This window comes from Triturus cristatus, chromosome 7 (assembly GCF_964204655.1).
Source record: "Triturus cristatus chromosome 7, aTriCri1.1, whole genome shotgun sequence".
NCBI classification, from domain to species: Eukaryota; Metazoa; Chordata; class Amphibia; order Caudata; family Salamandridae; genus Triturus; species Triturus cristatus.
Window position 1 is genome coordinate 168,558,619 of NC_140590.1, and position 528,155 is coordinate 169,086,773.

Here is a 528,155-nt window from a genome sequence, read left to right on the forward strand (position 1 = left end):
GAAAAATTGCCTTCAAGGAGGCAATGTAAATGCCCACTTGGCCTGCTTTCCAATCATCAAATCTGGGCAGGGACTGTGTTTAAAGTCAACAGCAGGAAGGTAACATTTCTTGGTATTCAGAACACGTGGAGAACTGTGAGAGTTGAAAAATATGTTTAACTTTCAATTAAATGTTCTTCTCTGTGTCCAAACTGAAGACAAGTTAGTTGGCTAGTGGCACAATTGTGAAAGAGGCCCCATCAGTAGCCAAAGTATGAATCCAGCTCTGCACCTGCAAGGCGCAACTCTGGTGATTCTCCACTGACTCTTTTTGGGACTCTGCCCTATCTGACCTGGAAGTCCACTACTGGCTCTCTGGCTACTGGGACAACATGTTTCAGACCCAACCCTGGGAACTATTGCCATGCATGGCTGTAGTCTCCACGTCTCCATTCTCTACCCACTCTATGTTGTTCTTTTCCTGCCTCTCTTATGGGGTGTCTTACCCTGAAAGCTGACATTTCTTTAAAGAGGTGACCCTTCAACTCTTTACTAAATTGGAGCAGTGTTGAAGCTGTCCCAATGGCTATGAAGAGGTTGGTCCAGATCATGGGTGCATAGATGGGAAAACCTGCTGCCTTGTTTTTTCTATTTTACACATCATAGATTGCAGTCTGATGGAGCCCTAGCTTCAGGTGTGCTGAGGACCACCAGAGATGAATTGTTGTCTGCAAGATTAGTGGGGGTGCTAGTTGTGATGGTTTTATAGATGTAGATTGTAGGAAGCTGGCTCTGTATACGCTATACCACAAAAAGGTATAGTGTGCACAGAGTCCAGCTAGTCTCCAAAGGTATGGCAGAGGTTAAATGAGATAATGCCTTACTCTTAATTTTGTGGTAGCTGGGCTGGGCAATTAGGCCTATCAGAGGGTAGTGTGAATGTATTTGGTGTACATACTCATACAAGGCAGGATTACACACTCAATGGCTCACTCCAGGCCAATGGTTTGTAGAAAAATATTACTTTTGTTACTTTTATTTCTAGGAACCAAGTTGAATTCAGTTACAAGTAAGTACTTCTATGCATACTTTCAAATTACTGGCAATAGGTTTGTATAGCATTAAACAATATTGGACTTGTGCAAGAAATGGTCAATACAGGAAGAGATACTTTGTTTTCAGGATCACACTTAGTACAAGGCAGTGTGAGACCCATACAATCCTTTGGGAAAAATCCAAGTGAGTAACTTACAGGTAAGTAAGCTGTTCTCAAGTTCTGTCTCTGGCGGTTTGGGTCAACACTCTGCCAATGTCTGACCAATGTAGGTACTGCACCACCAGCGGCATTCAGGTGCAGAGGTCACTGGGCCCAATGGAGGCTGGGGCACCTCAAAGGAGCACCGGCTACTGGCTAGTACCTGCAGTTCAGGGACACAGGACCTTGAAGTTAGGATCAGCCCTGGAGGGGCCACCAAAGAGCACTGAGACTGCACCATCAGCGGCACAGGCGCCGCCGGGTGCAGAGTGCAAAGGAGGCTTTGGGGACCCTGTTGAAATCAATAGGGATCCTCGTTTGGGAAAAACTGCAGCAACTCGGTTCTGGAGGTAGGCGTAAAGAATCTCATGACTAGAGAGGTAAGTTGGATAGTGGGGCATGCCGGGACATCATCGGTTGGGCATATTAGTGTCGTGGGGCTGTGGGTGATGGGGTTTTTTTGGCTTCGGGCCTTCTTGCCAGCTATGGTGCGGTCGGGGGATCCTTCAGGTTGAGGCTAAAGGCATTGAGAGGGAGGTCAGCAGAGGTCATCCAATGTTGGATCCCAGGTCAGGACCGCTGGGTACACTTCAGTGGGCCACCTGGACTCGGGCCATGGGCGTTGGGTGCAGAGTGATATAAGTGTAGTGGATTCGCCTCGACAAATCTGGTGTCCATGGTAGACAAGAGTCTTTGTCGAATCCAGCACAGGCCCTATGGGGTTCGTGAAGTTGCTGGCTGCGGGCCACGCCGGTTTCTTGAAGCAGGGTCAATGGAGGGGGAGACAGTCTGATAGGGCTAGGGCCAAGTCAGTCGTTGTCTTCTTCTCCACTGCTGCACGGCCCTTCGGTCTTTCTTCTTCTTAGATCGTTGAATCTTAGGAACAAGAGTCAGGGTAGCCCTTCAGTACTTAATTTAGCGGCATTACTGAGGTCGGGCAGTAGCCAATGGCTCCTGTCCCAAGGGTGACTTCCCCCTTTGCGTGCCCCCTCCGTTTGCGCAGAGGGGCACATCCCTGTTCCTATTGGGCCTAATTCTCCAATTCAAGATGGAAACCTCAGCTCCTGGTGACCCTAAAGGTATGCCAGGTTCAGGTGGACACTCCTACTCTGCTTACTAAATTTCCCACCAGTCCTGAGGCCATAAGTGGGCCCTGGACAGGCGGATAGGCATCTCCACTAGTTGGAGCTACCCAAATCAGCACATCACAAGTTGAGAGCCTTTGAGGCTCACGCCAAGTAATGCTGTTGCTGCCAGGGGGAGCAGAGAAGCACCTCCACATAGAGCAGACTTTGTTTCTGATCCCCAAGAGAACAAAGACTCTCACCCCATGAGGTCAGAAGCCTGTCTGGTCATGGTTGGCTGGCAGGGTCGTTTTTCATGGAGCATTTCTAAGATGCCCTCTGAGTGCATTTTATAATAAATCCAACACTGACATCAGTGTGGGTTTATTATGTTGAGAAGTTTGGTAACAAACGTCCCAGTTTTCAGTAAAGCCATCATGGAGCTGTGGAGTACGTAATGACAAACTCCCAGCCTATGTACTCAAAATGGCTGCACTGCACTTACAATGTCTGTGAATGGCACAGACACGTTAGGGGCATATTGTTTATGCAGCTATGCCCTCACCTGTGGTATGGTGCACCCTGCATTAGGGTTGTAAGGCCTGCTAGAGGGTAACTTACCCATGCCACAGGCAGTGTTCGGGGGCATGGCAAACAGGGATTTGCGCCATGTCGGCTCTTCAGTTTGGTCTGTATCAAGACACGCAGACTGCAGTGGCAGTGTGTGGGTGTTAAGGTAAGGGGTCCCTGTGGGTGGCATAATACATGCTGCAGCCCCCAGAGGTCCTCTCTGGTCACAAGGCCCTTGGTACCAGGGGTACCTTTTACAACATACTTACATGTGGCCCAGAGTTGTGCCAGTTGTGGGAACAAAAGGTACTGTTTTGGGAAAGAACACAGGTGCTGGGGCCTGTTGTAGGATAGTAGATTTGTGTTGCAGTAGCCCTCCCACTTTTTGCCAGATTTCTGATGCATTTTGACTTCATGTGCCCTGGGTCCCTGCCAATCAGGTTTCCAGGGCCTGTGTTCTTTCCCAAAACTGTACATTTGCACACACAATTGGCACCTCTCTGGCCACATGTAAATCCCTTGTAAAAGGGGACTGTGACCAGGGAAGCCCTTTAAGGGCTGCATCACATTGTGCCACCCGCTGAGGTCCTGTACCTTAACACACACACATTCCCATTGCAGGTTGCGTATTTTGGTGCAGAGAAAAGTGAGACTCAACATGGCACCATAGCACACATACCTGTGTGCCATGTCTGCAACCCACTGCCTATAGTATAGGTAAGTCACCCCTCTAGCAGGGTGCACTATACCACTGGTAAGGGTACAGTTGCATGAGCAATGCACCCCTATAGTGTCCAGATCCTTTCTTAGACATTGTAAATATTTTATTTATTTTATTTATTTTTGCAGTTTTGTATAGCGCGAACAAGACCTTTACAGGTATCAGAGCGCTTTACAGTACAGAGATAACGACATAGAAATCCTGAATATCGTGACATAGGTGAGGAAAGTATGGATTAGCATACACTAGTATCACATAGTTACAAGGGAGAATCAAAGAGTCATGTGAATTTGGCTAGAAGAATAGATTTCACTTCTTTTTTGAAAAAGGCTGCCGATGGGTTAAGTATAGTAGAGTATATGGTATGGGAGTTTGTCATTACGAACTCCAGGGCACTATAATGGCTCTACTGAATTCTGGGGAGTTTGGTAGCCAACCTCTCAGCATAATAAACCAACACTGATGTCAGTGTGGGATTTAGTATATTTGTGACCGGTAAACATCAGCCTGCCACCACAAGACAAGTTTCTGGACCCCTGGGGTGGAAGCCTTCGCTCCCAGGGCCCAGAAACAAAGCCTTTATAGGGCAGAGGTGTTCACACCTTCCCCAGGTCAGGAAGAGCCATCTGTGGCAGGGGAGCTTTAAAGGCCTTGCTGCCATTGCAATGTGACCCCCAACCTCTCCTGCTATCAGGAGCAGACCCCATCCTGTCTCACCCCCTTTTCGGTGGAAAGACAGGTGAGAAAAGTTTCAGCAGCCCAGAAGGTGTTCCCACGTCCACCAACCTCACCCCTCAGATGGGAAGGCAAGGTGAAGCTCACTCTTCAGTGCCCATCATCTTGCAGACAGCAGGCACTCTCCAATCAGGATAAGGGATTGTGCCCACTCCCCCATGTGGGGTGAGCACACCAAGGGTGTAGTCACCTTAAGGTCAGTAGCTCATTGGCTACTACCTCGAGACCCCTAAAACGCCCCTAAATACAGTTTTTTGGGGAAAGCCCTGAACCCAGAAGGCAGATTCCTGCATACCACGAAAGAGAAGGACTGAAGAAGTTGCACAGTAGAGAAGACTACAGAGAAGACCTGACTTGGCCCCAGCCCTAGCGGCCCGTCTGCAGTTTCTGGGGAGCCTGCGCCAAAAATTGACCTGTCCTGCAGACAGCGACCTCCAAAACCCCTGGGAGCCTTCAACAAAGTCCAGACCTCCTGCGACCAGCAGCTCTGTTTAAAATAAACTCCAATGACATACTCTGAGCATGTTGAGGAGAAGAAACACGGCACCTGGAACTACCACTGCACCCGTCGCCTACAGCCCGAGTCCAAGGGGCCCACTGGTCCCAAAGTGGTTCCCCAGCTCTCCAGAGTCTGAGTTCATTGTGGGTTAACCCCTCCAGGACTCCCAGACGTGGCCTGCAGCCTCTGCACGGAGACCCCACAACCGCGAGTGACCCAGTAAGGTGAAATCTGACCTCAAAAGGCACCCCTGAAATCCGGCCACCCTGTGCCCTGGAGAAGAGAACCTACGTCCCTGACTCTCTAACTTATCTGCCCTGCTGTTGGTTCCTCCCAGAAGACTTCCTGGACCGAGTCTGCAGCCAAAGTCCAAAACCGGCAACCTCCATAGGATTGTATTGGGCTCCTGACCCCTCCTAAACACCCTGCACCCAGCCGCCCTAGTGCCGCTAGTGGTGTGGACTTGGTGCTGACTGGGGGCCCCCTTTGCTCTGACCTAAACCCTAGGAGCTTGCCCATGAGAGGCCCCAACCCAGGTGATCCCAGGTGATCCCAGCCCCATTGACTAACATTGGTATCCTGCACTCTGCACCCAGCTGCCCTTGTGCCACTGGTGGTGCAATTTTAGTGCCTACCTGGACCTTGGGGAACCTTGGTCATAACCCCAGAAACTCTCACTTGTAAGATGTTTACTTACCTGTGAAACCGATACCCATTTTTCTCCCATAGGAACCCATGTTAAGAGATTTTGGGCCTAAAAATGTGGGCCTAAAATGTGTTGAACTGTTGTTGTATGAGAAAAAGATAATTCAATTGCAAAGTATAACACGTCATACTTACCTTGTATTGAGAAATCCTAAGGTGTGGTATCCAGGCATTTTACCCCAGTACTCCAAGTAATCCAAAATGAAAAGTAATTACTGTGTGATTTAAACTGTTTTCAAAGCATATACAAAACTGTAACAAATGTAATTTGAAGCAAAACTGCATTTCTTTGAACAGTCATGCATTTGAAAGTATATTTTACTTACCTGTGCCAAGTCCTGCTTGGTTATACAATAAAACCTAAGTATACCTTTTTTATACTTACCTAATTGGTCTGGATTCTGTCTCTGACTGTGTGCCATCAGCCTTGATTGAGTGAAAACAATAAAAGCTTAACACACCCTGTGGATAAGCCTAACTGCTCACCCACACTACCACAAAGAGAGCTGTTAGTACTTACCTAATTTAGCCTCTGCTATACCTCTGGAGACTCCCTGGACTCTGTGCACACTATACTTTACTTTACAGAATCTGCTTCCTACACCTGGCTAGCAGGGTCCCAGCACACACTCAGTCAAGTTGGCATCAGGTACCTGGCAAAAAGGTAGGGGTTAACCGTGCAAAAAGGGGCACTTTCCGACAGGGATCATATTTCTTAAGCCCCCGGACTGGACGTGCTGCGGTGGGTACAATGCCCTTAAGATGCCCCTGTGAACAAACTGGTATTGGTTGGAAAGCTAGGATGACAACCACTGAGGGTCATTGCTGGTAAATCCCCTCTGAGAATCCAAAGAATTCTGTAGTATCTAATTTCAAAATAATCATATCAAAGATCTTTCTAATACATTCTACACCTGCCATGTATTTATCATACACCACCTTATAACACTTTCGTTTTTTCAACACTTTTTCACTGATGTTCTCCACTTTTCCCAACATGATCCCAAAGTTCTATAATAAAGTGTAGGCCTGGTAGTCTTCTGCTTATCAACATTTCAAATGGAGCTACTTCCAAAGTGATGTCTGGGGTTCAGTTATGAGACCAAAATTTCAACATCTGTAATAAGTGTTCACCTCCCTTGTTAACCAGCTGACAGCTTTCATCGTTTATTCACTTGGAGAGGATTAATTGAAATCCTTTTTATGTACCAATTAACTATTCAGCAAAAACATGTTTTCTTGGCAAAAGATGCGAACTGCTCATCACTATATTAACTAGTGACGTAGGCAAACCTTTTCGAGACAATTACCTTCAGAAAAGTGCAATCACTAATCACTACTTCGCTGTTAGGCGTGGCTACAAATGCAAACTCTGCCCATTAACAACATCATCTACAAGTAGAAGTAGATATCTCCAGTTGTCAGAAGGCACCTCAAAAAGTTCCACAAACTAATTGGGTGTCGCCTCCAAGTGCCTCGGTGGGTTCAGGTAGACGCAACGGGTACTTTGTCTTTCCAAATGTTAATCAGACCTCCAACAACTCATTAACTCAGTGACAACATCCTCAGCCAGCTTATTTACCTCTGACCACCACAATGTCTCTGGTAATATTTACACACAATAGATCATAAAGCAGACTACAACAGCAGATGCAAGATGGCACTGCACTCCGAGACGTTCCATTACTTTGTTTTAGTTGCATAGCCCTTATCAATCTGTTCATGTTTTAATTTGAGTTAGAAAGGAGGAATGTCACCAGCCCTGGGGTATAGCATCTGCAAGGGACAGAGCATCACCCCAGCAAAGAAAACTTTCTCTATCAGGTTTGTGCGGATTGGGGTGCAGCAGACACACTTCACTCTTATAGGGTTTAGCTGACGTTGAGTGCACTCCATTTTCTGCAAGGCATTAGCTGTTTCATCACCCTCACTCCACATAAGATGATATTTAGCTTTATATTGCCCCATGTTCATTAATAATTTTTCAGGTCTTAGGTACGCGTGGCATGCTAGGTATATTTGGTACCACTTAGACTAGCTTTAAGCCACTTGTTCTCTATATTTCATGTTTTTAGATAAGTTCCCTTATTTAGTTTGTTCTCACAATATGAATGGGGCCATATTATCATTTAAGGTCTCAGATCCAGTGTCCTCCTCCATTTTTCCACCAGTCCCTTCCTGTGCGCGGCTTAGTGTTATAGCATGCTACACTCTGAGCAGTGTACTGATAAGCCACATTGACTTGCCAGACTGTTGGAGCTATACCGGCTAACCATACATTGGGGATAATATGCGCAAAGTCCAGCTTGCACATTGGATGGCCACAAACTTGGTAACATCCATAATCTGTACCTCTCCATATATGTATATGGGGCCACTTATAATAGGATCACAAGTCCCCGACTGCTCGCAGCGAAGGGCCTGATTACACTTTGTTCAACAAAAAGTTATCTCAACCTCACCATAGTGTCAGCCCCAGCCTAACATCTTACTAATGAATATTAGGTTAAAATAAATTACATCAAATGTGGTAGCCCTAATACTAACCCTACCCTATACCTGTATTAATTTTATTTTTATTGAAATAAATACAAAATAACCTTAACCTAACACTACTGTTAACCCTAACCCTTTTTATATTGAAGTATTTAAAATTAAATATGCAACCATAAACTAACCCCAATGCTAACTCTATTTATATTCATACATATTTTTTTATACATTTTTTAATAGGTAAGTTTATCCTATTCCTAAGGTGACAATAACCCTTATACGATCTAAAAAAGATAACATTAAATTAAATGCGGGTTAGGTTATGTCCTAATTTATTTTAATTGTAATGAAATTAAATACAATTCAAATTTACCCTAGCCCCAAAGACACCCTCCGGCCTAACATTTAATTAACTGAAATTAAATAAAATGGAATTACAGTATTAAAGTATTGCTAACCAAACTCTAATACCAGCTCTAACCCTGTCCCTAAATTATTGTTAGCTGATTATATCCTATTTACAAAAAATATGAAGGTGATCATACTCCAACCTTAGTGCCACTCCTAAACCTAATATTTATTTAAATTAATTTGAATTACATCAAATTAAGCAATTTTAGCCTAATCCCAATGCTAATTGTAACCCTTAATTAGTTCAATTTAATTCAATAACATTAAATAACATTCAATAACATTAACCACAACTGCTTACTTAAATGACTTCAAAACTGTATTCAATACTATTGAATTAAACTCCTAAGAAATGGTAATCCTGAAGCAGTTATTCTGCATAAAATAATGCCCCCCTCGGGCTCGCCATGTGCCACATGGGCGGCAGGCCCTAGATTTTAAGTAACAAATATTGCACCATGGCCCGCCATGTGCCCCATGGCACTCATTTTTGGGGACCAGCTCTTATTTTTCATTTTCAAATTTTAATAAAGACAAGGAAAGAGAAAAACAAGCAGAGGGAATAGGGAAGAGGAAGATGGAAAAGCTGTGACAAAGAGAGAGATCAGAATTCTGCAAGAAGAAGAAAAAGGGCCAGAGAGTGTGTGGTGGTGGATTATAGAGGCCAGGCTTGGAAAGCAAGTTAATTGCGACATATTTATCAATTCTGTGGAACACAAAATCCAAATAATTTCTGCAACTATGATGCGTATGTGGGATCCCTGAGCCGGATATTTTTTTTGAAGTTCTTTTGAAGTGTTAAGACTGTGTTGTTGCTACCAGGGGCTATCAAGCTGGCTATCACTGATCAGTCAACTTCCATCAATTGGTAAGTACTGAATTCTGGTCCATTTTAGACGTGCTAATAAGGAAAGCAATGTTTCTTATTTTCTTTTTTTGTTGTTTGTTTATTTAGGAAATTTTCAAAGCACTAAACATGTTTACATACCACCAACATTTAATGTTTTACTGAGACAGGCAATTCATTATTTTTGTAACATGAATATTATCAGGAAAACGAGGTAGTGTAATGCAGATGGTGTTGGGGCTCTCTTGGGTAATAAATATATTAACAAGACATAATGGGTTCATTTAGCTAATATGCCAATATTTTTTTTAATGGGTATAAAGAAGTGATGAAATGTATGCGCCGCTGTTGCTCTGATTTAAAAAACACACAGACCTTCAAAATTGCATGTAATTGAAGTGTTCATCAAAATGTGCAAGAGAGAAGACAGTATAAATAGGAGACCATGGGGCAGATTTACAATAACTGACGCATCCCTGCATATCAGCAGGGATGCGCCAGTTATTGTGCGTCAGGGCTCCGCCACCATGGATGCGCCGCATTTACAATGCGGCGCACCATGGGGCAAAAAACGGACAGATGCGTGACGCATCTGTGCCGTAAAGGCAGCGCATTGCTGGAGTTGCGTCACAAGCGCGACGCAGCTCCAGCAAGGCTCTGGGGTGCCCTATCTTCACAATGCTGCGTCAATCCTTACGCCTGCTTCAAGCAGGCGCAGGGTTTTGACGTAGCATGGGCTCAAAAGTGACTGAGTGAAATCTTGTAGATTTCACTCAGCCACTTTTAAGAGGCGTTCCTGCGCCTGAACGCCTCCCCCCCCCTGCACAGGAACGCCTACTTCTGGCGCAGGGCTTTACAACGTGACGCATCTCCCAGATGCGTCACGTTGTAAATACAATGCAGCATGGCGCTGGATTTGCGCCGCCGCTGCGTCACAAAAGTGACGCAACGGTGGCGTAAAAGAGGTGCAAGGGGCTTGTAAATCTGCCCACATATACTTAGCCCATCAGACACTGCTACCAGATTCATTGTCATGTCTTTGGTGTTGTCCTTTAGCCTGAAAAGCGGCTCAGCAGATCGTTAAAAAGAGAGATGGGTGGTCCTCATAGAAATTACTCAAAATTTGAAATCACTTTCCCACTTTGGCCACAAGATGTCCTCCTTTCCAAAAAGGTGGGAATTGAGAGGCGAACCAACCTGCAAGCTCGATTTCATGACAGCAGTCCGTTCGCTTTCGCACTCCTTCGGGGAGGCAGCGGAGACCCTGTAGCAGCTCATACACTCCCCGAGCCTGCCCTGTGTTGCAATCTGGGAGCTCCTCTAAGTGAACTTACCAACTCTCTGCCTCCCAGCAAGAGGTTTACGTATGATATCCCCTTTGAACTGAAAAACCTTTCTGATCTTATTTTATTTTGTTTATTTTGAAGGTTTTATATAGCGCTGGCTAGACCCAGTGGTATCAGAGCGCTTTACAAGATAAGGATAGTATAAGGCACATAGGGTATAAAAGCATATGAAAGGTAGTGCAACAGAAATTTGAAATATACAAAGTACAAACCACATGAGCATTATACAAAACCAGATAAATAAACAGGGGCAGGAGCTATACATTTAAGTAATAAGGTAAATGGTGAACAGGAGAGCAGGGTAGATAATTACTGAACAAATATAGTATGATAGATAAGAAATCATGGAGTAGGACACAGGTTAGGAACCCCAATAATAATTGAGGAGGTGGGTTTTGAGGTCTTTTTTGAAACTAGAATAGGAGGGATTACAGCATGTTTTTTTTGGGAGGGCATTCCAGATAATAGGGACATTGCCAGAGAAGGAGCGAGACTGTGTAGATTTCTTTTTATGCAGAGGTGGGATTAGGAGTAGGGTGTTGGTGCTTCTCAGAGGTCGAGTGGAGCCCGCAGTGTGGAGTTTCTTTGAGAGATAATGCGGAGTGTTTTGGTGGAGGACTTTCTGAGTAATGCAGGCGGTTTTGTAGGCAGATATTCCTTCGATAGGGAGCCATTTAAGAGATTTGAGAGCCGGGGATATATGATCGAAGCGTTTGCAGTCCGTGATGAGCCTGGCAGCAAGGTTGAGCACAGCTTTGATTGGAACTAGGTGTACCGTGGGGATTCAATTAAGGATGGCATTACCATAATCAATACGTGACAGAACAAGCGACTGAACTACGAGTTTGAAATCATCGGTGGGTATGAATGGTTTGATTTTCTTGAGGTGACGGAGAGTGAAGAGGGCTCCTTTGGCAGAGTTTTTGATGTGAACATTAAGGGTTAGGGTGTTGTCGATAGTGATGCCAAGAGATTTGACGGAGTTGGACAGGGTGAGTGAGCAATTGAGTGCATTGAGGTCAGGGATCCATGATTGAATGGGTAGAGTGTTATTTTGTGGGGGAGAAGAGAATGATTTCGGTTTTGTTAGGGTTGAGTTTGAGATGATTGGAATGGAACCAGGTTTGGATCTTGGTAAGGGTGTTGTTCAGGTGTAAGATGTCAGCATGAGTTTTAATCTTGTAATAGATTTGGGTGTCATCGATGTAGAGGTGGTAATTTATGCCTGCTTGGTTAAGAATGAGGGTGAAGGGTTCCATAAAGAGGTTAACGAGGGAGGGAGAGAGAATAGATCCTTGGGGGACTCCAAGGGAGACAGGAGTGGGGACAGAGAGACAGTTAGAAGCCTGAATTGAGGCCTCCCTTGCGCAATCTCCGGGCTTTAGCTCTCATCACAGCTCTTTCATCTCAGCTGAAGCTGACAGGGCCTCGTCTACACCCCCGGGTCCCAGGAGTCCTCTTTCAATCTCACTGATGTCCTTGCACGTAAAACAAGACTCCATTGCAACTGCCTTATTATGGCACTCTCAGAGAATGGACCTTCAGATCGATTTAATTCAAACCTTGGCCTCAACTTTGACCGATTTGGATTCTAGGAAATATTCTCTTGAAAGGCCAATAGGAGCCTCCGATGGCACCAACCCTTGATCTTGTTCTCCATTAATCAATAAACTCTCATCCCTTCCAGAAATTTTGGGCTCGCTTCTGGGCAGCGTGAAGCTTCACATTAACAGCAGTGGCAAACCTAAACTTTTCCAAAAGGCTCAAAGCGGGTCCCCCTTCAAACAGTCTTCATGCCCTGCAACCAATGACAAATTGCCATCACCCAGAAGAGTAATTTCTTCCTCTTTGGACTCAGTTCCCAAAGAGTCTTCTTCCACCCCTCCTCAGCCAACGGGGACCGCCATAAGTGACCCCAAAGCTGGGCCGGCGCCCATAGCGCCCTTTGTCCAACGGCCACTCCAGCGGTTTCTATGCAGTCCAGACTTGTTGATCTTGCTCCCTTAAATGTCTCCCTCTTGCCATCAACTCTCCCAATAAGACCATCAATTTCTAGAAGGGACAAAAAGAAACTTAAAAAACAACGACTCGCAAAACGGCGATCTGGGCTAGTTGAAGCAGGGGCTACTATTAAACCAGATTCTGAAGATAAGAGTAAGCTTAGCGAATATAACGCAGCTAATGCTCCCAAAATCAATCAGGATAAGACCAATGTCCTGATCTTTGGCTGCTGCAAAAAAGAGAAAACTCTAACATGGAATATTGGGCCCACCAAGATCAAATCAACAGCAAAATCCAACTACCTGGGGGTTTAGTTCAGTGAGTCTTCTGGACCATTAGTCCATCAAGCCGCCCTAAAAAAAGAGAGCTAGAGCAATAACATACAGCCTGACTCAACTCAACCAGTCCCTGAGTAGTCCCTCCGCAGAATCCATATTGAAGGTGATTAAAGCTACTCTTCTTCCCGCCCTAACTTATGGGCACCAGGCCTTCCCTGAGGCATGCTCGGCCAGTGTTGACCATGCCCAGATCACCACTTACAAAAAAATCTTCTGTCTTTCTAACCACATTCACAGGGCAAGACTATGACTGGAGCTGGGCCTTACAAGACAATTCATCTCCTGTGAGGCAGACACCTTGAAGTATATATGGGTACTAAAACCTGCAGAAAACATGCTTAAAGCCCGGTTAAAAGAAACCCTTGCCTGCTCTGGGAACCCATGGAATCGACAAATAGTAAAAGCTTTAAGTGTATTACATATTGATGAAACATCACTCGCAGCAGACTTTATTCCCTACACAGTCTGGAAAAGAGTTATCAATAAGCAGGAAGACAAATATCTTACCAGAAGGATATCCAGGCATTAAAAACGTCTACTATCCTGGGCCCCTTAAATGAATCGTACCTTCCTGGGTTACCGCAACCATATCTCTCAGTTTAAATGCAGTGGCCCGCAAAAATATAATGTTTATGCACCTTCTAGGACTGCGCTCCATTGCTTTTAATCGATGGGCACCATCTGGCACGGAGGGGGCCTGCAGACTGTGCAACTACTGGTCTGAATCATGGCTACATCTTATGTGCTGCTGTCCTGCCCTAGATCTCCCTAGAAGGCTCCTCTTCAAACCACTATATCTTAAAAAGGACATCAGCACCTGTTGGGAGGCATCTGCTCTCTGTTTTATCTGTACAGATATACAGTCGCTCGCAAGGTCCAGGAAAATATGTGAGACTTTTGGATAACCTGCCCTCTACTCCTCCTGCTGCCCAACAACCGGTCCCTCCTCCCCAAAAACTTATTACGGATTATTTTGCAAAAATGTTTTAGCATTTTTTTCATTAGATTGAGCAGTAAGACTCATCTTATCTTTGAACTTGTTGCTTTGAACTACTGCTATGGCCACTGTATAAGATGTTTTGTTTGTAACATTCGCCTTAAACCTGAAGGTTGTTCCGTCTCGTTTTCTTAATGCGGTTAAGATGCCACAGAGACGACTTCATTGCAATGGTTTTAATTCACTTTGCTAATGTAATAAATACAAATACAATACTCTCTACAGCTTACATTCTCAGACTACTTGCTAACTCAGAAAGCCTTCTTCCACTATACTCCTAACACTTCATGAAAAAATGGCATTGATTTACTCTCGCTTGATTCCGCTTCTTTCTTTCTTCAGAGTGACCTTCTTTTTACCTTCCATCCACAGCACAACTTCTATATCAGAGTATAGCCTCCTCTCAGTTTCATGCCTGCCTGCCTCAATCCTCCTTATTGTAATTCTGCAATTGGCTGATACTACATTCCATAGATCACAACCTCTCCTCTTTAAATCCCTATCCCTGCTATCTAACGCATCTAATATCCACCAGCCTATCTATCCCACCAACCGTTCACCTGAAGCCACATAGCCCCCACTAATGATCACACCTACCTAGTATTCATATATAGCAAAGTAACTGGAGTAAATGTATGCAATTTTCTTTCTTCAGAGCACATTACTAATCACAATAACCACTGGACTGACCACTAACCTTGGGTTCCAGAGTAGCGTGCTACTCGCTGTAAAGTGCTTTGACGCCTCATCAGGGGTAGTAAGCGCTATATAAATCCAATTACAATACAATACAATACAAATACATCTTTGAGTTCTCTTATGGGTCTTTCTTAGCAACGTCCCCTACCTTAGGAATTATCTGGATTGAAATCTCTTTTTCCTCTCTACAATTAAAGCTGCATGATTGTTTCCTAAGAAGCATATTGCCCTCTTTGACCAACCACGCAGCAAATCAGTATCCACCTGGACCGACTTTGTTTGGTCCTCTTCAGCCATATCCAAAATTCTGGCCAATGGTCCTGTTACATCCAGGAGTCTATCCTAGCAATGCTTCAGTGCCCTTTCCAGGCCCTTCCTGGAATCACATCCCAATTTAAATATAAAACTTTTAAGGTCTAGGTTCAAATCAGGGGTCATACAAGCCTTTCCTTCCACTACCGGACGAGAGCACTCATTTCTCATCATGGCTCTAAACTACTCTTAATCCACAATTTATTTTAATCAGCCACATGTGGCATTGGCCCCCTATATGCACTTTTTGAGTGCCTAATCATGTCTGGACTGAGCATGTCTGCTCCCTGTGGATCCTTTACAATTTATTCTTCCTTCCTTGCCATCTCAATTTCATCTTGTCCTTGTCCCATCCATGATTGTCATAATCATCTATTATAAATTCATCATGTACATCATTGCTACGAACAGGCATTAAAATCATCAGGTCGTCACCTACTCTCAGTCTCTAACTCACTAGAAACTTTTTATTTTTTTATTTTTTCAAATTCCCTTTTTAAAAATGGCCACAAAATAAAACGTTGTACTGCGCCTGCGACACGCACAAAATGAAGAAACCATTTTTCTTTAAGTTAACTGTGATTGCGCCGATCGCACGCCACAGAACTGCCCCTAAATTGCTATTAAAGCCTTAATATATGCAGAGAAATTGGTTGGAAACCTCATAATGGCCACTCATAACGTGACGCTGTCACGCATACTACGCGTGCAATGTCACGTACTCATACAAACCTCATTTCTTCTATGTAAGCCTCCTGACTGCAACCTGAGCATGAAAGCCCCATGAAGGGCAACCTCCTGGCATGTGCCCTGAGATGACAGGAAGTGGTTTCCCACCTGCACACCTCCTAGTACGTGTGTTTACCAATTTTAGACGTGATTACTATGTTTTTTGCAAACAGTGCGTGCGGCTGAGAGCTTGTGGGCATGCCTAAACGCCCTGTGACCAAATATGTAAAAGGAAAGAAACTGAAACTTAGCTATAGTCCCTAAGGTTTCAACGCCCAAGTAAAATATGTATGATTCATGTGAACTGACTTTTAAACATGTTATCCAAACATTGATGATTTGCAACCAAACAACTTTTTTCAGTACATCACAATGTTTTATAATCACATTGTTGGGAATTTCATGTTAACAATGGTATGTTTTCAAACTCGAAAAATAACTGTGTCCAAAGCGAAATGCAAATCTACTTATTTAACAATTGTTGAGCCAAGTCCCAATGTATTTTGGGTTTCTAAGAACCCTTCGTCAGGGAAAAACAACTTTGAAGATGACATGGTCCAAGTAAAAACACCTGCCAGAACAGTCAAAAGAAAGTGTAAGTCAAAGTACAATGATACTGCAACACCGTTATATATATACACTCTCAAATACAAAGCTATAAAAGTCTGTGCTTGTGCCCCATGTATAACAGAAACGACGTGCACGTGAGATCTGTGTCAACAGTTGAGGTGCGTGAGCGAGTCTGTATTTACCAAAATGGCCATACCTCAGCGCAAGTGCTCAGAGAGACACCTTGCACTGAGTCCGTTACCACCAGGCCCCTGCATTTACTTGAAAATGGTAAGACATGGCCAAAATATTTTGAAATAAACAAAAACATATTATTTGTGAACAGTATCACAAAATATTAACTCAACAGTTCAAAACTTACAAAAATTCAAAGTATAAATTCCATAAATTGGGACAAGATGAAACACAACATACAATAAACTACAACTTACAATCAAAATACCTATCACTAATCAAATATATAAACTCTAACAGATTAAATAACTTTAAAATATTATGGCCTAAACTTAAAGATTCCAACCACACAAGATTCTAAGCTGTGAAGGAGCAGCAAACACAAGGTGGCTGCTGGGTTGTAACCTATATAGACTCTAGTGACATTCTGGTTCTGGAATTTTAAGTGTGGTTGTTGTTTCCTTTGAAGTGCTGCAGTGGAATGGCAATAAAAGACTGACAATAAAAAACCTATGAATAATGTAGCATCAGGTCTTGGCAAGAGATTCTAATACCGGGAGCGTGTTATCTGTCGACCATATACCAATTGAAAATCAAAGTGTCAAAATTTCTCCTAAGAAAAACTTTAAGAAAAAATAAAACACCTTGAGACATATAGTATCCTTGTGAGAGAGTGCCCTGGAAAACACCTTGATATATGATTACTTTGTCTTTAGAGATTTTGTCCCCACTTTCCCCACTGACATTTGTGACACAAAAGACTTCATGAGAAGGGTAGAAGGGATAGAATATGCTAAAGATTTCCTTCTGATGACTCAAAGTTTGTTCACTCTCCACAACAATGTTGAGGGCCAGACTTTTGAACTATATGTCTCAAGCTGATATGATTATAGACATGATGAAGTATTGTTTGGAAAATATGTTTATGTTCAATGGTACCCTGTACTGACAAGTGGTGGGAACTGCAATCGCCACTTGCTTATCCCCCAACATTGCCAACCTTTTCATGGTCTGGTGAGAGGAGCAAGTGTCCACCATAGTAGAGACAGCCACAGATATGAAACAGGTCATAATGTGGCTGCATTACCATGATGACCTTTTCAGTATTTGGAAGGGGATGTAAAAGACAGCTAAAGATCTTGTAGAAAAGCATTGTATCAATTACCCTTAACCTTGATTTATATGTACCATCAGTAAGGACAAAATGTAATTCCTATATGTTTTGGTTGAAAACACAAATCAACAGTTTACTTTGTTTAAGGAAACCCACTGTAGGGAACCCATACCCACAGCAGAATAGGACAGATACCGCATACTTCGGAGGGGTCAACCTAGCACAGTTACTTGGAAAAAAGGAATATCTTGAGACAAAGGGCCCACAAAGGTGGAATACTGAAGACGTATTAGGAGTACCAAGCTTGTTTTTAACCTGTACATATGTTTGTTTTATTGCCGAAGAAAAGGAAGGAATTCTTGTCTGAGTTGTGGTGAAGTCACTACTCTTTTCGTCTCGTGCGCCCTCAGGTGGCCAAAGCACTGTCATTGATAAGATTTTCACATGCTGTCTCTATTTGGGCCTCTGTGGGCTTGCCACTGTGATTTCATATGGTCCTTATACAACTGAATGTTTTGGATAAATCCCAGGTCCAGCCACAACAATGTCCATGTCTTTCCCTAGAGATCACTCGGTCATGACAGTTTTGATGAGCATTGTGGTATTATCCAGTTCAATACCTTCATCCATTATATGAACAGGAGGAAATGGTCACAACAGGAAGCTCTGGCAATGTAGTGTAACCCACTTGGGTTTTACTTTGGAGTGAATATTGTAAAGTTGTTACAATAGAAATTAAGGTCAACATCGGGAATGACAGGAATTGTTAATATTTCACTAGTACCGTTATTTGGAGCTTTAGTTTACCACACCAGACCAAGCCTCATTAATGTTCTTGTCAGGGAATGTTGGTTAACCACTGTGGTATTATCCAGCTTGATACCTTCTTTCATTTTATTAACAAGAGGAACTGGGGGCGACAAAACGTTCGGGCATTGTATTGTAACCCACAAAGGGTTTCGCGGTGTATTAGCATCTGTCACATGTCAAATTTTAAATTAAAGATCAGATTTGGGATTGACAAGATTTTTTAATATTTCATTAGCACATTAATGTTTGTCTTTACCTCTTTTTTTATGTAACTTTTGTTTAGCTACATTGATCTATGTACCACTACAAGATGGCGCCTAGTTTTTGACACCACTTCCAATTATATGTAACATGATTGATAAGAAGAGAGAACAATTTTGTCTGTCATGTAATCAAAGCAGTCCGAGACAAAATAGCATAAGGAGTATGCTGTAAGAATAAACTTGGATTTGTGCACTGCAACGATTCCTGAGTTGGCATTTCAGTTTGAGGTGTTTTGGATAAATATATATAATTTTTAGGTGTTTATTATTGCTTCATGATATAGGATCGTCTTAAGGATTTAGGGGGCCCTGAGCCACATGTATTTTAGGGACCCTGTTTGGAACAACTTTAGATTTATGATCCAGTCCAGCTCTTTTATACCCTCGTAGCCAGATCACTGACAGTGCACTGGCACACTCGTCCAAATTCTAAATATGTTTACATCTAATATATGCAACACAGCAGCAACTCCCTAATATTACTGCAAATAATCTCCGTGACATGAAAATATGTGAGGACCTTTTTTGATCTTAAAGAAACTTTTTTATGGTTGTTGCATGAAAAATAAACGCCACATTTCTCTGCAAAATGTTTGTAATAGACTCTCACAGTTCACCCACATTAAAAATAAATTAAAGGAAAATGGTATTTGAAACAGTCAGTTTAAGAATGATTCAAGGTAATCAGGGCAAGACTCTCTGCAGAACAGATCTAGCTCTATCAGGGCCGCCCCTGAAAGTCTCTGTTGTGATAGTGTTAGGGATGGAAAATAGGGTTATGGCAAGAGGCCATTATTTCATTAAATGAAAAAAGAATTATTTAATATTAAAATAACTGACTATTTTTTGCTGGTATGGTTAAGTGTTGTGTTAGCTTTAGTCATGAAGTAAAAGTCTAAACAAGGACACAGTGTTGTGCTAATAGTAATTTTAAAGGAAAAATAGGGAATGACTGGAGAAGAAATCATATGCATATGCACCGATTAGAGGTAGTATTAACCACTTCACATATAACAATTCTTATATACTATAACCGCACTGGTGGTCCCTATTTATATGTGTCCAGCTTACAAGGAAAGAAAATTCCTCTGTCGCAATGCTTCAGATACATTGAGTCACGTTAGCCCATATCTCTGTTGGTATGAGCCGATTGGTGTCCAGAAATGATATAGTGCTGAGTGGTAATGTTGTCATTGTTTATTTTCTACTGCTTTATTTAATGGCATATACTGCTTATGCCTGGAAGCTTAGCAGCAAGTCTTTGAAAGAAGCAAAGTTTGGGGATTTAGAAGTGTATACACATTTTAAGCGTGGAAGATGTAATGATGTGACAGACAAAATTGTTAACGTTCTCCGGCCCACGTCTCCAATATGATTAGATATTATATTGTATTTTGTGCTTGAGAAGAATCACTCATGACATTATTGTGTTCACTTGAATGTTGTGCCTCTACTCTAATGTAGAACATAAGTGGAAAACCAAAATGTTTTTAAATGATCATCTGAGGTAATAATTCATAAAAATAGAAACTTTAGGCAATAAGTACAGAAGCGTCCTTTCTTTAAAAATATGCAAAACTACATTAAAAAATCTAAAGAAATGTAAAAGATTATAACACCAAAATTTAAATCTAACAATCCCAATACAATTTGGAGAAATACAAGAAATTTCAAGAATTCCCAGCTAAAGTTTTATGACATGAAGACATATCAACATGTGCACCACCATGATCTGAGCTTTATTTTGGCTCTGATGTTGAGGAGTCACTGAGAGTCAAGAGAGAAGTCTGAAGTTGGCTTTCAAACATGCACACAAACCACCTCCGTATTCAACATTCTCGCTCCTGATAAACATTCAAAAATTGATTTCCTCAAATTTCCACTAGCAGGACACAGAAACAATTGAATTGGCCCTTGGAACTAAAGGAAGATCAAAAAATCAAAGATTTTGCTTTTCTAGTTGGTTCAAACCTCTCCATATAAAGCACACAAGTCAATGGTGGAATCAACCAAGAGAAGTCCTCTGTGCCCCAAAAAGACTTGGACCCTACAATATAAACAGATCTCTGAGTCATAATTCAAGCTGTTGCAAACACCATGCTCAGAAGGTAATCCAAACACTCTCATGCATCTCTGAAAGCTTTACTACACTCTGCGACAGCCTTGCTTCTGACTCCAAAAAAGTGCGACCACATACTTCGACTATTACAAGATGTTCATTGATGAACACTGGACTCAGTGGTGTCAGGTAATTTCAGCAGGAGGAAGGGTGAGCGGGCCACACATGCACTCACCCATCTACATGCACATTCACTCACACCTGTGCATTCACAAGCATGCACACATATAACTACCATTCACAAGGACATACACATGCAAACACCTGTTGCTTGGATATGAATTTACCTTAAAAAAATGAAAAGACGAGGCGTTTGGCAATACAGGAAAAAGTTGCTTTAATTAAATGCAGCGGCCAGGAGAGTATTGACAAAGTAGAGTCTGAAAAAAGTCTCTCATTATACAGAAGTTTTGGCAGACCATTTATACTGTTCATGAGGTACAATAAATCGATCCGGCTTTCTTGACCTAGTCATAAACAACAAGAACAACCATCTAATAAGGGGAACAAAGGTGGCTCTCGACCTCGGGGAGAGCTAGTGTGGGCCAGTGTGTAGGGGCCAGATGTCCGGCATGGGGAGCGCATGATCACTACATGTGGTTTGTATGTTGTATCCTGATTGGCTGAGTGTTCCTAACTGCATATGGCATCTATCTTTGCGGTATTTTGGGAACGCACACCTTTGACCAAACGTGCTTTATTGCAGCTATCTATCTGTGGGATCGATCAGGGTTTTTCCTGGGTGCGCGTCTTTCTATGGGCTAAGTGTAACCTCCACATGAGAGCTGTCAATTGGTAGGCATGGGTTTGGGTCGCAGGGCCTGTCTGACCACATAGCTCTGACTCAGGGTTTATGGGGAGGTCACATTGGGTGAATCCAACACAAATTATGAGTTCACTAAATTGTGCACAATTAATTTGGCAGTCATTAATATCATCCTCAGTATTGTGCATTGTCAGGATCGCTAAACTTCCACAGAGGACGAGACTCCCTGGGGGTGTTATTACTCTCAAAACCAGGACAAAAAGAATAACTGGGCAAGAAAGGCTAAGAAGGCGATCGTTAACAATCCCTAAAAATGGCGGCCTACGGGCGACATCTAAGGATGCAGGTTTGCGCACTAGTGTGGGGCAGCAATCTGGAATGTCCAGGTGCTGAGCCCGCGCTGTGGCGCACTTCTCCTGTATCGGGAAGAGAGACGGACGTCGGTTAATCCTTGCTGTGAAGACTTCGAAGAGAATAACCAGACAAGTGCCGTCGGTCTACAGAGCACAGAAGTTTTGAAGAATTATCGGCAGTAAGACCGTTCTGAATATTGGAGTTAGGCATGCGCTGAGTAAATAGAGTTTTAGAAGGGAGCATGCGCAGTAGTATGACTAGGAGTTAGCGAGAGGCATGCACAACCCTTGGTGAATTGTTTCTTAATCGAGAGGAAAGAATAAGAGTCAGCACAAGTTGCGAGTTGGAAAATAGAAGTTACCCTTCAAGCGGAAGAGATTACTCAGTTAACTTGAATGGGTGCGAAGAGACAGACAAGAATATAATTCTAGTGTACATTTTTGAAGAAGAAGAATTAGTTCCACAGAATTAGAATTGTAAATAAGTTAAGATAAATAACAAAAAGAAACAAAAGAAAAAGAAGAATAACAGAGAACACTTACCTGAGAATCCTTAAAATCGACAGCAGTGATACTTGAGGTGAGAAATCTAAAAAGAAAAAAAATAAAGGGAGAAGATTTATTTAGGAGAAAATCAAAATAAGAACTAGAACAAGAGAATAACACGCATTATTATTTAGTTACAGCATTCAACAGTCAAGCATCACTTATAAGAAGAGGAGCCTAGGTCACACAACTTCATGGTAGGTTTAAAATAAGAGGGAGTGGAGTGGGAAGAAGGAAGGTTTGGGAAGCTAAGTGTATATCTTTTCTCCACAGCAAACAAACAATTGCTGAAAGAAGACGAGCGGCAGGAGTCTGAAGCTGAAGGAAGAATCAGACGAGTGTGGCTGTCTCTTCTCTGTCCCATCCCCTTTCCACCCTGAGGTTTCAAAGCACTGTGTATCAAGTATTGCGTATTGCTGGAAATCTTGGAGGGGCGTTGGGAGCTTGCGACATTCTGCTCCCGTGCATCGTGACAGCACAGCATCTGACATGCATACAGTTGTCATAAGCTACATTGACATTGTCTTTACTAATATTGACATTGTTATGCATGCATAGTTTATGGCATATATTGACATTGTTTCTACTGGTATCTACATTGTTATGAGTGCACATATTATGGCATACATTGACATTGATTCTACTGGTATCGACATTTTTATGAGTGCATAGATTATGGCATACATTGACATTGTTTCTACTGGTATCAACATTGTTATGAGTGCATAGATTATGGCATACATTGACATTGTTTCTACTGGTATCGTCATTGTTAAGAGAGCACAGTTTATGGGATACATTGACCTTGTTTCTACTGGTATCGACATTGCTATTCGAGGACATTTCATAACACGTATCGACTTTGCATTTATTGGTATTGCCATGGTCAGGCCTGCATATATCATGGTATGTTATGACATTGTATTCAGGGATATTAAAACACCCATTTACAGTACGCAAAGACACATGCATTCATACATGCAGCAGTGGTTGGTGATTTCGGTGGCGAGAGGGAAGCCTTGTTATGGATCAGCCAATAAGAGGAGGCAGCAGTCCCTTACTCATCACAGAGTTAGCTGGGATCAGTGAAACTGCTGACCCCACCCCGTTCTGTGGAGAGCACCACTGATGGACAGTCAGCTTTGGTCACTTCAGGGCTTAAAACTAAAGCGCCCGGTTCCGAGTCTCATCATAATGGGCAGGACCTTTAAGAGCTTTTCCAGGCTGAGGAGGTCACATCCAGAGGGCTGTAGAATTTTTTAACCCAGCAAAGTTCAGCTTAGATAGCCAATGCGCTTGCACATTTAGCGCATTTGTAGCATCTGGCTGCCTTACTTAAACATAAAGAGTGTCTGTTAGGCTGGCCGTTGCTCAGACTGACGAAAACTCTTCATGTCTCCAAAAAGGTGGGGAGCAGGGCCCCTCTGTCTTTAAGGATGGGCTGCTGCTACCTGGACGTAAGAGTTAAGACCCAGTTTCTTGCCTCAGTTTCAAAGTCTTCAAACATTAACCATCAGCATATCTCTGCGTACTCCACAAAGCTACCAGATTTCTCAGAAGCAAAGAAGTTCTAAACCACAACCAACTTCTTTATGTCGGGGGCTTCTCCATCACTGTGGAGCTCTCTATATGAAGATCAGATGTGCTAGAACGCCATCTGCAGATTCCATGATGTTTCTGGCTAGGGCCAATAGTAGGTCTGCCTTTAGACAACTAGGACCTTTTTATTGGCCAATGTTTTCTTTAATAGTGAAATATTGGTAGCCAGTTTCAGGAGACATTCAACATCAATTTTAAGAAAAGAAGCTTTGATCATGGACCTGGGGGCTTTGACTGAGGGATGAAATTACTTCAAGCATGCAGATGGATTATTTGGGATTGGCATCTGTGTTCCATTAAATCTGTTTTTGTACAATTGCAAGCTGCGCATGTAGTGAGTTCTTTACTTTCGACCAATGGACTGGACTTAGGAAGGTATGCACTAACACAGCAACTGCATAACTCAACAAAAAAAACATAAACAGTAACCATCAGTGAGGCTAGTCACAGAGTGAGATAGGATCAGCAGTCTCACTGACCCATCCCAATTTGTGACAAGTAAGAGACTGCTGTCTCATCTCATTGGCTGACCCATCACATGGTCAGCCACTGAGTGGAGGCAGCAGTCCCAATCCTCAGGAGCTCTCCTGCCCTGTCAATAGATGTAGTGACCCATCCCCTAGTGAAACATGCCTTTAGATACAAAAACTCTCCTGACCCATCTATAGTTGTAGTGACCCGTTCCTTAGTGAAACATGCATTCAGATACTCTACTTCTCCTGACCCTTCTACAGATGTAGTGAGTCATCTCCCTATTGAGACGTATCTGTCAATACACAAACTATCCTGAGCCGTCAAAAGATTTAGTGACCCATCCCTCGTGAGTTGTATCTTCAGTACACCAACTCTCCTGACCCATCTAAAGATTCAGTGAAACATCCCCCATGAAACATGCCTTCAGGTACACCAGCTATCCTGATCTGTCTACAGGTGTAGTGACCCATCCCCTAGTAAAGCGTGTCGTCGGATACACCAACTCTTATATGTAGAGACCCGTACCATAATGCAATGTGCCTTCCGGTACACCAAGTCTTATAACCACATATAGATGTAGTGACTCATCCCCAAGCAAAACGTGCCTGCAGATGAACTACTTCTTCAGTGAGTAAACAGATCTGCTGATGTATTGACCCATGCATGAGCGACCAATCGAAAACCGTGTGAATTCTTCACTTTAATTTCGTGACCCACTTCATGTACATCCCATCACCAGACACGACTCCCTTTACACACAAAGAGTGTTTGGATGATGCCACCTCTCTGTTGTATAGGGGCACTGTTAGGAATGGGGTCTCTAGTTGGCAGTGGTTTGCACCCTGTCACTCTTGTCAGGGTTAGTAAGTTACACCTTCTTAATAACCTGTGCTCAAACCCCTTGGTAGCTTGGCAAGAGCGGTCACGCATGTCTCAGAGGCAATGTGTAAAGTATTTGTACACACACACAGCAACACCACAGAAGGACCCCACACCAGTTTAGAAAAATAGTCATTATTTAGCACAAGACCAAAACAACAAAAATCCAACATACACAAATCAAGATATTATTTTTTAAAGATTAAATCAAGTATAGCTCTTAGAAGTCAAATGGCATCAGCCAGGCCATTTGGTCGCAGTTGACCTCGACGACTCCACAAAGACAGTCCAACCTTGATGGAGTGAGGGCCGGGTACGGTGTTGGGAAGACCTCAGTACAATACCTTGGAGACGTCGCTGAAAACAAAAGATGATGCAAAACACAGGGTAAGTGAGGCGTCGCGGATGCAGGTGCGGCTTTGGTTGCTTGCAGCTATGCAGGTCAGTGGTATGGCGATGCTCAAGGACAATGCGGTTCACAAAGGAGGTGAGGCATTCTCTGAAGCAAGTGAGGCGTCGGTTCCTGGAGGCGGTGCAGAGTCAGGGAGTCATTAATGCCTGGGATGTTGCGAGGTGCAAGGAAGTCGAGCCTGCAGTTGTAGGCGCGGTACCTCGGTTCCTTACTGCAGTGCGGTGTCGAAGGTTAAGCCGCAATGCTTTTGTTCCGCGGTGTCGATGTCAAACTAGGTCACAGCTGTCGGATCGGTGCGTCGAGGGCTTCAGTGGTGCGGTGCTCAGGACTTGTGCAGTGGTGGAGCTTCATAGGTGCTACAGTTTTATCAGAGCCTGCGTTGTAAATCGCAGTCATTGCCTTGAGCGGGACAACAGCTCCACAGCAGCAAAGCAGACAGCAGTCCCTCCTGACAGCTACACAGCTCTTCTTCCTGGCAGAATGGCCTCAATCTAGAAGGTCTTTGATATGCACAGGACTCTTCCGAGGGAGTACAACCTACCCCAAGGGAAGCACATTCTTCATGTGTTATGTCAGAGTCTGCCTAGCAATTGTCTTCTTACCCCTGTCAATCTGACAAAGCAAGAAGTTCTCCCAGGCCAGAAGTGGTGTCACCAGGGCCATTCCGAGGTGCTCTGACCTCAAAGTGGGCCACCCCTGACCCACTGGTCTTCCCATTGGGGACCGTCTCCTCGTCTCACCCCTACATCTGCACTTCTGCACCCTCCTCTACGGAATGGAATGGCCAGATACCAGAACTGATGGGACGCTTGTGACAGATGCTCCCCCTCCCCCAAGTTCTCCTGACACTACGGACTCCCCTCAGTGGATGGCCTCCCGGTACATACTAGGTACCTTTCCTGGTGACCCCTCTGGGTACCATCCAGGCTCTGGAACTGGGTATTGGGCACCTTGGGCCTCTATCCAATCCCATCCCTCCCTCTACTCTAAGAGGGGCTATGAGACCCTGTGCCCATCCCACTACACTGGAACATGTCTGGGTTACTACGACATTCCCCCTGCCCTCGGTTGCGAATAGCCTGAGCCTCTCCCTTTAGAATTACTCCCCAATGCCTATCCAGACACTCTGGCACTCTTTGGGGTCAAAGAACTAACACTCCACCAGGTGTTGGCATAGTTCTGAAAAACCATGACTGAACATATGCTCTCCAGCAATTAAATTGTACAGCCTCTCATGTGTGTTCACCATATCACCCTTCACCCAACCATCCAGTGCCTTGAAACAGTAACTCACATCATCCCCTCAAGACTGTTTAGACAATATCCGACTGTCCCTGTAACTCAACCCACACTCTTCTAGGGTGATTCCATGGGGGTACACCACTCCTTTTCAGAGCCAGTAGAGTGTCCCTCCCACCACTAGGAGTATGTCTCCCCAAGCCAGTTCCCCAATCCTCCTCCAGGACCCTGCGCACCTTTAGGGCTACCTCATGTACCTCAACCCCCTGGTGTATGTCATCCCAATCCTTGAAGTCAGGCACCAAGTCTCTGGGTATGTGGACGTTTTCTGCAGTACTGGACATAGTAGTTTAGCTGCCACCATTTGTGCAGGACTCAGCCCTCCGGGCTTCCAAGTCTAGGTCTCACAACCTCAGCTCATGAGCTAAAATCTTGTCCTTTTCCTTGGCTAAGGATCTCTCCGCCTCAGCCCTCCTCTCCTCCGCTAGTGCTTTGTCAGCCTCAGCTGTTCTTTCCTCCACAGCCAGTTGAGCCAGGTGCAGCTGCAGGTCCCTCGCCACCTGTCTGTCCTTGAACTCCTCAAGCGACAGGATGTGGGAGGCGTCACTGCTCCTAGTAGTAGATCTAGCAGGGGACTCTCTCCTCTGCAGCCTCTGCAAAATTATTTTTCTCCTCCCCTGCTTCCTTTTTAGGGTCACTGCCCTCTAGGGATTCTGGTTTGTGATCCTCCCCAGAGTCATCTGTTTGTGTTGCTAGCCAGCATATCCTCATAAATAAACAGGGATGTCTCAAGATCCCGCCTTGTGGATCTCCTCTTCACAGCCAACTTCCTGTCCTTGCAGAAATCCTTCAGCTCTTTCGTCATCTAGATTGATAGGTGCTAGTGTTTAATCTCCATTCTGTCAAGGCCTCACAAGTGCAACAACCAGACAGAGTTCCAAGTTGATGAAGATGAAGCAGGAGTAAATTTTAAAACATGACCAATTGAGAGAAAATGAGAAAATAGTATACTGGTACGTAGTGGTCTGAGATATGGAAGTAGTGTACACCAATCAACAGCAAGGAGCAGGCCAGCACAGCAAAGCAGACAGCAAAGTTGGAGTCACTTTTGACAGCAACACAGCTCTTCTTCCTGGCAGAATGCCTCAGGCCAGAAGTGTTCTGAGTATATGGTGCCAGAGGTCCAGTACTTATACCCATTTCAGCCTTTGTAATAGGGAGACTTCAAAGAACGGTCTTTGAAGTGCACAGGACCCTGCCCTTACTTGAACTGGCTCCAGACACCCTTAAGAAGGGTGAAGACTGCTTTGTGTGCAGACAGGCACAGCCTTATTCATGTGTCAGTGACAACTCCTCCAACTACTCTAGCGCAAGAAGACCCATCAGCCGGGTGATGGACCATCAGGATATGCAGAGCCCACCTCAGCTCCCTTTGTGTGACTGTCTAGAGTGAATGCAATAACCCCAGCTGTCACTCTGACCCAGGCGTGTATTCAGAGACAAGCAGAGGCACAGAATGGTTGAAGTAAGAACATGCCAACTTTCTAAAAGTGTCATTTTCAGACCTGCAATTTAAAAACCAACTTCAGAGAAGCTTAACTCTAATTTTGTATCTGCTCCCAATGGACTATTGCACTTAGAAGATGTTACAAGGCAAACCCCATGTTAACCTATGAGAGAGATAGGCCTTGCTGTAGTGAAAACAAACTTAGCAGTATTTCACTACCAGGACATGTAAAACACGAAGGTACATGTCCTACCTTTTAATTACACCTCACCCTGCCCTTGGGATTCCCCAGGGACTACCTTAGGAGTGCCTTACATGTAATAAAAGGGTAGGCTTGGGCTGGCAAGTGGGTGCACTGGTGAGGTCGAAATAGCAGTTTAAAACTGCAAACACAGACACTGCAGTGGTCGGCCTGAGACATGTTTGCAGGGCTACTCGTGCAGGTGGCACAATCAGTGCTGCAGGCCCACTAGCAACATTTGAATTACAGGCCCGGGCACACATGGTCCATTGCACTAGAGACTTATTAGTAAATCAAATATGCCAATCATGGAGAAACCAATCATTACCATGTTTTATAGGGGAGAGCATATACACTTTAGCACTGGTTAGCAGTGGCAAAGTGCCCAGAGTCCTAAAGCGGGCATAAGAAGGTCAGAGAAATACACGAGGAAGGCAACATGTTTGGTGAAAAAGGGCCAGGTCCAACAGGAACCAATTGAGAGGGGTGAACCTGAAGCTCTTGGCTCTGTTACTAACATATATCCCTGCCTCTGGCAAACATGCATGAACCATCCTCTCCTGCATGCTGGCTGACTCGATGCACGAGGGGGAAGGAGTCTTCTTGTCCTGCCCATTATTAAGAATCAGGCAATTAGTGGTGTTGTGCAACACACTGGCACCGCTTTGCCTTCCTTCTTCACTTTCAGTTATGCAGATGAGGTCACACGCTCGCGCTCGGGTGTATAAAGCAGGAGGGCCCTTCTGACGGGCTGGGGCCGAGAGCTGCACTCCTGCCGAGGGCTGCTTCAGAAGGTGCAGGTGAGTGTACTCGTGTCACGCATGAACCACAGCGGGGACCAGCCACAGCTCGAGCCTCACTGGCTGTGAAGAATGGGACATACCAATGGGAACCTCCTGCTGAGGGGGGAGGATATGGGGGTCACCAAGTTTCTGGAAAAAACATAATGTGCCTTTCTCTATCTTCTACTCTGTCGTTTTTTGCCTCCAAGTTTTTTTTTTTCCAACCTCCATGTTTATTCTCTGTCTCTTTCTCATCTGTCCAGCCTCAGACTGACTCATTGTAACATTCTCATTCTCTCCTCCATACTCACTTGATCTTCCCTGTCCTATCCGCTGCCCAGACCCGTGCATCACCACCCCTCAAAGTCTCTGTATGCTTGGTCTCTAGGTCTGTCTCTATCTCCATATTTCGGATTCTCTCATTTTCACACCCTTCGTTTTCCAGCTACCTCGCATCTCCTCTTTCCTATTTCTCCTCTCGTCTACTTTCATCTTCGTTTTACCTCTTATCTTCCTCTTTTTCACTGTTATTCGTTCCTTGCCGTCTTTTCTCTATTCTTTCTGTGAAGGCCCTTTATCCTTCTGTTCCTCATGGCTTCTCTTTCTGCCACCCACTCCCTCTATCTACGACCTCCTGCTACATTCTTTATCATCTCGGTCTCTAAACAGTTGTTCCCTCCTCTCCTCCTCTGTATTCCTTACATCTCACATTGTCTCTCCATTTATTTATGTGACTGCCCCTTTCATTTTTTCTCGCTGATGCATCCTTTCTATCTCCTTTCTGCCTCTTGCAGCCCGTCTATAAATGCCTACTTTTCCCTCCCTGCTGCATTCCCACTCTCTATGATGACTCTTTTCCCTACTTTTTCATCTGCAGCCTCCACGCTCACATTTTCTCTGTCTGCCTTTCACCCATTTCTTCATCTCTGACGCTGGATCTTGGTGTTAGCATCGAACTACATTTTTCTTTCTCTGCATTAGTTCTCTCACTCAAGAGCCTCACTTCTGGGTCGAGATCAAAGCTTTTTAAAACCACTCCCCCTTCGTATAATATGTCAGGTCTAAACATGGCAAATATCATTTCTCACAGTTTTTCTATAAAATGTTATTTTCTTCTGGCAAGCTAAGGGATATTAGTGGGACTTGAGGGCAAACACACTAACAAATATACAACGCTGACCTGCAGTTGTGGTTATTAGATTATCAAACTAAATCTACCCAGGACAAAACATCAAGCAAGCCAGAATTCCAAGTGGGAATGTAAGGATTCATTTGTAAAACATATAAGTGCCCGGGCCCTCCTCGCTCGTTGCCCCTGCCAGCGCTGCCAATGACAGGTTTACACAAGTACTCACCATCTCACTCCTACAAGTGTGGTCATTCAGACTACTCCAGGCTCCGAAGCTATTAAAGTGGCTTATGAGGCAGGTATGAGCTGTTCTGCTCTTCTCTCAATTCCTCAAACAGCGCCACCATGTGGCTAACTTTCATACTGCCGGTGCTAAAAATATCGTGCTGGTGCCAGCCCCGGAAACGACCGACACAAATTAAGCAGGCTCAATCTCTGTCTGCCTTACCATGTGTTTTTGCCCTCTCTCTTCTTCCTTCAATGTCTACCAACGTCCTTTCTCACTAGCTTTCCCTTCTCCCTCGTCTATTTCTCCCGATGTGAGTGCTAGCCACAGCATCGCCTCTGTTTCCAGGGCTATATCTCTCTTTTACTGAATTGTGTTCTGTCCACTAGAAATTATTCCCATGGCCTGACCTATAGTTTGGGTTCTCTTTTTCCCCAGGGCTCAGTAAATATCTCTTCACGATCTCACTAAAGACTCTTTATTGTCACCCCAGGTCTCGGTCTTTAGTCCTCTATCTCTCTAATGAGCAGTTTCTGCCTACATGAGGCTCACGCTCTGATTTTTATTCTGTCTCCCTAAGACTCAGTCCGCGGTTCCTGTTCACTGTCTCCGTAAGACTCAATCTGTGGTCCCTGTTCACCGTCTCCCTAAGACTCAGTCTGTGGTTCCTGTTGACCGTCTCCCTAAGACTCAGTCTGTGGTTCCTGTTCACTGTCTCCCTAAGACTCAGTCTGTGGTTCCTGTTGACTGTCTCACTAAGACTCAGTCTGTGGTTCCTGTTGACTGTCTCCCTAAGACTCAGTCTGTGGTTCCTGTTGACTGTCTCCCTAAGACTCTGTCTGTGGTTCCTGTTCACTGTCTCCCTAATACTCAGTCTGTGCCTCCTGTTGACTGACTCCCTAAGACTCAGTCTGTGGCTCCTTTTCACTGACTCCCTAAGACTCAGTCTGTGGTTCCAGTTCACTGTCTCCCTAAGACTCAGTCTGCAGTTCCTGTTGACTGTCTCCCTAAGACTCAGTCCGTGGTTCCTGTTGACTGTCACCCTAAGACTCAGTCTGTGATTCCTGTTCACTGTCTCGCTAAGAATCAGTTTATGGTTCCTGTTCACTGTCTCCCTAAGACTCTATCCCCGGTCCTGTTGACTGTCTATTAAGATTCAGTTTGTGGTTCCTATTCACTGACTCCCTAAGACTCAGTTTGTGGTTCCTGTTCACTGACTCCCTAAGATTCAGTCTGTGGTTCCTGTTTACTGACTCCCTAAGACTCAGTCTATGTTTCCTGTTCACTGACTCCCTAAGACTTAGTCTATGGTTCCTGTTGACTGTCTCACTAAGACTCAGTCTGCGGTTCCTGTTGACTGTCTCCCTAAAACTCAGTCTGTGCCTCCTGTTCACCGACTCCCTAAGACTCAGTCTGTGGTTCCTGTTCACTGTCTCCCTAAGACTCAGTCTGTGGTTCCTGTTCACTATCTCCCTAATACTCAGTCTGTGGCTCCTTTTCAGTGACTCCCTAAGACTCAGTCTGTGGTTCCAGTTCACTGTCTCCCTAAGACTCAGTCTATGGCTCCTGTTGAGTGTCTCCCTAAGACTCAGTCTGCAGTTCCTGTTGACTGTCTCCCTAAGACTCAGTCCGTGGTTCCTGTTGACTGTCACCCTAAGACTCAGTCTGTGATTCCTGTTCACTGTCTCGCTAAGACTCAGTTTATGGTTCCTGTTCACTGTCTCCATAAGACTCTATCCCCGGTCCTGTTGACTGTCTCTTAAGATTCAGTCTGTGGTTCCTATTCACTGACTCCCTAAGACTCAGTCTGTGGTTCCAGTTCACTGCCTCCGTAAGTCTCCCTAAGACTCAGTCTATGGTTCCTGTTGACTGTCTCCCTAAGACTCAGTCTCTGGTTCCTGTTCACTGTCTCGCTAAGACTCAGTTTATGGTTCCGGTTCACTGTCTCTGTAAGACTCTATCCCCGGTCCTGTTGACTGTCTCTTAAGATTCAGTCTGTGGTTCCTATTCACTGACTCCCTAAGACTCAGTCTGTGGTTCCTGTTCACTGACTCCCTAAGACTAAGCCTGTGGTTCCTGTTCACTGACTCCCTAAGACTCAGTCTATGGTTCCTGTTCACTGTCTCCATAAGACTCTATCCCCGGTCCTGTTCACTGTCTCTTAAGACTCAGTCTGTGGTTCCTGTTCACTGACTCCCTAAGACTCAGTCTATGGTTCCTGTTGACTGTCTCCCTGAGACTCATGCTATGGTTCCTGTTGAGTGTCACCCTAAGACTCAGTCTGTGGTTCCTGTTCACTGTCTCCCGACGACTCAGTCTGTGGTTCCTTTTCACTGCCTCTCTAAGACTCAGTCTGTGGTTCCTGTTCACTGTCTTCCTAAGACTCAGTCTGTGGTTCCTGTTCACTGTCTCCTGATGACTCAGTCTGTGGTTCCTGTTCACTGTCTCCCTAAGACTCAGTCTGTGGTTCCTTTTCACTGCCTCTCTAAGACTCAGTCTGTGGTTCCTGTTCACTGTCTCCCTAAGACTCAGTCTGTGGTTCCTGTTCACTGTCTCCTGATGACTCAGTCTGTGGTTCCTGTTCACTGTCTCCCTAAGACTCAGTCTGTGGTTCCTTCTCACTGCCTCTCTAAGACTCATTCTGTGGTTCCTGTTCACTGTCTCCCTAAGACTCAGTCTGTGGTTCCTGTTCACTGTCTCCTGATGACTCAGTCTGTGGTTCCTGTTCACTGTCTCCCTAAGACTCAGTCTGTGGTTCCTGTTCACTGTCTCCTGATGACTCAGTCTGTGGTTCCTGTTCACTGTCTCCCTAAGACTCAGTCTATGGCTCCTGTTGACTGTCTCCCTAAAACTCAGTCTATGGTTACTGTTATTTGTCTTCCTAAGATTCAGTCTGTGCTTCCTGTTCACTGACTCCCTAAGACTCAGTCTGTGCTTCCTGTTCACTGTCTCCCTAATTCTCAATCTGTGGTTCCTGTTCACTGAACAAGGTGTAGTTTGTAAATCCTTAGGTGCTGTCTGTAATTCCTGTTGACTGGGTCACCAGGTCTCAAGTTTTGATTCTTGTTCTATGTCTCCCCAAGGGTTAGTCTCTTTCTCCTGATGCTCATTCTACAATTCTTATTCTATTTCGAACCTAAACTCACACTCTGAATACTGCTGCCATCTTTCCTAGACTCACTTCCTGTTCATTGACTACTGAATGTTCATTCTGTGATTCGCCATCACTGTCACGACAAGGCGCAGTCTATGGTTCCTGCTCTCTGCTTCACCAAGGCTTGTACTCTCCTTTCTATCACTATCTCCCCTAGTCTTAGTTGTACTTTACTGTCTACTTCAGGTTCATTCTCTGATCCTCGATTATGGTTACCCTGATGCTCAGTCTATGGTTCCTGCTCTCTGCTTCACCAAGGCTTGTACTCATTTCTGTCGCTACCTTCCCTAGTCTTAGGGGCTTATTTACAAGCCCCTTGTGCCGCAGGTGTGTCACTTTTAATATGGGAAAAAGTGACAAACCGGCAGCGCAAGGGGCTTGTAAATACCATCACGTTTGCACATATTAAAAGTGACGCACTGGCGGCGCAAGGGGCTTGTAAATACCATCACGTTTGCACATATTAAAAGTGACGCACCAGCAGCGCAAGGGACTTGTAAATACCATCACGTTTGCACATATTAAAAGTGACGCACTGGCGGCGCAAGGGGCTTGTAAATACCATCACGTTTGCACATATTAAAAGTGACGCACTGGCGGCGCAAGGGGCTTGTAAATACCATCACGTTTGCACATATTAAAAGTGACGCACCAGCAGCGCAAGGGACTTGTAAATACCATCACGTTTGCACATATTAAAAGTGACGCACTGGCGGCGTAAGGGGCTTGTAAATAAGCGCTTTAGTTTCTGTTTACTGTCTACTGAAGGTCTAGTCTCTGATTCGCGAACACTCCCACCCCAAGCCAGAGTCACTGGTTCTGTTTTCTGTCTCGCTGAGGCTCAGTCTCTGTCTCCCAATTCCTGATATCTCTCTCACCGAGGAACAGTCTCTGATTTCTGTTCTCTGTCTCTCTAAGCCCCCAGGTGTACATTTTCAGTTTTTTTCATTTACGTTTTGTGAATTGAGCCCTGTGTTTGCAATTAAACTCTGAAGTACCCGCGAACATTTCTAACCTTGCTAACAGACATTACCCCCCTTGCTGGGCACTGGCGCTTGTGCCAGGGGGTGAATCAAAAGCTGATATTTCGACAGCACCCTTGGCTCTGTCTCCCTTACAGTAACATCCTACTGCCAGCAGTTACGATTAATCCAAGTGCTCCCAATCTGTGAGAAGAAATGAGAGTGATGAGAATTTATTTGGCAAAGTGAGTGCCCAGGAGTGTACACTTTAGCTGTATGAGGGGATTAACAATCATGTGCCTTATTCCCGAAAAAGCATCAGATCTGCAATTCACCAATTCCAGTTGGAATCAGCATTCAAGGCTGCATCTGGTTACATCTGGAATGATATGTTTCCTTTTGTTTCCTTTCCCTCTTCAAAGAATTTTCCTTGGTGGAGAACCCCGTACAGGGGGCATTGGAGTCTCTTGTGGAAATTGACTTTTTTTCCTCTGCTGGAAAAATATTTTTTTCCCTTGAAGAAATCCCTGTACCGAATGTAGGGGCGAGCCAGTCTCATTCCCATCCTGGAAGGAAAGTTCCAGTACTGGAGCTAATATATGACCCCTTCCAGGGTGGGAAGATGCCAGTAGCGGGACACGAAGGTTGCCCCTTCTTGTTTGGGAAAAGCTGCCAGAAGTAAGGGCGACCTCTTCCTTTAGCTACGCTTCTGCTTAACACTCAGACTATCACGTAGAAACAACTGGAGACTCCCATAAGGGTCACCGACTAGATAATGAGATTGACTTCTACAGTGGAAAAGGTGATGCTATCTTAGCAATTCTTTGGGTGGGAGAATTTAATATGGTCTTATGGAAATTCTTCAATATGTTCTTCGGTGCTACAGATACAAATGGGGTTGGACAAACACTTTCAATGTGGCCCATAGGGTGAGGCGCTGACCATCACTAAAGCACAATTTGGTTTTGCGTCTGCTGTAAGTCTGCCCCTTTGTCCTTTTGTGCCCATGTTTATGGACAGTGGATCAATAAGCTGGATGGATTTAATTGAGCTGTCTAAAGCTATTGCACTATGGATTTTTAAATATAATATCGAGCTTAATCGCGACAGTGATTACAATCTTTTAACATCAGAAATAGAGTTTAACCCTGGGCCCATATCTCAATTGCAAAATGTTTCGGATATCGATTACTCTAAAAACAAAGAAATAATGATTAAATGGCATAAAATCAATCTGTCACGATTATTGGAAGATCTGTTAGGTGCAAATGCAGAGGCCTGCTGTATTTCTCCAATATCTTTACTAGACTTGAATGTAAAAATCCTAGGCAGCGCCCTATTGGCAAGACTAGAGGCATTGGCCGAACAAAATGCAATTCATTCCAAAATTCAATATGGTTTCCGCCCAGGCCTTGGAACAGTGGAGGAGTGCTTACACATTTATCCACTAATTGGAAAAATTGGCGTGGGGCTACACATATGGCATTTATGGAGTTGACCAGTACCTCCAATACATTTAATCATTTAAAACTCTGGTCAGTTATGGCTACTGTGGGTGTTGAAGAATTTTTTATTTCCAGAGTTTTACATTGCGCGAACTAGACCTCAAGATATCGGGTATCAGAGCGCTTTACATAGCACCAGTTTCGTTACACAAGGACACTTTCATTTTTGTTAGGCACGGGGAGATTAAGTGATTTGCCCAGAATCACAGGATGTTGAGCGTCATTGCCGAGAATCAAACCCAGTTCCCCAGCTTCGACGTCGACCGCTCTAGCCTCATCTTTGGTATACCTGCCAAGGCAGTTGACCTGGGAAACACCGGCAGGTGTTCAATATGGTCAGAATGGTGAATGTATTGAGCAAACTAAATGTTAAAGAGGGGTTCACCTTTTCTTTTAACTTTGTACATAAGTTTAGAGCATTATCCAGTGACCAAGGGAAAGGATACGCCACTCCTGGTTCTGCTATATGCGGATGATGCAGTCTTGTTGGTGAGAAATGCAGATGGGCTCCAAGGCGTACTGGATGACTTCCCTCGCATTATGAAGGGTTTAGAATCAAGTATACATTTCACTATCATATGTGGTCCTAAAAATACAAACATTAGGACCACATTTCATTGGAGATTCAGCTGATGCAGGTGAAGATGCCTGCATTTTTATGGAGCTCCTAACATAATGTACGATTGCACCAGTTCCTGAGATCCATGAATTGCGTATATAGATATGTGACTAACATTGTGCCATAAAGCAATTAAAGGAATGCTACAAATTGATATGAGGAAATCTGTTTATGTGGCTCTCTAATTAAGAGGTATCTGGGGTATTCAGACTCAGGTATATTGCAAAAGACTGTAAATTATTTTTTGTGTATACTTTTAGGGGTCCTCCAGGCATGCCCCAACTGTCTGTGGTCTGATCACTTTAACTGGATGATCTAATACAAATTTGACCTGTATTATTATGGATTTCGATATGGACCAAACCACAGACTAGTGTTTGGGGAGCAGTAATTCAGGATACTGTGGTTTTAATGTGTCCTCATGTAATGATGCAACTCTGTAAAAAAAAGAAGGCCTTTGATACTTTGGGGGTCACTAACGGTGAGTGTAGTGATGCCTCAACAAGAGATAAAGTGAAAGGTCTGTTTTTTGTTCCTCTGTGAATGTTAGCTCCGGAAAACAACCAGGTAAACCTTCTATTTTGAGCCATACTGTCGTATGACATCGCCAGGAGTTGAGCTGAACCTACTTTTTATGAAGAACTCACAGTATACATTTTATCTGACACATCTGAGACTAAACACCTTGCACCTGCCGGTATCGTTTCCTAATTGTGGCACATGGTCTGCAGATTTTCTAACATGCCCATGTGACAAATCACCTTACATTGTATGTTTTTTTGTAAATTATATTCAGGCCCCATTAACCCATATTTAGTCCGATATGTACTTGCAATACATATTAAGCAATGTAGACCTACCATAAGTATTTTACAGCAGTTAGCTAATAAATCGATTTGTCTAGCTGTAATAGTTTTATTAGCAGTGCCCTGAAAATCAGAAAATCGCACTGATGAGACTATTGATTTTCTATCAGTCAAGATTGTTTATTTCGGGATCGAACCCAATAAACATGCAATAGACAATAGACATGTTCTTATAAATACTTGTATAAAAACAGAAAACGTGCAAAGTATAAAGATAAAATACATAGCCGCATTTTACGATGCATATCAGCAAATAAAATCATTACAGTTCATTCAAGACAATATATAATGGAGCATAAAGGCTACCAGGGATATTTACGTGCAATTGTCTTATAAATATTATAAAAATGTGGTACATGTATCCGTTAAAAGACAATATGCATACAGCAGTTAAAATCATTGCATTCCATTCAAGACAATGTGTACTATGGCTTTGTCATGATTATACAGATCAACAGCATATGGGCTCAAGAGACATGTTGAAATACTAGAGCGAAATTCCTATGGATTTTCTTATGCGCCTGACATCTAATGGGTAGTAATCGAGACTTAATGCCGTGGGTGGGGATGCTGCAGTCAGATCTGAATATTCGGTAGGGTTCGCTGTAGTGTCTCCTACCCAGAGTGATGCAAATTGTCCTTATCTAAGACCTCCTGGGTTCAGCATATGCCAGACAAAAAAAGCATACGTTGCCTACATCCCCAATGCAATTATTATTAAATGAACAATTCTGCGATTTCAGACCGACGAGCTCCCATTTATGCATTGTGCCACTGGAATCAAGCAATCCTGGCTAAAGAGGGGTAAAACCCCGAAACCGGTCCTAGGATGCTTGTTTCAGGGCCAGGGAGGACCTGGCTTGGCAGTTCGGGCTGGACTGTTCCAATGAGGCACAGGGTTAAGACTGATTTGCATATGGCCAGGTCTAAACTGGGGTGGCATGGTGAGCAAAAGAATGATGGATTTAACCCGGATCTCTTGACTGGGGGTGAATGTTTTGATTTGTTCTGCATTCCGTCCATCAGGGTACCGGATATAAATTTAATTAACAGTGTGCGGGCAAATGGTGGTACCAAAGCTTCCATAAATGGCTCAACTGCAGGTACGGTTTTAAAGGCCACAAAACCTATTGATTTTAATAATGGAGAGTTAGTTCAAATGTTTGTTTTCTTTATTATTGAAACTGCTAAACATTTGACAGATTTATTTTACTGATTTTATTGTTTGTATTTATTATAATTATTGTGTACTTTTATGGCAATTATTTATTTAACCAAATAAAGGGGTCTATTAGGATGTAGGGCAGATTGCCACTGCCCACATGGCGGTGGCGATCCGCCCTACATCATACCCCGCCCGCCACCCATTACCCCCCGCCCTATTAGTATGGCGGGAGACCCCGGCGGACGGAAAGACTATCCGCCGATTTTCTGCCGGTCGACCGGGTGGAAAAGGGGCTAGATATGCTGGCGGTGTCTGCTAGACACCGCCATCCATATTAGCATGGGCAGCGGTGCAGGGCTTTCCATGGCGGAGACCCTGCCATGGAAAGCCATGCAGTTTTTGCTTTCGGGGGCCGTTGCGGGCCCCCAGGGTATTGGGGGTGTGGGGGGTGCACAAAGAGGGTACCTATGGTACCCCCTACATTGTCATGGACAAGGTGGCAGGCACCGCGCAGTGCCTGTCATCTTGTGCATAACAATGCACAACGTGCATTCCCAGCATTGTGGTGGGCGGTGCTCACAATGCTGGGAATTGAGGATCCCACCGCCACGGTGGCGGTGACATCCTAATTGCCGGTGCGGGACCGCCACACCACTGGCGGTTGGTCCCAGCACCGCTAGGGTGGCCGGCGGATGAAAGTCTGCCCGCCATCCTAATAGGCCCCAAAGTTTGATTGATTGATTAAATAAGAGAAAGAAGTAGGAAGTGATCTACCGGAAGATACGCCACCATGATGTTTGGGGCTAATAGCTGACGTAACACAGATGGTGGAAATCATGTTGGTTTGTGCAGAACAAAATATGTTACTTCCTGTTTTGGAAGTAGAGGAGACAAAAGAGACTAGAAAGGGTACCATTGTTTGCAAGGCCTGGTGCCTGTTAGGCCCACTTTAAGAGTTGGCTGTTAAATTCTGGTAAATGCAGTATTACTATTACTGTTAAATAAAAATTGCATCCCCGGATACATTTCAGCAAATCAAACCAGCTGACATTTATAGAGAGAAAAATGGCTGGTAAATATTGGAATATATAGATTTTAGCAGGGTAAGCATCAAAATCTATGTTATTCCCCATGATGGGGCAAAAACATCTAGTTGATGATATTTAACGCAGTTTCTTATTTCCGACCTGCCAAGCAGATATTAAGAGGTGCAATAAATATCTCATTAGTTACTGGCCCACTCATAATGGAGCCTTAGAATTAACAGGAAATATGAGGTAAATAAACAAACATTCCCACCCTGGCAGGCTCTTAAGAGATTGTGATGAACACGAGGATCTGATATTAAATAAGACTGCATTCACATATTGGGGTCTCGCTCCAGTAAACCATACAAGGAGGACCCCAGATTACCACAGCTGTGGAGGCAATGAACTCTACACCACACAACACGAGGGCAACAGAAGATCCTTAGAAACGCTGTTTCCAGAGATCCGCAGTCCATCCATGGCCCTGACAACAGTGCAGCCGAACAGAAGGGGTTGGATCATAGTTTGCAAACACTAACAAACTTCCATGTTTGTGACATTCCCAAACTTTCAAGACAAGCCACACAGTGAACCATATCTACATATCTACCAAACCCTTTATTAGGATTACAGCTGCGGAGAGATTTGCAATCATGGTGGAGATATAATCACCTGTAAATCTACTTATATGCCTGCCAGGAATCCCTTTGTTAATTTCTAGCAATTGTAGAAAATGTACTTTTGGTTGTGAACTTAGGTTTATAACCAAATGTATCTTTGTGATTGGACGCCATGTCTCCTATTTCCACAAATTCCAGATTTCCCACTCCATCACAACCGGTGAGGGTGTGGTTTTGATGGTGAGGTCTAGTGACTAACATAACCAGGAAATGTCATTGAGTTGGCAGCCCTGCCAAAATTTGTAATTCAGTGTTTATTACCAGCATATGTTGTTAAAGTGATGAAGCTTGATTAGGTGTCGGGTCTCAAGACACCAAAGATCCAATCAGGCTCATCCAGTAGAATGAGCTGTCAGGTCACCTTGTTGGAGGTCTGTCAGTTTATTTTAAAACACTCACTCCCTAATCTAAGATTGATTCCTAAGATTGCAAATAATGGAATAAAGGCAGAAGGACATTGTGAGACTCTTCCTTGGGGTCATAGAGCAGTAAGCGGTTGTAAGGTCTTGATAGGTCTGGTAAGGTCGATATTTATTGGATAGACTACCAGGCTGGTTAAGAGGAGGTTGTAATAGTAAGAAATCTCAAATATGTGCTGAGTCACTCTTAGACATCTTCTGGGGGTAGCACCTGTGAAAAGGTTTTCCACCCTCTTACAGTGTTCTGCAAAGTGGCAATGGAAAGTCTATCACACTCCTTGGTAGCCTGTTTCACTAACGTATTGCCTACCTCCTAAGCCTTGCTCATTTCTACCTATGGATCCCGACAAGTGAAGAAAGTAATCGCTATCAGCCTTCGGAGCTGCTGTGGCCTTTATTGGCAATCTTGTTAGGTGATGCAGAAATGATTAGGAGTCTTTTAACACACCTGCAACCTGTCTAGAAGACATGTTGATAGGCTTTCTTGGCTACAGCGTGTGCTTGCTCACCAGTCTGGATGACATTTTTTAGTAATTACGAAGACAGATTTACTTCCAGGAAGACCTCTTCTCCCATTTGCAGCCACCTGGATCTTGTGAATTCTTGGTGCATCAAACAAGAACTGTCTGGGTGGGGGTGGTTCATCGGGTGCCCTCCTGTGGTTCTTTGGGTGCCCTCCTGTCATAATGTGCTTAATTCTGGCTTTGACTCATCTACATATTGGGCTATACCTTCTCTCTGCCTTTATTTATTTATTTTTAAGGCTTTATATAGCGCGAACATGACCTTTGCGGGTATCAGAGCGCTGAGTAGAGTAGAGAGTAAGAAACAAAAGGAACAAAGGAATGCATAATTAAGATTTGTAGTACATAACCAAAATGCAGAACTGAGCTTCGAGTTTCCATGATGTGGACTTATTCATAGTGGCATACTGGAACCTCTGCTCACATTCATGATGTTTTGGTGGTAGTAGGAGTTATTTTCAAATTTTGAAAAGGGGAGGCTGCTTCTGTGTGTTTAGCAGAAAGTACGAGTTTAGTCGGATTTATTGGTGTGAGGAGCTGTGTCAGAGGGTGTTAATTCTAACTAACTTTGCCCTTCCCTGCCTAAGGTGATTTCTACACTTGCAGTGTCCGGGTCATGATATATTTAGATCATCTGGAGGTCCCTCCTCATTCTAGTGTGTTCTCAGGTTGCGATGAGTCCTCGCTTTGTGGTATTTTATCAAGGCCATATGCTTAGCTCCATTCTGCCTGATAGCTTCTTCTGATGTGCCTTTTTAGGTCTCGCCTGAGCCAGCGCATGCGCTGTCTCAGGCGAGACATTTAGTAAGTGGGTTTTCAAAGTGCTACCCACCGGCTTTTGCTGGCCTAAAGCTTGCGTTCACGCGAGCGTGAACGTGCACAGCTGCCAGCTTTCAGCGCCCGAGGCGCCATCTGGAGCGTGATTACTTTCACTTTTGGTGGTGCTGCGCGCGCACCACTCTCATGTTTGCCAGCGCGCACACGCACGCGCACCCCTGCTTTTACTTTTGCCGTCTTTTTTTTTGATGGATGCTCAATGTGCTGTTAAATTATCTGACGCATAGGAAGGCGTGTTTACAAAACAGTGTTTCTGTCTATACAGCAATAAATGACATCTTGTTGTGCAATAATGCCGAGCCTTCCCATGTCGGATAGGGTCACCTTATGACTCCATGTCACATGCACACCTCCTCTCCTCTCCTAGGCTTTGGTAGGATTGCAGATTGCGTCACTGTGACAAATAAGTCCCTGCCCTAAATGTACTTATTTATTTACAAATCAACCTTTTCAAGAGCAATACTATAATTGTTTCACTTGAAATAAACCAAGACGGCATCAGGAATGCCTTATTGTGGAAAATGTAAGTTTGAACCGTAAACGAGAAGGCCTGATTGCAGTTAGGTATACATAGCCATTGGCTTTCCTTTATCACACAGGGCAGCTGGGACTTTTACATTTCATTAGCTCAGTGTGACAGTGTGTGTTTGAAAAGACCACAAATGCTGCCAGAACAAAAACATTTGAATAACCCTTTTATTGTTCATTCACATTATAAACTATTAGGAGATTAATTAATGGGGCCGCTGCAGCGCTTCCCGCACCCCTTACTTCAGTGCCATGGCTGGGTCTGCGCGTCCTGATGTCTGTGCCTTCCTACCCCTCATCCACATTTCCTATCAGCCTGTGCCCTGATGCCAGAATCTTTGCTCCGCCCACATCTTGCCGTGGCCGTCTTGGTGTGTGTGGGCACTTAAGAGAAGAATAGGTGACGTAGGTCATATCAGAAAAGGGATAGAAGTGAGCTTGAGCTAGGTTACTTAGCACCTGAAGTAGTAGCTTAATGTGCGAAGAGTTACTGCACAGTTACCCGCTGCTCGGCCTAGTGTATCAAGAAACTGAGTTGCCAGAACTTAAAACAAGTATTGTTAAAGCCAGTAGGTCTGGAGTTAAGAGGTCTTACTCAACCTTTCATCCTTCAAAAGTCGATGCTTTGAGTTGGGTAACAATAAAGATCTGTTATTTTAGCTTCAATATGCCCCAAAGTGTGAAAGTGTGCTTTCCAGATACATATGTGAGTTTAAGTAAATCTGAGGTAGATCAAGATGACACTTGTAGGCTTGTAAGAGGCTTCTGACAGGTAGAAGCGCTGACCATTGCGCTGTGCATGCATGATTTTTTAATAGGGTCTTTCAGTTTTACACGCTGCTCTACAAAATAGCTTAAAGACATTGGCAGAGCCAACTGCTGTGGCTAAACACTTATAAGCTCCCAAAGGTGAGACCTATTGGCTATGCCAATGCTTGTTTAGCTTGCGATGGGTTTAAGACCTTGAGCCAACCTTCTTATGTTTTGTGTTTTTACTCGTCTGTTAAATCCTAGCCCGGTGGCCTCCCAGTCAAACTTATCTACCTTCATGCCCCCTATGTTAAAATAGTCAATTTTATCACCTGGAAAGAGAAAATGATGCTGTGGAATTTGAGAAAATGCTTTATCTGTTGGAAGATTTATCTTGGTTACAGTCTACGCACTGAATTTCAATAACCTCTGACACAGTTTCATCTGTCTTTTCTAGGCTGCATGTCTTGAGGGAAGGATTTTTAGTCTAGTAAAGCTTGGTTTGTAAAGATTGTCTAAGTCCTATTCCTCGTACCTCCTCCTTTACTCCTCTGCATTTCATATGCCATGTTTTTCCCATTTCAGATCTGTTCTCCTTTGTCTGTATTCTATTTATATTCTGCTTGTGAAAGGATAACTAGCTGAAAGGGATAAATCGAGATGGAAATTTTCACAGTTGAATCCAGGCATTCTCTTTGACACAACTTAGTCATAACACAAGCCACTCTCGCGGGAAGGCCTTATATCTCAGCGGTGTTCGGTGATGATGATGCCAATGCTTGTTCATGATGATGTTGGTCTCTAAATCGAACTAGGAGATGGGTGTATGCTTTAATGAGGTGATCAATATGATAACTTGGGGCCTGATTCACAGAACTAACTCAAGACAAAATCCTAAACTTACTACCATTTTGGTATTCACAGAAGGCACTTACTCATTTCGGTATTCACAGAAGTTAGGAGTCCTAAGTTTAGGACTCCTAAATGCCTTCTGTGAATACCGAAAGCCTTAAAATTAGGATTTTTATCAGTTTAGTAGTAGTATAGTTAGGACTCCTAACTTTAGGACTCCTAAATGCCTTCTGTGAATACCGAAAGTCTTAAACTTAGGACTCCTAACTTCTGTGAATACCGAAGTGAGTAAGTGTCTTCTGTGAATACCAAAATGACTAAGTGCCTTCTGTGAATACGAAAATTGTAGTAAGTTTAGGATTTTGTCTTAAGTTAGTTCTGTGAATCGGGCCCTTGGTCTTTACATCTTTCATGCATAACAATGAGCAGAAGCATCCTTCAGATCCCCGCGCAGCGCTGCGATGCGCGGCCGGGTCGTATAGCACCAGAATTCTTGTTGGATACCATGTTTTCGGTGACAACCATGAGAAGGTGCCCTGAGATACCCAATGAGTTCGCACACATATCGCCTCTGTCCTTACATCGTCATTCATAGAAGCTTACCTGTTGTGGCATAAAGAAACGTAGAGACATAGGGCCCAGTGTACAGTTTGGCGGACATGTTAGTCTGTCGTCACAAAAGTGGCAGCTATCCCATCTGCTATATTATAACAGCATTATGGTCCATGGCGTTTGTAATAATGCATATGGTATATTATCACATTTGTGACGGAGCACCCGCTCCCCAAACTCTAAATGAGGCTCATAGCATCGCACATTGATGTGGGGTTTAGTATTATGCAAGCTTTTTATTTCACTAGCATTCTCGATTACATTCCATGAAATTGTATATTTTCAGACAAAGTTGCCGGCCTTTACCCAAGGGGACATTTTGCTTCACCACTCGTTATTCCCCTGCAATGGGAAGTCCAGCCCTCAAAAAGTGGGGGTTGGCCCTGCAAATCGACATTCTGTGGGATTTTTCACCAGCTGTTTTTTTTCAAACCACGGATGTTGGTGATGTCTGCACAATTCTACGCATTACCGACATTGTGGGCTTGCTGCTCAAACCTGCCCTTTCCCCCCATATCCAGCACTTAATGGAAAGAACTCAAGAGTCTACAAGAGGGCATTTCATACCGTTTACAATACATTCATGGTTTAAGAGAACAGCATTTAGACACAACAAACCTTTTAAATGTGGGATATTTAGATTAACAGAGCAACGTTTTAAATGTGGGATATTCACATCCAGTGATGCGCCCATGGCATCTGTATCAAACATAACATACACAGAGGCAACAGCAGAGGGGCACTGACCTCTGCTCCAATGGAGGGAGCTCCCAATAGGCTATTGCCTCTGAAAATCAAGTGGGATGCAGTTCCAAAGAAAGAATACACTGCAGCCATGCACCATATCAAAGAAGCCTCTGGTTGAAAAGAGAGTATTACTTTTTATAATATTAATGATAAAACACTGCAAATGGGAGGGTAAAAGTTGGAGAAGGTGTAAGAATTGGTTTAGGAAGAAGAGCAGTGTGATTTGCAGGGGAAGGGATAGCATCAGTGCTTAATGAGTGTGCCAATGGTTGCTGATGATGGTGACCGTCATTCACTTTTAGGAGTCTTGGCTTTATTTGTTATCATCAGACGTTGATGCAGAGCAAGAAAGAAAAGGGCAAACAAAGAAGAAAGGAGGCGGTCGAGGAAGATTGGAACAAAGCGGCATGGGGATAAACCAGGGATGAAATAGAATCTGCAAGAATGAGATAAATAGAGCTGAAGTCTAGAATACTGAAGGAGCGATACATCAGCCTTGGTCTCAATCCTGGCGTTGGGCCCGTTTTGCAAGGGCACATTTTTACTTCTTCTGCTGAAACTGTTTTTGGTGGCATTAGGACTATGTGCAATATTTCCTGTTAGCCACTGGTAAAGTGTTTGTTCTTTCTCCCTAAAGCATGCACCATGGGCTTACACCTAATGGGGATATTTTTATTTACCTTTAAGTCCATAGTAAAGTGGTACTTCATGTACCCAGGGCCTTGAACTTAAATGCTACTAGTGGCCCTGCAGCACTCGTTGTGCCACCCACTAAAGTAGCCCTTTAAACATGTCTCAGGCCTGCCACTGCAGCCTGTAATTCAGTTTTAAACTGCCACGTTGACCTGGCAAAATAAAGCTGTCACCAGGCCTAAACCTTCCTTTTTAACATATGTGACCCCTAAAGTTGGCCCTAAATGATCATTGGGCAGGTTGCATTGCATTTAAAACATGGGACATGTTTACTTAGGTTTTACATGTCCTGGCAGTGATAAACTCTTAAAGTAATTCTTCCCTGTTGTAAGGCCTATCGCTCCTATTGACTAGCATTGGGTTACATTATTACATTTAATAAGTGTTAATGTTTGATTGGAAACTTTAATGGTAAAGTTAGAATTTAAATCACAGTGCTTTTTCATGTCCCATCCATTTGTGCCTTCTGCCAGTGTCCTGTGTTACATGACTGTGAATGGCTCTGCCTTTGGGGTTTGTGTACTGCTCCCAGACAGTGGCACAAAAGGAACCTGACACTAGTCTTTTGTCACCCCAGACTTCTTGGAACCTTGACATGGGAATCAAAGAACTTTCCAAAACCAGATGTGAGGGTAATATAGGGAATCCATCTACTTCAAAAGCTGGCACTCGGTATAAACATTGGACCTCCTGAGCACTCATCAAAATACATCTGAACCTTTAGACAGTACAGAAGGACCCCTGCTCCTCAGAGGACAGCCCTGCTGCTTAGGCCTGCCTTGCTCTGCAGAGGACTGCCCTTCGTGCTGCTACAAGAGAACAACTCCGCTGCTTGAGGACTGTCTTGAGCCCCAGTTGGCTGCCTTGCTGTCTGAGTCGGAAGACTGGGCCTGTTCCTTTTTTCCCAGGCCACCCAGAGTGACTCCAAGTGTCAGATGGCTGACCTCCTGTCTGAGCTACAGGGACAAAGTAAGCTTCAGAGGCCTCCCTGCAACTACCAAGCTGACCCACTGTACTGGGCCTGCCTGGACCTACAAATGGGCCTTTGCTGATCCCCGAGTGGTGCCTTGCCAGGTCCTGGACCCTTGAGTGGCATAATGTGAACTCCTCCTCTGAAAGAAAATTACATTCTGAAGTTTTGGGCACTTCACAACCACAAATGTGTCCATTCGCACCGAGACTCTGGCACCCATGACAACTACCAATGCGAAGCTCCAGTGAACTCCACTCTTCGCACTACAGCGACCGTCAACAAAGACCGGCAATGCAAGATCTGCACTTCCCGCTAAAGAAACAACAGCCTGCGGTGTCCGCCAGTGCGAAGCTCCAACAATGACTATCTGCGGTGCCCGACCGGTTCTTTGCGATACAGCAATGACAACCTGCGGTGACCGCCGATGCGAAGTTCTAGCAACGACTGTTTGTGATGCTTGATTTGCTCTTCGCCCTACATCAAAGTAACCCATGCTCCCCAGCCAGATCTTGACGCTACAGCGATGACCATCCACAACATTATCCCTGCTCCTCACAGCCTCCTCCACTGCAAACAGAACTATTAGCACCACACATCTAGAAAGTAACTTTTTCAGCTAAAACGACCTGGTCTCTGTATCCGACCCACGTTCAGTCAAGATCGACCTCACTTATGACTTTACACCCCATCTAGCATGACCGGCTGACAGTGAATGGTGCTTTATTCTTTTAGGCACTATATTTACATAAATCATACGGATTGGGTTTTGTGTTGTTTTAGTATCATTCTATTTATTAGAATGTACTTTTTGGGACTGAGTCACAAAGGTAAACTTAGACGTTTTATCAAAACTTGCACCAAGCATCTAAGTTTGCGACTTTGGGAATTCACAAAGGGCATTTACGAGATCCAGCCCCAGGGTGGATATAAAGATAGTAATCATAAATGTCCTTTGTGAATTCCCAAAGTCATAAACTTAGGCTTTCGGTCTATGTTTAAATCAAATGTTAAGTTTATCTTTGTGAATTGGGCCCTATGTTTCTAACATGTTTTGGGATTTTGTTGTTGTTTTCACATTGTTACTGATCGTGTGCTGCATAAATATTTTACATATTGTCCCTAAGTTAAGCCTGATTGCTTCGTGCCAAGCTACCAGAGGTTTAATCACAGGTAAATTTAGTGACCTTTTGTGGTTCACCCTGAAAAGGATTGTGGTTGTTGCCGGAGTGGAGCACCCCTCCTCTCGCCCAAAAGAATAATCCAATTTCTTACTCCGGGCATTAGAAAGAGTTAGTGGCGGCTTCTACGCTAAAGTGGAGAAGAGTCGTCCCACTGCCTTGAAGCAGAAAAATATAGGAAAAAATAAAATGATAATAACGTAATGTTATTGTTTGGTCCTCCTTTTCCAGCAGCTTTGTATAAGGGGGCAGGGCAGGGCTGCAGATCAGGATAGGAGTGGTAGAACCCAGTAACCACCTAAGTGTGCAATGACTGTTTGGCCGGCTGCCTAAAACAGTCATGCGCACTTTCCCTGTTCTCCATGCAGGCTGCATTACAGCCTGCGTGGAGAACATGCCCACCCCTCCAGCCCCTGGCCGAGTGCAGTGTCACGGCACTCAGAACAATCACAACGCTGCATTGCAGCGTTGTGATTGTTCAGGGGCACCTGAGTGCTTCCTGTTCCTGGAGTCCAATGCAGGAGAGCAGGAGCAGAGACACAGGACCCGGTGGCAAGGTAAGTGTTTGTTCATTTTTTTTCATTGCGACCCGCATGCATCCCCCCGTGCCACCACTGCCACCTGCAAGCCGTGCCAGCAGCCACTGGAAAGAGCAGATGGTAGTTCCTAAATAAAGTCAGGCTTTTTTATCACTGAGGGCGTTAGGGTTTGGATTCAGGGTTTAGCCTTTGGTTTAGGGTTAGGCTATGCAATAGTGTTAGGTTTAGGTTTATTAGTGTTAGATTTATGCTTAGAGTTAGGTTTGGATTAGATATTGGGTATGGGGTCATATAATTTCTAGTGTTAGAGTTTGGTTTTAGAGTAATAGTTAGGGTAACATAACAGGCATGTGGTTAGGAAGGGTAAGGTAAGGTTAGTTTTAAAGGTTTTTTGTTAGACTTAAAAGAGGTACTGTTATCATTGTTCTTAGCTTGTTCGGTGTAGTGGTATTCTTTGCACCAGAAGTAATACCATTCTACTGGATCCTATGGAATGGCCCCTCCATGCTGACATGCAGCCCACTGGGGGGTGTTGTGTGGCAAACACATGCCATGCATAACTTTAACTTTGAAAGGACGCAATTCTTGTGAAAACTCAAATAATATGGGTCAAATCCCATTGGCTTTCCTTATCCATGAAGGGTAGTGTTTCTGTCCTCTCCTTCTAAGTTATGCTCACAGGACTCACAACGTTAGTGCACACACAAACACTGCTTTTTATTATGATCAGATTTTATTATGTACATTTCTTCTGCAAATCATTCAAGTAAGAATAATCATCATAATCAAATTATCGCAGTCATTAAAAAAAAGATTAGTGAATACAAGACACTTGCCATCATTGTTCATCAAATATCCCTACAGTATTAGTTTGAAAAATCCCTGTTCGTCTTGCAGCATTGCTTGCTGGTGTATATGTTGTTTGTCCTGCCATGAAAACCCTCCACCACACCTCTAGCCTTGAAGGCCTCAAACTGGTGCTCATTTTTGACAGCATCTTCAACCAAAAATGGTCTCTTCATCCCACCTCAGTTGCTAGGTGTTTTTATACCTTTCCCTCTTTCGAAGTCTGTGTTGCAGGTGGAGGCTAAGGGATCCAGGACCTGCCTTGGCAATGCAGTGCTGAAAACAAAACTATCAGTCTTAGGAAGCGCGGAAGCAGCAAACTTTGGGGCATATTATCAAGACAGGCAATAAAATTATCGCCGCTTTAGTGGCAAAAAACTGCCGCGAAAACGGCGATAATGGGCTTGATAATATGCTCTATGGAATTCCAATTGAAGCCCATGTTAGATGTGAAGGACATTATCGCCGTTTTAGCGGACGTTTTTTGCCGCTAAATCGGCGATAATTTTATCGCCTGTCTTGATAATATGCCCCTTTGTTACTTTTGAACGCCACCGGCTCTGAACTGCAGCAGGTCAATATTCAGGAGCCTTGTTTGCAGCGAGCACAAACCCGCAACAAAGGGAACATCCTCTTCAGGCTGAAGCAACATGAGGAAGAATGTCTGACAATTTTGCATATACAAACATTCTGTTAGTTTGCACAAAATGAAGCAGGAAACCTCACGTAAACTGATGCTTTAAAATCTAGGTCACGCACCCTCGCCCTAAGTGAATCTCTCCTTCAGTAAACAAGCATGGACTATGATGGCATGCACCAAGGTGCATAATACATACTTACAATGTTAAGGATGTAGAAAGATGTGATCATAAACAACAGCACTGCTGGAGACTCAGCCACATCTTTCATTTAAATTTTGCAAGCAAGTGGGGCATCCTAGCGCTGACCCTAACTACTGGTAATAGCCGGAGGTTCGAGAGCTGATGTAGAAACAGCCACATTTTAGATGGTTTCCTAAAGATGGATTCTGAGGGGCTAAATTGAATGCTCATGGGCAGGTTCTTTCGTAGACTAGAAGCAAGAGGAGTTTACGCGGGACCACAGGGAATGAGAGGATCAGGAGAGCGCATTGAGTGGGCAGGGGAATAAGAGCAGATTAAATGCTGAAGACAGGGGGGTCCTCTGCTGCAAAAACCTGTAGACAAAGCAGAGGACCTTAAAAGTCACATGTTTGGACACAGGAAACCACTGTAGGTCTTTCAGCTGTGATGAGATGGGTTGATGACTGGGAATCTTTAACAAAAGTCATGCAACTTCATTTTGAATGACCTGCAATTTGAGGCAGAGCGATTGGGACAATCCTAAATAAGGATCATTTCCATCTTCCAGGCAAAAGGTAATAAGTGTCTGGACCTCAAATTTACACATGAATGGGTAGTAATGGGAGGATTTTCCAGAGGGTAGGTAATACCAAAGCAGCGAGCAGCTAGATTCTCAATTTAACAATTCTAGAAAGATTGGAGTCCAGCCAAGTACCAATTACTACAGGTTTGGGAGCAGGTGTGGGACTGAGATCCCAGGGCCACCAGACTGGAACCCATAAAGAAGGCTGGTTACCAACCAATAGCAAGTCAGTTTTGCCTCCATTAGGCTTCAAGTCATTGGAGCCCATCCATTTATCCAGTACTCACATACAGGTTTGGAATTCACCTGGGGTGGAATCAGGACAGTCCAATAATGATACAACAAGCTGGGTTTCATCAGCATAGGTGAATATTGTAAAGTTAGGGAAATCCACGATCACGGCCAAAAGGAGAAAAACAGTAAATAGTGTTGGTCTTAAGGACGATCCTTGCAGTACACCACAAGGTAAGATGTGTTTTCATAATAACTGTGCAAGCTCTATCAGACAAAAAGGAGAGAAGCCGTTTCTGTGCAGATTTGCAAATTCCCAAGTCATAGAGTTGGTTGATTAGAAAAGAATGATGCACCATATCAAATGTTGCTGAGAAGACCAAGAGGGTTGGGGCGGCTGTGCCCCCCCGATCCATAGAGGAATCCAGTTGTTCTGTAACAGCTAAGGGAGCAGTTTTGGTGCTGTCTAAAGGCCAAGAACTGGATTGAGAAGAATCCAGCAAACTGATATACTCGAGATATTGTGAGTAGAGAATTGATATGTTTTGCAATAATCGTGGTTCATGGTGCCAAGGAGAAATAGGTCTATAATTAGCCAATGCAGACAGACCCAGAGAAGGGTTTTTTTTAAAAAGTAAAATGCTTTCTATACAATTGATTGGGTTCACCCACCCTGAAATCTTTCCTCACCATCCTAAATTACTTTCAGCAGTATTAATCTTAGTAGAATTGCCCTCCAAACCCACTTGCTCGCACCTTCAATAGACTCTCAAACTGTTGAGCGATTTGGATACAAGTAAATGTGTAGTGAATATCTGATGCATATAATCATACGGAATGATTGCATGTCTGCTCATCTTTCACAAAAATCCATATGATTATCACGAGCCACTAAAAGTTAATGGTCTTGTGTGGATGACTATTTTGCAAATACTAGCATATGCCATATAAAATCCCTGGATGCTGTTCCGTGATGATTGTGTGAGTGGGCTAAAGAATGGTGATGGATTAAACCCAGATCAGTTGACTGGGGGTGAGTGCTTGCAATGTTCAACACTCCGTCCATCATTTCCTTTGGTTTTGCCGTGATGATTATGTGCCACATAAATCCATGAGCCTTTGAGTTTTGGAATATATTTTGTTAAGACCTTAGAAAAAGGTTTCAATTTAAGTTATACCACTTTGTACAGGCTTAGTGGGGCTTACTTGACTCCCCCAATGTCTATAGCCACAGGATGTGATATCCATGGAGACTGGTGAAGGTCAATGTGGCCTAAATATTATGCAACAACAATATGATGGCAAGAATATGGACAGGATATATAAATGAGTATAGATTTAGTGCACTTCACTCCACGTATGTATACAGTAACCATACATGTATAATGGACATCAACCTTACAATGATTGGCTTGTTGTTCTTCGATGCAACATTATTGCGTCATCTCTGGTCAAATCAGAGAAATCTCTAGCCATGTAGATCAACTACCATGTGCTCACCTTACCGCATTTTGAACTCCTAGTCAAGAAATCCAAGAAAGCCACCGGCAGATTCAGTGTAGTGAAAAGTTAACACCGCAGCTTGAGCCTAATGACATTTGTAAAGTAGCACAATCCCTTGAACTGAAGTCTCTTCACAATGGAAACTCTCTTCTGGGAGGGATCCCCTCAAACCCTATGAAAATAGCCCTCTGTTCAGCAGCAAGGTTGAGCTCTAGTTCTTCAAAAAATGATTTTTTTATGCCAGTTCTTTGAGATCTGCACCGAGACCCTATCTCGCCCAAGATAAAATGTAAATTGTGCCATCTCACTTATAATGTAGTTCACTTACAAGATCCCAAACATCTCAGATCTTTAAGACCTCATGCTCAATTTGAAACTAAGAGACCCTTATAATTCTCAACTTGAGGCTTAAAAAATCAGAACAAGGAAAGTTGTAGCAAAGGCATTCTTGGAAGCATGTCCTGTGCTTTGGAACTCACTTACTGTCCATCTGAAGTGTCTTAAAAATCTGATTAGTTTCTAAAAAAATCTCTAAACCTACTTACTAATCGAAAATCTCAACTACTCTGATCCAATGATCGAAGGCGCTCACCATCCCACTACAACCGAACCTATCGAAGCGATATTCCCTCGCCCAAGGGTTTTTCTAATACCTCAACTGGGATCAGAGGCAGATGCCCTGATGCTGAGTCCATTAGCGATTAGAACACAAACGTAATATAAACCAGACTCTCATCGAAGGACTCTATTGCGTGGTAGACTAAATGTTAGGTTTACTTGATTTAATGTTAGAAATGTACATATTGCATATGTCAGCTATGCATAATCTGTCAAACCACTCTCGTGAGGTGAGGGTTTTGTAAGAACTATCCACATAAATTGATAATCATACTGAACTGATTTGTATTGAATATTTTCAAAACCCAATAAAAAGATTTTTTTTTAAATACTGTCATCCAGTGATAACTGCTATTTTATGTTAGTGCCTTGTCTTAATCCTAGCTACAGTGTCCCCTTTTCCTAGTTGTATTTTTTCTTTGTACTTACGCTCCACTCCTTTCAAACTGTCACATCTGATGTCTCATCTTCTCCTCCGAGAGGCTCACTTCCTTAGCTGTTATACCTATGCCTTTTCCTCCACAGATGCTTGGCTCCTGTACCACATCTTCCACTCTTTTGTGAGTATTCCCCTCCGGGGAACAACCTTTACAACGCAACTTTTACAACGCACTACCTTTACAACGCATTTTTTACAACGCATAATCCATTACAACGCATGACATTACAACGCATGACACTACAACGCATTTTTAAAAACTACCTTTACAACGCATTCCATTACAACGCATACTACCATTACAATGCATACCATTACAACGCATAATATTACACTACACTATCCAACACTTACCCTACTGTTGCACCCCCTGGAGTTAGAATAGTAATTTTTACCCCTATACTATCCAACACTTACCCTACTGTTGCACCCCCTGGAGTTAGAATAGTAATTTTTACCCCTATACTATCCAACACTTACCCCACTGTTGCACCCCCTGGAGTTAGAATAGTAATTTTTACCCATATACTATCCAAAACTTACCCTACTGTTGCACCCCCTGGAGTTAGAATAGTAATTTTTACCCCTATTCTATCCAACACTTACCCTACTGTTGCACCCCCTGGAGTTAGAATAGTAATTTTTACCCCTATACTATCCAACACTTACCCTACTGTTGCACCCCCTGGAGTTAGAATAGTAATTTTTACCCCTATACTATCCAACACTTACCCTACTGTTGCACCCCCTGGAGTTAGAATAGTAATTTTTACCCCTATACTATCCAACACTTACCCTACTGTTGCACCCCCTGGAGTTAGAAAAGTAACTTTTACCCCTATACTATCTAATACTTACCTTAAATGCAATTTAATATTATGCGTTGTAATGGTATGCGTTGTAAAGGTATTATGCGTTGTAATGGAAATGCGTTGTAAAGGTAGTTTTTAAAAATGCGTTGTAGTGTCATGCGTTGTAATGTCATGCGTTGTAATGGATTATGCGTTGTAAAAAATGCGTTGTAAGTGCATGCGTTGTAAAAGTGTGCGTTGTAACGTCATACATCCTTCCCCTCCTGTCCCCCTTATGCTCTTGTTGTTCTGTTTCTTTCATCAACTATGCTATTCTTGTTTGCCATTGTTTATTGTTGTACAATGTTCAGAAGTGTTGTTCTTTGTTTAGTTGCTCTGCACCAATGATGCTGCTTCCTCAGCTTGCTGATACCCACTGGCCTGTGTGCTATATTCAGTGTAACAAATTAATAGATAAAGAGTATATTCAACACCCTTTTATGTACACGCAAGAGCTATGGCAATGTAGCACCAAGGCCTTTAATGCATGCTAACATTATCAAACTCGTAGCAGGCATGTTTGCACATGGCGCTGCCACTTAAATGGCTATTGATTTTATCCTGACTTGTTCCTGCTGACTCTGCCACATTTTTATACCTTCTATAACTTGCACCATGGGATATCCACTCATGACTTTCCCTGTTACTCTACCTCCATGTCACCACCTCACTTGTCTCAAGACTCTGTGACAACACCGCCTCTTGTGGAGGGGAAGCCACTGCACATAAAGATGGAGCGGTCACCAAAAATCAGGGACCTACAGTCCATTTAGCCTTATCTGAAAATTCAGAGCCAACCCATATATGATTCTGGCTCTGAATGTGTTCCCCTTGACTAATAATTGTGTAGACTTTCAAGTTAAAGGGCCTCCAACCTTATCTGTAATAAGGGCTACTTTGTTCAATGAACATCATCCTACTAATGGTATTAGAGTGACCACATGAGATAAGCTTGCATTAGTGGCCGCTATGTGCAATATTACCACCTGTGATCACCTCAGAGCATCAGGCACAGCTGTCAGCAGTAATGTCAGAAGTTATTTGTCAATGTGCACTGCCTCTCTACGTGGCTAACACATAACAGCCATGGAAGTAATGCCGCTGGCACAAACGTAAGAATATTAGTAATATACTCCCCCAAAGCTTTAAGTCTATTTTGAAAATCAAATAATGTTTCCCTAAAGATCAGCTTATGAGTTATGAAAATACGCACATTTTCATCTCAAATACGCGTTTCAATTTTGGACACACATTCAATTCAATTCAATGGAAGCTTAATTCAGTTCTTTGAATTAAAAACTGTAAAAGCAAAATACCAAGATGTAAACATTGCAACCACAAAAGCCAATATTAAAATATGCCAAGCATACACAATAAGAGAAAATACATACAAGATTAAACACATTAAGCATACATTACGTAAAAAGTCTTAAAAAGTGATATAAAGGAGAGACCCTATATAAAACCAGGCCTAGCTTATAAAAGGACAGCCATTACCAGGCCGATTGCATAATTAATCACACGTTTTCCTCAGTCTGATAGCAGCTTTCAGAAAACAAACCACATTATAAACAATTTCTTCAGAAACCATTTGTTTGTACAAAAGAGTCTGTCATACTTGAGAAAAATTCATTATTTTTAACAATGAATAATGTATGTCGCCCTTGGAACCTCATAGAATGGACAGATCATTGTAAAATGCAAAGGGGCAGATTTACAAGCCCCTTGCGTGACTTTTGCACTGCAGTTGCGTCACTTTTTTGACGCAACAGATGCGCAAACAATGAGGCCTATTTACAACGTGATGCATCTAGGGAGATGCGTCAAGTTGTAAAGCCCTGCGTCACATTATACCTGCGTCAGGTATAATGTATGCAGGGGGGGTGTTCCCACGCAGGAAGGCCTCGTAAAAGTGACTCAGTGAAATATACAAGATTTCACTGCGCCACTTTTAGGACGCCACTGCGTCAAAATCTTACGCCTGCTTGAAGCAGGCGTAAGTAGTGAAGCAGTGTAGTGGGAGTAGGCCTCAACACGCATTGCTGGAGTTGCGTCATGCTTGTGACATGACTCCAGCAATGCGTGACTTTTCCGCCAACAGATGCGTCAGAATTTCTGACGCATCTGTCAATCCTTGCGCCATAGTGCTCCGTATTGTAAATACGGCGCATCTATGGTTGCGCAAGGGTTTCTAAGGGTGGCGCAGGGAAAGTGACGCATCTGTACAGATGCGTCACTTTCTTGTAAATATGCCCCATAGTGTCCTGCAGAGACAAATTGTCGCAGCTGCCAGACTCGAGGGGATGACCCCTGTTCCCCCCCTGGGGAGAATGCTAGCAGAAAGTGCAAAAGATCCAGCCTAAATCTGGTTAGTAGTAGATGATTGTACCTGCTTTTCACTATCAAAAGGTGAGGCTCAGTGGATTGGGCAGATTTCAGCATTATGTGGGCAAGTGCACAGGGTTTCAGTAGGGCAGCCTCTCCTCTAGAAATAGATCTAAGCAGAAAGAAATGTTCTTTTACCTATTTATGATCAGTCTCAACAATGCCCTCTAGTGAGCCAAACAGCTCACTCCTACCTAGGCTCTGCAGAGTGTTCTTAATGCACTTGAGCCCGAGAATATGATGTGACCGTTCAAGGGACATCCAGTCTTTTAAAATATCCTTGTTCAGTTTGGCCGCAGGCCTTATCCATATGTCTAACTATAAGGAAAGGGCATGAAATGCTATAACGTCTGTTATGTAGCCGCCGCCCAGTTCCTTGTGCGCAGATAATTTGGGGGCACTGTATGGGACACACAAAAGGGATCTCAAAAAGGAATTTTCTAGTCTTTAGTTCAGCCTGATTGACATACCCCCAGACCTCACTCACATAAACTGCCTTTGAAATGCATTTAGCCTGTAAATCTGTAATAAGGCCTTGACCAGTCTTCTTCCTATTCTTGAAGCAAAGCTAAACTCAGCAGCATTGGCCCCTGTAAGTTCCTCTTTCTTCCTGCTGACAAGAAGGCACCATGACAGCGAGCGGTCAGACAACAAACCCAGGTAAGAAAAAACTCTCGTCTTTAGGAGAACACTGGACCCCAAGGTAAACCAACATGACTCAGTCGTGCGAGGAACAACCATCATCGCAAAGGATTTTTTTATGTTAACCGATAAATTCAGATCCTCCATGAAATTGAGGAAAAAATTCAGTAAGGACTGTAATCCCCTTGCAGTTTTGGCCAAGATGGGAGCATCGTGTGCATATAAAAGCACCGGTAGACACCGGGCCCCCACATGTGGACAATCTGCTTTGGGTTCAATCAAAGCCTGCTCTAATCTATTAATGTACAAGTTACATAAAAATGGAGCCAGGATACAGTCCTGCCGTACACTTATTTTAAAAACTTTTCAAGAATTTAAGGTCTTTTGAGTAATGAACCTGGTATTCATGTGCAGATCTCTTAAAAAGAGGACAATGTCACGGTCCACTCCCAGGGATGACTTAATCCGCCATCATTTTTTTCAGTTTACCTGGTCAAACGCAGAGGTCAGATCCATAAACCCCAAATTACTTGAACCAGGGTAAGCAATGGTATATTTGCCTAAGACCATATAGAGGTTCAAGCACTAGCCCACAGTTGACCTCCTGGAATGAAATTCTTAGCTTACCTCTGAAAGAATTTCGTTTTCCTTGGCCCACATCCCTAATCTATCCAGGAACATTTGCCATTCTACCTTCACAACAGAATCAAGCAGCGAAATGGGCCTGTAACATGAGGGGTTGTCCATGTCCCCCTTCTGAAAGATGGGGACGGTGGCCGATCCGTGCCTTACCAACGCATTTAATAGAGAGGTCAAGACTGGGGTCCATACCTCTACGTCACTGATATATGTCAGGGAGAATTCCGTCAGGTCCAAGGGCCTTGCTCTATGTTAAACCAGGTGTACCCTTCTTACCTTGCTCAAGGGAAAATACCAAATTTGAGGTTCCAGCCACCATCCCCTCCACCCGCTTCAACAGGATATGAAATCACGTAAGCCTCCTCAAAACAGTCCTCTGTGATATGAAACCCAAAAGACGCTGCGGTTTCCAGGGCCAGGAATAGGCTATTAAATAATCCCCAGAATTTGAAGCTGCTTCAAGCAGATCTTCCCACATCCCTTAAATCGTTCTTGCATCTCCCCAGCTCATTTTTATACTGCATACAACCATTCTTCACTAGGACAGGATCACTGGGCTTACTTTTTACTTAATTGTCTATGTGCCAGGGTGCATCCTTTATCAAACCATCTAGGCCTGTCCATAGTATCCCATCATGCTGGGGCCTCCAAGAGGTTAGACACTGTGTTAGAAATCCCTGTGAAGGCTCCCAGGACTTACCTGGATGTGCTACTATCCATTAGGCAGACTCTAAACTTGCTCTCACAGCGAGAGTAAAATGGCACATAAAAGTTGTCTGGCTCTGGCTGTGACTACCTCGGTTTTCTGACTGAGACATAGTTCTGACAGCTCCTCCAGCCCCTACTGGATTCTCTTGACTCAACGGCGCTTAACATAAAGGTACACACTGCAGATTATGATCACTAAAGGTATCTCAACCTTGGGATGCTGAGACAAAAATAAAATCAATAAATGTCTCACAGCCTCTACTAATAAGGTGGGGTTTAAAGCACTCACTGATGGGGAGACCATCTCCAAAGAAAAAACTAGTTTGAACTTACTCAGCATGGCATTTAGGGTGGAGAATTGTTGTGAATGATACATGTGAAGGCTAGGCAAGAGCATACCTCCCACTTCATTGCCCCCACCCACCCAACCAAGGATCCCCACACAAATGGACATTATTATTATTATTCTTTATTATTATTTTTATTTATATGGCGCACAAATCATCCCCAAGGAGATCTCTCGGCGCATGGGAGGCAGACTTCTGGAGGCAGAGCGTATCAGTTGAATAACCCGGTTTTTAGGTGCTTCTTAAAGATAGTCAGCGTGGGGCAGGAACGCAGCTCTAGAGGCAGCGCGTTCCAGTGTTTAGGAACCAGAAGGGAAAAGGCACGACCCCCCATCTTAACTTTCTTAATTCTTGGCACTTGGAGAAGCTTTAAGCTACTAGATCTTAAGAGTCGTGGTGGAGTATACCATTCCAATTTCTTCGAGAGGTATTTAGGTCCCTGTCCAGAAAGTGCTTTCAAAGCTAGGCACAAAAGTTTGAAGAGTGCCCTCTTTCTTATGGGCAACCAGTGTAGCTCTCTTAGTAGTGGTAAAGATAACGAAAGAGGGGGTTTATTTAAGGCTAGGCGGGCAGCCGTGTTTTGAACGACTTGTAACCTAGAAAGCAGGTCTTCCCTCAACCCCACTAGCAGAGCATTCCCATAATCCAGTCTGCTGACTAGCAGTGCCTGGATCAGAGCCCTTCTCGCGGAGAGAGGAATCCACGGGAAGACCTTCTTTAACATGCGTATCAGTCCAAAACATTTATCTGATAGGGTTTTAACATGTTCTTCCATGAATAGTTATTATCCATTGAGGTGCCCAGATTTGTTACCCATTTTTGGGGGGAATGGGGTAATCCTAGTTCCTCAGGCCACCACTCGTCTGTCCACACATCCGCCGCTTTACCAAACAATAAGATCTCCGTTTTGTTGGAATTAAGCTGCAAGTAGTTGTTATTCATCCAATTGGATATTTTCATCATACAGCTCTTAAATCTGTCTCTGGTCACCGTGGGGTCCTTCTCTATGGGGATTATCACCTGAGTGTCATCTGCATAGGAGATGGTTTGGAACACACAAGATTTTATCAAGGTAGCCAGCGACGACACATAGATGTTGAACAGGGTGGGGCTTAAAATAGAGCCCTGAGGAACCCCCTTATCTACCACTGAGGTCTGCGAGACAAATGTGTCCAGTTGAACACATTGCGATCTGTCCGATAGAAAACTCTGCAGCCACTCTAATGCCCTTCCAGTGACACCAATCTCTCACAGTCTATCCAACAGAATTCTGTGAGAGATGGTGTCAAAGGCAGCTGACAGATCAAGGAGGACCAGCACTGCCGGGGTCCCTTCGTCCAGTAGCAGCCTGATATTAAAATCACTTGCAACCATGATGTCAGCCATGGACGAGTTGGTACCATGAAACTTCATAAAAAAGAGCCCATGGCCTGAATGTTACATACATCCTGCAAGTGAGACTTAGCATTATTAAAATTCAACAATATCAACTTGGAAGGTCCAACAGAAGTAAGTAGTAAGCCCTGCATGGTAGAAACTCCTGATGATGGGTGTGTGGCTTGGAGTGTCAAGATGGCGGTCGTACTCTAAGAGTGCACCGGACCCCTCCGTCATCCGCTCCCATCCATCGCCATCGAGACACCTCATCTACTCTCAAGGGTGCCTCTCACTGCCCCTAAACTTGACAGCCATGCTGCCTACCCGCAGATAGACGCATCTAGCCTGGCTGGCTGCCATTCCAAACTAGCCCACAACTCTACCAACATGGAAGCCTGCAGGGGCCCCATGCTGGCCAACCGCTGGACCCTGGGAAGTGGTGTATGCTGAGCTCCTGCTGCCACAGTGGACCAGAGCTGTGGGATCCAGGCTGCTGCCTGCCAGGTAGGATTGCTGTCTGCCTCCTCGCACCCTTCTGTGTCCTGGACAAAGGGCCTGCCCACGCCACGATCGCAGCCTCGCAGCCTGTCCGGCATCTCGTGGGGCTCTGTGGACCTGGGTCTGGAGGCAATTTGGTCTCCTTTTGATCCGGTTGGGCCTGGGCTCCCTCTGCAAATTGCCTGTCCTGCGACTTGACCCCCATCCCGGAAGGGTCTGATCTAATTGGAGCCTCTGTGGGACGTCCCGGCCAGGCCTGCAGCTTCTGTGGGCTCTGATTGGGCCTTTCACCCTGAGAGGGCCTGCATCTATGTTAATTCAGGGGCCTGCACTCGCCGGTGAGGACGACGAGTAGGCTCCCTGCCACTGCAACCCTGAAGGTCTCTGACCAGCCCTCCCTCCCACAATTATGTACCTCTTGGGTCATCTGGACACTGGGCCTGAAATAGCCTCTCCTTTAGGGCTCCGAGCCCGCAACCCCCGCCGGCGGGCCCTAACTCTCCTATCTCCCTCTGCAGAGAGGGTTTGTCCAAATTGATCTATGGCCCTGGGGCCATTAAACTGGCGATCCCTACCCCAAGGTCTGGAATTAAACAAGTGGGGGAGTTGCAGCTCTCACCGAGTAACTATAGTGGGCTTGGGACCTATCCACCCACACCCAGCAACTGCTGCACAACTCCTCACCCTTTGGCTTATACAGTCTAATCTGGTAGCTACGGATTGGCCTAGCCTTCGGCATCCCTCTGATCTCACCTTATCCTCGTGGAGGCCCTGCAGGATTCTCCCACACTGCCTCCCGCAGAACTTGCTGGCCCCCTGGCTCTTTGCAATACTCCCATCCACCTGGCCTGAAGGATGTGTTCTACTCCCTAGGTATCAGCTGTGCGTGCTGCTGTTATCCCAAAGACGCAGCCCCTCAACTGCATACATTGACTACTGTCCAATATCAATCTTCCACAGCGAAGTCAAGATCTTTGCCACACTTTTGGCCACCCGTCTCAAACAGGTTGTGCACACTGTGATACACCTGGACCAATGTGGCTTTATGCCAATGCACAGTACGAGACATTACCTCCGTCACGTTCATGTGGCCCTAGCCCACCATCATCTCCTCCCGCCTAATTTGGCCTTACTTCAAATCAACTTTGAAGAGGCATTCGATACGGTGGACTGAGGATGCCTGAGACAGGTACTGGTGAATGCCGGGAATTGGCTCCGTTATTGTGGCCTCATCTAGGCCCTATACTCTAATCTCACAGTGCAAGTCCAGATTGATGGAGTACTCTCCCCTGCCTTTTCTATTGGAAGAGGGACTAGGCAGGTCTGCCCCCTCTACCCGCCCCTCTTCATGCTGGCGAATGAGCCACTAGCTCTTTCATTTGTAGCTATGCTCAATGGCGTGGATGGAGGTGGAGTGAGGGGCATGCGGGCCACATAGCCCTATATGCTGCGGACGTCCTTCACTAACTCACGGATCCACTGTCAGTGGTCCTCGAAAACTCCACGTCCTCCAATACTTTGAGGCAGTAGCGGATCTCCGGGTTAACCCCTCTAAATCAGTGTTAGTGCCCCTGACCCGGATCTTGACCCGAGACTGCTTTGACTGGCAGGACAATATCCCTATACACCCTCTCAGTTTTAAATAACTGGGTGCCCGGGTGGAACTCCACCCAGAACTTACCTGGTCCCTTAACCTCGAGCCCCTGATGTAGAAGGCCAAAAGTGACCTCGATAAATGGCAGTCCATCCCACTGAATGTAATGAGCCGCATAGACCTATATAAAATGATGATCTTATATACCTTTTAGAATATCCCAATCGCCATCCCACCGACGTGGTTGTGCACCCTGGAAAAGATTGCAACCTCTTTCTTGTGGCACGGATCCAGACCTCACCTCGCCCCTGCTCACTGCCAGTGTGCCCCATAAGACAGAGGTTTAGGTAGCGGGAGCGGAGAACTACACGCCACCAGCGGAGTTCACGGACTTTTGCCAACTCCGCACACCGGTTGGAGTGCGTCGTTGGGCAAAAAAACTCCGCAACCCACTAGCGGAGCAGAGTTTACCGCCACCCGCCACACTAATTTAGTGCACAAATGGGAGCGAGCATAAACCGTTTAATGAGCCCTTCACAGAAGAAAGAGGCCTCGGCACTCCCCTGAAAGACAGTGATTACTGGTCATTAATCCAATTGAAGTAGATTGATGGGCTGGGGTCAAAGTAATATCTCTTAATTTCCCAAGGGCACAAGATGGCTTGTCATGAAGGAGGGCCGGAAATGAATGAGAGTGTAGCATGCTGAGACTAACGTGTACAAATTATATTTCCTTTTTTTTTCCCTGCAAAATGAGTGCATTATATTTTTAAGCTCGGCCCGATGCGGTAAACGTGGTTAAAGGCGTTAAGCTGCCGATGATGTGCGAGATGGTGCCCACCCGCGTGCTCAACCCGACATCACCTTTAAGGCACTGGTCACCACTGCTGGAGGGCACGGAAGGCTGTGGTTGCAAGTGTCCCGAAAAAGTAGCAAGCGCGGCACAGCGGAGGCCGCGGGCAGTGCGGAGTCGAAGCCACAGTGTCTGCGTCTTTGGTCGCTGCAGTAGTCTGGCTGCTCTAACGTCCCCCAATGCTGTTGACTGAGACACAAGACACGGTGCACCAGAACGCCTGTACTTAGGGCCTCATTCATGAAAAGTGACGCATCGCTGCGAGAAAACAGAGATGCGTCACTTTTCAGTGCGCCCTCCTTGCGACACCAATAATGCGTCATATTTACTGTATGACGCATCATGTCGCAAGGAGTTACAAATACGTCAGTATTTCTGACGTATCTGTAGGCGCAAAAATGACGCATTGCTGGAGTGTGTCACAAAAGTGACGCAACTCCGGCAATGGGTCATTATACATGGGCAAGCCCCATGTGAAATTTGCCTGCGTCAGTCTTACACCTGCCATGAGGCAGGCATAAGATATTGACGCATTTGCGTTCTAGGGGACAGATTTACAAGCCCCTTGCACCACTTTTGCGTCACTTTTAACATGGGAAAAGTGACGCAAAAGTGGTGCAAGGGGCTTGTAAATCTGCCCCTAGAAGTGGCGCAGTGAAATCTTATAGATTTCACTGCGTCACTACCACGACCCTTTCTTGAGTCAGAACGCCGCCCCTGCATACATTATACCTGGCGCAGGTATAATGTGACGCAGGGGTTTACAAAGTGACGCATCTATGTAGATGCGTCACTTTGTAAATATGGTGCGACAAGGCTCACTTTTTACGCCGCTGGTGCGTCACAAAAAGCAAACGGCGCAAAAGTGACGCAAGGGATCATAAATAAGCTCCTTGCGCCACTTTTGCGTAACTTTTAACACAGGAAAAATGAGGCAAAAGTGGCGCAAGGGGCTTGTAAATCTGCCCCTTAATGTTTAAATATCCCTCAGGGGCATATTTACAATAACTGTAACATCCCTGCATATCAGCAGGGATGCGTCAGTTATTGTGCGCCACAGATCCGCTACCATGGATGCGCCGCATTTACAATGCGGCGCACCATGGGACAAAAACGGCACAGATGCGTGACGCATCTGTGCCGTAAAAGTGGCGCATTGCTGGAGTTGCGTCGCAAGCGCGACGCAGCTCCAGCAATGGTCCGGGGGGCTCAATCTTGTTAATGCTGCATCAATCCTTACGCCTGTGATTTATTGTGATGGTGAAGGTGATACTTCCCGGTGACACGGTTGGCCGGAGCCTTGGGGGAAGGTCAAGCGGGTTCAGCGGCTCCGTAGTTGGTAAAAGTAAAGAAAAGTTCCTGAAATCGTGCCAGTTGAGCTCATCTCCCTCTCGTTCGTTAGTAATAATACGGCATCTCATGGAAGACGGACATCCTCCCCGTTGCAGCTTTCAAATTCTGTGAGTTGTTAGGTTTATGGTAGGTTTAAGTGCTTAAGTCCAGTGATACTGTCTGCCATATTCCAGCGCTTTGCATTATTTGCGAGCCACAGTTCAGTAGTACAGTACGTACACAACTGCCTGGAGACAACTGGAGGAGTTATTATTTTATTATTAGAACAGCAGAATGCACTTTTGAAGAAGCAGACTTAGCTGCCATGCCACATGCTTGCACTGCCATCTTGTGGTGCAAATTAATAAAAGCATTTTCCACAGTTAACCTCTGTGTCAACAGACAACTGAATAAACTATTATATATCCCTTTTACTTATTGTAATACTGTGCACGCTCTGCGGAATTTTGGCGGAGTTTTACAGTAACTCCACCGAGTTCCGCAGAGTGCCTCTAGGAGCTCCGTCCGGCCCTAGGTTTAGGGATGGCAGATCTATACCTCTATTATTTCGCCTCTCAACTTCTGTTGATACATGACTAGTTTAACAGGGGCTGGTCAGATGTGTGGTCAGGAACACGGATACAACAAACCTTTTAGGATCTCCAAGATACCTATGCCCTTGCCAACACACAATTCTACAAGTACCTTCAGGCCCATGTATCTCAGACCGACCCTCTCCCAAAGTTCAGCCTGCTGGAGGCTAACTCCTCATGGGTGCGCTGGGCAAGGGTGTGGACTCCAAAATTTACCATACTCTGATCATTAATGCCAGGCGCGCAACACCCATTGGACTCACAGGGCTTCAGCCCCCCCCCCCCCCCCCCCGTCGTGTGTGGCAGCCCGGGATGAGACACCTTCCCGGGCAAAAAAGCAGCCGCACCCGAGCACTTCGCAGGTCTTTAAAAGACCATTTGCATGTTAATGAGGCCTTGCTGTTGTTTCACCCCTTCTAAGAGCCCCTGCAGCTCCACTCTGCCTATTGCTTAAAGTTCAGCCCCCCCCCGAAATTTTTGCTCAGCCCCCCCCCCCCCCCCCGAAATTTGGCTCTAGTTGCGCCTCTGATTAATGCCCAGACACCCTGGATTACCTTAGATCCCGATGGGAGGGCTGGCTGGGTCCCCTCGAAGATGACGACTGGCGAGACACATTGTTGACACGTAGACTTATCACCATCTCTTCCAAGTTGCGCCGGATTCGAATTTCAAGAACGGCGTTAAAATTATCGCCGCTTTAGCGGCAGAAAAAGCGGCGATAATGGGCTTGATAATATGCCGCAGAGAATTCCAATAGAAGCCCATGTTGACACCAGAACATGGGCTTCTATGGGAATTCACAAGGGCATATTATCAAGCCCATTATCGCCGCTTTAGTGGCAGTTTCCTGCCGCTAAAGCGGCGATAATTTTAACGCCGTTTCTTGATAATATGCCCCTTACTACCTATATTGTGCTCACTTTACTCCAGCCAGATTGCACCGCGTGGGTCTCTTCTCTGAACCCACTTGCCCCTGTTGTGATGATGTCCCCTCTGATTTCTACCACATGGTGTGGTCATGCCCTAGGATTCAGGAGTTTTGGTCTGCATAGGGGGAGGGGGGAACTAGCAAAGTGCTGGGATGGGAGGTCACTCTTTCCCCCTTGATGCTCTTGTTGGAGGTCCTCAAGGGCCCCGGGGGCACTAGGGCAGATCAGACGTTCTTGGGTACAACCCTTATGGTTGCCAAACGGGACATAGCTACTCGCTGATAAAACCCTGCCCCCCTCCCCCTCCCCCTATTGCAGTGAAGATAGGGAGGTGGACTGGGGCGCACAGCAGGAGAGACCAGTGTATGAGTCTCGGTGCTGCCCCCTGACGCATGGGGGAGTATGTGGAAAGTGCTGGGACAACTATTCTAGGGCTACACCCAATGATAAGTGTGTTGGTGTTGCCCTGCCCTGAGATATCATGCAATTTCATCGTTTGCTCTGTGACTAAACGCAGTATTGCTTTCTTCTGCATGATAAGTGTGTCTTGTTATACTCTACGGGCAAAACTCAATAAAGCTTCTTTATCCAAAAAAGCAACTCTTGAGGACGGCACTTTAAACTTTCCTTTGACTGCCCGTGATGCAAAGATGATCAAACCCCCTTTGATCTTCCAATACGAGATTCCGCCGCTGGCGTGAAGAAAGTCTTATACCCCTCTAGAAGAAACAATGAGAAGTTGCCCGGGTCTCCTGTAAACATATCACCCCAAATCCTCAAATAAAATCCTGCCTCTTGGGATCCTTAAAGTTGCCCGCAAGCCCGGCGATGTTCCAGTTAATAAGTTTAAGCACCTGGGCAGTAAAGTCAGCCAAATTCTCTTTGTGATTGTCCTGTGAGTTTGTCGTTGTCTCGCCACTAAGGGCATTCCCTTCCAGTCAATCGCAGGCATCTAGGCTCTCCAGAGGGGCAAATCTGCTGGTAAAATCCAGCTCACAAGAAGCAGCCTACAGGCCATCCCGGAGTGAAGCTTGGAAGCATGGAATATGCTGCTGGTAAATGCTGGGACGGGGCCAGTGGCACAGGCAGAGGCGCAATAGAGCCACATTTAGGGGGGGGGGCTAAGAAAACATTTGGGGGGGGGGGGCTGAATCTTCAAGCAATAGGCAGAGTGGAGCTGCAGGGGCTCTTAGAAGGGGGTGAAACAACAGCAAGGCCTCATTAACATGCAAATGGTCTTTTAAAGACCTGTGAAGGGCTCGGGTGCGGCTGTGTGTGCGCCCGTGAAGCTGTCTCATCCCGGGCTGCCACACACGACGGGGGGGGCTGAAGCACTTTGGGGCAGATTTACAAGCCCCTTGCATGACTTTTGCGCTGCAGTTGCGTCACTTTTTTGACGCAACAGCTGCGCAAACAATGCGGCCTATTTACAACGTGACGCATCTAGTGAGATGCGTCACGTTTTAAAGCCCTGCGTCACATTATACCTGCGTCAGGTATATTGGGGCAGATTTATGTTTCCTGGCACATCCCTGCAAATCAGCAGGGATGCGCCAGGGAAGATGCGTCACGCAAGTTTACCCTTGCGCCACCACAGATGCGCCGCATTTACAATGCAGCGCATCGTGGCGCAAGGATAAACAGATGCGTGACGTATCTGATGGTGTAAGGGCGGCGCACTGCTGGAGTCGTGTCGCAAGCATGACGCAACTCCAGCAATGTTTAGGGGCTGCCCATACCTAACATGCTGCGTCATGCCTTACGCCTGCTTCAAGCAGGCACAAGGTTTTGACGCAGCAGCGTCGGAAAAGTGACTGAGTGAAATCTTGTAGATTTCACTGCGTCACTTTTCCGAGGCTTTTTCCAATGGAACGCCCACCCTGCATACATTAAACCTGACGCAGGTTTAATGTAGCGCAGGGCTTTACAACGTGACGCATCTCCCTAGATGCGTCACGTTGTAAATAAGGTGCAACATGGCGCATGGTTTACGCCGCCGCTGCGTCACAAAAGTGACGCAACGGCGGCATAAAAGTGGCGCAAGTCTAACATAAATCTGCCCCAATGTATGCAGGGTGGGCGTTCCCACGCAGGAAGGCCTCGTAAAAGCGACTCAGTGAAATCTACAAGATTTCACTGCGTCACTTCTTCGACGCCACTGGGTCAAAACCTTACGCCTGCTTCAAGCAGGTGTAAGTAGTGACGCAGTGTAGTGGGAATAGGCCTCAACACGCATTGCTGGAGTTGCGTCGTGCTTGCGACACGACTCCAGCAAATGTGTGACTTTTCCGCCAACAAATGCGTCAGAATTTCTGACGCATCTGTCAATCCTTGCGCCATAGTGCGCCGTATTGTAAATACGGCGCATCTATGGTGGCGCAAGGGTTCCCAAGGGTGGCACAGGGAAAGTGACGGATCTGTACAGATGCGTCACTTTCTTGTAAATCTGCCCCTTTGAGTCCAATGGGTGTTGTGTGCCTGGGCACAGTCCTATAGAAAAACCCAAAGAGGGCTGGGATAGAGGTAAGGGAAATATTAGCATTGGGTGCCTCATAGAGTCAAGCATTCTTCCTGCAATAAATGGCTTGTTGAAGTTTATAATCACACAACTACCATAAAAGGATTGTTTTAGCTTCACCTGTCCACTTAACCCTTCGCACCATGTTAATCCATCCTCCAAACTGGATCCTCAGGGAAGAGTTTAAGTCCGGCCAATGTGTGGCATTGCTTTTCAGCTGAATAAAACTTACCATGACACCTGGCTTAAGCGAAGGCATGTTACCCAGGACAACACCATGGGGCGTAGCTTCTGGGGCAGGGTAGGATTAGCTGCAGGAGACTGAGAGGGCATCACAACTCATGTGTAGGGGTAATGACTGCTTCTGCTGCACTCAGCCCTAACAGAATGCCATGTGGTCGGGTAGCTCCCCCTGCTGGGCCCAGTGACCCCCTGTGAGACCTCGGAGGCTGTCTTAACCCCTGAAACTCCTCTCTCAGTGCAAGCCTGCGTATTAAAAGACAGGGGGGCATATTAGCAAGTAAGGGCGATAATTATCGCCCGTGCCAAGTATCTGGAGCTTTGTTATCGCCTCCTTTCCCTGATTTGGGGGCATATTATCAAGCCAGGCAATAAAATTATCGCCGCTTTAGTGGCAGAAAACTGCAGCTAAAACGGCGATAATGGGCTTGATAATATGCTCTATGGAATTCCAATTGAAGCCCATGTTAGATGTCCTTCACATCTAACATGGCTAAAGCGGCGATAATGCCCTTGATAATAAGCCCCAGGGTGTGATAATGAAGTACACACGTCGACTCGACTGCCCCTTCTCCCACCGCAGTTTGAGTAGTCCTCGTGGGCCATGCGCGTGAATACGGTCTCCCCTGGATTATGTTTATTAAGCTCTATTTGCAGCCAAGTGCTCACAAATTGGTTCCAACCTATGTCCATGGTGGTGCTCAGGGCATCACAAGAGGAATCCAGCAGCTGGCCGATCTTGCGCCCTGGTGGTTGGCGTTTCGATTTGCTACTGAGCTCCTGTCTTGTTCTTTTCACTGCCACACCCTGGTCTTTGTAAGGGGCCACCAAGACCCCCGGTTCCAGAGGAGTGGTAGGAGTCCAGGGACAAAATGATGAAAAGGCAACAAGGATAGGTGGCCTCTTGTCCTCCATCCAACAAAGCTAGCAGGCAGGCTCCACATGGACCAAGGAGCGGGGGAGTTGGAGAGGAACTCAATCTCCTTATCAATAATATCCACTGCGCGTCCCAGGAATGCGTCCAGGGTTGTATTAGAGTGGAACTTAGAGCCACGTGCGGGTACTTTTCGTTTCCTCAGATGCATATAGACAGCAGCAAGCTTGGTATAATAGAATGATATACCGGGGTCTACTTAGGACCGCTAGTTGTATCCATGTGTCAGTGTGTCCTGGACAGTCGAGCCCATTGGGCGAAGATCCAAAGAGAACAGGTTGGAACCCTTGCAAAGTCAAAGGCACGATGTCTTTTAGAACAGTGTTGATTTGATAGCCTTGCTGCTTTTACCTCCCTCGCCTTTCGCTACCAGAGTACTTCTATGCCACAACAAAACAAGTCATAAAAATCTGTGAAGGTATACCTCTAAGCAGAGACTACGACTTTTGGCTTTTTCCAGGAGAGGATGGGAAGAGCTTCAGCGGGTACCCTGATACCACAGGGGAAGCGATGAAACATCCAGGTATGCAGCAATAGTAGTGAGAGCTAATGAAATTCATGTGATGTGATGCCAGTGCCAAAACACAGAGCCAAGAGGGGGGTCCCAGCCCAGCCTCCTCTGGACTCTGACAGGTGCAGACGGGCCCAGCGTCGGATTGGTAATGCAGGTACTCAGGCAATGCCCAAGGGGCCGGTATACGAATTCCAGCTGAGGGCTGCTTTTTTGAGCAGTCCAGAGGGCCGATTTGTGCGGTTTCTGCGTTGTTTGATGCCGCCAGCGGCCCAGTGGGTGCGTGAGTGGCCTTTCTGGAGGTAGATAGGCGTCCATTACCTCCCTCTCTTCAACGGCAGAGGTGTCACTCCCTTTCTCTCGCTGGGCCGGCCAATTAGGGGAGAGGATGTAGTCCGTCGGCTAGACTGCCGACTTTGGTGCCGGAAACCAGGGTTCGAGCCTCGGGGTCGCGTCCACATCCTGTGATTCTGGGCAAATCACTTAATCTCCCCGTGCCTGAATATGTAATGTATATACGGTGCTCATGTACAGTGCTCTAATACCTTCGGGTCGAGTTTGCGCTATATAAAAGATGCAAAAAAAAATGGTTGTATGCTGAGCGGGGGTAGGGGGCCTGAGCAAAAGTGGCCGCACTTGTTTTCAGGTTTTTTTCAAACCAGTGTAAACTAATCCGAGCATTTTTTTAACCCCCTCCCCCTTTTTTAGGTCTCGCTAGCGTAGGCTGTGCACATGCACAGTCTCGCTGGCAAGATTTAATGATTTAGGCTATTTATGTAAAGGGCATTAAGCCCAGCCCCTCTTTTCCATTGGCTGGTGACACCGTTTATGCTAAACGGTGGCCAGCCATTGAAAAAGAGCTGTTGGTGACATATTTGCTCGACTTTCTGAGCCGGCCCATTTGGACGGGCTCGTCTGCCTTCCGTGCGTCGTGAAAGATTTCTTATCTTTATGGGGCCATGTGTTTCAAACACATGGCCCCATAAAGACAAGAAAGCTTTCACTACGGACGAAAGTGAAAGCGGACCGTGCTTGTTATAACACATCTGACAGAAAACTGTTACCTAAATAGGCTGATGCGAGCAGGTGGGCGTGAGAGTGGCCCCATTCAGATCTATAAAGACAAAAGCAAACATTGCCGCATTGCATATGGAGATTCATGCCATGCATTGCACGCTCTCCCCAGTGCTTCCAGAAGGCCGTCTGCCTGCGAGGGAAGCGTCAAATATTTGAGCTCATTTTCCGGCAAAGTGGCAGGCAGCATGAAATGGAAGATTCAGTATTTATTTCCATTCGATGAAAAGAGATATTGAAACATAAATAATGCATAGAGGGTATCATTAAATCAGGGTTTACTCAAAATCGCGCACTCCAGATTTATCAATGTCACAGCAGCTTCCAGTCCGCAATCAGCGCGCGGCTCCTGACTGCGAGTTAATGAGCGTTTTGTGGGGCCATTGGCGACCCCTGCCTGCGCCGAGGCAGCACGCGCATTGTGCTGATTATCACAGAACTAGAGAACGGAGTTCTGTGGGGACCCTCAATAACAAGACACCGGTCCACCACCAAGAAGCTACTGGGAAGCGATGCTGAACTATCTCCCTAGGAGGCCAAGAGACCGCAAGAGGTGTGCACGCCGCGTCTCCAAAGCTCTGCACCAAAAACGTGAGGTCTCTAATTAAATGAAGATATGTTACAGCAAAGGCCTGGGTCTAGCCAGTCTCCTCTACTTCCAAACAGCTCCTCGGCTCGTGGCAGTGTTCCGCCAGTGCCTCAAAGGGCAGGAGAGAAGGGGGTGGGCGGGAGCCTGTGGAGAAGAAGAAGTTTGTCAGGCCTACCCATAAAATTGACTCGGGGTGGCATGCGCTTGAGTACAGGCATAGCTAGTGATAAATAAATTATGACAGAGGAGGGTACACTCCATACTCTCTCATTAATCTCAGGAGATGCGCTGGTGGCGAGCAGCCGGCTTTAGCGCTGGTGGCGCCCAGTGCGACAATGCTTGTCGGCGCCCCCAATGACTACCTCCACTACGGATTCCTTCATAACCATCATTTCACAGTGCCCCTCAAGCCTCCATAACCCCAACCAGAAGAAGAGAAAGAAAATGCATGAGTTGAGTTGATCTTTCTAGATCTGGAGACGCAGTCAAAGTTACTATAAGCTAATTGGATCTGGGAAGCGACCAGAAAATAAACTTCAAAATTAGGGAAAGCAGCATCTATCTTCGTAGCAAGGAGCTAGGGAACAAGTATGGGGAGTAAAGATGACTTTAGAAGTTGTTTGAAGTGAAACTTGTGCCTGTGGTAGTACCACATTGGGTGGTGCACTGGCCTCTAGCATTGAATTAGCTGGACAGGGGTTCACACTCCAAATATATCACCTTTCATGGGTTATTTGGTTGGTTTGTGTTTCATATTCCTGTTTCTCTCTGAAAGACTAACATCCTCCTTCAGTGATGTTCACATTGGAAGTCTTTTTCCAAGCTGTAAGTAAGTGTTAGGTGCTATCTTATGCTGATATGGAGGGGACGTGTTCACGTACAGTACGTAATGTATTCCTTTTAAACAATCCTGTACATGAAGCAACTGATTTACAAAGTAAAGAAACAAAGTATCAACTAAACATCAACTAATTAGTATATCACATAAATCTCTAATGCCTGTTTACCCATTTGTGTGCATAATTTTTAGCTACGAGCTGTGACCTACAGGGATAAATATTAAATCCGGGCTGTGAACTCCCCTCCTCTCGTGGAGGTTCCGGAGTTTTCTGCACTCCGCGGAGCTCGCGGAGTTCTGAATACCCCACTTCGTGTAGCGTAGCAGAGTTTTTTTCCTCGTTCGCATTCGTCAACGTCAAGTTGGTGAGCGCGAGCGAGGAGAATCCACCTCCTGGTGAGATTTTTCCTCGTTCGCAATCGTCAACATCAAGTTGGCGAGCGCAAGAGTGGAAAATCAACTTCCCGGCGTGATTTTTCAACACGGGCGGTCAGATTTCTAATTGCGTGTCGTCACGTATGCTCGCGTTGAGAAACCGTCTGTTTGCGTTGAGAAAGCTGCCGCTCAAGTACAAATCTACTCGAACGGCAGAAAAGAAGCAGCACGCATTTGCGCTGTGCATGGTGCCGTCGCGATGATTGCGCAGTGCAGACAAGCACCTGGCACTGCAAATCACCGGGAACGGAATTTATCTAACTCACTCTGCTATTCGCGGAGCTCCGCGTTGCGCGGCAGTGTTTGTTTTTGCACTTCTTGGATTTCTGCAAACTCCGCACAGGCTTAGGATTTGCAGTTTAAAGTTTGAAAGATACAAGTGGTCTGTTTAATTAGTAAATATCTGATGGTTCTCTGCACAAGGTGGGATCTGACCATCAAGATCATCGGCAGGCGGTGATTTGGACTTTGATATACATCTAGAGTTCTTTACCAGGCTTGGCTATGAGACCTTTTTAGAACCTCCATAGGTTAGACTATTAGCCAGGGCAAACATCATATTAGAAACCCTCCAAAGGGTACCAAGGAGCTACAGAAAAGGGTGGCTTCTTTTGTAGCATATCGGGATACTACTGCAGACGGAGAGATCTGTCTACTACTTTCCACAGTGGGATGATCAGTTAAGATCCACTGCAAAACCGCCTTTAGGCAGAGTAGGCACATGGTGAGCTCATAGATGATGGATATTGATGGAGAATCTCTTTACTCCAAGACAACCTTGGAATTCCACACCTTGACCTTTGAAATTGCCAGCCGTTGGTTTCTGAACAAAGCTTTGGGCACTGGCACTTTACAAATTACCCACTTAGCCCATCCCTTAAAGAGACAGTTGCCCTTGTGAAGCTGGCTAGTGGGGTTGTGCAGCACACTCCCACAGTGGCTGGCCATGGACCACTTCAATTTTATGAATCATTGCTGTCTGTTCTTGAGGCAAAGTAGCCATTCAGTTCTTTACAACAAGTTTGCAGTCATTGGCAGAAAATCCCACTGTGAATTTGCCCAGTCTGGACTCTGCTTCCACATACTATACACAGAGGTTAAGTGTGAATAGCCTGCAGTGAACCAGAATTGTTGCAAGATCACTGACCCACCTATCCTCGTAGGGGAGTGCAAGAACAAAGCAACTGTGAACATGAACAGCCCATCAGAAAGGTGTAACCAGACACTCCTGTTCGGATCATTTCAGGGCAACCAATCATAACTGAAAGTTCAGGAATTCCATGTGGCTGCCATCAACCAATAAGAAATGTCTCAGTTGTTAGGTCTTTCTGACTTTCTACTGACCGACAATTCAGAATAACAATTCAAAGCCTCTACAACATATTCCCGGCTCCTCTGGTTTCTGAAAATGTTTCTTTGTTTAAGCAAAGAACCAATCCTGCCAGACAAGAAATGAATGTTATATGTTTGTAGCTGTGTGAGCTTCTCTGCAGACAAACTTTAAAAAAGGTGGATTGTGACATTATCCTCTTTGCAAAAATGTTAAAGGCGTGATTTAGAGTTTGGCAGAGAGTTTACTCCGCGAGTAATCCGTCAGTCAAACTCCAAATCAGGCCCCACCCTAGCACTATGTGCCACTGCTTTGGCTGTCAGTAAGCACTGATAGATACCATGAAAGTTACAAGGTAGGAGGCCACCTCCCAACAGATTTGTCTTGGGATTCACAGAGATTCTTAGACCAGATGTTCACTATGTCAACTGTGAACATAACTTGTAGACACAGTGAATATAGTTTTTCTCCTAAACATAGATAGTAAATTGGCCTAATTTGCCAAATTTGTACAGTCCTGACGTGGTGACTGAAGTCCTTTTGTACGTCTGCCCATGTGCGTCAATTGACTGTTTCATATTTGATCTTTATTTAGACCTAGCTTTGAAATCACCACTTTCTTTTGCAGACTGTCTTATTTCCTGTACTAATTGCCAAACGTCATCATAAAGTTGTTGAAATGTCCAGGGACAACTTTCTGATATGTTTCTTAATTTTCAGCCATGGGGACTCGAAGATCCATCAAGGGCTGGCCCTTGGCCTTCTTCCTGATAGGTAAGTGGAGATCTTGCAATAAAAACTTGTTGTTGTTGATTGATGAATGTTAAACTACACATTTTTGATCTAACATAGGGGTAAAGCTTTCAGGTGAACAACATGGCTAAAGGAACAGAAAAAGAGTGGTGTCAACCCTTTAATTTAAAAAGAAATCAGAATGCAGTTTAGTGTAATGTCAACCTTTTTAGGATGAGCCTGATGATGTGAAAGCCATCAGTGAACAAACTCTGGGCCTGATTTTGAATTGGCGGATGGACCATCCTCCATCAGGGCGACTGAGTAAATTACTTTGTCACCCTTACACATTATGAAGTGTCTGCTGGCCAACTACACATTTCAACCTCCATTAGGGTTCCTGCCAATGAATAGTAACTTTGTTGGACAACTCTTTCACACATGATGGAACCGTACGTCAAAAAGAAAATCCAAAAGCAGGATTTTCTTTTTGGAAAAAAAAAACAACGCCCCACCTCGACATGGGAGTTTTTCCTCATGGTGAGAGTGCCATTGAGCACTTTTCAGTATCCCTTAAAACCAGGTTTTTCCTGGTGGTGATGGACATTGAAAAAAGTCTATATGTCCACCTATCTAAATTAGGTTAGGTGGGTGAGCATATAATAAAACCTCCAACAGCCCCATTTCCATCAGAGACGGAGTCGTCTCTGCTGTCGTCAAACTATGATCCACCCGAATTTATATTGGGAGGGCGGATCATATTCTTTTTTGTGTTGAAATTTTTTATTGAATTTTATAAGACAAATACATTAGAGCATATGCAATAATAAATAAAAGAGAATAAATTCATGTTAGAAGGAATCATGGAATAAGATATTAATAAATAAATACGATATAAATATGCGTTTAAATAGATAAATACTAATTAATGCAACGATGAGATCAAAACCCAGAATGACATGTAATAAGAGTGAGCTATAGGAAAAAGAGAGAGGAGAAATACATAGTAAAATAAAGAGTGCTGGAAATATAAAGAAATAAAACAAAGGAAAAATAATTAGATAAAAGCAGAAGAATACCACAACGGAGGAAGCAAAGGATTGGGGGGAACAAAGAGAAGAGAAAAAACAAAGGACAGAAAAGTGAAAGCTGATTAGTGTGTTTGAGTAGAAGTGGAGGCCGGAGAATCAGCAACATTTGATTTGAGAAATGGAGACCATATTCGAAGAAAAGTGTCGTTTTGATCCTGAAGGTTATAGATTGTACGTTCATGGGAGGCAGTTTGCATCATTGCCCCCAACCAGTCCTCCTGTGATGGAGGCAAAGTTGATTTCCAATGACGCAGTATACATATTTTGGCAGTAGCAATTGAAGTATGAAAAAGACGGAGTTGTGGCTTCGTGAGCTTTGGGGAATGACGTAAGTCATGTAGGAGAATGTTAGTAGATGTAAGTGGCAATTTTAGGGGCATAGTGGATTTCAAGGTAACACCGATAAAAGTCCAATAGGGTTGGATACTAGGACATTCACAAATGATATGAGTAATATCACAACCTGAATTGGAGCATCTCCAACAGTTAGAATGAGAGAGAAGACCAGCTTGGTGTAATTTGACAGGAGACCAGTGCCAATCATGCAGGATTTTAAAAAGACAGAATTTGAGCCTTGATTCACGGGCTCCCTTATTTAAATTCTCTAGAATCAAATCCCACTCGGTATCGGAAAAGGAAATTGAGAGACGAGATTGCCATTTACGCTGGAGATCATGTGAAAGAGATTTAGAAAAAAGATGAGATGAAAAAATGTTGTATATACCAGAAGTAACACCCTTAAGTTTCCCCCAAATGTGCAAATAGGATAATATAGGGGAATCCTGCAGGAGCCATGGTGATGTTCCCATATGGGTCTTCAAACATTGTTGGAGTTGAAGATATTTGGAAGAATGATGAAGGGGAAGATCAAATTCTACCCTGAGCTGAGAGAATGATTTAAAATCCCCATCATGCAGAAGTTGATCCGGATAGAGAATACCTGCAGCTCGCCATTCAGGCCAGGATAACATACGACCATTAATACGGATCCCCGAATTATTCCACAGGGGAGCCTTAGCATGGATTCTTGAGTTTGAGCCTAATAATCTATGACTTCTCTGCCAGGATTTATGCATGGCAGATAGTATAGGGTTTTTTGGGTCAAAACGACTAGAGCCAGTACCATACAGAGGAGAAAGGTTTGATTCTGAGGATAGGAGATGTCTTTCTATTTGAACCCATTGTGGTAAATCTTTGATGCCAGGTAAAAAATATGAGATTTGGGAAATATGTAACGCCAAAGAGTAGTGTTCAATAGATGGAAGGCCAATTCCGCCAGATAACTGGTGAGCCTTCAACTTAGTGATAGCAAGGCGAGGCTTCATAGTACCCCAGATGAAAGTTTTAATCTGGGCATCTACTGATCGAAGTAAGGGTAGAGGGATCTGCAAAGGAAGCATAGCTAGAATGTATATAAATCTCGGAAGGGTAACCATTTTAACCGCCTGAGTTCTGCCCCAAAGAGAAAGACCCAAAGCCTTCCATTTGCCAAAATCCCGTTGCATTTGGGATATAAGAGGAGATAAATTATCTGCAACCATGTCTTGCAATCCTTTATTAACGAGGACACCCAAGTATTTAAGGCGTGAAGGCTGCCAAGACGAGTAAGAGTGAGTAGGATATCATCAGCATATAAGTATATTTTAGAATGTCCAATTGGAAGGGGGACACCAGAGACCTCATCAGATTGACGAATGGTGGCGGCCAAAGGCTGCATAGCCAGAAGAAACAAAAGAGGGGATAATGGACATCCTTGGCGTGTCCCTCGCTTAATCGTAAAGGTGTCTGATAGAAACCCACCACAGTTTACCTGAGCAGAAGGGTGATCGTATAATAGGCGTACCTTATCAATAAATTTCGTGCCTAAACCAAATCTATCCATGACCTTGAAGAGATAGTTCCATTCGATGCGGTCGAACGCCTTTTATGCGTCCAGTGAAAGGGCTGACGCATCGTCCTTAAGATGTTGAGCCGACCATAGTGCATGGGCCAGAGAACGCAGATGATTCCGAGAGGAACGACCCGGTACAAAGCCTACTTGAGAATGGTGTATCAAGGAAGGCAAAACTTTACGCAAACGCGAAGCAAGAATGCTGGCCAAGATTTTAATATCAGAGTTCAATAGCGAGATGGGGCGATAGCTACTGCAGAGCTGGGGGTCTTTACCTGGCTTTGGAAGCACAACAATAATAGCCTTGTTAGAAAGAGGTCCTAGTGAAGATGAACTATCCGCCTCCTGGAATGCTGCATGCAGGGTATCAATAATATTGTGACCTGCCCAGCGATAGAATTCAGGGGGAAATCCATCCTCACCAGGAGCCTTGTGGTAAGGCAGGGCAGTAATCGCACTAGAAACCTCATCTCTAGTTATTTCACCCTCTAGGATGGCTCTGCCCTCCGCCGAAAGAGAAGGAAGATGCACTTTTGCAAGAAATGCTGTCATTTTATCCGAGTCCATTCTATTATCGGAGGTGTAAAGAGATTCGTAAAAGGAGGCGAAATCATTAACAATGTCTTGAGGTTTCGTGCACAGGTGACCTTGCGCAGATCTAATGGCCGGAATGGCCATGGACGCCTCCCTCTGACGCAGCTGCGCGGCTAATAACCTTCCCGCCTTTTCCCCTTGCTCGTAATGCCGGCCTTTCATTTTCTGTAAAGCGTATTCTGCTTTAGATGTAAAAAGGCTATTTAAGGCCATTCGAGCTTGCTCAAGTAACTTACGGTTTTGTAGAGACGGAGATATGGTGTATAAACGAGAATAAGTTTGTATGTCAGATTCGAGCTCACTTTGTCTCCTTGCATTTTGCTTATTAGCAATTGCTGCATCGCGCATTAATTGCCCCCTCAAAGTAGCCTTCGCCGCAGCCCAGAGAGTCCTGCTGGAGGTGACAGACCCCTGATTAGTAGAAAGATAATTTTGAAGGTGAGATTGCAATTGGGACTTACCAGTAGGAGTCCTGTGGCGTTGGATGTTCATTCGCCATGGTTTACGTCCAGGCCGAGAAAGACCCAGATCAAGGGAGAGGAGAACCGGAGAGTGATCAGACAAGGCCGCTTCCAGGATACAAGAGTCTGTAACGAATTGAACTGTGCTATGAGAAATAAGGAAGTAATCAAGACGAGAAAATGTACCATGGGCCGATGAAAAGAAAGTATATTCCTTATCCATTGGATGGCTGAAACGCCAATGGTCAACCAGTCCAATATCTGATATGATGTCCCCCAACAAGGCTCTGTCTGACGCATTGCCCCTATCTAATGGGCCAGTTTTGTCTAGAATGGAATCTTGTGTTACATTCCAGTCTCCGCCAATCAGATATTGTGATGCATTAATTTCAAGCAGCAAACGGGATAATTGAAGAAAGAACGTTTTTTTGGTACCCATAGGGGCATAAACAGACCCTACACAGATGTGAGACTCTCCAATTTTAAGTTTGGCAAATACATAACGGCCATTTACATCTGACCATGTTTTAGAGACAGTGACCGGGAGGGATTTGCGAAGGAGGATTGCTACTCCACATTTGCGGAGGGGGCCTGTATCTGAGGAATCGTCTTGCTGAACGCTACTATGGATAACCTTGCCCACCCAGTCTCTGCAAAGTTTATCTGATTCTAGAGCATCCAAATGGGTCTCTTGAAGCAAGGCCACATCTACATGTTTGGTCTGGAGATAGGAGAGTACTTTCTTCCGCTTTATGTAATGGGTGAGGCCATGTACATTCCAAGTGATCGCATTAAGAGAATGTGCTTGTGCCATAGTAGAATAGAGCAAAAAATCAGAAGGAAGAAAATAAAGCACAAAACAACGTGTTGAACCAGACAAAGAAAAAAGGGAAAGAAATGACAAAAGGAAGGGGAAACAGAAAGAAAATAAGTGGAAGCAGTACTTCTAATCTAGATGAAATACATAAAGAGAACAATAAAAAGATAAAGACGAAAGGAGGTAAAATTTAGAAAATAGTACAGTAATAAAGAAACTATAGAATAGTAGCGAATAAAGAACAAGAAACCGTAAAACTGTTACCCGCGGGTCTGGGCGCACTAGAGCGCCGCCGCGGGAAAAGACCCCACAGAAAGAAAGAAACAATTAAGAAAGCATTAATAATATAGAAGGGAAACCCGAAAGAGCAGTATAAAAGAGAACAGAAGAAGGTAGAGAAAGCCAAATAAAGGTTGAGAAGCGACACTACATAAGAGGAGAAATCTTACAGTAATTAAATGTGAGGTAACCTTAAGTGCATAAAACATATCATACACATATCAAAAAGCCTATACCAATATGCATACGAGCAAATAAAATAATACAACTCTAATCAAACAATTAGGCGCCAATGCACCCGAGTAACTGCAAAACCAGTTAAGAATATGCAAGAAAATTGTAATATGAAAAGTAAGAAATACAGGGAGAAAGAAGAATAGCATTAGAAGGCAGAGATATAGCAGAAGGCAAAGTGAAAAGGAAAAGAGATAAGATAAGAAGCTAGTGAGAAAGAGGTGAAAAAAAAAAGGGCAATCAGATATTATAAGAACAGCGAAAAATGCCAAAAATATAATAATGGTTTAACAATAGAAACAAGGCTTGCAAGGACCAGAAGTCCACCATAAGCTGCCAATAGGTCAGGAAGTAACTTTTTCCACAGGAGGAAGTATTATTCAGTCCGCATCCGCAAGGGTTTTAAGAGGAGAGCGGGACTTGTCTCTTTGTAAGTCTTGTGGGAATGTGGCTGCCGAAACCGATTGTATTGCAGACTTCCTATCTTCTTGTGAGCGATGAAGTCGTTCGAGGTCCCTGCCCCGAGGTCTAGGGCTATTAGGAGGACGCCTGTTACGTTCTGACATTGAAGTAGAAGATTTAAGGAGTGATTGGGACGGAATTGTCTGTGAGGATGCAGCGAGAACCTCCATATCTTGAGGTTGAAGGCAGTCCAAGAATTGCTGAAGGTGCTCTGGATCAAAAAAGTCCTTAGAGACTCCATCTTTGGTAACACGAAAACGTGCAGGTTCAAATAGGCCATATTTGATATCTAATTGACGTAATTGAGGTCGCATGGAGAGAAAGGCCTTCCGCCGTTCATTGGTTTCCTTGGAGAAATCAGCTGCCATATGAATGCGATGGCCTTCAAAAGAGAAGGAACCTTGAAGTCGAGCAGCAGACAGTAGTTGTCTAGTTTGGTCATGTCGGAGAAAACAAGCAATGATCGGCCGTGGGCGCGCGGCAGGATCACCACGAGGAGGACCAATTCTATGAGCCCTCTGTATCTCCAGAGGTGGGGTAAAAGAAATACCAGTCATCTGAGGAAGTATACGACACAGAAATGCACTGGAACTCTGCCCTTCAATACGCTCTGGAAAACCAAAGAAACGAACATTATCCCTCCTGCTTCTGTCTTCCAAATCAATAGTTTGCTACGGAAGAATAGGAGGTCTCGGTCTTGGTTGGGAAGGGAGTCCAAGCGGTTCTCCACCGTCTGAACTCTGGAGTCAAGAGATTCAATCGTCGCACGAAAGCTGGTGAATTCTGCTTTAATTGATTTAGTCTCCTCAGCTAATGATGTAATTGTGAGTTTCATGTCATCTAATCGGCGAGTAACCTCAGATATTTCGTGTAAAATACGTTGCAGAGTTGCCGCCGATGTCTGCCCCCCATTAGAGGTCGAGGCCGAGGGTAAAGCGGGAGGAGAGGAGGCAGTACCTTTCGTTGGCATATTAATGGTCTGCTTAAGAGCTTCGGCAAAGAGAAGTGGCTTAGAAGACTTATTTCCTTGCCTAGGGGCAGGCATTTGAGGAAAATATTTGACAGAAACTTTGAAAATGCGTGAAGGCGTCTTGCTGGTAGACAGTTCTTGTATATAAACACGAAAATACAACAATTCCAGACACTAAAATGTAAAAGTACATCACATGAAGGGGAAAACCCTGCTTAGTTATCTCCAAAACCACAAGCAAAGGGTTAAAGCATTGATGAAGATAGTGTAACTGTCGCCATGCTCAAAGGCGCATAAATAGAGTGAAACAGCATATGAACCACAGTTGTATTTGCAGAATGAACAGGGAAATCATGAGCCACATCAAAGCAAAGAGTACACAACCTGACTGAAAAAGTTGACTAAAGCACTATAGTGACATTAAATTAAGACATGCTATTATATGCGTCACCCAAGTTGCATTAAAAGAGTCATTTCCAGGCAGCACCAGTCGAAGGGGTGAAACTACGAGGCCACTCATAAGAGGATGAAATTTTTTTTTTAAAATTGAAAAGTTCAGTTTTGAATGACATTCGTGACTTGTTCTTGCAGGAAAAACATTAACTTTGCAGAGAGTGTGGCGCAAAATGACTGGCTGAGGTAAATGACAAAAAGCGCCACAGTAAAGTTATAAAAGGAGTTAATCCTACCAGCAGCAGACCAGCAGCACAACAAGAACCATGACTCCTGTGAGGCAATATTGCTGAGAAAAATAAAGCAGGCAAAATTGAAGGAGGCGCGGCTACATGAGGAGGCAGGTATTCAGCAGTAACAGCAAGGGCGGGACTTCATGAGGAAGGTGCCTGACAGCAGCAGCGAAGGCGCGGCCTCATGAGGAGGCGGGCGCTCGACATCCACAGGAGCCCGACCACATAAGGAAGCGGGTGCTCCTCACCAGCAACAAAGGCGCGGCCTCGTGAGGGGGCAGGCGCACTCCATGAGTAGCAGAGGCGCGGCTTCAGGGGGAGGATGAGGCAGCCGAAGGAAGCACGTCAGGCGGGCTGCGTCAGGTAAGCAGCGCCACACAGTCTCGTCAAGACGAGTAACACCAGGAAGGCTGCGCTGTCACATCCCTGGAACACGCTCAAATCGTGCCCCCCACCTTCCGGCAAGCACAGGGCACGTGAAGAGGACTCCAAAGCCGGTAAGGAGTAAAATATTTCTGTTAAGAGCCCATCCTGCGGCGGAGCTCACTCGTCAGGCGGCCATCTTCCTGCGTGGCCAGACCACGCCCCCGGATCATATTCTTGATGGGGAGGGAACTACACCATCGCTGCAACAGAGTTTTCTCTGCCAAGATATCAATCAGGCCCTCTGTTCTTTGTTTTCAGCACTATAAACCTCCTCAGAAGAGAAAGGTGGCGGGAAACTCCAGGTAAATAAAATATCCACCAGAAAACGCCTTATTCTAGGTAAGTAACTATGTCTTCAGATGAATAGTTCAACAGGCAAATTCCTCACCTCGTGCATCAAATATCAAACCTGTATCTTAAGGAGAAGGGTTGGATGATATAACAGGTCAAAAGCACCATCATCGGAGCAATTAAGCGAAATCATACGGACTTAGTCAGCGGTGGACATGGTGAACAACCTGAAGAGTACAAAAGATGCCTGGAAACTGGCAGCAATCTACCAGCAACAGATGGCTGCACCCCATTATTCCCCAAACACTAGCTGACAACTGTAACAGAGAAGTTATAGTTGATGATAGAATCATGCTCAGTTGGAAGAGCCCAATACTGTAAACTGATTGAACGGACAGACTCTAAGGAAGCAACTCACACAAAATAGCAACAAAAACAAAAGCCAGAGGAAATAGAATCACTAATCCAGGAAAAGGCAAAGTTAATTCAGGCCATAAAAGCAGGAAACCCGCACAGCTGCCAAGGAAGTATAAGGAATCAGAAACTGAACCACACAGTGGAGACAGGTGGAACAAGATGCTTCACTACATTTAGGCAGAGTCTATAACAAACTCACTACTGGACTAACTATTAGGAGCAGTAACAAGATAACCCCCTGCCAAGCACCACCCCAAGATGACGTTCCACACAACTGTAGAAATTTTGAACTAGAGCACACCAATCATCTTCAACAAACTTACATGAGTTTCTAACAAGAATACTATGTCAGCTATAAGTTTGGATAAATGGGTTAGCCCTCTTTGCCATATAATAGGTGAACCCAAAACTTTAACGTACCAAGAGATAACACGCAAAGTTGTTTAACAAAGATTAATAGCTATTAAATACAAATAACATTTATGATAATAAATTGAAAGTACAATATAACATGAAAAACACTATCAGAAAAAGATGAATGATGGTAAGTAAATAGTAGGTCAGTAGAAATATTCAAAAGGACATGACAGAGGAAAGGGAGTGAAAAAAGAAGGAAAAGAAGAGAGAGAAAGTGATAGAATCTATATAGAACATAAACAAAATGACATTCCAAGACCACAAACATAACTCGTGGGTGGTTAAGCCACAATGGGAATATGACACTACTAACTCGAACTCCAGGACAGGTCAGGAAGGAGGGCAGACCCTCCAAATGGACTAGTGAAATGATTATCAGATATGAAAACAATACCTAACAAATAAAAAGAAAAGGAAAACAGTTTTTATTCAGAACGTGCTATGAATACATAAATCATTTGTTAGGTGTAATAACAGATCTTTGCTTAATATTTATAAAGGATGATCAAGTAGTAGATAGTCTTGCAACTTACATTTCCTCTTCTCTGAAGTTACCCAAAAATCACGGTAGAAGAAAAGGATCCACATAGGTCATTTTAAAAGACAAGGATGGAAGATTCTGAATATGGCATTGAGGTTCTGAAGCGCTGGTCGCATATTTAAAAAAGTTTATTTTTATTTTGTATCCTTTTTATCTGCTGTAGTTTTGGCATAGTCTTGAGAAAAGAATAGTGCATACCCTTTGCCATGATATTTCACCTTGTAGTATAAATGCTTGTAAGACTTTCAATAAATCAGTATTTTCCCAAAAATAGAGGATGATACCTTTTATTTTTTGAGAGGAAGATGCAGTATGTGGACTATGACCTAGTCTATGTGCTTGTTGAATATTCAATACTGGCATTTCAGGAAGACCAAGAGCTTTCTGGAGAAATGACTATAAAAAGCAGATAGGGTTGGATCATTCTGAACCCCCTGCTAGGCCATAAATACGAAGATTATTATGCATATTACGGTTTTCAAGATCTTCAACTTTTTTTTCAGGTCAATCAATCAGGGATTTATAAAGCGCGCTACTCACCCATGAGGGTCTCAAGGCGCTGGGATGGGGGGGGGAGGGCAGCTCCGGTTCAATCGAAGAGCCAGGTCTTGAGGTTCTTCCTGAAGGTGTGGAGGGTGAGAGATTTGCAGTTGTAAAGGGGAAGTTGTTGTTTAATAAACTGAATTGACTCCACTTTTGTTCCGTTAGTGCAACTTTGTCATCAATATTGGAGCATTTTTTCTTCAAGATTTTTAATTCGCCTGTTCGCTTCTTCCACATATGGTTTGAGGGCTCGTATTTCCTCTAGCAGTAGTTCCATAGATATAGTTGGAGGAGATTCAGCAGGTTAAGCAGGGTCTTTTTTTAACCTTTTTTTTGATGATAGTGCCGAAGAACCAATCAATTTAGCTATATGTTTGGTAGCTGGAAGTGGAATATTTAACACTGTTGCTCCTGAGAAAATAGATAGGCTGCCATGTTCGGAGTCTCCCATATCTTCCTGTACTTTAGAAAATGGGCTAGAGTCCAACAAAATGGAGGTCTTAGTTTGTGGTATTGAGGAAGTAGAATTGTACCTGAGAGACCTTGACTCTCCATGAACTCCAATGGCAGGTAGCAATAACTCCTTATTTGATATGGGAATATTTGTACAAGAAAATGATTGCATTTAGCAAGTTATTATGAGTTAGGTATTGCATTCAAAGAGAAACTGTGGTATGTAAGGCAGCGTAAAAAGGTAGTTATAGTACCAAATTTCAAATTCCCCTAACAAAACTTGTAAGTGCCAGATATCTCATTGCGCAGTGAAGAGATGAATTAGGTATGTAAACACAAGAGGTTACAAATGATCATCAATGGTGCATATTATAGAAAATGAATGCCTTTATTGGTGAATTCAGTTTTGTGGTATGAAAGCCAACTAAGTAGCGTCACAAAAATCGCAAGATGAAAGGGCAATGCTCCCCGCAATGTATAACTTTTCATAGTTGAATGAGTAACCAATGTAACGCCTTAGCAGTATTAGGCATCTCCTCATAAAACACAAACTTCTCCTTTTATCTTAAGCAGATTAAAAATATAAACTAAAAATATTGCAGCATAAAAGCTTGTTATTCATCCTATATTGTGAGACAATACAGAAAAAACTGTTGTGTTTCTTACCTCAATCAAGTGCATTTTGTTAGGCTTTGTTTCCAGCTTTGAGGAGGTACTTTTCTAGTGCTGGCACCCATTTTAGGCAATGGAATAGTACACAAATAAAGAGTGCCACCAAAATAATCCCATTTATGATAATTGCAGGTGTCAGCTTTCTGTAGTATTTCCAGTAGTACTGCAAACTGAAGAATCCAAATATTGGTGCAAACAAAGTGGGGGGAACGATTCCTGTCAGGAAAACATGCTAGCCAAAATGTTCAAAAAATGCGATATTCACTGCTTACCATGAAACTTTGAGGCCATTCCCAAGGTCAGGGGACATTCATGTATCATCTCCAGTTTTGGAGCGTGCAGGACATTGTTATCCAAAAGGTGGTATTTGGCCTCCCAAACCACCTCAGAGCTGTGTTAGCAGGCAGGCATTCTCGTTGGTATCAAACCACGCTTCCAGGTATTTGTGATGTTAATGTATATTTAATTTTTAAACAACTATTCTAGTGCTGCTCACAAAATTAAACAAACAGCACCACCATGTGGTAGGCTGTCATACGAGCCAGTGTTGACCATAAAGTGCTGGTACGGCGCGCCAGAAACCACCTGCTCAAATTAAGCAGACTCTCCAGGTACCTCTTTTCTTGTGCAATCTGCGAACACATGCCTGCAAAAAATACGTTTTCACATTTCAATGTAATCAATTCGTTTTAGCCTGGCTACTGAACTTTCTACTACATTTAGCATCAGGAGATCAGAACATTTATTGATTCCTTACCAGTGAACTAGTAGTACAGGCTGTATTTAATTTTTTTGCGTATGTTCTGATTGCACAAGCGCTTTAATTTGTCTTGTCACTGCGCACAGATCACCTTGCATTAAGGTATGTTGTTTACGAAGAAATGTTATAACAATGGTATAAACACTTTTCAAAGCGTCCCTTTTGGATCTTATTTATGTGTGTATGAAAACTTTGAGGTATGTAACTTTGTAATGTTTGAAGATATTGATAACAATGGCTGAAGTTAATTAAATATTTCTGTGATGTGTTCTTTCTCTTTCAGCTCAGTTTGCATCTGCTACAGCCAATTCCAAAGGGCAGCTCTTTGTAAGTGCTTTGATGCAGAATTACCAGCCATCCCTGCCACTAATGCACAATCAACTACGCATCACCTCCTCCGAGCCTAACACAGCTGTGTCCATCTCAGTTGGTAGACAGCTCACCAGACGTTTAAACCTTCAGAAAGACATGACTGTGGCTGTAGAACTTCCAAGAAATCTTGAGATCATTGGTACTAAAAGGTCCAACATGGTGGTGAAGATTGAGAGTAGCAAAGATGTTAATGTTGTCGCCTTCAGCCAGAAGCTGAGAACTTCTGACACCTCCATTGTTCATCCATACACAAGCCTAGGCAAAGACTACATCATAGTCACCCCTGAGCTAGGACCCTCGGATTCTGTCAAGGAATTTATGATTTTATCAATGAATCCAACCTCGGTGAACATCCATCTTGAAGGCGCGGTTATGTTTGAAGGCAGGACCTACAAACCTGGCACAACACTTACAACCAAGCTTAAAAAATTGGAAGCTGTCCAGTTGCAAAGCAAAGATGATTTATCGGGCACCCGGATCATCTCCACGGAACCTGTGGCGGTAATCACAGGGCACAGCTGTTCCTGGAAGTACACCAAGTGTGACCATGTCAATGAGCAACTCCTACCCGTGGACAGCTGGGGCACCAATTTCATGGTTCAACCACTGTCACTCCAGTCAAAAGGCGACCTAATCTACATTGTGGCTCACACAGCAACTCAAGTAGACTATCAGCAGGGCTTGGCCAAGAACACAGCAAACTTACAAGCTGGACAGGTACTAAAAATTGACAACAAAAACAGCCCATTGAAAATAAAATCCAACAAAGGCATAGAAGTAATGTTCTTTAGCACTGGGAGCATGACCAGCAGGAGGCTGACCTACGACACCTTTCTAATGAATATCCCAAGCGTGACCAACTACTGCAAATCGTATCGAATCTATGGGCAGAGAGGATTCATTAACTATGCCATGATAATCATCAAGACGTCGAGCACTGCTGCCCTCACTTTTGACAAAATCCCAATCCGTAATTTGAAATGGGTGCCTTTCGCAGACACGGGATACTCCTATGCAGAATATGAGTTTGGCGACACTCTAACATCACATCTGGTGGAGCACCCTTCGGAACCTTTTGGACTGATGAGTGTTGGAGTTGCTACACTTGAGGCATACGGCAGTCAAGCATCCTGCATTGAAGGTAAGTCTGTGTCTCTTCTTCCTGACTATATACTAACAAATGAAGGGAGTAAGTCCAAAATGTGGAGAATGCACTTTCTGTTGTCTTATTCCCCATGACTGCTCTTCATCAGGTGATTTCACTCCTTCATTTTCCTTGTCACCAGTCAATAATAATGAGGATCTGCCTCGCCACAGACTCATATTGCTCGCCTTTAATAATTTTGTATAAAGTAATGCAACAATAACTGAATCCAGATCCCTTCAGGGAATTCATCCTTCGACCCTTCAAAAATCAGTATCATAATATGTGTCCTCCAGTAATTCCCAATCTTATTAAATATATATATATACATGTATGTATGTATGTCACAATTAAGAAAGGGTTCCTTCTGAGATCGAGCCCATCGTCAGGTGATGCTTAGTGCCGGTGGAACCACAACCGGACCTTGTATTCTGAAAATTGTTGAGAATAAAGCGCACACTCGAAAGTCTTTTGCTTGTGCAAATTTTCACCTTTATTCCTCAGTCGCTACACGTTTCGGCAAATTAATGCCTGATCACACGCTGAGCCGATGAAACAAACGTGCACATATCAACAAAGAACATGGATGACGGACTGCATGTCACACTGCTAACAGTTAGCAGCGGACATTTTGTGATGGTTTGATTGTAATATAGTGCTTTAGCAAGTGCAGTTAAATTAATAACATTGGTTTTGGCGCTAGTGAGTTTTGGACATCAAAACATTTTTCAGCAGAAATGATAATACACATGAATAATCTGCATTGCATGAACATCGCATGACACCTGATTAACAGTGCAAACCGGATATTGTTGGCCATCTTTAAATGTATACTGTCGTCCATTGGCCGAAGGGCATGCTTAAAAGGCATTGAAAGATTGAAATAAACCTTAGCATAACGAAATTCTATGTCAGGACAGGAGGATCCGATTATGCTTTCTCATTTCTTTATTAGAAATGCTCAGCAGCCAATAAAACACAGTAGATAACGAGAAAACTACAGTACCCATAAACACCAGGGTATCACATGACCAACCATAGAGACCATAGTATAAACGGTCATGTAGAAAGTATCACATCCTCTTTCTTTGCTGCTCCGCAGCCAGTTAAGTGAATCTTTCTTTATTTGTTCAGTTGATATGTTGCATTTGTTTGATATTGCAGTTTATGCCTGTTGAATGCCCTGCGGCGCTTCATATACGCGAGTTGACGCACGGTTGTTGTCTTCGGTTTCCATGGTTCCCATTAACATATTGCTCGGCTCTTCCGCTCGCCGCTTTCTTTGTTTGTGGGAAGCGTGAGGTTTTTCCACCTCCCTGAGCCTGGCGCTTCGCGCCCGCGTCTGTCTTTATTCTTGTGGAGAGGGAGACAGGGGCTTGGAGGCTCGCCCTTTGCCTGCGACCACTCCGTGTTTATTTAATACCAGGCGGCCGTTACCGTGCATGCACGGCAGCCATATTGACTCAAAAACGGACAAATTTTCGTCACAGGAAGGTCGCTTTTAGCGATCATTGCCCACAGCCTGAGTATTTTTGCCCCAAATACGCCCATTTGCTGCATAAATTCTTTTGAGCTGTATAATTCATCATAGGCTTTGCCTAGAGTGCCAGTTTTTTCAGTGACAGCAAGCCCTCCCTCCACGTTTTATTTTTAGCACTGTGTTCAGGTTTCTACCTGCACTTTTGGCTTGCTGTGGGGTTTTTCACTCCCCCTGCATTGTGCCTTTGGCCATTATTGATATTTGTCATCTCTGTGGGCATTACTCCTTGCTACACTCTGTGTCATTATGGAGGATTATTGTTATGAGGATAACTATTACTATGACGATGATGCCTCTGGCTCTCTGGAGCACGATTTGGTTGAGGCTTTGGATCAGGGAGTACAACAGTCGGTTAATAAGGCGCGTGTGCGGGCCATTAACCCCTTAAAACGTCATTTGTCTCTCTATGCTCAACAACAGGGCTGGTTGCCGGCTGTTCGTGCATCCTCTAAATCTCCTGTAAATCCACACAAATATGATTTTCAAAAGTTGGCTAAGAGTCTGTCAGACAAGTCCACTCCTAAGGCGACGGCTGGGGCTTCGTTTTCCGCCTTCCCTGATACGGATGCAGATGACACTCATTCTTCCACTTCCTCTGAACTTGACCCTCCTCCACGAAAAAAGGCTTGTGAGGACCACTTCGTGGACGCTCCCTCACATCCCCCTATACTTACTTTTGAACCCTCGGATATTGTTCATCCAAACTCTTCTTCTTGATTACCATCTCCTGCAGTGGCAGAATATGTACAAGCTCATATTCGCCAACCTTTTGACAAGGATGTCAGGGCCCGCCTGAGATCCGAGTGTCCAAGCCCTGATTTGGCTGATCATTTGGCCGACACCCCAGAAGTGGATCCTACCATGGTCACTGATCTCAAAAAATACGCCAAAGACCCCAAGAAAGGTCTTGACAGTTCCTGGCGTTCCTGCCAAGACAAAGTGTTGAACTTATTGGGCCCGCTTACTAAAATCCTGGATCTTGGTGTTCTCGCTAAGGAGTCTTCAGCCCTTGTTGATCCTGATGAGCTCATTGAATGGTCCCAGAGGGCTATTTGCCAGTTGGGCAATGCCAACTGCGCAACTTCTTGTGAACGACGCCATTCCATTCTTCTTAAACTCGATCCGAAGCTGGCGAAGCTCTCATCTTCCGAGTCAGGCCCCTTGGCTCAAGGACAGTTATTTGGTCAGCCGTTCCTGAAGGAGCTTACGCACTTTGTGGCCACTTTCAGTGGTCTTGATAAGGCTCAAGCCTCACTGCGGCGAGCATTTCGGCCGGTTTTTGCAAAGGCCGGACGACATAGGAGGCGCTCGTTCGGCCGTGGCTCTCATCAGAATTCCCAGAGAGGATTCCATTCCCACAGAGGGGGTGGTCAGGACTCCGGATTCACCACCCGTTCCAACTTCTATCCCTCTTGCAAAGGGAGAGGACAGTTTAGGAGAGGTCGATTCGGAGGTGGTGGTTTTGGGGGGCAGGATCCAATTTTTTCTCCACAATTGGCATCTAATCTCCAACGATGCTTGGGTGCTGGAAACGGTTCAGGGTTACAAGATAGAGTTTTACCAGCCCCAGCCTCAAATCCTTCCCCCAACCCCGTTGTTTTTCTCCCTTCAGGATCAGGAGTTCATTTCAGCAGAAATAGATTCTCTTCTCGCAAAAGGGGCAATCCTTCAGACTTTGGTTCTCAATCTAAAGGAGTTCAACGGAGGGGTAGTTTTCCGCCATTTCAAAATGGAAGGGATCCATCTGTTGCGAGATCTTCTCCGGGAAGGGGATTGGATGGTTCGCCTAGATCTCAAAGATGCTTATTTGTCGATTCCAATCTTCAGCCCCCATCATCGGTTTCTTCAGTTCCAGTGGCAGGGGAACTGGTTCGAATACAAGGTTCTCCCGTTCGGCCTCGAATCAGCTCCGTGGTGCTTCACGAAGCTTCTGAAGCCCGTCGTGGAATGCTTGCGTGCTCGGGGTGTCCGCATGATGGTATACTTAGACGACATTCTGATCATGGCAGATTGTCCACGCAAATTGATTTCACATCTGGAATGGTCGATCGACCTGTTACAATCTCTGGGATTTCTGGTGAATCCTCAGAAATCTGTTTTCATCCCATCTCAAGTGATAGACTTTCTAGGTTTCCAGATCAATTCACGGACCTGTCAGCTTCTCTTACCCAATCAAAAGATTCGTTACATCAAGAGGGAGTTGGCTTCGATTATCTCCAAACAGATTGTATCGTTGAGATCTATAGCACGTGTCGTCGGTCTTTTGGCGTCTTCGATTCAGGCGATTTTCCCGGGCCCTCTGCATTATAGGGCGCTTCAGCGGTTGAAGATCCGTCATCTCCAGAACGGCCTTCGCTATTCCGATCAAATTCCTCTCTCAGAGGAAGCGAGGTGGGAGATGCAATGGTGGTTAGACCACATGGAAGCCTGGAATGGGCGAGTCCTATTCGGCTCTTCTCCGGAGATGGTGATAGAGTCCGACGCCAGCCTGTGGGGCTGGGGAGCCCAGTGCAGTCCAATTTCGACGGGAGGTCGGTGGTCTCCTCACGAGTTGACTCTCCACATAAATTGCCTGGAACTCCTGGCGGGGTCCTTTGCGATCCGTTGTTTCACTCCCCTTCGATCCATCTGTTGCATTCTTTTCCGCATGGACAATGTGTCCGCAGTTCGTTATGTCAACAAGTTGGGCGGCACGAAATCCAAGATATTAGCGGAGATCGCCAAAGACTTTTGGCATTTTTGTCTACAAAAGAAAATCACTGTTATTGCCGAATACCTTCCCGGTCGCAACAATCAGATTGCGGACTGGAATTCGCGTCACCTTCGGGACTTCAGCGACTGGAGGCTTCACCCTCGCATATTCCGTTCTCTTTGTCGGATTTGGGGCCAGTGTCACATCGACCTGTTTGCTTCTCGCCTCAACACTCAGCTTCCCCGGTTCTTCAGCTGGAGGCCGGATCCGGAAGCCCTGGCCACGGACGCATTTCTACAGATCTGGCCTCCCCTTCTGTGCTACGCCTTTCCCCGTTCATGATGATTCCCAGAGTCCTGGCTTGCCCAAAGCGTTATCAGTCGGAACTGATTCTGATTGCTCCTCTGTGGAGGGCTCAAGCTTAGATCCCAGTTCTCCTGGAAATGTGTTGTGCAGTGCCGCTCTTTCTTCCCCAGAAGTGGAATCTCTTGCTGGACCCTCTCGGCAATCCGCATCCCCTGATCCAGTCAGGCTCTCTCCGTCTTCTGGCATGGCGACTTTCGGGGACCGTTGGACGGTCCCAGGCCTTTCACGAGATGCTTTCAAGTTTATCAGTAGATCTTGGGCACCCAACACTCATAAACGCTACTCAGGCTCCTGGAAACGATGGTGTGCTTGGTGTGTTCAACGGGAAACTGATCCCGCTTCCTCCGGTTTGGCTTATTGGACTGTTAATAATTTCCGTTCCGCCATTTCGGCAGGCCACGTTCCTATTGATGGTAAACCCGCGGGTGAACATCCTTTGATTACTAAATTGCTTAAGGGTATCCGTCTGGCGACACCCCCATGTCCTAAGTACGTGTCTTTATGGGATGTATCCATTGTTTTGAGGTTCTTGGAAGCCTGGCCTTCTAATTCTTTGCTTTCCCGTAAACAACTATCAGCCAAACTGACCATGTTGTAATGCCTGGTTTCTTGCAAACGGGTGTCTGATGTTCGTGCTTTGGACTTGGCAGATCGCAGTTTTACACCTGAGGGTGTCACTTTTTGTCTTGCCAAACGTACCAAAACAAATACTTCTTCGATTACCTATCCGTCTTTTCCTAATCATCCCAATCTTTGCCTTGTCCAATGCGTCAAGGATTATGAGGTATGTACTGCTCCTTTACGTTCAGATATGCAGGGTCAACTGTTGATTGCTTTGCAGAAGCTCTTCGCCCTGTTACTCCAGCTACATTGGCTCGCTGGGTTAGATGGCTCATGTCTGAAGCCGGCATTGATGTTTCCATCTTTGGTGCTCATTCGGCATTCGGGGCTATGGCTTCTAAGGCATTCTCGATGGGTGTTACTTTGCTTGACATCATGAAGGCCGCAGATTGGTCTTCTGATTCTGTGTTTAAAACCTTTTATTACAAGCCAATTGATCATATTGCTTCAGTGGTGGTGGATAAGCTTTGAACAAGCATAATCGGAGCCTCCTGTCCTGACATAGAATTCAAAATTTGCAAACATACGTGACAAGAATTTTCAATTCTTTTAAGGACAAGGAGGCGAGGATTATCCCACCTGTTATTATTCTTTTCTGCACATATTATGCATTTCTACTGTTGCCTTTTGCATATGCATTATGTTTTGTATAATTCATTATTTCTCTAATCCCCCCTATTGTGATTTTATATTATATATATTGGATGTGTATTACGGCAGTCTGTTTCTTTTTAGGTTCTGACCCGAAGTAACGGTGTTGCTGTTCCATCTGGTTTATCCTGCTTTCGATGCTCTTCTGTTTCCAAGGTCCAACTGCCGTCGAGTCCTGCGTTCTTCAAAGTGGACTTCTGTTGCTGCTGATGGTCTTTTCTATTCCTGATGTTCCACGTTGTTCTTGGACTTCCTGTTTTAATTGAACTGTTTTCCTCAACAAAAAAAGAGGATGTGATACTTTCTACATGACCTTTTATACTATGGTCTCTATGGTTGGTCACGTGATACCCTGGTGTTTATGGGTACTGTAGTTTTCTCGTTATCTACTGTGTTTTTATTGGCGGCTGAGCATTTCTAATAAAGAAATGAGAAAGCATAATCCTCGCCTCCTTGTCCTTAATAGAATTGAAAATTCTTGTAACGTATGTTTGCAAATTTTGAATTCTATACATTCGTCCAGTGACTGGATCGTCATACCAGTGCAGACCATGATTTTATGCAGACCATGATTTTTGAAACACCAAATTCAGTTATGTAAATACATTTGCCAAGTGGCTGAATCGTTATGGCAGTGTCAAGCAATTATTTTTTATCATAGCTGCAATTGGGCCACAATGACCTAGCATAAGAAACCAAACACAAACATTGGCCATCTGCAATTTCTTTCGCCAAGTGGCTGTTATTGCTCCAGTCTAGATAATCCATTCCGAACATTACATTTAAATAAACAACTTAAATGTCTAAATCGTAATTGATAAATTCAAAGTGAGTAAAACAAGTAAAATGTCTCTTATCTTGATCTCAGTGCAAACCCGAGCCCAGGGAAGAAAAGGGTAGGGAACCCGTGAAGTGTCCATCCTGTGTGGTGGGTCCTTTCCTTTCCTCCTGTGAAATGGACAAGACAAGAGAACTATGAACCATTTGTTCGTGACTACACCTCTTATTTAAGAAGAAAATATCTAGTGATTAATACATACAGTTAAAATCACTGTTCTATTGAGGAGTAGAAAACAAAAAACAGTAACATGGAGAATCATGATTTCTTACTATGGACATTGATAAATCCTCATGTAAGTGTGTTGATAGCTCTTCATCTAAATTATGGCCTCCAGGGAACTTAGTTTCTAACTCAAGTATCCATTTGGATTCCTTTTTCCGTAATGCCAATTCCCTGTTGCCTCCTCTATGCCCCATATTGATCTGCTCAATGGCATAGAAGCAAAGAAGAGAGCTGTTGGATTGATGGTAGTCCTGGAAATGTCTAGCAATGTCTTTCTTAGGGCCATTACTAACAACAACATACACCATAATTTAGATGAAGAGCTAGCAACACACTTACATGAGGATTGATCAATGTCCGTAGTAAGAAATCATGATTCTCCATGTCCTTCATTCTCTCACACCAAGTAATGGGGTTGGCTTCTCCCTCGGGGGATTCTTAGCTCTACATCTACATACATGCTAGGTACACTTAGGTACATCTAGTTAGGGTTGCATCATAGGAGTATGCATTATTATTTTCATGTATTTATATGACCTGCCGCAATGTCTACTGGGAATGTACTGGCTGAACCCGCAAGCCTACCGCAGCGTGGCTGAACCTACGAGCCGCGATCCTTCCGCAGCGTGGCTGGTGCCGCAGCCTTCTCAGCCCTTCTCAGCGCGGCTGGAGTCGCGAGCTGGGTGCCATGAGTCAGGAGCCTTCCTTAGCATGGCTGGAGCCGCAAGCCTTCCTCAGCGCGGCTGGAGCCGCGAGCCAGGAGCCTTCCTCAGCGCGAGCATTTCCCTGCGCAGCAGGCGTTAAGAGTATTCTCTCCGGAGCGGCAAGCGTTGCTTCAAAAACAAGGCCAGACCCAGAGCCACCATTATTATTTTCCTGAACGCGGTAGAAGCAACAATTCAATAACGATTGCATCAGGAGCCGCCGCAACATTTCCGTAAACAGCCAGAGTCGTGTGAGAGGATTGGTTTTTTTTTCTTCTTGTTTCGGCCAAAGAATAGGGAAACGTAAGGCAGGGGACATTGTTAACCACGATCATAACATTAAGAAATCAAAGAAATCAGGTGCAATCAAGCATGGGGTCAGACTAGGGGCCACAGCTCATGATCGAACCACTCTGGCGGACATTGACACATTAATTGGCGAAGTTGAGCAGCTGCTCACATCAGGTAATACTAAAGGTAATACTAAAGGTAAAATCAAAACGGCGAAAGTTCTGGCTATGTTTTAACCACCAAGTGTCCCCAGGGCTAATAACTCAGCCTCAACCTTGTCTGAGAGTTCTTGTTTGCTACGAGCCTCACAATCTGGAAGCCAAATTATTGAGCCTGCCCTTGTTTTAGATCAGGCTCTTGCACCGTCCAAATCTGCTGATACAATCTCTGCTGATTACTTGACTAAGACCCCATGCCCTTTATATCCAACTATCACAGTAATCCAGAATGTCCACTGCTTCAACGGTTTGGTCCTATTGAACCTATGGATGTACCTGTAGGAGTTGAACCTTCGGAAGCTATAACACAGGTTACATCCTTCACTACTTCTCTGCCAGGACCTCAAGGGGCAAACGCAGTTATGAAGAGCTCCCTGGTGGATAATGAACTGCTGTATAGTCAAATGAACGAGCTTTGTACTTAACTTGGGCTACTATCAGTAAATGTATTGACTCTCAAATCTAAGCTTATGTGTAGTTGCTGCTGCAGTTGTATGAATTCTGGGAAACCATTTAGCAGGGTGATTTCTTCTTCTTCTGGGGTAGACAGGGATGCAGGGTTGGTTACTGACCCCGTTCTTGGAAGAGACAAGGAGGAACGTTGCATAGAGGTTCCTACTGGTCCAAGTCCTTTTAATAATACCACTTACTTGACGTCTGTAAAACAGATTCAGCAAAAGGAATTATTCCCTCCGGCCATGAGCCCCAAATTTGTATTTACGAATCCCCCTGCATTATTACCCAAGTGGGTTACCAACCAGTTTTTAGTGCGTGAATCTTCTATCAGAAAACAACCGCTTCATTCTGCTTCTTCTGTGGTCCCCTCCACTCATACTATGTCAACCGGCTCTGCTTTTTGTCCTCCTATGAGGAGTTTTCTCACTGAAGTCTGATCACCAAATACCTAGGGACAAGGGTAAATCTAATAGGTCCATTTACATGGTACGGGTTCCAAAATTGAATGCAGGTGACAGGGAGGATACGAAGGCATTGATCAATAAGGTGATCTATTGGTTAAGACACACGCGGAATTGTCTATCTATGATAAGATCTGACATTGTATTTGCAAAAAGACGCCCAACTCCATTCTTGCAGCATGATCATATCCACATTGTCCTATGTACTAATCATTTAGTTGAAAATTTAATCAATTTTGAACTACGTACTTGTGACTATGTTGGGAAAAAACAAACTGGAATACAATTAAAAGCAAACTCCCCACTGCAGAGGGCTGAGATGGGTCAACAGAATGAGGGCTATGTTAATGCAGCTGCTGTTCCTAATACTGGCACTTCTTCCCTACTGTCTCCCATGAACGCACTGGACTGACTGTATAATAGACCTGTGTGCTTAAACAACAGTTTGGGCAGTAAGAGCCCTGGGGTAACGGGGGTTATAAAGACTGACTATGGCTTAACCCATGCTGTTGATCAAACGTCCTCTTTGGGGGCTTTCAATATTAAGGTTGCTTTGCAAGACAAGGCCCATAGTACTCTTGGGATGCATGAGAATGATGATTGTAATATATTACGGCCCTTTGATGAGTATATTAGACCACAAGGTATGACAGATCCTAGTATTATTACTAACATAGTCGATGGCTCTAATAATTTTCTGAGCCTAAATTTGTTGTCCTGGAATGTTGCAGGTATTAGCCTGAAATTATGTGACCAGGATTGGCTGAGTTATATTGCGAGTTATGATGTGTATCTACTACAGGAGACATGGGCTATAGAGAGAGTTTATATAGCTGGATACACATCCCTAAATGTAGATGCTAAACCAGCACTTCACTTTGGTAGAGTTAGTGGAGGGCTCTTAACTTTGATTAAGAATGGTTGATTCAGCACCTCTACCGCTATAGAAATAGACTGCTTAGATTTAATGGGAACTTTAGTTACCCTACCCTCTGGTCTTTCTTTGGCAATATTTAATATTTATGTCAGGTCAACTCGGTCTAATGATTCGTCTACGACTCTAGCACTATTAGACACTATACTGGATAACTTATCCCCGGATACAAGAATTATAGTGGCGGGAGATTTTAACACCCCCTTTGAACCCTGCTCTCTTTTAACTGAGATCACTGTGGAGGAAGAGGAGCAGTGGGGAATTCCTAAATTGTTCGCGCCCCCAAGGGAAAACCTTACAACATGTGCATTCAAAATAGTCTCACTGGTTATTGGCAGAGGTCTTAGAGCCCTCAATGGTCGTACTATCTCTGACCCTCTGTGTGCACCAACATTTAAGAGAGGTATGTGTGCCAGTATAATTGATTATGTATTAATTGATGTGAGAATGTGGCACCTATTAGCCGATATGAAAATTAATGTTAAGTCTGATAGTGATCATAACTCTCTCGAGGTAACACTTGCTGGAGAGCCTCTGGTACATGGGTGTGCTGTCATGAACACAAATGTCCCTGTAGCACTAGTAACCAATAATCGTCGAGCCGTTAGATGTCCTAAAGTTATGGCACATTCAGAGGTCTACTCAAAACTTTACAAACAGTTTGTTACCTCTTTTGACCAATATGAGGGACTAGAGCCAGCAAGAATACCTATCTTATCAGTCCACACTCAGCTGTTTGATGGTCTCCAAAAGATTTTATGAGGTGACTATTACAAATACGGTACATTCTAGGTATCATGTCTGGTTTGACTCCGCTTGTAAAGTAGCTAAGAGTTCACTAAAGTCTGCTATTGCTGAGGGTGATAGAGGTGAAATTCGCATCGCCAGAGGAATCTACAAATCCCAACTTAGACAGGCTAGAAGAGATTGGGAAGACAAGTTCTGGCAGGACCTACTCATAGCTAGTAAAATCAAGGACAGTAGATCATTCTGGAAATGAGTAGCACAAAATCACCTTGAAAGAGCTAAGTACCCGAATTTTAATGTATCTCCCGAAAATTGGGTGGCCCATTTTTCATCACTTTACTCGCTAAGTCAGCCCGATGACATTGATAGTGTGACTAATATAGTAGAGGGTGCTACTTTATCTCCCATAGTGCAAGAGCTGTATAGCTGCCCTGTCAAGTTCAGTCTTGAAGAGACAAATAGTGCAATACAGTCTCTTAAACTAGCTAAAGCACCGGGGCCTGATAAAATTCCAGGTGACCTTTTTAAGTCAGAGCCACTTATCTGGTCAACTTATTTTAACCTTTTATCGAATGCCATCTCGGCCGGGGGAGCGATCCCTGATTCATGGAGGGGGACAGAGATTATAACTATTGTTAAAAAGGGTGATGCTAACAACCCAGCTAATTACAGGCCAATTAGCCTGTTAGACAATGCTCAAAAAGTTTTTAGTCGCCAAATGCTGAACAAATTAACAGAATGGATGGAAGAAAACCAAATACTTTCGCCCTTTCGCCCTTTCGCCCTTTCGCCCTTTCAAGCAGGCTTCAGAACTAAAATTAGCACCATAGATCAGATTGTTAGATTCATACTATTGTATTGTATGTATTCCAACATGAAAATTTACAGTGTTAAGATGGCCACCCTTTTTACATATTATTTTGTTCACATTTGGTGTCACTATTAGTTCCTTTTCTATGTTGTATAGCACTGGTTAAATGCAGATGCGATACTGATTAGCTTCGAGCAAGATCAAGGCGAAAGCTGAAACGCGTTGCGTGTGCAGTCATTAATAGATATCTTCTGCAACTTTCCAAGGTGTCCGTGCCTTTCTCTGTGACTACTGGAGTTCGTTGTGGTATTTTCGTGGCTTCCGGTAACCCGTGCCCTGATTGACAGCCTCTATCCCTATATATATATATATATATATATTATATATATATATTACCTACTGTCGGTCGCCAGCAAGTTGTTATAGTTAGGACCTTGTTTCTATTCAAAAAGCATTTTTTCTTTTCCCAATAACCTTGGCGCCGGTTGACGAATCTTCACGAAATTTTCAAAACGTTGGTCCTCCGGTCAGCTCCTATCCTGAAAGTTTTGGGGTGATTCGCCAAGCGGGGGCCGAGAAAAAAGGGGGGTCCCAAAACTCGTTTTCTCCATGTTATTTCCCATAGGCAACTTTAGACACGACTACAGGCCGAACTGCACAACGGAATTACACCAAATTTGGCAAAAGGGTAGCCCTTGGTTTAGAAAGAGACCTTTTTTTAAATGGTTGAAATCCGTTCAGTAGTTCCTGAGAAATTAAAAAAATAGAGGTCAAAAACTCAATTTCCCATAGGAAACTTTAGACACGGTTACAGCTGAAACTGCTGAACGGCATTACACCAAATTTGGCAAAAAGGTAGTGCTTGGTTCATAAAGCGCCGTTTTTTTTAAATGGTGTTAATCCGTTCAGTAATTTTTGAGATATTAAAGGAAAAAAATCTTTACATATCTGGGCAGGACCTAACTACACAAGCAGGAGCTTGGCTCTAATTGTCTGCCAACACTTCAATCCAGGAAGTGTTGGCAGCCATCTTGGTGCAATGCTTTTTAGGTCTCACCTAGCGATGCAGCGCATGCGCTGCCCACTACACAAACACAACTGCACTGCCCTAAACACTAAAACACTACCCCAGCACGAGCCCCTACACTGCACGAACACCACTGCACTGCCTTAAACCCTGAAACACTACCCCAGCACGACTCCCTACACTGCCCGAACACCACTGCTCTGCCCTAAACCCTGAAACACTACCCCCAGCACGACCCCCTACACTGCCTGAACACCACTGCACTTCCCAAAACCCTGAAACACCACCCCAGCACGACCCCCTACACTGCCGAACACCACTGCACTGCCCTAAACCCTGAAACACCACCCCCAGCATGACCCCCTACACTGCCTGAACACCACTGCACTGCCCTAAACCCTGAAACACTACCCCAGCAATTCCCCCTACACTGCCCAAACACTACTGCACTGCCCTAACCCCTGAAACATCACATCCAGCAAGACCCCTTACACTGCCCGAACACCACTGCCCTAAACCCTGAAACACCACCCCCAGCAAGACCCCCTACACTACTCAAACACCACTGCACTGCCCTAAACCCTGAAACACCACCCCCAGCACGACCCCCTACACTGCCTGAACATCACTGCGCTGTCCAAAACCCTGCAACAACAGCCCCAGCACGACCCCCTACACTGCCCGAACACCACTGTACTGCCCTAAACCCTGAAACACCAGCCCCAGCACGACCCCCTACACTGCCCAAACACCACTGCACTGCCCTAAACCCTGAAACACCAGCCCCAGCACGACCCCTACACTGCCCGAACATCACTGCACTGCCCTAAACCCTGAAACACCAGCCCCAGCACGACGGCCTACACTTCCCGAACACCACTGCACTGTCCTAAACCCTGAAACACTAGCACCAACATGACCCCCTACAATGCCCGAACACACCTGCACTGCCCTAAACCCTGAAACACCAGCCCCAGCAAAACCCCCTACACTGCCCGAACACCACTGCCCTAAACCCTGAAACACCACCCCCAGCAAGACCCCCTACACTGCTCGAACACCACTGCCCTAAACCCTGGAACACCACTCCCAGCACGACCCCTTAATCTGCCCGAACACCACTGCACTGCCCTAAACCCTGAAACACCACCTCCTGCATGACCCCCTAAATTGCCCGAACACCACTGCACTGCCCTAAACCCTGAAACACCACCCCCAGCACGACCCCGTACACTGCCCGAACCCCACTGCTCTGCCCTAAACCCTGAAACACCATCCCCAGCACGTCCCCCTATACTGCCCGAAAACCACTGCACTGCCCTAAACCCTGAAACACTAGCCCCAGCAAGATCCCCTACACTGCCCGAAACCATTGCACTGCCCTAAACCCTGAAACACCACCCCCAGCACATCCCCCTACACTGCCAGAACACCACTGCTCTGCCCTAAATCCTAAAACACTAGCCCCATCATGACCCCCTACACTACTCGAACACCACTGCACTGCCCTAAACCCTGAAACACCACCCCAGCATGACCCCCTACACTGCCTGAACATCACTGCTCTGCCCAAAACCCTGCAACAACAGCCCCAGCACGCCCCCTACACTGCCCGAACACCACTGCACTGCCCTAAACCCTGATACACCAGTCCCAGCATGACCCCCCACACTGCCCGAACACCATTGCACTGCCCTAAACCCTGAAAACCCAGCCCCAGCACGACCGCCTACACTGCCCGAACACCACTGCTCTGCCCTAAACCCTGAAACACCACTCCCAGCACGACCCCCTACTCTGCCCGAACACCACTGCTCTGCCCTAAAACCTGAAACACCATCCCCAGCACATTCCCCTATACTGCCCGAACACCACTGCACTGCCCTAAACCCTGAAACACTAGCCCCAGCAAGATCCCCTACACTGCCCGAAACCACTGCAGTGCCCTAAACCCTGAAACACCACCCCAGCACGTCCCCCTACACTGCTCGAACACCACTGCTCTGCCCTAAACCCTCAAACACTACCCCCAGCACGACCCCCTACACTACCAGAACACCACTGCCCTGCCCTAAATCCTAAAACACCAGCCCCAGCATGACCCCCTACACTGCCCGAACACAACTGCACTGCTCTAAGCCCTAAAACACCAGCCCCAGCACGACCCCCTACACTGCCTGAACACCACTGCACTGCCCTAAACCCTGAAACTCGACCCCCAACACGACCCCCCACACTACCCGAACACCACTGCTCTGCCATAAATCCTGAAACACCAGCCCCAGCACGACCCCCTACACTGCCCGAACACCACTGCTCTGCCCTAAACTCTGAAACACCACCCCTAGCACCACCCCCTACACTGCCCGAACACCACTGCGCTGCCACCCTGAAACACCACCCCAGCACGACCCCCTACACTGCCCGAACACCAATGCTCTGCCCTAAACCCTGAAACACCACCCCCAGCATGACCCCCTACACTGCCCGAACACCACTGTGCTGCCCTAAACTCTGAAACACCACCCCCTGCACGACCCCCTACACTGCCCGAACACCACTGCGCTGCCCTAAACCCTGAAACACCACCCCCTGCACGCCCCCTACACTGCCCGAACACCACTGCACTACCATAAACCCTGAAACACCACCCCTTGCAGGACCCCCTACACTGCCCGAACACCACTGCACTGCCCTAAACTCTGAAACACCACCCCCTGCACGCCCCCTACACTGCCCGAACACCACTGCACTACCCTAAACCCTGAAACACCACCCTCCGCACGACCCCCTACACTGCCCGCACACCACTGCACTGCACTGCCCTAAACCCTGAAACACCACCCCCCTGCACGACCCCCTATACTGCCCAGACACCACTGCACTGCCCTAAGCTCTGAACCACGAGCCCCAGCACAACCCCCTACACTGCCTGAACACCACTGCACTGCCCTAAACCCTGAAACTTTCCCCCAACACGACCCCCCACACTACCCTAACAGCACTGCTCTGCCCTAAATCCTGAAACACCAGCCCCAGCATGACCCCTACACCCGAACACCACTGCTCTGCCCTAAACCCTGAAACACCACCCCCAGCACGACCACCTACACTGCCCGAACACCACTGCGCTGCCCTAAACCCTGAAACACCAGCCCCAGCATGACCCCCTACACTGCCCAAACACACCTGCACTGCCCTAAACCCTGAAACACCAGCCCCGGCAAAACCCCCTACACTGCCCGAACACCACTGCCCTAAACCCTGAAACACCACCCCCAGCAAGACCCCCTACACTGCTCGAACACCACTGCCCTAAACCCTGAAACACCACCCCCAGCAAGACCCCCTACACTACTCAAACACCACTGCACTGCCCTAAACCCTGAAACATGACCCCCAGCACGACCCCCTACACTGCCTGAACATCACTGCTCTGTCCAAACCCCTGCAACAACAGCCCCAGCACGACCCCCTACACTGCCTGACCACTGCACTGCCCTAAACCCTGAAACACCAGCCCCAGCACGACCCTCTACACTGCCCGAACACCACTGCACTGCCCTAAACCCTGAAACACCAGCCCCAGCACGACCCCTACACTGCCCGAACACCACTGCACTGCCCTAAACCTTGAAAAACCAGCCCCAGCACGACGGCCTACACTTCCCGAACACCACTGCACTGTCCTAAACCCTGAAACACCAGCCCCAACATGACCCCCTACAATGCCCGAACACACCTGCACTGCCCTAAACCCTGAAACACCAGCCCCAGTAAAACCCCCTACACTGCCCGAACACCACTGCCCTAAACCCTGAAACACCACCCCCAGCAAGACCCCCTACACTGCTCGAACACCACTGCCCTAAACCCTGGAACACCACTCCCAGCACGACCCCCTAATCTGCCCGAACACCACTGCACTGCCCTAAACCCTGAAACACCACCTCCTGCATGACCCCCTAAATTGCCCGAACACCACTGCACTGCCCTAAACTCTGAAACACCACCCCCTGCACGCCCCCTACTCTGCCCGAACACCACTGCACTACCCTAAACCCTGAAACACCATCCCCAGCACGTCCCCCTATACTGCCCGAACACCACTGCACTGCCCTAAACCCTGAAACACTAGCCCCAGCAAGATCCCCTACACTGCCCGAAACCACTGCACTGCCCTAAACCCTGAAACACCACCCCCAGCACATCCCCCTACACTGCCAGAACACCACTGCTCTGCCCTAAATCCTAAAACACTAGCCCCAGCATGACCCCCTACACTACTCGAACACCACTGCACTGCCCTAAACCCTGATACACCAGCCCCAGCATGACCCCCCACACTGCCCAAACACCATTGCACTGCCCTAAACCCTGAAAAACCAGCCCCAGCACGACCGCCTACACTGCCCGAACACCACTGCTCTGCCTTAAACCCTGAAACACCACTCCCAGCACGACCCCCTACTCTGCCCGAACACCACTGCTCTGCCCTAAAACCTGAAACACCATCCCCAGCACATTCCCCTATACTGCCCGAACACCACTGCACTGCCCTAAACCCTGAAACACTAGCCCCAGCAAGATCCCCTACACTGCCCGAAACCACTGCACTGCCCTAAACCCTGAAACACCACCCCCAGCACGTCCCCCTACACTGCTCGAACACCACTGCTCTGCCCTAAACCCTCAAACACTACCCCCAGCACGACCCCCTACACTGCCAGAACACCACTGCTCTGCCCTAAGTCCTAAAACACCAGCCCCAGCATGACCCCCTACACTGCCCGAACACCACTGCACTGCTCTAAGCCCTAAAACACCAGCCCCAGCACGACCCCTACACTGCCTGAACACCACTGCACTGCCCTAAACCCTGAAACTCGACCCCCAACACGACCCCCCACACTACCCGAACACCACTGCTCTGCCATAAATCCTGAAACACCAGCCCCAGCACGACCCCCTACACTGCCCGAACACCACTGCTCTGCCCTAAACTCTGAAACACCACCCCCTACACTGCCCGAACACCACTGCGCTGCCACCCTGAAACACCACCCCCAGCACGACCACCTACACTGCCCGAACACCAATGCTCTGCCCTAAACCCTGAAACACCACCCCCAGCATGACCCCCTACACTGCCCGAACACCACTGTGCTGCCCTAAACCCTGAAACACCACCCCCTGCACGACCCCCTACACTGCCCGAACACCACTGCGCTGCCCTAAACCCTTAAACACCACCCTCTGCAAGCCCCCTACACTGCCCGAACACCACTGCACTACCATAAACCCTGAAACACCACCCCTTGCAGGACCCCCTACACTGCCCGAACACCACTGCACTGCCCTAAACTCTGAAACATCACCCCCTGCACGCCCCCTACACTGCCCGAACACCACTGCACTACCCTAAACCCTGAAACACCACCCTCTGCACGACCCCCTACACTGCCCGCACACCACTGCACTGCCCTAAACCCTGAAACACCACCCCCCTGCACGACCCCCTATACTGCCCGGACACCACTGCACTGCCCTAAACCCTGAAACACCACCCCCGCACAACCCCCTACACTGCCCGAACACCACTGCACTACCCTAAACCCTGAAACACCACCCCTGCACAACCCCCTACACTGCCCGAATACCACTGCACTACCCTAAGCCCTGAAACACCACCCCCGAACGTCATCCTACACTGCCCGAACACCACTGCTCTGCCCTAAACCCTAAAACACCAGCCCCAGCACGACCCCCTACACTGCCCGAAAACCACTGCTCTGTCCTAAACCCTAAAACACCAGCCCCAGCACGACCCCCTACACTGCCCGAACACCACTGCACTGCCCTAAGCCCAGAAACACCAGCCCCAGCACGACCCCCTACACTCCCCAAACACCACTGCACTGCCCTAAGCTCTGAAACACGAGCCCCAGCACGACCCCCTACACTGCCTGAACACCACTGCACTGCCCTAAACCCTGAAACTCCACCCCAACACGACCCCCCACACTACCCTAACAGCACTGCTCTGCCCTAAATCCTGAAACACCAGCCCCAGCATGACCCCTACACCCGAACACCACTGCTCTGCCCTAAACCCTGAAACACCACCCCCAGCACGACCCCATACACTGCCCGAACACCACTGCGCTGCCCTAAACCCTGAAACACCACCCCAGCACAACCCCCTACACTGCCCAAACACCACTGCACTGCCCTAAGCCCAGAAACACCAGCCCCAGCACGACCCCCTACACTGCCCGAACACCACTGCACTGCCCTAAGCTCTGAAACACCAGCCCCAGCATGACCCCCTACACTGCCCAAACACCACTGCACTGCCCTAAACCCTGAAACTCCACCCCCAACACGACCCCCACACTACCCTAACAGCACTGCTCTGCCCTAAATCCTGAAACACCAGCCCCAGCATGACCTCTACACCCGAACACCACTGCTCTGCCCTAAACCCTGAAACACCACCCCCAGCACGACCCCCTACACTGCCTGAACACCACTACTCTGCCCTAAACCCTAAAACACCAGCCCCAGCATGACCCCCTACACTGCCCGAACACCAATGCACTGCCCTAAGCCCTGAAACACCAGCCCCAGCACGACCCCCTACACTGCCTGATAACCACTGCACTGCCCTAAACCCTGACACTCCACCCACAACACGTCCCCCCACACTACCCCAACACCACATCTCTGCCCTAAAGCCTGAAACATCAGCCCCAGCACGATCCCTACACTGCCCGAACACCACTGCCCTGCCCTAAACTCTGAAACACCTCCCCCAGCACGACCCCCTACACTGCCCGAACACCACTGCGCTGCCCTAAGCACTGAAACACCAGCCCCATCACGACCCCCTACACTACCCGAACACCCCTGCTCTGCCCTAAATCCTGAAACACCAGCCCCAGCATGACCCCCTACACTGCCCGAACACCACTGCTCTGCCCTAAACCCTGAAACACCACCCCCAGCATGACCCCCTACACTGCCCGAACACCACTGCTCTACCCTAAACCCTGAAACACCACCCCCACCATGACCCCCTACACTGTCCGAACACCACTGCGCTGCCCTAAACCCTGAAACACCACCCCAGCAAGACCCCCTACGCTGCCCAAACACCACTGCACTGCCCTAAGCCCAGAAACACCAGCCCCAGCACGACCCCCTACACTGCCCGAACACCACTGTACTGCTCTAAGCCCTGAAACACCAGCCCCAGCACGACCCCCTACACTGCCCGAACACCACTGCACCGCCCTAAACCCTGAAACTCTACCCCAACACGACCCCCCACACTACCCTAACAGCACTGCCTGCCCTAAATCCTGAAACACCAGCCCCAGCATGACCCCTACACCCGAACACCACTGCTCTGCCCTAAACCCTGAAACACCACCCCCAGCACGACCCCCTACACTGCCCGAACACCACTGTGCTGCCCTAAACCCTGAAACACCACCCCTGGCACGACCCCCTACACTGCCCGAACACCACTGCACTGCCCTAAACCCTAAAACACCCCCCTGAACAACCGCCCTACACTGCCTGAACACCACTGCACTGCCCTAAACCCTGAAACACCACCCCCTGCACGACCTCCTACAGTGCCCGAACACCACTGCACTGCCTTAAATCCTGAAACACCACCCCTGCATGACCCCCTACACTGCCTGAGCAACACTGCACTGCCCTAAACCCTGAAACACCAACCCCTGCACGACACCCTACACTGCCCGAACACCACTGCACTGCCATAAACCCTGAAACAGCACCCCCCGCACAACCCCCTACATTGCCCGAGCACCACTGCACTGCCCTAAGCCCTGAAACACCACCGTGAGGCCACAACACCGAGGATTGTTACTCTCCTTGCCTTGGAGTCCATTGGAGGACAAGTAAAGTTTTAGACTTCGCTGCACAAAGGAAAATACATTTCCCAGCAGGCAATATGCCCATGACTCTTTTGAAAATGCCTATCAGGAGGCAAGAGACAGATCACGACAGCTTATCAGAAGGCTTGATCTAACTAAACACGACATCAATGCCATTTCAGAAAAGAAATGGCATTGATTATAAAATGCAAGCAGTGCAGTAAATTGCATGAGAACCATGCATCATGGCTGTGTACACATGTGGTGCTGCGCCCTTGGGTGGGCAGGTGCTTTTCATAGCACAAAAGAAAATTAAAGCCAACCGTTCTGTAGCTGATTACCTCCATATTTGTAGCTCCTAGAATCACTGCCCTGTCTCTGACAGCACATCAGGGTCCCCCTCCCAAAACCTGCCCATCAACCTACTTTCTTTTATGTACCGCAGCACCAGTGCAGCAGCAGGCCATCAGCAGCACAGCATCAGTGCAGCACTACCTCAGTATCAGGGCAAAACCACCTCAGCATCAGAGCAGCACCACCTCAGTATCTGAACAGCTCCACCTGAGCACCACTACAGCACCACCTCAGCATCAGCACAGCACCATCTCAGCATCAGCACAGCATCACCTCCTCATCAGTGCACTACCACCAGCACACCCCAACCTCAGAATAAGTGCAGCCCCACTTCAGCAGCAACTCCAATGGTGCACCACTGCAGTGCAGAACCACCTCAGAAGCAGCACAGTACCACCTCAGCACCAGCATAGCACCACCTCAGCACCAGTGCAGCACCGCCTCAACATCAGCACTGCATCATCTCAGCATCAGCACAGCACAACCTCGGCATCTTGCACCACCACCAAGGCAGCCCCACCTCACCACCAACGCAGCCCCACCTAGGCACAAGCTCAGCAGCAACTCAGCACCACCGTAGCACCACTTCAGCATCAGTGCAGCATCACCTAAGCATCAGCGCTGCATCACCTCAGCACAGAGCCAACTCAGTAACACCTGAGCACCAGCACAGCACTGCCACCTCAGCATCAATCAGCACCTCCATAGCATCACACAGTACCACCTCAGCATCACACCGTACCACCTCATTATCCCTCAGCACCACCTTAGCCCCAGTACAGCACCACCTGAGCACCAACACAGCATCAATGCAGCAACACCACCTCAGCATCAGCACAGCACCACCACAGCATCACTCAGTGCCACCTCAGCATCACTCAACACCATCTCAGCATCACTCAGCACCATCTCAGTATCACTCAGTACCACCTGAGTACCACCCCTTCACAAGCACAGCGCCACCTTAGTGTCACTCAGCACCACTGCAGCACCAACTCAGCACCACCTCAGCTTCAGCACAGCACCACTTCAACATCAGCGCAACACCACCTTTGCATCAGCACAGTACCATCTCAGCATCAGCATAGCACCACCTCCTCATCTGTACACCACCACCAGTGCAGCCCCAACTCAGCATCAGTTCAGCAACCTTGCATCAGCACAGCAGTACCTCTGCATCAATACACCATCACCAGCACTGCCCCACCTCAATACCAGTGCAGCCCCACCTCAGCACCAGCACAGACCCACCTCAGCAGCAACTCAGCACTACCTCAGCATTAGCACAGCACCACCTGAGAACCAGTGCAGCACGACCACCTCAGCATGACTCAGCACCACCTCATCATCACTTAGCATCAGCTCAGCAGCACTCAGCACCAGCACAGCACCACCTGAGTGCCACCTCTCGGTGCTCGAGGTCTCATGGGTCCAGGAAAGAGGCGGCCACAGAATCAGCGCACTAATCACATCCTCACTGGAGTGGGAGAGGTGCAGGTAAGACCCCCATACATCCCCAAGAACACTTTCAACCCCTGTCTACCTGATGAGCCTCCTGTTGTCCAAGCACCCCCTAGCACAGCACCCAGGAGAATGTGCTGCATGAATAAACACTTACAAGGTCCAAAATGCAAAGCACAGTTGGGTAGATCATCAGAACTTACTGAAGGTGTCAAACAAATCTATGCTGCATTCATTCATTTTAACATCTCATAATATGCCACACAATTAAACTACACACACTTCCGCTCCACATCATTCCACTCTATAATTAAAAAAACAATAAAATAAACACCACAAAATTCAACTCCGCAATATGCCACAAAGTTCCACTTCACATAATACCACTATGCTGCATAATTACTCTCTAATCCAAACAATATAATTACACTCCACACAACACAATTCAAAACTTCAGATAATTCCACTACACTTAAATTCCAAACTACATTTCATGCCCCATATTTACACTCCACATATTTCCACTAAATTCAAAAACACATAATTACACTCCACAAAATAAATGCAACTTTGCAACATGCCACAGAATTCCCCATTTATAATACTACTCCCCGCCATGCCACATAATACCCCTCCAAACCATCCCAAATAATTCCAAACACCATCACACAATTCAATGCCACACAATTATGCACCACAGAACATAATTACACACTACATAATACCACTCAGCACCACATAATTACACTCCACATATTTACACTCTACTCAATACACCATAAAAATTCCCCACATAAATGCACTCTATGCCACATATCAGCAAACCACATAAATGCACTACACACTATGAGACATAATTCTGCTAAACATAATTTCACTCAACACCAGTTTCATGCCACACAATGTAACCCCACACATTTCCAATGCACACCACATAATTCCACACAAAGCTACATATTTCATCTTCACACCACAATACCACAGCGCACCACATACCTCCAATACACACCAGCATGCCACAAACTTTAACAGCACACCACACAATTCAACTCCACAACATGCCTCGACACAACACCGATACCATGCCACATAATGAACTCCATAACACACAATATCACTCTACATAATTCTACTTTAGTTAATTCCATTTAATTACTGTCCACATAATTCCACAGCACACCATGCCACATATTTCCACTATACAACTACGCATCACACCACACTATCCCACAGGAAAAAATTCCAGTACAACTCATCTCTACATTGCAGTTCAACCAACCCTGTCATCTCTCCCCCACACACCCACTGCCCCTCTCATCTCTCCATCACACTCACACTACCCCCTCTCATCTTCACTACCCCTCTAATCCCTCGCCCCACCTCCCGGTCTCTTATCTATAGTGCCTTCTCACACATGCTACATTCCTGTACCTCCTTGCGCTGTGCACTGGTCCACCTCTCAGCTCCTCCAGGTGCCACTCCCACTCCTCCGTCTCACTCTCTCTCATACTTTCTCTCACGCCTCTATTATATTTGTTCACTTTAGGTCTTCAAGCACAGTTTTTTTCCTTTTTTTAAAAAAACAATTCTTTATTGATTTTGATATCCGAAAGTATACAGCATTTAACGACATATCAGTATATCCAATATATTCCCACCCACCCCCCACCCAAAGACCATCCCACTCACCCCACCCTGGGTGGTCCTTATGAAAAAAAACAAAAAACAGAGATAAACAAAAAAATAACAAGAAAAGTCGAAACAGAAAAAGAGAAGTAATGTTGCAGTGAAGTCTTCCACCTCTGACATGGGTAAAGGACAAGCTGTTCTTAAAGGCCCCAGCAGCCAAACATATAGGCTTAATTTCTCCGACCCGCTGCTTAGTTATTTTCCAGCCATCTTTTCAAAGGAGCCCACGTGCCCATCCCCTTGACTCTTGATCCATGCCCCTTTCTAGCATATACTGCAGTTTCTAGCCTATAAACGGCTAAGAGTCTCCCCAACCATTGTTGGCACATAGGGGGTATAGGATCCAGCCAATGAGTGGCCAAACAAAGTGGAAACACTATCATAGCGACATATAAAAAAGTTTGAATCCGGACAGGTAAGTGAGACCTGCTCACCCCCAATACTATCAATTGGGGGGTCATCTCTACTTGCTGTCCCAAGTAGGATTCAAGAATAGCACCAACTTCCCTTTTAATCAGGAACAGCTCAGGACAGGAAGCAAACGTGCACAATGTCAGCCGCAGGATAGCGGCAGTGTGAGCATGACGCTCTCGCACCTCCTCCCCATTTAGCAATCTTCTCGGGAATTATATAGAGATTAAACCACGTCTTGAAACATTGAAGTCGAAGATTTGTAGCAATTTGGGATAGATTTAGAGAATCTTCTACTTCCCCCGCTTCAAACAGAAGCCGCTCCTGCCACCGTCGCACATGTTTGGGTAAGTCGTCCGCCATGGACTCTATTCGTTTTTTGTAAATCCCGCCTAGCGTGCCTGGCTCCTTAAGTAATCCCTCAACCAGCAACACTCGATCGAATCCCCTCCTACCTCCGGCTTTCTTCCCTAGGAAATCTCTGATCTGAAAGTACTTAAAGAAATGCCTATTATCAGCCCCAAAAGTTTCTTTGATTGTATCAAATGACCTTACCCCGGTTCCATCAATGATGTCCCCCACCTTTCTCACCTCTTTATCATTCCAAATCTTCATAAACCCATCATCAAAAAAGCTGGGGAATGCTTTATTACCAATCAAAGGGGTATATGCATGTATTATGCCCATGCCGAACCTTTTGCGAACAGCAACCCAGGTTTTGAAGGCACACATTAATGTCTTATATTTCACCCTTTAATAGTACTTAAAATCGGTATAGCATAAGAGACAGCCCCTGGCCTCCGATCCCAACAATAACTCATAAATTGAAACGGGACCCGCCCCTTGCATCTGATCTGGTTCAGCCCCGATCAAACTACCTATTTTGGATAATATGGCCGCCCAATGATATAGCTGAAAGTTCGGATCCGCCCATCCACCTCTCTACCTGGGTAGCATCAAAAATTTGAGTGCTCTCCTAGGGCGGCAATTAGCACAGAGAAATTTGGAGACCAACTGGTTTATCAATTTAAACCATTTAGCATTAATAGCCAGCGGAATTGCCCTAAAGAAGTATCATATTTTTGGTAAAAAACGCATTTTAATAACATTGCACCTCCCCACAAGGCTTAATTTGAGAATATCTAAACGCTGGAAATCTGTTTTGAATTTTGGCATCAATGGGTCCAGGTTGGTTTCCGCGATCTTAGGTACTTCCGCCATTATCTCGCCCCCCAGATAAGTTGCCTTCTGAACAACCCGAGGGTCGCTAGCATGGCATCCTTTACCAAGTAAAACAAGAGTTTTATTAGAGTTAAGACGATACCCTGAGATTTGCCCAAAGATCTCTGCTTCTCTTTCGATTTCGGCTAGTGCTCCCAGTGGGTTTGGTGACATAAAGGCTAAATCGTCGGCATACGCCAAGATCTTAGTGCTCCCCCCACCACTATGTACTGCTAGAATCTGATTGTTATCCATAATCGTCCTGACCAGGGTGTCGATGTATAAAGCAAATAGTAGGGGGGAGCATGGGCACGCCTGGCGCGTCCCTCTGCTTATTGACACTGGGCCTGACAATTCCCCCATGATGGCAATTCTGGCCACCGGATTGTTGTACATTACCGAAATGGCCCTAATAAAGCCCACGCCCAACCCTCTTCTCTCAAGTGTCGCCCATAAAAACGGCCAGGAGTCCCTATCAAAGGCTTTCTCTGCATCTAGCAGGATCAGCCCTATAGGGTTCCCCGTAATCTCGGCCGCATCGAAGAGAGCAATCACCCTCTGGATGTGGTCAATTGTACTCCTCCCCGGAACAAACCCATGTTGGACCGGGCTGACTAACTTTTTAACCACTCCTGCTAGCCGGTTTGCCAAGATCTTGGAGTAGATCTTGCTGTCGCTGTTAATTAGCGTTATGGTTCTATAAGAGCCCAGTTCCTTGACTGGTTTCCCTTTCTCGGGGAAAACCACCATATTAGCCGACCCCCAAGAAGCGGGCTCCCTCTGGCCTGACTGGGCTTGAAGAAAAACTTCGACCAGTAATCCCAATAGACAAGGAGCCAGTTTTTTATAAAACTCCCCAAGAATTAGATCAGAGCCCGCCGCTTTCCCGTTAGCCAAAAGACTAATAACCCCTGTCACCTCGATCGCTGTAATGGTGGTTTCTAATACTTCTCTCTCCTCGCCAGTTAACCCGTGCTCAGGCATCTCTGCAAGATAATCCCATATCTCTTCTTCGCTTCCCACTGTATCATCGGAATATAACAGTTGGTAAAAACGTTGGAAGGCAGCTCGTATGTCTGGGACCTCCATAACTTCCCCCCTTTGAGGATCATTAATTGCTAAAATAGCTCCCTGAGTCACCCTCTGTCTAGTACGTACTGCAAGTAAATGTCCCACTCTCTCACTACATTCGTACATTTTGGACCTCCACGCTGTATATTTCCCTGCTGCTTAAAAATCTGGCAGCTAATCGAGAAACTCTGGGAGACAAAAATATAATCTAACCTGGCATGTGATTGATGTGGGGCTGAAAAAAAGTAAAGCCATCATCTTGATATCCCTGCGAGGTCCAAGCATCTATAAGCCCATGCGTCTGACAGAGTTCCAACAATGATTTAAAAACCTTAGGTTTACGTCCTCTGTATAAGCCTGACCCCAGCTTCATTGTATTGGCTCCCAAATTTATATTAAAATCCCCACAAACAATCATTGGCAATGGCCACCCCACCAATTCCATATTTAACCAATTCCACAAAGCCGGATCATCAAGAACAGAACCATAGACCGAGCAGAGCGTAAAAGAAAAGGAACCCATAAAAAGGACCATAAAGTGATGGCCCATCTACCCATATGATCCGCCTTAGACCGTGAGAAGCTGATGCTTTTCCCATGAGCCATAATAGCCACCCCCCTAGTCTGTGTACCTTGGGATGTGGAAGAGATTAGCTGGTAGCCCTCTAATTCTGACACCTTCTGCCTCCCCGCTTCGATGTGCGTCTCCTGTAAGCATATTATATCTGTATTCAAATACTGTATATCCTCACTAATCCTGCACTTTTTATAAGGACAATTCAAGCCACATATGTTTACTGACGCTATTCTAATTTTGCCCCGTGCCATTCAAGTATTGTCAGTTACCTTCCAGGAAGTTCACCAACCAAACATATAATCTCCATACCACTGCATATATTTTACCCTATTGAACCAGCCAGAACCCTTGAACAGAGTCCTCATTAAGGGAGTAAAATGTATCACCGCCATCGGGGGTTCCTGCTGGTACCTGCAGTGACACAGCCGATTTAAAATTGGCAGCTATTCCATCCATAGACAGCTCCTGTCCCCCTTGTCCACTCACTGAGCCATTTGCCTCCGTGTCTTTACCTTCCCCCTGTGTAGTTGCCTGGCTGCTAACCCCACAGTCTACATTTATAGGCAAAGAGGATACCAATCCTGTACTTGCAGCCTCCAAAGTGTTGATGACACCGTCGGTGAAATTATCCACAGCGCCTCCCCCAGCTCCCGCGCCAACGCGCTGTTCACCTCTCTCCTGGGTCTTTCCGCATCCTGAGAACATTCCCGGAATTACCCGAGGTTTGGTTGTACCAGCGTCCTCCTCCAGACTCGGATGCTGATCCCCTGCTTTCGGTTTCGAGGACGCCGCTTCCACGCTCCCTGCCGCTGCGAGAGTAGCGTCTCCCATCTTCCATCCTCTGGGAGACCCTCGCGTCACTGGCTTGTGGCCGCCCCCGCTCCATCACCAGTCGCTCCGATGTCGCCCCAACCCCGTTGGGGCTTGGAAACTCTTGGCGGCATTATGCCTGGTCGCAAGTGACAGCCTTTGACGCCCGCCTCCGTGAGTGCTCTTGAAGCCGTCCGGATTAACAGGTACACCACAATGCTCGTTTTGACATAAGGGCTCCCCAGTACTCGCTTCAGCCCATATGCCAAGCCTTTTCAAACTGTCTATACATCAAGCCCATGCTCTTCTCCTACAGGTATCTTCTGCATACACAGGTGCACCCTCTTTTGTCTGTCATACGCTCTCCCCTTCTTTCTCACTTTCTCACACACTCTTTCTGTTCCTCTGTCTGGAGTTTATAAACCACTTTGTGCACAAACTACCTATCTCTCTCTATCTTCCGTTCTATCTATTCTGTGCAGCACTCACCCCTGTCTATTCATCATGCCACAAAATTCCACTACACAAATACACTTCACACCACACAATTCCACCGAACACAAATCCACAACTAACAATTCCAATTAAACCCCCAAAATTCCACTCCAAACCATATACATCCACTCCACTCTAAACCAAAACACATGGAGGAGAGTGTCTATCCCAGGTATGGAACCGGATTTGGTTTTGCCTGGAGAAATGAAGGGGTCTACGAGTGGAACCATAAATCCGTGGGTGGGATGGGTTGGGGGCTGCACTAACAGCTGGAGCACCATCAGTCACCAGTTTACCGGCTTGTTTAGCAGGCTGAGAGAACGGAACTCCAAGACTAAGGAGTATTCTCCCGGGCACAATGTATTGCCCTAATAGCCCAGTTTATATTAAAACCCTTGTTGTTTAGATGTAGGTTTTTATCACTTTTGGGAAAAATCCAGCAAGCTACTGGTCAATTTAAGGGTGCTGAGAGAGTAGTGCACGGCTAATCAACCACACACTGGAAGAATCCAGAAGCTGGGTCTGGGATAGGACCACAATTCACTAACCCTAAAACGTGAGGTTAAAGAAACCAATGAACGGGAGTAGAACTTACCTGTGTTTTATCCTTCTATCGATGGCCAAACATTCAGCAGAGGATGAAGAAGAGAAGGAGGAGAGAAGAGTGAAACATCTCAATCCAGCGAATCCCTATATAATTCATTAACAGAAATAAATCTACTGATATCAAACAACGCACTATAGTGTCATATCTTGCTTGCCAAGTGACAGGGCTACAATGTGTTAAAGAAGAGGGAGAGTAGAAAAGTAGGGTTATTTTCAATAGATGTGCAGTATGTAGGTGTCCACAAAAGTAGCTGTATTTTTCAACAATTACAAAAATTCTATGTCTTGTCTACAAATGTCATGCCAACTCTTTTGCTTCTACATCTTAAGCTCTCAAACTAAGCACTGCGTCATTCAAAAACATTGTAAACACCATAAGGCAAAATCCATCTCCTACACAGAAGAATCACCCCAACCATCATCAGCCTTTGTGTTGCATGTTAGATAAACTTACATGGGAAGAAGGCACTTACCAGACAGACCCCAGTCACAGGTTTACCTGTACCAACCAGTTGCAGCTGCCACCTAGAGGAAGTGATGGGTGGGCAAAAAAGGAGGTGGGTGTCAATGCATGTGACGCAACATTACATCAACAAAATTGCAGACATGCATTACATTATTGTAACTTTAAAACAGTAATGTAATGCATGTTGGCGATTTGGTACACATTCATTAAATACATTTAACCCTTTCGCTGCGGCGGGAATTCCGCCGCAGCGCTGGGGGGTGCGGGGGGCAGCGCGGTGGCGCTGTGCTCATGACGGAGCCACTCCGTCATGAGCCACGGTTGAGCTGTGCTCATGATGGAGCGGTTCTGTCATGACTCCGCCCAGTTGCGTTGTCCCCCCGCACAGGCGGGGAAACAGCGCCGCGTGGGCGGAGCGGCCGCCAACGGTCGTGGCATGACGGAACCGCTCCGTCATGAGCACACGGCAACCGTGGCTCATGACGGAGCGGTTCCGTCATGAGCGGGGAAGGGGTTAAAATAAGTCTGCGCTCCAGACCGGTGTGCTTCACCTCTCCAGCACGGGCCCTGGCAAATCCTCTAACCAATCCTGGTGCTGCTCTCATGCTGTTAATCAGTATGATATCGGTGCCAGTATTGAATGGAGCAGCAGCGCCAGATTAAACACTCTGGAGGCCCCTAGGCAGTCGAAATTTCAGGGGCCCCCTCGCTAATTATCTCCTAATATCCAATGCACCAGATATTTTTTACCAAACTGACAGCTGCCAGAAGATGAGCTTTTAAGAGACAAACTGTCATGTGAATCTGATGTCTCTATTTTACATACTTCAAGTTGCTACATTAATTCAGTATTTTCTCTATAGTCTTTAATGTAAAGTTTTCGTTTCTTTGAGTTGATTCATTTTTTTCTATCTTGGAAACAATGCTATGGGGCTCCAAAAAGGAGTGGAACTAATAGGTAGGTGTCTACTTTGCCTATTTGGTAATCCAAAACTGTCGAGCAAGCTCTCTCAGAGCTCCAAAGAGCACTGGAGGTCTTTGCACTGTCGCAAGAGAGGTTTAAAGTGCCCTGCCCATAACTTTTTAGGTCTTTCTTGACCTAGCGCATGCGCTGGTCTGGCGAGACTTATTGAGAGGGCTCCAAAAAGTGCTACCAGTCCAGCCTAGAGCAACAGTGCATGTGCGCGGGTACGCGCGCCGCTTTTACCGCAATTACTTTCACTTTCGCTGCCGCTTTGATGTTTGATCGCGATCACTTTCATGGCCGCTTGGCATAGCCAATAGGTCTCGCTTTTGGGACCTTATAAGTATTTAGTTATGCAACTGTTGCATAGCTAAACACTTATAAGGTCACAAAGGTGAGACCTATTGGCTATGCCAATGCTTGTTTATGCTGCTGCCAGTCAGCAGCTGCCCCGTCTCCATCCTGATGCTCCGCTCGAGACAGGGTCATTGAAAAATAAAAATGTATTACATTAACTTTATTACCATTTCATTTTTCCTCTCTGGGGCAAGGGGGTCATCGGGGAGAGGAGTTGGCCTACCGGCTAGGGCGGTCGCCCTCGAATCAGGGGAACAGGGTACCAGTCTCGGCAATGACGCTGAAGATCCTGTGATTGTTTCTCCCCGTGCCTAACACAAATAAACGTGTCCTCATGTAACACAACTGGTGCTACGTAAAGCGCTCTGATACCTTCGGGTCAAGTTCGCGCGCTATATAAAACTCCATAAAAAAAATTACAAATGTTTTTTCAATCAGTTGAGCAACGCTCATCCGCCTTAATGGAGGACCCGTAGATTAAAAAAAGAACATAACTATAGGTAGAATTCAGCTTCTCTCAATGTTTGTACTGTGAGCAGATGGCTGCATGTCAGATTTTCAAAAAACCCACTGTAAGGAAATAGGTTCCTTTAAAATCTGTGAATAGCCTAAAAATGCTTCACAGATCAGTTCCACCTGAACCTATGTTAGACATCCCTGTGTTGGCACTTACCTCAAGTACTCTTTGGTTTAATGGGCCGCAGCATTCTTTGTTTTATGTTCATGCACTTCTTTTAGCATAGTCTGGTCACTTTTTTGCACATCTTTTTTTTTATTTTATGCGACCCTTTTCAATTAAAGAACAGCACCTATGGTTTTAAGACAAAATATAATGCTGTTTTGTTAAATATATTCGTTGACTTCAGACTTGTGTTGGTTAATTTGTACCAGAACTTTGGGAGACGTGTACATATTTTATGTTTATGAGAAGATGATCAGGTTTTATCATATTTGTCATCTACGAACATGCGCATGTTAAGAGGCATAACCATTCCAAAATGTGGTTATGTTCGTGAGGGATGAAAGGTGGTTCTAAATCAGAACTGTCAATGACTATTATGTCTGGTAAACGTTAATTTTTTATATCAAAAGTCGGTTAAGGGGTATGTGAGCTCACTAGATATGGGCATGCCTACTACAGCCCTTAAGTCTGTGATTTTTGAAATGCATGATGGGCTCTTAATTTTATATCCAGTAATATCAAATTGTATTGAGTCTGGAGGTTACAATGATGGAATTATTCCATAATGAACTATACATTTCAACTGTAATATCACGCAATATTTCTTCATAGCTGTTATTTATAATGCATCCATTTGTTATTCTGTCTAAAAAAATGTATGTGCTGGATTTAGAGTTTATTCGGCCTAAAGTAGTAACAATTCTCAAATATAAAAAATTTGACCTCCCCTGCCAACATCCCAGTTAGATACCCAAGTCTGAACAAATTCCAGCCTTTCGCTGCAATATGTGAAAAGCATACTACACTATTTCGTCTGGTGATCCTGCTAAGACATAGTCACACAGCAGTGACAGCTCCAATCCTGCCGCCATGGTGATTATGTCATAAACAGATTGAGATGCCTTCAAATGTATCAGTTAGTGGAATGAATTAAACCAGGTCACTCACTTTGAGGAAAAGATGCTTTGGAGGTTAGGTCATGTGGACTTTCACTTCTTACTTCTGGATAGAATGTAGAAGTTTATAACACAGAAATGTTGATAAGCACTCTTAAGTAAAGGTCTTGTTTAGAGTTTTTTGGCGGAAATTGGCTTCTTGCTGCTTTCGCAACAAAACCAGATATTACGTGTCAAAGTCTGAGATGGACTGTCGGGACGGTGAGACCTCCAGCAGATGACTGCCGACAGGGCAAAACTGCTTCTGAAATTGCATCCTGAATTTTGGTCTGTTACGTTCTCTAATGTTTGTCATTTTCATAAATTTTCCTAGAAGCCACATGCAAGAACATTCGTTGCGAGAAGGACCACGTCTGCAAAATGGTGGATGGGACGCCTCGCTGCATCGACGACTCTGTCTCGACTTGCCTGGCCACCGGTGATCCACACTACACTACCCTTGACGGACGCAGGTTTGACATGCAGGGCACCTGCACATACACAATTCTGAAATCATGTGAGATCAGTGGCCAGCTTCCTTCCTTCAATGTGGAGGCCAAGAATCAGAACAGAGGCAACACAAAGGTCGCATATGTCACCTTTGTAAAAGTCCAGGCCTATGGTCAAAACATCTCCATCAATGCAATGGAACGTGGCCGAGTATGGGTGAGTATTGGAGCAAACACTATCCTCTGCTTCTCTATGGGACTATTCTTACTAACCACCGCTGCTTCAAAGCCTGGTTGCATGCTGGACTCTGGACCATAACCACAAACCACACACTGCTGGAGGGAGAAGCGCACTGTGTGTGTGTCTTCGATTCAAGCCCCCATGCAAATCCCTGCAGCACACCAGGCAAACTAGAACTAACCTTGAGCACAACAGAACAATACCAACCCACATCTACAGTTCTTTAGGTATGGCGCTGACCAATGCGAGCTACGTCAAATTACCAGACCCTGCTGCATTCTTTACTATGACCACATCATGCAGCTTACAGAAAATGTTAAAATGCACCCAGCTTACTATAGCGCATTATCAATCTATGTAAACATGTAAAAGTATGTAAATTTATAAATATGACCAGTATGCATTGCACTACAGGCTGTATCACGGAAACCTTGCCCTGGAACACAAAAACGGGTGAATCCATAAACACCACCTTAGCTGCTAGTGTGATTAAAAAATGAGGCAAGCAGGATTGTGCTCCAGTCACTATGACATATTGGAACATTAAAATGGTGAGAGCTCTTCTGAGGACAATATAGTTGCAAAGGTGAATACTGAGTGATATAGACCTTGTTGCCTAATGTTCCAATGTTTGTCTTTTTGTTTCTCCCTTTCTGTTTAATTTAGATCATTCTTCCCCTAGTGGTTGGACTGCTCTAATAGCATTTAGAAACAATGCTCCCACCGGCTGACCACAGGTTCAGCACCTCAATTCCTGTTTGTTCAAATTATTGTCCTGTGCACCCACTTCCGGCACTTGCAGAAGTTTAGTGCCACTGGAATCCAGAAAGAGCAAAATACTTTTGAGTGGAAGGTGCACCAGAAATGAAGTCGGAATAGCAAATTTAGTCCCTCATCCTTCTTTATTTACAATTGAATTAAAATCAGCAATCAGCAAAAGCGTTTCGTTCCATTTGCATAAGGAACTTCATCAGGGCGTTGTCTGTCAAGTAGAGTTTTCACAAAATCCTTAGTAGTCGTAGTAATGTTGCCCGGTTATTCACCCCACTATAAGGGTAAGTCCCCCAGGTTCCCCGGCTGTGGTAAAGTCGCCAGCATACAAGTCCGGGCACCATTAATACTACCTGTTCTGTGGTCCTGATTTCTCATATATACAAATAATACATACTTACATGTGCTCATGAATCCTTAGAAATAATTGCTAACAGAAAGCACCTCTCAGAATGACAGGTAGTTAAGAGGGAAATGGGTTACATGTTTTTCTTTCACCTCTTGATTTCAAACCTTGCAATGGCATTGCTCCTTGAGTTACTTCTGGGTCACCATTTCCTGGTGCTTTATGGGTGATGATGGAGGTTTTTAAAGATCTTGTGGGCCTGTAGGAGTGAATATCAAAGGTGTGCAATGGGTTGGTGTGAAACAGTTGTATTTTTTCAATCTGTTGACGAGAAGTGCTGCAGTGTGAAGGAAACCCTAGATGTAATAATTCTGATTGGCTGTTGGGCTGCCCTTCAGAATGACATGGCACCTACACATTCATACAACTATGCACTCTCTGTAAAGGGAATTCATCATCATCAATCTCGCAGCGGTTCATCGCAGGTGCAGAGTAAAATCCCAGAAATTGCATATTTTCTCAGTAATTTGCTTATCCTTCCTGCAACCAATAAAAACGGGCCCAGTTCTACCACCTAGCACCAAGGAACATTACAGAGGAGGGGCAGTGGCAGTGATCTACACAGGAATCCCACCATGTATAAGGATAATCGCATCAGTGTTTAGGTATGTGACTTTGCTATACCTAGAGAACTATAAAATGTTCTTCACTGTATCTGTGATTTATTGTGCCCAAGCAAGCAGCTCCTCCTTGGAAAGGATTCTTGACATACCATTATAGCTGTGATCATTAACTCTGTTACTTGGAGAATTTACCATGCTGGTGGATCTTCAACATAATAATCTTTATCAAAGCATGGACACCCAAGGTATTGACCAGTTGGTGAAGGATCTCACAAGCCTTGCAGGGCATACATTAGGCCTAGGTTTTACACACTACATTGATGCAGCAACCCCAGTTTTGATCATAATGCTCACTAGTCGCAATCTGCCTAAGTAATATGTCACAGAACATCCACCCTTATAACACACCTGACCATGTCTCTCTCTCACAGATGCAACACTGCCCTCTTCTTTAAATTACTTTAATTACCTGTGCAGTTTAACAGTTTACCTTTACGTATAGGAGCAGTTCAGATTGAGCTCTGTTCTCTTATTGACATAGGTTAAATGACTCATATTTAATGACACTGTTTATTATTGGGATAATTTACAGTCACTGCTTTTGGGATGCTTCACTAAGCTGTGATTTCAGCTTTCTTCTGCTTTTGCTCCCTCAGGTGAATGGTGTCAAATCAGGCCTCCCTGTTACCCTGGCTGGCGGAAATGTGTATGTCTACCAGTGTGGGCAGAAGGCAGTGGTGAAACTGGAGCTTGGTTTGATGGTCAGCTTCGATTGGATCAGTCACCTGCAAGTGTCCATCAAGGACAGCTACACTGAGAGCGTCTGCGGCTTGTGCGGGAACAAAAACAAATACCCAAAAGATGACTTTGTGACCCCAGCAGGGAAGCAGGCTGCTAACCTTGAGGAGTTTGCAGAAAGTTGGAAGGTAGAAGACGGTGACCCTCACTGCTGGCACGACTGCAATGGAAAATGCAATGACTGCCCACCTGGCCACGCTAAAAGAAAAGAGGCGGAGGGCTTCTGTGGCTTGATAGCCAAGGCGACAGCCGGGCCCTTCAGCGAGTGCCACGCTAAGATCAACCCACAAACCTACCTGGACAACTGCATATATGATGTTTGCCTGAATAAAGGTGACAAGCAAGCATCCTGCCAGAGCCTGAAGGTATATGCTGACATGTGTCAGAGTGCTGGAGTGAAGATTGCCGATTGGAGGAGAGCAGCTGGATGTGGTAAGCGTTACTGTGGTCTATGGTGGCAGGAATCGCTAGTACTCTTCCATTTGCCCATCACGGGGGGCATACAACCTAGCTACGCTACTTTTATATCATTGATAATATGTAGTGTTTAGAGAACTGTGTGAGCCTCAAAAGCTAGGATTCAACGTACCAACGATGGTCACCAACGGACTACAGTGTGCCTTACACAGCAATTTTAGAACACTGCTGAAAACACTAGAGCAAAGTAAAATACAAATCAAAGGGACTGATAGACGATAGATTAGTGTCACCGTATTGTAAACAAAGGAGGGTCAGATAGGATTCAGAAAGGATCTTTATGAGGAGCAATAGGGTACATGACTTTAAATGGCGGCTCACATACAGTGAAAATAAGGAGAAAAAATAGCCTATGCAAATATCCAAAAATAACATGTCTTGCCTATCATTTGATATTTATGCTTCTCATGGGTGGCTCCTATTTTAATTCACTGTTCACAAGTATGGCTCTCAGCAATCTATCAATCAATCAGGACTTGTAGAGCACAGCTAATCACCCTTAAGGGTATCCAGGCGCTGAGTACCCTAGTGTTGGGGGGTGGGTTCCCTTAAAAAGCCAAGTCTTTAGACCCATTCTGAATTCCAGTAGGGAGGATGAGGTCCAGAGGTGAAAGGGAGGTCATTCCAGGACTTCACAACAAGCTAGGAGAAGGAGCGTCCTCCACTGTTGCTATAGTGGATGAGGGGTTTGTGGGCTAGGGAGGCAGACAGCAGTTATATCGAGGGCTGGTGGAAGTTCAGGCGGTGGTTGATGTATGCCCGTCACCGGTTGTGTAGGGCTTTGTAGGTGTGGATCAGTATCTTGAATTGGCTCTCTTCTGGTCTGGATGGGGAGCCAGTGGTGCTCCTTGAGGTGATGGGTGATGCTGGTCCATTTGGGGAGGTCGAGGATGAGTCTGGCTGCTGAGTTCTGTATGATCTGCAGTCTCTTCAGGGGGAGCAAGGTGCTTCCTGCGTAAAGACGATTGCCATAGTCCAGTCCACTCCGCTGGTGACTAGGGCTTGAGTCATGGTTCTTCTGGTGTTGACGGGGAGCCAGAGGACCACATTCAACAATTAAAAGAGCTCATGACTGCTATGCTGAAGATTTGGTCCCAAATCAGTAAATAGGCATTCATCCAGAAGATTAGCCCAACATCCTAGGAATGTTGTGCCTGGAACAGCCCGTGGGAAATACTAACCCTTAACTTCTTATTCTCTTACGTGAGGCCCATTAACTTTGACAATGGACACGGAGCAGTAGAAAACTAAAGAGAAAGGACTTTCGACAAAGTTATTTGTCGATTTGATGGGATACTAGGACCCTGCCCAAGCTGTAACTAAGATTATACATTAGTGTTAAGACAACACTAGATACAGAATCTAGTTATCGAAGCAGAACACAACTCTGTAGCTCTTCATCTGAAAATATTGATGTATTGTCGCCTTGGCCCTTTCAGAATTAGTCTTGATGGTTGAATACCTCGGTTCAATTGTAGCACAAATTGATTCTGGTAATGCACCAAGATGTGAAAGCAATGTCCTCCTGAAGCTAGTGAACTCCACAACATGAAATGGCTAGACCTGCTACACCTCAAGGAGAAAAGCACATACAATTCACAAACAAAATAAATGTTTGGAACACTGAAAACCCACCACTCAAATGTAAACTACTTTCCTGTGCAGAGACAAAGAATAACTTTGGTTTTCAAAGCTCTAGTTCAAAGCCAATGTTCCAGTGTCAGGATAACCAGGCTCCCAGAATTCTGCTGATCTGTGAACAGACTTCAAAGAGAGTGCAATCCAGAATCCATCTGACTCCCTTTTGTGAACTTGGTTTTAGGGTTAGAGTCCAGTTTAGATAGCTCCAGTGCAGACATAGCTCTGATGCTGACATAGCTCCTGTACAGTCCTGGCTCACAGTCAGTGGGAGTTGCAGTGTTGACCAAACCTTGTTGTAGATATAGCCCCAGTTTATATATATCCTCGATATAGACTTAGCCCAATTGTAGGTATAGGCCTAGTGTAGGCATAGGCCCACTGTAGACATGACCCTGGTGTAGACTGACTTACATTATAGGCATAGCCCTAGTATTGTCATAGGTGTAGGTTACTCATATCAACAGTGTACCTATGACTCCTGAGCAGACATACCTCTAGTGTAGCGGTAGCCCTAGGATAAGCAAACATTTTGTGTGGACGTGTATATTTGTGTCTGTTGCACCATGCTTTAAGATATTGAAATGTCGACTCAATATATTCTCAAGTCCATGATCTTCATTTTTCCTAGCACTGGATTGTGGCCCTAACAGTCAATATAAGCTTTGTGGAACAGCATGCCCAAATACGTGTGAGGATGACACCGCTTCTACCAAATGCAGCGACCATTGTGTGGAAAGTTGTGAATGCAACGAGGGCTTCGTGCTGACCCTGGGCAAGTGTGTCCCAAAGAGCACCTGTGGGTGCACATACAAAGGACTCCCCTATGTCCAGAACCAGGTCTTCTGGGAAGATGACAAGTGCGAGAGACACTGCACCTGTAACCCCACCACTAAGCAAGTAGAGTGTAGAGCCACTCAATGCAAGGCTTCAGAGACGTGTGGAACAGTAAATGGTGTGCGGGGCTGCTATCCAGTCGGCTATGGAACATGTTTGGCTTCCGGACACCCACATTATATTACCTTAGATGGACAAAGGTTTGACTACCAGGGTGACTGTATTTACCAGTTTTCCGCACTGCGTAACAAGACTGTGGATCTGGTCGACTTCCAAGTGAATGTACAGCATGAGCACCGGGGCAACAAGTATGTGACATTCACCAGGACTGTTGAACTTACCCTTCATGGACTGGTCATCGTAATCAGCAAACAGTTCCCTGGGACAGTGATGGTAAGTCCTGCCTTCTGTCTTTTGGTTACTTTTCAGTTTCTCCCGCAACCAGTTATTGAATATATTGTGAACTACGGCCCTATCCTGTAAGCTAATGTGCAGCGGACATTCAACTTGCAATGTTCATCCAAATTAGAACAGATGATTGTAAATAATTATATTAGTAATATTACTACTAATCCTACTATTAATACTAATAATAAAAATAATACTATTTGCAAAATTTACTACTAGTAATAATAATAATAATAATAAAAATATATTTTATAATAATAATAATAATTGCAATAATGAATTCTGGCCATTAAAACAAATGTTGCCCGCGTATATGGGATTCCCCCGTGCCGAAAAATATGGGTTGTTTCTCTTCTGGTCACAGAGAGGACGTTGTATAGAGAGGCATCAAAAGTGACTCAAGTGCTGCACACATCTGTGAGGGGAACGTGCACATCTGGGAGGGGATCAAGGGTGAGAGTCAAGTGATATGGAGGTTTGGTTGTCCAGACTCAGTAGCACCACCAATGTCTACTCTGCTTTGAGCATTTTAATGTTTATTGCTTAGACAGTCCTCAGTTACAGTGTGTGATCCTGGCTTTCTGCATATTCTGAGATGTATCCTTGTATCCTATGCATGTATGCATGTATGCAGTAACCCAAGAGAAAGCTATTAAAAAATTTGACCTGCAAATTCAATGAGATGTTTAAAAGAATCAGTAAGGTGACATGCCTAGGTCACATTACAGGTGATGAAGGTGAGGCATAGACATAGGCTTCTAGTTTTACGTGCCATGTGTAGTTGGCCAGGAAAGATAAGAACAGAACATTATTCAGCCCATCCTAGGCATTGCATAGAGGTGCCAAAGATGTGTCATTAAGAAGTTATCATCCAAATCATACTCTACAAACATCAACATATACTTACCTTTGAGGAGAACCTTTACCCAAAAGTCCACCCTCGTGCTTTCCCCAATGATTACATCTTCCTGGGCTCCATGTCGCCTGTTCAGTGCTCCATTTCCATGTTCGTGCTTTACAGATCCCATAACATACATGTATGCATGCACACATTCATGGAGCCAGCCATTCCAAGAGGTCCTTACCACTATGCATGTCTCCTTGCTCTTCAAGTGTGGAAAGTAATAACTTAGAATTTAAAAACACGAGTGAAATATTGACTATAAGCTCCAAAAATACAATATTTCTCGCTTTGTAGAAGCATGTGGATCCAGAGGCGAGGGTAGCTATGAACATGGAGGCTAGGGGGAAGACAAGAGTGGCAATGGAGAGAGTAGTAGGGTGGTGCCATGGAGCAGGGAGGCAGGCAGGGAAGATAGGGGACATGTGCTAAGGAGCATGAGGGTTGAGGGTGAAGAGTTATACTCCTTAGACCTAGATCTAACTTGATCTGTCCTCTTGGGCACATATCTTAAGTGATGACCTGGATAAGTGATTACAAATTCCTGATCATCTGTCACATCGTGTGCCCATATGGCTTCTTCCAAGCAGGCTGCACATCCCCTTTGTTACTAGGTCTTTTCGTCTCAAATGTATTCTGGACTTGGAAGGAAGAGTTCATTGTCAGGTTGCAGACCCTGGCTTTGCACTCCCCTATGACTCAGTAGGGTTCACAGTCAAGTCCCGATACCAACTTCTCCCGAAGTCAGATTTTCTATCTAGAAGAGACTCAGTTATCAGGACATTCCCTCTATTCTTCCTCTCCAGGCATAAGACTCCCTTTCTTTTCTGTTCTCAATGTCTCTGGGGCTTAGTGTGAATGAATGATACTGGTAAAGTGCAACAAATCCCCATGCATTATATTTGAAAGAAGATGGAGGCATTAATGTTGCGTGAGCCTATTACATGTTGGACATATCATTAAAAGGGAGGACAGATGTTCACATGCCATTTTGTAATACAGGGCCTGATGTACAAAAAAGCAGGTGTCAACTAGTGGGTGCAAATTGTGCACTGACTTTTTGTGATCATTTCTTTCATTATGCAATGTGACCTACTGTCATGTGGCAAAATGGCTAATCATAGCCTCCCACAGAGCAATATACCTAATAAATATTATTCTGGCAACCCTCTCTGATTAGCTGCGAATAAATTGATGCTGCCCTGCAGGATCCAGAAGATCTCCATCTCTGCATGGAGATGGAGATCTCCAAGAAGGATCTTTCTGACTTAAAGCAGACCATGTTTCTTAAAGGAAAAAAGGCTGCTTTAAAAATAACAAAACAATCTAAATGGAGAAGACATGCCAGGAGCATTCAGTGGTCACCTGGATCACAGCCTAAGCCCCAGGAAGCTGCTCAACAATTCCCAAAGTGAAGTTGTCCGATAGATGCCAATATCTCCCTCTCTTGTAGCCATAGATGTGAGATAACTTCTGATTATGCATATTTATTTGTCATTCACAGCTGAATTCACAGCGAATTAACTTACCTTACCACACCGACGATGACAAAGTGAGCATGTATAAGGCGGGCTCCAAGGTGGTTGTGAGAACCGACATTGAAATAACAGTGACTGTCGACTATGAGAGCGGAATCGCCCTGAAGCTTCCAAGCGCATACGCAGGGTTTGTCACTGGCCTCTGTGGAGACTTCGATGGGGACAAGACCAATGACCTGACCCTCAAAAATGGAGCAAAAGCCCCAAACCCTACTGCCTTTGGAGACAGCTGGAAAACTAGAGACATACCAGGTTGCAAAGGGGGTGCTACACCACCAACCTGTCCAAACCTGCAAGACATGAAGGACAGCCAAAGGTCAAGTGGGACCGACTGTGGAGTTCTTCTTAAGAAAGATGGCCCATTCCGGAACTGCCACAGTAAAGTGGACCCTGAGGGTTACTTTGAAGACTGTGTCTACGACTCTTGTTTTTTTACAGGGCGGCAAGCAACCTTCTGCCAGACCTTGACAAGTTATGTCACCGCCTGCCAAGCAGCAGGTGGCCAGGTGGAGTCCTGGAGAACTGAAACATTCTGTCGTAAGTATCTTTCCCACCTCCCAAATGTGTATCTGTGGTGTTTAGAAATGTATATGCAACGGAAATGTATTGATACTGCTGATTTAATAACTTAAGTCAACAGGGCCCTTTGACTTTTGATACTGAGATATGGGATGCAACTAAGAAACTCATTATGCAATGGTAAGTCTTGACTTATTGAAAAAAATACAGGAGAGTTTTCGGAATCTTTACGTGACAGACAGGACTAGTAGACAACACTAGACCACGCTATGGCCTACTGCTGCTCACAACACTATTATGGCATAATAATAATTTAATCTGACCTAGAGGTGATATATAGGTCTGGCGTCAGCCATGACCTTTTGATTTTACTAAACTTATATGAATATAAGGGATAAAAGTTTTCCCTGCTGTACATTGTAAGGATTTTGCAATCACCAAGGAGTTTCATAACCAAGGAAGGGAAATACACACTTTGAATACCTTTCGAAAACCCCTGCTCACCCCCTGGGTAGCTTGGCACGAGCAGACAGATTTATCCCAAAGTCAATGTGTAAAGTATTTGCACTCAACACACACAGTAATACAGTGATAACACCACAAAGTATCTTTATCTAAACACAACAAGACAAAAACGACAAAAATCTAACATACATGTAATAAGAATATGACTTTAGAAAAGTTTCAAACAACGTGGTCCATAGAAAACTATGGATGCGATATTTCTCACAAAGTGGCTGTAGATGCAGCAAAATTCACAAGGCCACAATAGCCGCTGGGATGGGAAGCGTCGAAAGATGAGAGAGATGTGTCAGTTCCTGAGACCATGGGGAGGCGGTGGGACAGTTCTGCTGCACGCAGGAGAAGTGATGTGTCAAATTCGGTCTGTGGGGGAAGTGATGCGTAGATTCCGAGACAGTTCTGGTCCGCTGGTGATGCGTTGGGAAAACTTGCCGCACAGGTGCGATGCATGGAAATGCAGTTGCGTCGGCAATTGATGTGGCGGCCTGGAGCGGCGCTGCATCTGTTTTTTCAGCCGCGAGCCCCCGATGCGTCGGTTCTTGCAGTGGCCACAGGTGCTGCATCTGATTGGGCAGCGGTGCTATGATGCGTGGAGATTCTTTTCGCACAGCGGTTCTGCATCGGAAAAACAGCCGCAAGAAGAGCGATGCATCAATTTTTTCAGTTCTTTATGTTTCTTCCAACTCCCACCAAGCACAACCTCCAGAGGCCCAGAACTGGAACAGGCACCTCCTGGCAGGTCAGAACTCTCAGCTGCGGATTTCAGGGGAGCTGTGGGTGAAGTCTTTGTGTCCCTGAGACTTCAGAACAGGTGGCCAGCACACATAGGTCCTTGGAGATCCTCTTCAATCAGGTTCAAAGCAAAGTTCCAGTCTTAGTCCTTTTCTAGGTAGAAACATCAACTGCAAGCCAATCCCACACAGCACACAGCAATGGGGCAGTGCTCCTCCTCACAGCTCTTCAGCTCCTTAGCAAAGGTTCCTCTTCAGTCTAGAAGTGATCTAGCTTTGGGGTTTTAGGTCCAATACTTAAACTCCAAAATGTCTTTGTTCACTTTGTGCAAGGGTCTCCGAGGCCAGTCCAAACCAGTTTTGTCCTCACTGGTGCAGTATGTCCACAGGGGGTGTAGACAGCATTGTGCGTGGGACACAGGCCCTATTCAGGTGCAAGAAATCTCCGCCCACTACTAAATGCTGCAGAACCCTATTCAGCTCAGCTCTGAGTCATCCAGGAAGGGCCAGGCACACTTCAACCGCCCCCTCCCCCCTTCCCTGTGGCTGTCTACAGTGAATGCACATCCCCGGCCCCTGTCACTCCAAACCCAGACAGTCAATACACAAAGAAGCAGAGGCACACAGAATGGTTAAACAAGAAAATGCCTACTTTGTAAAAGTGGCATTTTCAACCATATAATTTAAAAACCCTCTTTACTAAAATATGTGTTATTACATTCTGAGTTCAGAGAGCCTAAACTTTTTTTCTTTATCATGTCCCAATGGGAAGTTATACTTGTAAGATGTTACAAAGCATTTTCTATTCTATCCTATGGGGCAAGATAGCCTTTCAATAGTGAAAAACAAAATTGGCAATATTTCACCGTCAGGACATATCACACACACCAGTGAATGTTCTACCTTTAACATACACTGGACCCTGCCCAGGGGGGTACCTTGGGCCTACCATAGGGGTGCCTTATATGTAAGAGAAGGGAAGGTTAGTGCCTGGCTAGTGGGTGCACTTGCCAAGTCGACATGGCAGTTAACAACTGTGCCCAGACACTTCAGTGGCAGGTCTGAGATACCTTTTCAGATCTACTCATGTGGGTGGCACATTCAGTGCTGCATGCCCACTAGTAGCATTTGATTTACTCGCCCTGGCACACTTCAGTGCACTTTACTAGGGACTTACCAGCAAATCAAATATGCCAATCATGGCGAACCAATTGTAACAAAAATGTACAAAGGGAGCACATGCACTTTGACACTGATCTGCAGTGGCAAGGTGCCCATAGCATCTAAGCCAGCAAAAACAAAATCCAGCACAGCATCAAAAATACAGGAGGTAGAGGCAAAGGCTAAGGGGAAACCACGCCAAAGATGCCAAGTCTAACAAGCATTTATACAGGGATTGTAAAATCCCATGTATTATAACACCTATCAGTATTGGAAGAGGTGTGGCGCCGCGGCCAGGGCGTCTGCCTCCGGAATCTGGGGATCACGGTTCGATCCCTGGTGCCGGCGGCAGATTATCCCAGCACAATGTGACTCTGGGCAATAGCTTGCTTAATCTTCCCGACGGCCCCCAGTGCCTGGAGACCCTTACGGGTGATTGTTCACGCTTTACAAAATGTGGATTATTTCTTGCGGAAGACTGACAAAAAACCAGAAGAATTTGCATGAATGAGTTCCCTGAATATGTGGACGAGCTTATCTGGGCTAATCCCAGGTATTCGTAAATGATAACTCCTGCCAGACATGGCTGTGCCTATTGTAAAAATACAGCTCTCATGAAGAATGACACAGTATTAGGTGAAGTATTTATTGTACCTGATATATAACAATACCATGGGATATCACACCCAAAACATGGAGCGATCTCCCACAACACATCAGAGCCTTCTCCTTATGTCTGCAGTTCCCCAAGATGCTGAAGACCTGGTTCTTCGAATAGTGCTAAAGGGACTATATGCCTACACACCTGATCAAGCACCTGGATATTCTCACAGGTCTTTAATTTGCTCCACAAATCAACATAACATAAAACATTTGGAGCACCTATTACAAGATTTTCCCCTAAATTGGGTAATACATTTTCTCTTCGGGCTCTATATATGGTTGTGGGATGTGACACCCATCCCACTAGGGAAAACGGCTGATTTCCAATGATGGAGCTTTATCTGGCAGTGCATGTTGATAGTCACTGTGACTTATCTACCTAAGTGCCGCCATCAATTTATGATTTTCATTCTATGACCTGCTATTACCAGACCAGCTGAACGAAAGTAGGTACTTTCTTTTTGGAGTACAGTCCAGATTTCATTGAATAACTGTGAAGTAAATATAGTGTCAAAACATAGAACAGAGGAAAAGTGCAGGAGAAAGGACATAGTTCAAAATCTGTTTTTGCAGCCCCTCTTTTTCATCATTCTGCCTTCCTGTCTTAAAAATGCCGATCTCTCCTTTCGACCCTATGCACTGACTGTAACAGGCACCTGCTTCAGCCTCATCAAGTCATTGAGAAAATTCTTTGTCTTCATCCCCCTAATGGCCAGGAAAACTGTAGCTGTGGCTCTGATTCTATCGCGCCTGGATTACTGCAATAGCCTCCTAGCAGGAGCCAACAAACAAACGCTGAAAAGACTACAGCTGGTACAGCATGAGGCAGCACGTTTAGTCCTTAAACTACCATGAAGGTCTTCAGCATCTTCAATACTTAAAACCCTCCATTGGCTCCCACTGCACAAGAAAATCCTGTTTAAGATCCTCTTAACCACTTTCAGAGCCACGCAAAACCTAGGCCCAACGTATCTCTCAGACAGATTCACGCCTTACACCACATCCAGACATTGAGATCATCATCAGCAAACCTCCTCAAACCTCCCAACTTCAAGTACAAAACAAAGGGTGGCAAAACAGTAACCGCATTAGGAACAAAAGCCTGGAACCTTTTGCGAACACACCTAAGGACGTTAAAAACCGAGACACATTTCAGGAAAGCGCTGAAAACCTGGATCTTTGTAGCTACAGACGAACTCTGCCTATCCCTGATATAGAGTCCCCACGGCTTCTACCTCATCCACGCCTCCGCATAGCGCCAGGATGCTCCTTATGGAGTGACAGTCTGCGCTCTACAAATGCAATAATCAAATCAAATCAAACAAGTTGTTATGTGATTGTGAGCTTAACTGCAATGCTGTATTTATCTTTCTTTCATAAACATCGCTTTTTCTCTGCTTTGTTGTGTAAAGAAGGAGGAGTGGGGCGAGCCTTTCCCAACCTCCTGTTTTTCATTTGGACATTTGCATTTCCGTTTCATCAGTTTGTGGCACTGCGAATTGTGCCATAATTTTAGGATTACTTTTTGCATTTCCTTTTGAATTGTGTTATTAGTGTTAAATGTATACACATATCTGCCATGTGGCTCACTGTCATGTCAGACAGCCATTGCCTTTTAGGCAATCAAATATTACATTTTGGGGCTTGTATATTCACTTTAAGTGCATCAGTACAGGCCATGGCATGTCTGCTGACTCAGTGCTCCAGGTCAAGCAGCCAAGAGTGGTTGAACGCTGCACCAATGACACGGGGAGCTCCAGCAGTTCCTGTTGTTTCTTCTCTTGAGAGCATTTCCGCTACAGCAATTCTATCGCTGCTACCATGAATATCTCTCTGCTGCACATGATTGGCTGTATGTATTGTTCTTCCTACTATGTTTTGGTTTGTTTTTTAGACTTATATCTGTGCTGTCTTTTATTGTGTATCTTTTGGAAGGAAAATCAGCTCCGCTTGAAAAGATTCCTGTGCCGCACATGAGCACTGTGGGCATGGAAGAGAGGAATTTGTTGCAACCCTGAGGCTCATTCAATTGCCATCTGCGAGCCTACCTGATTGGCAAACTCGCCCTTGACGGGATTCTCCGTCACGGTCCACACAGTAGCAATTACATCCGTATGCCCTGCACCACCTCTGGTTCAACGACCGCTTTATCCCGCTGGCAACCCACTTCAGTTGCCTGGCAATTTTTGTCTCTCCTTAATCAATGTTTTCGCATGCAACTCCTTGCCGTTGACACTTTCCTGCCGGACCGCCGCGCGGGCCAGCCCATCCGTATCCCCCACATCCCCTGCTTATTTCTTTAATTGCCCTTGGCATTCACTCAGGCATGGAATTCAATGTCCTGATGATGGATGATCCCAAAATTTCTCTCATGGGATCAAAACATCGTCGCCTCTTTTGACACCTTAATTGTACTTATCATTGCTCATGTGTAATGGTGTCTCTTTACATTTATGCTTGCTTAATTAGTGTATTATGCCCAAGCATTAAGCTTTGCCTGAGCCTTTGTTTTGTTTAGTTATATGTATACCTTGCTGGATGCAGGATTGTGGCCCCGCTTTATGGTTGCTAAGTATTTGGAATATTAAAATTGATTCTGTCCAGCTGGACAGCAAAATATAGAACTGATTCTAAGTCTATATTTATTCTTCTAACTTGTAATGTCTGCATTCTGAGTGGGCATAAGCTGGGAAGGCTCTTTGTGTGCCAGACTCAGTACTTAGGGGCATATCAACAAGGCAGTGATAAAAAATTATCGCCGCTTTTGCGGCCGTTTTTGGCCGAAAACGGCGATAATTTTATCGCCTTATCAGCAAAGACACGCTATTGCGTGTTTTGCTGACTTAGCACCCGTTTCCAGCACACCTAACTTTGCATCGCTAATGAGATGCAAAGTAGGCGTGGCTGTGAAACCAACCAGGGAAAATATTGCGAAGGCAGGAATTTAACGTCTGTTAAATTTCTGACTGGCATACTGGCATTTCTGACGAGGCATACTTAACATGGGTGGTGGATTCTGTGGCTAAGACCACAGGCCCAATCATCTGGGATATCGCCGTTTTCCACCAAGAAAATGGCGATATCACCTCTATCGCTGGAATTTTTATCACCTCAGCGATGCGCATTGTTGATAACGCGCTAACCGGGCGATAAATTCCAAAGATAGCCGGTGATAAATATGCAAGCGCTAAGCCCGCTTTGTGATATTTATCGCCGGCCCTTGTTAATATGCCCCTTAATTTTTAAAAAGAGTGCTGGTGCCCGAAGCTCTACTCAGAAGCCAGCGGCAGGTGCTAATAAATGTCAGCGTGCCGATTACCAATCCACCTCTCTCCTTTTTAATCCACTACCTGCCCATTTATCTCACTCTCGCAGGTTCCTGTATTCTCCCTTTATGAAGTTTTTTCAGTTTTTTTCTTCCTCTGTATTTTCTCTTTGTGTGCTTTTCCCTGTCTTACTCTCCATAAATGTTTGATGAGGACAAATAATTGCAGGTCCCCAAAAATAAGTGCTAGTGGCAACCACTCGCTTAAATTAATCACTGGTCAGACTGCAGTGATTATTATGTTTATGCAGGATACATTTAAACAAAATGGAAAATGTACAGCAGAGCCAGCAAGTTTGTCAGACATTTTTTACTCAGAACAGGCAAAACTACCAAGGGGCAGATCTACAGGGAAGAGCCGCATCGTGGCACCGCAAGCCCTTTGGCTGCGCCACACTGCGGCACTTCCGAAGCACAGGGATTCAACATATTTACAAGAATATGTCGCATCTCTGTGCTTCCCACTGCGCTGGCGCACAAACTGCAGCCATGCGCTGGTGCAGGCACCCTTGCACCATGGTGCAAGGATGCCTGCGTCGTGGGGCGATTGTTTTTGTGCAGGAAGGGGCAATTTCTTCCACAAAAACAATCACTACAGGCATTTTCCTCTTTCAATGCGTGCTTTAGAATGCAGCACGCATTGAAAGATGAAAAAACGAGGAGAAATGAAAACATTTCTCCTCGTTGCGCCTCGCTACGCCACCTCTAGGGCGTAGCATTCAGACGCATCTCCAGATTTACGATTTCTCGTGGAGATGTGTCTTGTTCCATGGGTGTTACGTGGGAACACCCACAGCAACACCCATGGAACGCCCCTTCAATGCAAAGTGCTGCGTGTGAAGGGGCTGTATTTACAAGGACAGGAAAAGTCACGCAGGGTGGTTTTTCCTGTCCCTGTAAATATGGAGGAGCCCCATGCGCCGCCCAGTACGTCACGAAAAGTGACGTACTGGTGGCGCAAGGGGCTTGAAAATCTGCCCCCCGTGTCTACTTTACACAAATTACACTTTCAACCAGGACAGGCCCTTCAGCCACCAATACTTTGTATTCCAGGAGATGAAGTTTTGGTTTTAACATCATTCAGAAGATGTGGGCTGGTGGCTAGAGACGCTGATTTTGGAACATAAGGAAGCAGGTTTGAATCCTGGCCTTGTCCTACTACTTTACAATGTACCATTTTCTGTATTTTCTTTAAAAGCTTTTTTGGGTGAGGATTCCAGAACTTCTCCTTGTGGTCGGAAGGCTTTCCAACCGACATCTTCAGTTTCAATTCTAACCGCCTTATTATGAATTCGGCAGTCAGAATGGGCTCAAGTAGCCCGTTGGACAGTCGGAACAGGCACGATAGGGCTTTCTGACATGAAAAGCCTGTCAGAAAGCAATTTGGGGGGCTCCTAGCAGGGCCCCCTTGCAACAGCGGCCTCGGTTGGTGGTCTGGGGCACATATGGTGCCCCTGTCAATCCCTGCACCCCATTGCTGGGACCGTGTGGTGCCTGCCACACCGTGCAGGGTTTAACGAACACTCCCATTTCTCCATGGGAGCGTGTGCTCACTAGTAGTGATGACATTTAATTAAATTATTTAATTTAAAAAAATCTTGTTTAGTTTCATAGCGAGTTGTGGGTTTTATAGGGGTATTGGGTGGAAACTAATTTGATTAGAACAACTTTATGATTATTTTTTCTTAAAACATATTTATTTTATCGATATTTAATTATGTTAATTGTGTTATTATATTATTTTAGGAAACTTTTATTTGGAGGCTGTGGGGTTAATAGGTGTGAAGGATAATAAGTAATTTATTATTAATTAATTATTAATTAATTGTTAATTAATATTAATTAAGTAATTGAAAATTAAATATGGTAATTGTGTGATTTGTTTTGGTGCGGGTTGTGGGATTATAGGGGGTAAAGGGTAGGAAGTACTTTATTTTGTATTGATTATTTGTTTTAAATAAATTATGAATGAATTAATTAATTAATAATTCATGATGTTAATTGTTTAATTATTTGTTTTGGTTGTGGGATTATAGGGGTTAAGGGTAGGGAGTACATTTATTTTAATTAATTAATAATTATTACATTCTCTAAGTTATTAAATTGTCAATTATTTGTTTTAATTATGTAATTATTTTTTTTGTTTGATTTTTGGGGTGGGTTATGGGGTTTATAGGGAAAAAAGGTGGCAAGTTTTTCATTTTAATGAATTTAGATTCAGTTTTTAATAAATATTATTTGTTTATTTGATAATTTATTTTGTTAATTGTTCCATTAAACTATTTCTTTTAGATTGTATATGTGGGTTGAGGGATTTGTAGGGCTCTGGGGTGGGAAGTGAATTGATTAATATATTTTTAAATTATTATTAATTAATAATTTGCTAATTGTGTAAATTATTTTTGATACATTTTATGAGTGAGTTTTGTGGGCTATAGTGTGGGAAGTGCATTAATTATAATTAATTCATAATTAATATTTAATTAATGATAATAGGTTTGCTGGTAAATATTTGTATTAATAGTGTAAGTATACTTTTTTTAATTACATTTTTTGGTGCAGGTTGAGAGTTTTGTGAGGTTAAATTGGTGGTGAGTTAGTAAATTAAATCTATATAATAATTATTTATTTATTAAAAAAATGTAAATAGAAAATATTTGTATGAAAATGATTTTAGAATTTTTATTTATAATAATATTTGAAGGCATTTGTGTTATGTATTTAACACTGTAATATGTTTTTATTTTGTATATGTTTGTACATTAAATAGATTTGTGCATTTTTTAATTATATATATATATACATATATATATTTTTTTAAAGAAATTTTGTTTAAGGTATTTTGTTGCTTTTTGTTGTTGTACTAATTGGAGTGGGAATAGTAAATTTTACCTCTCCGCAATCCAACACTTTCCCTACTGAAGTACGGATCGGAGTGTGAATAGTACATTTTACCCCTCCGCTATCCAACACTTTTCCTACTTGCCCTTATTGGAGCGGGAATGGTACATTTTACTTCTCCACTATCCAACAGTTTCCCTACTGTTGCATTTATTGGAGGGGGAATAGTACATTTTACTCCTCTGCAATCCAACACTTTCTCTACTGTTGTGCTGAGTGAAGTTGGAATAGTAAATTTTACTCCTCCGCTATCCAACACTCTCCCTACTATTGCACTTATTGGAGTGTGAATAGTACATTTTACCCCTTTGCTATCCACCACTTCCCCTAGAGTTGCACCTACTGGAGAGGGAATAGTAAATTTTACCCCTCCGCAATCCAACACTTTTCCTAGCGTTGACTTGCTTGAGTGAGAGTAGTACTTTTTACACCCCCGCTATCCATCAGTTTCCCTACTACAACTAAGTATATATATACCGGCTGGAATGTGAATAATAAATGTAACCCCTCCGTAATCCAACACTTGCACTACTGTTGTAGTGGCTGGAGTGTGAATTCTAAATGTTACCCCTCAGTAATCCAACACTTTTCCTACTGTTGTAGTGGCTGGAGTGGGAATAGTAAATGTTACCCTTCCGCTATCCAACACTTTCTCTACTGTTGTACTTAGTAGAGTGGGAATAGTAAATTTTACAATTTCGCAATGCAACACTTTCCCCACTGTTGTTTTGAATGGAGTGGAAGTATTACATTTTACCCCTCTGTACTGCAGCAGTTTCCCTTCTGTTGTAGTGCTCAAATGGTTATATTGAATAAACCTATCTGTTATTAAATATTTGACTACTATTGTATTTATTGGATGGAGCTCTGTAAACATTACCAAATTTTATTATTTTTGCATTGTGTGAAGTGGGAAATGTATGTTTTATAATATATTTATCAAAATACTTTAAGTAGGTTTAAACAAATTGTAGGGGGAATAGTATATGTTTTGAATTTTATCTTCTATTTTTTATTTGATATTATCAGTTATTTATTGTCTTTTTGTTATTTAAAATTATAATATTTAAATGATTACTGTTTTTATAAGTGAAAATGTTTTTACTACATTTAAGAGTAATGGTTTGTTTTTAAATTGTTTTATTCAATTAGTAATATATATATATATATATATATATATTCACTTAAAAAACCATAGGTTTCACACATGTTATAGTTAGCTGGACATTTCACTTGTGAAAAACCATTGAAATTCCCCCGTTATAGTTAGTGCTGGCAACTATAACTCACGCGACCGCAGTCCTCTGCTGATGACGTCAGATATTACATCACTGTATTTAGACACTTATTTACCCATGTCTTCTTCCATTAATCTTTAGCTATACATATATTACAAATATTTATTTTTCAGAAAGACACATATGTCATCAGTGATGTAATATCTGACGTCATCAGCAGAGGATTGCGGTCACGTGAGTTATAGTTGCCAGCACTAACTATAACGGGGGAATTTCAATGGTTTTTCACGAGTGAAATGTCCAGCTAACTATAACATGTGTGAAACCTATGGTTTTTTAAGTGAATTTGCAAGGTTTTTTAAATGCTAATTCCTAACTATAACGTGTGTGAAACCTATGGTTTTTTCAGTGAATTTCAAAGGTTTTTTAAATGCAAATTTATGTATGTATTTTTTTTTTATTGAATTTTCAGCATGCGCTCACCGTGCGCGCACGGTGCGCGAACTTCGCGGAATTTTTTCTGTTTCTACCGTGCGCGCACTCCGCGATTTTTCAGAAAAAAAACAAAAAAAATGTTGGCCCTTGGGGGTCCTTCTGGGACCCCCTGACAAAGGCTAGGGGGTCAGGAACTGTCCACCCTGCCCCTTTTTCACGTTCTCCACCTTTGTTTTTCACCCCCTCAGACTGCGAGAGACAAAATGGCGGCAGACACTTCCTGGTTTTGACCGATTCGAATGTTTACTAAGATCTAACAACCAATCAGAAGTGCGCTTGCGCACGGCAGGGTGCGCGCACCGTGCACGCACGGTGCGCGCCTATATGCTTTTAAATGCTATTTTCTCAGGAAATACTGAACAGATTTACACCAGACCTGCAAAAGGCACATCCCTGACCTGAGGACTACCTCTTTGCCAAATTTCAAGTAATTCTGTTCAGCCGTTTGGGCTGTAGCTTGGACTAAAGGTCCCTATGGAAAATTGCATGGGAATAACGGGTTTTGGGACCCCCCCTTTTCCTCAGCCCCCGCTTGACGAATCCCCCCAAGACTCTCAGGGTACGAGTGGAGCGCCCCACCTATTTTGAAAATTTCGCGAGGATTCGTCAATCGGCGCCAAAGTTATTCCAAATAGAATGTTGCGGATTTCCTATGGAAACACGGTCCTAACTATAACTAACTACTGGCGACCGCCAGTAGATAATATATATATATATATATATATATATATCAGTTCAGTTGCATCCCTGGCAGGGCAGCCTCCTCGTAGCCCCCGCGCAACAACACAAACACGGACCACCTTCTTTAGTGCAAGGAATTTATTCGCTCAACTGCTTGATGTCGCCATAACGTTTCGGCTCCCCTTGAGCCTTGATCACATGACAACAAATGAAAATACATCACTTCCTTAAATAGGAGGAACCTTGAAAAGCACGTGATATCATTAGGGTATAGGAATGGAAGACAGACTTGAGTTTGGTATGTTGCTATGAACCAAACGATATTTACATTTTGATTTTTGTAATAAACACCCAAAGTTGTTTACTAATTGGATTAATATTCACGAAAAATATCAGATTTTTGTATATATTATTATAAAGTCAGCTATCGGGATAAATCCCACATCATCCTCCAAATATAATTCCTAATGCCTTCATTTAATATTCATTTAACTGCAGCTCCCTGCGGTCGTGCTTAAGGTTTGAGGTAGTTAGCTGAGTGCAAAATTTATGCTAATAAATTAACACAGAATTCAATAATTTAACACTCAAATACAATGCATTAAAAAACAGTTATACATGAAAAAAACCTTAAAACCAATTAAGATACGTTAATAAACATTGGCAATTTCATAAACAACAACTCTGTGCAATGTAAGTGCTAATGGGGAAAAGATGGCCTTAGCTGATCCCAGCTGCCAAATTGTTGTTGATTGACCTCGGACCTGCCTTCCCGGTCTGTGATACTGGATACAATGCTTATGAGTAGTCCAGATTATTAATTTAGAGTGATGGAAATAATCAACATCATGGGTTTGCAGTATTTAAAGATATCAAAGAGAATAGACTGAGATATACTTAATGAGAAAAAGATGGGCGAGTGCATTCCATATATTAGTACATATAATTCAACATACCATCAACCCTAGGGAACCTAATTGGTGATGTGGTATGTATTGCTGCGCAATCTTATTGATATGATTCTGGCATAATTCATCCCAAGGAATGGTGACTTTATTTGTTCTTTTAAAACAATAAATAAATTACAAAAAGGTAAAAATATTTTCCCCCTTTAAAATAACCTCTTAATAAAAACCCTCAATGGTTTATTATAGTCCCAAACCTTGGGCCAGACTTCATTCATATTGCTACTAACGATTACACTCTATTAGTTCCAATAAATATTTGAATACATAAATAAATAAATATGTGTCCTGAGAAGGGTTTAATGTAAGATAGTATGCAAATCTTCAGTGACGTTAAGTCCAATGGGGGATTTCGAGTTCAGCTGGAGTATATAACTAGTTTCCATCTGTCTCAACCTCGCTTCACGATTTCCCCCACGTCTACTCGGTGGCACTGAGTCAATGACAAAAAAAGATAGGTCCTTGTTGTTACTACGGTGTACCTCCTTAAAATGTCGTGCCACCGGGTAGGTGTTGTCCTGATTCGTGATCGCCCTCAAGTGCTGGAGGATACGTTTGTGTACCTCCAGTTTCGTACTCCCTACATACTTAAGTGCACATGTGCATTGAAGCACATATATCGCGTATTCAGTTTTGCAAGTTAAAACCTTCTCTATATTATATTTTTTGTCACTAAAACCATCTTTAAAATACTTGGTGTTGACCCCATGTGTGCAAGCTTTGCACGTTTTGCATCTAAAAAATCCTCCATTTGATTGGAGCCAACCAGTTTTTTCCATCACCTCCGGATTGGTATCTACAATAAGATCTTTTAGGGAGGATGCCCGACTGAAAGTTATAGTAGCTCTGCGAGGTAAAGTTGGACCTATAATAGGGTCACTTAGCAAAATGGGCCAATTGCGATTGAATATGCGATAAAGATCAGCATGTTGTTTGCTATATCCTGTTATTATCCTGAAAACATTTTGAGGTTCAGATTGAGATGGGTTAAAGGGCTGAGTGACCTTAGTTGTGTCATAATTATTGAGTAGATCTTGTCTAGATTTCATTAGAGATCTGCCAATGGCCCCCTCAATAGTTTTAACAGAATACCCCCTTTGCAAGAATCTCGATTTACTGGATTCTTGGGCCGCTTTTAATTCAGTTTCGTCACTGCAGACCCTTCGAATTCGAAGCATCTCACCATAAGGTATGCTCATGATGAGATGTTGGGGGTGTGCGCTAGTCGCGTGCAGGATAGTTTTGCCAGCTGTTTTTTTTCTAAACAGTTTAGTTTCAATGGTCCCATTCTGGATATACACTACAGTATCCAAAAATGTAACCTCGGTCTGACTGAGATTCACCGTGAAATTGAGATTGTAATCATTGGTATTAATTAGATCCACAAAATTGACAGCTGCTTCTCTAGTGCCGTCCCATACCACAAATAAATCATCGATGTACCGATACCATGCTATAACATTTGTGTCCATTATGGCCTTATATTCCCTTCTGAGGACCAGCTCCTCCCAAGCCCCCATGTGTAAACATGCGTAGCTTGGAGAGAAGCTGGCCCCCATGGCTACTCCTTGGAGCTATCGGTACATCAAATTATTAAACATAAAGATGTTGTTATGTAGACAGATTTTCACCATTTCTAAAAGCATTTTGGTATGGTCAGAAAAGTCATTGTCCCTTTTAGATAAATAAAAATTAATCGCTGCCAAGCCATCCTTGTGTATTATGCTGGTATAAAGGGACGATACATCCAATGCTAACATCCAATACCCTGTTTTCCATTCAATTTTTTGGAGTTTCAATAAAAAATCACCCGTGTCCTGAATGTAAGAATCGAGCGACTTGACATAACCTTGTAAAAAATAGTCAATATATACAGAGGTTTTTTCCAAAAGGCCTCCCCTGGCTGATATGATAGGCCTGCCAGGGGGATTAATCATATCCTTATGTACCTTTGGAATGAAATAAATGAATGGAACTCTAGGAAAGTCAGTTTTCAAGTATGCATATTCATCATTGGATAGGAGAGATTTATTTTTCCATTTCAGAAGATTCTTGTGATATTCCAATTGTAAGGTCTTCAAATCGGATATGTTGCATCGTTCATAGTGTTGTCGATTGTTCAACTGAGAATATGCTTCTTTATCATACAGTGCTCTGGGCATCAGCACGATATTTCCTCCTTTATCACTGCCCCTTATAACCATTTTTTTATCCTTTTTTAATTTTTCGATAAGTGCAAAGTATCTTGCTTGCTTGGCATTAAAGGGGTTTTTCTTATTACTTGTACGTTTGTGCAGCTCTTTGATCTGGGTTGTGACAATCTCATTATATATATCAATAGAATCACGTAGAAGTATTGGGACAAAAGTAGAGATTGGTTTGAATGGCGTTAAGGGAGAGATCTGTTGCTCGGTCACCCGTTGTCCAATTGCATTACTTCCTTGGGTCTGTAAGGCAACCTGTGTGCTCGTTTCCTCATTTTGCCATAATTCCACGATTTCATTGGGTATTTGTGATGTCAAAATACGTCCTGTATCAGGTGTAACACCAGTATCCGATGTCAACGTATTTGTTTTTCTCAAAGCATGAAATTTGCGAAGTTTTAGTTTGCGTATGGCTTTGTAGGTATCAAATCTTGTATTGATATAATTGAACCTGGAATGAGCCGCATAGGAAAGGCCAAGTTTCAAGATCTGCTCTTCCTCCTGGGTGAGGTCAGTATTTGTTAAATTTACGATGGTTGTATCGTCTACTGAGGCTGATTTTTCGCTTTCCACTGGCCTCTGCCTCTCCTTCTGTAATAGGTGCCTCTTCCGCGCCCTGTACCTCTGCCTGCGTTTGTAATTGGCGAGTTTCCTTCTTGCTGCTTTGGAATGCGGGGGCGTAGGGACTGCATCCTCTCCTGGCATAAAAAATGCATCTCTTCCCCTGGATGTGGTTTGGTTAAAGTGCCCACAGTTTCAGATCGTTGTTCCGTTTCCGATTCGTTACCACTAGTGTAAGCACTGATGTCGGATCCCGTTGACTCATTTTGTTCTCTGTTGCTGGCCATACTTTTTGCAGTATTGGGGCCTCTAGTTTTCGGACCTCTAAATGCATCGTACTTCCTTGAGAAGGTAAAGATTTGGCCTAGCTCGTAGTCATTACGGTCTCTCTGAAATTTGTACGCCTTCCTGTCCATTATTTTAGTTTGTTCTTTTTTCAATCTCTCCTTCATCTCATCCATTAACTTTCTTTTCTCCTCATTGTCCTCCATAGATTGCAATTCATCCTGGATTACAGAAATATCTTTTAGTAATTTAGCCCTGTCAATGTCTGCGTATTTGACAAGGATTTGGACTAGACGTCTGGAAGCCTCCAAATTGCTGTCTGCCCATTCCTTCATCATTTCCGGGTTGGGGCTCTCGTAGTTCGGCGCCATTAAGATACGTAATCCCCTCGGTATCCGGTTGACGTCCAGGTAACTTTGTAACGATTTGGCTTCCCACCACTTACTTTGTTCATTGCGTAGCTTCTTTTCAAGTATTTTTATTTTCTCTTTTACTGTATTGTTCAGAGTTGTTGGTTCGCTGCTTGTCTTGTCCCGTGTACTTGTTGTTGCTTGGGGACCGTCCGCGAACATTTTCAATGCTGCTTCCTCCCGTTCCATCATGTTGTCGGCCGACATCATGTTGCTATGCAAAAGCGTGTTGTAGCTTTAAATGTCTTTTACCAGGGGACACGTGGTTGGTTTATCTATTTTTCCAATTGTTGTTCCCCTACTGCACTTATACTCTCCACCCCCGTGATTCGGAAAGCTGCGGGAAGAAAGCGCGGTTACTGTGAGTAATTACCTCCGGTTTTGCCTGTCCTCCGACTCAGCTCCGCCCAAGGGTTGCTCCTTCGTAACCGCCGCTCGCCGCCAGCTACTCCGTTAACGTTGAGGGGACAAACGCCTTTCCTCTTCCGAGGTATCCAAATGTATTTCCCAGACAAACCGGGAAAACGGCTCCGTAAGTGGCGTTGTCCAAAATGGGGAGGGTCCCGTGTGCTGGTCGTACGTTGCCACTCGACCACAATATATCAGTTCAGTTGCATCCCTGGCAGGGCAGCCTCCTCGTAGCCCCCGCGCAACAACACAAACACGGACCACCTTCTTTAGTGCAAGGAATTTATTCGCTCAACTGCTTGATGTCGCCATAACGTTTCGGCTCCCCTTGAGCCTTGATCACATGACAACAAATGAAAATACATCACTTCCTTAAATAGGAGGAACCTTGAAAAGCACGTGATATCATTAGGGTATAGGAATGGAAGACAGACTTGAGTTTGGTATGTTGCTATGAACCAAACGATATTTACATTTTGATTTTTGTAATAAACACCCAAAGTTGTTTACTAATTGGATTAATATTCACGAAAAATATCAGATTTTTGTATATATTATTATAAAGTCAGCTATCGGGATAAATCCCACATCATCCTCCAAATATAATTCCTAATGCCTTCATTTAATATTCATTTAACTGCAGCTCCCTGCGGTCGTGCTTAAGGTTTGAGGTAGTTAGCTGAGTGCAAAATTTATGCTAATAAATTAACACAGAATTCAATAATTTAACACTCAAATACAATGCATTAAAAAACAGTTATACATGAAAAAAACCTTAAAACCAATTAAGATACGTTAATAAACATTGGCAATTTCATAAACAACAACTCTGTGCAATGTAAGTGCTAATGGGGAAAAGATGGCCTTAGCTGATCCCAGCTGCCAAATTGTTGTTGATTGACCTCGGACCTGCCTTCCCGGTCTGTGATACTGGATACAATGCTTATGAGTAGTCCAGATTATTAATTTAGAGTGATGGAAATAATCAACATCATGGGTTTGCAGTATTTAAAGATATCAAAGAGAATAGACTGAGATATACTTAATGAGAAAAAGAAGGGCGAGTGCATTCCATATATTAGTACATATAATTCAACATACCATCAACCCTAGGGAACCTAATTGGTGATGTGGTATGTATTGCTGCGCAATCTTATTGATATGATTCTGGCATAATTCATCCCAAGGAATGGTGACTTTATTTGTTCTTTTAAAACAATAAATAAATTACAAAAAGGTAAAAATATTTTCCCCCTTTAAAATAACCTCTTAATAAAAACCCTCAATGGTTTATTATAGTCCCAAACCTTGGGCCAGACTTCATTCATATTGCTACTAACGATTACACTCTATTAGTTCCAATAAATATTTGAATACATAAATAAATAAATATGTGTCCTGAGAAGGGTTTAATGTAAGGTAGTATGCAAATCTTCAGTGACGTTAAGTCCAATGGGGGATTTCGAGTTCAGCTGGAGTATATAACTAGTTTCCATCTGTCTCAACCTCGCTTCACGATTTCCCCCACGTCTACTCGGTGGCACTGAGTCAATGACAAAAAAAGATAGGTCCTTGTTGTTACTACGGTGTACCTCCTTAAAATGTCGTGCCACCGGGTAGGTGTTGTCCTGATTCGTGATATATATATATATATATATAAAACCTCCTTCGTTGTCCTAACGTGTGAGCAGCACTCCACAGAAGCATGCTGCAACGAGCCTTGATAGGTATGGAAGGTGCCTTGCCTGCCGATTCCAATAAGCAGCTAGTCCATCTTTAAAAGCCTGAAGCATTTCAAAGTTAATATACGTCTTCCTCAGAGGCTGATGAACATAGTTCTGTGCATGCCAGTCTCAGTTCCTTTTTAAGTAATGCAAAATGGCACGCCCCTTGATGGGCTGCTCCTATGAGTCTGTGCAGCATTATGGGAATTGTAGTCCCGGCAATAATCTTTTCCACAAATTGAAGCCTGTAAATTCTCTGTTGGTGACATTTCAAGCCCTTAGATGAGCCTCGGCAACCGCGCCCTTCCTAAATCCTCTGCCGCTGTTCCCCTCGTAAGACTCAGCAGATGCCAAGCCTCGGGGCCCCCAATCACAAATGGTTGGTGCACGCTCAGCGGCAGGACAGCCGCCTATAGATTAAAGCTCCTTCATTGTCCCAACGTCCCATAATGCTGCACAGGCTCATAGGAGCAGCCCATCGAGGGTATATTAAATATTATATATTTTAAAAACTATATTTAGTACAACTATATTAATTACATCCATATTTTTGTTTCGATAATTTGGTACTTACCATTATAAAAATATGATGCCGATATTTTTGGCATCGATATTTTGATTGCGATAATCACGATATTTAGGGGGGTCTTTAATCTGTCAGTGAACCCCCCATAGGGAATGCTGTAAACCAGGCTAAATGGATGGGCACTGTTGGCACTAAGAAGACAGTTACCTGCTGTGGGTTTGCGATATAACTTAGGGGATCATTACGATAGTGGACTGACTTATGTCCGTCCGCCATTGATGGGGGAACTGGAACTGCCTGCTTGTAAGGCGGCAGTCCCTCACATCCGGTCACAATGCGACCGCCACCGTGGTTTAACATTGTGGCGGGTGCTGCTGGCTGTAGAACCCGCCGCAATGCTAAAAATGCATGTCGTGCATTTCCCTGCACTATGTTGCAGGCACCACGCAGTGCCTGCACCTGGTGCAGGAAAATGTAGGCATAGGTACCCTCCCTGTGCACACTCACCTCCCCAACACAAGGGGGGCCTGCTACGGGCTGCCAAATGCAATACCCATGAGCTTTTCCATGGTGGTTTCGCCGCCATGGAAAGGCTGGCGTAGATACAACATTGTAATTTGGTGGACGGTGCCTGCTAGACACCGCCACCATTTTAGTGATGCTTGGTGGGTCCATCAGGAAGTCATAACGATTGCCTGTAGTGGACCTGTGGCGAACAGACTTTGCGTCTGCCAGCACACTGCCTCCATTGAAATATTGCAGGCGGAGAAGTGCTTCAAGATGGGGGTGAAACAGCCAACGGCAGCCTGCTGGTGGCGGTTTTACCGCCATCATAATGAGCACCTTAGTCTGTAGTCTTGCATTGCTGATTTCCACCTTGATATCGAAGAATACAATGTTGGTCTTGCTCATTTGTACATTAAGCTGAGTGTGTTAGTGTTAAAAGTAGGGACAAAGTCAGATGCATACTTCTCATCTCCTTTCCAGATGACAAAAATATCATCAATGAACCAGATCCATATGGCCACCTGTTCCTCAAACTCTTTTAGTTACATTCATACCTATTCCGTCCTCCAGCCCAGGAAGATATTGGCATATCTGGGGGTGAAACAGGTGCCCATTGCATTTGCTTGCAGTTGTTTGTAAATTTGGGTATCAACGATAAAACTAAATGTGTGACAATACAAAAGCATTTCTACCCACATCTCAGTATGGAGTAATAGTGAGATGGATCGTGCCCTTAGAAAAGTGTCTGCCAGCTTGACTGCCCAAGTTGTGCCTAATTCTTGTATAAGCAAAAGACACACAGACGATGGACGGAATGCAGAGCAAATCAAACATTCACCCCAGTCAATTGATCTGTGTTAAATCCATCCTTCTTTTGCTCACCATGACACTCCAGTTCAGACCCAGCCATATAAGCCAGGCTAGCTTGAATCCAGTGGCACAGTGAGCCCGGGACAAACGTCTGGGCATACCCGGCGCACTTAGGGCGAGAAAGCAAAAGAAACACAGATGATGGATGGAATGTAGAGTAAATCAAACATTGAACCCCAGTCAACAGATATGGGTTAAATCCATCGTTCTTTTGCTCACCATGCCACCCCAGTTCAGACCCAGCCATATGCAAATCGTTCTTGAACCTAGTCATTCCAAACAGGCATTGTTCCTTCTTTTCTTGAATTTTGTTTTTGCCAGTCTGTTCCTTTTGGTTTTACATCGAACTCCACAGCCTTTCCCCCTGCATCTCTGAGAATTTTGTTTGAGATATTGTTCTGTCCTTTCCTGATTTAGCATTTGGAACTGCTTTAAAGCATTCATCCTGTTTAGATTGGTGTTTGTTTGTGTTTGTTTGTGGTCCCTGATTCACCTCTGTTATCGAAACATCAGATACGTTACTGATGCGTGTTAATAAGTGTTGCATCACTTTCACTGAAATTGTTTATCATCTTGATACTCGTGCTCTGTTTGGTGGTTAGGAGGACTATCTATAAATAGATGGTCATATTTCCTATGGAAGGTTAAGGTTTTTCCTGTTTGGTAGTCCTTAAAGTCCTGTATAAATTTCAGCTGTTTCTTAGTTGTTATTTCTTCTTCAGATTGGAATTGTTTTGTTTATAATTTAGAGGAACATTCTTCATATGCCCCCCTAGATATTAACCCCTTTAGCTCCTCATTAAGGGGCCATTAGGATGGCGGGCGGACTCCTGTACACCTGCCACCCTAGCGGTGCCGGAACCAGCTGCCAGTGGTGCGGCGGTCCCGCATCGTCAATTAGGATGTCACTGCCACCATGGCTGTGGCATCCCGCTTCAGAGCATTGTGGCGGGCAGTGCTCACAGCACCGCCCACCACAATGTTGTGAAGGTACGAGGTGTATTGGCATGTACAACATGACAGGAACCGCACGGTGCCTGCCACCTTGTCCATGCCAATGCTGGGGGTACCAGAGGTACCCCCCAAGTGCAGCCATCCACCCCTCCAACCCCCGGGGGGCCTCCAATGGTCCCCCGTAGCATTTACTGCATGCCTTTCTATGGTGAGTCTCCACCTTGGAAAGGCATGAGATATATATATATCCATAATAATATGGATGGCGGTGTCTTGCAGACACCGCCACCATATTGAGTCCCTTTTCCGCCTGGTCGATATTTCGACCGGCGGAAAAGCGGCATACAGTCTTCCTGTCCGCCACGCTGCCCCCGCCATACTAATATGGCGGGGGTGAACCAGGGACATATGGTGGGTGGACCTCCACCGCCGGACTGGCGGTGAGCACCGCCAGGCCGGCGGTGGAGATCTGCCCGCCATCTTAATGGACCCCTAAGTCTGGCAAATTCCTCAAGGAGTTTTCCAATCTTTCAAGGCATATTTAATTAGGATCACCATCATTGTTAGTGAGCATGCTTTGGAGTTATTTGCCCACTCATTCATCATGTCCGTGCATGAGTCTTTATCGGAGGTTGGTACTGTGAACATCCTTAAACCTCTAGGGACGCGTTCTATCTCAATATATTTCTCTAGAGACTCTTCCTCCCACTACTTAGCTATTGCCTTTTTGTGTAGTTTCTCCAGTTGTTCCTGTAGTGCTTGAATTCTTATGACTTCACCTGCAAGGCCTGTAGTGTCTGACATGTTATTAGTGGTAATGGACTGTGCAAAGAAAAGTCTGATTGACATATCCTTACTCCTTGCATCCAAAGTTGAAGCCGTACTCGCAAAACAGTAATTGGCAGCTGTCCACTGGGTTGTCTCGACAGGTACCGCACCACGCGTTTGTGGCACCTCCTCGCTCTGACTGCTCATCAGCTGCGATTACTGTCTGCTCCACCTGCCCTGGGTTGTGCAGAATGTTGTGGCAATACGTTATTCTATTCCTCTTCACTTCAATCACCCAGATTAGTGTGTGGCAGTGTGTATATATATATATATATAGATAGAGAGAGAGAGAGAGAGAGAGAGAGATAGATATAGATATAGAAATATAGATATATAGACATGCAAATAGGCACACAAAGAAACAAGTAAAGGTGACATTATATATATATATAAAAACAAAGGTTATATTTAGGTGAAAATGTAACATAGAATACAATTGAACACAAAAAAACCCACTGTGATTAGCCAGTTATAGTTTACTGAGCTAACCATAGAGTGCACCCCTGCCATGCACTTCGTATGACTTCACATATGATCCAGAGCTGTGTCAACCTCTTATCATTGACTTTCCGATGGGCCTTTTCTTTGTTCTTTTTCTTTGAGAGGTGTAAGGTAGTTACCATTAGTCAAACAAATCTCATTAGCAGAGTAACCCAATTGGCTACACAATAAGGACTAGGAATCAGGGAATTAAGTTAAGAAGCTTTACTACAAGTTAACAGTCAGGTTTATGTAAATGAATCTCAATAATCCTGGCCCCCTGATTTTTTCATTTTTTTAAAATAGATTTTATTGCATTTTCGTACGTTACTTCATCAATCTGCCATCTTTACAGGGATACAATTGTGATCTCATTCTGTCTCATTATGCATTCCTTGCCTGCGTTGAGTACCTCTGCATAGCTGTTGTTCCTTACTATATCCAGTTAACTAATCATTACATTTGAGTGCAGTTCTATTAATTATTCTAGGCCCCCCTCCCCAAACATTTCCATCTAAACTTGAACCCAGCTAAACCCCCCCCCCCTCCCTCTGCTGTCTCCTGGGTTCACAGGTTGAGCATTTTCAGACGCTTCCGCTGTCCCTTAGTGTGTGGTTCTGCTGTACTCTATCACTTCCTGCCTTTTCTATCCCCTTCGAGGCATAGGCTTCTAAAGATTCTCATCTCCCGATACCTGCTCTGTTGCCCCCTCCTGATTCTGCCTCTGTGGACTCCCCTATCATGATGGTCCCTCAGGGGTGGTGGCTTCAGACCCAGGGTCATCGTTCCTCATTTCTTCCATCAGCACCTCCCATGCCTGAGCCCTCTCCACCTTGCCCAGGCCCCTTCTCGTGTTCTTGAGCAATATTCTGCCTTTGCACCCCGCCCATTTCACTAACTCTCATTTCCACCTATGGATGCTGGGGCCGTTTGGTGATTTCCATTTGCTAGCAATTTCCCGCTTTGCTAGGATGAAGGTGAGGTCCTGGAACTTATCAGTGACCTTAGTCTTGGCTGTGTGTGGGAACAGGTTAAGCAGAACGTGTGCTTGTGTACAAGGGACTACCCTTTCTGTTATCCTAGCCGTCTCCCTTGATACCTCCTGCCAGTATTGTGTCAGGGACTGGCAGTTCCACATCATATGGATAAAATCTGCCCCTCGTTCTTTCCACCTGGGGCATTCGGCATACTCTCTGTGGAAGAACCTGTTAATGCGTTCTGGTGTTCTGTAAGCTCGATGCAAAATATAGAAGCTGATTAGGCTGAAACGTGCGTTCCTAGACACCTCAGTCGTCCGCAATAATATGTTCTCCCAGTTTTTGTCTTCCTATGTCTTCTACCCACTGGCTCCTCAACCGGTCTAGCGGTTGAGCAGAGTCCCACCCTTTGGTCCTCTACAAACATGTGAAGGCTTGCATAGTCACCCCAGCTAGGCCTATATATTCGCAGGTAGCATGTTGTGGTGGCTCAGTTGTGCCTGTGCCCCAGTGCCGCCGCATTTCCCCCTTGACTGCTCCACATAGGAGGAAGTGTCTGGGTTGGATGCCCCAATCAATCAATCAATCAATCAATCAATCAACCATTTGTATAGTGCACTTCTCACCCATGAGGGTCTCAAGGTGCTGGGGGGGGGTGGCAGCTACTGCTCGAACAGCCAGGTCTTGAGGTGTTTCTTAAAGGTCAGCAGGTTCTGGGTCTGACGTAGGTGGGTGGGGAGGGTGTTCCACGTCTTGGCGGTGAGGTAGGAGAAGGATCTGCTGCCTGTGGTGGTTGTGTGTATGCGTGGGACGGTGGCGAGGGCGAGGTGGGTCGAGCAAAGCTGGCAGTTTGGGGTGTAGAAGGTGAGACGATTGTTGAGGTATGCTGGTCCAGCGTTGTGGAGTGCTTTGTGAGCGTGGGTGAGGAACTTGAAGGTGATTCTCTTGTTGACGGTGAGCCAGTGCAGTTCCTTCAGGCGGGCAGTGATGTGGGAGCGGCGGGGGATGCAGAGGACGAGGCGTGCGGAGGCGTTCTGTATACGTTGCAGTCTTTTCTGGAGTTTGGCCGTGGTTCCAGCATAGAGGGCGTTGCCGTAGTCCAGTCTGCTGCTGACAAGGGCATGGGTGACCATCCTTCTCGTATCAGTGGGATCCATCTGTAGCTCTTGGGAAGCATGCCGAGGGTATTGAAACAGGAGGAGGAGACGGTGTTGACTTGTCATTGAGAGTGAAGAGTCCAGGATGAATCTCACGTTGCGTGTGTAGTCGGTGGGCGTTGGTGCGATTCCCAGCACGGCTGGCAACCAGGAGTCGTCCCAGGTGGAGGGGGAGGAGCCGAGGATGAGGACCTCCATCTTGCCTGAGTTCAGTTTCAGGCGACTGTTCTCCATCCAGTCGGCGACGGCCTTCAGTCCTTCATGGAGCTTCGTTTTGGCAGTGGCGGGGTCCTTGGTGAGTGAGAGGATCAGTTGGGTGTCGTCGGCATAGGAGACGATGTTGAGGTTGTGCGAGCGGACGATGTTGGCGAGTGGAGCCATGTACATGTTGAACAGGGTGGGGCTGAGGCATGATCCTTGGGGCACGCTGCAGATGATCTTGGTGGCTCCCGAGTGGCATGGGGGGAAGTGAACCCTCTGGGTTCTGTCGGTAAGGAAGGAGGTGGTCCAGTCCAGGACTTTGTCGCGTATACCTGCGTCGTGAAGGAGTGTGCGTAGGGTGTGGTGGCCAACGGTGTCGATTGCGGCTGAGAGGTCCAGGAGGATGAGGGCCTCAGTTTCGCCGTTGTCCAGCATGGTCCTGATGTCATCTGTACTGAACTCTTCAATGGGAGTAGTTCCCCATCTCGGTACAGGTCTCCCACGTTCGTGGCTCCGGCTTGTTTCCAGTCCTCTATACATCTCCATTGTACCCCATTTGGGAGTATCTCCAGAAGCATCAGTCGCAGTTCCAGTGAGTATGGGTGTCATGTCTTAGTTTTCTGCAGACACCTGTCCCAGCATCGGCGTATCATTTTGTGCTTGTTGCTTTGGACCTGCTGTGGTTTCACAGTTCCCATCAGGGTGCGGAACACGTTGAGCCCATCCGGGGTGAAGGGAGGCGTTCCCCTGTCCTGTGTCAAGCTCCCTGCCACCCACTACGTGAACCTCTGCAGTTGTCCTGCCAAGTGATAGGCTTCCATGTCCGGCACAGCGAGGCTCCCATCCGCCTGCGTCTTTTTCAGCGTGGTTAGGGCTAACCTCCTTCTGCCTGTCCCCCATATAAATGCGGAGCTAGATAAGTCCAATTCTCGGAACCATGCCACTGGTATCCACACCGGCAGCATGGTGAAAAAGTACAATAGCCTGGGAAGTGCCACCATTTCTAGCAGGGAGATGCGTCCCGCCACTGATAGGGGGAGTTTTCCCCAGAATGTCATGTTGTCCATGAGCGATCGTAGGGCGCCCCCTATATTCCCTTCTTGCGCATCCACCACAGAGTGAAACACATTCACTCCCAGGTACCGAAAGCATCAGGGTTCCTAGCGCAGTTCAGCCAGGCCCCCCGGTGGTGGCGCGTCCACCTCCAGTGGGAATAGCTGGGCCTTCTGTCAGTTAACCCGCAGCCCCGATAGTGCACCAAACATTTCCATTATATTCTTTGCCCCTCGCAGCTCCCCCTCTGCATGTTTTAGGAAGAGCTGAAGATCATAAAGCGCATAAAGCTATGTGGTGCGCCTGTCCTCCCAGCTGAAGTCCTCTGTAGATTCCCCCGGACCGTGCCCTACACGCTGAAGGCTCTACGGCCAGTGCAAACAGTAATGGGGAGAGAGGACACCCCTGATGTGTGCCTCTCTCCACCCGTTACTGCCCTGATATCGTGCAACTCGTACGAACCCTCGCCATGGGTCGGCATATAACTGTCGCACCCATTGTATAAATCCCTGCCCTATTCCCATTTTAGACAGGACGGCATAGAGAAACTTCCATTCAAGGCTGTCAAAGGCCTTCTCTATATCTATTGCAAATATCGCACCCTCCCGTTCTGCTGTGGCGTCTAGCTCCATCATGGAAAATAGACGTCGTATATTCAGGGTCGAGTTTCTGCTTGGGATGAATCCCGCCTGGTCCCGGTGCACTAGGGATGTTATATGTGGGAGTTACCTCGTTGCCAGTAGCTTACTTAGGATTTTGAAGTCGAGCTTCAACATCGACAGGGGCCTATACACCCCACATTAATGGGGGGCTTATCGGGCTTAAGCAGCGGGATAATCACTGCTTCTCTGGAGTTGTTTGGTAGTTGACCTTTCTCCTTGGTCATTGCATACATCTCTTTCAACCTCGGGGCCAACTCCTTCACGTACGCTGCATAGAACTCCTTAGGGAGTCCATCTGTGCCTGGGGTTTTCACTCTCGCCAGTTCCTTAATAGCCACTCTAACTTCCCGTTTCGATATGTCTGTCCCTAGCTGGTCTGCATCCTCCTCTGAGAGAGTGTGGAGAGGCAGCTCAGAAAAGTATTCCTCAATTTCCTCAGCCCTGCAGGCCCAGAGCTCTAGTAAAGCTGGGCATAGTAGCTATGAAATCTGTTGTTTATGGCATCTTGCCTGTATAGTGGCGTCCTGCCAGGTCCACTATTTCAATTATAGTGTGCCCTCTGTGTGAGGGGTTGGCAAGCCACGCCAATAGTCAGCCCGTCTTGTCCCTCTCCGCATGGGTCCTGTCTAGGTATGCTTTAAAGTCAAAACACCTCAGCCATTTTTCTTGCACGGCTACCTCTTCCTTCGCCTCTAGTAACTCCTGACGGAGTTCAGGGTGATTCGAGTGTCTAGTTCAATCTCCCTCAATGCTCGATCTGCCCGTTCAACATCTGTAATTAACCTGCGTCTCACCCTAATGGTTGCTGCCATTCACCATCCTCTGATTACTGCCTTGAAAGTCTCCTATCTGTTATCCTGAACTCAGTGGAGTAAGCATTATCCTCAAAGTATGTGACAACATGACCCCTGATCTCGTGCAAGAATACTTGGTCCTCCAGGGCCTCAGGCTTAAGACGCCATGTGGGTATAGGTTGCTGTTGTGTCCCTAGTGCAGTCTAGTCAATATCAAGTTGTGGTCATACACAGTACGTGTAAAGTATTCCGTGCCCTGAAGCAGTGCATGCATGTCTGGTGAGCAGAGAAAAGTGTCTAGCCGCACATGTAGGTCGTGAAAATGTGAAAGGTGTGAGTATTCCTGCACTAGTGGGTGAGTGCATCTCCACGTGTCTACCAGCCCCCATCGGGTCTGCCAGTCCCTAAAGGCCCTGGCTGTTCTATGGACTGGGAAATCGCGGAGAGGTGGGTGGGACCGATTGAGTTTCCTCGTACAATAATGGAACCAGTCATGTAGGGTGGCAGAATATCGAACATTTGTTCTAAAAAGACCCCCTGATCGGCATTCAGGCCCATACAAGTTTATTAGTGTGATATCCTGCCCATCCAGCCTCTCCGTGACTATAAAATAGCAGCCCTCTGGATCCATCTTGTGTCCCGTGTGCTGGAATGGGAACCCCGCCCATACCCAGATCAATACCCCACTTGCGAACACCCAGAATGAGGTATAGTATGCCTGTCCCCTCCACCCCCAATGTAATGCCGCCCCTTCGGAGGCCAGGTGATGTGTGTTTCCTGCTACATTGCTATGTGGATCCCTCATCTGTTCAAATGGGAGAAAATCTTGTAGCATTTGTGCATGGAATGCATACCCCAGACATTCCAGGATAGGAGGTTATATGTCGTCTGTTTTGGCATAACAATTTATCCTTCTCCCCTCCTTCCGGCCTATAACTGCGTGCCCAGCTTCCAGCGACCTGCTCTGAGTGTCATGATCCCTCCCAATATAGCTCACGTCGGTAGACAGTAGTGTCCCCAACTTATAACTATGCAAACACCCCAACACCCCCTCACCAGGACAAGTGAGGTTCTCTCCCCCATTTAAACTGAGCACTGGCGTGCAACCAGACCAAGTGTCCAAAGTTCGGATGTTCGGGTAGTGATGAGGCAAGTGCTCACCTAGAGGAAAACCGTTCCACCTGCCCTCAACCAGATGCCCCCCATCCAGCATGCACTGCATGTAAATACCATAGTCCCCATCTTGGGCCCCACCGCTTTTCATGCAAGCCCATGATCAGGTGATCTCAACCCCCCCCCGCTCAGGAGTCCTGCTTGTACTTGCGTGTAGCATGTCCTTCAGATGGTGTCATCCCCCGATCTGGGAGTCACCTCAGGAAGGATCTGACTGGTCTCCCCCATCGTGCTCGTGCCAGTGTCGGAGTCTGATTCTCTTGGGTCCTCCCCTGACAATGAGGAGGTGCCTCGTGCTCCATGAGGGCTCAGGGATGCTGCTGCCGCTACTCCACTTTACTGCACTTTCCCTGGCTCGTCGAGATTCTGCCTCTGTTGGGAGGCACTTGGGTTTCCCCCCGTTTCCTGGGAGTCTCGAGGATTCTCTTTTTGGCTTTTCCTGTTCTTGTGGGCCCTGCTTTTCAATCCAGTCCCAGACTTCCTGTGGTGTATTAAAGAACTTCGTTCCCTCTGATGACATCAACCAAAGCTTGTCCGTTTGGCAGAGACGAAGGACGCCCTCTGCCGCTGCACCTCCCAAGAGAAGTCCAGGAAAATCCTGACAGTGCTGTTGTCTTTTTTGAGGTGGCCTTTAATACATGCTTGGCTCAACACATGGTCCCTGTCCTTGTAGAATAGTAGCCGCGCTACTACTGGCCGCAGGGGCCTCCCAGTTGGGGGCAGTTTGGCAGGGACCCTGTGGGCCCGCTCCAAGGCAAAGTTCGGGGACAAGCCCTCCTCCGCCACCTCAGTGCGGATCCAATTTTCGAGGTAAGCAACCAGGTTGTTCCCGTCAACTTTTTCTGGCAGGCCTAAAACTCGTATGTTGTTGCGCCTCGCTCTGTTTCCCGTGTTCTCCGCTCTCAGCTCCAATATGTGCACCCTTTTTTCAATGTCCGTAAGTCTGTGAGTGCTAGTGGTCGCCTGTGGCTGCAGATCTCTAATTTCCCCATCGGTTGCCGTGACTCGGTCTGCTGATTTCCGATGACCTGCCCTCAACAATCATAGATCCTCATGGAGCGTATCGATTTTGGATTTAACAGCCGTTCCGGATGTTTCTATGGCCTGCAATATGTCGGCGAGAGATGGATCATTGTAGGAATCTCCCCTTTCACTGCTGGCTTCCGTTCGCAGTCGCGACTCACCAGGATGGTCCCCTGTCAGCTCCTGCTGCTCTGTATCCTGACTTTTGGAAACTTTCCCCATGCACAAGAGGCCCGCCACCACAACCTGGAAATCGTCTCCTACGCCGACGACACCCAGCTCATCCTCTCCCTCACCAAGGACCTGCACACCGCCAAAACCAACATCCATGAGGGAATGAAGGCCATCGCCGACTGGATGAGGAGCAGCCGTCTGAAACTGAATTCGGACAAGACAGAGGTCCTCATCCTCGGACCCACCCCCTCAGCCTGGGACTACTCCTGGAGGCCGACCTCACTGGGGACTGCACCGACACCCACCGACCACGCACGCAACCTAGGATTCATCCTCAACTCCTCCCTCTCCATGTCCAAACAGGTCAACGCCGTCTCCTCCTCCTGCTACAACACCCTACGCACGCTCCGCCGGATCTACAAGTGGACCCTGACCGAAACAAGAAGAACAGTGACACAGGCCCTCGTCAGCAGTAAACTGGACTACCGCAACGCACTCTACGCAGGAATCCCAGCCAAACACCTACGACGTCTACAACGCATCCAAAATGCCTCCGCCCGACTGATCGTCAACGCCCCCTGCCGCAGCCACATCACCCCCCTCTTGAGAGACCTGCACTGGCTCCCCATCAACAAGAGGATCACCTTCAAGCTCCTCACCCACGCGCACAAAGCACTCCACAACGCCGGACCAGCCTACCTGAACAGCAGACTCAGCTTCTACACCCCCACCCTCCAGCTCCGCTCCGCCAGCCTCGCCCTCGTAGCTGTCCCCCGCATCCAACGAACGACCTCCGGCGGCAGATCCTTCTCCTACCTCGCCGCCAAGACCTGGAACACCCTCCCTACCCACCTACGGCAGACCCAAGACCTACTCACCTTCAGAGGACTCCTCAAGACCTGGCTCTTCGAGCAGTAGCGGCACTCCCCCCCCCCTCAGCGCCTTGAGACCCTCACGGGTAAGTAGCGCGCTTTACAAGTACCTGATTGATTGATTGATGATGAAGGCTGGTCACCGGGAGGGGCGTTTTGTCCCCCGATGCCTCCATTATGGCCTCGTCCAGGGGTTCACGCCCCTTTGGAGTCTTCAATCCGGCCACTGCAGGCGGCGTCCAGTGCAGTCGCCCTTGGGCATTGGCTCTGAGGCTCTCTCCGCCCCCGTCTTCACTAGGCTCTACGTATTCTCAGGCAGGGTCTCCCCTGGTGACCTCCGTGCCCTGCTATTCTGGCTCACGGTCACTCGTTCTTCAGTAGCAGGTACCCTGGATCTCCTTCTGCCGCTTCCTCCGCTGCCTATGATTTGCTGAAGCACCATCCGATCCCGCGGTACCCAACTTGTCTCATCGGGGCCTGCCTTGGTGCAGTGTCTACCGTGGTTCCACAGGTGTTCCCCATTCAATCAGAGCCTGTGGACTGCTGCGCCCGTCGCCCCTCTCTCCTCTCTGCTGGTTCACCGCCCCTCCATCAGGGCAGGCTCCCTATGCTCTGGTGCTCTGTGTGGGGCATCCTGTCACCAGCTGTTTTCTGCCCCCAGCATCCAGGCCGTCCCCAGTGCTCTTCCTCCTCACTGCATATGGGAAGATGCCAGCTCTAGCCTCCCCATCCCCCAACGCGTTATGTGAGAGTGGATCTCTGTAGATATCGGCGTGACTGTCAGCCCTCCTACTCCACACGCAGCAGTTCAGGCTCCCCGCAATGCCTCTAGGTGCTTTAGAGGACTCTCGTGCTGCTTTCTCCTGGGCCCTCTTTTTCTGTGCCTCCTACTAGGATTCTGGGGCCTCATAGACTCCGAGCCCTCGTTCTTCCAGTCTGGCAATCCGAACAAGCCAGCCGCTACAGGGGACTCCTGGTGGCCGCGAACCGCCACCAATCAGGCCGCGACCGCCATCTTGCCTGGCCTCGTGGATGCTTCATAGGGCCTGCAGTCTCATCCCGGGTTGTCTCCTATGCTCTGAGCCCCTGCTCCCCTCCAGGTGTGGCAGGTCTCAGACCTTCCATTTGCCCGTGTACTTATTCTGCTAGAAGGGGCCTTCCAGTTGCCCCCCTCCGCCACCATGTGCCGGAGCAGTTCCCACGTCGCTGTAACCCCCGGGCCCTTCGCTCAGTGCCTCCTTACTATTCACGGGCAGCGGGGGAGGGGGGGTCGGTTATTTGCCTTCCTGTGTCCACACCTCGCCACACCCGATGTTCTCAGGGCCTCTCGGACCTCACCTGGCACGGCCTCTCAACCCGTGGTCGCGGGTGCCATCTTGACTGGCCTTGCGGTCCTTCTTCCAAGCCAGCGTTTTCAGGGATGTTTCGCCTGGCTGCCTGTTTTCCAGCCACCTCCCCCATCCCGCCCCTCTGATATATATCCATAAACAAAATTGTTGTTTAGAGATTTTTATTTTTGATTTGTGTGTTTGTATCATTAGAGAAGTAATTTAGCTTGGGCAGACATTGTTGAGCTGGGCCGAATTGTTCTGAACAACATTTTTAAAAAATGGCAGATATGTTGCAGTGATGATGTAATATTTTAGGAACCATGAGGCCTATATTCTTAATTTTGGTGTCAAAACATAGATTTTTGGGGTCAAGAAGCCTTATGGAGACAGATAATAAATCCTCAGAGCAACCCTTCTGCCATTTTCCAAAATGTCGGCTATAATAAGAAGAGAGATATCTAGAAATTAAACAAATAATAATGGTTTTTAATCCTTTTCTGTATACAGCTACCAATATTTATGATCTGAATGTGAAAAAAAAAAAAATTATAACCTGTTTAAGACACATTTTCATAGTTCACTTTATTTATTTGCTTCGCGAAGTGCTCCTGATACATTTGCATAATGTTGAACATTTGAAAAGAGCATATCGACAGGGATATCTTTTTGTAGCACAGGTTTTGCAAGCACATATATGTGTACATTCTGTGGGTAGAAATGTTGATTTTAGCACCCCATCAATATTTTCCCAACAAAATTCACACCGATTTTTGCATAATCCAAAACATTTACACATCTTCTGATCAAGTAGTACGCTCTTTTCATGTATCCAGGCACACATTATGATGTCGGTGGAAGTTTACTTAGCAGTACCAATCTCTTGAACTCATTGTACATCGGAACTTGTTTTCCACACATGCACAAGATATTTTTCAACATTTTTAAAGTCACATTCTTCTTCTGTCTCAACAAATCCTTTTAGAAACTTCACAAGTTCAGCAGTTAAACATCAAAGCTTTGTTCAAATTTTATTCATAGTGGCATCACCTGTAAGAATATGTGCCTGGTTTAAACTTTTTATACAGAATATGAAGTGGGATTAAGTGTCTTTTTTCGCCTGTTCCATAATGTATCCATAACTCTGACAATCAGCCTTTGATAAATTCACGGCTTTCTTTTACTACATCCATCTCTCTGTGCTTGTGAAAGTTGCTTTTTTGTAACCTGTTGTGTAGTTACTGGTTAGACGAAACTCTGACTATGGCAATTAAAGTGTCGAAGTTTAGCTTTAGTGAGTATGTCAAACAGCTTTTTCTCTTTCAATACAAATCTCTCCTGCTTCAGTTATGTGAATAGTTTCGATCCATGTTCCAGGACATATAGCAGATGTGTCTTCATATCCTTATCCACATATTGTTTAGTCACAAAGTTGCGTTGTCGCAATAAGTGCTGCAGGCCCACAAGTAGTATTTCATTTAAAGGCCATGGGCACATGTAGTACTGCTTTTCTAGGAAGCTACAGGTAAATTAAATATGCCAATTGGGGATAACCCAATGTTACCATGTTTTAAGGAGTGAGCACATGCACTTTAGCACTGGTCAGCAGTGATAACGTGTGCAGATTCCTTAGACCAGCAAAAATGAGGAGAGAGACAAAACGTTTGGGGGGAGAAGACCACCCAAGACTTGCAGGTCTAACAGAGTAATATGCATGATGGTGGCACAGGGCGATGTGCAGTAAAGACACATGGTTATGCCCAATTGGGACATATGGTTATAAACTTTAGGTTATGTACATTTGATGTGTCCTCATGCCCCCGTCCTAGTCTTGGGATTTTGTACTGCAGCATTTTGCATGCTTGGTTTATTAAACTATTGTTATGGCAAACGCAACAGAAAATGTGCATACGTATGAAGCAGAAAAGAGACCACATGCCTTTCCACAATATGGTGTTGCCAATTCTTGTTTTGCTACTTGACTGTGTTCTCTGATTCCTCACTGTGAACAATCTAATTGAGAAAGTTTGCAAACGTTTCATAGTCAGTGATTGAATGTTCCTCGCTGCAGACACATAATATATGGGATGTGTGGAATATTAGAGACTTGGTGAAACTTGTTACTGTCAGTCAATTCACAAGCTAACTTGAATCATGTGGTAAGTGTATAACAAAAACAGCAGATGCAATATGAGCATAGTGAAGAGCTAAAAGACATTTCTGAAGCATTTCTATCTCACTAAGTTTTATAGAGTGCACCAGGCTCTTTTAGTCATATATTTCCAAAATACTTAGCATAATACTGTTTTGAGACTTTAAGCCAAACCTACAAATGAACACGGTATTCAGATACAAGTGGACTGTCCCATAATTCCTTGCATATTTATGTAGCTGTAATGTGACACGGTGCACAGATTCCTATGCCTTCCTGTGCAGATCAACACAGCAGAGAAATTAACATGGTAAAATGCTCCTCTTGTGCATTTCCAGCAAATATTGGGCTAATCCGTTCCCACTCGCATCCTAAAAACTGAGCTACTTCATCCCTTACCTAGAGTAAATCTCCGAACATTTCCAAAGTGGTAAGCAGTTGGATCAAAGTTTTGGAATTTCCACAAAGGTATATGCAGTGGCGGTGCATCCATTGGGGGCGTTGGGGCGTCGCACCCCCCGCCCGTAGCTCCCGCCCGTAGCTCCCTCGGCATTTCTAAACTTAAGTAAACACTTAAGTTCAAAGACGCCGAGGGAGAACCAACTGACAATCATGTCAGTCAGCATGACGTCGGATCGCCCACCCCCTTCAGAGTCTGAAGGGGGTGGGCGGTCCGGCGTCATGTTGACGTATATGTTTGTGGGAGTTCACATAATTCTCGGGCAAAACTTCCAGGGCAAACACCTTTGAATGCCCACTTTTCATCTACTTGAGTGGGCTTTCTCACTGCAAGTTTCTATGCACTCATGGTAGTGAGATCCACAGTTGTAATTCTATTTACACCCGCTAGGAGTACTTTTGAAGTTTCCTGGCAGGGTTTAATGGGGGTATTATTGGCCATAAATGCCCATTTGCATTTACAGGCAACTGCAGCTTTGTGACGAGCTGCACTTCATATATAAGAGATTGGAAAATATTGCCCCTGCAGTTGATCCTAACACTATAAAAAAACTTTTCTATTTTGCTGAAAAACTAGGATTTCTATGGCATACAACATATGCAAGCCTTACTGCAAATAGTATATTACTTCTTGGTCCACTTATATGAATAACAATATTTCTAACGAATTAAGCAAAGAAACCCAGCATTCTGTGTTTTTTTATTTGTGTGCTGAATTCAACAACATCCCTTACTATTTGTTCATTTTTAGCCAAGTCTTGCCCTGGAAACAGCCACTATGAATTATGTTCCACTGGATGCCCCATCACCTGTTGCGGGCTCACCACCTCCACAGGATGTGACTCGACTTGCACAGAAGGCTGTTCCTGCAATGACGGCTTTGTCCTCAGTGGAGATCAGTGTGTTGATATAAGTCAGTGTGGATGTCTCTACAGGGAGAAATACTACAAGAAAGGAGAAGTGTTTTACCCCAATGGAAAGTGTGACGCGCAGTGTACGTGTCAAGAAGGTGGATCTGTTGACTGCATACCGTTCACCTGTGGACCCAATGAAGAGTGCGCTCTGGCAGACGGTCTCCAGAGGTGCATCCCTGTAGGTTTTGGAACATGTGCTGCTCTCGGCGACTCCCACTATGCCACACTCGATGGACATCGCTATGACTACCAAGGAAGATGTGTGTACACTCTGGCCAAATACTACGGTGGGGACAAGAATCTCACACCATTTGCAGTCAATGTACAACATAAAGAAAATGGAAACGGACAAGTGACGGTCACATCAGTGGTAACTCTAGTAGTATATAACCACACATTCACCATGACTCGGAGCAAAAAAGGGATAATCCTGGTAAGATAACATAAATATATAACCTATACATATATTCAAATGAAAGCACAAGTAACACAAATTCTAGATAAATTGTTATCAATATCATTAGTACATCATAAATTATGTCTCTCTCTGCCGCTCTTACTTTCTCCACAACTTCATTTTCTATCTGTATTTAAAACATTTTATGGCTCCCTTGGTCCCTATCGCCTTTACATCATCTCTCTTGGTCTTGCTCTCTCTCACCCCTTATTAAAATAAATAATAGTGGGTCAGCCAAACTTTCCACACACAAGCATTTTTTAACGCTATTAACGTTGATGCCATTTGGCATATCTGCTTAAAATTCTACACCCCATTAGCAAACGTGTCGTAGGTTCATCATGCCACTTTTTGTGTAAATCTGTGACAGATAAAAAGTTAAAAAGTTAAGGGGGATTCAAAAACATTCTCTTAAACAAATGTACACTAAATTTGTCATAAAAGTTATAACTTCAGTCTGAAACAGGCTTTTTGATTTGATGGAAATCTGTTTAGTAGTTATTTGAGAAAGTAGCTTTTTAAAACTGTGTCTAGTGGAAATTTGGAGACAACTATGCTGTTTTAAACTTGTGAGCTAGAAACTCGCAGGTTCTGTTAATCACAGTGGAATTTTAAGAAATGTAACAGGCTGGTAAAGGGCTTCAATTAATTGTTTTTTTACGGTCTTCAAACTTGTAAACATGTGATTACGCTAAATTGAACCCCTGTCTTCTTCCTAACATTGAGCGTCAATGATCTTTTATTTGCCTACTAAACGTGGTGAAGAGGAAGAAACACGTCATAACAAAATGTCAATGTCATACCTGAAAGTACCACAAACTCCGACTTTGGGTTTGTCAATTTATTATAAAGCCAAGAATAACAAGATGTATACACATCATAAAAGTAGCATTTACAGATATAGAAAAATCAATACAGAGCCGATTCTACGAATATAAGCAATTCGGCATAACAAGAATACAATGGTAAATTCCAGGATCAGGATACAACTCAGGATGGAAGCAGAGTCTAATCTCCTTTCATTAGAAATAAAACCAATCTGTCCCTACACTATACTAAAAGGAAACGCTACCTAACTATCCTTCTATCTATTCCCAATGGTGTCAGCACGTGTTGACTTCCTGAGAAGCACTCACGTCAAATGGGTTAAAGTGCTTAAGGCTAGGAGCTAGTTCTAAGATGCTCCTTTCTCTCCGAAAGCTATCAGAAGTCTGGGGTCTCTGTACCTGCGCATCATACAATATAGAATTTGATTTTCTGCTTCATCCTGGTAAAATTCCATTGCAACTTTTTCTATGTGGGGAGGTTCAAACTCTGTTAATTAAGTCCTTTGTTCCTCAAGTCGACCTTGGTTCCCAGACCAGCCAGACACGAGAGATATCCTCCCTTCTCACTGTCTTCAAAGCATTCCTTGTATCTTCTCCAATCTGAAAATACCGAGTTGACATTCCGATGCCTGCAGTAGGATGAGAACATTGCTATTTCTTGAAAACAATATGCATTTAATTATTTATTTCTCGAGAAGCCAAGAAGGTGCAAAAACAATTACAGTCTTAGGCCTAGAAACTCGGGCAACATAAACTAAACACCGTTACTTTGTGTGGGTACAAGACTGTCCTGCTCTCGGTATATGCAGGCTAAACGATACATATATAATCCTAGTACAAAATTTCACTACAATGAATGTTTTATGGGTCTACTGAATACATTAATGATCTTAAACACTACAAACAATAGGAATATATGGAGGTGCGTATCAACCATGAGTATAGGGCACCCATACAATATAGAGTGCTAAAAGCGCTGTATCACTCGTAAGTTCTAATACTCTTGTAAAAGGGCAGACACAGTGACCATGTCTGGGCCCCAACAAGGGGTAGACAAGTGCTGAAGGCTTGGAAAAAATAAGCAAAAAGGTAGACGAGTGTAATTGGTAAACAGTAAACATGATCATTTGCAAGAATTCACAAACACTTAGCCACTATTTTGTCATCAGAAATGAGGGCATATTCATGGACTTGTGCATATCTGTAAATTTTGTAGTTACGCTTACACCAATAGAAGAGGATTCATATAAGTCAGTGAACGCAGAATTGAAGCACAGAGAGAGGCCAAAGGCCTGTGCTGTCGGGTGAGTTGGCTGCTTTCAGGGAAAGGCCAATCTCTGCTATGCACGGCCTTTGGCAGATTTGGTGAGGGCATGCAATTAAAAGATTGGGTACAGTACATTTTACAAACTTCAGAAATTCACTGCGGAGCAGCAGCGGTTGACCACTGAGCCAACCATCCAAAGAATGTGTACCTCCAATGAGCACGTCCTTTGGCTGTACATAGCAGGGTTCGACGCCTTGATTTTTTATTTAATTCCTAAATGATGATTTTCCCCTTATGTTAAAATGTGCATGGAAATCGTGATTTTCTACACAAAATGGTGCTTATCGCTAGTGACATAAAATTATATCCATGACATCCTGATTCCTAAACATATTGCAATTTTACTATGCCAAATTTTTTATTTTGAAGGTTTTCCATCATTTACACAACTATGAGTGCCCCCACCACTCCCCTGGGATCAGGCACCTTTCGTGTTGACACTGCATTGTTTTAGAATTCTACAGCATGAACATTAGGATCTTTTTTCATTATATCCGATTTTCAAGAAGGCGTGAAAAAAATAAATCCCCTTGATTAGCCAATCACATTTGAGTAGGAGCGAGCAACATTTCGTTATGCAGTTAACGTGAAGAAACTCTTATTTTTTCACTCCACCTTAACTTTTATTCTCCTGTAAGGAACAGCAGATAAATGATCAAGCTGGCCTTTTAGCTATGTTTTCTGTTTGCCAAATTTGGTGCATATCCGTCTACGGGAGCGAAAGTTCAAGTAAAATCAAAAAAAGAATTTTCAATGAAAAGTGTGGGTGAACCATAACAAGCAGCGGCAACTATAATAATGGAACCATGGAGCCACAGCTTTAGTTGATTCTTTGATCTCCCTCAATCCTGTGCAGATCTACAGTGCTCATGTGTACAAAATGCTGCTCTGGTTATTTGAAGTTACACACTGGACCCCTCCTCCCCTGCACTTTCAAAGGATCCCTCACAACATACAAAGGAGGGCTTAACAAAAATATGAATATTCAGTATGCTAATGAGATTGTGATAACCGGCAAATCACATTCTGGCACTGGACCAAGGACTATTGGGTTAATTCCCTTTTCAAATCTGATAGACAGATTTCCCAAATCCAAAACGGTGACTCCAGCTGTCAAGGGACCTATCTTTATTTTGTACTTCTATTGACCTCCTATTATTTATGCTTTATTTTACAAAAAATGTTGAACAGTTTTTCATGAGATCAAAAAGAATTATAAGTTCGAAGTAGCCACTTCATATGCTTCCAACCGACACCATTTCTGTGTGAGAAACAACTGACTATAGGTCAACGGCTCTGCAAAGTCTATTACGATGCAACCAATCTCCCATTTTTCAATAGAAACTGCCCACAGCACAAGCTCTAATTGAGAAATGGGAATTTGTAGAAATCCCTGCAACGTGTGACAGGCACCTCAAGGTGCCTGCTACAAGGTACAGGGATTTTCAGGGGGGCACCATTGGTGCACCCCCAGCTCATAACCACAGGCTGCGTATGGATGGGAGCCCTGCATGGGGACCCCAAAATCGCTTTCCGACAGCCTTTCCATGTCGGAAAGGCTGAGATGGAAACGCTGTCGGAAAACTACATCATAATTCCGATGGCAGAAACGCTGTCTTTAAGGGATTATGATAGGTTTACGACTGGCCGATGGGTTCCTTGAGCCCATTGGAACACAGTTCGATTGACCGTCTGGTTTACACTCTGACCTCCAACATTGAAATTCTGCCGTCGGACTGTAAACCTACGATGTCGGTCAGTAAGCCTCTGACTACCACCGACATCTTAACGGGGCCCTCAGTGTTTTTTTATATATTTGTATAGCGGATTTGTGCATATGAAAGTAATATAGGTAGTCTTTCTCCTCTGAGTAGTTTGCCCTCCCTCCATCTATCAACACCCCCACATTCGAATTTTTCTCTAACCTTTTTTCAGCATTATCCTGTGGACATTTCCATTTTAATAGATATATATAGGTACATTATAATACAAAGGTTGATACATCATTGTAAATATCACAGGAGCATTCTTGAATGGTTCCTATCACTATGATGTTGCACTATTTCTTATAACAGTATCTTATCTCATCTTTAGAGATTAAAGGGAAAATTCTTTCTACTTCAGCCTCGCTTTTCCACTCCTTCAGATACCTACTACTGTCCGTTCCAACTCTCTTGCTAGTCTGTTTAAACTCATCTTGCCTCCTGCCTTTTCTCCTGTTCCTAACTGTTCCTAGATATTTATTGAATTCTTTTCTTTAACGTTTTTGTTTTCTCTAAAGTTGAAGATTCTGACTTCTTCTGCCTGTATGTAAAGCATGTTGATCCCCTTGGCCATCTTGTAGGTATGCAAAATACCATTTCAAAATGGAACACTGCTAGTGTGTCTGCTAGTGGGTGGAAAGATAAAGTGAACCAAACAAAAAGCAAGGTGAAACTTAAATGCTTCTAGGATGGGACAAGCACATAATTAGGGCAATTGACTCAGGAGCAGGGATTTGAACTAGTAAGAAAGCCATCCCATAAAGAGCAAGAGGCTGACCTAAAACTCTACTCCAGACTACACTTTGTAGTACCTTTAGTAGTACTAAAGAAGTACCACTCACATACTATAAGATGACATACCCAAACCTATGTTTACAGACCTCTGCTCCACCGCTTCAACTTTTTTTATACATACTTTTCTGCCACGAATGTGGAGGTCTTCGCATATGAAGGTATACTTTTTAGTCGTGTATGGTGGAGGAATCTTGGGGAGTGGCTGGAAAATGTATTCCCGCTCAGTCTTGAAGAATGTCCAGCATCACACATTGGAACTTATAGGTACTGCAACATACTCCCGTAAAAAAAGCAATGGAGACATGAACTTAGGTAACAGTGTCAAATAATATTTTTTTATTTTGAATAAGGATTGTGTGTTTATATGTGTGAGTGTGTGTATGTATATGTACATATATATATATATATATATTATCTACTGGCGGTCGCCAGTAGATAGTTATAGTTAGGACCCTGTTTCCATAGGAAATCCGCAACATTCTATTTGGAATAACTTTGGCGCCGGTCGACGAATCCTCGCTAAATTTTCAAAATAGGTGGGGCACTACGGTCCACTCCTACCCTGAAAGTCTCGGGGGGATTCGTCAAGCGGGGGCTGAGAAAAAAGGGGGGTCCCAAAACACGTTTTTCCCATGCATTTTTCCATAGGACCTTTAGACACAGCTACAGCCCGAACGGCCGAACAGAGTTACTTGAAATTTGGCAGAGAGGTAGTCCTCAGGTCAAGGAAGTGCCTTTTGTAGGTCTGGTGTAAATCTGTTCAGCAGATCCTGAGAAAATAGCATTTAAATCAATATATATATCTGAGCCAGCTTACGGTGCGCTTACCGTGCGCTTACGGTAAGCTTACCGTACGCGTACGGTGACGTGCGCGAGCGCGATTCTGATTGGCTGTTAGATCTTAGTAAACATTCGAATCGGTCGAAACCAGGAAGCGGCGGCCGCCATTTTCTCTCTCGCACTGGGAGGGGGGGACGAAAAACAAAGGTGGAAAATATGTAAAGGAGCATGTTAGACAGCTCCTAATCACCTAGCATTGATTAAGGGGCCCCACAAGACCCCCCAAGGCAAAAAAATCAATTTTATTTTTTTTCGAAAAAACGCCGATTACGCTTACCGTACGCGTACGGTAAAAATTAAGTATAAAAAAATCAATATCCACACTAACCCCCCCCCCCGTGTGCAAAAGGTGCCCGTAGGTCACCTTTTGTACATGGCCCATACCTAAATAGAACAATGAATAGATTAATTTTCTCAACGAAGCGCATAATATGTCCTCCGTGTGCGGACGATGCGCGAAGCGCATCGTGCGTACATGGCCCATCCAGCGTAACGTGGGCACGTGGTGCGCGTAGCGCACCGCGTGCCCACTGTGCGCACGGTGCGCGAAGCGCACCGTGCGCGCACGGAACGAACTGCGTTAAGTGGGCGCGCACGCCACGAACGGCGTAAAGTAACTTAGCATTTAAAAAACCGTACAAATTCACTGAAAAAACCATAGGTTTCACACACGTTATAGTTAGGAATTAGCATTTAAAAAACCTTGCAAATTCACTGAAAAAACCATAGGTTTCACACAAGTTATAGTTAGCGGACATTTTACTGATAAAAAACCATTGAAATTCCCCTGTTATAGTTAGTGCAGGCAACTATAACTCACGCGACCGCAATCCTCTGCTGATGACATATGTGTCTTTATGAAAAAAAAATATTTGTAATATATGTATAGCTAAAAATTTATGGAAGAAGACATGGGTAAATAAGTGTCTAAATACAGTATTAGCATCAGCAGAGGATTGTGGTCGCGTGAGTTATAGTTGCCTGCACTAACTATAACGGGGGAATTTCTTTCTTTTTTTTTTTTTTTAATTTTTATTTTTATTGAAGTACTTTAGTGACAATAAAGACTACTGGTCAAACATATACAGTATCAAACACCATAAAAGACAGCTTCAGCATAAAGGATTCTCAAATAATAAAGTTAAGCATCATCCACTAAATAACCATCAGTCCGAATCAAAAAAAGAACCCCAAATTTTATCAAATTTTCTCCCGCCTCCCACCCGCAGAGCATAAATTTGTTCACTCTTTCTTACTCTCCTCATTTTCTGTATCCACTCTAATTTACTTGGAATCTGTTTTGACCGCCAGTTTTGCAGTAGTAAAGATCTTGCAACTGCCGTTGCTATATACAATAGTTTAGTCAATTGGGCGGATATTTTAAGATCTGAATCAAAACCATATAGTATCAGTTTTTCATTAAAAGGGAGCGTAATTTTGAAATAAATCTGGCAGAACACAAAAATATCGTCCCAAAATTCCCTTATATTGGTACAATGAGCCATTACATGAGACCAGTTGGCGGATATGTGTTGTGTACATCTGAAACAGTTTGAAGGATAGTTTGAATACATTTTGGAAATAGCAACAGGAGTACGATATAATAACCATTTCCCCAAAAATAACATTCTTCGCCAATTAGCTCCCCCGAAGTATATTAAAATTAAAATGGTTAATAGTCTTCCAAGTATTCATAGATAGTACATGGTTTTCTTGTTCCTTCCATTTTTTAATTACTTTTTGACTTAAATCCGTTTCCCTACTATATGCTAAGCAACGTTTCCATTCCCCTGGTCTCTTTATACACTCATTTATAAGGAGATCTTTAACCAATTGCGTTGGTTGATTAAGCTGTTCAATATCAAGTTGGCCCAAAAATTTAAAAATAGTATTATATGACAAAACCAACAAAAAATTTGTCTGAACAAGACTTGCCATCTCTCTAGGAGTTATCCAGCCTCCATTTTTTAAAAAATCAGTTACTTTACTAAATCCTACTCTGGCCCAATTGTCCGCTATATCAGATCCACCTTTAATACCCATCAGTGGAAAAATACTGGACAGTGGAGTTGTTGCATTAAATAGTGGGAGTGAATATCTATTAAACATAACAGTACGTTTTTTAAGAAACCATAAGAGAATCTTATAGCGAACTAATTTGGGAGATTTAAAAATCTGCGGGGGAGGGGGTAGCTCATTTTCAAAACAAATTAAGTCGAAGAAACAATTAATAAACAAGTTTTGACCTTGAGTTTGATTCCTAAATCTCGACAGATACTGTATAAAATAAGCATTATAATAATCTCTAATATTTGGCAGAGAAAGTCCTCCTTGATCTAAATCCGCATAGAGAGTATTAATTGCTATACGAGGAGGCTTCTTTGCCCATACGAATGCAGAGAACATAGATTCAATCTTGGAAAAATACGTTCCTGATAAAAAACAAGGAATAGTAGAAAACAAAAAATTAAATAATGGAAGAATAGACATTTTTATCAGGGCAACCCGACCCAGGATTGATAGTGGCAAGGAATTCCAACGTGTAAACATTAAGCGGATCTTTGAAAGAAGGGGATCAAAGTTAAGCATATATAAATCCTTAACTGACTGTGAGAAATAGACCCCGAGATATCTTTTGGGTTTAGTATTAATGCAACACTTTAGATCGGGATGTATTTCTGGATCTCTATTCCCACAGATCAAAATCTCTGTTTTCTTTTTGTTGATCCGGTAACCCCCTAAGGCTTCGAACTCTTCGAAGATCTGAAGCATCTTAACTTGCGAATGAAGCTCAGGTTTAATTAATAACATAATATCATCCGCATAAAGTTTGATCTTACTTATTGAAGGAATTGGGGGAGAGATATTAACACAGTTCCTTATTGCAGCCGCAAGGGGCTCAATAAAGAACGCAAACAAGACTGGGGATAAGGGACATCCCTGTCTCGTACCTCTCTTAACGAAAACAGTGCCGACCATTACCATATTTATAATAATATTTGCTTTGGCCATAGTATACGGGGGAATTTCAATGGTTTTTTATCAGTAAAATGTCCACTAACTATAACTTGTGTGAAACCTATGGTTTTTTCAGTGAATTTGCAAGGTTTTTTAAATGCTAATTCCTAACTATAACGTGTGTGAAACCTATGGTTTTTTCAGTGAATATATATATATATATAATGTTAAAAGATATATTAAATTAGAAATTATTCATTTAAAATTAAATAAATTAATATTATTTTTTAAAACAATATATAAATAGTAAACTATATGAAGAGTGCTAGTGGCATAACATTTTTAAAATAATGGTAATTATAAATTAAATATTATATTGTATGTTGATTTACATTTTCATTTTACATTAACATGTTTTTTATTATTTTCTAACAACTATCAGCTTTGTTTCCCTGTAGTTTACCATAGAGAGATCAGTGCCCAGTGACGGAGACCTCTGCCTATGTATGAAAAGTTGCTAGTGGTAGTTTTTCAGTCATAAATCCTCTACTAGCAAGTTCCACCTCCTGTTTTGAGGGGATGTAGACATGTAAGTCTGCAGTAAATTTACACTTGGAAATTGTGAGTCGAAAAAAGTGTAAACACAAGTAAATGTACACATGTACATTTACCTTTGTGAATAGGGCTGACAATGCAAAAAGATTAGTTTATGTATTCGAATTGCGAATCTCACATTTCTAGTTTAGATTAAATTATCGGTCTGCTGCTTTGTTTTCCTAGATTTTTATGTTTCTTGGGCAAGAAACAGATTATAGACGTTGATCGCAGCACACTGAAACATCAAACAAATACCACAACAAGTCTAACACATAATACTGTAGCATTTAAACTGTCAACTGTATGACAACAGAGCTACCAAATGAAAACACTACATTAAAACCCCTACACATTCAACAGAACAAAAGCTAAACACTAGCAACAATACAAGTGGAATATGAAACCACCTCAATTAGAACAAAATACTACAATTTCATGGGCAGCACTACTATTACAACAGCTGCATCACTACCACTAAAAATGCACAGCACAACAACTGCTTGTGCATGCTGATTCATGACATGGTTTTCATTGATCTCCCGACACAGATACAGGTGTACCGCATTCATGAATTCAATGACTCCGCTGTAGGCCTTGTCCTGCTGATATAAATTCTGGATTCTTTTCACTAACTGTTATGGCCTCTGATTTTTCTCGATCCACTAGCACCAGGATGCTCCACTGGGATTGACAGTTGCACTGTATAAATGCTGGACTCATTCCCCAGTCTGTAATCATTTAAAAACAAACCTATTGCATATACCTTTAAGGCTTGAGTGTTTCATAAAAGTCAAAGTAAATTTGAAAATTCTCATTTGTAATGTGCTCCATTCTAGGTGGACGGAGTGATATCCAGGCTCCCCGTCAGCCTGATGGATGGAAAGGTCAGAGCCTTTCAGCATGGTGTTACTGTCAGGATACAGACAGACTTTCTCATAACTGTGCAGTATGACTTGCAACACTATGTCAAAGTCACCGTCCCGGGGAGCTACAAGGGCAAGATGTACGGTCTGTGCGGGAGCTACAATGGGGACAACACAGATGATTTCACCCTTCCTGATGGCCAGCTGACCACGGATGTCAATGCTTTTGGGGCAGCCTGGGCAGTGCAGACAGATGAGACTTGTAACCCAGTCACCTGTGGAGCTCCTGGCAACCCCTGCTTCACCTGCAGTGAAGACAAGAAGGAGGTCTGTAGAAACAAGGAGTACTGTGGTTTCCTCACAGATGTGAGTGGGCCTCTGAGTGACTGCCACAGCACCATAAAACCAGATGCCTACTTTGAAAACTGTGTGTATGACCTGTGTGCTGGCAATGGAGACAGGATGATGCTGTGTCGCAACATTCAGACCTACGCGGCAGACTGCCAGGCTGCTGGGGTGACGGTCAGGCCCTGGAGGAGTGACTCCTTCTGTCGTGAGTATAGAACTACAACACAATACGCATCGTGCTCCACAGCCTTGCACTATTAAGCTCTTTGACTCCTTTCGTTATCCTTCTCCTCTCCTCCTCCCTGTGACATTCCTCATTAATACTCTATGGTTCAGGACTCAACTGGGCATATTTATGAACCAATTTGAGTGGCTCCTGCACCACGCAACTTGGTGCAAGAGTGACACATAGGTAAAACATCTTTTATGAAGCCATGCTAGGCCACCATGTGTGGGCCTGCATGGCTTCATAAACCTCTAGTAAAGTGACGCAGCGCAAATCCCTGCATTGCATTACTCTGTGCCAAGGATGCATTTCCATGGGTGTTGCGTGGGTGTTCCCACACAACATCCATAGATTTTGACACATTCCCAGATTTACAAGAACAGGTAAACCAGGGAATGATCTAGGAGAGGCGTAATGAGGAGAAATATCTTTATTTCTCCTTGTTTTTTCCTCTTTTTATGTATGCCTCAGTACACATAAAAAGAGGAAAAAGCCTCTCAGAATTGTCTTTATGCATGAAGGTGTCCCTTCCTGCACAAAAACAACCCTGCCTACAACACAGGCACCCATGCACCATGGTGCACCCTTCTGACTAGATTATTGGTATGTGAAATGTGGGTACCAGAAGTAACATTGACTAAATATTGTTTGAAAGATATATTTATCAGACATTACTTTTGATAACAATATTCTGATATGCTACCTCTGTAAGAACTTGACCTCTGCCTGTTGAGTGATGTCTCTTCTAATCATTCATGTAATGTGATACCTTGCTCATCATCGTAGTACCTCAGAATCAGCTCTACCAATTGGTTTACATACATTTATAGAAAAATAATTCTTCACTTTGTTTCCAGCAATGGACTGTCCTGCAAACAGCAGCTTCAGCATCTGCTCCAACATCTGTGCTTCCAGCTGCTTTGGACTAGTTGATCCGTGGGACTGTCCAGAGGACTGTTCGGAAGGCTTTGAATGTGATGGGAACCTGCTCTTTGATGGACAGCAGTGTGTGCCAATAGACATGTGTGGATGCTATGTACACGGAAGATACTACCCGGTAGGGAACTATGTTTTTGGTTTGTAGATTTGTATAGTGCACTATTACTTAGAAGGGTATCCTGGCACTGAACAGGTGTGAATCTAGCAAAACCTAGGGCCGAGTGGGACTACTTCAAAAGACAGGACTTCAGCTTCTTGTGGAGTTCAAGAAGGGAGGAGAAAGCTCAGATGTTGCAGGAGGTCATTCCATGCTTTAGGAGAAATGCAGCAGAAGGCTGCAATGCCTGATCTGGCTTTCTGTATGCGTGAGGTGTGTGCAAGTAGGAGTCCAGACAAGTGGAGGTGTCTGTAAGGTTTGTGAGAGCAAATTTGATTATTGTCGTATGCTGGACCAGTTTATATAGTGCCATGAAAGTTGTGAGGAGTTTAAATTGGGCTTGCATTGGGAGCCTCTGTGTTCTGAATGGTCAATAAATAGACAAAACAGTTATGAATGTAATGCTTGAATTAATCTTAGTCACTGGTAATCACTCAGGTCGCAGCCCAATCCATCGTTATTTTGCATTCCATGCCGCCTCAGTTTGGACCCTGTTATATGCAAATGAGTCTTGACCCAGCTCCAATAGGAACAGTCCAGCCCGAACTGCCAAACCAGGTCATCTTTGAACTGGAACACAAGCAACCAAGGACCGGTTTCACTCTAGTTATGGGTTCATCAGCCAGGTACAGCTTGGTTCCAGTGGCCTCGCCTGGGCATAGCTGTCGCACTTAGGGTGACACAATAAATATACAAAACAGTGATGGGTGAAATGCTTAAATAATCTCATCCACTGGTAATCATCTGGGGCTGCAACCAAATTCATCATTATTTTGCACACCATGTCACCTTAATTTGAACCCAGCTATATGCAAATCTGTCTTGACCCTGCTCCAATAGGATTAGTCCAGCCTGCAGTCTGCAAATGATCCCAGCTCTTTTGTTTGCATCCTGGTAATTTTAATGTTTGTCCATCCCCCAATTTTCCATTGCCCATGGACCTCTTGGTCCAGATGAATGCTGAGATCTGGCTAGACCTCTTCTCGGTGTATGTGGCATATTAACCCTAGGGATAGGAATTGTAAAACAGGCTCTTCCAGTTGGGAAAGATAACTGAAAGTTTCATTTTGAACATCTATACTATGTATGCAATAAAAGCCCATAAGGAAATTAGTCAAACTATTATGGAAAATGGCTTGCTACTAAGGCCATCATCATGAGTAGCCCGGTAACTAGGTCAGATTATCTCTCCATTTGGAGATTTCTGTAGCAAGGGTACAGGTAGCTCTGGTGATATGGAAAATGTGGCACAATACTAGTTTGACCCTGAGTGCCCAATAAAAAATGAGGAATTACCAGGGCTGGAGTGGGAACCCAAAGCAACCCTGACAATTCTTCCGCTGCAAAATCAGCCCCCAGTGCCAAAGCAGCCCCCACCACTGCAAAATCGACCCCCACCCTTCCAGCCTCCCAAGAAAACGCCCCAAGCCTGCTACAACCAGTCATGCCCTGGGAATTACCACAGAGGAGGTGATTATGATGTCGGGCACCTGACACCGATGAGGAAACGGGACCGACCAACCTCAGGTCGACGGTCCCAACTACCTAATCATGATGCAACCAAACACTGTTTGGTCGCATACTCCCATTCCTCTATGGGAGCTCATGTTATGGCTGTAAACCGGCTGTAACACAAGCTCCGATAGAGGAATGGGAGTCAGTAATCATCCCTGCACCATGTGGTAGGCACGGTGCAGGGATGAACAGGGGGGCACCTATTGTCCCCCCTCGGACTCCAACCGGAGGCCGCAGAGGCAAGGGGGCCATGCTAGGGTCCCCCATACTCGCTCTCCAACAGGCTTTCCATGTCAGAAAGCCCGACATGGAAAGCCTGCCGGAGACTGAGTATCGTAATCCCAAGGGCAGAAAGACTGCCCTTTGGGATTACGGGCTGGCTTCCAACTGGCCGAAGGGCTCCTTGAGCCCATCGGAGGACAGCTGTAATGACCGGCCAGTTTAATTTCAGACCGCCAGCATTGTAATGCGGTACAAAAGGGGGTGGTGATGGACGGAGCATCAGAACCAATCAAACACTCACACCCAGTCAACAGATCTGGGTTTGATCCATCACCGTTCTTTAGCCCACTCTGCCACCCCACTTCAGACATGGCCATATGCAAATCAGTCTGACCCTGTGCCTCATGGGAACAGTCCAGCCCGAACTGCCAAGCCATGCCTTCCCTGGACCGGAAACAAGCTTCCTAGGACCGGTTTCTGGCATTTCAGCCGTCTTCAGCCAGGCTTGCTTGAATCCAGTGGCAAAGTGAGCAAGGGACTCACGTCTGAGCATACCCTGCCAACTTATGGCGAACAAAGCGGTACAAAAGGGGGTGGTGATGGACGGAGCATCAGAACCAATCAAACACTGGGTTGGTGCAGTGAGCTAAAAAACGGTGATGGATTAAAACCATGATCTCTTGACTTGGTAAGAGTATTCTGCATCATTCAGAAACTCTGTCCATCACCACCCCCTTTTTCCCAAATCGTTTTTAACCACACTCAGTGTGGGAGGGTATGCTCAGACGTGAGTCCCTTGCTCATTGCACCATCAGGATTCAGGCAAGCCGGGCCGACGAAGGCTGTGATGCCAGAAACCGGTCCCCGGAAGCTTGTTTCCTTCCCAGTATAAGAATTTGCTTGGTAGTTTGGTTTGCCCTGTTCCCATCATGCACTGGGACAGGTACAGACTAATTTGCATGTAGCCAGGTTCTGAGCTGGGATGGTGCAGTGAGCTAAAAAACGGTGATGGATTAAAACCATGATCTCTTGACTTGGTAAGAGTATTCTGCATCATTCAGAAACTCTGTCCATCACCACCCCCTTTTTCCCAAATCGTTTTTAACCACACTCAGTGTGGGAGGGTATGCTCAGACGTGAGTCCCTTGCTCATTGCACCATCAGGATTCAGGCAAGCCGGGCCGACGAAGGCTGTGATGCCAGAAATCGGTCCCCGGAAGCTTGTTTCCTTCCCAGTATAAGAATTGGCTTGGTAGTTTGGTTTGCCCTGTTCCCATCATGCACTGGGACAGGTACAGACTAATTTGCATGTAGCCAGGTTCTGAGCTGGGATGGTGCAGTGAGCTAAAAAACGGTGATGGATTAAAACCATGATCTCTTGACTTGGTAAGAGTATTCTGCATCATTCAGAAACTCTGTCCATCACCACCCCCTTTTTCCCAAATCGTTTTTAACCACACTCAGTGTGGGAGGGTATGCTCAGACGTGAGTCCCTTGCTCATTGCACCATCAGGATTCAGGCAAGCCGGGCCGACGAAGGCTGTGATGCCAGAAACCGGTCCCCGGAAGCTTATTTCCTTCCCAGTATAAGAATTGGCTTGGTAGTTTGGTTTGCCCTGTTCCCATCATGCACTGGGACAGGTACAGACTAATTTGCATGTAGCCAGGTTCTGAGCTGGGATGGTGCAGTGAGCTAAAAAACGGTGATGGATTAAAACCATGATCTCTTGACTTGGTAAGAGTATTCTGCATCATTCAGAAACTCTGTCCATCACCACCCCCCTTTTTCCCAAATCGTTTTTAACCACACTCAGTGTGGGAGGGTATGCTCAGACGTGAGTCCCTTGCTCATTGAACCATCAGGATTCAGGCAAGCCGGGCCGACGAAGGCTGTGATGCCAGAAACCGGTCCCCGGAAGCTTGTTTCCTTCCCAGTATAAGAATTGGCTTGGTAGTTTGGTTTGCCCTGTTCCCATCATGCACTGGGACAGGTACAGACTAATTTGCATGTAGCCAGGTTCTGAGCTGGGATGGTGCAGTGAGCTAAAAAACGGTGATGGATTAAAACCATGATCTCTTGACTTGGTAAGAGTATTCTGCATCATTCAGAAACTCTTTCCATCACCACCCCCTTTTTCCCAAATCGTTTTTAACCACACTCAGTGTGGGAGGGTATGCTCAGACATGAGTCCCTTGCTCATTGCACCATCAGGATTCAGGCAAGCCGGGCCGACGAAGGCTGTGATGCCAGAAACCGGTCCCCGGAAGCTTGTTTCCTTCCCAGTATAAGAATTGGCTTGGTAGTTTGGTTTGCCCTGTTCCCATCATGCACTGGGACAGGTACAAACTAATTTGCATGTAGCCAGGTTCTGAGCTGGGATGGTGCAGTGAGCTAAAAAACGGTGATGGATTAAAACCATGATCTCTTGACTTGGTAAGAGTATTCTGCATCATTCAGAAACTCTGTCCATCACCACCCCCTTTTTCCCAAAGCATTGTAATGCAGCAGTCGTAATTTAAACTGAGATGCGGCCTGGAACAGACCCTTTTCGGGCCGCATTGTGATCGGCCCCAGAATCTGTTATTCCTGATCCAATTCCAGTTAAATCCAAATTTTCCCTGTACTTTCACGTGGATCTTTCGGTTGTTGTCAGTATCTGAAAACTCCAGGCAAAAGTAAAGATATCTGCGGTGTTGCCAGGCATCACATAATTCCTAATAGCTCTTTTGGATGCTTCAGAAAAGATTTTTTTAAACATCTCCTGCATTATTTATCCATATAGTCAGAAGAGATTACTTTTGTCCCCTTACAGCAAGATGACTTCCGTCCCTGCTGTAGCATGATCGACTGCATCATGGTATTGTAAACATTCTTAGAAAAGTATACTGCCAAAAATAATACAGAACGTCTATGTAGCATTTATTGACTTGTCAATTGCTTTGGACACTTTTGACAGAGCTACTTAAATGATTAAACTAGTACACTGGGGAATTCTGAATGGGTTACCTAATATTCCCATTGTTTTACTTACTACTAACTGGATGGAAGCAGTAGAGTCCTAAACATGAGCTCTCAAAAACCATATCTGTGTGTAATAGCCCTCTTGTTGTTTTCATTATGCGCTTGTCCAGTGAATCTAAAGTAAAGATATTGCTATACCAATCTTTTTTGTGTGGTATAGTATTACTTGACTTAACCCCAATTAGCTTACAAAGCCAATTGACGGCATTGGAAGGCACCAACGCCACCGTTCTGAGCCTCCTACAGTTTTTAAAACTTGTAGGAAAGTCTGATATTATAGCCCTTCTTATGGGGCCTGATTCACAAGGTAAACTTAAACTTTTGAGTACGTTTTCAATTGTTTGCTATTCAGAAAGGGATTTACAAAGGGATTTACAAGCAGTATCTAATGCGAGTGTGGGATACTACTCCTAAATCCCTTTGTGAATAGCAAACAGTCGTAAACTGACACAAAAGTGTAAGTGAATCAGTACCATTGTATTTATAGCCCAAATTCATTCCCGCTCTTATACATATATATTTAAATTTAAACTCTCATGATCTTCACAATGCAGCAGCTGGGTTCCTGCTTAAAATCCCAAAATATCAATCCTGTCTAATTCCATCAGATGATTGCATTGGCTTCCCATTAGACAAAGAATTGCTTTCAAATCATTTTGCATCATCTATAAAGCTCTTCAGGGCTCTGGCCCAGAATTCCTACAAAATAGATTCAGATGGTACTCTCCAGGAAGGACGTTACGCTCAGCCAATGCCAAATTTACAGTGGTCCCTGGGTTTAAACCAATAGTCTGTGGAGGGAGGTGGAAAGTTTCAGCCTTCCCCCGCAGTGATAAGCATCAGCCAATACAGGATTCAACCTTTTTTTATTATATTTATACTTCCTACACCCAAGAGCGCCGGCAGCCGCCTCCGAACGCTTCGTTTGTTTCTTGCGCGTCTCGCGCTCCTTCACGCATGCGCAGACGTGCCCAATATGGCCGCCACGCTAATGCGCGTGATGACGTAGTGCCCGGTCAGCTAGACCGCGACACTACATATCTCCCCTTTTTACACCACACACAAAACTTTATACATAACTGAGAAGGGGTTACCGTTCATAGTCTGTTACTCCAGTTCATAGTCCTTAAACTTGGCCGGTCTAACCACCGCTCTCCCTGCTCGGGTGTATCTTACCGGGGTAGCGTGTCCTTCTCGACCCTCTGCTGCGACAGGGCTTCTCCTTCTTCCTTCTAGGCTACCTTTCCCTTCTCTTCCTCCTTTCTCGCCCTCTTCCCGGGTCCTTTCTTCCCTATGTGGTCCTTCTCGTTCATCCTCTTCGTTGATCTGATCTTCCTGCATACTCTCTCCCTTTCCTCCGTTCGGTGTTCCTTCTTCGTCTCTCATGTCCTCTGGGGCTGTCGCTCCTTCATTGTCCTCTCGGGCCACTGTAGGATTTTGTTGCACTTGGCCATGCGGTCTTGGGACCATACGTTCCCATCACTGAGTAGTGCCGCTCTGTCATACACCTCTTCCACTCTCAGGGGTGGGGAGTATTTGCTGTCTCCCTTCCTTTTGAGAACTGCCAGCTTTACTCTGACCCACTCCCCTTTTTCCAAACCTGTCTCTTTCAATTTCTTTCTGTTGTTGTAATGGTCAGTATATATCTTCCGCGCTTTCTCCAGGTTATGTTGCACTACTGCAGGTGACCACTTGCTTGTGATTGTCTTCTCCTGCCACGCGACATTGTGTTTCGTGAAGGGTTGCCTTCCACGCAAAAATTTGAAACGGGCTGTATCCCGTGCTAGTGGGGGTGATGCGGTATGCCCATAGTGTGCTTAGTACTTCCTTTTCCCAGTCCTTGCCCCCGGAGATGGCTGCCTGTATAGAGCCCATTATCACCCTATTGAACCTTTCTACTTGGCCGTTGCTGGCAGGGTGATATACCGCCGTGTGTTTAAGTCGTATGCCATTTCTTTCTGCAAATCGGTTCCATTTGTCCGAAGTGAATTGGGGTCCGTTGTCGCTTATAATGGCTCTGGGGATGCCTTCCCTGAGGAATACCATAGTCAGGAATCGAATGATTGTCTCTGTGTCCATTTTTTCTTGGATGTGTACCTCTGGCCACTTTGAGTATTTATCCACTATCACACACATGTACTTCGGAATACCTATGTTGTCAAGTACCGGCCCCAAGATGTCTACCGCCACTTCTTCCCAGGGATTGCATGGGTTTGTGAACCTCCCTAGAGCTGGTCTCATGGGTTTCAGAATTTTGTCGGCTCCTTGGCACTGCACACCGTCTCTGACATGCCTCTCCACCTGTGGGTCCATGCCTGGCCACCAATATGTCTGTTTTGTTAGTGCTTTCGTTTTCACGATTCCCAGGTGCCCCTCATGTATTATCTTCAGAAGATGTGGTATTATCTCTACTGGTGGTACTACGCGGTTTCCTCGGAATACAAACACCCCATCATTACCCACCGACAACTCGTCCCTGACTTCATAAAATTGCCGAATTTGGGGCTTCTGGTGTCTCCTATCGGGACACCCTCGCACTATGCATTTCTTGACTTCTTCCAGATCTCCATCTGCTCCATAGGCTTCCTTCCATTCTCTCCTGCTTATTGCCCTTTCCGGATCTTCCATCAAGGCTACCATCTCTTCATCTTCTTCCGCACTCTCCTTTGCCGCCGCCCTGCTGAGATAATCCGCTATCTTGTTCCTCGATCCTGGTATGTATTCCACGTCATAGCGATATTCCAATAGTTTCAGCGTCATCTTCGCTATTCGGGGAGTCGCGCCGGCATTACCGCTGGACGTTAATACCTTCACCAGGGGTTTGTGGTCTGTCTTCAGCAGGAATCGCGTGCCCCACAAGAACTGGTGATACTTGCCCATGGCCCATACTGCGGCCAGCATCTCTTCCTCAATCACGCTGAACTTCTGTTTTGAATTCGTCAGGGATCTAGATGCAAAGCTGATCGTCTCCTTCTTGCCATCTTGTCTCTCTTGCATGAGCACTGCTCCCAACCCCTTTTCACTGGCATCGGTCATCAGTATCGATTTCCCCATGGGATCGTACCCTTGTAGCGGGATAGCCTGGCTAATTTCTCTTTTGACTGTGTCAAACTCTTCTTGCACTTCTTCCGTCCATGCGAACGCTGTTTTCTCCCTCGTGAGCTGCCTCATGTGGTGCATTTTCGTGGCAAAGTGTTGGACAAACTTACTATAGTATTCCGCCATCCCTAGGAAGGATCGTACTTCCTCCTTGGTGGCGGGTGGAGGAGCATCGCATATGGCTGTCACGTTCCCCTTCTTTGGTGTTATCCCACTCTCTCCAATTTCGTGTCCTAGGTAGGTGACCGACGACATGCCGAAATGGCACTTCTCCCATTCTGCTGTTAGTCCGTTATCCTCCAGGATCCTAAGCACCACCTCCAGCTTCTCGTCGTGGTCTTCTTGTTCCTTCCCCATCACTAGGATATCGTCTTGGAAGTATTGTACTCCCTCTATGTCCTTGAACAGTCGGGCCATTAGCTTTTGGAAGACTGCCACTGCCGATGCCAACCCAAAGGGCATGCGGCAGAACTGATAACACCCGAAGGGAGTTATAAAGGACGTCAGCTTCTTACTCGTGTGGTGGTACGCTGACTTTAGGTCGATGGTGGAGAACCATTTCACTTCTCTTGTTCGTGCCAGCATCTCCTCTATGCGTGGGAGCGGGAACTTCTCCACCACTATACTCTTGTTGAGTTCTCTGAGGTCCGCGCATAAGTGCACCTTGCCTGATGGTTTCATGGCCACCACTAACGGTGCCAACCATTCCGCGCTATCAATGGGTTCAATGATCCCTTCTTTTTCCAGTCGGTGTAGCTCCTGTTGCACTGCCTCTCTCACAGCAATCGGTATGTTCCTCACTTTGTGTGTGACCGGTTGGACGTTCTCCTTAAGCACGATTTTGTGAGTAAACTTTCCCAATTTTCCTATTTTGTCCCCAAATATCTTTGGGTGCGCGCTTCGTAGTCCCGCTTCCTTTGACCATTTTCCTTCCAAGGCTACTAACACTTGTGTGTCTCCTCCCGGATGCAATTGTATGCCCAATTCCCCCTGGTCCATCCACCCCAGGACCGAGGGTCCCTTCTCTGCAACGTACAATTTGCACCGGGCGCTGCGTTCTTTGAACTGGAAGAGCAGTCTTCTAAATCCCACCATTGGGATAGGTTCCCCCGTGTAGGTGACAGGCCATATGTCGGGTGGTTCCAGCTGTGGGCCTACTGTCGGTTCAAATTTCGCTTCCCACACCGACCTTTGAACGATCGTGTAGGGGGACCCTGAATCCGCTACTATGGTGATTTCCACTCCTCCGATGTGGATGTCGCACTGGGGTTTTCGAGCTCTTCTGCCGTCGATGCCTAGTACTTGGTGTTCCACGCACAGGACTTCATCGTCTTCTTCCTGGCCCTCTTCTTCCTCTCCTGGGTCTTGTGCCACATATTTCACCGCGCGCTGTTTCCACTTCCTGCGACACACCTTCTCGTAGTGGCCGACCAGGCCGCAAAACACGCACTTAGCTCTGTAGGCGGGACATTTTTTTCATGCGCCGCATGGCTCAGGCTCCCGCACCTGTAGCACTTTGACGTTCCTTCCTTGTCCTGTTTCCACATTTTCCCCGGCTTTCCTTTCCCTTTGCACGTTCCCTTATTTTCTCCTGGCGCTGGTTTTCCTCTACCATATTGGTCGGCGTCTTCCACCTTGTTTATCGTTGGTCTCGGGGTCTGGTCTCTCTTCGCTGCGTCTGCGCAGCGCTTGGTCAGTTCTGCTCTTTTCACGATGGCTATCACGTCTTTTAACGTCGCGTCTCCGCTTGCCCACAATTTGTCCTGCACCGTTTTGCTTGTTGTGTGCATGACAATTTGGTCCTTTATAAAGTCGTCGTGTAGAGCTCCGAACTTACACGTTATCGCCAGCTTCCTTAACGCCGCTACGTAGTTGTCTATCGTTTCTCCCGCTTCTTGCTTCCTCTGCTGGAAATTGTAGCGGTCGATAGATGTGTAGACTGCAGGGTGATAGTGGTTGTCCACGTCCTCAATGGCGTGTTTGAACACATCATCGTCCGCTGGTGGACGGGTGACCGGTGTTAAGTTTTGGAATACTCGTATGCCTTCTGGTCCCAGATTATGCAAGAGTATCCTTTTCCTCCGGCTGCTGGAGAATGCTTCTTCATTCTCGTCTTCCAGTGCTTCGAGGTAATTTTTGAAATATTCTCTCCAGTCCTCCCATTTCATTTGAGGCTCCCCTGGTCTTGGTAGGAACGGGACCGGCGTTGTTAGCGCTGATGCCTGTGCACACATCTTGGTTTCCGCCTGTTTCCTGGGACTATCTGGTGCTTCCGTCCCTTTTCCCTTTCTTTGGGTCGTCTGGGCCTCTTCGGTCCCTTCTGCGCCGCCCCTCCCCGATTCCGCCAGGGCCTCTTCTATCTCTCGTCCATGGGTCGCTTACCGCACTTCTTTGCACGTGGTTGGCACTCCTGCTTGCTCTCGTGCCTTCCTCTGGCTCGCGTCTGCCACTGCCGCGCTCTTTCGGTGTCCTGGAGTCTGTCCTGTGACCCCCTGGTGTTCCTGCCCCTGTAGGGCATCGTCTCCTCTGGCTCTCCGGCTGTTGGGGGGCTTCCACTCTCCTGGGTGTCCTTCAGGGTCCTCTGCGTCCCAGCCTCGTCGCCACTGTAAAGTTTCAGCCTTCCCCCGCAGTGATAAGCATCAGCCAATACAGGATTCAACCTTTCTTTATTATATTTATGCTTCCTACACCTAAGAGCGCCGGGCAGCCGCCTCCGAACGCTTCGTTTGTTTCTTGCGCGTCTCGCGCTCCTTCGCGCATGCGCAGACGTGCCCTATATGGCCGCCACGCTAATGCGCGTGATGACGTAGTGCCCGGTCAGCTAGACCGCGACACTACAGGAGGAGCTCCCTGTGGGGCACCTCCAAAGTCTGTAATACACTTCTGCTGCATATCAAGAATGTGCCCAACTATTCGGCCTTCTGGAAAGTTTTGAAAACTTGGCTTTTCGACACTATAATTTCCATTTCTCTTTCACTTTTGTACTTTATGGCCTTATTATCCTGCGCCAAGAAGCCTCAAGGTATTAGTTCCATTTTAGACATTGTAATAACATATCAAGAGACGATTAAGGTGGGCTTATCTATCCATGCGACAAAGTTATGATATGGAATGTATAAAATCTTAGGTTCGGGAAAGACTGACTGAAATATAGCGCACAAGCACAAATCTTACTCTATTGGTACGCACTCCATAATAAACCAGTATGCACATTATTAAAGATAATCTGGCTGATGCGTCCCACTAAAGACATGGTGAAATCTGATTATATCCACGATGAGGTGTGACAATATCGATATATGACCCCAGTCTGTCCTTATGCTCTACCAGGAAGAACGCATTTATTTTTTAGGGCAGTAGATTACACTAACCGTACAACGTGCATCCTGAGGGTGATTCCAGTAAGAGTGCAGCTTATGTCCTGGTCTTTTACAGGATATGATTCATGTTATATTTATTTGACCTGCACTAGGAAATTATTGTTCAGCTGCATGTTCCTCATACTAAAAATCATTACCATTTAAGAAGCCAGTAAACTTATATGTATTCCTTGCTCTGTGAATATCTTTATAGATCATATCATTTTTTAAAGTATTTTCTAGATTTTTAATGTGCTGTATGCTCGTGCTTTTATAAATGTGGAACCCTACTAAATAAATTGAATATAGTTTGTGCATTCATAAAGGAGAGCTCCCTTTCACAGATAGCACTGCTTTGATGATCGTTATTGTGACACTGAATACGTTTCATTGGAGAGCAGGTTTCATATGAGAACACACAGGGTCCGATTCACGCAGGTAAACTTAGACCTGAAGTCTAGGTTTAGACATAAAGTCTAAGTTTAGACCTTAAGTCAAACTTTTGTTCTGCAGTCTAACTTTAGACCTAGTGCCTGATTTAGATCTGGGTGGACGGGTTACTCTGTCACAATGATGACGGATATCCTGTCTGCCAAAATATAAGTCAGATAGGATATTATGGGATTTACATTTCGGAGGATGGGATATCAGCCACATTGTGACGGAAAACCCCATACGCCAAGATCTAAATCAGGTCCCTAAAGTTTAAGTTTAGACCTGAAGTCTAAGTTTAGGCTTCAGGTCTAAAGTTAGACTTCAGGTCTAAGCTTAGACATTAGGTCTAAACTTAGACTTTAGGTCTAAGTTTACTTTTGTGAATCTGGCCCACATTAATCTAAAAGTAATCAATTTTTCCAGTGTAGTGTCTAGCTCACTTATTCATACTCCTCTCAATACACTTTTACATGTCAAACTGACACTACCTACCCATGTTTCCTTTACAGATAGACTTGGTGATCCTGGCAGATGACTGCTCCAAATCCTGTACCTGCAGTCCGCTTGGTGGCCTAGTCTGTGAGGACCATGGCTGTGCTGATGATGAGAAATGCACCAATGAAGAAGGAATCATGAAATGTATCAACAAAGGTAAAAGGTTACAATTTCTGTCCTGTCCGCATTGAGCTGAAGGCACATGGATCTAATCCAGGTGGCTACCTTGGTCATGCAAGTGGGAAAATGAGCTTATGTCCATGGGATCTTGTCTGACAGAGAGAGTATCAGTTGGGTGTCATCTACATAGGAAAGTATGTTGATGTTTTGTGATCTTGATGAAGTCTGCCAGTAGCGGTCATATAGATGTTGAATAAGGTCGGACTGAGAGATGATCTTTGGGGGACTCCGCAGAGGAGGTTTTGGCTTCTGACGCGTAGTCTGGCATGCTGACTTGTTGTGTTCTCTCTGTGAGGAAGGAGCGGAACCAGTTGAGGATGGGTCCTTGGATGCCTATTTTGTGTAGTTTTCTGATCAAGGTGGAGTGAGAAATTGGGTCAAAGGCCTCTTGGAGGTTGAGCAATATGAAGGTGATTCGAGGATCAACCTGATGTCATCTGTTGCTGCGATGAGGGCTGTCTCGTTGATGTGACTGGGCCAATAGACCTGCTTGTGTGTGTCGAGGTAGTGGGCAAGTTGCTTGTTGATGGCTTTCTCTATGACCTTGGCTAGGTCAGTAAGAAGGAAGATCGGGCGGTAGTTTGATAGCTGGATGGGATCTGCTGAAGGCTTCTTCAGTAATGCATTGACCATCGCATGTATCCGGTCATCTGGGAACATACTGGTGGTGATGGACATGTTGAGGATTTGGGTGAGTACTTCGGAAGCGCCCATGTTGTAGATGTGATGGGCAATTTTCCGTCGGTGCCCAAGAGTGGATGGTCCTCATGATGTTAGCTGTTTCTTCCATGGTAATTGATTCCCAGGTACTCAGGATGTTTCCATGGAAAGGCTGGAGGCAAAGTTGCTTAGGTTCGGTTAAGAATCAAAATTGTTGTAGATTATGTTGGTTCAAAATTTCAAAAGCTTATCACATAGTTCTTGCAAGGGAGTGATGCTGTTTGTAGTGGAAGCTGGTGAGGTTAAATCTTTGACAATCGTGGTGATTTCTTTACAAGTATTGGAGCTGTTGTCTATGCACTCTGCTTGGGCCTTCTTGGTTTCTCTGATCTGCTGATGGTAGCGTATTAGTGCTGCTTTATAAGTGTCCTTGTCATTTTTATTGTTTATCATTTTCCATCTTCTTTCCAGTTGTTTGCAATGTTGTTTAGTTGAGCAGAGATCCTCAGTGTACCATATGGCTTGTTTCTGGGTTCTCCTTTAAGTGTTGTGTGTGTGGGGTGCCAGGGAGTCGGTGCATTCTGTGATCCACTCTTTGAGCTGTTTGATGTCACTGTTCATGTTGCCAGTGGGGTTGGGCTGGTTCAAGCGCAAGGTGTGGGGTAAGTTGGCTTCTGAGATGCTTCTCCAGCTGCGTCTGGCCTGCGATGTGATGACAGATTTTGTTTTGTGAGGGATGTTGATTTAGAAGTGGATGATGGCATGATCAGTCCAGGCTAGAGGCATAGTTGCGGTGACTTAAATGTTGTTTAAGATGGCTGTAAGAAACTGGGTTGTGGGTTGACTGGGGTGTGAGCCCTGGACAAGCAGCAACCACAAACTTCGTCAGGGTAAGGCACAAGCCAAGCCTAAATCAACCTGTGCTCAACCCTATAGTAGCCTGGAACAGAGCAGTCAGACTTAACTTAGAGGCAATGTGTAATGTATTTGTGCAACAATTCAAACAGTAACACAGTGAAAACACACCACAAAAGTATCTTACAACATGTTAGAACAATAGAGTTATTTTTAATAAATAAAAGAAGACCAAAACAACACAAATGCAATCTATAGAACCGAAGATATGCAATTTAAAAATGTTTTGTGAAAATAGGGACAAAAAACACAAAGTGCCAACTGTAGATATCTGGTCGCACCGGACAGGGTCAAAGGCACAAGTTCAGGTCAACTGCAATGGAGCATGGGTCGGCTACAGGGACCCAGTTAGGCCTGCTGGACAAAGTAACTTGCATCCTGGTTTGTGGGGCTTTGCGAGGGTCCACGTTGAAGATGCATTGCACAGCTGAACATATATGTTGGTTCCGAGACTCGCTGAGGCTACAGTGTGAGGTCCTGTTGTCGAGGGCTTGCAATGTGAAGTCCGGTGTCGAGTATGTACCACATAGTCAGAGCGATTTCTTCGCTTCTGGTGACCTGCGAGACTGCGATATGGAGCCTGTCATCATTGGCGAGGCTGTCATAAAATGAAGGCTGCATGGGCCTGCACCAAGGATGTGTCACGCAGTAGTAGTTCCGAAGAGGCAGCGGTCTGTGATGCGATGCCAGTCTTTGCAACAGGGAAGCCCCACGCAACCGTAACAATGCATTGGTTCTGCTAGGGTTTGTGCTGTACAGCCAAAAAGCTGAATCGGTTCTGCAGGATTCACAGAGGCTGGTAGAACACCTTAGGCCCACTTCCAAGGGTCCAGGACTGGGTTGGCACCATTTGGCAGGGTAGACTTACAGAGTCCAGGTGCTGACTTCAAGGTTGTTGGAGCCTTGTGTCGCTGAGGCTCTAGTCTGGAGGCCAGCCAACAAGCCCTTGGAGTCACTTTGGGGGTCAAGGGTTCAACAGATGCAGCTCCAGTCCTTCTTACCCAGGCAGGAGGTCAGCACAGCAGGGCAGCATTCCTTCAGAGCAGGAGTCCAGCAGAGTGGCAGTCCTTTCAGCAGCACAGCAGCTCTTATTCCTGGCAGAGTATCCAGAGGTCCAGAAGTGTACTGAAGAGTTGGTGTCAGAGGTCCCATATTTATACACAATTCTGTCTTTGAAGTGGGAGAAGCTTCTAAAGGCACACCTTTAAAGTGCACAGGTACCCTGCATTCCTTGCCCTGGCTCCAGAGTAACTGTAGGGGCTATATAGCCCTTGATGTAGAGGCATGACACAGCCTATTCAAAAATACATGGAGCTTTGCCAAGCTCCTCCCTCTCATCCTGCCAGTGATTGCCAATTCAGGCACACTGAAGTTCCCTACTGTGTGTGGTTGTCTAGGAGGAATAAAAAAAGCGCAACTATCCACTATAACCAGTCATGTGACCCAGAGACAGGCTAAAGGAACCAAATGACTAAGGCAGAAAAATGGCAACTTTCTAAAAGTGGCAATTTCAAAATTGTATTTTAAAATCTAACTTCATAAATAAATAAATCTGTATTTGTAAAGTGCGAACTACTCACCCTTATGGGACTCAAGGCGCTGGGGGCCGTCATGGAAATGAAGTGAGCTATTGCCCAGAGTCACATGGTGCTGAGCTGACCTGCCGCCAGAGCCGGGGATCGAACCATGAACCCTGTGCTCCAAAGTCAGCTGCCCTGGACGCTGCACCATACCTCTCCACCAACTTCATCATAAGTTAGGATTTTTCATTACAATTCCAAAGACACCAAACGTGAACTGGTTACCTGTTCCCATTTGGAAGTTACAGCTTAACCCAGGTGTTAGCCTATGGAAGAGTGGTAGTGAAAAATACATTTAAGAGTTTTATACTATCAGGACATGCAAAACTTAAAAGTACCTGCCGAACTTTCTAAATGAAATGCACCCTTCCGTCTGGGCTGTCCAGGGCCACCGGTAGGGGTGACTAATATGTATTAAATTATGAAGGCTTGGGCCTGGCAAAAGGTGTCTTTTGCCTGGTCGAAATGGCACTTTAAAACAGCACACACAGGATACAATGGCAGGCATGAGACATGTTTAAAAGGGCTACTTAAATCGGGGAAACTATCAGTGCTGCAGGCTCACTAGTAGCATTTAATATACAAGACCTTGGTACATGTAGTGCCACCTTTCTAGGGACTTACAAGTAAATTTAATATGCCCGTTGGATATAAGCCAATCGTACCATGTTTTATAAGCCAACTTTACCATGTTTTATGGAGAGAGCACAAGCACTTTAGCAGTGGTTAAAAGTGGTAAAGTGTGCAGAGTCATAAGGCCAGCAAAAATAAAGTCAACAAAATAGGAGGTCCGAAGGCAAAAAGTTAGGGGGAACCACACCAAGGATGTCAGATCTAAAAGTGGCGAATACTGGGTCAAGGGTATATCCAGCGGAGTGTGAGTCCCCATCGACACACTGTGTTAGTCTGAAGTTGCTGAGGCTTGTGAGGATTGGGAAAGAGCTGGGGCTGTTCTGGTCTTCCAGGTGAAAGTTGAGGCCTCCTAGTAGGATTGAATCGTTTGTGTCAATAGTGAGGACGGTGACTAAATCTGCACTGTTGTCGATGAAAGTTATTATTGGTTGGTAGATGAGGGATCTGTTCAGGGTATATGTTGCTGAGACTCGCAGCTCAAAATGTAGGTGTCAATGAAGGGAGTCATGTTCTCTGTGGTTGTAACATAGTTGAGGGTTTCTTTGAAGATTATCACGATTCCTCCCCCTGGAATGTGTTGGCGGTCCTGGTGTGTGATCTTGAATCTTGTCGGCAGGGCCGGGATGATCTTGGGTGCCGACTCAGGGGTCATCCATGTTTCTGTAAGGAAGAGGTGGTGCAGTGCATTGTTGTCCAGATGTCCCAGGTTGCCATGGTGTGCTTGCTGAGCGAGCAGCTGTTGAAGAGCATGCATGATAGTTTTTCTTGGGCACATTTTTGTTACTGGGAGCGGGAGGTGTGTGGTGTGCAGGTTGTAAGAGTGTGGGTGTGTAAGCATATTGTGTATGGTGTTGTAAACAAAGTGGCAGTGGGTGCAGGAGACAGCTCCTACTGTGTTGTGTGGTAGGGTGCAGAAGCCTGCATGGGGTGGGCATCTTGGACTAAGTGACCAGAGGAATGCTGCAGAGTACCGTAGGGGAGAGAAGAACCAGGGTTCATGGCGTTGGGCACGGTCCATGTGCAGACAGGCTTGTAGATCCTGGGAGAGGGAAGAGCACATGTGGCTGTGGGCAGGGCTTGTTGGGAGCATGGGAAGATGAAGCAGGGCTGGAAGGAACTGGTAAGTAGTGGAGGAGTGAGAGGGTGCTGGAGGTGATAATAGAGCACTGGAAGGAAGCATAGATGGTACCAATAGACAAAAAAAGAGGGAAAAGGTAAAAAGAGCTCAAAGTGAAAAAGAGCAAAAAGGCACAAAGGAAAAACATCAATAAGAGAAAAAGTCACAAAGCAAAAGAGCAAAGAGTAAATGACAAGAAATGATGAGAGGGAGAAGAGGCGGGAGACTGAAGTCGCAGGAGCCAGGTCCGTGAGCTACTAGACCGGCCAGAGCGCTGGCCTCCAGCTAAGTCCAAGGAGAGCTGGGCCTGGGGACCAACTGAAAAATGGAAACATGACTTTGTGGGATGTATGCATGCTCAGTTTTTCACCTCAGAGTGACAGGAGAAATGACTTATGAGCCACCACCCGCATGCTCTCTTGGACAGGATGCCGCAGGATAATATACACATGTCCCTGATTACTGATTACCCAATATGCCAAATAATTTTGAATTGCAAGCCAAAATTACTTTGAAAATTTATTGTATTCTGGAATGATAAAGAGTAGGATGATTGAATGACAGTGCTCAGAAATCATTTTTTCAATAAACAAATGTATTTCTTTCACCGCAAGATCGCCGACATACACAACAGCTCGGCACACAGACCACACACCCAACCACCGGACCGACGCCCCCCACCACCACCCTCCGCGCCTGGACCCCGATCAGCACCGAAGACACCATCCGCATGATGAACACCATCCACTCCGGATCACCAACCGACCCATGCCCCCACTACTTCTTCAACAAGGCCGACTCCGTCATCGCACCCCAACTCCGGGACATCATCAACTGCTCCTTCAACACCGCCACCTTCCCGGAGAGCTGGAAGCATGCCGAACTTAGCGCCCTCCTGAAAAAACCATCAGCAGACCCCACCGACCTCAAGAACTACCGCCCCATCTCGCTACTCCCGTTTCCTGCCAAAGTCATCGAGAAGACCGTCAACAGACAGCTCGCCGCCTTCCTCGAGACGAACGGATCCCTCGACCACTCACAGTCCGGCTTCAGAGCCAACCACAGCACCGAGTCCGCCCTCATCGCAGCCACTGATGACATCCGAACCTTGCTCGACAACGGGGAAACTGCGGCCCTCATCCTCCTAGACCTCTCCGCAGCGTTCGATACTGTCTGCCACCGCACCCTAGTGCAGCGCCTCCGCTACATCGGAATCCAAGAGAAGGCCCTGGAGTGGATCATCTCATTCCTCGCCGGAAGAACCCAAAGAGTCCACCTCCCCCCGTTCAGATCCGAGGCTACCGAAGTCATCTGCGGCGTACCACAAGGATCATCACTCAGCCTCACCCTCTTCAACGTCTACATGAGCCCCCTCGCAGCCATCGCACGCCAACACAACCTCAAAATCATCTCCTACGCTGACGACACCCAGCTGATCCTCTCCCTCACCAATGACCCAGCCACCGCCAGAACCAACCTACACGAAGGGATGAAAAACGTAGCCGAGTGGATGATGAACAGTCGCCTGAAACTGAACTCAGACAAAACGGAAGTCCTCATCCTCGGACCATCACCCTCGGCCTGGGACGATTCCTGGTGACCCCCCGCCCTGGGCAGCGCACCCAAACCAACGGACCACGCACGCAACCTGGGCTTCATCCTGGACTCCTCCCTCTCAATGACCAGACAAGTCAACGCCGTCTCATCATCATGCTTCAACATCCTACGCATGCTCCGAAAGATCTTCCGATGGATCCCCACCGAAACCCGGAAGACGGTCACCCAAGCACTCGTCACCAGCCGTTTGGACTACGGTAACACCCTCTACACCGGAAATACAGCCAAACTACAGAAAAGACTCCAACGCATCCAGAACGCCTCCGCACGACTCATCCTGGACATCCCCCGACACGGCCACATCTCCGGACACCTGAAAGACCTTCACTGGCTTCCCGTCAGCAAGAGAATCACGTTCCGACTCCTCACCCACGCACACAAAGCCCTCCACGACCTGGGCCCCAGGTACCTCAACAACCGCCTGACCTTCTACACTCCTGCCCGCCAGCTACGATCGTCCAGCCACGCCCTCGCCGCCGTCCCACGCATTCGAAGAGCCACCATGGGAGGAAGATCCTTCTCCTACCTGGCAGCCAAGACGTGGAACTCCCTCCCCATCCACCTCCGTCTTACCCAAGACCACCTCTCCTTCAGGAAGCATCTCAAGACCTGGCTGTTCGAGCAGTAGCGGACCCCCCTTCCCCTAGCGCCTTGAGACCCTCCGGGTGAGTAGCGCGCTTTACAAATATACTGATTGATTGATTGATTGATTGGTTGAATTCGGACACAAAGTCATTTTATGAACAAATGTTTGAGGTCGCAGTGATTGAAGTTGTATATTGAAAAGTACTATATTCATGTGTATAATGTATTTGATTAATCTGGAAGCATTTTGGGCTTCATGGGTGACTGCAGGCTGTCCACTTACAAGTTTCACGCAATCAAGGTTGGTAAAAAAGTAGGCAGATCACTCATTCAGGACAGAGACCTTACAGTATTTACTCAGTCTAAGACTAATCTTGCTAAAACTTTGCTTTTTTTATTGCAGATCCATGTAAATCTAAGAAGTGCCGAGTAAAGGAGGACTGCAACGTGGTTGACGGGAAGGCCCAGTGTTTGCCGCAGTACACTGGCACCTGTTATGGATGGGGTGATCCACACATGGGCACCTATGACGGCAAAATGTATGACTTCCAGGGTACTTGTTCCTACATCCTCTCTGAATACTATGGAAATGACACCACCTTAGTCCCATTCAGAGTTGTGGCAAAGAATGAACTCCGGGGCGGAGTCCAATCCGTATCATATGTGGCTGAAATACATACCACTATATATGGAATAGACATAACCATGAAAAAAGCGGACTACCCTAAAATAAGAGTGAGTTATTCTTCATATTTATTACGTTATTGGGTGAAAATGTGGTTGCCTATATATTTTTGTTTTGTCTCTCTGATTTTTGCTTTCAGATATGTGTGTGTGTGCGTGCGTGCGTGTGTGCGTGCGTGCGTGTGTGTGTGTGTGTGTGCCAACTGCATGAGAGTTACTATTCAGGGTGTGGTGTTCTGCTATGGAAAATGCACATAGCTCTTACCAACACACTCAGAGCTGCCAAATATGCAGCATAATGTTGCATAATGTTTTCACAGATGCAAAATAACAGAGTTATTGTTCTGAAAGTATGGTTTTAAATGTATTTAGTTATGCACAAACGTACTCACGGTTTCATGGAGCTGTTGTTAGCTAGGACACTGGGATGCCAAACAAATTAGACTGATAAAAGCCTTTGTCTTTGATATTTTCCTGAAGGCTGGGGTTATCCTAACTCCTAAAAAACACAGGAGGCAGAATTCCCACACATTAGCATCTTTGATTTCAAAGAGGAAACCTCTGGCATGAATGTTATTGGTACCATGAAGCTGAAGTCAGCCATTCCTTGCAGAACCGAGATTTTGTAAGGCCCCGAATGAAGCGCATTCGCCAGCAAAGCTGGTTAGCCCAAAACGGTATTTTTCCAAAGCATACTCAGGCCTTCTCCCTGCTTTGATCAAGCACTCTCAGTAGTCAAAACATTGGAGGGAGTCTGTGAAACAGCCCTCCTGTCAGGGTGCATTCACAGCTGGTGTCTCTACCTCTGTGGAAGTATTACCCACTTCACACCAATGACATCCACCCATTACCTTCCTGGCCTTGACTACAATAATGGCTAAAAACTCTTTTTTTTCAATCTTTGCACCTTGCTGGTGTACTTGACGATAAAAGAACACAACTTGTTTATTGCTGTCAGACTTTTGCACTATAATATTAGTAGCTGGAGTGTAAAAATATGATATGATTATATAGTAGTTTTGATTGATTAATCTGAATCAATGATCAAGCAGACGTCCCCTTGCTTCTCTCACAGCTCTGAAGCATAAAACAACTCTTTAATCTCTTTAATCCCTGCTTTTCCTAGCAGCAACAACCTGCAGCTTCAGATATAACTTAAAACTCTCATCTCTCAAAGTGCATTTACCAGTACAGTGGATTTGCTGCAAACCAGAGCAACAGCACAACATGCATTTAATCCCAGAGAAGAGTGTAAACCATTGATATGTGACTTGGGTGAGACGGGCGGTATTTCTTCTCTCTCACATGTCAAAGAGCATGTAATAGCGTGATACAAGTCCATTTTTTAAGCATAAAATGATCCTATAAAGACAAATTATATTGTGCTGCAACATTTTCAATATTGAAGCCTCATTTGCAATTATGGTTCTTTTTGCAAAACATTTTTGATTTCCATTATGTAACCTTTAAACATTATACAAGAAAACAATACGAATTTTGAATCGTGATCTCAAGGGACCACAGGTTAATTTACTGAATTTTCAGTATTGACAAAGGGTACACAATGCTGATATCATCTAATAAATATTATCAGACAGAAATAGCATAAAACAATGGTGGTGACTAGAATATTGTGGTGTAGAATATTGTAGGTAAGAATATCATTGTTCTGTCTTTAATATCTTTTTAAAAAATATATAGTTGTCATTTGTGTAATAATTTTTGAATGTTTTCAGTTATTAATTTACGTTTTTACAAGAAGTATTATTGTTTTGGTGATATATTTGAACTGATGTTTTGGCGTTTATTTACAATTTATAAATTGTACTTGCCTAATTTGGTTACTTGATTAATTATATTACTAAATGAAATTTTGAATTAATTAATTATATAATGTTCACATTGTTAATACATGATTTAATTTTAATTGCCTATTCATGGTAATTATGTTCATTATATAATTGATCAAAATAATTATTTTTATATTTTTATGCGTTATTCCTTTAAAAAAATTACTATATTTTAGGGAATTCATTTGTTGTGTTGTATTTAATTTCTTTAGGATAATTTCACATTTGTTAGAATGGATTGGAAGATAGAATGGTCTGAACTGTTTGTATTGTAATTTGTTTCAGTGTTTGTTATTGGTAAATAATGTGTAAATTGTTATGTTTTCATAGGTAACTTTTTCAAGTTGTTGGTTGTTTATAGGATTTTTTTTTATTTGTAAATACAAATGTATTTTTATGATAATGTTTGATTTTTATATTATTTATAATGTTGTGATTTAAAAAAAATATATTTTATAATGATTGCAACACTTTACCTACTATTGCTTAGGTTGGAGTGAGAATCATAAATCTCACTCCTCTAAGATCCAATGCTTCCCCTACTTGGGTTGGAGTGTAAAAAGTAAATTTCAACTCTTCAAATTCGATCACTACCCCTTCTGCAGCTTAGTTTGAAGTGGGAATAGTAAATGTTAGCCTTCTAAAGCGCAACATTCTCCCTGCTGTTTTTAAAGTAAGATGGGGAGAGGTCAATTTGATTATTAAAAATTAACATTTTTTAAAGCGAATTTAAAATGTTAATTTTGATTTATTTATGTTTTTGATTTAACTTTTTGTTGTATGTTTGCTTGATATTTATTTTTAATGTTTTTGGTTTACTACTTTGGTTGTAGCATTTAAAATATGTTTCACTTTTTGCTGGTTATATATCCATGTTATTTAATGTTTATTATGTGTTTTAGTTGGTTTAATATTATTTTTTGGGAATTGGATTATGTTAGTTGTTTTTGTTTTTATTTGTTCTGATGATATATTTTTGTGATTTTATTTGACAGTATATTGTTAATAGAATGTTATTTTTAATGACTTCTTTATTAATATTAATTGTCATAATGTGGTGTGAAAATGTACTTTTAATTATCTATCAAATATATCATGTTTTCTTCATTTTTTATGATATATATATATATATATTACATATACCTTTTGTTTTTTATTTTTCAGTTATTATTAGTTTATACTTATATTTTTGCAAAAAATAAGTTTATATACTATTTACTATATATGTATTTCTTTATTCATAATTTATTTTTAAACCTTTATTTTCTGTACCACACACACACATATACATACAAAAATATGGCCATTTGTTAATTTTTTTTATACTTTTGAATCCTTTAAATATATATAGTTAATAATGTTTATAGTATCACAATATTTTGCAGCCACTATCTGTATAGTTTACATTGCAAAGTATGTAAAGACAATATTTAGCACTACAATATGCACAGTGCTGCACCATTTCATTCTACTAGCATTTATGAGGCATTGAGGACCAGCTAGGGTATCTGAGTGTTGAACAAGATATAGCAGAACAGTGTAGCTATAAGACAATGTGGAGCTTAGGATAGTAAATCTATAACTACCCTTATTAACTTACATTGAGAAAACAGTAGTAGACGACATACGTTGACAACATATATATGGCACTAGATGGAAAGTTAAGAAGAGTAAACCCATACTTACTCATAAATGCTTACCTTGATGATGAAAATCCCAAATATGAATTGTGTAGAATAGAATTCTCCTGTGGATTTCAACTCATCACAATTGTAAATGGACCAGGGTTCCCATACCTGTATTTCCTAGCAGCAGGAAAACTGATCCTGATTTTTCGGACCAGAAGATCTGGCTTGAAAAATTGCATTGGGAAAGAGGTACATAGCAGCCCGAACCCGTTTCCTCCCCCTTTGATTTTCCGCCCCAACCCTGGTGCCATTAACCTTCAGACTAGGCATGGGTGGAACATGTAACAGCCCCTTTCCTCCCCCGCTAGCCTACATTTCCCCCCACTCCCTGTTATGTACAGAGGTCCTTGCAGCTATTTACCACCTACTCAGAGCTAGTGGTAAATGGCTGGAGTAAACCCTTTTGGAATCAAGAATACCATACTGTATTCAGCCAAGTAACTCTGGATCCACACAGTTATTCCCCATTCTTAGGGGTTTCACTCTTAATTACTGAATTTTATGCACAGATTCCAGTCGGTATCTGTAATTCTGATCCCCGAGATCTCATAAAGAATTCTTTGCAAATCATAACCAGGGCCAAAGGCCATGGAAGTAGTTGATATTTTAGATTCAAAAGTTTTGTAGATCAATGTGAAAAACTTGATCGTACTATTTAAGGGTATTGATAATCATTACATTTTTCTACTATCATAACTGCTAATACTACTGCATTTGTTATTTGGGTTCTCTCCTGTTCCTAGAACATTCCGTCCCCAATAAGTAGGGGCCTGTTCTCGAAACCGCAAACACGAATGCCTCTGATTCCCTGGAAGTTTTCTCTCGGCTTCGAGAGGAAATATTTTGCAATGTTCTTGGTAGAAACCAGTCAGTCACACATGGCTTTTGAAGGCCTGCCATAAATAAGGTGGGCCTCCTGTTCTCTGTTTGCCAGCAGTCATCGTGTTATATTGGTTTTCCTGAAAGCAGAACCAGCAGTGTCTCAGCTGGTGAGAAAAACACAATTCGGCTATCTTTAAATTAGGTGGAGATTTGTGAGGTGATGTGATGGGATGGAAGGGTCAGTCACCAAATGTTGGCAGCTGTCCAGTTTCTACTTCTAGATGATAGTACGTAAAGGCAAGCGCATTCCATAGAAGTAGAAGATGTTGATAATCATTAATTAACAGGAGACAAGCTAACTCCTGCTCTAGTATTACTTTGTTACATTGTTTTCTTATGTTTATACCTCAATTGTGACTTTGATACTTTGGGGCTATGTTTTCTTTCTTCCAGACACAGCCTGAAGCCATACACACTGTTTCTGCCAACATTTGAGCACTTGTTGTCTCTGTTGATTAGCAGTTGTGCACTACTTTCATTTCCTCCATTTCATGGAGTTTGCCCAGTTTGGTCCCGGGTACAGTACCATTCAGTTAATGCTTACTCTGAAACCGGACCACTTCAGAATCGTCAATATTGTTTTATTCCACACTGTACACCTCTAAAGATTAATAATTGAACATTCCCTTCCACTACAATCAATGAAATTAAAAATTAAATTCATTGAAGCTGCTCTTTAAATTGCCCCAAGGTCCACATAGACATTGTAACACTATATAAATGTAATATAGCATAACAGCACGGCTCAGCACGATGCAACACAGCACAACATAAAATAGTCTTTAACCAATGAAACTCTTACATTGATAGTGAACGGAATCTACTGGGGACCATACTACGGGCATGTTGGGAGAAAACTAAAATAATGGAAATTTCTTTATATGAATGATGTCAGCAATATTTTGACATTCAATGTCTTTAATTTCTTTCTCTGTTTACAACATTAAACATTATACATAGGGGCTGATTATGATGTCGTGGCGGGTGCAGTTTCTGTCTGGAACCGCCCGACAATAGGTCGGCAGTTCTAACCTCGCAATTTGGACACGACCACCCATAGAGCAGTCGTAAACCTCCATTGAATTATGGCAGCATGTGTGGCGTGCGGAAAAGGCCCACAGCACATGCTGCCATAGTGAAATGGATGTTTGCAAAAATCCCTGCACTGTGTGGCAGGCATCTCATGGTGCCTGCCACTCAGTGCAGGGATGTTTAGAAGAGCACCATAGGTGCCCTCCAGGCCACACAGCGGAGGGCCAGGGGAAGAGGGCCCTGCTAGGGACCCCCAAAGTCATTTCCTCATAGCCTTTCCATGTCCACGCCGTCATTAGGGGATTATGGTGTCTTTCGATGCACCACCTTGCAGAGCCTGTCAGAAGCTCCGCGGATGGTCCTTACGCCCTTCTGCCCGCTGCAGCGTAATGCCCCATAGTATAACGGTCTTGGTATGCTCTGAGTGAGGAGTGTGTGTGTGTATAGATCTGAGATCTGGTTGGAAACATAACATGTATTTTTTTTATCATTTCAATTAGGTCAATGGCGTTTTATACAACTTGCCCTACGAGGAAGCAGGATTACTTAAAGTGTACCTGAGCGGCCTTGAAGTGTTACTAAAAGCAGAGAATGGCCTCCAGGTGAGCTACGACTGGATCTGGCAATGTGTGCTGACCCTTCCCAGCAGCTACTATGGCACCACTGGTGGCCTCTGTGGGGATTTCAATCAGAACGCAGCGGATGACATGTTTGATCCCAGTCGCAACCAGGTCACTGACATCGTAGCTTGGGCTCGTAGCTGGAAGGTATACGACCGAGACCCATTCTGTTGGGACTATTGCTCTGGGAACTGCCCTACCTGCAAGGAGAGCATGAAAAGCCTGTACAGCGGCAACCAGTTCTGCGGGCTGATCAGCAACAGCACAGATGGACCATTCCGCGAATGTCACTCCAAAGTGAACCCGGATAAATTCTTCGACAACTGTCTCTACGATGTCTGTATGAACGGGGGAGCTAAGCAAATTCTCTGCCAGGCACTGAGCGCCTATGCCAGCACCTGCTTGAAAAATAGCGTCATGCTATACGACTGGAGGATGCCGTCTGGATGCCGTAAGTAAGACAATGTGGTCTTAGTTGTGTTATCTCTATAGAGTCCCAAAGGGAGTTTGAATGTGCTCAAAGCAGGGTGAACCACATTCAAAAATCCATAGTTCACCTTGTAAATGCTACACACTCTATTCACTAAATGTAGGAAGTGTCAAACTTGTGGAGGCTATTTATGGTGGTGCTGTCTCCTTACCAAGTGATATTTGATCCTGACATATTTATCCCCTTCTCTCTTCTTTCTCATTATGGGTACATGCCTTTGTCTCTGGTTAGGGAGTCAGATGAGGCTGCACTTTGGTGAGACTACACATTTCCTCTTGTGTTAAGAAGTCAGGTGTTATGGAAAAATGTGCCAGCTCTTCATCTTCCCAGCAAGCAAGGACACTTTTTGGGTACAAATCTGAGGTGCACGTGCAGCTGTAGCCCATGTGAAAAATAGTTCAATTACTATCATTATTCTTGGATGTACTTTTAGGGTATAGCAATGGGTCTCCAATAGGGGTAGTAATAGCCTTTTATGGTCCAGTGAGTTGTAAATTTAAATGATATCAATTTAAATACATTAATTAATATTACAAAAAAGTAAAATTACATTTACTTAAATATATTTAATAAGAATGCAATTCATATTGAAATTAATTTATAAAGAGCGTCATTAGGTTAATCAACTTTAATATATGTGTGTGTGAATTGATTAAAATAATATTTTTAACAATAAAGATTTTTGTGTTGAAAGTACCTCTCTCGCCTCAATACTTACCAACTTATTTACAAATTGAAATACTTTTGAAGTGAAATACTGTGATGTAATGGTACTCCTGGTGCAGTGCTTTAAATAGACAGGTAATGTCCGGTACTGTACTATGTACCTGTACTTCTTTATATTAAAAGGCAGAGTACCTGCACTTCTCTGCACTGCTGCAATGTATTTAATAGGAGAGTACCTGCACTTCTCAGCACTGTTGCAATGTATTTAATAGGAGAGTACCTGCACTTCTCAGCACTGCTGCAATATATTTAATAGGAGAGTACAGGCACTTCTCAGCACTGCTTCAATATATTTAATAGGAGAGTACCTGCACTTCTCAGCACTGCTTCAATATATTTAATAGGAGAGTACCTGCACTTCTCAGCACTGCTGCAATGTATTTAATAGGAGAGACCCGGCACTTCTCAGCACTGCTGCAATATATTTAATAGGAGAGTACAGGCACTTCTCAGGAGCAAACAGGTTATTTAAATAGTGAGTACCTGCACTTTTATCTGTCCGTTTAAAACGCTGTCCTGACGTAATGGCTGCGATGTAATGACTCCTGATGTATTCACCTGCAAAGTAACAACTGATGTTCAGCAGTAACATGTCTGGGCTACTTGCTGGATGTCTCAAAGAGAATGTTGCAAAACAAAATTGATTTCAGGCCTATTTGCCCATAAAACGATATCACAAATTATTTCCAAATATAACAAATGTTACTTTTCACCTACTGGAGTAAATGATAGCTTTGAGTGTAGGTGCAGCATGGGCGTGGTTTTATGTATACCTCTCTTCTAGGCAGCCATCTCTATGCCATACGCTTGCAGCATTCTCATATAGAAACCAGCTGCATGCACCATAATATGCCATTATTTCATTGCAGGCTCGCGCCCCATGTGGAATCTTACTACAGCAATGTTTATACGCGTTACCACTTAAATATGAACCTGCGTATTTGGGTATTGTTTACTTTTAGTGGAATATTGTTGGAATATTTCAGCAGCTCGGGTAACACTGCAGTTTCCAAGGAAGGCATGCACTGTAAGAGTTCCCAACTACGTCTGAAAACCAGAATATTTCACCCTTAGAACATCTGGATTTAATCCCCTTTCAGAGTCTGAGGCATGCTCAACACGTGGGAGGCTACATATGCACGTTTACAAATGGCTGACTACTCCCTCAAGTGTAATTCCCATTGTGATGAGCTGCACCACTAACCACAAGGCGGTGCTACGCTTGGCATTGGTAGACGTATTGTAGATGTTTTTGTCTTTATCATCTTCCTACTTATTCTTAGTTCCCCAATTTCCTCCTGGGCCAGACTTCTCAGACTTTATCTGACCCGCTGCCATGGCCGTCCACTAGTCCTTTGCAGACCATCCCAAGGGTGTCTTTCTCTAGAACGGGAATTACACTTCTGTTGGGAATACCGCCACTGCACTCAGATGCACTGTGTACGAACACACACACCCATTGGTCACGGCTACAGGATATACATCGATGCAAAGTATTTCTCAAAGGTGTGGCTGCTCACATCGGCAGGACTGCTCACTGCAGAAATCTGCTTTGTGACTAGTTGTATGGGCTGATAAATCGAAGCCAGACCCAAAATCTGCAAAAAGGACCTTTTTATGTCAGGTCCAGGCTTGCATTGTACATGCATAGATTATTCTGTTCTGTACAACATTCGGACATCCTGTGGGCCTGTATTTTGACTACAAGCTCGATGTAGTAATGTCTGTTCGGGAACCTGTACGTACAAATGTGCAGGACATTAACTGGATGGAGAACACCTATGCACCTTGTAATGCAACCTAAATGCAAAGAGTTGGCATCACAAATTGCCCCTTTGCAGTGGGTTGCAGAACAACCTGCCCAATATTTGCAACCCCGCGTGAATGGCTTCAGCAGACCTCCATCGCTGGGCCAGCATTTAAAGCAGATCACGTCTGTGGAGACAGCGAGTACTGATTTGGGTATGTGAATGCAGGGATTAAAGTCGCAGGATCACTTCCTGCTCCCGAGCCTGCCCAACATGATTAACAAAGGGAGTCAGACACCTTCCACAGCTCGGGTGTCAAGAATGTGATGTCTTTGTGACTTGCCTTTGCAACAGCACGCGCCTTCCATGCGCCCTCCTGATTCAATTCACTTCAGGGGCGGTCCCTCGCTTGTAATGCAAACGGCTTTTACAACTCACAAAAGGGGAGTAGTACACCGCAAAATAATCTTTTGGGGTTGAAAACCTCATGATTTTACAAATAGCAGTGCCTGAGACTGCAAACGTATTATGTACACCAGGCCCTAGGTTTCATATCCTTCATGCACTTTACTCATATCTGGATAGCGCACAGAAGACCTAGATGCCTGGTTCACGCTTTCGAAAACTGTGCAAATAAATAAGTGAAAGAAAACACAGATAAACCCAAGGGTTTATCAAACTTCCTTGATTATTCTGCATTATTAAACATGATGACTTAGGGAAATGAAACACCTCTGCATGTGCTTCATGTTACTAAAATACATAGAGGTTCATTATAAGCAATGCCGTCTTTGGAGGGATAATCCCGCCGGGCTCTCCATTTTATGACGATGACCCTGGTTTAGAACTCGCCACAGTGACGGATATCCCGTCCGCCGAAATTGAAATCCCATTGCATCCCATTTATATTTTGGCAGACGGGATATGAGTCATCCTTGGTGACGGAGTAACCCATCTGCCGAGATCTAAATCAGTCCCTATTCTATTCCTTCTCATTCCTAATTTCCCTATTTGGAATGAGGCATAACACACACAGTTAAACTTTTATGGGCAAATCACTACAGATGTTCCCTTCTTTCAAGCAGTGTTCCCCATTCACCAGAGTTGTCCTGGCAAAATGTGAAAAAATGACCTCTTATGGGTTGTCCCCCACAAAACTTATAGTTCTAATTTTGATGTTAACTCCTAAAACAGCCAAAACAAGATAGCAACTGGACCATTCCACTCATGGCATCCACCGATATCTCATGTGAAATTCATTTCACCAGCTTTATTGTAGGCTGCCTTCTGCACTTGTGCTTGTGTTACTCACTGATTTATTCTGCTATTCCAGCCTTACCCTGCCCACCAAACAGCCACTATGAGGCTCGTGGAAACGCCTGCCCTGCTACATGCCTGGACAGAACTGCTCCAGACAGATGCACTGACCCACCGGTAGAGACCTGTCAGTGTGACCAAGGTTTCATTCTCAGCTCTGGCGACTGTGTTGCTGTCGACAACTGCGGCTGCGCTGACAACGGTGTGTACTACAAGCCCAATGAGGAGTTCTGGGGGGACAAGAACTGTGAAAGGCGCTGCAGGTGTGACCCTGCCCTGGGCATGGTGGTGTGCCAGGCTGTGAAATGCAAAGACAGTGAAAGATGTATGGTGGCTAATGGTGTCCTTGGCTGCTTCCCAGTCAGCTATGCCCAATGTACAGCATGGGGAGATCATCACTACGACACCTACGATGCGAGACATATCAATTTCATGGGCACCTGTGCCTATCTGCTGGTTGGAACAACATCCATAGATCCCACATTGACTCCGTTCAGAGTCATAGTCAAGAATGACCACCGTGGCCTCAAGACTGTATCATTCACCAAGGAGGTGACACTGGAGCTGGATGGGTCAGAGATTACCCTAAGCAAGGACTACCCTGGGAAGATCCTGGTACGGTATGACCTCCTCCTGTTACAGCAGTGATCTGAGAGTAGATTAAAAGACAGTATTATATATCACATGTATTTTGCAAATTTACTTACGTAGTCTTGCATTATCAAATAATATTTTATTTTGCACTCAAATTCTTACTGCAACATACTAAAACATGTTGACATACAGTAGGTGAGCGCATGCTAGTGATGAGTGGCACATGCATGTGAAGGGATATATATGCATATCCCTCCAATGTTTTCATGTAAGTGGTATTTAGATAGCACAAACCTAGCCAAAAGGCAGTGGAGCACTCTATGGAGGCAAAGGTAAGCATTATCGCAACAAGTGATATAAGAGTAGAACATTATTGGATTGCTACCGCACCGTGAGCAGTGTTCTTTAAAAAGGACCATCTTTAAATCTGTCCTGAATTGCAGCAGCATTGGGTAGTCCTTATGGATATAGAGATGTTGTTTTAGATCCTGGGTACTTAATGGAAAAGGCCTGCTATCTTGTCATTTATTTTTACACGTCCTAGCCTGCACTCTGACATTGTCCTTGCAGCAGGTGTGCCGAGAACTAGAGATGGTAAGTTTGTCTGCAAGAGAAGCGGGACTGCTAGTTGTGATGGCCTCGTAAATGATGCAGCTGCTTTTGAAGATGGTACAGGCCATCAAGGGGAGCCAATGGAGTTCAAATTATGATGTGGGTGATATGAACATACATGTTTAGGCTCTGCTTAAGAGGTGCTGCTGCATATAGGACACCCATAAAGGGTGTCAGGAGGGAGTCTGGAAGGCCTTGGAGCAGGGTCTTATCATCATCCAGAAGAGACAGTACCAGGGCATGAGCAGCAGTTCTGATGTTGGGATCAGGTGGATGCTGGTTATTCTGCCAGCTTTCTGTAGAGTGATATACTTGTGGTACCTAGGCTGTGCATGTGTAGTGTGTGGGGGAGGCTATGTTGTGTGTGTGAGTGTTGTACAGGGAACATGACCATGTTTATGTCTGAATGTGTATGGATGTGCACGAGTGTTAGATGATGGGCAGATTAACTTGCTTATGATCAAACGTGTGTTTGTGTTTGAGTGCATGTGAAGTAGGGCCTAATAATATGTATATGGCAGTGTGCGTCGGTGTCTTTCTATGTACCGAAGGAAGGGTATGTATACAGTGTTAAAGTGTGGTTTCTTAAATCTCATTCTCTTGGTGAAATGATCACATAAGTTCCCACAGTGGTCGTATGGACTTTTGATTGTCAAACCTGAAGTGTAATAAAGGAGCTAACATCAAAACGTCATTGCAAAAACATTGAAACCAATATGGACCCAGAGGAATGACAGAGAGGGTGGTGTCCAAACCGTAAGGGTTTTATTATCTTTTCAATTCAGATTACAGGTCAAATCAATCAGCAGCAATTGTAGAAGGCATATCGCAAGAGAGTACATATTTAAATGATCATGCAGTCGGAATGTATATATTATTAGAAAGAAAATGCAAACTAGTATCACATACAGAAGACAAAATATTACCCATGGAGTTTCCATCAAGAAGCCTCCTTATTCTACTCAAAGTATCGAAAGTGGTATGGGGGAATTCTATGAGGAAAGTATCAACATCAGATGAAGGACATTTAAGGTTCAATGGTTAGAGTCTGACTATGAAGGCATGAAGCTTAAGACTCTGGGCAGGGGAAATCAGTAGTGAAAAAAAAAGTCTTCTCAGGACATGGTCTGGTCTACTGTTCCAGAGAGCACACAACTAAAGCATGAAAGAAGACTCTAGAAAGCTTCTTCTTATCATCTTCCACCAAGCAAACCAACCCAAAGAAAGAGTTGTCAGGGAGCAGATAGGCTTACTTGTTTCATAGCTCCCAGAAAAGGAGCAATCATCAGGACAACCATGGATGTAAAATCGGTCCGGTCTGCGTAGTACGGGATGATATCTCCCACTGTCTCAGTCCCCATATCCAGGGCCTACCTTCAATTAATAGGATCCGTCCTTCCCTAGTCTAACAAGTGGAACAATTAATTTTTCTAAATTAACAAGCACATTCATAGGGCTCCTGCAGAGGAGAGAAAGCAAGACACTTGCAAAAGAATTTATAAAACCAAAACCTAAGGCCTAGTTACAGATTAGGCCAACACCAGATTAAAAACAGGCAGCATGAATAATTATATCAAATGCAAATTGAGAAAAGTATACATTTTCTTTCATGGTGAATGCATTTTTTTATAATTCAGCTACATATACTGGTGTGCGTCATTAAAAATATATATAGACACTCCCTACAACTGTGCATGTTAATAAAATGCACACAGAGAAATGCAATTAAACAGATATTAGGTATATGAATTGCAGGTAAAGGGGTGGGCACTAAATTGTACTGCTCTATTAGGAGCAAAAGATGCAGGAGATATGCAATTGATACTGATGCAGGACATTTGCTAATTTCTGCTTGTAATATGAACATGCATCCTTTTTTGGGGCGTATGCCTATACTTGTCATACAATGCGTATTTACATGAAGTATGATGAGTTATTTATGCATGTCTATGACGCTAAGAATATGTCATTGGTTGTTATGGGGCCATGTTCACTTGATTTCTCTACAGTGTTGAGGGGAATCCTTGCACTCTATGGGGTTTATGCATGTTTTTGATTCCAGACTGCTGCATATACTTGTCATGCTGTATTCACACATACAGTGCAGTACCAACTATTGATAAATGGGTGTTGAAAAGAAGGTTATTAGGCAAAGGTGGTATATTAGAAGTTATTGTGAGAAATCAAATAATATTGGACACAAAAATAATTCAGATGAATTTTCATTTCATGCCTTTTTTAGGCCAGTGCACCCTGAAAGTTAATTTACCTAGAACTTCACACAGTCTAACTGCTAACTTTAAACATCTCTTAATTTTAGGGAAATGTAACCTTTGGGTTGATTAGTTCAGCATTTGGATCTAGCTAGCAGGTTTAATAATGAAGCAGGCCTCAATTAGACTTGTTCATGTAAAGGTGGATGGAAACCAGTCATTCACCATATATTGTTGGCTGTTGCAACAACCTACCTCTTGTACTCCCTGTCTGATTTTGATGTCATTGGATGTCAGTTTTGCAGGAAGCAGACCCTTCAAGAAGTATGCTATTGGGAAAATCCCTTGGTAGGGTACACAGCCGGGTTAGTCAGTTGGAGCGGCTTTTTCTAACTGTGCAGCTGTTTTGATGGTGTGACTTATTTCCTGTCAAAGACTACCATGGAAGCTTTAGGGCCCGATTCACAGAATTAACTTAAGACAAAATCCTAAACTTACTACTTTTGGTATTCACAGAATGCACTTACTACTTTTGGTATTCACAGAATGCACTTACTACTTTTGGTATTCACAGAATGGATTTACGACTACTAACTTTACGTCCGCATTCGGGCCGGAAATTCTGGCCCAGAGGCGGAGCTTCTGGCCCAGAGGCGGAGCTTCCGGCCCGGAGGTGGCGATTTCGGCCATGGCTAAATCTCTGCCACCGGACGGAATCCCAACCTCCGGTCCGGAAGCTCCGCCTCTGGGCCGGAAGCTCCGCCTCCGGGCCGTTAGCCCCGCCTCCAGGCCGGAAGCTCCGCCTCCGGGCCAGAATTTCCGGCCCGAGTGCGGACGTAAAGTTAGTAGTCATAAATCCATTCTGTGAATACCAAAAGTAGTAAGTGCATTCTGTGAATACCAAAAGTAGTAAGTGTATTCTGTGAATACCAAAAGTAGTAAGTTTAGGATTTTGTCTTAAGTTAATTCTGTGAATCGGGCCCTTAGAGAGGATATATATTCAAATGTTCCCAACATGACTGAAGAAAACGCAACAAGGCTACTGTTGAAGCCAGATCAGGCTAACACAAAAGGAAATTGAAAACCAACTTTTTGGGACTGTTAAAAAGTTTATCATTTGTCCTCCAGAGCAGCCAGATAAGCAGACCTTGCTTTTGCACGGCTCCAATCTCAGCTGCAATGGAGTTCACAAAACAAACTCTTCTCTGCAATTGTAACATGGGGGCACATTATCAAGAAACGGCGTTAAAATTATTGCCGCTTTAGCGGCAGAAAACTGCCGCTAAAGCGGCGATAATGGGCTTGATAATATGCCCTTGAGAATTCCCATAGAAGCCCATGTTCTGGCGTCAACATGGGCTTCTGTTGGAATTCTCTGCGGCATATTATCAAGCCCATTATCGCCGCTTTAGCGGCAATGTTCTGCCGCTAAAGCGGCGATAATTTTAACGCCGTGCTTGATAATATGCCCCTGAGTCTTTATACATTTTTTAGAATGTTTAGTAAGTCAATTTAAATTTACATAATCGGTAATTATCGGTGCAATCAGTCACACTGTATGTGTTAGTTTCCTAAATAGGCCTGATACTGACCGTTGATGAGTCATGAAAGCCAAGTGTCTTTTTTCCTCAAGAATTGATCAAAGTGAGAAAACTAAATTCAACTCCTGATAATCTTAATTCTCATTATCATGATTATCTGCGTTCCGGGACAGCTCCTCAAGCTTTTTATTGGTCCTGGAGTCCAGATTTTAACCACAAATGCACTAAGAAGAAAAGGAGTGCCGTTGTTTAGTTCGGGTTAGCTGCTTCGGATTAGTTGCTTCATGGTGTTTTCGCCACAAAACAACTAACCCGATGAAGGGTACTTTACCCGAAATGCATTGGAACGCCAATGGAATAGCCGTATAAAAATATCTATATCAAGATCATGTATGAATTGAATAATACATGTGCATCGGATTAAAAAATCAGAATGATCATAAACAACTTGGAATAATACTGGTTCTTATCATGGTGGATATCAAAGAATTTATATTAATGGAATAACCCACCATCGGGTTCTTTTAGTGTCCAATGGGGACACATCCCATCACAGGATACGCAGTTTAACAATATTTGATAACGTAGAAGACCAGAGTACGCTACCCCAGGAGCACAATACAACATTTTGAACTTTGTTTAAATCATTAGATTAGATTTGGTTGTGCGCGTACAACAGCTCATTAGGGCATCCAGGGAAGGCTCACCAGTAGGCCTTACTCAAGGGTCTTAAAAAGTAGTCAAAAGTGTATTTGTTGCGTCAGCACCTATAGCAGCGAGTTCCCCTGGGCCCTGTAGGCCAATATTAGGTTTTTTACATCTCCAGCAGCGAGAAAGTGTTCAACTCCTCAGCCGTTGCCCCTACCGTGAGCACTCCCAATGCTCCAGTCTTGCTTGGTTGAATCAGTATTGACGCCAGAGACGCAGTAGCACCCAGCAGGAGTTGGCTCTCCATGAGCTTGCACGACCAGCTCCAGCAGCTCCGGCGCTCGGTGCTTCCTCCTCCAAGCTAAGTTGAGTGCTCCCCATCAGGGGAGAGGGTTTTTTCCTGGCACTCCCACTCTGGTTAGTGAGGTCGATGTACACACTGTGCCCTCCACCATCCACAGGGCAGGTCAGATTCTACACCCATTCGGTGCAGCAGCTGTCTCCTTACACCTCGCAGCAGAAGTCCTTTTGACAGGGCTCCCCACTGGATCTCGCTCCCTCCAAAGCAGGTGGTCTTGGTTTCCATTGGTGATATCCCTTCACCCTTCAGGGATACTAGCATGCCTTGGCACCCAGTCCTGGTCGCAGTTAGAAGTCTTGTGGAGCTTCACCTCCTAATGCAGCCTGTGTGATTTGTTGTCAGATGACAAATATTGGGGGACTCAACGTCCCCTACTTATTAGGGTCTGGGGTTTGAAATGTTATGTTGTGGTTCTGCTTCTTTCGAAGTGCACACTTTTCTTCTCTCTTCTTCCTCTTGAAAGGCTGCCTGTCACAGCAGGAGAGACCCCGTAGCTGATACTCCCACAACACAGGCCATGGGAGTGACTAGAGTTCACACCTGGAGGTAACCACACTGATATGTGCATCAAAAGGTTAACCTCTGGATCCCAGCCTCATTCTTTATAATTTCCTTATCAGCCACATCTCCTTCCTGGGCAGAAAAGGGCAAAAACGAGGGCAGAAAAATTAGCAGTAAAAGCAAAACAGAGCAGCAGAGGGAAAACCAGAGGGCAGAGAAATGAGCAGAAAGCAAAACAGAGCAGAAGAGGTAAAAACATGGGCGGAAAAACAGAAAAGTCAAACTGGAGGGTAGAAAAATGAGCAAAAAAGAGGGCAAATGGCAAAACAGAGGGCACAAAAAGGAGCAGAAAAGGCAAAACAGAAAAGAAGAGGGCAACACAGAGAGCAGACATGGGAGAAGAAAAGGCTAAACAGAGAGCAGAAAACGAGCAGAAAGGCAAAACAGAGGGCAGAAAAGCTAGCAGAAAAGGCAAACCTGAAGGCAAACTGTAGGGCAGAAACATGAGCAGACAAATGCAAAACAGAGGTCAGAAAAACGAGCATAAAAGGCAAAACAGAGCTGGAGAAGGCAAATCAGAGGGCAAAAAAAACTAGCAGAAAAGGCATAAAAGAGAGCAGACAAATGAGTAGAAAATTCAAAACAGAGGGAAGAAAAACAAGCAAAAAAGGAAAGATAGAGTACAGCAACATAAGAGGAAATGGCAAAACAGAGCAGGAGAGGGCAAAACAGAGGAAAGAAGAATGAGCAGTAAAGGCAACGCAGAGGGCAGGAAAACGAGCAGAAAAGGCAAAACAGAGGGCAGAAAAACAAGCAGAATGGGCAAAACAGAGGGCAGAAAAATGAGCAGAAAATGCAAAACAGGAGGGGCAAGTCATGATGGCGGACTTGTGTTAGGCGAGCTCTGTCCAGCCTAGGCAATTATACTTTACTTATCCTGCTTCTCCGATCTGTTTCGCCTTCCTCAATTGTGTCCCAGGTGGGGCACGTGTGGGGGCTCTGCTTTTTGCCCTGTTTTGGCTGTGGATTACTGCCCAAAGAGACAAGGTAGCGCTGGCCCGGGGCGCGGCCTGCAGGCGACTGTGCTGTGCCATAACCTGCCGGTCTGGAGTGCAGGCTGGTGACCGGAGCTCACCGTGCCTGGGGACCTCGGCGGAGAGCAGTGACGGTGCTGGTGAGCCTGCAGTGACCGACTGTGCGGAGAGGGTCTCGGGAGGCAGTGCCTGGCAGGTCAAAGCCGTGGATGCCCGGCGTGTGGTCGTCTCCCTCCTCGCTCCCCCTCCTGGGCAGCTGCCGGCTTATCGGCAGCCACATCGGGCCACAGGTGGAGTGGGGGAGGCGAAGTTGTGTACCGGGGCCGGCGGCTGCCTCATTGCTGCTTGGCCGATGTTGGGTCTGGGCCTCTTTGGCTCTCCGATGTCTGGTGAGCCGCCCTCTGCCCCTACCTTCATTGGCTGCGCTGCACACTCGCTTTGGTGGCCATTTCGGGTCGCGTGAGTCTGCTGTGGTGCACACAGACTGCGGGATGCTGGGGGCCCCGGCGGTCTTTGGCCATTGCTGTGCACCCTGGAGGCGGACCCTTGAAGGGACAACGAAGAGAGGAGGGGATCCCCCTGATTTCCTACCAGAGAGCCCTTTCAGCCGTAGATGTCCGTGTGAATGCGACCACCCTAGGAATCAGCACAGGGGCCTAGGCGGAGCACAGTGGCATTGCGGCAGTGGGCGGCTGCCCGTGGACACCCTCTGACCGGCTCTGGCACCCCCGGGGCCCCCCCCTCTTTTTTCTCCACCCTCTTGCTGGTGGTCATGCAGTCGGCGGCCGGACCAGGTAATGCGGGCTGCGTGTTTACACCTCTGCGCCCCCCCCCCTCAACTCGCACGGGGGAGTGTGTTTTCCCTCTCCCTGGCTCAAACAGGCCTGCAGTCCTCTGACAAAGCTGCTTGGTGAGTCGGTTCGAAGATATCCTGAGTGTTGGAGGGTTCGGTTGCCGCCATGACGAGAGACAAGGCAGGCGGGGGCTCGGCCAAGCAGAGCACACTCGACAAATTTACAGACCCTGGGGCCCCCTTGGCGGTGCCCGGGGAAGCACAAGGCGTCTTGCCGGATATGCCGGACAACACCGCACTTATGGCTGCTATTACGCAGTCCAGGGATGTTCTGGACGCTAAAATCGGGGCGGTCTGCTCCGATGTCATGCTCCTACGGCAAGATTTGCAGAATACGTTGGTTCGCATTTGGGGGCCGAGTCCTGGATTTCTGGCATGGATGACAAGGTCGCCACCCTACAGAAGCGGGTGGCCACACTGGAGAAAACTCAGCATGGCCTTGTGGCATGAGTGGAGGATGCCAAGGGAAGGGCCAGGCGCAACAACCTCTGCTTTGTCGGCTTCCCGGAGGTCTGTGGAGGTGAGATATGGAACAGTTTCTTACTCAGTGGCTGGAGAGTTGCCTCCCCCGGAGTCCTCGGCTCTCTGCTTTGTGGTGGAGTGCGCCCATAGAGCTCTTATGCAGAAGCCTCTGCCTGCGGTCCGCCAAAGGCCGGTCATCGCAAAGTTGCTGAATTATCATGACAGCGATGTTATTCTCAAACAGGCCAGGGCAAAGGGACCTCTGCTTTTTGATAATGCTCATACACTGATCTTTCCCGACTACACAAAACTGGTTCAACAACAGAGGCAATCGTTTCTGGCGGCCAAGGCCCGTCTTCGAGAACTGAGACTTCCCTACGCACTGTTATATCCAGCCCGGTTGTGGGTGGTGATCGGTCCCACACCCACTTTTCGATTCTCCAGAAGGAGTTATTCTGTGGACGGATGAGATGGTGCGGCTGCATCCTCACGGTTTCTCTGTTGGACCTTCCCCAACGGAGAGAGTGCCTGTTGACAATGGGCTGTTGGAGATCCCTTGGACAGGGTGTACCAGGACCCCCTGTTGGGGTCTGTAGGCCTCACCTGCCGCGACAGGTATAGGGTGAGGTATAGGGTGGGGGGGGTTGTTGGGTTGTTATTGTTATTGTTTTTGTCGCACTTCTCTACACTAACATTAGGCCTCCTTGCACACAGCAAACACCTTTCTCTGCACCAGCACACGCTACCACGGTCTTTCATAGCAGTCACGCTCGATAGTTCCCCGGAGCCCTCTGGTACCCTTCAAATAGTGATTTGGAATTTCAGGGGGGCTCTAGACAAAATTAAACATGGGGCCATACAACAGGCTAAGAGGGCCCACGCTGACATACTCATGATACAAGAAAAACACCTTATGGGATCGAAGGCACTTTGCTTTCAGTGATATGGTTACGTTCAGGTGTTTCACGTGGGCTTTGTGAGGGGGTCATGTGGGTGGCAATCATGATTCATCGCCGGGTTCCATATACACATGTTAAGACGTGGGCGGACACTCAGGGGCGGTATTTGTTCCTGCAGGGCATGGTCTGGGAGGAACCTGTTGTGTTGGGCTGTGTCTACGCCCCCCCTCCACTCTCGTGGGATCTAGTAGAACGACTGATGACGTTATGGACAGATATACCAGTGGGCCTATCTGTGGTTGGTGGGGACTAGAATGACGTGATGGATGTGACCAGGGATTGATGGAGGCTCGGGGGAGACATAGCTGTTTGCCGGCCCACAAATCTATACTCTATGGCATTGGGGCTTGGTTGGGAGGACCTGTGACGCTGGTTACATGGTAATGCCCAGGGAAACATATATCTCTCGGCGGTTCACGATTCCTACTCCCGTCTCGATTACCTGTTTGTTCCCCGGTTGGCGGCATTTAGGCTTGGAACCTCCAAAAGGAAGACTATAGGGAACGTATGGAAAGTGCTATTGACCAATACTTGACACTCAATGTGGGATCGGTTTCGGGGGCTGAACCCCTGTAGGAGGCCTTGAAGCCCACTATACAGGGAATTGACATCTCCTTCTGTGCGGCAGCTCGCAGAGCGTGTAGGGAAGCTATGCTACAAGCGGAGGCTAATATTACAGATCTGGATAATGGTAGCAGGGGCGACAGGGGTAATCAGGTCCGTCAACAATTGCTGCTGGCACAACAGAATTACGCCACCCTCCTATTGGAAGAGGCCCGCCTTGCTTGGCTGGTAACACGCAGTAGGGTTTACCAGTGGGGAGATAAGTCTAGTAAGATACTCCATCGGTTGTGTCAAGGGGTGTTTCATTCCCAGGCCCTCCCCGGTATAGCAAGTCCAGATGGGGAGTCCATTACAGACCCCACTGCGATTGCCGAAGGTTTTACTACATATTACGCAGAGTTGTACGCCCCCAGAGAGTGTCTCCACGAAGATGTGATAGGCCGTTTTCTCGACGACATCCCGCCTAGGGCTTTGTGCGATGAGGTGAGTAAGGAATTAGATCTCCCCCTTATAGAAGAGGAATTGGGTGCCGCCTTAGGGGACCTTAATTCTGGGAAGGCACCGAGGCCAAACGGGTTTCCCTGTGAAATTTTTAAGAAGAACTTCTTGCAGCTGGGGCCCCAGTACCTCAGGGTGGTAGAGGAGGCCTGCGAGCGGGTATGCCTCCCTCGTGACTGGAGACATGCGGAGGTAGTGGTGTTTCATAAAGCTGGCCGACCCCCTGATCAACACGCTTCAAACCGTCCTATTTCACTTCTGAACATCGAAGCCAAAATTCTGGCCAAGGCGCTCGCCAATCGCCTGCGGTCCCATATCACTACCTTAGTGCACCCAGATCAAGCAGGGTTTATGCCCCAGAGGGCGACGCAACACAATATTCGACGAGCAAATATTGCTGTTGCGACTATTCAGGGGCTCGGTGAACGGGCGGCACTATTACTGGCATATATGGACAGGGCATTTGATTTCCTTAGTTGGGTGTACCTATTTGCGTTGTTACACAGGCTAAATTTTGGACGGCGCTTCTTGTCCTACCTGACTTTGCTCTACGCTGACCTTACTGCATCAGTGCATGTTGCCGGCTCTACCTCCTCTACCTTTTCCATTAGACCGGGTTCCAGGTCGGGCTGCCCTCTGTCTCCATACCTGTTTGCACTGGCTATGGAACCCCTGGCCACTTTGGTGCGTGTGGATGCTCAAGTGTCTGGCTTTGAATGGGCGATCGGATTGTATCGCATTATATGCTGACGGCGTTTTATTGTTTCTTACCGATGTGGATAGGACGGGGCCGAGATTGCTCCGCATCATGCAGATCTTCGGGGAATCGTCGTGTCTCTACCTGAACCCCCGCAAGTCCACCTTGTGGGTTCTTGGGGAAACATCAGGTCTTGGCTCCTGGGCTTCATCGGTTCGAGTGGTTACAGGGGGGATGAAATACTTGGGAGTATTCCAATCGGACTCGCCTACCATGTCTTGGGAAAGGAACCTGGTTCCCGTTTGGGAACGTGTGCGGAAGGATCTTAAGACTTGGTCCCATATGCCACTGTCAATCTATGGTAGAACGGCCATATTCAAGATGGTCTCGCTCCCCCGTTTATTATACCAATTGCAGTATCACCCCTACCCAATCTCCCCCAGATGGTTCCGACAGGTTAATGCTGCCCTAGGTCAGTTTCTATGGGCCGGAGGAGCGGTGCAAGTTGATCTACGGACATGCTTCCTCTCTACGTACTGTGGGAGGCTGGCGACTTCCGACATTCTTTCATACTATATGGCCTCACACCTTCTCATCCTGAACGAGTGGTGGTATGGGGATAGGGTCGACCCTGCCTATGCTGTTGAGCAGCGCCATATGGGGATTTCTCCCTGCACACAATACTGTACTCTGCACTGTTACGCAATTCATTGCCGTCGACGACTAAGGTAATTTTCCAAATTTGGCGGCAGGCCCTACAGAGGATGGGGTGGTGGAATAAACTAACACGGGAGGACCCCTCTCTGGAACAACGGGCGTCTGCCACAATTAGCCACTCTGTCAGGGTTTCGTGGATGGGATAGCATAGGTATCTTTACCCTGGGGGATGTAATGCGGGGGCCGGTCCTGAAGTCCTTTCAGGACCTACAAAAGGATTTTCACATGCCGAAAACCCAATTCTATAAATATCTCCAGTTTCGACACGCCCTTTCCCCTAGCCTGGAGGGTTTGGATTCACTGGCGGAGTTTAGCCTGATAGAAGCAAAGGTATTTATGGGAAATCTTCAGAATCACAAGATCTCTAAGATTTACCAATCCCTGGTTACCCACACTGCAGAAGCTTAGAGGGGCCTGGGGTGGAGACGTTGGCCCACTTGATGAGGAAGACTGGACGAAGGCCTTAGCTTCCCCGCGGGGTGCGGTAAAAGCGGTATGTCTGTGCCTGGTTCAGTTTAAGTATCTTCATCGGGTCTATTTCACATGGGCTCGATTGTGGAGGGCGGGACTGGTAGCCGCCCCGGTGTGTCTCAGGTGCGAACGGGAGGAGGGTACCCTGATGCATACAGTTTGGTACTGTTCCTCCTAGTCACGATTTTGGAGGGGAGTGATGTCCTGCCTCTCGGAGGTGTTGGGTTGGGACCTTCCCCACTCGCCGAAGCTGGTGCTCCTACATGTTATGGATGGGATTGGGGGGCAACATATATAAACGCCATCTCATGTTGCTGGGGTTCGTTCTGGCAAAGAGAGACATTGCTAGGGCGTGGAAGGCACCGGTGGCACCCCCAGTGTCCGCATGGAAGAATGGTCTAGACTTTTCATGGGCTTGGAGCTTCACATTTTTACTGCAAGTGGATGCCTGCATAAGCATTTTGAAATTTGGAAGCGATGGGCAGACTATCGAGGCTTGCAGCTGGAGCCGGTTTCTACAACAGGGCCCTTCAATCCGGCTTAGGTTTTACTCTGTTGGTGCAAACTGTGGATTACTGTGTATTAGTATGCTGCAATCGCTTATTGTGGTGCATGTTCTATTGCTGAGCTGCTCTTGTGAGGTTGTTAGTGTGACCGGGGGTGTTGGGATGGGGTTTTCATATTGTTTCTTTCATCTGCATGGCCCTCTATTTTTCCTTGATCTTATTATGAAAATGTCAAAGTCATAATGCACTACGTTTATTATGCAGAAGTCTCTGGGTTACAGAGCTCTGCCACATATGTGCTATTTGATGATTAAAATATGTTTTCTAAAAGAGAAAATGCAAAACAGAGGACAGTAGAATGAGCAGAAAAGGTCAAACAGAGCAAGAAACAAGCAGAGGAGGCACAAGTAGAGGGCAGCGGGTAGATTGCCAGCAGAGGGTAGCAGACTACAGGCAAGCTGGACAGGAGACAGGAGGGGGCGCTGGTATGAGGACCTGCTGCAAAGTCTAAACCTTGCAAAAAAATTAGAATCTCTCAATAACTTGGGATTCTCTACCTTCATAGCCAGCAAGCCTTTCAGTGGCTTATGAACTGTTTGGACCACAGACTTAGTGCATAACAAATATAGGCTGAACTTATGCAAGGCCACACTATGGCGAAGCACTCCTTCTCAAAAGCCGCCTAGTTTCAGTTTTGCTTTCTCGGTGGTAATGTCTTACTAATAAAGGCTACCGGATGCTCTCTACCTTCGCGTTGAGCAAACACAGCTTCAACTCCCTTGTTAGAGGCCTCGGTCTGTACATTGAATGGCTGTCTGTAGTCAGGTGCTTTCAGTAATGGTGCAATGCACAGTGCCTTCAACTCCTCAAGTGCTATTTGACACACTGTGCAGTCCATATTACTTTCCTGGGTTGCTACTTAGAGGTTGAAGCAGTCAATGGGGAAACTATACTTCCATAGTTTAGCACCAAATTCCTTGAATACTCTGTGAGTCCTAAAAAGACCCACACCTTTGGGTGGTAGACACTTCCCACTCCGGCACAGACTGTAAGTAGGCATCCAACGGGCAAATCTTTCCAGTCCCCAACCTCATACCTAAAGTAGACTACGAAATACTGTCCCTTCTGACACCTAGATGACTTGATGGTCAGTTTCACCTCCTTCATCCTGGCCAACACCTTTCCTAGGGGCTTCAGGTTATCTTTCCATGAATTGCTGAACACCGCAGTATCATCCAGGTATGCCACACAGAACTCTTCCAAACCTGCAAAAACTTAGTGCACCAGGGGTTGAAAAGTAGCAGGAGCATTCTTCAACACAAAGGGTATCACCTTAAACTGATGCAGCTGGTCTGGTACACATATTGCCATCTTCTCCTTAGCATTTGATGTCAAATTGATCTGCCAATATCCACTGGTCAGATTCAAGGTTCTAAACTACTTTGCAGCACCTATTGATTCAGAAGCTAATCCGCTCTGGGGATTGGAATCAGATTTGGTTATCTGACTGTGGGCCCTGTTGTACACAGAGAACCAAAAGTCAATAGCCACTTTCTTTGGTACTAGAACCACAACACTATACCAAAGACTAAAACATCTGTCAATTACCCTCTGGTCCAACATTTTGGCATCTTCTACCTAAATGCATTATTGAACCTAGACAGACAATCTGTACATTCTTTCCTTCTCTGGTAGACTGCCATCCGTGCCTATTAACGTACACAGGTGTCAACCTTGGCCACGACGTTCAAACTTACGATTAGTAGGGGTTCCCGAGGGGAGTGAGGGATCTCAAACATTACAATGGTTCAAATCATTTATTAAGCAGAAGGTTTTGCTCAAACTCACTGGAGATCTTACAATAACAAGGGCACATAGAGTTCCCTCTCACCCCCTTCCAAACTCAAAGATTCCATGTACCATCTTGGTCAACTTTGCCGACTACTGTATTAAAGAAAGGATCCTGGCTAAGGCAATACAACAGAGAACAATTCCTATTAACGAAGTCTCAAAATGTCGTATATTTTCGGACATGTCAGCTGTAGCTGGATGCAGGTGCAAAGAGTTTGTTAAACTTCTTTACCTCTTTAAAGCACAAGGCGCACAATTGCCCAACAGTCCAAGTTGCATGTCCTTGTGAGGGGGAAATTTCATATGTTTTCAAATCTAGAAGACTCGCAGGGACTTCTGAAGGAGATCTCCACTTCAAAATGAAATGACATATAAGTATATCGTTGAAGTTCTTATTGCCGGGGGGGAGGTCACCAAGGGTGTAGTTCCATGAAACTCAACAGAGAAGTAGGGAGGGTGAGATGTGGCTAGTGTGGTTGTCCACATTTCCGAAGGGGGGTTTGTTGGGGGGGGGGTTGGTTTTGGGAAAGGTATAGCAGTAAAAAGAGCAGTAGCAAATGGAGTAAGGAAAGCAGGATTTTGAGATTTTTTTTGTAGCATTAAATATTTTAGAAATGACTAGTAAGTGCTGTATCATCTCGGTTAATGTGAATGGAATGCTAAACAAACAAAAGTATGGAGGGCTTATAAGGTGGTTGGCTTCTTTTGTGCCGCAAGTGTTATTTCTTCAAGAAACCCATTTAAAAACCAATTCCCCAAAGCTTTTTCTTACTAGAGTATTTTCCCATGCTTTTTATGCATCTGCTGGGTTGGCCAAAATAGGTATAGCTATTTACTTTTGTAGAGGTTTGCCTTCGGAATTTGGTCAAGTCCGGAGGGATCCCCTTGGAAGATGGATATGGGTCGAGGTAAAATCAAATGGGACGATAATACATTTTTTAAACTGTTACCGCCCAGTAATAGATGATCCCTCAGCACTAGTGAAAGTCAGTGGGCTACTCAGGGGGACACCTGGGCAGATCATTTTAGGAGGGGATTTTAATTTTATTCAAGATTTGAGGAAAGACACTTCTAATAAAAACAAGAAGCAATTGAAACCAAAAACTAAAAAAGTTCTAGAAGCCGTAAAACAGGAGTATCACCTGTTAGACCCCTGGCATCAAATTAACCAGACAAAGAGTAAATATACATGCTATTCCCGCCAATTTCAAATGGTTCTCGTATTGATTTCTTTCTTTTATCTCAATCGTTGAACCATATAGATACTGAGATCGGGACTAATGCATTCTCTGATTTCTCCTTTGTAAAATTAGAGCTGGAAATTGAGGAGGGAAGGAGGAAAAGATCTAGGTGGCAGATCGATCGTCTCCTCCTTCAGGATCCTCAATGGGTAGCTGATGCAAGAGAATGGATTTTGGAGTATTTTAGGATTAATGAAGGCACAGCAGAGTTATTTGCAGTTTGAGGGGGGTTCAAGGCAGCTTTGCATGGGCAAATGATTGCTTTCTTTGCCGCCCAGTCATGTAAACGACTTGCCAAAATTGCCAAACTTCAGCAGGCTTTGGATAGTGCCTTGAGTCAGAGAAATACCCTGGCACACGGGAGGGGAAAGTAGGGGGTCAGCTCAAAAAGGCGAAACAGGCACTCAGGGATTTTTTTTAATTGAAGAGAAAAATAGCTCTAGGTCTTATCAACAACGTGTATACAAGTACAGTCAAATGGTCGGGAAATTGCTAGCCGGGTTAACTAGCACCAAACAGGAAGCAGCTGTAAATTCCGAGATCATACTTTAGGGGGGACTGATATGTATTAAAAGGGGTGTTTTAGACTTGGAAGGTGGTTAGTTGAATTGGCAGTTTGAAACTGCACACACTGGCTGCAATGGTACATTATGAAGTGTAGTACCATTAGTAGCATTTAATTTACCAGCCCTGATTATATGGTATGCCAATTTACTAGGGGTTGGCAGAATTTGCGTAGTCACGCTCCGCAAAGCTCCGCGAAACAGTAAAAAATCTCTGCAAGCACGCAGAGTTCCGCGAACACGTGGAGTTGCTTGTTCCGCCCATTCGCAATGCTTTTTTCCTGTTCGCGAACGCTGTTTGCGTGCTCGGGGGGAAATATCTTGCGAACATACATTTTGATAGCGGAAACAAGCAAAAAACTTGAGCTTAGCCACGGATCACGGAATTTTTGGCAATTCTGCGTTCTCTGCGGAACGTGAAATTACCCAAATTCCACGAGCGGAACGGAAATTACCGCCCGGGGCTACAATTTACTAGAGACTTATAAGTAAATTAAATATGCTAATCAAGCATAAGCTAATTTTGTCATGCTTAAAGGCGAAAGCATAAGTACTTTAGCACAGTTTAGCAGGGGTAAAATGCACAAAGTCCTAAAAACGCAATTAAAAAACAGGAGGGGTGAAGGCAAAAGGCTTGGGGGTGACTCTGCAGAGATTAAAGCCCAACAAACACCATCAAATTTCCCCTTGAAAAGTCAAAGCCTTCCGTTTCAGATGGCTCAAAAACCAATCACAAGACCTGAATTTGGGAAGCAACTACATACAACTAATGTTGTCTCTTGATTCTTCTAGGTGAATGGGACTGTGACGTGTTTGCCTTTCTACTTTGAGGACCTTCAAGCATTCCGTTGTGGCGACAGAGTGGTCATCAAGGCTGCTTTCGGCATGACATTGAAGTTTGATTGGAGCTCAGAGGTCAGTGTTAGCATACCCAACACCTACGCCAATGGGGTGTCTGGACTTTGCGGAAACAACAATGGAAATGGTGATGATGACTTGACAATGAAAAATGGCAACCCAGCATCCACGGAAAAGGAGTTTGGAGACAGTTGGAAAGTCGCTGATGTCCCAGGATGTGGCGCAGAGTGCAAAGAAGAGTGTCCAAGTTGCAGCGAAGAACAAAAGCAAGCGTACACGACCGAGGAGTCCTGTGGGATCCTCACCAGGCCTGATGGCCCATTCAGTCAGTGCTATGAAACCATTAACCCAACAAACTACTTCCAAGATTGTGTCTTTGACTCTTGCCAGACCCAAGGTCAACAATCAGCAACATGTAGTGCCATCAAGGCCTACGTCACTGCATGCCAAGCAAAGGGTGTTGTGCTCAAGGAATGGAGAACAGACAATTTCTGCTGTAAGCTGAGAATTTATTTTATGTTACTCTATATATCATTGCTTGCTTAAATGACCCAGACGCAGCATACACACATGACCTCCCTTTTGTAAAAAAGTCAAGCATTTGATATACTAATGAGGTCACAACAGTAACCCAGTCTTTGTTTAATGGTCTGGCTTTAGATCTTTAGGTCTGGATAGATAAGAAAACTAGACTACACACACCCCTGGGCAGTGTGGCTTAAATATACAGCTGCAGTGTAATATGCCCCGTTCATACGTAGAACATACATTTGCAATGCAATAGGTCGCGCATTTACAAGACTTTGAGCTATTGACACTGGAAATGTCAATAGCTTAAATTCTCGCAAATGCGAGACCTTTTGAATTGCAAATATTGTTTGTTTCCAAGCGCCCCATGCCATGCTTACACTGAATAGAGGCCATGTCACTTTCTTTAGACGAGCCGCATCTAAAGAAAGGGGCATGGCCTCTATTAAGTGCAAGCGAGGCATGGGGCAATGAAAATAACCAACACATTTTTTTTTGTAAAGCAATAGGTGTTGCATGTGCAAGAGTTTAAGCTATTGTCATTTACAATGCCTCAAACTCTCATAAATGAGAGACTATGGCATTCCAAAGAAGGGGTCGCCATTGTCCCGGCTGCTTGGAAAGTGAAAGAGTGCATGGCGCTGAATGTTGCTACAAAGCACATCGTGCCTGCGGTTAGACAAAACTCACTAAAGAAATAGTGCTTACAGACTAAATAACACAGACGGTGTAGCAGAAGTAAAAGGGCCAGTCCTCATGGGAGATTACAAATGAAGACAAGGAGGGACTAACAAGCCGATTACCGAATCATAACCCAGCATTTACAAAGGACAAAGACACAGGCCAATGAAAATTATGGGCGGAGAGTGCGCGGAGCTTCAAGTGCATACTCTAATACAGCATGTCTCGCAGAGCAGAGTATGTGTTACCCAGGCTCGACCTAAAAGGAGAAGCCAAATTCATCAGGTGTGGCTCATGAAAGAACCTTCTTTCGGAACACTAAAGATCCCTTAAAACTATCCTTGTCTCCTCCTATAGGGTACTATAGCAAGAAACCCAGAATTCTATGTGCAGCTTCCCGGTGCCAGAATTTCCATTACTGGCTGGAATCTACATATATATATATATCTATATAGAATTATATAGAAATATATATATCTATATAATTCCTCTAATTGTAAGGTAAGCCCATGGGATAGGGAAAATAGTATGGCCCCCATGTACCAGATGAAATTATGCATAGAATTCCTGATTATGTGGTTTAACACACACATTTACAACCACCCACAACGAGAAGGTGGTAATGTGGGCCAGATTCCTGTCCAGTGGGGTAAGAGGGTGGCGGAGAGAAGGAGAGCGCGTTGCCTGGTGGGGGAGGGTGGCGAGTTTGACATGCTTCCTCGTACACTGTGGGAGCCACAAGAGGAGTCTGGGAACAGATCTCGGGTGCTCTGACACATTTTCACAGAGCAGTTTAACTGTCTGTGTTTTTGTGTTGAATTTTTCTGTCGGTAAAATCGTGTCTGGGGGTCTCGAAAATGGATATGCATGAACACCGAGTTAGTGTTAAATCATTGTGCAGAGTGGCAAAGCTTTACTTTAAAGAAGTGTTGGCGGGTATAGAGTCCAGCCTGTCAAACAGCAGTACTGTAAAAAAGTATTGTATGCGATGTCCAAATTAAGTTCATAAGATCGAATTATATTAGCTATGAAGCAAAAACATTTTTTTTTTTGCGAAAATGGACATAAACAATTTGGAGAAAAAGGTGCAAGTCTATGTGGGAAAAGATAGGAAGAAAGAGAGAAAGAAGGAGAAAGATAGACATACGGAATTCAAGAAAGAAGTGAAAAGAGAAATCGTGGAAGGAGATAAAGACAATAATAAGGAAGCTAGTGAAGGATAATAAGGAAGATAAGGATGGAGAGGGAAGAAAAGAAGTGAGGATAGGCATTCTCAGTAGTGGGCAAGCCAGCACAGGAGTCCTCACAGAAACGTGCACATTGTTTTCCATGGCTGCCTTGTCCGGTGTGCAGCGTTATATCTCTCAAGCCTGCCGACCGGCCATTGTCACGTGCGAGCTACTCAGTGGCAGCCCGCGAGCTACTGTCAGCTTGCGGTCTACTCGCGGCAGCCCCCTGATCTCAACTGTGGGGTCTGGAACGTGCAAGGGGCATGTAGGGGGAATATAGATTCATCCTTCCCAGAACAGTATCAAGAGAGGCAGAACACATAGCAGTGCCCAATAGGAAACTACCCGTGTGACCATAACGTCAATTCTCCATCAGAGAAACATGCTTCACCGCATTGGACACAAATCTTTTCCCATATTAGGCAGGGAGGACATTTTCTCAAACCATCTGCTTGTAATTAAACAGTCATGTGTGCCAGCTGAATAATCATCTGTAATGTGTGATATACCTCCTCGAAACCCAAGACTTCTGTCGCAGATTTGCATATGAAATAATAACAAGTTCCTTCTTATGTCTTCTGCAGATCCCAAATGCCCCGATAAGAGTCACTATGAGTTGTGTGGCAGAGGCTGCCCGGCTACCTGCTATGGCCTTGCCCCGCCGACCGGCTGTGAGGAGCCTTGCACCGAAGGATGCTTCTGCGACAGTGGATATATACTGAGCGGAGATAAGTGTGTCCCCGTTCCAGACTGTGGCTGCACGTACAAGGGCAGGTACTACCAGAAAGGAGAGGACTTCTACCCAGACACCACCTGTGAGGAGAGGTGCAGGTGCACGGACAGTGGGAACGCAGAATGTGTGAAGATCTCCTGTGGTGCCAATGAGGAGTGCAAAGTTGTGGACGGGGTTCAGGGATGCCACCCTTCTGGATTTGGTGTATGTGTGGCAGCGGGTCACGGTCACTACATCTCATTTGATTACCTTGACTTTGACTTCCAAGGGACATGCACTTACACACTGGCTACCATCAGCAGTGACTATCCAGGGCACCGGTTCTCAGTTGTGGTTGATAATGTAGCGGATGCCAAGAAGTTGATGGTGTCGGTGAACCACAACAATATCACCTTAAAACTAGGTAGCAAATGGACTGTGACGGTAAGATATTTAATCAGTTTTTCTTTAGCGACTATAAGACCATTTTTTGTGACTTCTAAAAAAAACATTTAATTGAAACAAATGATTTAAGATGGCAAGCGGGGGCAGGGCGTGGTAGGGGGCATTGTGATAATGTTAGTCTGAGCATGTGGAAAGGATTGCGATGTATTGGAAATCCTGATGACTTGATACATACAAACCTTTAGAGATGATAATTATCCACCAATTTCTTAAACTAGTTCCCATTAATATTAGTAATATTAATAATGCTCAACACGACAGTGTGTTGCTGTAAATATTTGCAATCAGTTATTTATTTAGCTTGATTGAAATTATTATTAGTAGTCGGTAATCAATTAAACATTCCTAATGGCCTGCAAAATCAGGACATGTAAGTATATTTGTGACGGGAGAATCTGTGCATGGCAGAGGGATCAGTTTTGCCGGCTCCGGCACTCGATCCCAGAAATGGAGAGAATGAAAATGGTTATGGTTTTGCATACAAGACGTTCCCCAACATCCTGAACGCTCTTTTTCACTGATGTGCTTCATTCAGAAGAGTTTGTGTATTTTATGGTGTAGTTATACATAACACCTTTCTTGAGGTCCATTGAGTACAAGACCCTTCTGATGATGGCTCTTCTTTTAGCTGGGTAATCGAGAACACTCATGCATTACAGCCTATTTCAAGTGGCAATACTTAGAGGAGGATCTTTTCTGGCCTTTTTGAACTTTGGGGCTTTGGAACGTCTGATTCAGCTCAAGAAAATGTTTGGTGTGTGTTATGTGTTGCCATTGTTCTTTTGGTGGCGGGAGGGGAGAGAGCAAATCCACTGTAATGGGCAAGCCAGCCGCAGTATCGACTCCGGACCTAGACAGTGACAGGAGTTGAACCTTTGACCATTTCGCAATGACTGCTCTGTTTCTTTGAGTTCCAGTGTCTGTCTCCAAAATAGACTCTTGTTGACTTGTCCATAGAACATGGTTGCAAATGTGATTCTTATCCATTGGATGGATTTAACATTTTCAGCCCAATAATCATTAGATGTTATTGGCTATTGCCCCTGACTCCTGTCATTGTCTTGCAAACAGATTAATGAAGAAGTATACAATCTCCCCGTGACCTTGGATGGTGGACATGTCACAATAAATCAAGAGGGAAACAATATGGTGGTCCGCACAGGTGCCGGAGAGGAGGTCCTCTATGATGGAGCACATTACGTGCAGGTGAAGGTTCCAACCACTTACAAGGAGAAGATGTGTGGCCTCTGTGGCAATTTTAATGACGATCCGAGTGATGATTTCCTGCTGCCAAGTGGCAAAACTAGCCCAAATGTGGATGAATTCTGTGCAGCCTGGAAGCTGCCAGTGCAAGATTCTGAATGCACCGACGGCTGTGGTAGCAAATGCCCGGTCTGCAGCGAGGAAAGAACCGCTCCATATGCAGCAGATACCAAGTGTGGCATGATCACAGCAACAGATGGACCTTTCCAAAACTGCCACACACACGTTGACCCCACCAACTATTTCAAGTATTGCGTCTACGACATGTGTGTGCTGAACAACGACCAAGAAGCGCTTTGTAGCAGCCTGCAGGCATACACGGCTGCTTGCCAAGATGCCGGAGCAGAGGTCAAATCATGGAGAGAGACTGCTTCCTGCCGTAAGTCAGAGATTTGGTCATTTGATTTATATTTCTGGTACAAAGCCAATTTACTGCTGCTTTTCTATAATTGTACCCAAGAAACTTCATTGCATGAATTCCCAACTCCCTGATTTCCGATAAACTTGAAGTCTCAACCAAATTTCTTAAGCAATGGAATGGTATTAATGTTTATACAGATTTCACCATTTCTACCATTAAAGTGTTACAGATAGGCAATTAATTCATAGTTTTTTAATCTTGAGTTCAGAAATATTACTAAACAGCAGTAATAAAGATTTTTACACAGGACGTACACACTCATTTTAATATGTCTTGTTACATTGTACTTATTGTTATTACTAGATCTTGATTTGAATGCGTGAGGTTAATATGTTTTCACTGTGACACTGATACACCATTTAGTTTTATATAGGATGTCTACATTGTGACCTTTCATTAGTTATCTGTTGATATTTCCACTCTGTGCTAACACTGGTTTCAAGTGTTTTCCCAATAATAATCCCGGGCCACTGATTTACCCCCATAAAAAAATTGTTGTCCAGAGATTTTCATTTTTGATTTGTGTTTTTGGATCATTAGTGAAGTAAGTTAGCTTGGGTAGACATTTCTGATCCGGGTCTAATTTTTCTGTGTGACAGTTTTGAAAATGATGGATGTGTCGCAGCGATGTTGTAATATTTCAGGAACCATGAGACCTACATACTTCATTTTGGTGTCAAAACATAGGTTCCGGGAGTCAGGTAGTCTTATAGAGACACAAAATAACTCCTCAGAGAAACCCTTCCCCCATTTTCCACAATGGGCTACAATAGAGAAAGAAGAGACATATATGGAAATGAAACAAATAATGTTTTTTAATCATTTTATGTATACACCAAACAATGTTTATGATCTCAATATGAAGAAAAAATATATGTTGATCACTCCTCTTTTAGACACATTTTCATATTTCACTTTATTTATTTGTTTTGGCAATCGCTTGTGGTACATTTGCAGAATGCTGAATATTTGAAAAGAGCATATCGACAGGGACATCTTTTTGATGCACAGGTTTTGCAAGTACATGTACCTGTAAGTTCTGTAAGTAGAGGCTTTAGATCTTTCGTAGGTTTTAGCACCCCATCAATATCTTCCCAACCAAATTCACATGGATCTTTCTCTTACATATGCATGATTCTAAAACATTTACAAATCTTCTGATCAAGTAGGACGCTCTTTCAATGTGTCCACACACAGAATATGACATTGACGTATGGTCACTTAGTGGGACTGATCTCTTGAACTCACTGTACCAAAGATCATCAAATGTGTGACAGTGAGAACTCGTTTTCCACATATTCACAAACTATTTTTCTACGTCTTTAGAGTCACATTCTACTTCTGTCTCAGCAGATCCTTTTAGAAACTTCACAGGTTCAGCAGTTAAAGCTCTAAGCTTTATTCCAATTTTGCTCATAATGTCATCACCCCTAAGAATAGGTGACTTGATAAGAACAGTGGGCAGCTATGTGTTAAGTTTCTTGTACAGAATATGAAGCAGGATTAAGTGTCTTTTTTTGCGTGTTCCATAACGTATCTATAACTCTGACAATCCTTGATTTATGAGCATTGCAACAAATCTAAGTAGAACAATAATCACATCTGCGTCATTTGACAGTACAACAATTCGAATGTAACCATTGCGAACAGCCCCTTAACAGGAGGCACAACACGAAGGTCAGCTTCCTCCAATTTGCTGTCAAGTTCTTGAACAATATGTCCCATGCCTTTTGAATCTAACTCTGCAGGAACCAACTCCTCATTGACAATCATTCTACTTGCAATACTTGGAAATTCGTTGTTCACTAAAGCATCAGCAATGTTTTGGTGAGTCAACATCTCCAAGTTCATCTTGTTCGATGTTGATGACCAAAATGTATCAAGTTGCACGGGGATAGGTGTCGAATTGTGATGCAGGCAAGGTCAACTGTTCCACTTATAAACTTTCATCTGATTCGCTCACATTCTTTGACAGATTGTTCAAGATAACTATCAAAGACAATGTGCAGTTCTTGCAAAGTGCACACTGACTTTGATATCTGTAGAACAGTCTGAATGACCTCCCCAAAGGTTTGTATGGACAAAATCTTGACCATTCGCAATTGTGCAATATAGTCCACAACTGTAATGCAGCAACAAATGATGGATGGAATGCTGAATTGATCAAACATTCACCCCCAGTTAAAAGATCTGAGTTAAATTCATTGTTCTTTTGCTGGCTACACCACCCCAGTTTGGACCCAGCCATATGCAAATCAGTCCAGCCTGAACTGCCAAGCTGGGTCCTCCCTGGACCGGAAACAAGCATCCTGGGATCGGTTTTGGGGTAACACCCATCATCATTCAGGCTAGCATGAATCCAGTGCACCTTGAGCAAGGGACCCACATCTGCGCATACCCATCCCATTGAGTGTGAAAAGTGATGCAGCAACAAGTGATGGACGGAATGCTTAATGAATCAAACATTCATCCCCAGTCAAGAGATCTCAGTTAAATCCATCGTTCTTTTGCTCACTACGCCACTCCAGTTTGGACCCAGTCATGTGCAAATCAGTCTTGACCCTGTTCCTCATGGGAACAGTCACAGTCCAGCCTAAACTACCAAGCCAGGTCCTCCATGGATCGATAACGCAACATTCCTATAGTCTCAGATATGATTGGCATACCTTGTAACTAATTAACATAATGAGTTCAGCTCAATACTGACTGGTTAGTTTTTCTTCCAAAGATTTTAGCCTCAATAATTGCATTGTATATGCCTCATCAACTGAGATAACTTCTTGCACACCGCAACACATCTTTTGTCATGTGAAACACCCATCATTGGATAAAGATCATCAAATTCTACTGGATTGCTCATATAAATGTCAGCTACTGTACGGAAAACACCTTGATCAGAGAAAATTGGCAGGATAGGCTGGTCTTCAAGCTGAGCACGCACATTTCGGAAATTTCTTAGAGCTTCAGTGGAATCAGAGCATGAATTCCAACCCACACAGGGACTGGCTTTTCTTCATCCTTCAAGTCTGCACCGAATAAGCAATATAATAAATTCAGTTAAATCAGCTTTGAAGACCATAACATCAGGTAGAAAAGATCCATGTCCTCGACCACTTTGAAACTTTCTAGTAGACTGGGACATGTTTATGGCTTGTAGTGATTTTGCACACATTGGCAAGGAAGTTGGGTTATAAGATTGCAGCTCCGTTTGTTTATGCCTACAGCCGTTGTTTTCTAGCAGCGACCTCATTGTTACAGTCTTGAAAAAGTACCATGGCAGTATCATAGGTGCTGGTTGTTCCAGACAAATAAGAGCTTTCTTCAAAATCAAATCAAGATCAGCAATTGAAAATCGTTTCCTGGTAAAGTGACATGGAAGTGGTGTGCTATCTGGTTCGCAAGATATTACAGCATGAGCTGCTAAGAAGTTCCTGCTCCGCACTATATCAATATAAATTGTTGATAGACCAATCCTATTCACTGAAGTGATTAGTGCTATACTTTTGCACTTGTCATAGTTTATGTGGGCAGTCATCATGTGTAGCAGAGTTTTCTTTCTGTTATGATGTAATTCATAAAACATGACTTGGAAAAGACAATACCTTTGCACAGCTTAATCCTGTCGGTTTATGGGATGTCTTCCACTTCTTTGCTTAGATCTTCAAAGTCATCATCAATATTGTAGGCTTCTGCTCTGAACTCAAGAACTTCAGTTTGAACTGCTTTGCTTTGCTGATATTAAGCAATGATGTAAAAAATGTTAAGACAACATCAGGCATTCTTGTTGACTCCAATGATTTGCGGAGCTCTGGGGCATCACAAAATTTTCATTAAGTACAAAATCGTAATCTTTCGGAGCGTTTGTTAAAATGGTTCCGGCTGACTTTACTGCATCCTGTGATCGTATTTTGACAGCAAGAACCTCAAGAGCCAAGAACACTATAAGTGGCTTGTTCTTTTTGTTTGACTGACAAAAAACTAATTCTGTCATTGTACATTCTTAGCAGAAAATTCTTAATTTCATTATTATGGATCAATACAGTTGCATCAATGTTGATTATTATTTCACTGATCTCACTGAGTGTGAACCCGTAGCCAACACCTAAAAGTGTCTTTGAAACTTAATTCGCTTTGTCAAAGAGTGTAAACTTCACTGAAGGCTGATGGTTACGTTGCTGCTGGGAGCTCATTGTACATTCATATTTTCGAATGTATGCATGCATGCAGTGCGGGTGCGCATACAAATTTGCTGCAAATACATTCACCTCAATGTTTAGATCAGCTACTCGGCTGAAAACTTCATCCTGGAAGAAACTAGCTGCAGATAAAAACATGTTTGCTCTTTGAGACCCACATACTCTATACTTTGTTCTTTCGTCAATCCCTTTGGCCCTTGTTCTGGCTAATCCTCACATAACACATTGAAGACCCTCTGCTTTCTGATCAGTTGTTGGAGGTGGATGAGGGGTAGCCATCAATCTTCTAAGTGGATGGGCAATGGGTTTGCCATTGCTTTCTCAGAAATCTCGGATTCCTATTGTGATTCACTGGTTTTTGCTATTTTCTACACTTCTTTCCAGGCTTTTTTCAATTGTATACAACTTGTAATCCTTGTTGTTACAATGATAAAAGATTTGATCCTCTTCATTTATCATCTTCAATCTTTTGTGAACTTCGTCTTGCCTTATTTCTGCATCATCTCGAACTCTCTTCTGTCCAGCCACAGTTAATGTTGGCTTTTCTTTCAAATTACTTTGGCATATGATTCATTTTTCTTAGTTGAAGGAGTCCTCAGCTTTTGTAGTTAGCCACACTCTTTTCTGGAAGTAAAGATCCTCTGCAACCAGCTCCTTTGCATATGTTTACGGATTTGAATACGAAAAACCTGAAACAAATACAATATTAAAATAAATTACAAATATGATTGCTAAAACACATTATTATAGAGCTGCCATTTTGAAAAATGGCAGAAGGGTGGCTCTGAGGAGTTTTTTTCTGTCTCTATAAGACTATGTGACCCCCAAAACCTATGTTTTGACACCAAAATGAAGCACCTAGGTCTCAGGGTTACTGAAATATTCCATCATCATGTAAAATTCGGCCTACATTTCTACCCAAGCTAAATTAGTTCTCTAATGATACAAAACATAAATCAAAAATCGAAATCTATGGACAACAATTTATTTACGGAGGTATGTAAAGGAGCAAGGACTATAAAGGCATATTACTGAAGAATACAAGAACCTTTGAACAGGGAATCAGGAAGTCAGGAGTGGAATGGATCTCAGGAAGCCTTTGGTTCCAGGGAAGCCTGATATCTATGACAATGTAAAACCTCACCCAGTCTAAGAGCAGGTGTGAAAGTAACTAATTATGGTTGGGCAGCATTGAGCTCAGGTCCATGGTACTTACAACAACAGAAGCAGAACGTTTTTCAAGAATATCAGGCACAGCATCAACAGGCCTAACCTCCTATCCCACACTCCACAGACAGGAGCACTACCATCAACCTTTTTTTCAGTGAAAATGTACAGAATGTCTAACAATACATTAACAACACCAAGCATGATTCTCCTGTGTTAGCCCTTCTCATGGAATCCCACTATTATCATCCTTCAAATCCTTACCTCTCGCTAACATACCCCAGTCCTTCATATCCACTTCTTAGATAGATAATGTCTTACCCTAATCCTTTAACAAAACATAGGCTATCACACTTAAGTAAATAATAGCCTTTCTTTTTAATAGCTAGAATACCATAACAGGAGGTATATCTGCTGTGGCATCATATGTAGATGTAAAACACTCAAGAATAGTTTTGCATGCTCCAACCATTCATACAACCCAGTAGAGCAGTTTTTGTATTATGCCATTGTGAGAAGTTGGCCTGGTATATGCTGTCCACTAATTAAAGTGGGCACCTTGCACCAGTCCAAACAACCCTTATGGTGATTTAGGAGGTCAAAGATAACCTTAGAAATCTATCCAAGTGGTAGCTGTGGAGAGCAGCCTGCAGGCTTAGTCTTGAAGGAATGTTAAGCAGCTTGTTTTACCAGAATGCAACCTTATAGTATTGGTTAAATGAAAGGAGAACCACACAGTTATTACAAAAATATGCATTTATCATTATAACACACACAAGTACGATAAAGTAACTGCTACACGCAAATAATCACAAAGCACACAATACTGTAGCACAGAAACAATAGTAAATAGTAAATAGCACTAAAACACAGTGGGCTCCAGGGGGAGACCAAACCATATACTAAAATAGTGGTATAAGAACCACGACTCGAGTCAAGACAGTGTCTAGAGGATGTAGAATAGCTGGGGCCCCAAGGAAGCACCCAAGGTGAGTATTTAGGGACCCCATGGAGGACAGGTGCAGTGTGGATACACAACCGCATGTGCCATACAATTCTACGGGAGAGTCGCGGGCGCAGTTTTAAAGTTTAAGGACCCTTCCCAGTGGACTTTGAAGAAGCTCCATTCCACTCCCCCCCACCCTTGAACACCATAGTACCACAGTTACCTATCCCAGGGTGCATAGGTCTGAAGTGGCATTGGAAATCACAGTCGAACCCAATGGAGGACTTTGAAGAACAGCCGCTGCTAGAAGGAAGAAAAGTGTCTGTTGTAATCCAAAGGTGGATTCATGATTAAGAGTACCTGAAAGCAGAGGGGACAGAGTCTGGTTCACTCAGCAGTGACCAGGGGCTTGGTAGACAAATGTCGGGTGCTTCAGATGCGTTCAGGAGGTTCTTGACTCTGCAGCCACAGGGACCAGAAGATGTCGAGGACAACCAGGAACCGGATGTGAGCTGTCACATGAAGGATGTTGAGTGTTGAGGGGTCGGTGTCCGGGGGGAACACCAACAGGCCTTGGTGACGGCAACCCACACAGAAGGTCAAGGAAGGTTACAGTTCGGACCAGCAAGGTCCAGAAAACTCACCAAACACAGGGGAGTCAGGGCAGGCCTGGAGCAACCAGGGAAGCCCAAGAAAAGCAGTTTTGACCCTCAAGGGGACCCACAGGCCGGAGGCACAGGAGTCACAAGGGGACCGTGAGTAGTTTCACAAAGCAACAGCCCACGGAGCACTCGGTGTGAGGAGGCGGGAGTTTTTTCTTTTTTGCAGAGTTTTATATAGAGCGAACTTGACCCGAATCGGTTATCAGAGCGATTTACATAGCACCAGTTACGTTACTTGAGGACACACATTCGTTTTTGTTAGGCATGGGGAGATTAAGTGATTTGCCCAGAATCACAGGATGTTCAGCGTTATTGCCAAAACTCGAACCCAGTTCCCCAGATTCGAGGTCAACCGCCCTAGCCATTAAGCCAACTCCTCTCCCCGAGTTCTTTGTAGGAAATGGTGCCAGAGGTTGGGGCTACTTGGCGCCCAGTGCATTTGTTCTGGAAAGCGCCAACAAGCATATGCACCTGCAAATGAATTCTGTGCACAGGGGTACGGGTAGTGCAGCCCCCACAAGGGATTCTGACCTGAAACTTGGTGAGAGGGCAGCTTGGACCTTGAGAAATGTAAAAACCAACTCCTGTGTTGCTGAAGCCTTTGGAGTCTGAAGGAGCTCAGGAGCAGCAGACTGGTCAGTCGTGATGTGGTGCCTGCGGTTGCAGGGGAGTGACTCCTTCACTCCAAGGGAGATATCTTCAGTTGTCCTTGATGCTCCACAGGTCCTGCATGGAGCCTGTATGGTGCATGGGCATAGACGATACTTCAGACAGAGAGAGAGCCCAAACGAAGTCCAGCAAAGTTCAGAGTGTCCAGACGGTTGCAGTTCAGTGGTTTCTGGATCAGAATCTTGTCTGCGTCGAAATTGGGGTCCTACAGCCAGGTAAGCCCTTTTGTACCCACGGGAGAGGGTTGGACAGATTCAGGAGACCCTCCTAGGGGAGAGTCTGGACAGTGAGGAGTTTACTCCCATGTCCTTTGTCCAGTTTCATGTCAGAGCACGAGCCAACAGCTCCCAACACTGGTTTGAACTGGACTATGCACAGGGACACCAAATGTGCCCCTCATGCAGACTTTTGGTCACTGGCAAGCGCACCCACCCAGGCCTAATACACTAAATTTTGTCTGGGAGGTGGTCACACCTCTCTGTGAAAGGATACCTATTGTTCTGCCTTCCCCTGCTCGAGCTTGGCTCAGCAGCAGGAGGGCAGAAATGTGTCTCTGGTCGGCAGCAATCATTTTGGGCTGCCCGGGACTAGAAGCCTGGTACCGGGAACACCAGGGACCTCACAAAGCTTGGGGGTATGATTCCACAATGTTTGACACCAAACACGTTAGAGTTGGTCATCATGCGGTCGCATAATGCCACTCTCTATGTCGTAAATAGCTGCAGCACTAACAACCTGGGAGAATGGACTCCGTGGGCTGCAGGGGTGTCCTGCTCATGCAGTGGCACCCTCTCACTTAGAACCAAGCACCCTGCCTTCAGGATTGTTAAGGCCTGCTATAGGGATGACCTAAAGGTTTTAAGTGACCCTTAGATATAGTAAACCTATATCTTAAGTAAGTTGTGCATTCACCAACTTACACAGGCTGCAATGGCAGGCCTGTAGTTCCATTAGCCATGGCATCTCATGGGTGGCATAATACATACCCATGGGAGGCCTCTGGGGTACCTATGCCCTGGGTATATGGGTACCATATACTAGGTACTGACAGTAGTACCCCAGTATGCAATCTGGAGTGTACCTAAGTACCTGACATAACAGTTTAGGGAGAAAGCAGATAGACTGGGGTCCTGATTAGCAGGATCCCAGTCAGACTAGTCAAAAACAGTATCACATGCATCAAAAAGTAGGGGTAACCATAAGAAGCAGATCCTACTTTCCTACAGCCACTCACAATTTTATTTAGCCCCAGTACAAGAACTTTAACAAAGATTTTATCTAAGTTAAGTTTGTTAACTACTCGAATTGGTGGGAAGATCAAGTCTCTGGCTGAGGGTTGACATCTGTGAGAGTATCCTCTATCCTTTTTTCACTTACTTGTGGTTGAGTGGTTTTCTGCAGCCAGTGGGTGTGATTGTTGATCCTGAAAACTGGTGTAAATTCTGATGGAATGTTGACTGTTTAAAGGTCCATCCGGTCCTAAAAGGTTTTCTGGTCCATAATTTGTAATCCAGACAAGCTTCCAAGCCAGTTTCGTGTAACATTTTGTTAGGGTTTCTCCCATTCAGGGCTTGCCCGGGTTTCTTTAGATATCGCTGCTCTTCTGCATGTATGATACCGTATAAAATCTTGTCACTTATATATAGAGTTCAATGTCCATGTTCCAATCTCCTGCCAGCAGAGGCTATAGTGGTTCCTACCGGTATTCTGATTATTGTAGATATCTGAATTTCCATATCTCCAATAAGTAGCTATATCTCAGCACTTCCACTATGGAAGAGAATAGGATAGGAAACATGCTCAAATATGTGTGGACAGTATAAATTGCTATTCAAAGTCCATTGTTCATGTATTCGGGGACAGTGTATTTTGTGGTGGCCATGACATAGTCTCTGCAAGCAATTGGACTAACAATTAGGGCATGTCTGTGTTGGTGTGCTGCATCTTTGCATGCACACTGGAGTAGGGATGGTATTGAAAGATAAGAAGCTATAGCATAGGTAAGCATAAGGGGGCATAGCATAGGGAAAACGTACCTTCTCTCTCCAACACACCCTTAAAGCTACAGTTTCTTCAGTAAGTAAAGCTCAAGTGTGTGAGCATCGATAGATCATAACAATGAACAGTAGAATACTTATCGTGTTCCCAGTGTAGATACGAGACAAGTCCACAAACACTGACATCTGGCTTCTGCTTTTTCTTAATGGCTGGCAATTAAGCAAACAGAGCTAGGGATGCTGCAAATACCAATTTCAACCATTTCCTGTATCTATCATTCCTATTGACTTTTCTTTTCTTCATAATTAAATATGGTGGCATGAGTTAGCAGGCAGCAGACTCCATCAGCCTACAGTGCCCATTCCCTTGATTTCGACTCCGACGGTACACTTGTTATTCCTTTTCCAAAGATATTAATCAATTATATTTTTCGTGAAATGATGCCCGACAAATGGATTTGTATACTTAAGACACCAGTAGCTAAAGAGTACAATGTTGATACAGTGATAGATAATGAACCTGAACTTGTCCAACACTGATTGGTGTACATCACAGACATTTTCCACTGCTCATTTGAGATCTCTATTGACCAGAATAGAGTTGCTCAGGGCCAATAATGTCTAGTAATGGCCTTCTTCTCCAACATTCCAGTGCCCGTCCTTCTATCTCTCCCTTTAAAATTTAGACTATTCTACACTCAGTGGGTGGAATGTTCTTCTAATAGCCTTTTGTCTTGGGGTTATCGAGGTGTTAAAGGCTCTCTCCCTCCCTAAAAGCCCTCGCTCTAGCTTGGGTCTATGATTCAGCTTATGGACCTTTAAACATTGGTAAATCCCTTATTTCAGCAGGCTAAGATTCTACAATCCATTGTATATTATAATAGCCTTACTTAAAGAAAAAACCTTCCTCAGTTAAATATGGAAATGCCCATGATTTTCCAAAATGTGCTAATAATCTTGTGCTACCAGTTTGTTTTCCCCTACTTTTCTCAAATAGAATGAATGAGCAAGACTGTAAATATACCTCCAGAGTAAAGTGTGATGTCACTGCGCGCTCAACAAAGGGACCGTGGGAGGCTAGACTTTAAATATTGTGTACCATTCGGATGCTGCAGCAGGGTACTTAGACTTGCTTTCTACTATTAAAGGTAGGAACAGTGAGGTAAATAAATAAGGAGAGAAGAGGCACTGGTGCTCTTTGATTCCCTCTACTATTAAAGGAGGGAGCCAGCACACCGTGGGAGTGGAGGAGCAGGCACCAATACAGTCACCCTTTGAGGGTAGTAGGAGCAGAGTGGGAGGAGCAGTAATCTGGATGAACTAGTGGAGTGTGGAAGCAGATACAGGGACGTATTAACAAGCCCATTGCACCGCCGGTGCGTCATTTGTATTGACGCACCGGCAGCGCCATGGGCTTCCCCATATTTACACGGTCATGTAAAGTCACCCTGCTTGACTTTTCTTGGCCTTGTAAATATGTTTCCCTTTCACGCACAACTGGGTGAAAGGGACGTTCCATGGGTCTTCCCACGCAACATCCATGGAACTTGACGCATTCCAAGATTTACAACATTTTGTAAACCTGGGAATGCGTCAGAACCTACGCCTCCACAGGGGAGGCGTAAGGAGGCGCAAAGAAGAGAAATACTTTAATTTCACCTCGTTTTTTCTACTTTCTATGCACAGGGAAAAATGCCATTAATGATTGTTTATGTTCAGGAAGGTGTTTCTTCCTGCACAAAAACAATCATCCCTTCAGCGCATGCACCCTTGTTAAATGATGCAAGGGTGTCTGCGCTGGTGCACGGCTGCTGTTTGTGCACCAGCGCAGAGGAGAAGGACAGGAATGCGCCATAGATACGGCGCATTCTTTCCCTTTTCTTTTGATGCACAACAGCACAGCACGACGGCTTGCTGCGCTGCTGTGCATCAAAAGTTTGTAAAGAAGGCCCATAGTGTTTAGGCTCTCTGTGAACAGGAAAACAACAGAGGTCTGGATGTCCTAGGGCAGCGGAGAAAGAGATACAGGGTTTTATATACAAGCCCCTCTCGCTGCCGGTGCGTCACTTTTCCCCATGTTAAAAGGGAGCGGAGAAGCAGATGCAGTGCTTCGATTCTCTGAAGAGGGAATGGGAGGAGCAGAAATCTGGATGGACTAGGGGAGCGGAGAAGCAGATACAGTGTTTAGGCCCTCTGAAGATGAAGATGGAGGAGCAAAAATCTAGATGGACTAGGGGAGCAGAGATGGACATACATACAGTGTTTAGGCTCCATAAAAAGGGAGCGGGGAGCAGAAATCTGTATGGGCTGGGGGAGCGGAGAAGCGGATACTGTGTTTCGGGTCCTTAGAACAGGGAGATGGAGGAGCAGAAATCTGGATGGACTTAGGGTGTTGAGAAGCAGATACAGTGTTTAGGCCCTCTGAAGAGGGAGAGGGAGGAGCAGAAATATGGATGGAATAGTGGAGCGGAGAAGCAGATACAGTGTTTAGGCCCTCTGAAGAGGGAGAGGGAGGAGCAGAAATATGGATGGAATAGAGGAGCGGAGAAGCAGATACAGTGTTTAGGCCCTCTGAAGAGGGAGAGGGAGGAGCAGAAATATGGATGGAATAGAGGAGCGGAGAAGCAGATACAGTGTTTAGGATCTCTGGAGAGGAAGATGGAGGAGCAGAAATCTGGATGAACTAGGGGAGCGGAGAGGGACATACATACAGTGTTTAAGCTCCATAAAAAGGGAGCGGGGAGCAGAAATCTGTATGGGCTGGGGGAGCGGAGAAGCGCTACAGTGTTTCGGGTCCTTAGAACAGGGAGATGGAGGAGCAGAAATCTGGATGGACTTAGGGTGTTGAGAAGCAGATACAGTGTTTAGGCCCTCTGAAGAGGGAGAGGGAGGAGCAGAAATATGGATGGAATAGAGGAGCGGAGAAGCAGATACAGTGTTTAGGATCTCTGAAGAGGAAGATGGAGGAGCAGAAATCTGGATGGACTAGGGGAGCGGAGAGGGACATACATACAGTGTTTAGGCTCCATAAAAAGGGAGCGGGGAGCAGAAATCTGTATGGGCTGGGGGAGCGGAGAAGCGGATACAGTGTTTCGGGTCCTTAGAACAGGGAGATGGAGGAGCAGAAATCTGGATGGACTTAGGGTGTTGAGAAGCAGATACAGTGTTTAGGCTCTCTGAAGAGGGAGAGGGAGGAGCAGAAATATAGATGGAATAGAGGAGCGGAGAAGCAGATACAGTGTTTACGATCTCTGAAGAGGAAGATGGAGGAGCAGAAATCTGGATGGACTTAGGGAGTGGAGAAGCAGATACAGTGTTTAGGCTCTCTGAAGAGATAGAGGGAGGAGTAGAAATATGGATGGAATAGAGGAGCGGAGAAGCAGATACAGTGTTTACGATCTCTGAAGAGGAAGAGGGAAGAGCAGAAATCTGGATGGACTTAGGGAGTGGAGAAGCAGATACAGTGTTTAGGCTCTCTGAAGAGGGAGAGGGAGGAGCAGAAATATGGATGGAATAGAGGAGCGGAGAGGCAGATACAGTGTTTAGGGTCTCTGAACAGGGAGAGAGAGGATCTGGATGGACTTAGGGTGTTGAGAAGCAGATACAGTGTTTGGGCTCTCGGAAGAGGGAGAGGGAGGAGCAGAAATATGGATGGAATAGAGGAGCGGAGAAGCGTAGAAGCAGATACAGTGTTTAGGGACTCTGAACAGGGAGAGAGAGGATCTGTATGGACTTAGGGTGTTGAGAAGCAGATACAGTGTTTAGGCTCTCGGAAGAGGGAGAGGGAGGAGCAGAATTATGGATGGAATAGAGGAGCGGAGAAGCAGATACAGTGTTTAGGGTCTCTGAACAGGGAGAGGAGGAGCAGAAATCTGGATGGACTTAGGGAGTGGAGAAGCAGATACAGTGTTTAGGCTCTCTGAAGAGGGAGAGAGAGTAGCAGAAATATGGATGGAATAGAGGAGCGGAGAAGCAGATACATTGTTTAGGGTCTCTGAACAGGGAGAGGGAGGAGCAGAAATCTGGATGGACTTAGGGAGTGGAGTAGCAGATACAGGGGCAGATTTATGACGGACTTGCCCCACTTTTACGCCACCGTTGTGTCACTTTTGTGACGCAGCGGCGGCGTAAACCCTGCGCCATGTTGCGCCCCATTTACAACGTGACGCATCTAGGGAGATGCGTCACGTTGTAAAGCTTGCGCCACATGTGGGCGTACCTGCACAGGGGGGGGTGTTCCGGCGCAGGAACGCCCATGAAAAGTGGCTGAGTGAAATCTACAAGATTTCACTCAGTCACTTTTCCGGCCATGCTGTGTCAAAACCCTGCGCCTGCTTGAAGCAGGCGTAAGGATTGACGCTGCATTGTAACGATAGGGCACCCCCGAGCCTTGCTGGAGCTGCGTCGTGCTTGCGACGCAACTCCAGCAATGCGCCAACCTTCCGCCATCAGATGCGTCACGCATCTGTTTATCCTTGCGTCACGATGCGCTAATGCGGCGCATCTATTGTGGCTCAAGGGTAAACTTACGTGACGCATCTTCCCTGGCGCATCCATGCTGATTTGCAGGGATGCGCCAGGGAACATAAATCTGCCCCACAGTGTTTAGGCTCTCTGAAGAGGGAGAGAGAGTAGCAGAAATATGGATGGAATAGAGGGGCGGAGAAGCAGATACAGTGTTTAGGCTCTCTGAAGAGGGAGAGAGAGTAGCAGAAATATGGATGGAATAGAGGAGCGGAGAAGTGGAGAAGCAGATACAGTGTTTAGGGTCTCTGAACATGGAGAGTGAGGATCTGGATGGACTTAGGGAGTGGAGAAGTAGATACAGTGTTTAGGATCTCTGAAGAGGAAGATGGAGGAGCAGAAATCTGGATGGACTTAGGGAGTGGAGAAGCAGATACAGTGTTTAGGATCTCTGAAGAGGGAGAGGGAGGAGCTGGATGGACTTCGGGAGTGGAGAAGCAGATACAGTGTTTAGGGTCTCTGAAGAGGGAGAGGGAGGAGCTGGATGGACTTCGGGAGTGGAGAAGCAGATACAGTGTTTAGGGTCTCTGAAGAGGGAGAGGGAGGAGCTGGATGGACTTAGGGTGTGGAGAAGCAGATACAGTGTTTAGGCCCTCTGAAGAGGGAGAGGGAGGAGCAGAAATATGCATGGAATAGAGGAGCGGAGAAGCAGATACAGTGTTTAGGGTCTCTGAACAGGGAGAGGGAGGATCTGGATGGACTTAGGGAGTAGAGAAGCAGATACAGTGTTTAGGATCTCTGAAGAGGAAGATGGAGGAGCAGAAATCTGGATGGGCTAGTGGAGCACAGAAGCTATCTCACACATATTAGAATCTGGATGTACCAGGAGTGTAGAGGAGAACAGGCAATGTCACATACTTGGTATCATAAGGGAACCTGCAATCTGAATTTACCATGGAAATGGAGGGGATGAGACATTTCACACACTACACACAGGGAAAGAAAGGGGAAGGAATCTGGACTCCAGTGCAGTGAAGAAGCAGGGGACGTTGTGCACATTTTGTACAGAGAGTGGCAGGGGATGGAATCCAGATATGCTTCAAAGGTAGGGCTCATCTCATATTTTGGTTTAAATCTACATTTTCACACAATTGTTTCTGTCCAAGATGCCACTGTTCTGCAACTTGGTCTCCAAATTTTGCAATGATGTTGGAGCTGAGTGGATGAATTAAGTGTACAATTTCTACATTCCAGAGCTGAAGCAACATGTTATTTATTTCCCTAGCGATCACTTGTCCAGCTAACAGCCACTATGAACTCTGCACATACACCTGTGATTACACCTGTGCTGCCCTCCTGGAGCAAACTCATTGCAGAGGCCGATGCTATGAGGGCTGTGAGAGTGATGGAGGGCACGTCTTCGATGGCAGCCTCTGTGTGTCCAGGAATGCCTGTGGATGCATGTACAACGGGAGGTATCTACAGGTAAAAAAAAATATGTTATTCTGATAAAAGCAAAAGAACCTGTAATCTGCTGTCTTAATACTTTATTTAGCAAAGTGCCATGACCAGTGAAGGAACAAATGGTGTTAAAATTGAGAAGAATATTTATGGTGAAAAAAAGAAGGGACATAAGGAAAAACTATAGAGACCCTTCCTTGCTGCAAAGTTTACTCTCTCTCACTACAATTGGGTAATATGTATAGGAGAAAAGAATAACCAATAGTCCTCAAGTGGCTGCATTGCATTGCAAATGCCCTGCATGGAAACAGCTAACAATTCAGCTCAAGAGGTAGCCATTTCCCTTGTGAAATGGCTCTAAATCTATTTTGGCACTAGAAGTACTGCATGTAGGGTAAGGCAACAGCTAGGGGAGACCAAAGGCTACAAGGAGCCTCTGAATGCTCTTAACATTTGCTGCTGGAATAAAACTGTCATAACGCAATTTTCTTTTCAAATGATAGATCAATTAAAAGAGTGCACATTAAGTGTGGCACAATCTCTTTTAGAATAAACAAATTGGCCAAGAATGACAGAGAGGCTATACCCTGGTGCATGTGAAACTAAGATGAGATCTTAGGCAAAAACCTGGGCCTTGAGATTGTACATGTTGTCTGGAAAGAATTTTGGGTAAGGATCCTGACATAACAGAGACCTATGACCCCTTGTTTTTAGTAGGGGTGGGTGGAATTTGCGTAATCTCGTTACGCAAAGCTCCGCAAAAGGGTAAAAAAGTCTCCGCGAGCACGCAAAAGTTCAGCGAACACACGGAATTGCTTGTTCTGCCCATTCGCTATGCTTTTTTATTGTTCGTGAACTCTGTTTGCATGCTCGGGGATAAATATCTTGCGAACACGCATTTTGAAAGCACAAACAAGCAAAAAATTCTGCGAAGCTGCGGATCGCGGAATTTTTGGCAATTCTACTTTCTCAGCGGAACGCAAAATTACCCAAATTCTGCAAGCGGAACGGAATTTACCGCCCAGGCCTAGTTTTTAGACAACTGAGGCAAAGCAAGTGATGGAACTGGTGAATGGATTACTAGTTAGTCATGTTTGAGACTGGCAAAGGGAATGCTGAATGTTAACAGGGGATCCATCCACACAGGGCTTCTCCCTATTACATTTTCCCAGCCCACTGCCCTGAAAAAGAGATGTTGAAAGCATTGAAGGGTGACTAGAACCAGAAAATGGTCACAAGACCTAGGGTGGAGCCCTGTCAAGGGACACCTGATGGGAAAGGAAGAACACACCTCAAAAATAACCTCTAGAATAGCAGGTCAATGGGACGGCTGTGTATTAACCTCAGGAACGACGCAACCACTTGAGTCCCACCTTCAGAATGTCCTCACCTCTAGGTGAAAAAAAAGAAGGACTGCCAGGACTTGTGAATTGTGAATGGCAGCCCTGGGATTTGGCAAGGCTCTCCTTAGATTGGATTGAAAAGATTGCAAAGAAAGATCTTCAGTGTTTATGCCTTATCCTCAACCCTTTGCTAAATGGGTTGAAAAGAGTAAGCAATCCTGTGGAAGCAGGTGTTTGTTTCTGTTTCAAATGGATTCAGACAGGGGAACCTGCACTTCAAGCAATTGGTATGGAAAATCCAGGGATGGAAGCGGGGAGAAAAAGAGAAGTGGAAAGCCCTGCACAAATTATCGACTAGCCCATTCCTGCTTCTGAAAACTATGCTCTGCCCAAAGAATGGTAATATTTTCCAGTTCTGCTTAGCTGGAAGATCTGATATACCCCTGATGATAGGATTTTTAAATCTGGTTGTCCATTTCAGTCAGGAATGCCCTCCTTGTCAGGGCCAGGAAAAACCCACATGAGCCCAGTGTATGGCTACCTGTACCCTCCATTTGGTGGAATGGTTGAAGGCATTCAGTTCCACAAACCTCGAATGGCCGATGAGTACAGAGTTGCCCCATTAGACATGGCTGCCACCCAACAACTAAAGGAGCTGGAAGGGAGAGAGCAATTTCTCCAAAAGATAGATAGACCAAAGTTCCTGGTTCGGGTCATTGTGGATCTTCAAAGGGGCTGTAATGAGCACCTCAGCGGTATCTAAGATTAGAGACCAATAATAAAGCACATGATGATCCAGGGGCCTGAGTTTCTTATGGCTTCCATAGAACACTTCAATGGAAGCCACCAACTCTTTTCAGGCCTTCAGTCATTACCTGGCCGTGGCATATAACTTGACCAGATCTGCTTGCTGCCTTTGTGAGGGAAAACATGCTTCTGTGTGTGGCTTGAAAGAGGCATCTGTGAAATTCATGTTCTTGATGAGACTTTACCTTGTTGATAGAAAATGACAGACCTGTTACTCTTGGCAATGTCGTCCTTTGCCTTTGGGAGAGAAGGGGCAGAAATAAGCCTGTTGAAATAGAAAAACAGAGCAGTTCCTTGCTTATGACAAAAACAAAAAAGGGCAACCACTATGGAGAATCAAAATAGAAAGATCAAGAACTATAAATGCTGTGTGCCAAGGAAAAATCAGACAGACTTGTATGCAATGTTTAAGGCTACAGCATTGGTGGAGATCTGTGGAAGTTTCAATACAGTGACGGTGAGAAGAGATTGTATCTTGAATGGATAATGAGCTGAAGTATTCCCTGCAGACAGCTGCCCTTCTTAAGGCATTTCATCTATTTAACAGCTCCATGATACCCTGCTGGAGAGCTACTTGCCTCACTAGATACCACAGTCATGACATCACCATCACAGATGGATAAGGAGGATTGGGAAGCACTAAATCTGATATCTGCTTCATACAATTTCTAGGATCAGATATAGATCCCCCTCATCATGGTGACTACTCACAGGATGATCCACTGTTCTGGTATATCTATTTCTTTGTGGCTACTGGAGCAGAGTACAATAGAGATTTTGGCAGGACTCATGGGAAATACGGGCTTCAAACCAGAAACTAGCCAGGAAAGCTGATGATGACTAACAAACCTTTCAAGAGGACAAAATCATCTTTTGAGTTGATGTTTGGACTTGCTGTCCTTTGGGGTCTATTTGGTTAATTCCTCCGGCAATAAACCACACATCATAGAGCCTGAAAATGGGAGCTTTATCAGCACAGTCTTCTTACTCTGGACAGCCTTTTAAGACAAGTCTATGACATTCTACCACAGAACCTGAAGCAACTGGCTAGGTGAATAAGCTCAGCTATGTTGAACCAGCATACCTAAGAACAGTGTATGAAGTATAGATGCTTGGCGTGTATGCAAAATGAGACAAAGCAAAGAACACTTGAGAGCTACCTCCACCTGTTCCATTGGAAAAATGGCTTTGAGACAACTGACTACTATGATGCCAGGCCTGCCACAAAAAATCTACTTTTATGTTCAAAGGTTACTCCCCATGAAACTTCTCTTATGGATATCTGTGTAACAGCAAATATGGATGTCTTTGCCTAAATACCTCTTTCCACTGCTTAACCCCTTCCATGCTGCGCAGATTCCGCCGCTGTGCTGACGGAATCTTGCGCGGGCGTGGTCATGACGGAACGGTTCCGTCATGAGCACAGCTCAACCGTGGCTCATGACGGAACCGTTCCGTCATGAGCACCGAAGGGGTTAAAGGGGACATTTCTAACTGTCTTACACAAAAGAATTCTGCTTGGTGTACTTATCTGGTAATGAGGCTGTAAGGATTCTCATCTGACAGTATGGCTTGTTGGTGAGTCATATGTTGCTATGTAAAGGTTGGTGGGCAAGGCCCATCTTAGTAGAAATCGGGAGTGCAGTGGTCATTAGCATCTCCGAATACAAATTCCGCTGGGAACACCTTTCTATGTTATTGGGCAATTCGGGATGCCCCTAAATCTTGTAATGCAAGTTTAGGGTTCTCAGATGCTCAATAAGATGTCAACAAACCTGCTAGTAGGCGATTTTCAGAAGATAATGCTTAAAGGATTCAAATAATGTGAAAATACTGATGCAAGACTACACTGCCCCCTATGATTAATTTGAACAGAAAGTCAAAATTAGAAGACACTTTTATACACACCATATGGAAGCACGCAGGAATGGTAAGCAGCGTTATGGACAAAGAGTTTCAATCATCGCATTTTTTCTAGTAAATAATGTCTATCTTCTGCTTGAGTGATGCCATCAGCTATATAAGAGGGATGCAGGGATATTAAATGTATGTCACGCTATACACCATTTGATTCTACATCACATGACACATCACAAGCATACAGAAATACCATATCCATACATACATACAATAGACACCTATGGTTTGTGGATTAAGTGCTTAATCCAGTGGAATCCACTGGAAAAATTACATCTGCCAAAGGGATCTCACACCGCGGTTGATTTCTGTTGGTCGTCTCTCCATTAGTGTCAGGTCATCCAACAGAGGTCTTCCATCTCCTAGAGAATACTAAATCAGGTCCCAATAGATGTGCCCACTAACTTGAATGTAAGGCAATAAATTAATGATCAAACTAAAGTCACAGATGTTGTTTCTAGAAATTCTGTGGGTTTTCGGTGAATTCCCTGACACTGAGTATAGGGAAAATTGACTCAGCGCTCAGATACCCTCACGAGCGATCGGCCGTGCTATACAAATCCAGATTGACTGATAGTTGGTCGGAGCCATATTAGCATTATTCCCATCTCAACATTTCCCTTCTTGACAATTTCTGTAATTAAATGTTTGGTGATGTGGGCAGGAGATGGGTGAGCTGGCCGGGGAAGCATAGAGAGCTGGTGCCACCTAAACTGGGACCAGAGTTAACCTTTTTTCCTGATGCATTGACTTAACATAGAATATAAATCCAGTGACTCTCTGAATAAAACAGAAGAGTAAGACTGAGGAATCACCTTCAAACACACACTCAGTCAAGGAAGCTGAGGCATGTCCAATCTGGAGACAAATTGAAAGTAACTTTAATTCCAAAGTATCAAAAAATGAATTTGAAAATTTTTCAGGACAAGATATTTGTTATGATTATGGGATATTTATTAATACATTTCAGAGCGAACATTGCATTGCAGTATTACATTTCAAAAGCATTTTTGCAAGAGTTAAAGAACGGTGGTATACGAATAGAAATTATCACCAAGAACCCCTCTATTAAGAGATCCTTCATGTTACCCTGTGTAGGACCTTCTTCGTATCCCTCATGGCCTTCTTTCTTCTCTTGTGGCTTTGGTTCTCATGAGTTTTGCATGGATACGCTTCGCAGGTGAGGCTCCAATTCCTTCAGAACACACGCCCTAAATTACCCAGTCCTAGGGCTAGGGTCAGATTTGCCTTTAGGGCATCCCAGCAGTGCCGGATGGACTGCTCTGACAGGTTAGTGTGTGGGCCGGTAAATTTCACGTGTGGGCTGTTTTAGGGTCTGGTGAGGAGGTTATAAAAGCAAACATTGCCTGTAGCAAGCTCCAATCCATGCAGTCTTCTATACATTGAATAATACTTACACAGCATGGGTTTACAAGTTCAAAACCGCCTAAGTTTGCAAACAGTGCCAGTTTTTTTAGCTATCTTATCAACTGGTGGGGCCACTTTTACTTGTATTTGAATGCACACCCTCTCACAGCATTGTAGGTGACCCTTACTACTTGGAGTCCAAAGGGCTGTATATCACAATATCGAAGTGAATAGTATCCACCTGCACATATATACATGTAAACATGTATACATAGATATATATTTCGCTTCCCAGTTTTCACCATAAAACCGCCGCTCTCAGATGGGGTGGGTGCCGCAGCTCACAAGGGCGGTCTCACGTACGACTCATTTCTCTCCCCAAAGGAACTTTGCTCACTCCAGAGCAAATAACTCCTATTTTATTAGGAACATGACAGTCAAGCTGACAGAAGCATTTCGGGCCCCTGGCCTTTGCCAATGTCTATATATATCTATGATTTATATATATCACACTATTGACTACCAAGACATCATTAAGGTAGTCATAGCTCATAGATAGGGAAGCGTAGGCTTACCAATCATAATATCCTCTACATCCACTCTCTCATTTATCCCAAACCCCATACCACTACTATGATCCCCAAAATAACCCTTTCTAGACTCTCTCTTACTCTACCCCTCCTTGCATCATCTGACACCTCTTTTACTATACCGATCCTCTAAAACAAACCTTTCTAAACTCTTCCCTCTGACTCCTCCCATCCAAAACTCCTTTTTACTCATCCAAAAGCCTCCTCCTACTGCTAAGACCTAAAAAATCCTTCACTCTTTTATCCCTCCACTATCCTTTTCAATCAAAATTAATAGACGAACATGTTCACTTCTCAAATTCCATATTCAACTATACTAATGCACCACTAATCCTTTATGGGTTCCAGAGTAGCGTGCTACTCGCCAATAAAGCATCTCAACACCCCATCAGGGTTACAAGCGCTATATAAATGCAAACCCTTTCCCTTTTCTACCCCTCCCCAACCCTTCTCAATCCAAATAACTGACTAACATATCACCACTAAAATTACTTTCATGTTTCACCATACTAATTCAACTCTAATCCTTATGGGTTCCCGAGTAGCGTGCTACTTGCGCTTCAAAACCCCATCAGGGGTAGCAAGCGCTATATAAATACAAACCTCTTTCCCTCTTCTATCCCGCCACCTACCCTTCTCTACCCAAATAACTGAATAACATATCCACCACTCAAATTACTTCATATTTTACTATACTCATTTTCAACCCTAATCCTTTATGGGTTCTGGAGTGGCGTGCTACTTGCCAGAAAAGCGTTTCAACACCCATCAGGGGTAACAAGTGCTACATGAATGCAAACCCTTCTCCCTTTTATTCCTCTGCTATCCTTCTCACTCCAAATAACCGACTAATATCCACCTCTCAAATTACTTTCATATTCACCATACTAATTCACTACTAATCCTCTATGAGCTTCCTGAATAGCGTGCTTCAACACCCCATCAGGGGTAACAAGGGCTATTTAAATACAAACCTTTTTTCCTCCTCTATCCCTCCGCTATCATTCCAAATCCAAATAACTGACTAACCTATCCACCACTTAAAATGTACTTACATGTTTCACTATACTAATTCAACACTAATCCTCTATGGGTCCCGGAGTAGCGTGCTACTCACCGAAAAAGCGCTTTGACGTCTTGTCAGGGGTAGTAAGCGCTATATAAATGCAATTACAATACAATACAATACCTTCACAATTCCTTACCTCGACGATATATTAGTGATCGAAATTCTGGAATCAATCTAAGTGCATGTTGCATTTGAAGTACGATATTGTGTCAGAGCACTCAGTCATTTCAATTCTTGCTGTAGAATCAGGAACAATACCCACACACTGAAATACTGCTAGCACACGGAAGCGAGCAAATCTTTGCACCAGACTCCAAGTTTTGTACCATGCAATAGAGAGTAATGCGAAAGATGGACATTTCAAATGTTTCTTTCAGGAAATTCTCCTTATCATGCTGCTTTGCTTGTGCAGTTTCCTCCAGGTGGAACTTGGAGTTACAAGGTTGAGCACAATTTGTACAAAACTCATCCAGTGCTCAAAGTGTAAAAATAGATGTAAGACTATTCTGCACTATATGTGCACTTAGTATAGCACTCGGAATGTGGCTGTAAATCGCTGTTTTCCTGGGTAGCTGTAAGATGGATGACACACTAACACTTTGTACCTATTTCCTCTTCCATAGCTGGGCGTGACCATCTTGGTGAATGGCTGTACTAAATCTTGCACTTGCGGTCCAGGCGGTAGAGTGCTATGTGAAGACCACAGCTGTGCCAATAATGAAAAATGCCTCAATGAAGATGGAGTTGTTAAATGTACCAATATAGGTAAGGAGGTTACTCCACTGGCTAATGTTTAACATCACAGTACTGATCTTGTTGCTTCATGGTACACTTGTCTTGAAGACCTTCAGGCATCGGATGTCACACAAAAAAAGATTCCAAGAAACTTTAGAAAAGTTAATTGGTGATTGGGCTGTTGGGAGGATAATGTCTGTAAGAAATTGAGCTGTTGCTTGATTGTCTTGCGAGTCCTGGTCAAGCAGCAACCACAATCCTTGTCAGGGTAAGGCACAAGCCAACCCCACATTAACCTGTGCTCACCCCCTGGTAGCTTGGCACAGAACAGTCAGGTTTAACGTAAAAGCAATGTGTGAAGTATTTGTGCAAAACTTCAAACTGTAATAAAGTGAAATAAACAAAAAGCATCTCATACCAGTTAGAAAAATAAAGCTTTCTTTAATAAATAAATAAAAAATGACCAAGCCAACAAAATTCCAATTAGTAGAACCAGCGACATTCTACTTTAAAGATATGGGTCATAATAGTGCCAAAAAGCACAAAGCACCAACTGTGGATTTCTGATCGCCCCGGGCTAGGAAAAAGTCACAAGTTCAAGCCGACCACGATGGAGCGCAGGTCGGCTACAGGCAGGGCCACTAGAATTATGCGATTGTGCGGCTGCTGAGGTTTTCTCATAATCATAGCTTCACCACATTTGACACATAATCCATCATCTGATGCAGAATCTGCAGAATGTAACAAAAAATGTTTGTTTCTAACTCATATGGTTCGGATGTTACTAAAAATGCAATGACACATATTACTGCTTAGTGGAAGGGCCTTTGTAAGGGAGGACTGATCATTTTTCTGTTCCACTATTGCTATATTTGGATGTTAAGCAGGTTACAAATGAGGTGCAACCAATGCCTACAGAGTGTTACTAAGTTTAAAAATGATAAGAAAAAATAAGTATTTCTATTACAAAATTTGCTGCATTATGCCGCATAATTTGCCTTTCCTTGCTGCATAATTTACTCAACCCTGTCATATAATTTGGCCCTCTCCTGCCACATAATTTCAGTGGCCCTGGCCACAGGGAAATATGAAAAGGGTGGTACAAGCATTTCAAGAAATGATTAGAAAAAATAAAGAAAATTCATTGGAGAGGTAAATCAACTGTTTGTGTGCAAACAGGGTATTGCTTACTGATCCAAAAGCGTAACTGAAAAAAGAAAAAAGAGTCACCCCAGGGGTAACATCCCCTGAATGCACGGGCAGACGTCCGAAAGTGGAGTAATCCAACGTTAATCTTCCACGATCGTCGACTAAGATTCCGGAACTTCATTTGTTTGCCTAGATGCAATCTCCCCTGATGAAGGGCTTTGCTAGCCTGAAATGTATTGGGTCTGCTCAAGCATGAATTACCCAATTGTTTGTGTTATTATGTTGTAGAACAAGATGAATTCTAGAATTTGATAAATTATCAATTATGATGATTGAAGAAAAATTGGGAATCGACCAGAGTTTCAACTTTTGATTAACATTGGATTACTCCACTTTTGGACACCCTCCTCCAGCCACCCACTTAGGCCTGCTGAACAAAGTATGTTAAACCCCAATTTAACGGAGCATTGGGAGGATCTGCATCAAAGATGCGTTGCGCAGCTGAACCGTTGCATCAGTTCCAAGATGTGGCAAGGCTGCGATGTGAGGCCTGCGTTGTCGTCAAGGAGCTCATTGACGGGACTTGTGATCCGAAGTCTGGCATCAAGGATGCGGCGCATAGTTGGGGTGATGTGTCAGTTCTAAAGAGCTGCGAGGCTGCGATGTGGAGTCCAGGGTCATCATTGAGACTGCAGCTGATGATGGATGCCAGGGCCTGCGCATGGATGCATCATGCAGTTGAGGTGATGTTTCGGTTCCAAAGAGCTGTAATGCGGGTCTTTGCAGCAGCGGCAATGCGTCAGTTTTGCGCCACGCAACAGAGGAAATGCATATGTTCCACTAGGTCCAGATGGAGGCCGGCAGAGCACCTTAAGCCCACTTCCAAGGGTCCAGGACTGGTGTAGCACCACTCGGCAGGGTAGACTCACAGATGGCAGAGTCCAGGTGCAGATGCAAGGTTGTTGGAAGCCTGTTTTATCCCTGAGGCTTTAGATCAGGAGGCCAGCTATTCCTTGGAGCCCCTCTGGGTTCTGGGCTCCAAATTTGCAGTTCCATTTCTTCTTACCCAGGCAAGAGGGCAGCAGACAGCAAGCTTGCACTGCAGGGCAGCAGTTCCTTCAGAGCAGCAATCCAGCTGACTGGCAGTCCTTTATCCTGGCAGAGAATGCACAAGTACAGAAGTGTACTGATGTGGTGGTGTCTGGGGTCCAGTGGGGGAGATGCCTTTAGAGGTTTCCTTTTAAGTCCCCGTGCATCTTGCCTCCCCTGCCCTGGCTCCAGATTAACTACAGGGGTATGCAGCCCTTCGTGTGGAGTCAGGACACAGCCTATTCAAGTGTAAGTGGGGTTGTGCCCAGCTCCTCCCTCCCATTCTGCCAGTAATGGCCCATCCAGGCACAACAAAGATCCTTACTGTATGAGGCTGTTTAGGAGGTATACACAGTGCTCAATTATCAGCTGCCCCAAGTCCTGTGAACAGAGCCAGGCTTTACGTTTTAAATGGATAAGACAGGAAAATGCCAACTGTCTAAAAGTGGCATTTTCAGAATTGTAATTTAAAATCTGAATTCACTAAAAGTTAGATTTTAGATTACGATTCCAGAGACCCCTAACAAGAACTGGTCATCTCTTACCATTTGGAAATTACACTTATACAATGTATTAAGGCAACTCCAATGTTATCCCATGGGAGAGATAGGTCTTGCAATAGTGAAAAACAAATGCAAGAGTTTTCACTACTAGGACATGTAAAACCTAAAAGTAAGTGCCCTGATTTTTAAATATATTGCACCTTGCCCTCCAGGCTGTCCAGGGCCTACTGAATGGGTGACCTTATGTATTAAAATTGAAAGTCTTGTCCTGGCAAAAGGTTTATTTTACCAGGTTGAAAAGGGCAGTTTAAACTGCACACACACAGGCTGCAATAACAGGCCTGAGACTTGTTTAAAGGGTTGCTTATGTGGGTGGCACAATCAGTGCGTCAGTATTGCAGTATTAGCATTGAATTTACAGGCCCGATGCACATGAGGTGCCACTTTACTAGGGATTTACAAGAAAATTAAATAGGGCAATTGGGGATAAGTCAATATTACCATGTCTTAAGGAGTGAGCACGTGCATTTTATCACTGGTTAACAGTGTTAAAGTGTGCTGAGTCAAAAGGCCAGCAAAAAACTAGATCAGAAACGTTGGAGGAGGAAGGCAAAAGGATGGAGGGAAGACCACCCCATGGCTGACAAGTCTATAAGAGGCAGGCCCAGGTCGAAAGAACAGATGGATACTTTTTACTTTCTGAATCCATTTAATAATAACGATCTCCAATTTGTATTAACGCCGTAGAGATATTCTTTATACACTTCACATTCCTAGATGATACACAACTCTCCTCTCAAGTTTCCCTGGTTTGTGTATCTTCAGACACATCCCCTGCGTGCTCCAGTGTGGACTGTGTTCAATCTAGGGTTATTGTACTGTCAATGAAGACAGCTTCACAGACAGAATTGTACACAGTACTGCAAAGAGTGGTTGTTTGAGGAGGTAAGAAATAAAATTCCTCAGATATATGAAATGTTTATATTGCAAGTTGCCTCTGTGCTTCGTGTTGACATGTTCTTTTGAAACTACTCAGTGACTTTTGAATCCTGATTTTGTATAGGTAGGGTTACTTTAACCAAATCTGTTTAAAGACCATGGCTGCATAGACTGTGTCTTGAGGGATTACATTCATGCCTTCCAGTCCTGCGTCCATGGACGTCAATTCACCAAAATGCCAGGGGTAGCGGAAGGGACCTCACATGCCCTTTGACCTTCGCTTACATACACATATTCACACATACACACACATTCACTAATACGTAACTAGGAATTTGTTCAAAAATATAACACTTTCTCAAGGGAGGCATAAAGTTTGGGAAAAGTTTTCTGTTTGCCAAATTTCAAACTTTGTGTATGTGCTGCATTGTACAGCACATATAAAAAGCGGGGTAAGTTTAACTATGCACATGCATAGTGTTTTGTCCTAGAATGAAAGCGTACCCTTGCACTACCAAACATATGCTGTAACATCACTATGATGCAAGGGTGTGTGCACTTGTTCAATGCAGCCAAAAGTGTTCCTGCACCAGAGTAGAGAACCAGAACCACATATTAGTTGATATGGTGCTTTTCTGCTGTGCCTTTCACAAAACACCCCAGAGAACAGCAACACGTGTTGCTGTGTTGCATGAAAACCTAGTAGTCCATCCCGTAGTGTAGTTTGCAGGGTGCTGATCTTGATGGCTTTGTATATGAAGCTGCTGGGTTTGAAGTTGGTGTGAGCTGGCAAAAGGAGCTAATTAAGTTCCACCAGAATGGGGTTGATGTGATCATATTTCTTGAGGTTATGGATGAGATGCGTTACAGCATGTAGGATGGGCTTCAGGATGCTAGTGCGTAGACCGAAGCTATATGGTTTGATATCGACATCATCGAGTTACAAGAATAGGGGGGTCTTAACAGCAGCTCTGAAGTCGCTTTCTGCTGGAAACAATTTCACTTCCTTTGGAAGAGAGAGATGCAACTAGGTTGTCTCTGTTTTCATAGCAATATGTTTCTTGAGGGCGAGATTGATGTCCAGGGTGAATCCAAGTGACTTAGCATTGGGTGAAAGCGCAACTTTGAGCGCATGTAGGGCCATTTCGTTCTCTTAGGTTTGCAATAGTTGTTGCTTCTTGTTCTTGACAAATAAAAGGAACTCTGGCTTAGTTGGGCTGAACTTCAGGCAAGTGCTGGATATTCAGATCTGGCTGAGGAGAAGACAGGTTTGAGGCACTAGATGTCTGAAGAAGAGGTGTTAGAAATGGGGGTCTCTAGTTGGCACGTTGTTACCCTGTGCAAGTTTAGACCCTACTTCCTTGTCAGGATAAAGGGGATACACTTCTAAAATAACCCCTGCTCACACCCTTGGTAGCTTGGCACGATCAATCAGGCTTATCTCACAGGCTGTGTGTAAAGCATTTGCACATAACCACCAGCAATACAGTGAAAACACTACAAAAGGACACCACACCAGTTTTAGAAAAAATATCCAATATTGTATCTGTGCAAAAAAGACAAAAAACGATTAAAAAGCAACCTTAAAGTTCTTAGAAATGTCAATAAGCAAAAATAGACTCAAAATACAGTTCCTTGAAGTCAATAGCTCTTTCCGGGGTTATCACGGCATTGTGAACAACAAATCCAAACAGTTCTGGCTGATCGCGGTGTCGACGGCCAGCTACGGTGTCGGAAGACCCGCAAAACAGTACCCTTAGAAATGTAAGGTGTCCGGGACCTCATGGTAAGCCCGAAGAGCCTGCAGGCATGGGTTCCAGAAGTCAGTGCAGGAGTCGTTGGGCCCGTGAAGTCACACATGCTGCAAATCGAACTCCGTGCAGTTGTAGTTGGGTGCGCCGGCGGGGGACACGGCTGCAGTGCAAAGTGCAGCGGTGCGGTCCTCAGTTTGCAGTGCAGGCAGCGGCTTGGAGACGGCATCCTGCAGTATCGGTGAGACCAGGGCTGCGGTGCGAAGCACAGTGCTACAATGCACAGTGGTGCGGTGCTTGTTGCAGTGCTAGCAGGTCGCGGTCCAACAGCGGCGTCGTTGCTGAAGCGCTGTCATTGCCTGATGAACCAGAGTCGATGTCGCTGGCATTGGTAGGCAAAGGCTGTGGTGTGGGATGAGGGCAGTGCATTGTGCAACTTATGAGCAGTGCCCTTGAACCACAGTACAGGCAGTAGCATAGAGGTCAGTGTGGAGCATCATTGTCTGGGATACCAGGATGGCGGTGTGAAGTGAGGCGGTGCAAAGTGCAGTGCCCACAGATCACAGTGCAAGCAGCAGCTCAGTGACGGTGTTGAATGTTGTCGTCGGTGAGACCAGGGCTGCAGTTCAAAGTGCGGCGGTGCTCTCTGCGGCACCTTCATGACACAGAGCCAGCAGTGGCATCGATTACTCCGTTGGGTAGCTTTTTCTTCTGTTGCAGAACTAAACATACAGCTGCCAGTGCTGGTAGCAGATCAACTTAGAGTCTTTGCTGTTCCTTCTTGAACAGGGAGCAAGCGCTACCTCAAGCACTTGGAGAAACAAACAAAGACATTGCAGAAAGTTCAATACAGTCTTTTCTCTGCCCAAGACAAATGCAGCCACTGCAGGCCAACACAGCAAAGCACATAGAAAAGTGGTAGTTCCTCCTCACAGCTTCTCCAGCTCTTCTTCTTGTCAGGTTTCTTGATCCAAACAAATTCTAAAGGTCTGGGGCTTGGGCCCCAATATTTATACCACATTTCCCTTTGTTCTCCTGTGGCAGAGAGTCTCTGTGCTTAGTTCAAACCAGTTCTGCCCTCTCTGGCTGAGCTTCCTAGCAGGAGGAGGTGACAACATTGTGAAGGGTAGACAGAGCCTATTCAGGTGCAAAGACATCTCCTCCCACTACTCTAAATGCGGCACAAGTCTATTAAGACCAGCCCTGACTCATCTAGGAAAGGCAGGACACACACTAAACTGCTCCAGTGGCTGTTTACAGTGAAAGCACATCCCGTGCTCCTGTCATTTTAAACCCAGACAGGGAATGCACAAAAGGCAGAGGCACGCAGGATGGTTAAGCAAGAAAATGTCCACTTTCTAAAAGTGGCATTTTCAAACACACAATTTAAAAAATATCTTTTATAAAAGTGTATGTTTTTAAATTTTGAGTCCAGGCATACTAAACTCAATTCTCCTATCTTGTCCCAATGGAAACTTATGCTTGTAAAATGTTATACAAAGCAAGTCCCATTCATTCCTATCGGACAAATAGCCTTTCACTAGTGAAAAACTAAATACACTGTATTTCACTATCAGGACATGTCACGGACACCAGTACATGTCCTACCTTTCACATAAACTGCACCCTGCCTGTCGGGGTACCATGGGGCCTACCTGAGTGGTACCTTACATGTAAGTAAAGCGAAGGGTCTGGCAAGTGGGTGCACTTGCCAGGTCAACATGGCAGTCACAAACGGTGCGCAGACACTGCAGTTGCAGGTCTCGGATACATGTACAAGGCTACATCTGTGGGTGGCACAGCCAGTGGTGCAGGTCAACTAGTAGCATTTGATTTTTCAGGCCCTGGGCACACCTAGTGCACTGTACTAGGGACGTAGCAGTAAATCAAATATCCAATCATGGAAAGACCAATCCATAAAACCATTTACCTTAGTATCACTTGTATTTTAACACTGATCAGCAGTAAGAAAGTGTGCAGAGACACTAAACTAGCATAAACAGAGACAAAACCAGGAGATCAGAAAGCAAAAAGACAGGGTAAACATGCCAAAAGATACCAGGTCTAACAAGAGGGGGCTTTCAATTAGAGTTGTGCATTGCTGCCTTATTGGTGAACTGTGATAGGGTTGCTTGTGAGTAGAGAAGGGGATTGATGTAGAATTGAAAATGAATATATTACTGAGTTGTACATATCTATATTGATTGTTGTTTACATGAAATGTATCTTATTCATTGCCACTTTTTCAATTTGCTCAATGTATATTTTTGCACTCTTTTTTACCTACACCCACACATTTCTGTAGAGATGTGAGGCATTGTGGCTGTGGGCTGTGCTGTATGATACTGAATAGAATAAATAAACAATAGTCAGTAGTAGGTTTACCGTTTGTAGCTCTATCAATGTTGGGGGTAGTCTCCTTCCATGTTCACTACTGAAACACATTAATATATCTTTGGAGTAGGTGACTGTTTCCACAGTGACACTAGCCATATCAAACATTTATAAATGCCCAATAAATTCAATGTATTGTGAAAAGCCATCCCACACTTCACCTACCTCCCAGTCACAAACCTCTGACCACACTGGAGGGTTTTTCCCAGGTGAAAGTTCCATGTGTATGAATAAATCCCTACACATGTGAATGAGGATCTTAGAGGGCACTGTAAGTTGTTTTTTGTTCACTTATGTTTAATTTAAGTACGCTAATAGATTTTATGAATCAGCTCCATGGTGTCTGTGTTGCATGTCTATGGTATTGCAAAGCTAATAACTGCATTTTACACTGTTCACTGGTGGAGGGATAAGCAGTACAAAGGGAGTTGTAGGAGTCAGAGGACAAATAACTCCTTTACAAATGTTTACCGTTTCCATCACTTTTTTAACAGCCACTTGCAAGTATACGCAGTGTGAGAAAAATTATATCTGCACAATGGCTGATGGGAAACCGAAATGCGTTCCTGACACAATTGTCATCTGCCAAGTCTACGGTGATTCCCACTTCAAAACCTATGATGGACACAAGTATGAGTTGCAGGGCACCTGCACCTACACCGTGGTCAAGTCATGTGAGACAAGTGGCCAACTCCCTTCTTTCAACGTGGAGGCCAAGAATCAGAACAGAGGCAACAGTCGAGTCTCATATGTTGATATGGTCAACGTACAGGCATATGGGCACAACATCACCATTTATGCAATGGAGCACGGCCACGTGAGGGTGAGTCCTATAGATCGTTCCCTTAAGCTTTAAGGCCAGATGCATGTAAAAGGTGGATGCAAGCAGCACAGGTGCTGCCTTAAGGCGAATGAAGGCAGCAGCTATAGTGTGACACCTACAGCCACATTATTAGTGCCTGCCCTGGTATGGGTGTTTATTCAACTCCACCCCCAAACCTCCAACCCTGTAGTGGACTGACAGCCGTCACTCAATCCAAATATTCGAATATAAGTCAATAAGGACACTCAATGAGGAGCAATAGACCAATAGTGTGTGTACAAATCAGCTTTAATGAAATGGTAAAGTAAATATATGGATTAGAATCAAAGCAATGTAACTTGATATGTTTTCATAATCATGATTAAATGGTCAGATTCACTAGAAGAAACTATGATCATATACGCAAGTATAATGTTCACTGGATCAGCATTCAGGAAGCCTAGCTGCTTAGCATCAAATATCTAATTAAAAGCCATGTAGCGGTTGAAATACCATTCCCTTGCTCTTGACTTGTAAAACAGTATTAATCAACTGACTATGAAATGCACAGTGGATATTACATCATATTGGAATATTCATAACAGTCTTATAGGCACAAGAATCTAAATGAACATAATACATTTGCATGCAAATATAACTCTAATGTCTCAATCAATAGTATAACGCAGTGAAATAAAGGTCCATCATCCCTAGGTGGAACTTAACTCATCCACAGTGCTGGGAAGCCCTTTTCCTTCCTCTCGAGTCCCTCTCACTCTCGAGCACCACGGCCAAGGAACAGCACAGCCAGGGAGGCAGCAATGGGCGATGGCAGCTTGCACAACCCCATCAGCGAGCTTCAGTTCCTTCGCACGCGTCTCCGTCTTTAAATATCCTGAAGCTTGGCTTATGTCATATTCTGTTCCTTTCTCGCAATTTCTAGCTTTGTTATCAGAATGTATCCTTTGGCTGCCCTAACGCTCCTGGCTTTTTCTTGAACTCTTTCTCAGGGTCAACATAATCTTTGGCTGCCTCTCTCCCACACTACCCGCTTCCCGTGCCTTCTTATCACACCAGCTGCAGACAGTCACGTCTGCGGGATGTTGAAAAAAACAAGCTTAGATGCAACAGTGTGAGCCTTCTGTACTGCTCACGTTTTTTTTCTGCATGTATTATCGCCCATCCAACCTGTTCAGCCGAATTAACCCTTCGCGTCACAATGTCTTCCGCAACTATCCCTATACTACACAAAACCCTTCCCCTCAAGAACTTAATGATACTGGGGGTTCTTGTATTTCCCAGGATGCTGAATTATTGGGATTCAGGCTTGAATCCTGAGAATCCCCAGATTAATTAGCAATTAATGGCAATTTCAAGTTTGACTCTGCCAGTAACTCCACCTCCTCCTATGCGGTTTTCCCCAAGAGATTTCTTCTGAATTCAAGTCGCGGAAATCTCTGGTAGGAGCATGAAAAGTCGGTGGTGTTTCAGTGTTCCTCTAATTCCCAACTGGGTTGGATACAAGTTTCATCTTGAATTTCAAGGCACACTTGATGAAGCCTACAGGCAAATCACTACTTCTAGGGCACTATGTAAAAAGCCCTTTAGTTATCGCCAACCCTACAATTCACAAAATCACAGGGTTTTCCCCAGCATAAGGGCTTTATGCACTAAACCTACTCTGCAAGGCAGAAAAGTATATCTAACTCACAACATGAATGACAATTAAGAGGGGCCATAAAAGGAGCATCCCCTTCGAGCTGTGAGTCGCAATGATATGTATCAGTTGTTTGTGACCACAACACTTCAAAGGAGGGGACACCACTCCCTTTGTGAATTTGAGAGCTTAATTACAAGCCCTCTGCCTCACTGGAACATCAATTTTGTGACATTCATTGGCGCACAAGACTTATCCATATCTACAAGGCCACATAAAGCCACCCTGCATGGCTTTTAATGGCCTTGTCGATATGGAGTAAAGCAGTGCTAGTCACTGCCTTGCCTTACCCTGCATGAAAGATGCGCTCTATGGATGTTGCTGTGGGTGCTCCCACTTAACACCCATGGAATTTAACACCGCCCCATATTACAACATCAGGTAAACCTGGGGAAGCACCAAAACCGTGCACCTCCCTAGACCAGGCATAAAGAGGAGAAATGTTATATTTCTCCTAATTTTTTCCTCCTTCCAGGTGTACTGCAGAATGCATCACACGTAGAAAGAGGAAAACACCTCTAGTGGTTGTTTTTAGGCAGGAAGGTACTCCTTCCTGCACATTACAATCTTGCCAACAACACAGGCACTCTTGCACCATGCAGATAGAGGAGCCTGCGTTGGCGCACAGCTCCTAATTGTGCACCTGCCCTGGCTGAAAGGACAGGAATGTATCTTGTACATACGGTGCATTCCTGCCCTCTCAAATTGCTGTAGGGCAGTGCAGAAAAATGACTTGCGGCGCTGCCCTACGCCAATTCTTTTTAAATATGCCCCTTGGTGTGCAGCTGTGGCTGGAGCAGAGAGAGAGATCCCTTAGGACCACTGCCTTCTCCTCCTGATGTTTTCCTTTCCTCATGTTTTTTCCTTTAAGGAAGACAGGCTCTTCCAAACAAAAGTTTCCCATTTGAGGATACAAACACAAGAATGGTGGTCTGCTGTTCCTTTCAGACCACCTTCTATCTAATCGCAAAGGCTCGCAAATATTGAACTGCCTAATTAATGTTCACTGTGCAGCTCATTCTACAACCCCTTGTGACTAGACATTTTGTAACATGACCTATCGCCTCTCAAAATCAGGGCGAGTTCGCAAAGAGTCGGTGCATATTTTGTTATCACTATTTGTGACTTCTCTCTTTGTACATCAGGTCCCAGATACAAATAAAGATAGGGGCATATTTACAAGCTCTCAGTGTCACTGGAGAGTCACTTCTTTTGACACATCCATGGAGCAGTGCTATTTTCCATACTTACATGGTGGTGCTAAGCCACTTAGTGTGACTTAACACCACCTTGTAAATATACCCCTTTCCTGCGCAGTCCTCTGTGGCAAAGGGGTGTGCAATGGGTCTTGCTGTGGGCGTTCCACCGCATTCTACAGCAAATATAGAAGGGGCAAATCGCCTATCATTGATTGTTTATTGTTTATTAGATGTCCCTTCCTGCACATAAACAATTGTCCCTGCAGCGCAGGCATCCTTGCAACATGTCTTCACAGTGCCTGTGCTGGCGCTAGGCAGCATTTTTTTGCACCAGCGCTAGGGGAAACACAGGGGTGTGCCTTATTCTGTGAATTCGGTGCATCCCTGCATTTTCAAAATGGCGCCCGGTGCTGGCAAATTTGGCGCAGCTCAGCGCTACAACATTTTCTTGTGGATATGCCCCAGACTATTTTGCCTTTATTGCTGAAAATCCATGCACCCTTTCGGGACATAGATGGACAGCATTGCCCATCAATTTCTAGAGCGGTGTCAGTCACGGCTCCCATTAGACCATGTCCAAGATTTGGTCAGAGATGTTAACGGAGTGTCCCCTGTTGCACAGGGGATGAGGGGCCCAGTCAGCCTAAGGCCTATGAACATCTACAAGAAAAAGGAATGCCAGGGACCCCGCCAGAAATATCCCATCATTTTGCATCAGGCCACTGGTTATGGTGTTATTTTGTGTACCTGGTACATCACTTACTGTGATGTCACTTCATGTGTCGTCAATGCACATTGTTTATGCTAATTAGCCACCAACCTATTTTATTGTAGGAACTGTGACCTGCGTTTGACAAAAAGAACCACTCTGAAATCTTTAATATTATAAATTCTCTCCAACCACTGAAGGAAAAAGAACAAGTGAATCACAGCTCTTTTTGACTATAGCATCATTCCTATCCCGTCCGCTTTACAGGAGCATCCACACAAAGCCCCCCATTCTTTACTACATTCCTAATAATAACCCCTGTAATTTGGATTCTAAACTAAATGGGCCTTATTTAGAGAGAGCACAGCGGAATGGGATACTCTGCCCCAAACTTGATGTATGTATCGTCCACCATAATATAAGTTCACTATAGGCTACTGCACTTATAATTCAGTGGATGGGATGCCCCTTGTGTTTTGACTCAGTATGCCACCTGCCACCCTCTAAGGAACGCCCTATGCCGCTTTTTCTAAATGCGCTGTACATGATGCCAAAGTACATACCAGCCACTCACTACCCATGTACGAAATCTAACTCCCAGCTTTTATATTATTGAACAACACTGCCACCATATTTAGCTCCATTACCAACCATACATTTCAAAAGCATAAGCAGTCACTGCTAATTTATTTACCATAACCACCCGGCCTGCACCTGGCACCTGCAATACAAACCAGGCACAAGTACTTCTTTAATAAATCTCTGCAATGAATAACTATGACAGCCCGTTTGTAATAGACTGACATTACCAACCCCTGCACCAACCTAACTTAGCCCTTGTCAACTCCATTGTTTTTAGTATTGCTTTTTTCATTGATGTTTACTATTTTGCTATTTTTAATTCTCGCCTCTTTTTGTGTTTGCGTGCCTTGTTTACTGTATTCCGATTTTGTAAAGCGATCTGATACCTTCGGGTCTAGCTAGTGCTATATAAAACGTATAAATAAATAATAAATAATTAGAATAAATGCAAATACCACAAACCTTAACAACTCCATAATCTAACTGGTAACTAGTTATGTTAAAAACTCACAACACAGAGAGACTTTATCAACTTTGTGATCCAATTACTAACTCCTGCAACACAATGTTCACAATGCGCACATTCTTTATGAACTTTAAACCCTGACTGCTAAATCATGCGGCCCAAAGCACTCACACACAGTGCCTTTCTTAACTGTAATCCATTTACTAACCCCTGCAACAAAAAGTATACATCACACACAGCCTTTATGAGTTACCGAAGGTAACTGCTATCTCACCCAGCCCAAAGCACACAACACACACAACATTTATCCACTGTAGTCTAATTACTAACTCCTGCAACAAAAAACACACAGCACACACAGACTTTATCAACTCTATTACTAACTACCAGCTCATGCAGACCAGAGGACACAACACAAACTGTTTTTATCAACTCTATAATCTAATTGCTAACTCCTGCAATCCAAAGTATACATCATACACAGCCTTTATGAGTTACTGAAGTTAACTGCTATCTCATGCCGCCTAAAGCTCAAAACACACACAGCCGTTATCAACTCTAGAGTCTAATTACTAACTTCTGCAACAAAAAGAACACAGCACAGGCAAACGTTATCAACTCTATAACTAGCTGCCAACTCATGCAGACCAAAGCACACAACGCACACTGCCTTTCTTAACTCTGTAATCCAGTTACAAACTCCTACAACAAAAGGAAAATGGCACACACACACTTTATCAACTCTATTAACTAGCTGCCAACTCATGCAGACCAAAGCACACAACGCACACTGCCTTTCTTAACTCTGTAATCCAGTTACAAACTCCTACAACAAAAGGAAAATGGCACACACACACTTTATCAACTCTATTAACTAGCTGCCAACTCATGCAGACCAAAGCACACAACGCACACTGCCTTTCTTAACTCTGTAATCCAGTTACAAACTCCTACAACAAAAGGAACATGGCACACACACACTTTATCAACTCTATAACTAGCTGCCAACTCATGCAGACCAGAGGACACAACACAAAACTGTTTTTATCAACTCTATAATCTAATTGCTAACTCCTGCAATCCAAAGTATACATCATACACAGCCTTTATGAGTTACTGAAGTTAACTGCTATCTCATGCCGCCTAAAGCTCAAAACACACACAGCCGTTATCAACTCTAGAGTCTAATTACTAACTTCTGCAACAAAAAGAACACAGCACAGGCAAACGTTATCAACTCTATAACTAGCTGCCAACTCATGCAGACCAAAGCACACAACACACACTGCCTTTCTTAACTCGGTAATCCAGTTTCTAACACCTACAACAAAAAGTACATGGCATACACACACTTTATCAACTCTATTAACTAACTGCCAACTCATGCAGACCAAAGCACACAACGCACACTGCCTTTCTTAACTCTGTAATCCAGTTACAAACTCCTACAACAAAAGGAACATGGCACACACACACTTTATCAACTCTATTAACTAACTGCCAACTCATAACGACCGGAGCATACACCACAAACTGCTTTTATCCACTCTTTAATACAATCATTGACTACTGCAATCCACAGTGTACAGCACACACAGTCTTTATGAGTTCCTGAGAGAAATGGCCTTTACAAAGCAGGCTGAGCCACATTTGCAGTTTCCCTGAAAAAAGTAACAATGCTTGGCGAACCATACAGTGGTTAAGGCCGATGGCGGTCTACTGTCCGGTTGGGCGGGGAGAGGAAGAGGAAGCGTCGGAACAGGAAGGTCCGGATGCGGACAGGTAAGAGGGGCTGGGGATGGGTTTGGGCATGATAGTTTTTAAGGGTGGAAATGTTAATGCTCTGGGCGGGGGGATGGGATTGGGGTAGTTTTTGGAAGGGAGGAAGTGTTTTAGGGCTTGGCGGGGGGCGTTTGGGTAGTTTTAAGGGATGGGCTCGGGTTTGGGGGGTAGATTTTAAGGGTGGAGATCGATATTAGGGTTCAGGGCGGGAGGGGCAGGGCAGTCTTTCTAAAAAGGGGCAGGGTTTTGGGGCTCAGGGCGGGGGGGAGTGGATAGTTTTAAGGGCTGGGGTCGGATTTGGGGGCTAGATTTTAAGGGTGGAGATCGATATTAGGGTTCCGGGCGGGAGGGTCAGGGCAGTCTTTTTAAAAGGGGGCAGGGTTTTAGGGTTTAGGGCGGGGGGAAAGTGGGGTAGTTGTGAGGGCTGGGGCCTGGTTGGGGGAGATTTTGGAAGTGAGGTCGGATTTAGAGCTCAGGATGGGGGGTTGGGGTCGTTTTTTTAAAGGGGTCAGGGTTTTCGGCCTCAGGGCAGGGAAAAGGGGTAGGGGTAGTTTTAAGGGCAGGGAGGCCAGGGTCAGGGAAGTTTTGCATACCGTGCAGGGTTTTAGGCCTCAGGAAGGGCAATTGGTAGTTTTAAGGGCAGGTTGGGTCGGTTTCAGGGCTCAGGACAAAGGTGCGAGGTAGTGGGATAGGATTTTAGGGCTTAGAGCAGGGAGGGGCTGGTCAGGATAGTAGTAATTTACCAGGCATATCCCTTTAGCAAACATAGCTTTACAATGAAATTCATTGTAAAGGCATGCGTGGTAAAGGAATGCGTGGTTAAGACGCATTCGTTGTTGGGACCGCAATGTAGCAGCACACGTGGTTCAGCCATTCGTGCTTTTGTCATACAATCATTCCTGAAGTTAACTGCTATCTCATGCCGCCCAAAGCACACAACACATACAGCCTTTATCCACTCACTAGTCTAATTACTAGCTCCTACAACAAAAAGTACACAGGCAGACTGTATCAACTCTGCCATCTCATACAGATCAAACCACAACACACACTGCTTTTTATTAACTCTGTAATCTAATCACTAACTCCTGCAATTGAAAGTACACAGCACACATAGCCTTTATGAACTCCATAATGTCACTGCCAACTCCTGTTGCAAATATCACAAACAAGCCATGTCCTCTTTAATATCCTAAACCCCTTCCAACTCTTGCTGCCCATATCACAGGGAGAACAAAACACTTACCAGAACCATACTCCTATTGGTAACTTCAGCAACCAATGACACCAATGTAATTCCACCGTTACCAATAACATAGTCTCATTAGTAACCTCAGCAGTGTACTGTAGAAAGCCTGTCCTGCCATTATCTTAAATACCATCTTTCCATTAGTAAACCCAGCAGACCAATACTATAAACTAAACAGCAATATAATCAATACCACCATTCCATTAATATCCCCAGTAGCTTCTAATATAAACTAAATATCACCACAGTCAATACCATAATTCCATGAGTAACTCCAGCTGCCTATAATATAAACTAAATATCATCTTTTGTCAATACCATAATTTAATTAGTAACTCCGGTAGTCTATCATGTAAACTAAATATCACCATTGTTGTCAATACCATAATTCCATTAGTAACTCCAGCTGGCAACAATGCAAAGAAAACACATAAGACTTATCTATACAATAATCCCATTTCTAATTTATGTAGTTTACAGGATAAACCTTCTTCCAATGACTACTGATTACTGAAGTAAGCATGGATGGCCTCTTACTTGCTATAATCCCCATTTAAACAAAAACTGCATTCTGCAGAGCAAACTAAGGTTTGTCAATATCCATAAGTACTTTTAGCAGTCCATAGTACAAAACAAACACAGCCTTTTCCTTTGCAAGTCATGCATCAAGCTCTGTCCTTATCTGTAAGATAAGCCCATGATTAGCCAGCGCAATGTACATTAGGGAACAAACACTGAATTAAACTCCACTATACCTGCATTACCAAAAGAATACCATCTTCATTACTACAACCACATTAATAACTATTACAGTCTGTAGAACTCGCCAAACTCTACCTTCTGCTTTACCAAAACCCTACTAATGTGAGTATACACTTCCTGATTGGAAGGTATTAGCTCATCCACAAAAAATTCAACATTTAATATCATATCAGTGGTTGATATCCACATGTAGAGCACACACATTGCACCAGTTCAAATAGTGGAATAATGTGAAGTCTCTATCAAAGACTGAAAGATATATCAACTTTGAGTTTTTTTAGGCAGTTAACAAGGACACTTTGTTTAAATGCAACTAAAAACTCTCATTTCTTTCCTCGTAAAGGTGAATGGCATCAAATCGGGACTGCCAATAAACCTAGCTGGAGGACAGATGTTCATCTACAATGGAGGGGGTTATGCAGTAGTGGAGATAAACTCTGGCCCAAAGGTCTACTTTGATTGGAAAGACTACTTGCGGGTGGATTTAAAAAGCAGCCACACTGGGAGAGTTTGCGGCATGTGTGGGAACAACAACAACGATCCCAACGATGACTTTGTCACTCCAGAGGGGACACAGGCCACGAGTATTGAAGAGTTTGCGAAAAGCTGGAAGGTGGAGGATGGTGATCTAACCTGCTGGCATAACTGCAGTGGCCAATGCAAGGTCTGCCCACCAAATCTCTCGGAGACATACAAGACAGAATCCTTCTGCGGATTGATTGCCAAAGCAACCGATGGGCCCTTCAGCCAGTGCCATGCTAAGATTGACCCACAGGGCTATTTGGACAACTGCATATATGACGTTTGCCTGAATAATGGGGCCAAACAAGCAGCCTTTCAGAGCTTGAAGGTGTATGCAGACACATGTCAGAAAGCTGGAGTCACAATTGCTGATTGGAGAAAAGAAGCCCGCTGCCGTAAGTGTGCCACCATCTTTATAACAAATGATTCAATCATAGTGTTTTCTTAATAGATCACAGACCGGGCAAAGAGATGTGGCTTCTCTGAATCCAACTAACGATTGCTTGGCAGTGCTTGGGGTTAAGCACTGTCATTTGGAATCCAGCTAGAACACCAAGTGACTCCTTTTGTCCAATTGACTCCCATGATGTGGCACTGGGGGACAACAGGCAAGTCGTACTCTAAGAGTGGAGAGTAGGTTTGGAGCTCTTGCTCTGAGAGGGGGAGTAGGTTTGGAACTCTTGCTCTAAGAGGGGGGTGTAGGTTTGGAACTCATGCTCTAAGAAGGGGGAGTAGGTTTGGAACTCTTTCTCTAAGAGGGGGTAGTAGGTTTGGAACTCTTACTCTAAGAGGGATGAGTAGGTTTGGAACTCTTGCTCTAAGAAGAGGGAGTAGGTTTGGAACTCTTACTCTGAGAAGGGGGGTAGGTTTGGAACTCTTACTCTAAGAGGGGGAAGTAGATTTTGTACCCTTACTCTAAGAGGGGCAAGTAGGTTTGGAATTCTTACTCTAAAGGGTGGGGGGGAAACATTACTCTAAGAGGGGCAAGTAGTTTTGGAACTCTTACTCTAAGAGGGGGAGTAGATTTGGAACTCAGATGACACAGGACAATAAATATCTAAAACTGTAGGTGCTAGACAGAATGTTATATGTGCATCAAGTATACTATGAACTGTCCGACCTTTATCCTAGTTTCTTAGTGGTTCCCACTAGCTCTGGCCACAGGTTAGTATTTTAAACTCAAAGAGACTCCAACATTAAAAGATGAATTGGGACTCCCAACTCAGAGTAGCATGGAGGGTCTGATCATCAAATAGGGATACGTTCCAGAGTTAAAGTTCCAGCGTCCACTTAATGGGGATCAGATGACTGAGGGCATTGAACGTTGTTCCCAGTGGAACCAGTTACAGCTCCTACTGCTCTACAATGTCACAGCTCAAGCATGGAGCTGTGGGTGCTGGACATGGGCTTAGCACACATAAGTTGGTCTACTTTGGGATGAAATATGAGGTGCTCATATCCCATAAAGTCTAGCCTGGTGAAGCATTTTGGGTGGTGGTGTACCTGAAGCATTAGTCGACATACGTAGCTGGGAAGTGAGATTTAGCATCTTCGGTTCTGGCCAGCAGGGCTGCAATCTCCTCACAGCTCCTGGGCATCTCATTTCTCTGAGACAACGTGTTTTCCCTCTGCTGACACCAGCACTTTTTAAGAAAACTAACATTTATTTGATTTTTCCAACTCTAATTCATAATTTCACATCAGTCTACCTCAATTAAACAGGAAGAGGTATTGTATTTACAAAACCCATGAATACTAGAATAACCACCTACAGAGAGTTTTGCTTCCAGGTCATTTGGCAACTGCTATCTACGCCGGTCAGTAAAGTTTCCCCTCTTGGCAAGGCAAAATCGCATCATTTATCTTGTTGACAGATTTGGAGGGAAACAGGAACTCCAAAGCCTGGTTCCTGACCAGATACACTTCTCTGCTCACTTTGTAGAGTTTCTCCAACAATCTCAGCGATAATAAGAAGCTAGTCCTAGGAGCTGTTTAATTCAGATCAGAAGTCCTTGACTATAAGCCAAAGCCAATCAGAGGGTGATGCAGACGTAATGTCACAGGAGATCATGCTCAATGCTAGAGGAAATATGGACTAAAAAGCTTATTACCCAACTGGATAGTTTAACAATAAGATTGATTTGTGCTAAGTTGCTTCACTAAAGCGTGCCAACAATAGACTTTTAAACACACCTTTTTGAACCAAAGGATATAAAAATCTGATGATGGGTTGTGAACTTGTTCTGGTGATATGGCACCTTCAGTGCCAAATTTGACTTCCACATTGAGTCAAAGGTTGACTAGAATTGATGCCCAATAATAGCTTTTAAAACGGAAGAGAACCAATCAAGCCATCAGTTTCTGACAGCTTCTTAAACCACAATCCAAAAGTATTGGATTTCCAAATAACTACATTGACCCTTATTTTAATTGTATATATTCTAGCATATGGTAGTGCTAGTGGAATAGCCTTAGGCACGACAATGGAAATGCCATGATTTTGAAAGTATTAATTATACGTCACATGATCTAAATTTGCCTCTGGCCCACCATTGAAATCAGCTTACCACGGCAGGTAGAAGTACCAAAAACACATGTTCCAAATGTCAGGCAAGTTACCCATAATGTGAAAACCCAAATATTGAAATTGTGTTTTTGTATTTGTCAGCCATGTTTGCAGCCAATATAATGCAAATTATGATTGAAGACTAATTTTCTACCTATCTATCTCTTCATATGACTGCACAAGGGCTCAGAAAGTTAGTTTGGAGGATGCAATACTGCATCAAAACATGGAGGATATCCCATCTGCTGTATTACAAGTGCCATGGGCTATAATGTGATTGTAAGATGGCGGGACGTCCGCTACTATTGTGGTGGAATATCCCATCCGCCCTATGTAAATAAGGCCCTAGGTTTTCATGTTGTCGGCCCACAATAATCAACGTTAAGCACCCTGCCTAAAAGTAAACTTTCCTAAAGCTGTGTACTCCCTGATCCAGATAAACAACAGTTCTAGAAACAGTGAAACAGGAAAGGTCCAAGTAAGTGCTCCATTTCACGCCAGGATCAAGGATTATTTGTGCACTGGGATGTTAGTTAATTACATTGTTTCAGATGAACTTATATAAATCTATGACCTAAAAATATCCGATATTGATGCCAAACTCTGCTATGTTCCTAAAAAGAGGCCACGCCATTACTATTTAGCTTACCTGCAAGAATGCGGCCTCCTCATAGATTGTGATGGCCAGAAGATACATTATGGTATATGTTGATAAAAAATAAGATCCCAAACCAACACAGTGTTGGCAATGAATTATTATGGTTTTAGTACCCTTAGCTAGTCAATGAGCTGATACATTGGAATGAGACTTTAAACTGAAATCCGTGAGCTATATTAAATAATATGTTTCTATTTAATGCTAGTCCTTACCAACATCAGAGCCATCTACCATAAGGCCCCCTGCTGGCTATCAGGGGATGCGGTATGTTGAAATAGAAACATGCTAACATGGATGAGAATTCTAGCCTGTAGACTTTTAAAAATACTCAAGTTGAAGGCCACTGGCTAGCCACGAGCTATTAAAACAAAATTGGAATTCAAAATGTAGGCATATTTCTTAGCTCTTTGCCACCCATTGACATTTTTCAGCTGATAGCCCCAAGTAGTTTGAACAACTGATCATAGATGCATGGTTTTGCAGATTGTGATTACTTCAAATAAGAAAGGGCTGCTCACGTAAAAGCCTCTCATTCCTTTGGTATACATCTAGACATCAAGAGTGAGGTCAAAAAGGTTCCAAAACTCCATGGGTGGCTTTTGGATTCTCCTGCTCCTATGTTCCTTCAACTTTCACAGATCCCAGAACACTTGGGCTGGTAGGCACATGTGGATTCCATCATAGGGTAGGCAAGCAACACATCCATCCCACAGGAGGAGTTGGGCTCTCCAACCCTACCAAGTCAACAAATCAAGGATACTGACCCAAGAGGTTAGGACCCTCCTCTTCATCTTGATTGAAAAATAAAAGGAACGTTTACAAGTTTCAGAAGTACCAAAAAGTCAGGTAGTCCCAGTTTGGCACTATTTCTGATCTATGGAGAACTCCATTCAACTGGAATAATAGCCCTCATAGAAAGCCACAGGCCTGTCGAAGAGCAGGGACCTCTTCAGGCGCACTCCTGGAAAGTTCTGCGGATACAAAATAGTCAGTAAAATGTGTTCTGTGTGAGGGGGAGATCTTTGCCCTTATTTTTTCTGTTTTGGCTGCAACTCACCTTTTTTAGATACGTTTGACCCAATGTTTTTAATCCAAACCGATTATTGTTTGTAATGTCTACTAACACTTAGCTATCCCACAGTATATGAGGCTTTCAAAATTCATACGACCACAAAGAACACCTTTAAGAAATCCCCTATACACACTTAAAAATGATTTATCTCTCTACCAAACTTTGAAATATATCTTCTTGATATTTCTGCAAATAACTCTCACTCCTAAATTCTTAATTCTTCTTTCCAAATTCCTAGCACTGGATTGTGGCCCCAACAGTCAATATAAACTCTGTGGAACTGCATGTCCAAATACGTGTGAGGATGACACCGCTTCTACCAAATGCAGCGACCATTGTGTGGAAAGCTGTGAATGCAACGAGGGCTTCGTGCTGACCCTGGGCAAGTGTGTCCCGAAGAGCACCTGTGGGTGCACATACAAAGGACTCCCCTATGTCCAGAACCAGGTCTTCTGGGAAGATGACAAGTGTGAAAGGCGCTGCACCTGTAACCCGACCACAAAGCAAGTAGAATGTAAAGCCGCTCAATGTAAGGCTTCGGAGAAGTGTGGAATAGTAAATGGTGTGAGAGGCTGTTATCCAGTCGGCTATGGCACATGTTCAACATTTGGAGCCCCACATCATAACACTTTCGATGGGGAAAGGTTTGCGTACCAAGGTGACTGTGTTTATCAGTTTTCTGCACTGCGTAACAAGACTGTGGATCTGGTCGACTTCCAAGTGAATGTACAGAACGAACAACGGGGCAGCAAGCAAATGAAATTCACCAGGACTGTTGAATTTACCATTCATGGACTGGTCATCATGATAAGCAAGCAGTTCCCTGGAACAGTGATGGTAAGTTATTTCTTCTGTCTATTTGTCAACTGTGAAATTCTCCTTCAAGATACTGACATCCCGGGTGTAGGCTATGGCCCTTTTGGGGGGAGTAAGAATCTCTGATGGTCAGGTGGACTACTGGTAGTAATATTAATTATAGTGATATCAGTAATAAAATGAGGAAAAAGAACAACAATATTAATTGATAGTAATGTGTTACCATGTAATTTTCACCAGATGTGTGCTGTTCTATGCAATGTATCTCTACCTCAAATGTATGCCATCATATAGACATATCTACCGCACTCGCAGCAATAAGAAGGGGTTTAGCAATGGATCAGCTAGGAACCCTTGGTGTTGTGCAAAGGAAATGCCAGATGATTTAAAGAGGTAGATAGCTAGCAAAGGATGCAAGTGGTGGGAAATTATTGTCTAGAGTCAAAAAAAGACGTGAAGACTGGGCATGGTAAGTCTTTTAGGGTTGAATTACACTTGTGCTGAAACCATGTGTAAAACTAACAAAGGCCCTTACTTTAGATTAAGGATAAAGTTTAGTGGAACCAGGCAGCCCCCATCAACTCTCTGTATAGGCTTTGAAATAATGAGCGAAAGGGTTGAACCCTTGGGTAGGTTCAAGTCACTAACTGGAGGAGGGTGGGGGGGCTTGGAGAACCCTATCATCTGTACTATAAGCCTATTGGCCGAATGGATAAATATGCCACAATCCTGACCAGATACTGAGATTTTCATTAGAATGAGCGTGCGTGAAGGCACCCCCATAATCCACAAAATCCAGAGTGCGAACCATTGCCTGCCCCGAGGGCCATCTCCTGAATGGCAAGAGTCATGAGCTCTAATGCAGTTGCGCCCTTGCCACACTGCTTGAATCAGTATTAACGTGGGCGTAATAGGCTGTTCACACCCTCGGTCCTAGTATAACTGCAGCAGAGTACTATTGATAATTTACCCCAATTCTACTCTCTTCAGTATTCCCATCCCTCTCTCCTCTCATTCCATCCTCCTTTCACTTTTCCCTTCGTATCTACTTCAACTTTCCATTTTCCCTCACTAACTCATCCTTATCTACTTTCTTCCATTTTATCATTTTCACCTCTACTCCATCCCCTTCAACTTGGTTTTCATTTAGTTTCTACTTGCTTTAGCTGCAGCTTCTCCTTTATCTGTTGCATCTTCAATTCACTCTTCCCATACTACTTTAATGTTCCATGTAATGCATTCTCTTTCCTTCCTTTCTAATTGAAAGCTAAATCTTGTCTTCCATTCTCTTTCTCACCCTATCTTCGTCTCCCTTTTTTGTCCTAGTCTTTCTGACATCCTTATTCCTTCGATGTCTTTTTCTCTTTCCTGTCTCCTATTGTTCATTATCGCCTTTCTCCTTTATCTTCTTCTCATTTTTTACTTTTTCTCTCTTTGTTACCATTCACATCCTCCTTTTATTGCCTCCCTTTACTCTCTTCTTTCTCCTTTATTCTCATCTCACTTTCTCCTTCATCTTTCTATCTCTTATCCATAGGCATGGACGTAATGGAGGCCCCCGCAGCCCCTGTGGAACGGGGGGCCCCCGCCAGGGTTTTTTTGTCTTTGGATGAGCCTCCTCACCCTGTAAGCTATGACATTGCATGCCTTGCAGAATGCGTGCACTGGCATGGAATAAGAAATAGTTAAACTCTCAGGAAAGTCCCTTTCAGGAGCAAGACTCTGCAGCGTGGGTGGGGGCCCAACCATTCAGGAGCCCAAGACCAATGGATATACGTGCGATCTGGGAGATGCCAGGGCCCCTCTTCACATTCTGCAGGGGGTCCCATCATTTTGGATTACGCCATTGTTCATAGGTTGTCTTATTTCTTTCTCCACACTAAAATCTCTTCTTTCTCACATTGTCGATAACAGTCGCTCGTCCACAACTCCTACCCTAGGAGAAATAGAATACACGGGCAAGGTTCGATCAATCAATCAGCCAACTAATTTATAGAGCACAAACTATTCAAAAAGTGTGCCAAAACTACTAGCCACACTGCCTACCTGTACTAAAACAAATTACTTTCAAACAGCTAGGTCTTAAGAAGGCGTCTGAAGGTGCATTCGTCCTACATTGCCAGAAACTGAAAAGGAAGTGTGTTCCAGGCGGTGGCAGAAAGGAAAGAAAAGGAGGAACCACCCCATTGCTTCCTCTTAGTTCTCGGGACCAGCGTCAGCAGAGCATCAGAGGAGCTCAGATATCAAGCTGTATGATGCAACATAATCCTATTCATCAAGTACTGTGTCCCTATTTGGTGAAAGGCTCTGTAAGTCAGCATGAGCCCTTTAAACCAAACTCTCTCCTTGATAGGAAGCCAGTGCCGCTCTTTAACTCCTTCCTTGCGGGGGTCATTCCCTTCGGCGCGGGGGGGGGGCGGCGGCGCTGTGCTCGTGGCAAGCTCAGCTAGTCATGACTCACAGTGGAGCTGTGCTCATGACGAGCTGAGCTCGTCGCCACCCCGCCCTCTAATTAATTCTCCTGCACATGCGGGGAATTAATTGCACGTGGGCGGGCCCGCGGCTGTTATGACGAGCTCAGCTCGTCATGAGCACAGCTCCACTGTGAAGCACAGCTCCACTGTGACTCATGACGAGCTCAGCTCGTCATGAGCATGCAACGGGTTAAGATGATGCTGAATTTGACTTCTTTTAGGCATTTTGTATAGATAAGTGCTGCGACAACCTGCACTAGCTGCAGCCTTCTTAGTTATTTCTGTCGGCAAGCCCCAGTAAAGGGAATTTACATAATCTAGTCGAGCAATGACAACTGCAAGGGTACTAGATACAAGAATTTCTTCAGTGATTTTAAGATACATAACACATGCCCATAACACTATTGACCTGTGCGCACAAAGAAGTCCTATTATTAAATTGTACCCTAATTTTCCGAAGTAAAGAAGTAGAGGCTGCCAGAGGTGACTGAGCAAACAGTGGCCATCCTACGAAGGGGTAGGTGAGCCAAATATCGTGATCTTCGTTTTGCAAGGGTTGCACTACAGATTCCTTGGACGCATCCACTGAAATACTGCTGAGAGGCATGCCTTGACGTTATTGAAAGGAGTTGGGAACATTTCTCTCTATCGTGAGGACAATCTGTGTATCATAAGCATATGACACCACCTGCCCAATCAGGCTTCGATCAGTGCAGCAAACGGTATCATATAGACATTAAACAGTGTTGGGCTCAATGCAGAGCCCTGTGGAATGCCGAACTCAAGAGGTTTGGGTTCAGAGGAGTAGATCACCATTCAGACCGCGTGGCTACGGTAAGATAGAAACCAGGCCAATGCAGGACCTCTAATGCTAGTGTTTCCCAATCGTTGTAGCTGAGTGGAATGGGACTCCATGATGAAAGCTGCCGATAGATCCAGAAGCAGCCATGCAACCTGTTTCCCCTGGTCTACCGCCAGCTTAATGGTATCCGAGACCCAAAAAGAGTGGATTCCATACTGAAACCTGGTCTAAAACCATATTGGCAAGGGTGTAGTAGATGGTGATGTTCTAGATACTCAGATAATTGCCAATTGTCCCACTTCTGCAAAATCTTACAGTACTGACAGTAACGAAATAGGTCTGAAATTAGCCAACACAGACCTGTCGACTGATGACTTCTTTATCAATTGGATTCGTTTGGCTTGTTATCAACAGCTAGGCACAATGACTGAGGTTAAAGATCTATTTAGGAGAAGATTGAGGGTGGCGTTAGTAGTAGTGCAGTTAGCCACAAGAATATGAGGTGGGCACGGGCCTTCGGGCACCCTGGATTTACAAGCTCTTAAAGCTTGTTTTGATTCCTGCGGCGTAATAGGTCTGAACTCATGGAAGGAGTAGACCAAAGACTGTGCTGCTGTGCTGAGGTCAAAGGATGCTCTTCTGGCTCACCCGTCTCCGGGGGGGGGCAGCGGTTTCAGTAAGTGCATCCACAATACCCCTGATTCTGTTATCAAAGACTGAGAACTGTGCACATTTTTTGGGGAAGCCTCTATTGGTAGTTGCAGTACATACGAATGAGTGAACTTTTTCAGAATTATAAAAACGCCTCTGGATCTGCATCCAGAAACCACCAACCCCTGGCAAAGAATTCAGTTTGAGCCCTTTTGATTGCCTGTTGATAATCCTTCAGTGCTCTTTTATAGTGTTCCTTGTCCGACAGCAGGTAGTTCTTTATCCAGCTTCTTTCCAGTTTATTACACTGCTTTCGCTGTTTACTAGGTTCATCATTGAACCAGGGAGAAGATGCATGTCTGCTCTTAGCTGTACCAGAATCTCCATCGGATCCATAGTATTTGCCCTCTGCAAAAGCCAATCATTAACCACCCGAGAATCAGCCTCAATATTACCGGTCATCCTCAGGATACCTGTCTCCAAGAGTGGCCATTATTGTGTCATTCAGTATTTGAGACCAATTTCTATAAAAAAGAGAGGGACTAATTATTTTGCCTATCGGATCCTGTTCTACCTTCCATGCAAGATAAATGGCGGCATGGCCACCAGTCGTTCATTAGAATGTCTGAAATCTTGGCTTGACAGTTAGAGAAAATAAGGTCAAGGGTATGACCTGCAGAGTGGGTGGGTTAATTTACTAATTGTTTAATACTCCAGGTGGACTTATTTTCAAGGAGTAATCGGCTGTGTGGATCTGAGATTTTCTCCAGATCAAGGTTCAAATCTCCAATCTCCATTGAGTTCCACTAGCAAAATAAAATGGGAGAATGAGCAGACGGCCTGTTAAATAAATTGCAGCTGGTGTAGGGCAGACTGGCCCAGACGTCTTTCTAAGACTTTTTAGGGCTTAGTTGTGGCTAGGTTAAAGAGACATACAGAAGAGAACGGAGAAGCAAATCAGAATGCTTGGTATAGCCTGTGCAAATAGAATCCCATGAGTCGCAATGATGAAATATAAATTAGAACGTTAGAATGTGGAGCACTCCATTGAGTACAATGGAGTGCTCCGGGCTTCTACGGGCCGGTAGAAGCCCGCAGAGCAACATTCCAATGTTGTTTGTGTTCACAGCTGCTGCTATGAACAAAGGCCTGTCAGAGCACCAGGGGATTTAAAACCCCTCGGTCTCCGAGAGGCCTTTGTTTCCAGAAATTAGAACATTCTGACCTCTAGTGGCACAATGTCCTAATTGCTTTAGAGCCCTCATAGCGGGCCGTCCCAGCCATTAAAGGCCCGCTCCCTTGTTAAAGGCTCTCGCCTTCTGCTTGGGCCTTTAACGCTGGAGCGGGCCATTAATGGCTGGTAGAGCCAGCTAGATCGGGCTCTAAGGCTATAATATCACTTTCAGGATTAGTCAGGAAAGTATGTTGGAAAGGTCTTTAATTCACCCTTTAGATTTTCAGTCCCCCCCTCAGTCGCCCCTCCCCCTCCTTCAATTAGATTTTGTTGGGGATGTTGAAATTGAAGTTAACATTAGATTAGGGCGTCCACCCTTTGGTCCAGCAGGGTTTTACCCAGGCAAATGTTTTCATGATATCCATATAAAGTACATTTTAATAAACGTTTTCTAAATGAACCTAACTTATATAGTCATTCCCATGTCGGGCTGGTTGTTATTTGATGTAGTCGAGTAACTGCAGTGAAATTAGAAAAGTAATCAATGAAGGTACTTTGATATCCAAGGGGATATGACAAATATGGAATATATGTATATCTGAGTAGGAGAGTGTGACAACGAAATTGATATATTGTCAAAAGCTCGAAGGCAGGTTGGGGCCTCAAGTAATTTGCCTTTTTAGATTACATATTAAAATTAGACCCACATTCCAATACAAAGAGAATGTTCGGTCAGCATGAAGCATTTAATAAAAATATGTGTTTTACAGAATAAATTCAATATTATTATACTGCAAACCACTCCCATATGAGAAGAAAACGAGCAGTGAGGTGAGAAACACAATTTCATTATTTCATACGTCCGATGAGATCTTTTCTGCTGACACAAGAATACGTATATTGAAAAAAAATATATGCCATTTTCATAGTCCGCTTTATTTGATTATCTTTTAAAGAAACCATAAAAGCAAGCATACCAATAAAATATGTATTACATTATCTCAGCATAATTGACGTGAAATAACTGGATAACATGATAAACATCATTACAGTGCACTCCTAGTTTTTCTTAGCATATCACAGATCACTAAAACTTAGAAATTGTTCAGCAGATCGCTAAAGAGTTCAATTGTATAAACAACAAAGCAGGGCGACATTGATTAAAATTACGATCACGCAAAATATGTAAGATATAGGGGCATATTATCAAGGACGGCGTTAAACTTTTTGCCGGTTTAGCGGCAAAAAACTGCTGCTAAAGCGGCGATAATGGGCTTGATAATTTGCCCTGGAGAATTCCAATAGAAGCCCAGGTTCACACCAGTTTTCTGCCGCTAAACCGGCGATAATTTTTAACGCCGTCCTTGATAATATGCCCCATAGTGTTTGCATGGTACAGCATAAAAAGGGCAGAAGAAAAGAAAGTGCATTAGGTCGAAAGGGCGTCAGAAGAGCAGTTTGAGAAGACATCGCTGACCAGTCATTGACAACTGAGAAAGTAAATAATCGGGGGGGGAAATATCTCATTTAAACCGAGTTAAGACAAACCTATGCCGACGGCTGTGAATGGCAGTGAGATATGGTTGAACCCTATCTGTACCCAGGGTCACTCAGTTTGTAATAACACTGGCTTTGGCCATTTTCCTTGAAAATCTTGAATCACTGAGGAAGGGCAAAAAAAGATTTTTAGTTCTCCCTACTCACATTAAGTAAAACATCTGAATCAAAATATTCGAGGTGACCCAAGTTCGCACAAAAAAGGTTTATAAACTTAAACCAAGAGAATGTGCCAAAATGAATTAGCTTTAAACAGTTCTCCAAACTCATGCGGTTTAAAATAGTAAAACCGCTAATCCAAACCTAATGCCACAATCAAATAAGGTGTATGTTAATAAAATCAGCTAAAAATGAAGCCCCTAATTCTGTATGGTAAATGAAGGCAGAGCAACTGCTAGGGACGGGCAACAGTTTCCTAAAAAATTTATTCTCCTCTAGTATCCGGAGCTGGATGACATATTTAAAGCACCAGATGCCCACCCCATGAAGGGCTACGGATAAGCATTTGCAATTATAGTTGGTTGATATTTCTCTAGCTGGCTTATCACCTAGTTTACTAGAAAATGTAAGAAATGCAGAAATAGATTCTTTAAAATACCGCAGTCTGTTTCCTATGGCTGGAGTCCACGCGCCATGGTCATCGAATAAAAAACCAAGAGGCATATTATCAAGCACTCTGTTAAAATTATCGCCGCTTTAGCGGCAGAAAACTGCAGCTAAAGTGGCGATAATGGGCTTGATAATATGTCGCAGAGAAATCCCATAGAAGCCCATGTTGACACCGGAACATGGGCTTCTATGGGAATTCTCCAGGGCTAAAGCGGCGATAATTTTAATGCCGTTTGTTGATAATATGCCCCCAAGATAGCAGAAGGTCGGGGTGGAACTTAACTTGGCCTTAATTATCCTAAAAACACGACACTTCTGTTTATAACCCCCGCACTTCATAACAAAAGTTTGCCCTATATTAACAGATAAACCAAGATCAGACATAAAATCTGCAAAGCCTTAAGTAACTGCTGCAGACCCCGTGAAGTGCGGGACATGACCAAGGATCTGTCAGCGTAAAGCAGACAAGGTATTGCTCTGTTGCCGATCTGGGGTGGTGTCATTACAAGAGCTGCATGAGGCAGTCTCTAAGCTGATAATGTACAGGGTAAAAATAAAAGGTGCAAGCACACAGCCTTGTCGGACCCCCCTCCCAAGATCAAAAGTGCTGGTGCATTCACCCTTGAGACCCTGGCGTACTCTGGCCTTACCTTCAGGGTAAAGATCTCTAAGAAAGGCTATAATCGATAGGGTCACCCCCATCTCTAATAGGATAACCCATAGTTTATTGTGCGGGACGCTATTGAAGGCACTCGATAAATCTACAAAAGCTCAAAACAATCGCCCCTTCTTCATAAAATTATACTTGCAAATAAATAGATTAAGATTTAAATCTTGTTCTTCTGTCCCTAGGCCTGTTCGAAACCCGTACTAGAGGATGGAAAATATATTGTTACACTTAGCCCATTTTTCCATATGATTCAGGGATTCTCCTGGTCACTTTTACCATTGAATCAAGGAGTGAGATGGAGCGATAACAGGCAGGGTCAGCGCAGTCATCTTTCTTAAAAATTGGTACGATTATGACCTCCAACCAGGTTTTAAGAAAACCAATATGGCATCAGGCCCATAATACCCTGTCTATAATGGTGCCCTTAGTACCTGTAATGGCTCTTTTGACCTCGTCCAAGGAAAAACACAAACTACTGGGATCAGAGGTCATAATTTCTAAAGGGGCATTATCAAGCCCAGAGGATGGCTAGGCTGAATTAGAATATGATTTAACCCCTTGAGTGCCCCGCCCTTTCCCCGCCCTGTGCCGGCCCTTTCATTAGCGGGCGGGGTTCATGACGAGATAGTCTCGTCATGGGCACAGCGCAACCGCGGCCCATGACGAGACCATCTCGTCATGGGCACTCAAGAGGTTAAAGAAGTGGGCAACCCACTTTGATTCGTTAATTGCACCCTCTATACTAGACGCAAGTTCATCCTTTAGTAGAGGGCCATTAATTAGCTGCCAAAAAGCATAGATGTCTTTGGATGGACCAGTTTCCATCAAAGAACCCCAAGCCAGGGTTTTTAGTTCCTTCTTCCTGTTTTTCAGTTCTAACTTATAGGCTGACCGACACATTCTCACATCCCATGGATGGTGGGGCGATTTATGGAGGGCTAGCAAAAGCTGTTTATAGGCTTTAGAACATTTACTGTCAAACCACCCGGGCCTAAGCCAATTAATCTTGGGCAATGATCTAGTTAGAGCTGCATTAATATCACCTGCAATTAAAAGAAATGTGGTTCCAATGTCAGTGACGCTGGAGGAAATATCTAGACTAGTATCGAAAGCATGCTTTTGGACAGTAACCAAGTTTTCAAGGAACTTATCCAAGTTCACTCAAGACCAATTTAGCGAGGTGCCGTTACAGACTGTTAGAGCTGAATTATCGATTATGTGTTCAACATGAATATCTCTGTGGCTATAGTCTAGACTTCTGTTTGGGGTAAAAACACAAATGATAATCAAATGTTATAATGAATTTGAGTCAACTCTAATCGTACAATAAGGCAGCTGGTTGGAAACAACAATAGTAAATCCCCCTTCGGTCTGCCGGCAAGAACTGGTGCAGCAGCTTGATGAAATGTCTTGTAACCATTGATATGAATGGGCGCCCATGTCTCCAGAAAGCAAAGGAACGTGATTCTTGACACAAAGGTGGGAGATTCAGACTTTTCGGAGGATCTCAAATTACTGAATCATGCACAGTAGCCTTAGTTTTGACAGGTAGAGTGTTAAAACACAAACTCGGCCGAGCATGATTATTAGAGATTTGCGGATTAATATTCATTACTGAGGTTTCCTGACTTGAAGGGGGTGGAACAATAAATTAAACAAGGGGGCAGAGTGGCAGGGGGTTCGCACTAAGTTGCAGGAATTGACCTTAGTGGAGGATAATGCTATGCAGTATTGTACAGATGAACAGGGCAACTAGCTGTAGATTTCTCAATCAAGGCAAGTCTGAGGACAATGAATCCAAGGCAAGTTTAATAGAAGCTTCTAATGTCTCTACAATGGTAATTAGTTGATTAAAATCTTCTAGGGTGGGCACTGGAGATTTCATTCACTTACCTTTGTTAGCTTTGTTCCCCAGGAGCTACCTACTTGAGTGCAGGGGCCGACCAGTTCTGAGTCTAGGTGGGTCTGTTTAGCCAAAGGAGAATCAGGAATTTTCATGCACCCAAGTGGGGGAACAATGAATGATGCTTAGGGGGAGAAGGAGGTAACTATAGGCCAGATGTAGGTGGCCAAATAGTGATTGGTGATGCTGAAATTAGCAGAATTCCAGTGTTTGCGATCGCTATTTGGCTGCGAGCAATGTAGGTGAGTTTAAACCTACTAGCAAAATAAGGAATCGCAAAATTGCGATTACTTATTTTGCTCTTGCACTTAAGGAATCGGAAATTGCGATACCTTAAATGCAATGTAAGTAACATAAAAGTAAGTGCACTTTAGCCTTCAGGAATTACTAATTACCACCAACTTCAAGTTGGTGGTAATTAGCGATTTCCTTCAAAAAAGCACTTTTTTGCTTTTTTTTAAGTGTCATGTGGCACACATTCATGCCCTTAGGGCATGTATGTGCCCCACATGTGCACACATGCACATTTCAGGGGTGCAACTGGGTGTCCTTTTGACACCCTGGCACCCTTGAAATGGCGCTCGCTATTTGCCATTCTTTCATAGCGAATCGCTAATAGTGAATATCTTCCCATTCATTCCTATGGGCCTCCTAGCCCATAGGAAAGGATGGGTAGGTATTCCTTATTAGCTAATCTCAATTTGCGATTCGTTATTAAGGAAGGTTAAGGAATCACTAATATTTTAGCGATTCCTACCTACATTCAATTTTGCGAGTCCTTAATAGCGAATCGGTAAAATTCGCTATTAAGGATTCGCAAATTTGATTTTACCTACATCTGGCCCCATATTGCTAGTAAATTGAACACATCCATTAAGGTCGCGCATATCTCTAAAGCCTGGAGGAGCTGGAATAGAGGTAGAAGAGGATGTATTAGGGCCGGAGGAGCCATCCATATCTCTCACGGAGCAGCCACATTACTCTACACTTTGTTCAACTGTAGTTATCTCTATTTAAAGGGTGCCTATTAAATTGGTCAAAAATTTGCAATTGAGGAATAGTAGCAGCTTACATTTCCCCATTATGAATGCAGGTGAAGGAGCGTGGAGCTAGGAGGTAGGGCCCAGCCTCCTTCTGACGTCTTCACCCTGGCAGTGCTCAGGCATGATGAAAGGCGCTCCCCGGGCTTTGGAACTCAGTTGGCCTTCTGGGGTAGCAGCGCCTAATGCTACCCCAAGGGATCAAGAAGCGCGACAAATGCAAACAAAAATGGAGCGTCCCCAAAATAGATTGAACCTATTGTTTTGGATTTACTCAAGAAAAGAGAAAATTGCCTAGGCTTGAAGTTAATATAAAGCTATGTATGCTTGAGTTACACTTCATAAGGGTCATTTATGTCAGTATAACTTACAAAATGTAAGACCTCTTTACTCATGAGTAGACTATACACTTGTATCATTTTACGTTTAATTTGCACCAGTGACATTTCCATGTATTTTTAAAGGAGAGGTCATAAAAACCTCAAGTATGTTATAATCTGTAATAAATATTCACTTACACAGAATTTGACTGGCCATAGTAATAGAAAGACAGTTGTACATAACAACAACGCAAAGACACAGCGCAAATGGAATACACTAATAATGTTCTCATAAATTGTGCCTGTTAGAAATTTGATGGGTGGTTGGCATAGGAATGGATCCTGTCAAAGCAGGAATCACAATCCTTGTCAGGTTAAGTCACAACACAACCTAAATTATCCTGTGCTCACCCTCTGGTAGCTTGGCACAGAGTAGTCAGGCTTAACTTAAGCGGCAAAGTGTAAAGTATTTGTGCAACACTTCAAACAGTAACACAGTGAAAACACCACAGAATAACTCCACACCAGTTTAAAAAAAATGATAATAATATTATTAATAAAACAAGATGAGAAAGCCAAAAATACAATAAGCAGAATCCAATATATTAATTTTTAAAATGAAAGATGAAATGTACAAATAATGCTTAGAAGCAATAGGTGCATATTAGGATATCTGGTTGTGCCAGACCAGGACAAAATCAAAAGTTCAGGCAGCCCTGAAAATTGGGCCAATCATCGGGACCCAGATAAGGCTGCTGAACAAAAGTACTTCAATCCTTGGTTTGCGTCGACATCGAAGAAGATGCTAGGTGCAGCTGAAGTAATGCGTCGGTATGGAGTTATGCAGTGGGCGAGAATCATTGAGATGCAATGTTTGCGATGCAGCGGTTCCAAGTGCAGTGCTCTGGTTACGAATGCGATACATGGCTACTATTTCTGCAGCAGAGGAAGCGTCAATTTCGAAGGCGATGCACCGGCTCTGTTACACACTTCAACGAGGATCTGCCAATTCTGAGCCACGCAGAGGCCAAAATGCACAGGCTCCGATGAGGAGCCATGTGTTCTGGTTGAAGCAGCACTTTATGCCCACTTCCAAGGGCCCAAGCCTGGGTTGGTACTACTTTGCAGGGCAAGACTTGCAGCAAGTCCAGGTGCTGGATGACTTGAAGTTTTTGATGTCCCTGAAACTTCAAGAACAGGAGGCAAGCCGGCTAGCCCTTGTTGTCACTAAGGTTTCAAGAGATGAAGGTCCTGTCCTTCTCATCCAGGCACGATGACAAAAGGCAGCAGGGCAGCTAAGGAGTGCAAGAGTCCAGCAGAGTAGCAGTCCTTTTAGCAGCACTGCAGTTATTCTTCCTGGCAGTCTTTCCATGTCCAGAAGTGTACTAAAGTTATGGTATCAGGGGTCCGTACTTATACCCAGTTGTACATTTGAATCTGGGAAGAATTCAAGGAATGCTGTGAAGTGCACAGAGAAATTCCCTTCCTGCCCTAACTCCAGACTCACTGCAGGGGGTATGCAGCCATTTGTGTGTGGGCAGGACACTGCCTATTCAGGCGTAAGTGTGAGGCCATGCCCAGCTCCTCCCTTCCATCTCCCAGGAAGGCCCATAAAGACACACCTAAGCTCCTGTTGTGTGTATCTGTCTAGAGGTAATACACAAAGCCTAGTGGTCACCTAACCCACACTGAACAAAAACAATCAGCAGGCACCACGTGGCTATTATAAGTAAATGCCAACTTTCTAAAAGTGTCATTTGCCAAACTGTAATTTAAAATCCAACTTCACCATAAGTTGTGATTTTAAAATGTGAGTCCAGTGACACCAAACTTGGAAAGTCTACCTCTTCATGATTGAAAATTACATTTCAAAGATGTAATATGGTCATCCCAATGTGATCCTGTGGGGGGAAGATAGGCCTTGCAGTAGTGACGTATATGAATTAAAAAGAAAGATTTAGTCTTGGCAAGAGGTTTAACACGGTAGTCGACATGGTAGTTTAAAACTGCACACAAAAGCTCTGCAATGGCAGGCCTGAGACATGGTTAGAGTGCTATGTGGGGGACACAAGCAGTGCTGAAGGCCCACTAGTAGCATTCAAATTACAGGCCTTGGGCACATGTAGTGCACTTTACTAGAGCCTTATAAGTAAATTAAATTTGCTGTTTGGCTATGACCGAAGGTTACCATGTTTAGAGGAGAGAGCACATGCATTTTAGCACTGGTAGGCAGTTGTAAAGTGTGCAAAGTCCTAAAGCAAAAACAACATGCATTTGCAATGCAATCGGTCTTGCCTTTGGCACCTTATAAATATTTAGCCATGCAGCACATTATGCTGGGAGTTGTAATGTCTACTGTTGTTTAACATGGAGGCTTCGACACTAATAGGGACATTATCGTATTATACAATGTTTATATTTAATATTTACAAAACAGTTGCAGCGGCTCTGTTAGAGTGGAAGAGACCTAGTTAAACATATCATCACTTAAGTCCCTTATTTTCAAGTATGTGCCAGAAGATGACATTTGTATCAAGTTAGTGTCCAATACTAGTGCTTTAGTGCTTTTTCTATGCACACAATAGTAAAACAGTTAAACCAAATATTGGGGCCTTTGTTTTTGGTTTATAACCAACAAACAGGCTTCCCGCCAAGTCCAACATAACACGATGGCACAGACTTTATTTTGAACATGACTTTTCTGGGTTGTGTCCAAAATGTTTATGAAAATGTTGCTGCACATGATTTGTTTCACATATTTTGATATGTAACAAATCTGAGCGTACATTACAAGTTTAAACAAACACAGTACAATATAAGCCTGCTCGAAACTATCCATTTAGCAGAGTACTGCAAATGTACCAATAATAGATCGAATTGTGTGTCCTTTGACTTTTAGAAATAACTAAGAATTATAATTCTACAAATAACAACTTTGACAACATTGCACTTGTATACACAGTAATCTTATGCTCAAAACTGGATTACAGGAAGTGTATTGTTTTAGTACTGCATGACGAAAATTAAAAAAAGCTGCATTCTTTACGCCGGCTCCTGTGAAACTAAATTCACTCTTTTAATGTATATTATCCGTAACAAATCCGGTTATATTGCTTAACAATCGAAAACGTGGAAAATAAGGGTAACATGAACTTCCTTCATAACACACCTTTCTGTTGTGTGTTGTGTTCACCGTAAATCGCACTGAAACCCCAGCGCTAGGAAGCTGTGTCTCGGGTGCAAAGAAGCAGCGGGGGTTTCTCGGGTGAATCCAGGTGGCTGCAGCGGTTAGACAAAAACCTTCTGCTGGGGGTGCTTCGCCTGTCTTTCCGTGCAGGGCATTTGTTCCGTCTACTGTTCAAAGAAGGCAGAGTGCAGCGCACATAGCAACAGCCCGGACAGCGGATTGGGTGGTATTATGTGTGGCTCAACCCTTCTCTGCCGGCTAGATCTACTACAATTTCGTGTCTGTTTGGCAGTAGTGTGAGGGTTTTCTGCTTACAGGGATAATCAGCCTGGAAGAAGAGGCTCACAACACTTAGAACAGGAGGAGCCTGGCCCCGGACCCATTCGAACAAATAACGCGCCACTTTAACCCAGGACTCAAAATACAGATAAGAGGAGAGACTGCAGGTCGACACTTTTGTATACAAAGAGAGGCTGGAGAAGAGACACACAAGGGGAAAGCATCACTTCAAAAAGAGACTTTTAGAGGCATCCTAAGGAGCAATGACTCCAAGGCACCAAGTGACCCATTCGGAAAGGCTGAATCCGAGTGTTATGGATACTGGAACTGGTGCTACAAATAACAGAGGTGCCACATAACAAGGGTACAAAGCATTGATTCCACTGGATACCTCTTTAATCCACCAGCTAACACTCCCTGCCTCTCAATCTCCTTCAGGTTTCTTGTCATCCCTGCTTTCCTCCGTTATCATTCTTTCCTCTTCCTCATTCTTTCCTTTTGTGTGTTTTTAGGCCTGGGCGTAGTTCGCGAAGTAGCACTTCGCGAAGCTACGCAAAGTGAAGTTCGCACTACGCGAGGTACGCGTAGCACTTCGCGAACTGCGTAGTACCTTGTTCGCACTGTGCCAGATGTCGTTTTCAATGATTGCACAGAGCGGACAAGCAACCGGCACTGTGCAATCATTGAAAATGGCATCTTGCACAGTGCGAGCTGTAGTTTTCTGCTGCTCGAGTAGATTTTTACTCGAGCTTCAGCTTTCTCAACGCGAACTGGTAGTTTCTCATCGCGAGCGGTCGCGAGCATACGCGACCACTCGCAATGAGAAACCTGACCTCCTCGCGTTGGGAATCTAGCCGGGAGGTTTATTTTCCATGCTCGCGATCGCCAACTTGCAGTTGCTGATCGCGAACAAGGAAAAAGTCTCGCCGGGATGTCATTTTGCTTGCTCGCGGTCGCCAACTTGTCGTTGAGGACCGCGAGCAAGCAAAAAATGACCGCAGCACTACGCAAAACTACGCTACGCGTGTTCGCACTGTGCTACGTGCAGTTCGCGTAGTGCGAAGTAGCGCGAACTTCACAAACTACGCGAGCGTAGCGTAGTGCTTTGCCCAGGCTTAGTGTTTATCTCTCTCTTGCATTGGGTGAAAGCTTCATGAGGAAAAATAAGTGCTGGTCCCCAAAGATAAGTGTCGGTGGCCCCCCAGAGACAACCACCAGCTCAAGTTAAACACTGAAGGGAGGACTCACACGCTTATCTCTACACGTGAAGAAGATCAGCCTCAAGCAGTCCTCAATGATTGAGGAGCAACAGTCCCAACAAATGTCTTTATGTCTGAGGTAGACCGCAAACCTCGAAAGCAAGATCAGCCCAGATAGCAGCCGCCGACTTTTCTCTTGCCCACTCAGTAACCAGCAGATTTTTCAACTCCAAATGCTTCTCTGAGTCAAGAGAAAGAATTAAAGTCTACAGAGATTGGATAGTTGCAAGATTCAAGGCAAGGGAATGTATTTATTGATCCTGATACAAGACTCTCTACAGCTATGACTCCAGTCAGACATCCACGTTTTAAGGCATGGGCACAGAGGGCCCCTAATAGAGCCAGCTCTGTTCTGGAGAGAGTCTTGCCCAGATGACCTTGAATAATTCTTAATCAGACAGTTTCCCTTTAATTTATTTTAATGTGGGCGATATGTGACAATCTTTGACAGACACATTAGGAATTTGGAAAAGCGTGCCTGTGCCCTGCCAGTGACCTGGCCAAAGAGGGCATGAAAGAGCTGAAACTGGATCATAAATTTAGAGCTGTTCCGAACAGGGGCCCCTAAAATATGTTTGGCCCAGGGCCCCAGAATCCTTAAGATATCCCTGAGAGCAGCAAGAGTCGGGGAGGTGAGACATCAGCACCTGGACAGCACACACAGCCGGACAAGCCAAGCGAAAGGTAAATTACCTTCCGGAGCCAAGTGCACTTGGGTGGAGATCTTAGAAAATATCCAAACTGTGTAAGCCAAAATCAAAGGAAAAACCCATTCCTGAGGGTGCTATGCCCTATTTGGAACTCTGCATCAGAAGAGCACGCGTATGAAGATGAGTGCACACAAAACTGGACGATGAAGGCACCACACACATGATGGAGTCCTATAGCGAAGAGCACTATCCTGACAAGACATCTTATACTGACACAATCTCTGCATACCACTCTGCCATTCAAAGGGCGGGATCTAATAAGAAGTACCAATGGCTATAGAAGGGGAAGATGTCTCCATAGTGACTTTGTCAAGTACACCCCTTACCCAGGCTAAAAATGGGGCTTAAAGGTACAGCTGAAAAGGAAAAAAAGAACAGCGGAGACTCACTCGATAACAGCAAGAGTTGAGAGAAAACGCAAACCACAAGAACTCCACCTACATCAAGGACCCTTGCTGCCAGAATACAGGCAAGGGCACACAGCCTGCAAATGAAGGGCCACTCAGTGGGCCCCCATATGATAAAGTAAAGGAGTGATGCAGGAGGAAAGTCAGTCGTTATGGGCACAGATTTTACTAGGAGGATTTCTTATTCCAACACACCTCAGTAGATATGACAGGCACCAATGTGACAAAAAGAGGCTCCGTTACAACCTTAATCATGCACTAATAGAAGAGAGATGGTGGTGGAAGGGAAGACCATCTGGAAGCCAGATATTCTCTGAGTCTTGGATGGTGGGGATACTGCTTCCAGGCAGGTTAGTGCCAGCATGATGCCACAGAGGCATGCTTGGCTCAGAGTGTCCGGTTTCAGACATGCTTGTAACACCATGTGAAATCCGCCATATGATGAGCAGCATTTAGTTGGTCAATAACAAGATTGCCTGCAGGAAAAGAGTACGAGAAAGACGTACAAAGGGGTAATAGTGTGGAGAAGTGTAGCTCACTGGTTAGAGGAGGCATACCCTGAAGCAGAGGTCAGACCCGGGACCAGGGTTCAATTCCCGACGTGGCAGGGTCCAGAGCCCAATTGTCCACGGACTCGATAATTCTCGCTTCGGTGCCCACTCTAAGCACGAGTTCACACTATGCAGCTCTGGGCAACAAGCTTACTTAATCTCCACAACGGCCCCCCTGCGGCGGGATGCCTGGCTTTCACCTTGGGGATGCCCAGTACGGGTTATCTCACAGGGAAAAACCAGGACGGGTTCCCAATGCAAGCACCAAGATGCCCAAGGGTAAATTGAGTGCTATATAAGAACACATAATAATAATAATAGTGAAACAATATTTTCAGTGACTCGGTAACAGCACGATAGGCCTGACACAGTGCATGTGAGGAGTGCATTTTTCTGTGGCACTGTAATTCCGACGACAGCAGCATCAAAGGTAAGTGCACCCAGTTTCTGTGTATGCCCCGTTCCCCCCCGTGTGTCTCATGAAAAAAATATAGCGCCCAAAACTGCAGAAATGAAATCTACATAGACACCAAGAGGAAAAAACGCATGTAAAACAGAACTTTCACCTCACATGATCGCTACTTTATTTTTCTGTCTGTAACTCAAAATATTCGGTCCAAAATAGAACGCTAGTTTGTTTCCTTAAAACAAAAACAAACAATTCAGTTAGAGAACAGAGAGAACCTGTTTTCCTGACCTTCACCCCCTTCTGTTCCTCTGGGAGAGGGTTTGGTCGATGTGGGTGGCCTCCCTACTAGCGTTAGCGTGCAGCAGGATGGGAGGTTATTTGCCTGCTGCCTATGTGTCGATGTTTATTTACAGTGAATGAAATTCACACCTGCGGCAGGTGAGTGTGTGTGTCTGTTAAACACTGTCACAGGCCCAGGGATCCCGGTGTTTTTGTGAGTGCGGTGGGACCCATACATGCCAACATTTGCAGCGACCCAAGAAGTAGATTTTAAAACCGAAAGCGTGAGCGCGGCAATCCCCCTCGGCACGGGTCCTGCTGGCTGCCCGGGAGCCGGCTGGCCTCAGAGTCCTGCCGGTAGCTGCAATTGACGGTCAGTCACTTCACTGACGACCGTTGCTGCACGCACTCTCTCCCTTGGGCCGACTTTCTAACCAGCAGGCCCCAGGAATTAATAAATATTCGCCGGCAGGCGGCGTCCAACACTCACATCACTATCCCCTGCAACTCTTGGGCCGATGATAGGACGTTCGGTGAGTAGAAAGCTACCACAGAAGCAGGTAAACAAACAAACAATAGATGAGAGGAAGATGCAAAGAACAAAGGTCTGATTCAACTACAGTTTCTCCTAGGCTTTAGATCTGGTGGTAGCCAAGAACCTTTGTTTAAAAAAACTGCATAGACAGCTTTGGGTCAGCCCCTTTCAGTTATTGAACTCGTTGGGTCAAGCCTCTTCGCCCATTGCTTTGAGACAGTGTCCGACACATTTTGGATCAGCCCAGATGAGTGTTTCTCTCTGATTATCATGCTGCTGCTGTCTAATTGCAAAGCTAAGTGTGAAATTCCATAGTCAGTGACACTTCCAATGCAAAGCCCAATCTCTGCTGAGAACACACCAGAGATTGCAAGCATTCAGAGAAGACATGCATGCCTCATGCAGTCAGGCAGCAGACTGCTGGACGAGCACTCGGAGCATCTTTAAGTGTCCCTACCATGTAGGCCAGAGTGGCATTTCTGCACTCACGATCACCTGAAGGGGAGTCCTACAAACCTGATGAAGGGTGGCAGCCGGGACTCTGCCAAAACGGTACCATGATTTTTAGAAAAAGGACATAGATAAACCTTATAATCCGCCTTTTTCAGGGTGGTAGTCCTGACATCCCAATTAAAGATGGCATTTCCATGGAAAGGATACATCGAAAACACTTTTATTTTCTTATATTTCATGTTATTATCCAACTCCTTAGTACTATTTTGTCCCTGATTTTTCATCTCGAAGTTGGATCTTCTACTGGATCTTCTTCTGGGTATTCTTTTTTTTTATTTTTCTATTTTTCTTTTTTTTCTTCTGGGTATTCTTGCCTGAACTCTTCCTCTTGCCTGATGTCAGGGGGGGTTTTGTGCTTTGCTGCATTCATCTATATCGTCAGGCAAGAGCTATAAGATTGCAAATAGGTTTTTCACCCTTTGTGCTTTTTACTTCTCTCTTAACAAGGCACTGATAGGTGCAGAGTGGTGCTGTGGCTGCTGGTAGGAGTCACTCTTTCCTTGGATAATCAAACTGGAAGTTTGAAACGCGTTGTGGTAACATTAGGAAGCTGCTGTTGCAATAAAGAACTGATCAATCACAGTTCTGGGAGTGCGGCGTAATCTTCATTGTGCAACTACATGTCTACGGGTGTGTGGTCTTTACCCCTAACGCCGCACCAGCAGCTGAGCACGCTGCTTATGGACTACAATTTGCTGTATAACATTTTTGATGAAAAGTGGCAGCAATAATCCTCTCCTCCGGGCCACTATGTAAACAGTTGACCACAGCGATACGGACCTCCCCTTCAGGCATACTGGGTTACCGCATTGCTCACTATCAGTTGCAGACTTTTGGGGCCAATTGCCCTAAACATGGCAGACAAAAGTCTCATGCTTTGGCCCAATTAAGTTTAGCAGTGGCCCCTTCTGGCATGTCGGGTCACTGGGGCGCAGCGGTGCGGGCCTGGTGCGTCCCGATGTCCTACTTTACACGGCTGAGATCACAGTTGCCCTCTTCTGGCATACAGGAGCAGTTGAACTGTTCCTGCAGATGGGCAAAGACCTGATCGGTGCACAACTGCTCTTCTCACACCTCGCTCAGGGGCTCCACAGAGCTCCCCTCTGGACCTCACTCCCTCCAACACTCGCCTCCTCCTCACAAGGCACACGGGTCTTGGCAAACAGGCAGGCGATGGTGCTCCAGGCTCCAAGGCAGGCGATCTTGGTTTCCCTGGGTAATGTCTCTTCAGCCAGCAGGAAGTCTAGCAGGCCTTGGCCCTCAATCGTGGTCACAGGCAGAAGTCTTGCACAGCCTCAACCTCTCCTTCTAATACTCCTTTTCCAGACACTAAATGTAATTAAAGGTCTGAATCCTTGAGGTTTTATGTTGGGGTTCTGCTTCTGTTGAAGTGGGCACTTCTCCTTTCCATCTTCCTTCATGAAAGGTGTCTACAACTGCAGGCACGACTCCAAAGCTGATCGTCCACAACACAATTAGTGGAAGTGACTAGAGTTCCCACCTGGATGTGTGAGTTACAATGATATGTGCATCAAAAGGTTAATTTCAGGGCCCCAGCCCCACTCTTTATGATTCCCTTATCAGCCCCATCTCCTTCCTGAGATATGTCCAGGACCCTTTATCATTATTTCTCCCTGAATCAAAGAGCACGCTTTGAAGTGTGCATGGAGAGTCTCTCTCTCTCTCTTCTCCATGTACTGCCCAGAACTACATCTCTCACCAGTAGGTTCCCAAAATGATATAACAAATGCAGTAGGACCTGCCATTTTGTAGCAGCCTATGTGCCCCATTATTGTGAGTGGAAGCGTGTTCTAAAAGGCTACTTGGGCCCGAAGGATGCATATCATAGCACCAAGGTTGCCTTCCATCTGGTCCTCTGGAGTACGACATTTTTTTATCTCAAGATATTCAAAGGAGTGTGGGGTCCACTGGAGGTGGTCATGGTCAAAAGGGAATTCACGGGAAGGAACGCCCTTGCACAGTGGGAAAAATAATGTTTTGTCTGGTTGACCCTGAGAATAGAGCGGGTGTGGAAGGCATTTAGTATAGCCACAAGGTGCTCGAGGTCTGTCTTGAAGGAACACAGAAACAAAAACATATCATCAGCGTATAGGGGGGGGTGGTGTGTATGCTATCCCCCAGTAGCATTACCCCGTCTTCCCCAGTCATTCGTAGTTTGATCACTGAGGGTTTTACTGCTGGAACAAACAAAAGGAGATAGAGTTGGCCCCCTTTTCTGGTGATGCTATGTGATTCGGAAAAGCGTTAGTCTGTCTTGACCCTGGCAGAGAGGGAGGAGTATAATAATTGGGTCCACTGCAGTATTTGTGGGCCAATTCTGTATCATTTCAATTAATCAATCAATCAATCAATCAATCAATCAATCAGTTATTTTTAGAGTGCTGCAAATCACCAGTGATGTTCTCAAGGCACTGGAGTTGCTAGCTGCTGCTTGGTTATTGGCTCATTCGAATAGCCAGTTCTTGAGTCCTTTCCTGAATTGCTGGAGTGATGAGGTGATTTTGATGTGTGGGGAAGGTTGTTCCGTACTTTGACCGCTAGGTGCGAGAAGGAGCATCTTTCGCTGTTGGTTTGGCGGATCCGAGGGGTGTCTGCAAGGAAGAGAGAGGCAGATCGTAGGTGAATGGTCAGTCGGTGGAAGGTTAAGCATTTGTTGATGTATGCTGGTACTTCATTGTGCAGGGCTCTGTATGCGTGGATCAGCGCCTTGAACTGGCATCTCTTCTGGATCAGGAGCCAGTGTAGCTTCTTGATGTTTGTTGTGATGTGGGTACTTCTGAGCAGGTCGAGGATGTCTCTTGACACTTTGTATTGTTCGGAGTCTCTTCAGGAGGCATGCAGTGATTCCTATGTAGAGTATGTTCTTGTAGTCCAGCCGGCTGTTGATGAAGGCCTCCATCACAGTCCTTCTGGTATTGACTGGGAGCCACCTGAAGATCTTGCAGCGCATGTGTAGGGTGTGGAAGCAGGTTGATGGGACTGTGTTTACCTGTTTTTGCACAGACAGCTTGCTGTCCAAAATGATGCTGAGGTTGCCGGCATAGTCTGTCTGTCGGGCGGGTAGTTGGCCAAGTTCCACGGGCCACCATTCATCTTTCCATGGCGAGATGTTGTTCCCAAAGATGAGATCTTCTGTCTTGTCTGTGTTGAGCTTGAGACAGCTGTCCTTCATCAAGTTAGTGACGTTCATCCTACATCTGTGGATGTTGGCTCTGGTGGTGGAGGGGTCTTCTGACAGTGAGAGGATGAGCTGGTTGGCATAGGTGATGATGTTGAGTCCATGCGATCTGACAATATTGTTCAGGGTGGTTAGGAAGGTGTTGAAAAGGGTAGGGCTGAGGGACAATCTCTGGTGGACAATATAGATGATTTTCTTAGATTCTGAAGTGAACAATGGGAGACAGATTCTCTGGGTTCTTCCTGTAAGGTTTGAGACAATCCATCTGAGGGCATCTCCTTGGATTCTGATGTGGTGAAGTCTGTTGATCAAGATGTGATGGGAGATAGTGTCAAAGGCAGCTGAGAGGTCCAGGAGGATGAGGGCTGCCATTTTGCTGGGGTTCAGGAGGGCCCAGCTGCTGTTTGTGTCTGCGATCAGGGCTGTCTCGGTTGTGTGGTTGGCTCAAAATCAGGAATGAGAGGGGTCCAGGAAGTTGTTGTGTTCCAGTTGTTTGGTGAGTTACTGGTTGAGTGCCTTCTTGAGAACCTCAGCTGAAAAGACGAGCAGCGAGATGGTCCAACAGATCTTCAGTTCTGCTGGGTCGGTGGATGGTATCTTCAGGAGGGGCCTCACTTCATCTTGTTTCCAGTCCTCAAGGAAGGAGGCCGAGGTGATGGAGGTGTTCAGAATCTCTAGTGCTCGTTACCAGCTGCCAACCTCCAGAGGTTGAATATGTGGTGGGGATAGGGATTGCTTTGATACTGCCAACAAATAATCCTAACTAAGCCAATGCTAATGGCAGAATAATAGAGATACAGGTCAACACCGGCCATGTTTGAGAAGCCCCGTACATGATGTAATATAAGCTCCGTGCATTATATTGTTCTACAATGGAGGACAAAACCATTTTTGTCAGGATGAATACGTCACATAAGGTGTGGGAGTAGAACGTCTGCCAGTATTTTATTGAGGATTTCACAATCCGTATTAAGGATCGACGGTGGATGATAGGAGGCAAAGTTTGTGGGGTCGTGGTTGGGTTTAGGTATGGAGGTAATGACCAATTCAAACGGGTGGGAGGGAGGCAACCCAATTGTTGTGTCTCAGCAAGCAGAGTTCTCGGCGTGATGCAAAAGGGACTCATAAGTGGCATGCAACTATTGGAGGGCTTCTAGGCCATGGGACTTATCGCGTGCCAATAAGCGACTCACCAAACCTATTTCTTGTACAGTGATTGGGGATTTGACAGATAAGATGGCATTTGAGGATTTGTGGAATTGTTAACCCATCTAGGAGCTGATGTAAAGTTGGTGGGCTCAGCAAATGGCCCGCCATGTAAAAGTCATTGTAGTGTCAGACAAGTGTCATGTTTATGTTGTGTTGTGTGAATACTTTTGAACTGACAGAGTGTATAGAGGATGTTAGGTCATGGGAAAGGATAAGGTGAGTTAACCATCAGACTTGTCTGTCAGACTCTACATGGGTTCTTTCTGCAAAGGTAGCTGCGTCCAGAAATCACAGCTATTCCAAAAGTTTTGCATACTCACCTCTTTTGCGTTCAAGCTATTTATAGAGGTCAGGGACAGTGGCCATTATATTTTCAAGATCTCACATCAACGCGTCAGTCTGTTTCAAGTGTAACTCCATCGATGTGCATGCGCCTATCGTGGTGTGCAGTGTAACACCACATACAACCACCTTGTTAGCTTCCAATTGGATTGCTCTGGTCGAGGCTGAGCCACTATTTGCTTCAAAGTGCTGCACTGTGTCCTTGCCACATTAGTTGTATCTGCTAGGTGGGTACCAGGATAGGCACCCTTTCCCAGGCAAGGTGAGTCATTAAAAGGTTGTGATCTAAGAGTACTGAGGTAACCCGCAGTAAGGTACTTTGTTTCGAAAGATGCTAGGCAAACAAGGCAATCAAGTCGAACATGGAGGACTTGGGCAGGGATAAACAAGGAGTGCTCTTTCACCCCAGGGTGTTGCGTCCACCAGACCTAAACGAGGTCCCAAGGATAAAGCCAATTGGCAAGTGTCGCTGAGTTGTGGACTGCAGGGGTTCCCTGAAAGGGAAGATATTATAAGTCTAAAGTGACATGCAGGACAGCATTGAAGTCACCACCCAGGACCCAGGGGGGATCCAAGCATGGAGTGAGGATGGTGGTGAGTGAGGCCTAATGTCATGCTTGGTCTGTCCTAGGAGAGTAAATCAATCCCAGTACTATGGGCAGATTGTCCAGGCTCCTTTAGGCCAGCACATGTCTACCTTCTGGATACATTTTGGTGTTCTCTAATCAGAAAGCGGTTCCTACGTTGACACAGGCAATGGCTCCCAGCACATAGGAGGAGTATTTTGTGCTATGGATTTACACTCACTATTTGTAACGAAGTGTCAGAAAGTCCATATTATTTAAGTGGGTGTATTGGATAAACGTCATATTTGCCCCCAAATGTACACAGATCTATACATATGAAAAGATATATTAGTAAGGCTGTGCAAATTTCTGAAACAGTAAGTCTTGCGTGAGTTGAGCAGGAGGGGTGGGCCAGGGTATCCGGGATGATGAATGAGTTTGTTGAGTTAGGATGTATGGTGTGTTTAAGTGAGCACACGGGGATGGGGTAGAAATCAAGCAGAGTAAGGAGTGGGGGCCTCTCCCTCGAACCAGGTTATATACAGTCTGTGGAGTGAACCTGGGGGCATTTTTTGAGCTCAGAGTGGATAATGTGTCTCAAGAGTCGTCCTCCAAATGATGTATCCAGATTATGTTTCTGCAAGCTGGTCTGCCTACATTTGGGCCTGCCCACATGGCGGCTTGGTCAGGGTTGGGATCTTCGACACAGGCCTTCTCATCTCCACCTTTTGGATCAGGTATTTTGACTAGAGGAGGGGCCATCTATGCTGTAAGTTTCACCTATCCAGGCCGTGGTGTCTTTTGCGTCAGCGAAGAAATGTGTCTGGCCATCGATGAAGATTTTCAGGTGGGAGTGGAAAAAGAGCACGTATTTCAAGGATAAGCACTGCATTCTTTTCTTGACTCACAGGAAGGATACCCAATGCTGCACCATGAGGGTGAAAGCTAGAAAGACTGAGACATTGGATGTCCCCACCACTAAGGGGTGTTGATCAATAGCTTGTAGCAGGAAATGATCCTGACGCAGTAATTCAGGAGTTTAACCTCAATCGACTCCAGGGGTTGGTGCTCACTGTACCACAAACAAGGGGGATAGGCCCTCACAGGCAACACCAGTTCGAGGCCAGAGTTCAATATAAACTGTGGGATTAGACCCATCACAATCTCTGGCATGATGATGATCTGAAGGTTACTGTGGAGCAATCGGCCTTCGGCATCCTCGGCGCGGTCTTTCAGAATCCAGACTTGATCCGTGAGCTCCAGGAAGTGAGCATTCATGTTGGTAAATGTCCTGCAGGACCTGCTCTATAATGACCACTCTGTCAATTAGTTTTTGGGTGGTCTTCTCAGAGTAGGATTATGTCAATGGATAGCACATCGATTTTAGCTTCCATTGCTGTTCATGTCTCTTGAACCACCACGAGGTCCTGATCCAGTTTGTCAGGGAGTGAGTAGCAGGGGATGACTGGAGTGGATCCATGTTGGCCACATGGGGTAGGGTGCAGCTCACCGAGGTAGTAGGGTCCTGGGTGATGCGAGTAATAGTCAGCATCTTCTTTGGAGATCAAAAGCACTCCATTGATGCAGTGCTGGAGTGTAGTTGGCACTGTAGCGCAATGGAGGTGTCAGAGTCTGATGTGGACAATGATGATGTTGGTGGAGGTTCACCGCAGCACAGGGAGGGGTCTCCAGCTGCTCGTCTGGCAGACACCCCCTGCAAGAAGGACTGGCACGTACAGCTGGTGTCAAGAGTTAGCTGTGGATGGCTTGGCACGTAGTAAAGACATGGTGACAGTGAGTTCAGGCATCAAATACAGTTGCAGTGCCTGGGACATGGTAGGCCCGAGCAGGTCAACATACCAGGAACTTATGGGATGTTCAAACACATGCGTTCCATGCCCCCAAGGGCAGCCTCTCACACCTAGGCTGCAGTGGTAACAACACTAATTCATGTCCACCATTTTAGCCGCCTGGCCACGCCCCAGGTCTAAGAAATAAATGTAATATTTTATTATAATATATCATTCAATGCTAAATTAGCCTATAACGTTGAGGGGGAATATGGCTATCCTCAGTATATACAGAGTACCAAAGTCATTATATTAATCTTTAGTTTGCTAGTCATGAAGAAGATGAATAGCCAAAGTAATTTTGTCCTAAACCTGAGTGACATCAACTGTAACTAAGTAATTCTGGAAATGGTATTTTTTTTCCCTCTGAGTTGATATTTAAATCGCAATCACTAGAATACATGAAATAATTAGATTTCTTATATCAATATCAACGAAGACTGCAACAACAATTGAATAAATTGTTGCTTCCCCTTTCTGGTATCTTATATATGTAACATGGTGTGAACAAATGCCAGTGCAAGTGGGTTGAATGTTATAATATGTGTCTCATTTGATTATGAATACATTTATTTTATCGTGATTTTATGCTGATACTCCACTATCAGCTTTTTGAAACCCACGGGCATTTGAATGCATAGTAAGATGTGTTAAACAAATTTGAATTTCAATCTATTTATTTTAGAAAATCAGTTTCCTTAAACTACCCAGAGCCTGTGTTTTTAGCTCTGATAATTCTGTGGTGGAGGGCAGGGACTGTGTTTGGAGGGTTCTGATAAATTATTATATTCTCTATTATTTGTCATTCACAGCTGAATTCACAGCGAATTAACTTACCTTACCACACCGACGATGACAAAGTGAGCATGTTTAAGGCGGGCTCCAAGGTGGTTGTGAGAACCGACTTTGAAATAACATTGACTTTCGACGATGAGAGCCGAATCGCCCTGAAGCTTCCAAGAACATACGCAGGGTTTGTCGCTGGCCTCTGTGGAGACTTCGATGGGGACAAGACCAATGACCTGGCCCTCAAAAATGGAGCACAAGCACCAAACCCTACTGCCTTTGGAGACAGCTGGAAAACTAGAGACATGCCTGGTTGCAAAGTGGGTGCTCCACCACCAACCTGTCCAAACCTGCAAGACATGAAGGACAGCCAAAGGTCAAGCGGGACCGCCTGTGGAGTCCTTCTTAAGAAAGATGGCCCATTCCGGAACTGCCACAGTAAAGTGGACCCTGAGGGTTACTTTGAAGACTGTGTCTACGACTCTTGTGTTTTTACAGGGCGGCAAGCAACCTTCTGCCAGACCTTGACAAGTTATGTCGCCGCCTGTCAAGCAGCAGGTGGCCAGGTGGAGTCCTGGAGAACGGGAACATTCTGTCGTAAGTATATTTGTCTGTTTCCCATGTCTGCAGCGTAAAGACATGTATAGGGAAATCCAGTACATATTACAGTATTTTTGCAATAATCTTAAAAAATATGACATTAAAAAGTGTTACACAGTGAAACACAGCTTAGCAATAATAATGTCCCTATGGACTATTGTCCAATACATTAGGGGCCAGATGTGCGACTATTCTGTTTTGCGGGTTGCAAATTGCGATTTTATGCGGCTCTCAAAACTGAATGTACTAATGTGTCTCAAACACATTTAGCGATTCCCAATGGGGTCGCAAATTGCCTGCCTCATCGATATTCATGAGGCAGGTCACAATTTGTGACCCATTGGGAATGGTTAGCACTCACAGGGATGGTGACCTGCTGGGGGCAGCAGACTACCATGTAGGAGACTGCTTTTTAAATAAAGCAGTTTGTTTTTAAATGAAGCCCATCTTCCTTAAAAGAAAACAGGATGCATTTAAGAGTAGGCAGTGTTATGTGGGACCACTGCCTGGTCTAAAAAAATATTTTCGCAGCCCAACACAAAAGTGAAGGGGTTCCCTGGGAACCCCTTTCCATCTGCAAGTGGCTTACCACTTACTTGAAGTAGGTGGTAACTGTGATTGTTTCGTGGCCACATTTACGGTCACAAAACAGTTGTACATACCGGTGCGACTTGCTATCAGGAAGGGACGCCCCTGGCAAGCCCCTTCCTAATAGCGACTCGCAAACCCATTTTGCAAGTCTATAATAGGTTACCGACACACAAAACAGGTTTTGTACACACAACAACCTTTTTTAGCAGTAGCAAACGCCCCGATTTTCTCTTCGGGACTGCACGAAGGGTCGTACATCTGGCCCTAGGTTCTAACTCAGCCCCAACCTATTAGCAGTGTGTGTCTCTAAAGCATTTATTTTTGCTTTTCAGTCTAATAATTTATTAAGACATATAAATTATAACCATGCTCTAACATTTAATCATCATGGGTTTATATTTACTAAACTTGAAGGTAGAAATTGGTGCTTAATTTCGTTGTATATCAATACTGTCCAAAGATTACAATTTCTAAACTTTTGAATCAAACATTTCAAGATGCATTGCATTTGCCATTTGGTAGAAACCAAATCATACTGTGTATTTTATCCAGAGTGACTTTTGCAGGCTTCTGGTAACGTATAACGGCATTGATCTTCAAAACGGCGTTTATCTGTTGTTTTTTCTGCGAGATTTTCATGTATAGCACCGCAAACGTCCGTTACACTTTTCCACAGTTTATTTCCACATTACTTGTCACTCGCTCTATCTCCCATTATATTGTTTTTGGAAGAACACAATCCTCCCTCCATCCTTCATCAACTTTTGAAATTAGTTTGCTTCCCCCATTCCTCTAACGCCACTTTTTTCTCCAGTTTTTGTGATTTCCACCTTCTAAACCCTCTTTCTCTTTATATCTTTTTTTCTGCCCTGTCTTCCTCCAGCATTCACCCCTAGTTTTTTTTCTCCTTTTAAAAAAATCTATGGGCCTTATTTATCAGGGCCTTATGCCATTTTTTGTGATGCTGCAGCGGCGAAAGAATGTGCCACACTGTGCCATATTTACAAATTGACGCATCTAGGTATATGCGTCACTTTGTAAACCCCTGCACTACATTATACCTGTGTCAGTTATAATATATGCAGGGTGGCCGTCGCAGCAAAGCCCCGTAGAAGTGATGCAGCAAAATCTATCAGATTTCACTGCGCCACTTCTAGGGCGTCACTATGTCAAATCCTTCCGCCTGCCTGAAGTAGGCATAAGGAGTGACGCAGGGCTTTTCCGATGGGCTTGGCCCATGTGAAAAGATGCATTGCTGGAGTTGCATCTGTTTTCAGACACACTCCAGCAGTGCGGCAATTTTGCGCCTACAGATACGTCAGGCATACTGATGTACCTGTAAATCCTCGTGACACGGAGCACTGTACAGTAAATAGGGCCAATCCATTGTGTCACAAGGATAGCGCTAAGAAAAGTTTCGCATCGCTGTTTTCCCACAGCGATGCAACACTTTTCATAAATGATGCCCTATATTTTTTATCTCAATTTGCTGTGGGAGCCATTTTTTTTTCTTGTAACTATTTTTAGCCAATTGATATAATTTTTTAACTTATTGTAGTTTTCCACTATTTTCTCCTAAATTGTATTTGTATTAAAACATTTTTTTTAATAGAAAACAGGTTTCCATTATTTGGGTTTGCACGAATGGGGATCTCTTATTTTGGTTTTCCATAAATTTCCGTATGACACCTTATTTACAGAACCACAGGACCACATATATTCATTAATACATGTGAGGCATGCCTAATGATTTACTACAATATGATCTAAACCAATTTGGTCCATGATGCCCAAGAAATGTGAAGAAATTTGCAGACTTTACCTGCATAAAATAATATCACGTATTATGCAGAGGATCTGACTCAGTTGACATGATCTGGCAACCCAACAAAATACCCCACAAAATTAAATTGATATGTAAGTAGATAACAGAGTACGTTTCAGAGAATGGCACAGGGATAGCAACAGAATACATTGTGTTGCACTCCCTCAAATTTTAAAGCACATCACTGCCTTATCCCAGCACAGCTTCTAGTACGTGGAGCAGGTGTAAGTTTCAGCTTTAGTTATTGCTGTGCAGAATCCTTATTGTTCATCCTAACACTGGGATAGGTGGGGGGGGGGGGGTGTCCAAGGAACTAATTCTTATCACTTCTCCTGGTCAGATAAAGTCTGTTTGTAGCTAGCAAGACAGGAAGAATCCTTGGTGGTCATAGTCCCAGGGATGCAATTATTGAAATGTCTTTGGTACTTGTGCAGGATCTAAGTCCCTCTTGTCAGCTGGCTCAAGACTGGAGCCATCAGCTGATCCCTGGCATGAGTGTAGATGCTGTGGCGACCAAGAGGTGTCCATGTGTGTGGTGCAACCCAATGTTCACCAGCTTTCACTCGCCAGCATGACAAATACTGTTGCCATAGCTGGATTACCTCTTCAGCCAGAGTTATGGTAGCAGTTTTACTGCCTACGGCATATTCTGAACACCATACTTCCACCTCCAATGGTTACCTTAGGAGCTATACAAATTCTGCGAAGGATTTTGGCTAGGCAGGATAGTGGCACTCAGGCTGGTTAGCGGTAGAGTGTAAAAGAAAAAGAACAAGTACTTTACGGTGCAACCAGGTCAGGGAAAGACCCGAAAAACCCCTGCATATTATGTGAGTGGAGGACCCACATATCTAATTAGAAACAAGTCCAGGGCACACGTACAAGTATAACGTTATTCATGAAGTCAAGTGCACTAAATAGTGCTTGATTAACGAGAAATTACAGACGTCGACACCGGTAGTTTCGTGTGGTAGATGATGTTTATGCAAACTTAGAGTTTGTCAAAAGAATGCACCAGCCGACACGTGTTTCATCACCTGGGTAGTAACCCGTGACTCTTCAGGGCTGACTATCGCGCTAAAATGCGTGATCGATGGACCGGTGATAATTCCAACCCGGTCGGGGCGGGTATTCATATAACAAAGGTTCTGTAGTACACGATACTGTAATATCAAATCAATCGAGACAAACAGGCGGGTGTGTCCGTGTTTGTGGTAGCCTGAAAGAAGCAGAATCCAGCGGGAGTCCGTCTCGTTTCCGAAACACATTTTAGCGCGATAGTCAGCCCTGAAGAGTTCTATTTGGAATACCTTTGGCGCCGGTTGACGAATCCTTGCGAAATTTTCGAAATAGGTGGGGCGCTCCGCTCCGCTCCTACCCTGAAAGTCTCGGGGGGATTCGTCAAGCGGGGGCTGAGAAAAAAGGGGGGTCCCAAAACGCATTTTTCCCATGCAATTTTCCATATGGACCTTTAGTCCAAGGTACAGCCCGAATGGCTGAACAGAATTACTTGAAATTTGGCAGAGAGGTAGTCCTCAGCTCAGGGATGTGCCTTTTGCATATATGGTGTCAATCTGTTCAGTAGTTCCTGAGAAAATCAAAAGTAAAATCACATATATATCTGGGCGTAGCCTAACGACACATCTCATCGTGAGATCTGATTGGCTGTCAGTACTTCATCCAAGAAGTGCTGGCAGCCATCTTGGTACCAATATACATGATAGCACCTCATTAAAAAGCATTGCAGTTAATAGAAGGTTTTAAGACTTTAGTTACATTATAAATCATTTGTTGGTGGTACCATACTCATTTTAGGAATTGTGGTGTGTTCTAAGGTGATTTTAACATGTGCAAAAGCCTTCTGCTGTGATATCATGAACCATGTTTGAGAGAAAACTATTTTCTCATGCTTTCCCCATAGAGATTTGAAAGGTGATCTATAAGCGGTGATCTATAAACTGAGAGCATATTTTCTGTAAATTCACATTATCTTTCTCAGTCATGTAAGAATGAAGTCTGACATTCTCAGTAAAACATGTACATCCAACAAGGGCAGAGACTGTCAGTTGATTCCTTTGTGTTCTACTGCAGCTTCCCTGAGTGCTCTAAAGAACAACTAGAGCGCTAACAGTCTTACTTATGACAAAAGTATGGCACACCTGAAGCCATCTTGATTGGAATAAAGTGGTAACACTTAAAACATTTAATTTACAAATGAACAAAATGAGGGGGTTCATTTTGCCTTATAAATTGTGATTAGTGCTGCAGAAAGAAAAACTAGGGCACATTTTGACTTCTGAAATCCTCTTTTATTTCATAAAAAAATTCTGACATGCAGACTGAAACATGCACTTTGAATACCAGCAGCAGACTTGCCTGGTGAGCAGTAGCTTTACTACAGTGATCTAATGAGCAACTAGAGTGCTAACATTCAGAATTTATGGAAAATGTGTGACACATCAGAATGTCTTCTTGATGGAATCAAAGTAAAAAACTGAAAGTATTTCCTACTGAGGAGACTGTAGTAAATGAGGAAATTAGGAAACTTCATAACAAATAAATCTCCCAAGATGGCCACCAGAGACAAAAGAGCCCAAATGTAGCCCAAATATCACCCAGATGTAGCCCAAGTATAGCCCAATGACAGAATGTCCCAGAGTGTTCTTAAGAACAACTAGAGCTCTTGCTGTCTTACTTATGACAAAAGTATGGCACACCTGAAGCCATCTTGATTGGAATAAACTGGTAACACTTAAAACATTTAATTTAAAAAGGAACACATGAGGGGGTTAATTTTGCCATAGAAATTATGATTAGTGCTGAAGAAAGAAAAATTAGGGCACATTTTGAGTGACTTCTCAAATCCTCTTCTATTTCATTAAAAAATTCTGATATGCAGACTGAAACATGCACTTCTAATACTAGCAGCAGACTTCCGTGGTGAGCAGTAGCTTTACCACAGTGATCTAATGAGCAACTAGAGTGCTAACATTCAGAATTTATGTCAAATGTGTGACATATCTGAATACCTTCTTGATGGAATCAAAGTAAAAAACTGAAAGCATTTCCTACTGAGGAGACTGCAGTAAATGAGGAAATTAGGAAACTTCATAACAAATAAATCTCCTAAAATGGCCACCAGAGACAAAAGAGACCAAATGTAGCCCAAATGTAGCCCAAATATCACCCAGATGTAGCCCAAATGTAGCCCAATGACAGAAGTGTGCAAAGCACTTATTTGTTGTGTATTTGCAGTTTTATATAGTGCAGACTTGTCAGGTATTGGAGTGCTTTACATGAGCATCGGTTACATCACACAAGATCAAATTCATTTTGGTTGTAGACATGGGGAGATTAAGTGATTTGACCAGAATCACAGAATGTTGAGCTGAAGCAGAAACTCCAACCTGGTTCCCCAGTTGCAAAGTCTGCAGCTCTGGAAGTAACACCACACCCTCTTTCCTTGGATGCAACATTTAATCAAGTGGTCAACTGAATAAAAAAACTAAGATTACAAATAATTTAAACGTTCTTTGTCGCTATTTGAAAACTCAGAAAATATGTCCTCATTTTAGTTTTTTAGAGCACTAACCATAATTTTGATGCAAATAAGACCCTCTCATATATGTAATTTCTAAAGGAAATGCTCTAGGCATTACAGTTTTGATTACATCAAGATGACGTCAGGCGTTCCACACTTTTGTAATAAATATAGAATGTTAGCAATCTAGTTTTTCATTGGGATACTGTTGAGAGGCAGAGGCCAGGGGCACGGACTCTGAAAATTGAAGGCAGGTAGGAGAGTGCAGAGGCAACAATTTGACCACACTAGGCAGGCAGGAAGGGTAGTGGCAGCACAACAGACTATGGAGGGCAGTGGAAAGGGGGGCAGGGGCAACAAACCAACAATACAGGACTGGCAAGAGAGGCTGTGGCAATATAATAGACCATTGTGGGCAGAAGGAAGAGGCAGCGGTCATACAACCATACATGCCAACAGACCCATTTCAGCCAGGAACCGCCCAATGTTTTTAAGCTCAAATGGGATTTACTTGATCTGTTTCCTGTCTACAATCTTCTCTTTTTCAATGTAACTCAAAGGGGAAAATCAATACCCCAGTTTTATTTCAAAATCTCCCTCTTACCAAGTTCAAAATGTTCGCAAGTATGGTACATTGGATCATGGTAGGCAGGAGGAATTGGGGTAGGGACATGGACTCGGATAACAGAGGACAGGAGGGACATTGAGAGGTGCACCAAACTGACCCTACAGGGCAGGCATCAGGGTTTGCAGCAGCACAATACACCACACAGGGCATGCGGGACGGGAGTGCAGCACAATAATCCATAGAAAGCAATAAGGAGGGGACAGGACCATGCACATGGACAACAGACAACAGAGGGGAAAGAGGCAACGGTAGCTAGCTGACCATAATGGACAGACAGGAGAGAAAGCTGCAGCATAACAGACCATAAAGGGCAGGAGGGACGGATCAGGGGCATTACAATGGAACCGACAAGCCAGGAGGGAGGGAATAGGGGTCTGCACATGGAAACAGAGGGCTGGGGGCAAGGGGGCAGGAGCAGCAAGATGACCATGGAGGTCAGGCAGGATGGGCACTAGAAACAAGACACACCATGGAGAGCAACAGTGAGACTATGATGGCATACACACAGACCATGGAGGGAAGGTGGGAGGGGGTCAGGAGCAGCTAGCTGACCACACAGGGAAGGTGGGAGGGGCCATGGCAGCACAGAAAACCATGCATGGCAAGCGGGAGGGTAAGTGGCAGCACAATTGTTATGATGGGCAAGAAGGAGGGTGCAGGGGCATGCACAAAGGACCATGGAGGATAGAAAGGAGGGTCAGGACCTGGGCACAGACAAGAGAGTTCAGGGGAAGGGGCCTCACAACAGACCGCGCGGGGCAGGCAGGAGGAGCAGCTGCAGCACAACAGACCAGGGAGGGCAGAAGGGTGTGGCAGTAAAATGGACAATGGAGGACAGGAGGAAGGGGATAGGGGCATGGCATGTGGACAGACAGGGTGGAGGTGGCAGGGACAGGTTACAGTCATCTGACAATGCTAGGCAGGTGGGAGGGGAGCTCAACAGAACACTCAGAGTAGATAGGAGTGGCAGGTCCATGGAACATGGTGGTCAAAAAGGATGGAGCAGGGGCATGCACAAAGACATCGGTGGGCAGGGGGAAGGAGAATAGGGGCAGCAAGCTAAGCACAGAGGCTAAGCAGGAGGTTAATGATGGGCCATAGAATTGGGCAATGGAGGGCAGGAGGAGTGGACTGGTACATCATGCTAAATGGAGGGCAGTAGCAGCACATCAGACCATGCATGGCAGGAGGGAGGAGGCTAGTCCATGGATTCAGACAACAGAGGATACGGAGGAGGTGGATGGGGCAGCAAGCTAACTGTTCATAGAAGGTGGCTATTAGTAACTTTATTGTTTTTAAAATGTGTGTCTGTGCGAACTACTTAAAATATGAACAAGTATGCAGCATAATCTCACTTTTATTCAGGAAGAAGAGGACGTTTGGGACTGTGACTCCGGGCTCACTTGGAAGAAACATCCACCCCCCATCGCAAAATGTAATGCCCGTGAAAAGGGAAGGTGGACGCAGTGTTATATAGAACATAGTCCTGAGAGCACAATTGAAAATGAAAACTAGATATAGTATATGGTATAAACTATGCACCAAAAAGTGTGATATAAGATGAACCGGGCCTTGAAATATAATATGCAATACATTGTGCGCAATGACAGATTCATTGGAGAGCGCGAGATAGCACAGGCACTAGCGCTTGCTATGTGATATGCGCCTTGGAGTGTAATATGCACAGGGCAGTGTTGTGTAACCTAAGTAGTCTCTAAAGTTGTAATATAAAATATGTGCTGGGTAGTGTAACATTGCATATGCACTGTGACAAAGATATGGATCCCAGATTATAATATGTATGGCATAGCGCTGTGCTTTTAACATAGGCATCGAGGAAGGCACGTTAGATGGGGCAATATAACCCGTGCAAAGGCAAGTGTGGCATGACATATTCACGGGGTGGTGTTACAGTGCACATGGGCTAGAGAGTGTCATAGCATACGCACTAGCTGGTGGAATACAACACAGAGGTGTGTGGCACTCGGCGGGCACTGGTGGGTGTAACACAGCATTGGGCTCAGCCAGGAGCACGCTGTGACTCTCAAGTGAGGTTTGTCTCCTTTCCAGAGAGTAAAATAAAAAGCATTACACATCCGGCGGTGGATGTGTGTTTTATTAACCGTGAGGGGGTTTCTTGCATAGTTTGGTCGAATTTTTGTCGAATCCCCTTTGAATGGCTTGGTGTGCATGTGTATTAAATGTGCCCGTCAATAGCTATCCATGTTTGTATAAATAAACGACAAGAGTGTCTACTTGGAGAGTACCCACCAGCGGGGGCGCCGGGATTAGGCATGGTAGGGTGTCAGACATGTCAGAGCTTCACTAGCGGTGTGAATACATTCTACGTGGATTCATTGTATGCATAGTCGCCTTTTAATGAATATCACACAAATCGTCATGATGATAGGTACATACGGTTTGTCCAGCATGTCCTAGGTGTTTCTATAAATATATATTTTTTTTAAATAATAAAAATCAAAGGCCGGCCCCGGGGGATGGGGTCCCCGGGTCCATAAGTGGCCTGAGGAGGGGGGCAACACAGCCCCCCTCCTAAAGAATAAAAAAAAAAAATAGGCCATGACCCGGGGGTTGGGGTCCCCGGGGCCGATTAAGGCCTTGGGAGGGCCAAATTAATTTTTTTCAACACAAAAAATTAGGGTGCAGGCCCTGGGGGATGGGGTCCCCACGGCTAATAAATTAGAAAAAGAAAGGGGGCCACACAGCCCTCCTTCTAAAAAAAAAAAAAAAAAAGACCGGCATCGCGCCGGAGGCCACGCCCCCTCCTTGCAGCACTCTGAAAACGCGCCCCCTGGCCAGTTGTAAGTTGAGGAATTAATTCCCCTTCAATACTGAGGGTCCCTGAGGGCCAACTAGCCCAACAGGTATCTCCAGTGTGCGCCAGGGAGCTGCGTTGCAGACAGGTGTTGTGAGGCCACGCCCCTTTTTACACCTCCATGCAACGCAGCTCTGTGGCGCTTACTGGAGGTACCTAGTGGGCTAGTTTGACCCTAGGGACCCTTAGGATTCAAGGGGACTTAATCTCTCAACTCAGAACGGCCACAGGGCACGTTTACACAGTGGTGAAGGGAGGGGACGGGGCCTGAGGTGACGTGTGCAAACATGCCCTGTGGTGCATTTTTAAGTTGGGGAAATAATTCCCTTTCAATCCTGAGGGACCCTGGGGTCCAACTAGCCCACCAGGTGCTTCCAGTAAGCACCACTGCTCTGCGTTGCAGAGAGGTGGTGCAGGCCGTGCCACTTTTTACACCTCTCTGCAACGCAGCTCTGTGGCGCTTACTGGAGGTACCTAGTGGTCTAGTTGAACCCTAGGGACCCTCAGGATTCAAGGGGACTTAATCTCCCAACTTAAAACGGCTACAGGGCGTGTTTACACAGTGGGGTAGGGAGGGGACGGGGCATGAGGTGACGTGTTCAAACACGCCCTGTGGTGCGTTTTAAGAGGTAGTTTTAAGCCCCTGCCCTATTATATACTAGGGGCTTACAGAGGAGGTCATGTTAATCACAGGGGGACCCCAACGCATAGTGTGCCCTAGTGTATGTAGGTGTTTTCACTGTATTCTGAGTGTCTTTTAACATAGCACTGGCTCTAGGACTGGTTAGTCAGACTCAGTTACCACCAGTATCCGTCTGAAAAAGTTGAGGGTACAGGATGATTTTGCAACAAGGCTTGTTTCTGCTCTTCTGTTTGTTCTTTCTGCTCGTTATACTTCTTCCTGCACTTTTCTTCGTCTTTGAGGACTTCTGTTGCTTCTTTCTGCATTTCTTTTTTTTCTTTCTGTGCGTTTTCTTCTTTCTTCACATGTCCTATCTCTGTAGGCATAGCTAGAAATTAGCATTTAAAAAACCTTTGAAATTCACTGAAAAAACCATAGGTTTCAGGCACGTTATAGCTAGGAATTAGCATTTAAAAAACCTTAGAAATTCACTGAAAAAACCATAGAATTCAGGGGCGTTATAGTTAGCTGGACTTTTCACTCGTACAAAACCATAGAAATTCCCCCGTTATAGTTAGTTCAGCTAACTATAGCTCGCGCGCCCGCAATGCACTGCTGATGACGTCACATATTACATCACTCATGACATGGTCACTGACATCACTCATGACATCACTCATGACATCACTGATGACATCATCCTTGTGATAGAGTGGCAGACCTCCTCTCCCCCTAATATAACCTTTGATACACACATTCAAAAATAGAAATTAAAATTTTCAAAACAATGGACATACCAATACCAGTTACAACAACCTACTCAGTAATTGTAAGATCCACATCCACATCCACTCATTCACCAACAGTCCTATACAGTCACTCATACATGTACTCACTCATCATATGTACTCATACACCTATACATCCTGTTACACAACGCCACTCATCCATAAAGTTACTCACACACATAGTCACTCATGCTAATAAAGAATCAAACATCCGTTTACCTGCATATACAGTTATAAACACACCACCACACTTACTTCTACTGAAACTTACACATACTTAGTCTTTTAAACAATCACTTATAGAAACACATAATTATTCATACAGGAACTCTTTCAATCTCTCACTCTCACATATACTCACTTATATACACCAATAGTCACATATACTAGTTTAAAACATATGTAGTTACTCATAGAGACACTATTGAGACAGTCATTCACTCACTAACACACCCATGCACACACTCATCCACCCATACAGTCCTGCACACATGCTGTCTTCAACACATACAAACAGTGAGTCACTCATTCATGCACCTATGAACTACATAATACCCCCCACCGAACCATACAGACATCAGACACTTATACTGATACTCAAAAACCAACTAATAACCTATATAGACACTCATGTAGCTACTCACCAACCCATGCAGCCACTTATACACAAAGTGAGAGACTGATACAGATATGTACATATTTAAACATTACTCACTAAGCCATGTATTCACTAAGATACACTTAATCAGTCAGTTATACAATCAATTTTTCAAAAACAAATCATCCATTTAGACACTTATATACCCATTTATTCTTCCATCGACCTTGAGATATACATATATAAAACATATGTAATTTTCAGAAAAACACACATTCACTGGATGATGACATCAGTGATGTCATCAGTGATGTCATTTGAGATGTCATCAGTGATGTCATGAGTGATGTCACTGACCATGTCATGAGTGATGTAATATGTGACGTCATCAGCAGTGCACCCTCAGGATTCAAGGGGACTTAATCTCCCAACTTAAAACGGCTACAGGGCGTGTTTACACAGTGGGGTAGGGAGGGGACGGGGCATGAGGTGACGTGTTCAAACACGCCCTGTGGTGCGTTTTAAGAGGTAGTTTTAAGCCCCTGCCCTATTATATACTAGGGGCTTACAGAGGAGGTCATGTTAATCACAGGGGGACCCCAACGCATAGTGTGCCCTAGTGTATGTAGGTGTTTTCACTGTATTCTGAGTGTCTTTTAACATAGCACTGGCTCTAGGACTGGTTAGTCAGACTCAGTTACCACCAGTATCCGTCTGAAAAAGTTGAGGGTACAGGATGATTTTGCAACAAGGCTTGTTTCTGCTCTTCTGTTTGTTCTTTCTGCTCGTTATACTTCTTCCTGCACTTTTCTTCGTCTTTGAGGACTTCTGTTGCTTCTTTCTGCATTTCTTTTTTTTTCTTTCTGTGCGTTTTCTTCTTTCTTCACATGTCCTATCTCTGTAGGCATAGCTAGAAATTAGCATTTAAAAAACCTTTGAAATTCACTGAAAAAACCATAGGTTTCAGGCACGTTATAGCTAGGAATTAGCATTTAAAGTGAGTGATGTCACTGACCATGTCATGAGTGATGTAATATGTGACGTCATCAGCAGTGCATTGCGGGCGCGCGAGTTATAGTTAGCTGAACTAACTATACCGGGGAAATTTCTATGGTTTTGTACGAGTGAAAAGTCCAGCTAACTATAACGCCCCTGAAACCTATGGTTTTTCAGTGAATATATATATATACATATGTGTGTGTGTGTATATATATATACATATATATGTTTTCAGAAAGGCTCCATTTACCGGGGGCCCCCGACCCTGCAGGGCGGGCTCTTTGCACAGGAATGGAGAAGCCTGTATTCGGAGTTATCCAAGGAAAATAAGAGCCCAACTCCGACTTATTTCCAAGTTCAGACATTTATTTCGTCAGTGCTGCAGCATTTTAACCACTCTCGCTCCTTACGCGTTTCAGCATTTTACCGCCTTGGTCACAGGTGAGCAGTTATGTATCCTCCCAGTGGTCATGTGGCCTGCAAAGTGAACTACAGGCCCCAGGGTGCAACTCGTACATATTCCTCATATCGTGATTTACTGCATGATTCCATTTTGCTTAATAGCGTTTTTTCACTTGCCATAGTCACGAAAGTAATGTCATTCATATTTGTGCACACTGTTAAAAATTGTTATTTACAATGCAAAGTGCCTTTGTGATGCTGCAGCGCTATATTATTTTCTTGAAATGCGGTGTTGTGCGAGAAAGAAGTTATCTTCCTCACCTCCCTTTCTCGTTACTGCTCACCAAATACCCGTGGAAATCCATTTGGCTGGTGCAGTCCAAGCAGGTCATGCCCCCTCCATTAAATGTATATATATATATATATTTGTTCACAATAAGTCCCTGAAACTCTAAACCTTACTCAATTCCAAATTTCTCTGTTGATTTTTTTTAATTGATATCTCACAGATAGTACATTTCTCTTATGATTTTCTATATTGCTTTCATGGCCCTTTTTTTGCAGCGCTGATGAGACACTGACCTCAAATTTGTGTAGACATAACTCACTCATTTCTCCTCACAACTTTCTCACCAATAAAAGCTAAGGTTCCTTCCTTGAACTCCAATTCTATGAGGAATTACCCACAGTGTGCACACAAAAAACGGCAATATATCTAGGCGAGAACAATTCACAAGGCAAAAAATTCCTTTTTAACAGGAGCGAAGAGAAGAAACTACTCGTTCCCTCAGGGTGGCAATTGAACTGTGCTGCACATACTTCACATGTGTGTTATAGTCTTTGACAGTGCGCACTCTGAAGGAAAAAACTAGAAGGATGGTTTACTGGTTTCTAAGAATGGCAGCTGCCATGTTGGATTCCTCAACAACAGATTTTCTGAGAGTTTTCAATAGACTACCTAAAAGAGTCTTCAGACTTGAGTGGCGATGCTTCAATTGTGTATACCTTTATATTTAGACACTCTCGCTTTCTGCAAACAGTTTAACTCCTTAACTCTGATCATGGCAATTTCATTCCTGACAGTACGTCTCTTCAAAACAACTCCCTCCAGCCTTTGTTTGTTAGGAAACATTTTATGAAATTCTCTCACTAGTCTCAGGGTGTGAACATTTAAAAAGGGTTCCCACGATCTTTCTTCAGGCCCAAAATCTTTGCAATCAATTCAATAAAACAATTTCCCTTTCGCAATTTTTTAATCCAATATCCAACTTTTTTCAAACTCATCTTCAGAATTCACTCATACTGGGACAGCTGAAGGATTTAATCTCAGACCGGGGGAACTCTGTTTTAATAGTGAGACATGAAAAATGTGGTGTATTTTTAGTTGGGAGGGCAATTTCAACCTGACTGCTACAGGATTCACCATCTTGTCTACAGTAAATGGGCCAAAACTCTTGGTTGGAACTTTCTGTTTCTCTTTAAACGCAAGTGTAGTGTAGACAGCCAAACCTTTTCTCCTTTAGAGTAACTTGGGTTTTGTTTTCTCTTTTAGTCAGCTTGTTTCTTATATGAGGCCTTAGCTTTTAATAAGTTTTTACCATCTAATTTGTAAGCGTTCCTTACTCCTGTTAATTACCAGCTGGGACAGAGTTATCTTCCTTCCCTAACAAAACATGGCATTGTCTGCCGTTCTCCAAGTTAAATGAGCAATAAGCCATTGATGCATGCGTAGCGTAATTATAAGCTAATTATGCAGTCCAGATGAGACCTTGCAACTCTCCCTCTTGATCTAACAGAAAAAGAAATGAATATTGCTCCAACTCATGATTAACTCTTTCTGATTGTCAGTCAGTTTGTTTGGTGTAGTATCAGGAGTCAGTTTCTTATTTTTTTTCATGAATGCCTTTAAAAATTAGACACAAATTGAGGTTGTTGATCAGAAACTAGCACTACTGGAATACCCTGTTCTCTCACAACATGTTGGGTAAATAACTGAACTAGCTGCTGAGCTCGAGGAACTACCTTTAAAGGAATAACGTGACACATTTTTGAGAAAGTGCCCACAAAAAACGAATAATGTGTTTTACCCCTGACCGGAATGAAGAGCCACAATTAGATCAATGGTAACTTTGTGCCAGGGGTATGGTGCAGTTGGAAGTGGTTGGAAAAGTCCTTATGGTGCTTGTGTGCTCACCTTCGCTTTGATGCACTTTTCACAAGTGAAAATGTATTGTCCTATTTGAGCATCCATGGCAAACCACCAAAAATGGCTCTTTATAAGCTCAGAAGTCTCTTTAACTCCTTTTTGTCCTGCTAGAGTATCATCATGACAAACTTGTAAGGCAAATTTCTGAGTTGGTAAACAAGTTAGATGGGAAAGCTTTCTTTAATTTCTCTTCCTATTTTTATTTTTGTCCATTCTAGCATCTCTTTCATGGTTAAGGACTATTGTACTCCCTTAATGAAATCTGAATACTAGGTTATAATAACCATTAGATCACACTTTTTGAATCCTGGTAGTTTAGCCACCTCTCTCAGTTTTGTTCCCACTCACAGAGGTGTTTTGGGGGTCAATCTGTTATCAAATCCCATCTCTCTGGTCAATCTATGCCATATCCAAGCACAATATATCTAGTGCAGGTATCCCTTTTTCCCCAAAGTGAGTCAGTCTAATTGAATGCAGGTTTCTCCACCAGGGAAAAAGCCCATCCGTTTACTGTGCATACTTGCGCTGCTTTATGGTTTTTGCGGACGTTCGGCAGAGTGACTTCTCTTTCGTATGTAGGGCTTTGGAGGGTGCACAAGGCTCTCTGGCATATGCCACCCTTCCAAAGCAGAGTCTGCAGCAGATGATCTATTGTTTTTAAAGCGGTCTGGTATCCCATAGGGACTATTTTGTAGTATGTAGGTTAACCTAGGTAGCACTATCACTTTAAAGATTGTCTCCCCTCCCATTTGTTAGAGCAGAATATTTCATCAGTGCATTATGTGCTTTTCCAGAGTAGTCAGGAAGGGACGTGAATTGTAGTCTTAATGCGCGCGGTCATTCTTAGTGATCCACAATGCTAGGTATTTGGAATGGTGAGTTTCGGCCCTTAGTGGTAGAGGCAGTGTTGGCCAAGGCCACTATCCTCTCATTGGAAACAACAATCATTTTCCCCAGTTTATGCCGAGTCCAGTGAATGTCTGATACGTGTTGAATATTTGTTGTAGCCCTGTCAAAGATTCATCAGGGTTAGCTTAGCAGAGGAGTATGTCAGCGGTATATAGAGAAATGCATTACTCCCAACCCCTCTCCCATGTCTATCCCCAAATTTGTGCATCAACCCGTACCATCCTACCAGTGGTTTGATGTCTTCTGTGAACAGCATGAGTGACAGAGGGCATCCTTGGTGTATACCTCTCCTAACTGGGAATGCTCATGATCGAATGCCATTGACCATCACAGCCGCCAGGGGTGCTGTATTCAGGAGTCGTACCCATGGAATGTATCTCAGCACCAGTCCCATTTTTGTCAGGATGACAAAGAGGAATGGTCACTCTGTTGGGTTGAATGCCTTCTTTGGGTCTAGAGAAGCCACTGCGATCGTATGTGTAATCCTGCAGCCAAAGCCACATTGCTATACAGGCACCTTAGATTCACCTTGGTGGATCTTAGCAAGCTCAATCCAGACTGATCTGGATGGATCAAGTCAGTGATCACCATCTGTTGCCTGTTGATCAGTATCCTTGCGAGGAATTTAACTTCTGCATTAAGCAGGGATATTAGTCATTTGGAATCACAGGCATTCCGTGGCTTCCCCATTTTGTGAATCAGCAATATTGTTGCTGTCCGTAACTCTGTTGATAATGTCGCGGACTGAAATGCTTGTCTATACATGGCATGCAGCAGTTTAACAACTTGGGGGCATATTATCAAGGACGGCGTTAAAAATTATCACCGGTTTAGCGGCAAAAAACTGCCGCTAATGCGGCAATAATGGGCTTGATAATATGCCGCAGAGAATTCCAATAGAAGCCCATGTTCTGGTGTCAACATGGGCTTCTATTGGAATTCTCCAGGGCATATTATTAAGCCCATTATTGCCGCTTTAGCAGCAGTTTTCTGCCGCTAAACCGGCGATAATTTTAACGTCGTCCTTGATAATATGCCCGCTCATTTGCTAGTTTTTCTATATAATTCTATGGGTAAACATTGGGTCTGGGAGTTTTCCCAGTCTCCAATTGTGTAATTGCCATTTCTATCTCCTGCTCAGTAATTTCCACTTCTAGCAGGTCCTGTTGCTTCCCTGTTATGCACTTTGTGGGGCAGTCTTTAACAAAGTTGTTGTGGTTCGACGGTTGCAATGTGGATCATGGGTGGCAAAAGGCTTGGAAGTAATCAGCGAATGCTTCTGCTATTTCCGGTACCCCTGTCACCTCTGCCAACTCAGGTATATAAATATGTCTGACATGTCTGTGTTGCCCTTCCCAGCTAATCAACCACACCAGAAGTTTACCAGCCTTGTTCCCTGCTTCATACAGCTTTGCTTGTTTAAGGAGATAGTTCATTTTTACGTCACTAATTAAGGTGGTTCTGTACTTGTCTCTTATGGCAGTTAGGGTGTGAGTGACCCCCATTGTAGACCGCTGTGCATGTTCCGCTTCTAACTCCTTAAGGAGTACCACTCTAGCACCTTCCGTTTCTCCCTCTCTCGCATCTTTTCTAATTCTCCTGAGATGATTACTTCTCTGATAGTGGTCTTGTAGGCCTCCCAGTGCATGTCTTCTCCTGCCACTGACCCAGAGTTTTATTTAAAGTAGCACTCTGTGGCCGTGGCCAGTGTGTCAACCACCTCAAGTTTCCCTAGCACCATGTTGCTATCCTCCAGTCCCCCGTCGTGTGCCTGTTGTACGTGCCCAGTGTAACCCTTAGGGGTGAGTGGATTGACACTGACAGGTAATCTGCCTTTGTAAAGTGATGCAGGGACACGCTGGAAGTAAATAGATGATCGATTCTCGAGTGGGAGTTATGTGCAGCAATATGTGTATCGCAGATCCTGCTGGTGTAGTGTTCTTCAAACGTCGCCCATGTCCATTGCCTGTAAGAAGCCTTCTGGCTTCCCTGGTGTGGTTCTGGAAAACTGTCTGAGGTCACATCTGGCTAATTGTGGGTGGACTACCATGTGGAAGTCCCCTCCCAAAACTGTTAAGGCATTTGGTAAGGTGACTAACAATCACATCAGAGTCTGTAAAGTGTCTGTTTGCAGGCCTGGTGGAACATAGATGCTCATCAGCAATAGACGAGTCGCCTCCGAGTCCCCCAACACTGCAATGTTCTGCCACTGTTGGCTGTCCTAACTTTTGCAGGATGGATATTAATGGACTTCCTGATTGGTATCTGCCTGATATGAAACCGGAATAGCATAACATCTTATAATCCCCCTCTCCCAATGAATTGATAGTGTGCTCCACTGAAATGTGTTTCCTACAGGAGAGCTACATCCGTTTTAGATTGTGTCAGTACCGTAGAAACCAGCACGCTTGTTTTTGTTCCCCAGCCCATTGAAATTCCACACCATGAGAGTAAGCACTTGAGTCATTCTAACTTAAACTTGGTGTTTCATCTGTTGCTGCCTTGTGGTCTCATACACTGATCAGATATATTTCACTGTAGTGCAATGGGTGACAGTCAAACAATAACAGAACTCACAACCCCCTCCCGCCCTACCTTACAATTCGGCAGCTTCTGAACTTACCACCACAGCAATGAATGGCACATCTGTCGCTTCAGCATAATGGACATCTCTAACTTAGAACATGTTGCACAGGGTGTGATGGGATGGCCGTAAGTGAGCTACCCGTGTAGGATCTGGTGTTGCTATGGACAGTTTGGTTTGGCAGTGTGACAACCTTAGTCGTTCCTTTTTTGTCATGTCCCGCATGATGATGAGTTATATTACTTTGATGTTCTCGGCGATAACCTGTTTGGGGGAGGGGATTCTCTGTCACTCTTTGCCAGGGGATTTATTTCCCATGGCTCTACTTCTGTGGATCACCTTCTGCTATGAGGGGGTTCTAACCTCGTCCCTTGGGATCTATGTCCACACCTGCTTTTCCATTGCTGATTTGTTAGTTGTTGCCAAAAGCCTACTCCACACATGTTTTCTGAGGACCCAGGAGAGTCAGACCGGGTTGATCCACAAAGCAGTTTTCCTCCAGCCAGTACCATGCTTCTTCGGGGTATCGTAGAATAAGGATTTGTCATTGTAAATAATTTGCAGCCGTGACGGGAAAAGTAACATGCATTTAAGGTTCATATCACGCATTTTTGTTTGATCTTCTGAAATAATTTCCTCTATTGTTGTGCTTTCAGGGTATAGTCGGGGAATGTCATCACTTCTGAGGATTCACATGTAACTTTGCTGATCTTACAAGCTGCTTGCAAGGTTACGCCTCTATCAGTGAAATTAAGGATTCTGGTAACCATTGGTTGGGGTGGCGCACCATGTGGTGGGTGAGGTGTCAGTGAGAAGTGTGCTCTTTCCACCAAGAAGCAACAAGAGACATCTCCCCCATAGGCCCCAAGACTTCATCCGTGTTTAGATGTATTTTGTATGTAATGGGCCCCCCTTGCCCTCAGTGATGCCTATGATCCTGATGTTATTTCACCTTGGGCGTCCTTCGGTGTCTTCCGCTCACACATCAAGTGCCTTTACTGTACGTTGGAGGTCAGTGATCTTGGCGTGTGCCATCAGGGAGAGGGAACCCAGGGACAGATACTGCCTAACCAAGCCCCAGGTCCTCAGCTGCTGCCTAAGGTTCATTTTGGGCAGTTCAGCCAGTGTCCACTTTATACAGTGGGTGCCCAGCCTCCTGATACACATTCACGCCATGCCAGAGGGGGTGGGGAGGAGCCAAGGCAGGAGGCTTGGCACCCACGTGGGAGCCGTACTGCTGTCAGATCACACACCTCCTCAGGTGTTCACTGCCACAAGCCGCCTATGTGTCAGGCCAGCGCGGTCGTCTTCCCCTCATCAGCACTCTCCTGCTGCATGGTGCACCACGTGGCTTATTCACTGAGACTTGCTGTGCTGCGGCCCACGCATTCAGGCCACTCCTGCGTGCCCCTACCAGGCACCGCTGCTCTCCTATGTCATAGAGGGCGGGGCACCCTCCACAACCACACTACGCCCTTCACCAGACAACCAGTCCCTATCATGCCATTGAAGCCTGGCACAGGCGACAAGCCTGAGGCTCCGGCCACGATCACCACCACTCTCGCCACTTGGGTCCTCCAAGTACGATTATTAATGACCTGGACACCAGGTGGCAGCATTGGCAGAGCCCCTGATTTCATGCTCTGTTTCGCATTGCTGAATAGCCACCAGAGTATAGGACAATGTCGGTTATTGCAGGCCTTCGATCACTGAACTTAGCAAGGCACGTCCACTATCTTGGCCTGCCTGGCTTCTCCCCCCAGCTTCACCGGTTTAAATATTAGCTTCTCTGAAACCCTTGTATCTTTAACTGACCACACAAAAGTTCAATATCAGGATGTCGAAAGGTTCCTCCATATCTATGGAGGCTGCCACTGCCCTGACAGAGTTCTCTGTGATGCTGCTGAGGAAATTTAACAGTCGCCTATTATTGTGCTGTTCCCAGGCACACATCCACTCTGATCACAGCGCACTAGAGACTGCAGTACTCAGAGCATTCCCAAAAATCTTGTAGTCAAGATCGAGTAGCGCTGGGGAGAGACAGGAGCGCAACTTCAGCCGATCACGACTTGTCTTTGGCTGCACTATTATGACCTCCTCCCTGGAGATTGGAGGTAACTTACCTCTTCTAAAGGCCTCTTGGTAAAGGCTTAGAAGATGGGGGATCAAATCCTCTTTAAATGTTTTGCAAATGTCTAGGGGTCCTGCCCATATGTTATTGTGTCAGGGCTGCTTTAATCTCATCCAACGCTATAGGTAGGTCCAATTCATCACACTGTTCCGAAGACAGCCATACCAAGGCTGCATCATGCATGTACTGAGCAATTTCCGCATTGCTCTGAAATGAGTGCATTGCAAATATATCACAATAGTATGTCATGAGCCTGTAATTAACACCAACTATGGAATTCACTATCTGGCCATGTTGACAGCACACTGCGGTAATATTCGAGTTTGGTGATGCGTCTTGAACTAGTTTGGCAAGTAGATGCCCCATTTTGTCACACTTGGAGTGACTCTTAGCCAGGTTTTCACATTAGACATAGGGGTCTAGCCTGTCTTGTAGCTATCTGTAGGAATTCAGTTGTCGCATTAGTTTGGGGAGCGAGTCAGGATTAGTAATGTTTTTGTGTTCAGTTATTGAGGTCTACAATTTAGGCATATAGTGTCCTTCGCTAATCTATGTTCGATTTCAGGCACATCCCCCTTTTGTATACCTAAAAGATGACCAATATTAATTTTTGTATATATTAACATTGTGCATTGATGTGTATAATCTCAATCTTTGCAACAGAGTTTGTCTATTGGACAGATTGTGGTCAAAGGATAATCTTGCCAAGCATTCAGTCCCAAGGATGCATTTGATCAAATCTGTAGTAGTGAGGAACATGTCTATGCATGTTTGGCGGGTATGTAACGGTAAGTTTTGAGAGTGTTCCCACTTCAGTGGTTTGAGGGCTCTCCAGGAGTCCTTTAAAGTCCCATCCTTTACCCTAGGTTGTAAGAACTTCACTTAACTTCCTGATCGGTGCATCATGGACCGGTAAATGTGATCTATCTGCTTCAATGCACAGGATGGAGTTGAAGTCCGATGATGATGAATGGGTTGTGTGGGTTTCTATCCAGCAGAACACCCACCCATTGCAGGTGAGTTGTCTTGCCATTGTTGGAAGAGTACAAGCTTATCATGTTCAACACTGCTGAGGGGCGATCACATTTGCCCCATGTGATGGTCGGGCTACGACTGTAGACAAGTATACTTCTAACTCTAAGCAGGTTCAGGCAATGTTGCATGTGTCGAGGACAGGCTTGTGCACTCATGTTTTTGTTCTGTTGTAATTTTTAGGCTGTATTATTGACAGGGGCAAATGTACTCTGTACAGTTAATGATCCACCATCTCATGTATGATCTTACTGCCTGTGCACTGTTGGCTACTAGCAAATCTGTCAAAACATAATAAAAATATATATTTTTTAAAAATGTTCAATGCTTCGTCGTCCAGTCTAAGATTGGCAGACAAATCATCCTTCCCTGTCTGTTGTGTGTTCTTTGACGTTGCAATGAACCCCTGGGCACAGCCTTATCAGGAGTTCTTAGGCATATGCAAAAAGGCAGTTCCATATACCTGCTTTTTGGATCTTAATGGAACCCTAGTCACCTGAGCGATGTGTGATGTGTCTCCTGTATCAGGACCATGTGGCCCCTCCTGTGTTTTAAGTAGATGTGGATTGTGTCTTTTGGATGAGCTGGCCAGCCCCCACATTTGTCAGGTCAGGAAAGCCTATTTGCTGACCCATTACTTCTCTGGACTCTGATCACCTGATTATCTTTGCTCCTTCCTTAGTTGGTCCATCATTTTCTGTGTGCATGGGGTGTTCCCAGCATGTCAGCCATATATTTTGTTGGGTGTAAATACAAAAAATTAAAGTGTAGTATATCCACAGAGTGACTCCAAGGGCTAGTTGGCTAGCCTCAGGGACAGAAAATGCTTCAACCACCTTGAACCCAGAACCTAGACTCTGGCTACTGTGAGTCGTGCCCCCCCCCCCTCCCAGGTGGTGCCACCCCAGTCCTTGTATGTGGGCCTGATGGTGCTCTGCCAGCCCAGCTGTGGTCCTGTGAACAAAAAAGATGCTCAAACGATGTCTGAAGTGCTTCATAGATACTTTAAACATTACCTCTAAGTCAAGCCTGAATGCATGGTACCAAATTACCGGAGGGTTGTTTCCAGGCTACTTTAGGGTTTGCTTGTGTCTCGCCCTGAAAATAATGGTTGTTGCTGATAGGGAAGGGCTTCTTTCTCCTCAACTAGCAACCCAATTTCCTGCAACATGTTTTGGGACGTGTGAGCCCACTCAGCCCAAAGCAGTGTGATAATCCTTCTTACTGTGAGTGCTTTAATCATTATATTTCTAGGCTAGTAAAAGGCCAGATTTTATCATAATGGATACCTGACTGTCTGTATCCCCCTCAGCAGGTGGCCTTGGATCTGTCACCAGCTGCTCTCAACACCTGGGGTTTAGGGCGCCCAATGATATACGCCAGGGTGCCTCCATTGTTTCTTCGTGTCGATTTCTTAAAATTCGCTCCCTCTACTTCTTGTTGTATGGTTCGTTCTCCTGCAGAGCTTGATACCACTTTGCTGGTACGCACAGGCAGGGTGTTGCACTCTGCAGGAGTGATGTTCTGGGCTTGGTCCTCTGGCAAGCCAACTCCAGGCCCACAGGTGTGGCGCAGTTGGGGTAGACTGTGCCCCACACAGTTGCTGATCTTGCACCAAGGCTTCCCTCACACTCTGCATCCATTTATTGGCAGTTTTGTTGCAGTTCTCTCCTGTGCCTCACTTTGCAGTGCATGTTAGTACTGGCAGGATAGTGCATGGTTCCTTGGCTGGGAAACAGATGCTGATGGGATCGATACACCAAGATACAACAACAAGATCAGTCCGCACCCAAATTTGGTCGATCAGCCTCCGGGCATTACCAGCCTGTTTTTGGGGGGGAGTTTTTGGCTGATTTGTAGGCTGGTTTTCCTGGTATTCTGTGTACTGGGAACACATTGGTGTTCAGACAGCTGAACAAATTATGATTAAATTAAGCAGTTGCTAATTACATTGTCTTTATGCATTAAACTAGCAACTGGTTTTAATTGCGTTGCACATACTATTTTTTTCCAATAACCATTACTATGTGTTAATTTTTAGCCAAGTCTTGCCCTGGAAATAGCCACTATGAACTATGTTCCAATGGATGCCCCATCACCTGTTGCGGGCTCACCACCTCCACAAGATGTGACTCGACTTGCACAGAAGGCTGCTCCTGCAATGACGGCTTTGTCCTCAGTGGAGATCAGTGTGTTGATATAAGTCAGTGTGGATGCCACTACAGGGAGAAATACTACAAGAAAGATGAAGTGTTTTACCCCAGTGGAAAGTGTGACACGCAGTGTACGTGTCAAGAAGGTGGATCTGTTGACTGCATACCGTTCACCTGTGGACCCAATGAAGAGTGCGCTCTGGCAGACGGTCTCCAGAGGTGCATCCCTGTAGATTTTGGAACATGTGCTGCTCTCGGAGACTCCCACTATGCCACACTCAATGGTCACCGCTATGACTACCAAGGAAGATGCCTGTACACTCTGGCCAAATACAGCGGTGGGAACAAGAATCTCACACCATTTGCCATCAATGTAAAACATACAGAATATGGAAACAGACAAGTGTCAGTCACATCAATGGCTACTCTTCACATATATAACCACACATTAGCCATGGTCCAGAACAAAAAAGGCATCGTCCTGGTGAGTTATGAAAAAGCTATATACAAATCATTGAGCAAATAATACAAAGATTGCTAGTGCCTTATAAGGTCTCATTGACATCATTATGACATTTTATGTTCTCTATCTCTCTCTTTTTGTCCTTTGCTCACATTTTTACTCTCAATATATGTTTTTCCCTATGAACATGTTCCTTCCATTCATATCACTTATGTAATATGGTTCTATACTGTAATTTAGGGATCTGTAACGTAAGTAAAACAGTACTTTAAATACCAGACTGGAATGATTGATTGACTGCAAAAAAATAAAAGTAGTTCCACCAAATAACTCAAAATACAGGTTGTTAAGAGAAAAGAAGTTTTTTTGGGATAGAAATCATAATTTGTCTGTACAAGCGAAAGACTTTTGAACTTCTGCAAGCAAGGCAGTACTAATCCTGATTACAAAAGGCATTTCAGCTTTCATGATCAGACTACTATAGATTAAAGAGTAGGCAGTGGTTAAACTCAGATATCTTTCAAGAATCTCCAGTAATGATCACCTAGCATTGTGCTATGAATGGTATGTTATATTATATTGATTTTTAAAGAGCAGTTGCCCTCATGAAGAGTTCTGACAATAGAGACAGAAAACTACTCTAAAGACTGACGGTGATTAAGCAGTTCTGTTAAATACCTCAGTTTTCAGTTGTTTCTTAAAGATTTGAAGGATAAGAGTTAAAGCAATGAGAGGTGAAGATTATTCCAATATTTAGATGCCTGATATGAAAACAACTAGTCACCCATTTTAATGCGGGGTGATGCGAGGAATAGTAGCAAAATTGAGATTTCTTGAACTCATGGGATGATATAAGGAAAGTTCATTGTTTGGATATAAGGGGCAAGTGTTCTGCAATGCTTTGTGAGAAAAGCAAAAAATCTTAAGCATAAGGACAACATGTATGAGAAAGTGCCTCTTTTTGCGTGGCCACCCCATTGTTTGTGGACTGATTCTTCTAGCTTTTTAAATCTGTGCACTGGGACAATGTCAACCAGGCTGCATTGCATGTGCTCTGACCTCTAAAACATATTGAAATCGGCCAAAATTTAATTGCCATATTTTGCATTCCTATAGGGCCATTTTATATGTTACCCATAAAGCATCCACGCCATGGACAGTTAAATTTCACCTACACCTGTAGAGTACATCACTACTGTGCCATCCACTCATGTGACCAGGCAAACACAACCTCAGGCCTACCACTGCTTCAGGAAAAAAATGCAGCTAGACTTGTCAAAATAACCCTTTTCGACAGAATAAAACCTTCTTTTTAAATAATATGTTACCCTTATGTAGGCACTACAATCCACAAGGCAGGGTGCAAGGTATTTAAAAGTAGGACACATAGAAACCTAAAGAAAACATGTCCTTACAGTGACTAGAACTCAAAAGCTATTTTTAGTGTGGGAAGGCTAGCTGGCCGATACAGAACATCTGGGAAGACATATTAAATATCATATTTCTTGTTAGAGATTGGCTAAAAAAATGATTAAACAGCTATTTTTAATATTTATTTTTTAAAGTAGAACTCAATGCTGAAGTTGGAGTTTTAATACTTAATAAGAAAACATAACTGAAGCATCTGGAGGCTATTTTGAATTGGGTCTGGAGCTGTGGCATAGTGAGTGATTAGCCCCGGTGAGGCTTGAAAACTGCTCCCAGAGCAAAGAAAATGGCCTGACTGTGGGAAGGTGTTTTTGCTCTTCTAGCAGGAATGCCAGCTGGGCTAAACCCTGTGACTTAATTTAATTCAAACAGGCCTCCCTTTCAGAAACTGTTAGCTAGCACCTAACCAGGCCCATTCTTTTGTCCTCCCAGTCAGGCAAGTACTAAACTTAATGGGGGAAAGCTGGAGCCAGAACAAGTTTGGAGTGACCACAGAGGAGGGCTGTTCGTTACTCTGGCCAACCCGCAGTGAGTGATGGGCACTGTGGGATTGTTTGTATAAGGGCAAACAGGTACTGCTGCAAATGTGGGTTGGGTTACCCCAGGATCTCTTACCTTGTTGTTTCACAGGGGCCAGGAGTCCCCCCACCCGCTATCTAGTGCCCGGAATACATGTGCCACCTAAAGACATCTCCTTCGGAACTCTCCAGACCTGTGGAGGAACAGAGGGACGGTACCTGCTGCTTTGAAACCTGTGAGGAGAAGTGAAGTGCTGTATTTTGAGAATTGAGAACACCTTTTTTGATGAAATATGGTCTTTATTTAAGTATATTCATAGGGACCCCCAGAGTCACCCTCTCAGCTCCTCAACTAAGCTTCCCCTGTGGATTCTACAATCCAGATTCCACAGAAGAACCTTGTTGCTAGGTGCTGATAGATCACCATGTATGGATAAGAATGCAACACATCTTGCCTTCTATAAATACAATAGAATCATAACTAAAATTAACTTAAGAACATACGTAATCATTCAACTTCTTAGGTTTCATTTTCAAATGTTCACTTGAAACTCTTTTACCAACTTCGTTGGAATTGTCTAAACTAGAATTGTCAATTGTTCTTGTATTATTTTCCAACCAGTATTTCGTTTCAGCATTATTACACTTGAAACCCTAGAAATGTTCCAGCATTTCCCATCTAAAGTTTTAATTAAATTCCCATTGACTTCTAAAATTTCCTTAGGCTCAGATAACTTCGATTGTCCTTTCCTTACAATGTTGTTAGGACAAACTCTCACATAGTCACCTTTTAAGAAAATTCTCTTGCAATTTGTGATCTTATTATGTCTTGACTGGTAATCTTCTTGATATTTGAATACTTTTTTCCTTATTTCATCTTCCTTTACCATTTTCCTACCACTCCTACCCATCCAAGCAGATACAGCAGCCGACCAAGGAGTCCTACCTTTCAACAAACAAAAAGGAGTTTCCCCAGTCACCGAATTTAGAGTTGTTCTGTAATTCCATAGCATTTCCTTTACTTGTGTTTTCCAGCACCTGTTCATAGATACTGCCAATTGAATGCTTTCTCCTAAAACACGGTTGAAGCGTTCAACCAAACCATTTCCCCAAGGATGGTACACTGGTGTTCTTAAATGTTTGACACCCCATTTATTAAGAAATTCATCAAATTCATGTGAAATAAACTGTGGACCATTGTCTGATAATAGTTCTGCTGGACAACTTTCCCTCCTGAAAACTTCTTCACAAAAGGAAATGACATTATTAGTCTTAACTTCAGTCATAAAAGCTACCTCAGGCCATTTCGAATAATAATCCATCATGATTATGCCATATTTCTCCAGTGAACCTAAACCTTCAAACGGTCTACAAATGTCAATTGCAAGCCTTTCCCATGCCCTTTCAGGAAAACTCATAGGTGTTATTGGTGAATCTCTCATTACGTGAGATTTATCGCTGCACATACAAGATATACACTCCCTCACAAATCTTTCTATATCTCTATCCATGTTAGGCCACCAAAAATCCATTCTTGCTTTTCTTTTAACCGCAGACATACCGCCATGCCCTTCATGTAATAAATGCATTAACTTGGATCTTAACGTTAAAGGCACCACTAATTTGTCACCTCATCTTACTATTCCATTAACTACAGACAGTTCTTCCCAAACATCTTTATACATGGCAATGTCCACATCTAGTTTGCCATTGATCAGAGATGGCAAACTTTTGATTACCTTAACTAAAGAGTCATCAGAAGTTATAGCGTCCTTCCATTCTTGTTCATTAATAGAATGATGAAGATCATCAATACTAGCAATTAGGAGATCTTCATCATCATTTTTCCCATCCAACTTATTATTCACTGGTAACCTTGATAAACAGTCCGCATTAATGTTTCGCACACCTGGTACATATTTCAAATCAAACAGATAGTCTTGTAATCTATAAATCCATTTGGCTATGCGTGGAGTCGCTCTACTTGCACCCGTGGTTGTGAATATGTCTAACAATGGTCTATGGTCGGTGCGAAGTTCAAATTTTGTACCCCAAATATATACAGGGAAATGTTGCACACCCCACCAACACGCTAATGCTTCCTTCTCAATTGTGGAATATGACAACTCTGCACCTTTAAGCGTGCGTGAAGCAAATACAATCACATTTTCCTTACCATCACATTCCTGAATTAATACAGCTCCTAAGCCATATCCACTAGCATCCATTACAATAATTGACTTATTTTGAGGATTAAACGATTTTAAAGTAGTGGCATTGGCCACTGCTTTTTTAACAGTTTCAAAAGCAAGTTGACATTCCCTTGACCATTGGAAACTGACTCCCTTCTTCATTATATCACGCAAAGGTTGTATAATATCCGAAAAATGATGCACAAATTTTGTATAATACTCGGCTAGACCAAGAAATGATCTTAACTGATCTTTGTCTAAAGGTGAAGGAGCTTTTTCTAGATCCTCAACCAAATTCAAGTTAGGTTTTATACCTTTGTGAGACAACGTATGTCCTAAATATTCAACTTCAGGTTGACAAAAGTTACATTTTTGCAAACTAATGGTAAGACCAGCAGCTTAAAGTTTAGACAATACTTCCTTCAAAACATTGTTGTGATGCTCTTCACTCTTACCCCAAAATAGTACATCATCTTGGAACACCATAGCATTTTTAACATCGCTCAATATCTTTTGCATTATCCTCTGGAACACCGCAGATGCCGAGGCTAACCCAAACGGTATTCTGATAAATTGGAATGCACCTTCAGGAGTGATAAAAGATGTTAGATGTTTGGATTCTGATTGTAAACATACTTGGTGATAAGCACTTGACAACTCCAATGTTGTGAAATACTCCCCACCGTCAATACAAGATAGCATTTCATTTATGCGTGGCAGAGGATACCTGTCCACCCAAATACACTCATTCAAATCTCTTAAGTCCACACACATGCGGATTTTGCCGTTGGGTTTGTGCGCGATCACAACTGGATTTAACCTTTTTTTGCTTCTATGGGTTCAATAATCTTTTTCTTACACAATCTTTATAATTCTTCTTTCAATTTCTCTCTCAAGACTAAAGGTACATTACGTGCTTTGTGCACTTTTGGAATTACGTCTTATTTTACTATAATTCGATGCTCGAATCCTTTAAGACATCCTAAATTTTCACTAAATAGTTTGGGAAAATCCTTAACCCATTTGTTTATCTTGTCAACGCCAGTTAAAAGTACTTGAGAGGGATGATTTGGATTAAGGATTATGCCCAAACCTTTTTGCTCCATCCACCCCAAAAGGCACCTGCCGGATTCTACAACATAAATCTTTGCCAAAGTCTCTCGATCCTTAAAATGAATTTTAGCATTAAAATATCCTATAACTGGTAATTTTTTTCCACAATAACCTAAAGGTTCAACATCAGTAGGAATTAATTTGGTAGATCCCAAACGTTCCCATTTAATCTTATCTATCAGAGTAAAAGGGGAACATGAATCGGCCCACATTTGTATCTCTGAATTATTGATAGATACTGTACATTTGGGAGAAGAATAAGATGTTGATTGACTGTTCTGCACTGAACTAACTTGTTCAATTACCATGACTTCAATATCACTTTCATCTTCAACATTCTCACTATCTTTTACATTTATCGTATATGCATTGTCTATTTCTTAATCTTTTTTATAAAATTCTCGATGTCATTAGCTTTACAAGCTCGTGAAAAATGACCTATTCTTTTACATTTATAACAACGACTTTTGACAGCAGGACAATGTGCAGCATCGGCATTGTGTCTATAGCTCCCGCACCTGTAACAACATTTCCTGCTATTTACCCCTTGTTTCCTTCCAAAATTTGTCTTGTCCTCACTATTACTTTTGACTATTTTTTTAGAATTATAATTCACTGCACATATCTTGTTAGAGTCGGTTTCACTCTTTGAATTACTTTCAGCCAACTCTTTCACATATAGTGAAGTGTTTTCTATGCGTTTGGCAATTTCAATAGATTTGTCTAAGGATGGGTCTTTTAAATCTAGTAATTTCTCTTGTATCCTTTTGTTGTTGGTTCTGTTTATGAGTTGGTCTCTAATGATTTCATCCCTTAAATCCTTAAATTTGCACGTAATTGATAATTTTCTTAAAGCAGCTACGTATTGCTCTACTTTCTCTCCCTGCTTTTGAGAACGGAAAAAAAACTTGTGTCTTTCAACCACTAAACTCAATTTTTTCCCAAAATTATTTGCTAACGCTGTTAAAGCCATTTCATATACATCTGATTCTTCCTCGTCTGAAGAATTATCAACATCCCTAATATTGGGTTGAAAATCAGGTAGTGTATTCAGAACATTTCTCCCTTCTACCCCTAAACAAACTTTCAAAATAGCTAACTTTCTTTTTGGAATAAACACATTCCCCCCAATTGCTTCTAGATATGTGGTGAAAGCCTCCTTCCAATCATCCCATTCCATACATGGAGGACCAGGTTCTTGTAAAAAAGTAGGTGGAATAGGAATAGACGATTGTGTAGCCATGTTTCTGGTGATGTCTTTTATCCACTGCAAACATTTTTATTACTGTTCGTTGCAAAACTTAAATGTTGTAAGAAGATTTGTAATGATCCAAAGCTTCCCTTTACTGTTGAGATAAAATATAGTTACTGCTGAACGTTGGATAAAAATGGCAATGTCACTGGCACTTCCTTAAAATGTACATGTACATGCAATCAATTGTTGATGACTTCAGTTTAACGTTGAGGCTAATTCACTGTTGATAGATGTGGTACTAGGGTGTTGATGGTTTAATTTCACTTTATTCTTGACTAAATCACCCAAGATACTTGATGATTTCTTCCTTCAAATGCGTATATTTATTTTTTTCCACTCTTGCAAAAATAAAGTATTTTTTTCTTTTTGAATGTGATAAGAGGGTCCCAGCACTCGTTAGCTGCGAGCGTGTGAAAGTCGTTTATATTCTCAGTCAGCCGTATATGCTCAGCGAGCCTCAATCCCCTTTAATTGCGAACGCACTCTCGTAGCGTGTAAACAACACGTTGCTAAGCGAAGACTCCTTTTCGGCGAGACGTCTTTTATGTGCGCGTCATACTCTTGTTGCTCATGCGCCTTCTGCCATCGCTGCTCCCTTCCCCAGAAACAGACACCGGACCTCAGGAATGATCTGCGCGCAAATGTGGGAACGTCCGACTATCCCGACCCTCACAATCTCCGAAGCAAGAATGATGGACACTTCACGTTCTTTACCGGCACAAAGTTGGATCACACAGTTGTTTTATCTTCCTCGAGTACACTTCGGTAAGACGCGCGGCTCACTTCGAACACTGCCACGGTTGCTTAGCAGGCATTCACGCTCTGTAGATTATTTTTATTTGAATGCTAACAACTATATGTTGGAAATACGAGCAAATCCAATTAAATTTACTTGATAAGTAACTCTCTCTTCAGTCAACTTATTCAAATAAAATGACTAACCTTCCGACACGATGTACATTTAGCTGGGGGTCCACGATTTCACCATAATTAAGGTTTTCAGGCGTTTTTCTGTCTTTTTCGAATTAAATGGTGCAGCCAATTCAATTATTCTTCTGAAGGTTGTTCTTAGACAGAGTATCCCATCCTCGTCACCATTTTTGAGAATTGAGAATTTTTTGATGAAATATGGTCTTTATTTAAGTATATTCATAGGGACCCCCAGAGTCATCCTCTCAGCTCCTCAGCTAAGCTTCCCCTGTGGATTCTACAATCCAGATTCCACAGAAGAACCTTGTTGCTAGTTGCTGATAGATCACCATGTATGAATAAGAATACAAAACTGTACCTGCTCCAACTTGTATCCAGGACAACGAAGTGGACTCCAAGGGTTAGTTGACAGACCTCATGTGTAAGCCTCTGGGGCACAACATGCTTTAGGAAGTATTTCACCGAAACAGCCCAATTGGACCTGACTTGGACTTTGCTGGTGCCTCTTCCCAGTGAGTCTTGACCCCCCAAATGCTGTTCCTGAGATCCTGGGACCCATGGCTGTGTCTAACTTGATTTACTTCTCCTATCACCTCTGAATAGCTGGGACCTTTTCAGCTCTATGACCTCTGGAAGACTGAGACAAACCATCCCAGTCTATCTGCCCAAGGCGTGACCTTACTGGGATAAGAAAACAGGTTTCTCACATCCGAGCTTCTCAGCAGCAGCAAATATGGTTCAGCTGGACCTTGACGAGTAGGAATCAGGCCTTGTAGAACTCATCACCGGATAAAGACATCAGGCTTGCCCCAGTGAAGAAATCTGGGCTCCAAAAAAGAGACTAAAGGCCTTATTTATAATGAATTGGATTAGGGCAGTGCCTCAAGTCTTTTGCTGTGCTGTCCTATGCCAAATCAAAAGGGCAGGAATGCACCCTTTTTATGAGATATGGTGCATTCCTGTCTTTCAGCTAGCTCAGTACACAATTTGGTATCTCGCACCAACACAGGCACCCTTGCACCATGGTGCAATGTTGTCTGCATTTGTGGCAGATTTGTTTTCGTGCAGGAAGGGATACCTTCCTGTATAAAAGCAATCCATAGAGGCATTTACTCTTTCTAGGTGGGCTGCAGAATATTTTTCCTAGTTACGCTTGCCCTAGGGAGGCATACAGTTTTGACGCATTCCCAGGTTTACAGATTTTATAAATCTAGGAACGAGTAAAAATGCATGTGTGTTGCATGGGAACACCCACCGCAATGCCCATGCAATGCCTTCCTGATGAAGTCTTAGTCAATGCAGAATCTTGGGCTGCGTTGCCTTACACCATACGTACAAGACCATGAAAAGCCATGCAAAGTGGCTTTGCATGGCCTCGTATATATGGGTCTGAAATCTGTGCCACCGGAGCATCATAAAACATGATGCATCTGCAGTGCTAAGGGCTTGTAAATAAGCCCCTAAGTTCAAACTTAAAAATCTTGATCAGTAAGACGACTTCCCTAGGCTCCCGCCAAAACCAATGGCTCAAGTGTTTTTTTAATTATATATTCTTTTTTTTAATTAGAGTGGGATTTTTATTGTGTTGTGTTTTCGACTGTTTAACTGTTCTGGTATTTCTAAATGCTTTCTCAAAGTTACACTTGTCTGCTGTGTGCTCTAGCTGTCAGGGGTTGAGCTCAGGTTTGAATGACTGAATCTTGTGCTTGGCCTAACAAAATAGGAACTTGTTACTTGTGGTGAGCCACTACAAACCCCAATTATGAATCACATTCACATATTATTGCATAAGGAGCCAATAATGATACCTGACATGATGTGAACGAGTAGGAGCCTCCTCACACGCTGGTTGGTGGTGTTGTGCAGCTCCATGTTGGCTTCTTCCTGCCCCAGAAGTGACATCGGGCCACAGTATAACCACCTCGCCTGAGTGTCGACATCAGTTTTTGTCTTTCTGTGCCTTCCGATGGAGGTGCGAAGCTCATTCCCTCTCTTTCACAAAACATTTTCCTCAAAATCTTACTAGTGCGCTAGGGCCATGTCTACCACTATAATAACAGGTATCAAACTATGTCAAGATTGAAAATTATGTCAGTTACAGACCTGCACATGGTTTGTCTCTGGTGTCTCAGCTCCTTGCACAAATCGAAGTAGTGCAACAAATGCTCTCAGATAAAGCCGTAGGCCATTTGGAACATGAGGAAAACTGTATGCCACTAAGCACCATAGGAAACTCAGAAGGCCTGATCTGAATTATGCCTTACTAACTCTACCTCTCCTGCCCAAGGTTTTGAAGAAGATCAGGAACAACTGGGCCAAAGTAATCTGGCTTGGGCAGGAGAGTGTGGCACTCAGAACTTCTGGCTATGAGCATCTGTTCTCCAATCTGCCTTTTCAGGAGAATCTCTTGTCGCAACAGCAAGGCAGGGTACTGCACCTGGCCCTGTACAACTTGCAACTCCATGCTTGAAGAGAGAGATGCAATAGTTGACTTCTTTTGACCTTCCTCTGAGGTGGTATATTTTATTCTGACAGCCAGGTGCCCCTCCACCAACACCATGTTCAAGAGATGCTAAGAGAAGTTTGTTATTTAGTGTTCTTCTCACCAACCCTTACAAGCCCAGTTTCTGAAGTTTATCTGTCTTCCTTATCTCTAGACCAGCAAGGCTAAATCAAGCTTAATGGGTATGTATCAGATATATCAGCTGTTCTACAGTTAGCTGATCAGCCACCTTTGTTTAAGTTACCTTTTTATTAATTAAAATCTATATTTAGACATCAAACAGAGGAGACAAACACAAAGCATACATTACACAATATAGATACGCAAAATGCCATATTTTATATTTTATCCTACCCTGTTCCCTAAAGATTCCACACACACCCTACTCCACCCTCCCCCTCCCTCAGGTCCAAAGGAAGTGAAACTATACATTACTTTGGCACACACTTAACCTTATATTACATATGTGACACACACAAAAAACAAGAAAAAACAAATAAAGAATAAAAAACAATAATCTTTCTCCAACCTGTTAAAGGTTAAAGGATTTTTTTAAAGCTGCTCAGCTAGTCCTATGCCAATAATTCCAAATCCTTGTTAATCCATCCAGTTATTGGCGCCCAAATTTCAAACCCTTTCTTTTTGGTTCTATATCCCTTTCCTTCATACACCGCAATCTCCCACCAGTATTTTGTTAACAATTTCCCCTACCAACCATGTATTGAGGGAGGATATTGATCAAGCCAGGCAACGGCCAAACATAACCTGAACACCGCCATAGCTGTGAATAACATGATCCGGTTTGTTTTGGCCATTCCCCGATCCCTGCTTGTAACAGCTCCTTCCAGCCGTTTGTGAGTTTATTTAGATCGTCTCCCACTTCTGTATTAAGTAATTTACATATTGTAGATAAAGTTGGGGAAGCCACCACCAGCATGTTCAGTAAAGGGATTTTACTACAGCTAGCTACCTCTTAATCAGGAAATCCCCTAATTGTAAGTATTTAAAAAAATTATTGTTCCTTATCCCGAATTTTTTTCTTAATTGTATCAAACAAAAATATATCCTTGCCTTCCATTAAATCTCTAATATGCCTCGCACCTTTATCAATCCACATTTTCATATATCCATCATGGAATATAGCTGAAAGGGAATCATTATTATCTAACGGGAAATAACTATGGATTCTTCCAATGTTCAACTTGTTTCGGACTGCAGTCCAGACCTTAAATGCACCCAATAATATCTTGAATGTAACTCTCTTAAAGTAGGCAAAATCAATATGTCGCATGAGACAGCCTTGAGCCTCTGTCCCAAATATTAGTTCATATATGGAAACATTAGCTACTTCTCCTGTTATCCCACTATCTCTACCCAATAAATCAGCCATCTGCGGTAATGCTGCAGCCCAATAGTATATTTGGAGATTCGGAAATGACCAGCCACCACGCTCTCTAGGCAAAGTCATATATTTTAAGGCTCATCGAGGGCGTTGCCAAGCCCACAGAAATCTAGTGATCAATTGGTTCATCGCTAAAAACCATGATTTATTTATTTCCACTGGAAGAGCTGTAAAAAAATTGAAACTTTTGGTAGAAATAGCATTTTAATTGCATTGCACCTGCCTCACAATGTGTGATGTAGATTGTTCATCCTATTAAAATCTACCTTAGATTTCTGTATCAAAGGTTCCAGATTAATATTGACAATTTCATCTATATTAGAGCTAATATTGACCCCTAAATATCTGCCATTCTTCACAACTCTAGCATCATCCAGGTCTGTTTTCCCATTCTTAATTATTAACTTTTTGCTTTCATTAAGATGGTACCCCGCAATCTTACCAAATTGACTTGGTTCCCTTTCTATCTCTATAAGGGCCACTCGCAGGTTAGGTGTGGCTATTGCCAAGTCATCCGCATAGGCTAAAATCTTGGTGTCCCCTCCAATAGTATGTATATCCTGAATCTTTTGGTTCTCCTCTATTTTCCTTATTAAGGGATCGATGTAAACTGCAGACAATAGGGGAGAACAGGGGCACCCCTGTTGCTTACCTCGGCTAATTTTGATTACATCGGATATAGACCCCATCATGGCTATTCTGGCAAAAGGTTCCCGATACATACAGCTGACGGCCCCCATAAATCCTTTCCCCAGGCCCTTTCTCTCCATAATTGCACCCAAGAATGGCCAGGACACCCTATCAAAGGCTTTTTCTGCATCTAACAGTATTAAAGCCATAGGGTCTCCTGTAACCTTAGTAGAATCAAAAGGGGCAATTGTTCGCCGAACATGTTCTATCATTCCCCTGCCTGGGACAAAACCGTGTTGACTGGGAGAGACACATTTTTGTATGACTGAAGCTAGTCTGTTGGCCAGAATTTTAGCATAAGTCTTTGTATTGCTGTTTACCAGGGTAATTGATCGGTATGACCCCAATTCATCTAGAGGTTTGCCTTTCTTTGGAAATACGACAATATTCGCTGATTTCCATGATTCAGGGGCCAATTTCGCCTGATTGTACACTGCCGAATATCTCAAACATAATATCTATGACCTGTGTCTTAAACTTTTTATAGAATTCCCCTGGTATCAAATCCGTTCCGACTGCTTTGCCAAGCGGCATAGAATCAATCGCCTTTATTATCTCATCAATTTTAATTGGTGCTTCTAAACTTTCTTTCTCCTCAGGGGAAATCTCATCAAGAATGTGCCCACTCTCTCGCTCCCCTGTCTGGGTATCCTCTGTATATAAACTCTGATAGAATTTTTGGAATGCAGAGAGAATATCTTCTGGCTCAGTAACCATGCCAACACTAGGATCTCTGATTTTGCTGATCCGGGTTTGCACCAGTTTTTCTTGAGTACGGACTGCAAGCATATGTCCAACCTTTTCATTACTCTCATACAACCTGCTTCGCCAGGCCATATACCTGCCGGCCGCTTTCTTGATCGATATCTCTGTGATTGCTGATCTGGTGAGTATAATCTGTGATTGGGATATCTCCGGATCCCCCCGTCAGAAAGAACATCAATCAAGCCAGCTTCAGCCCTTCCCAAGTCATCATACAATGTTTGTAACAAATTCTTCTCTTTCCTTTGCGACTCCCACCCAAACTTGGAGGTTTCTCCTCTGACAGCAGCCTCTAGATTATCCCAGACTAAACGTATGTTGGTACTTCCTACATTTTCTTTAATAAACCTGGGGATCCACCTCTCCATATGCTGTACATAGCCTTCCTCGCTAAGTAAAGACCTATTAAATGTCCATCGTGACAGTGGGGGTTTCATCTGAATATTTATTTCGAACACCAAAGGATTATGGCCAGACATGACTCTGGGATATTTACTTATTTTACTTCCTTGTAACACCTCCTGTGACACGAAAAAATTGTCCAGCCTAGCGTGGATTTGATGTGGTGCAGAGAAATACGTAAAGCCTGGATCATTAACTTCTTGTTTTGCCCAGACATCCGATAGCCCATGCAAGAGTCTTAGTTGTGACAAAGCTTTATAAACTTTAGGTTTACGACCTTGATACACTGCCCCTGGTTAGTAGTGGCAAAGAAAGGCTTAGCCAGATTTCCACAATCGTATGCTGATAAAATGGGAAGGTGGGTAATTGCACAGTGGTGTCTAGATAACAGTGTGTTCACACTATGTTCGGTCTTTGGATCGGTGTTTGATGATCCAGCATTGTATGAGTGGATGAATGTAGAATTAGTTGGCTGGCCCCTCCCACTTATAGTTTGTGGGGATTTTAATATCAATATGAATTGTCAGATTTCCAATCAACCAGGGGCAGTGTATCAAGGTCGTAAACCTAAAGTTTATAAAGCTTTGTCACAACTAAGACTCTTGCATGGGCTATCGGATGTCTGGGCAAAACAAGAAGCTAATGATCCAGGCTTTACGTATTTCTCTGCACCACATCAAATCCACGCTAGGCTGGACAATTTTTTCGTGTCACAGGAGCTGTTACAAGGAAGTAAAATAAGTAAATATCCCAGAGTCATGTCTGGCCATAATCCTTTGGTGTTCGAAATAAATATTCAGATGAAACCCCCACTGTCACGATGGACATTGAATAGGTCTTTACTTAGCGAGGAAGGCTATGTACAGCATATGGAGAGGTGGATCCCCAGGTTTATTAAAGAAAATGTAGGAAGTACTAACATACGTTTAGTCTGGGATAATCTAGAGGCTGCTGTCAGAGGAGAAACCTCCAAGTTTGGGTGGGAGTCGCAAAGGAAAGAGAAGAATTTGTTACAAACATTGTATTATGACTTGGGAAGGGCTGAAGCTGGCTTGATTGATGTTCTTTCTGACGGGGGGATCCGGAGATATCCCAATCACAGATTATACTCACCAGATCAGCAATCACAGAGATATCGATCAAGAAAGCGGCCGGCAGGTATAAGGCCTGGCGAAGCAGGGTGTATGAGAGTAATGAAAGGGTTGGACTCCAGCCCCTTGTTCCTGCCTCATCCGACAAAATATCCTGTCTTCAGGAGGTTTCCGACGGTATGTTCTGTACTTCTTGCACGTGTCCCAGGGATTATTTCATATCAGTGTCCCAGTGGCAGGAAGAGCGTACCCGCAGTGTTCACACAGCCGCCATCTTCCCCCAACAGTGTTTAAGTTACCTTTTGTGATGCTGTTTTTGAAAGGGCTAGTCAATATGTTCCCTCCAAACCCCTTTGTGAGTCTGGTTCTTATATTCTTAATGTGCACTCAACTTGAGCATGTGAACAGTTGTTCCCTGAGGTTGCTCACACTGAAGACAGTGATCCTCATTCCGATCATGTTAGCTCATCACATGAGTGTGTTGCATGCCCTGTTTATGCAATAACTGTACACCACCTACTTCCTGGACAAATTGGTGCCAAGTACCAAGGCAGCATTCCTCACAATTGTTGCAAAATATTTCCATGTCAGGCATCCACTATCCTGCTGATGTTCTTTGCTCCTCTTCATCCATCCAAGGAGAAAGAGAATCTCCAAGAAAAGCTTCGAACTTCTACATAGATTGCAAAAATGACCACCAGGTGAACAGCCAGCTCTAAGTGAGTTTCTCTGGGGCAAAGAGGCAGAAGAGGAGTGCAGAAACAGACCACTTTCATGTGAATTGTTCTTTGCAAAACATCGACTACAGTCTGGCAAAGAAACAGCCTCTGGAAGAGCTGTGGGTTCATACCACCAAAACCAAAACTGCTACCACCATGCTGGTGTACAGCGTGTCTGTTTTGAACATCTGCCAGGCTGCGACATGGGCGTCAGTTCATAGGCTCATGAAGCACTACTGTCTGGGAAGCTAGGTCCAGTGGAAGGGGCATATTGCAGGTTCAGTCTGGCAGGATTTTCTGCTTTGAGACATTCCACAGTCACATCACCTGGAAAGGTACTGCTATGGTATCTATTCACAAGGTGAGGAATCTGTGATTCGAAGTCTCCATCGGAAGAAAAAGTTATTTACCTTTGCTCTTTCTGATGGATACTGTGTCTAAATGCAGATTCCTCACCAACCCCACCTCCTGGCCTTTCCTGACGGCATGGACCGATAGAAAGAAACTGATGTTAAATGATAAAGTGGTGGTTATTTTGTGGTCCCAATGTCTCTTCCTGGGTGGGATGGAGTCGATACAGAGCATTATGCCACTTACCAACATGCAAGGGAATTACTGAGAACACTCTCCAAAGCAGACACCTTCCATGGCAAATTAGTCTATTTTTCACCACTCTCAGATATAGGTTATTTTCCTGCTGTTTGCAGTATTAAATCGTTACAGATTTATGCAAGGCCAGTGGAAATAAGTGACTCCATTACACACATCATTTGAAACAAGTGCAGCAATAAACACATTGGTAAATTTGGTACTACAGTATGTGAGTCACATGTGATATTTTCACAATGGCCTGAAGTACATTACCCTGGAGCGGGTTAAGGACCTGGCCTTTATCGAGGACGTGGGCCTTTCCCCATGTTCTCAGGTTGGGTAAAGGCCTTGCGCAAAGCTCTTATGTGAAATGGGATGCACGAAGTGGGGAAATGTAGCAGAATTTGGCTCTCGAACACAACATGTGCTCTGTGGTGTCATTGATGGTGCTATGTCATCAGTGATGTGTTGTCTGACGTATAAGGTGCACATGGAAGGATCAGGTTTGCACTGTTTTTCATTATTGAGGAATTTCAGTGCTTTTTGAATAATATTCTGCTTTTATGGGAATTAGTGAGGTGTTAATCACGAATGGTTCATTTTCTATGATCAGGGGTATTTATGACTCATATTTACTTTTATTTTTTCAAGTGATTATGTCATGATATAATTCACCCTCCCCATTTGTGTGGACCTAAGTGACTCTATAAGTTCTTTTACCATGCCCAGTAGGCTTTTAATGCAAGATGTAATCGTTGGCCATGCACTGCCCTAAATCCCATGTCTTCAGATTTGGAGTAGAGGCTGGTGATGATATGACCTACTCTGCAAGGCCGTCAGCCTTGGCCAGCTGTAGCTGAGGATAGACTATGGTACTTGGCTCTGTCCTGAAGCCAGCACCCACATATGGACTAAATGTACTGTTCATGGTCTTTTGACATGTACAGGAGGAGCTGGTGAAGTATGGCCCTTCTTTGTGCCCACCTAAGGACAGAACTCACTGTCTATGGCTACAGACATTCAAAAGAGGGGCTGGGCACAGGCCCTCTTAACCAGGATCTGTGCACCATTTCTGTAAGCCCATAACACACAGTGGAAACCCCTCAGCCACCCTGCAGCAGCAGTTCAGCACAGAACCTGGCCGAAGTCAGGCTCTGCACTCAGGCCTGAATGGACATAACCCACTGTGCTGTGCATGCCAGGATGAGAACAGCAGGGATTTGGTGGGAGGACTAGAGTCACCTGTGTTCAGTGGGTTATGGAAAACAGAAGGTTGAAGCAAGGGCTTGTCCTTTGGTTGTTAAGTTGGTTTGATCAGACCCTTTGCCCAGCCCATCTGCCTACAGATTTCTCTTCACAACTAGAGGCACAAAGTCCCTCTATGTTTGTGGTTGACGCCCTTAAGGTCTGATTTAGATTTCGGCAGCCAGGTTACTCCTTCAGAACAGCGACGGATATCCCACCCACCGAAATATAAATCCCATAATATCCTATGTTATTAATATTTTAGTGGACGGGATATCAGTCAATGTTGTGACGGAGTACCCCATCCTCCGCAATCTAAATCAGTTCCTTAGTTCCTTAGGAATGATATTTATGCTTTCTCTTCTAACTTCTGACTCAAACATGAATATGTACCAAAATTAGCACACCCCTGGCTGAACCACATCTAGAACTTTGTATACATCTATCTCTCAGTCACTACAAATGTTTCTCTGGCCATGTTACTGTCAGCCTTTCTGCTCCTATTGTCTTATTCCTTGTGTCTCAGGCTTACAGTTCAGCGCATGTTTACGTTTAATTACATTCATGAGCAATATAAATCCTATGATGTTCAGTGCTTATCTCTTGCTAAATATGCTTTTGCTGATGCTTCAATTTTAGGTGGACGGAGTGATAAACAGGCTCCCCGTCAGCCTGATGGATGGAAAGGTCAGAGCCTTTCAGCATGGTGTTACTGTCAGGATAGAGACAGACTTTCTCATAACTGTGCAGTATGACTGGGAAAACTATGTCAAAGTCACCGTCCCGGCGAGCTACAAGGGCAAGATGTATGGTCTGTGCGGGAACTACAATGGGGACAACACAGATAATTTCACCCTTCCTGATGGCCAGCTGACCACGGATGTCAATGCTTTTGCAACAGCCTGGGCGGTGGAGACAGACGAGACTTGTAACCCAGTCACCTGTGGAGCCCCTGACAACCCCTGCTTCACCTGCAGTGAAGACAAAAAGGAGGTCTGTAGAAACAAGGAGTACTGTGGCTTCCTCACAGATGTGAGTGGGCCTCTGAGTGACTGCCACAGCACCATAAAACCAGATGCCTACTTTGAAAACTGCGTGTATGACCTGTGTGCTGGCAATGGAGACAGGATGATGCTGTGTCGCAACATTCAGACCTACGTGGCAGACTGCCAGGCTGCTGGGGTGACCCTCAGGTCCTGGAGGAGTGACTCCTTCTGTCGTGAGTATAGAACTGCTAAAGCTGCACCTAAAGCAACATATTATTTATCCTTTGAGCACTGAGACTCATCCCCTGTTTTCAGCTTCTCCACCCCAGTTGTATGTCAGAATAGTGATGAAGCCGGATTCTTGCCTACCTGGTTATCTCCAAGAATCCTCTCAGGTCGCCAGGATATTTTTATCTGCTAAATAGTGTAGAGGGGAGGGAATACAATTATCAGAACATAATCACCAAAATTAGATTTCATTTGGAAAGGACCACTGACCCCGAATCTAAAATGTATAAGAATTTATTACAACCAAAAATAGCTGAACATACAGACACCTCAATTCAAGGTGTAGAAGGTAAATGGGCACTAATACAAATCCAAGTCTACGGAGGATTCTCATCCGGCTCAAGACAAAAAGAATCACTGACTCCAAAATCATCAAGAAAGCAATGGTTAGGCCAATATCCAAATAAGGAATCATTAGTCTAAAAAGGAAAAGCGTTAGTCTATCCCTACACTAACTCTAAGGTGATATCCCTACTTAGCCTTTCCCATCAAAAAGGTGTCAGAAGTGAAGACTTCCTAATATTTACATTCACTTAGTCAGAGCTCGATCTAAGATGCTCTTTCTAGCTTCCCGTCTAAGCCTCAAATGCTCCACCCACGGGGCACTGTCCCTAATAAACAACCCCAAAATCATAGAACACGCCCTTCGGCACACCTCTTCGGCCAGGTCTTCTCCCAGTAGTTTTCCTACAAGCTTGTCTGGCATCCAAAGACAGTTAGCTTGACCTTGGGTCCCAGGCCCCTTCTCCGCTGAGAGTATCATCTCCACATTCCAATGCACTCCCCTGTTGGCTTCTCGCAGCATCCTAACTCCTAAAACAAAGACCTAGTCTCACTAACGAGCTAAATGTCCTTGCACCTGCAACAGAAACATGGGAACGAAAACATTTCACGTCTCTAAGATTTTACATCTCCCTGCAACCCAAAGCCTTTACCCAGGGAAATCATTTTCGGCCTACAACGTTAGCTAACATAACAAAATGAACAGGCCTTTCTGTTTAAACGTATATGCGATTAGGCCTTTACAATTTAAACACACTATTAAATCACACCCTAAGCATTAGTTCTTTATCCTCATATACGTGGATAAGCACCTACACATGTAATTTCAACATAACACACGTTTAACCTAAATACATTGCATTGCACTAAACTAACCATTATGCATTTACTAAATATATTCACGATGACTTGCAACATTACTCTTCACGAAAAGCATTATTAAATTTCTAATCACCTCTATGTTAAACCATTTCAGCAATACATTTCTATGACACTACTTAGCACACATTGATTAATATGCGGGTGCTGACTAACAGTGAATATGATGCACCCCTAAAAATTTCAGAACCGCATGAAGCTCTATCAACATAATACACAGAAATATATCGCCTGACATTAATACTGGGTCCTAAATATTGGTTAGGAAAATATTGTGCTGTAGGGTGCAGATTTTCTAATAATATTTCTATTGAGACTGTATTTTGATTGATAATCTTCAGGACTCGTTATTGTTTGACAGTCAATTTTCTGGCAAAGCTATTCTACTGCCAGACTCTCCTCCGCTGTCATTTATTTTCTCATTCCTTTTCAGTGTTTATCTATAGCAACACTTTACCATTTGCTATTACAGTGCTTTACATGTAGCGGTAACTGCTTATGCATAAGCTTACAGCAACTACATAAGAAAGTCTACCAAACAATCAGGGAGTTAGTTTCCCCCTCTCTACTAGACATTGCACCTAGTAGTCCTGCAAACCCTATAGCCTACTGTTGGAAACTGGTTTACTGGTTAAGGGGGCAAAACCCTACTCAAGCAGCAACCACAATCTCGTTCAGGGTGAAGCACAAGCAAACACCAAATTAACCTGTGCTAAACCCTCTGGTAGCTTGGCACAGAGCAGTCAGGCTTAACTTATTTTAAACAAAGTTTTGTTGCTGTTTATAAACAGAGAACAATACCTGTTATGACATAGTACATCAGAATCAAACAGTGGTCTATGCATTGTGATAACATGCCGTTTGACCTCTTTAGGTAGCAGCTAACAAACATCAACACCCCCATTTTCACCTTGCCCTTACTAAGCTGACGTATATAGAGTTCTGTAATGGCCAGGCAATCCCACCCAAGGCGTCCCATGCAAGGCCACTTTCCTGAACTCCCTGAATTCTCCAAAAAGGCCCGTACAATTGTGAGTTCTGTAACTCCAAATCCCACTCAATGCGTCCACTGCAAAGTCAGTTGCCTTTATCGCCTGAATCCTCCCGTGAAAGAAGGGAGCTATTAGGTGCATCTGTGTAGATGTCCGTGGCTAACAGGCTATCTACTAGATGTTCCAATGCTCTAGCACACCTGCTCTTCAATTCCTGAAACAACACAGCACCCTCAAGTCCTGCCTATTTAACCAGTTCATCTCGCCATTTAGTCAGTCGTGGTTCCCTAGCAACTTTCCAATGCATTGTCAATTCTCGTTTTGCCAATATCAATGACAGATCATTAAATCTAGTGGTAGTTTTTCACTTTATTGGGTAGGTATAACTCCCCATAGAGTGATATCATCGACACAGTCCACTACAGCTTCCAAGAACCCCGCTAAGCATGGGCAGGACCATACCATATGGAACATTTCTACCCCAAGCTCCCCACATTTCGGACAAAACTGCATCAGCTATTGTGTAGAACATATTGATCTTACCAGGTGTAAGGTAAGCTCTGTGCAGAAAATAAAAATTAATGAATTTGAACCAGGCATTATGAGATGCAATGGGTATGTGTGCGAGGATCTTCTCCTAGTTTGTATCAGTGAACTGAATCTCTAAGTCTGTCTTAAATTTCACTTTCAAGTCTATGAGTGTACTTAGGATGCTAGCAAGTATGGCTTGATATAGGCACATGACCACTTTTAACCGGCCAGTCGTTGTACAGAGCAACTGACAGACTTGGTGAGTTGCAGGTTCAGAGTCTCCATTCCCCCAGTGATTCCTAATGGTGGCAACCACTGTCCAGTGCAACAAAATTGGCCACCAGGAATACCAAATTCTTGCACCAAGTCTTCAAATATGTGCATTTCACCATCCCAATACAGATCAACTATACAATTTATCCCATAGGCAGTCCACCACGATATGCCCCCGTGCTCTCTCACGAGTCACTATCTTCAACCATCTCAGTGTCAGATCTGGCGAGTAGGGCACAGGGACGTGGGTCTGCGGTGGACAATGTCACCAGCAATGGAACCATTGCAGCAGTGCTGCCAAGTAATAGGACTCTAAGTCTGGAACAGCAAACCTGACTATCACTACAGGGCGCTGCAATTTACTTAACGCCACCCTACGTTTACCTGTACCCCAGATCAGTTCCAATAGTAGGGATTTCAGGTCCCTGAACAGCTGGTGAGGCACCAACAATGACAGCTTAGAGAAAAAAATAAAGCAGTCTCTGGAGTACCACCATCTTAGCCAACGCTATTCTACCAGCAAAAGATAATGGCAAAGTAGTCCAAAAGTTTATAATAGTTCGAAGTGCTCCAGCAGTTGCCCAACATTACCTTCCAATAGGTCTTGGGGATTAGGGTATATTTTAACTCCTAAATATTTCAAACATGTAGGGTTCCAAGCAAGTCTACGCAGATTCTGAGGAGGGGCGGTATCCCCACAGAGAGGAAACTGGTGGGATGTCAGCCAAATAATGTGCAGGACTGAGACTGAACCTTAGCGCTCCAATAAGTCTACTGTGCCAGGTAAATCCAGTCTGCCATCTCTGAGAAACAAAAGCATATAATGCAGCATAATGAGATTGCACGTGAGCCTACAACCCACGGTGAAATCCCCCAGCGTGAGTGATGCCCGCCAGCGTCTCCAGTAAAATGGCAACAAATAAGGGGGAGAGTGGACACCCCTGCCTAGTCCTACGCCCACCATCATATGGATCAGATACAGTTCTGCCAGTACGCACTCATGCCGAGGGACCTGTGTGGAGAAGTTTGACCCAGTGGATAAACCCGGGACCCAGCCGCATTCGAGCCATTACTCGATATAGGAAGTCCCAACTCAGGCTGGCGAAGGCCTTCTCTATATCTAGCACCATAACAGCTACTGTTCATTTATCTAAGAAATCATCATTCATGAGTGAAAAGGAGTCTACAGATATAGAATGCGGTGTTGCGCCCAGGAATAAATCCTACTTGGTCTATGTGAATCAAAGTGGGCATATGGGGCCAGAATCCGGTCACTAGGATTCTACCAAGAATTTGACAGTCAGCATTAAGCATGGACAAAGGCAGGTAAGTTCTGACATCCATGGGTGGGCGAATTGGTTTCAGAAGTGAGATGACCAGGGCTTGACATGTAGATACAGGAAGATGACCAGATTCGAGCTACACAGTAATATTCTACTAGTTTTGGATGTCTCTATATGTGGCAAAGAGCTCCACGGGTAGGCCATCAGTTCCTGGATGTTTACTGTGCACCATATTTTTGATGGCAGCTCTAGCCTCTTCTGTAGTAATATCTCCCCCTAATTCAGCTGCATCTTCTTGGGGAAGTAACCGTAGGCCAGAAAGTCCTCAAGGGCTACATTCATGTTTTGTAGCCCCCACCTACAATATTGGTATGCTTTAATATCAGGTAGCAACACACTATTTGCAACGGGAAGCTGCTCACAAGCAAAATACTTCCAGTTACTCACAAGGCTTCACTCCAGCAGCTCACAAGGCCTCCAGGACCATTTGGTTTCTCCATTCATTCAACAGCTGTCCTCCCAAGAACCCTGGCAATCACTCTGGGGGACTGCAACAGAGCTGTTCAATTTCCGATTGCACTACTTTAGCAATCTCATCACAGTCCGTATCAACGGATCCTCGCAACAGCGCAGCAGGCATTCAGGAGTTGCCTCTCAAAAATGCTTGATCTCAAGGCTGCCCTGCAATGCACCACGCAACCGCATGAGGGCAGGGTTGGCAGGCTGCACAGATCTGGATAACACATTCCCGAGGCTGTCCACAGGAGAACACAGTCAGCAGCTGGTCCCAAAGACTGCCAACTGGCAGACTGCAGTCAACAGCCTGTGCAGCAGCAGGTACAGCAGGTGATCACGGGTGACCCATACCCTGTCCACAGCAAAACCAGTCTGCCATCCTGCGTCGCACTATGAGGCCCAAATCTGGTGGGGCGCAATAGGAACCAATTACGAACAGGCAGATCAAGGCGCCAGACCCCTAACTCTTCTGTCGCTTTCACCAGGCCTTTAGTTGCACAACAGTTGCCCTCCTGATAAGCTCTCCTGATGCGCTGGTCTAGCGGCGGTAAAGGCAGTCGCAGTCCACCATGTTACGACAAGGCCCAACAGTCAGTAGAAAGCCTTCAAGGCAGTGGGCATAAAAGAAGATATTTTCACTACATCTGCAAGTCCCCAGATATGCAGGGACCTGTAAATTTGTCTTGGAGGGTCAGATAAGGTTAATGGAAGCCAGGATTCTTTCCGATGGTGGCGTTCAGCGGGGGCACCTCAGTCCATGCCTTCTTCCATTGGTGCCTAGCCATGCCCCAGCAGTCAGCTTAACTGAAAGGCAATGTGTTAAGTATTTGTGCAACACACAACACAAGAAAACTCCCACACCAAATTGGAACAAGCATTTGCAATGCAATAGGTCTCGCATTTCCGCGAGTTTAAGCTATGGCCATTGTAAATGGCAATGCCTTTTATTTATGTTTTAAAAACCAAAACATAAAAAAAGGCAACATTATTTACAATGCCGATAGCTCAAACTTGCGCAAATGCGAGACCTATTGCATTGCAAGTGCTTGTTACTGCTACTCAGTTTGTAATTCATGCTCAGTGTGACCAGAGAGGAAGAAACCAGGCAGCTGAGGCATGTTACGACTCAAGCGACCAGCTTTCAGTATAGTTAGTAGATATGTTTACAGTTCACCCAAGTGAATTGGAGAGGTCAAATAATTATGCTTGGTCACAAAACATACGAATGGCGAAATCTGGACTTTGGCCTCAGACTTCTTAGTGACTACCACAAGGACACAATGCTCCAGGCCTGGCTTTTCCTGCTTCAAACGTATGCAATCCGGCAGTTGAGTCTATTGGGCTCCTTGATGAAATCAAAGCTACAAGTACCAGAATGCATTGCCGTTTTTAACAACAGCCATGTTCAGGGTCATTGTGACATGGGGTCAGCTGGTGCTCAACCCACGGTACCGCCATACAAATATAACGATGATAGGATAGTAATCTCTTCCAGAATGATTTTAACGAGGAGTTTATTTTTGTGAACATGGGTTATTATTCACGCAAATTCCAATTTTTAAAAGTCGTCAATGTTCCTTTTGATCAATTACGTGTCTTTTGCATATCGGGTGTATATAACCTTTTGTTTATTTAAACCGTCTAACCCCCGCTTGCTCGGAAATTCGTAATGACCGTCACACGGACAAGTTGTATATTTACATTCAAGTGACGAGCTGCGTTCTAATCTCGGCGCTACTTAACCCAAACAAACCGTGTGATTCCAGGCTAAGTAAAATCCCATTGCACTACGTTTCAAAAAGCCCGCCCCCCAATCCCATCCTAATTTATATACTCTATCTGAACCTGACCACAAGCCATACTGTTCTATGTAGGTACCTCGCTTCCTGTTCTTTACACCGATCTGGGTTATTTTTTGGAGCTACGCGCCGCCCCACAGGAAAAACCGGCAACTGCACCCAGGCACCAGTCACTGAGCCGTCTTGTCTCCAGACACCAGAGGGAAACGGGAGCTGTATGACAATGGGCGCACAGCCAACCACGTAGGAATACCTTTCAAACATGCGCTGGCAAAGCCAATAGGACGTGCTTGCATTTTGAGCAAATCATTAGGAAAAAAACTACAACAGTTAAAAGAAAACAAACAAGCCCCAGGGGAGTCCTGTATCGCCTGGTGCGCGCTGCGGCGTGGGCTTGTCTTTCTGAAATAAACTCTTTATTGTGTTCCTTCTGGGCGTGGTGCTTGGCACACATTCATCCTGTTAAAGATGCCCCATACCCAGCAGGGGACTTTGTAATGCAAGGGACGAGTCCAAAACTCCTGTCCTGGATGTTTGGTTATATACTTTAAATTTATTTTAAATTAGCTGTCGGTATAAACCGTGCACATATTGAACAATTGCCTCTAGTTCATGGATTACTCAAACTTGTTAGTACAGGGGCAACAATGGAGCACACAGATTACTGAACGATTACAAAAATACATGATAGAGATTTTTCTCGCAAACTGTTTAACGTAGGCAAGAACGTTTTTATAACAAAATAAGATCTTTTCTTATAAAATGCAAACCAATAAAATGCTTTTGCACCTTTAATGCTGCATTCGTAACTTCACACTTCCCAAACTTTTTCAGCCTTCATATTCAACAAAGAAACACACTGTGCAAGATCTATTCTTTTACCAAACACAACATTTAGCATTTTCTCCATGGTAAACTCTGGTACACAAATATATATGTGATACGAGCTTCCATTTTTGCTACTTTTCTAAAGTGATTGCTATTGTAAAAAAATACACACGCCCGTGAGTGGTGCGCGCGCGCCACAGGGAACATCTGTTTTCAATTATCACGCCCGTGTCTGGGCACGATAATTGAAACTACATGGCCTTTGGTGCGCGTAATAGACACCAATAGGCCATGGGCGGAGCAATGCGTCTGCCTTTGGCCTATTGTGTGCCGTCTTTGAGAAATACATGCACTCAAAGGCCAATCGCGGATGCCAAAACGAAAAGCACACGCACGAGCGTGTGCGATTCCAGGCTCCGTTTATATATATATATATATATATATATATATATATAAAACATACTATACCTATTTTGGAGAATACATGGAGCAAATTGCTTCTTTGTATCAAGAGAGAGAATTATCTTGACTGAATAACAAAAGAGTCCCACGCAACCATTCTGTCTGTACTCACTTTTTACCCTGGGTCCATAATTGGGCATAAGTAGCAGTTCCTGTATATTGTTATTTAACTTTCTAAAAGTGGCACTTTAAGAATTGTGATTTAGCATCCGACTTTACTAATAAAGAGGGCTTTTAATTACCGTTCCTTCAACACCAAACCTGACCTGCTTACCTGCTCCAAATGAAAGTTATCATTTATTACTGGAAATAAGGCAACCCAATTGCTATCCTATGGGAGAGGTAGGCCTCACAGTAGTGCAAAACGAATTAAAGAGATTTCACTACCAGGACATGTAAAACATAAAAGTACATGTTCAACTTTTTAAATACACTGCATCCTGCCCTATGGGTGACATGTATGTATTAAAAAGGATGGTTTGGGCCTGGCAAAAAGTAAATGTTGCCAGGTCAAAATGACAGTCTAAAACTGTAAACAAAGGCTGCAATGGAAGGCCTGAGACATGAATAAAGGGCTACTTAAGTGGGTGGAACAATCAGTACTGCAAGCCCACTAGCAGCACTTGATTTACAGGCTCTGAGCCCATTTAGTACCACTTTACTAGGGATGCACCCTTTTAATTAAATAGGTCAATTGGGTGCAGGCCAATTCTACCATGGTTTAAGGAGTGAGCAAAAGCACCTTAGCACTGGTTAGCAGTGATAAAGTGCACCGAGTCCTAGAAGCCAACAAAAATGGGTTCAGAAAACAGGAAGGTGAAGGCCAAAGGTCTGAGGGTGACCCTGCACACAGGGCAAAGTCCAACACATACATATAAATATGTAATACGATTGTAATGTTTCTATTTTTGAGTCTCACTAGAAAAAAACTGAAGCTTTCTGGCAGAGTTTATTTGAGCAAGAAAAAAATCTAAGCATGCACATAGAAGGGATTGTGTTAACCATGTCGTGCGATCAGAGGCTAGCAATTGATTGGTCAATAGTTGTGTAACTGACACTGAGTGAAGGATTTACTCTTTTTTTTGTCTGCCATTGTTTTGAGAGCTTTTGTTTCATCCCACTTCAGCCATTGCTTTGTCGGCATAGTGCTCGAACATTTTTGATCAGCCCCCAGTATGACTTATGGCTGTTGGGTGGAGGCAGGACGGGGTTAGTAGCATCCACAAAGCTTAAGCTAAAAATGATGGATAAACTATAGCACTGCTGATTAAGCTGCTGGAGTTGGCAAACTCCATTTGATTGTGAAATGAATCCTGTCATGTAAGATGGCGGCTGCGTCAATGTGATGACTAGCAGTGCCCAGCTTTGGTGAAGAAATTCCTTTAACAATCCATTGAGAATCATCATCCGGCATGTTTCACAGTACTGCTTGCGTTCTCTGTACTGTCCACTGACAGTTTCACTCACCGCTTCAGGGCCCACAGTAGGTCATCTTCAGCCATCAAGTCCCTGATCTTCCTCCACAGCTTGGTGCACCACAAAGGCAGGTGCTGTAGCCTCTCCAGATTCCAAAGATTTGGAGTCTGTGAAAACTGTCCACCGTTATCACCAACACCACCGGGGGCACACTACTTTGACTACCACAATAAAGACCACCTTTACCAACATCACAACACCATATTCACCTTTAGACAACCACAAGTTTCCAGCACCACCATTACCATCAATATCACAACCATCAACAACACCAATATTATTAACTTCACAGTTACCATCACCGCTATTATTATGACCCCAAAGCAACCAACAATACCACCATTACATGACTTTACCACCACTGTTACTACTACCATTACAGTTACTACTACCAACACCATTATCACCATAACTACCACCACTACTACTAACACCATGATTACTATCACCTCTACTACCGCCACTACTATTACCATCATTACAACCACCACTATTATAACCAAGGCTGCTACCAACACCACAACCACTACTGTTATCTCAAACACTACAATCACCATTGCACCATCTGTGCCATCAACAACAACATTGTCATTGCCATTACCACCTCACCATTTCCAGTCCAACTACCATTACCATCATTATTACCACCCTTACAATTACATCACCACAATTACTACAAGCACCCTCACCACCACCACCATTACATCCATCTCGGCATTAGCACCACCATTGTCACTACCAACACTGTCATTCTTGCCACTAGCACCACCACTGTTATGAACAGCATTACCATTACCACATCCGTCATTACCTCTACTATGACCATCACATTTACTAACTTTACCATCAGTATTGCCAACACCACTGACATTATGATGAAATTTACCGCGATCAACCCACTATCACCACCAAAATCACCACTGTCATCACCACAACTACCATCTCCACTAACACTACCAGTTGCCCCACCATCTACACCACTATGGCTACTGTTACCCCTACTACCACTACTACATCACCACCATTACTACACCATTGGCCTTACTATAATCACTGTCACCTCTACCACCTCGATCATAGTGTGCAAGATAGTTGTGTGTTTGATTTGAGCATGAGTGTGAGAGAGAGAAGTTGTATTTTTTTATTAGTAATAAAAAAGGGTTTGTTATTTATTTTTTAAACTTCTGCAACATACTCTGCCAAATTCATCCATCGTTACTAACCTTTAGCCCTGATTCTCTGTAAGATATTTCTCCTTTCTGCTTATCTCTGTGCTAACCTTATACCATGTCCATCAAAGAAAGTCCCCATCCTAGCACCACCAATGGGACTGTATGAATTTATAGTAAATAATTCTGCTCTTTGTTTCCAGCAATGGACTGTCCTGCAAACAGCAGCTTCAGCATCTGCTCCAACATCTGTGCTTCCAGCTGCTTCGGACTCGTTGACCCATGGGACTGTCCAGAGGACTGCGCGGAAGGCTGCGATTGTGATGGGGACCTGCTCTTTGATGGACAGCAGTGCGTGCCAATGGACATGTGTGGATGCTATGCACATGGAAGATACTACCCGGTACGAAACAACTACAGTGATCATTTAACATACATGACATACAAACACACAAAGGGGATCTCCTGGCCCCTGGCAAGTGAGAGCACTGGAATATTCACTGTTTACTTCCAAAACTCGAGTAAATGCGGTTTGCCACGGTACATAAAATCGTGATGTTGCCGCGTACAAGTTTTCAAATAATCACAGTTAAAATGTGTAATTACAAGCGTACGTAAAAGCAACGACATAGAAGAACCACCCTTCTCACCTGCCTGTGCAATCAAGCACCAGACTCCCCTGCTTGCTGGCAGGAAATGCTACATGTCTAGCTGCAGTAAAGCACCAGAGGCAGCGGCTAATTTGTAGAAAAATAAGTCTCTCGTCGGGAGGCTGCTTACACCAACACAAAGTGCCAATATCGGCAACAGTTGTCACAAAACACATAAGTACATAAATAAACCACACAACACTATTGTAAGTGGAGAAATATTGCTGCAGGTTTATTAGCATAAACAATATGCAAACATGGTGGCCTAGAGTCACCATGGCAACGCCAGATGGTGTATACCTACTAATGGGAGGGGCCACCCCTCCCATCCGTGGACCCCCAGTCCACTTGCTTCACACGCCCCCTGCCCCGTGAGGGGTGGGCGGAGCATACATGGCAGCCCCCGGTTGCTCAGACCCACAACCGCCTGTCGGCTAACGGGGCGCCGTCGTTCTTCCAGGGGACAACGCTAAAACATCCCTGGGTATCCTGGCTTAGCAGCCCGCGGTACTGCTGCATGATGTACCCCTTGGTATGTGCAGACCCTGGATCGCCCTGTAACTCCTCCACAGCCTTGGGAGTGGCCACCTTCACAACCAGGGCCCCCCACCAAGGTAGACCTATTAACTTACAACCTGCTGCAGCCAAAGCTTCCCCTAGGTCCAGTAGGAGAAAGTCCATGCCTAAACTAGAGAGGTGCACCCCATCTCCCTCCAGGCACCCTGTGGACTTGACGTGTAAAAGACCATGCATGATGAAGCCAAGACCCTTTGCTCTGCGCAACTGCGCATGGCTCCCGGTAGGCCTTTTTACTTACAGCATGCTGATACCGGGCTTCTCCCAGGTCCAGCCAAAACAAGTCTACGCCCAACCGGACCGGCGGCCAGCATGCACCATCAGGACAGGTGCCCCCATCCTTTCTAAACTCCCCCGTGGATTTTTGACTGAAAGGACCGTAAACCCAAAACTAGGCGTTGGTCCAAAGTTGCCTTTGCATGACTAAATAACAATCCCTTTGACAAGACACTCCTGCTTGGCAGTGCCAATGCGGGAGGAGGTAAGCGTTGCAAGCCCGCCTTACTTCCTCTTTCACTCAGATAGAGTATGTCCATCGCATTCCATCAGTCACCACCAAATGTGAAGCCTTGCCCTCCCAAAATTCTGCTAGTATACCAGGGAGAGACAGGAAAGAGTGACCACAGAGGGGAACCAACATGTAAAATTCTTCTCTATTTTGAATACTGGGAAAGCCAATTATTCTCCTGCTAATTTGTAGCTATAAAAGTGTTACCCCGGGGTTTCCCTTAATCATATGGACCATATCGCCCCCGTTGGAAGGCCACTTCCACAACCTGCATAGCTGCCAGCCACTGCTGGAGGGCGGGAGAAGTTACCCGGTATCGATACTCGCATCAATGGTACCGGTTTCGTCGAACTCAAGGACGGGCTACTAAGTGAGCAACCAGGCTCTGCCCTTGTATCCAGACGTCAAACTCAAGCTCCTCTAAGTTCTGCTGCTTTACCTGCCTGTTAACATGAATCCCAGGGCAGACCACCGGCCTCTACCCATGCATGGCCCTGCCTGAGCTAAAACACCTCTGAAAAGCATGACAACAGGCTAACCACCAGCATTGCATTCTGAATGTTCCTGACACTGCCAAGAAACATGCGCATAACTAAAGCAACTGTCCCCATGCCATAAAAGTATCAATTTAGCCTTCTATGCATGCAAGATGTGCTCTTGTGGCGATCTGCATTAGTGCTCCCTCCAAACCAGCAGCCCTAACCAGGCAACCCGCACCCTCTTGGCACTGGCACACTCCCGCCCCAGCTGCCCTAGAGTGCCTGGTCGTGTGTAGCCACAACCTCACGTTTTGTCACTGACGTTATATCGGGGTATGATGACACTCATCTAACTCTACTGCTGAGTGCCCGTTGCACCATCGCAAGTATGTCTTTGCCTACTCAGTGTCTGGCTGCAAAGTTAGATGACATAGGCAGCCCAGTCCCGGGCGAAAAAGCAGCTTTACAGTTTCTGGTGCTATAGACGGTACCCGTAGCCTGATGGAACAGAATGCAATTCCCTTGCTCCTGTTGAGCACGAACCCACAACCAAATGCTCACCATGGTTCAATACCTTGCTGCTACTAATCATTCCCTAGCAGAATGTTGACAAATCTATGTTCAGCAATGGCACTACTTAGCATTCTGCACCCTTCTGCCAGTGCCGAAAAAGACCTTTGTCATGCTGCCTGGCCTAATCAATCTTGCCCTGCTCTAGAAGTGCCCGCTTCAGCCCTAGAGCAAACAATTCGCCAGTAACCCCAAACTGGCCCTGATGCGAGACAAACCATGCCAAGGCACACAGGTGAGTGTAATAGCTAATCGCAGGTCTAACAGCGTCAACAGGCATCCCCAGCTTACAATAGGAGTGATGGAGTAAGGGAATCCAGTGAGATAAAGATGACAGCCTCCCATCTGACCAACCGTGGTGGGAACCACTCCTGTATATTCTAGTACAAATGGTCCCAGTTCACCTGTCACTGCCTGATGTACGTGACCTAGGTACATGGTCCCTCTGCATGGCGGATGCCATTGAAACCAACATCCAATCCCCGATAAGTACCACTATCTGCCTACGCTACAATCTTGCCTGGCGTTCCTTCATGCCCAGATATACCATGCGATGATTGCTCTCCTCCATCATTTGACATGACCACACCAAAAAGAACAAACACAGCGAGAGGAAGCGGCCAGTGACCTGCCCCGAGACTCTATGAAATCCTCCTACCGAGTGATGTGAAAGCTCGCCACCAACCTCTGTCCAAGCCTGCCAACCCCACAGGTAGTTGGACCCGTATTGCTCCAAGAATTGGAGGGGGGGGGGGAGGAGGGGCAGTCCTCTCTGGAGATGTGTGTAATGGAGGACATGTGTCCTAGAGTACCTATTGTTTGGGTGCAAATATCAGTACCACGAGTACCTGATGTGTTTAATACTAATAACAGTACTAACAACTCAATCAGCACAGGGCTAGTTGCCCCCCGTCTTACAACCGTGTGTGACAAACAGGGAGATTAAAGGAAGGCTGACCCCAGTCAGACACAGAAAGACCCACCACGTGGCTGTGCCCAAAAACCACCATCCCGCATCAAACAGACCCGATGGAAAGACAACAAGAGCCTAACGCTCTACACCCGCGTATACCCAGGAAATAACCAATCGTTCAACAATCGAGTAAATAACAATGGACCTCCTTTCAGCATCTGAAAAGCCTAGCCATTTCAGAAGTAATCTGGGACCCCAATGCCAGGCATCAGTGCAGGCCTCGGCACCTGTGGTGTGTGTGATCTTTGCTCACTTCCGTGTGAGCCAGGGCCCGCGATGCATACTTTCTTCATGATCGCTAAAGCACACGTAAACCACCCTAGCTGTTCCTTGCCGCTAGGTCATCCTACCCTAAGGAGCCCCAATGAACGACCCGGTAACATTAACACTCACTCAACACTAAGCGTAACTCTTTGCTTGGCCTAGGTGCTGAATGCAAAGTGACACCTCCCCTGCTCCCGACCACAGTGGTGAAGCGTCCCAGGAGTGCCCGGCTAATATAAAAGACCCAGAAAGAACCGAGGGAGCCCTGCACAGCTACAAGTGTTTTCCAGAGTAAAAACTGGTCCGCAGGGCTACCCAGCATGCTCAGGCACTGGACATGGCATACAGACCGGCCACCGACACACCGCGCATTTACTAGGTGTTCCAGGTCCACTCGGTCTCATTTTCAAATGTCTGTGCAAGTGAGCGCAAGGTGTTAAAACGATAAACATGAGCTCCAGTTACCTGACATACTGAGCACATAACAGCGCATCCCTAAATTTACTACGCGAGGAGTACTACCTACACCAGCCCATCTATTGGCTGATCAGTGCCTATAATTGCATATAGTGAACTAATTCCCCATCCTAGCACAGATTGCAGGGCCCACTGAGAGCTATTCTACCTTATGTCAGCCTGCCTGCGGCAAAGAAAGCTGGGCTTTCCCCTACACCAGTAAGCAGCCAATTCTACACGAAAGACACCAACAGATCCGCGTGCGCCCTGCGCAAGCTTCAAGAGCGATTAAAAGATAAAACTGGTCTGCAGGGCTCCCCAACTAGCTCAGGCAAAGACTATGGCATGCAGCCCGGCCACCAACACACCGTCTTCTGCTAGGTGTCCCACTCGCTGAAAGGCCTGAATGATCGTCATTCATAACATTACTCTAACGCGCCTTGAGAGTTCATCTCAGTTACAAGTAAAAGTGAGTGCACACGAAGGTGTAGAAGCGTACATGAGCTCCAGTTGCAAGCCATACTGAGCACATGTCGCTGCATCCCTATATTTACTACAAATAGCACCACCTACCACAAGGCCAACTATTGACTGACCAGCAGAAGCAAATGAAGAACAGGGTCACAGTGCGCGTGCCCGGACTGGAAAGCAGAAGCCAGCTGGCGATGTGCACCTAGTGCTGGTGATGAAGCCGACCACCTTTTACCCAGCTCCCGCAAAGAGCCCCTTCCAAGCCAGGGGGACCCTGCAGTACCGCCTTCCTTGCACCACAAAGATCCAGGCGGGCCGTACTGCACACCATATATATATCGCGCGAACTCCACCCGAAGGTATAGGAGCGCTATACATAGCACCGTATTTAACTTACACACTCAGGCACGGGGAGGTAAGTGATTTGCCCAGACTCGCGGGAAGTGGACGCGAGCTCGAGGCTCGAACCTTGGTTTCCTGCACCAGAGGCGGCAGCGCAGCCGACAGACCACCTCCTCTCCCAAATCCCTTTGCATGATATTAGTAAAAACAGAGGAGCAGGCGAAGGCCTAAATGATGTTCCCAGAGCTCCACCCTGCCGTTATAATAACAGTCAAACAGAGCAGCGCTACCTCCCAGTGACCTATATATAGCCAATGGCACGAGTACTATGCTCGACCCGCAGGAGAGGAGACCGAACAGTGTTGATCTTGTGCTGAAAGACGAACATGGTGAAAGAGGACAGCTCTGCGAGCTTGCCCTCGCACGGCATTTAAATAAACCATGGTAGCTCACCGGCACTTACCACCTGCGAGCGGCGCGCTTATATAGGCTAGCTGCCTCAGGCCGCCAGAAGGCCCCACACCCCTGCTGCGCGCCTGTGTTTCCCCACTATGTCCATTCTGTGGGAGGGGGAAGCCGGGCGGGTGTTATAAGCCCTGTCCCGCCGCACACCAGCGTTAGCCCCCTTCCCTAAATGCCTTTGACCATACACAAGAAAATGCGTCCCTATAATACATATAAAATATGTTTCCAAACTAGCAAAATTGCAAGAGTCGCAATTTTAGGATTTTAGGGGTGACCCCCCCAGTAACATAGCGCTGCCTGCCTTAAGAAACTATTTCGCCCGCAAAATAGGCCCTACACTCGTTGCCAAGGCTGCAGCATCATGGTGTTCCCCTTTGGGCCTCCCATCCAAGTACTAACCATGCCTGACCCTGCTTAACTTTCAAGATGAACCATGAACGTGCAAATTCCAGAGGAGCCGGCTGCGTGTGCGAGGTTGCCTGACTAGCGCTAATCACGATCCTCAGCAAGCCCAAAGGGCCTAAAGAGCAACACTAACAAGCCTTGCAGATTCCCCCGAGCCGATAGCGTAACATCGTGCCCCTCCAATGATCGATAATGAGCGGTAGACAGTCGTGGCACAATGCAAATCTTCCTTTATTACATAATTTGGCAAGCCTCGCCGCTTCCTTGATCGATAGTGCGTTGCACGAGATGAACAATCGTGCGCCCAACACAAAATAAAGTTACTACCAACAACAGCAAACACGCTCAGCTGCGCATCATGCCTGCTGTGCGTGGAATGACTCAAGTGCTGTAGAACTCACACACTCTCACGGTAAAACGGCAATGCTGTGGCAAAGGGGCAGAGCTTCACGCGGTACATACAAAACGCCAACAGATCAGAATGGTCACCCTATAGATCCTTGAAGACTACACCTTCTGCTCTAGGCCCGCTATGACATACCCGCCGAGACACAAAACAGGCCTCCCATCCAAGTACTAACCGGGCCCAACCCTGCTTAACTTACACACAGTGCCCTGGAATCACCTCAAGACTAGTAAACTGCATATGAGAGCGATGCCAAGGGAAAAACAATCGTGCGCCCAGCGCTAAAGATATCCGTCCACTAAATACCCCAGCCCCAGGTGTCGGTGCCCCCCCCCACCCTGACAGGACCTGCAGGGAGCCTCTTGAGTAGCGAGTCAGTGATACGCTTGAGCAAAGCGCCGTCACCGCGTATGCAACGCCAAGATCCGTGCATCATCACACCGAAGGCAGCCCAACCCCCAGTGAGCACGCGGGCGAGCTCCCCGAACAGGCCCCCAAAATCTGCGGCCATCGCGAACGGCCCACAGGAATATCAGTGCGCCATGGGCCCGAAGGAATAGGAGCGCTTTACATATTGCCGCATTTACACTTACACTCATAGGCGGGGAGAATAATATAATTGCCCCCAACAATCGTGCGCCCAACCCAACATAAGTTACAACATAACAGCAGCAAACACGCTCCGCTGCGCATTGTGCCTGCTGTGTGTGGAATGGCTCAAGTGTTGTAGAACTCACACACTCGCGGTAAACGGCAATGCTGTGGCAAGGGGGCGGAGCTGCCGCTGTACATACAAAACGCCCTTGAAGACTACCCCTTCTGCTCTAGGCCCGCTATGACATACCCGCCGAGACACCGTGGGCGGGGAAGGGGGCAAATGTGCGCACCAAAGACCGGGCTGCAGGTAGGGCCTAGTCCCGGGTAGCACTCATGAACATAGCCCCACAATTCAAGTTGTCTAATATATGTATAGATTGCATGTTATATAGCGTAAAATATACACCCAACTGCCGTGACATTGCCACCCGCAATGCCGTGACTCGGATCCGAAACCGAGGTTGCTGCGGCCACAAACTTGACCCGAGGTAAAGGTGCGCTTACATGAGCCCCCCCGGGGCAAGGGCCACATGCAGGCACGGGGAGATAAGTGATTTGCCCAGCAGACGGGATGTTAACACGGCTTCGAGGCTCGAACTCAGGTTGCCAGCACCAAGTCGGCTATCACCACAACCAAACACACCCCCGGTGCCAGCACAACGAAAAAATTTGGTTGCCGACCAAGAGAAAATTGCACCGATGCAACGCCCGATCCGGGACGGAGGGAGGGAACCCAATAGTGCCCCCCCCCATAGCCCCGCCACCCCGGATGCGGACACAAAACACAGGACCAGTGGGCCCGCCAAATCGAGGCACAGAAAGCGGCGAAGGCAAGACAGGATCCGGGACGGGGGTAGGAAGAGAAAATTAATTCAGCGATTATGATGCTAACAACAAAACAAACTGGCATTCAAGATCCGGTGGTGGGACCCGAAACCTTGCAGCAACCAGATAACCCCCGTGACCCAAGACGTGGACGCGACCACGAGGCCCGAACCCCCGGAGCTGCGGAGCACACCGCGCACCCCCACGACCCCCACTCAGCACGCACAGCGCTGGCCCAGGACGGAGGGGCACCACTGCCACGGCTCCCCAGAAAACTCGATCACCCACCGCAATTAGAGCAGCTCCGAGGTCACGACCGAGTCGGCGCCAAGGTGAACGAGAGGACAAGAGGGCGAGGAGGGGGCGGAGACAGTATAAATAGTCCTGTTTCCTCCCCGCCCCCGCCAGAAGCAGCCATCTGCTGGGGTCTCCCCTGGTGCAACCCAGGGACTAGACCTCCCACCCCTGTGCCTTCCTGTGGCACTAAGGAGGCCGCCCTCTTGGGGGGGGGGCGCTGCGCAACCTCCCCCCCCCCCCCCGGGCAGCCTTACATTTCTGCTGTTAGCGCCGCCTGAAAAAGAACCACCCACTAATACCCATAAACGTGGGGGCGAGAATGCGACGTAACGGTCAAAGCTGTCGACTTAGACCTGGAAAACAGGTTCGAATCTCGGCGTCGCTTAACATCCTGTGAATCTGGGCAAATCACTCAATCTCCACATAAATGAATGTGCCCTTAACTAGTGCTAAAAAAAACACGCGGGTGTTGTTGATTAAGTGTCGGTGGTGAGCACGGAAACCTCTGGCCAAAATTAGGCCCTGGCCAGAAGTATGGCAGATGGGAGCCTCGAACGCAGTATCCCAGATTTTGTTGCGTTTTCAATCGGGTCTTAACACACTCTTACAGACAATTAAAAACAGGCCAAAGAATGGCCCATTAACCGCCCTGCCCTCCATGAATTACCAATACTGCAGTCAGCATTAATTTGGCAGTCAACTTTAATTTTGGTGGGGCGGCGGGATGCCTGCAAGTTTTACCCTATTTTTAGCGGTTCATCTCACGAAGACGAGCCTAAGGGTGAGAAACTGTCACGTGCAGTCAGGGCCGTTTCTAGGTGTTTTGCCGCCCTAGGCGAGAAATGAAAAATACCGCCCCCTCCGTTTTACTACCATCACTCTCTCCCCCTGTCATCAAGGCTAGAAGGATTAATGCATTAGAGATTCCCAAACTCATGTTTTTTGCCCCCCTCCCCCTTTTGCCGCCCTAGGCGGCCGCCTAGTCTTGCCCAATGGTAGAAACGGCCCTGCGTGCAGTGTTACTGGCCCCATCATCATTCATGGAGCACTCGTAAGAGACCCCGAGCCTGCTCCCTTCATTCAATACCTCTGCTCTCTCTGTATGCTACAGTGTAACAAGCAGGCCATTTTCCAGCGGTGCAGTGTAAAAGGGTAGGATGAAGGGATGAATCACCAGTGTATTTTGAACGCCTTTGGAAATTCTTTCTACACATTGACAGCCGTATGACCTTTGAGCTATAGAGGGGATCCCAGCCCCAGCCTGTTATAGCAGCATGCAGATCACAGTATAAAGCGAAGGAGAACTGGAGTCATGCAACAGGCTCTGTGTTCACCAAGATTTTAAAACATAGCCTGGAAACATGAGTTCCCTTGTTGCGGTCAGCTCCTCTCTGTGGCTATGGAAGTCCATTCGTTTGAACGATGGATGTGACATCTGCCATGTTTGACATGGAGTATCCCATTTGCAAAACTCCAAGGCTCAGGGGTCTGTTTGCTGTTAAGTGCAGTGCTTTGACTGTAATGTACTTGTAATATGGCGGACAGAATATCTGCCATGTGGGTGAGGGAATATCCCGCCTGTAAACTCAAACGAGGCCATAAATAGACCTATATAAAACAGGTGCAGCACCCTGTGTGTATGTAACATTTGTGTTGGGTTTTTCTGAAGTGTTATGCACAAATGCTGACATTTGGGTTATTAACACATTTTCATGGGGTTTTGTCCTCAGCGTCATCACACCCAATGGCTGGTATTAGAAAGAAGAGCAACGCGTGAACCAGTAGTCCAAATTGTGCTCTGCTCCCATTTGGCAGGCACACACAAAACCTTTGTAACAGCTTTAAGCTCGTTTCTTACCACCAAAAGAGAGCATTATGGTTGAAGCGGGCTGTGAGAGTCCTCGGCTCTAACGCAGTAAAAACGAGGAGCACCGATAGCCACACTGGTATACTCATTACTTTATCAAGATGTTGTGGAAGCCATAGCCTGAGGGCTGTATAATTGCAGGTGCGATGCTAGATCAGTTACTGCCACATCTGATGTTTAGAATGATGGCTGCATCACTCATGTCATGTGGTTCATGTTAATGCTTATTAATAGCTGCTGAAGACACACAATTGATGGACGGAATGCAGAACAAATCAAAACATTCACCCCCAGTCAAGAGATCTGGGTTAAATCCATCATTCTTTTGCTCACCATGCCACCCCAGTTTAGACCTGGCCATATGCAAATCAGTCTTGATCCTGTGCCTCATGGGAACAGTCCAGCCCGAACTGCCAAGCCAGGTCCTTCCTGGACCAGAAACAAGCATCCTAGGACCGGTTTCGGGGTTTCACCCCTCTTCGGCCAGGATAGCTTGATTCCAGTGGCACAGTGAGCCCGGGACCCACGTCTGGGCATACCTTGCGCACTTAGGGCGAGAAAGCAAAAGACACACAATTGATAGACGGAATGCAGAACAAATCAAAACATTCACCCCCAGTCAAGAGATCTGGGTTAAATCCATCATTCTTTTGCTCACCATGCCACCCCAGTTTAGACCTGGCCATGTGCAAATCAGTCTTGACTGTAATGTACTTGTAATATGTCGGACAGAATATCTGCCATGTGGGTGATGGAATATCCCGCCCGTAAACTCAAACGAGGCCATAAATAGACCTATATAAAACAGGTGCAGCACCCTGTGCGTATGTAACATTTGTGTTGGGTTTTTCTGAAGTGTTATGCACAAATGCTGATATTTGGGTTATTAACACAATTTCATGGGGTTTTGTCCTCAGCGTCATCACACCCAATGACTGGTAGTAGGAACAAGAGCAACGCGTGAACCAGTAGTCCAAATTGTGCTCTGCTCCCATTTGACAGGCACACAAAACCTTTGTAACAGCTTTAAGCTCGTTTCTTACCACCAAAAGAGAGCATTATGGTTGAAGCGGGCTGTGAGAGTCCTCGGCTCTAACGCAGTAAAAAGGAGGAGCACCGATGGCCACACTGGTATACTCATTACTTTATCAAGATGCTGCGGAAGCCACAGCCTGAGGGCTGTATAATTGCAGGTGCGATGCTAGATCAGTTACTGCCACATCTGATGTTTAGAATGAAGGCTGCATCACTCATGTCATGGGGTTCATGTTAATGCTTATTAATAGCTGCTGGTCATCCCTTCTTTGATTATTGCGTCTTAAGTAGACCCATAAGAATAGATCATACCCACCAAAGTGATGCCTTTGAAGAGCACAGAAGATGAAATATTTTACTCCATTTTCATATAATTTATTTGAAAATAAGATAATTTTGACGTAGTTGGGATAGACTTGAATTACAGTACCTAACGCGTTTTATCACAGCTTATTAATGCAGCCTTCTCTCTCATTTGCCCCATTGTTATTTTTTTTTGTTTGCTAAATGGGCAAACTAATCGAATCTAGTATGCTCTGGAAATGCCAAGATCATTCGGTGAGTCAGAGTTCTCTCCATCATTCAAGCATTTGTATCCTGTTTTCGTGTGAGGACCGGTGGTGTACAAACACGTTCAGTTTCCTAGGACAATGTAATGTTCCTGATGTCCCAGTGTTGCTAGCTACTGGTACATAATCGCTCCAGGCAAGGTGCAACCTATCTTAACAAAGACCTTTAACATACTGCGTGAGGCTGGTCCGATTCTACTCCTCGAAACTCGAAAGCATATACAGTAAAACACACAAAGGTGGACCGCGCGTGGCCGTGGCACAGGTTATCCGTGCAGAGGCCCATGCAATGCGTCACAGCCACTAACGCTTCCTAACGTTCAACGCACATTCCTAGCTCTATACCCCAAAGGCTTTCACTCTAAAACGCGCAACAAATATAATCTTATCACATCAATAGCACTCACCCCTATGCCAAGTCAGTCGCGGACGGCATTAGGGGGGGGGGGAATGGTGGGGTTGGAGAATGGGGTCGTCGCGGGAGGGATGGGGAGGCGGGAGGGGTTTAATTAAAATATATATATAAAATTAAAACGTACTCAGCTTGCCTTCTGGATGGTTCTGACTCCCGGTTCCCGCCGTCCTGCGCCAATTCCTGTGCTATGTTCCACAATATTAATAATAATGTGTGTGCTCACCTGTTACACTACAGTGAAATAAGGGTCCCATTTGCATTTTTGTGGATGGCCCGTCATTCGGCCATGGGAATGGAGAAAATTGTTCCATCTCCATGATGAAGGAACCACCCACCACATTGATAAATGCTAACCAAGCAGGCAGTCATTTGTAAAGCACTGGAAAGAACCACTGTCACACCAGTTCCTGTCAATGCAACCTGCTCTTTGGTGCACGCATGCCTGCAAAAAAGCAGTGCTCTTTTTTTGAATTTTCAAAAAGAAAATCCCAAAACTGGATTTTCTTTTTGAAAAAAAAAGCAATGACCCCCCTCGCAATGGGAGTCACCTCCCAATTCTCATAAACCAGGAGGGCAGATCTTCATGTTGGCAATATGTATACTTAGCTGTGACTGAGTTTACGTACCGCCAACATATATATTGGGCCCTAAGTTTGTTCTATTAATGTTCACACCGCCTCCTCATCAACCCACACCCAGTTCCATTGCAATGGGTATAATGTAAATGTATGGTGCACACCTCACGCTAATTGACATTGCTGTTGGCTATGTTTTCTATGCTGTTTGCTTGAATAAAATCTATATTAAATGTTTTCAATGCTGCCTCCTCGTATCCCCCCTCGCTTCTGTCTTGTGCCAGTCTCCTGCTCTTCAATACATCAACCTGACCCTAGCTGCCCATGTTTCCTCCACAGCAGGGTGAGGTGACCCTGGCAGATGACTGCTCCAGATCCTGCACCTGCAGTCCGCTTGGTGACCTGGTCTGTGAGGACCACAACTGTGCAGATGAAGAGATGTGCACCAACGAAGATGGAGTCATAAAGTGCATCAACAAAGGTAAGGGGGCCTGGTTATTAGACCGCCTCCCCCCACAGCACCCACCCTCCTTCCAACAACCTTAACTTCCCCTGAAATAGCAGAACTGAGTGATCCCTGAATTAGTTGATTGTTTTTAGTTCCCTTAGCATTCCGCGTATATCGGATGCTGCGATTATTTGTGTTTTGTTTTCTGTGGCTTTGAACCGTTGTTTAAATGACGGCTTAACCTGAGCAGTAGCCGTAGTTGAGACACTGTGGACCCTGTGCGACCATCACTTTGTTGTTATTGTTATTGTTAAATTAGATTTATATCGCGCCCAATCACCTACAGGTCTCTAGGCGCACGGAAATCGATGGTCAAAAAAACAATAAACTAGGCAGACACAGAATGAAGGCACTTCCTGGTTTAAGTTCCGCACAGGGTTCTTTTAAACAACAATGTTTTTAGCATCCTTCTAAACCGCAGGAGGTTCCCCTCCCTGCGCAGCACCTCAGGCAGCGTGTTCCATAGCTGAGGAGCTAATACAGAGAAGGCTCTCCCTCCCTTCGTTACTAATTTGTAACGGGGGCAGACCAATAGCTGAGAATCTGAAGATCTAAGTGTTCTCACTGGGCTGTACAACTCCAAACGATCTCTGATGTAAGCTGGTGCCTGACCGTAAACTGCCTTGTGAGCCGTGCATAAATTCTTAAATTCCACTCGCTCTTTAATAGGGAGCCAGTGCAGGCTGTGTAGCAGGGGGGAGGCCTTAGTTCTCCTTGGGAGTCTAAAAATAAGCCGTGCAGCGTCATTCATCACGACCTGCAATCTGTTGGTCAAAGTTTTAGGTAGGCCGAGATAGAGAGCGTTTCCGTAGTCTATCCTTGAGATGACAGTCGCTGCTACGATTGAACGCATCATTGATTGAGAAAGGACAGGGGTTAACTTCCGCAACTGTCGAATAATATTTGTACAGCTTCCCACCACGGAGGAAATTTGACTGGACATTGAAAGGTCACAATCCAGCTTGATCCCCAGACTCTTTACATTCATACTTGGTTTTGGAGCAGGGCCTAGCTCCGCTGGCCAATAGAGGTCACTCCAAGGTGAGGCGGTAGATGGAATCACCAATACCTCGGTCTTATCTGGATTGATCTTCAATAGATTTTCAGTCATCCATTGTACAGTGTACCTCAAGATGTTCTGAGCATTGAGTTGTGCGGTCCTTGAATTGTCGACACTCAGCAACAGCTGTGTGTCGTCCGCATAGTTAAAAACTCTACAGCCCCTGCTGGCCAGTGATGCAATCAGAGGTTGTAGGTAGAGATTAAATAGGAGTGGGGACAGGGCTGAGCCCTGTGGCACCCCACATTCCAAGGTCCCTACCTCAGATGTTTCATCCCCCAGTTGTATCCTTTGTGTTCTTCCCAAAAGGAAGGATTGCAACCACTTAAAGGCCAGGCCTTTGATCCCAAAATCTCTCAATCTCTCCAAGAGTAAGGCATAACTGACCGTATCGAACGCCGCTGATAGATCTAACAGAATCAGGGCGCTCGGTTTCTTACAGTCCGCCATGCCTCTTAATTCATCCAGCACCGAGAGCATCACCAACTCGGTGCTGTGATGAGCTCGGAACCCTGCCTGACGCTCATGGAGTAGATGGTGAGACTCCAGATACAGGGACAGGGACTTTAATACATGTTGTTTCAGTACTTTTGAGAGAAAAGGCAGCTGGGAAATAGACCTGTAGTTTTTTAGCACCGCAAGGTCCGCGCCAGGTTTCTTCAGTAGAGGCCTTACACGTGCCTCCTTGAATTCCACTGGTAGATAGCCTGTTTCCAGAGATCTATTAAGGAGGGAAATAATACATTCCTCCAATAAAGGACGAGCTACACGAAAAACACTGGGTGGGCACGGATCTGCTGGAGAGCCAGATTTAATTTTTCCCATCAGTTTTTCCAGACTCAACACATCCAGCTCTGGAAATGCTGTAATAGTGCAGTCAACTGAGTTATGTGGGGTCGAAGTTATGGCAATCCCATTTACCATCCCACTTTTTATTTCCATAATAATGGTCTTCACTTTTTATAAAAAATACACTTGGAAAGAGTTACAATTTATAGGGGACTTGGAATTTTCAGGTTTTTTACTTAATTCTAACAGAATTTTAAACGTCTCTTTCTGGACATTGGCTGCCTTACTTAGTCGGGACTCATAATATTCTGCTTTCGCTAGGACAATAAGCTTTTTATATAAGTTAAGGGAGGCTTTATAGAGATTCCTAGCTGTATCTTGCTTAGTTTTCCTCCAACCTCTTTCCAGGATTCTGAGCTTTCTTTTATGCTCCCTTAATGATGGTGTAAACCAGGGGGGCCCCCTTACCAAGTCCCCTTTTCGACTGTGATCTTACTGGCGCTATCTGGTCAATAGCCTGAGCCAAGCTCCGTGTTAGATCCGTGTATTCTCGGTCCAGACTACATTCCAGATCCGAGGACTGGTTTATTGACGGTAGCACCTTGGTCAAAGCTGTTAAATCAACCTCTGCCCATTTACGGGTTCTCCTGGTTTCCGACGATGTGTTGTGTATATGGCCATCTATACGTATCTCACAAGACACTAAGTAGTGATCTGACCATATGCATGGTGCAACGTCTTTAAGAGTAGCATTTGTGTCTGTCGTCCACACAAGGTCAAGAACATGACCTTTAATATGTGTTGGAACATCCACAAGTTGTGTAAAGCTCAGGGTGGCCATTATGGTGTCCAATTGACGGGTAGCCAAGTCCCGGTGGGGGTTATCCCAGTGCAGATTAAAATCTCCTGTGACCAGAATTTTTGTATATCGGGTACATAGGTCCGACATAATAGGCCCAAAGAGGTCATGAAAGAGTGGAGAAGAGTTTGGTGGACGGTAGACTGACAGAACCACCCAACAGAAATTATTCGTGGCTATCTTTACCCCAAGCAGGTCAGCTAGGTCCACTGACTCAGATAACAGTCTTTCAACTGACAAACTCTTTTTAAAAAGGATTGCTACCCCTCCCCCCGAGAACCTCCCGGGCGGTTATGCCATATGGCATCATAGCCCCCTGGGAGAGCGGCAATGATGTCAGGCATCGAGTTATCATGCAGCCAGGTCTCCGAGAGGGTCAGGACATCGATGTCATTGTCCTGAAGCAAGCTATAAACTTCCACATGATGACAGTGGAGTGATCTAGTATTTAAGCTGGCAATCCTCAATGTAGAGCGCCGGCCTAAGGTGGTAGTCTTATGAGGGCGAGTTATAGCGTAGTTTTTAATAGTCATCAGGGTTTCGCAGTCCGGACCCTCTCACCTTTATCCAGACTGCGCAGCTCTTCTGAGGAGTAGGTAAGCCTATAGCCAGATGTCCGAGCCACCGGGCCCGTCCGTGCGCGGATGGGCGCAGACGGGCTGGACTCTGGCGTGACTCCGGCGATGCTCTGGCGAACCCGCCGCGCGTACCCGCTGCGCGTCCGCTTGACCGGCTTAAATACCGGTCTAGCGTCCTTGTGACGACTAGACCGCTCCGCTCCTCAGCCCTCACCCAAGATGTCCGCCGTTCTGGCAGTGCAGTGCAACGTGGATGGGGGAAGGGGCCCGCTCCAAACGCGGTGCTCTCAAGTTTTTAAAGTGCAAGTATGTGGCGGTGAATAACAGGTAAAATCAGGGTACAATGATGAAAAACAATTTCAACTTAAAAGAACAAAACGGGAACTTTAAAACATGCTGTAGTGCTCCTGGTGAGCGCGCTACGCTCTCCAACTTGCTAGAGCTTCTCTGTATTGCCGGAATAATGATCTCCAAAGTAACCGGCCGCCTAGTTTACCCGGCTTAAGTACCGGTCTAGCGTCCTTGTGACGACTAGACCGCTCCGCTCCTCAGCCCTCACCCAAGATGTCCGCCGTTCTGGCAGTGCAGTGCAACGTGGATGGGGGAAGGGGCCCGCTCCAAACGCGGTGCTCTCAAGTTTTTAAAGTGCAAGTATGTGGCGGTGAATAACAGGTAAAATCAGGGTACAATGATGAAAAACAATTTCAACTTAAAAGAACAAAACGGGAACTTTAAAACATGCCGTAGTGCTCCTGGTGAGCGCGCTACGCTCTCCAACTTGCTAGAGCTTCTCTGTATTGCCGGAATAATGATCTCCAAAGTAACCGGCCGCCTAGTTTACCCGGCTTAAGTACCGGTCTAGCGTCCTTGTGACGACTAGACCGCTCCGCTCCTCAGCCCTCACCCAAGATGTCCGCCGTTCTGGCAGTGCAGTGCAACGTGGATGGGGGAAGGGGCCCGCTCCAAACGCGGTGCTCTCAAGTTTTTAAAGTGCAAGTATGTGGCGGTGAATAACAGGTAAAATCAGGGTACAATGATGAAAAACAATTTCAACTTAAAAGAACAAAACAGGAACTTTAAAACATGCCGTAGTGCTCCTGGTGAGCGCGCTACGCTCTCCAACTTGCTAGAGCTTCTCTGTATTGCCGGAATAATGATCTCCAAAGTAACCGGCCGCCTAGTTTACCCGGCTTAGGTACCGGTCTAGCGTCCTTGTGACGACTAGACCGCTCCGCTCCTCAGCCCTCACCCAAGATGTCCGCCGTTCTGGCAGTGCAGTGCAACGTGGATGGGGGAAGGGGCCCGCTCCAAACGCGGTGCTCTCAAGTTTTTAAAGTGCAAGTATGTGGCGGTGAATAACAGGTAAAATCAGGGTACAATGATGAAAAACAATTTCAACTTAAAAGAACAAAACGGGAACTTTAAAACATGCCGTAGTGCTCCTGGTGAGCGCGCTACGCTCTCCAACTTTGATTGGTAGATCATCACTTGGACACCAAGAACTTACTGCTGAACTGGATTGTTCTGATCACCGTTGCCATCCCTTAACACTGTTTTCACCTCCGGTAATGTTTATTATCAATGCAAATAAACATATGTTTGGAAAAAAAAAAGTAAGGGAGCTGTATTTCTGTCAAAGTCCAAAAAAGCAGGACCTTCATCCAATCAGGCATGTCAGAAGCTTTGGTGGGACCATGGGCCAAAACATTTGTGGGGCCTCTCTTAGATTTGTGAACCAAGAAGCGGCTCGTAATTAAAATAGACATGTTCTGTAGGGAAAGTGTTTACCGCCACATATGCATGATGTCATGTCATCTGCATTAAGAGGGGACAAATAAGGCTTTTGCCCTACTTTAAGCCTATTGTACTAAGAGAGTGGTGCCCCAGAATGTGCGGGGGCTTGTAGTAAAGAGCCTCGGCCGCCCTAGACTTGTGACATCCCACCATACAGTACATGAAGACAAACCAGCTGGCCGTGTCACTACATGAGCCGCTCTGTCTAAGGCACCCAGATGTGGAGCGGGCATGCGGTGGACCAGATCCATCGCATTAAATGAGTGAGACAGTCAAATCCGACCATAGGAGCCATGCGAGTAACTTCTTGATGGAGCAGTTACCTCTACATCTACATGCATGCCGGAAACCCTCATGGCAGCTTTGGGACGGGTAGAAATGTAATATCTATTGAAGATCATGCCATATACTTCTAGAAGAGCAGGAGTATGTGATCAATTCTGTAGATGGAGAATTTGGTTTGTGAAATAAAGAGTGGTGATTTTTATACTTTCTAAAGGAAGATCCTCACAGCTCTTCACAGCCATTTCCAAATATGTCTGTGCAAGGCTAAGTTATTTGGGCACTCTCTGCTGAGCTTTAATCTCCAATCTAAATTAGGTTTTGCCTTTACATTGCATGTCTCTGTGCTCCTTCTGAGTCACATCAGCCACTAATTGTCTGCCTCAAACTGGGCTCCTTTACTTTCTACCTATTAGGAATGGGTCCAGTGTGTAAAATGACCTGTACTTCATCTTCTCATCACTCCATAGATGTAAAGTGCCTGGCTTTATAATGGCAGTTGGCTAGTTCTTTGATACCCATTGCCTGATGGTTGAATTTCAGTCAATTTGTCAAGGGTTATTCCTGATTCTGTTTATTACCAAATGGCGAAGGAACATCTCTCTCCAGCACCACCCCCTTTTGTTTGGACCGTGAACCTTTCCATAGCAGTTCCCCCATACTGGCGCAGTTTCTCTTGATTTGGGATTGGGCTAGGATCTAAGTCTGACGGATCATGGAATAAGGACTGTGCTGCAGGCTGGTACATTGGGGTTAACACACCATAAAGGCTGGTCCATTCCTTATATGGAGGCAGCCCCAATCAAAGACTTGACGTCCACCTGCCTTCCCATTTTATGATGAGTGCCTGTTTTCTCCACATTTTGCAACATAGGATTTTTAGGACTGCATGTTTTATTCCCATCATTGCAATATGGAAATAAAGTGCCTACTCTCACTTCTGCCCAAGAAAGAGGTCATTCTTTCCCGTCTGTTTGCTCCTTTGTCAGTCACACTGGATCTTCTTTGCTGTCCAAAGACAACAAATATTCTGTCACCCTCTAGAGGTGAGGTGAGCTGGCTGAATTGCAGTGTTGCTTCAGGACACAAGCTTGCAACAACTGTCAGGCATTTGGCACTTTCCAGTGTCTAAGGTAACCTGGGTCTTCATTGGTTCTTCCATTCCTGATGCTACATGATTTATTTCAGGTTAAAGCTTTTCTGATGCTCTGCTCAGCCAGATGGTCTCACATTCTAAAAATTCCCTCTTGGACTTGCATTGGGGGCCTACATTCCACATGGTTTTAGGTTTGCTAGAAGACATGCAGCAATGTATTGGGGAATATTTCCAAGTATTACCAGTATTGATAGAATCAACAATAGATGTTTATTCACAGATATTTATACCCTAGTCTTTTATGTTCTACCTGGGGTCGGACACAAATAATGCTGAGTACCACAAACTAGTTTGCATTCAAAACAACCAGAATTGAGGCTGGTCCGCCAGAGTACACTAGCATATATATTCTATAAATTATTCTAATCCAAAGTGTTTAGTCACAATGAAGTCAAAACCACATTTGCTTTCAAGGCATAATGAAGTACTGAGTTGCAAAGAAGTGTAACCAAGAGCAATGTGCAGTCCAAATGAGAAACACCTTTAGTAAACCCTATCTAACTTAATCTTCCCAGCCCTTTGGGTCAGTGGGGCACACACTCAATGCCTTGAGAAAATGAGATAAGACAACAAAATAGTTTGGCTACGTGAGTTCGAAAAACTTTAAAAGGGATGAGGGATCACAACCAATCACCCTGGTATTAACCCTGATCAACAAGCGATAGGAAGCCGCCCAAGTTGTTTTCTAGTAATGTCCATTTGTTATTGTTTTAATGTGTTATCAAGAGCTCTTGCACTTACTTTACAATCAGTTAATGAAATGCTGCAGAAAATGCGTGAAAATGTGACACAAAATTGAAAAACTGAAAGACAGAAACTATATACCTAAAAGAGTATAACTAGAATCATGCTGTATTGATAGGAAATTTATCAAATGAAGTCGACAGTCTCAATTACTACAGTCCTCCTGAAAGTGAGGGCAGCAAACAAACAGCAACATCCTGAGTTTCATTGTACCTCCTTCTCAGTGTTGAGGAGTCTCCAATGAAGTGAAGCCAACAAACAGCAAAAATGTTGAAGCCAAATTCGAGCAAACGGCCCAAGTGACATTGGGCGATCGGTCAGAGCACCTCAGATTGGCCACCTGTTTAGGACGGATATTCCAAAGCAGTGAAAGCCTAGCAATTCTGGAAAGGAAAACAAATTAAATTAAATGAAATTTGGATTTATAAAGCGCGCTTATACCCTCAGGTGTCTAGGATAGGCGGCTCATCCTGATATGTGTGGGGGGTTCGAGGAGACGTGACAGCTAGTTGTTAAAAAGCAGAGTTTTTAAAGCTTTACGGTAAGCCAGGAGGTTGTTGTCTGTCTTCAGTCCTAGTGTGAGTGAATTTCACAATCTAGCTGTGCCTGCAACAAAGCTTCTCTCCCCCCAGGAGGCCGTTTTAGCCCTGGGGACTACAAGATTTGTGGATGTTGCTGAGCGGAGCTGCCTCTCTGGAAGATACCACTTGAACTTGTTTGCCAAGAAGTCATGGCCGAGTCCATGAAGTGCCTTAATGGCAATGCAGAGGGCCTTAAATTCTATCCTTCTTTTATCAGGTAGCCAATACAAAGTTGGTAGGGCATGTGCCACCGATTGATGTTGTGGGATATCAAGCAGAATACGAGCTGCTGCCCTTTGCAGAACCAGCATTTTATTGAGAAAGCGTGCACATGTGTTAAGGAACAGCCCACTACAATAATCCAATCTGGACAATATAAGCGCTGTTACCACCGCTTCCTGGAGTTCAAATGGGATGAAAGGAAGGATCTTTCTGATGGTTTTCATCATGAAAAAACACAAGGAGGTGATTGCATTGATTTGCCCCCGAGCGATAGCTTGGAATCAAAGTAAACTCCAAGGTTTTTGAAATTAGAGACAGGAGTAGGGATTTCGCCCATTTCCCGTGGCCACCAGCTTAGTTGCTAGAAAGAGGTGTCATGTCCAAATAGAAACACCTCGGTTTTACCTGCGTTTAGTTTGAAGCAGTTTTGGGACATCCAATTTCCAACTGTGCACAAGCAATCTTGGAATCTTAGTGCAGTGTCCCTGGGATCTCCAAAAAATGATACCACGATTTGTGTGTCGTCTGCATACGACACTGTTTTGAAGCCAAAGGATTTTATGAGCGAGCAAAGAGGGGTAACATTCAGGTTGAAAAGTGTTGGACTCACTGAAGAGCCCTGTGGCACGCTGCAGGGTAGGGTGAACTCGGATGAACTGTGCCCATCCAGCTCTACCCGTTGTTCTCTGTCAGAGAGAAAGGACTTCAGAAGAGCCAGAGCCTTGCCCCTGATCCCAGCAGAAGAGAGGTGGCGAACGAGCCGATTGTGGTCAACCGTATCGAAAGCCAGAAGGATCAGAGCTGACTTCCCACCTTTATCCAGAACCTCTCTGATTTCTTCCGACACATTGATCAGGGCCAGATCGGTGCCATGTTGACTTCTGAAACCATATTGAGCACGGTCTAATAGCTTGTTATTCTCCATGAACTTGGTAATGAGTGATCTCTATACACTGAAAGAAAACCTCCAGGAAGTCAGGGACATTCAGCAGTGGCTGCTGCCAAAATAAAATGGTGGGGTAGTGTGGTGGCAAATAATTAAAAAAAAAAAACACTCTTATCTGCTTCTCCCACTGCAGCTCCGTCTGCCGGATCCCTCGTTGCTCCTTTCTTCTGTAAGTCTCTGGGCCAGCACAGGCTTCCAGACTCTCCACCCAATCCAGATGCTGCTCTCATGCTGTGAGAGCAGTGCCTAGATTGGTATGAGCGGCCTGGTAAGGCACTCACGTAGGGACTGGGAGCCTGTGCCATTTCTTCACCCAGCTGTGTAATACAGGTGGGTGGAGAAATTCTAAGAGCGCATGTCAGTTTGGCTGGCCTAAGACAGCAGGCCAAGCTGACATGCGCACTTATAAGTGCCCTCCACTCCTCCTCCCTGTCCCAGCGCTGCGGAGAGAGGATTGCCGGGCCCCGTCCAAGATACTGCACCAGCATAAGGTGCAAGTGAAAAATAAAACGATGATAGAATTGTTTTATTACTGTTTTATTTTTCACTCTAAGTGGGGCAACGCTCTTCCACCACTATGGAGGAGCCGCCTCTGTGTTTTTTTTTTAAATATAAACATCCACTTTGGGATTTTGTATTTGAAAAACGAAAATTAAAAAAGGATGCTGTGCCGGAACATTGCCTCCAGCGGAGCTGTGTTTCTGGCTACAGTGGGTGTATTTACATGTGGGTATTGTTTGGCTGTACCTGGATTGGAAACAGATTTCTGATGGAAATTAGAACAAAGGTGTGATTGATGGGAAAATGTGCCTTACTGTGAGTCTTTATAATGTATTCCCAGAACTGTGTGGCCAGTTGTGTCTTTGAGGTATGCACATCTGGCTGTGGGCTTTAGCAGAGTGTGTCTCTGTCAGGGATGTGTGTGTCGTTGTGTGTCAAGAATAGGTGACCATGTTAGAAACATGTGTCTGGATACATGTGTGTGGAGTTGTGAGAGTTGGCAGAATTCGCTCTTTGAGAAGGTGCAAACATGCAAACATGTAAGGTGGTTGGGCATATAAGTGCAGGAGCAACAGGTACATACAGGCAAGAGAGGAATCGGTGCATGTAAGTTAGAGGAAATCTCGTGCTCATATTTGAAAGGACACTTGGTGCATTCACGTAAATGGGTACTAGAGCACACAGGTGAAATGGTGAAATGCAAACGATTCAGGAGTACATACATAATGGAAGGTATGTGCGAATGGGTCACAGAGGGATAGTTGCTTACAGGATCGCAGGGGCTATATGCACAGGTTAAGTCAACACAGGTCAGCCGAACCTATGTTCACTCAGATGAGACTTGGGTTAGATGCACACAGGGTAGAGGGAGCTACGTGAAAGGGGCGAGGTGAACCCAAAAGACTCGAGGTGGCTCTGTGCAAACAGATGAGAGGGGATAAGTGCACACCGGTGAGTAGGTAAAATACACCGATGAGGTCTAGATGCGTATAGGTGAGGGGATTCCATGTGCACACAGGTGAGTACTGTTAGGTGGATGCAGCTGATACAAGCAGGGTACACCGTTAAAATTGACACAGTGCAGACTAGTGGAGGGGAGCTAGGCTCACTTATGAGATCATGCTATGGCCACACAGGTGAGTTGAGTGGCACTTATTAATGAAGTACAAAGTCCCAATGGCATGTGTGTGGCAGGTACTACATAAATAAAGTAACCACAAGTAGAGTATATCAGGGGTGTCCAAAACATCTTCAGGCAGGCTGAGTCTATGTCAGATTGTTTTGATAGCCACATAAAATAAATATACATTACGTAACCGAATCTAAATGCAACATATTTACAAAATCAGTGCTAATTCTGAAATCTGGTAAGATCAAGCCACCCTGAACCTATGTTGGATACCCCTGGAATAATTATACATTTTAGCATTCATTCAAATCAGTTAATAAAGTAAACACGTTGTTTACAAACCATGCAACCACTTATCATATGTATACAGGCAGTATTGACAGCAGAAGGACAGAGGATTGCAAATGGTAAGTGAGGTAAGTATCTGCATTTTCTGGCGGGACATTTGTGCCCAGAATTGTTTCTGTGTAGTCTGAGTACAGACTAGCTCTGACAAGGAGAGCCTGCATACATGTACCACCCAAGCTCAGGCCCTGTTTAATGTTCTTGCTGCATGAACAGCATTGATCATATAACATTATGCCTTCACATATGTGCTGGCTTTGTTTTTGCATGTAGAGACTCTGTCTGGACTTGTACAAGTGATGCTATGTCTATGGATAGCTTTTGTGGTTGTGCTTTGAAAATGATGGTTATGGTCAGCAAATGATGGCTGTGCCACAGTATTTCAGGCTGTGACTGGGCATTTGAAGCTATGTGTAGGAATAGGATGACTATCTAGCCAATGAAAATGTTTCTGCTGGTCTATGATAGCTGTGCTCCTGGCTTTTTATGATTGCACCGCAGGATGCCATCAAAGCAACCTGCTCAGTTAAGGCCTATAACTAAAATGCACCTTTGTTTACTTTAGTATCCATTATCACTTATTGCAGGATTTTACCTGCAGTCATGTCATTTCCAACAGTACCATCTTGGCCAAAGATCTGGTGAGATCACCTCGTGTAATGTCACCACTGTCACATAACATGTGCTGTCCCTTCCTGTGACATCATCTACGGGTCAAAGTATGTAACCTCAGTTTTGAACCTCCTAGGATTTCGGTAAATGAGCGTCCATGTCTAAATCGGGGTTCACAGGACCTATTTTCTTGCTACTGATTACTTAACGTTAAGATATGTAAATGGAAGAGATTACCTTAAATTACTTTGAAAATTCCAACACAAAATGCACGAACACAGGGTGATTAACAATGAAGCTTAAAACATAGTATATTCATGTGTAAAATGTCTTAGGTTATTCTGGCAGCATGTTGACTTTCATGCATAATCTCAGGATGTCCATTTGCAAAGACAGTCCCACCAGGCACATGAAGGGGACTGTCAACACAAGCAAGGTTTTTTAAATGAAGTCGATCACTCATTCAGGACTGAGGTCTCACAGTATGTATTTGCTATAAGACTGATCTCGCTAGGACTTTGCTTTCTGTTGCAGATCCATGTAAATCCAAGAAGTGTCGAGCAAAGGAGGACTGCACGGTGGTTGACGGGAAGGCCCAGTGTTTGCCGCAGTACACTGGCACCTGTTATGGATGGGGTGAGCCACACATGGGCACCTATGACGGCAAAACGTATGACTTCCAGGGTACTTGTTCTTACATCCTCTCTGAATACTATGGAAATGACACCACCTTAGTCCCATTCAGAGTTGTGGCAAAGAATGACCTCCGGGGCGGAGTCCAATCCGTATCATATGTGGCTGAAATACATACCACTATATATGGAATAGACATAACCATGAAAAAAGCGGACTACCCTAAAATAAGAGTGAGTAATGAATCATTAAATATATCTTTGCCCATTATTATTAATTATTATATGTCATATGGTTATGTAAAACGTGTGATTAGATTGTGTAAGTAACTATTGTCTTTTTGCGATCTCCGTGTACATACTTCTGGGATACATTATCCTTTGGCTATTGGGAACAAGTACCTCTAGGTGAGAAGAGCAATGTTAATGCCCCCGACTTGTTTGGCTCTAGCCAGCATCAAAAGGTCATATTACATAAATGGCAGTATGTCGCCGACACGTGTGAGCTGGGCGTGAACTACCAACCAATTCACTTCAGTTCCTGCATCTAACTGGATTAGGTGGCCCTCCATTAAATTTGTGAGGCCTGAGGTAAAAACATACTGGTGGGCTCTTTGAAAGCTACTCTCAGTTTTTTAAAGGTCCAAAAACTGAGTCCAGCAGAACACAAAGCACTGTGGTCAGTCATTCAGAATTCTGGCACTCTCTCCCCTGAGAACTAGCCACTAGTTTATGTATTAGCTGTTTTCATGTGGCACAGTAGCACTTTAAGGCATTCAGGTACTTCAGATCAAAATATGGAACCCATACAATGAACATTTTAAGACCATGAATCAGAAGAGGACAGGAAACACAGTAATTAAGGGGTGAGGAATAAGGTGAGGAATGGACGGAGGACCAGATTAAAAGGAAGGTTTGCGGGGGAGCAGAGTTTTCCCAACAAAGTACAGAACAGGAACATATCCTGAAGAAAAAAGAGAAAGTTGAGGTCTGACATCACAAGTAAGAGACTACCAAACTGAGACTGCGGCCCCCAAAAAAAGTACCCATTTGAGTGAAGGATTTTAATTTGGCTCAGTAAAGCTGAGAGACTTTGCGGATGGCGCCATTGAAACAGAGACATCTTCGAATTCAATTCAATATTTATTAAAGATTTGGAACTCAAATGATGTCCACAAAAAATACACCTTCAGCTTATTACATAAAAAATTGTAAAACATCATGGGGCACATTAATGGCAACAACTACATGTACAAATTTTACGACATATAGTAGCTTCGACAAATAAAGATTGGGATTAGCAGCAATAGGAATGAAGTAACAAAGCATATCCCTAATTGTGCAAAGAGCATTTAAGTAGCAGTCAGTTCATGTGCAAAATATGATTAAAAGCCCAACTTCAGCAAAAAGTTGAGTTTAAAATTAGTGGTCAGTTCATGTGTAAAATACAATTAGAAGTTTAATTTCAACAGAAAGTTGAGTTTGAGATTAGTAGCAATAGAATAGGAGTACCAAAACACATCCTAACATATATAACAGAGGCAGTTGAGTTACAGCGGATTTGAATGCATAATATAATCCGAAATCCAGCATCAATAGAGAATTAGGTTTTTAAATTGGCAACAAGAAAGTGGACAAAAAGCAAAACTAACCAGTTATACAAAGAGCAATTAAGTAGTAGCCAAATCATGTGCAAAATACAGACATAAGAGGGAGAGAATATTAATACTCCATAATAGGGCGATAAGCACAGGAGTAACAGCCCATTTAGAGGAATGTATAAAAGGTTTAAATATATACACAAACTCCGTAAAAAAGTTGAATAATTTTGCACAGACAGCTTCGTTTTTCGGACTAAAGAGAAAATCGCAGGCTGAAGCTACATCTTTAAAAACACTTTGTAAAACAATTGGCCGAAGCCAGCGGCGACGACTCGAAACCAATGCTGGACAGACAAACAAGATATGATCCAGGTTCTGAATGCTTAACTCACAAAAATTACATATTTTTACATTTTTCATATTCTGAGACTAGCTTACTGTTAAATCGTTTAAAGGTAAAAGATTCATGCGACATAGGGTGAGCCAACATCGCTCACCCCATCTTCTACTTTCAAGTGATCAAGTAAATTGGATCCAATCTTACATTTAAATAAGGGACAAAAGAGCCGAAATTCAGTCTTGTTTGTTTTGAGAAGAAACACGTTTTCTGGCATTCATTTGGGGTGTTCAAGCAAGATCAGAGGGCTCAGATCTCCACAATGGTGCAGAATATAAGGTAGAGTTACCCGACATCCATAAATTGATGGAAAGACACTTCTTATTGTCTGGTAACCATTTGCAGTGTCTTGATGTATGGGTTGTATAGAGTGGGCACGTGGTTGATCTCAGGTTCTTCAGAGATGGAGTTCCTACTCTTACCAATTGACGACCAATGGAGAAAAAGGATGTAAACTATTTGAGGAGACATTCTTTGGAGCTCTGTAATGTTCAAAGGTTCTGAGTAAGCTTTTCTGATCCGATGTCTGGAAAACTGCTGATAAGTCTAAAACAGTGACGAGAATAAATTAGTGTAACTTATACGCTGCTATGCTCAGGTTGGATGCTGGAGTGGAGAGGTGGGAGTTGTTGTTCTCTCTCAATGTAATCATTCAGCTGGTTGGCAACACAACATTCAGCTGCAACCTTATTCTTATTTTAATTTGAAAATTATGTTTTATCTTTTTAACTTGGGGAACAACATTTTAAAAATTAACCCTATTCATTTCAAAATTGCCAAAAACATATCCACAACCACTGGCAAAGATGAACATCTACTTAATCTGTTTGGATGCACCCTTTTCTCAGCGCCTTGAGACCCTCACAAGTAAGTAGTCGCGCTTTACAAACCCCTGATTGATTGATTGATTCTCAAGTGTCATTGCAATACAGAACCCCTCAGGACATTTAATAAAAATAGCCTCACAGTTATCATCCATAGTCAGTCTGAGCACCTAATCTAACTCTTTCTCCGAGATTGTATGTCTGCCTACCCCTGATTCATTCTGGGTACTCGTTGGTATCCCAGCATTCAGGAGCTCATTGCATAACTCCCTTTATTGTCTTAAATTCTCATCTAGCTTGTCATCTTTACGACTGGCTTTCATATGTACCTCTTCCGCTAACGTCCATTCACTCGCATCTTTCATCCATGCTTCAACCTTGGGGCACGCATCCCCATCCATACTATCACTACCCTGCGCCGTGCTAGCACTTTGAGCAACTGCAATAGTTTGTGGGCTATATTACTTTGGAAGAAGGAGTAAATTGTTACTTCCCAGTAAAAAAATTAAATGTAAAAATCTATATATATTGTGCCACAAATATCCATTACAGAGTTTTGCATGTATGGGAGATGGACACAAACAAGCGTGCAGCATTCAAGGCATGCTCCATTCCTTGAGCATCTCAGCACACTCACCAGTGCCCTTCTTGGAACATAAAGGGCTTGGTAAGTGGATGACTATAACACTAGGAAAGAGTCTGTGGAATAAGAGTAATAGAGTTACTGTAAAGGTAACTTTGTCCTGCTCCCACTTCCTGCCTCTTGTTCCATTCAAAGTCAGATGGGTAGACCCCACTGCAATTAACAATGAGAAATAGAGAAAGCGAAGCAAGCAAGGTTCAGTTTAGGCCATGAACAACAGGTTGTCCTACTTAAAATCAGTATTTTTTCAGAAGAAAGACAAGAGGGAAGAGTTTTAGAAGAACATTTGCGAGGTAGCTCATTTAGCAGACTCTCATATGCCTCTCACAGGTATTTACCTGGAGAATGTCACTTACGCCGCACTACAGAGAAGTGTCGGACAGTGTTTATTCTGCATGGTGTCATTCAGCTGGCAATGATGGCCCCAGCCGCTGCTTGGCTGGTAATATTGCCATCGAACATCACAAACAGTTGGCTGGGAAAATGCAGATCTATGATTATTTCAAGGAAAAATTACAAAGCAGATCTTGCATCCATATTGTGGAGTAGCACACAAGCAGGAGTAAAAGTGTGTATGTGGAAAGACGGGAGGAGAATTATTTCTTAGACAGATAATTCCTGCAGAACCTTTAACCCATTGAAGGTGGTCTTTAGAACCACTCTGTCCCTGTGGACAACAGTGAATAGCTCTGAGTCATAAAGGGCTTGTCACCCACTTATGTATCAGCCATGTGGTATAGCCACCAACAAAGAGGTTGTCATAGATATACATTTTTTTTCTTCATATGTGGCCCTTAGCTCAAACAGGTTTGTGAACTAGTCTGGGTAGGAAAAGACTGAGATCACAAGATACTACAGGGTGTCTGGTTGAGGTGCCTTTTTGGTTGTGGCAAATGGCTGATTGGCCACTGTGAGTGCTAGGTAGGATTTGTAGGTGTCCACCAACACTCATGTTAGTCGTGAAGATGGGACAAGGTCAATATATCAGCAATGAAGCTAATGAGCTGGTTGAATTATTTTGACTGTGACTATCTTTTGAATTCTGTGGAGATGAAAGGGTGTACAAAGGCTAGCTTTCAGTGACCATGTCTTCAAGCTTTGTTAGTGAAGTGGGGTTGCAGCACTCTCCCTGTCCTTGTCGGGAGAGGTCAGTGTGTAGCCCCTGCATATGAAGCGGATCTGAGAATCAAACTTGACACGGTCAGGCTGAAGCCACTATGATTGCACACCCAGGATGGTCTGTGTTCTTCTCTGAGACTCTTGGAATAGGAGGTCTTAGAGAAAAGAGAGAGAAGGGCCTCAATCCAATCTAACATCAACTTCTGATAAACATGATTTGTAATTTGTTGCAGAAAATACAGAAAATCGTCAGGCCCCTGCACCTTAGATGGGTATTGATTAACTGGGGCCATGAATAGCAATTGTTTGACGTAGCATTCACTGTAGGCACTCTAAACATTAAAACTTTCCACATCCTTCTCCTTTTATTCTTTGTCTATATTATTCCTTACATTGTAATCATCACAGTCATCAATGTGCCATCAGGTGTAAAATGAGTATCCTCACCATACTGCACATATAAGGGACTAGCGGTCTCCTCAATGAGGCATTCATTACCGTCATCTTTGACCAGAATCAGGATGCAGAGCTCTGAATGCACTTTAATGGGTAGGGCGAGACAATAAACCAAAATCAGCCCTGGCATGTATGTTTACAGCAGCCCCACGCTGCAGTAAGCCACAAGTGTCTGGCCAGTTTGGCCCTGTGTTCGAGATGTTAGGAAGCTGGCTATCAGATATTAGATGTTGTAGGTAGGTAGCAGAGAATGTCATTGGGGTCAAGAATTCGTCAAAGTACTGTTCTTGCAGTCTTAGGCAAGACTGGCATTAATGGAGGAGGCTTTTTGGAGGTTGTGGACAATTTCATGATGAGGCTTGTGCAAATGGGCATTTTATTTTTGAGGTTACGCTATAGGTGACATTGAGGTTTTAGGTTTGAATCTGTTTTATTGAAACCAAAGATCCGACATTTCAATAACAAAATACTAATCCACATGCTATTTATCAGAACCAGGGCTCACATTTTAACACCCCCCCCCCCTCCAACTCAACACCCTCTCCCTGTTCCGGGTACATATACAACAAATCAACAACCACCACAATAGGAGCAGCAGACACAAAGAAAAAAATGAAAGGAGGGAGGAGGACCTGGACTATATGATATTTCTATTACTGTCTAAGGACTCCCTGTCAGGGGCGCTAAGTTTGGGTTGTGAGTCACAGAAGACGCAAATACTTTGGAAAGATGAGTTCAGTAAATTCTTGAGATAATATACAAAGGAAGGGATTCGACATATCCTGATATGCCTCGTCTTGCTGTGCCAGTGAGAGGGAAAGTCTCTCCATCCCCAGGATATGCCAGAGCCTGTGTATCCAATTTATTCTAGTTGGTATCCTCCCCATCCCCCAAAGTGCTAGTATAGATTGATGTGCTGAGTTCAAGGCTAAAGCTATATGTCTCCCTCTTTTAGAGCGTAATGGGTATGTAAGTGGATTAGGGAGACCCAGTAGTATGAGGATAGGTAATCTTGGCAATTGGGTGTCAAAGTGCTTATCGACATCATTTGATACATCATTCCAGATTTGCGAAGCTTAGGACACTTCCACAATATATGCAACAATGTTCCCAGTGATCCACATCCCCTCCAGCATCTGTCACTCCGTTATGGTTGTATCCGATGTAGTCTCTCAGGTGTAAAGTACCAATATGAGGCTATTTTTGTAGCCATCTCGATGCTAGCCATATTTGTTGACACATGTCGGGTCCTATAAAAAACATCTAGCCATTCCTTTGATGAAAGCTGGCTACCCACTTCTTTACCCGACCTAAGCTGTGAAGGTGTCTTCGAGTTCTCCCCCTCTCCTCTAAAAAGCCCATATAATTCTGTAATCAGGCCCCGGTCAGTAGCTTTGCGAATCAGCCATTTCTCGAATGGTGTTAAGGGGCGTTGCGCTGCCTCCCCTATCGTGGGCTCTGAAAGCCAGTGCCTAATATGTGTGTATCTATATCTATCTGTCTCCCATGTGATCCTGTCTCTCTGTAGATCATCTAGGGGTTTTAGGCCTTCTGAATAAAAAAAATGGCCAATAGAACGACACTCTGGCCCCTGCCAAGCTCCAAATCCCTAGGCATCTAATCCTGGAGGAAACTCTCCATTCCCCACCATAGGGTGAATGGGGCAGGGATGGAAGTCAGCTCCATAGATGTTGCTACTGCATCTCAGGCCTGTAATGCAGTGGATGTAATCATAGACAAGTAATGATTTGCTGGCCGATGTGGATGGGGTAGAAATGGAATCTTCCAAAGATCCATGCCTGTCAGGGCCTTGTCCATAAAATGCCACCTCTTTTCAGACTCTGGTCTCGACCACTCCACCAGGAACCTAATCTGGGCCACTCTATATTATTGAAGCAAGCACAAAACACCCAACCCCTGCGATGTATGCTCCCATCTACGCTGACACTGAGGTTTTGATTTTTCTTATTGAGAAGAATTTTGGCCTCAACAGGGTTTTTATGGACCACAATAGTCCAGTGATGATGCTATTATCAATGGTTTATCCGCAGGCCCACTACGGCTGGGGACAAGTGGAGAACATGAGATGAGGTCTTGGATACCTCTAAAAGCAGGCATCCATAATGGAGGCATTCCTAATTCGGGTGGTCATCGAAAATTGGATAAGGGCCACTTACCAGTATATATATGAGTCTTAGGCCTTCATTACAAATTCAGGGCTAAATTCTGATCCCTGTTCAATTAATGTTTGCACAGGTGCACAGGGATTGGGAATTATCTTGCCCTCAAATGTTTTGCCTGATCAATTACAGCAGATCAGACCTGCCAAAATGTATTGGGCGAAAAGGCCCAGAGATAAAGGCAAAATACACCGAATTTGGCCTGTTAAAATCGATCCTCCATTTTATGCTCCATTTTCCTTTTTAAAACTCAGACTAGGAGGTATTCCCACGTGGTACACAGTGTGGTAATGGCGTTTACCACATGTGGTATATACCCCATCCTATTCCAAGAAGCTTGTAATGAGGGCTTTAGTGGGAAGTAACTGTCAAACTGTGCAGCCTTGAAGACCAATATCTGGGAGTCAATAAATGCATGCTGTATAGAGATAATCTGTGGAAAAGAACAGCAGTATTTGTGTAGTTTGCTTTAAATCACAACTGTTTTCTATGTAACCATGTTGTATAATTCAACAAAGATTTTCACTGAAAAAAACTGTATCTGAAGACATTTTCCCCTTGATTGGGGTGAAAGCAATCAATTATAAATGACACACTTGAGTTTAAGCCCCAAATTTGGTGCCCAGGTACAGTCATTAAAGATAGCCTTTGACCTGCAGATTGGTGTTTCGAATTAAAATTTGCAGCTCATAGGGTGGACACTTTCACAAGAATCTATTAACCTCACTGTCTGATGCCTTGCCATTTACATTGAAGTGAATTGGCTACTTAAGAAACATTGCTGGATTAAATTTATGTTGTTACTGAGGTTTTCAAATGTAACTATGGAGCTCCATCCCAACAATAAGGAATGATTTAAGCATGTGAATCTATGAAAGATTCGATTCTGTAGAAAATGTGGTACTTTATGGGGTATATTCACAAGGGCTTATGTCCGATTTATCTCCACATTAACGCATCAAAAGTGGAGATAGATTTAACACCCCCTTCACAAGCCAGGGCAAACTGCAGACATCGTAAGTATTCCCGTGATAACTTCCCCAAAATGTATCCCCACGTGGACACCACCAACTAACCCTAATGAGATGCAGAGTAGGCGTTCCCGTGCAAAAACACACGAAAAAACAACACGACATTCACAACAAACTGCCAGATCCCCGATGCAAACCGAAAACAGGAGATAAGCCGCGGTAGCAGCAGGGATTTTACACCTGCCTTCTGCTAGTGCTAAGCAGGATGACTAACTGCAGCATGAAAGGGAGCCCAGGCAAGAGCCAGACCGGAAGACCCACAGTCATGCAACTCACGACACTGCCAATGGGCCCGCAGCACAACTGCATCCAAAATTACACACAACATGCCAACCGACCAGACATGACAACACGACCCCATTGGGAATCCGGCCTTGCCACGCCCACAACCCAGCCACGACATGGCACCACAGACACACAGTGGCAGGATGTGAGGAGAGTCATGGAGCAGGCATGTGCGAGAGCGGAAAGTGACTAAGGAACGTGAACCCACCCAATGCCAGGTGTGGCGTGGTGGTGCCGGACAGACCACAGAGTGCAAACCACGGAAATGGCCATTTGGAGGACATCTGCTGGTGCATGGAGTGTAGTGGCCAGTGGACGCCACCATGTCCCCACAAGTTGTGTCACAGAACATGGAAATGTTGCACGTTACGTCCCCCCCTGCATGCGCGTGCATAGTGAGTCGGACCTGGGTACGCCAGGCCTGTGTAGGGGTGTAAACAAAAAGCCAGTCGCAACGGTTGTGGTCCTCATTCGGAATGGACAATGCGTCTTCCAGGGCGGCGCCCCGCAGCCCACCATGAGTCCTGCGCCAAGTGCGGCGGGGCCTGCGTCCCTGTGCTCCTGCTGCACCCCGGGCCGCTGGACCACAGACCCGTCATGCCTGCCCCAGCGCACCTACGAGGCTCTGCTCACCTGCCTTCACCGGCGTGTGGCAAAGAGGGCCCACCACGTGCCGGTGCAAGCTGCAAGCACCAGTGCCGCGACCTCTGCAGCCTCAGCAGACCATCGATGGCCACCGACGCTGGCCCACATTACTCCTTTCTCGTTTACATACTCTGCCGGCGTCCTCTTCAGCCCAGAAGGTCCCACATGTGGATCTGTGTCCTGAGTCCTGAATGGCAGTGACCCCAATGGCGTGGCAGCAGCCACAGCACCTGACCCCCTTCGATCAGTGTGGTATAGTACCATAAGGCAGGCCGGTGACATGTGGTGCCACTAACACTGTTTAACGCCAGCTGGCGACACGTGGTGCCACTAACCCTGTTCAACGCAAGCCGGCGACATGTGGATGAGGGCTCAGGCCTATCTTGCGGACCAGTAGGTTCCACATCCAGCACCTGGTCACGAATCATGAATGGCAGAGTTCACACCAGTGAACCCACGGAGAGGAGTAAGAGGAAGATGCGGCTCAGTCCAGATGAAAGCCGGATCCGAGTCACGGAGGTGATCGAACACTATCAACAACTTACCTGGTGCCATCAACCCTGTTCACCGCAAGTCCGCGAGCCGTGGTGCCACCGAACCTGAACTATGCAGGCCGGTGGGGCCATCCAACCTAAGCCAGCGACACTCGGTGAATGGCCCGTGCTGACCGCTGCCTCAGGCCTACACTGCGGTCCAGTATGTCACACATGTGGAATTGTGTCCTGGGCAAGATGTGGAGAAGCCAACACCATTGGACACGCCTCATCGCAGGCGGCATCCCCTAACGGCAATGGTGCCACTAGCTCTGTGCGCAATGAGTCATGGGCACTATCTGGTTGGACCTTGGTGGCGACTGAGTCCAGAGGCTGGTGGTTTCCTGCATCTCCAACTGGCTGGACTTGACTTGGTGTCTGACATGAGTCTGTTCCATTCTTCTCTGCCATAGTGACTGTTTCAGCTCGGTCTTGCCTTCTGCATCATGCGCTGGGGGCACACCTTCCACTGTCCACCAAGACAATCCGCGACAAGCCCCTTGTCATCTATGAGAACCTGCTCCGCACTTGTGACCCTGCCCCAGTGCATCACAAGTCAGCGTCCCGTGGCGGTAGGCTCATACGGGACGCTGGACATCCGGGGCCATTGACTCTGTGCAGCACAAGTCATGGGGCCCTTATGGTTGAAAGGTTGTGTTCTTTACGCTGTACACTGTTGCCTATGTCTGACTGCACCAGGCAGCCCTTGCCGGCTGGTGTGCACACACACCACACACATCCAACACAGGTGGCCATGCGCACATTCACGTAGCCATTCACACCATCTGAGCAAGTGTGTCTTTGTGGTCATTGTGTGAGCATGATGGGCACACGCCCTACAACATCAGAGTGTGCTGTCTTTGGCGGACGTCACCATGTCACCTCAGCATTGGAAGTGACCCTGGACATGTAGCCCTGCATGCATCCTCCTGCATACACAAGCGGCGTGTGCTGGTCCTGCGTACGTCTGGTCAGTGCAGGGGTGTGCTGATTCGACAGGGGGAGCAGGGTTTGGCTCGGACCTGGCCTTGGGCAGGAAGTGCGGTAAGTGTGTCTCTGTGTTGGGTTGTTGTCGCCACCAGGGCCGCAGTAGCCGATGTTGAAATGTGGCATGCACCACGAGTGTGGGGCTGCACGTACGGAGACAAGTAGGAGCGCAAGACCGGACGGGGTCTTTGCACATGCATGCCAAGTGTTATGTGTATCAGTCCTGTGGATGCATGAGTCAGTTGCCTAGCCTCATTCGCTGCGCGATCACAGCCCGCCATGAGCTGGACACCTGTGTCTGCCCTGTCCGGACCATTGGCCTGCACTCACGTGTCCGCCCACCCTCAGAGGCCAGTGTCATGGTGTTGTTGGCATGCCTCTGGACATGCGGGGACAGGCATTACCATGGTGTGCCGTAGGAGTGCATGTGATGCAACCGCACAGCGCACACATGTGTGGGGGCTCATGGGAGGGAGGGGCAGCTGTGTGGCAGCGTAAGACAGAGGGAGGTCGCTCATGTGCAATGTCTGGGGCATAGCGTCCATGAGTCCCAGGGTCGCAGACATCCCACCTTACCCACGACAGGCCTCTGTACCTCTCCTGTATGCATGCAGATGGTGAAGTGACTGTAGAGATGAATGGTCCTTTGTCTGAAGTATCAGGCGATAGCACATCTGCAGCTCCGAGCATGGACTTGCTTTTGGCCAGCACCCCCTGACAGATACATTAGCATTTGCTTGTGACTCCCACACTACGCAATGCCCACCGTGAGACCAACGTGTACACATCCCACACGCAGGAGTCCTTGGTAGTAGTTAGCACGTGTGAAACGACCTTCACACGTACTCCCACCCCACCCCAGGCCTGCACCCGTTGCACACAGGCACTGCTCATTGCACCGAGCTGTGCCATTTCATCCACAGGTCTGGCTTCAAGCAGTGCCACTGATGCAATGGAAGACCATCCCGGACACATGCTCGACTCCAGTCACGTGGACCTGTACCGTGCACGTCGGCTGCATGTACTGGGGGCACTGCCATTGCAGTGTAGCGGATCAGTTACCGGCTGGGCTTCCGCCTTGCGGACGTCACCTGCGTTCAGCCTGTGTTGCATTGTCGCTCATGCATATTCGAGTGGTCCATGGATATCTGCCTCTCCAACGTGACAGTAGCTGACCTGGATTACGATGTGTTTGTGCGCCCACTGTTGGACCACAACCAGGAGTGTCACCGTGAAGCCCTTCTATGGCATGCATGGATGTTTGGCATGCAGGCTGGAAACTAGACCTGGGAGATTGCACGAGACCTCGTGTGCAGTGAGCACATTGAGCCACTACCCGATTGGGTTTTGGTGTACATTGGGTCCAATGGTTGGAGTCAGCACATCTGTCTGGGTCAGCTGATGGATTACGTTGATGACATGTCAGATGTGGTGGACGACCATCGCTCACTGGAGATGTTGGCCTATGCAGCTGCACTCGCGTTCATGGACGAGTGACAAGGTACCTGCAGCCACAACTGGATGTAACCATTGCACGTGTCCGGACACATGGTTGCATGTTGTGAATCTGGTCACATGTCCCAAGACGACAGTGGACATGGCTGCATTAACCTGGACTCATGATCCCTGGGCGGACAACCAACGCGGGTCGGCACTGACTTGTGTTGGTGATGGACTCCCCTGAGGTGGACATGGGCGCTTTCCTACGTTCCTCATTCAGACATGCTGCTGCATTGGTTTGCATCTCGTGGCACTTCTCTTGGCCGTACTGACTTGTTGATAAAGTTCCCGCACTTTCACTTGCCTCCAACTGTGTTGTGTCTTGATTTGTATGCCAATGTGTGTGTCAAGGACTCTCTGGCTGCCTGTGATACGTGCATTGCTACCCCATCAGGGCAGTGGGTTTGTACTTGTGCATTATCAGGTCCCTGTTTTGTGCTTAGCCAAATGCATATGGTCATTAATCGGCCACAGGCGGGTGCACTTGTGTCTTGGTAGGGCAGATGTTGGTGTTTGTACAACATTGTGTTCGAGGTTGGGGTGCTCTGCTTCCTATGTATGTGTGCTGCATTGTGTGTGGGATGTCCCTTCTGCTCTGATTTGACTCACCCTTCTCCCTTTCAGGCAGTGTGGTTTTCACTTCTGTGCTTGTTCAGTGGTGTTGTGTTGCCGGGGTGTGTGACTTGTACTCCTGGTTGGTAGTGTTACTCTTGGGCATGGTTTGTCTGCAGTTGTGCTGTGCTTGATTGTGCATGTGTGCCATTGTGCCCATCTCCCCCCGGCCCCTTAGTCCCTGCTGGTTCCTCTCCCTGTTGCAGTTTATGGGCCCTTAGTCCTGCCCCCATCTACAGACTGATGTGGTAGACACCATTTCCTCCATGTCATCCAGCTCCTGGTGTGGCGGTGGACTCCCACCTCCGGTGTGCATTGCTGCCTTCTTGGTGTTGGCGTGTTTCTGATTGTTTGTGCCTTTCGCATCATTCTGGATGTTCTGGGTTTCTGCCATTATCCTCCTCAGCTCTCAGGCTGCATTCATCTTGTCCACGATGGCCTACCATGTACGATGTTTTATTTCCAATGTGTCTCGTGGGGTTGTCTGCTGTCTCGGGTTGCATCCACTGTGCTTGGCTGTTGTTTTCTGTTTGGTTTGTCTTTCTTTTTTAGGCTTTGGTTATGCTTATTCCCGCCTGCCATGTGTGTCGCGGGCCTGGCGGTGCTTATCTCTGCTTTCCTCATCACAAATGGGCTCATCGCCCGTTTTTGGGTGTTGTGGTTTGTGTTTTTATCTCGATCGGGGTGGCTGTATCGCGGACATTGGCCGCAGTATCGGCAGACTATCGCATGCTACCACCTTGTTGTGAATACCACGTTGACACAGGGTTATTTTCCCGCAATATGTTGCGATGTGTAAAGCTGCGTTAGCATTTTTTGATGATGTTTATCACACGTTCTTGTGAATATACCCATATATATATTTTGATGTATTGATGTGCATCTCACCACTCAGAAATCATAGGGCATCAACTCAATTTACAGCCACGAAAATTGAAGCGCATTGGCTGAAAATGGAACCCCCCCAATACCGTTTCAATCATCTTTTGGAGGATTACCAGCAGCACACCTTGATGATGACGCCAATATTTGGAATAAGACAGCATGTCCGTAACACATTAAGATCAAGTTTATTTGGCTTCACAGTAAGGAATCATTAAGCCAAGAAACATTCTTTGTCTGTTTTTAAGAGTACGGTTGTGTAGTAGCTTTCAATGGGACAAGCGACCCTAGGATATGCTCTATCAAGGATATCCTTAATATGCATGCTTGCCTCATATCTATTTAGGCATTGATGGCGGATAACTTAACACCAATCAGCAGATTTGCTTCAGCTCTCTTGAATGAGCTAGAACTCAGTCACCAAAAGTGGTTTTTGATGTTATCACTCTGGACTTTACCCTTAATAATATCTTTTCTTTATGCACCACATGATCAAGCTAGAATAGTAGGCTAATTGTTACCTGCACTCCTTGAAAACATTTGAAAGCATTCTTTTTGGGCCACCTAAGACTGCAGAATACCCTTTAGTTATGTAAAGAGTGGACTCTGGAAATGTAGTTCTAGCCAAAATAGCACTCCCTTCTTTGCCTCCACTGAAAACTGGATTCAATGCAGCAGCTAGAGTTGTGGCAGATGGTGAGAAATGTCATCTGATCCTGTATCCCATTCTCAATTACCTACACTGCTGTCTCTTGAAGTCAGGATCGATTAAAGAAAATTGCTGTCTAACTTGCAATCGCAAAAACTCCGCACGTGGCTCATCTCTTGAATTATATGCATTGGCAAAAGGGACTTGAAAAGCAGCAACTGCTTCGTGCTGGAAACCCCAAACTTCAGAGCTTCTCAAGCTATTGAACAGTCCTTTTCAGTAGTTGCCACAAATCCTTTGGAACTCCCTCCCCTTTCTCTTGAGAGCTCAAACCTCCATCTGGCTTTCAGGAAACATCTGAAGATGCATTTGTTTTGGTAATATCTGTCTTAATCTCTTGTCCATCAAATTGACTTCAATCTTCTTGGAATATTCTCCATTTTAAATCACTGTTAGACCCGGGATCACTGGTTGGCTAAGGTAGGTACCTTAGGCCAAATAGGGACCCGCGGTTCCACGTCAGGAGAAGGAAAGTCACCTTCTGAAATAGCCCCGCTCCACCCCCTCGGTAGCTTGGCACGTACGAGTAGCCAGGCTTATCTTCAAGGCAAATGTGTAAAGTATTTGCAACCACGTTCACAACAACCCAATGATGACACCACAAATAGACTCCACACGAGTTTTATAAAAACGAGTATAAACTTTATATGAAAAGATATACGATAAGACCACACGATATAAATCCAACATATGAGTTTCTGTACTATTTCTCCTGACCAATCGTTAGGCCAGCCAGCCCTTGTAAGTTCTGGCGTTATTAATGAGCACTTCTAAACATTCTCCTGTAATCGTAATATCATGTTATACAGTTCTGAATGCTAGAATCAGGCACTTTTGCAATGTAAGAATTCTGTAAGGCGTAACGCAGCAATCAGACACTCTACAATGTAAAAAGAATGCAATGCGTAACGCAACGATCAGGCACTTTGCGAGGTAAAAATAATGCAATGCGTAATACAACCACCAGGTACGTCGTTATGCAGAAATAAGTCAATGCGCAATACACTGATCAGGTAATTCGTTATGCAGGAATAAAGGAATGCGTGATACGCTAATCAGGTAGTTTGTTATGCAGAAACAATGCAATGCGTCATACAACAATCAGGTAGTTTGTTATGCAGAAATAATGCCATGCGTCATACACTAATCAGATAGTTAGTTATGCAGAAATAATGCAATGTGTAACACTCTAATCAGGTACTCTGTTATGCAGAAATAATGCAATGTGTGATACGACAGTCAGGTACTTCGTTATGCAGAAATGGAATTATGCGTAATACACTCAGGCACCGATCACTGTGCCTTAGGCGGTCTCTCCGCCTCTCCTTCTGACTTGCAGTCAGCCTCTCAACAGTTGCCCCCAACACGGGTACGGTGTAATCAAAAAGTGCAGCTCCACACTCCGGCCCCTGTACTGCCACTCCCTTGGCAATACGGGTCGCGATAGGAGCCAAAGCAGATGCTCGCACTGCCGGAACGAGAGAGAGACCGAGAGCATCTCCCTCCGAGCCCGCACCCTGCTCCCTGGGGGGCGCAAATTCACTCTCCTCTCCTCGTCCAGTGGCTGGGCCTCCCATTTGTGAAATGGCAACGGCAGGCTCGGCCAGCGGCTCAGCTCCTCCGTGGCTGCCGGTCCGGACCGCTACATTTATGAAGATCTCAGGCTGCCACAGGGCACACGCACACGGCGTCGCTGAGACTTCCTTGAGCTTTGGGTGCACGATCACTGGGCACTCCACTTGCAGGTCTCAGGCTGCATGAAGAGCATGCGCACAGCATCGCTGAGACTCACTCTAACTCCAGTGCACACGATAACAAGGCAAATCCTCACGAAGGTCTAGGTGCACAACACACATACACACAGCGTAGATTAGACTCACTTGGATTCCGGTGCACACGATAACTGGACAATCCTTACAAAGGGGTTCAGGTTGCAAAAGCACACGCACACCGCATCTCTGATCCTTGCTTGGACTCCAGGTGCCCACGATCACAGGGCACACCTTACGAGGGTCTCAGGCTTCAACAAGCACAGACACACAGCGCCGCTGAGACTCTCCAGGAAACTTTTGTGTTCCGGTGTTTACGCAACAGGGAGCCAGCTCACCTCTGGCCCTTGGGGATAAGTTACTTCAGGACACAGCACAGCAAAGTCCTTTCAAGCAGTTAGACACAGCACACAGCAAAGTCCCTTTAGCCTGTCCTTGGTTAAAACAGCAAACTGCAGGCCAGCCCCAGAACACAAAGCAAGGGTTAGTCCTTTCCTTCAGTCTCTTCAGTTGTTTCTTCCTTGGCAAAGGTTCCTCTTGACCACGAAGTAGCTCCAGTCTTGTTCAGTCTTGATCAAGCCATTCTCCAAAGTTCAGGCGCTTCAGCTCTCATAGTTGTACCCCTCAAGGGCTTTGAAGTCTTTGTGTTCAGGGGGCACTGATCCCTGTTCAAACCAGTTCTGGGTGCCTCCCTGCCAGTGACACCGTCTTCCTTTGTTTAGTGGGGGTCTGGATTCTCAATCACTCAGCAGGAGATGGGACAATTGTTTTATAACAGCAACCCAGGCCTCTTCACCTCTAGTGGCTACTCCTCCCCCTACACTCCAGATGCAGGTCAGCCTGTTGCTGTCTCACCTCCTCCCCTGAGTCAAGACATTCCCCAGATCCTATCGCTTTCAAATCCAGACAGTCAATCCACAACCAGGCAGAGACACACAGAAATGTTAGAGCACAAAAACCCAGCCACTTAAAAGAGTGGCTTATAAACACACAATACAAAAACCGCCTTCATGAAAAGATGCGTCAGTACATTGTGAGTTCAGGCATACTAAACTTCACTTTTCCATCTTAAGCCTTTGGGAAGGTAGGCTGGAAAATATATTACACAACCTTCCCATTCTATCCTATTGGCAAGATGGCCTTTCAACAGTGAAAAACGAAATGGGGATTATTTCACAGTCAGGACATGGTACACACCTTAGTACATGTCCTACCTATCACATGCACTGCACCATGCCCAGGGGGTACCCTGGCCCTACCATAGGGATGTCTGATGTGCATAGAAAGGGAAGGGTAAGGCCTGGCAAGTGGGTGCACTTGTCAGGACAACAGGGCAGTTAACAAACTGTGCGCAGACACTGCAGTGGCAGGCCTGAGTTCTCTTTTTAAGGCTACTTGTGTGGGTGGTATAAATAGTGCTGCAGGCCCACTAGTAGCATTTGCATTACCAGCCCTGGCACACATAGTGCACTTTAGTAGGGACTTTACTAGTAAGGCAAACATACCAATCATGGACAACAAATTTATCATTACACTTTATACAGGGAACACTTGCACTTTGTCAATGTTTAGCAGTGGCAAAGTGTCCAAATCATCTAAGTTGGCAAAAAAAAATCTATCACAGCACCAAAAATAGAGGAGGTAGAGGCAAAAAGTCAAGGGTAATCACGCCAAGAAATGACATGTCTAACAATCGCCATATGGAATCTACTCTCCCATCTACCTACTATGACATTTATGTATTATTGCACACTTAATATCCTCAGTCTCTTTTGGTTATCATTGTTAATTGATAGATAGATCTTGTAATCTTTCAGTGCATTGTGAAGCACTCCAATGGCCCTGTGTGCAGACCAGCTATAGGAAAAGGTTATCTAACTAAAAAGATCAATGAAGCCATGTGCAGGAGAAACAAACCTTGGTCCTAAAGCAAGTTATATGGGGTGCACAGGGCACGAACATCAACCACTCAATACCGGCTGTAAGCTCTAGATCAGTGACACTGCATCCAATGCATCACCAAAAGGAAGATAAAGAGATACAGAGAAAGGGTCAAGGCAGGAGTGCCACAGAGGAGCACCAAGAGGGCACTTGCTCCCCAGGTAGCTCCTGGTTCAACTGTACTTTTAGATGGATCTTGGGCAATTACCCTGGGCACTCTGGTTCAGTACCTCTGGACTCCTTGGACTGAATGAGGACTCAAATGATGGCATGACCATGTTCCTCAGAGAAGTAATACTTTTTACCTCATGCTATTGGCAGTATGGCAGTATCCTTCCGCCTTCTGATGCAATACATGGGGGATTATTTGACTTCTAAAGAGAACACTCAGTCATCACACATTCATTTAGTTGTCATATATACACTGTACGCATACAACAATTCTTTTTTTTGTTATCTGTTTTCACTACATTAGCTTTTTTTTATTATTGTCACTGTAATGTCTACATCAGGGCTGGTGTTCAAGCCTGGCCCTAACATTAAAACCGACTGCTGTGTTTTATACTTCAGGCTGCCGCTGTGGGCTAGGCGAGAGAACAACAACATTGTGGCAGTGTATATATGTTTTCAGCTCCTGTTGATTTCTTCTAATTTCTGACAAAACTGAGTATTTTTTTTTTTTTCAGTGCCGCCAACCCAGAAATGTTTTAATTAATTTAGGCTCCTTGACCCTTCTCATTACTAATACTAAAGTAGATTGATTTCCTTTTTGAGATCATGGCAAGAAGCCTTTAGTATGTCTTCTGCCTTTGCTTCTATGCTATAGGAACAAGGGTAAGATTATAACGAAGGCTACCTTTCCATCTAATCTTCTTTTCACTTAAAAACAAAAAAGACTATAATGAAGGTAGGTGAGACTTCAACATAGTCTTGTTTTCACTTCTATATAGGTCTAGTTTTAATATACTAATACATACAAGCATACACAAATGTGCACATGTGCTTGTCTGTGTTGATGTGTGTTTCAAAATTAAAGCCAAACCCATTTTCTTTGCTAAATGTGGTTTGCAATGGTAACTACTGAGGGAGAAGCAAGTACATGTATAGGTTTTAGCAGTATAGACCTTTGCTTTTGACCTCATAGGCTTTTGATAGTTTTGACTTGGCAATTTCAATCGAGTTGAGTTTAGGAGTTAGTTTAGGGGGGCTTAGTTTGAACAGTTAATCATGTTTTTTCTGTATTATGAATTATTTAATGCCTCTCTTGAAAGAAGAGTATGAGGAAACTTTTCTGAGTTCAGGATGGAAATTGTCCCATATTAAATGTTGTCTTTATTTAATTCCACAAAATGTTTCTTCTGTTTAAACAGATGGGACCACTCACAGATTTGTGATTCAATGACCAAGTATACTTCAGAAAGCTAAGTCTGGAAACCAGGCTACTTAGTCTCTGCTCATGCAATGACAAACAAGACGTTTGGGATGGGTTGGCAGCATCCTTTTCAGAACCTATGACATTGTACACTAAAAATCATTCATACATTTATAAATTGTTCTCTTGTTCAGTTCACACATTGTAAGACATGATCAATGATCCAATTTATGTGAAATAAAAAAAAACATAACAGACTGTAATCACACAATTAATTAAACATTTACTCTGACTTGGCTTCATGGGAGCATTTTACAACTGGCTGGAATACACAATAGAGCTATTTCCTTCCAGCCTCATGGCAGCAGGCATCTTAAGTCATCAGTTTCTTTAATACATTGCAGGAAATGAAATGGAAGGGCCTGTCATAAGTGGGCTTAAAGAATGCAGAAATAATACAATGGAGGAATTATAGGAGCCGATTTTTCAAGTGTGTTGAAGATAATAAACTTACTGTGATACTGTTGCTAAACTGGAGTTTCAGAAAGCTCATTTGGAAACAAAAATTGTTCGAAATAAGCACTTTTTACTAATGCTGATATTCAAAATAGAAATATATACAGGTATTCTCTTAAGCATTTAATGTGTATAGAATTGATATTATGTAAGATCCCACCATAACTAGTTATTTTTGATTCATTTCAATTAGGTCAATGGCGTTTTATACAACTTGCCCTACGAGGAAGCAGGATTACTTAAAGTGTACCAGAGCGGCCTTGACGTGTTACTGAAAGCAGAGAATGGCCTTCAGGTGAGCTACGACTGGATCTGGCACTGTGTGCTGACCCTTCCTAGCAGCTACTATGGCACCACCGGTGGCCTCTGTGGGGATTTCAATCAAAATGCAGCGGATGACATGTTTGATCCCAGTCGCAACCAGGTCACTGACATCGTAGCTTGGGCTCGTAGCTGGAAGGTATACGACCGAGACCCATTCTGTTGGGACTATTGCTCTGGGAACTGCCCTACCTGCGAGGAGAGCATGAAAAGCCTGTACAGTGGCAACCAGTTCTGTGGGCTGATCATCAACAGCACTGATGGACCGTTCCGCGAATGTCACTCCAAAGTGAACCCGGATAAATTCTTCGACAACTGTCTCTACGATGTCTGTATGAACGGGGGAGCTAAGCAAATTCTCTGCCAGGCCCTAAGCACCTATGCCAGCACCTGCTTGAAAAATAGCGTCATGCTATACGACTGGAGGATGCCTTCTGGATGCCGTAAGTAACAACTGTCTGACTCCATTCTTTAGAAGCTCTTAGTTGGGTCATCTCTATAAAGTCATAAACCGAGCCTTAATGTATACCAAGGTAGCTGATGGGAAGCTGCATGTTATGTGGGTGATAAATATTTGAACCCTTTTCTCTCTTTGTGACGTGTTGATTAACCTTGGATCTATATGGGTGACAAGTATTTTTACTCTGTTCTCTCTGTTCGAAGAACTGAATGGTCTTGGTTGATTCATGAAGGTGTTGATTAACAAGGTATGCTACACATATTTCTATCACATGACGTCTCCTCAGAAATGAGAAATATCTTCATTATGATGTTGGTTACAGCCATAAGTGCACAACAGGAAGGAGATGAGTTGCAGTGCAAGGCCTGCCTCTGACCTGAGTCTGAGCATTAACGATAACATAGCTGAAAACCAATCAGGCCCCTTTGTGTGAGGAAATCTAGTATGTTATCTAAAACTGACACCTCTTCGCTGTACTGGACCAATGAGTAAGAAGTTAATTTATAGCTATTTTATTTAAAAGCCTTCACTTACAGTTGTATGTCAAAATTAGAAAAATAACATCTGGAAGAAGTATCGTGTCTGATTACGCCAAACTATCTTCCCTGTTTACACTACTAAAGTTACGACTGATGGTCTTTATTTGCTTGCTTAAAGTGGTAGAGGAGAGTAAATCAATTCAAGGTTGTACTTTCAAATTAGTCATGCTCTAAAGGACCACAGACTCCGAATTTCAATTTTGTGAATTTATTATAAGGCCAAAAATAATTGAATATAAACACACCTCAGTATCAGAGTATATAGATATATGAAAACCAATACAGAGCCGAGTCTACGAATATAATTCATATGGCACAAAATACATAATATGATGAACTCCAAAATCAGAACACAGCAGAGAATAGAGGCTGAATCCAGTTCTCTTTTCATCTGTGAGGGAAACAAAACAAAGAATAATATCTTCCCCTACACTTTTCTAAATGAGGGTCCTACTCATCTCTCTTATAGCACTTTCCAAAGGTGTCAGCATGTGTTGACTTCCTAAGAAGTACTCACGTCAAATGGGCTTAATAGCTTAAGGCTATGGATCTCGCTTTAATATGCTCCTTCTCCTCCGAGAATCAGCAGAAGTGTCTAGACTCTATCCCTGCGCATCATACCACAAAAAAGTGTTCAGCCCACAATACGTCATATAGTAAAACTTTTCCATTACAACATTTTCTTCCATAGTAACTTTAATTAATTTTTCTTCGTCTTCCAGTGGCCTTGGTTCCCAGGCAGGCCAGACATAAAAGGCGTCCTCCCTTCTCACCTTCAAGTCTTCTTCAAAGACATTCCGGGTATCTCCTTAAATCTAAGAATAACGAGACTGAATTCCTGCACCTGCAGTAGGATGAGAACACACTATCTTCGAGTACAAAAATGATTCATTTAATTATCTCTTGAGCAATCAAGGAGAAATGAAACCCAAAAGAACCCACAATTGGGCCTACAATTTAAACAACTTAAAGTAAACATGATTACCGTTGCACGAGCATAATTTCATCCTACACATTACACATACAAAAATATTGAATGTCTCTAATACATATAAAATCCTACTTGAATGTGCACAATATATTTCAATGTTAATATAACGTGGATAAATGCATCTTAATAATTGTAAAACACTGCAAACGATAAAAATACATGTGAGTGCATTTAAACCATGAGTATAGTGCACCCATACAATTTAGAGTGCTGTAAGTGATCTATCATGGTCTAAACACTGTTTAAAAAAATTAGCCCCAGTGTATCTCCAAGGGGCGATATTTTTAAACAATGTTAAGGACACAATGTTTCAGGCAGACTGCATGTTGGTTATGATGTTATGGTATCACCCCTCATGTATTTCCAAGCCAGTATTCTTTCACTAACCAAAAACATTGGTACACAAAAATGAGGCAATACTTGAAACACTTGGTCCAGCCTAAGCTGTTGACATGGCCTGGTCATGGCCTCTGGTGTTGTTTGGTGGTGGCCACTATAATAACTGCACCACAATAACACAGCACAGCGTCTGTGGTAGGTGCGGGGATACATTTATTAATGTGTTTCCCATATCGTTAGTTTTTTGCTTTGAAGCAACTAGTCTCCCTTCTGCTTTCTACCATACAAACGATAGAGGAGTATAGATAAAAATGAAAAACATTCACAAATCCTCTAAGATGTGGAGTTGAAGATGAAAAGGGAGCATCTACAGTGAGAGCAACATGTGCCTTTAGAAGTATAGTAGTAAGTGCAGGAAAATATATAATTCATGTTGATAAGGGACCTATTGATCCTTCGTTTACTTGAAATAAGTGTAGATATTTTCACAGAATCTGGCTCTATCCCTTCCTTCCTATCAGTAATCTCCTCATTTTATCTGTTGTTCATTTAGTTAAATCAGTAATGGTACTAACCGTAAAGCCCACATTTAGATTATCTCATAGAGGTCTCACAAACACCGCATATGTTACATAGCATTACCAAATACCTCAATGATCATTGCCAGAACTCCATAAAGAGGGCCACAGGGCTATCAGGAGCTACTGGACCCAAACGTGGGGAATGAGGTCTTTTACTCCCGGTGTCCTGGGGCCCAACCCACTATAGGTCCTGAGCAACTGTATCAAGTGCCCCTTCATCACTTGACTCTCAGCTGTACCACGGGTCAAGCAGTGCAAGTCTTTGAGGGAGGATTGTGGGGGAGGTAGACACTGTGGGGTGAACACAGGCTCACAACTGAAAATACATTCAGCAGCAACAAATGAGTGTCCAATCAAATACATGCTTTTATGGAAAAATCTGTATTTATATGCAAACGCAAAGTAAAATACGGCATTCACAAACAATACACACAGTCCCCTGAGGTCAGGGCTCTAGCGTATTAACAGACAGGTTCCCGAGTCCCACTCCCCTCTTTTTAGCGGTAGTGGTTACTCCTCACTCACTACAGGCAACATTCAGGTTAAGCCCCACAAAAATTTGAGTCTCAGGAGTCCTACTCCAAGTCTCTATTAAACTCAAAAGTGCTTTGGCACCGATATGTGGCAGGCACGTTCCCCTAGGGCCGTCTGGCCAGTATGTAAGTCCTACCTGCACCAGCAGGACCAGCACAACCGGAATCTTGGAGCACATCCCCTTCATGAGAGCTGGAAGACTTACGAATTTCATATATTGACGACAGTGCTAAATAGGGTCCATAGGTTTTAGACTTGTGATTTCCACATTCTTACATCACCGAATCCCACGGTGATTAAAAGGGGTTTTCAATACTAACTTCCTTTCTTGGAGTAAGGCTGGGCATAAATATGTCATATGTATGATCAGTGATGGCTGGTGCAGGTTAGAGCGGTGAGCCAGGGAGGTAGTCCATAGAAGATGATGAGGGAAAATAAAATAAAAAAAAACAAAAAAACACTTACCTTGCGCTTGCCACTTCCCCACTGCTTCACCGCTCTTAGCGGCACTGGCCATCACTCTGTATGAGTTGCAACAGTCCTTTGTAGCAATCCTTTTCCACAACTTTCCATTGATTTTCTCTGGGAAAAAGGCCAAAATGGTAGCGCATAAAGAACATTTTTAAATGTCTTCACCACATGGCTTCTAAGTAAGGTTGAGGCTTAAGTGTCTTGTACTTATTTAGGATAGTACAGCCATGCAATCTGGAGGATAAAATCTCTTTGTCTGTTAGCGCAGAAGCATTTTTCATTATCTTGTTCAGCAGCTTTTTAAAGGTGATTGGAGATGGGGAGTTTTCCCATATTGCACGAATGCCTAGATCTTTAATGGCCAAATCGAGGTAAGGGCGAGTAGGTGCAGTTTCATTTGTTTGAATTTCCTGCCAGCGTGCCTGGCACAGTGAACTTCCTGTGGTGGACCTGATTCTTTTTCATATTTTTACGTAGTTGCCTTTCCTTGCTATTGACTGATTTAGTAGACTGAACTCTAGCCATGTCTGGGCAGGCAAAGCGTTTGGGGAGAGTTGAAACAGTGATCTGTGGGCCATATTCTCAAGGAGCTATCGCCGAGTTATCGGCACCTTAACGCAGCCAAGTTTGCGATAAACTTACCACCCCTTTCACAAGCAGGTGCAAACAGCCCATATCAGCAGTTTTCTGGTGATAGCAGCTGCAAAAAACATCGCCAAGGATAACCCCAGCCACTGTCGCTAATGAGATGCAGAGTAGGCGTTCCCGAGCAAAAATCCGCCACAACACCACTCCACAACATTCACAACGACCAGCCACATCGGTGATAAGAACACAAAACATGCGATAAGGCGCATTAGCACCAGGAAACTAACACCTGCTCTGACCTGGTGCAAAGTCGGACCACTGCCTGCACCACAAAAGCGAGCCCCGCCCAGAGCCACACCTGAAGAACAATAGATGCCATGGAGCCACTGAACATGCGTGCCGGACACCCAAGAGGGCCACAAAATCCACCGCCACCACCCCCAGGAGCCCAACCCACAAAAGCCCCGCCCCCAGACCACCACAGAGGCAGCGCAGACAAAGACAGTGGACTCCCAGGAAACGCACCAGCCTCACAGACCCAACACCTGACAATGTCATTGCCCACTACAGGCCGAAAAGGACAACCATCCTACGCATCCTGACCATCATCGACCAACAGGCTAATGGCACCAACACAGCCGACAACCAACATCCCTCCGCAGACAAAACTGTTGGCTGTGCTGCACCTGTTGGCCCCTGGCACACCCCAACCAACACCCGCCAGAGCCGGAGGAGTCTTACAGCCAGCCACATCCAAGTCCCTCACACCTGTCCTGGAAATCACCATCAGCTTGGTACCCCAGTCCCCATACGTCCAACACAATGCGCAGGATCTGCTGGAGACCAAGCAAGTACCATATGCCTTAGCTGGATGCACGCACGCGTAGGGGGTAATCCACAGCACACATGTCCTACCTTTGCCCCCTGGTGACACAGCACACAATCACACCAACAGAAAGCACACATCTCACATCAATGTGCAGGCAACATCCGAACACCGTGGAATCCCCACCAACGTCATCGCCAAATACCCAGCCAGTGTGCATGATTCAATGAATCAATCAATCAACAGACACTTGTAAAGCGCGCTACTCACCCGTGAGGGTCTCAAGGTGCTGAGGATGGGGGGGAGCAGCTACTGATCAAACAGCCAGGTTTTGAGGAGTCTCTTGAAGGTCAGCAGGTCCTGGGTCTGTTGTAGGTGGATGGGAAGGGTGTTCCATGTCTTTTTCCTTCATCCTCCGACAGTCCATCATCAACCAGCGCTACCAGGATGGCACCAAGGGAAATGCACAGCCCCTTGGCAAGTTCCAAATGAATACCCCACACACCTCAACTCCACCACCATGCAACTCACAACTCTGGCAATACACACGTCACAAGATCACATACAACATGCAAAACAACATGCCCACCCACCAGACACGACAACAACTTACAATGTGAACCAGGGCAAGCCGTGAACATGACCCATCAACGGCATGGTACCCCAATCACACAATAGCGGAATGTGGGGAGAGGTGGGAACCAGGCATGTGCGAAGGAGGCAGGAGAACCATGATTGGGAAAGTACACAATGCCAAGAGTGGCGGCGATGTGCTGGACAGACCGCAGTAAGCAGAACACACCCATATCCATGGCAACATACACCGCTGGTGTATGGAGTGTAGTGGACAGTGGACGCAACCATGTCACCCCAACCAGTGGGGGAGTCTGCGGAAATGTTGCCTGTTACTTCCTCCCGTAAGCGTGAGCGGAGTGGGATGGCCCGGCGTACGCCAGACCAGCGTAGGGGTGTGAATAAAAAGCACATAGCCCTGGGCATGGTCCACTTCCGGAATGCCCAACGTCCATGCCAGGGCAGCGCCTCTCACCCCGCCACGAGGCCGACGCCGTACTCCTGAGCGGAGTTGCCTGTGATCATGTGCGCCGGCCGTACCCCGGTCCGCTGGACCCCGAACCCGCCAGGCCCGCCCCTGCGCAGCCAGGCCACACTGATTACCTGCCGACACAGGCGTGTTGCAAGGAGTGCCCACTTCGTGCCTGCGCAAGCTCCAAACCCGAGGCCCGCGACCCTGGCAGCCTCTCAGACCATCACGGCCTCCATGACACAAGCCCGCTTTACTCCGTTCTCGTTGACGTACTCTACTGATGCCTCCGGCCTTCACTACGGTCAATTAGGTCACACATTTGGAACTGAGTCTTGATTACACGATGGCAGAGTTTATATCAGTGTACTCCCTTCGATGTGGTGTCACCAACTCTGTGCATGGCAGTCCTACGCCACATGTCTTTTGTCCCCGGCTGAATACTGCCTTCGTCCTACACTATGGACAAGTAGGCCACACATTTGGAAGTGAGTCTTGATTACACCATGGAAGTGAACACTATTTAAGGCAGAGGTTATGTCACTATACTCCCTTCGATGTGGTGCCACCAATCGGCTCTCCTTTTTGATTGGCTCCTCGTCCCCGTGTATCCATCCCGCCATATCCAGGTAGTGACGTGGGACGCTCTCTGACATAGTTGATTCCAGAGTTCGCGCAACCGGAAGGTTACTCCGCGCACCACTCCTCATTTTTCGATGAGCTAATTGGTTCTCACATCTGATTGGCTCCTTGCCCCTCTTTGACGTTCATTCTTGTGCATTCCACGGGATGCATACCTTGTCCATTTAGTCTTTGGTAACCGTTTTTTTCACATGAGACCCTTGCGATTGCAATGTTCCCTCTTCCCAGTTTTTTTACTTACAGGACACTGTACCAGTCAGTGTCGGTATCCAGCGCCATCTCGTTGGAACCCGTAGCCTTGCGCCTCAGGGTGAGTTGAATATTCTAAACAGCTTTTTCTTTCACAGTTCTGTTGTCATTGTGTGTCTCTAATACTAAGACACTTGTGGATACTGCAATAACGCCCGTCACACCAGGGGTATTATCCCCTTGAGCCACCAATAAGGGTGTTTTGACATACCTTCATCACGAAAATGAACACCACATTGTTATTAATACTGCATGACACTAGTTGGTTGCAGTTTATAAGGCGATTTTACCAGGATTGTGTTAATGAGATGTTTTTTTGACATGTATGTTTGTCCCCCTGTATTTCTTTTTCAGGCGTTTTACCTCACCTCCATAAGTAACCACTTATTAGGGTGCTGTATTAGTGGTAAGTGCCTTATTAGTTGCTACCACTACCAATAAGTGTGTGAATTCTTTGGTCCTGAAGAATTGCGGTTATACTAAACCCATGCAAGAAACATGTTGACCATTCATCACTATAGCGTAAAACAGACATCTTAACTGTAGTATTACGCATGTTATTGTTTTTAATTAAGAGTGGGACCTCTTTCATTAAATAAACCTTGTTACTTAGGATCCCCACTACTTACTTTTAACACACTATTTCCACCACACACTTTCACTTTAGGGCCCTCACCTGCACTCACCTACCGGCAGTTAAAGGAATAAAGCTCTCCACTAAAAGGCGCCACTGAGGTCGCCGATCGGGGATTGCAGCGCCGCACCGATTCGGAGCAGACCTAATGATGAAACCTGACATCTGGGCCACATGCTGACAATATATGACAGCTAGTCTGCCGGATGTGTGAGGGTCTTTTTCCTTAAGGAGGAATTTCCTCCTGATCTTGTGGACTCATACATTTCTTAAATCATTAAAAGCCCGCTTGAGGAACAGCATACTTCTGTATTTAGACTTCTGCCCGGGCTATGTATGCTGGACCTATTCTAAACAGCCCTTGTTCCTTCCTTCTTTGGATTATATTCAGCATGGGGTTGCCTCGTAGGAACTAGATAGGATACCAAGGACACTCACAATTGTGATGCCTTTGCCCATGTATATCACATAAGGCTCGAGACCTTGCTTACCTTATTTTTCTTTGGTGTAGATTTTTCTTTGGTGTATCTTTTTGTTCCCGTCCTCACACTGACCCAAGACTCGACCATGGATGACTGCCAAGGTTTGAGTTTTGGTGATGATATCGCTGCAGAAATTTTACGAACACCGTCCCTTTTGGGGCCAGATAACAGCTCCACTTCTGGAGCCCAATCAGACGACCTGATGACCCTCACTGCCCTGAAGCGGGAATGGCTTAAGATCACATTACACGGGGCCATGATGACTGAGTATCTTAGGGCTAACATCGCCCCTAACGGGCTAATTGTCAAAAAATGTCTCCGCCTTTTTCTTGAAGACATGATCTTCAAGAAGGAATGGTCCCTGGTGTCTTGGAAATGCACCAGGGACTGGTTGATACTTATCATTAATACAGCCAAGAGATTAGCGGATGCACTCTTGATTAGAATTCAGAGTGCTGAGGGTGCTATTAAAGTCTCCCTCACTACCGCAATATTTAAAACCAAATTGGCTGAAATTAACAATGAAATAGCGGAGAATAAAGAATTCTTAATGAAACAAAAAATAACTAAATTGCAAAAAGACATAAAGAAATTTGATAAGGAGAAGGTCTACCCATACCTTAAGGCAGATTATACATCAGCGCTTAACAGCTATTCCTCAGATGAGGAGTCTAATAGCTCCAGACGCAACTCTAATACGAGTAGCGATTCTAGCGGGGGTGGCTTCTCTAATAACCGGAATAGACAATGACAACAGAACTATCCCACCTATCCAATGGGTCCCTTTCAGGGACAATATCAACCGACCCCGCCTTTTTGGCATTTTCCAAATTTCCAACCTGGTCCCCCTCCACCCCCTTTCTTTCAACAAGGCCCCCCTTTTTTAGGCAGAGGCTGGGGCAGAGGAAGAGGGCGGAGAGGAGGAGACGACAAGAGAGTACACTGGCAGGACCAACCCTCAACATCAATGGAGACCAGGAGCCAAACCAAGAACAAGAGACGTTAATTGTTAACCTCTCCCCTCGCACCCTGGATGAGACAGAGAGACGAGTACTCCAGAAAGGCTTAGGCTTTGTACCTACACCCAAGATCGATTCTTTCAAAGAAATGTGTGAAATCCAGGCCTTTTTCCGTAAAGTACGTCTTAAGGCATATTTTCATGACGAACCAGGGGTTCCTTGCGAAGACTCTGGCCTTCACAAACCATCCACGTTCACACCACACAGCGGGATGGTCCCTAATGAGGTGTTAACCTTTGAACAGGCAGTTCTTAAGGATTGGAAACAGATCAGACCTGCTACTGTCTTCCACAATATCACCAATGAGGAAGAAGCAGCATTACGGTCACTTAACAATGACCCCCTCATCACCATTAAACGAGCAGACAAGGGGGGGCGCAACGGTAATCATGTCAACCACTGATTACCGCACTGAATGTGAGCGCCAACTCAGTGACAGGAAATACTATACTCCTATCAGAGAGGACCCTACCAATCGGCTGAGTACATTGATTACGACTATGGCTTTCCATGCAGAGACCCAGGGCTGGATCACGAATAAAGAGGCGACCTTTTTAGTCACTAGTGAACCAAGAATCCCGTACTTCTACTGCCTTCCTAAAATACATAATGGAACCAATCCGGTTCCTGGGAGACCGATTGTCTCCGGAATTGGATCCCTGCTTGAACCCCTCTCCCAGTTTGTTGATTACTTCCTCAAACCGTTGGTCCAAGGAAATCCCTCATTTCTGAGAGACACCACTGATGTCCTCAGGCTTCTAGAGGGTACTCAACACCAGGGAGAAGTGGACTTTCTCATCACCCTGGATGTTGAGGCCCTCTATACAAATATTCCACAGAGGGCAACCCTTGATGTTATAGAGGATGTGTTGAGTGGGTTAGATTGGGTATCGTCCACCCCCCACCCTTTTATCCTTGAGTGTGCAGCTCTAGCTTTAACAGAGAATTTTTTCGAGTTCGAGGGCCAACTCTTCCACCAGATACAGGGCACCTCGATGGGGAGCACCTTCGCCCCGAGTGTGGCCTGTCTCTATATGGCAGCCTTTGATGAACGAGCCATTTACAATGAATCGAATCCCTACAGAGCTAATATCCTACTGTGGAAGAGATTCATTGATGACATTCTGATCCTCTGGAAGGGTGACCAGGCCCACTGTGATGAGTTTTGTGAATGGATCAACACCTTAAATCCGTACTTAAGATTTACCAGCACGATTTCAGACCAACAACTTCCCTTTTTGGACCTCTTGATCCTATTAAACGATCATAAAATGAGTACTACACTCCACCGGAAGTCCACTGATAGGAATAGTCTATTACATTTCAATAGCTACCACCCCGTGGCCCTCAAACAAAATCTACCCTTTGGCCAATTCCTCCGAATCAGGAGGAACTGTAGCTCTGTAACTGATTTTATAAAGGAATCCAGGGTCCTTACCAATAATCTCCTCCAGAGGGGTTACCAGAGTTAGGATGTCAAGAGGTCATACAAGCGTGCCCGCAATAATAACAGGGAAGGGTTACTTGAACCAAGGGAGAAGAAAACTGATGACTGCCTCACATGTGTGACCACTTACACCCCTAACTCATCCCAACTAAAGAAAATCATCAAAAAACACTGGGGCATCCTACACACCGGGGAACTTTCAATGATGAAACCCCGGTTTGCTTTCAAACGCACCACCAATCTGAAGGAGAGACTTATACACACGAGACCCAAACAATCCAAGAGCACCACACAGTCCACTTTATGGAACCTTCCTCCTATAATGGGTCATTACCCCTGTGGTTCCTGTGTGGTCTGCCCATTAACTAAAGTAACAAAGAGCATCGAATTCTCCAACGGGCTCACGTGGGAGTGCAGAACACACACCAACTGCAACACCCCTCATTGCATTTATTTAATATCTTGCCCATGTAATCTCCCCTATATAGGGATGACGACGAGACCAGTGAAAACCAGAATCATTGAACATCGGAGTAATTTCCGGTGAAAGAAAGTGAATACGAAGATGTCAAAACATTTCTTTGAGAAAAAACATTCCCCTGATTCTTTACAGTGGACAGTTCTCCAATCCTTTAAAAACATCAGTAAAGCCAAATTATTCACATTAGAACAAAGGTGGGTAATGAGATTGTCCTCCCACCTTGAAGGGCTGAACGAAGATATCCCCTGGGGTAGCCTTGTTAATATCTGAAATAGTGGACTGGATAATCACGCCTTGATACATCCCAATAGTCCACTCATAGTGAATGTTCTGGGCTAGATATCTGCCTACCACCACTGGGGATTACACAGTAGGTTATCAGCCGTCTCACACCTGGAACTTTTCTGTCGGAACAAACTTTGCATTTAATTTTTGTTCTATCACATTACAGCTTTATCTCTGAGTAATTACACTACTTGTCACACTATGTGGTTAATATACGGCTGTTACGAGATCAGTGCATACACTTCTCCGTGACTTTTTAAATCAGTTTTTATACCAGCTTCGCACCGTTTCTTTAGTCGTCAAGAAGGAGTGACGTGGGACGCTCTCTGACATAGTAGCGTTGCTACGACCACACCAGAGCTTGCACAACCGGAAGGTAACTACGCGCACCACTCCTTCGTTTTGATGAGCTAATCGGCTCTCCTTTTTGATTGGCTCCTCGTCCCAGTGTATCCATCCCGCCATATCCAGGTAGTGACGTGGGACGCTCTCTGACATAGTAGCGTTGCTACGCTGATTCCAGAGTTCGCGCGACCGGAAGTTTACTCCGCGTACCACTCCTCATTTTTCGATGAGCTAATTGGCTCTCACATCTGATTGGCTCCTTGCCCCTATGTATTCCACCCGCCATATCCTGGAAGTGTCCCCCGAGTCGGCGTGGACACAGGGTAGGATTGAAGGCATCCCGCACTGCGCACCAGTGTAAGTTACCCCTTGATCTTTGACGTTCATTGTTGTGCATTCCACGGGATGCATACCTTGTCCATTTAGTCTTTGGTAACCGTTTTTTTCACATGAGACCCTTGCGATTGCAATGTTCCCTCTTCCCCGTTTTTTTACTTACAGGACACTGTACTAGTCAGTGTCGGTATCCAGCGCCATCTCGTTGGAACCCGTAGCCTTGCGCCTCAGGGTGAGTTGAATATTCTAAACAGCTTTTTCTTTCATAGTTCTGTTGTCATTGTGTGTCTCTAATACTAAGACACTTGTGGATACTGCAATAACGCCCATCACACCAGGGGTACTATCCCCTTGAGCCACCAATAAGGGTGTTTTGACATACCTTCATCACGAAAATGAACACCACATTGTTATTAATACTGCATGACACTAGTTGGTTGCAGTTTATAAGGCGATTTTACCAAGATTGTGTTAATAAGATGTTTTTTTGACATGTATGTTTGTCCCCCTGTATTTCTTTTTCAGGCGTTTTACCTCACCTCCATAAGTAACCACTTATTAGGGTGCTGTATTAGTGGTAAGTGCCTTATTAGTTGCTACCACTACCAATAAGTGTGTGAATTCTTTGGTCCTGAAGAATTGCGGTTATACTAAACCCATGCAAGAAACATGTTGACCATTCATCACTATAGCGTAAAACAGACATCTTAACTGTAGTATTACGCATGTTATTGTTTTTAATTAAGAGTGGGACCTCTTTCATTAAATAAACCTTGTTACTTAGGATCCCCACTACTTACTTTTAACACACTATTTCCACCACACACTTTCACTTTAGGGCCCTCACCTGCACTCACCTACCGGCAGTTAAAGGAATAAAGATCTCCACTAAAAGGCGCCACTGAGGTCGCCGATCGGGGATTGCAGCGCCGCCCCGATTCGGAGCAGACCTAATGATGAAACCTGACATCTGGGCCACATGCTGACGATATATGACAGCTAGTCTGCCGGATGTGTGAGGGTCTTTTTCCTTAAGGAGGAATCTCCTCCTGATCTTGTGGACTCATACATTTCTTAAATCATTAAAAGCCCTCTTGAGGAACAGCATACTTCTGTATTTAGACATAGCATTACAACCACATATGTCTGTGGGCCTACGTGGACTACTGCCCTCGGCCTACGCTGCGCATGAGTAGGGCACATAATTTGAACTGAACATCGATTATTCAAAGGCAGAATACATAACATTGCATGCAAGGAGAGGCGTAAGAGGATGACGCGTTGCAGTCCGAAGGGAATAGGATCATGGTTACGGAGGTGATCGAACACTACCGACAACTGCCCTGGTGTCACTAACTCTGTGCATCGCAAGCCTACGACATGTGGCTGTGGATCACTGCTGACCACTGCCTCCGGCCTACACTGCAGTCCAGTAGGTCACAGAGTCTTGATTTAGCAATGGAGGAGTTCATATCAGTGTACTGGCATCATCGCAGACTGCATCCCCTCCCAGCACCGGTGCCACTAAGTCTGGTCCCCGACATTCATGGACACTCTCTGGTTGAACTTTGGTGGTGTCTGAGTCCATGGACTAGGGGTTACTTTTCATACTCATGTGGCTGATGCCTAATTGGTGTTGGCAATGAGGCTGTCGCTTTCCACTTCCCCATTTGCTGCTTCCGGATAACATCAAACCTCTGCATCATGCCCTGTAGGACACCTTACACTGTCCCCTGCAACCCTCTGCCACATAAACCTCGGACATTGATGAGGACCCGCTCAGCTCCCGTGGCCCTTCTGACTGCACCGCAAGTCACCGTCCCGTGGCGGGGTGTCTGTGCCAGCCGCTGTGCATCCGGGGCCACTAACTCTGTGCTGGTCAGGTCCAAGACGCCTTCTTCTGAGATATTGGATGGCCTCCGAGGCAATGTCCTTGGGGTCATCAACGCCATGTGTCTGTGGCCCTGCACTGTCTGCTGCCTCTAGCCTCAACTGTGGCACACCAAGGCCCACACACCAAATCGAGTCCTGACCGGCCCGGACATTGCATCACCGCAGGAGGCACACGCCACCACCGCCAGGACCAACTCCAAACGCCAACTGCCAGTGCCGAAACGGTCATACTGGCAGACTGACGGAGTTGCTCGCACATGTTGTGGGTGCCATCTCCTGCCTGTTACCCTGCTCAGCACTCCAGGTGCCACTAACTCAGTGCACCATGAATCATCTTCCATTACTGTTTTGGTTATGAGCTCACGCAGCAATGTCACCTCAGGCAGTGTGAGAGACCAGGGAAGACGATGAGGAAGATGATGCAGGCGTGACACCCCCCCCCCTGCAGCTGTAACAGGAACAACCCGAAGGGACACAATTCTGGCTATTTCTTCACATGAGCGCGCTCATCTCTAGTGCCCCAACCTCAGTGCACTGCAAATCACGGACACTTCTGTTTGCCCATTGTGTAACCTCTGGACTTGCTCCGGCTACCTCCATGATGCTCTGCAGTTGTCTCTGTAATGCTGGTGTTGTCTCTTTCTGTATTCACAGTGTTCACTGTTGTATTTGTTGCCAGCACCAACAACTCCCTGAGGGCTGGTTTACACTCACCCCACACACGTCCAGCACAGGCATCACTGTGCATGTGGCCCTGCCAATAAAGGGGTCGGGCGCACATGCCCGTAGCCAGTTCTACATGATATATGCGTGTGTCCCTGTGGTCTTGTTGTATGCATGAGAGCCCTACGACATTGCTTTGTGCTGTGCACAGCAGACGCAGACATGCGGGTCGGAGAATGGACATGCCGCTTTGTCGTCAGCCACTTGATACAATAAGAGAGGTGTACTGGGCCATCGTACGCAGAGCCAACTTGGGTGTGTGACTGATATATGCGTGCCCCTGGGCGTGGTTCTGTGCTGGGAATGTGCATGTACATGTGTCTCTGTCGCAGTGTGGGTCTCCTTTGTGGGGTGTAGGTGGTCCCTGATGGGACTTGAACACCCACGTATGTGATGTAGTTCGGCTTCCATGAGCTCTGAGCCCACCCGCACCTGTTCGGCCACCTCCTTTTGGCATTCTGACACCTGGCATTGGAATGCGATGTGTGCCTAGGTGGAGTGTTGGGAGCCAGTCGTGGTAGCGGGTGCTTCCTGCTGTGTGGTCTGTGCAGGGGCTGGGGTCTTCTCGATGTCGCTTGGCTACTCTGCTCCTAGGGGTGATTTGCCTGTGATGTCCATGAACTGTTGTAGGGCGTCTGTGTCAATGGTGTGGTGGTCGTATTGGACATCACTGCTGGGTTGTCTGGTCTGACCTGTTGGAGGTATTTTTTGTCCCTCTACAATTTGAAGGGGAGATCCATGTTGACATGTATGTTGGCGCATTGTTCTTGTTGACATGCAGACTGTGTGACAATGTACATTGTGACTGTTTGGGCGTGGATGGCAATTTGTGGGGGGAGAGTGGACATTTGGACTACGTGACGGATGTGAGGTTGTACCCGTACATATGTGTCTCACAGTTTCCTGCTCTGTTCAATGTGAGTGGACTGTTTCTGTGCATGTGCGGACCCAGTTGTGTCCCCCTGTTTTGCAGTGTTGGTGTTGCACTTGGTGCCACATTGTCATGGGATGTGCTGTGATTGCTATGTGTGTGTGTTGTGGTGTGCCATGGGGTTCAGGGACATGATCCAGGGTCATTGTGGTTGTGCAGTGTGCTACACATCGTCGTGCATGTGTGCCATTGTGCCCATCTCCCCTGTCCCCCCAGTCCCTGGTTGTTACTCACCTTGTTGTTGTCAGGTCCTCTCGGCTGTGTCCGTACTCCCACCTCCTGGCACCATCTCCACACTTATGACTGGCCTCCATTTCCTCCTGCACCTCCTGAGGCGCAGGACTCCCACCTCCTGTTGCCGTTGCTGCCTTCATGTTGGCAGCGTCTTGGTGCCTGGTTTGGGTTTTCAGGTCATGCCAGCGCCTCTTGGCCTCCTCCATTTACATCCTCGACACTCCGGCTGAATTAGAGGTAGTCTGATTGTGGGTCAGTTGATGTTAGTGTTCTGTCACCTCAGTGACGCTGGTCTTGTTTCCCTGTGGCCTGCACCCCATCTTCCTCTCCCTCTTCTCCCTGGCCTTCCCCGAACCCGTTGTACCTTGCTGGTGGTCTGTGGGGCTTGTGGGGTTCGCGTTGGCCTCGGCGCTTGGTCAGGGTGCATTCATGTTGCTACGCATTGTTTCTGGTGTGGTTTTCTTGTTCTGCTTTTTTAGTGCATTTCCCCGCTAGACGCGTGGGATTTGCAGGCCTGTGGCTGGTTTTCGCAGCTTTTTGTATCGCGCTTAGCCTCATTGCAGCTTTTTTTGCGTTCATGTTTCACATTTTTGCGGTATGGCGTTGGTTTTAATGCAGCCATTTGACGCGTTATCTGGCGGCTATCGCATGGTACCGCCGTGTTGTGAATACTTGGTTAACAAGGCTTAAGTTTGCCGCGATAGACTGAGATGTTGGAGGTTGCGTTAAGTAACTTTTGTGATGGTTATCACGCGTTCTTGAGAATATGCCCCACTGTGATCAAGGTAAAAATAAGTTTAAGACTACTCCATCTCTGCTGCTAAGGGCTTCACTTCTGAAGAAATGTACGGGATGAGTTTGGCTCTATTACTTTCCAATGTGTTCCCTTTCCCGTCAGGTCTTTTCGAATGCTGTTGAATTGAGCCTCTTTCGTCAAAGAGTACCTCTAAGTATCTATAGGTTCTTGCCAACTCCAGTTGCTCAATTTGTAGGGACCATTTATGGCTTTTCTTGATCCTGCTGCTGACTTCCATGATCTTGGTTTTCATCAGGTTCATTGTCATACCATTGGTTGCAGAACATAGGAATAGCTCATCAATAAGTTGTTGTAGCCCAGTTTTTGTTTGACTAAGCAGGATCACATCATCCACATATAGAAAGTTTGAAATGTAAATAGAACCAAACTTGGGGGCATGCGAGTTTACTGTAACCAGGGTGGGAAATAAGTCAGCTAAAAAAAAGATTCAACATATGTGGTACCAAAACACAGCCTTGCTTTCAGCCCTTGGAAGTTTGTATTTTGCTGGACAACATGGTAACGTCTCTGATTCTCACCCTTATCTAGGTGTCCGTATACAGGAGCTGTATATGTGTTAGGAGGTGAGCCGAGATACTCCTAGGTGATAGCTTTGGCAGGGAAGGTTGCGGTTCAGGAAATCAAGTGCAGCCTTATAATCTACGTAACATTGGTTAGAGTGGTTGCTTTTTGTGCTTGAGCTTGACCATTAATCGAGATAGTGTCAGAATATTAGTTGATGTGCCAGTCCCGTGAGTGAACGTAGTTGGATTCAGAGAGACAATGTGATTGTTGTCGACCCACCACATCAAATCTATAAGTAGCAGACTAGCAAAGTGTTTTTGCTCCATGTCTAGAAGGGTGGTCAAATGATAATTCACTTGTTGGTGACAGGGCCCATTCTTGAACACGGGATTAATGATAGAATCCTTCCAAAAGTCAGGAACAATTTGTTGTTGCGGGGCATAGTTAAATATCGTTCTTAAAATAGCCCTCAGTAATTTGATTTAAGCAGAGCTTGTGGCAGACATTTAGGTCCCGGGGCCCGGAAGTGCTGCAGCTGTCTCTGGTGAATTCTTCACATTGGGCTCCAGTGGGGTGATGCTCCTCCAGTGCAGGCAAGTTTCCTAGGATCCTCCCCACAGATGGGGATGGTGGAATGCAACGCTACTGGTGCTTGTCCTCAGTTGCGGCTTGGGCCTTCGCGAGTCACCACTTCGGCCTCCTCCTTACAATAACAGTCGCAAACAGACCTTGCCATGTTCCGGTGGCCCCCCTGACATACAGGATCACTGTCCTCACTCTGTACATGGGTTACAGTCCAACTGATACAGCAGCAGTCTACATAGTGACCCCACCTGGCATACGGGGGTCACCGACTCCACTTCATACTCAGACTACTGCCTGATCAGCACAACAGCAATGTTTAAGGTGACCCCACCTGGCCTAATGGGTCACCCACTTTACTCCACACATGGGTTACAGCCTGATAGGCACAGCAATAATCTTCACAGTGGCCTCACCTGGCATACAAGATTGCCAACTTCAAACCTATACACGGACAATGACCGGATCAGTGAAGTAGCCGTCTTTGCTACAGGGATCCAATTGCCAGGATCCCCACTGGACCTAGCTCCCTCCATCACTCACCTTATCCTCAGGGGGCACACTGGTCCTGCAAGCAGGCAAGCACTGGTGCTCTATCTAGGTTGTAGTGGCAGGTGGTCTTGGATTCCCTGGGCAATGTTCCCTCACTGAACTGGGAGACTGGCAGGCCTTGATCCCCAGTCCTGGTCATAGGCAGAAGTCTCCTCGATCTCTCCTTTTTATAGTACATTTCATGACACCAAATGTGAGTTAGAGTCTGAGTCAATGAAGTTTACGTTGGGGGTCTGATTGCTTTGGAAGTGCCTCTCTACCCTTCCCTTTCTTCAGAAAGCAGTCTATATGAGCTGACTCTAAATCTGGTAGCTCCACAACACAGGCCATGGGAGTGAGTAGTCGTTGACACCTGGATACCAGCCACAGTTATATGAATATAAAAAGGTTACCACAGGTCCTAAACCCTACTCTTTATGATTGTCTTATCAGCCCCATCTCCTTCCAGAGGTGTCCCCAGGCCTCTTCCCAGTGAACTCTCTCTGTATCAAGGATCACTCTTTGAAGTGTACTGAGGAGCTTGACTCTCCCTCCACCAATGTGCGTCGCATCCAGCTCACAGGAATGAAGCAATCCACAAATCTGCCTGGGGGGATTCCTCTACCTCCTCATGTTCCTCGTGTTACCTCTGGGTCTTCCAAAATGGAACCTAGACTCTTCCATGTTTTGTACCTTTCACAGTCACACATACACCCAGTACATGTATAACACACACACACACTGCACAGCGTTACACACCAAACCAATGTAGGCCAAGGTTGAGTTATGACAACAGCAGTGGAACTTTAAATGAGAGACCCTGTAGGCCTCACTCAAGTGGCGCAGGTAAAGTGACCTATTTACTCCTACTGATCACTACGCTGAATGCTGCCACCACCACGCTCATGCTGATTAAATGTAATCATAGAGACAGGCCTATGTCATCAAGCACATGCATGATCCGTGTTTGCCGAGGACAACACAAATCAGCATAAGGGATCCAGACATCATTACAGTTTGGGCAATCAGTGCAGATCCATCACCATAAGAGGAACCTTTTCGTTCCAAAAATCATATTACCATGAATTAAGCTTTTATTTAGGAATAACATCCAAAAATTGTGAATTTCATATTTTTCTGTATTTAAAGGTAAAGGTTATCACTAATGGTTTTCTGGTGGTAAAAGCACAGATGTGTGCACAAGAAGTGTAAATACCGCCTTTCTTGGTGCACCAATACCGCAATAGAAATACTGTGCTAAATGTGCATAAACCCTCTTCCCAAACAGTTATCACAATTGTTCAGAACTCCTCCAGTATCTATTTGGGGGCCTTAGTATTGTTGTTGTATAAGGGGCGTTTTTGTTACAAAACACAATAGAAATCTGAATATTGTTGTTGAATCACTCAAGGTTAAGGATGGACTGTCAGCATTTAAACTTGTGCCTTGCTGTAAACAGATCTCAGTTACTGTGCTTATTTGATGAGCTATCTAAAATATCATGCATCTCTTTCTGCTCATGAAGGGGCATGCCTACTATTAGTGCAGTAGGTCCTGGATAGTGACAGGTATATGCACCCCAAATTAAATTTTCATTTACAACCCAATAAGGGTTCGAGGCAGCATTTCTGTTGCATACATTATGGCCCAAACCACTCCTGGTCTACCATTGCGCTCAAAGCATCCTGTAATATCACTTTTAAAATTAATTTAGTGGGGTTCTTTTGTGGTCTTCTCATGTTTTTGTGACTGTTACTCACTGTTTTATTTTGCTATTCCAGCCTTACCCTGCCCACCAAACAGCCACTATGAGGCTCGTGGAAACGCCTGCCCTGCTACATGCCTGGATAGAACTGCTCCAGACAGATGCACTGACCCACCGGTAGAGACCTGTCAGTGTGACCAAGGTTTTATTCTCAGCTCTGGCGACTGTGTTGCTGTCGACAACTGCGGCTGCGCTGACAACGGTGTGTACTACATGCCCAATGAGGAGTTCTGGGAAGACAAGAACTGTGAAAGGCGCTGCAGGTGTGACCCAGCCCTGGGCATGGTGGTGTGCCAGGCTGTGAAATGCAAAGACAGTGAAAGATGTATGGTGGCTAATGGTGTCCTTGGCTGCTTCCCAGTCAGCTATGCCCAATGTACAGCACGGGGAGATCATCACTACGACACCTACGATGCGAGACATATCAATTTCATGGGCACCTGTGCCTATCTACTGGTTGGAACAACATCCATAGATCCTACATTGACTCCGTTCAGAGTCATAGTCAAGAATGACCACCGTGGCCTCAAGACTGTATCATTCACCAAGGAGGTGACACTGGAGCTGTATGGGTCAGAGATTACCCTAAGCAAGGACTACCCTGGAAAGATCCTGGTACAGTATGATCTCTTTCTGTAGCAAGAGTGATCTGAGTAGAATGTAAGACAGTGTTATGTGAGAAGTAGGGTCAGCTATGTCATATGCAGAGAGAGACAGCAAATCTACCCCATGCGAAGAGTATATTTTCTTGAGCTCCTAAAAGACACCTAGGAAAATATTTGTTTGCTGCCCCTAGGCTTCTACCCTTAAGTGCTTCACCTCAAGCCCTGACATGACATGCCCCTAGTCTTGCTTAACCCACCACTTTTACCAGCAGGATTCATGTAAAGATTGCACAGTTAGGTATTTTGATTGTGAAATCATTTACAACTACCCCCGGATACGGCAATCCCCTCATCTAGTGTTAGAAACTGAGAACATGGTCAACCACTAGGCTTCATGCACCTTAAAATTCGGGGGCCCACATTAACAATGAGGAACCAATTTAAAAAGCACCAAAAAGGGCAAATGAACTATTTGAAAGCAAACAAGTTAACTTTAACCACATAACTTAGATACATTGGGCCCGATTCAAAAAGGTATACTTACACTTTCAGAGCTTATTTACAAGCCCCTCGCGCCACACTTACGTCACTTTTCCCATGTTAAAAATGACGCAAAAGTGGCGCAAGGGGCTTGTAAATCTGCCCCTCAGTATTTTGCATGTGGAGTATTTCGACTCCTCACTCCCTATACTTATGTGTGTGCAGTTCTCTGCCCTGATTGCGGAGTCTCCGGTGTGGAGAACTCTGTACAAATAAGTATAGGGAATGCAAAGTTGTAAAACTTCACGCTTAGTTTTCAAATACCAAAAAGTAGTAAACATACACAAAATTCTAACTTTACCTTTGTGAATCAGGCCCCCAGTCGTTTCCATGAGAACATGCTCTACAGTCTAAATTGCCACAATATCAAATTTAACATTACAAGCATTGGCAAAACTAATAGGTCAGTCTCTGGCCAGCAGGTGTGATGGTAACTTGTTTTTATATTTTATATTTTTGCAAGCATATGCCAAATATATTTTTTAAAGAAAGCATGCCACTGCTTAAATGCTGAGGCCATATGGTTGTAATAAACATTTTAATATAAGAAACATTTACAATTTCATGTAATTTGGAAAGAAGAGTACAGGCACTTTCTCTCAGGTATGTGTTCGTAGAAAAGGCATTGAACCCCTTTTTAGATTGAAGCCCACCAAAAAGTGGAGCTGACTGGTTGGCTAAAGGCATCTTTGGGACATTAAGGGGCATATTATCAAGGACCGCGTTAAAATTATCGCCGCTTTAGTGGCAGAAAACTGCCGCTAAAGCGGCGATAATGGCTTGATAATATGCCCTTGAGAATTCCAATAGAAGCCCATGTTCACACCAGAACATGGGCTTTTATGGAAATTCTGAAGGGCATATTATCAAGCCCGTTATCGCCGCTTTAGCGGCAGTTTTCTGCCGCTAAAGCGGCGATAACTTTAATGCCGTTTCTTGATAATATGCCCCTTAGAAAGCCTACCTGAGAATGCATTCCGTCCATTACTGACCATTGCCTTTGTGGTTTGTAAGACACATTTTCTGGCTTTCTATTTGCTGGCTTTATTTGTTTTAGGCTGTCCAGCTTGAGTTCGTCCCCTTCCGTTGCCCAAACCTTGTTTACGTATTCTTCCTCAAATTCGCTTTCTGTAAAAAGGCCTTTAAAACTTTTCCTTATCTTGTCACATTTGCTATGCATTCAAAGACAGAGGGCAAATGGCAAGCTCTTGGTGTTTAATTTTATTTCTCTGACTTCAAAGTTGGAGAATTTATTTAACAATCATGTTGAGCGCCCATGAAGAGAAGAGGGTGTAGGATGTTTTTTTCTCTAGAACACAACAACAAAAAAATGAACTGTGCTGATGTTTTAGAGTACATCAGAATAAGTACAAATGAAGCACTTTTGTGTGTAATTTTGAAGTGTGGTGGAAACAAACATCACACCACTACACAGGGTGATGGCATTTGGACACATTATCGTTTGGGTGCAGTAAACTCATAATTTAGTGCAAATGTAATGGTCATTTCAATTGAAAATTTGTTGTCTGTAATGGCAGTGCGCTACCACACCATGAATACCATGAATACTCGACACCACCCCACTTCTTTCTAAGACACTCCACTCTACGACATGCCACTCCAAAAAATGCCATTCCATTCTAAGGCACTCTATGGCACGCCACGCCACTCCACTCTACCCACTCCAATCTACCCCACTTCACCCAATGTACTCCACTCCACCTTACTCCATTCTATCCCACTCCACTTCAATATACCCCACCCTACTCTAATGTGCCCCATTTCAATTTACCACAGTCTAACCCACTCTACCCAAATCCACTCCAATCCATCCCAATCTACTCCACTCCAGTCCAATCTACCCTCCTCAACTCCAGCCTACTCCATTACACTCCAATCTACCCCACTAAATGTAATCTAACCCAATCAACCCCACCTCACTCCAGTCTCCCCCACATCACCACCATCTACAGCATTCCACTCACATCTACTCCACTCTGCTTCAATCTACCCAGTCTACCCCACTCCACTCTACCCCATTCCAATACACTCCACTCCAATCTACCCAACTCCACTCCAATCTGCTCCCTCCACTCTACACCACTCGAATCCATCCCATTCCAATTTACCCCACTCCATTCTAATTTATGCCACTCCACTCCAAACTCTACTACAATCTTTCCAACTACTCTCCACTCTAATCTACCTCACTCTACCCCACACCACCATAGTCTACCCACTCCACCACAATCTACCCCAATCCACCCCACCACAATCTACCCCACTCCAATCTACCACAAACCACTCTACCACAGTCCACTACAATCTACCACACTCCTCAAATTTCTCCCACTCCACTCCAATCCTCCAATCTAACCCACTACACCCCAATCCACTGCACTACAATCTTTCCCACCCTACCCCACTACACCATAATCTATACTACTACAATCTACCCCACCCCATCTACTCCCATAGCTACTCCAAACCAAACTACCCCACTCCACCACACCCCAATGCAATCTACCCCACTCCAATCATCCCTCCTCAACTACTTCACTTCAATCTACCCTACTCCATTCCAATGTACCTTACTCTAATTCATCCAATCTACCCCACTCCACTCCAGCCTTGTCAACCCCAATACACTCCACTCCAATCTACCTCACTCCACTCTTCCCCAATCTATCTCACTCCACTTCAATCTCAAATTGACTCGACCCTGTCCTACTCCACTCCACCGCACTCCACTGCATTGTAGCCTGCTCCACTTTTCCCCAATATACCCCACTCCAATGGATTCACTCTAATCCACCTAATCTACCATCCATCCACTCTACCCAATCTACTCCACTCCACTCCACTTCACTCTAATCTACCACACAGCACTCAAATCAATGCCACTCTAGTCCAATCTAACCCACTCCACCCCAATCCAATCTACCCCACCCCAAACTACCCTACTCAATACTACCCCACTCCAAACTACCCCCATCTACCCCACTCCATTCAATTCTACCCTACTGTAATCCACCCAATCTACCCCACTCCAATCCACCTCACTTCATTCCACTCCACTCTAATTTAACCCAATATGTTCCACTCCACTTGATCCCAACTATCCCAGTCCACTCTACTTAAATCAACTCCAATCTACTCTACCCCTACCTACCACACTATAATCTTCCTCAGGCTACTTCACTCCAGTCTAGCCCACTCCACCATAGTCTACTCCACTCCACCCTAATCTACCACACTCCACTCTAATCTACCCCAATTCGGTCTACCCCACTCCAATCTATCATCCTCATATATCCAACTCCCCTACTCGAATATACCCCACTCTAATCTACTTCCCTCTAATCTACCCCACTCCGATCTACCTCACTTCAATATACCTCACTCCAATCTACCCCACTCTACTCTGAAACCCGCTGTGCAGATGCGTGGTTAGCATCGCACAAAATCATTTTTGCGGCTAATCGGGGGCAAATTGGGAATTGTGACTTCAAAGTGTTCTAACACTGAATTGTATCTAGTTGCTGTTTTAATATGGAATTTACACTAAGCTTATTGTTTGGAAATTAAAGTGTTTTAATTGAAGCCATTTTTAATTGAACTCAGCTTTTTTGCACATCGAGATGCTGGGAGACACCATTTTGGTTAACGCTCCAGTGTGTCTAGGTTCTTGTTATAAAATTAGAACAACTGTGCGGATGCACAGCGGCTGCGTGCAGTGGGCGTGCCGCTGGCATGCCCAAGGCCAACCTAAGGAAGCCCAAATGCACCCATCCGCGTCCGACCAGGTTCAGGGGCCAGGAACCCTGCCTTTCTTCAAGTAAGTAGACCTTCATATTTTCCCCTCAACTTTTTGCATTCCAGGTTCTCCCAATGAAAGATGTTTTCACTCCCTGTGTTTATCTAACGGAAAACTATATGTCAACTAGGCCTGGGCAAAATTTCCGTTCCGCTCTAGGAAATTGCGATAATTTGACATTTTCGCGTTCCGCGGAGAGCGCGAAAATGTCAAAATTTCCGCATTCCGCAGCTTAGCGATAATTTGTTTCTTGCTCGCGCTGTAAAATAATACATTCTCGCGCGCTCGCGATCGCCTTACCTGAATCCCCGCGTTTGCCGACAAGTTTTCCCGATCCGGTCGCGTTCTCCCCGAGATGTTGGATTGTTGGTAGCCATTTGCGCTGTCTCGTGACAGTTCGCGCCCGCAGTAATGTCATTGGTCGCGCGTTCACGTCTTTCTTCTCGCGATCATGCACCGCGAGAAGAGTGAAAACAAGATGGCCGCGCCCGTGAGCAACCGCATGAGTAAGTTGGCGAGCCGCGACCACGCAGAAAATACCACGAACGGGCGGGAAAAAAACTTCTGCATCTTCGCGATATTTCTGCATGTTTGCGGAGATTTTTAAAATTTTCACGATAATTTGCGAAAGTCACTTTCGCAAATGCCGCCCAACCCTAATGTCAACGCTGCTCGCTTTCCCTTCCTCAGACAATTGCTTTCAAGCCTTCCTCTAAAATGCAAACTATTTGTAGAATGTTTTTAATTGACTGTCGGCCAATTCCAAAACATAAATTAGAGCTTTTCACTCTTCTAGGAGAGGAATACCCAGATGTATTTTTGACAGAAACATGGCTACATGCAGAGTCTGATCCAGATTGTGCTCAAACCCTCCCCCCAGGATATTATAGCCAACACAGAGACCATGAAACCAAGCGGGGTAGCGGTATCGCAATCATCCTGAACGGTATTTTTAGCTGTCTCATCGAATCTACTCAGATATTAGACTGTGAACGTAGGACTTTTGTCATCTTGTTTTCCCCACTAGCACTTTTGCGGGTGTTTTAGTATTTAGACCATCAGGAACCGGTGGTAAATTTCTCCAATCCCTTCCCGAAGTTGTTGCCAGTTTTTCCACTACAACAGCAAATTTTTCTCTATTAGGAGATTTTAACCACCATCTGGATGAGCCTATGAACACCCAGGCTTTTGCTCTTCTTCAAGACCTTTTGGCCATTCAGCTCCCACAAAGAGTGATAGGAGCTACTCTAAATAAAGGACATCTACTTGATCCTGTCTTCTCCAATGATTATAGGTTAAAGGTTTTGGACCCAGTTCCTGTAATCTGGTCAGATCTTTTTCTGATACCAGTTATTCTGGAAACTGTGTGGCTGTCCCATGAATGTAATTCTACTAGACCTTGGTCTAAATTGTCAGTGGAGCAATGGACACAAGCTCCCTTTAGATTCTAGACCTATATTAGATTCTAACCCTACCATAGCCAATGGAAAGAATTCTGAATGGATTGAATCGCCATTATACTACTTGACTTAAGCTCAGCATTTGAAATGGTAAACCATAGCATCATTATAAAGAGACTTATGAAGGTTGGCATTATTGAAAGAGCTCTTTCCTGGCTTCAGTCTTTTCTTGAGGATAGGATCTTTCAGGTTTATGAAGAAGGTTGCATGTCCGACATCTCACCTTTAAAATGTTGAGTACTTCAGGGCTCATCCTTGAGCCCGACTTAGTTTACTATCCACATTAGGCCACTTGCAGACATCGTCTCATCTATTGGGATCTCAAAAATTACTTATGTTGACGATCCACAACTAGTTTTCTCCTTGACTCAAAATCAATACTCACCTTCTATTTCTTTAGGCCTATGTCTTGAAAAGGTAGCTAAGTGGGTAGTACACTCCTGTCTCAAGCATACCGGGGACAAAACCAAGCTTATATTCCTCTGGAACAATTCAATTCCGGATCGTCGACTGGACTGGCCAAGTTGCTTGGGTGCTCCTCCTTCCTCTAAAAAGATAATCAAAAGCCTTGGTAGGTGGCTGGATAATCCTCTTAAATTTGATCATCAGTCAATGGCGACTAGACTGGCCAAGTTGCTTGGGTGCTCCTCCTCCCTCTAAAACCATCATCACAAGCCTTGGTATGTAGCTGGATAATTGCCTTAAATTTGACCATCGGTCAGTGAAGCTTGCAGCCATTTGCTATGGCTTGCTTAGAATGCTTTAGAAGATTCTTCCCCTTCATCCTTTTTCCGCAAAAAGGCTGATAGTCCAGGCTCTCATTCTCTCTCGCCTGGATTATTGTAATTCTCTTTACCTAGGAGCTCCAAAGACCACAACAAGGAAACTTCAGGTAGTATAGAACTGTGCTGCGCGATTGCTTTTCAATATTCCTGGGAACCAATCTGCCTGACAATCGCTGATCTCTCTCCACTGGGTCCCTGTAGCTCAGAGGATCAAGTTCAAATCCCTGTGTATTGCCCACAAAGCATTGAGGGGCAAAGGACCCCAGATTTCCTGTTCTTTTCTCTCATTCTATCTCCCAGGAAGAACCCTGCGCTCCTCCAATGCGTACCTAGCCGTAGTACCCTCAGTTAGAAGAGAAGGATCTGGCGGCCACTCTTTCTCATAATGTGGCCAGGTTATGGAACACCCTTTCCGTACCTCTGGCTCTGCAAACCAGGAACTTCCTTTTCGGGAAATGCCTAAAACCGGGCTTTTCCATAATATTTTCCATTAATAGAGGCTATAAATAATCTTCTTGATGTTTCTGTGCAGCACTATCAGCGCTGGGATGCCTACGGGTAGCTAAGCCCTCTATAGGTGTTTCATAATAATAACGATCTACTCCACCCCACCCACACTCCACGTCATGCCACTAACATTTAGCTATGGCGAACAACAACGAACATGGTGTACAACATGGCTTAAACACCTTGCCAAAGCCAATAACTCTCACATAGCCGAGAGCTATTGGCTTTCCCAATGCTTGTTAGTTTTAGTGCATAGGATTCTTATTGGCACAAGGAATATTTGCATTACACTTTGAATTCAAGTCACCCAAAGACATAGTTTAACCACATGGATAACTTAAAACAAGCATTGACATAGCCAATAGGTCTCACCGTTGGGACCTTATACGTTTTTGGCCAGAGCTATTAGCTTTGCTGATGTCTTCAAGCTACAGTGTAGAGCAGTGTGGCTGCTGAGCAGCATGTTGAAAGGTTATAATAAAAAAGCGTTGTAAGCATTTTTGGTATTTTATATATAACCAAGAAGATGTTATGTAGAACTGAACAGCCCTATTAAACAAGTACCACAGTGCATCTAAATTTTTTCAGAAAGGTATTTGTTTATGTGGTTTCCTTCGTTAGAATAAATGGTGATAAACATGGAAGTACCCAAATACTTCCAGCTTTTAATCTCTATTTTTATCTATTTCTTTGTCAGTAGACAAGATCCACGTGACCATTTAATAGTAACTTTACACAATTGATACATAGTAATGTTAAAAGCAGATTAGAATCGTACTCATGAAACAGAAGTAAAATTAAAAACAAATTTCTTACCAGCTCAGGAACTAGTCAAACTCAATCTTAAAATGTAAAAAAAAGATTTCTGCACAAGATTATCCCCCACGGTAGCAGAGAATCAACAAAGATCCAGTGTGTAGAGCAGACACAGAGGTTGTGGTGGTAGCACAGTGCTGAGATGTCAGGCAGAGTGCGGCTGAAGATGCAAACACAGATGAGGCCTGTGAATATACTGGGATGCAGCGACTTGAGATCTCTAAAGCGCCTCACAACAAGAGAGGCTGAGCTCACTTGAGAGGAGGAAACAAAGTGTGTGTGGTGGGTAAGACGGGATGTGCATCTTACCCGGAGATGTCGATATCTTGCAAGGGAAAAGGGCGTCTATTCTGTGGTGTGTGGTGGTAGAGGATTTTGCGGCACCGGTGCTTTACTCATGTTTAAAGGTAAAGCGCCAGTGCCGCGATTGCTGCAAAAGTAAACAAATAGAAAAAAACATCTATTTCTTTACTTTTGCTATAATCGCGGCACCGGCGATTTACTTTTAAATTAAAAGTAAAGCGCGGGTGCCGCAATTATAGCAAAAGTAAAGAAATAGATGTTTTTTTCTATTTGTTTACTTTTGCAGCAATCGCGGCTCCGGCACTTTACTCATGGTTAAAGGTAAAGCGCCGGTGCCGCGATTGCTGCAAAAGCGTGGCACCGACGCTTTAGAGCCAGATGGCAGCTGTACACGTCGCAAGCGCTTGTGCTCGTAACAGCAAGCTGGTGGCCGGCTGCCTCTGGGTAGTACTTCTAAAACCCGCTTCCTAAATGTCTCGCTTGAGACAACGCATGCACTGGCTCAGGCGAGACCTAAAAAGGGAAAATGAATAAAGAATGGAAAGAAAAAGAAATTGGAAAATAAAGTATTGGCCAACCAGCCCTGTCTCTGACATGCACTTCCTTTAGACAGATGTGCACATATGATCAATGGAACTGCTGTCACCTTCTGCTGGCTCTGTTGTAAATAGTCTTCTAATAGCCTAAAACATGTGCCATTGTCGGCCCTGCAAACAGGTGTCCGATAAAGACAGACACAATGACCAGAATTATTTCTTGGAGGGGATCCCCTTGTTACACCCAAAAATTCTGCTGAATTTCACCAGTTTCACCAGTTTTTGTGCACAGGTTTCACCTCCTTCATTATTACGCGGTTTTCTTTGCAAAATAAATTATGATAGTTTTTTTAGATATAAAACCTCTCTACTTTCCATGGTCTGTAAATAATATATGTTACCATCATACAATCTAATGCCACCCAACTTACCGACATCGCAAGGAGGAAAGTCTGTTTTTCTTGCTAGGACATTGTAATATATACAGGTGTCAGAGACTAGCATTAATTCACCTACATTCACCTACATCGGAAAGAAAAGAAAATGGGTTTATCCAGCTCCACACCATTATTCATCCCAAGGTTCTAGCAACAACCTTGTGCTTAAGCAGACATTGTCATATGCACTGTTTGTGGATAAGCCCCATTCCATTCACAAAGAACTAAGAACAACATAGCTATTATAGCGGGTTATACTGGCTATTAGAACATTGGAATGTGGAGCACTCCATTGAATGCAATGGAGTGCTCTGTGCTTCTAAGAAGCCCGCAGAGCAACATTCCACTTTGTTTTTGTTCACCGCTGTTGTTGTGAACAAAGGTCTCTTGTGCCTGAAGGGATTTAAATCCCCTTGGGCTCCGAGAGGCCTTTGTTTTATTTGTTAGAACATACTGCCCTCTAGTGGCAGAATGTTCTAATAGCCTTATAGCCCTTCGTAGCTGGACTAAACCTGCCATTAAAGTCCCTCTCAGCTGTTGCTGTGAAAAAAGATTGAAATGCTGATTCTCTGGCCTTCTACCGGGCATTTGAAGCCCGGAGCACTCAATTGTTTTCAGTGGAGGTCTCAACATTCCAGTGTTCCAATAAGCAATGGTTCCTCCTGCTCGATTGATAGACTTATGAGCCCTATAAAAAGGTGTACTCAAATAGATAATGCGTTATGAAGCCGTAGTTTGATCATCACCACGTGGTGGACTGTCGCTGTACTTCTGCCACAGGTCATGGAGGCTTGGAACAAGTTTGCAAAGAGTAATTACTGGTGCCAACATCTACAACAATTGTTTTAAAATAAAAATTACAAAATTTACTTTTTTTAAGATGTTTGGCTTTTGTGGTGCTGATTACTGTTTTCTGCACTGAGTGTAATTGATACAGATGCAGATTGCTTAATTTTAATATGTGTTTTTTTGTATTATTACAAATAGTTTTTGCATTTGTGAGTTTTACTTTTTTAATTTTAAATTCAAATGCCACCGTAGGCCTTCAAGTAACTGTGTGCGTCTTTTGAAATGCACCTGCATAGCCGTTCCTTTCTGCACTCTGTGCAGTGACAGTTCTGTTTGTATCAATTACGTTTCATTCACTCGGCATATGAGAAGGAAAACAATGACCCCAGATTAACGACACCCTTGCGTTGCCATTGTGTCATGCAAGGTGGCGCAAGGCAACGCAAGGGCTTCAGTGCGATTTACTAAGTCACACAAAGCCACCTTGCATTGCTTAGTAAATCTGGAGTAATGCATGGCAGCTCAAATCACATCATTGCGTTACTCTGCCCTAGAAAGGTGTTCCTTGGGTGGAAGATGGATTTTCCTATGCATCCATCCATTGATTTACTAGTACTATTAAACCTGGGAATGTGCCAAGATGCTAAACCTTCCCAGGTGAGGCATAACGAGGAGAAATATGTCCTTCCCTGTTTTTGCATTCTGCAGCACATTCAGAAAGAGGAAAAAGCCTCAGAGGATTGTTTTTGTGCAGAAAAGTGTACCTTCCTGCACTAAAACAATCCTGGCTGTAACACATTCACCGGTGCCCCATGGTGCAAGAGTCCCTGTGTTGGGGCTTAACTGCACTCAGTATGCCAGCACAGGGAGAGGGCAGAGATGCACTATATCATAGTAGGCATGGCACATTGGGCAGGAATGCGCCATATCTTATTAGATATAGCGCATTTCTGCACTCTCTCTGTCGCGCAACACAGCACAGAAAGTTGTCTTGCTGTCTTGCATTACGTGGCTTGTTAGTAAATCAGCCCCTGAATTCCATGTGTTACCCACAATCCAGACATCCCAAAACACTCTGCTAGCCCATCAGTAGGAGCATGTTTCTATTGATCAGTATAGACATATATAGTCACTTCCATTGTGTGCTGTTAGATACTATATGGGTGCCCTTCTCCCTCTGGAAGCCCATGGGATTTTGTCTTGCAGATTATCCTGGAGAACTGCAGTGTATAGTAATTTAAGAAGCAATGTTCTCACTGCTGTCTCCTAAACAGATATGTGGCAAGCTCTCTGCTATGGGTGAGCAGTTTACAAAATGAGCAGCTGGGCGATTGCAACTGGGAAGCTGTCTGGTGCTCTGCCACACCAAGCATTGACAAACCCAATATGGCACCCCTATGGAAGCTCCTGGATTTGGTGCTGTTTTGTAGCCATGCTGTTGAGTAGCGAGCATGTTTTGCAGTGTGGCTAAATCTAATTTTAAAAAGCACTATGATGCAGGCAGGGCTAATGCCCTTTAAAAAATAAAAAAAAATAAAGTGCATTTGCACTGGATGTATCCTAGTCCTTTTGAGGTCGAGCATCAGCACGCTGTCCACAAGACCTGTTGTTTTCACTATATGCATGTAAATTCCGCCTGCTGCTTACAATAGGTTCACACGTGTGTCAGTGTTCTTTACTGACTGCTTTTTAGATCTCGCTGAGTCAGCGCGCATGCGCTGCTCGGATAGACTTTAGTAGGTGAGTTTTCAAAGTGCTGCTGGCTGGCGACAAGCTTGTGTTCATGCGAGCGTGCACGTGCGAACCGCCAGCCTCCAGCAGCACTTGAAAACTCACCTACTAAAGTCTCTCCGAGCAGCGCATGAGCGCTAACTCAGCGAGACCTAATAATGAGCATTACGCCGGCGATGCTTCCGTAAAGCAGCTCGCCTCCGCCGGGTCTTCGTGGACGCAGCTTCCCAGCAAGTAATAAAAGCGCCTTGTTTAAATTTACTTTGTGTTGCAGCCTGCTGCGCCAGTAATTGATAACGTTCTCCTAGTATAGTGTCATCTGTATTAAAACAGGGCCAGAATCGGCCGAGAAATATTTGTTGTAGCCATCCGCTCTTGACCATGCAGTCACGACAGAGTTATTACTATCAAGCGTGGTGCATTAGAACAAAATGCTTTGGTATTCATTGGGTTGGCAGCTGCCCTCTACTTCGCCGATGTTAATGCCTTCACTGTTATTAATGCCTCCAGTGATGCCTTATGCATCCTGAGAGACTTAATAATGCATAGTGTTGTGAGAGTGGGTGCAGTTGTGTGCAGACGGGGGCACAGTCAAGCCATCCACAAAAAAGCATGAAACATTCAGGATGAGACAAAAGCTGGGCCTTGCAGGGCCTGAGGCGGGACTGATGCCTAATCTTTGTGTTCTTGGCTTTCTTCTTTGTTGGCGTCTTCCTCCGTGAACAGGAACTTGCAATAACATAATGACCTCGTACTTCGTCTCCATTTATGATTTCGCACCTCGGTCTGTCTGCATGAAACTTATTTCGCTTACGCGGCAATCTGAGGTTATTAGTGGTGCCAACTTAAAGGATTTGCGGTTGTTAGAGTTTGCCCTGTACACAGTAACACTTTTGTTAGTTTTGCAAAAAAATCTGTCTTCATAATGGTAAATGTGTTTTTGTGGAGTGTGCTGCTTAGGCCCATGCTTCATATATATCACGGCACTATACCCATATATTTAGCTTTAATGCTACATATGTGAGAATGTTTATCAAACTCCCTTCCAACCAATATCCCTTCTGGGCACTGTGCTCTTATGATTTATAGCTGGGTATCTGCTTATTTTCTGATTTGATGGGCTCCCTCACAGGAGTTTCATATTTGGTAATAAATAAAGCTGATGTGTTTCTATTTTTTTTAGGCAGTTTTGTTCATTCCTACTTTTTTTGTAGTTTTATATAGCGCAAACTCGACCCGAAGGTATCAGAGCGCTTTATATGAACACCGGCTGCCTTTCAGAGGGACACATCAATTTTTGTTAGGCATGGGGAGATTAAGTGATTTGCCCAGAATCACAGGATGTTGACTGTCCTTGCCAAGACTCTAACCTGGTTCCCCAGCTTCGAGGTCGACCGCTCTAGCCATTAGGCCACATCCTCTTTGTTGTTAAATACCCTGAGTCCGAAACATAAGTTGTAGTTAAGGCCAGCAAACGTGTTTAGTATTAATTCCAGTGGTTGCTGTTGTGTCTTGATGTCACACTATTTATGCTCATCAAGGTCATTTTTATTGAGGTTTGTGTAGATAATGTTGTTTGTGCTTAACATATCCCCAAAAATGCCCATGCCTAACCCAATAAGAAATGAAAACAAGAGAATAGGGGATAATCTGCTGCATGGCTAAACTTATAAAGTCCCAAAGGCGAGACCTATTTGCAATGCCAATGCTTGCTGGTTGGTGCTCCCGATACATTACTACCGTTTATCACTCGGGAGCACCGGCCAACTACAGTTTCCGTACACTATAGGGGCTTGTATGCTCATATGGGGACTACTTCTTTTAATTCATGGTCAGCGGGGGAGTAGGAAATATGTAGTTTCCTTACACTCTATGGGCTTGTGTGCTCGTGTGGGGATTACTTGTTTAAATTGCAGCACTCTTCATGTTTAATGCGGAGACAGCCATGGTGATGAACGGGAGACTCCTGTCAGCCCTCCCATACCGCAGCACCCCTTCCCATGCTGCCTCTGCAGAGCGCGTCAGTCCGGGCTCCACGCACAAGTGTCCTCTGTGCTTTAGACCTGCAAGCTCTCGCTGCACCGTCAGACAGCTCCACTCAATGCATATCCTGCCCGACCCCTCCCTTGTGATTACTGCCCTGGTTCCCTAAAAGACTCCCACAAGCAACAAGAACCAGCATCTGGCTGAATCATAAGGGTATCCACTAGAGGGCAGGTACCTAAGACCCCCGGCAGACACAGGTCATCGCTATGTGGCCAACATGTAAAATCAGAAACAGAACATGATGCATTGCGAACATTGAGAACGGGTGACAAATCTACCGGACACTGCAATGGACTTTACTTTGAAGCTCAGAAATGGCCGTCGTATTTGCTTTCTGACGATAGTGGTGAAGGCAGGATCTGTTTCCCTAGTCCTTGGTTTATGCCTATGTTTCGGCCGGTGGCCACGCACTTCCAATATATTTTTTTCTCAAAGCGTGCGCGCCTAACTCAACTTTTTAAAACCTTTTATTCCAACAGCAGCAAAATGCTGCGCACCCACTTTAAGAAGGGTGCCAGTGCACCTATTGTCAGCAATTCGGTGGCTTGTAACATATCAATATAAACATTTAAATGTAGTGGTGCAAAACATCTCATAAATGGTATCTCTTGCTGGAGAGAATATGTCAGGAAAGATATGTACATTCATTGACTTGAAATACCAAACAGAATACTGTACAAATGTATTCTCGTGCTATCATGTACATCAGTTTTACTTAAAACCCATAATGTGTGTGATCCAGCGCGAGACCGAGGGGGAAAGAAAAAAAGAGAAAGTAAGAAGGCAAATTTTACAACTATCCCTTCTTGCGTCGCAGACCCGACGTCACACTAGCTCATTCACACACGCATTCATTGGTGGGGCCCATAACACCAACACTCATACGTCTCCACTCACAAGTCTGCACACAGGAGGGATGATGATTTCGTGCTGGACATGTGGGGGGGTACCTTATTAGCTATAGGGAAGAAAAGTTATTTTACAGAATATACATTAGCATTCACCACCTATAGATTCCTAATCCTAAACATCAAGGCACTCCAACACTTGGTCGACGGACCAATTAGTTGGATTGGTTGATGGTGATTTAGAACCAGCTAAAACACATTTAAGACTCAGAATCCTTTACTCTTTTCATTGAAAAACCAGAAACTCGTAATTTCTGTTAATCATATTTGTTTATCTAATTTTTATTTGCAATTAATTTCAACCTTTATGATCAATCAAAGTTTAGAATTTTAGTCAAGTAATCCAAATCGCAGGACATTTATATTTACCTATTCTTGCTATCTGGATTTTTCTCTAACTCCTTTGGCTCTGCATAACCGAATTTAGCCGTTAAATTGTCCAAATAAAGCAGGCCAAAGCTCAAAGTCCAAAAGTTCTTTGTTCAGCACGTTACAGTCCCAAAGATCTCAAAAGGACCAGAAATCGTGCAAGCATGTATCATCGCCTGTGGGGTCAATAGAGATTTGCGGTCATCGAGTAAGAAGGCAGCAACTGCATCAATCGATCTTCATTCCAAACTCCACCCTATTCTACTGCTCTTTTATAATAAATTTCGGGATAACATGAAACATTTTTAGGCTAAGAAAGACGGTGATTGGCTGGTTGGGGAACGTCCGATTTGTATTCTATGAGGTTCTCGTGGATTTTGCTGGTTCATTTCCTCTGTCAGTGTTACCTTCATGCAACAATGTTGAAGGTTTGCTTGCATGTCCCAATTGTTCATTTAGACCAGATTTTACTGACTGAAGTTTGGCAGTCCTCCATGTTCCTATCCTTGAACAGGAACACGGTGAATCGGGGTGTCAGGAAGTTCACGGAGCCATCCGAGTCTGCGCAGTAGGCATCGCGCTCACGAGACGGTGGCCACTTCTGAACTCCATTACGGATGCCATTTTTAGGTAGGCCCAAATGCCAACTTAAGCGAAACAAACACAAAAGAATAATTAATACAAAGAAATGAAGATTCTAATGTTAAACCCTCACTAATCCCTTTATGTGTTAGTATTTTCCTAGCCTTTAGCGACATTTAAAGCGGTAATACTCACCATTAGGATCCAAACAGGAACGCAAACGTCACATAAGCAACATAAATCATGCGATATCCTATTACCACATGTACTACTATTAATATGCGTACATATTTTAGTTATTAGAATTAATTTTGCCAAGCAAATAGCAATAAGTCCAACGTGTAATAGGTTTTGCGTAAGTGATTAATAATAAGCTGGTTTTTGTTCTAAGTTGTAGCATGCTGATTAGTTGCACAATATAGTTAAAGCAAGTCTATAAAAGTGTTTTTGACATGTTTATCTACAATAAGTACTGATGGTATAGTGCGTGTATGTAATAGCAAGATTTTGAAAAATGAACTGAAAGAGGAAAATAATAGAATTAATTGATGTTATAGCAATATTATGTGTTTAGGGGAGTTCTGACAACTTTTGGGCCCGGTGCCAGTGCACCTGCCGCACCATTCAAATCATGGCCCTGTTGCCTGTAAGGTAATTGTCCTTGTGACTGCCTGCCTAGTAGTAAAATATTGCAATATTTGGTATTTCGAGGGGTTCCTCGAGCTTTGGGCCCCGGTGTCACTGCACCTGCTGCACCACTGAAATCATTAACCTAGTTCCTGCAAGGCAACTACACATGTGACTGCTTGTTTAGTAGTTAAATATAGCAATATTTGGGGTTTAGAGGAGTTCAAACAACTTTTGGCTCTGGTGCCACTGCACCTGCAGCACCATTGAAATAATGGCTCTAGTGCCTGCTAGATAATTGCACTTGTGACTGCCTGTTTATTAGTAAAGTTTTGCAATATTCTGCTTTTAGTTGGGTCCCTTGAGCTTTTGGCTCTGGCGCCACTGCACCTGCTGTACCATTCAAAACAGTAATTCGGTGATGGAAAAGAGCCCCCTTTTAAGTTATATTAAATACATGAGATTTCACAAGCTTAGCGCAAGAGCTGTGCAGGCGAAACCTTAGAATCAGGAAGTTTGACTTTGGGAATTGGCTCAGCACAACTAATGTGTGATGTCTTTTGTCCTTCCTAGGTGAATGGGACTGTGACGTGTTTGCCTTTCTACTTTGAGGACCTTCAAGCATTCCGTTGTGGCGACAGAGTGGTCATCAAGACTGCTTTCGGCATGACATTGAAGTTTGATTGGAGCTCAGAGGTCGGTGTCAGCATACCCAACACCTACGCCAATGCGGTGTCTGGGCTTTGTGGAAACAACAATGGAAACGCGGACGATGACTTGACCACGAAAGATGGAAACATAACATCCAATGAAAAGGAGTTTGGAGACAGTTGGAAAGTCGCTGATGTCCCGGGATGTGACGCAGAGTGCAAAGAAGAGTGTCCAAGTTGCAGCGAAGAACAAAAGCAAGCGTACACGACCGAGGAGTCCTGCGGGATCCTCACCAGGCCTGATGGCCCATTCAGCCAGTGCTATGAAACCATTAACCCAACCAACTACTTCCAAGATTGTGTCTTTGACTCTTGCCAGACGCAAGGCCAACTATCAGCAACGTGCAATGCCATCAAGGCCTACGTCACTGCGTGCCAAGCCAAGGGTGCGGTGCTCGAGGAATGGAGATCAGACCATTTCTGCTGTAAGTTGAACAGTGGATTTTATGTTTCTATTGACACTTGTTTATATTAAAATAACCAAAGCCTTACACGCATACCCACACGCGCACACACACACCCTCCCACACTCTTTAATCAAGCATATTTTAAGCAGTCCATAAGAGTATGTGTTCTGTTTGTGTATATGCCTCGCTTTCAACCTTGAGACAAAGTTAGAGAAGGCAACCCAAGTCTACTCTCTGACATGCGCAGTGTGGCTTCCATACATACATAGCAGCAGTGTCATTCATATTCTTGGCACACTAAAGGGATGGTGATTTTGAAAGACGGGTGTGCACTAGGGTCACACTCATAAAGCAGACTGTTTGGTGGCACCCCAAGAGTCAAATCGAAGATTCCCTAAAATGATGCTTGCCTCATCCTTTACTATCATGGGGAGAGTTTAAAACTTAACCTAAGAAAGTGTTGTGGGGTACAAGGAAGGACACGAAAATGGAAACAGTGAAATAGTTAAACGATAACAAGTTTGATATCCAAATCAAGTATATAACAATAAACAGAAATAGATTACTGCAAAGGGACAGGAGGGAAATGAGGACAGGAAAGTGGAGAAAAAATAGGTGTAACTGCCCCATTGAACGTCAGTGCGTTCCTACAGGACTCAATTCATTACAACTTTGGGGGCCTGATTACTTAAAGACCTGTGCCTGCACGGAATAGGATCGCACCCTCTGTTGAATTTAGTCAGCTGAAACCTGCCAGAATTCCACAAGGAGAAAAAGCCCAGTATTTACTGGGACATGCGGAATTTGGAATGCTAAGCAGCAAAATCCGCCTGTTATTCCCCAAAATGTCGGAATAGCTAATAATTAGTGCATTCCATAAATTCTGAACACCTCACTGTCAGATCTGATTGGATGCGACCTGGTCACTTGCAACCAGACCACAGTGATGCCCCCCCCACCCTCCCCGCAGAACGTGAGCAAACATTTTCTTGCTCAGTTCATTTAATCATTTAGTGTTTATTGTGCATTGAGAAATTGGGACTTTTGCGGTTCAAAACAGTGAATAAAATGAAAAGCAGCGCAAGGTGAGTGTGACAGCCCTCAAGAGATATGAGCTGTCTAAAGAAACCCTCTGCCTAGACTGTCGGCGTAGCAGTTAGGCCTGGGCGAAGCACTACGCTACGCTCGCGTAGTTTGCGAAGTTCGCGCTACTTCGCGCTACGCGAACTGCACGTAGCACAGTGCGAACACGCGTAGCGTAGTGTTGCGTAGTGCTGCGGTAATTTTTTGCTTGCTCGCGGTCCTCAACGTCAAGTTGGCGACCGCGAGCAAGCAAAATGACATCCTGGCGAGACTTTTTCCTTGTTCGCGATCGCGAGCATGGAAAATAAACCTCCCGGCGAGATTCCCAACGCGAGAAGGTCAGGTTTCTCATTGCGAGGGGTCACGTATGCTCGCGACCGCTCGCGATGATAAACTACCAGTTCGCGTTGAGAAAGCTGCAGCTCGAGTAAAAATCTACTCGAGCAGCAGAAAGCTACAGCTCGCACTGTGCAAGATGCCATTTTCAATGATTGCACAGTGCCGGTTGCTTGTCCGCACTGTGCAATCATTGAAAACAACATCTTGCACAGTGCGAACATGTTACTTCGCAGTTCGCGAAGTGCTACGCGTAGCTCGCGTAGTGCGAACTTCACTTTGCGTAGCTTCGCGAAGTGCTACTTCGCGAACTACGCCCACCCTTAGTAGCAGTGTGAGTGCGGGCGACTGGACCCACATGTGCATAACTTGATGTCGTTAGTTTTCTGATCCAAAGCATGCATTATCTATGGATTGTCTGAGGAATGTCTTTAGACTTCTTACTGGGAAAACCCATTTAACTTCCATACACACAATAAAGTAAACTATTTTAGAACACCTAATGGAGGAAACAAGTTATTTGCTGTGTTTGATGAATTATTTGTTGCTGCTAATTGGCGTTACCACCTGCGATGCATGATAGTTTTCTAAAAACACAATAACCCCTGCTTCAGATTTACCATTAATATGTTCTTATTTCTAAAACAGATCCCAAATGCCCCGATAAGAGTCACTATGAGTTGTGTGGCAGAGGCTGTCCGGCTACCTGCTATGGCCTCGCCCCGCCGACTGGCTGTGAGGAGCCTTGCACCGAAGGATGCTTCTGCGACAGTGGATATTTACTGAGCGGAGATAAGTGTGTCCCCATTGCAGACTGCGGGTGCACGTACAAGGGCAGGTACTACCAGAAAGGAGAGGACTTCTACCCAGACACCACCTGTGAGGAGAGGTGCAGGTGCACAGACAGTGGGAACACAGAATGTGTGAAGATCTCCTGTGGTGCCAATGAGGAGTGCAAAGTTGTGGATGGGATCCAGGGCTGCCATCCCACAGGATTCGGCATATGTGTGGCAGCGGGTCACCGACATTACTTATCCTTTGATAACCGTGCCATTGACTACCAAGGAACATGCACGTACACACTGGCGGCCATCTGCAGTGGCCAGCAGGGACACAGGTTTTCAGTGGTCGTTGGCAATGAACGTCATGAAAAGAACAATGTGGCGCTCGCCAAGATGGTGATGGTGTCATTGGACTTCCACAATATCACCATGGAAAGGGGAGTGAGCTGGATGGTCAAGGTAAGATTGTGTGCCCTCATTTATTTACAATCATAAGCATTCCAACTAAGACAATGGCTTTGAGTTAGATTTTTTTTTTAAACAGCTGAGTGGCAGGTGTACAGATGAGAAATATTATTACTGTTTGTTAAATGCAAGGTTAAATATTTAGCTGCATGAGAAAATCCTGATAAAATTCATCTGCTCATTTCACATTCAGCAGAGAAAACCCACATTTCTCAAGATCAAGATGATTCATATTGGATGGAGGGACATAAATTAGCAAATTCCAGTGGCCAGATGTTTCTTCATTGGAACGGTTCATTGGCTCAGATGATATGCCCAGGCGAAGGAGACATGGGGGAATAGTAAGGAGAGCTATCCACCCGGTGTGATGAATTGTTAACTAGACAAAACAAATGGAGAAGATTGAGACCTTGATGACTAGATAGGTGGTTTATATTAGCACGTGGCAAACCTGAGGAACAGCATTTTTGTTGCATTTTTAAAGCAAATACCCTAGGAAGCTTGTCGTCATATGCTGTTATACTCAAAGAGCACTCATTTTGCCAATACTGAAGAGAGGCTGGGTTGTTGCCCCAAGGACTGAAACCTGAGAGCCTTAAGGTTAATCTAATATCTGTAGAAAATGTATATCCCGTTGACTCTCTTGATTGCGCTCTCTACTAAAATCCCTAAACAAAATCCTTGTCCAGTAAATTGGCTGCACTGCATCAACTCCACCACTACAATGACATTTTTAAATGAAAGTAAACTTCACACAATCCATTGTATTATATCATTGTACATCTCTCCTCAATGTATTTTGCATGAAGTTAAATTAAATGTAATTATTAACCTTAATATAAATATTATGACGACCCTAAACATTACCGTTAACTACTGTGAATTAAGTTAAATTATTATCCCTAAATTAACATGTATATTAAAACTTCCATATTTCATTTTACTTTTAGATTCTTTTAAATAGAAAGTAATCTTAACACAAACAAAACAGCAATCCTAACCCTTACCCTTAATGATTTGAAATGTGAACCAAATATATGAATACCTTTAGCCTAACTAACATCAATTGATTTAATTCAAATAAAAGAACGAAGTTACCTTTTTCCATAATTATTATCAATTATATTGAACAAAAATAATTTTAATGAGTCACTTAACCTGATCCTAATGACAAACCAGTAACGAGCTACTAACTGCACTCAGCAAGGTTGATTGCTTGAGTTGGATGTATGACGTTACAACGCATGCTGTTACAACGCATGCTGTTACAATGAAAGTTTTACAACGCGAGTGCATTGACAACGCAGGACATTACAACGCAAGTCTTTACATCAACTTGCACTAGATGGCGTGCTAACATTAAAAAAGTGTAATTTACTATTCCAACTCCAGTCCACGTAACAGTAGGGAAGGTGTTGGGATAGTAAACTACACTATTTTTAATGTTAGCACGCCATCTAGTGCAAGTCGATGTAAAGACTTGCGTTGTAATGTCCTGCATTGTCAATGCACTCGCGTTGTAACAGTTTCGTTGTAATGGTAGTGCGTTGTAAAAGTTGCGTTGTAAAGGTTGTTCCCCGCTTGGGTTCCCACTTTCAGAGTTTATATTTTGATAACCCCACCACTATCCGTCCCTCCCAACCGACTACTGTTAATTTACTGCCTGCGTTATTAGATGGTGCACTTGACATTTTTTGGAATGTTTTATTCACTCCAGTTTCCCGTTTCTGATTGCCGGCTTCAATGCTGTTTTAATGTTCACTGTCCTGAGGAGGACCACTTCATCACGCCACTGGGGTTGAAACAACATTGAGGTTTCAGTGGCCCTCTGTTTAAGAAACAATTGTATTACATTTACTTCTTTGTAATTTTAATTTCCTTGCAAATAATTAGATTTATTATGACATTTTTTTCACATTTTACCTCCAGTTTCGAACTTGCGCAAAACACTGCATTGTTTTCATAATTACTTTTTGATCGATCCTTTTTGTTGTATATCATGGATGAGAAAGCAAAAGACACACAGATGTTTGACTTTTGTATATCATGGTCTGGATTGATAAATTGAGAGTTATTAGATTTGTGTCCAGAACCCTTTTCCAATTTTTTGTACTTTTGTTGATTCCTGTCTATCAATTGATATTGGATATGATGCTGTGCACATATCCTGAAAATGTCTAAGACAATCAATTTTATAATCAACCTTTTTTCATTTAATATATGTAACTCCATAGAGGTTGTGAAGGCACAGCTATATGCAGGAAATTGCACTTGTCAGGCATGTAGACTAGATGACAAACAACAGTACAACTAGACAATAATTCTCTGGAGTTTTGCTAGGCTTTTGGTTGTGTTGCATACAATGAACTACATATATGTATTGATTCACATGGATTGTTTGAGAACAACTTTAGATTTTTCTGAGTTTACCTGATTTACTGATTAATTCACCAGTTGTTTTCTTGACTCTTCTCTTGTCTTGCCAAAGATTGACCAAGAACGATACAATCTCCCCGTGACCTTGGATGGTGGACATGTCATGATAAATCAAGAAGGAAACAATATGGTGGTCCGCACAAGTGCCGGCGAGGAAGTCCTCTATGACGGAGCACATTACGTGCAGGTGAAGGTTCCAACTACTTACAAGGACAAGATGTGTGGCCTCTGTGGAAATTTTAATGATGATCCCAGTGATGACTTCCTGCTGCCTAGTGGCAAAACTAGCCCAAATGTGGATGAGTTCTGTGGAGCCTGGAAGCTGCCAGTGAAAGATTCTCTATGCACCGACGGCTGCGGTAGCAAATGCCCGGTCTGCAGCGAGGAAAGAACCGCTCCATACGCAGCAAATACCAAGTGTGGCATGATCACAGCAACAGACGGACCCTTCCACAACTGCCACACGCTTGTCGACCCCAACAACTATTTCAACTATTGCCTCTATGATATGTGTGTGCTGAGCAACGACCAAGAAGCGCTCTGTAGCAGCCTGCAGGCATACACGGCTGCTTGCCAAGATGCCGGAGCAGAAATCCAAGCTTGGAGAGAGACTACATCCTGCCGTAAGTCAATGTAATGATGACATGACTCACAGTGCTGTTACACCAACTGACTGCTCACTTTCTGATGTTTTCACCCACTGTCGTTTACAAAACTGTACAACATGGCCGGTCTCACTTTTTATTCCATCGGGTCATTGCCCCGTTCGGCTGGAGCCCTTGGAGGATGGTTTTGAAACCTCAGGCGCTGCAGGTGCCTCTGTTATTTTTGCTTGCCCCTCGAGATAATGATTTGTAGCAGGCACAGGGAGCATGACCAAAGAGAAGGAAAGAGGTAGAGAGAGGGATGGATAGAGAGTGATCAGAGAGGGAGAAGAGAAAGAGGAGGGATGGAAGGATGGGCGGATGGATAGATGGATGGATGGAAAGAGACATACAGCAAGGAGAGGAATGGGCGAGCTGGTCTAAAAGGTTTTGCCAGGGATGCCTTAGATTTCCCAGTCCGGCCCTCCTGCACATTAGACAGTGAGGTATAGATTGTATACGCTTCCTTTAGCCCTGGGTCACGAAGCCATAGTTTCGTCTGATCTTTGGGGCACGGTCTGTGGTGCTGCTTTACCACAGTCGCTCAGGATGAGAGGACCTCTTGACCTGGAATTTATACAGATAAGTCTGTGGTTAAGTTCTCTAGAAGGCCTGTGACTTTGTTGCTTATTAAACATGCGTACCCATGACAGCCCTGGGCTCCAGGTGCTCTGCTTGTAACCTGCACTCTAAATGCTCCTATGTCCTTCTTTTCAGCATTAGAGACCCATACATACACATATAGCTCATACATCCGTTTCCGCATTGGTGATCAAATAGTTTTTCGAAGACTTAACTATTTCTTCTTCAGTAAAAGTATAATTTTCTTATCTTTATCAGTCCATATTTAGGTTCCAACTCAGACTGTATGTGCTCTGTTCAAATAATATATAAAAGTATAAATACACTGTTTATCAACAGCTTCATGAATGGGCCCAATGTGCTAACAATATGCAACGCCTCATTTAAGAAATGTCATTAAACTGTCAGATAATCGGATTACAGGCCGTCTTTATTGTTTTGCTCTTGTTGAGCAGCGAAAACTCACAAAAACTACTAGTTCCCAAGTCCACAACTAAAGGCTCGTGCAGAAGTACACAGGGCGGTGCAAAATATAATTTAAGTACCTTTGTTTTTGTAATATTTTTCCGACTTTTCCAGTAAACTATGAGGTACAGTGTAAATGCCTCATGGTAACAGGGTTACCACTACTGACCCCTATCACCGCGTTGTCCTATATGATGGATTGTTTTAGTCTCCCCATTCCAACTTGGGACACTTCCTGCCTACCAGGCCCCTCCCTTCTGCCTTCTCCTGATTGGACAGAGGACAGGAAATTGAGGTGGGAAGTGTGGGAGGAGGATACGAGAGAGTGAGGACCAGCTGGTGTGAACATGCGGCGTAAACTATAATATTCCACTCTTGGTCAGTGCCGTGGTCTCATGCGTGGTTGCGTGCATTGTTTTTCCTCATGTGCCTCGACCTTACATTAGTAATGAAAGTTGGGTAGAAAAATGCCCCAGGTAAAATGTTCTCAGGAACTACCGTCACCTAACCAGTCATAGCATATGGTGCCTTCCTGCTTGGGGTCACAGCAGGAGGGAACACTCAGGGCCTAACACTAATGATCTGGTTAGAGGGGCCATATTCACAAGGCCATAATTGTAAGACTTCAACAAACTCTAGTTCCCGAGTCACAAAGGAGCATTGTGGGACGGCCTGTGCTGCACACACTCTCAAGCAATCTTCGATAAGTGCCTCTGTGCATCACCTCCGTGAATCATTTAAGTGAGTGGAGGGAGAGGTGCCCTCTGACGTCAGAAAGAAATGCACCCGTCCAGCCAAGTGGGTGATGGGAGCACTGGCAATGGGATAGCCACTAAAAGGCCATCATTAGCAAAGCATCTTTTACAATTCAATCCCTACCAAAGGTGAGGGAATAAGAAATGCATAGGCCTGCAAATTAACAATTGCTCGTGGCGTGTGCTCGGGCAATCTGGGCATATACACACCAGCAAATGCACGCACAGAACGGGGGCATGGAGTAGGATTACACAATTTTAATTTGCATGTGCACTGAATGTTCATGATGAATATATGTTCTGATAATCTGACCCTATATCTATCTATCAATCTATATATATATATATCTATATCTCTCTCTATATATATATCACGTGACAGTCACATAAAGAATACAATTCCCAAAATGCATTGCACTGGTTATTATACTCTGTTGCATGAAATACAGTTCTTTGTCGGTACAAGCAATGATGTCGTGGGTTTTTTCACTCACGCAGTCCAGTGCTCGTATTTCATGTTGGCCTTTCGACAATCCTTTCCTCCGGCATGCTCAGAATGAGGAGTTCCCCCTTCTGAATTCCTTCCTCAGCCGTTGTAATTCGCTATTGTAATCATTCCCTCCATTAGGTTTGTAGCAGTGAGTGGGTCATGTTCCAGATTTAAATCACAAACACCACTCTCCGAGCACAGGAGCCGCCGACCCTACAGGGCGGCCTCAGGAACAATGGGCAATGTATATATAAATATATGTGATGTGCCTGGTGCTGCCCCAACCCAGTCATTTCCTATGCCACTTACCCTGTGATTTGTTCCTGTTAGGCTGATTTGAACATAATTTTCGACCTAGCAACACCTTAATGCCGAAAAGAGCACAGGAAGTAATTTCCAGGCTGACCTGTAGACAGGTAGACATGATCTGTACCATGGATGTGAGCTCAGCTTCAGTCGCGGCTGCTCTCCGGGCAAGATGGCGGGGCAGGGAAAGAGGATGGACTAAACAAAGAACAAAAATTAAAAACATAAAATCTTACCTGAACTCCCCTGCACCGCTGCTCTTCTGGCTCCACTGCAGGCACGGGCTATCACACTGCCCTGCGATCAATCCTGACGCTGCTCTCACAACATGAGAGCAGCCTCAGGATTGGCGTAAGCTCCCTTGATTTGCTCTCCCAGGGATACTGGGAGCCTGTGAGTGCTGTTTCCAATCTAGCAGTACAGCTCGGGTTGGGGACAGCTTCAATGAGCATGACGGTATGGCTGTCCTGAGACGGCTGGCCAAATTGTCATGCGCACTGATAACAGTGCCCACCATTTCCCCTAAGTGCCTGTCATCCCCTGGCCCCACCTCCAAGACACCACGATAGGAGACAAATAGAACGCTATTAAACATGGTTTATTATCATTTTATTGTTCTTGTTTTGCAGCTGCTGCTGCTGGTAGGGGGGTCGACGCTCCTCCACCATAGTGGAGGAGGCGCACTGCTCAGCTCAGGGTCTCCGTTCTACCAGCCCAGCTTTGGAGTCTCTAACGAAATCCAGACCTCTCCTAGGACTGGCTACAGCCTATTAGTTATTGTGCTGCTAAATTCCAAGCTTGATTTACCCTGTATTTCCTTCTGCAGCCCTCACCTGTCCAGCCAGCAGCCACTACGAGCTCTACACGCACACCTGCGAACACACCTGTGCTGCCCCCTTGGTGTCACCCTCTTGTTCTCGCCGAGGCTATGAGGGCTGTGAGTGTGACACTTGGCACGCATTTGATGGGAGTCGCTGTGTGCCCAGGAAGGCCTGTGGATGTGTATACAACGGCAGGTACATTAAGGTAAGCACTCACCTTTCTGTAACTCTTCCGCAGTGGCTAGGAGTGAAAGGAATCATTCGCTTGACATGGATGAATGTCACTGTCCAATGCTGCGTTTGACAAGCTGTCAGAAATCTGTATGTCACATTTATTTTATGTAGCTGCCACCTGCTGTTTCTTCTTTAGCTCTCTGTCTCTAGCATGTCTTCAAAGTACAGAAGAACCCCCATGCCCACTCTTCTTTCGGCCAGATTTTTAGAATATAGCGGTGTTAGCATTTTCCTATAGTCTTATACCCCACCGTAGTGGGCTATATCAGCCATCCAAGGCCCGCTCTAGTGCTATCTGCTCTAGCTCAAGGCGAGGGAATTTAACAAGGGAGCTGGCCTTTAATGGCTAAGGCAAGCAACAAGGCTATTAGAACATTCCACCTCACCAGGGCAGAATCCACCCATTTGTAAAACAAAGGCCTTCAGGGCATCTAATGGCTGGTAACAGCCTAGAGCACTAACATTCCAATGTTTTCTTTCACAGCAACAGGTGTGAACAAAGGCCATGGTTGGAATTCCCTTGGGCCCCTTGAGGCCTTTGTTCACACCGGTTGCTGTGAAAGAAAAAAATGGAATGTTGGAACTCCGGGCTTTTACCACCCATTAGAAACCCGGTGCTACTCCATTGTCTTCAATGCTAATTTTGGGGACTATAACGCAATGGATCAAGTTTCACAACTGAGTTTGTTGAACATATCAGAGGACTCACCAGTATAAGGTTGCCACGAAAGGAATGCCAGTTCTCTCATTCATAAAGCACTCTAAATTTCCTGCTCTGCTCTAATCTACTTCCAATTCTCAATCTCAGTCCACTCAGTTCAGCTCTGCACCTACATTAAAAGCACCATTCCAACATTTTACACTCCTACACACAGTTGTCAGCAAAGTTATCCAATCAGGTTGAAACAAAGTAAACATGATACAGTTACATACTCGGCTGGTTTCTCAAGATTTTCTCCCAAACTAGCTTCACTTTGCATCCTTCAAACGTACACTATCTGCAGCTAGATAAAGTAGGTACATTTGTTACAAGCTGCAGGTGTCTTCTTGACTACACTATTCATTAACGCATTCTACAATGATTCCAAAGAAAAGAATACATTTCTTCACATGGGAAAGAAAGAAATTAGCATCACGTTCAACAATTAGAACTCCAACTCTCCTAGAAATAAACTGTTCATGTGTCACAGGGCAAGATGGCAGACATCAGGCATTTTGAAATACAGACCTCTATTGGCTACGGTCAATAGAAACATGCATAAACTTCATTTCTTTCTGCAATCATAATTAGATCGCCAAAAACAAAGGCTATAGGCCTGATTCATTACCGTGCAAAGCTACGATAAAGGCAGGAGGCCTGGCATATTGATTGTGAAAAGCATATGTTAAAGTCAAAATGCATTTATGGGTGGATTTTTACAGACAGTTTGTTTTAATACATGGAATCTCAAAAGATACTTTAGTGGGCAATGGTTTGGGTGTTGGTTACTCACTCTGACAAACCATGGCTATAGAAGACTTGCACTATGAGAAACTTGTGTGGCCCTGTTAGAAGAGATGGCATTTTGTGCGATCAACTGTAATTTTGTATGCATTGGCAATTTTATGATTCAATTCCTGGTGGGTACCTTGTGGTAAAGCTTACACTCTGTGCAACAGGACTGAGTTGGTTATGGTGACAAGCCAAAGCTATAGACTTGATTAGTGTGCAAAAATGGTATGCCAGATGTCATAGGTCTGGCCTGTTTATCATGAAAAGTTATTATGAAAGTAGTAGATTGACCTATTTATTGAGAAAAATGTATGGCAAATCCAGTAGGCCTCTTACAGTGGATTGCTGTCGCATTCTGACACTTGCGGTAGAAGGCTTTTTGGACACATGTAATCTCACAGATCACTATAGTACGCAAGGGTTTTGAAAAAATAATTTGTTAGGCCTGTTGAGATGGGTTGTACATTGCATTGTCAAATGTAATTTTGTGCATATTTGTAATTTTACAGCTTCATGCACAATGGGTTGCATGCACGGTTGTATGCAATGCAAAGTGACTGGTAAAGCCTAGAGGCCTTATCAGTACACTGAAAATATTTTAGGCCAGGTTCCTTAGGTGTGATCTCTTTATAAGGGGGAGTTATGATAAACCAAATAGGCCTTTCTCACTTATTGTGATAGCATGTGCAAAAGGCAATAGGCTATTAATGGTGAATTGTTATGACACTGTGCTAAAGCCTGTAGGAAGGTATTCTGTTACATGGAATAATGGAATAATTACCTTAGTAGGCAAGGGATTTGGATTTGATGTTGCTGACCCACCCAAGCAAACCATGGGAATAGACAGTAATTCTTTGTGTCTTTATATTGTTTTGAACAACTGCATTGTGCACATATTTGTAATTTTATTATGGTATACCTGGTGGTTGCCTTGTGGGAAGACTTGCAACGAACGTATTAGGTCTAAGTCAGTTATGGTGACAAGCCAATGATAACAGCTAGAAGCCTGATTAGTTTACTACGAAAAACAATTTCCACTGCCATAGGTCAGACCTGTTTATAATGAAAGGTTATGATAAACTCAGTAGGCCTGACATATTGACTAAAAAAAATCAATTACCCTGAACCCGATCACCGGATGCTTGTTTCCGGTTCAGGGAAGACCTGGCTTGGCAGTTTGGGCAGGACTGTTCCCATGAGGCACATGGTCAAGAATGATTTGCATACAGTTGGGTCTGAGCTGAGGAGGCAAAGTGAGCTAAAGAACGATGATAGATTCAACCCAGATCTGTGACTGGGGGTGAATGTTTGAAATGTTTCAGCACTCCGTCCTTCATCTCCTTGTGTTTGCTTTGTAAATCTATATCCATACTGTTAGACCTGTCAGCCCTTTGGGTGGTCCCTCCTCATCATTATTTATTTTGTCCCACTTTTGCCTCAAACCCTGTTTGAATTTTTCCTTTTTGGGAACCACCAGACTTTTTCGTGTTGCTGCAGATTCAGGGAGCCATTTTAGCTACCCCTGAAACTTCTGTCTGAGGGCCTGAAGCACAAAATGGTGGCCACCTGTGACATCACCAGCATCCACTGGAACCTACCAGCACCTTCCAGAACATTCCAGGAGATTCCAGAACTTTGTGACAGTTGGAGACCGTTTAGAATGTTGGGAGGATAAGAGAGGCAGTTGGCAGTTGGAGCTGGCAGTTGGCACCTGACTGGTGAAGAGAGAGGAGCACAACAGTGAAGGAGGAAGGAGTGAAGCAGCAGGGGTGGAAACTTGTGCCTGGAGTGGGGTCCATAAACCCACCCTTGACACTTGTCCCTACTGATGGATCCCAGCCTATAGCCCTGTGTGGGAAGAAGACAAAGGAAACTTATCCTAAGGACCTGGACAGCAGGAACAGGCCTTAGAACCAAGAAAACAGCAAGATTCTGACCTGAGAACTGGTTTCCCTGGAGTCCGGCGTCGAGTAGCCTGAAGACCTGGAGCCCGAGGTGGAGAAGCGGCGCTGACTGAAGTAGCAGACGTCGTACCCGGAGCCGCCTGAGGTCGTGAGAGGGCGCCGACGGAGGTCGTGAGGAATACCAGAGGTCGAGGAGGAAGTGAACCGAGGTCGAGCGAGCGGCGTCATCGGAGGAGTGAAGTCCGCCCTCCGGAGTCGTCGGAGACCGAGGTAGAGGAGCACCGGAGGTCGGGAGTGAGGATCGCACTCCGGAGTCGCCCGGAGCCTGTGAGGAGGAGCACCGGAGGTCGGGGGTGAGGATCGCACCCCGGAGTCGCCGGAAGTCGACATCGAGGCCAGGCCGGCCGACGTCATCGGAGCCGAGGGCGCCATCGGACCGGAGCCGCCCGAAGTCGACATCGTGAAGAGACTGCCCGACGCCGTCGAATCGGAGGTCGAGATCGAACCGAGGCCACCGACATCGGACCGGAACCGCCTGCCGGCGTCGTCAAAGAACAGACATTGTGCCGAGGCCGCCGAGACCGAACCGGAACCGCCTCACGGCGTCGACACGACTCCAGCGGCGTCGGAACATCAGAAAAAGGGCAGTAAGTGGAGTAGAGGGCGCCTAAGGCCCTGTGGAGACCTGAGAGACTGCTCTAAGGGGCTAGGGAGGTGCTGAAACCCACCTGACTGTGCCTGGGGTGAACTGGGACTAACCTAGAGAGGTTGTGTGGAGAGAGAAAGCCAGGGCACTGGTATACCCCCCTTTGATCTACCTCAGTTTAGGCCTCAGCCTTGTCCCAGCCAGGGAGTAGCCCCCCTCAAGCCTTCCACAACCCTACAAGCTGTGCCTGGGCCAAATCAGCCCTTAAGAATTGAAGTGTCATCTGATTACATGAGTGTTGCTGTATACTTTTAATTATTTATTGGGGGTACTGTATTTATTGAGTTTTTACCTATTTATTGCTTCACTATATTTATAGGTCCACAGGACTTGTTGGTGTACAATATTTATTGGTACAGTATTTATTGCCTCAAAGTATTTAATTGTCTGTATATATTGCACTTGTATTTATGCCCTGTTATTTATGATCACCCCTATTTATTTCATCAAAACAGCCAATATTTATTTGACCTGCACTAATTGTAACTTGTATATTGTGATTGACCTATTCATTTTTCCAATCAGCAACTAAGAGAAAAAGATAAAGAAAGAATATTTTCATAATTTTTACGGTGTAGAGTCGTTTTTGGAACGGATGCACGCATGGTTATTGTATGGGTATATTGTATGCTTAGCACTGCGCCTGTTTCCTGACCACTCGAGCCAAGCTACCACAGTGTGTCCGGAAGACCACCACCACCCTTTCTAGTGTGGGAGTGGTTTTCCAACATAAATTGGTGTTCAGTGGTGGGATAGAGCTGTGCCTACATATACTCAACAATAACTGTGGGTAGTCCATAGGCCTACACCGGGAGTTTTCTCACAGCGGCCTTCCTAATTGTGGGTTTTTGTTTTTTCCAAATTTACTCTGGTGGTGGGAGGAGGTATTACTAAAGGTACCCCCCTACATTGCTACTGCACAAAACCTGTCCTCTAACCTGAGTGGGCAAGATGGAGTTTGTACTAGAGAATCTAGAAACGTACACTGTGGCCCAACTCAGGGAGTTTTGCCAGCGGGAGGGGGTGTACTGTCCCCCAGGAGCAAAGAAGGGTGCACTCCAAACCAGCTTAAGGGCTTGGGGGGAGGCACGCCGAGAAAGCAAGGCTGAGGAGGAAGACAGGGATGGAGAGCCTGACCCCGAGGGGGCTGAGATGTACCAACCTGAGGTGGGGAACCTGTCAGCAGGGCCCAGGACACTTTCTAGGAAGGGCAGCACTGTCTCTAGCGGGGGCTTATCCAGCGTGGAGTTAGCAGATCGGAGAGAGAAAAGACAGCTCACATGGGATTTAGCAAAGCTGGAGAAGGAGAAGGAGGAACAGAGGTTGGCTCATGAGACGGAGAAAGAGAGGATGGCTCATGAGATAAGACTGAAAGAGATAGAGCTTCAGATCTTAAGAATTGGGGCACCAACTGTTCCTAATGGTGGCAGCAAAGACCAAGAAATCACCAGGGAATCCAAACCTTACCTGCCAAAGGACATAGTAGCTAGCTATGGGGCGGGTGACGACATCGCCAAGTGGCTAGCAGCCTATGAGGTCTCGTTGAGGGCCCATGGGGTTCCAGTGAAGTATTGGGGAGGAGGATTGTATAGGTACATGCCTCCAGCTGGTAGGGATGCTTTATTGGCCCTCGAAGAGGATGAGCAGACCCACTACCCCACCATGAAACTGGCGCTCATCAGAAAGTTTGGACTAACACCTGAAAAGTACAGACAGAAGTTCAGGGGTAGTCACAAACTGGGCACACAGAATTGGGTGGACTTCCTGGACTATGCAAAGAAGGCACTGGAAGGTTGGATTCAGGGCAGTGAAGTAAGGAACTACGAGGAGCTGTTTGACCTAGTACTGAAGGAACACCTACTCGAGAAATGTTTCCCTGAACTGCGGCAACACCTGGTGGATAGCAAGCTGACCAGCCCCCGGAAGCTTGCTGAGGAGGCGGACATTTGGGCTAGTACCCGGGTGTCCACAAGGGGGACTGGAGGGGATACTCAAAAGGCCGGACAGGGCGCCCCCCAGAAGAAAGAGGGGGGGGAAAAGAAAAAGGAGTTCTCCAAAGGCCCCCAAAATAACTTCCAAGGGAAGGGAACAGGATTCACCTCTAAGGCTAACCCACCCAGAAACCCTAATCCTGGCCAGAGTCAGCAGCCAAGGGTTGTCCATTGCTACGAGTGCGGTGGCGTTGGACACTATAAAGGAGATCCGAAGTGTCAGAAACGATCACCCCCTCCCACTGGAGGAAAGCCCCCCGGAGTAGCTAGTGTAGTGCTCGGGGAGGAGATGCCCTTAACTAAGGGAAGGGAGTGGGCGGGTGTCACTTTAGTGTCCCTGGGAGAACGGGAGATGGTTCCTAAGATCCAGGTGCCCGCAAATACCGCAAAGTATGGGCAGTGGATCACCATCAACGGCCAAAGAGGGGAGGCTCTGAGAGACACAGGAGCCAGTATGACTATGGTGCGTAGCCAGCTGGTGTCTCCAGAGCAGGTAATTCCCGATGTACTCCACCCAGCCGCGATGGCTGACGGCAGAACAGGCCACTATCCCGTGGCCGAGGTTCCCTTTGAATGGGGGGGGGTTGCAGGTTCACTTCGAGTTGCCGTAAGCCCTGCCGTGCCAGTCGATTGTCTGCTGGGCAATGACATGGAGCACAACGCTTGGAAGGAGGTGGAATACCGGACTCACACCGAGATGCTGGGTACACCTGACTGGGCCTGTGTTAGCACAAGGTCCGAGACTACCCGAAGAGGGAGTTCATTCCGGCTGGAGCCTGGAACAAAGGCCCAGCCAGCTGCCAGTCAAGGGAAGAACCGAGGACAGGAGGAGCCTGCCTCGGCGTCTCCACCCCGTAGGACGGATAGGCCACCGGAGGTGGTGGACCAGGAGTCTGCGGAGGGGGACGTTACCAACCTGGAGGACCTACCCATCCCGGCCGAGTGGCACGTGGAGGGAGGCCCGTCCAGGGAGGAATTCTGCCAGGGCCAGAGGGAGTGCCCTACCCTTGAGGGGCTGAGGCGTCAGGCCGAAGCCCAGGCAGCAGGGAACGTTGAAGGGAACTACAGTGTTTACTGGGAGGATGGCCTCCTCTACAGTGAACCCAAGGCACCCCTACATGGATCGTCACGAGCCTTGGTAGTTCCTCAACGTTATCGAGCCTTCCTTTTAGAGTTGGCTCACGAGATCCCCTTGGCAGGACACCTGGGGCAAGACAAGACCTTCGCCCGTCTTGTCCCACACTTTTATTGGCCTCAGATGAAAGTGTCGTCCGATACCTACTGCCGGACATGTGTGTCTTGCCAAGCCAGTGGGAAAACAGGGGTGAAGCTGAAAGCTCCCCTGGAACCACTTCCTGTCGTTAGCACCCCCTTTGAAAGGGTGGGCATCGACATTGTGGGTCCATTAGATCCGCCAACTACAGCTGGTCACAGGTTTATCCTGGTTCTGGTGGATCATGCCACACGGTACCCAGAGGCAATACCTCTGAGGACCATAACGGCACCTGTTGTGGCAAGGGCCCTGATGGGAATCTTTACCCGAGTGGGTTTTCCCAAGGAAGTTGTGTCCGACAGGGGGACCAACTTCATGTCAGCGTATATGCGGGCAATGTGGAAGGAGTGTGGAGTGACATACCGGTTCACCACTCCTTACCACCCCCAGACCAATGGTCTGGTGGAGAGGTTTAACAAAACCTTGAAGGGCATGATCAGAAGTCTGCCTGAAAGCCTGCGGAGGAAATGGGACGTCCTCCTACCCTGTTTACTTTTTTCTTACAGGGAAGTGCCACAGAAGGGAGTGGGCTTCAGCCCCTTCGAGCTTCTGTATGGGCACCCTGTACGTGGACCTCTTAACCTGGTGAGAGACGGCTGGGAAAGAACTCCCAGAAAGCTCCCCCAGGATGTGGTGAGCTACATGCTGGCCTTCCGGAGCCAAATGGCTAAGTTGTGGAAGCAAGCTTCTGACAACTTGGAAGCCAGCCAAGCAGTGATGAAGGCGTGGTATGACCACAACGCTCACCCGGTGGAGTTGGAGCCTGGCCAGAAGGTGTGGGTGATCGAACCAGGAGAGCTTAGTGCCCTCCAGGATCGCTGGTCAGGACCCTTTGAGGTGTTGGAGAAGAAGGGTAAGGCTACCTACTTGGTGGACCTGAAGACCCCTCGTCAGCCCCTGCGGGTGCTGCATGCCAACCGCCTCAAACCCCACCACGAGAGGCCCGAAGTCATCTTGATGATGGTGACTGACGGAGGAGAGGACGTGGAAAGCGAGCCTCTCCCTGATCTGTTTGCGTCTCAAGAAAAGGATGGGTCGGTGGAGGGAGTGATTCTCTCCCCATCTCTAACTCCTGAACAGCAGGAGGACTGTCGCCAGGTCCTGGGGCAGTACTCTTCGTTGTTCTCCCTTGTCCCGGGTAGGACTCACCTGTGCGTCCATGACGTGGACACAGGAGACAGCCCACCTGTGAAGTCCAAGATCTACCGGATGTCAGACAAGGTGAAGGCCAGCATTCATAGTGAAGTCACTAAGATGCTGGAGCTAGGAGTGATTGAACCTTCTAGCAGCCCCTGGTCCAGTCCGGTGGTGTTAGTACCAAAAGCTGCACCACCGGGTGCCCAACCAGAACTGAGGTTCTGTGTGGACTACCGGGGACTGAATTCAGTGACAAAGACTGATGCACATCCGATCCCTAGGGCGGATGAATTAATTGACCGGCTGGGAGCTGCCCAATATCTAAGTACCTTTGACCTTACTTCGGGGTACTGGCAGATCTCTTTGACTGATGGAGCAAGGGAAAGGTCAGCCTTCTCCACGCCCAATGGCCACTACCAGTTCTGTGTGATGCCCTTTGGGCTCAAGAACGCACCTGCCACGTTTCAGCGCCTGGTAAACCAGATCCTCACCGGAATGGAGAGTTTCTCTGCTGCTTATCTGGATGACATAGCCGTCTTCAGTAACAGCTGGGAGGATCACTTGCGTCACCTGCAAGCTGTTCTCCAGGCCCTGAGACAAGCTGGATTGACGATCAAGGCCAGCAAGTGCCAGATCGGGCAGGGGTCGGTAGTGTACCTTGGACACTTGGTGGGTAGGGGAGCGGTGCAACCCCTCCAGGCGAAGATCGAGGCCATCATGGCCTGGGAACCCCCCAAGACACAGACTGAGGTCCGAGCATTTTTGGGCCTCACGGGATATTACCGCCGCTTCGTGAAGGGGTACGGTACCATCGTAGCCCCTCTCACGGAGCTCACGTCCAAGAAACAACCTCGACGGGTAGTCTGGACGGAGGCTTGTCAGCAAGCCTTTGAGAAATTGAAGAAAGCCATGTGCGAGGCCCCGGTCTTAAGGGCCCCAGACTTTTCCAAGAAGTTCATTGTCCAGACAGATGCATCAGAACATGGCATTGGGGCAGTGTTATCGCAACTCAACGAAGAGGGTCTGGATCAACCCGTGGTCTTCCTATCCAGGAGACTACTTCCCAGGGAACAGAAGTGGAGTGCAATAGAGCGTGAAGCCTTTGCAGTGGTATGGGCTCTGAAGAAGTTGCGGCCATACCTGTTTGGCTCGCACTTCCTGGTTCAGACCGACCACAGACCCCTTCGCTGGCTGATGCAGATGAAGGGGGAGAATCCCAAGTTGTTGAGGTGGTCTATTTCCCTACAGGGGATGGACTTTCAGGTGGAACATCGGCCTGGAGTGGACCACGCCAATGCAGACGGTCTCTCAAGGTATTTCCGCCTTAGTGATGAGAACTCCCAAGGGGTTGGGTAGCTCTCCCCACTTTCAGCTGGGGGGGACGCGTGTTAGACCTGTCAGCCCTTTGGGTGGTCCCTCCTCATCATTATTTATTTTGTCCCACTTTTGCCTCAAACCCTGTTTGAATTTTTCCTTTTTGGGAACCACCAGACTTTTTCGTGTTGCTGCAGATTCAGGGAGCCATTTTAGCTACCCCTGAAACTTCTGTCTGAGGGCCTGAAGCACAAAATGGTGGCCACCTGTGACATCACCAGCATCCACTGGAACCTACCAGCACCTTCCAGAACATTCCAGGAGATTCCAGAACTTTGTGACAGTTGGAGACCGTTTAGAATGTTGGGAGGATAAGAGAGGCAGTTGGCAGTTGGAGCTGGCAGTTGGCACCTGACTGGTGAAGAGAGAGGAGCACAACAGTGAAGGAGGAAGGAGTGAAGCAGCAGGGGTGGAAACTTGTGCCTGGAGTGGGGTCCATAAACCCACCCTTGACACTTGTCCCTACTGATGGATCCCAGCCTATAGCCCTGTGTGGGAAGAAGACAAAGGAAACTTATCCTAAGGACCTGGACAGCAGGAACAGGCCTTAGAACCAAGAAAACAGCAAGATTCTGACCTGAGAACTGGTTTCCCTGGAGTCCGGCGTCGAGTAGCCTGAAGACCTGGAGCCCGAGGTGGAGAAGCGGCGCTGACTGAAGTAGCAGACGTCGTACCCGGAGCCGCCTGAGGTCGTGAGAGGGCGCCGACGGAGGTCGTGAGGAATACCAGAGGTCGAGGAGGAAGTGAACCGAGGTCGAGCGAGCGGCGTCATCGGAGGAGTGAAGTCCGCCCTCCGGAGTCGTCGGAGACCGAGGTAGAGGAGCACCGGAGGTCGGGAGTGAGGATCGCACTCCGGAGTCGCCCGGAGCCTGTGAGGAGGAGCACCGGAGGTCGGGGGTGAGGATCGCACCCCGGAGTCGCCGGAAGTCGACATCGAGGCCAGGCCGGCCGACGTCATCGGAGCCGAGGGCGCCATCGGACCGGAGCCGCCCGAAGTCGACATCGTGAAGAGACTGCCCGACGCCGTCGAATCGGAGGTCGAGATCGAACCGAGGCCACCGACATCGGACCGGAACCGCCTGCTGGCGTCGTCAAAGAACAGACATTGTGCCGAGGCCGCCGAGACCGAACCGGAACCGCCTCACGGCGTCGACACGACTCCAGCGGCGTCGGAACATCAGAAAAAGGGCAGTAAGTGGAGTAGAGGGCGCCTAAGGCCCTGTGGAGACCTGAGAGACTGCTCTAAGGGGCTAGGGAGGTGCTGAAACCCACCTGACTGTGCCTGGGGTGAACTGGGACTAACCTAGAGAGGTTGTGTGGAGAGAGAAAGCCAGGGCACTGGTATACCCCCCTTTGATCTACCTCAGTTTAGGCCTCAGCCTTGTCCCAGCCAGGGAGTAGCCCCCCTCAAGCCTTCCACAACCCTACAAGCTGTGCCTGGGCCAAATCAGCCCTTAAGAATTGAAGTGTCATCTGATTACATGAGTGTTGCTGTATACTTTTAATTATTTATTGGGGGTACTGTATTTATTGAGTTTTTACCTATTTATTGCTTCACTATATTTATAGGTCCACAGGACTTGTTGGTGTACAATATTTATTGGTACAGTATTTATTGCCTCAAAGTATTTAATTGTCTGTATATATTGCACTTGTATTTATGCCCTGTTATTTATGATCACCCCTATTTATTTCATCAAAACAGCCAATATTTATTTGACCTGCACTAATTGTAACTTGTATATTGTGATTGACCTATTCATTTTTCCAATCAGCAACTAAGAGAAAAAGATAAAGAAAGAATATTTTCATAATTTTTACGGTGTAGAGTCGTTTTTGGAACGGATGCACGCATGGTTATTGTATGGGTATATTGTATGCTTAGCACTGCGCCTGTTTCCTGACCACTCGAGCCAAGCTACCACAGTGTGTCCGGAAGACCACCACCACCCTTTCTAGTGTGGGAGTGGTTTTCCAACACATACAGATACAGGTAATTTATTCTCTGCTTTCATTCATTACAGTGTACTGAATGGGGTAATGGTTCAGTCCACAAATTCATTTTCTCCCTTGCCCTGCGAATGATAGTATTTTCTGAGTGCATGTGTTCATCCACCTGAAAATGAGTAAGCTTCAGCGTCATGGCTGGTTGGCCTGTCATTCAGTTATCAGTGTTCTTTTTTTATAGTTCCCCTTTTGTTTCTTTGTTTCTCTGTTCATTTTAATATTTATTAAGACAATACTACGGCTCTCCGGGAAGTGCTAATGGGAATTTGCTTACCGCTCATTTCATCTGTTGGGAGCAGCATCCCACATGGTCACTTCCGCTAAACAAAGAGATCATTTTGGAATGCTGTTGTGCACACTGCATCTTTGTTTTACCATTACGAGATGGACAATGTGTTAAATCTAAATATAGGTGCCATGCTGCAACTTTAAAACAAAGAAAGAATATTTGCAATAGTTCTGCATGATGTACATTCACTGCTCTGTTTAGTTTTGTCATAGCAAGCATATGCCTGCCTTTGTTTAGATGGCAGCATGTTTTAATATTTCTTCTTGTACACTTTTAATTTATCATGCATATATTCTTGAGATTGTGTGTATTTTCTCCAGTATTGGTGTCTTTCATAAATTCATATGCTTGAATCATTCCTTGTCGTCGAAGTGGGAGTCCCATGGTACCATAGTAAAGCAGTGTGTCATAGTATCATAGGCTACAATGCAAAGTCAATTTAATAACCTACCTAAGTGAAGTCCTTTTAAAAAAGGACCAAACCTGAACTATAACTAATCAGGGGACGGCATCCGCTAGAACACTCCAAACAGAGGCTAAGTCCCTCAGATTTTCTACTGCACGTCATATGAGGGGAGTCTTCCAGAGCTCTGCTCATTTTTTTCCTGTATAACTCAACATTTCCACATCTACGATGTCTGCTTCTTCTAAGAAAGGCATCTTCAGATCCTGTAAGTTATGTCATGTTATGTTATGTTATTAACACCTATGTTATTAACGCGCTCGGATATTCAGGAGGCTCCCAGCGCGAAAGCCAACTGCGAATGCAAGGAGCTAAGAGGAGCTGTGGGTTAATTATAAAGCAAGGTCTTTAACTGCTTCTTAAACAGCCTGGGATCTTGAATATTCCGCAATTCATAAGGAAGGGAATTCCAGGCTTTGGCTGCCTTAAAAGAAAGAGAGCTATCCCCCTTTCGTGTAAGATGAAAACGGGGAATCACTGCAAGACGCTGCGCGGCTGAGCGCAATTGTCTTCGGCGGACGTGGAAATGAAAGCGTCTCCTAAGATAAGGCTGCATGTGGATGCTGTGCACAAAGATAATCTCCATTGCCTCTACCCTCAACATCAGGTAAAGCAATGTAAGGTTTGTCGATCACTTGCTTCTAATACATTAAGGGACTGAGAGGGAAGTCTACTTCTGTGGCTACAGAAGTCTAAATCCGATTAAGCTTTTCTGAGGAGGACAGTGATTCCTCTGACAGGCTTCGCAAAAGGTCAAGATCCTCTGGCCAGGGAGCTTCCGATTGGAGTAGAAAGGAGAAACTTAGACTCATCTCCACAGGGGCAGTCACCTCCTAAACTGCTATTCCATCTGAGAAAAATGCAGAGTGAAAACATTCTCCCTCCTCAGAACTCTCAACATCAAGGGCAAACAATCCTCTCAGAACACTGCCGACACTACCGTGGATGCTGATATCAACAACAACGACAATGACGACCATCACCACAGTCTCGTTGAAGAATCCTTCATCACCGAAAACTTCGACGACAGCAGATATCTATGTTCCCATTTCATTGAACAAGGTGATTTCCTCCTTTAAGTCACTGTTGATGTCGGAACTAACTTCCAATGGTCCGACGTTGAAGAAGTCACCGTCCACAAAGAAACCGTTGACAGCAGTACCATCATCAGCGATGCCGTCGACAATAACACCAATGACCGCAGCACCAGATTCACCACCGTCGATCCCTACACTGTCCACAGTGAGACTGTCATCTACAGCATTGCTGACAAAGGCACCTACTACGACAGCATCATCAATGAAAGCACCGCTGACGAAGGAACTTTTACCATTAATGCCCCAGTTTACCTTTACATCGTCGACTACATCGTCGACTGGACTGTCGATGAAGATTAAAATTACCCAAAAAATTAACACTTCCTTAAGCTCTGAAGTGACCACTCCAATTAAGGTTTCTCCTTTGCTTCCTAGCCATTTGCTGGATGTGGAAGGTTTGGATAACAATGGGCCTTCTGGCAATGCACACAGTCCTTCGGAACTCCGGGCGAAATACCAGGAGGAAGACACCGACAGTGAGGGTGAAAAGCAATATTACCAGTCATTATATTCTCCTCCTCATTAGTAGCATTCTGAATCTTACCAATATCACCCGCAGGCCCAGCCTACACTGGATGAAATGCACATGCCCACTTCTTTAGTGCAATATCTATGCTGCAGGATTACAAGAGGAGATTTCCTGATCCTCCAGAAGAGCAGCACCCTGCGCCACCACAACCTGTTTCTGCTGTTCACACCAAGACATATCCCTCCGCCAATAATGCCTGCTTCCAATAACACACCATTTCCAGGAAGATCACTCATCCTTGGACGAACAGAGAGAAGAAGGAGAGAACCCTGTCCATCAAACATGTGGGCGGGAATATTTCCAACTACCTCCCCCAATAGAAGGATATAACATCGGACAGATGGGTGTTGGACTCAGTAACCTACAGACGTACACTAGAGTTTGTGCAGAGACCACCATACAGCACTCCAAAACAATGGCGTAGCTAGACCTTTTCCGCCCGTGGTGGTTGGGCCATTTGCCGCCCGGTGACGGCCAGAGTTGAGAGTGGGGGTTTGATGGGGGTTTGATGGTCGTTGCATTTGCTGCCTCGCCCCCCTGAACTCCTGCTACGCCAGTGCTCCAAAAAAAGCACACTCACCTCTTCTTCACTTACTGAGAAAAGAAGCTCTAATAATGCTGGCCAAGGGTGCCATAGAAAAGGTTCCTTGATCTCAGAAGGGCATAGGATTTTACTCCCGTTTTTCCCTATTTGAAAGGAATCAGGAGAGTGGAGACCCATCCTAGATCTCAGGAGGCTGAATACATTTCTGCACAAACAATCTTTCCTTATGATTACTCTTTCTGACATTCTCCAGCTATTAAACAACGGAGACTACATGACCTCCCTGTATTTACAAGAGGCTTACTTCCCCATTCCCATACATCCAAAGCATAGGGAGTATCTCCGTCTTACTGTAGTTGGTGCCCATTGCCAGTTCAGCGTCCTTCCCTTTGGAGTCAAGTCCGCTCCACAAATTTTCACAAAATGTCTTGCCCTGATAGCAACCACACTTCGCAAGCAAGGTCATCAAGTATTCCCTTACCTAGACGACTGGCTGCTAAAAGCCTCAACACCACAACAATGCTGCAGGGTTACTACAGCCTGCCTTTCACTTTTTCACAGGCTGGGCCTCACAGTAAACTACTCAAAATCCTTGACCATCCCAAGTCAGACAAGAATATTTTTGGGTGCCAACCTCAATACCCTCAGCAGCAAGGCTATCTGTCACTAGGCAGACAACAAAGATTATCAAACCTGACCCTAAAAATCTCAAAAAGAAATTCAGTTTCAGTGTGGATGTTCAAGTCACACCTCAACAAGAACTCCTCCGGAATAAACCTGGACCCGCTAGCATGGCTAAAAAAGAGGCCATTGGAAGAGGAGCTCCAGTTGCAATGGGTCCAAACATCAGGCTCCTTCGAAGATTTGATCAGCATTACCTCAAGAATGCGGGAAACAGTAGCATAGTGATCTCAAGAATGTTGTCTCTCACAAGGCCTGACGTTCCTGACTTCGATACCAAACTACATCATCACCACCGATACCTCCATGGAAAGTTGGCGTGGCCTTTTGCAGGACCTGCAAATTCAAGGGAAGTGGTCCACACTTCAGAAGTTGATGTCTTTTTTACACTTCACTGGATCTGGAAATTCTCTTAGAACGGCAACAAAGTACAGAGGGGCCAGGTCAGCCCACCAATCATATTATCCGAACTTTAACCCCTTGGCCCTGCTTCCCAGGATTTAAATGCCATGGCATATGTTAAAGCAATATTGCAACCTCTCATTACAAATGAAAATGCACAGCTCTCTTTACTGCACATTCTACTCCTGTTATCCCATTATAAAATCAGGACTACACTTCCCAGAAGAGAAAGAATCTGGGAAACTTGGGAACTTTGTGGCCAAGTGACACACAGATCCATCTGCCTCTAAATAATCGGGAAACAGGGCAAAGACAATATAGCGCTTCCATCATGTTCTGTACTGAAAGCACCTAGAGCCTCCACCTCATCCTGCACTAGATGAGAAGTATTTAGCTCCTCCACCCTATAGTATTGAATGAAAGCATATTGTGTCTCAACCACACCCCTCACTCAATGAAAACAGCGTAAAGCGCCTTCATCTTATACAGGGTTAGATGAATGAAAGATCATAGTGCCTCCACCTTATCATGTATTAGATGGAAGAAAGTGCATAGTACCCTCATCTTACACAGTAGTGAATCAGAGAAAGTACATAGTGCCCCATCCTATCATGTATTAGACGAAAGAAAGTGCATAGTGCTTCCATATTACACAGTGGTGGATAAAAGAAAGCACATAGTGCCCCAGCCTTACACATAAGTGGCTAAAAAAAAGTGCATAGTGCACCAGCCTTATACAATAGTGGAAAAAAGAAAGTAGATAGTTTCCCCGTCTTACACAGTAGTGGGTAAAAGAAAGCACAAACATTCTCCACTGGTACTGGATTTCGTGCTACAGGAGACATCAGAGAGCTGAAAATCCTTTAGAGGTGAGACTGAGGCATGCACTATGCCTCAAGGAAATTAAAAAGGTTGTGTACCTACACCAGATTTTACCGAGGGCTAAGTTTCAAGACTTTGGTCAACAAGGTGGAGGTAATAAAACTGAACCAACCTCTTACAACAACTCTTTACACCATGCTTCATGGTTTCTGGTTCTCATGGAAACCCTGCCCAAGCCTTGTGAACAGCCACCGCCAAACGCGCATATATCAGGAAGCATCCACCAGCTGTGCCGCATTTGTCAGAAAATCGGCATAGCCCCCACATTCAGCCATCATCAAACAGGTCTCCCCTGTCATGTGTCTTGGCCCTTTCTGTCCCCTTGTAGAGCAATCAAAGCAATTTATTCAGTTTGCTGAAGCAAAATTCTGGGGTGTGCATCGGCATGTGTTACAATACATATAGTACTCGAGGAAGCATGATCATGTTGCTAATTGCACTACACCCTATTAAGGACATCGAGAACCTAAGCCACTTATGTACTCTTCAATGGAAGGCTGTCAGTAATTTGCTCACATTAGAATCAAATGCTTCATTGCAATCTGAGCTCAAATACACCCTAAGTACTTCACTGGGTCATCTGGATCTTAATGTTTTGCAGATGTTCCTTCCCTGCAAAAGACTTACGTATGGGATACAGCACCAATTTGTTGACATTTAACTGGAACCCTGAGTGTCCCCCACCCATGCTAATGTCCTGTAAACAGTATCAGACTATAGGAGGTAGCCCTTAAACCCTATAGAGACTAGAGCAAACATCTGTAACATGCAACATTGTCTCCAAGGGGGTTAATAAAAGGTCAATTTGTAAGTGGCACAATTTATTGCTGGGAGCAGAAGGGGAAACCAGGGAGACAAGAAAAATTGTTTGGACAACATAGAATGTAGTTTAGTAAATGCACATATTTGTCATATTTAGTTTCATATAATCAAACATCTGTGAGGGTATCACTGCATTACATCAAATGGCATGTAACCTGTAGGATACTGTGCACCAGTGCTCGTGAAAAGTTGTGATGGGGCAAGTGACACGTGAGGGAGTATGTACAGCAAGGAGGTGCAACAAAAAACAAGTGATGGTGAAAGTTACATAGTTAGGATACCGAAGCAATGAATGGCAATATATACAAAAAGAAATCAAGGTGACTATACTTGAAGAAAAAGCGCTGAAGTTTTCGCTGTAAAAGTCAACGGCGTTTCGGCCTGTAGAAATGTTCAGGCCTTCATCAGGACCAGGTTACTGTTATTTCAATAGCAGTGGCAAAGTATCACAACTGAAGACCCAATTGAAGATGATGTTGTGACAGATGAAAATCCCTAAGAATGGTGCGAATGGTGCGGCATCAGGCACAGAGTCAAGCAGACCCCAAAGAACAGTTCCTTGGAAGTGATGAAAGCGAAGGCGGTGCACAGCGTCGGGAGGTGATGCTTCGTGGGCACCGGGCGTCGCCTGTTTCTTACGACCCCAGGGGAGGTGAAGCCTTGGTTCCTTACTGCGGTGCAGGGGATGTGAGACGTCGGTTCCTTACTGTGTCGGGGAGGTGACGTCACGCTGGCGGTGAGGCGGCTGGTCCTTATGAGGGTGTAGTGTTGATGGTTTTGGGAGTCACCGATGTTGAGTATCTGCTCAGCGTTAATGAAACACTGGCATCGGTGAAGTCGGGGCTGCGGTGCAAGTTGAGAGAGTGCATCGTGGGCGGTGTCCTCGGCTCAGGTGCAGGCGGCGGCCTCGGTAATGGCTTCGGAGTCGAGGCGGCACGGCCTCAGCAGGCATCGGGCCTACGTTAAAACTTGGGGCGGTGCGTCGTGCTCTTCACGAGCGGTGATAGCGACTTTGGTGCAGGTTATGGCTTCACTCGACGGTGTCGCTGTTGCAATTTCCTTCTGTGACAGCTGAAACAGCAGTTCCAGATGCAGAGAGACAGAAGCAATGAAGTCTTTGTGTCCCTGAGACTTCAGTACAGGAGGCAAGCTAAATTTCAAGCCCTTGGAGATCTTCTTCAAGCAGGGGACACAGCAAACAGCAAAGTCATTCTCCTTTCCTTGGCAGCAAGTAGCCACTGCAGGCCAACCCCAGACAGCAAACAGCACAGGGGCAGTGTTCCTCCTCAGCTTCTCCGGCTCTTCTCCTTGGCAAAGGTACCTCTTTATTTCCCGGAGTGATCTCAAAGGTTGGGGTCTGCGCCCCTCTTTTTATACAGAAAAATAATTTCTTCTCTGAAGGCAGAGTTTCGGGTACCCAGCCAAAACCAGTTCTATCCTCACTGGTGCAGCTTCCTGGCAGGAGGTGGAGGCAGCATTGTGTAAGGCAGACAGGCCCATTCAGGTGAAAGGTAATCTCCTCCCCCTACTCTAAATGCAGCCAAGGTCTATTCAGCCCAGCTCTGACTCATCAGGCTCTCCGGAGCCACTGCTCCTCCCCAGCCCCTGTCATCTAAAAGCCAGACATGCAATCCACAAACCAGACAGAGGCATACTGGATAGCTAAGCAAGAAAATACCTACTTTCTAAAAGTGGTATTTTCGAACACAAAATCTAAAAATCACCCTCACTAAAAGATGCATACTAAACTTTATTTTCCTATCTTGTTTCCAGGGGTAGTTATGTTTATAAGATGTTATCAACAAACTCCCCATTCTATCCTATAGGAACAGGTAGCCTTGCAATAGTGAAAAACAGAATTGGCAGTAATTCACTCTCAGGACATGCCACACACACGCCAGGGCATGTCCTACCTTTCATATACCTTATAAGGTAAGGGCAGCAACATTTGATTTACAGGCCCCTGGCACACACAGTGCACTGGACTAGGACTGATTAGTAAATCAAATCAGCCAATCATGGAAACACCAATTCATAACAACAATTTACAAAGGGAGCACTTGCACTTTGGCACTGAACAGCAGTGGCAAAGTGCCCAAAGCATCTAGACCAGCAAAACGGAGTCCAACACACAGCAAAAACACAGGAGGCAAAGGCAACAAATGCAGGGGAGACCCACGCTAATGATGCCAGGTCTAACAATAACATTATATTAGATGCTTGGTGTAACATCCTTCCCTCAACAGTTGCAGGAAGTAAGCACAGCAAGGTTTCTGTCTTTTTACTGTAGGCACACAATACTGCATGATTTTTATTGTGTGTCAACTACCCAGCCTCTTTGTTTAAACTGATTGGGGACCAGTGGTGCAGCTAGCCCTTTGGCCACCTGTGGTGGTCCCTGCATTTGCGCCCTGCTGAAGAGCAGGGGGAGGGGTTGCTGGAATGATTCCACCGATTGCTGTCCGAGATGTCAGGTAAGAGCGGGAGGAGGCCGCCACCCCCAAAACTCGTACCCAGGGCAGACCACCCCCCCTCCCTTGCTACTCCACTGTAGGGGAACCTGTAGTCCAAAATGGGAACCTACTTTGCCATAATTTCAACGCAACTATGGCTCACTGGGATTTTTGTATTGTTTTCTATATCAAAATAGAGAATGCATTTGTTTTCTCTGCTTTAGCTCCAGGATTTGTCATAATTTGTCAAATAGTGCCCCATGGCATTGCATCCACAGGAGTTAAACATTCAGAAATGTATCAGAAGGAAAAAAAAGAGTGGAAAAACGTTATAATTAAGACCAAAAAAAGAAACAAATCATTCAAAAATATTTTTATATTTTATATACACAAATAGTCCAGTATACACATATAACAATTAACCCTATATGTGCCCTACACATAAGGTCACATTAACCCTATCAAATATCCCTCTTTAAAATAAATACACATAAATACAATGCATCCTGGACACTAAAAAAAAAACAAAAAAAAACAAGGGAAGTAAGTTTGAGGGCATCAGTGTCCCAACAGGAGGAGAAACACCCTGCTTGCATTACTGTGTTAACAGAGTGTGATGGTAGAGGTAAGGGTGAACTATATTGAAATGCAGTATATAGAATGTGAGTCCCGGTCCAGTAACATCAACATGTTTCAGAAAGCCATAACCCCAGGAGTATACTGTGGGCAGAGGGGAGTTTTAACACATAGAGAAACTAAAAATGAACTTCAGGTATCATGCAATAAATGAATCATACAAAAATGACTGTGGAAATGGATCTGTAGTTGACCAACATCAACTGAAGACTGATATCTTTTGCAAGTGGACCAACATGTTAGGCGTTGCCTCTTAAGCCTCTAAGGCAACATATCTGTGTCCATATTATTTCATGCAAATCTCAAACTATTGTACATTATTATGATCCTGCCACTACATACTTATTTTAGAAAATACTGCCTACATCCAAATCTATGTGCATTACCTCTGACATATGATTGACTCTGAGGCATCACTATATTTCTTTTGTCTTCGACTTCACACATAGATCTTCTCATGAGTGCTGTGTTCTTTCTTTGGTTAGTGAATCCCATCATCGCAATTGAGTACTCCCTGTCAGGTTCTACCCTATTTTAACACAAATGACCTGGATATCATGTGCTCTGGCATGGCCAATTCTAATTAACTTTTTTGGCTAATAATTTCTAATAATTTTCTAATTAACATTTTTTTCTACCCTAGGGTAATGAATCCATTGTTATGCCAATGTGTACTCAGCGCTGCTCCTGTGGGATTGATGGTGTCGCTGTGTGTGCACCACATACTTGTGGCCCTGATGAGGTCTGTGAGTACCGCGACAATGTGCTTGGCTGCTACAGAGAACATGCCAACTGTACTATCAACATGGGACAGGACTTTATCAGCTTTGACAACCAGGAAGGCAAGGTGCCCTCCCCAGGGGCTTTCGACTTGGCCTTCGTCTGTGACGGGAACAGCAAGGACTGGTTCCGGGTGGTGGTGGATCTACAGCAGTGCAGCATGAATTCCACCAAGGCTGTGGTGTTTGTCTTCTTCTGGAACGCTTTCTTCGCAGTGAATGACGACAGACAATTTTGGGTAAGTGAAGTTATTATTGAAGTCAGTAGCCATAACTTACCAGTTGTTGCTGTGGGAATGAGCACTGCTGCTCTCACTCAGCCTGTTGTGGGAGTTTGGTTAGAGAAAGGACTGAGGGCATAGAGCTAGTTGCTCACACTCAGAAGCATAGACAATCGAGGTAATATTCTTCAATTTCACTCCAATTTCATGTGTGTGTGTGTCTCTCTCTATATGTGCAAGTAAGAGTCAAGATAAGTGCAAATAGCCATTTCTACAATTTTTGCCTGGGCTTTGACTGTCTGAGGCTCACAGCAATCTTGCTATTTACTGGAAGAGGCTGGAACTTGTGTGACAGAGTGAGCATACTGCCTGCTCCAATTGCTGGCCTTGCTGCTGCCTCCCTGTCCTCATTAGTCCAGCAGCCTATTCTACATCCTCTGCCTGTCTGGTTCACCTGGATGCTGGTGCTAGACATTCCCTTTGCTCCCTTAATTGACAAATTATAATATTTGAAGTCTGCTTTTGTATAATAGCAGCCATGCTATGTTGTGATCATCCATGGCATATTGTGAGCTCCTTGGTGGTATGATGGTTATCTTTGCTCTAATGACAGTTATTTATTTTAAAGCAATGATTACCCATGGAATAATGTTAGCTATCTGTAGCATTGTGGTAGTCGTGGCATGGTGTGACCATCTTTGGTGTATAGTTTGCAACCTTGGCATAAAAGTAGCTCTTTTGGGCATAGTGGTGTTCATTCTTGGCATTATGGTGGTTATGGCATGCGATGGCCATGCTTGGTATATAGTGAACATCCATAACTGTAGCCGAGGTTGTCTTAATGATGAGTGGAGCTAGCTGACTATCAGGCAGTAGATTTGTATAGTGCTTCTTGTTATCCTTGAGGGAATCCCAGCGCTGGACTATCCCAGGCATGTTCTGCAGCTCCTTCGCATTATCGTGGTCACCACTGACATTAGGGGAGTCCTGGCATCTTATGGGCATCTTATGCATATGGCAGGTATGCTTGGCATTAAAACTGGCCGTTCCTGACATTTTGGTGATTGTCCCTGGTCGTGGCTATATCTAGCAAATGCTTTTTTGGTATATTATTGGCATCTTTGCCCTAATGCTTTCATATTTGACACACTGCGGGTTATCCTATGGATTGCAGAGAGTTAATTATCCCAGCATATGCTGCTATCCTCCCACATTGCGGATATCCTTGGAATAATGGTGGCCACCCCAACCCCAGATTGGCTAGTTGTAGAGATCCTTGGTGTAATGGTGGCCATTAGAACCACAGGTATGGCACTACTAGGAGTATTTGTGGGCACCCCTGGCATATGGTATCAATCCTTGGCTTGTGACTGCTGTCCCTTTGATATGGTGGGCTTCTCAACATCTGATGACTATACCTGGCTCATGGTGGCTGCTCCCCTCATAGATGATGAAAAGGTAATACATGGGTATGTAAGCACAGTCTGTCTGCATACATCCGCACTGGCCACGTGATGAAATTTACAAGCTGATAATTCGGGGACAAAACTCAATTGTTTGCTGAAATTGGAAGCTGGTATTTGGGGCTAGACAATAACAAGCTCTAATTGGGTGTCTCGAGTTTAATAATTCAACGTATCAAACACCCCTCACCCATATGTAAGCCCATCAAACAACTCTGCTCTGTGCTCTATCGTTTTCCAGCATTAGTCCTCCTTCTCCTTTGTAATAGCCTCTCACTTAGAACTCTCAGTTAACTTGTAACAAGGTTCATATTATCAGTAATGCACCTACAAGATGCTATTTGCAGGAAAGATGTATGTACTATCAAAAAGGTTAAGGCTGTTGTTTTGGGGAAAGCTATGTAATTGTTTTCCTTGGTGCCACAGGGGAATGTATTCCATTAATGTAAATTCATGATTCATGTAGAAGAATTTCATCATTGATGCAGGTCTGATAATATTATCATCTCTACTCTGCCTCTGTTTAAGCCTGTAAGATTGGTGTAACCTGAGAAATGCCTGCTGTTTGACCCTGCTGTCTGTAACTTGAGAAATAGCTCTAGCGTCCGAGGCTGAGATCTGTCTAACCCCAGGAATAGCTCTAGTGTCTGAGGCTAATATCTGTCTAACCCCAGGAATAGCTCTAGTGTCTGAGGCTGAGATCTGTCTAACCACAGGAATAGCTCTAGTGTCTGAGGCTGAGATCTGTCTAACCCCAGGAATAGCTCTAGTGTCTGAGGCTGGGATCTGTCTAACCCAAGGAATAGCTCTGCTGTCCACGGCACAAGAATGTGAGATCTATGTAACATGAACTTTTCCCACTACGCACCTTTAAGCACAGTCTCAGAGATATCTTATGGCTGAAAATCTATCTCAAAGTTGCATGGTGGTAAATAAAAAAAATGAAGAAAGAAGACTGAGAGAGTCTGATTTAGAGATTAGTGCACAAGTTACTGTGTCACAAACGAAACAGATATCCCTGCTATCCATTTGGAGTGTCCCGCTTGTAGTGATGCAAGTTGTGAATGTCCTTTCATAAGTGACACAAAAAAATGCTTTATTTCCCTGAGTCAATCTATTTGACTTCAAGTACATCATTGTATCTGCCGGATGAGGAACCTTCCGACACACAACCTTGATTTTTAGAAGTCAGGTTCAGCCCATAATGTATGAAAATACCTCTGGATATGTCCGCATAATGCCTAATCATAACTTGTGCCATCTTATTTCAGCTAAATGGACGTCCTCTTCCCGTCCCTATCAGAATCAATGGAGTCATCACTGTGTTTAAAAGGGAGCAGCACCTCATCATAGAAGTGAGCGGTAAGGTGCGGATTAGCATCGGGCCCAATGCAGATGTGAGAGTGCAGGTGTGGGACGTCTACGCTGGGAAGCTCTGCGGTGCCTGCGGTAACTTCAATGATAGTTCAGACGATGACCTGCAGCTTTCGGTGGGAGGAAGAGCTTCGGATGCATCTCAGATGATCGCTTCCTGGAGGGCACCAGATTTCTCTGCTTGGTAAGGAGGTCTACATTGCCAGCAGTCTCAGGGAGCTCTCACTTTCCCTCATGATGCTCCCTCGCCCACTATAGATTATGCTTTTGGCTATAATGTGGGGGGGCCGGGTGTGGATCGATAGGAAAGTTCAACTCTAAACCCAACTTTTCAATGGCTAATATTACATGACTTCAGTCCACACTACTGGGTCATTTCCCAGTCACAGGATGTCCAGTCCATTAAGGGAGGGTCATTCTATAACTGGAAACTGCTCAGAGGATGGGTGGGGAATGGGGAGAGGTTATGGAACGAAGGCTAGCGCTAGAGTGATTTGCTGGAGCTCTGGGGATGTTATAGGTGAAGGGCAAGTGAAATCAGTAGTTCTGGTCACCAATAATGCAAGTTAAAGATGCATGGGCATGCTGGGTTTGGGAGCTCTGACCAAGGGTGGTTGTTGTGTAGAGCTAGTCCGCCTGCTGCTCGTCTTGGCAGCAGGCGCGTTTTACTGCTGCCGAAAGGAGTCACCAAAGCTGATGCTTTATTTAAACTTCACACAACCATGCTACTCTCTACACCTCTATCCCCTACTTTTTACACCATGTTTGTGTGTTCTTGCACAAATAGTGCTTGATCTGAGCTGGTGGTTGCAGGATGGAATCACTGGCACTCACTTTTTGGCATCAGAACCTATTTTTCCACACCAAACTTTGACCCTGAACATGGGAAAGAAAATCAGAAAAAAGGGAAAGAAAGAGGAAGAGTAAGATGGAAAGACTGACAAAATGAGAAAGCAGGCGCCTGAAAGAGTGAGATAAAGTGGCAGGAAGTGACTGGTGATCGATTAGAGAGGCATGAGGTGGAATCAAGACTACACAGCCTTTATATTGAGGACGCTGACATTCAATAGTGCCGGCTGTGGGTTTCTGAGCAAACCTTTGGGCCCCAACACATATTCTTTCACAAATTAAGCACTGCGCAAAAATCTATAAGGGTGGATCACATAAAGTGTAATTTTTCAGTGTTGTTTGACCACATTTTGGCCCAGATGTACCAACATTTTGCACTGTATTTGCTTTACAAAAGTGACAGTCATACATTTTTTGTGTGATTTACTTTTCAGTGCAATACTTGTTTTGTGCTGGAAATTGCCTAAATCTAACTCAAAGTACAGCCAAGTGTTGCTGTGCACTACTTGTCATCAAGGGGGCGTTCTAAGGCCATTCCCATGCAACCACCCATGTTTTTTGAGGCAAAACCCTAACAAAAATTTGAGTCAGGGTTTTGAGCCAAAACTTAACGCCATTTGAAAGCAGGAGTGAAAATGAGAAATTTTTTAATTTCTCATTTATTTAATGACTTTGCATGTGTGCTCTATTGTACAGCACGCATACAGAGTAGAAAAACGTTGAACTGATGTCCAGGCACAGTATTTTGTATTGGTAGGGTATCCTGCCAGTAAAAAAAACTAGTCTTGCTGATGCACTCACTTTGGCACAAAGGTTCGTGCGTAGCGCTCGGAAGCAAAGTTCTGTGGCGGCGCTAGGGAGAGAGTACAATGCAAGATTGGTCCCAGTAGAAAATGATTCACCAACAACAAAACATAAAGAAATGGATAACATATTAAACAACCACGTTGTATATTTGGAGGTCCAATGTTGTTTAATCACACTGAACACTACCTGTATAGATGATTATATCAAAACAATACCAGACGTAAGTGCCCCAAACAGAGGAAGGAGGGGGGATTTGATATAAAAGGTATGGTGATTCAAGTGAGGATAAGAGGGTATACAGAGAAGATATTGTGCAAATCACATCATTCTTGACATGAAAAAACAACGGCACAACCTTAAGCCACATGAATCAAAACAGTATCCATACAATGCGTAGCCATGATTGTAAATATTATCACAGTGAAGAATCGCTGTTGATTAAGCAGGCGAACAGTAAGGATGTCTACGTTTCGACCCCAAATAAAATGCAGATTTCTCATTTCCTTACGGGGGAGTCTTCCTCAGGACAGAAGTGAAAGGGAAGAGGGGGCACCATAGATCATCCCAGACCGGGGATTAGTCAAGAAATCGTTGGGCACGCTGGCTCCAGAGGATAGAGAACGGAAAAAACGGCACTTCGGCAGGGTGAATATCTAGCTTGTCCCTCCCAAACTCGTCTGTACAGAGCCACATTGATTGGCTGGACCTTTGAATTACATGAAACACGTAGAGTAAATCTTAAAGGTTCATTGGACACATAGGCAGCTCGCTCTGTCCATATTTGTTTCTCCGAAAGGTGTCTCTGTCCAATGGGAGGGCGCTAGGGAGAGGGGAGGAGGGAGCCATATCTCTGTAGCAGATCAGAGCAAGTCCGGATTACACTGAGTTTTACATTCTATTGTGACTTTTATATATTAATTTGCAATTATCCTGCTGCATTGGTGCTTCTGACGTTTGTCTACACTTTTGAAATTTCACACTGTAGATTCTCCGTAAGTCACTTTACCTCTTCATCTAAGTGTTTGAACCTGCATTGTGTTGTAGTGTTGTAGCTACAATGACTAATACATATTTCGTAATCTGCCACGAACCTCAAGCACCGAAAAATTTACAGCTGAAATTCAAACATCACTAATAAACAATTTTGTAATGACCCACCCCAGATCTATTGAGCGTGTCCATCCCTTGTCCTGCACCAGGCGGGTTAAATGACATTCACCTGACCGTTGCCCACTGGCACAGGGCGCTTCATTCTCTGTGGCTGCTGGGGATTTCATGTTACAATTGAGAACATTCGAGATGATTTGATTTGAACCCAACCTTTACTACCCTTAGGCCCTCATTAGAAGTTGGGCAGAATGTAATGGTATATTTACAACATAGGATATACTATTACTCCGGGGTGAGGTATTTAACACTGAGTTTTCACACAGAATTGATTTTTATAACACCAAATCATGCATGCTTTTCCTTTTTTCCTGGCATTTATTATACCCCCAACCCCAATAAACAGGTTTGAACTGCCAAAATCAACTGGGGAGGAAAGTGCAAGGTTGTGATAATAATAATCACATAACTCACAATTCGGATCCCTGTGCAAAGTCTTTCAGTATTGGATTCACCGAGAGTACTTAACATTTGTATTGTATTGTATTTACATTTATATTGCGCTTTTATAAAGCGCTTACTACCCCAACAAGGCGTCAAAGCGCTTTTTCGGCGAGTAGCACCCTACTCCAGAACCCATAACGGGTTAGTGGTGAATTAGTATAGTGACATATGAAAGTAATTTCAGTGGTGGATATGTAAGTCAGTTATTTGGACTGAGAAGGATAGTGCAGGGATAGAAGAGGGCAAAGGTTTGCATTTATCTTGCATTTGCTACCCCTGATGAGGTGTTGAAGCGCTTTTTTTGGAGAATAGCACGCTACTCCGGAAACCATAAAGGATTAGTGGTGAATTAGTATAGTGACATATGAAAGTAATTTCAGTGGTGGATATGTAAGTCAGTTATTTGGACTGAGAAGGATAGTGGAGGGCTAAATGAGGGCAAAGGTTTGCATTTATCTTGCATTTGCTACCCCTGATGAGGTGTTGAAGCGCTTTTTTTGGAGAATAGCACGCCACTCCGGAAACCATAAAGGATTAGTGGTGAATTAGTATAGTGACATATGAAAGTAATTTCAGTGGTGGATATGTAAGTCAGTTATTTGGACTGAGAAGGATAGTGGAGGGCTAGAAGAGGGCAAAGGTTTGCATTTATCTAGCATTTGCTACCCCTGATGAGGTGTTGAAGCGCTTTTTTTGGAGAATAGCACACTACTCCGGAACCCATAAAGGATTAGTGGTGAATTAGTATAGTGAAATATGAAAGTAATTTGAGCGGCACTATGCAAGCGTGCAACATTTTAATCTATGTTTCTTTTTTATCTTACAGTGCAAAATAAGACTCGCCTCCTTCCATCCCGCACTTCTCTTGGTGTAACCCACTCGGACAGACATCTTGCCTTCTACGAACTGCATACATTTTACTCAAGCTTTGACATGTGCCTGATTCACTTAGTACAGAACATGTTTTATATTCGCTCTTTTTCTTTGCACATACACAGATCTGTTTCACGCAGAATGGCTGTCCACGGACACGAGCCTCAACTCTCTGCTACCACTGAATCCCATATTAAGACTCTCACTGCAAGCGGCCATTCCAATGGGACTGGTAACAGCAGTAACCGGCCCCACTGGAATTAAAAGACTCATGGGGTTGTTTATTGTTGAAAGTAGTGGAAATCTCTGTGTGAAAATCCTGGCAGAATTGGGAATTACTGGCGGAATCAGACCCGAAAGTACCGACTCCCTGGTAATTCTTTGTTCCTATGGGAACCCTCGAGGGATTTCTCCCACCCTTGGAGATAACTCAGAGGGTTGGGGGGAAATCTGGGCCCTTTTCCTGCCCACTGGTAACCGAGGTCTTAACGCTTGTATTAGGTTTGTCTGACTAAACGCTGCTTGCACCAATTACACATTTCAAACCTTTCTACAATCTAAATCAATCAAAATGAGAAGAAATTATTGACGAATGCAACTTCTGTTTTTATTGCTGCCAGAATTATAAATGAATCCTGTTTCCACAAAAATATAAGCAGTTGTAACAACAGCCCTGTGTATGTTTAAGTATGAGTACTCTGCTTTCTGTGATCATGTCAAGACACTTATTTCATTACAATATTTTATCACTGTGCAGACTTGTGCCTGCTGCCTTATGTAGATATAAGCTAATGAAAGTGTATGACTAGCTGGCAAAATAAAGAAATTCAAACAATTTTTGCAGCAAACTTGTTTTTGTTTCCACCCACTGTAGTGCAAAAAGTCAAAACACTTCATTCCCTTCTGAAGAGTTCACATCTACATACCTTGAAGATATATGTATCGAAAACAATACATACTTACCTGTCAACATTTTTGTCCTCAAATAGTTTGGCTAGGATGTTAGGGTATAACAATATTCTCTGCTCGAAATTCAGGACTAAACCATATGGGTTTATTGCTACCTGTACACGGGTCACAGTGTGTGTGCATGAGAGCCGGTACTTGTGTTGTGTCTGTGCTTTGTTGCATGTATGTGAGACAGTTTGTGCATGTATGAATACCTGTACATATGTGTTTCTGTGTGCACTGGTGCCTTTATGTGAGTTGGTCTGGATAAGCATGAGCTTTTGCAAATGGGGTACCTGTACGTGGGTTATTACGGTTGCCAGTCACTCCATGTCATCAAAAACACTGTTTTCAGTCCGAGGCTTTTGTGTCATCCTAGTGCATTCTGGGTGCTGTTGTCTTGTTTCAATGTATGTCTGTATGTGTACTGACTGCATTAGTACCTGTTCAGAATGTGCTTAGATTCTATTAAGGGATTGTCCAATTGACAATATAGAGTTTTTACTTTCACAAAAAAGACAGTTTTGGAATTTTACCCTGGCAGATTAATCCAGAACAAGTGTTAAAAACCAGAGAAACCAGAAAACATTCAGGGAAAAAGCACACAGTGACCAACACCCATATAGAAAATTAAGGTCACTTAATTAATGAACAAAGCACTGCAAAAATCTAATTTAGTTCACACAAAATCTAGCGGGTCACATTGTGGGTCAACAACGTTTCGATCCCTTTACAATGTGGGATCATCATCAGGACAACTTATAGCTTGCCTGGGATCGTAATCAATAATACAATAATATTCATTATCACCTGGGCTAGGGCGATCAGGTTGATAGAGAATATCCATCAATGCTGGAGCAGGAGGATGCCAAATTGAAAATCATCAAGGTATCTACTTCCAGTGAACCTGGAGATAGGGGCCCACCAAGGAGCCTATACTCATACAAATCATTTAATACTGATGGGATAGGAACTCCGAATCATCCATATCTAGTCCAGTCATAATCGACAATGTCATTCCACAGTACAATGCTGTATGTTTCAAGGATTCGTGATGGAAGGAGCCGACTGCGTTCAGAAAACTGCCGGTCGAGGGAGCCGACCGCGTCTGAAGGGTGCCATTGTGTTCCTGCTTTGGCACTAGGCAGCACACGGTGCATCACTGAGCATTTCTTTTTTTAGAAATATTTTTATTAAACAAGCATTTCTCTTTTTTAGAAATATTTTTATTAAACAGTTACTCAGTACGCATCAAAGTATACATTTGAGGACAATAACATTACATTCCAAGATGGACAGAAATCCACAATAACAGTTTCTGGCAGTGATAAAATAATTTGGATATAGATGTAAGTGTGATAAAACATGAATGACCTCAATCCTTGTTCGGACAACAATCTTCCAACCCTCCCAAAACTCCCTTATCAGGCGTTTAAGTTTCCCTATATAGGGTCCATTTGCCCCAGATGTTCTCATATTTTTTAGGGCTGCCCCGACTTTGATAAATCTCCTGTTCAGCTTGTTGACACCATCCTAAATCATTGTCCAAGTCTTGAACACTCGGAGGTCCACTCGCACCCCCACCCCTTCGCGACATTACCTTTTGCTACCGCTGCCACCAACATTAACCATATTTTTGAGTACCGGGGCCAGGTTTGCTCCCCTGTTATGCACAGCAACAACCATGTAGCCTTGAGGGAGACAGTGAGACCCGTAACTGTGGCCATAGCTTAGCCATTCCCCTCCAATAATATTGGCTCACAGGGCAATCCCAGGGGATGTGAAAAAAAGGAGCCCACCATGCCATAACCCCTGCTGTAGAGGGAGAATTCATATTGACCCAAGTGGTGTAATAGGGTTCTGAAGTGATAGAGTCTGTGTAGTATGCATTACTGTATGAGGTGGAAAGAAGCTCAGGAAGATCGCCTTGACCGACACAAGGTCCAGTAACAATCGGTCTTCCAGAGTAGAAGACTCCTGTAGCTGCTCTTCCTCTGGAACATGGCACTGGAGTGCAAGTTTCAATTGTAGATATCTGAAATGTTCTGTGTTTCCCATCTCGTATTCCGTCTGGAGGTCTGCAAATGTCAATAATGCGGCCCCTCCTCCAACCATCCCCTAGGCGACCAATTCCAATCGGTCCTAATTTAAGGAAACCTTTCAGGTTCCCAACTTCCCGAAGCTGCTAGCTGCCCCATAGTGGAGTTGTAGCAGTCAGCTTACCATCCCAGCCCAAGAATTTAGTGGCTTTGTGCCACACCCTGGCAACCTGAGTATGGACCAGAAGTGATCTAATCTGCCTTTTATCATACAGGATGGATGGGTAACCTCAGCTTCCCATAACCTCATGATCAACTAGATAGGCAGGGTCCTCCACATCTTCGAACACCCGTTCATTGATTATTGTCCACTGGGCATACCAATAGTAGGCATGGATATCAGGGACTGTCAAACACCCCCCATTGTACCTTGCAGAGGGAGATCCGTGAGATACCCCATTCCAATGAAATTTACACAACTCACTATTCATTTTACTGAAAAAGTAATGCAGCACACTGTATGGGGTATTTTGGAGGACATACAACATACAGGTGAGGATCATCATCTTAAAGAGCACAGCCCTGCCAATCAGAGATATCAGAAGCGCCCTCCACTGTGCCACATCATCCTTAAGGTGCTCAAGCTGGGTGAATAGATTGCGATACATGAAATCTTCAGCATCCCTAGTTACAAAGATGCCCAGGTACCGAAAGCCCTGAGTTACTACCAGAGCCACTCATTGGGCGAATATGGAGCATTTCTGATGTCTCCCTTTCACACAATGCAGCACAGCAAGTTGCCTTGCTGTGCTGCGTTGCGTGAAATGTTAGTAAGTCTGGCCCTTGGGTTGTTAAGGTCGATCATTTTAAATGAAAGTGCGGAGTAAAGACTTGAGGAGGAAAAGTCCAAGGAGTAAAGGCATGCGGACAAAAAGTGTGTGAGCTAAACTACGATATGCATCACGAACATTAGCAATAAAACCCCCCATGCATTTCAGAGACCTCCTCTTCAAGGTTCACCAGAATATTTATTTTCTGAGCTAAGATTATAGCGCTTCATCCCTCAAGGGGCTCCTCTGCGTTCCATCTCCTCCCTTTTCTTGCAGGTATCCATGTGTTTCAGAAGTCTAACTTGCTTCTTCGAGCTGCGCAGAATGGTGGAGCCAACACTCACCTCTCCAGTTCAAATAGGACTGGTTTTATTTCCCCCATGTATGTGCATTGTCTGAAGGTGCTTGATACATGGGGTGTGACTATATGAGCTGGGATTCTTTGTGTGTACAAGCTAATAAACTTTACATCATGACAGACAAGGCCCAAAATGATAACTCTACCAAACTGCAAGTGCAAGGTTAGCAGATGCATCCCCAACATTGCTAGGCTTCGCTAGGCAGTCATTTCCCGAGGGGCAATCGGGTGCAATAGTTGGAGAGGGTTCAGTTTGCTTAACTTGGAAACTGGTCTCTACCACACCTGCACTCTGAGAGCTTCCTTCTGTAGAGAAGGGCCAGGATTGTATGAACCAGGAGATTCAGGGCTGGATTTATTCAGGACGTGTGATGTCCTTGTGTGACGCAAGTCTTCTCAACGCAGCGCCAGTCCTTTAATGAGACTTACAAGTCCACACAAGGTGCCACCACGCATGACTTTATAATGAAATGCAATGAAAGGCAATGCAACGCAGCGGCTTGCATTGCGATATGTTATATATCATTGTGGTAGACATTCCATGGTTGGAGCATGGGCATTCCCAAGCATTCACCCATGGAATTTGATGCAATCCCAGAGTTACTAAAGTTAGTACACCTGAGATTGCACCACAATGGTGCGGCCACCACAGAGAGGTGTAAAGAGGGGAAATATCTCTATTTCTCCTCGTTACTTCCTCTTCCTGTGTGTGATGTATTCTGCATCATTCATAGAAAGAGGAAATTACCTCTTAGAACCGTACTTCTAAGGATCATGCCTGTAACGTGGGCACCAATTGCAGCATGGCACAAGAGTGCATGCGTTGCCACTAAGCAGCCTCAAGTGCAGCGCGCAAGCAGAGAGCTGAAGGTTGCAATGAATGAACAGATATGGCGCTGCTCAGCTCTCCCGTTCATGCAGCGCCGCAACTCTGCGGCCCTGCGCTGCGTGAGCTTTTAGTACAGATGCCCCTCACTGCTGCCCCCCTCTCATTCGTAGGGTTAAACTGTAACGAAACCACACCATAGGGGCATGCAGACATATGGGCATGCAGCCTGCCGCTACCAAAGTCCCTTCTATGCCACATGGAGGCCAAGAATTGGATGGAGATGTGTGTGCATAAAGCAAACAGTGAATTCAGTATATGGCATCACTTAAAACATGCTGTGTGAAGCTGCCAGCATCATTAGCGGGCGGTCATCCGCAACTGTTTATTTACTGTGCATTATTAGATACATTGTTTTATAGGGAACACAAAGTGCTCGCTAAAGCTTCATTAACTGATGTTTAGCCTGCTGTGTGTCATGACATTCCGGTCATCACATCAGCTCCAGATGGGCGTGTAAATAATCGTGCACACAGCATCCTTGCAGGACAATGGCAGAGCGGAGGGGGTGCATCGGCCGAGCATCCATCCCTTGCAAAGCAAACAGCGCAGCCAGGCCTGGCCGTCCCGCCCCTGCCTTGCACCGCTGGCTGACTGGGCAGCTGGGTTACCCGAACAATAGAGACAGGCCGAGCAGGAAGGACTGCAGCACGGAGCCAGGGCAGAGTGACAGGTTTCAACCACACAGGATGGACCTGGACCTGCCGGGGGATGGCCTATCCTGCGGGGGCAGGACGCACACGCAGCAGCTCTGTTCAGCCATGGGTCTCGGGTGCCGGGTAAGGAGCAGCAGGGTGCAATAGGGAAGGAAGTGGAGCTTAAACAGACTTGACTGGGGGTATCAGGGCGCACATGTTCATGGATATATGTGTGCACCCATAGGTCGAATGGAAACATAAGCTATGACCAGGATGACGTCAGTCTACAGGTCTTGGCAATGGCTGACCTGTCATTTGCAGCCATACAGAGGTGCCAAGGACCGAGGCACATGGGCTGCACTCCCAGGCGCCCTAGTAAGGACTATGGACTAACAGGCAGAGCCTCGTCTCGTTGTCTCACACGCGCTGACCCTGGTAAGAGCCCAGGGGCACTCCGGGTGGATCTCTTCAGTCGATCCCTGCAGGATCCTCCCTGTCAGCATCCCTCTGTGTCCACTGCAGTCCCAGCGCTGGGTTCTGCCTCTTCTACACGAATCATGGTGATACCGCCATCCTGTGGCCCACTCTGGTGCAGTGTTCCTGAGTATATATCACATACATGCATGCACACATACATACATGCACACAGGCAGCCACTGGTGCACAGGGACACTCAACTCGATCATTAGGGAAAGATAATTTCTCTCTCAGGGGAGAAAGAAGAACCAAGAAACATAAAATGTGAATATTTTAAAGCACTACACGGTGACGGAGCCCTTCACTGACACATAATCTCAAAGGGTTTCATAGAAACAGCTCAGTCCCCCCAAAAGCAGCCAACAGCGTCGAGGGGGCCTTCCCAGCATACAGTCCCAAAAAACGCCCCTGTAGTTTCTCCCAAACTGTATCCCAAGCCCATTAACAGGCATTTTACAGAAAATGTATCGAAGCTTTTATTCCAACACAAACTCTCGGTCCCCTGAGGCCCAGGTCACAGGAGGACTTTTAAAGCTGTTACCCAAAGGTGCACCCCGGACACCTAATGCGTGTGGACCGGAAGTACCACCATGCGTTTCACCCCAAGCCTCTGAATGGAAGTTCCGGTTCTTGGCAGTGCATATTCATGGATTCGGCCCTATGAAAAGGAGCACAATTCCTACACGCCAGAGGCACTGAGGCAGGTGAGTGACTAGTATTAAGCTGATAGAGAGAGGAGTATAGGATCAGCACAATTAAAACAGTCAACCTATCCAACAGGCAACTTTAGTTTATTCGAAGTCCACTTCTAAACACAACTTCTAAACAACATATATATATATAAACTGTTAGACCTGGCATCATTGGCATGAGTCTCTCCTCCATTTTTTTTCTGTTTGCCTCCTCTGTTTACGATGTTTTTGCTGGATTATTGCTTTGGGCACTGTGCCACTGCTGATCAGTGCCACAGTGCAAGTGCTCCCTATGTTAAATTGTTACATTGATTGGTGTTACCATGATTGGCTTGGTTGACTTACTGTTCAGACCCTAGTCTAGTGCACTGCGTGTGCCAAGGGCGTGTAAGTTAACTGCTGCTGGTGGGCTTGCAGCACTGGTTGTGCCACCCACAGAAGCAGCGTGTAAAATGTGTCTCAGGCCTGCCACCGCAGCGCCTGCGTGCAGTCCCTGACTGCCATGTCGACTTGGCAAGGAAACCTACTTGCCAGTCTCTAAACCTTCACTTTGCCACATTTCAGACACCTCTATGGTAGGCCCTAGGGAAGGGTGCATTTTTGGTAAAAGGTAGGTCATGCCCTGATGTGTGTGGCATGACCTGATAGTGAATTACAGCCATTTTCGTTTTTCACTATTGAAGGGCTACCTGCCTCCAATAGGCCAGACTGGGCAGACTGATTATTAACTCCATTATAATCTATCTGACTCAGGGAGCATGGTAGCAAGTCGAGTTTAGTATCCCTGAACTCAGAATTTAATAACACACCCTTTAGGATGGATGGTTTTTAAATTCTATGTTTGAAAATAGCACTTTTAGAAAGTGGCTATTTTCTTGTCCAACTATCTACCGGTCTCTGCTGGTTTGGTGTGTGTGTCAGGGGCTGGGTGGCTCCAGAGGTCTGAATGAGTCAGTGTGGGGTGAATGGGGCGTTTACACATAGAGTGAGGGAAGAGTAGCCTGCCCTGCCTGACACAATACTGGCTCCACCTCCTGCTGGGCGACTGATAGCCCTGCTCCTGCCAGTGACAATACTGGCTCCGCCTCCTGCTGGGCGGCTGAGGACTCTGCCCTGCTCAGTGAATAGGCCAGGTGCCTCTGCCTGGCAACACCCACAACAAACCCGAGCTGGTGGGAATCTCCCTGCTTGGACAAAGGGAACAAAGGGAAAAAGGGGTATAAGAGAAGGACCCCTGAACCAAGAACTCAGATCACTTCTGACAAAGAAACCTGTACCAAGGACAAGAAGCCTGCTGATCTAAGGACTTGCCTCCCCTTTCTGCCAGAGTGCTGTTTTGCTGTGGAGGAACCTGAAAGCTGCTTCTTTATTTGTGCCAAGGTACAAGGAGAGAGGAACTTGGTGTGTACTCTCTGAACACTTGCTAGGAAATCTCCAAGGACTGGAAGAGTGCCAGTCTCCTGCTGAAGTCACAGGGCCAAAGGACTTCACCATCTACTGAATTGCTGAATTGCTGGAAAGTGTTGTTTCCAGTACACAAGGGAAAATCTGCAGTCTCGACGCCAGCAGCAACGCCAGTGAGCAGTGGGTATCGGCCCCGGCTCCAAGTGACCCCGTCTCGACGCCGGTATCGACGCCAGTGAGGAGTGAGTATCGGCTCCACCTCCAAGCGACCCCGTCCCGACACCGCTGCTGATCGCATCGACTCGACGCCCTTCTCGACGCCGTGAGCGCTGCTCCGGCCCGACATCCCTCGACACCGCTGCGGATTGACCCGACTCCGAGGCACGATCGACGCCGACCTCGACGCCGACATCTCGACGCCGTGGATCATCGTTTCCTTCGGTTCTCAAGGTACTGTACTTGTGGGGTCTGTTGCGACTCCAGGCTCGACGTAGCGCTCCTCGCGGTCGACGCCGAACCTTGGGAATCTTGTAGACTCGACGTCGTGTGACTCCTGTGGGGGTTACATTGTTGCCAGAGAACCGTGCTCAGAAGAATACTTTGCTAAAGAACTATTTGCCAAGAAGAAATCTTACTTGAACTATTATTTTTCCTGCCAAAGAGTATTTATTAAGACTGTGGTATATTTTTGTCGTTATTTGGTCTTGTGCTAAGCCTTATATAAAAATACTATTTTTATAATAACTTCTGTGTCGTGTCCATCTGTAGTGTATTCACTTTATTACTGTATGTGGTCATAAATGCTTAACACACTGCCTCTGAGATAAGCCTGTCTGCTCTGCCAAGCTACCAAGGGGGTAGCAGGGGTTATCTGAGTGTGTAATCCCCTTGCCCTGACTAGAGTTGGTTGGTCCCTATTTGTCAGAAGTGTATACCTCTGCCAACTAGAGACCGCCGGTTCTAACATTGGTGGTCAGCGGTGAGGATTTGAACTTTGCATTTATGACTCATGTGCAGTGATTAGTGTACGCTACATAGTGAAAGCAGACCATAACGCAGCCACAATCTGTTTTGGTAGGATATTCTATTTTTGTTCTCCGCTTTCCTGGAGCTTATTTTCTTAAACACTGCCAGTTTTGACCATGGAGAATGCCAGAGCTGCTACACCTGTGGAGATTGTTGTGGGGGAATTTGATAAGGAGAAGATAGATTCCTACGTGCTAAAGGATCTAAAAGGATTTTGCAAGCAGTTTAAAGTTCCTACCACAGGTCTCACAAGGAAAGACGACTTCCTCAAAGCGCTGAAGGCCTGGTTAGAGGCCAGAAATCCCTCTGATCCGGTGGTGGTACCGGAAGAGGAAGAAGAAGAGGAAGAGGAAGAGCCCACAGGTGGGCCAGTGTCATCTCCAGGCAGTAGTGCGTCCTCTAGGAGCCTTTCCCCGGAAGAATTAGAAGACAGGGAGAAGGAGAGGGGGTACAAGTTAGAAATGGCAAAACTTAAATTAGGAGGGCAGTTGGAATTAGAGAATGCGAGAAGCAAGAGAGAAGCTGAAATGGAGAGCAAAAGATTAGATTTTGAGAGAGAGAAATTAGCGTTTGAACGTGAAAAGACTGTGAGGGAGATGGAGCTTAAAACTAAGAGTTTAGAGTTGAATCCCTCTGGTGGCAGCACTCCATCTGTGCCTGCAGAAAGTAGGTTTTATTTTCCTAAAGATGTGATCAAAGATTACAGTAAGAATGAAGATATTAGCCTATGGTTTAAAGCATATGAGTTAGCGTTATTGGCCCACCGGGTCCCTGAGAAGGATTGGGGAACGGGGTTGTGGAGCCGCTTTACAAACGAGGGGAGAGATACCTTGTTGAGCATGCCTAAAGAGGAAAGGGCGTCTTATACTCATATGAAAAATGCTTTAATGCTGAGATATGGCTTAACTCCAGAAAAGTACAGACAAACCTTTAGAGAATGTAAGAAGTTGCCTGGTACTACGTGGGTTGAATATGTGTCTTTTTTCTGCAGAACCATGGATGGTTGGATAAAGGGTAGCAAGGTTGATAGTTATGATGCTCTTTATGATTTGTTTGCTTGGGAGCACTTGTCTAATAACTGTTTTCCAGAGCTACGCCAGCACCTTGTTGATAGCAAGCTATCTAACCCTAGAAAACTTGCTGAGGAGGCGGACCGCTGGGTCAGTACCAGGGTCCACAAGGGTCCAGTGGGAGACTCAGCCAAAGGTGGGCAGGGTCCCCAGCAGAAGAGTGGGGGGGACAGGGGTAAACAGAGGGAGTTTCAGAAAGGGCCCCAAAGTAGTCCCCAAGGGAACCACGGGAAGGGTTCCCAGCCTCCCCCTGTAAAGAAGCCAGAGGCCCCGACAGGTAAACCTGTTCACAGGGGCCCCATGACCTGCTATGCCTGTAAGCAGGTGGGACACCGTTATTATGATCCCCAGTGTCCCATGAAGGATTCGAATGCACCGCCACGTGCACCCCCTCGTCAGGTAGCGAGTGTAGCCCTGGGAGGGGATGAGATGGGTGCCCCCGGTGGGTGGGGTCCCGCAGAAATGTCCCTGGTCTCTTTAGGAGACGTGGAAATGGTCCCTCCAACCCCTCTGCCTAGTAACGCTAAGAAATATAGGCAGTGGTTGACTATTAATGGCCATAGGGTGGAAGCTCTCAGAGACACCGGAGCGAGTGTGACAGCTGTCAAGTGTCACTTGGTGTCCAGAGAGCAGGTGGTCCCTCATGCATTCTACCCCGTTGTAGCTGCTGACAACTCACAGAGTCAGTGTGAGGTAGCTCAAGTTCCCTTTGAGTGGGGGGGGGTCTCAGGTACTCTTCAGGTTGCTGTGAGGCCCGCCATGCCTGTTGATTGTCTCTTGGGCAATGATTTGGAGGACTCCCCTTGGGCTAAGGTGGAGAGAAAATCGCATCTGGAAATGTTGGGTCTGCCTGAGTGGGTGTGTGCGACCACCCGGTCCATGTCAGTCAGTAAGGGTGTTGATGGGGCCCTGGAGCCTGAAAGTATGGCCCAGGTCCCAACCGTGAAGAGAAGGGGCAGGGGGCGCGGGAAACCGTCCCCCATCGTTCCCGCGGTCCAGGAGGGAGCAGACCCTGAGGGGGATGCCCTGGAACCGACAGGAGAACAAGTGGCCGAACTGGGAGACCTGCCCGAGCTGACCCATTGGCAGCAGGATGGTGGTCCCTCCAGGGAGGAATTTTGTGCTGAACAGAAAGTGTGCCCTTCTCTTGTGGGTATGAGGCAGCAGGCCTCAGCCCAAACGACAGGTGATCAGTCAGGATCACATTGGGTCTACTGGGAGAACGACCTCCTGTATAGCGAGCCTAAGGCTGCTGAACCTGGGTCAGCCCGTGTGCTGGTGGTACCCCAGCGCTTCAGAGCCTTCCTACTGGGGTTGGCTCATGACGTTCCGTTAGCTGGACATCTGGGGCAGGACAAGACCTATGACAGGCTTGTCACCCATTTTTATTGGCCCCAGATGAGAAGGGATTCAGATATCCATTGTAGGACCTGTCAAACTTGCCAGGCAAGTGGGAAAAGTGGGCGGAAGCAGAAGGCTCCCCTCCAACCTTTTCCCGTCGTCAGTACCCCCTTTGAGCGAGTGGGAATTGACATTGTGGGGCCACTGGACCCCAAGACAGCCATGGGCAACAGGTTTATCCTGGTCTTGGTGGACCATGCCACCCGGTACCCGGAAGCCATCCCTCTCCGCACAGTGACGGCCCCCGTGGTGGGACGGGCACTGATGGGTGTTTTCTCCCACATGGGGTTCCCCAGAGAGGTGGTGTCAGACCGGGGCACCAACTTCATTTCGAATTATATGAAGTCTCTGTGGAAGGAGTGTGGGGTAACCTACAAGTTTACCACTCCTTACCACCCTCAAGGTAACGGGCTGGTTGAGAGATTCAACCGTCCCTAAAAAGGCATGATCATGGGTCTTGAAGAAACAATGAGGCGTAAATGGGACGTCCTCTTGCCATGCCTGCTGTTTGCTTACCGTGAGGTGCCACAGAAGTCTCTAGGGTTCAGCCCCTTTGAGCTTTTGTATGGTCACCCGGTAAGAGGACCTTTGAGTCTGGTCAAAGAAGGCTGGGAGCAATCTCCCAGGAAACCTCCCCAGGATGTATATAGTTACATGCTGGCCTTTAGGAACCAGACTCGGCGCTTCAGAGATCTTGCTCAGGCAAATCTGGAGGCCAGCCAGGAAGAGATGAAGCGGTGGTACGATCAGAATGCCACTCTGGTTGAGCTTCAACCTGGTCAGAAAGTTTGGGTCATGGCCCCTGTGGAACCTTGTGCGCTCAAGGACAGGTGGACTGGACCATTTGAGGTTGTGGAGAAAAAGAGCGATGCCACCTACTTGGTGGACTTGAAGTCTCCCAGGAACCCCTTAAGGGTCCTGCATGTCAACCGGTTAAAGCCCCACTTAGACAGGTCCGAAGTGGGCATGCTCCTTGCCACAGATGCTGGGATGGAGGAGGAGAGTGAGCCTCTTCCTGACCTCCTGTGTGCAAAAGAAAAAGATGGGTCAGTGGATGGTGTTGTCCTCTCTGACACACTGACCCCTGAGCAGCAGCAAGATTGTCGCCATCTGTTGGTACAATTCCCTGATCTGTTCTCCTTAATCCCTGGTGTCACTCAGTGGTGTGTCCATGATGTGGACACTGGGGACAGCACTCCTGTGAGGCACAAGGCCTACAGGGTGACTGAAAAGGTCAGAGCATATATCAAGGAGGAGGTCTCCAAGATGTTTGCCTTAGGGGTGGTTGAGTCCTCTAGCAGTCCTTGGGCCAGCCCAGTGGTCTTGGTCCCAAAGGCTGCAGCGCCTGGTGCTTCACCAGAACTTCGGTTCTGTGTGGATTACCGAGGACTCAATTCGGTCACCAAGACTGACGCGCACCCCATCCCCAGAGCTGATGAGCTCATCGATCGGTTGGGGGCTGCCCGGTACCTTAGTACGTTTGATCTAACGTCTGGGTACTGGCAGATCGCCTTGACTGATGGGGCAAAAGAGAGGTCTGCATTCTCCACACCAGATGGGCACTACCAGTTCCGTGTGATGCCCTTTGGGATGAAGAATGCCCCTGCCACATTCCAGAAGTTGGTTAACCAGGTATTGGCCGGGCTGGAAGATTTCAGCGCCGCCTACCTGGACGATATAGCAGTGTTCAGCGCCAGCTGGGAGGAACACTTGCGCCACCTCCAGGAAGTGTTGTTGGCCCTGCGCAGAGCAGGCCTCACAATCAAGGCTAGTAAGTGCCAGATTGGGCAGGGTTCAGTGGTGTACTTGGGGCACCAAGTAGGGAGCGGCAAGGTGGCCCTCCTGCAACCCAAGATAGATACCATCCTGGCTTGGGAACCGCCCAAAACCCAGACTCAGGTGAGAGCCTTCTTGGGTCTCACGGGTTACTACAGGAGGTTTGTCAAGGGGTATGGCAACATTGTGCACCCCTTGACCTCGCTGACTTCCAGGAAGCAGCCGAGACTTGTGATCTGGACTGACGCCTGTCAGAACGCCTTTGACACCCTGAAAACTGCAATGTGTACAGCACCGGTCCTCCAGGCACCCGACTTTTCAAAAGAATTCATTGTCCAGACAGACGCTTCAGAGCATGGTGTGGGGGCTGTTCTAGCACAGATGAATGAGGAGGGCCGAGACTTACCTGTAGCCTTCATCAGCCGGAGGTTACTTCCCAGGGAACAAAGGTGGAGTGCGATAGAGCGTGAGGCATTTGCTGTGGTCTGGGCGCTGAAGAAGCTAAGACCCTACCTGTTTGGGACTCACTTCCGGGTTCAGACAGACCACAGGCCCCTCAGATGGTTAATGCAGATGAGGGGTGAGAACCCAAAACTGTTGAGGTGGTCCATTTCCCTACAGGGGATGGACTTTACGGTGGAACACCGCCCTGGTACAGATCACGCCAATGCTGATGGTCTGTCCAGATTTTTCTGCCTTGGTGATGAGGACTCCCTGGGTGAAGGGTAGTTCTCCCCACATTTCAGCTGGAGGGGACACGTGTTAGACCTGGCATCATTGGCATGAGTCTCTCCTCCATTTTTTTCTGTTTGCCTCCTCTGTTTACGATGTTTTTGCTGGATTATTGCTTTGGGCACTGTGCCACTGCTGATCAGTGCCACAGTGCAAGTGCTCCCTATGTTAAATTGTTACATTGATTGGTGTTACCATGATTGGCTTGGTTGACTTACTGTTCAGACCCTAGTCTAGTGCACTGCGTGTGCCAAGGGCGTGTAAGTTAACTGCTGCTGGTGGGCTTGCAGCACTGGTTGTGCCACCCACAGAAGCAGCGTGTAAAATGTGTCTCAGGCCTGCCACCGCAGCGCCTGCGTGCAGTCCCTGACTGCCATGTCGACTTGGTAAGGAAACCTACTTACCAGTCTCTAAACCTTCACTTTGCCACATTTCAGACACCTCTATGGTAGGCCCTAGGGCAGGGTGCATTGTTGGTAAAAGGTAGGTCATGCCCTGATGTGTGTGTAATGACCTAATAGTGAATTACAGCCATTTTCGTTTTTCACTATTGAAGGGCTACCTGCCTCCAATAGGCCAGACTGCGCAGACTGATTATTAACTCCATTATAATCTATCTAACTCAGGGAGCATGGTAGCAAGTCGAGTTTAGTATCCCTGAACTCAGAATTTAATAACACACCCTTTAGGATGGATGGTTTTTAAATTCTATGTTTGAAAATAGCACTTTTAGAAAGTGGCTATTTTCTTGTCCAACTATCTACCGGTCTCTGCTGGTTTGGTGTGTGTGTCAGGGGCTGGGTGGCTCCAGAGGTCTGAATGAGTCAGTGTGGGGTGAATGGGGCGTTTACACATAGAGTGAGGGAAGAGTAGCCTGCCCTGCCTGACACAATACTGGCTCCACCTCCTGCTGGGCGACTGATAGCCCTGCTCCTGCCAGTGACAATACTGGCTCCGCCTCCTGCTGGGCGGCTGAGGACTCTGCCCTGCTCAGTGAATAGGCCAGGTGCCTCTGCCTGGCAACACCCACAACAAACCCGAGCTGGTGGGAATCTCCCTGCTTGGACAAAGGGAACAAAGGGAAAAAGGGGTATAAGAGAAGGACCCCTGAACCAAGAACTCAGATCACTTCTGACAAGGAAACCTGTACCAAGGACAAGAAGCCTGCTGATCTAAGGACTTGCCTCCCCTTTCTGCCAGAGTGCTGTTTTGCTGTGGAGGAACCTGAAAGCTGCTTCTTTATTTTTGCCAAGGAACAAGGAGAGAGGAACTTGGTGTGTACTCTCTGAACACTTGCTAGGAAATCTCCAAGGACTGGAAGAGTGCCAGTCTCCTGCTGAAGTCACAGGGCCAAAGGACTTCACCATCTACTGAATTGCTGAATTGCTGGAAAGTGTTGTTTCCAGTACACAAGGGAAAATCTGCAGTCTCGACGCCAGCAGCAACGCCAGTGAGCAGTGGGTATCGGCCCCGGCTCCAAGTGACCCCGTCTCGATGCCGGTATCGACGCCAGTGAGGAGTGAGTATCGGCTCCACCTCCAAGCGACCCCGTCCCGACACCGCTGCTGATTGCATCGACTCGACGCCCTTCTCGACGCCGTGAGCGCTGCTCCGGCCCCACATCCCTCGACACCGCTGCGGATTGACCCGAGTCCGAGGCACGATCGACGCCGACCTCGACGCCGACATCTCGACGCCGTGGATCATCGTTTCCTTCGGTTCTCAAGGTACTGTACTTGTGGGGTCTGTTGCGACTCCAGGCTCGACGTAACGCTCCTCGCGGTCGACGCCGAACCTTGGGAATCTTGTAGACTCGACGTCGTGTGACTCCTGTGGGGGTTACATTGTTGCCAGAGAACCGTGCTCAGAAGAATACTTTGCTAAAGAACTATTTGCCAAGAAGAAATCTTACTTGAACTATTATTTTTCCTTCCAAAGAGTATTTATTAAGACTGTGGTATATTTTTGTCGTTATTTGGTCTTGTGCTAAGCCTTATATAAAAATACTATTTTTATAATAACTTCTGTGTCGTGTCCATCTGTAGTGTATTCACTTTATTACTGTATGTGGTCATAAATGCTTAACACACTGCCTCTGAGATAAGCCTGTCTGCTCTGCCAAGCTACCAAGGGGGTAGCAGGGGTTATCTGAGTGTGTAATCCCCTTGCCCTGACTAGAGTTGGTTGGTCCCTATTTGTCAGAAGTGTATACCTCTGCCAACCAGAGACCGCCGGTTCTAACATAAACAAATATGGATACATGTATATGTGTATGCACATATATATATATACACACACACACGTATATTCGATGTATAGAAGTTATATGAATGTGCGTGCAAGAGGCACATTTAGGAGCTTCACACTAAGCACACCCTGCACACAATGGGGCTTATTTACAAGCCTCTTGCACCGGATCTTAGAAGAGGCGCAGTGAAATCTACATTTCACTGCATCATCACTCTATAACTTGACTGCGTCAAAATTCTTACCCCTGCTCAGACTAGGCTTAAGAATTGACGCATTGCTGGAGTTACACCAGTTATACGACCAGCTCTGGCAATGCGCCACTTTTGCACCCACAGATGTGTCAGAATTTCTGATGCATCTGTTAGCTCCTTGTGCACTGGAATTCTGTACTGTAAATACAGCGTATCCATGGGGTCGCAAGGACGTGTGGCGCAGGCGCAAGGAAACTGGCGCATCGATGCGGATGCGGCAGTTTCTTGTAAATGAGGCCCAATATACGCATGTGCTAGGATGATTTTCAAGCCACTGTCATACAGTGCAATCCCGCGCTCTCTATAATTGTATGAACCAGAAGGAATGCCTTTCACAAGAGGGCGGTACAGAGCACCTTTATATGTACCAAGTGCTCTTGCATCCTGAAATGACTCATATGCCCAGTTTCAATTATGTTTGCTGCATGAATACTGATGCGGCATTCTCAAGGGTATTGTTAATAGGCCCGAGGAGATCAGTGTTAGTGGAACAGCAGCAATGGGGACACAGCTATTTTACTGGCGGACTCATTAGACACCAAAAAGAGTAGAGAATCCCATAAGAAGAACTTAAACAAAACACAAAAACATCATATTGTGGTTTTACTGAACACAGTGCCGGCGTTGCAAGTGAAGTAAACTTGTTAGATATTCAATTACAGGAAATAGCCATAAAGCCAATATAAGGTCACCTTGCGTGATGGCTTCTGCAGACATCTTTAGCAATGCCTGTACATTATGGAAGGATGAAGCAGCAGCAATGTTTGGCCATGCAATACACCTCAGGAACCTCCAATGAGCATCCATTGTCCCATCCCTCAACACCCATTCAACACAATGAAACACTACGGGAAACAACCTTTCCAACGCAGTCATTACATCACAACATCCTTTACAACGCATGTCACTCCAACGCAGCCATTACATTGCATGTCACTACTACGCATGACACTACAACACATGTCACTACAACGCACGCATTACATCACATGTCATTACAACACATAACATTACAAAGCATAGTACCCCTACACTATCCAACACTTACCCTACTTTTGCACCACCTGGAGTTAGAATAGTAATTTTTACCCCTACACTATCCAACACTTTCCCTACTGTTGCACCCCCTGGAGATAGAATAGTAATTTTTACCCTTATACTATCCAACACTTACCTTGAATGCAATGTAATGGTATGCATTGTAATGGTATGCGTTGTAAAGGTATAATATGAAGGAATGGAATGCGTTGTAAATGTAGTTTTAAAAAATTTGTGTTAATGGCATGCGATGTAAATGTATGTGTTGTAAAGGATGTTGCGATGTAAAAACTGTGTTGTAAAAGGCATGCGTTGTAAATGTATGCGTTGTAACATCATACATTCAAACACAACAGCAGATCTCTTGGAGTGAAATACCATAAACTTGGAAAAGCAATGGATCTTCACCTGGGATATGAAACAAACTATCTCCCATCGGCAAACCCCTGTAAACCAAACTGCATTTTTTAGTATGTAAAGGAGTACTATGGTACTACTACTAACATACTACAAAATACTATTCACAAACCTACGCGTGTAAATCTCCAGCTCCACCTCTCCTATCTTGTCTAAGAGGGTGTTCTTCACACCAGGGGTGCACCACCTGTGGTGCGGCAGGTGCAGTGCTCCGGGGTCCGGAGCCCTAAGGGGCCCATTGAGCCCTGAAAATTGCTCTATTTTGCTAACTCCATAAACAGTGAAATGAAATATTTTCCTTGCTTGCACCAGGGCCCATGGCATCATTGCTACTGTACCATCTGACACATGTAAGTTTACTACTTAGTAGTAAATGAGGGCATGGGCAGGAATGAAGTGGCTGGATAAAGGAAAATACTTATTACTAAATGGGAGTGGGTTAGGGAGGAGAAAGGAGGGGTTTAAAATGGGTCAATAAGAGGTTTAGTGAGGGACATGCATGCACACACAAAAATATAAGCCCATTGCTATTCACAAACTGCATTTCTAAAGTTACTACAGTTGAAAAGGCACCCATAAAAGAAGTAAATTACTCCATCTAAGAGCTGGAGCAATTCCAGCCCCACATATGGTCAACCACTGGTAATGCAACCCCTTCCCAAAAAAATAATGGAGGTAGAGACTTAAAAGAAAACCCCACAGGAAATGATGTTTGTAAATTATTACGGTGATTGGTTATCCATGATTGGCTTATTTGTTTTTACCTGTCAAGTCCCTAGTAAAGGGCACTAAGTGTGCCAGGGCTGGTAATTCAAATGCTACTAGTGGGCCTGCAGCACTGATTGTGCCACCCACAGGAGTAGCGCTAAAATGGTGTCTCCGGCTCCAACAATGTTAAATTAAATAAAGGTATTTAAAATCATTAAACATATAAACAAATATAGTTTCATGTTAACGAAAAAATCTAAAATTAAAAGTTGAATTTTTTAATTATACAATATTTTAACAACTTTTTTCAACTTCTGAATTATTGTAACACATTTTTATTAACAATATGACTAAATTACTTTATATTGTTTCTAATAATTATTAATGCTTAATAAAACATATATGTTTTTCAGTTGAGGTGTGAATTTATTTTATTTAAACTTTATAAAAAAATATTATTTAATTTTGTGTATTTCAATCAATTAAATAGTTCATTCAAAATCAAGTTAATAGTGTATAGCATTTGTTATATTTGTTTCTACCTAATAAATATACAAATTTACATTAATATTTAACATAAACATAATTGTATTTAAAAATATATATACTTAAATAGGCTTTTTTACTTTTTAACATTCACACACTCCAGAGTCAGTGTGGAGCTCTCCCTATGGTGAAGCATTTATTGAAATATATATTTTTAAAAAATGTCACTCATTATTTTAATTAAATAAACTTTTTTACTTTTCCCTATACTTTACTTATTTATTTATTTATTTGAGTTTTATATAGCGCTGGCTAGACCCGGAGGTATCAGAGCGCTTTACATAAGGTTCCACAAAGTTACAAATTACATAAGTTACAAGTTACATCAGTTACTAGAAAAACATTTCACGAACGTAGAAGATGAGATAAGTGGAGCTTAGAAGGGAAAGGGTGTAGGGTAAAGGGGTAGGAGGGAAATAGGATGGTGAGATGAAGGAGAGTCTGCCCAGAGTCCAGCTGGGTAGGTGACGGCCGAAGGGGAAGTCCACAGCCCATCTCCTCTATAGCTATCAGGTAGGTCCACCGTTCATCGGTCAAATAGCTAGGTCTCAACGGGAAAACATTTAGAGAGCATAGTGGACAAGATAAATGGAGCATGGGGGAACGGGGTAGGGTAAAGAGGTAGGAGGGAGAATGCGATGGAGAGACGAAGGAAAATCTGCCCAAAGTCTGGCTGGGTAGGCGACGGCTGAGGGGGAAGTCCACAGGGACACGCCACAGTTGGGTGAAGATGTCCCTATAAAAAAGTTAAGGTACATTTTAAAAGTCATTATTGAACTTTGAAATAAATTATAAAAATATTACATTTTTTTATGCAAAACCCTGTCTACTTTTTTTGTAGGAATGACTTTGCGTAAAAGACTATGGGTGGTACCATGGAGACACTCATGTACCAATGATGGGATATCTCTTTGATGAAGAGCAGCTCAGAGTAGCACAAGGTGCAGCTGTGCGTTCATTTACGGCCACTTTCTTAGTTACTTGTGTACCTAGACTCAGCGCTGGTTTGCATCACTTCTTGTGACACTGCAACAGCGCAAAGCCTTGATAAATCTGGCTCACATTATGCGAGAAATTGCAAAATAGGGATATAGGGCCATATGTATCAAAAAAGAGTTTTGAGAATCTGAAATTGCGATTTTTAGAGAATCGCAATTAGAGAATCGCAAAATGCAATGTATGTAGGATTTGCTAAAAAATTTGCGAATCTTACATATTCCTTATTTGCAAATCGCAAATTGAGATTCGCAATTAAGGAATACCTTCCCATTTATTCCTATGGGCTAGGAGGCCCATAGGAATGAATGGGAAGACATTTTCAATTTGCGATCACCAATTAGAGAATCGCAAATTGAGAATGCAATTTCGAGGTGGCAAGGGTGCCAAAAGCACACCCTGTTGCACCTCTGAAATATGCATGTGTGCACATTTTGCGCACATACATGCCCTAAGGGCATGTATGTACAAACTATGGCACTTTAAAAAAAATTTAAAAAGGGCTTTTTTTAAAGAAAATCGCAAATTACCACCAACTTGAAGTTGGTGGTAATTTGCAATTCCTTAAGGCCAATTAGCAAATTTCTGGTGCTTCCAGAATTGTATTTAGGGAATCGCAATTTGCAATTCCTTAATTGCATTTGCAAAATAGAGAATTGCAAATTTTGCAATTCTCTATTTTGCTAAGGCCTTTTGGAATGATACATCTCAAAAGCCTTTTTCCAATTCGCAAACGGGCCGATTCTGAGAATCTGCCCGTTTGCAAACGGGAAAAAGGCTTGATACATATGGCCCATAGTTAAGAATTGCAGGTTTGGAGCCAGCTCACCAAAGTTTTCAGAACTTGCTCTTTATGTTATAAATATAATATATCTAAGAGAAGGAAGGATAGCGTGAGTATTGGAGAACAAAGGAGCGAGGCGCAGCAAAAATGTAAATGTAAATTTGATACTTGTATAGCGCACTACTCACCCGCAAGGGTCTCAAGGCGCTTGTACGAATACCGCTGTGGAACCCATCCTGGCTTTGCCTGTGAGGCGTCCACTCCTGGGCACCCCCAAGGTGGAGGCCAGACATCCTTAGCGTTGTGGGGGCCGTTGTGGAGATTAAGGAAGCTATTGCCCAGAGTTGCACTCCATGATTGGAATAGGCACTGAGGCGAGAATTATCAGGTCCGTGGAATTTTTGAGCCCAAGACCCGCCGAGGCGGGGAGGGCTAGACCTCTGCATCAGGGTCTGCCGCTCTAATCATTGAGCCACACTTCTCCACAGCAGACACATAAAGCTAGGCATTTAGGCCTTCCCCACTATAACTCTTTTATTTGATGAGATATTCAACAACCTACCAAAAAAGAAGATGGCGCCGGTTTAGCTTGAGCGTGTTGCTATATCTAGATCGCTCCACTAAGTAATTTCAATCAACATTGTCGAAAGCTGCCTCATTATCCTAGCAATGAATTAGTTATACTATTTGTTTTTGTATAGTGGAGGTCCACGGCTACTTCAAGGCGCTTTGCGAGGAAGGGACGTCGAGTTATGGCGAGTAAGGTGGGAGCTTACCATCATCAGAAACACTTTAAATAGCTTGCAGTTCACTGCATCAGGTGCTGTCAGTTCTGATTTAATCCAAAGACCTGTTTTAACATCGCTTTGAGGACTTTCCTGAACCTCGGAAAGTCTGTAGTAAAAAGGCCCTCGCGAGGCCACTTCTGATGGCTTTGTAGAGAGGGAGGGGGCGGAGGGGGCGGGGGGGTTACATTCACAAGAAAAGTAATAGAAGAGAGAGATATTTTGCTTGATTTTCATTGCAAGAAGAGCAGTCAGTTTTCATTTAATACAATGACCTGTCTAAACAGATACATGTTGAGGGCTTTCCTAAATCTTAGAAAAGTATGTTGCTCTTATGTCCATTTACGGCCACATCAAGGCGCTGTGCAGTGTGGAAGGGTCGGGCTAGGAAGGCGAGGAACCAAATACCCTGGCATAAACGCTCAAACCAGTGGTGCACCCCCAAGCCGTTCTTTCTGCTGTCTCTCTCAATCTCTCTCTCTCTCAGGCTCTGCTCTCTCGGGTAGATGAAAAGTGTCTTTTCGTGAACCCACGCCAGGGGTATGAGAGAAAACGGAAGTGAGGAAAAGAAGCAAGTGGAGTAGATGGTGAGACAAGCCTCAAGAGAGAGGGATGCGGAGGAACGGTCGAGGAAAGAGACGACGGTCACGGACTGAAGGTTCAAAAATGATGGTTTGAAGATGAGGAGAATATAAAGAAAAGATGACCAAGCAGGAGGCCAGATATAAGGGAGAGAGGGACAGGGCAGCAGCAGGGCAGAGGGAGGGGCAGACCGACAGGTCCAGATTAGCTAAAAATTTACAGAAAATGGGAGTTCCTGCAGAGAAACAAAGAAGACGGGAGGTGGAGCGAGGACAAGACTGGTTCAAAGTGAGAATCAGACAGAAAATGAACAAAGGGGAAAGGAGGCCGCAAAGGTTAGAGAGAGGGAGATATACAGAAGAAACAGACGACAGAGGCAGGAAGCCACAAGCAGCTGGACTATGGGGTGCATCTGGGCAGGGGAGGAACTGAGGCAAGAGGCAGGACTGGACTGAAACAAAGATGAACCGGAAGAGAGCTGAAACCGTAGACCGAGCCTTGAGGGAGGCAGAGAGAATGTTTTGGTAATTCAAGTGGCATTTTTGGACATGGTCATTTGTCCTCTGTTGGAGGCGTGGCCTTCAGTCCATTGGTCAGGTACTCGTGTGACCGTGTCTATAAGAGTACTCGGAGAGGAAAAGGACCCAGGAGCGGAGAGACTGCGTCGCAGGTAAGTGCCTCTACACTCTCTCTGACTGAGTCAGAGTGTGTCGCCTCACTCTTAGAGCTACCCAAAGCCAGACCTGTGAGAGGCAAGTGCACCCTAATTGTGTTTTTTTTTCTTCAACTGGGAAACGGGGAGACTGTTTTCTATGCTTGCTGGAGGGTCCGTGGTACACTTGCCCCACTACCAGTCCCTAAGTGTGACATATGATAAGTCGAATACTAGACTCAGGGGCACTGGAACTATGCGGCAGGTGAGGACCAAATTATGTGCCAGGGCTGACAATTATGTAACAAGAGCAACATCAAATTATGTGGTGTAATATATGACATTTTGTTAGTATTTCCTCATTAGTTTGAAATTGTTACATATGTTAACACTATCTGGCAAAGGTTTTAGCTCATTAGTATCACGTCGACGCCCAAAAACAGAAATAGCAACAGAATGGCGAACAGTCCACCCAGGGCTTTAAGTGGGATGAAAAAACTGGGGGATCTCTCAAAGGGGCGTGGCCAATATAATTAAGGGTGTGGCTAAAAAAATTAAGCTATGAATCTGTGCTTAGCATAGTATGCCGCCCGACTTGTATTTTGCTGTTTCTGTCATTGCCTCCAGATATATGATACAAGTAACATCGCACCTACAACAAATCACGACTATTGGCTTTGTCATTGGTTGTTAGTTGAATATGATAAATAAGCAGCAACTATAGCTTGTATATAATATTGAAAAAGTGTGTCACTGTAGTCCGGGGCACAAAACAGAGCCCGATAGAGACCCGTTTCGAGGCCACCTTTAAAACAAGCATTGGCATAACCAATAGGTCTCACCTTTGGGACCTTATAAGTGTTTAGCCATGCAACGGTTGATGTTGTTGCACCAAGGATATTGTGTTCCATAACTAAATACTTATAAGGTCTCAAAAGTGAGACCTATTGGCTATGCCAATGCTTGTTATTGTTGTTAAATGAATGTATTTTTTCCGGAGAACCAGGCAGCAATTAGTGCTGGCCCGTCCACCTTAAAAAGCATGTGTGCTACTTCTATTTCTTTTTTATTTATCCACCGATCCATCTCAGAACGGAACCCACATCATTTTGCAGGCGCGCATGCATAATAGAGCATGTACAGGCCTACAAAACGCCACATCTGTGGCATCGCTCCTTTTTTTTCTTCTTTTATTAACTTTTAGCCATGCTGCACAGCATCTTGCCAATACTATACATTATGGCAAAGCCAATAGCTCTCAAAAGACCTAATGGCGTGTGGCTTGTTGCAATAGGGAGCAGCTTTCTAATTTAATTCCTTTTTTACTTGTTTCTTTGTTTTGTTTGCTGATGAGCGAGAGATGGAAACAAAGGCGAATTTTTGCAACAGATGTCCCCCTTCTCCGCACAACATCCCATGGACCTGTGTGGGCAAATAATAGAAATTCAGCTGCGTGCGTATGCTCAATCAGTGGAAAACTTCGAAGCAGAACTTATTGATGTACAGGATAATACGACAGACTAATTAATGCGTAAACGTAGGGGCATATTATCAAGACAGATAAAATTGTCCCCGCTTTAGCTTCACATCTAACATGGGCTTCAATTGGAATTCCATAGAGCATATTATCAAGCCCATTATTGCCGTTTTAGCGGCAGTTTTCTGCCGCTAAAGCGGCGATAATTTTATCGCCTGGCTTGATAATATGCCCCATAGTGAGGCCTAGAATTATGAGGAAAACTAATTGGTATGTGGAACAACGAGAGAAACCTATTGACAGGAAGCACAATGAAAGAAAATCATTGGCACGTGGAGCCGTAAGTTAATTATTGACACACGGACCTTGCATCTCATAGACATGTTGAACCGCAGCAAACTAATTGTGAAGCAGAGGGGGCTATGCAAAGTATAGTGGAGGAACAGAAACGTAATGATTCGAGGCGCGTCTAATTAAAAAGAAACTTGATCGTATTGTTCAACAGTAACAGAAAGGGAAAGTATGTGACCAGAGGTTTTCAGTAATGCGTAGTGCATTACTATGTTCTGCGTCATTGTGCCACAAATGATGCGTGGCACAATAGGGTAACTCACTGACATTTGGCCTAATGTATGGACTTTATACGGGGAATAATAAGACAAACATGGCGCGCGCTAGCAAGAGCAGAAACTCAATAATATGTGGCACGTGGTGAAACTGTGACGTGATACAATTAGAGGAAACCATCCAGGTGTGGAAGATCAGGACACAAGAATTGATGTGTGGCAGAATAGAATCAACTCAGGGATGCAATAGACAGGAAGAGGAACTTCTTCATATGTGGCACAGCACAGAAAAAGATGCGGTGTATATGTGGCCGAATATGTGCAACTCGTTTATACAGAGAGCATTTGAAGAAACCTGCTTTCACTTTGTTCCCCGTGGCCTATTGGAACAAGCAAGCGCTGAAGCTGACGAAGAGGGAGTGGGAGTGGGAAGTGGGGGCAGGCACAGTGGTGCGGCCGCAGTTGTAAAAGGCAGGGAGAGGGTGAGATTGAGAAAGGGAAAGATAGGGATCAAAGGAAAACAAGCGCGCGCTGAAACTGACGAGGAGGGAGTGGGAGGGGGTAGGGGAGAAAGCCAGATGGCAGGGCAGCTGTGCACGTTGCGCTCGCTTGTGCGCGTAACAGCAAGCTGGTGGCCGGCAAAGGTAGCACTTTGAAAAACCCCTTACTAAAAGTCGAGCCGAGTAAGCAGCACATGCGCTGATCTAGGCTCGACCTAAAAATTGCCGGTGCTCAGACCCGGACAGACCCGGCCCACTTAAAGCCCTGAGTCCACCTTTGTAAATGTCCCTTCTCTGCATGGCAAGATGCGTCGCCACTTTTTAATAACTTCTGATCTGTTTGAGCTTGAAACAAAAATGTTTATTCTTGAAATCTGCAGATTAGCGATTATGTGGTAAATACTCAAAACAATAATTATGCGAAATATGCGACAAAATCGTATAATTCCAGTGGCCCTGTTGAAGAGAAGCGACTTAAGCCGTGCATGCAGCTGCCTTGGAGATACTCGCAGGAAGCAACAAGAGGGGAAGCGCCTTGCCGCATATCTTTCTTGACCCCCCTCCCCCCCCCAAGAAAAACGTGTGAATGCATCGGTTATACCTTGCTTATACTTTCAGAAGAACTGAGACTGAATTGCAAGAGGAGCCACTGACTGAGGGAAGAGATACGCAAAGGGTTTATATTTGCGTTTTTACCAGCGGGGCTTACTGCAGCCGCAGGCCACACCCATGGAAGATGATGAAATAATTGAATTTATAGATTTTAAAAGTCCTCGTTTCCCACTTTTAATTGCTCATATTTATTTATTAACACTTTCATACAGCGCGGATCAGACGTAAAGAGTGCAGGGTGCTTTATATGGGGACACGCTGTATATATAAAAGACAACAGAACTAATGGATTTATGAAACGGAGCTTTCCATAATTTCTGAGCACAGATAAAAAAAAAGCGACCACCCCTCTGCTAGTTCGATTTGACTCCGGTACTTGTGTTAGGAGGCGCTTTACAGATGGTACAACTTGTGTGTGTGTGTGGGGAGGTGGGGGTGAGGGAGGGTACCTAGTGTAGAATGCCCGTCACCTTGTACTGAAGAGGCCAGATTATGTCTATGCTTAACAAGATAGGCATAACAAGCATAGCAACCGGTCTCGCATTTGTTTGAGTTGGAGCTTTGGCAATGTATTTTTCTTATGTGTTATGGAGTGTATTTATGTGGTGTGTAGTGGAACTATATGGGTTGAATTGGATTAGTTAGTTGTGTAATTGTGTGGTGTGGAATTGTGTGGAGTGGATTTGTGTATTGGCATTACATGGCATGGTGTGCTGTGGACATATATGGTTATCTATTCTGGGGCATTCAGTGTAGTGGTATTATCTGGTGTGGGATTGTGTGTTGTGGAGTGGTAAGTAGTTCAGTTTAATTATGTGTTGTGCTACTGAATTTATGTTGTGCTGCTTGATTTAGCGGCACAATGTGGAATTGTGTGTTGTGGATTGGATATATGTGGTGTGTTGTGTAATTGTGTTGTTGCGTTGTATTATGTGATTTCGTATTACATTATGGGGTGTGGACTGGAAATGTGTGGAGCTGAATTGTGTGACATGGAACTATGTGTATAGCTTTGCGTTTTTGGTGACGGAAAAGAACAAATAGGTAGGAGTTAAGCATCAGATCTGTGTGTTTAAAGAAAAGGAAAGAGTTGGAGCTATTGGCATTGTAAATGACTCTTACCTATGTGTTATGGATTGGAGTGGATGCATGTGGTGTGTACCAATTATGTGGGTTGGATTGGATTTGTTAGTTGTGGTATTGTGTGGTGTGAAACTGTGTGGTGTAGATTTGTGTAGTGGAATTAAGTATTATGATGTGCAGTTGTATTATGTGGATAGTAATATTGTGTTTTTGAGTGTATTGGAATTATGTGGAGTGGGACTGTGTGTAAGTATGTGGAATGGTATTTTGTGTTGTGGAGTGTTATGTAGTGGAGTTTAAAGAAGACATTATGCACAATTAAACGACTATTAAAAAAACGAATTAACAATAATGTCCTCAAGTTTTTTTGTCCTTGCAATGCTGGCAACCTCTTCCTGCCTGTTGTAATGCTTGTTTATTATAGCTTTTTTGTTGTTATGAATGAAGAGACATTAACAATAGGAGGGTGGAGATTGAGAAATAGTTCCTGAATTACAACACAAGCAGCAGACGGGCACTAGGAGAGAATCAACAGATGCTAGATTTCGAGGGCACACTGAGGTGGTGCTAAGTAATGCTGAAGTGGGGCTGAGGTGGTGGTGTGCTGGTGCAGATGTGATGCTTACGTGATGCTGAATGATACTCAGGTGGTGCTGAGTGATGCTGAGGTAGTGGTGTGCTGGAGTGGAGGTGATACTGAGTGTTACTGAGGTGGTGCTGAGTGATGCTGAGGTGGTGCTGAGTGATGCAGAGGTGCTGCTGAGTGACACTGTGGCGCTGAGTTATGCTTAGGTGGTGGTGCAGGGCTGGTGCTGAGGTGGTGCTGGTTGGTGCTGTGTTGAGATGATTCTCTGCTGGTGCTGAGGTGGTGCTGTGTTGGGGGTGGGGCACTGATGCAAAAATGGTGCTGATGGTTATGTTGTGCTGCATTGGTCCTGAGGTGGTGCTGCGCTGATGCTGAGTTGGTACTAATAAGGAGGTGATGCTGAGGTGATAATGAGGTAGTGCTGAGCGATACCGAAGTGCTGGTTCATGCTAAGGTAGTGGTGCTGCACTGGTGCTCAGGTGGTGATGAGAGATGTTGAGTTGGTGCTGTGCTGAGGTGATGCTGCGTGTTGTTGAAGTGGTGCGGTATTGGTGCTGAGTTGCTGCTGAGGTGAGGCTGCTTTGGTGCTGATGTGATGTGGAGTCATGCTGAGGTGGTGCTGCTGCACTGGTGCTCAGGTCGTGCTGCACTGATGAGGAGATAGTGCTGTGCTGATGCTGGGATGGGGCTGTGTTGATGCTGAGGTGGTGGTGTTCAGGTGGTGCTGTGCTAATGCGAAGATGGTGATGCGCTGGTGCTGCACTGATGCTGAAGTGGTACTGCACTGATGCTGAGTTGGCGCTGCACTGATGAAGAGGTTGTGCTGTGCTGAGTGATGCTGAGGTGGTGATGAGTGATGCTGTGGTGGTGCTGGATGATGCTGAGATGGTGGTAGTGCACTTGTTCTGAGGTGGTGCTGAGCTGGTGCTTAGTGATGTTGAGTTGAGTTAGTGCTGTGATGAGGTGGTGGTGCACTGATGCTGAGCTAATGCTATGCTAAAGCTAAGATGGTACAGTGCTGATGTTAAGGTGGTGCTCTGCTGGTGATTTGCTGATACTGTGTGGATGCTGAGTTGGTGCTGCACTGGTGGTGGCTCACTGATGAGGAGGTGGTGCTGTGGTGAGTGATGCTGAGGTCATGATGAGTGATGCTGTAGTGGTACTGAGTGATGCTGAGGTGGCAGTGGTGCTCTGGTTCTGAGATGGTGCACAGGTGGTTCTGAGTGATGTTGAGTTGGTGCTGTGCTGAGGTAGTGGTACACTGATGCTGAAGTGGTGCTGTGTTGGTGCTGAGTTGCTGCTGAGGTGGGGCCGCAATGGTGGTGGTGCACTGATGCTGAGATAGTGCTGTGCTAAAGTTAAGATGGCGCAGTGCTGATATTAAGGTGGTGCTTCCCTGGTGCTGAGCTGGTACTGCGCTGATGCTGAGTTGGTGCTGCACTGGTGGTGGTGCACTGAAGAGCAGGATGTGCTGCGCTGATGCTGAGGTGATATTGAGGTAAGGTTGAGTGTTGCGGATTCCTTCATCAGCACCACCCTTGAACAGTGTTCCATAAGGCTCCATAACCACTAATGTTCAGATGCATTTAATTAGTTATAAAGAGCCACGCATATCAGTGTAGGGTGTCAAAGCACTTTGCATCACACACAAATTACACAGAGGCAATCAATCACATGTGTATAAATTAGCGTATAGGAAATGTTACATAAGACAGAGGACTTCAGGGTGTAGGAGTCACAAGTTATGCATATTGGTAGGCAGCATTGCTAAAGAGTGCTTGGGCCCCAGAAGCACAAACTCAGAATTGAAAACAGCACATCATAGTTGGGGTTTGTCTTGAATAAAAAGAACCGATTTCTACCCAGATTAACTCTTTTTGCAACATTAATATCTGCTCTAATCTATACCTTGCAGCGCATGCAGTTCTATGATGACAGTTATAAATTCACTGTTTTAGGTTAGGATTTTCACATATAAGCTGCAAGTAACAGAAAAGCAGTAACCCACTGACCTATTTACATTTTATGCATTTTGTGTTCTGCATGGTACACTTTCTTTGCAGCCGTAAAATTAACCCTCTGCTACCTTGCAATGAGTCAAAACTTCTTCCACTAGACAATTCCATCTTTCCAGCGGGAACATTAACCACTGGAGTTATCTTGACATTTTTATTGTCTGGAATTGCTTGATGCCTGGAATGGGTCAGCAAGTGGTTTTAAAAGCAAAATAAACTCGGAAGCACGGCCCCTCTGCTCTGAAGTCAGTATCCAGTGCGAACACACCGCCCTTGTGCCTGCCCTGCGTTCTTGTTCTACATTTATTTAATGTACTACATTCAAATGCTCATTTACAGAGAACAGTCTTCCAGAAAGAAACATTTTTCCCTCAGTCAATCAATGACACTTATAAAGCGCGCTACATACCCGTAGGGTCTCAAGGCGCTGGGGGGGGGGGGTGCCGCTACTGCTCGAATAGCCAGGTCTTCAGCTTCTTCCTGAAGGAGAGGTGGTCTTGGGTCAGGCGCAGGTCGGTCGGGAGGGAGTTCCAGTTCTTGGCGGCCAGGTAGGAGAAGGACCTTCCTCCTGTAGTCGCTCTTCGGATGCGGGGGACGGCGGCGAGGGCGTGGTTGGCTGATCGGAGGTGGCGCGTGGGAGCGTAGAAGTTGACTCGGCTGTTGAGGTAGCTCGGGCCTTGGTCGTGTAGGGCTTTGTGTGCGTGGGTGAGGAGGCGGAAGGTGATTCTCTTGTTGACGGGGAGCCAGTGAAGGTCTCTCAGATGTCCGGAGATGTGGCTGGATCGTGGGATGTCGAGGATGAGTCTGGCTGAGGCGTTCTGGATCCGCTGGAGTCTCTTCTGGAGCTTGGCGGTGGTACCGGCGTAGAGGGCGTTACCGTAGTCCAGTCGGCTGGTGACGAGGGCCTGGGTGACGGTCCTCCTGGTCTCGGTGGGGATCCACCAGAAGATTTTCCGAAGTATGCGTAGGATGTTGAAGCACGCCGAGGAGACGTTGTTGACCTGCCTGGTCATGGAGAGGGAGGAGTCCAGGATGAAGCCCAGGTTGCGTGCATGGTCTGTCGGTTTGGGTGCGGTGCCCAGGGCGGGAGGCCACCAGGAGTCGTCCCAGGCGGAGGGTGAAGAGCCCAGGATGAGAACCTCCGTCTTGTCCGAGTTCAGTTTCAGGCGGCTGGTCGTCATCCACTCGGCTACCTCTTTCATCCCTTCGTGCAGGTTGGCTCTGGCGGCGGCGGGGTCGTTGGTCAGGGAGAGGATCAGCTGGGTGTCGTCGGCGTAGGAGATTATGCTGAGGTTGTGTTTGCGTACGATGGCCGCGAGGGGGCTCATGTAGACGTTGAAGAGGGTGGGGCTCAGAGATGATCCTTGTGGGACGCCGCAGATGACTTCGGAGGCCTCTGACTTGTACGGTGGAAGGCGGACTCTCTGTGTTCTTCCGTCGAGGAAGGAGATGATCCATTCCAGCGCCTTGTCCTTGATTCCGATGTTGCTGAGGCGCCGTACTAGGGTGCGGTGGCAGACCGTGTCGAATGCCGCGGAGAGGTCTAGGAGGATGAGGGCCGCTGTTTCTCCATTGTCCATCAGGGCTCGGATGTCATCGGGGGCGGCGATGAGGGCGGTCTCGGTGCTGTGATTGGCTCGGAAGCCGGACTGTGAGGGGTCGAGGGATCCGTTCGTCTCGAGGAAGGCGGCCATCTGCTTGTTGACGGTCTTCTCGATGACTTTGGCTGGAAACGGGAGAAGCGAGATGGGGCGGTAATTCTTGAGGTCGGTGGGGTCCGCTGTTGGTTTCTTGAGTAGAGCGCTGAGTTCGGCGTGTTTCCAGCTCTCGGGGAAGATGGCGGTGTCGAAGGATGTGTTGATGATGTCTCGCAGGTGGGGTGCGATGACAGCGTCGGCCTTGTTGAAGACGTGGTGAGGGCAGGGGTCGGTCGGTGATCCGGAGTGGATGGAGTTCATCGTGCGGGTGGTGTCTTCGGTGCTGATCGGGGTCCAGGCGTGGAGGGTGGTGGTGGGTGGGGGTGGTTGGACGGTCATGGTGTGCGATGGTTGGTTGTTGAAGCTACTGTGTATGTCCGTGATCTTGTTGTGGAAGTATGAAGCGAGGGAGTTGCAGAGGTCTTGCGATGGGGTGATGTCGTTGTTTCCTGCGCTGGGGTTGGAGAGCTCTTTCACGATGTTGAAGAGTTCCTTGCTGTTGTGTGCGTTGTTGTCCAACCGGTCCTTGAATGCTGTTTTCTTGGCGGCGCGGATCAGCTGGTGGTGTTTCCGGGTGGCAAGTTTGTAGGAGGTCCTGTTGTCCGGTGTCGGTTCCCTTTTCCAGACTTTCTCGAGGGCTCGGAGGTTCTTCTTGGAGCACTTGAGTTCGTCGGTGAACCATGGGGCCTTCTTGCTGCCGGGTCTGCCAGGCGGGGTCCTCAGCGGGGCGAGCTCGTCCGCGCAGTCGCTGATCCACTTCGTGAGGTTGTCGGCGGCCTGGCTGGGTTCGCTGAGCTGGCAGGAGGGTGCTGGCTCAGGGAGGTGGCGAGCTGGTCTGCTGTGATCTTGTTCCAGCTTCTGTGGGCGGCTTGTTGCTGGTGTTGGTGGGTCGTCGTTCTCTTGAAGGTGAAGTGGACGCAGCTGTGGTCCGTCCATTGAAGCTCTGTGGCGTGGCTGAAGAGGATGTCTGTGCTGGATGAGAAGACGGCGTCGAGTGTGTGTCCGGCGAGGTGGGTGGGGGTGGGCACCAGTTGCTTGAGTCCCAGGTTGGCGAGGTTGTCGAGCAGGGTGCTGGTGTTGTGGTCGTTGTTGTTCTCCAGATGGTAGTTGAGGTCTCCCAGGAGGATGTAGTCAGCGGAGGGGAGGGCATGCGGGCTGACGAAGTCGGCGATGTCCTCGCTGAATTGCGTGCGTGGTCCAGGGGGTCGGTAGATCAGGGTGCCTCTGAGGGTGGTGTTCGGGTTGGTGTGGATCTGGAAGTGCAGGTGTTCGGCGCTGGTCAGGGTGTTGTCGGTGCTGGTCGTGATACGGATGGTGTTTCTGTGGATGATGGCGATGCCTCCTCCCATCTGGTTGGCGTTTCGGTCCCTCCGGACGATCTTGTAGCCCTCTGGGATAGCGATGGCGATGTCAGGAGCTGAAGAGGCGTTCATCCAGGTCTCCGTGAGGAAGGCAACGTCCTTGGGCTAAACCAAGAGCAGGGACTTCCAACCTCTCATCCTGAAGGGTAGGAAAGAAGACAAGCAGCATGTATATTAAAGTATTATTTGAAGCATTGATTTAACGGAACTGAAACAATGGCTGTTTTTAAGTAGGGGTTTACTTTTTCACATTTTTCGCATGGCATGCTGTGTCAGTGCTTTTGTGCCTGTTTTTAGAGGAAATAAAAGAAGGCAGACCTAGACTTAAAACCACAATATTTAATTGCTTGCATTCCAAGCCAGCCTGGGAGTTGTCTTCAGGAAAAATACAAAAGAATGCCAGCCACATGGAAGGTACTGAGAGGGTTAATGCTGCAATAAAATGTAAGCAGCTATGGGTCTGAGCAGCCACAGTCTAACACGAGGTTGAAAACATATTAAAACATATTAAAATAGTTCCCCTCAACAAGCAGATCAACAGAATAAAGCGTAATGATATTATACTAAGTCCCTGCTTCTTGGCCGAAAAAGGAGGGACTAAGAGGCAGGACTGGCTAATAGTAAGCAAGGATTTTTAAAGGACATTGAAACAAGCAAGGAATGGCATTTGGTCCACAGAGATATATGTATACTAAAGTACACAAGAGGTCGTATGCTTATGATGCAGCGCAGAGCGTCAAATTCCCCCTTTGGCACAGACCAACTATATACTTACACTCGGTTGACCTGTTTTCTGAGGGAAAATACGTTTCTCAACGCTGACATGTGAGGAATACCTTTACTTTACCCTAAACACTTTTACATCAAACCTAAGATATCCCTCCTATATGGAGATGGATCATTTAGTTGTTTTACTTGGTTTTAATGAATAATGCTCGTTTATCTATACATTACTTCCTTACCACATTTCTTTTATTCAAATAACTGACACAACACATTTGTCAATTAATCAAATACTCCTTATCTAAATTATTTTGCAAGAAAATTAGAAATCATCTTCATCAGCATTTCAGAGCATCATATTTACCTATTCTGGCTAAGTCGTCCTCTAAGTCAATCAGTCAAAGAAGAATTTATTCAGCAAAGTTAGGCCGCAATTCAGTCTATCATGATTCAGGATAACAGCTGTCCAGCAGTGTCACTGTCCTCTCTGTCAGCATAACGTCAGGAAATCAAGTTTGTCAAAGAAGAGCGTGTCGGTCGTAGCTTCGAGATAGAGCGAGCAATCGAGCGTGCGATCCTACCCTAATCTCCCTACCTACTTTTATAATGAAAATACTAACAAAATTGTAACAAGATTGGATTTAGAGAGTTCTGATTGGTCAATTTCGACTGGCGATGAGCGGTTTCTCAGGGTGTCGAAGATGAAGTCATCAACTTGCTTGTTCCGGCTTTTAAATTGGGCATTGTATCTTAGTCTTGGATGAGTTCCCGGAATGACCTTGGAGGGTACATGTTCACCCGGGGTCAGGTCCAGGCCACTGTTGCTGGCAGTGACGCATGCGCACTTCACCCAGAATCTCGTGTTGTCAAGGCAGTCACGTTTACCGTCCCGTTCAGCCATCTTGTATAGGCCGAAATGGTCAACTTAAGCAAAAGAAACACAAAAACTTAATTAAAGATTGAAATGACTAATAAAATGTTATCCCCTTACTAATACCCATATGTGTGTGTATTTATCTAGCAGAAGAAACACTCAGAGCGGTTTATACTCACTGAATAAAGCACAAATCACAAATACATCACTTAAAGCAACATATAACATATATATTCTAATTTTCTACTATTAATATGCGTACACAAGTTAATTCACAATTAATATAGCCATGTAAAGTGCAATTCTCACGTATATTTCTATTGTTAATATAGTTGGTGAGTTAACACTTCAAACAGATTAATAATATTACAATTAATTGATAATTCGGATTAATATAAACATGCAGAATGGGGTATACAAATTTGTTGTACTACCCGCTCCAGCACTTACGCTCGACCTAAATATAGGCTACTATGTTGTCTGGAGCTTGTATAGCACATAGCTGCCACTGATGTGGCCCGTGGTGCTCTCACTGTCCGAAGTGATTGCAGCTAGACCTGCATGTTTGGTTGTAGAAGAGTGTGCTAGTCGTGTGACCTGCTTGAGAGAGTTGGGTGATGACCTTGCTTGATGTGTTTGTGCTGTGGTGAGTGTGGCACAGCTCGTGTGCAGTGATTCTGAGAGTGCATCTGAGAGGGACAGGACACACGCTGTGCAGCTATACGAAACTCTTGATTCAGACTCTTTAGAGGAGGAACCAGGGAGTCATTCAGGTCTACCATGAAACATACATGTTTTGTGCCATTTGCTGTTCTTACCAGGCAGTCAGGGTGGCAGAGACAGCACCTTCGTAATGCACTGTGGGTTTTACAATCGCTCCCATGGCACCCTTTTTGCTGTTCAAACAACATGAGCGGCAGCAGCTAGCAAAGCCGACAGGTCTGGCTTTAATGTGTGAAGACATGAACACACTGGCATGCAGAGGAACGACGGCATAAACAGTGTGCATTTATGCATGCATGTGCCTACCTGCTTTAATACATTAAAGGCAGCACTATTGCCTTTGCATTTGTGCATGCATGTGCTTACATGCTTTAAAACACAAAAGCCAGACCTCTTGCCTCTGGCAATGATTTTTAATATTGTTGTCAGTGATGTAAGGCACAATGTCTTGTTGTGTCTTTAAAATATAACTTAGGTTGATGGAAACACACCAAGGACTTGGGTCAAGTAGAAGGGGGGAGGGGACCTTGAGGCGTGGGGATCCTCGTATGATATGCCCTTGCTTGTGATTACTGTTTCTTTAGTTTACCTCTGGGAAGCGAGATTGCTATGTCTATCCTTCTACAAGGTACACAGCATAGTTGTGAAAACCCTTCGTCGCGCGTGCACAGAACAAGTAAACTCTGTTTAACTACGTCATTGCCAGCAGCACACATCAACAGCCCATGTAGCTACAGCAGTGCTTAATTTGAGCCAGTGGTTTTGGGTGCTCGGCACTGGCACTTAATTGTCAACACCGGCACTAATGACAGCAGCCACATGGTGACATTGTTAGTGTAATTTAAAGATGAGCAGAACAATGGTTATTTATTGGTTCAATATACATTAAAACAACCAATATCTGCTACCCAAGCCATTCTTACAGCTTTGTGGGCCTGGAACAGTCTGAGTTGTCACACTTGTTGTAGCGCGGTGGCTGGTAGTTCTGTAGGTACTGTCATTGGCAGTACTGGCAGTGGCAAAGGGTAGGGCAAGCTGCGATGGCCTCCTGACGAGGGTCATGGCACTTATTTTTCTACAAATTAAACCCTGGCTACAAGACACTACTCTTGCCAGAGAAACCAGAGGAGATGGGCATGTGGGTTTCTCTCAGCAGCAAAGGAAGGGAGTACTCAGAGTTTTAAACACGCTCTTAACAAGTACAAATTGCAGCTTCTGCTGTATAATAACATGGTTTGTGGTGGTCTGCCGGCGAATGGAATGTTCATATGTTGACTCAAATCCATGGCTGTGCACTCCCCAGCCAGGGGACAGCCTGGAGGCCAAAACTTGTCCCACTGAGTAGAGTTTGCATGTCCCTATTGTGACCCTAGTCCATGGCTGTGCACTCCACTGACGAGACATCCTGAAGGCCACATCTTGTCCCACTGAGTTGAGTTTGCCTCGGCCTTCCCCACTGGGAAATAAAACACAGTCCCATAGCAGAAGGTGTGGGGCGTGAGGTTGAGCTCCCATTGGTCCCGATGCTGGTAGACCCACCCCACCATGGTTGAAGATAAGGAGGATCACAGACCACTGGCGGTGACAGTTGATTGCAGACATTCTGTTTACAAGGTGAGAAGAAACCACTGTCTCTCCTGGGACATGTGCATTTGTAATACAGTCACATTGAAAGCACACATGTGGGCGTTGGGCTTCACTGGTCTTCTGCCCAATTCTCCTGGTAGTGAGGAAAAAGGAGGGAAGACTGTGGTGTGTGGTGAACGGGACCGCTGACCCCAAGGTTCCCACCCAAAGTCGCTTCAGTTTTGGAACCCTGTGCCGCCATCTAGGGGTAAGGCAATCTGATCTACAAATGGAAAATACAGCAGGGTGGCCATATAAAATCGAGCATACACTGAATCCTAACAATTGTTTTAAAAATAGTCTGCTAAAGTTTAAAAACAAAAAAGGATTGCTTTGTTATTCAACGCATTTATCACATAAAGGCTTCAAAGTGTAGTGACCAAGTGTACTCTTTAGATATAAAGCAGTCCCTAACACATGTCTATGCAAGTATAGGAGGCAGCATGAACGATAAAAAAGCAATAGCTTTTGGTAAGAGAGTGTTACTGCATTGGGAACCACCACAAGCCCCTTTAAACCCAGTGAAACAATGAATAACAGTGGGTTGCACAAACGAAACTCCCTCTAGCCAGACCTAACAAGGACCTTGAATTACGGCCCCAGCACAGGAATGCACCCTCAGACCGATGCTTCCTTATTCTGCATTGTCCTTTGAGTTGTCCAAAGCTGGATCCAAAGTCAAACCTGCTATCGCAACCCACAGGGTCAGGTGATATGAGGATGGCTTGAGAAGTCTTCTAAAAGGTACAGTGGACGGCGGAGTGTGGATGACACGGTGCAGGTTACCGAGGGTGGGCCGTGTGCCTTTAAGAACCATCAGAGAGCTCTAAGCGGATCACTGAAGGACGTTTGGTCGGGTTCTCTGGTACAGATGCGCAACAATAGAGGGGAGCCAGGCAATGGCCTTGAAAAGACGAAGGGGCAGATTTACAAGAAAGTGACGCATCTGTACAGATGCGTCACTTGCCCTGCGCCACCCTTAGAAACGCTTGCGCCACCCTTAGAAACGCTTGCGCCACCAGAGGGGCGCCGTATTTACAATACGGCGCACTATGACGCAAGGATTGACAGATGCGTCAGAAATTCTGACGCATCTGTTGGTGGAAAAGTTACGCATTGCTGGAGTTGTATCGCAAGCACGACGCAACTTCAGCAATGCGTGTTGAGGCCTATTCCCACTACACTGCGTCACTACTTACGCCTGCTTGAAGCAGGCGTAAGGTTTTGACGCAGTGGTGTCCTAAAAGTGGCGCACTGAAATCTTGTAGATTTCACTGAGTCACTTTTACAAGGCCTTCCTGCATGGGAACGCCCACCCTGCATACATTATACCTGACGCGGGTATGATGTGACGCAGGGCTTTACAACGTGACGCATCTCCCTAGATGCGTCACGTTGTAAATAGGCCGCATTGTTTGCGCCGCTGTTGCGTCGAAAAAGTGACGCATCTGCAGCGCAAAAGTCACGCAATGGGCTTGTAAATCTGCCCCGAAGGATATTAAGGATACAGATGCAGGCCTTTCAAGGAGCCACTGAAGAGTGTGAGGCTACCAGGAACCTCGGGGCCAATGAATAGGTCGAAGGCAGCAGCCAATGCACTGAATTTGGACGCTATGCTTCGGTGTTTGGCATTGCAAGACGGGCAAAATACCGAAAGCTCAGTATCACAGGAAATCCTTCTAACTGCTATAATATTCAGAATATAAAACAGCAGGAAGAAGATTCTATAATTGAAGAGAGGGGCTGGGATGTTAACATTCATATTCTGTTTTACTGAAAAATAGCACATCAGGATTTACCCTGCAGCCAATGAGATGGCAAAGGCTTTTTAGTTTTTTTACTAGAAACCTGATTTATGAATTCCAATTCAATTGATTTTGAACAGAACACTATATATAATTTCCCTTTTCATAGCAAGAATTAGTTGTATGCAATGGATCCATTGATTTTTGTCATATATTTTTCTCATTGATAAATTCTGTTATGTACAAAATCGGTTCCTTTCTTGGCATCAATTTCTTGTTTTTGTTAATCATCAATTCATGATAAAAACATTTGTTCAAATAACTCGAGGTAAAACAGAATGGGGCAGATTTATGTTCCCTGGCGCATCCCTGCAAATCAGCATGGATGCGCCAGGGAAGATGCGTCACGCAAGTTTACCCTTGCGCCACAATAGATGCGCTGCATTTACAATGCAGCGCATCGTGGCGCAAGGATAAACAGATGCGTGACGCATCTGATGGCGGAAGGGCGGCGAATTGCTGGAGTTGCGTCGCAAGCGCGACGCAGCTCCAGCAAGGCTCGGGGGTGCCCTATCGGTACAATGCTGCGTCAATCCTTACGCCTGCTTCAAGCAGGCGCAGGGATTTGACGCAGCATGGCCGGAAAAGTGACTGAGTGAAATCTTGTAGATTTCACTCAGCCACTTTTCGGAGGCGTTCCTGCACCGGAACGCCCCCCCCTGTGAAGGTACGCCCACACGTGGCGCAAGCTTTACAACGTGACGCATCTCCCTAGATGCGTCACGTTGTAAATCTGCCGCAGCATGGCGCTGGCTTTGCACCGCCGCTGCATCACAAAAGTGATGCAACGGCGGCGCAAAAGTGACGCACAAGGCTTATAAATCTGCCCCAATGTGTTTCAAATTGCATTTGAAATTGTAAATAGGGTTGAAAGTCTGCTGCTGTTCTTTGGCAAAAAACATGTGGAGCCCTCCAGATAGCTCATGAAGGTCCCACCCAGAGCTTTTTCTCGAGAGTAAATAACGCGACTCTAATTGCCACAACTAACTAGGTGTCCCATGGGACGAATTTTGGCCACATATGATACTGCAGCATGTAACATGACTAGGGACAGGATATGGCACAGTGGTGAGAGCTGCAGACCTATGTGCTGGGGATCCCGGTTGGAGTCTTCTGTTGGGCTCACCATCCTTTGACAATGGGCTGATTGTTTAATTTCCCTCAGCCCAAAGCTGTTTGTAAAGTAACAAAAAATAAAAGAGCTAAACAGCAGTGGCCTCGGAGGGGTGGAGGGGGCATGCAAGCAGTGTTCTGGGAGGAGTGAGGTGAAAAACGAGCAAAACAGCAGTGGCCTCGGAGGGGTAGTGGAGGCCTGCAAGCTGTGTTGTGGGAGGGGTGAGAGGGAGGCAGGGAAGATAAAGCGAAGGATGCGATAGTAGTTTCACTGCACAATAAAACAGCAAAGAGGCAAGCCAACAAAAAAAAGAGTTCTCGCTAGGAATAAATAACATGAACAGTAAGAACACAAGTAAGAGGGGCAGTCCTCATGGGAGGATACACAATTCCAAAAGGAGGGACTACTAAATGTATGCACCAATGAAAAGCCAGCATTTGTAAAGGACAGCAACAGGAACCAATGAAAAAGATGGGTGCATTTTCACGTCCATATCCTAGATTCAGCATGTCTCGAAGAGACAGTGCAAGCGCTGCCTAGGTGATGGCACGGGTTACCAGCTTGGGTTACTCACACATACCATGTACTCACCTGGGCCCATAACATTCATACAAGTAAGCTAGTAAAAACCCGCTGTCATCAATTTGTGAGTTACCTATAATTTGATATTCACCTTTACCAAATCTTACCAACTCGATCTCCTTGTCAATAAATTCCCTTTACTCAATGGATCAGGTTGCTAAGTTAGTTTAAAGTAGAAATGACATTAACTTTTACCTTTGAAATAACCACAAACTCGAAAAGTTTTAAAATCTTTATCTAATCAATAATTTTGTGAGTCAAAGATCAAATACAATGTTAACATCGAGATTCATTCAGGAGAGAAATCAAGTTTAGTTCAATGATAAATTTCAATAAAGTATTGCAATGACAGTACCTGTAAAGAGATGGAAAGAGAACAGGTACAAAGGCAGATTTCACAGTATTATATTTACCTAAGGTGATAGATGAACCCAACTCCTTGAAGATGGGCCAGACAGAGTCCACCAGGACAGGTGGATGACAGAGGATCAGGGCAGGTTCAGAACTCGGAAGGTGACCTCTTCTAAGTGCAACACCAGCGTCACACCCCTCTCTGCCACTACTCTCCTCGATCTTTTCTTCCGCAATTACCCTTCTAGATGATTGGTTTATCGATCCGTATTTCGGTCTCTCGAGCAGGGTCTCTGGCATCTGCAAAGTCTGAGACAGCGTCTCGTACAGTGTCTGTGGCAGCATACGTGTCGGGTCAGATTCAGAGTCAGACAGACACAGAACTAACTCACTTACCTCAATTATACTATTCTGTGTTCGTGTAACACCCCCCAATGTTTCAATATTGTGTTTTCCACGATTCTGATTGGACAGGGCAAAGAGGTGAGTTCATCACACCTTACTAAAAGTAATATTTTCTTAGGACCATTGTAACATCGTTCCGCCCTTTAATTTACTTTCCCAAAGCTTTATTCCCACCACATTTCACATTACGATCAATACATTTTGAAACATTATTTTAAGTTTCTTCCTTTCTCCGGGTCAATAGGTTGAGTTCTCAGGCATCTCTGTCCAGTGTGGCCTTGGCTGTGTTTCAACTGTGCCATCATGCTTTCAGGCAGGTTTCTGTGCGCCTGCACGTGAGTCAAATGGAGGAGGGATTTCAGTCATCCTCCGAGGCCCAAATATGAACTAATAATAAAGTCAGAAAAAGACACGTTAGAATATGAAAATAAAAGATTTCACTGTATATCACTTATCTCTACTCTATCCCCATTTACTTATTTTAATCTTTCGCATTAGTGTTTAGTAGAACTTATAAGGTTTAGTTTAAGCAATACCATGCACATTATCATGTGAATTTCAAGCGGCCATATTAAGAGCTATTCCGCAGCTGCAGAGTTTCCCCCAAGCATAGAAGACGTCATACTACGTAGATGTAGTAGAAGCATGCACAGTGAAGTTCCCACGTTTTTGGTGGCCATTTTAAGACACTCGGGTTACTTGTTAGTAATACACATATAAAAGCTTTCCCTAGATACAGTATGTCGTGTGTAATGCAATATTTTTTTGGGTTTTTTTTTGTCCTCATCTCACCTTTAAACCAAGGCAGATTTTACAAACCGAGAGTTAAGGATCTGGGCGCCCTTCGGCTCACTGCATAGGTCTCTGCCCCCCTTGGGCTTCCTCCCGCTGTTGAGGATAGGTGTAATCATTGGACCAGGACCAGAATTCGGTCCCTATAATTCTAGCGATTGATCAGTTGCAGCCGGCTCCCCACTCTAGGAGGGGAGACCAGATGTTTCCATCTGCTTCTGTCCTATCTCCCTGGTCCAAACATGCCATGTTCAACACAGCTTTTACCCAGTTTTCTCTATTGGGGGGAATCGGATCTTTCCACCTTAGACAGATCTCCCTTCTAGCCAGAATAATTAGATAGAGTAATAATCCCATTTCTAGTTGTGACAATGCTACCTTAATGCGATCATTTGAACCAAAAATCACAAGATTTACATCAACTTCCAATTCTATGCCAAATATAGATGTCAAGATATCCCCCACATTCATCCAGAATAGTTATAATTCTATACATTCAAAAAACATGTGAATATCATCAGCTTTGTCATTTTTACATCTGGGGCACTGTGGGGTCGGGACCGGGGCAAACCTGGCGATTCTAGCCGGGGTATAATAGAGCCTGTTCAGTACATAAAAATGATTTTTTTTTTAGCCTAGCTGGTTTTATAAATCTATATAGTAATTTGAAAGAGGATTCAAAACGATCTTCCATGGGATAGGCTTGGTGAAGAGGGCTCCACACCAACGCTCGTGGGGGGATCTCTCTATCCTCCGCTTCCAGCAAGTTTACATACCAAAGGGATATTACTTTTTTCCTTGGAAGCGGATCTTGAAATATTTGCTCCAGGTCCCAATTCCCTTTAACTTCGCTCACTTCTGCCTCGTACCATGATCTTAACTGAAGGTATTTGAACCTTGAAAAGGTGGGGCCAATCTTAACCTCTAATAGCTCCCATGGGAATACCCCCTCTGAATCCACCAAGTCCGACCATTTCCAAACACCAGCCTTCCTTATAGGAGCCGCTAGACTGTCCTTCAAACATTCTGGAGTCCCCGGTGAGTCCCATATTGGAGCAAAGTTGGAAAAATAGCCTATACCCAGAATTCGCCTCATTTTATACCAATTTGACAAAGCAGTTTTTAAAACTTTGAGGCGTACACGTTTGAAAAATCTGGGGGCTCCAAATTTATACAAAAACCCACCGTGCCCATTTCCTCCCTCAACTGATACCATTTCCCTCAAAAGCCTGCCCCATTTAGTCTCTACCGGATTTGTTAATAGCATCCTGGTACCTTTAAACTGAAATACCATTAGGTACCATTTATTATCTGGTAAACCTAAACCACCTTTCAGGAGCTTCCTTCTTAGTTTCTTCCAGGATAATCTAGTACTCTTTTGCCCCCATATAAAGCTTCCAATTTTGCCCTGAATTTTACTGATGATTTTTTGTGGGAAAGTAAGAGGAATCGTATTGAAAAGGTATGTCAGTTTAGGAAGGACCGACATCTTTACTAGGTTAACTCTTCCTTAGATCGTCATAGGAAGGTTTTTCCACCTAGCAAAGAGGTAATCTATGTCTTTTTCAATTTTAACCAGATTTAAAAGGGGTATTTTCTTCAGATCCTAGACTATTTTTATTCCGAGATATTTAAACTCCCTACTCTCAGGGCCTCGCCTATATTCTGTATTCCAACACATTATTTCTGTTTTATCCGGGTGGACCAGGTATCCCGACAATAAACCAAACTCCTGTAACAAGATCTCAATCCGGGGGATGGCAATATTGGGATCGCTTGTGTAAATGATGATATCATCAGCGTAGAGTGCGATTTTAGAATGGTAATCCTGTGATTCGAATGGCCTAATATCATTATCCAGCCTAATCATCTGTGCCAAAGGTTCTATGTATATATTGAATAAAAGAGGGGATAGAGGACATCCCTACCTTGTTCCTCTCCTTATTTCAAAACTAGGAATCAAAGAACCATTTAGCAAGATTTTCGCCGATGCCTCAGCATAGCAATTTTTTAGTGTCTGGAGGAATATCGGGCCTATACCTGCTGTCTCTAACGTTCCCCATAGGTAGCTCCAACAAACTCGATCAAAAGCCTTAGCAGCATCTAAGGCCACTACTGCTAAGGGATCACCTCTAATCTCTGCCAAGTCAATATTCCCTATCAGAATTTGGGTTTGTTCCTGGATAGATCTCCCAACCATAAAGCCTTTTTGATCGTTGTTTATTAGACTTGGCGCTAATTTTGCCAACCTCCCTGCTAAGATGCCCATAAAAATCTTATAGTCGTCATTCAGCAGGGAGATTGGCTGATAGGAATCTGCCGCAAGGGGATCTTTCCCTGGTTTCAATATTAAGGTTATTATGGCCTCTTTCCAGGATCTGGGGGCCACCCCACAAACACTGTAGATTGAATTAAAAAGTGTGTGGAGAGTTGGCAGGAGTTCGTCTACTAACAGTTTATAAATAGAGAGTCAAGCCCAGCCGCTTTTTTGTTTTTTGTCCTCTTTATTTGAGCCCTTACCTCCTCAATAGAGATAGGCGCTTCTACCAGATCTTTCGCGGCTTTGGTTAACACAGGTAAGGACTTATTCCTTAGCCATGAGCTAATTGCTTCAGTGGATGGGGTTATGTCTTCACTGTACAGCTTTGAGAAAAGAGACCGAAGACATTCCTGCATTTCTGCTTGCTTGCTAGATTTAGTGCCCTCACTGTCAATGATAAGTTCGTTTATATCATTTTTTGCCCGGTCCACCCTTGCTTTCCAGGCCAGTAAAGCTCCGGCTCTTTCCCCATATTCGAAATTCTCCAGATTCCGCACTCGCCACTGGTCCTTACATTTCTCATCTAAAAATATCCTGAGATTTTGTCGGGCATTCTCCAGTTCTTTTTCTAGTTCGCCCAGATCCCTAGTGTTCTCATAATTAATACAATTCCTTTCTTTTTCAAGGGCAGATATTCTTTGCTCTAACGACTGTAATTCCTGGGTCTTTTTTTTTGTTTTTAATTCCTATTTGGCTACTCAGCACCCCTCTCAAATAGGCTTTATATGCCTCCCAGACTTGATCTATTGAGGCAGAGCCTATATTAAGGACAAAAAAATCAGTAGTGGCCTCTTTTATTGCCTGAATAATCCCTAAATCTGACAAAAATGCTCTATTCAAAGTCCACCTTAATTGTGGACGAGGATTGGTCATGGAATATTGCAGGAGCAAAGGAGCATGGTCTGAAAGGTGACTTGGAGGGATAGAGATGTTAAGAATCCTGTCCAGGGCCTCTTTATTGATCAAGACATAGTCTATCCTGGCAGAATGATGATACGTTTTACTATGGAAAGTAAAGCCCTGTACATTGCCCTTCTTAGATCTCCAGACCAAATTGATATTTAATAAAAGGTTTTTCATGACCCTTCGAGATTTTGGAGAGCTGATAGTGTGACTTTGATTAGACCTGTCCTTAACCGGGTCAAGTCGAACATTGAAATCACCTCCCACAATAAGAGGGGGGGATACTGAAATAAGATTGTCCTGTAATTTAACCAGGAAAGATGGATCATCCACATTGGGACCATAGAAGGAACAACAAGTCAACTTTTCCCCTCCAAAGTCCAACTGGGCAATAATCCATCTTCCTGTTTGATCTGTTAAGACTGATTTTACTTCGCAGGAAAGTCCCCTTTTAACTAAGATTGCCACCCCGCGGCAATTCACTGATTGTTGAGAGTGACAGAAAGATTGTATCCACGGGATTTTGGAAAAAATACTCTTAGACTCTTCTTGGTTTAGGTG

General features: G+C 45.0%; 1 protein-coding gene across 1 annotated transcript; it reads left to right on the top strand.

The window, feature by feature from the left end:
* Positions 1-29,525: 29,525 nt before the first annotated feature.
* Positions 29,526-483,028, top strand: LOC146809136 (IgGFc-binding protein-like). The gene is made up of 37 exons (XM_085615950.1): positions 29,526-29,567; positions 76,513-76,566; positions 88,813-90,042; positions 122,971-123,302; positions 125,723-126,296; positions 128,611-129,209; positions 131,630-132,200; positions 167,398-167,993; positions 177,961-178,540; positions 179,419-179,618; positions 191,819-191,960; positions 199,495-199,826; positions 205,728-206,298; positions 210,145-210,743; positions 227,807-228,368; positions 230,895-231,466; positions 232,559-233,129; positions 248,558-248,757; positions 256,451-256,592; positions 264,882-265,210; positions 273,999-274,572; positions 278,712-279,310; positions 306,597-307,167; positions 330,904-331,499; positions 348,959-349,538; positions 360,287-360,486; positions 373,168-373,309; positions 385,469-385,800; positions 405,762-406,332; positions 426,177-426,775; positions 443,592-444,153; positions 446,203-446,795; positions 449,290-449,860; positions 453,306-453,505; positions 474,860-475,234; positions 477,951-478,237; positions 482,147-483,028. Exons 2-37 carry the CDS (start codon positions 76,515-76,517, stop codon positions 482,154-482,156), a joined length of 16,116 nt encoding a protein of 5,371 aa, XP_085472076.1. The 5' UTR covers positions 29,526-29,567; positions 76,513-76,514; the 3' UTR covers positions 482,157-483,028.
* Positions 483,029-528,155: the final 45,127 nt, after the last annotated feature.

What these genes read in the sequence shown, in the direction of transcription:
- LOC146809136 (XM_085615950.1), top strand. Translation starts at nt 76,515, where the DNA reads ATGGGGACTCGAAGATCCATCAAGGGCTGGCCCTTGGCCTTCTTCCTG. An exon ending in AGTTCCCTGGGACAGTGATG is followed by an intron (nt 129,210 to 131,629) that starts GTAAGTCCTGCC and finishes TGTCATTCACAG; the next exon opens with CTGAATTCACAGCGAATTAA. An exon ending in CGGACTACCCTAAAATAAGA is followed by an intron (nt 199,827 to 205,727) that starts GTGAGTTATTCT and finishes CATTTCAATTAG; the next exon opens with GTCAATGGCGTTTTATACAA.